Source organism: Bos indicus x Bos taurus, chromosome 5 (genome assembly GCF_003369695.1).
Source record: "Bos indicus x Bos taurus breed Angus x Brahman F1 hybrid chromosome 5, Bos_hybrid_MaternalHap_v2.0, whole genome shotgun sequence".
Lineage (NCBI taxonomy): Eukaryota > Metazoa > Chordata > Mammalia > Artiodactyla > Bovidae > Bos > Bos indicus x Bos taurus.
Genome location: NC_040080.1, coordinates 115,449,111 through 116,025,826, shown reverse-complemented (window position 1 = coordinate 116,025,826; position 576,716 = coordinate 115,449,111). Strand labels below are relative to the sequence as shown.

General features: G+C 37.7%; 2 protein-coding genes and 1 non-coding gene across 15 annotated transcripts; 2 read left to right on the top strand and 1 right to left on the bottom strand.

The window, feature by feature from the left end:
• Nucleotides 1-264,947: 264,947 nt before the first annotated feature.
• On the bottom strand, nt 264,948-552,531 carry KCNC2 (potassium voltage-gated channel subfamily C member 2). 13 transcript variants are annotated; one of them, XM_027543338.1, is made up of 6 exons: nt 551,694-551,860; nt 549,845-550,523; nt 325,660-326,587; nt 323,422-323,586; nt 317,682-317,774; nt 316,529-316,616 (listed from the first exon to the last, which is right to left on the bottom strand). In XM_027543338.1, exons 2-5 carry the CDS (start codon nt 550,502-550,504, stop codon nt 317,713-317,715), a joined length of 1,815 nt encoding a protein of 604 aa, XP_027399139.1. In that variant the 5' UTR covers nt 550,505-550,523; nt 551,694-551,860; the 3' UTR covers nt 316,529-316,616; nt 317,682-317,712. The 13 variants fall into 13 exon arrangements, with proteins under 13 accessions (XP_027399142.1, XP_027399134.1, XP_027399132.1 ...); XM_027543341.1 differs by lacking the exons at nt 316,529-316,616; nt 317,682-317,774; nt 323,422-323,586 and adding exons at nt 264,948-265,530; nt 268,281-268,419 and having other exon boundaries at nt 551,694-551,863; XM_027543333.1 differs by lacking the exon at nt 551,694-551,860 and adding an exon at nt 552,461-552,531 and having other exon boundaries at nt 315,494-318,636.
• Nucleotides 283,368-283,439, top strand: TRNAY-GUA. Its single transcript has one exon. It is a non-coding gene; the product is annotated as a tRNA-Tyr (tRNA).
• On the top strand, nt 293,675-298,251 carry LOC113893354 (ATP-dependent RNA helicase DDX3X-like). The gene is given in 2 exon segments (XM_027543330.1): nt 293,675-294,281; nt 294,283-298,251. Coding segments are annotated over 2 exon segments (1,989 nt in total). The 5' UTR covers nt 293,675-293,771; the 3' UTR covers nt 295,762-298,251.
• Nucleotides 552,532-576,716: the final 24,185 nt, after the last annotated feature.

Genomic DNA, 576,716 nt, shown 5'->3' with positions numbered 1-576,716 from the left:
AAAAATTAACTCTAAATAGGTTAAAAACTTAAACCTGAAACTGCCTAGAGGCAAATGTTGTAAAAGTCTCCTGGACATTGGTCTTAGCAGCAATGTTGCAGCTATATAAACAAAAGCCAAAGCGTCAAAAGCAAAATTCTACACGAGACTACAGCAAGCTAACATGTTTTTTGCACAGCGAAGGAGAAAAATCAACAAAATGAAAATGCAACCTGTGGAATGGGAGAAAATTTTTGCAAACCATGTGTCTCATAAAGAGTTAATATCCAAACTATAAACAAAACTCATAACAACTCAACAGCAAAAATGTAAACAATTTGATTAAAAAATTGACAGAGGATCTAAATAGACATTTCTTCAAAGAAGATATATAAATGGCCAAGTAATACATGAAAAAGGTGCTCAATACCACTAATCATCAGGGAAACCACAAATCAAAACCACAATGAAGTATCACTTCAGCCCTGTTAAATGGCAATTATCAAAAAGATAGCAAATAAATAGTGTTCGTAAGGATATGGAGAAAAGGGAACCCTCATGCACTGTTGGTAGGAATGTGAACTGGTACAGACAATATGGAAAACAATATGCAGTTTCCTCAAAAAACTAAAAATGGAACTACCATATGATCCAGTAATCCTGTTTCTAAGTATATAGCCAAAGCAAATGAAATCACTATCTCAAAGAGATATCTGCATTCCCATGTTCATTGCAGCGTTATTCACAATAGCCAAGACTGAAAACAAGTTGTGTCTTTCAAAGGATAAAATAAAATGTGGCCTATATTTATATCTACCTATAATTCGTCCTTACCATTATCATTAACTATAGCATTATCTCTGTTTAGCCATAATAAAGAAGTAAATCTGCTATTTATGACAACACAGATGCATCTTGAAGACATTATGCTCAGTGAATTAGGTCAAATACAGAAAGACATATCCCATATAATCTTATGTGTATGTGGAATCTAAAAACATTGAACTCATAGAGACAAAGTTAAAATGGTGGTTGCCAGGGACTGAAGGTGGGGGAGCTTAGGGAGATGCTGGTCAGGGTACAGACTTTCTAAGATCAGTAAGTTCTAGTACAACATGGCAGCTTTAGTTAATAATCCTGCACACTCAAAAGTTACTAGGAGAATAGAATGTTAATGTTTTCACCACAAGGACATCGATGCCAAAATGGTAATATGTGAGGTGAAGGCTGTGTTAAGCAATCTTATTGTGGTAAACATGTGCAATACATACAGTATGAAGTCGTTCTATTGTACACCTTGAACTTATACGATGTTATATGTCAATTATATCTTAATAAAGCTGAAAAACATGGAAAAGCAGTGTCTGTTTCCTAAAACTAGAAATACTTCCTTTGAGAAATCCTGTCCTGTGAGAGGAATAAATGAAGGGGCAAGATATTGAAGATTTTTCAGAATCAAGACAACATTGTGATATAATGTTTCTGACCTTGAAAAATGAAAATAAAAGATACAGAGGAGTAAAAAAAGAAAAGAAAGAAAGAAAACAAGGATTCACCAACAAATCCAGGTCAGATCTACATCTTAGGGAAAATACTCACAGGCACATACATTCCAGGGAAACTACTTTAGGAAATAATTAGGATTTTTATAGATTTTTTTCAAGGTAACAGAACTATTTTTAATAAGATAACTTTGTAAACAGTGCAGATCCTCTTGGAAAGAAGAGAAATTGGAAGCTTTAAAAGAAGCAGAAAGGATGCTGCCAAACCCAGGCTGTAGATGACTAAAGCAGGGATGATGGCCATGGATGAAATCAGAAGTCAGGACTTCAAGAATATATTGTAACTAAGATTTTATTTCTCCATAAAAAAGCCTATAGTTATGCATTCTGTCATTGCTACTACAGTACTGGTATCTATTTTAATAAGAATGATAGTAAAAGTGGAAAAATTGTGATATAATACTGCTGCTGCTAAGTCACTTCAGTTGTGTCCAACTCTGTGCGACCCCAGAGACGGAAGCCCACCAGGCTCCCCCGTCCTTGGGATTCTCCAGGCAAGAACACTGGAGCAGGCTGCCATTTCCTTCTCCAATGCATGAAAGTGAAAAGTGAAGGGAAGTCGCTCAGTCGTGTCCAGCTCTTAGCGACCCCATGGACTACAGCCTACCAGGCTCCTCCATCCATGGGATTTTCCAGGCAAGTGTGCTGGAGTGGGGTGCCATTGCCTTCTCTGATAATACTATCAAACGTAAAAGTTGACCTCATAAGCAAATTGAGAAAAATAATTTCCCAGCATATTTAAGTCTCTATCAGCCAAAGCAGATAAAGAAATAGATGATAACATATTGACAAGAATAAATAAGCATTGTTCAGAGACCATTCTGAGGTGTTGTAAATAGAGGCTATGTGAAAACTAAATGAAAATTACAGGACCAAAGAAATTTTAAAAATGGAAGCTATAAAAACAACCCTGTTTACATTCTTAACCTGTTTTCGTGTGACTACTCTTTGTAATGCTTATCCTTAACCTGAAAATGATTTTGCACAGTGATGCTCAGAGAGATGGCGTGGCCTGAATCTACTAGAAGTTCACTTTAATCTTCATGAAACCAAATGCTTCTGTTTTGCACTTGAAGAAACTAACTTAGTCAGTTGAGGTAGTTTTGGGGCAATATTTTATGGTTCTTTTACAGAGCCGTAGAACAGAGCAGTATTTTATCAGAGATACTGCTGGGCAGAAATTTGATGTTGTTGCTCTTCAACACACGTATGCTAAAGCCAGCAAGTTTACTTGTAACGATTTCAGGAGGACTTCAGATCCACTAAAAGGAAATTGGCAACTTATTTAATTTGATACTATTTTTATGCAAATATTCTTAGTAATAAAAAGAGAAGCACAGAAAATGCAATTTGGAAAACAAAGCTGTTTCTATGTGCATTTGTCAAACCTCTAGGACTGAGCAATTTGAAGAATGATTAATTGTGCATGAATGAATGAGGAAAAAAAAACAAGTTCAAATAAATAATTGGTTCTAGCAATGATTTAAGTTGACAGATATCAATTTTATCATTTATTTGGCATTGCTAAATGAGGAAGTGGATTACATGTTGATTTATATGAATAAACACCACACATCATCCAATTTGGTTCTAGTAAAATTGTAAATCTTCAGAAAAATAAAACTTGAAGTCAATATTTCCCTAATAAATGTTAATATTTTCTCTGTAGAAATTTCTTACAGACGTTTGTAGGTCTACATTTTTACTCATATCTCTAAATAAGTAACAACTTCCCCAGCGGCTCAGAGTAAAGCATCTACCTGCAGTGCAGGAGACCCAGGATCAATCCCTGGGATGGGAAGATCCACTGCAGAAGGGGATGGCAACCCGCTCCAGTATTCTTGCCTGGAGAATCCCGTGGACAGAGGAACCTGGCAGGCTCATGGGCCCGCAAAGAGTTGGACATGACTGAATGACTGAGCATGCACACAAATGGGTAGCAAACACCACAGACTTATAGAATTGGAATATCAAACTTAAACTTCAGCCAGAATTCAAGAATATTAAGACATAACGAGAGAGTTTAGGAGGTGGGACTTTGGTCCTTCATACTCAGAGTAGCCCGTCTCTGGGTTTGCTTCAGAATGGCTGTGTGATGCTGCTCCTATGGATTTCAGATAGAAGAAGTGAACAGAAAGATGGCAGTCTCATCAGATCTGTGTAGGAGAAAGCATACTCTTCAGAGATCTGATGTAAAAAGCCAACAGTCCTTTACAAAATAACTTAGGATGATGAAATACTAACAGTGATGGTATTATTGTCTGAGATGGCTAAATCTCTCTTTTCCCTAGCTCTCTGCCTTATCTCTGAGGAATCATCGGTGGAGATCTGGGTTCCTCCTCAGTCTTCTCGCCTGTATTAAAGGGGTTGCTGCTGGGTGTGGGCATGCGTGGTCTGGTGTTGTCTAGCTGTACCAGCAATAGCTTAAGTTCAGGAGTGGAATTCAGGGGTCAAAGGTTACAACCCTACTTGGACAAAAACTTACTCATGGAATACAGAGATTGTGATGAAAAAAGTTGATATTGAAATGTTCATCCATCTATCAATTTCTTGCTTTGTTTTAATCTCAAATAGAGACAAGAAAGAGGCTATGTTTTAACCTCCTAAAATTCTATACGAAACAATCATTTAATATTCATTCCTAATTAACATTGACACGATTGAAGCTGCAGTTGAAAGAAAGCTTAGTTAGACTTGTTTTCCTCTCTAGTTCGTGTCATTATTCCTGTGGTCCAATTGCTCAGGCTGCCAGATGGTCCACCCAGGCCTCCCTTCATCACAAAGCTTCCATGCTGCGCTATTCTGCAGGAAGATATACCTTCCCATTTAATAATCTTATCTGTAGTAACAAGATAATGAGTGGTGATAGGTTTTTGAGTTGCTATTACTGACATAGAAGGTCTAGCATATATCCTCTGGATGGAAAATATCTTAATCCAGGTATGTGACTCCAAAAGAAGAAAATTTAAATTAGAAGTTTTGGGGGAAGTCACTTTTGAACAGATGGGTCTTTTGGTATGCTTAATCCCATCAAGTCAAAAGCTGAATATTTCATCTAAATGTGTGTGGGAGCTTTGGTGGGAGCTTACCAGAGGAGTCCTAGATGACAACAGCTCCTAAGGCAGTGACGATGTGGCAAACACTGAAGGGTGTTTCACTCAACGCAGCTTCTGATCTCTGCTTCCAGCCCGTCTCTGTTATAAGGATTGGATGACGCAACACCAGCCTCTATGCTTTCGGGAGGGTATGTCACACCGGTCTAGCCACTGAAATGTTAACAGTAGCCCCAGGATATGACATCATTTCTCAAATGAAAGAATGCCAAAAGAAAGCTTTGATCAGCCCTCCCCTCCTACCTGGCCTGCAGACAAGGCAGGGATCCATCTTGTAACAATGCAGTCAAAAATTACATGCTGAAGATAGTTTCTGGGTGACATCCTTGACTACCATGTGCAAAATAAGCTCCATGTTTAAATCATGGGGTTTTTTTGGGTTCTGTTACAAATACATTACTAACTGACAGAGACAAAAAGTAAATTTACACTTTTTATAGGTCATAGTTCTTAATCTTAGACAAGTGAAACTAATCTAACTGGCTTATTCATTAAACGTTGATTAGTGGAAATCACATAGAATTGGATGGCCTTTCAGTCGGGGCCCCTCATTTTTGGGAGATATACACAAAAGACCACATATCCAGGAAAAATGCCAATCACACCGTGAGATTACACAGAATACAGAGACTATAGGAATACGGAGAGGATATTACAATGGGAAAACATGCCATTGCCTCCACAGTAGAAAATAGAAACACTACCTGTGTTGCCCCAGGAGACTCTCATGCAACAGCTGCTTCATTTATTTCCTCACCAATGTTTCATGCAGGCTCATCTGCTCGGCAGATCCTAATTCCCATGCCTGCATGTTAGTTAAAAGGATATTTGGAAAAAGCAGCTTGTGGGTTGCCAGCCTCTGTTGTTCAAGAAAGTAAGCCCCAAATGCATTGACATGAGTGGTGAGTAAGTTAATATAAAGTGGCTGCACCAAACTGCGCCAGCTCTAATTGGTATTGACTTCCTGGAGTGGTGTTCTGAAGATTGGCCAAACGCATGCAGGCTCAGCGAGAAAGAGAGATGCGATTCATTAGTGACAGATGCTGAGATCCTGACAGGCGGAGTCTGGATATGCCTGTCACTCACTTCACCCCCAAGCAGAGACAAGAAGAAAGAAGCAGCTAGGGAATGGTAACTGGGGCTTGGAGACAGAAAATAATTATGGGAAAGTACGATCTGGAGGATACTAAGCTGCTATAACTGTTGAGTTTCTTAGCCTCAGGAGAAACTGGAGAAATGCAGATAAAAAAGGGAGGTGACAATGAAAGTAGTTCTTACTCCAATTAACTCTTTTCCCCTATTTTGGTACATGTGTAGTCAATCCTCTGTTTATGGGTAGAAAAATGAAAAGAAACATGAATTAAATTTGGGCCATGTGTCTATGTTAGGCATACCTGCTCCTGAAATTTTATAAAGGAGCGTCATAGTAAAGGGACCTTAACTTCTAGAGCTATTGAACAGAGCATGCTAAGACACAAAATATACAAAATGAATTTTTGGAACAATAAAACTTATCTGGATGTTTTATTTTATATGTGAAGAATCTGTGATCAAGGGATATACCGTGGCTTAGACAAGGTAAGATTTTAGCAGAGTAATGTGTGTTTTCAGTGTTTCTCAGGTATATGCTTTTGCTATGTATTCTCATGTTCATTCCTGTATACACAAGATGTCATTTTGTCAAATACTACAAATGATACAAAGAATATACAAAACAAGGGCTCCATGAACAAGCAGTTTATAATTAAACAGAGAAACAAATATGCATACAGGTCATATCCTCTACAAATTCCAAAGGAAGGGCAGTCACAGTGAAATGGAAATATGCAATGGAACGAATCAGGTTTTCAATTCATTTCACAGAAGCTAGTTCTATCTAAAAAGGAAGAAAATGACTTTATCAAAAGGCCAAAGAACCAATTACCAAATTAGTTGCCAGGAAAAATGCATGAGCCCACAACTGCAGAACTGGTACACTGAAGAACATTCCTTTAGGTATAGACATTTCTGTTTTCTTAAGTGTTGCCTACCATAATTTGGACTTCCCTGGTGGCTCAGACGGTAAAGCGTCAATTTACTGATGTTTTCAGTCGCTAAGAAAGGGAACTGCTTGTTTACAAGTTTCTGAGTCCATGTCAGCAGTCGGGGTGGTTAGATGTCGAATAGCTAGCATTTTTAGTGTCTATAGAAGGCGGGTATTTTTTCCCCTTTACCAGTATTTTTAAAGTAAGGAACTCTCCAGAGAGAATCAGAGGATCAAAGGTTAAGTGGTTAGAAATTTAATAAGATGTCCACCACAAAAATCTACTAGTATAATAATCCTCACAATCAAAATGCTCATACTAATAATTCACACCAAACTTCTTCCACATCAAATCTCTCAGAATAATAATGATTATTAGTTATTCCAAAAGCCTTTACTGTATCAAGTGAGTGATACAGGGATTTTATACTAATTTATATAAAAATAAATATATCTGAATGACAAAGATTGGGTATATGAAAAAAGAAAGGTGAACACAATTTGACCCCTTCTCTTAAGAACAACATATCCAAAAAAAAAAAAAAAGAACAGCATATCCTTCTAAAATCAATCTCCAAATCATATCTATCATCTTGCTCCAAACTAACCTGTTCCCTGATTTGAGCTGATGGATGGCCATGTATCTCCCAGAGCAAATATCTTCCCATCCAGATCACCTTCTAGGAAGTGATGGAACAGGCATTTGCTCTCTTCTAAACCTAAAACTAAACTCTGTCAAAGACCTCTGCTTTACATTTTAAGCAGATTCTCATGATGCTATAGATCATACAAAAGGCAGCTAGACTGTCAAGCCATTTTCTCTTTTCAGCTAATAATGTCTGCTTATATTGACTATATTCAGCTGGCACAGTAGTTCTAATCATTGGATTTATATTTTATGATAACCTGTGCAAGTGTTACCTAACGACCCCTCATCAGAAAAGCAATTCACCTCATTGAAGGAAAATAAGGAGTGTAAATCATGCATGGAACATATGATGAAAAATATTACCAATACTAACAAAACTTGTTATTATCTCCAGAGTGGTAGTTTAACCTTTAGATAAAGTAAACCATTGGTTCCTTTTTCCTGTGTATTTATATCATTTTTAGCAGCTTTTTAAAAAGGAGTTCTGGTTCCACTTTTCCATTAGCTTTTCAAGCACATACATAGGTCACCAAACAACCTCCCAGAGTTGCAAATAGATTGGATGAAAACATATTTGAAGTTGTATTTATAAATAAAGGCTTGCCTTAGACTCAATAGTACTTTGCCTTTATCCTTATGGAAATTTTATTCTGAAATCAACTGACTTTAAATACAACATTTTTCTTTAGATTATGTTAATGCTGACTTCATTTATAATGAAACTCATATAACTCAAACATAAAATATTGCTTCTTGCTTTTTCTTTTGCAAAAGTCAACATTTTTTTTCTTTCAGTGACTTGTTTATATTTTTATTTTATATTTTTATTAACCACTTTATTGAGGTATAATTGGTACACAAAAAGATATTTGCATTTAATGTATTCAGTGGAATGAGTTTAAAGATAACTATACATTCATGGGGCTTCCCTTAAAGCTCAACTGGTAAAGAATCTGCCTACAACGCAGGAAACCCGGGTTTGGTTCCTGGGTTGGGAAGATCCCCTGGAGAAGGAAATGGCAACCCACTCCAATATTCTTGCCTAGAGATTCCCATGGACAGAGGAGCCTGGCAGGTTTTAGTCCATGGGGTCACAAGAGTTGGATACGACTTAGTGACTAAACTACCACCACCACCATACATTCACGAAATCATCACCACTATCGTTGCAATACACATATCTATCCTTTCCAAATTTCTGTCTGCCCACTCTATCTTTACTCTTACTATTAGTATTACATTTGTATATTTATTTGTGTATTATTATAGTTTATTTTGTGATAAGACTATTAACATAGGTCCACACTCTTAACACATATTTACAAGAGGGCATCAGAGGATGAGATGGCTGGATGGCATCACTGATGCAATGGACATGAACTTGGGCGAACTTCGGGAGGTGGTGAGGGACAGGAAGGCCTGGGGTGCTACAGTCCTTGGGATTGCAAAAAGTCGGACACGACTTAGTGACTGAAAAACAGCAAGAGCAGTTTTTGATTATGAACACTATGCTGTACAGAGATCTCTAGGATTCATTCATCCCACATGACCGGGATATTTTCCAGCTGTAGATGTATAACTGCCCGTTTTCTCCTCTCACCAGCTGTTGGCAGCCGCCTTTCTGAATTTGACTGTTTTAGGTACCTCAAAAAAGTGGATTCATGCAGGAAGAATCATGGCTTATTTTACTCAGTGTAAAGTTCTTTAGGTTCCCTCACACTGTCATACATCTTTTTTTTTTTAAAGGCTAAGTGCTATTCCACTGCGTGTATGTAACACATTTTCTTCATCCATTTACCTGTTGATGGACATTTAGGTTGCTTCCATGCGGCTGTTGAGAATATGGACATGGGAGTGCAGATATCTCTCCAAAGTCCTGATCTCAGTTACATTGCATGTATGTATACCTACATTCTGATTGCTGGATCATATAGTAGTTCTACTTTGAATTTTTTGAAGAACTTCTTTACAGCTTTTAATAGTAGCTACACCATTTTACACGCCCATGTAGTGTACAAGAGTTCTCTTTTCTCTACACCCTTAACAACATGTGTTATCTGGTATGTGTGTGCTTGTGATATGCTAATTGTGTGAGTCATAGTTCTTTTTTAAACATTTTTTTAATTAAAATTTTTTTAAACTTACTGTGCACACGGGATCTTATTTCCCTCACCAGAGATCAAACCAGGGTCCTCTGTGCTGGAAGCACTGAGTCTTAACCACCGGACCACCAGTGAAGTCCCAAGGTAATATTTCATTGTGATTTTGATTTGCAGTTCTCTGGTGATTAGTAATGTTGAGTATTTTTTCATATATCTGCTGGACATTTATATGTCTTCTTTCTATTCAGAAATTTCTATTCAGTTCCTTGTCCATTTTTAAATCAGATTTTCTTGTTATTCAGTTGCAAGAATTTCTTATATATTTTGAATACTGGTCTTTTATTAGATATACAGTTTATGAATATTTTCTTCTATTCTGTAGATCACCTTTTTGTTTTTGTTTTGTTTTTTTTATTTGCTGTGCAGAAGATTGTTTTGTGTGATAGCATTCCATTTGTATGTATTTGCTTTTGTTGTCTCAGCTTTTGGTGTCAAATCCAAGAAATCATTGCCAAGGCGAATGTCGAAAAGCTTTCCTCCAGTGTTTTTTTTTTTTTTCTTGAATTTCATGGTTTCATAACTTAAATTCAAATATTTAATATATTTTGAGGTAATTTTTGTGCATGTTTTAAGATAAGAGTCCAATTTTATTCTTTTGTATATGTATGTCCAGTTTTCCTAGTGCCATTTAGTGAAGGAACTATCTGTTCCTTATTGTATATTCTTAGCCTGTCAAAGATTGTATATATATATATATATGTACATGGGTTTATCTCTGGGCACTCTTATATGATTTAGAGATAAATATGACGTTTTGAAACTGGGTGAATAATACAAGAATACTGAGCCAAAATAAATTTTCCCCATAAGACTTAGCTGTCAAGTTTTCTGCCATTTAGAGAAAATCAGTCAAGAGAGAGAGAAAAACAGATAAGAGAGAGAGAATTAAATATTAAAACTGAGGAGACTTAGTGAATTTTCAAGTCTTCTAATTCTTCCTGAGGTTTTGCTATATGCCTGTCTTATACACAACTTTGTTCTATAGAATCTGAACATCCTTATAACTTATATTATACTTCAACTAGATAGAGCTTTTACTATCATTTACAAGTAAAACATTACCAAGGAATGCGATATAAAAATACATCTAGTATAGGAGGTATAGCAAATGGTCAGATCTTATAAGTAATGCTTGAAAAGCTAAACTCCATTCAATTGGTCTCAGGTAGGTGTAAGTTCCATTAACATCAAGAATGGAAAAGGTTAACATGTGAAGACTCCCCTGAACCTCCTATAATCTCTTTTCCAGAGGCAGGAATTAAAAACATTGAGAAATACAGATGTCCACATGTTAGAAGCACTTCTTTAATAGTTTAAAGTCAAAATACACATTCCAAACATAACTGTATGCAGCCTGGCTTGAGGAGAAATTATTTAGAGTGAATGTGAGGGAGATAAAAAGCAGAGGAATTAAAGAAAGGGAGGGAAAACAGAGAGAGCCACCAGTATTTCACTAGAGCAGAGAAATCCCCAGGTCAGAAGACAGGAAACAATTCTTCTCTAAAAGCCGGAAATTCTGGCTCTTTCAAGCCAGGAAACAATTATATAGACCAGTACTACCCAATAAAAATATAATACATGTTGATTTATATTTTCGAGTAGCCACATAAATAAAAGCAAAAAGAGATAGGTAAAACTAACTTAATAATATATTTTCACTGTATATATATATATATATAGTCTGAATAAGAATATTACATATATTATATTATATATAATATATTAATATATTATATATTATTTATATAAAATTGTTATGTAAATAATAAACTATGATATTAATATATAATATTAATATATTATATGACATATATTTATATAATATAATATATTAATATTGAATTAATATATTAATTTATATCATATTATTATATTATATTATGTATATAATTATATAGATTAAAGTACATATTATATATATTTACATATATAAATTTATATATTAATTTATATATAAATATATATATTTAAGTATATAAATATAATGTATATATGTAATACATGTAAATTTATAAAATCATGTAAAATGATATATAAATTTACATGATTATATATATATTATATACATTATATATAAATTATACAAAAATTTATATATAAATTTATATAAATATGATTTATATATATTATATATATGATGAAATATATTTATAATTTATATTATATATATAATATATTATTTGATTTAAAATATAATATATATTATATATATTATATATTATTTAATATAATATAATATATATATCATTATGATGGAACTCATTAAAATGATCTATATATTATTACATATAATGTAATGTAATATAATAATATTATATACTATTATATAATATAAATAATACACATTTAATATATATATATGATTAATATTATATAATATAAAAATATATATAATATATACTATAATTTATATAACATAATATAATATGTGTATATTAAATATAATATATACAAAATAAATTAAAATACATTACTATAATAATATTAAAATGTATAATTAGCAATATATATTAAATAAATTAAAATTTATATTACATTAAATATGATATATATTATAAATTATATGTAATAAAATTTAATACTTATATTTATATATTATGTATAATTAATTAAATATAATATATATTTATATTTATGAATATAAAATATTTTATATAAATTTATATATTCAAATACATATATTTATACTCATATTTATTTATATAAATATATAAATATATTTATATATATTTATACTTATAAATATAAAATATTTTTATATATAACTTTATATATATATATAAATTTATATAAATATGATTTATATATTTATATTATATATATGATGAAATATATTTATAATTTATATTATATATAATATATTATTTGATATAATATATAATATATATCATTATGATGAAACTCATTAAAATTATATATATATTATTACATATAATATAATGTAATATATTAATATTATATAATATTGTGTAATATAAATAATATATATTTAATATATATAATATAATTTATATTATAAAATATAAAAATATAATTAATATATATATACTATAATTTATATACTATAATATAATATGTGCATGTTAAATATAATATATATAATAAAATAAAATATATTACTTTAATAATATTAAAATATATATAATTAACAATGTATATTAAATAAATTGAAATTTATATTACATTAAATATGATACACATTATAAATTATATACAATAAAACTTAATACTTACATTTATATATAATATATTTTTTACTTATAAATATAAAATATTTTTATATATAAATACATGTATTTATAAATATATATTATATATAATATACATTTATATGTATAATATAGATTTATAATACATACAATATATATATAATTATTATGTATATATATTTCTTATCCTGGATGAGGTGTATATATATATAATTATATATATAATATATACATTTATATATATTATATACTATATATATACCATGTAGATATAGTCCATGGGGTCACAAAGAGTCAGATACGACTGACGGAACTAAACTGATGAGTATAAAATACACATTGGATTTTGTACAAAAAAGTAAAATATTTCTGCAATGTTATTTGTAAAGATTATAGACTGAAATAAAAATATGATATATATAACATTCTCATTTGAAACTATGTATATTATATATAATATAATATAGATTATAGTTTGAAATTTCAAACAATATATATAATATAGTATAATATAATATATATATTATATAAATTGTTATGAAATTAGAATATATATAATATATATATATATTAAGACATAAAATATATTATGATATATAATATATATATTTAGATATATAATATATTAAGATATATAATATAATATATAATACATATACTATAATATATTAATATAAAATAATATTATTATAGTATATTATATGTTATATATTTTATTATATTATAATAGTATATAATATACATATTAAGATATATAATATATAATGTAATATAATAGATATTATATAATATATCAATATATATTACATAATATTATTATATTACATTATATTATTATATTATTGTTTGATTGTATTATATTATATATATAATATATATATTATATATAATATAATGCTAATCTTATAATAATAATACTATATAGTATTATAATTTATTATATTTCCTTATTATATATTATAATATAATATATTATTATATTATGTAATAAATTATATTATTATATCATACATAATATTGTCATATATATTATGTAAATAATAATATTTAAATATAAATATACATGTATTTATTTACAAATATATATTATACATAATATGGTATATAATACATATTATATATATTATATAATATTTAATATATTATATCTTAATATATATTCTATATATATTAATATATTGTATGTCTTATATATATCATATTATATATTCTTATTTCAAATTATAGTCTATAATATATATTACATATATTATATATATAGTTATATATAATATACATAGAGTTATATATTATATATAGTTATATCTAATATATAGTTATACACATCATATATTGTTTCATATAATATATATGATATAATATATATTATACACTATTGTTTGAAATAATCTTATACATATTCTTATTTCATAAGAATATATAATAATATATATGTTAAGATACACAATATATTAATATACATAATATATATTAAGATATATCATATATTAAATATTATATATTATATAATATATGATATATTATATATAACATATATTTTTATATCAGGTCAGATCAGTCGCTCAGTCTTATCCGACTCTTTGCAACTCCATGAATCGCAGCACGCCAGGCCTCCCTGTCCATCACCAACTCCCGGAGTTCACTCAGACTCACGTCCATCAGGTCAGTGATGCCATCCAGCCATCTCATCCTCTGTCGTCCCCTTCTCCTCTCACTCCCAATCCCTCCCAGCATCAGTGACTTTTCCAATGAATCAACTCTTCGCATGAGGTGGCTAAAGTACTGGAGTTTCAGCTTTAGCATCATTCCTTCCAAAGAAATCCCAGGGCTCATCTCCTTCAGAATGGACTGGTTGGATCTCCTTGCAGTGCAAGGGACTCTCAAGAGTCTTCTCCAACACCACAGTGCAAAAGCATCAATTCTTCAGCGCTCAGCCTTCTTCACAGTCCAACTCTCACATCCATACATGACCACAGGAAAAACCATAGCCTTGACTAGACGTACCTTTGTTGGCAAAGTAATGTCTTTGCTTTTGAATATGCTATCTAGGTTGGACATAACTTTCCTTCCAAGGAGTAAGCGTCTTTTAATTTCATGGCTGCAGTCACCATCTGCAGTGATTTTGGAGCCCAGAAAAATAAAGTCTGACACAGTTTCCACTGTTTCCCCATCTTTTTCCCATGAAGTGATGGGACCAGATGCCATGATCTTCGTTTTCTGAATGTTGAGCTTTAAGCCAACTTTTCCACTCTCCACTTTCACTTTCATCAAGAGGCTTTTGAGTTCCTGTACACTTTCTGCCATAAGGGTGGTGTCATCTGCATATCTGAGGTTATTGATATTTCTCCCAGCAATCTTGATTCCAGCTTGTGTTTCTTCCAGTCCAGCGTTTCTCATGATGTACTCTGCATATAAGTTAAATAAACAGGGTGAAAATATACAGCCTCGACAAACTGTTTTTTCCTATTTGGAACCAGTCTGTTGTTCCAAGTCCAGTTCTAACTGTTGCTTCCTGACCTGCATACAAATTTCTCAAGAGGCAGATCAGGTGGTCTGGTATTCCCATCTCTTTCAGGATTTTCCACAGTTTATTGTGATCCACACAGTCAAAGGCTTTGGCATAGTCAATAAAGCAGAAATAGATGTTTTTCTGGAACTCTCTTGCTTTTTCCATGATCCAGCGGATGTTGGCAATTTGGTCTCTGGTTCCTCTGCCTTTTCTAAAACCAGCTTGAACATCAGGAAGTTCACGGTTCACATATTGCTGAAGCCTGGCTTGCAGAATTTTGAGCATTACTTTACTAGCATGTGAGATGAGTGCAATTGTGCGGTAGTTTGAGCATTCTTTGGCATTGCCTTTCTTTGGGATTGGAATGAAATCCAATGGAAAGGATTGAAATGAACTGAAAACTGGAATGAAATCTGACCTTTTCCAGTCCTGTGGCCACTGCTGAATTTTCCAAATTTGCTGGAAATATATATATATATATACATATATATATATATATATATATATATATATATATATATATATACATCCCTCCCTGCTGGGAGGGATTGGGGGCAAGAGGAGAAGGGGACGACAGAGGATGAGATGGTTGGATGGCATCACTGACTTGATGAACGTGAATCTGAGTGAACTCTGGGAGTTGGTGATGGACAGGGAGGCCTGGTGTGCTGCGATTCATGGGGTTGCAAAAAGTCGGACACAACTGAGCGACTGATCTGATCTGATCTGATACATATAGTTTGAAATGAGAATGTTATATATATAATACTCTTATTTCAATCTATAATCTTTACAAATAACGTTGCAGAAATATTTTCCTTTTTGTACAAAATCCAATGTGTATTTTATACTCATCTGTTTAGTTCAGTCAGTCGCATTTGACTCTTTGCGACCCCATGGACTATAGCACGCCAGGCGTCCCTGTCTATCACCAACTCCTGGAGCTTGCTCAAACTCATGTCCATTGAGTCAGTGATGCCATCCAACCACCTTATCCTCTGTCATCCCCTTATCCTCCTGGCTTCAGTCTTTCCCAGCATCAGGGTCTTTTCCAATGAGTTAGTTCTTTGCATCACAATGGCCAAAGTATTGGAGTTTCAGCTTCAACATCAGTCCTTCTAATGAATATTCAGGACTGATCTCCTTTAGGATGAACTGGTTTGATCTCCTTACAATCCAAGGGACTCTCAAGGGTCTTCTCCAACAGAACAGTTTGAAAGCATCAATTCTTCAGTGCTCAGTTTCCTTTATGGTACAGCTCTCACATCCATACATGACTACTGGAAAAACCATAGGTTTGACTAGATGGACCTTTGTTGGTAAAGTAATGTCCCTGCTTTTTAATATGCTGTCTAGGTTGATCATAGATTTTCTTCCAAGGAGCAAGCTTCTTTTAATCTCATGGTTGCATTCACCATCTGCAGTGACTTTGGAGCCTCCAAAAATAAAGTCTGTCACTGTTTCCTTGTGTCCCCATCTGTTTGCCATGAAGTGATGAGGCAGGATGCCATGATCTTAGTTTTTTGGCAGTTCAGAGGAGCCACATTCTAATGCTTAGCAGCCACCTGGGTCTTCTGGCTGCTGGACTAGACCTCAGAGACCTGTTCAGTGGAGCAGAGGCCAATCTCTCTTCTCCAAAGATTTCTTCTTTTTGAATATATTTTCTTGCAATTCCTATAGGTAAAATTAGTTGGAAGTGGTTAATTTTTTTTTAAATGCCATAATTTCATGTAATGTTCCGAACAAAATGAGTCAAAATGAGACCTTACCAAACAAATGCCCTCCTGTCCCTCCCAAGAGTTTCTAAATGACAAGCTGAATTCTAACCTGAGTTTGATTTGAGATTATTTTTCCTGGGGCCACCGTAGAAGATCACCTTGTTTTTTTATGGGAAGCCATTCAGGAGGGTCTAGAGAAGCTATCCCACGATTAAGGTCAGGAAGGGCGGCAGTGAGGAGATACCCCTCGTCCAAGGTAAGGAACAACAGCTGTGCTTTGCTGTAGCAGCCGTGAAGAGATACCCCATGCCCAAGGTAAGGGAAACCCAGGTAAGATGGTAGGTGTTGCAAGAGGGAATCAGAGGGCAGACACATGGAAAGCATACTCACAGAAAACTAGTCAATCTAATCACACTAGGACCACAGCCTTGTCTAACTCAATGAAACTAAGCCATGCCCATGGGGCAACCCAAGACGGGCGGGTCATGGTGGAGAGATCTGACAGAATGTGGTCCACTGGAGAAGGGAATGGCAAACCACTTCAGTATTCTTGCCTTGAGAACCCCATGAACAGTATGAAAAGGCAAAATGATAGGATAATGAAAGAGGAAGTCCCCAGGTCAGTAGGGGCCCGATATGCTACTGGAGATCAGTGGAGAAATAAACTCAGAAAGAATGAAGGGATGGAGCAAAAGCAAAAACAATAACCAGCTGTGGATGTGACTGGTGATAGAAGCAAGGTCTGATGCTGTAAAGAGCAATATTGCATAGGAACCTGGTATGTCAGGTCCATGAATTAAGGCAAATTGGAAGTGGTCAAACGAGAGATGGCAAGAGTGAATGTTGACATTCTAGGAATCAGTGACCTAAAATGGACTGGAATGGGTGAATTTAACTCAGATGACCATTATATCTACTACTGTGGGCAGGAACCCCTCAGAAGAAATGGAGTAGCCATCATGGTCAACAAAAGAGTCCGAAAAGCAGTACTTGGATGCAATCTCAAAAACGACAGAACGATCTCTGTTCGTTTCCAAGGCAAACCATTCAATATCACAGTAATCCAAGTCTATGCCCCAACCAGTAACACTGAAGAAGCTGAAGTTGAACGGTTCTATGAAGACCTACAAGACCTTTTAGAACAAACATCCAAAAAAGATGTCCTTTTCATTATAGGGGACTGGAATGCAAAAGTAGGAAGTCAAGAAACACCTGGAGTAACAGGGAAATTTGGCCTTGGAGTACAGAATGAAGCAGGGCAAAGACTAATAGAGTTTTGCCAAGAAAATGTACTGGTCATAGCAAACACCCTCTTCCAACAACACAAGAGAAGAGTCTACACATGGACGTCACCAGATGGTCAACATCAAATCAGATTTATTATATTCTTTGCAGCCAAAGATGGAGAAGCTCTAGACAGTCAATAAAAATAGGACCAGGAGCTGACTGTGGCTCAGATCATGAACTCCTTATTACCAAATTCAGACTTAAATTGAAGAAAGTAGGGAAAATCACTAGACCATTCAGGTATGACCTAAACCAAATCCCTTATGATTATACAATGGAAGTGAGAAATAGGTTTAAGGGCCTAGATCTGATAGATAGAGTGCCTGATGAACTATGGAATGAGGTTCGTGACACTGTACAGGAGACAGGGATCAAGACCATTCCCATGGAAAAGAAATGCAAAAAAGCAAAATGGCTGTCTGGGGAGGCCTTACAAATAGTTGTGAAAAGAAGAGAAGTGAAAAGCAAAGGAGAAAAGGAAAGATATAAACATCTGAATGAAGAGTTCCAAAGAATAGCAAGAAGAGATAAGAAAGCCTTCCTCAGCAATCAATGGAAAGAAATAGAGGAAAACAACAGAATGGGAAAGACTAGAGATCTCTTTAAGAAAATTAGACATACCAAGGGAACATTTCATGCAAAGATTGGGCTCGATAAAGGACAGAAATGGTATGGACCTAACAGAAGCAGAAGATATTAAGAAGAGGTGGCAAGAATACACAGAAGAACTGTACAAAAAAGATCTTCACGATGCAGATAATCACGATGGTGTGATCACTCACCTAGAGCCAGACATCCTGGAATGTGAAGTGAAGTGGGCCTTAGAAAGCATCACTACGAACAAAGCTAGTGGAGGTGATGGAATTCCAGTTCAGTTATTCCAAATCCTGAAAGATGATGCCATTAAAGTGCTGCACTCAATATTCCAGCACATTTGGAAAACTCAGCAGTGGCCACAGGACTGGAAAAGGTCAGTTTTCATTCTGATCCCAAAGAAAGGCAATGCCAAAGAATGCTCAAACTACCACACAATTGCACTCATCTCACACGCTAGTAAAGTAATGCTCAAAATTCTCCAAGCCAGGCTTCAGCAATATGTGAACCGTGAACTTCCTGATGTTCAAGCTTGATTTAGAAAAGGTAGAGGACCCAGAGATCAAATTGCCAATATCCACTGGATCATGGAAAAAGGAAGAGAGTTCCAGAAAAACATCTATTTCTGCTTTATTGACTATGCCAAAGCCTTTGACTGTGTGGATCAAAATAAACTGTGGAAAATTCTGAAAGAGATGGGAATACCAGACCACCTGACCTGCCTCTTGAGAAATCTGTATGCAGGTCAGGAAGCAACAGTTAGAACTGGACTTGGAACAACAGACTGGTTCCAAATAGGAAAAAAGTGTTCATCAAGGCTGTATATTGTCACCTTGCTTATTTAACTTATATGCAGAGTACATCATGAGAAACGCTGGACTGGAAGAAACACAAGCTGGAATCAAGATTGCTGAGAGAAATATCAATAACCTCAGATATGCAGATGACACCACCCTTATGGCAGAAAGTGAAGAGGAACTAAAAAGCCTCTTGATGAAAGTGAAAGTGGAGAGTGAAAAAGTTGGCTTAAAGCTCAACATTAAGAAAATGAAGATCATGGCATCTGGTCCCATCACTTCATGGGAAATAGATGGGGAATCAGTGGAAACAATTTCAGACTTTATTTTTCTGGGCTCCAAAATCACTGCAGATGGTGACTGCAGCCATGAAATTAAAAGACGCTTACTCCTTGGAAGAAAAGTTATGACCAACCTAGATAGCATATTGAAAAGCAGAGACATTACTTTGCCAACAAAGGTCCGTCTGATCAAGGCTTTGGTTTTTCCTGTGGTCATGTATGGATGTGAGAGTTGGACTGTGAAGAAGGCTGAGCGCCAAAGAATTGATGCTTTTGAACTGTGGTGTTGGAGAAGACTCTTGAGAGTCCCTTGCACTGCAAGGAGATCCAACCAGTCCATTCTGAAGGAGATGAGCCCTGGGATTTCTTTGGAAGGAATGATGCTAAAGCTGAAACTCCAGTACTTTAGCCACCTCATGCAAAGAGATGACTCATTGGAAAAGACTGTGATGCTGGGTAGGATTGGGGGCAGGAGGAGAAGGGGACAACAGAGGATGAGATAGCTGGATGGCATCACTGACTCGATGGACATGAGTGTGAGTGAACTCCAGGAGTTGATGATGGACAGGGAGGCCTGGTGTGCTGCGATTCATGGGGTCGCAAAGAGTCGAACACGACTGAGCGACTGAACTGAACTGATACTTTTTCACCTTCCAGGAACATTTTGCGGGTGAAGCTCCAGAGATGGAGACAGGTCTCAGACGTGACCAATTAGCATATCAAAGTCGGTACAGACAAGCATAAAATCTGTAACCGTGCGTGTGATGAAAATGAGCGGGTATTTCACGTTTTCTAGTCAAACCATGCCCAGTTTGCTTACACCTCAATTAGAGTCCATTTTTCATTGTTGTTTTTGTTTTTTTTTGCTTTAAGAACCCTTTTGTCGTACAAAGTTGCACGATTCTCTGATTCTTAGAATGTTCAAACATAGACATGAGCATTAATGCTCAACATTTATCAATGACAGAATGTTCTATCTCTGCCCTCCAAGAGCTTATTGTTGGTACCACCCCAACCAGGAACTGACCTAAGGGAGCGGTGCCGCAGAAGAATAAGGAAAAATAAGACTCAGAAATAAAGTGGGGATGGGGGTCGGGGGAGGGGTGCTGATTTCATTCTCAAGCAAAAGCCCAGATCCTAATCCTTGCATGCCTTTTATTGTTAACTTCTACTTCCTTATTCGTGCTCTAGAAATATCTGTTCTTTACAATCTCAGATCTGGGATAAAGATATACAATGTACAGTCCTCACTGTCAAACTTTCAGGCCTTTCATGACTTTGTTTGTCCCTCCGGCTAATGATGCCCTTTCTCAGCAACTCCTTCAAGGCTCTGGTTATGGGAACAGGCACTGATGGTTTTCCATCAGTCACATCAGTACTTCAACATCTTGTTTTCAAGATGTCTTTCCACGATGTACTTTTTACTACTCCCAGCCCTTCGCCAGGGGGTGATGAGAAAGTCATTTTTATTTTTCAAAGAGGCCCTCTTAATTATAGTACAGGTCTGTGCATAGCATATTCCCTACACTTACAGCCAACAGGGTGAGTGATATTAAATGCTTAAAGTCACAAAGGGAAAAGGCACTCTTGCACATCACAGAATGTGGCGTGCGGTGTCTCTGAGTGTTTATCACAACAGACAGAACACACGGCACAAGTCAATTGAAGAGACATTTCTCTTAAACTTCTGTTATCCCTTCTCCTGGTGCTCTTCTGAAGAAAGCAGCAGGAGAAGAGATGACAGGAAAGGAAATCAAGTAAGGTCAGCCAAAAAATTGTAAGCTCTGTCCTCTGTCCCTCTGTTGACTCTAGTGCCACTTAGAGGCTGAGCTAATCTTAGGGAAGAAACATTGAACAAAGTGAGAGAGTAAGGTTTTAACCTCAAGTAGCTTATATCTTGGACTTCCCTGGTGGCTCAGCAGTAAAGAATCCTCTTGCAATGCCAGAGACTGCCTACAATGAAAATGTGGCTTTGATCCCTGGGTCATGAAGATCCTTTGGAGAAGAAAATGACAACCCACCCCAGGATTCTTGCCTGGAGAACCCCCCGGACAGAGGAGCCGGGTGGGCTACAGTTCATGGGTTTGCAAAAGTAGGACATGACTTAGCAACTAAATCATCAATCAATTTATATCTTGAGGTAAAATTTTAAACCTAACAATGAAGCTATTCTAATATCCCCATATTACCAGAGAGTCGTGATTTGCCAAAAATGTCCTTAAGGAATTGAGAAGAAAGATGCAGTAGAGTTGTCCTCTACTCATGCGCTCCACGGCGAGCATGTTCACTCATTTATAAGTGTATATCTCTGCCACTTAACTATACATTCTTTAAGGGTGGACAGAGTCTAGTATATAACAGTACATAGCAAAGGCTTCCCTGGCCTCAGTGGTAAAGAATCTGCTTGCTAATGCAGGAGACTTGGGTTTAATGCCTGGGTCAGGAAGACTCCTGGAGAGTGGAATGACAACCCACTCCAGTATTCTTGCCTGAAAAAATCCCATGGACAGAGGCGGGCTATATAGTCCATGGGGTTGCAATGAGTCAGACACAAATTAGTGACTAAACAATAGTATGTAATGCATGGTCTAGCATCTCATAGGTTACCTAAGTCCATTTTCAACTCTCTGAACAAGAAAATGAATGAATTTTAGAACTGTAGAAACCTTTTTTTTCTCCTGTTGTTAATACTCTTCACCCTGAAGCCTTTAGGCCTCTGAACCTTTATGTAGGAGTCATATATAAATGAGAATCGATATATAATATGCCTAAATTTTTTTCAGATATGATTACTTGGAGTTAAACCCCTGTGCATTTATTTTGTGTAAAATAAAAATGGACAATGCTTTGATACCTCTGCTACTTAGTAAACACTGAATGTGTTCTTCGTTTCCTCAGCAATTATTGAACTCCAAAAAATACTGAGCTCAGCTGATATGAGGAACAAATCTTTTCTGTTTTCCACTTTCTATGCTGCTGCTTCTTCCCATAAGCTTCCTGAGATCACCTTTCTCCATTTAATTGTCTTCAGCTCTTATTCCCGATTAGATGGAAAGATATGTCAGTCCCTAAATATAACATGTAAGTTATGAAGAATATGTATTTTAAATAATAAGACAAAAAGCTATAATCTAGAAACTAAAAATGTGTGGAAGCTCTACAGTTCAGTTCAGTCACTCAGTCGTGTCTGACTCTTTGTGACCCCATGGACTGCAGCACACCAGGCCTCCCTGTTCATCACCAACTCCCGGAGCTTACTCAAACACATGCCCATTGAGTCGGTGATGTCATCCAACCATCTCATCCTCTGTCGTCCCCTTCTCCTCCTGTCTTCAATCTTTCCCAGCATCGGGGTCTTTTCCAATGAGTCAACTCTTCGCATGAGGTGGCCAGAGTAATACAGTTTCAGCTTCAGCATCAGTCTTTCCAATGAATATTCAGGACTGATTTCCTTTAGGATGGACTGGTTTGATCTCCCTGCAGTCCAAGGGACTCTCAAGAGTCTTCTCATACTCCACAGTTCAAAAGCTCAATTCTTTGGTGCTCAGCCTTCTTTATGGTCCAACTCTCACATCCATACATACTGGAAAAAGCCATAGCTTTTACTAGATGGATATAGTTGGCAAATAATGTCTCTGCTTTTTAATATGCTACATTGGTCATAGATTTTCTTCAAAAGAGCAAGCGCCTTTTAATTTCATGGCTGCATTCACCATCTGCAGTGATCTGGAAGCTCTACTAAAGGACTTAATTTTCTATGTAAACTGATGATAATTCTGCCTTCAAGAAGAAAATATTTTATAAAACTAAAACTTTTCATTAGTATTTTTTATTATTTTATATTTTTGCCCTAATCTCAACTTATGTGGAATTTACCACATAAATCCACAGCAGCCTATTTATTATCTTTGTTAACTACTTTCTATATATACATAAATCGTTAATTCCCTTCAAGTACTTTTTTGGTACTTGATGAATGTCAGCAACCATATGACCACTAGATGGCAGCATAACTCAATTCTTATACATCTTTTTTTCTTCTCTAGTATTTATTTCAAAGACTTTAATGACAAGACACTATCTTGAGGTAATATATTAGTTAGTCTGAAATATTTGTTGCATGCAATTGAACATTGTTTTTATATTAAGGCCAAGGTATTTTTATGCTTCAAGTAAGAAAGCAACAATCTCTTCGATGTAGGTTAGGTAATGCTAAGGTTTAGCAAGGATACAGTTTGAAGAGCCTGAGTTTTGAAACCAGACATGTCTGAATTAAAACTCGGTCTTCTCTGTAGCAGTCACTAAACTTAGAAAATTTCTTATGATTGTTCTGTATATCTCAGTTCTTAAATAATCTCTTTGGAATGGGCACCTATGAATCAGTTTTTGTGTGTGTGTTATGAGGTAATTTTTATATACAAGATTAGTTCTTTATTAATTTTCTGCAGTGAAAATTAATAAAGAACTACTTTCGTAGTATTGACCTTCTTATAACAAATACTGCAATTTAAATAATATAGATTTATTATTTTATAAATGCATTGTGCAAGTCATCTTGCATCACCTTTAAACACATACCATCTGTACTCTGTGTCTCACTTAATTCTTAGAGTTATAGCAATCACAGTAGGTACTTGATAAAAACCTCTTGAGGTCTTCCCAGGTAGCTCAGTGGTGAAGAAACTGCCTGCAAGGCAGGAGATGTGGGTTCGATCCCTGGGTCAGGAAGATCCCTTGGAAGAGGAAATGACAACCCACTCCAGTATTCTTGCCTGGGAAACCCCATGCACAGAGGAGCCTGGCAGGCTACAGTCTGTAGGGGCACAAAGAGTTGGACACGACATAGTGATTCAGACTCTAGCTTTTAATAGACTTTTATAAGGTCATATGATTTGTTGAGGCAGATCCAAGATCAGAAGCAAATTATCTTTCCAATATACCACATACTGACTTCTGTTTTGCTCATGATTATCTACCATGACCCAAGCTAGAAACTTTAGACATAATTATTGCTTCCTCCTTTCTTATCTACCAAACTTAATCACAGATTCATGCCAAATCTACTTCCAAATGCCTCTTGAGTCTATCTTATTTTATTCAGCCACGTTTCCAGTCTTTAGTTAAAGCCTTTATTATCTCACCACATAATTATAATGGTATCTGAAATGATCTCCTGATCCTACTCAGAAACCACTACTATACTGCTTCCTTCTTTGAAATATTCCAGTTCGCTTTGATTTAAATGTAAGTGTAAGTCGGTTGGACCTCTCAAGAGCACTTTCAGCTCTAATAATTTGTAAGCAGTGACCTGCATGCTTACAAGGACAGAGAATAACTTGTTATGTGTTAATCTCCATGTTTGAATATCCTAGAGACTAAGCATATGCAACTCTTCCTTTGTTTAAGGATGCTTTATAAAAAACTTTTAAAGGAAAAAGGAAGAAAAGAAAATTGAGATTTTTTTTTGTCCCTTTACTACATAGATAAAGGTTTAGTAGGAAGTTACAGAATTTTTCTCCCCCGAATTTAATATGTTCTTCTGCGTCTACTCAGAGATTATATAACAAGGGAGAAAAGGATGGAGTGCTGTATTTCATTTATTTATACATATTGGCTGAATAAACAGCCCAAAATTAAAAGAAACAAGAGAGGAAAATGAGACAAGAAATAAAAGCCTGAGGGCACTGTCTACTGGAGTTTTTTCACATACTTCTTGCTATGACAAATTAGATAACGAATTAAAAAGCGGAGACATCACTTTGTTGACAAAGATCTATATAGTCGAAGCTATGGTTTTTCTAGTAGTCATGTATGGATGTGAGAGTTGGACCATAAAGAAGGCTGAGCACCAAAGAATTGATGCTTTCAAAGTGTGATGCTATAGAAGACTCTTGAGAGCCCCTTGGACTGCAAGGAGATCCAACAAGTCAATCCTAAAGGAAATCAACCCTGAATATTCACTGGAATGACTGATGCTGAAGTTGAAGCTACAATACTTTGGCCACTTGATGCAAAGAACTGCCTCATTGGAAAAGACCCTGATGCTGGGAAAGATTGATGGCAGGAGGAGAAGGGGGTGACAGAGGACAAGATGGTTGTATGACATCATAGACTCACCGGACATGAGTTTGAGCAAACTCCAAGAGATAGAGGACAGGGAGGCCCAGTGTGCTGCAGTTCATGGGGGTCACAAAAACTCGGACGCAACTCAGTAACTGAGTAACAGCAGCAAGTTGGATATGTAGCTCTGTGTGTGTCCTCACATGTCCAGCTCTTTGCAATCTCAGGGGCTGTAACCCACCAAACTCCACTGTCTATGGCATTTCCCAGGCAAGAATGCTGGAGTGGGTTGCCATGTCCTCCTCCAGGGTATCTTCCTGACCCAGGGATCAAACCCGTGTCTCTTGTGTCTCCTGCATTAGCAGGTTTTTTTTTTTTTTTTTTTTTAACACTGTGCCACCTAGTGTAGTTAGATTAATAGTAAGTGACCATCTTATCTGAAGTCAGCATAATCTTTCTACACATAAGGGAGTCATAACACCTGTCAAAGCGAAAACTACACCAAAGTTATTATTGCTATAAAGGAGTGAGGTCTGAGCTCAGTCCAGTGTAACCAAGGGCTGGTGTGATTTTTAGGTGGGTGGGGGCAGGGGAATTGTAGGCCATCTACGTTTGCTTATTAGCCTTGTCCTAAGGAGAACTGGTGGCTCAGAGGTTAAAGTGTCTGCCTGCAATGCGGGAGACCTGGTTCAATCCCTGGGTCAGGAAGATTCCCCTGGAGAAGGAAATGGCAACCCACTCCAGTATTCTTGCCTGGAGAATCCCATGGACAGAGGAGCCAGGTGGGCTACAGTCCACGGGGTCGCAAAGAGTCAGACTTCCCTTTTTAAGGAGAAGTGAACTCTCGTGTTTTTATGACAGGAGATACTTTTCCAACAATGAACAAGGTACTTCTCAAGAAGTACCTTGAGTATTTTTCTTGATTATTACATTTCAAAAGATGGCTCCCAAGTTACTAAAAAATACATTTGTGGGCTGTAAAATTGGATGAGGCCTTTAAAACATTATATCTCCAACGGGCAGAGGGAATTTAAAATTATAAGCTTTCTAAAGTAAAGGAGGTCAGGAGCCAAATCAGGAAGAAGGTTGTTTAAAGTTTAGCCAAACCTCAGAGGAACATTAAGTCCTACTTAGTCACACGTGAGTATCAACATGCTGTCCAGCTTCAAGTCTTACACAGAAATGAAACAAGCTTACTGCGAAAAGTAATTTAAAAACACTTGACCAGTGATATTTGATATTTGGCAAAACTAATACAATTATGTAAAGTTTAAAAATAAAATAAAATTAAAAAAAAAATAAAAACACTTGACCAAAAATTCATCTGAACAACCTGAATAACAGAATATGCCAAGCTTAGCTGCCACTCTGTCTCACTGTGGCTGTGAAGAACAGATACAGAGCCAAAAATAAACCACAGGCCTTGGAAGAATTACTATAAGGTAAAGGAAGAAACAGCATCTTGGAGACATAGAGCAAATGAAAGCCCTGAAATTTATTTACTAACTATTTACTGATTATTTATTAGTGAATAATTTATTATTTACTAATTATTAATAAACTAAAGAAAATGTGCCTCAAAACAGTAATCATTATGAAGCAAGAAGGCATAGCCTCTACAAATTAGGAATCAAAATTCATTAAAGGGTAATAGACAAATATGAATTTGAAATGTGAAAAGTAATTGGATGAAAAGGAGGATAGCAAAGATATTAAGGTATAAAATAACCCAAAATAAATCTAAATTTGGTTTTATATAAAGGTAGTAATATTTCCTAACATAATCACATAATTAATTTCATCAGTAAGATAAATATATTTAAAATAATGATAAAACTTTTAAAATACTCTTTAAATGTCAAAGTCTTCTGATTTTTCATTCCCTGACTAAAAGATAGAAATATTGGAACAAATATATATATATATATATATACACGTTTGCAAGAGTTCAATCTTTTATTTCTTTTATTTTATGAAAAAATAAGCTTAGTTCAACATTCCCTCTGCCCAACCTCTTAACTTCTGTTATGAGAAGAAGCTTAGGGTTTCTTTCTTTATAAAATCTCATTTATTAATGTTAGAGAATTTCTTCATGGTTTGAAAATACTTGGCTGTTCCCTCATATTTAAGAGTAAGTCACTACTGCAAATTCTGTGGTCTTTCTTGTAGGGTCATTTGGTGATCTTTTTATTTACTGAAAGGTCTTGTTAGTAAAGTGTATTCTTATACTTTTCAGTTTTTCTTCAAATGAAACTTCAGTTCTGCCTGTCAGGAGGTGGGATGAAAGACAGCGAGCTCCTAGCCATTCTTGTTCTCTGAGTTAGACTCCCATGGTGGAGTGTATCCATTTTTGTTAAGTTTTGTTAAAGATTTCACCACAATTCTCTCTCCCTGCCCAGAGTCTTTCCTGTGTAACTTTTCCAGAGAATAAACATTCTCTCTTCAGTGAGGTTGAGTGGGTGGAGGGAGAGGAATCTGCTTACTACAAAGATTTTGTGAACTTGCTGAGAGCTCAAAACTGATATGTTAAGGGGATGCACTTTAGTTTAAAAACTCAACTGTATAAGAAATAACCAATTTTCATAATTTCTGAATATTATGTTAAAATTTCAAAAATCAAATTTATGACATATGACTTCAATTTCACTTTTAGCACACATAAATTATACAATTTATTTTAAAAAGTATTCTAATAGATTGCTGTACCTATCACCCAGGTGAAGATATTTCCCTTCTTGGATTCCTCCTCATGACCTAAGAGAACCAGCAACCTAAAATTATTTTCCATTTTCCCCTTTTGTTCTTTCTCTATTTTCTTTATATACTTTATATTGTTATTTTTATTGTTTATTTGGCAAGCAATTTAAAATTTATACCAATGGTATATTGTATGAATTATATAAATAAAGCAATATTATGCTTGTGAGATTCACTAATATTGATAAATGCAGCTATGGTTCATTCATTTGTATTATTATAAAACTTTCCACTGTGTGAATATTATGGGTTTTCCAGGTGGCCCAATGATAAAGAATCCACCTTCCAATGCAGGAGATGCAAGAGATGTGGGTTCGATCACTGGGATAGGAAGATCCCCTAGAGCAAGAAATGGCAACCCACTCCAGTATTCTTGCCTGGAAAATTCCATTTACAGAGAAGCGTGGCAGGGGACAATCACTGGGGTCACAAGAGTCAGACACGCCTAAGCACGCGTGTATCTGACCATTATGAACGCACCGCAGGTGTTTTGTGCCTTCCCTTGTCTTTATATACCTAGCTTGCAACTAGATTTTTGACACATGTAGAATCCTGACGCATGTTTGTGATTTTGTAGATAATTATCCAGGTAAGGAAGCCCAAAAAGAACAAGAGAAGAAATGCTGAGCCGCAGGGTAAGGACACTTTCAACTTCACTACATGTTGTAAACTGTCCAATTTATAACACGAATGATGGTCCTGCCAGAAGTGTACAAGAGTTTTCTCTGGTGCCTATCTTTACCAACAGCTAATACAGGCATACCTACTGAAAGATATTTCAGCAGGTTTCAAACCACAGCAATAAAGTAAATACTGCCATAAAACAAGACACTTGAATTTTTTGGTTTCTACCTTAAGTAAAAAGTACCTTACTGCTGAAATTGCTGAACCTTAAACAAGTCATGGTAATAAATCAAAGATTACTTATCATGGATCACCATAATAAATATAATATTAATGAAACATTTAAAATATAGTAAGAATTATCCAAATATGACACAAACACAAAGTAAGCAAATGCTCTTGGGAAAATAACACCAATAGACTTGTTTGATGCAGGATTGTCATAAACCTTCAGTTAGAAAAAAAAAAAAATCAGTATCTGAAACTTCATAAAGACAAGCACAACAAAGCCAGGTAGGCTTATATATTCAAAGCTTTAATTATTCTCAAACTAGTGGTTATTGTTAAAGGTAAACCAAATTGAACACTAGTTAGAGTGATGAGACAGATTTATGTATATTTATATATATATATGCCGGAGAAGGCAATGACACCCCACTCCAGTACTCTCCTGGAAAATCCCATGGACAGAGGAGCCTGGTAGGCTGCAGTCCATGGGGTCGCACAGAGTTGGACACGACTGAGTGACTTCACTTTCACTTTTCACTTTCATGCATTGGAGAAGGAAATGGCAACCCACTCCAGTGTTCTTGCCTGGAGAATCCCAGGGACAGGGGAGCCTGGTGGGCTGCCGTCTGTGGGGTCGCACAGAATCAGACATGACTGAAGTGACTTAGCAGCAGCATATATATATATGCATATATAAGAACAGATTTTAATCAACAAGATACTATGGCAACAGGGAAGAAACTGTCCAGTGTTAACTGAACTCAACTTCAACTTGTAAAGAGAAGACTGGGCATTGTAAAAGAAGGATGAAGGAATGGGGAGGCGGGTGAGTGGAGTTTCAGTAAAGTCAGGGAAGTGAGAATTACAAAAAGCAGGAAGGGCGTGTTGGAGCCTGTGAAACCTATGTGCTAAATAGCATTTATCTAAGTTAGACTGCCACTCTGCCAAAGAGACTGGGAGAGGGGATTTATCTTCTTCAGTGTCCTCTGAAACAAACAGCTTTGAGTTTTCTCAGGCAAGCACTGCAAGGGGGACTAGGGTCATTCTAGAGATGTGGCCTTGAGCTGTTAGAAACTATGCTAGAATAATGGATCAGAAACCCTGCTTCTTCTGGAGTGAGAAACTGCAGTTCTAGATCTTGACTTACCTGCTGTGTGAACTTGGACAATTCTTAAGAACTCTCTGAACTTCAGGTTTTTAGCATAAAATGGGAATATCATATGCCCTTCAAAACTCAAAGAGTTGCTGCAAAAGTCAAAAGAAAAAAGGTGAACAAAAGTAAATTATCAACACAAAAATATTTTCCAGCTTTAATAGATTCCCTTTTTTATAACTACAAATATGCATGGTATACAAATATGCAATATTGAATACAAATACAAATATGGAAATAAAGAGTTGAAGAACATCAAGGAAAAAATGCTAATATTTAAAAAAAATAAAACCTTGTTTACATGGTGATATAATTGGGATGGAATTAATTTTGTAATTATTTTGCTCCTTTCTTATTTTCAGTCCAAAGTTTACATATTTCAATTATATATAATTCCTATTTCTGTCAGATTCCCAGATGGGTGAGATTCTTGGCCCAGTGTAAATGTGAATGACATTTTTTGGCATTTAAAATTGGAAGCGTCAACACAGTTTCACTATCATACAGCTTAATGTTTTCCTCCTAGTAGCTTGTGGGCCTCATATTTGCAGAATGTAAGATCTCATTTGCATTTAACTTTTTCCACAAAAGTTGGGACACCAGCTAACTTGAACTCTCAATCCACCTGGTAGATCTTATAACTCAACATTAGGTATGGGACCCATCTCTCACTGGAAAACAAACTTCAGAAGCAGGCTACCACCAGCAGTTTTTATATCACAAGAAGAGTTTTGTTTCACCTGCTGTTTTTGTGTGTTTGTTTGTCCAATTTTGCCCAGCGAAGCTAGGGATCAGTACAACTTCCTCTTCTATCACCAGTTGGTAGCAAGAGAGAGAATACTATACAACCTCTTGTTCCATCCATAATAATTAAATTTATCATTTACTAACTGCAATTTGTGTTTCAAGCATTGGACCAAAAGCTTACATATTTGCTTTCCTTATTTGATTTCTAAAATTAGTCCTTTTCATTAGATACTATTATGAGGTTTGATAAAGTTCACATAGTTCCCCTGGTGGCTCAGTGGCAAAGAATCCGCCTGCAATGCAGGAGACGTGGGCTTGATCCCTGGGTCAGGAAGATCCCCTGGAGAAGGGAATGGCTACCCACTCCAGTATTCTTGCCTGGAGAATTCCATGGCAGAGGAGCCTGGGAGGCTACAGTCCATGAGTTCACAAAAGAGACAGATATGACTTAGCAACAATGACATCAAAGTACACATAAGCAGTAAGTGGGAGACACACGTTTTAAATGCAAATCTACATGAATCCCAAATGCATGTTTCTTCCACATTCCTCTTTAGCACCTCTTTAATTTGGCAGCCACAGAAAAAAAATTTGGAAAAAGTAATTGCACTGACTGCTTGGCACTCTCTTCATGAAGCCCTCCAATTTTCGCAGCTGGGACTACTTAATTCCCACCTGCAAACTCTGTCCCTTCTCAGCACCTGGCACCACTTTTTAGAAAACTCTAGGCCAACAGTTGGTTGTTCAGGATTTCATATTATTAATTCTCCTGGGTTTCTGTATCTCAATAAACTTATTACTGAGCTGCTTAAGTTCCTTTCCATCTATCCCGTTGATTGGTCACCAGGTCCTAATGGAGAAGGATAAGAGGCTTATGGAAGGTTCCTGCTGGGAGACACTGACTGAGGGGAAAACTGGGTCTTGTTCTGATGGACAGGACCATGCTCAGTAAATCTTTAATCCAATTTTCTGTTGATGGGATGGGATGTGTTCCTCCCCGTTATTTGACCTGAGGCCAAACTACAGTGGAGGTAATGAAGATAATAGTGACCTCCTTCAGAAGGTCCCATGCAGTCACTGCTACACTCAGTGCCCCCAGCCCTGAAGCAGGCCACTGCTGACCCATGCCTCTGCCAGAGACTCCTGGACACTCACAGCAAGTCTGGGTCAGTCTCTTGTGGGGTTGCTGCTCCTTTCTCATGGGTCCTGGTGCACAAAGCTCTGTTTGTGCCCTCCAAGAGTCTGTTTCCCAGTCCTGTGTAAGTTCTGATGGCTCTATGGTGGGATAAATGGCAACCTCATCCAAGAGGGCTTATGCCATACCCAGGTCTGCTGCACCCAGAGCCCCTACCCCTGTGGCAGGCCACTGCTGACCTGTACCTCCTCAGGAGACACCAAAACACAGTTCTGGCTCAGTCTCTGTGGGGTCTCTGGGTCCTGGTGTGCACAAGGTTTGTTTGAACCCTTTGAGTGTCTCTGGAAGGTATGGGATTTGATGCTAAATGTGATTTTGCCCCTCCTACCATCTTCCTGGGGCTTTTCTTTTGCCTTTGGATGTTGGGTATCTACTCAAAGTCTCTCCAGTGCCATGCAGCCTCCGCTCCAGGGGCATGAATGAAAACCACAATCACAGAAAACCAACCAATCTGATCACATGGACCACAGCCTTGTTTAACTCAATGAAACTATGAGCCATGCCATGTAGGGCCATGGTGGAGAGTTCTGGCAAAACGTGGTCCACTGGAGAAGGGAATGGTAACCACTTCTGTATCCTTACCCCATGAACAGTATACAAAAGCAAAAAGATAGGACATTGAAAGATGAACTCACCAGGTCGGTAGATGCCCAGTATGCTACTAGAGATCAGTGGAGAAATAACTCCAGAAAGAATGAAGAGACGGAGCCAAAGCAAAAACAACACACGTTTGTGGATGTGACTGGTGATGGAAGTAAGTCTGATGCTCTAAATAGCAATATTGCATAGGAACCTGGAATGTTAGGTACATGAATCAAGGCAAATTAGAAGTGGCCAAACAGGGGATGGCAAGAGTGAACATCGACATTTTAGGAAACAGTGAACTAAAATGGACTGGCTGCTGCTGCAGCTGCTAAGTCGCTTCGGTCCTGTCCGACTCTGTGCAACCCCATAGAAGGCAATCCCAGCTCCCCCGTCCCTGGGATTCTCCAGGCAAGAACACTGGAGTGGGTTGCAATTCCCTTCTCCAATGCATGAAAGTGAAAAGTGAAAGTGAAGACGCTCAGTTGTGTCTAACTCTTAGCGACCCCATGGACCGTAGCCTACCAGGCTCCTCCATCCATGGGATTTTCCAGGCAAGAGTACTGGAGTGGGTTGCCATTGCCTTCTCCGAAATGGACTGGAATGAGTGAATTGAACTCAGATGACCATTATATCTACTACTGTGGGCAGGAATCCCTTACAAGAAATGGAGTAGCCATCATAGTCAGCAAAAGAGTCCAAAATGCAGTGCTCGGATGCAATCTCAAAAACAACAGAATGATCTCTGTTCATTTACAAGGCAAACCATTCAATATCACAGTAATCCAAGTCTATGCTCTGACCTGTAATGCTGAAGAAGCTGAAGTTGAATGGTCTATGAAGACCTACAAGACCTTCTAGAACTAACACCCAAAAAAGATGTCTTTTTCATTATAGGGGACTGGAATGCAAAAGTAGGAAGTCAAGAAACACCTGGAGTAACAGGCAAATTTGGCCTTGGAGTACAGAATGAAGCAGGGCAAAGACTAATAGAGTTTTGCCAAGAAAATGCACTGGTCATAGCAAACACCCTCTTCCAACAACACAAGAGAAGACTCTACACGTGGACATCACCAGATGGTCAACACCAAAATCAGATTGATTATATTCTTTGCAGCCAAAGATGGAGATGCTCTATACAGTCAACAAAAACAAGACCAGGAGCTGACTGTGGCTCAGATCATGAACTCCTTATTGCCAAATTCAGACTTAAATTGAAGAAAGTGTGGAAAACCACTAGGCCATTCAGGTATGACCTAAATCAAATCCCTTAAGATTATACAGTGGAAGTGACAAAGAGATTCAAGGGATTAGATCTATTAGACAGAGTGCCTGAAAAACTATGGACAGAGGTTCATGACATTGTACAGGGGGCAGTGATCAAAACCATCCCCAAAAAAAGAGATGCAAAAAGGCTAAATGTTTGTGTAAGCAGGCCTTACAAATAGCTGAGAAAAGAAGAGAAGGGAAAGGCAAAGAAGAAAAGGAAAGACATACACACCTGAATGCAGAGTTCCAAAGAATAGTAAGGAGAGATAAGAAAGCCTTCCTGAGTGATGAATGCAAAGAAACAGAGGAAAACAATAGAATGGGAAAGCCTAGAGTTCTCTTCAAAAAAATTAGAGATACCAAGAGAACATTTCATGCAAAGATGGGCTTAATAAAGGACAGAAATGCTATGGACCAAACAGACGCAGAAGATATTAAGAGGAGGTGGGAAGAATACACAGAAGAACTGTACAAAAAAGATCTTCATGACCCAGAAAATGATGATGGTGTGATCACTCACCTAGAGCCAGACATCCTGGAATGTGAAGTCAAGTGGGCCTTAGGAAGTATCACTATGAATAAAGCTAGTGGAGGTCATGGAATTCCAGTTGAGCTATTTCAAATCGTAAAAGATGATGTTGTGAAACTGTTGCACTCAATATGTCAGCAAATTTGGAGAACTCAATAGTGGCCACAGGACTGGAAAGGGTCAGTTTTCATTCCAATCCCTAAGAATGGCAATGCCAGAAAATGCTCAAACTACCACACATTTGCACTCATTTCATATGCTAGCCAAGTAATGCTCAAAATTCTCCAAGCCAGACTTCAACAGTACATGAACCGTGAACTTCCAGATGTTCAAACTGGATTTAGAAAAGGCAGAGGAACCAGAGATCAAATTGCCAAACATCTGTTGGATCATTGAAAAAGCAAGAGAGTTCAGAAAAACATCTACTTCTGCTTTATTAACTATGGCAATACCTTTGACTCTGTGGATCACAACAAACTATGGAAAATTCTGAAAGAGATGGGAGCACCAGACCACCTGACCTACCTCCTGAGAAATCTGTATGCAGGTCAAGAAGCAACAGTTAGAACTGGACATGGAACAGCAGACTGGTTCCCAATAGGAAAAGGAGTACGTCAAGGCTGTATATTGTCACCTTGCTTATTTAACTTATATGCAGAGTACATCATGAGAAATGCTGGGCTGGATGAAGCACAAGCTGGAATCAAGATTGCTGGGAGAAATATCAATAACCTCACATAGGCAGATGACACCACCCTTATGGCAGAAAGCAAAGAACTAAAGAGCTTCTTGATGAAAGTGAAAGAGGAGAGTGAAAATGTTAGCTTAAAGCTCAACATTCAGAAAACTAAGATCATGGCATCCGGTCCATCACTTCATGGGAAATAGATGGGGAAACAGTGGTAACAGTGACAGACTATAATTTTGGGTTATAATATCACTGCTGATGGTGACTGCAGCCATAAAATTAAAAGATGCTTGCTCCTTGGAGTTAGTTAAGTTACGGCCATCCTAGACAGCATATTAAAAAGCAGAGACATTACTTTGCCAACAAATGTTCATCTACTCACAGCCATGGTTTTTTCAGTAGTCTTGTATGGATGCGAGAGTTGGACTATAAAGAAAGCTGAGGGCCGATGAATTGATGCTTTTGAACTGTGGTGTTGGAGAATACTCTTGAGAGTCCCTGTACAGCAAGGAGATACAACCAGTCCATCCTAAAGAAAATCAGTCCTGAATATTCATTGGAAGGACTGATGTTGAAGCTGAAACTCCAATACTTTGGCCACCTGATGCAAAGAATTTACTCATTTGAAAAGACCCTGATGCTGGAAATGATTGAAGGTGGGAGGAGAAGGGGACAACAGAGGATGAAATGGTTGGATGGCATCACCAACTCGATGGACATGAATTTGAGTAAGCCCTGGGAGTTAGTGATGGACAGGGAGGCCTGGCATTGTGCAGTCCATGGTGTCACAAAGAGTCGAACATGACTGAGCAGCTGAACTTAACTTACATCCTAACACTCTTCTCTCTTCTAACCAATACTTATGAAGACTGCAGGCTATTTTTCCTTTTCTTTTTTTGTTTTGTTTCATTTGTTTGTTTTAGCTTTCGTTACCATTGGCTGTCTGTTAATTTATTCCAAATTTATATGATACTTACAACGTAGTCTGGATCCCTTCGAGGCTGTCTGTTTCCTGACTCCCTATACATATGTTTTGCCACCTGTCTGGAAAACTATCCATATCCCACGTTAGGTTTTCCAACACCACCATTCTGCATATCTGGGTCGTTGTCTCTGATCATGTTCTCTGAAACCTGTGCCTAACTAAAAACTGTATAGTCAACAGTCTGCTGTCAACTTAGTCTGTTAATCCTTGTTTCCATCCCAGGGTCTGCTAGTTTATCTTTGGCCCACCTTTACAGAGAGCATGTACCCATTCTGACAACTTCCATCTGTGTTCAGTCCTTCTGTTAGTCTTTTTAATGACAATTACCACTTTACGATCAACATCCAGCTGTCCCAAATTTAATTGTCTGTTAAATGATTGAACTGTTTCTCTATCTTCTGTTTATTTATCAAATGCAGTCCTCATGTGATATATAGAAAGCTAAGATTCACAAGAATAACTAATGAGTTCACACTAAGTTATAAATGAAGATCAAATATACACATATTCATGTACATAAACCTTTGCAGAGGTTTTATTTTAATTTTGTATTTTGATATAACTTTAAACTTACAGAAAAATTGCAAGAGTCATTCAAAGAATGCCTATATGCCTTTTACATAAATCAGTCAGTTCTTAATATTTTGACATATTTGCTTTGTTTTTCTCTCTTCTGCTGCTAAGTCACTTCAGTCGTGTCTGACTCTGTGACCCGTAGACGGCAGCCCACCAGGCTCCCCTGTCCCTGGGATTCTCCAGGCAAGAACACTGAAGTGGATTGCCATTACCTTCTGCAATGCATGAAAGTGAAAAGTGAAAGTGAAGTCGCTCAGTCCTGTCTGACCCTCAGCGACCCCATGGACTGCAGCCTCCCAGGCTCCTCCGTCCATAGGATTTTCCAGGCAAGAGTACTGGAGTGGGGTGCCACTGCCTTCTCCATTTCTCTCTACATACAAATATTTTTGTTTTTTTTTAATTTTATTTTATTTTTAAACTTTACATAATTGTATTAGTTTTGCCAAATATCAAAATGAATCCGCCTCAGGTATACATGTGTTCCCCATCCTGAACCCTCCCCCCTCCTCCCTCCCCATACCATCCCTCTGGGTCATCCCAGTGCACTAGCCCCAAGCATCCAGTATCATGCATCGAACCTGGACTGGCATCTCGTTTCATACATGATATTTTACATGTTTCAATGTCATTCTCCCAAATCTTCCCACCCTCTCCCTTTCCCATAGAGTCCATAAGACTGTTCTATACATCAGTACCTCTTTTGCTGTCCCGTACACAGAGTTATTGTTACCATCTTTCTAAATTCCATATATATGCGTTAGTATACTGTATTGGTGTTTTCCCTTCTGGCTTACTTCACTCTTTATAATAGGCTCCAGTTTCATCCACCTCATTAGAACTGATTCAAATGTTTTCTTTTTAATGGCTGAGTAATACTCCGTTGTGTATATGTACCATAGCTTTCTTATCCATTCATCTGCTGATGGACATCTAGGTTGCTTCCATGTCCTGGCTATTATAAACAGTGCTGCAATGAACATTGGGGTACACGTGTCTCTCAATTCTGGTTTCCTCAGTGTGTATGCCCAGCAGTGGGATTGCTGGATCATAAGGCAGTTCTATTTCCAAGTTTTTAAGGAATCTCCACACTGTTCTCCATAGTGGCTGTACTAGTTTGCATTCCCACCAACAGTGTAAGAGGGTTCCCTTTTCTCCACACCCTCTCCAGCATTTATTATTTGTAGACTTTTGGATCGCAGCCATTCTGACTGGTGTGAAATGGTACCTCATAGTGGTTTTGATTTGCATTTCTCAAATTGAAAAATAAAAACCATATGATTATCTCAATAGATGCAGAGAAAGCCTTTGACAAAATTCAACACCCATTTATGATAAAAACTCTCCAGAAAGCAGGAATAGAAGGAACATACCTCTACATAATAAAAGCTATATATGACAAACCCACAGCAAACATTATCCTCAATGGTGAAAAATTGAAAGCACTTCCTCTAAAGTCAGGAACAAGACAAGGGTGCCCACTTTCACCATTACTATTCAACATAGTTTTGGAAGTTTTGGCCACAGCAATCAGAGCAGAAAAAGAAATAAAAGGAATCCAAATTGGAAAAGAAGAATTAAAACTCTCACTATTTGCAGATGACATGATCCTCTACATAGAAAACCCTAAAGACTCCACTAGAAAATTACTAGAACTAATCAATGACTATAGTAAAGTTGCAGGATATAAAATCAACACACAGAAATCCCTTGCATTCCTATACACTAATAATGAGAAAACAGAAAGACAAATTAAGGAAACAATTCCCTTCACCATTGCAACAGAAAGAATAAAATACTTAGGAATATATCTACCTAAAGAAACTAAAGACCTATATATATAAAACTATAAAACACTGGTGAAAAAAATCAAAGAAGACACTAATAGATGGAGAAATATACCATGTTCATGGATTGGAAGAATCAATATAGTGAAAATGAGTATACTACCCAAAGCAATTTATAGATTCAATGCAATCCCTATCAAGCTACCAACAGTATTCTTCACAGAGCTAGAACAAATAATTTCACAATTTGTATGGAAATACAAAAAACCTTGAATAGCCAAAGTGATCTTGAGAAAGAAAAATGGAACTGGAGGAATCAACCTACCTGACTTCAGGCTCTACTACAAAGCCACAGTTATCAAGACAGTATGGTACTGGCACAAAGACAGAAATATAGATCAATGGAACAAAATAGAAAGCCCAGAGATAAATCCACGCACATATGGACACCTTATCTTTGACAAAGGAGGCAAGAATATACAATGGATTAAAGACAATCTCTTTAACAAGTGGTGCTGGGAAATCTGGTCAACCACTTGTAAAAGAATGAAACTAGACCACTTTCTAACACCACACACAAAAATAAACTCAAAATGGATTAAAGATCTAAATGTAATACCAGAAACTATAAAACTCCTAGTGGAGAACATAGGCAAAACACTCTCTGACAAACATCACAGCAGGATCCTCTATGACCCACCTCCCAGAATATTGGAAATAAAAGCAAAAATAAACAAATGGGACCTAATTAACCTTAAAGCTTCTGCACATTAAAGGAAACTATTAGCAAGGTGAAAAGACAGCCTTCAGAATGGGAGAAAATAATAGCAAATGAAGCAACTGACAAACAACTAATCTCAAAAATATACAAGCAACTCCTACAGCTCAACTCCAGAAAAATAAATGACCCAGTCAAAAAATGGGCCAAAGAACTAAATAGACATTTCTCCAAATAAGACATACAGATGGCTAACAAACACATGAAAAGATGCTCAACATACAAATATTTTTAAAATTTTGATAGTAGGTTGTGGTCCTCTTGCCCTATGACCCCACTGTACTTCAATGTGTATTTTGCAATAACAAAGATAATCTCGTGATCATAGTACAGTTATTAAATTCATAAATTTTAACGTCGATACACTTCTATCTAATTTTCAATTCACATTCCAGTTTCAACAATCATTCTAGTAATGTCTTCATAGCAATTTTTTTCTAGCATAGCAGTTTGTTGGGGGTTTCTACTTTCAAACTTGACAATTGTAGAAGTAGTCACAGGATGTGGTCTATGCTTATGTTTATGCTTATAGTTGATACAAGCTTCTAGGTGTCTCTTCCATTTGAAAACCATTGAAATATGCAGAAAAGAATATATTAATCATGCTTGGAAAAAACAGGTATAAATTGAGATATATGATCCCTTTATTGCTATTAAGGCCATGGCTAAACACAAGTAGTCATAGGGGTTAAATCTTAGGTTAAAGATAAATTTGTTGGTGGCAAAAATCTAGGTACATTCATCTTTATTTCTTCATGTTGAAAAAACATGCTTCTTTTTTTTTTTAAGATTCAACAGGCTGCAATCATCCCAGGGACAGGGGAGCCTGGTGGGCTGCCATCTCTGGGGTCACACAGAGTCGAACATGACTGAAGTGACTTAGCAGCAGCAGAAGCAGCAGGCTGCAATCAGTTTATTTTTCCACTGGACATGTAACTAAGATTGTGAAGAAAAAATAATGTGATGCTTTCTGCCAAACAAGAAAAATATTGTGACAAATAGAAATGAGTGTTTTAGAGGGCACAGACAGAAAATTAATCACAGTAATGCTAGTGTGTACTTTATAATTTACACCATGTAAATTCAGTTTATTGCAACAAATATTATTTATCTATTTAAGATGAGTATAACAGTTAAGATGAGTATAACACAATTCCCTGCAACAAACATGTAAAACAAGCTTAGCAGCTATCTTAACCTCAACGGTAAGATTTAATTCCACCCAAATAACTACTGACTTATGGTAGTTAAAGAAGAATGTACAGAACTTTTCACAGTATTCATCAAATAAAAAAATAGCAAAACAATCCCTTATATGCTGCTTACACTGGGCGGGTTCTGTTCTAAATACTTTAACATCATCAATCCTTTGAGGTTTTTTATCTCTTATTTATTCTATTTTTATCTCCACTTTATAGATGAGGGAACTAAGGTATAAGGAAATCTACCAACTTGCTTCAAAATCATAAAACTGCTTGGTGGTGAAGCTCAAATTCTGCCCAGGCCATCTGGCTGCAGTGGTCTTGTGTTCTTAATAACTGTGCTTTCTATTTCTTTCTAACTACTACCTTTCTATTTATAGCGTGTCAAAGCTCAATTTTACTATTACAAGGGGTACAGAATGCACAATTCTCTTAGAAACAGTGCCCTCAGCATTGTCAATGCCCTCACTACTCTACTCATCTGTTGTGTTTTTATGGCATATGATTTGTAAATAGTTTTCAACCTTCTTTTTTGATGCAGAAGAGGATAATGATGGTCCCCTCTTACGCATTCTCAAAACCACTGTGTCAACATTATCTTCTGCTCCTCCTTATTTTTCATGATAGTTTTGACTATAATATTAATTAAGAGGAATCAGACTATTTGGAACTACAACTTTTTATTTCCACACCCACAATCTTTACCTCCGATGTTACCTTTGGTTAAATTTCTATATGGCCTTGATTTCCACTGTGGAATTCATAGTACTTATCTAAGTTTTGAGAAGAAAAAGTAATAAACCAATACATCATGACTATCAAAGTATATCAAGATGTGTGTGTTAATTTCCCAAATGTAAGTCATATAATGCAATAAAGGAAGGAAATATACTGTCTGTAAAACCCCCATGAGTTCTGTTTGTCCAGAAATTATGTTTACTTATTTTTAATTCTTCAAATAGAGAGTAGAAACCAATCTGCCAAAACCAAAATAAGCTAAAATTTTGCCATTGGATAACCTCAAATTTCATCATTTTAGCCCAGTAGTTGTATAATTCACCCAGCGAATGAATTCCCCAAGCTGTTCCTCAGAGCTGTTCTGTAAATTGTGGTCAGACTCTTTTGTGTCCAACTGTGTGATAAGAGGAGAAGGCAATGACACTCCACTCCAGTACTCTTGCCTGGAAATCCCATGGACAGAGGAGCCTGGAAGGCTGCAATCCATAGGGTCGCTGAGGGTCGGACACGACTGAGTGACTTCACTTTCACTTTTTACTTTCATGCATTGGAGAAGGAAACCGCAACCCACTCCAGTGTTCTTGCCTGGAGAATCCCAGGGACGGGGGAGCCTGGTGGGCTGCCGTCTATGGGGTCACACAGAGTCGGACACGACTGAAGCGACTTAGAGCAGCAGCAGCAGTGTGATAAGAGTTAAAAGACCTAAGAATTCTCAGACATTCACAACAATGCTACAGCAGAGAGCTGAAGAGTGTAGGCAAAATACGAATACTGACAGTAAAAACAGGGTAAAAGTCCTTTGACGTTTTTTCTATATTTATTTGTTCTGAGACTACTATCTCGTTAAATTTAAAAGAATCCAAGAAGGCCTTACTCAGAAAAGGGAGTTACATCTAATCCTGGCAAATCTAATGTGCTATCTTTGCAAAGACTCTAATTTATTAGGCACATACCTCTACAGAGCATGCGTGTTGCTGTTACAGTTGAAACCCATTCTGTTTGGTTGGTGTATAGTGTTGTGAGTTTATAAATTATTTTTACTATCACTTATTTATCACTACTGAAAGGGTAACTAAAAACTTTTTTATTTTGGCATTTGAATTTGGTGCAGTGTACTTCTGAAAATTACATTTCAATGTAAAGTTAACTACTAAAACTTAGCCAAGGGAAAAGCTGAAAACAGGGTGAATGCAAGTAAAATAAATTTCCTGTATCAAGGTAATTTTAAAAATATATATAATAGAAAGAAAACATATTTTCAGGCACAAACAATATTTCTGAGAGCCTGTGCTATTTAGGTTATTTTCTAAAAATAAATGTATTGTCGTAGGGTACCTAGTTGGTGATGGACAGGGAGACTTGGCGTGCTACAGTCCATGGGGTCGCAAAGAGTCGGACATGATCGAGCGACTAACCTAAACTGAACTGAGGGTACTTATAGCAATTTGAACTTATGGAGGTCCTAATTAGATGATTCACATCCAGAATTTTCAGTGGAAGAAAGGGAATTCTAAAATTATTTAGAAGGATCTATTTGACATTAAGTGCTGCTCTAAATATGCTAGCAAATTTGAAAAACTCAGCAGTGGCCACAGGATTGGAAAAGGTCAGTTTTCATTCCAATCCCAAATAAGGGCACTGACAAAGAATGTTCAGACTATCACACAGTGCTATATAAGAAGATACAATTTTCTGGGTAGTTTTTTTTTTTTCCTTCTAATTTTATTTTATTTTTAAAATTTACATAATTGTATTAGTTTTGCCAAATATCAAAATGAATCCGCCACAGGTATACATGTGTTCCCCATCCTGAACCCTCCTCCCTCCTCCCTCCCCGTACCATCCCTCTGGGTCGTCCCAGTGCACTAGCCCCAAGCATCCAGTATCGTGCATCAAACCTGGACTGGCAACTCGTTTCTTACATGATATTTTACATGTTTCAATGTCATTCTCCCAAATCTTCCCACCCTCTCCCTCTCCCACAGAGTCCATAAGACTGTTCTATACATCAGTGTCTCTTTTGCTGTCTCGTACACCGGGTTATTGTTACCATCTTTCTAAATTCCGTATATATGCGTTTTGAAAAATAAATTCTTTGCAAATTACATCAGTGGGGGGAAAAAAAAGCTGTTTCAATGTTACCACACAACAAAATTTTCAGCTTCTATGAAAGAGATAAGGGAAATATATATCTGCAATTATTTTATTTTGATTCAACATGTAGCATAACCATTTAAAGAATAAAGTAGTTATTAAACTAATTTGTGGTTAAGAACAATATTTAACTTAGAAAATAACTTTACCAATAATCCGGCACTTATTTGCTATGAAAAATTAGGCAACTCAGCATAACTTTTAGAGCACAGACTTGGAAGCAGCCTGCTTCAACCTTTGAATCCTAGCTCTACCACTCTCTAGATGTGTGACCTCAAAATCTCTTAAACACTCTGTGCTGCTGCCTTTGTTTCCTCAACCATAAAATACGGAAGATTTGGTAATTTATTATAAGGAATAAAGGGTTTAATGTTTGGAAAATACTCAGGACAGTACATAACACATAGCAAGTTCAGTTCAGTTCAGTTCAGTTCAGTTCAGTTCAGTTGCTCAGTCATGTCGACTCTTTGCGGCCCCATGAACGCCCACTCCAGGCCTCCCTCTCCATCACCAACTCCCAGAGTCTACCCAGAGACATGTCCATCGAGTCTGTAAAACCATCCAGCCATCTCATCCTCTGTCGTCCCCTTCTCCTCCTGCCCCCAATCCCTCCCAGCATCACGGTCTTTTCCGATGAGTCAGCTCTTCGCATCAGCTGGCCAAAGTATTGGAGTTTCAGCATCAATCCTTCCAATGAATATTCAGAACTGATTTCCTTTAGGATTGACTGGTTTGGTCTCCTTGCAGTCCAAGGGACTCTCAAGAGTATTCTGTAACACCACAATTCAAAAGCACCAATTCTTCAGTGCTCAGCTTTCTTTATAGTCCAACTCTCACATCCATACATGACTACCGGAAAAACCATAGCTTTGACTAGATGGACCTTTGTTGACAAAGTAATGTCTCTTCTTTTTAATATGCTGTCTAAGTTTGTTAACTGTTACTGTCCCATATACAGGCTTCCCAGGTAACTCAGATGGTAAAGAATCTGCCTGCAAAGCAAGAGACCCAGGCTTGATCCCTGGGTAAGGAAGATCCTCTGGAGAAGGGAATGGCAACTCACTCTAATATTCTTGCCTAGAGAATTCCAAGAACAGAGGAGCCTAGAAGGCTAAAGTAATAGGGTCACAAAAAGTTGTACATGACTGAAGCAACTTAGCAGCAACAGGAATATTGTCTCATATATATACCACTTCTCACATTTCAGGAAAAAAAAATTCAAACAGCAGACTAACACTGAAAGTATATCCATATTTGTAATCACATTTTCAAGAATATAAAGATTAGCTTTAAAGACAAAACAAAAATCACCATATTTTTCCTTTGATTACTGTACCAAAGTGTATGATCAGAGTCGAACTAAATAGAGAATTCTGCTTCTATTCCTGCTACCATATGATTTTTTTTTCATTTTGCAAAGAGTTTGATTATTTAATTGCCATAATTTTTTTTTCAGTTTAGACAAATGTGGTACATTAAAATGAACATTTCTTTCCTAAAATAAGCTGTCAGAAATCAGAAGTTATAAGGGCCCTTAGGGATCATCTAGTCCAACGTTTCCTAAAATTTGCTCATCATCAGAATTGCATGGGAGGAGGTTTTTTTCCCCAGACCTCTGCCCAGAAGATTCTAATCCAATAGATCTAGAATATGGCACAGAAATAAAATTTGTCCTAAGTGTTTCATGTGATAAGTCACATATGACTTATCAGCACAGATTTGCTCCAATGGCACAGGGACAAAGTAATATATTTGGGATTAAAAAAAAGTGCTGTATGTACTGTGGGTTTCCAAGTGATTAAGACTTGCTTCTCATTAAATGTCATTTTTTTAAAGTTCGTGAGAAAATGAACACTTTGCAAACTCTAAGGCCATTTTTTTTTTTTTTTTTTTTGTAAAAGATCCCTTAAGTCACTTGTCTAACATAACCAGTGTATTGGCCAAACTGGGTGCATGAGAAAATAATTGCTTTAGATGAAAAGTAATCGCTTTAGATATGAACTAGTATATAGAGGATGGATAAACATCAAGGTCCTACTGAATAGCACAGGGAACTATATTTAATATTGCGTGGTAGATAATTATGGAAACGATTATGAAAAAGAATTTATATGTGGATAGCTGAATCACTTTGCTGTAAAGTAGAAATTAACACAGCATTGTAACTCCACTATACTTCAATAAAATATAAAAATAGAAAATAATTGCTTTAAAATACTTATTATTTTATGAAATATTCATAAAAGTTATTTTAAATATGAATTTTTCCTTGTTCATTCAGATAATTATTTTTGAAACAAATTTAGATGATTTTTCTGTACATTTATTTTTATGAAAAAGCTTTAAATTCATCCATTTGACAAATGTTAACTTTTGTTTTCTGATCAAAAACCTTATGCAAATCACCGTGGTAATATTTATTTCACACTTATTCTTGACAGCATTGCATTATTGTTCCCATATTTTATTAGCAAATCTGGGATCCTAATGTAAGGTTTTCAGCTTGGAAAGCTGAAACTGTGCTAAGTGACAAAGCAATGCAATTTAATAATAAATTCAGTCTTCACAGGTCAAGATTAGGGGTGTCTACCCAAGTTGGAATTTTGATCTCATTCTATAGAAGGAAAAAATAGCTCTAGAAGAGAGAAGGAGAAAAGAGAGAAATGGCTATAGTCTTAAGGAATACAAAGGAGATTAGGCAAGATTGATAGACATGTGAAATTTTGAAGACTAAATTTTCTAATATTTTATCCACTCTGTATTATAAACACAAGCCACCACCCATTTCCCCTGTCTTTTTATTTCTACCTTTATGTGAGACTTCAATAAGCACTTGACATTATTTTCCAGTTTGCAGGGAGTCTAATATATATTTCTCTGTAATGTGGTACTTTGCACAGTTGTACCCTACAAGAATGACCTTCAAAGCAAAGATTTATCTTTTTTTTTTTTTAACATATAACAAATTAGCTGCTTCCCAGATGGTGCCCTGGAAAAGAATCCACCTGCCAATGCAGAAGACTCAAGAGACAGGATTCAATTCCTGGGTCGGGGCTATCCCCTGGAGTAGGAAATGGCCACACACTCTGGTATTCTTGCCTGGAAAGTTCCATGGACAGAGGAGCTTGGCAGGCTACAGTCCGTGGAGCTGCAAAGAGTTGGACATGACTGAGCATGCACAAGCTTATTTTTAAGTGCCATAAATCCACCAGCCTTATCTATAACTCTTGAATGTCAAACAATTGGATAAATATTGGTAAGAGTTTGACCAAATATTCAGACATTTTCTTTCCACTGTTCCAAATATGTGTAGGATTTTTGAAAAATTTTGCAACATTTTCCCCTCATATGTCATCCAAAAGTTCAGCGTTATTCAAACACTCAAATCTCAATAGTTAGTTTAATGGTCAAAAGTTTTCTGTTAAACAGGCTTTTTAAGAAATGGCTCCAACATAAATACAATTAGAGGAGTGTCCTTGACCATTCCTAATAGTGCTTAGTTCATTCTTTCCAGTTTTACTCACAAAGACAGATCTTCAGGTCCTAAAGTATGTCTGTTCATGTTCCATATGCATTCTAACGGCTCTGTGAAGCAAAGCACAGGATGCGCGGTTTATTAAAAGGTGGCAATTAAAATGGGTATGTTTTACGAATTTTTGCTTGTCTCCAGTGAATCAGTTTCCATAAATCTATTTAAACCAATAACTTTATAATCATAAAGAAAGAAAAAACTGCCATCAATTCCAAAACATGTTGTTGGATTGCTCATACTTTTAGGTTATATCTATTAAAATGCATATGCAGCAATTTAGTGAGTGATATAAAATTTTATTGCAGAGAAGTTTTGAACATAGAGATTGGCTATACACATTCGACTCCTGACTTTTCTAAATTTGCATAGAAATAATCAAAGAAGGAGAACATATCGTTGAAAGTGCCTATTAAAAAACTGTATAATGAACAAGTCCCATAAGTTTAGAAAGTTTTACAAGTATAGGAAAGATGAGGCCAGCTCATTCTAAATTAAATTGGGAAGTAAGTGGGCAGAATCACAAATCACAGGAGAGTTCTTCCTAAACCCCATGACTGGAGAAGCAAAAACTGAGGATAAGAATGAGATTTATATGAGTCAGTTAGAGAAAAATCTAAATGCTGTAGGAGACTTCAGGAGATGCAATGGAAACCAACACTAGATAATCAATCTTTCTCTTATCTAGGTATAGAGTATACAAAATGTGACAGGGATCTTTTCACGGAGCTTCCCTGGTGGCTCAGACGGTAAAGAATCTGCCTACAGTGCAGGAGACCCAGGTTTGATTCCTTGGTCAGAAAGGATCCTCTGGAGGGAAGTGGCTACCCACTCCATTGTTGCCTGAAGAATTCTATGGATAGAGGAGCCTGGAGGGCTACAGTCCATGGGGTCGCAAAAAGTTGGACACAACTGATCAACTAACACACACACACACACACTAAATGTGACAGTCATCTTATCATGGGAGTGGTCAAAATCTCATGGTCTGAAATTGCCAATCTAGTTTTATCTATCCACTGCCTTATAGTGTTGAACCTATTCCTAAAATTTATTATTTTATTATGCATATATAAAGAAGGAGTACAAGAGAGCTTTGCTGAAGAGAAAAGAGGAGCACGAGAAGTAATTATTTGAGTCAATATAGATGATAAAGAATTGAGAAAGAAAGGAAGAACAAGTCAATGTATAAAGTGACAGAATATTTTATGGTTTTGACAAAAAAGATTTAAGACTGGAGGGATGTGAAAAATAGGAGAAAATAGAAAAGAGTATTTAAGAAATGTTAGGATTATGACTTGTACCCCTCTTTAATGTATTTCTCAGTATTGGAACAAAATTACAATTTTTTTTAACTTAATTTTATTTTTTAACTTGACAATATTGTATTGGTTTTGCCATATATCAAAATGAATCCGCCACAGGTATACATGTGTTCCCCATCCTGAACCCTCCTCCCTCCTCCCTCCCCATACTATCCCTCTGGGTCATCCCAGTGCACCAGCCCCAAACATCCAGTATCATGCCTTGAACCTGGACTGGCGACCCGTTTCATATATGATATTATACATATTTCAATGCCATTCTCCCAAATCATCCCACCCTCTCCCTCTCCCACAGAGTCCAAAAGACTGTTCTATACATCAGTGTCTCTTTTGCTGTCTCGTATACAGGGTTATTATTACCATCTTTCTAAATTCCATATATATGCGTTAGTATACTGTATTGGTGTTTTTCTTTCTGGCTTACTTCACTCTGTATAATAGGCTCCAGTTTCATCCACCTCATTAGAACTGGTTCAAATGTATTCTTTTTAAGGGCTGAGTAATACTCCATTGTGTATATGTACTACAGCTGTCTTATCCATTCATCTGCTGATGGACATCTAGGTTGCTTCCATGTCCTGGCTCTTATAAACAGTGCTGCGATGAACATTGGGGTACACGTGTCTCTTTCCCTTCTGGTTTTCTCAGCGTGTACGCCCAGCAGTGTGATTGCTGGGTCATAAGGAAATTTAGCTACTAAAATATCAAATTAGATATTGCTGAGAAATCAAATCATCTAGATAATAACCTATTTTTAAGTGTTAATCCAGGACTTAATGCATTTTCCAGATAAAAATCATTGATTTAGATGAAACAATGCCAAATGAACATCTGGATTGCTGACATTGTAAGGAAACATAAATCCTTTAAATAAAAGGCATCAGTTCAGTTCAGTCGCTCAGTCATGTCCGACTCTTTGTGACCCCATGAATCGCAGCATGCCCGGCCTCCCTGTCCATCACCAACTCCCAGAGTTCACCCAAACTCATGTCCATGGAGTCGGTGATGCCATCCAGCATTTCATCCCCTGTCGTCCCCTTCTCCTCCTGCCCCCAATCCCTCCCAGCATTAGAGTCTTTTCCAATGAGTCGACTCTTCTCATGAGGTGGCCAAAATATTGGAGTTTCAGTCTCAGCATCAGTCCTTCCAATGAATACCCAGGATTTATCTCCTTTAGATGGACTGGTTGGACCTCCTTGCAGTCCAAGGGACTCTCAAGAGTCTTCTCCAACACCACAGTTCAAAAGCATCAGTTCTTCAGCTCTCAGCTTTCTTCACAGTCCAACTCTCACGTCCATACATGACCTCTGGAAAAACCATAGCCCTGACTAGACAGACCTTTGTTGGCAAAGTGATGTCTCTGCTTTTGAATATGCTATCTAGGTTAGTCATAACTTTCCTTCCAAGGAGTAAGCATCTTTTAATTTCCTGGCTGCCATAGCAATTGTTCAAATAGTGTCAAAAATACAAAAACTTCCCTGGAGACTTGCTGAATTCTGGGATGAAACGAATAGCATGATTGCCTGGATAACAGATGCTTTATTCTGAGAATCAAAGCTACACAGCTCTAATGTAAATCTGTTTCATGACAGATGTTGAGTATTCAGGGGGAATATTTAATAACCATGGATATCAGTTTTCAAGTTCAAACAACTACTGCATCCTAGTCAACAGTGAAGAAAATAAGATTTTTTGTTTAAAAAATATAAACTGAATTCCAAAGAATAAGGAATTAATATACAATATTGGACATCACTTCTATTCTCAGGAGCCATGGCATCTTAAATAAAATGAACCTGAGGAAAAGGTGTAGATGGACCAAATGGCAAAATATGGAACAGGGTGACCTTGAAAATTCAGACCTGAGGCTTTAGGGCTAATTTAAAATGTTAAAAAACAAATGGGTTTATCACTTTATTCAACAATAGGCAAAGATCCAATGAGTAGGAAAAAAATAAAAAGGTACGCAAAATATACAAAAGGGGTAAAATGGCAAAATAGTAGAAAATCCACAAAAAATAGAAAATGAAATGGATTCAAATATAAACTTATCAGTGATAAGAATAAATCTAAAACAGAAATCTATGGAAAAATACAACTAAAATATATTCCTAAAATATCATTAAAATGGGAATTGAAATTGTCTCCAAACACTTAACATACATTAATTTGACTACATTTTGCTTTATATTCTGCAATAACATGATCTTACTAAAACCAGGACATTTTTGTCCAGTAAGATAAAGTTGCAAATAACTTTAGTTTCATTTCAGGAACTTTGTGAACATCCACTTATCCAAACAACAAACTATTCAACCTGCCCTCATGAGGATACCATCTTTTTCATTTTCAGAACAATCAGTCCCTGAACTGGACTTAACAAACAGGTGTTTGCTTGCAAATGCTCTCATCAAAATTGTCACTTTGCTATGTGTACCCAACTCCAAGTATTATATTACGGTTTTGTCCAATCTCTATGATGTTTCCATATTGAAAAAGCATGTTAAACCGGGCCCCCAAAATGGTATGTCACACCCCTGATTTCACGTTTTGTTGCACTTCTATGACTGTCAAGATAGTCATCTCCCTTACTGCAGTGAAAGTAAAGATATAAAAAACAACATATAAAGAAATTTCTAGAAACAGCGATTCCACTTCTGGGTATATAGCTGAAGAAACAAAAACACTAAATTGAAGAGATACACACAGCCCAATATTCATAGCAGCACCATTTACAATAGCCAAGATATGGAAACACCCAAAGTGTCCACCAACAGATGAATGGATAAAGAAGATGTAACTACGTACACAGAGTGGAATGCTGCTGCTAAGTCGCTTCAGTTGTGTCCGACTCTGTGCGACACATAGAAATGGAATTCTATCATGTGCAACAATGTAGATTGACCTAGAGGGTATTGTTCTTAGTGAGATAAGTCAACCAGAAAAAGACAAATAATCTATGAATGTGGACTTGAAAAAAAAGAAAAAAAGAAATGGATGAATACAGCCAAACAGAAATAGACTCACGGGTACAGAGAGCAAATTACTGGTTACCGGTGGGGAGAAGGAAGGAAAGAGGGAAAAAATGGGGTTGGAGATTAAGAGATACCAACTACCTTGTATAAAATAAGCAACAGGAATATGTTGTACAGCATAGCGAAGTGTAGTCATTATTTTGTAATAATTTTAAATGGAGTATAATCTATAAAAATATTGAAAAAAAAATAAAAATAAAAATATTGAATATTTTACACACATAAAACTAATGTAACATTTTAAACCAACTATATCCCAATAAAAAGAAACTTCTTAAAAAAATGGGAGAAAAACACAAAACATATGATTAATGCAAAAGTAGTATCAGTTATAGAAGATTCAACATAATTATAAACTATTCAGTTTATCAGGAAGAAATAATTCTAAACATCTCTGTCTCCTTTATCTCTCCTTATAAAGACTTAGAGGTAAAATCCAGAGAAAACTTTGAAATTGCACCTAAGTAAGATATTTCAACAGAGAAGGCAATGGCAACCCACTCTAGTACTCTTGCCTGGAAAATCCCATGGATGGAGGAGCCAGGTAGGCTGCAGTCCATGGGGTCACGAAGAGTCAGGCACAACTGAGCAACTTCACTTTCACTTTTCACTTTCATGCATTGGAGAAGGAAATGGCAACCCATTCCAGTGTTCTTGCCTGGAGAATCCCAGGGATAGAGGAGCCTAGTGGGCTGCTGTCTATGGGGTCGCACAGAGTTGGACACGACTGAAATGACTTAGCAGCAGCAGGAGCAAGATATTTCAAAAAGTGAGATATTTCAATATATACCTTTAATATTTATTAGATCAAATGACATGGAGCATAGTTGAACTCTACAAGTAAAATCTTGGTTTATTACAAATACAGAGAAACTGCACACACATATTAGGGAAGATAAATTTTCACAATCTTATATAGAACTTTCACAAAATTGATATTTCAATTCTAAAGCAAATCTCAACAAATTTTAAAAAATCAGTAGCATAGAAGTTCTTTTCACCTAATATAATTATATTTAAGGCCAATTACACACAGCAATAATACCTGGAGAGAATGCACAGAGCAGCTACTTTAAGACCCTGAAAAGAAAATAACAAGGAGCTTTGGAAAAAAGGCCAGAATTTGAAAGCCAGTTTACCACCAAACTGGTAGTGAGTTTAACATATCTTTTTTCCTCACATCTTCATACCACTTAACCCTGGATGCAGGGATAGTCACAGGTAGCACACAGCAGAATAATATAAATAGAATCCCCAATTTATAGCTGGATGAACAAAAAAGACGGGAACCAGAAAGTAGCAGAAAATACCAGTAAGACTGAAAAGAGGACTTGGGAAAATTACTCTGGAAAGTAATATATGAATTCCTGGGCTCACATCTGACTTCCTGATTGGCATTAAGCTTTTCTGTGTGGGCTGCTGATTGTGAGGAAGGCTGTGAAAGCGTGGGGGCAGGGAATATATGGAAATGGTAGCTATGGCTCGATTTTGCTACTCTAAGAAATAAAGTCTATCAAAGAAACAGTGGAAAAATCATTTTTAAAAAAATACCTTTTCTGTAGCTTCAGGTACTAACTACAGAATGTTAATGAAAAAGAAGAAAAACTCATATCTACAATCGTGTGCATACTATAAATTCAGGGGCATTAAAGCATATTCTCAGCCACATGAAAAAGTAGGGATCATTTTACCCCTCCAGATACACATTGTAAGAATCTTACTTAAAGGGTATATTATTAATCTGGTTCATTTTTGAATTATATCTGTAAATAAGTAACACTTATTTGGAAGAGAAGTTCAGATTTGCTTGCTGATGAGCAGAAGATAATAGTAACACTGCTTCAGCTGGCATTTGCCTATAATAAAACAAAATGCCTGCAATTAGCTGGATTTAGCCTCCTCAGAAGGCAGTGTAGCAACCGTCTGAAACTGACTGCTTCATCCCTTACCCCAAGAGCCTTCCTGTCTGGTGTATAAAATATCCTCCTTGAGATAAGTGCTAGTAAATAATTTTTCACCCTTCTCTTTCCATATTCATGAATGTTTCACTTCTCTTGGAATTAGTGTTCCCAGGAAACTCCCCACCTGTTCTAGCCTTCAATCCAGCAAGATATATAACTTGTAAACATTACAAAACTTGTCACCAGGTTGCACAAAACAGTACATTATCTAAATATTTAGCCAGTAGATAAAGACTTCCTTCACTTTGGAAGCTTTTTCTTTTTCCCTTGAGAAAGCAAGTTGGCATTTATATTAGAAGAAAACATATGTGGACATCAGTCTTGTCACAGTGTAGACTCCAGATGAGCAGGGCACACAGCTGGAGATGAAGCCAGAGAACACTCCCCAGTACTTGTTCTGGTGTCTGATATTATGTAGAAGAGAAGTAAACTGCAATTGGCAAACCAGAAGCTGCTTCCATTTCCTAGATTCTATTTTAATGAAGTCATATATTTGAAAAACTTGTTTTATCAGCTGACTATGTTTAAGATTGCTCCCTGATAGACAAGATTGGATGATATGTTTTTTATTACATTATTATGACCCAATCAATATTCACATATAGTATTTCAGTCCTCAACTCTAATGCTGTTTTGATTGACTTAGATAGTCAATTTGTTTAAATTCTCATTTAGCACCAAGGATATCTGCCAATGGAACCATTTAATCAAAAGCACACTTAAATCTAAATAACCTAAATTTTAAGAATAATTAAGCACATTGGAGAATGTAGCCTATATTAAGCTGAAATGAAAACCCATTTCTGTGCATATTCATAAATTTATGTTTTCATATTTGAAAAACTTTTTAATCAAGAAATTATGTCAACTCAGAATGAGACTACTTTTTGCTTAGATAAATAATTTAAATTAAGTCTAATATCAGAAAAATGGACATATTATATATTACAGTAAAATTAAAGGTTATTATACTTTCAGTTCAGTTCAGTTGCCCAGTCATGTCCGACTCTTTGTAAGCCCGTGAATCGCAGCACGCCAGGCCTCCCTGTCCATCACCAACTCCCAGAGTTCACTCAGACTCACGTCCATTGAGTCGGTGATGCCATCCAGCCATCTCATCCTCTGTCGTCCCCTTCTCCTCCTGCCCCCAATCCCTCCCAGCATCAGAGTCTTTTCCAATGAGTCAACTCTTTGCATGAGGTGGCCAAAGTACTGAAGTTTCAGCTTTAGCATCATTCCTTCCAAAGAAATTCCAGGGCTGATCTCCTTCAGAATGGACTGGTTGGATCTCCTTGCAGTCCAAGGGACTCTCAAGAGTCTTCTCCAACACCACAGTTCAAAAGCATCAATTCGGACAAGCAAATAGTTGAGAATTCCAACTATAGGGATAAAAGAATGAGGACAAATAGTTGATAAAAAGATTAACAATTAAACATGATATCCAACTAGGAATTTCTCTAAAGGAAAATAAAATAGAGTACATAAGCCATGTATCAAGAACAATGCCTCTCCATTTATTTTTTGTTATTATTATTGATAAAATACAAAATTTTAAGAATTCACTATATGTAAGATATATTAGCTTCAGTTGCTTTTTGCCTCAAGGAAATCAATCAAGAACATAGGAAGGGAAATTAAAAATAAGAATAAGTTTAAAAGTTGAAGCTAAGGAAAGATATGAGAAAAAAATTCTGATTTTGAAAGCTACTAAAAGCTATATGACTAAGAGCTTCTATAATGATACTACTGAGTATTTAAAGACATCTACTGAGTATTTTTTAAAAATCTACAAAGTATTTTTAAAAATCTATAGATCAACAACAGTAATTAGTAAACATTCCATGACCATTTTGAATCATGTCTGAACATAAAATAGACAAGGATACAAACCAGAAAAACAATCAAGTACCCTGTCTCCAGACTAACAGGACTGAGGACTACTTTACCAGTAACAACGCTCATCCTCCATTTTCCTCCCATCTCTCAGAAAAAATGAAAGATGTCCTGTCATTAAATTTTTGCTGCATTCTGAAAGAAAAGGCTTCATGTTTCTGTAACTAGTGTCAAATAATAATAAGTGATCATTAGCAGGCACTGAGAGTTTGATATTCACCCCTGAATTTAGAGGCTGAGCTGACATCTGAAGTCCTGACACTTCCAGGGAACGAGGCTCCTGTGGGATTAAGACAGCACTGGACAGGCTACTTGGTAAACAAGCATGGTTGACTGCAGCAAGTCCCCTAGCCAAGTCCTTAACTCTGGAACTATACAAAGCAATTATTATTTATCCCATTCTTCAGGACAACTGTATGAGCTGATATATTCCCTTGTAATGGATGGAATCTGGGTCTTTAGTTACTTTCCCAAAGCCAAAAAGCGACTTTGAGGTGCATCCTCAGTAAAGAGAACAAACAGGGCATACTGTCACTGGAGTTGTGGTGGACTCTGTGAGACCCCATGGACCTTACTTAGTCCACCAGGTTCCTCTGTCCATGGGGTTCTCCAGGCAAGAACACTGGAGTGGGTTGCCATTTTCTTCTCAGGGGATCTACCCAACCCCGGTGTCATACCTGAGTCTCTCATGTCTCCTGCATTGGCAGGTTTTGTTTTGTTTTTTAACCACTAGTACCACCTGGGAAGTCCTCTGTAAAGAGAGATCATGATAATTATTACCTCTACAGAGTTCCTACAAAAAAGGATCACACTTGCTGAAGACACAGTGCTGAGATCAGGTCTCTGAATGCCTTCTGTGCCAAGGATGCCCCAGGGAAAAGGTACATCCTTTGAACTCAGTCCTAAAAGTCTGAGATAGGTGTGAGAATCAAGGGAAGAATCCCTCAAGTAAGGCAGACTGAAAGGCCCCTCAAATGTTCAGGCAGTTCTGCCTGAAGTTCTCCTGCAAGGTTAAACCTCCAACTTGTGTTGAAGACAACATTCTATGATGCTGAATTGAAGTCTGGCACAGCCATCACTGCTGCTGCTGTCGCTTCAGTCGTGTCCGACTCTGTGCGACCCCATAGACGGCAGCCCACCAGGCTCCCCCGTCCCTGGGATTCTCCAGGCAAGAACACTGGAGTGGGTTGCCATTTCCTTCTCCAATGCATGAAAGTGAAAAGTGAAAGTGAAGTCGCTCAGTCGTGTCCGACCCTTAGCGACCCCATGGACTGCAGCCTACCAGGCTCCTCTATCCATGGGATTTTCTGGGCAAGAGTACTGGAGTGGGGTGCCATTGCCTTCTCCACAGCCATCACTAGAATGTTTCTTAAGCCCCACTCTAGACATGGCTCCTCTCCCAGAACGCGCTGTACCGTCCTCTTCCCCAGAAACCCCTCAGGTCTCTGATTCATTGACGTCAATGGTTCTCATGCACACACCAGATGCTAAGCATTAGGTGCTGGGGCTAGGACAGTGAGCAAGATGACACAGACCTTTTCCTCAAGAAAAATAATTAACCACAAGTTACAACATAATGTAATACAGTGCTGTAATGTGGTAAATCACTGCACCTGTGCCATCTGAGAGAACCCAGGAGAGCTTCCAAGACACCATTTTCACTGCAAGAAGGTAGAAAGGAAAAGGGAAGGAAATGTTTTTGAAGGTATGATGATGAAAATTTCCCATCTGATGCTTCAGGTTCTGTGGAGTTAGTGTCCAGTGCTTCTTCCGAGGGGATAGGGTGGATGTTGATGGGATTTGTGGAAAGTGGAGAAGGTTTGAAACAGTTTCGATTAGGAAAGGAATGTTGAGTAAAGAAGCAAGTGTAGATTCTCTGGACCAAGGAGCTTTGTCTGTTTGGTTGACTTTAAGGAATGTTGAGTAAAGAAGCAATGTAGATTCTCTGGACCAAGGAGCTTTGTCTGTTTGGTTGACTTTATGTGCCCCATGTACTAGAACTGTGCCTAATGTATAGCAGTTACCTAATCAATATTTTCAGAATAATGACTAAATGGTTTGCATGTAGTTCCTGAACTGAGAAAGATTTCCCTTTCCCACCTTTGTCCAGTTCAGTTCAGTTCAGTTGCTCAGTCATGTCCAGCTCTTTGCGACCCCATGAACCGCAGCATGCCAGGCCTCCCTGTCAATCACCAACTCCCGGAGTTCACCCTAATTCATGTCCATTGAGTCAGTGATGCCATCTAACCATCTCATCCTCTGTTGTTCCCTTCTCCTCCTGCCCTCAATCTTTCCCCAAATTAGGGTCTTTTCAAATGAGTCAGCTCTTCGCATCAGGTGGCCAAAATAATGGAGTTTCAGCATCAGCATCAGTCCTTCCAATGAACACCCAGGACTGATCTCCTTTAGGATGGGCTGGTTGGATCTCCTTGCAGTCTAAGGGACTCTCAAGAGTTTTCTCCAACACCACAGTTCAAAAGCATCAATTCTTCAGTGCTCAGCTTTCCTTATAGTCCAACTCTCACATCCATACATGACCACTGGAAAAACCATAGCCATTCCTAGACAGACCTTTGTTGACAAAGTAATGTCTCTGCTTTTTAATATGCTGTCTAGATTGGTCATAACTTTCCTTCCAAGGAGTAAGTGTCTTTTAATTTCATGGCTGAAGTCACCATCTGCAGTGATTTTGGAGTCCAAAAAAATAAACTCAGCCACTGTTTCCCCTGTTTCCCCATCTATTTGCCATGAAGTGATGGGACCAGATGCCATGATCTTAGTTTTCTGAATGTTGAGCCTTAAGCCAACTTTTTCAGTCTCCTCTTTCACTTTCATCAAGAGGCTCTTTAGTTCTTCTTCACTTTCTGCCATAAGGGTAGTGTCATCTGCATATCTGAGGTTATTGATATTTCTCCCGGCAATCTTGATTCCAACTTGTGCTTCTTCCAGCCCAGTGTTTCTCATGATGTACTCTGCATAGAAGTTAAATAAGTAGGGTGACAATATACAGCCTTGACGAACTCCTTTTCCTATTTGGAACCAGTCTGTTGTTCCATGTCCCGTTCTAACTGTTGCTTCCTGACCTGCATACAGGTTTCTCAAGAGGCAGGTCAGGTGGTCTGGTATTCCCATCTCTTTCAAAATTTTCCACAGTTTATTGTAATCCACATAGTCAAAGGCTTTGGCATAGTCAAGAAAGCAGAAATAGATGTTTTTCTGGAACTCTTTTGCATTTTCAATGATCCAGCGGATGTTGGCAATTTGATCTCTGGTTCCTCTGCCTTTTCTAAAACCAGTTTGAACATCTGAAGTTCACGGTTCATGCCATGGTGCAGGAGCGAGTGGTGGAGAGGAGCTATGGTGCATCCAAGGTCAGGGGCGGTGGCTGAGAGGAGCTACCCCACACCCAAGGCCAGGGGCAGAGGCCAGGAGGAGCTACCCTACATCCTAGGTCAGAGGCAGCAGCTGCGCTTTGCTGGAGCAGCTGTGAAGAGATACCCCATATCAAGAGAAACCTGAGTAAGAAGGTAGGCACTGAGAGGGCATCAGAGGGCAGACAGATTGAAACCACAATCACAGACAACTAGCCAATCTGATCACATGGACCACAGCTTGTCTAACTCAATGAAACCTTTGTCCATGTGACATACAAATTTTACAAAGCCCTAGAACTCTGTCCTGGAATGTATTCTATCTTCTATCTACATTGACTCCCTTTTGAATATCATTCAATCATATGTCTTTAATACAAACCATAACTGCCAACTTTTAAATGCATATAACCAGGTAACCTTCTGAGTCATTCAGAGTTATTCTAAATGAAATGTTATCAAATCTGAAAAACTACTACAAGACTGTAAAACTATGCACAGCCTGGTAACCAATGAAGAATTATCTCTTCTTGCATTGTCTTTCATTCAGAATAAATAATAGAAACCTATGGAAAAGTTTCTATATTACAGAAGACAGCATAAAAATTAAAATAATTGAAACTCACCATTAGTATTTTATCCAGAATCCATCTGATATTAATATAAATAGGCATTACATATGTTAGGATTATTCTAATTACAATGTCATATTAAATTATTTTATTATATTTTAAAAATTATGGCAACAAAAACAGAATTGAGTAGAAGTGTCAGAACAGTGGCAAATCTGTAAATCACATCAGATAAAAAATGGTTGATGGAATAATTAGAATTTTTTGGTAAAGAAAATACTCATGAGAATATGCCATAAATCTGAACTTGCTCTAGTTGCAAGAATAAATAGATTTCTGTATAACTCTGGAAAACACAATTTAACCCTATTAAGAATTGTCTTTCTGTTTAAACAATAAAAAATTCTATACAAAAGTAAAGAGTCTGGTTTAGAAAGGCTTTCAGTTCAGTTTAGTTCAGTTGCTCAGTCATGTCCGACCCTTTGTGACCCCATGAATTGCAACACGCAAGGCCTCCCTGTCCATCACCAACTCCCGGAGTTCACCCAAACCCACGTCCATAGTGTCAGTGATGCCATCCAGCCATCTCATTCTCTGTCATCCCCTTTACCTCCTGCCCCCAACCCCTCCCAGCATCAGAGTCTTGGATAACTAATATTTTACTATCTAGAAGTTTCAACCAAGGGTGATTCCTTGATCAAAAAGGGATTCTTGCATTGACAGAGAGAGTTTGGATTGCCAAGTCAAAATCTACAAATCAGTGAGACAGGTTATAAAGCATAAGTAGAAAGTGAAAGTGAAGTCTCTCAGTTGTCCGACTCTTTGCAACCCCATGGACTGTAGCCCACCAGGCTCCTCCGTCCATGGGATTTTCCAGGCAAGAGGACTGGAGTGGGGTGCCATCACCTTCTCCAGAAAGCATAAGTAAGGAAGCTACTATAATTGGTCACATTTACTTATAAAGAATAGATATTTTCATCTGAAAACACTTAGTGATGTTGGAATTTTTAATCATTTTGAAAGGAAGTATCTACATTTTTAGCCCAGTTTCTTCAGTTAAGAAATAATTGTGGGAGTTCCTACTGAAAATCCAAAGAGACTATGGGATAATGCTGACTCTATCCATACCCTTTTCTTATAAATAGGAGCCTGGAAATTAATAAGTACAAGTATCTATCTTGTTATTCATTCAAAAAATGTCAATCCAAACAATTTCAATCTTACTCAATAAACAAAATACTTTTATTTGTGGATTTTCTTTTTACTGTGACTGGTAACATTTCAGAAATAAAAATAATCTATTCTTGAAGTTACTTGAGGACAAAGAAGCCTTGGAAGACTCCCAATTTAACTCCATAAAAAGTGAACTGCTTAGAAGAAAGGCAATGTGTTTCTTGGATAATTGGACGGGTGCCAACAACTTATTAAGAACCAGATTCTTTTCTTTGGGACAATAAAGGATGCAAGCATTCCTTAGTGGATCATAGAAATAAAAGTGATTGGCCTCAGTGTCCTGAGTTGATCATCTCCATGGGTTTCATTTTACTTATTTTTTATAAAAATAGTACAAAAGGAATAAATATGTTTTAATTTTTATCTTATATTGGAGTATAGTTGATTAACAATATTGTGATAGTTTCAAGTGTAGAGCAAAATGATTTAATTATACATATACATGCATCTATCCTCTTTTCAAATCCTTTACCACTTAGGTTACTACATAGTATTGAGTTGAATTCCTTCTGTTATACACTGTATCCTTGTTGATATTTTATTTTTTTAATCTTTTTATTTCCTTTATTTTTTAAAGCATCCAGAAATTAGTTTGTTTATTTATTTATTTATTTATTTATTTTGGCTGTGAAGCATGTTGGATCTTAGTTCCCTGACCAGGAATTGAACCCATGCCCCTTGCATTAGAACTATGGAGTCTTATCCACTGGATGGCCAGTGAAGCACCTGTTTATGTATTTTAAATATAGCAGTGCATACACATCAATCCCACACTCCCTAACTGTTCCTTCCCTCCATCCTTCCGTTAACTATAAGTTCATTCTCTAAGTCTCTGAGTCTGTTTCTGTTTTGTAGGTACGTTCATTTGGATCCTTTCTTTTTAGATTCTGCATGTAAGTGATATCATATATTTCTCTTTGTCTGACCTCACTCGGTATGACAATGTCTAGATCCATCCATGTTGCTGCAAAGAGGCATGTGAAAAGATGTTTCAGTTCAGTTCAGTTGCTCAGTTGTGTCCGACTCTTTGTGACCCCACGAACTGCAGCATGCCAGGTGTCCCTGTCCATCACCAACTCCCAGAGTCCACCCAAACCCATGTCCATTGTGTCAGTGATGCCATCCAACCATCTCATCCTCTGTCGTCCCCTTCTCCTCCTGCCCTCAATCTTTCCCAGCATGGGGGTCTTTTCAAATGAGTCAGCTCTTTGCATCAGGTGGCCAAAGGATTAGAATTTCAGAGTCAGCATCAGTCCTTCCAATGAACACCCAGGACTGATCTCCTTTAGGATGGACTGGTTGGATGTCCTTGCAGTCTAAGGGACTCTCAAGAGTCTTCTCCAACACCACAGTTCAAAAGCATCAATTCTTCGGCATTCATCTTTCTTTATGGTCCAACTCTCACATCCATATATGACCACTGTAAAAACCATAGCCTCGACTAGACAGAACTTTGTTGACAAAGTAATGTTTCTGCTTTTTAATATGCTGTCTAGGTTGGTCATAACTTTCCTTCCAAGGAGTAAGCGTCTTTTAATTTCATGGCTGCAGTCACCATCTGCAGTGATTTGGGAGCCCAGAAAAATAAAGTCTGTCACTGTTTCCACTGTTTCCCCATCTATTTGCCATGAAGTGAAGGGACCAGATGCCATGATCTTAGTTTTCTGAATGTTTAACAATGCTAATTACTAGAGAAATGCAAATCAAAACTACAATGAGATGTCACCTCACACCAGGTAAAATGACTATCATCAAAAAATCCACAACCAATAAATGTTAGAGAGGGTGTGGAGAGCAGGGAGCCCGCCTACACTGTTGATGGGAATATAACTTGGTGTAGCAACTCTGGAGAACAAGATGGAGATTCCTTAAAAAACTCTAAGTAGAGCTACCATGTGATCCCACAATCCCATTTCTGGGCATATTTCTAGAGTAAGCATGGTCAGAAAGGATATATGTACCCCAAAGTTTGTTGCAGTACTGTTTACAATAGCCAAGACATGGAAGCAACCTAAATGTCCATTAGCAGAGGCATGGATAAAGACAACAAGGTGCATATATACAGTGGGATATGACTCAGACATTAAAAAGAACGAACTAATTCCATTTGCAGCCAAAGAAACAATTATTGATGGAGAAACAAAGGTGGTCTACACATTTAGATCTCTTGAGTTCAGGCATAGACTAAAGCCCTCTAGATGACAGATCAAGGACTAGAAGCAAAGGAAGAAAATTAAAACTGTGTGCTGAACAGATGCACTAAATTAATTTATCTAAACCCAAAATACAAATTTTGAAATTGAGAGCTTGTTGGAGTGAACAATATATACTCTATGTCAACTGTGGGAAAAGTTTCTTGAAGTATGTATTAGGTTGGCTTTCAAAATTGTTTAAATAGTTTATCTCAGAAATTGTTCTCATGTTTGGCCTGAAAAAAAGCTAACTTTTTAAATCAGATGGTGTCTCAGAATTGATTATTATATAGAACATGAACATTTTTATATCTTAGACTGAATATTCAGATATAAAGAGACAATATTGATCTTAAAATATTTCGAATAGAAAAATGATATAATAATTTCACCAAAGTCACTTGGGACCCAGTCTAGAGTTCATCAATGGTTTTTTGGGGATACATTTGACAGATACTACTTGAATCAGCATACACAAGGAAAGGAATGTTTTTTAAGAACTTAGGGTTATTTTATTTTATTTTTTGAACAATACAGCAGAAAATGCACACTGGATATCTGGAGTTACCTGGAAATCAATGGCCACTAAAAATGAGAATAAAGTCTCTTACAATCATGCTAAGTTGCCTCAGCCATGACCAACTCTTTGTGACCCTATGGACTGTAGCCTGTGAGGCTCCTCTGTCCATGGGGATTCTCCAGGCAAGAATACTGGAATGGGTTGCCATGCCCTCCTCCAGGGAATCTTCCCAATTCAGGGTCGAACCCATGTCTTCTTTGTCTCCTGCATTGGGACGGTGGTTCTTTACCAACTGAGCCACCTGGAAAACCCCCAAATCTCTTCATTGATGTCAAATTTACAGACTCATTGCATTAGCCAGTAATTACCATTCCCCAGCTAAAATATACTGTTTTTTCATAGCACTTGAAACACTTCTGTTCAATAACCTTCTACCTACATTGCCCCCAACAATTCTGTCCATTTACATTCATTAATATGCTTAAAGTGGTTTGTGTCCCTTCTCTAACCTTTTTATGCTCATTGTCCTTAACTTTTGCAAGTACATAAAGCAATTAATAAGCAAATTAATTAAGTAAAATAGCATATACTAAGAAAGTCTTTTTCTATTAAATTTAATTTCAATGCTTTGGAAATGCTTGACAAAGATACATTACTATCTTACAGTTAAATTAAATAAGAATGTGAAACTACAAGGGTGGTGAAAATTAGTTTTTAAAAAATAGAAAAATTCTTTACTAAGTATGCTTCACAAAGGCATATAAGTTCTTGTTCCATTAAAAAAATTAATACTAGGAGTTGCAAGTGGTGCATTGTGTATTTTGTTTACACAAAAATATTACAACAAACTCCAATCTGTAGACCTAACTTACAGAAAAGACTTCAGTCTTCTGTGAAAAGACATGGGAAATAAATGTGCGTTCACATTAAGAAAAATTAGAATCCTTAGAGGAAGTATACATTCCTTCTAAAAGATTCTTTGCCTTAACCAAAGTTTCAATTGCTGATATTAATCTCATAAAATGAAAGGAGTTTCTTTGAACCGTTCCAGTTTCTGTGTCTCTCTGGGATCAAATGGTCACTTGCTCTTGCTTCTCTCAAGTGCATTATCTCACTATAAGCTGAATGAGTTCTTATTTGGATGCAAATAAAAATTAAACAACCAACCAAAAAAGCACAACATCTTTACTCTTTGACTGATAATGTGGATTGTTTAATATTCTCTACTTTTGATGAAATCTCAGGCAAGCCATGAAAATTACTTTTCATTCTTAGATCATAAAATGTCCTTTAGGCACTTTCAGTACCAAGAAATATCTCCCTTCAATAATAAATACCAGTCCTTTGTCATAACTATAAAACTCTCTACTCTCTCCTGGGCTTCCCCAATGGCTAAGCAATAAAGAATCCGCCTGCAATGCAGGACATGCAAGTTTGATCCCTGGATGGGAAAGACCCCCTGGAGGAGGAAATGGCAACACACTCCAGTATTCTTGCCTGAAAAATCCTATGGACAAAGGAGTTTGGTGGGCTACAGTCAATGGGGTCTCAAAGAGTCAGGCAGGACTGAGCATGAGCATGCGTTCTCTCTTAATTCAAAATTTCTTTCCCACTCAGCTTTGGACTGAATTCTCCCATTAATTTTCTATCTTATTGCTAGCTATGTAAGGAAAGAGCTGCAAATTATTCATATTGAACGCATAGCTAGTCTCCATTATGTATGTGTTCAACTCAAATGAGTTTCTAGGGGAAAACATGTTTCTCTGAGATAAAAAAAATGCTAACCCAGTAGTGAGAATGGGAAGTGTCATGTCCATTCCACATCACAACTCCCATTTGTTTTCTCTCCTTTCTTCTTCCTGCAAGCCACACAACTAACTACCATTAATTACCACTACCAATCACAACCACCACAGAGAGCAAAAAACCCTAACTTTTTACCAAAACAAAAATAGTTTGGTCAAATGATTTCTATCAAACCTGGTTACTTAGCAGGCAATTAATGGGCTAACAGAACTTTCCTTTAGAAGAAACCAGAAGTCCCAAATAGACTTTGATAACTTATTTGGCTGAGCTTACTTAATAAAACCATAAGTGCTCAAGGCCTGGTTGTTGGAGCTTTAGATTCAGAAATTTAAGTTAACAAGTTCACCTACTGTGATTGTATTAGTTAGCTGGTAGAAAGGGCAAGGGAGACAAGCTAGCAAAGGAGATCCTTTTAGGGTGTTGCATGCCATGAAGGATTAGCTTTAATGAAGACTGACTGCAGAAGTTCACTGTTAATTGAGTCTCAGGGGAGGCCTCACCAAGTAGCTGAGAGCCAAAGGATCTGGTTACTCCGTCTACTCTACAAGAACCAGAGGTGATAAGGGTTTGGCCTTATTTTTTTTTTTTTTTTTTTTTTTTGAGTAAATGAAAACAGAGCCAGGCCAGGATTTGGGCTCACCAATTTCTTACTCTTTCACTGACTGATTCCTAAGATAGCCATGAGATTTGCAATAAGAAGAGAACTTGTGTCAGGTCTTCAACTCAAAAATGTCTTGCACTATAGAGTATTAAATATTCCCAAGAGATATGTTCTTCAAGCTATTACATTGAGATGCCTTGCCTTTGAGAAAACTAAGATTATGGCATCTGGTCCCATCACTTCATGGCAAATAGATGGGGAAACAGTGGAAACAGTGGCTGACTTTATTTGGGGGGGGCTCCAAAATCACTGCAGATGGTGGTAGCAGCCATGAAATTAAAAGATGCTTCCTCCTCGGAAGGAAAGTTATGACCAATTTAAATGGCATATTTAAAAGCAGAGACATTACTTTGCCAACAAAGTTCTGTCTAGTCAAGGCTATAGTTTTTCCAGTAGTCATATATGGATATGAGAGTTGGACTATAAAGAAAGCTGAGCACTGAAGAATTGATGCTTTTGAACTGTGGTGTTGGAGAAGACTCTTGAGAGTCCCTTGGACTCCAACCAGTCCATCCTAAGGGAAATCAGTTTTGGGTCTTTATTGGAAGGACTGATACTGAAGCTGAAACTCCAATATTTTGGCTGCCTGATGCGAAGAGCTGACTCATTAGAAAAGACCCTGACTCTGGGAAAGATTGAGGGCGGGGGGACAAGGGGATGACAGAGGATGAGACAATTTGATGGCATCACTGACTCAATGGACATGAGCTTGAGTAAACTCCAGGAGTTGGTGACGGACAGGGAGGCCTGATGTGCTGCAGTCCATGGGGTGGCAAAGAGTTGGACACGACTGAGTGACTGAACTGAAGTGAACTGAACTGTCTTTCTCTATCTAAAGATGTTTCTTTTGGAAGAATAAGAGCCCTCTCTTTCTTGGCCATAGCTGATTAAAGATTTACAGATTCTTACTTTCAACTTGATATTTCATGTCACCACAAGTGCCAGGCAAGTCACCACACAATTATGTCAGAGTTGTGCTTCGCATTAACTAGAGTTAAGTCCTTTGCTCCTTGATTGGAAATGGCATAGAGAGATCTTTGTTCACTAACACTCTGAATATCTTATTACTGCAGATAATTCATTCACTTACAAGCATCTATCAAGGGTTCACTATGTGCCAGACATAAGATGGGAGCTGAGCATAGAGGAGTAAATGGCTTAGGCCGTTTTCCTGACTTTTTTTTTCACAGAACTTGAACTTTTGTTTACCTATGTTGATTTTGTTTACCTATGTTGATTTTGTTTGTGTTTCAGAAAAACATCCTTTTTTCTCCACCTTGTCTCCAGCCCTATAAACAGGTTTCTGGGGTTCACAACTGAGAAATGACATTTCATTCTAGATATAAACAAAAGGTGTAACTACAAATCACTTAACTCAGATTTCTCATTAGAAGTCTCTGCAACGAGATCCTGCTGGGGATGCTCTTTTAACAGAGATAAAGTCTTTTTCTTTTTTGTTCTCAGAATGATGAAAAATAGATAGCAATGATGATCAAAATAAATTTATCACAACAGTCACAAAATGTGACTGATTTTTCACTCATTTCAAGAAAACAAAACACTTTATGTACACTATTGGGAAAACAAAATGGCAATCCCCACAGTGTATCTAAACTCACCACAATTAAACAGCATGAATCAACAATGTTTCCTCCCCTACGCCTGCATCCGCCAGCATCACAATAAATTAAAAACGTGCACAGGCTTCTGTGTCTCTGTTGCTTATAACAAGAGCTCAGTGTTTACAAGCAGCTTACAGTAAAGTTAAAGAGAATGAGAGAATTTAAGGAAACTCAAAGAGTGCTTATATTCGGTCTGAAAATTTTACATTTTGTGAGACGCCGGTGATAAAATAATCCTGTATGCCACCCTTGAAGAGATCCTGGTGTAGTATAACAAACCACTTGACTAGTTGCTTTCTGGAGATGTAACTTCATATCAAACTACCCTGGAGTAATTTGCATCCACAAATAGAGCTGCTTGTGGCCCAGAGGAGAGGGAAATGAGACGAAGCAGGAAGGCTCTGGGTCTCTGACAAAAATGAGAAAGGGCAGAGCCTGCGCTCTAAAGAGCAGCTTTACTCCCTCAACAAGTCTCCCTGTCCTGACCTCCCCTGGAGAACAATCAGACACAAACGCACGGCCAGCGGAGGTGGTCATCCCCCACCTCACCCTCAGCAGTGGGACGAAGGAGCAGCCGGCACTGTTCAGGAGAATGTGACCTAACAGTTTACCGAGAGAAGGAGAGTTCTCAGCACTTTTCTTAAATATTATGGCCTCTTGTATGTTTTTTTCCCTCTTAGCTTATTTTGATGAAGGAATGCATTCTGGAAGCTTATAAGGAAACTTCTTAACCAGCTTGTTTACTGTTTGGTGTCTCATTATTAGAAAGGTTATACTTGACAGACATTTTCACTAAAGGCGAGGAAAAAGAAGACGGTGTTACAAAACAAGCTGTTGAAATAATAATGTATTTAATTCGTCATGAATGGGAGATTGGTAGAAATGCTTTCTATTCTGAAATTTCAGCTAAAAATAAAACTCTTCAATGTATTTCTTTATCTTTTCTATTTTGTCACAAAAGAACAAATTGCATAATGAGCTCATTTTTTCCCCTTCTGTCCACTTGATTTACCAATATGGTAATTAATTGGAAATCTTTCTGTTCCTTTATTTTTCTCTTGCTGAATCTTACCTAGAGAATGGCATGAATCCTAATGTTAAGAAATGAAATTCTAAAATAAGAACCTAAATATTTATTCAATCATAATTTTCTCTATGCTCATAAAGGGTAGTTAAATATTATGACAGTCAATGTCCTAATTTTTTGTAATTTCGTAATTAAATGCAAATTTATTCAGATTTTCCAGCAGAGTGAAGCATAGAACTCTTCATAAAGTATAAATATATTGTTATGTGTAATTCACTTATTCACCTATTCAGTATTGTTAGATGTTACTCAGATCCAATACTGAAAATTTCCGTTTTCTACTTTTAATTGAAGGATAAACAACTATATATTAACTAAGCACTAAATACTCAGTATATCTATTTGCAGGGCAGGAATAAAGATGCAGATATAGAGAACAGGCAAGTGGACACTGTGATGGCGGAAGAGGGTAGGATAAACTGGGAGATTGGGATTGATGTATTTATGTCACCATGTGTAAAATAGATAGCTAGTGGGAACCTGCTGTATGGCATGGAAAGCTCAGCTCAGTGCTCTGTGGTGACCTAGAGGGTAGGGTGAGGGGAGATGGGAGGAAGGTCCACGGAGGGGGGTTTCTGTATACATATAGCTGATTCACTTCATTGTATAGCAGAAAATAATATAATATTGTAAAGCCAGCTATACCCCAGTTTAAAAAATTATTCTGTGAAAGAGTTGCATTGATAGTTACTTCAGAAGTTTAAAATAGAACTAAAAATCCATGAATACTTGATCCACTTCCTTTGAAGTGGGGGGACGTTTTGAACTGACAAAGAAGGCTCATCAGAGTTTAGGGGCTCAAAAGGCCCAGATTCATTCAGGGTTTTCCCACACATCCCTAGCCCAACTTACAAGACCTCATTCTTTCCCAATCAGTACCCTCACTTAAATCACGGTAGACACCCTGTGATGGCAAAAGTTCAACTTAAATCAGTCAATGGCAGAATGAGATCTTATGTTTGATCTTCAGCAATTTCAGTCCTGTGTCTACAAGAGGTAAGACTCTCCTCCAGTGCACACATAGATACTCTGAGGTCATTTACACAGTCCTTGACCTGGGAATCCGAATCCCTGAGCTCACCGCTTTTCTTTCATCACTTTGTTCAGCAGTATTAGGAGCAACAAACCAACATTATTATATTCCTTAGTTTTCCAAAAATATTCAGAAGTGTCATATACAGAGTCACTTACTTAGCTTCTTATTTCTTATAAGGTGTTGATTAAGGGTCTTAAATGCATATATATTTTACATAGCTCTATACACATTTCAGCTATGGATTATCAGAGCAAAGAATCACGACATTTTAAAATCTAATCAGATTGAAGAGGCAATCCCAGAAGCCCCAGAACCAGTTCAGGAAACACATTCAAAAATTCTGTTTATCTAGCACTGCCCTTAGTACCAAAATTGGTGATAGTCAGGGTTCTACAGAGAAGCTGAATCAGTTGGATATATGTAAATTTTTATAAGAACAGATTTATTACAGGAATTTGCTCATGCCATTATGGAGGCTGAGAAATTCCATAATCAGCTGTCTCCAAGCTGGAGCACCAAGAAACCTCATAGTAAAATTCAGGATAAGTTCAAAGCACTGAGAACAAGAAAAACTGACTCTAAGTCCATCTTGAGTCCAAAAGCCTGAGAACCAGGAGTGCTAATGTCCAAAACAGGAGAAAAGGTATGTCCAAGTTTACGAAAGAGCAAATTTGCCTTTTCTTCAACTTCTTGTTCTATGCAGACCCTCAGTAGATTGAGTGATGCCCACCGCACTGGTGAGGGTGACCTTCACTCAGTTTATCAATCCAGATACTAACCTCTTCCAGAGGCAACTTCATCAACATATCCAGAAATAACATTTCACCAGCTTTGGGCGCATATCTTAGTCCAGTCAAGTTGACATATAAAATTAACCATCACAGTGGGCAAATGTATTTTCTTATTTTGTAATGTCTTTCTATTATCTTGTATAGTTCCTGGCACATTGTAAGTACTTCACAAAGAGATGAGGAATGAGTAAATAAAATTTTTTTAAATGTTGTCACAATCTTCCTTACTTTTTTCTTGAGTCAAAATGACATTGTCTTTCATAATGTATTTCATGCAATCTCCTGTCTTTAAGTATCTGGAGCATATGGTACTTTCTTACATCTTTAAGTACAAAATTCCTAAAGGATATAATTAAAGTATCTTAAATCATTCAATAAAAGTACAAAATAAAATATATTTAAGTGACAACTTTTCTCAATTAAATGAACCTTTCTGACTTATATATTCATCTTCAGGGTCATGATGTAAGGATTTATGACTACTAAATATATCCACGAGTTGGTAATGGACAAGGAGGCCTGGCGTGCTGTGATTCATGGGGTTGCAAAGAGTTGGACACGACTGAGCGACTGAACTGAACTGAACTGAACTGAAATATATCCACATGTATGTGGAGAGATACAGGAAAGGAGAAAGTAATAATTCTAAAAATATTAGTACTGTTAATTTCAGGTTGTTTTCTGAATGTCAAAAGAAGAGTAAATATTTCTGACAGTACAGTTCAAGGTGCTCCTGATACTGTCACAGAATAAATTTAGATGATATTTCTATCTTGCTTACTTGTATATGCTTTTCTAATTCTTGATTGCAAAAGCAGATGGAGATGTTAAATTTTTATTTTATGGAAAATCAGATGTTACAAACATAGCTTAAAAATATGTTTTACTTATTTAGAAATGTACTCACTTGAAATGTGACCAGAAGGCAAAATTTGCTGGTATTTCAATCTACTTATTACTCTACACATGTAAAGTGATGTAAGCACCACTGCCAGATGTGACTAATTATCACAAAAGCACTTCCTTAATCTGGATCTGGAAAAGACTAGCTAGGCAGTTCTTATATTTGATATCTCAACCCCAGTTTACATCTGAAGCTGTTACCAAGCAAAAATATAACATAACTCTGAAAAAATGGGCTCTAAAACTTAAAGGTGAAAGTAATTTGATTGTAGAAATAAAGTATCATAAGCCGCATGTCTTTTAGCCACCACCATTTTGGACTCCTATTTCCTATTCTAACTATCTAACGTATCTATAACTCAACATTGGTTGAAATTCAGTTTGGGGCTAGAATAAAAAAATTTGAGTAGCAGCAGATTAGAATTTTTAAAAATATAATTAAAATGCTTGAAAAGACTTTGAGTTAAAGATTACAGTCTATTAGAAAGAATAGAGGGCACATATATTATCACAAAATTTAAGTGATATCAATGCTTGTTCTAAATTCATTGACTCATCAACTAAGACTATTTATTTTAAAAAAAAATGAAAATACATCTAATATGAGTAACAGTTCTGTGTGCCAGGGCTTGTTCCTTGGGCTCTATCTGTTGTTTAATATGTTTGTAAGTTCCTGGCTTTAGTCTTACCCTCTGACAAGCCTAGGGCAGTAGCAGCTTCCTGTGATTACAATCTCTGGGTGATGTTCCAACTGTTTCTCCACTTCTTTCAATATATTTCCAATCAATTCCTTGTACTGATTCTCTCTTCATTTTTATACAACAGACAGACAATTAACATAGTGGGTAATCTGGGGAATTCCTGAAACTTGACCATGGTGATTTAGTGCCCACCTCGGTGGCTCAGATGCTAAGGAATCTGCCTGCAGTGCAGGAGGCCCAGGTTCAATCCCTGGGTCAGGAAGATCCTCTGGAGAAGAGAATGGCAACCCGCTCCACTATTCTTTCCTGGAGAATCCCATGGATAGAGGAGCCTGGCAGGCTCCAATTTGTCCAGTTCATGGGGTTGCAAAGAGTTGGACATAACCGAGTGACTAACACACACATACACACACAAACAAACACACACACACACGACTTTCTCTGCTTTTTCCATACATAAAATGTATTTCTCTTATAGTTGAGGTGGGAGCTGATGCCCTAGTATCATTTTCAGCCAGAATTATTAAATTATGCCAGAGCTTCTGAGTAGCCTTAATAACCCCTGAAGACATCTGTAGGGCATAACATTTGATTATTCATCCTTTCATTCCTGGAGCTTACCAAAGATTGTAAATAACTGAAATTATTTTCTTATTTTACCTAAAATTATTTAGAAAAACTAAGTAGCCATTTTTATATTTTAAATTTTACATCTAAAAGCTTTAAGTTTAAATAGCATAAAATGATATAAAACATGTGTGTTTGAGTATTAGTCACTTAGTCATGTCCGACTCTGCAACTCCATGGACTGTAGTCCACCAGGCTCCACGGAATTCTCCAAGCAAGAATACTGTATTGCATTACCATTCTTCCTCCAGAGGATCTTCCTGACCCAGGGATCAAACCTAGGTCTCCTGCATTGCAGGTACATTCTTTACCATCTGAGCCACCAGGACATAAGTGTTTATATTTTTAAGAAAAATTGTTATACAATATGTCTAAATAATTCTAAGAGAATCTGATCAAATAGCAATTTGATACACAAAATTACTTATTTAAAACAATATAACTAGATCCTTCTCTCATAGCCATAGAGCTTACATTTATCTTTTTCTATACCAGTTTCCCTTCAGAATTATATCATACATTTCTGCAACAAAATATATTACTAATAATTTTAAAAATATGAAGAATATTTTATGAGGTTCTAAATGTTAAAAAAATACATTATCATTCCAGTTGTTACTAACATACAAGAGACCCAAATAATTAATATGTTCTATATTTTGATAAATAATTATTAAACATAAATCAATTTCTTTGATATTATATACAGTAAATTTCTGAATCCATTCACTAGCTTTTGTATCCTTTCTGTGAACTCTTTGGAATTATTCTATATATAGGATCACATTATCTTTGACTAGAATTTACTTCTCTCTTTCTAGTTTATATATTTTCTATTTCTTACTATCTTCTCTGGCTAGAATGTCTGACACAAATTGAATAGCATAGTAGTTTGTCTTGTTCCTGATCCTCATGGCTTTTGAAATTTTCATTTTTTCATTTTTTTTGTGTATGATTGTGTGATTTTTTTTTATTCCTGATATTTATGACTTTTGTGATTTATTTTATGGTTTGTTTTGTTACTGATCTTTGGGGGAAATTTTTCAATCTCCATCATTGAGTATGATTTTACCTGTGAGTTTTTCATAAATGCCTGTTAATCATATTGAGTAGGTTTCTCTCTATTCCTATTTTTCTTAGTGTATTTTTTATCATGAAAAATATTTAATTTTTTTCAAAGGCCTTTCCCCTCACATTAGTGAGATATAAATGACATATAGCTTTGTGTAAGTTTAAAGTGTACAACATGTTGGTCAGATATATGTGTATATTACAAAATAAAGTTAGTTAACACTTCCATAATATCATTTTTTTTGTAATGAGAATGTTTAATATATACTTTCTTAGCAACTTTCAACTGTATTATACAATACTATCATGTGGAAGACCTTGTGTGCATCAATTAAGATGATTATTGATTTTTTCTTCATTCTATTAATGTAGTATATTGGTTGATTTTCTTTCTTGAATCATCCTTGCATTTCTGGAATAAATCCCTCTTTTTCGTGGTGTATAACCCTTCTAATATGCTGTTAGATTCAGCTTGGTGTTATTTTGTTAAGGATTTTTGCATTTGTATTCCTAAGATATATTTGTAGTGTCCTCTTCTGGTGATGCTTTTTATCAGACGTTGGCACCAGGATAATGCTGGTTTCATAGAACAAGTTAGGATGTGTTGTTTCCTCTTCTGTATTTTAAAATAGTTTGGGGACAGGTATTAATTCTTATTTATATGTTTAGTAGGACTCACCAGTGAATCTGTCTATTCCTAAACTTTGTTGTGAAGTTTTTGTTTCCTGATTTAATCTCTTTCGTTGTTATAAATCTGTTGAGATTTTCTATTTCTTCTTGAGTCAGTTTAGGTAATTTGTGTATTACTAGGACTTTGTCCAATTCATCTAGATTATCTAATTTGCTAATGTACCATTGCTTAGAACGTTCTCTTATAAGGCTTTTTATTTCTCTAAAGTTAATATTTGTTTTACTTTTATTTCTGATTTTAGTTATTTGTGTCTTCTTTCTCCTCTTCATTGCCAATCTAGCTAAAATTTGTCAGTACTAATTTGCAATATATGCTAATTCTGAGTATCTCAAGTAGACTGAATGTGTCTATTTCTTAAGCTATGTTTTGCACTTAACAGATATATGTATAAGACAGGGAAAAGCACAAAGTTCCTCCACCTCACCACATATTCTATAATCCATCTGAAGTTTTTCTAATGTATTATGGTTTTTCACACCTGTGGAATTTGATATATACTTGCCAAGAATGTCTTTACTTACCCTTCTCATCCTGTTATATACAGCTAAATATACCATCATATTTCAAGGCTTTTGAACTCAAATGTCACTTTTTTATTTATTTTTTTTAATTTCACTTTTTTAAGTCCAAGAGAGCTAAAACTACTTCACATGATAATAAAATTAGCAGCAAAACTTTTTCATATGAGCTTTTTTAAAAATTTCTTTTAAATTTTTTTATCAAATGAAAGATTTTTAAAATTCTATACAGCTTTACAGTAAAATTTTAATTAACTCAAGGAACTGTAATGATTAGAAATCTTATTTTCTTTATCTGTTAAATAAGAATAAATCATTTACAACCACTAGTAATTTATTTTCCATTAATTATACAGAAAATGGCAGTTTTTTACATTATGTGCTTGCTCTTTTAAGCTGAATTTTTATGAAGAATTCATATTTCCATATTAAATTGTCTACTAACAAAAGTTTTAACATTCTGGAAAGCTAACTTCAAAATATTAAAAATTCACAAAATAGACTTTGGTGTTCTTGAAAATATTAGAAATTTCATGGTTAAGAGTGACTTCCATTTACTTCAATGTGTCAAATTTTAAGAAGCTCTAATAAAATAATGTCATAAATGTTTTTTTGAATAGTACCAAAATAAGAATAATTACAGTTCACACGGCAGGAACACACCTGAAAAAAAAAAATAAGCAGGAAGGAAAGTTAGCAAAAACACGATGTTCCAATTCACTGGAGAACCTTCACTGATTGAAGGAAAATGGAAAGTAAAAAAAATGAAAAAATGACTGCCTTGGTTATAACTATCATCTTACATGATGACTTGCCCCTTCTTTCAGCGGTCACACTTAATAACTTGCAAGCGATGAGGAAACATGATTACTCGTCCCTTCTGTCTGCTGTTCATTTAATAATGAAAGCAAACAGGAAAGAAGCAACTAAAAGCATATAATATTGTCCAGTGCAAATGACTTACTTTTTGTCTTACTATTATTATGTCTAATTGATTAACTCCATAACATATTAATTCAGATACAAATTAAGTGCATATTACTAACACGTCTTTTCCTTCAAATTAATTTTCTAATTTTTAAATAAGGACATGAGAATGTCATTAATCTGCCCGCATTCACTAAGTTGAAATGTTTATTGCTTGTTTCCATTATACCGTATATATTCAGCTTAGTTCTAAAGATAATATAAAAACATAAAAAGTTCTTTACTCTTGAAGAAACTGAACTTTTGCAACAGAGACACAAAAAATATTAATAGTTGCCATTCATTTTAATGTTTTGTGAGAGATATTAATTGTATAATATTAATAACTGTGCTGATGTGGTGATGGAATTCCAGTTGAGCTATTTCAAATCCTGAAAGATGATGCTGTGAAAGTGCTGCACTCAATATGCCAGCAAATTTGGACAACTCAGCAGTGGCCACAGGACTGGAAAAGGTCAGTTTTCACTCCAATCCCAAAGAAAGGCAATGCCAAAGAATGCTCAAACTACCACACAATTGCACTCATCTCACACTCTAGTAAAGTAATGCTCAAAACTCTCCAAGCCAGGCTTCAGCAATACATGAACTGTGAACATCCAGATGTTCAAGCTGGTTTTAGAAAAGACAGAGGAACCAGAGATCAAATTGCCAACATCAATTGGATCATTGAAAAAGCAAGAGAGTTCCAGAAAAACATCTATTTCTACTTTATTGACTATGCCAAAGCCTTTGACTGTGTGGATCACAATAAAGTGTGGGAAATTCTGAAACAGATGGGAATACCAGACCACCGGACCTGCCTCTTGAGAAACCTGTATGCAGGTCAGGAAGCAACAGTTAGAACTGGACATGGAACAACAGACTGGTTCCAAATAGGAAAAGGAGTTCGTCAAGGCTGTATATTGTCACCTTGCTTATTTAACTTATGTGCAGAGTACATCATGAGAAAAGCTGGGCTGGAAAAAGCACAAGCTGGAATCAAGATTGCTGGGAGAAATATCAATAACCTCAGATATGCAGATAACACCACCCTTATGGCAGAAAGTGAAGAGGAACTAAAAAGCCTCTTGATGAAAGTGAAAGTGGAGAGTGATAAAGTTGGCTTAAAGCTCAACATTCAGAAAACGAAGATCATTGCATCTGGTCCCATCACTTCATGGCAAATAGATGGGGAAACAGTGGAAACAGTGTCAGGATTTATTTTTTGGGGGCTCCAAAATCACTGCAGATGGTGACTGCAGCCATGAAATTAAAAGACACTTACTCCTTGGAAGGAAAGTTATGACCAACCTAGATAGCATATTGAAACACAGAGACACTACTTTGCCAACAAAAGTCTGCCTAGTCAAGGCTATGGTTTTTCCAGTGGTCATGGATGGATGTGAGAGTTGGACTGTGAAGAAAGCTGAGTGCTGAAGAATTAATGCTTTTGAACTGTGGTGTTGGAGAAGACTCTTGAGAGTCCCTTGGACTGCAAGGAGATCTAATCAGTCCATTCTAAAGGAAATCAGCCCTGGGTGTTCTTTGGAAGGAATGATGCTAAAGCTGAAACTCCAATACTTTGGCCACCTCATGCGAAGAGTGGACTCATTGGAAAAGACTCTGATGCTGGGAGGGATTGGGGGCAGGAGGAGAAGGGGACGACAGAGGATGAGATGGCTGGATGGCATCACCGACTTGATGGACGTGAGTTTGAGTGAACTCCGGGAGTTGGTGATGGACAAGGAGGCCTGGCACGCTGCGATTCATGGGGTCGCAAACAGTCCGACACGACTGTGTGACTGAACTGAACTGAATAACTGTGTTGCAGTTCCTGGGATCACAAAGAGTAGGACACAACTTAGTAACTGAGCAACAACAACAATAGCTACAGTACAGTGTCTCCTTTGTGTCCGAAACCATACTAGGCGCTTTACATATATTATTTCATTGATTATTTTTGATAATCTGTTGTATAGCATATGTTATTTCTAATGTCCAGAGAAAAACTAAGGCTGAGAACGGTTAAATATAAGGTTCACAAGCAAGAGACAGCAGACACAGGATAAAATGCCAGTCATATTTGATTTCAGAGAATGCATGTTCTGTATGTACAGAAGAGAGACACCTTATCTAACTAAAGAGGTCAGCAACTAACTATTGAAAAAAGTCAAATAGACATTTATATGAAGCAAAGTGAGGTATACGGTTCACCCGGGGAACTACATTCTATTAAGGTTCTAAAATGAGTAATATCATAAAATGATAACTGGAAAGAGAGGCGGGGGTCTTTTATGCCATTGCTTTTGCTTTCACACCTGTTTTACTATTTAAACTGAAATTTCTGAGCTTTGCCATATTTGACCATGTGACATAAACTTACTCTTTTGGGCTTTGCCACCTACATACGAAATTTTAGTTCATATTTTTCTTGATTATAATCAATTTTAAGTCCATGGTAATTTTTCCAACTAGCAACTATGGACTGGCCACTCTACATTTTCATTGCTAGTTATGAATCTCATGAAATTATATCCATTAAACAATTAAATTTTAAACAAAACATATTCTATTCTATTGAGAAAGTAACTTGTGCACAATTCTTCTCAAAGAAAACAGAGGCATTCTATTTTGACCTAATAATTTATCCATGGTTTTAATAGGTGAATATGTAAGTGGTTTTATTTAAAAAAAGAAAACCATGTAATATTTTTAAATTTTGAAAGAGGAATCAGTTATTTCAAGTACAGTGTTTTGCTAACATTCTTAATATACTATCCACTTTAAACAAAGGAAAATTTTGAGATACTTAATGTTTAAACTCCAAATTCATAATCTCACTTACATTGTTTTCATTTTGTTTAGATATCCAGCAGTTATTTAGTTTAGCTATCATGAGTATTTGCCAATTTTTTTAGTAATCGAGTCTCCAGTAACAGCAGAGGGAGCTCACAGTGTATTCTTTTGAGATTTGTTGTTACATACTTCTACTTCTGTTGCTCAATGGAGCAACAGAAATAACGTTTTAAAACTAAAACATTTATTTTTTCAAGGGAATTTGTGTAAATATGTAATAGAAGATATAATTTATGGACCATGTCTTTTAGCAATGAAACACAGAGAAAAAAATTGATAACTTCACTGCATATAAACTCATTAAATTCCATTTTGGACTTTAAACTTGAACTACCTCCAATTGTTATCATTATCCTAGATTTCTGTGCCTAGATCAGATCTTTTTTCCTGAATTCCAGACTTTGATATCTATCCAATATTTCCCTTCAGATGCTCAATAGACATCCCACTCAATCCAAAAGTAACCCTTCACCTCTGCAAACCTCTCTCTCCACAGACTTTCTCATCCCTGCTTAGGGCAACATCATTCTCCTAGTTTTACATGCTAGAAGTCTTGGAGTCATCATGACTTAAGGACTTCACTGGTGGCTCAGCTGTAAAGAATCTGCCTATAATGCAGGAGCCACAGGAGATGTGGGTTCAACCCTAGGTTCCCTGGAGAAGGGCATGGCAACCCACTCCAGTATTCTTGCTTGGAGAACCCCATGGACAGAGGAACTGGTGGGCTACAGTCCAGGGGGTTGCAAAGAGTCAGACATGACTGAAGCGACTTAGCACGCATACGTGTATCTAGACTTACTTCTTTCTCTCAAATCTCAAGTCTAACTTATCACAGAGTCCTGCTGGTTAGTCTCTCAAAGGATTTTCAGAATCCACCACTTCTCGACATTCTTATGCTATCCCCCAAATCATTGCTCATTTCGATTACTGCAAGAGCTGCCTAAATAATACCCCAGCTTTCCCCTTTATTAACCACTTCACAATTCTCTCCTCAACACAGCAGAAGTAATAACCTTTTTAAAACAAAAAACTATCTTATTATTCTTTTCTTCAAAATCTTGCAATTCGTTCTGCATTTCACTGAAAAGTAAGCCCACGTCTTCCTAATAGCCTACCAGATCTCATGATTCCTCAGCTCCTTCCCAGTTACTTCTCTGACCATATCGCCCACTACCCTTCTTCCCTAGATACAAGGCTGCTGAGTGTGAGCCAAGTCGTTTCAGTCGTGTTCGGCTCTTTGTGACCCTATGGACTGTAGCTCTGTCATGCTCCTCTGTCCATGGGATTCTCCAGGCAAGAATACTGGAGGTGGGCTGCCATGCCCTCCTCCAGAGCATCTTCCCAGCCCAGGGACAGAATCCAAGTCTCTTAGTCTCCTGCATTGGCAGTCAGGCTCTTTACCACTAGTGCCACCTGGGAAGCTTAATGTACTGCATAGCTTTCTTATTTACTAAATTTTGTCTTCCTTCTAAAATGCAAGCACTAAAGGGCAAGGGCTTTTAAAAATCTCTGATGTAGTTCAGGCACTTAGAACAATTTTTTGCACATAGTAGGTGTGAAAAAATATTTGCTCAAAGAAAATATATAAATCATAACTATTGACTTTGATTATTATAATGGTATATATGCTGCAGTCTGTTTTCATTATGCTGTAATAGTCTTTTTCTTTTATCTATCACACCAAGGGTAAAACTTCAAAATTGATCTTGGTAAGAATTACCAGTTTTATATTTATTTATACGTATATATATCTAGTAAAACATAATAGGCATTTAATAAATGGAAATTGGTTTATAGTATAATGTACTTGGCAATGGCACCCCACTCCAGTACTCTTGCCTGGAAAATCCCGTGGACCGAGGAGCCTGGAAGGCTGCAGTCCATGGGGTCACTGAGCGTCGGACACGACTGAGCGACTTCCCTTTCACTTTTCACTTTCATGCATTGGAGAAGGAAATGGCAACCCACTCCAGTGTTCTTGCCTGGAGAATCCCAGGGACGGGGGAGCCTGGTGGGCTGCCGTCTGTGGGGTTGCACAGAGTCGGACACGACTGAAGCGACTTAGCAGCAGCAGCAGCAGAATGTACTTGGAGTAGAAGAGTGCCAAAGTCTTGCAACAACTCTTAGTAGAGAAATGCAGTGCTATTTTCTCACTTGATTTTCTGAAAAACAAATGTCTTCAGTTCAGTTCAGTCGCTCAGTCATGTCCGACTCTTTGCGACCCCATGAATCGCAGCACGCCAGGCCTCCCTGTCCATCACCAACTCCCGGAGTTCACTCAGACTCACATCCATCGAGTCAGTGATGCCATCCAGCCATCTCATCCTCTGTCGTCCCCTTCTCCTCCTGCCCCCAATCCCTCCCAGCATCAGAGTCTTTTCCAATGAGTCAACTCTTCGCATGAGGTGGCCAAAGTACTGGAGTTTCAGCTTTAGCATCATTCCCTCCAAAGAAATCCCAGGGCGGATCTCCTTCAGAATGGACTGGTTGGATCTCCTTGCAGTCCAAGGGACTCTCAAGAGTCTTCTCCAACACCACAGTTCAAAAGCATCAATTCTTCAGCACTCAGCTTTCTTCACAATCCAACTCTCACATCCATACATGACCACTGGAAAACCATAGCCTTGACTATACAGACCTTTGTTGGCAAAGTAATGTCTCTGCGTTTCAATATGCTATCTAGGTTGGTCATAATTTTTCTTCCAAGGAGTAAGCGTCTTTTAATTTCATGGCTGCAGTCTCCATCTGCAATGATTTTGGACCCCCCCAAAAAAAGTCTGACACTGCTTAGATCTCAATATAACCTTTCTCCCAATTTCCTTAAAATACTAATGCTAATGCATTATGTAAATCAGATGAGTCTGCTGATATTTAAGCTGGTATTTACACTAGCAGATATCTGATTGCCTACTATAATTGAAGAATCATAAATCTGAACTGTTCACTTGGCTTAAAGAGCATATTTGCACTAAGGTTAAAGTGTGTTTTTATCAGCATTATAGGCTCTAATAAAAGATGATCAAATTTGCTCATTATCCAAAATCATTGAATAGTTCTCCTCCACTGTCCAAAGAACAAAATCAAAAGACTTTTGCATGGCTTCTATCAAACTAGAGCTTATTTCTTTCTAAAACTGATCCATTCAGTTCTGTTCAGTTTAGTTCAGTCACTAAGTCATGTCCGAATATTTGCGACCCAATGGACCACAGGATGCTGGGCCTCCCTGTCCATCACCAACTCCCAGAGTTTACCCAACTCAAGTCCATCAAGTCAGTGATGCCATCCAATCATCTCATCCTCTGTCACCCATTTCTCCTCCTGCCATCAATCTTTCCCAAAATTCAGTTCTTTTCAAATTAATTAGCTCTTCGCATCAGGTGGCTAAAGGATTGGAGTTTCAGCTTCAACATCAGTCCTTCCAATGAACACTCAGGACTGATCTCCTTTAGGATGGACTGGTTGGATCTCCTTGCAGTCCAAGGGACTCTCAAGAGTCTTCTCCAACACCACAGTTCAAAAGCATGAATTCTTCGGCACTCAGCTTTCTTTATATCCAACTCTCATGTCAATACATGACTACTGGAAACCATAGCCTTGACTAGACAGACCTTTGTTGGCAAAGTAATGTCTCTGCTTTGCTGTCTAGGTTGGTCATAACTTTTCTTCCAAGGAGTATTCATCTTTTAATTTCATGGCTGCACTCATCATCTGCAGTGATTTTGGAGCCCCCCAAAATAGTCAGCCATTGTTTCCACTGTTTCCCCATCTATTTGCCATGAAGTGATGAGACCCGATACCATGATCTTAGTTTTCTGAACGTTGAGCTTTAAGCCAACTTTTCCACTCTCTTCTTTCACTTTCATCAAGAGGCTCTTTAGTTCTTCTTCACTTTCCGCCATAAGAGTGGTATCATCTGCATATCTGAGGTTATTGATATTTCTCCCAACAATCTTGATTCCAGTTTGTGCTTCATCCAACCCAGCGTTTATCATGATGTACTCTGCCTATAAGTTAAATAAGCAGGGTGGCAATATACAGCCTTGACATACTCCTTTTCCTATTTGGAACCAGTCTGTTGTTCCATGTCCAATTCTAACTGTTGCTTCCTGACTTGCCTACAGATTTCTCAAGAGGCAGATCAGGTGGTCTGGTATTCTCATCTCTTTCAGAATTTCCCATGGTTTATTGTGATCCACACAGTCAAAGGCTTTGGCATCGTCAATAAAGCAGAAATAGATGTTTTTCTGGAACTCTCTTGCTTTTTCCATAATCCAGCGAATGTTGGCAATCTGATCTCTGGTTCCTCTGCCTTTTCTAAAACCAGCTTGAACATCTGGAAATTCACAGTTTACGTATTGCTGAAGCCTGGCTTGGAGAATTTTGAGCATCACTTTACTAGGGTGTGAGATGAGTGCAGTTGTGCAGTAGTTTGAGCATTCTTTGGCATTGCCTTTCTTTGGGATTGGAATGAAAACTGACCTTTTCCAGTCCTGTGCCCACTGATGAGTTTTCCAAATTTGCTGGCATATTGAGTGCAGCACTTTCACAGCATCATCCTTTAGGATTTGAAATAGCTCAACTAGAATTCCATCACCTCCACTAGCTTTGTTTGTAGTGATGCTTCCTAAGGCCCCTTGACTTCACATTCCAGGATGTCTGGCTCTAGATGAGTGATCACACCATCGTGATTATCTGGGTCGTGAAGATCTTTTTTGTACAGTTCTTCTGTGTATTCTTGCCACCTCTTCTTAACATCTTCTGCTTATATTAGGTCCATACCATTTCTGTCCTTTATTGAGCCCATCTTTGCATGAAATATTCCCTGGTATATCTAATTTTCTTGAAGAGATCTCTAGTCTTTCCCATTCTATTGTTTTCCTCTATTTACTTCTTTGCACTGATCACTGAGGAAGGCTTTCTTATCTCTCCTTGCTATTCTTTGGAACTCTGCATTCAAATGGGTATATCTTTCCTTCTTTCCCTTGCTTTTTGCTTCTCTTCTTTTCTCAGCTATTTTTAAGCCAGCCATTTTGATTTTTGCATTTCTTTTTCTTGGGGATTGTCTTGATCCCTGTCTCCTGTACAATGTCATGAACCTCCATTCATAGTTCATCAGGCACTCTGTCTATCGGATCTAGTCCCTTAAATCTATTTGTCACTTCCACTGTATAATCATAAGGGATTTGATTTAGGTCATACATGAATGGTCTAGTGGTTTTTTTCCACTTTCTTCAATTTCAGTCTGAATTTGGCAATAAGGAGTTCATGATATGAGCCACAGTCAACTCCCTTGTTTTTGCTGACTGTATAGAGCTTCTCCATCTTTGGCTGTAAAGAATATAATCAAGCATGCTCAAACTCAAGAACCTTTGAGTATGCTATCTGCTATCTTTCCCTTTCCTTAGAAATATTTTCTAAGGGCAAATCCCACTGACTGTTCATCAGAATCTCTTCTCCCATTCTCTAGTTCTTTCCAGGGTCCACTGCACTGTTTCTCCAGCCTCTGTGGGCTGAAGAGATGTGTATGGCTTCTAAGTCTGGTCCACAAAACCTTCCACAAACACCCTTCCATGTTCCTCTCCATTAGCTAAAACAAGAATTGTAGCCAGGGGTTCTTGGAAGGCATGTGTTAAAAAATGCCAAATAACCATCAGCCAAATAACTGGTGCAGAGACTGCTTTTCTTTATGAAAATCTGTCCTCATAAGCTTACATAGAAAAGAAATAAACTTGCTGTTATCACTGAAACGGAAGGGAATGCTATTTGTTCAGCATTTTTAGCCAACCCTAACACATGGCTAACAAACACCAAATATCTACGTCTATTAAGTAGATGTCTTCTGTAATCTTTGCCCGACTTTCAAGGCAGAACTGGAATCCATTATTCCCAATGAAATGTCTATATTTGTTCCCTTGAGGAATTATGACATGAATATTAGTTTATACATTTGTATTCCTCTTACACTTCAATTTTTAAAAGATAAGGAGCTTTTTGAAATTTCCTTTTTGTAGTCTCTGTTATAGAATATCAAGAACACTCTGAGTTCTGAATAAATATTTATTGCTTTATTAAATTAATACATGAGCGAATGAATCAGTGACCTTAGAAACAGTGCATACATCATTTGGCTCAGCAATCCTTCCTTTGTTAAAATATTAGGTACTCAGATCTTTAAAAATTATAGAATGATTCTGTTTCCTTTTTCTTTCCTCATCCTCCCTTCTCTAGTGAAATTGTTTCAGCCACATCAATCGGAGGCAATGTCAACCTTTTAGAAGGAAGGTGTCATCATTACTGTTAAAAAAGAAACACCTGAGCAAAATCAAAGAAAACAAAACTAAAACAGATACAATGCACTAACAACCACCATTAACAACAAAACAGAAATCCTCTACTGATATATCCAGGTGTTGCTGCTGCTGCTAAGTTGCTTCAGTCGTGTCTGACTCTGTGCGACCCCATGGCTTTTAGAATCCATATGTTCATATTACAAATTATGAAAGACTTTTAGAAGTTCATTTTGTCAAGCAACGCTTACATCTTATAAAATTTTATCCTTTGATATCAGATACAAGAGAATATAGTAGAGTACAAACTCTAATAGAAATTGTTTTATTCAAACTGCCAATTTTCTCCTTTAATTACATGCTGCCGCTGCTAAGTCGCTTCAGTCGTATCCGACTCTGCGACGCCATGGACTGTAGCCTACCAGGCTTCTCTGTCCATGGGATTTTCAAGGCAAGAATACTGGAGTGGGGTGCCATTTCCTTCTCCATTACATGAAAGGTGCTTTAAATTTCTGTTGCAAGCACATGTCAGTAGGGTAAAGACATAGCCTTCAAAGGGTCAACTGTTATTGTGTACATGGAAACCTTAATAAAACTGAATTGCTGGTAGGGGTTAATTAGCTGTATCTTCAGCCCTGCTTCGTAATTTTCACACATGTCACATAGTCAAGTTCACACAATACAAAGCAATTACACAGCCATAGAAATTTGACAAAAGAAAAGCTATATCAAATTCAATAATGCTTACCTCTTTCCTCTAAAAAAATATAACTTTGGCTCAAAGTGTAACTTGTGCCTATTAAATTACTCTATATTGGAAAATAGAGAATCAGAAGAGCAAAGAGAAAAGATGTTATATTGAAAACTGAACTAGAATTAGCCACTACAGAGTTCAATCATTTTAGAATATCATAAATCACAGAAAAATGTTGCATTAAAACAGAACTGTAAGGCAATATAAATGTGGAATAAGTAGTTAAGTTAGGAAACAATTTGATTATTTTTTCTGTCTCATGCATTGAAATTTTTTCTTAATCTACAAGAGCTTTTCTTTGGAATAATTGTGTAATATTTTCTAATTATTTGTTTTCAAAAGTCATCTCTTATATTTAGAATTCCAAAAACCTAGGTCATTTCATATCAAAGGAAACCTGTGGTGGATTCATTTCAATGTTGGGCAAAACTAATACAATATTGTAAAGTTTAAAAAGAAAAGAAAAGAAAAGAATTCAAGAATTATACATGTTTTTGTTACTCCTCTTTATTTCCCCCTTTCCCAAATACCTGCTTTTTCTGGCTGCTTGCCAGCATTCAATTAGAATGCTATATTTCAACAGAAAAGCACTTATTCAGTCTGTTTATTATGACAGTGAATATTTATAGGTTCACCTGTCTTAGGTGATGAGTTTTCTATGAAATTTACATTTGAAAGAATTGTCTTATAAGTTTGCAGAACTATTGTATATGTAATTTTCTGTGTGTATAAAACAAATAACTGGTTTAAGCAAAACTAAAGAAGGAAATATCTTCATTAGGAGACTGACCAATATGAACTCTGTCTTGTATAATCGGAAACCTAAATAAAATTTATTTCACACATTAACACCACATTATATTTCCCCTTTAACCTCTGATTTTTTTTTTTTTAAATAACAACTCATAGAGAAAAAAGAAGGCTGATAAGATGTATAAGCCACTACATTGTTTGGTACTAGAGGGTTCATGGAAACAAGATAAAATCCCTTCATTCTATGGCTTGAGATATTAAAATGAAAATTATAATATGAATATAGAATGTGATACCTGTAATGAAAATTGGCAGAACAGAGTGAGAGCAGATTAGTCTCTCTCAAGAAAAAACTGAGGCAGGGCATGGAAATATAAATAATATGTCAAGGGCATCTGAGAACAAGCACAGAGAATGATAACAGCAAAGCCAGAAGTCAGGTTCATCAATTTTAAATGCTATATTGCAGCAACTGCAGAGATTGAGGGTTTATATAGAAATATTACATTGGCAGGAATAGTTGGAATTTTCTGGCCCCATCAAGTTCTCCCCTATGCTATGCAGCTGACAGCTCATAAATCATATACCCAAGTTTATCCCCTCATACAAAGTTTTAAAGCTTAAACTGTCTACCTGAACCATATAATGCTCCCCAACTTTCTCCAGTTCCTCTCTGTCTTCTAATTTGTCATCTAAAATCAACTTATGATCTCATTTTATCACATGGAACACGTACTCCATGGACCTCTCACCACGTGAACTTATACATCTACCAAAGAAAATTTTACTAGCTTCACTTTCTTTGAGAAAACACATGAAAGATCTGTCCATTCTTAATCTCGCTGCTTCTTAAACCCCTTTCCTCTCTGCACTGAAGTATATGGGCCATTTGTCTGTTTGCCTTTGATCCTTTATGACAAAGGGGTTTTGTCCAAACTGCAGCTTGCTTTTGCTCTTTGCTGCATCCTCAGAGCACAGAATAATAGGCATATAATAGGCATATCATACATATTTGCTGCCTGAGTTACTGTGGTGCCAAATTCATATTCTTCCCACAGGACATTTAATTCCAATGATTTCGAAATACAGTCTAATCAGGAAACATTTTTGGAAGGACCTTCATTATATTCTGTAAGCAGTGGAGGATAAAATTTCATTTAAGCAGGTAGGTTTTTTAAGCTTCTGAAGGGTACACTACTCAATTCCTCCTCCCTACCTCTCCACTTTATTACGTGCTAAAAGGAAAGGTTTATCCCTGAATGCAGACTATTACTAATATGAGATCTTGACAAAGAATATAACCTAGAACTCTGTAAACTAATCCTTAGGAAAATTCTGGTTATAAGAAGTACTATTGATTGCTGGGGACCAGCCCCAGCTGATCCAGGGTATTCGAAGGAGAGACGGCCTAGGCGACTATTTATATGCTAATTAGAGATATAAAGAATAATAGAATGAGGATAGCTCAGTAGGAAAATTCAGTGGAGAAAAGAGGCTGAGTAGCTTGGTTTACGCGGGAGACCAATAAAACTTCAAGACAAGAAGTTTGCACCACTTACGTAGGCCGCAGGCGCCCTCTCGAATAGCGGAAGGTGCCTCACCCTAGACACCTTCTCGAGTGGGTCTTAGAAGCCCAGGCATAATTAGTAAGCGTGGTGGGTTCCGCGCTCCAGATGGAGACTCAGCTGGAAGTTAAAGGGAAGAATGACATGGGGAGACCAAGCGCTGGTGAGCAAGGCCCATAGCTTTATTTTTAACAGGGGCTTTTATACCCTAAGTTACACATAGAGGATAATAGGGGATGCAAAGTCAGCAGTCTTTGATTCTTATCAAAAACCAGGGTTTCTTTCCTGCAAATTTATTGTATACAAATGGTTTAGGTGATTTACATCATCTTCTGGCCAGAAGGCCTACTAACATTTTATGACTCTTGACAAGGACTTATCAACAAAGACTTACTTTCTCTAAGAGTAATTATTTTAAGGTTTGGCGCCATCTTCCAAAGATAAAATTGCATTCCTATAGGGCGGATGTGTAATGGGTTTACAACAAAGGAAAGAATTTATTACCTTAAGGGTCTAAAGTTACTAACACCAAGGCCACTACTTACTTATTTTTTCTATATACCAACTATTAATTAATACATATTCAAGGATACAATTTAGGGGATGTGAAAACTTGGCAACAAGCATTGACTCATCAATGAAATCCTTTACTAGTTTATTCTGACAGTTTTTAACTCTCTGAGAGGCTCTAAGCTATTTGAATATCTTAAGCTTCCCGTGCCTCTGGAGGCTAGGAGACTGTAAACAATCGTATGCATAGCTGCAGGAGTCCGGGTAAACTTGTCAGGCGAGTTAGAGAGCCATCAGAGGGGTTTGGATTTAAACACTCCTAATTGCCCAGGAACTTTATTAATTGGAGCTGTAAGTTAACTCTTTGACAGAGAGAGCGAGATGGTGGTAGGGGACAGCCCCCAGTAATGTCAGAGGTGAGAGCACAAAGCAATAAAGTAGGCAGACTCTGGTTTTTTGGGGGGAAAATGCTCAAGAATATCCGGGCGGACTCCTGAGGCTTGATCCCGCCTTTGCGTATGCCGAGCCTCCTTCCTCATGACCTTTGTCACGAGTGGAATGCCTCACCGGCTCCCGGCAATTGATAGCACGTTTCTTGTAAATTTTGGCTGTTAAGCTGAATCAAAACTATTGGGTTCCTGATGAAATACCTTAACTCACTTGTATTTTGTTGCTATGCTATTCACTTTATAGTTTTCTGGTCAACATTATAAGAACACTATGTAAAATCCACTGTTGTATTTAATTTTGAGAACACTGTCAAATCCATTTTCTGTTATATTATGCAGAGAAATTATTGTTCATGAGGCTCTACTGATGAGAATTTCATGTGTAGCAATTGTACCACCATTTGCCTTGTTACTTTATCAGTTTTAACTTTTGATTTATTTCTTTAGGGATTCCCTGGTGGCTCAGATGGTAAAGAATCCACCGTCAGTGCAAGAGATCTGGGTTCAAACTCTGGGTTGGGAACATCCCCTGGAGAAGAAAAGGGTTACCCACTCCCATTTTCTTGCCTGGAGAAGTCCATGGACAGAGGAGGCTGGCAGGCTGCAGTCTATGGGGTTGCAAAGAGTCACACACGACTGAGTGACTAACAAACACACATTATTCCTTTAATGTCTTTATTCTTTTGATCAGACACCGTATTTCTGTCTTATCTATCCATCCATCCATCTTGTATAGTGAGTCTTTATTGAATAAAGCTGTAGTGTACACAGATGGATAACTAAAGAGTATAGAATTTTCTGTGTAATATCAGGCCACTGGAAATTTCTCATCAAAAAAGTGAATCTATAATAATGGAAATAATTTTGATAGATTATTTTAGAGGGTAATATGATTCTAATTCCTTTTCCTCACCTTAAGGAAGAGAAGGATCATTGCCTATGGGGGTAGAAGAGTTATCTTTGGGGGAGTTATTTTTTCTCATTTAAAATAAGTCCAGTGTATAGCAGCAAACTCATTTGGGGAAAATAACATCTTTCTATAAATATGACAACTGTAGGAATAGGACATAGTATGATAGCTGATGCAAAGATCTTCATATTGTAACTTATCACCCCATTACTTGCAAATGGAATCAAAGTCAAGTCATTATTTGCTCTTCATCTTCCTTAAGTACCAACCTTCCAACCTCTGCTTCAAACTGTACTTTTGTATGCACAAAGATCAAGAACATTTTGGAATCATGAATTTTAAAGAAAAATGTGCACAAGAAAATCCATTTTAAAAGGTCCCATATTCGTTATTCTTGAGAGTAAAAAGCATAGTTATTGCTTAGTTGTATATACAACTGAGGCCACTGTATACACAAATAAGGCCACTGAGGCTGGCCTTAGTGTAGTGGCTTTTTTTAAAGAATTGTCATCCAATTTATCGTAAAATATTTTCCCAGGAAATGCAAGCATTCATTGTATTACATAATTTATTATTTATTAAAGCACTTCGGCCTTTGCTACTTTCTCCTTGGAAATTTTTAAATGTATTTTCAAAGAGTATCCCACTAGACTAACAGTCCAGAGAAGATAGTACATATGGACTTGATCACCTTGATCTTCCCTGCTTGATACAGTTATAAATCCTGGCAATAGCATGAGAGGCAATTAAAAGAGAATTCAGGAAGGTGGAAAGAGGAAGGCAGGTAGTTAGACTTTAGCAAGTATCGTAAACATGCTTCAAGAAGGAATTAAAAAACAAATATTATACTTGTTTGTGACCAATCATCTCTCTTCTTATTTATATTTGCATATAACATTTCTATATTTTTGCTCTCTATTTTTCTACAAAATATATTTTATTTCCTAAAACTGTTTTGGGGAGGTAAATCTAAAGGTAAAAACTAAAATTTTATTCTGGTTTACTTTTTAGTGAGCAAAAGACTCCCACTAGTTTGTATCCTGATTTATTTTTCCCCAAAAAATGGCACTTGGGTTTTATAACCTATGAATTATGGCTTATTTTGAGAAAAACCTCTCCCTTTTTCTGAGGGGATTAAAAAAAAATGTCCAAAATTTAGAACAGTGGAGTACCAAACTTTCACTATGAAGAGAAAAATGAGTTTGAAACTTCAAATGCCTAGAAAGGATAAGATTAGGCAAATCCATGAAACAAGTTTAAGTTTTCTTTGTTGTTATTGGTTTGTTTTTTTCTTAATCATGGATAAAAGGAATATTTGCCTTTTAAAAACAAGAGACTCTACATGAAAGTATTTCCTCTTTCATTTTTCTTAAGGTATATAGTTTCTGTTTATCTTTCACTTGTGTCCTATTGATAGAACCATAAGTGTATAGAATTATCTCTTTATTTAAGAGAAATAGTGCAAACCCTATAGGAAACACTCAATGACAATTTCCCTCAGCGTTGGGAGAAACGTTGGGAGAAACAGGCAAGTGATGCAGACACTGCTCAGCCCCAGATCATTGTTGCTTTGAGGAAACGTGGGAGACGCATTGCAAATCTTACCATTATTGATGAAAAAGCAACTACAGTATTTTAAAATGAAATTCACACTTGAGCATTATGTAAACCAAACAAAGCCTGTCTACATCCTGGGTACAGCTGTGGGCCCAGTAATGACTTCTCTGTGAGGTATTCATCTCTTGTCCTCTGAATTTATGATGTCAAGGAAAAGTCCAAGGACACCCTAGTTTTCCTTTAAATCTTGTGTGATTACCATTTTTCCTGGCCAAGATACCTATAAAGTTCAAAAAATACCACTGACATTCTAAATGTTTGGGTCTCTAGGCTTGACTCCCTTTTTTCTTCTTCCATGGTATATTGTGAGCATTATTTTACTTATAAGTTTAAGTCTTCAACACTAGAACATCTTTCTATTGTACTATCGATATTTTAAAATTTCATTTGTTTTTTCATCTGTTTCTAGTATGTAGACAGTTTCTTAGTATTCTGTCCTCTATATTCTAGAGCTGTCATTTCTTTCCACATTTTAAAATGTTTTTGTCTGATTCCCTTGCACTTGGAGAGTTTTCAAAGGTACTCATTTCCAATACAGCCTTTCCCCTAGTCATCCCTCTTTTCATTTTGCTCAGTAGAAATGAAAATAAACATTTCTTGGGATAGGAGATTGAGGATTGCCTAATTCTTGTACCAGGTAGGACAAAGCTATCTTATTTAAGTGGTTTCCAACATTATCTATCTACCATGCATTACATAATACATAGGATTCTTGTTGTTGTTTAGTTGCTAGGTTGTGTCTGACTCTTTTGTGACACCACAGACTGTAGCCTCCTGGCTCTGCTGTCCATGGGATTTCCAAAGCAAGAATACTGGAGTGGGTTGCCTTTTCCTTCTCCAGGGGATCTTCCCAACCCAGGTATCAAACCCACATCTCCTGCATTAGTAGGAGGATTCTTTACCTCCAAGGAAGCCCAATATATTGGATACATAACATATATATATATATATACACACACACACACACACACACACACACACACACACACATATAGTTGACTCCAATACTTTGGCCACCTGATACGAAGAGCCAACTCATTAGAAAAAACCCTGATGCTGAGAAAGATAGAAGGCAGGAGGAGAAGGGGACAACAGAGGATGAGATGGTTGGATAGCACCACTGATTCAATGGACATGAGTTTGAGCAACAGGAGATAGTGAAGGACAGGGAAGCCTGGCATGCTGCAGCCCATGAGGTCACAAAGAGTCAGACATGACTGAGTGACCGAACAACAGTATCGTGATTATAAAAACTATAGATAGCTGGGGGTTTTTCCTACAAACCTAGAGTAGTGCTAACCTACTTTAATGTAGCAGGAAATGCCAAGTGGGAAAGGAGAATGAATTAGAGATAAAAAGATGGCCAGGCCAAGCTTTTGTGGGATCCATTCATTTTAATTATAAGTCTGATGAAATCAAATGAAAAAAATGAAAGAATATTAAAATCTTCAGTGACTCACCACTAGAGGGTTCCATGAATGTTCTGAACTTTGCCATAGCAATTCCTTTTTTTATCAAAAAAATAAAGAGAAAAGTAGGAACATAAAAAAGGTCAGGAACCTTAGATTCCTATTCAGAGGAGATATGCTGGTTCTAATGTTGTTTTTTATCATTCATTGTAATCTTAATCTTTGTAAACTCTTCTCTTATTCATCTTTTCTATATTTTGAATGTCTACCAAAGAATTCCTAATCCATCTAAATCTGGTTTTTTATCATCTTATCTTGTACATCGTTTTATAAAAATCTGCATTTTATTAAGTTTGATGTCAATAATTTTTCATAAATATTCTATTCCCCTAAGAAAAATACTTTTTGGCAATGTCTTAGTCTTCTGTTTCTTTGACCATGAGTTCTTTCTTTGTTTTTTATGAGCACAATTTCTGCAAATTGGGGAGACCAACAAGAAAATACAATCAATTACAACTTACCAAACCAGAAACCCATCAGTAGCAACTTCTGCAATAACTGGTGCTGGGGTAGAAAAACCTGAACTTTATTGACAAATCTCTAGAGGCTCAGTGTGAACAACTCTGAGAGTTAAAAACTCCAGGGGGCTACTCACTTTAGTGACATTTAACTCCCTATGTTCTACCAAGGTTCTCAATGAGTATTGGGCAAATATTCCCTCATGCTTCTGAAAGGAGAAGGGGAAAAAGAACCATTTTAAAATAACACTAAAACATTCTGTTCTCCTAATCAAGCCTTGCCCTCAGGAGAAACTATTTAATCAGAGACTTGTCTGCTAGCATTTTATCCGAGCCTCACTGAGAGGATGGAAATACCCAACTCTAGCCAATTCTATCCATCCTGTTCCACTTAACTATGTGTAAGGGAATGCAGGGGAACAAGAGGCATATGAAAGGTTCAAAATCCAGAGTTGGGCTCACTGGAACACTGAGATCTAATCATAGGACTATAGAACACTTCTCTTCCCATATCTCACCACAGTATTACTAATGGCTTCTTTATAGCAGTTCCTTTTGCCCAGTACATCATGCCTAGATATCAAAGAAAAAAATTGCAAAATATACTAAAAGGCAAAAAAAACAAAAAAAATCATTTGGAAAGACAGAGCCTATCAGATTCAGATATAGTAGAGATATTGGAATCATCTAACAGGAATTTAAAACAACTAGGATTACACTAGGGGCTTCTCAAGTGGCTCAGTGGTGGTAAAGAATCCACCTGCCAATGCAAGAGACATGAGTTTGCTCCCTGGTGGCAGGAAGATTCCCTGGTGAAGAAAATGGCAACCCACTACAGTATTCTTGCCTGGGAACTCCCATGGCAGAGGAGTCTGGTGGGCTACGGTTCATGCGGTGGCAAAGAGTCAGACATGACTTAGTGACTAAACAACAGCATGATTACACTGCTAAGGAGTCTCGTGGGTAAAACAGACAGCATGCAAGAACAGATGGACAAGAACCAGAGCAAAGGAAATTCTGAAAAGAACCAGAATGAAACGCTAGAAGTCAAAAACACTGTTAACAAAAATGAAGAATGACTTTAAGGGGCTCATTAGGACACTGGACACAACTAAGGAAAAATATGTCTTTGTTTGAGGATTTATCAACAGAAAACTCCCAAATTGCAAAGCAAAAAATAAAAAGATCAAAAAGAAAACAAATGCCAGAACAGAATATTCAGGAACCGTGACTCAACTACAGAGGTTTTAATATGCACATAATGGGAATACTGTGGGCTCCCCAGGTGGTGCTAGTGGTAAAGAACCTGCCTGCCAATGCAGGAGACCTAAGAGACATGGGCTCGGTCTCTGGGTTGGGAAGATGCCTTGGAGGCATGGCAATCCACACCAGTATTCTTGCCTGGAGAGTCCCATGGACAGAGGAGTCTGGCAGGTTACAGTCCCTACGGTCGCAGTCAGTCAGACACAACGGAAGCGATTCAGCTTCCAGGCACAATGGGAAAATCAGAAGACAGAGAAATACACAGAAGAAATATTTAAAACAATAATGACTGAGAAATTCCCCAAATTAATATGATCCAAAACTACACATCCAGGAAGCTCAGAGACTACAAAGCAAGATAAATAACTCCCCTTGCTCCCTCTCCAGTACACCTAGGCATGTGATTTTCAAACTAAGAAAGGAAATACATCCAACATCTCCCAAGAAACAATGCAAATAAGAAGACAGTGGAGTGAGAAATTTAGAGTTCAGAGAAAAAACAACCTGAATCTCTGTACCTTGTGAATTATCCTTCAAAAGTGATGTGAAAAGTAGAGACTTTCTCAGACAAATAGAGGAATTTTGTTGCCACTACACCTTCTTGCCAGAAAATGGTAAAAGAAGATCTTTAGAAAGAGGAACGATAGTATAGGTAAGAAATTTGCATTTACGTTTGAAAAAGGAAAGAGCATTGAAAGGGGAATATGTAAAAGTAAAATTAAAACATTTTTCTCATTCTTATTTGGTCTAATAGATAACAGTTTGTTCAAAATAACAGCAATAATTACTTGATTTCATAATTTTAACATTTATGTCCTTTTGTATGCTTATGCATGAGTGAAATGAATGACAACAATGATACAAGTAAATGGGGAGGGAAAATTAGAATTTTTTTGTTATACAGGATACGTAACAGAAACAAAACAGCAGAGTATTACTGTACAGTAGACTTGGATTAGTTGAAAATGTATATTGCAAAGTGTAGGGTGACCATGCTGCTTCTGCTGCTAAGTCGCTTCAGTCATGCCCGACTCTGTGCGACCCCAAAGACAGCAGCCCACCAGGCTCCCCCGTCCCTGGGATTCTCCAGGCAAGAACACTGGAGAGGGTTGCCATTTCCTTCTCCAATGCATGAAAATGGAAAGTGAAAGGAAGTCGCTCAGTCGTATCCGACTCTTAGAGACCCCATGGACTGCAGCCTACCAGGCTCCTCCATCCATGGGATTTTCCAGGCAAGAGTACTGGAGTGGGTTGCCATTGCCTTCTCCAATAAAAAGAGTAAAAAAAACATGCAAATGATATGCTAAAAAAGAAGAGAAAATGTAATCATATAAAATACCCCATTAAAATCCCAAAAGATAGAGAAATAATAGAGGACAACATAGACAATAAAGGAATTATAAGGGCAATAAAAAGTAAGAAATATGATAGGTATTAATCTGATTATATCAGTTTTCACTTTAACTATTGGTTAAACTGCACCAGTTAAAGGACAGATGTCAGGGCAGATGAAAAAACATGACTCAAATCAAATCTACACTTTTTACAAAAGACCCATTTTAAATATAAAATCATAAAATTAAATAGATGGAGAAACTTTCATTCTTTAGCATTTGAATTCCAGTTTTTGCAACACAATTTACTAAAGAGACTATATTTTCCTTTATTGAATATTCTTGACTCTCTTTTCAAATATTAGTTGACTGCCACACATGGGTTTATTTATGAGGCTTTAAATCTGTTCAGTTGGTCTCTATGTCTGTTTTTATGGCACTACCATATTGTCTTGGTTGCTACAGTTATGTAATATAGTTTGAAATTTTAAAAGTTTGATGCTTCCAGCTTTGTTCTTTTTCAAGATTGCTTTGGTTTTTCAGGCTCTTTTGTGTTTGGATATGAATCTTAGGATTGCTTCTTTTTCTATTTCTATAAAAAATGCCTGTGGAATTTTGATGGAGATTGCATTGTATCTATAGGTAGCTTTGGGTAGTATATATATATATTCTACTTTTACCAGCTTTCTTTTTCTATTTTTTTTAAATTTTTATTTATTGAAAGATAATTGCTTTATAGAACTTTGTTGTTTTCTGTAAAACCTCAACATGATTTCAGTCATAGGTATACATATATCCCCTCTCTTTAGAAACTCCTTCCCATATCAATCGCCATCCCACCCCTCGAGGTAGATACAGAGCCCTGTTTGAGTTTCCTTAGCAATACAGCAAATTCCCATTGGCTATCTATTTTACATATGGTAATGGGTAAACAGTAGAAACAGTGCCAGAATTTATTTTGGGGGGCTCCAAAATCACTGCAGATGGTGACTGTAGCCATGAAATTACAAGACACTTACTCCTTGGAAGGAAAGTTATGTCCAACCTAGATAGTATATTCAGAAGCAGGGACATTACTTTGCCAACAGAGGTCCATCTAGTCAAGGCTATGGTTTTTCCTGTGGTCATGTATGGATGTAAGAGTTGGACTGTGAAGAAAGCTGAGTGCTGAAGAATTGATGCTTTTGAACTGTGGTGTTGGAGAAGACTCTTGAGAGTCCCTTGGACTGCAAGGAGATCCAACCAGTCCATTCTGAAGGAGATCAGCCCTGGGCATTCTTTGGAAGGAATGATGCTAAAGCTGAAACTCCAGTACCTTGGCCACCTCATATGAAGAGTTGACTCATTGGAAAAGACTCTGATGCTGGGAGGGATTGGGGTCAAGAGGAGAAGGGGACAACAGAGGATGAGATGGCTGGATGGCATCACTGACTCGATGAACGTGAGTCTGAGTGAACTCTGGGAGTTGGTGATGGTCAGGGAGGCCTGGCGTGCTGCGGTTCATGGGGTCGCAAAGAGTCGGACATGACTGAGCGACTGAACTGAACTGAACTGAATGCAAGTTTCCATATTACTCTTTCCATATATCTGACCCTCTCCTTCCCCTCACTCCAGGCCCATAAGTCTACTCTATGTCTGTTTCTCCATTGCTGCCCTGTAAATAAATTATTCAGTACAATTTTTCTATATTCTGTATATATATGCATTAGAATACAATATTCATCTTTCTCTTTCTGACTCATTTCACTCGTATAATAGGTTTTAGGTTCATCCACTTCATTAGAACTGATTTAAATGTGTTCCTTTTTTTTTTTTAATAGAGTTTCTTTTTTTTCTATTTTATTTATTTATTTATTTTTAACTTAACAATAATGTATTGGTTTTGCCATATATCAAAATGAATCTGCCACAGGTATACATGTGTTCCCCATCCTGAACCCTCCTCCCTCCTCCCTCCCCTACCCTCCCTCTGGGTCGTCCCAGTGCACCAGTCCCAAGCATCCAGTATCGTGCATCGAACCTGGACTGGCAACTCATTTCATATATGATATTATACATGTTTCAATGCTGTTCTCCCAAATCATCCCACCCTCTCCCTCTCCCACAGAGTCCAAAAGACTGTTCTATACATCACTGTCTCTTTTGCTGCCTCATATACAGTGTTATTGTTACCATCTTTCTAAACTCCATATATGCGTTAGTATACTGTATTGGTGTTTTTCTTTCTGGCTTACTTCACTCTGTATAACAGGCTCAAGTTTCATCCACCTCATTAGAACTGGTTCAAATGTATTCTTTTTAATGGCTGAGCAATACTCCATTCTGTATATGTACCATAGCTTTCTTATCCATTGATCTCCTGATGGACATCTAGGTTGCTTCCATGTCCTGGCTACTATAAACAGTGCTGCGATGAACATACAGATGGCTAACAAACATGAAAAGATGCTCAACATCACTCATTATCAGAGAAATGCAAATCAAAACCACTATGAGGTACCATTTCACGCCAGTCAGAATGGCTGCCATCCAGAAGTCTACAAGCAATAAATGCTGGAGAGGGTGTGGAGAAAAGGGAACCCTCTTACACTGTTGGTGGGAATGCAAACTAGTACAGCCACTATGGAAAACAGTGTGGAGATTTCTAGACCTATATATAGAAAACTATAAAACACTGGTGAAAGAAATCAAAGAGGACACTAATAGATGGAGAAATATACCATGTTCATGGATTGGAAGAATCAATATAGTGAAAATGAGTATACTACCCAAAGCAATTTATAGATTCAATGCAATCCCTATCAAGCTACCAACAGTATTCTTCACAGAGCTAGAACAAATAATTTCACAATTTGTATGGAAATACAAAAAACGTCGAATAGCCAAAGCGATCTTGAGAAAGAAAAATGGAACTGGAGGAATCAACCTACCTGACTTCAGGCTCTACTACAAAGCCATACTATCAAGACAGTATGGTACTGGCACAAAGACAGAAATATAGATCAATGGAGCAAAATAGAAAGCCCAGAGATAAATCCACACACATATGGACACCTTACCTTTGACAAAGGAGGCAAGAATATACAATGGATTAAAGACAATCTCTTTAACAAGTGGTGCTGGGAAATCTGGTCAACCACTTGTAAAAGAATGAAACTAGAACACTTTCTAACACCATACACAAAAATAAACTCAAAATGGATTAAAGATCTCAACGTAAGACCAGAAACTATAAAACTCCTAGAGGAGAACATAGGCAAAACACTCTCTGACATACATCACAGCAGGATCCTCTATGACCCACCTCCCAGAATATTGGAAATAAAAGTAAAAATAAACAAATGGGACCTAATTAAACTTAAAAGCTTCTGCACATCAAAGGAAACTATTAGCAAGGTGAAAAGACAGCCTTCAGAATGGGAGAAAATAATAGCAAATGAAGCAACCGACAAACAACTAATCTCAAAAATATGCAAGCAACTCCTACAGCTCAACTCCAGAAAAATAAATGACCCAATCAAAAAATGGGCCAAAGATCTAAATAGACATTTCTCCAAAGAAGACATACAGATGGCTAACAAACACATGAAAAGATGCTCAACATCACTCATTATCAGAGAAATGCAAATCAAAACCACTATGAGGTACCATTTCACACCAGTCAGAATGGCTGTGATCCAAAAGTCTACAAATAATAAATGCTGGAGAGGGTGTGGAGAAAAGGGAACCCTCTTACACTGTTGGTGGGATTGCAAACTAATACAGCCACTATGGAGAACAGTGTGGAGATTCCTTAAAAAACTGGAAATAGAACTGCCTTATGATCCAGCAATCCCACTGCTGGGTATACACACTGAGGAAACCAGAACTGAAAGAAACACATGTACCCCAATGTTCAAATGTGTTCCTTTTTATAGCTGAAGCATTTGATCCCATCACTTCATGGGAAATAGATGGGGAAACAGTGGAAACAGTGTCAGACTTTATTTTGGGGGGCTCCAAAATCACTTCAGATGGTGATTGCAGCCATGAAATTAAAAGATACTTACTCCTTGGAAGGAAAGTTATAACCAACCTAGATAGCATATTCAAAAGCAGAGATATTACTTTGCCAACAAAGATCCGTCTAGTCAAGGCTATGGTTTTTCCAGTGGTCATGTATGGATATGAGAGTTGTACTGTGAAGAAAGCTGAGAGCTGAAGAATTGATGCTTTTGAACTGCGGTGTTGGAGAAGACTCTTGAGAGTCCCTTGGACTGCACCGAGATCCAACCAGTCCAACCTAAAGGAGATAAGTCCTGGGTGTTCATTGGAAGGACTGATGCTGAGGCTGAAACTCCAATACTTTGGCCACCTCATGCGAAGAATTGACTCATTGGGAAAAAACCCTGATGCTGGGAGGGATTGGGGGCAGGAGGAGAAGGGGACGACAGAGGATGAGATGGCTGGATGGCATCACCAACTCTATGGACATGAGTTTGGGTGAACTCCGGGAGTTGGTGATGGACATGGTGGCCTGGCATGCTGCGATTCATGGGGTCACAAAGAGTCGGACACAACTGAGCGACTGAACTGAACTGAACTGAATATTACATTATATATATATTCCACCACTTCTTTATCCATTCATCTGTTGATGGACATCTAGGTTGTTTCCATGTTCTAGCTACTGTAAATAGTGCTACAAGGAGTAGTGGGATACATGTATCTTTTTCAACTTTGGTTTCCTCAGGGTATATGCCTAGGCATGGGATTGCTGGGTCATATGGTGGTTTTATTCCTAGTTTTCTAAGGAATCTCCATACTGTCTTCCATAGTGGCTTAATCAATTTACATTCCCAACAACAATGCAAGAGCACTCCCTTTTATCCACACCCCCTCTAGCAATTATTGTTTGTAAACTTTTTGATGATGACCGTTCTGACCAGTGCGAGGTGATATCTCACTGTAGTTTTGATTGGCATTTCTCTAATAATGAGTGACGTTGAGCATCTTTTTATGTGTTTGTTGGCCATCTGTATGTCTTCTTTGGAGAAATGTCTGTTTAGGTCTTTTTCCCACTATTTGATTGGGTTGTTTGCTTTCTGGCATTGAGTTGTATGAGCTGCTTGTATATTTTGGAAATTAATCCTTTGTCAGTTGTTTCCTTTGCTATTATTTTCTCCTTTTCTGAGGGTAGTCTTTTCACCTTACTTATAGTTTCCTTTGCTGTGCAAAGCTTTTAAGTTTAATCAGGTCCTACTTGTTTACTTTTGTTTTCATTTGCATTACTCTAGGGAGTGGGTCAGAGACAATCTTGCTTTGATTTACATCGAGTGTTCTGCCTATGTTTTCTTCTAAGAGTATTATAGTTTCTGGTCTTACATTTATGCCTTTCATCCATTTTGAGTTTATCTTCGTGTATGGTGTTAGGAAGTCTTCTGATTTCCTTCATTTACATGTTGCTGTCCAGTTTTCCCAGCACCAATTATTGAAGAGTCTGTCTTTGTCCCATTGTATATTCTTGCCTCCTTCTCAAAAATAAGGTACCCATAGGTGTATGGGTTTATTTCTGGGCTTTCTCTCTTGTTCCATTGGTCTATAGTTTTGGGGGGTTTTTTGCTAGCACCATACTGTCTTGATATTAAGATATTAAGAAGAGATGGCAAGAATACACAGAAGAACTGTACAAAAAAGATCTTCACGACCCAGATAATCATGATGGTGTGATCACTGACCTAGAGCCAGATCCTGGAATGTGAAGTAAAGTCGGCCTTAGAAAGCAACGCTATGAATAAAGCTAGTGGAGGTGATGGAATTCCAGTTAAACTATTTCAAATCCTGAAAGATGATGCTGTGAAAGTGCTGCACTCAATATGCCAGCACATTTGGAAAACTCAGCAGTGGCCACAGGACTGGAAAAAGTCAGTTTTTACTCCAATCCCAAAAAAAGGCAATGCCAAAGAATGCTCAAACTACCATACAATTGCACTCATCTCACACGCTAGTAAAGTAATGCTCAAAATTCTCCAAGCCAGGCTTCAGCAATATGTGAACCGTGAACTTCCTGATGTTCAAGCTGGTTTTAGAAAAGGCAGAGGACCCAGAGATCAAATTGCCAACATCCGTTGGATCATGGAAAAAGGAAGAGAGTTCCAGAAAAACATCTATTTCTGCTTTATTGACTATGCCAAAGCCTTTGACTGTGTGGATCATGACAAACTGTGGAAAATTCTGAAAGAGATGGGAATACCAGACCACCTGATCTGCCTCTTGAGAAATTTGTATGCAGGTCAGGAAGCAACAGTTAGAATTGGACATGGAACAACAGACTGGTTCCAAATAGGAAAAGGACTACGTCAAGGCTGTATATTGTCACCCTGTTTATTTAACTTATATGCAGAGTACATCATGAGAAACGCTGGGCTGGAAGAAACACAAGCTGGAATCAAGATTGCTGGGAGAAATATCAATAACCTCAGGTATGCAGATGACACCACCCTTATGGCAGAAAGTGAAGAGGAACTCAAAAGCCTCTTGGTGAAAGTGAAAGTGGAGAGTGAAAAAGTTGGCTTAAAGCTCAACATTCAGAAAACGAAGATCATGGCATCCGGTCCCATCACTTCATGGGAAATAGATGGGGAAACAGTGGAAACAGTGTCAGACTTTATTTTTCTGGGCTCCAAAAGCACTGCAGATGGTGACTGCAGCCATGAAATTAAAAGATACTTACTCCTTGGAAGGAAAGTTATAACCAACCTAGATAGCATATTCAAAAGCAGAGACATTACTTTGCCAACAAAGATCCGTCTAGTCAAGGCTCTACACGGCTCTACAAGGCTCCTGTGGTCGTGTATGGATGTGAGAGTTGGACTGTGAAGAAAGCTGAGCGCCGAAGAATTGATGCTTTTGAACTGTGGTGTTGGAGAAGACTCTTGAGAGTCCCTTGGACTGCAAGGAGATCCAACCAGTCCATTCTGAAGGAGATCAGCCCTGGGATTTCTTTGAAAGGAATGATGCTAAAGCTGAAACTCCAGTACTTTGGCCACCTCATACGAAGAGTTGACTCATTGGAAAAGACTCTGATGCTGGGAGGGATTGGGGGCAGGAGGAGAAGGGGACGACAGAGGATGAGATGGCTGGATGGCATCACCGACTTGATGGACGTGAGTCTCCGTGAACTCTGGCAGTTGGTGATGGACAGGGAGGCCTGGTGTGCTGCGATTCATGGGGTCGAAAAGAGTCGGACACGACTGAGTGACTGATCTGATCTGATACTGTCTTGATGACTGTAGCTTTGTAGTATAATCTGAAGTCAGGAAGGTTGATTCCTCTAGTTCCATTCTCCTTTCTCAAGACCACTTTGGCTATTCAGATCATTTTGTGTTTCCATATGAATTGTGAACTTTTTTGTTCTAGTTCTGTGAAAAATGTCATTGGTAATTTGATAGGGATCACATTGAACCTGTAGATTGCATTTGGTAGTATAGTCATTTTCACAATATTGATTCTTCCTGTCCAGGAACATGGAATATCTCTCCATCTGTTTATGTCATTTTTTATTTCTTTCATCACTGTCTTATACTTTTCTGTGTACAGTTCTTTTGTCTCTGTAGGTAAGTTTATTCCTAGATATTTAATTCTTTTTGTTGCAGTGGTGAATGGGATTGATTGTTAATTGCTCTTTCTGATATTTCATTCTTGTATATAGAAATGCAAGTGATTTCTGTGTACTGATTTTGTATCCTGCAACTTTGCTAAATGCACTGATTAACTCTAGTAATTTTCTGATCCTATCTTTAGGGTTTTCTATGTACACTGTCATGTCATCTGCAAACAGTGAGAGCTTTACTTGTTGTTTTCCTATCTAGATTCCTTTTATTTATTTTTGTTCTCTGATCACTGTAGCTAGTACTTCCAGAACTATGTTGAATAATAATGGTGAAAGTGGACACCCTTGTCTTGTTTCTGATCTTAGAGGGGATGATTTCAGTTTTTCACCATTGAGAATAATGTTTCCTGTAGGCTTATCATATATGGCCTTTACTATGTTGAGGTAAGTTCCTCCTATGCCCCTTTTTTGAAGCATTTTAATCATAAATGGGTGCTGGATTTCATCAAAGTCTTGTTCTGTATCTATTATGATGATCATATTGTTTTTATCATTTAATTTATAATAGGGTGTATCACATTGACTGATGTGCATATGTTGAAGAATCCTTGCATTCCTGGGATAAATGCAACTTGATCATGGTGTATGAGCTTTTAGATGTGTTGCTGAATTCTGTTTGCTAAAATTTTGTTGAGGACTTTTGAATCTATGTTCATCAGTGATATTGGCCTGCAGTTTTCTTTTTTTGTATTGTCTTTGTCTAGTTTTGCTATCAGGGTGATAGTGGCCTTGTAGAATGAATTTGGGACTGTTCCTTCCTCTACCATTTTTTGAAAGAGTTTTAGAAGGATAGGCATTAGCTCTTCTCTAAATGTTTGATGGAATTCTCCTGTGAAGCCATCTGGTCCTGGGCTTTTGTTTTTGAGAGATTTCTGATCACAGTTTCATTTTCAGTGCTTGTAATTGGGTTGTTTATAATTTCTATTTCTTCCTGAGTCAGTCCTGGAAAATTGAACTTTTCTAAGAATCTGTTCATTTCTTCCAAGTTATCCATTTTATTGCCATACAATTGTTCATAATGGTCTCTTACAATCCTTTGCATTTCTGCATTTTCGGTTGTACCCTCCTTTTTCATTTCTAGTTTTTTTGATTAGATTATTCTCTCTTTTTTTCTTGATGAGTCTGGCTATAGGCTTGTCAATTTTGTATACCTTCTCAAAGAACCAGCTTTTAGTTTTATTAATCTTTACTATTATTTCATTTCTTTTTCACTTATTTCTGCTCCGATCTTGATGATTTCTTTCCTTCCACTAATTTTGGGGTATTTTTCTTCTTCTTTTTCCCGTTGTTTTAGGTGTAACATTAGGTTGTCTAGTCAATGTTTTTCTTGTTACTTGAGGTAGGATTGTGTGGCTATAAACTTCCTTTTTAGAACTGCGTTTGCTGCATCCCTTAGGTTTTTAGTTGTCATGTTTTCATTGTCATTTGTTTCTAGAAATTTTTTGATTTCCCTTTTGATTTCTTCAGTAACCTGTTGGTTATTTAGAAACGTGTTGTTTAATCTCCATAGGTATGCATTTTTATCCTCAGTTCTTTTCATTCATTTTACTTTATTCTGCTCTTCAGAAGTTATTTCCACCATTTTATCTTCCAGCTCACTGATTCATTCTTCTGCTTCAGGTATTCTGCTATTGATTCCTTCTAGAGTATTTTTAATTTCAGTAATTGTGTTGTCTCTGTATGCTTATTCTGTAATTCCTCTAGGTCTTTGTTAATTGATTCTTGCATTTTCTCTACTTTGTTTTCAAGGTTTATGATCATCTTCACTATTATTATTCTGAATTATTTTTCAAGTAGTTTGCCTATTTCCTTTTCATTTATTTGGATTTCTGTGTTTCTAGTTTATTCCTTCATTTGTTTGTATTTCTCTGTATTTCTTTTCTTTTCTTTTCTTTTTTTAACGTTTTGTGTTTGAGGTCTCCTTTCCCAGGGTTCAAGGTTGAATTCTTTTTCCTTTTGGTTTTTGCCCTCCTAAGTTTGGCCCAGTGGTTTGTGTAAGCTTCATATAAAGTGAGATTGTGCTAAGCATTTTTTGTTTGTTTGTTTGTTTGTTTTTCCTCTGATGGGCAAGTTTGAGGAAGGTGGTAATCCTGTTTGCTGATGACTGGGTTTGTATTCTTGTTTTGTTTGTTGCTTAGATGAGGCATTCTGCACAGGGTGCTCCTGGTGGTTGGGTGATGACGGGTCTTATATTCAAGTGGGTTCCTTTATATGAGTTCTCATATTTGATACTCCCTAGGGTTAGTTATTTGGTATTCTAGGGTGTTGGAGTCAGTGATCCCACTCCAAAGGCTCAGGTCTTGATCTCTGGTTAGGAATAAAGATCCCACAAGTGGTTTGTTAGGACACTAAGTGAGATTAAAACAAATACTCAACAACAAGAAAGCAAAGAGGAACCCCAGAGAAATGGCAGTTACAAAATCAGGCAAATAATAATTAAATAATGGAATATACACATACACATATACACCCATGAGCAAAGTCAAACCAGACCAACAAAAATAAAGTACAGTAGATTGCCCTGGCAAACAAAGGAAATCAAAAATTATATTTACCAGTTAAGAACAAAACTAACTAAAACACAAACTGGAAAACAAAACTAAAGCAAAGTGCCAAGTGGTGAATAAAGTAATGAAAACAAAAGTAACAAATATGTTGAAAGGAAAGAAAGAAAGAATAGATATGCAAAGTTAAATAGAGGTAGATGAAGAAGATTTATATACATTAAAGATTACCTTCAAGGGGAAAAGAACAGTAGGAAAGGCAAGCTAAGGAATAAATGTAGAAAAAATATAATAAATTTTTAAAAATTAAAGTTATAAAAAGTGAAAAGAAAAAAAAGGAAGGAGAAAGAAAATAAGGAAAAAAGAAAATAAACAGGAAAACTACACAGAACTGCAAAAGCCCAACCTAGACTGACCAGGTGAACAAAGGAAACCAGAAATTTTATCTATGAGTCAAGAACAAAACTAACTAAAGCACAGACTAGAGAACAAAACTAAAGCAAGGTGCCAATTGGGGGATGAAGCAATGAAAATAAAACTAAAAAATACATTTAGAGGAAAGGAAAGAAAGAAAAGAAAGAAAGAATAGATATGCAAAGTTAAACAGAGGTAGATAAAGATTTATATACATTAAGGACTAACTACAAAGGGAAAAGAACAGTAGGAAAAGCAAGCAAAGGAATAAATGTAGAAAAAATAATAAGTTTAAAAAAATTAAAAATCAACTTTAAAAAAGAGAGAAAAAAGGAAAACTCCACAGAACTGCAATAGCCCAATGTAGAGGCAGAGGTTTATAACAACAATAAAAAATGTGACCCAGAAAAAAAAAACAAAAACTCAAAAGTTTAATTACATTTCATAGGGCCAATAAAATTGACAATTACAATGGGGGGGGGAGGTGGGGAAAAAGAAAGAAAATCCAAAAGAATCCACAGAACAAGTCAAAACATAAGAAAAATAAATGTTTTTCTTGACTCACTGCTGTCAGAGTCCTTTCCCTCGCTGGGAGTCACAGTCCACCTCGCCTCCCTAGGATGCCCTCCAACACTGTGCTGATCTCTGGACCTGCTGTGGGGGCCGCTCAGATTCTAATCTGGTCCTACTCCTGTGTGTTCTTGCCTCCAATGTCCACAGCTATCAGAGCTAGTGCATTTTCTTTGTGGGAGCTCTCAGTGACCTTTTATATATTCCATAGACACAGAGTCTGCCTAGTTGATAATGTGGATTTAATCTGGATTTTGTACAGCTGGTGGGAAGGTTTTGGGTCTTCTTCCTTAGCCACACTGCCCCTGGGTTTCAACTGTGGTCTTTTTTCCACCTCTGCATGTGGGTCGTCCACTGGGGTTTGCTCCTGAGGCTGCCCTGGAGAACTTAGGTTTGCCCCTGTGAGGGCCAGGTATGGTGGTGGTGCAGCTGCTTGGGTCACAGGGGTTCTGGCAGCACCAGGTACTCAGGGGAGTTGGCGGCTAGGGTAGCAGGAAATACAGTGCTCTATAAGGGTATGGTGACCAGTATTGGCCAGTATGCTCCAGTATTCTTGCCTGGAGAACCCCCCTGACAGAGAAGCCTGGCAGGCTACAGTCTACAGGGTCACAAAGTGTTGGACACGACCAAAGTGACCCTACATGAATAGCCATAAGACTTTTTTTCCCCCTGACGTCACTCTGCCCCAGGGAGAGTTGAGTGTTAAGATGGCACAGCTGCTTGGCTTGTGGGGACCCTGGTGGTGCCAAGTGCATAGGGACATGGACTGCCTCCAAGGCAAGAGTTATGGCCACCAGTCTTTCTCCATATCTCCACCCGTTCAGGCACTTAGAGGGCTCCCTTGCCTGGGGTCCTTCTCTGTTGTTCAGCTCATCAGGCACATAAAGGGGCTCCCCTGGCTTGGGTCCTACTCTGTAGATCAGGCATTAAGCACTTGAAGGGGCACCCTCGGTGGGGTCCTACTCTGTAGTTAAGTGGGTCAGGCATTTGATGGGCCAGCCTCTCTATTGTTCAGCTTCTGATGCTGGCCTGTGGGGAGAGGCTATGGTGATGGCTCCATGCCCTATGCATGGCTCAGCAGCAACATCTTGCTTCCATGGCTGCCTGGCCTTCCTCCACAGGCATTTCCCACCACAATCTCCTCCTTCATATCCCCTCAACCTGTCTCTCCACAGTCAACAGCAGCCCTTTCCCTGGGATTGCTCCACACTCCCTAAACTCCAGCTCCCAGCTACTGTGCCTTCCAGGGGACCTGTGTCCCTGTCCGGGGTATGTATGGCTGCAGCAAGGACCATCTGATTCTCGTTGCATTTAGGCTGCCACAGATCAGCGGCTTTACTCTCAGCCTTAAATGTTTCTCCTCTGACTCAGACAATTGCCCTGATGTGGGGATCGGACCCCTGCTTCAGTTCCCCCAACCAGCTGAGGGCAGGTCCAGCCCTGACTCTCCTGTTTTTCCCCCAGTTCCTTCATCCTACAGAGTTTTGCATAGTTCTGTATATTCTTTTCCACTGGTCGGGTACTCCTGTCTGCTCTCAGCTGGTCTTCTGCATGCACTTCTGTGTCTGAAGGGGTATTCCTGATGTATCTGTGGAGAGGGATGTACTCCACGTCCACCTACTCCTCCACCAGCTTGTTCTCCCTAGTATGGATATTGTAGCAATATTAACTCTTCCCATCCATGAACACAGACTATCTTTTCATTTATTTATGTCTTCCTTGATATCTTGCATCAATGTCTAATAGTTTCCAGTGAACACACTTTTTTATCTCCTTGGTTATATTTATTCCTAAGTATTTTTTTTTTTTTTTACTTTTTAGAATGTTATTGTAAATATTTTCTTTCTTTTTCAGACAAAGTATTATTAGTGTATACAAATGCAAACATATCTTACTTATGGATAGTTGCTAGATCATCTTCTTGTGAGGGGAACTTTAGTTGAGAATGACCTATTTAATGACCAGTGTTAGTATTATCTTATCTGCTTTCTTAGTGCACTCATTATTATATGACCAGCAAGAACTATAATAAATGAAATACTGTAATGTAGAATTGCTTTGCCTCCAGTGATGTTACTGATGGTTCAAAGATTCCTACTCCAAGTTACCTCTTGACTGCTGAATTATTTAATGCATTTCATTGGGAGTGCATCTATCTTTACTATAATTTTTGATACTAGTCATTTCTTCTGTATGTCTCTAGAGTACAGTTTTCTTTTATAAATAGAAAGGTTGGTAAATCCTGTCTTTTAGATGATTCAACAATAAAGGTTAAGTGCTTTATTACTGTCAAAATGCATCAGGGATATCAAAGAATATGAGGAACATACTTGGATTCTATTCATCCCAAGATAATATGAACGTCAGCACTGATAATCGGTTCAGAAATCTCAGAATTTAAAGAACAAAGTGACAATGTAGAAATAATTTTAAACAAACATCTCTCCAGGTAAATGTAAATTAGGCACTTTGCCAGAATCAAAGCGTTATGGCCAAAGTTTAGACTTGGTTTTCTGCTTTTGGCTCCTGGACCCGTGATATTTTGTTTATTCCTGCAAAATACTTGTGCAACAATAACTTTGAAGCGAAAACTTCCTTGCAAAAATGTTGGCCAGTCCATGTATTCAGGGCTGTTGCTTTTACAGAAGGTTCATTGCTAAGTTTGAAAAAGGCATCCCCTCTGGGAAGATGAATTAGGAAAAGGCATAGGTTTCCTCAGCGCTAACACAGCATTGCATCAAGCAGCATGTTGAGAGAGCTTTTAGCTTCACCTTGCTCCCTTGACTGAGGTCCCCCATGCCAAACACAACTTGCATGATAATAATAAGCTTGGCCTGTATTTATTTTTCTCAAATTCACTTTCTTCACAATGTAATGAGAATAAAGGCTTAGTTAAATACAGAAGTGCTATTTTAGTTAAATATCTTGATCATTATTTTTGTTACTCGCTAACTTCTTTTTTTCCTTAAAATTTGATCCAAGTATAATGCTTTTAACCTTATGCATTTGAAGTAACAGCTCAATGGTAAAGAATCACCTGCCAATACAGGAGACACGAGTTTGATCCCTGGATCAGGAAGATCCCCTGGAGAAGGAAATGGCAACCCACTCCAGTATCCTTGCCTGAAGACTTCCATGGACAGAGGAGCCAGGCATGCTATAGTCCATGGGGTCACAAAGAGTTGCGCACAACTTAGTGGCTAAACAGCAACAAACCCTTGTTTTCTTTAAAATTTGATCCAAGCCTAATTCTTTAAACTTTATGCATTTGAAGTAATGGTAAGTTCCATGAGAAAAAAACAAACTATGAAACCCAATATTTCCAACTATTTTTACAAGTGTGCTTCCAACAACAACAACAACAACAACAAAAAACACACACAAAAATTGTGGGTTTTTTTAGCATTAATAAACTGTCACTGAAAATCTGCATAATCTCAAATATCATGTTCAGCAATATCAAATGGCAAAATATTCAGTATTTCAAAGGGAATTTATTTCTTTATTTTCAGTGCCAGGATACAAATATACTTCCTTTTAAGAAAAATGACAGAAGCCATTCATTGTTCCTCTGGATGATAATTTACTATCCAGAATTACATCCAAGCAATTTGTGATTCTCACTATTGTAACACTACATAAAACATAGCTTTGATTTGCATTTCTATAATAATTAATGATATTTAGCATCTTTTCATGTGCTTTTTGATCATCTGTACGTCTTCTTTGGAGAAATGTCTATTTAGAGAGATATTACCTCACAGCAGTCATATGGCCATGATTAAAATGTCTACATATAATAAGTGCTGGAGAGAGTGTGGAAATAAAAGGACCCTCCTACACTGTTGGTGGGAATGTAAATTGGTACAACTACTATGGAAAACAGTGTGAAGTTTCCTTATAAAATTAAAAATAGAGCTACCATATGATTCTGCAATCCCACTCCTGGGCATATATCCAGAGAAAACCACATTGTACCTCGGTGTTCATTGCAGCACTATTTACAATAACCAAGACGTAGAAACAGTCTAAATGTCCATCTACAGATGTACCATGTTTTCTTTATTCCTGAATGGATAAGGAAAATATGAGACATATATAGAATGAAATATGGTTGTTGTTAAGTCGCAAAGTCGTATCCAACTCTTTCGTGACCCCATGGACTATATCACCAGGCTCCTCTATCCACGCTATTTCCCAGGAAAGAATTCAGGAGAGGGTTGCCATTTCTCTCTCCAGGAGATCTTTCCAATCCAGGGATCAAACCTGTGTCTCCTGCATTGGCAGGCAGGTTCTTTAGCCACTGAGCTACCTGGGAAGCCCAGAATGAAATGTTACTCAGCCTTAAAAAGAATAAATAATGCCATTTTCAGCAATATGGATGGATCTAGAGATTATCATACTAAGTGAGGTAAGTCAAACAGAGAAAGACAAACATCATATGATATCACTTCTCAGTTCAGTTCAGACGCTCAGTCATGTCTGACTCTTTGCAACCCCATGAATCGCAGCACACCAGGCCTCCCTGTCCATTGCCAACTCCCGGAGTTCACCCAGACTTATGTCCATCGAGTCAGTGATGCCATCCAGCCATCTCATCCTCTGTCGTCCCCTTCTCCTCCTGCCCCCAATCCCTCCCAGCATCAGAGTCTTTTCCAATGAGTCAACTCTTCATATGAGGTGGCCAAAGTCCTGGAGTTTCAGCTTTAGCATCATTCCCTCCAAAGAAATCCCAGGGCTGATCTCCTTCAGAATGGACTGGTTGGATCTCCTTGCAGTCCAAGGGACTCTCAAGAGTCTTCTCCAACACCACAGTTCAAAAGCATTAATTCTTCGGCGCTCAGCTTTCTTCACAGTCCAACTCTCACATCCATACATGACCACAGGAAAAACCAGAGCCTTGACTAGACGGATCTTTGTTGGCAAAGTAATGTCTCTACTTTTGAATATGCTATATAGGTTGGTCATAACTTTTCTTCCAAGGAGTAAGTCATGGCTGCAGTCACCATCTGCAGTGATTTTGGAGCCCAAAAAAATAAAGTCTGACACCGTTCCACTCTTTCCCCATCTGTTTCCCTGAAGTGATGGGACCAGATGCCATGATCTTCATTTTCTGAATGTTGAGTTTTAAGCCAACTTTTTAACTCTCCACTTTCACTTTCATCAAGAGGCTTTTTAGTTCCTCTTCAATTTCTACCATAGGGTGGTGTCATCTGCATATCTGAGGTTATTGATATTTCTCCTCGTGATCTTGATTCCAGCTTGTGCTTCTTCCTGCCCAGAGTTTCTCATGATGTACTCTGCATATAAGTTAAATAAGCAGGGTGACAATATATAGCCTTGTCGTACTCCTTTTCCTATTTGGAACCAGCCTGTTGCTCCATGTCCAGTTCTAACTGTTGCTTCCTGACCTGCATATGGGTTTCTCAAGAGGCAGATCAGGTGGTCTGGTATTCCCATCTGTTTCAGAATTTTCCACACTTTATTGTGATCCACACAGTCAAAGGCTTTGGCATAGTCAGTAAAGCAGAAATAGATGTTTTTCTGGAACTCTCTTGCTTTTTCAATGATCCAGTGGATGTTGGCAATTTGATCTCTCATTCCTCTGCCTTTTCTAAGCCTAGCTTGGAGAATTTTGAGCATTACTTTATTAGAGTGTGAGAGGAGCGCAATTGTGCAGTAGTTTGAGCATTCTTTGGCATTGCCTTTCTTTGGGATTGGAATGAAAACTGACCTTTTCCAGTCCTGTGGCCACTGCTGAGTTTTCCAAATTTGCTGGCATATTGAGTGCAGCACTTTTACAGCATCATCTTTCAGGATTTGAAATAGCTCAACTGGAATTCCATCACCTCCACTAGCTTTGTTCGTAGTGATGCTTTCTAAGGCCCACTTGACTTCACATTCCAGGATGTCTGGCTCTAGGTGAGTGATCACACCATGGTGATTATCTTGGTTGTGAAGATCTTTTTTGTACAGTTCTTCTGTGTATTCTTGCCACCTCTTCTTAATATCTTCTGCTTCTGGTAGATCCATACCATTTCTGTCCTTTATCGAGCCTATCTTTGAATGAAATGTTCCCTTGGTATCTCTAATTTTCTTGAAGAGATCTCTAGTCTTTCCCATTCTATTGTTTTCCTCTATTTCTTTGCATTGATCGCTGAAGAAGGCTTTCTTATCTCTTCTTGCTATTCTTTGGAACTCTGCATTCAGATGCTTACATCTTTCCTTTTCTCCTTTGCTTTTCACTTCTCTTCTTTTCACAGCTATTTGTAAGGCCTCCCCAGACAGCCATTGTGTTTTTTACATTTCTTTTCCCTGGTGATGGTCTTGATCCCTGTCTCCTGTACAATGTCACGAACCTCCATCCATAGTTCATCAGGCACTCTATCAGATCTAGGCCCTTAAATCTCTTTCTCACTTCCATTGTATAATCATAAGGGATTTGATTTATGTCATACCTGAATGGTCTAGTGGTTTTCCCTACTTTCTTCAATTTCAGTCTGAATTTGGCAATAAGGAGTTCATGATCGGAGCCACAGTCCACAGTCAGCTCCTGGTCTTGTTTTTGCTGACTGTATAGAGCTTCTCCATCTTTGGCTGCAAAGAATATAATCAATCTGATTTTGGTGTTGACCATCTGGTGATGTCCATGTGTGGAATCAAAAAAAAATGATACAAATGAACTTATTTACAAAACAGAAACACACTCACCGACTTAGAAAACAAAATTACAGATACCAAAGGGGAAAGATGAAGGGGACAGATAAATTAGCAGGTTGAGATTAACATACCGACTTGATGGACATGAGTTTGAGTGAACTCCGGGAGTTGGTGATGGACAGGGAGGCCTGGTGTGCTGTAATTCATGGGGTCACAATGAGTCAGACACGACTGAGTGACTGAACTGAAGTGTATATATAAAATATAATCAACAAGGACCTATTGTATAGTATAGTGATCTTTACTCAGTACTCTGTAATAACCTACATGGGAAAGCATCCAAAGAAAAGAATAGATGGATGTGTTACAGGTTTAGTTGTTAAGTCATGTCCTGTTCTTGTGACCCCTTGGACTATAGCCCACCAGGCTCTTCTGTCCATTGGATTTCCCAGGCAAGAATACTAGAGTGGGTTGCCATTTCCTTCTCCAGGGGATCTTTCCAGACAAGGATCTAACCCATGTCTCCTATGTCTCCTGCATTAGCAGGCAGTTTCGTTACCAACTGTTACTGCTACTGCTAAGTCACTTCAGTCGTATCTGACTCTGTGCGACCCCATAGACAGCTGCCTACCAGTCTCCCCTGTCCCTGGGATTCTCCAGGCAAGAACAATGGAGGGGGTTGCCATTTCCTTCTCCAACACATGAAAGTGAAAATGAAAGTGAAGTCACTCAGTCGTGTCCGACTCTTTGTGACCCCCTGGACTGCAGCCTGCCAGCTCCTCAGTCCATGGGATTTTCCAGGCAAGAGTACTGGAGTGGGGTGCCATTGCCTTCTCCTTTACCAACTGAGCCACCAGTAAAGCATATGTATAACTAAATCACTTTGCTGTATACCCTAAACTAACACACCATTGTCAACTATATGCCATTGTAAAATAAAAATTTTAAAAAAAGAAAATATAATTCCAGTGCATACAGTATAGGGTCATAAGTTATATAGTCAGACAGCCTAGACTCAAATCTTTGCCTGACAGCTTGTCAACTGTGTGACATTGGACAACATCATAGCTTGCCTTCAATGTATTCTGTTTGTGAATAACAGAAGTCCAAAAATGGATTCCAGGGTTCAAAATTTCTTCTATTATAAAGGTATTTTGTTTTCCCTTTGATTTTTCTGTATAGGAGAATTTTCTCTTTTCAAGCCCTCTCATTTTGTCTAAATGGAGTAACAGACATATAACTAAAGTTCTTATGCTTTTAAGAAAACTAGCAATATGTCAAGGTTCATTTAAACTTTTATCTTCAGGTTATTAAAGCATTTTATACCACAGTTTCCATCTGTAAAATGGGGCCAATTCCCATTTTAATTGATTTACAAATGTTGTGCTTTTAGAACTGTATGTGGCACTAAACAGTAAGCACTCAATAAATCATAATCATCACCTTTAGCATTCCCGTATTTCACAGAAATGCAAAAGCTCACAAAACTTGGGGAGATTTTTGTTGATTTCGTAAGAATCACATTTGTGGCACATTTTTAAACCTATGTGCAGTCATCTGGGTCTTATATTTCTTATATTTGCATCCTTACAAATTTGAATAAATGGCAAAGCAAATGAATAAATTCCATATGTGTAGATTTAGTTCAGAATAAGTGATATAGACATACTTAATTTTAAATGGAAAATTCAGTGAAACAAGAAAAAATAAAAGTAAATGATGATACGTGGCCATCTGGAAGAAGAAAAACATTAGGTGTTATTATTAGACTCTTTTTAAAATTACCAGGTTTGTGTACTGCCTTCTCAGAACACACTTTGAGTGTTAAGAGGAGGAGTTGTTAGTGCTGAAGTAATTATAACAAGGGTGTAAGTTTCTGTAGGTGGGAGACAACTTATTATATGGAGATATTTATTTTAGGCTTAGAATAATATTTTATTGAATTTAGATATTTAGGTAAGGCTAAAGTCTCTCTTTAGTGTGAAGCACAGGACTGACCCAAGATAAAGACACATCATACTTTCACAGTGGAGAGTTATTTTTGTTTATAGAGAATGTTAATGAAGCATATCAAGAGATTGAACTTATCTTGTGGGACATATACAAATTCGACCTTGTGTGAACTACAAAAAGACAATTTTATCATCTTCCTTTAATACTTTACATGTCTAATACCTGTATTGGGCTTCCCTGGTGGCTCAGTCAGTAAAGAATCCACCTGCCAATGCAGGAAACGTGGATTTGGTCCCCGGGTTGGGAAGATCCCCTGGAGACGGAAATGACAACTCACTCCAGCATTCCTGCCTAGAAAATCCTATGGACAGAGGAGCCTGGCAGGCTACAGTTCATAGTGTTGCAAAGAGTTAAACACAAATTAGCTGCTAAACCACCACCAATATCTTTATTATCATAAAATATTAGTAAGAATACCTTGCTGCTGCTGCTGCTGCTGCTGCTAAGTCACTTCAGTTGTGTCCGATTCTGTGCGACCCCATAGACGGCAGCCCACCAGGCTCGCCTGTCCCTGGGGTTCTCCAGGCAAGAACACTGGAGTAGGTTGTCTTTTCCTCCTCCAACGCATGAAAGTGAAAAGTGAAAGTGAAGTCGCTGAGTCGTGTCTGACTTGTAGCGACCCCATGGACTGCAGCCCACCAGGCTCCTCCATCCATGGGATTTTCCAGGCAAGAGTACTGGAGTGGGGTGCCATTGCCTTCTCCGAAAAATACCTTAGAGACTTTTAATTTAAAGTATTCAACGCGGTCAGGGAATTATACTCAATATTTTTAATAAACTTAGGGAAAAGAATCTGAAAGAAAGAAATATATATATACACATACATATATACATACATACATATATATGTGTGTGTGCGTGTGTATATATATATATATACACATATATATGTGTGCGTGTGTGTGTGTGAAACTTATAGGCTTTCACATGTGGCGCTAGTGGTAAAGAACCTGCCTGCCAATGCAGGAGATGTAAGAGATGTGGATTCAATCCCTGGGTTGGGAAGATCCCCTGAAGGAGGACATGACAACCCCCTTCAGTATTAATGCCTAGAAAATCCCATGGATAGAGGAGTCTGGTGGGTTATGGTCCATAGTGTCACAAAGAGTCAGACATGACTGAAGTGGCTTAGCACACATGTGTATAACTGAGTTATTATGCAATACACTTGAAACTAACATGACATTATACATCAATAATACTTGAAAAAAAGTGAATGCTGTATACATTTTTCTAAGAGAATATAAAATAATGTCTTCATCACTCTGTAAATAAGTATTACCCTTTCTTTCTTCTTTAAATAGTTCTACAATCTGATTGCTACATACCACTATTCAATGTTGTTTCTGCACTGTTTTAAAACTTGTGTGGAGGGTCTGTGAGTTTCATTACCCAGAAGAAGAACTATAGCATCATAATTTTAAATATTTTCACTACTTTATCACCAGACTCAAAGAGCTCTAGACTAACAGCTAGAGGTAAATTTGACATGAGGGAAGATTTTTTTTTTTTAATTAAAGATTTCATTTTTTTAGAGTAGTTTTAACTTTACAACACGATTGAAAAGGAAGGTATTGAGATTTCCCATCTACAGCTTTCCCCACGTGAGTGTAACCTTTCCCATTATCAACATTAGTCACCAGAATGGTATGACTTTTGCAATTCATTAACACATTATAATCATTCAAGGTCCATACTTTACCTTAGGATTCACTCTTAATATTATATGGGTTTGGGAAAATTCATATAGTCTATGGGTTTGGGGAAATTATGATGACATATACTCATCACCATAGTATATAGAGTATTTTCATGGTCTTAAAATTCCTCTCTGTCTTCCTAGTTACTCCTCCACCGATGTGCCCTGCACTGTTCACATATTTTTCTCCTAAGGCCCTCATTACACTTCAGTTTGGTGATCAGTTGTGTCCAACTCTCTGCAATCCCATGAACCGCAGCATGCCAGGCCTCCCTGTCCATTACCAACTCCTGGAGTTCACCCAAACCCATGTCCATTGACTCAGCGATGCCATCCAACCATCTCATCCTCTGTTGTCCCCTTCTCCTCCTGTCCTCAGTCTTTCACAGCATCGGGGTCTTTTCCAATGAGTCAGCTCTTCACATGAGGTGGCCAAAGTATTGGAGTTTCACCTTCAACATCAGTCCTTCCAACAAACACTCAGGACTGATCTCCTTTAGGATGGACTGGTTGGATCTCCTTGCAGTCCAAGGGACTCTCAAGAGTCTTCTCCAACACCACAGTTCAAAAGCATCGGTTCTTTGATGCTCAGCTTTCTTCACAGTCCAACTCTCACATCCATACATGACCACTGGAAAAACCATAGCCTTGACTAGACAGACCTTTGTTGACAAAGTAACGTCTCTGCTTTTGAATATACTATCTAGGCTTTTCTTTCAAGGAGTAAACGTCTTTTAATTTCATGACTGTAATTACCATCTATAGTGATTTTGGAGGCCAAAAAAGTAAAGTCTGACACTGTTTCCACTGTTTCTTCATCTACTGGCCATGAAGTGATGGGGCCAGATACCATGATCTTAGTTTTCTGAATGTTGAGCCAACTTTTTCACTCTCATCTTTCACTTTCATCAAGAGGCTCTTTAGTTCTTCTTCACTTTCTGCCATAAGGGTGGTGTTATCTGCATATCTGAGGTTGATATTTCTCCCAGCAATCTTGATTCCAGCTTGTGCTTCATCCAACCCAACGTTTCTCATGATGTACTCTGAATATAAGTTAAATAAGCAGGGAGACAGTATATAGCTTTGACGTACTCTTTTTCCTATATGGAACCAATTTGTTGTTCCATGTCCAGCTCTAACTGTGTTTTCTTGACCTGCATACAGGTTTCTCAAGAGGCAGGTCAGGTGGTCTGGTATTCCCATCTCTTTCAGGATTTTCCACAGTTTGTTGTGATCCAAACAGTCAAGGCTTTGGCATAGTCAGTAAGGTAGAAATAGATGTTTTTCTGGAATTCTCTTGCTTTTTTGATGATCCAATAGTTGTTGGAAATTTGGTCTCTGGTTCCTCTGTCTTTTCTAAAACCAGCTTGAACATCTGGCAGTTCATGGTTCACGTACTGTTGAAGACTGGCTTGGAGAATTTTGAGGATGACTTTACTAGTGTGTGAGATGAGTGCAATTGCGCCGTTGTTTGAGCATTCTTTGACATTGCCTTTCTTTGGGATTGGAATGAAAACTAACCTTTTCCTGTCCCATGGCCACTGCTGAGTTTTCCAAATTTGCTGGCATACTGAGTGCAGCACTTTTACAGCATCATCTTTCAGGATTTGAAATAGCTCAACTGGAATTCCATCACCTCCACTAGCTTTGTTCATAGTGATGCTTCCTAAGGCCCACTTGACTTCACATTCCGGGATGTCTGGCTCTAGGTGAGTGATCACACCATCGTGATTATCTGGGTCGTGAAGCTCTTTCTTGTACAGTTCTTCTGTGTATTCTTGCCACCTCTTCTTAATATCATCTGCTTCTGTTAGATCCATACCATTTCTGTCCTTTATCGAGCCCATCTTTGCATGAAATATTCCCTTGGTATCTCTAATTTTCTTGAAGAGATCTGTAGTCTTGCCCATTCTATTGTTTTCCTCTATTTCTTTGCACTTATCACTGAGGAAGGCTTTCTTATCTCTCCTTGCTATTCTTTGGAACTCTGAATTCAAGTGGATGTATCTTTCCTTTCCTCCTTTGCTTTTTTCTTCTCTTTTTTTCACAGCTATTTGTAAGGCCTCCTCAGACAGTTGTTTTGCTTTGTTGTATTTCTTTTTCTTGGGGATGGTCTTGCTCCCTGTCTCCTGTACAATGTCACAAACCACTGTCCATAGTTCATCAGGCACTCTCTCCATCAGATCTATCCCTTAAATCTATTTCTCACTTCCACTGTATAATCATTAGGGATTTGATATAGATCATACCTGAATGGTTTATTGGTTTTCCCTACTTTCTTCCATTTAAGTCTGAATCTGGCAATAAGGACTTCATGATCTGAGCCACAGTCAGCTTCTGGTCTTTTTTCCTTGACTGTATAGAGCTTCTCCATCTTTGGCTGCAAAGAATATAATCAATCTGATTTCAGTGTTGACCATCTGGTGATATTCATGGGTAGAGTCTTCTACTGTGTAGTTGGAAGAGGGCCCTATGTGGGACATATGGTGATGAGTGCTGCTTTCACTGTGAGAATGTTGGGTGTGTTTCCTGACCTGCCACCATGTCCCTCTGCTGCCCTTAGGGCTGCCACAGCATCCCCTGGCCCTGACTTAAGGCACCACCACTCCCTTCCCCAATCCTGGAAAACTGCTGGTATCCCCAAGCTGGTGCTTAGATGTCTGGACTCCTTACTGTTTATCTTTATGCTATGCTCTAAGTTGTAAGCTAGGAAAATACTTATTTTCTCTTTGATGTTACAGTCTTCCAGAATGGATACTAAACCTTTATGTTCTGATGTTTTACAAGGACATAACTATAGCCTTTTCTGCCTCTGTATTTCAAACATGAGCCCATGTGAGTGACAAGCTCAGGAAAATTGTCCAAAAAAAATTTGACAGATATACTCAAAACAACCATTCTTTCTCCTAGGAATTTCTTTGGCTCCTAATGCAAATGACACTGATAATACTATAAAGAATCCACTAATATTTATTCAAGGATTTTTATGTGTCAGGCATTGTTACAAGCACTTTAATGTGTGTTGGAGAAGGCAATGACACCCCACTCCAGTACTCTTGCCTGGAAAATACCATGGAAGGAGGAGCCTGGTTGGCTGCAGTCCATGGGGTCTCAAAGGGTTGGACATGACTGAGTGACTTCACTTTCACTTTTCACTTTCATGCATTGGAGAAGGACATGGCAACCCACTCCAGTGTTATTGCCTGGAGAATCCCAGGGATGGCAGGGCCTGGTGGGCTGCCATCTATGGGGTTGCACAGAGTCGGACACGACTGAAGTGACTTAGCAGCAGCAGCAGCAGCAGCAGCAGCATTCATTTAATCCTTATGACACCTTAAGATTCTTAGCAGAAAGTATTTTCATTGCAATGAAAAATGCATACTATGTTTCATCCTACTTTATATACTTGTTTTAATGCATTCTGTTCAGTTCAGTCGCTCAGTCGTGTCCGACTCTTTTGTGACCCCATGAATCGCAGCAGGCCAGGCCTCCCTGTCTATCACCAACTCCCCGGAGTTCACTCAAACTCATGTCCATCGAGTCGGTGATGCCATCCAGCCATCTCATCCTCTGTCGTCCCCTTCTCCTCCTGCCCCCAATCCCTCCCAGCATCAGTCTTTTCCAATGAGTCACCTCTTCACATGAGGTGGCCAAAGTACTGGAGTTTCACTTTACTAATATTTCTAAGTTATCCTCTCATAATGCCCAAGCTAAAATTTAAAATTAGGCCAAGGTGAGTCAAAAATCCATCAATGGTTTGCATGGAAAACTGTAGTAGATTCAAAGAAAACACTATTTTGATACATAATGCATATAATAAGAAGGGTTAAATTTATAATGTAAGGAAGAAGACAAATGCAGAAGACAGTATGAATCATCCAAGTAAAAATAAAGGCAAATACATCTGTAATGGATTTTGAGTAACTATCTAGAAGTTCCTAGTTCCTTTTATAAACTAAGTCTTTGTTTATCTAGTTAATTTGGCAAATATTAATTTGGCATACATATGAGTTCAACTATTTGTTGAGATTGTTGTGAGAATCAATATGAACTGCCTATTTCTGGAAAAATTCAAAAGAATACTCAAATATAAGTTTGTCAAAGTAATTAATGTAGCCATCTTGTGTTTTGTGATAACTGTATGTCTCAAATGTTTTGAATTAGAGTGGATGGAGTTAAAGTGTTTTTTGTTTCTTTTTTCCCTGCCAGAATCAAGGAAAACTTTATGTAGAAAAGGGATGACCTGCACTTTGATTTGAGACATAAGTAAAGATTCATCAGGTAAAGAAATGTAAAAACGAATCAGAAGAAAACAACATGAAACACCAGCTGACAAAATTCAAATCAGGAAAAAAAGACAAAACAAAACAGATAAAATCGTGGACTTTGGAGAGTAAGGACCAGAGATTAAAGCACATTCAATGCTTAAGCTGAGTATGTCTTATCGAGCAGGTACTGGAGAATATAAGTTATTATGCTGTGAACTTGCAATATATGTTATATGTCAATTATATCTCAGTTTCAAAAAATAAAAATAGGGAATCCACAGAAGTTTTCAGTATAGGCTTTGTCTGTATTTTTTAAAATTTACAATCATAGCATTCATTACTGAATAGCTAGCCTGTGTGTCATAAAAAATCATGCAGGTATTAGAAAAAAATTAAATGTTTTTCCAACTCAATGACTGGCATTAAACTACCTGAAATTTACTTCACTTCTTTCAATTAAAATCTTAAGGACTTCCAGGAAAAGCAAGCTATTAACTTAGCCACAGTTAATGGCGTTATTTAATAAACCAGTAGAGCTGATATACAAAAGACCTGCAGGAAGAAAACATAGAAGACATTATTTTCAGTGAAGAGAAATAAATACACAAAATTTCATGCTATCTAGAAAAGCAATGGGGGAAGACTCCATAGTCACATTCAGGTAAGGTACACCAGCTCCCAGCAACAGGAAATGATATCCATATCTTACAGCTAAGGAAAATGAGTCAATGCCTTGATAGATTTCAAAAAATTACATGAGGGTGTAACTGAAAATACTTTAATATAATCATGGATATGAATTAAGAGGTAAAGGGAATAAAACCCTACTAGATGTGGCACTAGTGGTAAAGAATCTGCCTGCCAATGGAGGAGACTCAAGAGACCCCAGTTCGATCCCTGGGTCAGGAAGATCCCCTGGAGTAGGAAGTGGCAACCCACTCTGGCATTCTTGCCTGGAAAATTTTATGGACAGAGGAGCCTGGTGGACCAAAGTCCATGGGGCTGCAAAGAGCTGGACACCATTTGTGAGCAACTGAACACAAAGAAAATGGGAGATACATCTCTCATTCAGTCTCTTTCTGTTTCCCTATCTATCTGTGTAAATACCCTACCTAAAGTAGCTTTAAATATAGAGATGTTTATAACATACATGTATAAAACATAAAATAAAATTTAAAGCATAAATTAAGGGTAAGAAAAAATAATATAATAAAAGCTGTATCTTGGGTGAAAATGAAACAAAATGCTATAAGCATGAAATCCTGAAATTCTCTCTCATCTGATTTTTGTAAACCTCAGCTAAGAGCTATTTCATTCTTGCTACTGATAAGGTCAAAAACCTGAGTCATCTTATGATGGTTCTTTCTCATAAGCCCATATCCAGCCAACTACAGACTTTTCCAGCTCTGCATTTAAAGCATGTTCAGAATTCCGCTTGTAGGATGGCTCAAAGGGTTTTTAGATGGAACTGGTCTCTGTGTAGCACACAATGGCTTGATGCACATTCATTGACCAAAATTCAGTCCCTGCTCAAACCTAACTTGCAGAAAGTTTAAAAATATGATCTAAATGTGTGTCCTGGAGAGGAGAATGTGGGTTTTCTGATTAATTAGCAGTCTGCGCCACATTTCTTTATGAATAGTTGGCTGATAAAGGGAAAGAAAGACAAAGGAAAGAAGGAAAAGAAAGAATAAAAGAGAGAAAGAAAGAAAAGAGATAGGGTAGGTAGGAGGGAGGGTGGGAAGAAGGGAGGGAAAAAAACACAAAAAAACAAAAAACACCACTGAGACGAATACAGATACCTATGACTAGCCACATGGTGGCAGTGGCCAGAAATGGAGAACAGTTTTGTCACAGAATGATTTAGGGGTGGCCCTCAGGGATGCAGAAGACATTATCTTAGTGGGAAGAAATTGAAGGTGATATATTTCTTCTTGGCTTGGAAGGAAAACAGTATGTGGGGCATATCAAGAGGGACAAACAATTTAACACAATAGGAAATTGGAAGAAAAAATGTGTGGAGAATTTGTGGAAAAGGCTTTCTGGAGGAAATACACATTTATAACTCTCAAAATTACCCACAAGATGAGATGTATGAGGATCCTGAATGAATGCTTGCCAAAGGTCCTGTTTCCTGTGATAGTTATTTAAGAGATGACCTACAATATCTTCTACCAAGTGGATTATAATTAGTTCTTTTCCCTAGTCATGACAACATCTCCTCATGAGTAATGTTGCCAAGACAGCAGGGATGAAGTTTATACAAGGTTCAAAAACATGGACTTCCCTTCAATTTGCTGAAAGGGCTCAGGCCCCATCTCAAATGGATGGAGGGGGCAGTGATTATTATTCACTGGAACCTACACAGTGATGATAAAGAGTTGCCTTCCTTCACCATCCAGCTTCTACCTGCATTACCATCCATAGGCTGTAGTTAGTCTCTCAGAGTCACGGTATCTCACATAGCATTTCTTCTCAAGAAGGAAATCCTTTCAGGCTAATTATTTAAGGCAATGGGCTGATTATGAAGAGTTTTCTTAATCTTGCCGTGTTTTCTAAAATCAGAAATAGCTATCTTATAGAAAAAGTGAAATGGTTTACTAAAGATCAGTTCATGGTATCCTGTATTTTAAAAGATCTTGTAATAGTGGGATGTCATCCAACAGGATTTGCCTTTGAAGAAGCTATGCATAAATGGTGCCATTATAGGATAGTTAGACTTGATCACTTTTACATTGACTGAACCACTCATGAATGTTGACTTCCTGTCTATGATGGACTTGTGTTTTAGAAAGTTTAGCATCTAAGAGAAGAAAGCTTCTACAAGGGGTCATGACAATACTCCCATTGAATTCCTAGTTATGATACCATTCTGCTGTTTGAGACTCTTTTTGCCACTGAATAAACAAAATGCCACTGAATCACCACGGCAGTGGCCAGAAATTGATCAGTGTTTCATTCCAGAAGGGGACTGTCCCCTGAGGGGTGGTCCTCAGGGATACCGAAGAAACAATATTCTCTTAGTAGGAAAAAGTTGATGATACAGCTCTTCTTTGCTTGGAAGGAAAAATAATGTGTGGGACATATCAACAGAGAAACAAACCAATTTAACACAATAGAAAATTGCGGGAAAAATGTGGAAAATTTGTGAAAAAGGCTTTCTAGAAAGGGAAGATTTTGGAGGCACAGTGATCAGTACTAATTATGAGGAAAGAGAATCACTGCTATCTACTTCTGCCTTACTGACTATGCCAAAGCATTTGACTGTGTGAATCACAACAAACTCTGGAAAATTCTCAATGAGATGGTAATACCAGACCACCTGACCTGCCTCCTGAGAAATCTGTATGCAGGTCAGGAAGCAACAGTTAGAACTGGACATGGAACAACAGACTGGTTCCAAATAGGAAAAGGAGTACGTCAAGGTTCTATATTGTCACCCTGCTTATTTAACTTATATGCAGAGTAGATTATGAGAAATGCTGGGCTAGATGAAGCACAAGCTGGAATCAGGATTACCAGGAGAAATATCAATAACCTCAGATATGCAGATGACACCACCTTTATGGCAGAAAGCTAAGAAGAACTAAAGAGGCTCTTGATGAAAGTGAAAGAGGAGAATGAAAGAGTTGGCTTAAAGCTCAACATTCAGAAAACTAAGATCATGGCATCTGGTCCATTATTTCATGGCAAATAGATGGGGAAAGAATGATAACAGTGAGAAACTTTATTTTGAGGGGCTCCAAAATCATTGCAGATTGTGACTGCAGCCAGGAAATTAAAAGACGCTTACTCCTTGGAAGAAAAGTTATGACCAACCTAGACAGCATATTAAAAAGCAGAGACATTACTTTACCAACAAAGGTCCATCTAGTCAAAGCTATGGTTTTTCCAGTAGTCATGTATGGATGTGAGAGTTGGACTATAAAGAAAGCTGAGCACTGAAGAACTGATGCTTTTGAATTGTGGTGTTGGAGAAGACTCTTGAAAGTTCCTTGGACTGCAAGGAGATCCAATCAGTCCATCCTAAAGGAGATCAGTCCTGGGTGTCCATTGGAAGGACTGATACTGAAGCTAAAGCTCCTGTACTTTGGCCACCAGACGTGAAGAGCTGACTCGTTTGAAAAGACTCTGATGCCGGGAAAGACTGAAGGTGGGAAGAGAAGGGGACGACAGAGGATGAGGTGGTTGGATGGCATCACTGACTCAATGGACATGAGTTTGAGTAAATTCTGGGAGTTGGTGATGGACAGGGAGGTCTGGTGTGCTGCAGTCCGTGGGGTCACAAAGAGTCGGACACGACTGAGCGACTGAACTGAAGTGAACAGTAGAAAGGGGGCGCGTGTGTCTGGAAATGAAGAGATACTTTAGACCACTTCCTAATACTCCCATGACCACCAAAACTTTGAAGAAGTCTAAGGGTTCAAGCCCACCAGATTTAATCATACTTTTAGATAAAGAACTTTAACTTCAATGCTAGCTGAGAAATATGTAGTGGAGAAAGAATGTTGTAAATGCAAACAGTAGCCAAGTAAAGAGTTGCAGAACCAAGAATAATTGCAGTTCATCACAGACATAATCATTCTATTTATATATACCTAGCTCTTCCTCTCTCTTAATTTCTCTTTCTCTGATATATAAGCTGTGTTATTGATAGCTAGGCTAATTTTAGTGTGCATATTTTCTGCTTTTAAGCTAAGGTTCTGGATGTCCTTTAGGACATCTAGACAACTAGAAATGCAAACAATGGGTTCATAAGACATGGTCTTTTCTTCTAGAGAGAGAGTTAACATGTCTTAAATTCTGCGTATATAGACATACTTTGTAAGACTGAGACATGATGTTTTTGTCAATTTATTGTCTAAAAGTTAAGATAGGTAAATTGTGTATAGTCAATTTTCTACACAGAAGTGTAGACTACAGAATATGCTGAAAACTGGCTCTCTATATGCTTTAACCTCGGAAAATATAAATAAAATTGTAAGATTCTTTTGTAGCTGGAATTTCACGCATGGCCTAGCTTGCTTCAAACAGATGTTTCTGTAAGAATTCACACAAAGCTTGCAGGTGAAACTGACACAGTTATCTTCAAAATCCAAGGGGTAGGGGTATCGGTCCTTTCATGGAAGGTGGGAAATACTCTTGATTTCTAGTTTCATTGATTAGCAGAACAGAATCTGCAGAAACAACGCCTTAGTGTGGGTCATCATTTCTGCTGGATCTGTGTTCTCCAAAATTCTTTTTCTGCATCTCCTCCCAATTCTGTGAGATATCTTATACTTTACAAATTATATATTAGACATCACAGATTGCTTAGCCAGACGTAACAAAAGTAAGAAGAAATGTATGGAAATAATCACCAAATTTAGAATATAGGCTACTTTTAGGAGTAGTAAATAGGGTCTTTGTATTGATATCTGCTTTATGTATTAAACTGCATAGTGGTTATGCCTAATGCAACTTTAGAGCAGAATCAGAATGAAGTGTCAGAACAAACCTGGTAAATGTAGAACATTCCAAAAAGAAAAAATAGCAAGTTAAAGGGATCCTGTGGGAAGTATATTTGTTAGGTTTAGGAACATGAAAGCCTGTGTAGCTGGCATGTGCTAGAAAATGGTCAGCCCCATAGAGCAGGCCACGTGAGATAGGCGGGTCATGACAAAGTCTTTTACACTTAGGGATCATGCGATGGAAACACACGCAAACGTTTTGAACAGAGGAATGTCTGGATCTAATATCTGTTTTCAGTGATCACTATGCCATGTTCCAGAGTATATTTTGTTGAAGTACAGGGAGCTCATTGGGAGGCAGTTGCAGTGTCCAAACAAAAGATGACAGTGTTGGAATTGAGTGATGGCTGTAGAGATTTTGAGATATTAGCATATTCCTACATATTCTGAAGTTTCTCGTAACAAACTAGTAGGGAAGAAATAACTTTAAAAATATGAGATTGAGATCTTGAGATATTCCCTACGTTGAGAGAGGATGAAATTCAAAGCAAACCAAATTATGGACAAAGATTAAACTATAAAATATAAATGATAAAACACCAATGGAAATATGGATGCATTAAAAACAATCTGAGGTTGCTGAGAGACTTACTAAGCAGAAAGACAATAGTAAAGGAAATAATCAGCAAAGAGAAATTTAAAACTTTGGTATATTAGGAGTACTAAAAATTAAGAGGTGAATATCAGGCATGTAAGAATATCTGATATATTTATAATGAAATGTACATGTTAGTCTCTAGTTAAAGAAATACCTTCCAGCTTGTTCAGTCCCTTTTATAAATTTTTTTCCCTCTCCTGGCATCTTTCCTCTATTGATCTGGCCATGATTTATACCCCTCATCAAGAGACATTATTACAGTTATTACCTCACAACTCTAGTTCTTTTGTTCTTCTCATTTAAATTCCTTGGCACACCAACAATCTTAGAGAATCTAACCAATTATATGTCTCCATGCTGAACATTACTAGAGAAAATAACACACACATTAGGGTGGGTTAGCTCATGAATATGATAAATAATGAATATTTATCACCCACAATAAATGATCATTCAACAGTATGCAGTATTATTTACTCCATTTTTCAATTAGCAATGTGGTATGAACATTTATGTGCTTCCCCGGTAGCTGAGCTGGTAAAGAATATGCCTGCAATGCAAAAGAACTGGGTTTGATCCCTGGGTTTGGAAGATCCCCTGGAGGAGGGCACGGCAACCCACTCCAGTATTCTTGTCTGGAGAATCCCCACAGACAGAGGAGTCTGATGGGATTGCAAAGAGTCAGACATGACTGAGTGACTAAGCACAGCACAGCGTGAACATTTATACAAGTTAATAAATTCAAGTATATGAATGTATGGGGGACTAGAAGGCAATTAGCAAACCTATTATCTCATTCATATATTTTGATTCCAAAACTGGACTACTAAAATACAAATGTAATGAATAATCCTATGTCTAAGTTTTGCTTTAGCAAACATTATTAAAAGTGGAAATATGTCACAAGGAATATAAAACATTTAAGGCTTCTTATGTATATTTCAAAGTTTCAATCTATTTCCTAGAGGTGAATGACAGCTCCTATACTGTTTTTTGTTGGTTTTCTAATTTATGAATCTTTTAAAATGCTGCCATCTGAATTTAAAATGCTGCTATTTGTATCTTAGTCCACTTGGGCTACTGTAACACAGTACCACAGGCTGGACATTTTATAAACAATAGAAATGCCGTGTCTCATGGTCAGGTGAGGGCTCTCTTCCAGGTTGCAGACTTCTCATGATGTTCCTACATGGTGAATGTGGGGATGGAGCTCTGCAGGCTCTCTCTCCTCTCTCTGTCTTTTTGGCTGCACTGCTTGGCTTTTGGTATCTTAGTTTCCAGATCAGGGATTGAAGCCAGGCACCTGCAATGAAAACACTGAGTACTAACCACTAGATCACCAGAGAATTCCCAAAGATCTCTTTTTTTCAGAGAAGTAATCCTCTTCATGAAGTCTCCATCCTCATAATCATATCACCTCCCCCAAACCCCAACTTCTAAATCACATTGGGGTTTAGAATTCCAATGTGAATTTAGGGGGGACACAAACAGTCAAACAGTAATTATAATATTTTAATTGTATACTTCTTAAATAGTAACATAACTGTCACATTTAAATAATATTGCTTGATTTCTATGGCTTTATTTACTTCAATATAAGGAAAATGTTAAAAACACTGGGATTTAATGCTATTATAAATGAATGTTATTTCTTATGATTTCCCTACTTATTGCATTTTTTCTGCCAAAAATATCTTCCTTTTAAAATTAGGGGAAAAATAAAATTTAAGAAAATTCAGTTTTGTTTTCCTATTTAAAGAATACTTCATGTGGACATTTAGTTTTTGATGTTAATGTCATTAAATAATTTGGGAGACAAATTGAGAAAGTTATCATTTAAAAAGGAAATCAATTACAAAAGCATAATGGTTTTAATATAACATATAAAATAAACCCATTCTAAAAAATTCAAATTATGTAGGCCTTCTGAATATGTCTTACATAAATTAAAGCATGTCATATTTAAAGAGATTAGTGTTAAAGAAATCATAGCTATCTCTATATGTGAATATACAGATATGTATATTTGTGTGTGCGTATCTGTGTATATATATGAAGGGATGATTAAGTTTCAAGGGAGTGAGAAGCATAAAGAATGAAAATGAACCCATAATAGGGAGTTCACAAAGAAGTGAGAAGAAGGAGTTCAGAAACTTAAAAGGTAATGGCAAAGAAGAGAAAATATATACCTTCAACCTCTGGTCAGTATTTATCTTAGATAGATAAGTTAGTTCTTGAAAACATCATGATAGGAATGGCTTTCAATTCTTGGTCAGTTCAGTTGCTCAGTCGTATCCGATTCTTTGTGACCCCAGAGACTGCAGCATAGCTGGCTTTCCTGACCGTCACCAACTCCTGGAGCTTGCTCAAACTCATGTCCACTGAGTCAGTGATGACACCCAACGATCTCATCTGCTGTCGCCCCTTCTCCTCTTGCCTTCAATCTTTCCCAGCATCAGGGTCTTTTCCAGTGAGCCAGTTCTTCACATCAGGTGGCCAAGTATTAGAGTTTCAGCTTCAACAGCAGTCCTTCCAATGAATATTTAGGACTGATTTCCTTTACGATGGACTGGTTGGATCTCCTTGCAGTCCAAGGGACTCTTAAGAGTCTTCTCCAACACCACAGTTAAAAGCATCAATTCTTTGGTGCTCAGCTTTCTTTATAGCCCAACTCTCACATCCATACATGACCACTGGAAAAACCATAGCCTTGACTAGATGGAACTTTGTTGGCAAAGTAATGTCTCCGTTTTTCAATATGCTATCTAGGTTGGTCGTAACTTTCCTTCCAAGGAGCAAATGTCTTTTAATTTCATAGCTGCAGTCACCGTCTGCAGTGATTTTGGAGCTCAGAAAAATAAAGTCAGCCACTTTTTCCACTGTTTCCCCATCTATTTGCCTTGAAGTGATGGGACTGGATGCCATAATCTTAGTTTTCTGAATGTTGAATTTTAAACCAGCTTTTCACTCTTCTCTTTCACTTTTGTCAAGAGGCTCTTTAGTTCATCTTCAATTTCTGCCATAAGGATGGTATCATCTGTGTATGTGAGGCTATTGATATTTCTCCCAGCAATCCTGATTTCAGCTGTCCTTCATCCAGCCCAGCATTTCTCATGATGTACTCTACATATAAGTTAAATAGGCAGGGTGACAATATACAGGCTTTATGTACTCCTTTCCTGACTTGGAACCAGTCCAGTGTTCCATGTCCAGTTGTAACTGTTGCTTCTTGACTTGCATACAAATTTCTCAAGAGGCAGGTCAGGTGGTCTGGTATTCCCATCTCTTGAAGAACTTCCCACAGTTTGTTGTGATCTACATAGTCAAAGGCTCTGGCACATTCAATAAAGCAGAAGTAGATGTTTTTCTGGAATTCTCTTTTTTGATGATCCAGTGGATATTGGCAATTTGATCTCTGGTTCCTCTGCCTTTTCTAAATCCAACATGAACATATGGATGTTCATGGTTCATGTATTGTTGAAGCGTGGCTTGCAGAATTTTGAGCATTATTTTGCTAGCGTGTGAGGTGAGTGCAATTGTGTGGTAGTTTGAACGTTCTTAGACATTCATTGCCTTTCTTTGGGACTGGAATGAAAACTGACCTTTTCCAGTCCTGTGGGCACTGCTGAGTTTTCCAAATTTGCTGGCATATTGAGTGGAGCAATTTCACAGCATCATCTTTCAGGATTTGGAATAGCTCAACTGGAATTCCATCACCTCCACTAGCTTTGTTCATAGTGATGCTTCCTAAAGCCCACTTAACTTCACACTCAAGGATGTCTGGCTCTAGGTAAGTGATCACACCATCGTGACCCAGATAACTGGGTCATGAAGATCTTTTTTGTGTAGTTCTTCTATGTATTCTTGTCACCTCTGCTTAATATCTTCTGCTTCTTTTAGGTCCATAAAATTTCTGTCCTTTATTGTGCCCATCTTTGCATGAAATGTTCCCTTAGTATCTCTAATTTTCTCAAAGACATCTGTAGTTTTTTCCATTCTATTGTTTTCCTCTATTTCTTTGCTGAAGGAGGGAGGCTTTCTTATGTCTCCTTGCTATTTGGAACTCTGCATTCAAATGTGTATATCTTTCCTTTTCTCCTTTGTCTTTAGCTTATCTTCTTTTCTCAGCTATTTGTAATTCTTGTATTCATAATAATTCATAATAAAACTTTTGTGAATGTATAGGCTGCCAGACTCCTGTCCTAGTGATTCTCCAAATACTGGAGTGGGTTTCCATTTCCTTCTCCAGGGGAACTTCCCACACTTTCCATCCCAGGAATTGAATGCAGATTCCCACGTTGTATGGAGATGCTTTACTGACTGAGCTATGCAGGAAGCTACTTTTAATTCTTAATTCTCAGCTACTTGTAATTCTATTTGTAATTTCTCAATTCTTGGAAAAACTTAATAATTATAATGTAACAAAAATCCCCTCATGTATTATTTCATTATTTGGAGTAGCAAAAAAGTGCTGGAGTGTCTGCCAGCACTTATGTAATAAGGACATTCCATGGTTAGTTTTGACTTCACTATCCTATCTTGGACTTTAACTTGGTTGTCATTTGGATGTTACCAAGTTTAGAGACAACTTGGACTATAATACAAAGCTTGCTGGAAAAATAAACCCCTAAAATTTTTCCCTTTCCTCTAAAACTAGAGATGCTGTTACCAAAAAAAAAGTGGTTTTTTATTAACCCTATAGGTACTTGATTAGTGAGTATTGCATTCATAAAATTTTTATTCCCCTCACATTTTTATTCAGAATCTCAGCAAGTCCATATCTTGGCAACCAGCAGATCTGATTTGTTTTTAGAACAAAGGAGGCTCGGTAGCTAGAATAGCTGGGCATTTATGGAATCTGTTAAGTCTCATAATTGACAAATGTTGCTTCATCAATCACAAGCAGGCCACAGTCCCAGAATCCATTCTCCACAGGCCATTCTGAAGAGATAAATTACTGCTATTTTTGTAGCATGGTCTTACAATAGCTCAATGAGCTGATTTAAAAACCTTTAAAATACCACAACCAAACCACATGCTAAATTTACAAAGATGAATTAAAGTTCGATTTATAGCTTTTAAATGTATACTCCAGGTAGGAGTACTTCAAGGAAATGCAGCAGTGGATACTTGCCATTGTCCAAGAACGTGAAGAAAATTTTCAACCTAAATGATCTAAATCATTGATTTTGGAATTCATTCCAGGTTTTATTCTCCTCCTAGCAGATATATTATCTGATTACATTTTAGGCTAGTACTAACATAAATTTCTACCCCTTGAGCATACCTAAGTGTTGGGAGAATAGACAGGCATGAAGGATAAATAGACTGAGTCTTCATCCATTCTGTTCTTTCTTTCCTTCTCCAACCTCTATTTACCCTTTCTCCTTTCTTTACTCTTTGACACTCTCCTTATTTATTCATTCCTTCTTCACTTTTCTATTTGCTCATTCCTTATTTCCTTTTTCACTCATTTTCTGAATGTTTTCTTCTTTATCTGAGGGAAAACCCCTTGCCTTGTGATGTGACCTCTGCGTTGGAAGCTTTTGAGCTACTTTCCGTGCTCAGTTAAGTTTAGTGTCCTACTAATCAGATTGGAGCGTGGCCTGTAATATAAGTTTAATATAAATAATTAATATTTTGAATAGTGAATGGAAACAAACTATTAGAAGGTAATTGTGCATGTTTAGCCGCTTAAATCGTGTCTTCCTCTTTGTGACCCTATGGTCTGGACCATAGCCCACCAGGCTCCTCTGTCCATGGGATTCTCCAGGCAAAAATACTGGAGTGGGTTGCCATGCCTTTCTCCAGGGAATCTTCCCAACCCAGGGATCAAACTCCTGTCTCTCAGTCTCCTGCGTGGGCAGGGGGGTTCTTTACCACCACTGGTGCCACCTGGGAAGCCAGCCACTCGGAAGGTAGGCTACCAGAGGATAAATACTTTATTTTACTAATGGTAAATTTCTAGTGATTTTTTGGTGTGTGGTAGAGAAAAAAATCAAAAGAGTAGAAGCCAAAGAGTTTTAGATCAGGGAATTTGACAATGGCATAGTATCATTTTGGAAATAAAATCTGGATATCTAGAATTTGATTTTTGCTTGGTTGTTTAAAGTAGTCTAGGATTGGACTTTCTGAAATGGTGTCATATTTCCATTAAGAGGCAATGAACTAAAATCACTATAGACAAATGTAATGCAAACTGCAATAGAATTAAGAAAAGGGCATAAAGTTCTGACATAGAAATTTAGAAAGATGGTAACAATAACCCTGTATACGAGACAGCAAAAGAGACACTGATGTATAGAACAGTCTTTTGGACTCTGTGGGAGAGGGAGAGGGTGGGATGATTTGGGAGAATGGCATTGAAATATGTATAACATCATATATGAAACAAGTCGCCAGTCCAGGTTCAATGCACGATACTGGATGCTTGGGGCTGGTGCACTGGGACGACCCAGAGGGATGGTATGGGGAGGGAGGAGGGAGGAGGGTTCAGGATGGGGAACACACGTATACTTGTGGCGGATTCATTTTGATATATGGCAAAACCAATACAATATTGTAAAGTTAAATAAAATAAAATTAAAAAAATAAAGAATATGCTAATCACAGAAAAAAAAAAAGAAATTAAATCTGTCTAGAAGGATGAGAAAAGAATTTCACAGGGAAAATAACATGCGAGTTCAAACTTTAAAAAGAAGTAAGAATTCATTGGCTACAGAAGGAAAATGTGCTTGCCGAGAAAGTGAATAGCAAATAAGTGATGTACATTGGATGAGATTTTTTTCCTGATGCTCCGGAATTACTGAATATTACGTCCCTTCTCCATTGCTAAGGCTCACTGATAGCAAAAAAGAAAGAAAGAAAGAAAGGTCTACCAGAATTGGTTTCCTCTGGCTGGCTTCCAATTATATTTGGGGAAGACTATGTTGGCAGTGAGTATGGTAGCCGAAGTCACTGGGTTTTTATATGGGTGGCATTGAAGCAGCTTAAACACTCCTCTTGGAGGGGCAAAGCAATCCTTGAATGATTCTCAGGAATAGGGTAGATGCTATACGAAAAAATGTGCTTCATATAGGAAAGGAATTTGATGCTTATAGGTGAGCTGCAAACTCCATCCTAATTAAGTAATGCCTCCTTCCACCCACCACCCCCCTCACCACCTCTTTTCTTTCTGTCCTCAAACATGAAGGATGCTGAATTTAGAAGGGAAGAAGTCAAGAAAGTAAAAGAGCTGAAGAGCCCTCTTAAGCACAGACATAGTTTGCACTGGGTTTGGGGAATAGTTTAGAACAGGATAAGAGATTGGCGTTTAAAGGGGAATGGACTAATTTTAAAAGCAGAAAATGATTATGCATTTATGTAAGCTGCCTAGCTGGGATGAAAAAGTGGAATTTGATATATTTTAGTTTGGGGAAATAATTGGAAGAAATATAAAATTTTCATATCAATATATCTAGATATTTGAGGTTGCTCCAAAACCAGATGATTTGAATGTGTGAAAACACCGGTATAAAAGAGCATAGTGTATTCCAGGTAAATAGATTGGAATGACTAGAAATCAGAGGATGTGCTGGGAAAGCTGAGAGATGCAGCTAGAAAGTTATTCAGGGATTTCCACTCTGTCTTTAAAATTTGAATTTTTTTTTGTGGAGAATCTCTTAAAAGCTGTTAAATGCGAAAACGACATGATCAGTTTTTCACTATGAAAATATTGAATGCTGATAAATTTATTTTAATCAGTCAACAGCTGAAACTCAAGTTAAACTTCAGGAAATATGTTTTGGGAGGCATGTTAATAATATGGATTTTATACAGCTTATGCAAAATGGAAACATGAAGAACTAGAAATCATGTAATATGAGGTTTTCTAGAGTAGGTGATATTCAATTTGGGCTTGAAATACTGGTAGAATTTTCATAGATAGAAATAAATTCAAAGCTGGTAAAGGGGAACAGGAAATAATGAAGCTTTATTTAAGGGTAATTGATTCAATTTGCCAGAAAATAGAAGGCATATAGTAAGATAATTACATAATGTATTGTCCAAAATGGGATGCTTTTGAAAAGAAAAAGGGGAATCAATTATGCTGAGGAAAACAGATGTAAACAGGACTTATGGTCAGAAATCTAGAAGTGTGGTCACCTATATGTAGGAGTCAGCAAACACACTAAAGAAAGAGTGTGAACAATCCTCAATTCAACTGTCAGGCTTGTACCTCCAGCAAAAGGGACACATAGAAGAAGTTCTACCAAAAGAGCCCTTTCCTGGGATTTCCCTGCTGGTCCACTGGAAGTTTCCGCTTTCCCAATTCAGAAGACTTGGGTTTGCTCTCTGGTCAGGGAACTAGATCCCACATGTCATAACTAAAGGTCTCCTGTGTCTCAACGAAAACTGCAGATCCATGTACTGCAACTATGACCCAGCAAAGTCAATTATATAAATAAATAAAAATAAATGCTAAAAATATAATTTTAAAAAACAAACAAAAAAGAGCACTTTATTAAAATTAATGGAATACAAGGATCAGTTAAGCATCCTACATTCTAATCTATGAAGGCATAAGAGCCTGAATAATGGTGACAACAAGAAGTCAAGAAGGGTTCCAGAAAGAACTAATAAAGCAAACAAAACAGTCCAGTTATCAATTCTATGTGGCTGCTAAAATTATAGGTGGAATCAAACATGACTTAAATATTGTGAGAGTTTGAACTAAATTCTTCTTGTGGATACAAAGAAAAGTGGATGGAATTGAGTGATTATTAGTTCAGTGTTATATAATAATTCGACTTGGGAATTTCTAAGTTAAATAACCCAAGAGTTTTCCTTTTTCTCTTCCTTTGTTTCATTTTCTTTACATCACAGGACTCCTCAAAGCCTTAATTCACTAATGAACATTGAGAATCTTTAATTTGAAAAATTACAAATTACAAATTTGTAATAGAATAGTGAAACTTACAATTATTCACTACAAAGCATGAATAAATGGAATAGCAATTCCAAAGTGACAGACTAGTTTGCACCAAAGCAAGATTAGTTTTTAGGTCTCCTGATTCTCAGTTCCGTAGCTTTTTCTTTTCTACTCAGTTGAAGCAATAACAGTGAATGAGGACCTAAGATATTAAGTAGAGAGTGGTAAGACGGTAGAAAAGCCTGAATCTTCAGTAAAAGAAAGAAAGTAATGCCCTAACACAAGGACCAATTATGTTCAAGGCTCTGCCATGACCTAAATGGAAAGGAGATCGAGAAAAGCGGGGGTCCATGTATACTTTCAGCTGACTCACTCTGCTCTACAGCAGCAACTAACACAACTTCGTAAAGCAACTCCAGTAAAAAGTTTTAAAAGATCTGAGCAAGAAGAGTTTCTAGGAGAGCTGTCTTAGACTATTTAGGCTTCTAAAACAAAGCAAACGGGGTGGCTGATAAACACTGTGTATGCGTTAAGTCGCTTCAGTCGTCTCCGACTCTTTGTGACCCAAGGACTGTAGCCCTCCAGGCTCCTCTGTCCATGGCATTCTCTCTACACAAGAATACTAGAATGGGTTGTCATACCCACCCTAAGGGGATCTTCCCGACCCAGGGATTGAACCTGCTTCTCTTATGTCCCCTACATTGACAGGAGGGTTCTTTACCACTAAAAACCACCTGGGAAGCCCCTTATAAACAATAGAACTGTATTTTTCACAGTTTTGGGGGTTGAAGCCTTAGAGCAGGGGACATAAACATGCAAGTATGAGGAGTTAAATTTCAGTGCAAAGATATGCCAAAAGCAACAGGTTATTAAACCAAGAACACAGCAAACGTTGAGAAGGAGGGATTATGAAATCTGACAGGTAGAAATTAGAAATAGCTGAGATGAGAATACACAGAAAGGAAAAGTTGATTAAAGTTCAACAGTGTACTATATAAAGTTGTTCAACACTGAATAATTTAAAATTTTATAAATGAAGTATATTACAGGAAATCTTAAAAGTTTTATGTAAAAATTGGTACCCGTATAACAAATAATTTAAAATAAATGTAAAGATAATAGACAATCCAATTACAGCTATGTCAGTAAAATATTCAGTTCAATTCAGTCGCTCAGTTGTGTTCGACTCTTTGCGATCCCACGAACCGCAGCACACCAGGCCTTCCTGTCCATCACCAACACCTGGAGTCCATCCAAACCCATGTCCATTGAGTAGGTGATGCCATCCAGCCATCTCATCCTCTGTCCTCCCCTTCTCTTCCTGCCCTCAATCTTTCCCAGTATCAGGGTCTTTTCAAATGAGTCAGTTCTTCGCATCAGGTGGCCAAAGTATTGGAGTTTCACCTTCAACATCAGCCCTTCCAATGAACACCCGGGACTGATCTCCTCTAGGATGGGCTGGTTGGATCTCCTTGCAGTCCAAGGGACTCTCAAGAGTCTTCTTCAACACCGCAGTTCAAAAACATCAATTCTTCGATACTTAGCTTTCTTTATAATCCAATTCTCACATCCATACATGACTACTGGAAAAACCATAGACTTGACTAGACAGACCTTCGTTGGCAAAGTAATGTCTCTGCTTTTGAATATGCTGTCTAGGTTGGTCATAACTTCCCTTCCAAGGAGTAAGTATCTTTTCATTTCATGGCTGCAGTCACCATCTGCAGTGATTTTGGAGCCCAGAAAAATAAAATCAGCCACTGTTTCCACTGTTTCCCCATCTATTTGCCATGAAGTGATGGGACCAGATGCCATGATCTTAGTTTTCTGAATGTTGAGCTTTAAGCCAACTTTTCACTCTCCTCTTTCACTTTTGCCAAGAGGCTCTTTAGTTCTTCTTCACTTTCTGCCATAAGGGTGGTGTCATCTGCATATCTGAGGTTATTGATATTTCTCCCGGCAATCCTGATTCCAGCTTGTGCTTCCCCCAGCCCAGCATTTCTCATTACTACCTTTATTAAAAGATCTTTGCTTCCCTTGTGGCTCAGCTGTTTAAAAAAATCTGCCTGCAATGTGGGAGAGCTGGGTTCGATCTCTGGGTTGGGAAGATCCCCTGGAGAAAGGAAAGGCTACCCACTCCAGGATGCTGGCCTAGAGAATTCCATGGACTGTATAGTCCACAGGGTCACAGAGAGTCAGACACGGCTGAGTGACTTTCACTTTTCACCTTTATTCAGAAAACCAAGAAACATTTGCCTATTAAAGTTATGCAGATATTTTAAGTGAAGGCATTTTCACTTCCTTTAGCTTGTTTTAACTATAATTGCCAACATAGTATTTGCACAAAGTATTTTTTACTATTTTGCATAATAATCTGATATTCCTGGATTTATAAATGTTCAAGTGCCTTCAAAATGCTTAGTAAGTCATCTAATCTATCTGGGATCAACAGTTCTGTTCCTATTATCTAAACATATCCCAGAATAGACAGGTAAATGGTCAGAACATAGTTCTTTCATCTTCAAATCATGACTATATTCAGCATTATATAGTTTATTCTATAATACATAACTGATACAAAATAGATTGGTTGGATTAATATCAGCCATCTTTTTATCAGAGTAAAATAAAAAACAAATTCTACAGTGTCAGACTAATAAAAAGAATGATTTAATTCACAACGGTCTTTCACAGGCATACTTTCCATCAATAAGTACAGAGGAAACTGCATCCATTATAAAGGAGAATTGACCTTTCTTAGACAAGCTTGGTGTTTATTACCTGAATTAGAACTCTAATGTACTAGCCACTATTTACTTGAAAAAAATTTATTTGAAATTAATACATCACACTCTTGTCTTCTTCTTGGATCAATTTCCTATTAGTATAATTTATTTTTGTTTATAGACTAGTATTAATTGAGCAAACTGTTACTCTGAAATGATGATGAGCATAGTAATTCATATAAATAGGCCAATGTTTTCATTTTAATGAGATAATAGAATACAATGTCTATTCCGCTAGCACAATTCAATGTATATTTGGATAGATTTCGAGAAAGAGAAGACCAGCTTCATAAATAATTATCTTATGAGAGCAAAAAATAATCTTTTAAACTTGTAACAGGGCAGGAAACAAATGATAGTGAGAGACTCGTTTCATATATGAGCTCAGCTTTGGTTAGGGCACTGGCCCGTTAAACCCTGTGATTGAAAAAGGAGATATATGGATTTTGTCCCTAAAAGCATTTAAAAGCAATATTACAGCTTCCCTGGTAGCTCAGCTGGTAAAGCATCGGCCTTCAATGCACGAGACCCCCATTCTATTCCTGGGCCAGGACAATCCTCTGGAGAAGGGATGGACTACCCACTCCAGTATTCTTGGGCTCTCCTGGTGGCTCAGCTGGTAAAAGATTTGCCTACAACGTGGGAGGCCTGGGTTTGATCCCTGGGGTGGGAAGATTCCCTGGAGGAGGGCATAGCTACCCACTCCAGTCCTCTGGCATGGAGAATTCTATGGACTGTACAGTCCATGGGGTTGCAAAAGTCACACACAACTGAGTCACTTTCACTTTTCAGTTAGGACACTGGCTCATTTAAACATTGCGATTAAAAAAGGAGATGCATGGTTTTTGTCCCTAAAGGTATTTTAAAGCAATGTTATTTTTAAGAAGAAAGTACTTGCCAAGATCTGGATGGTCATGAAAAGATTTTATAGAAGAGATTTAACTTGAACTAATATTTTATACCTCTAATCTTTCACTAAGTATCTCCTGAGATTCCTGTGGTTCAACTTCATTAGAACCTCTAAAGGAACAGTTAAGCAGTGTAATAGTTAATATACTTGTTTTCAGTTACTTATGGGAGTGTCTTTAGCATTTTGGTAAGTGGTATAAGGACTTGTCAGTTATAATCAGCCTAGTTGCTAGTTTCAAATCCCGACCTGATCACATCCTGTGGTAAAATTGCCTAACCAATCTAAACCTCAGTTTCCTCATCTGTAAACTAGGGATTATCGTAGTAACTACCTCAAAGGGGTGTAGTGAAAATTAAGTAGGTTATTATATATAAAGTTCACAGCAAAAGACCCTGAAAATAACATTAAAATGTGTATTGAACGCTTACTGTTACTACTACTTCTACTAGTACCTCTAAGCGTCTGCCTGCAATGCGGGAGACCCATGTTCAATCCCTGGATCGGGAAGATCCCCTGGAGAAGGAAACGGCAACCCACTCCAGTATTCTTGCCTGGAGAATCCCATGGATGGAGGAGCCTGGCGGGCTACAGTCCATGGGGTTGCAAAGAGTCGGACAGGACTGAGCGACTTCATTTCACATCACTTCTACTAGTACTAGTGCTATACTACTTAGGGAACTATTTATTGCAGTTTGAGCTGAAAGTTATTTTATTTTTTTTCCTCTCAAGTAGAGCAAGTTTCAAAGAACACCCATCCTCATCTGAGTTATATTTTAAAGAGGCTCTAAAAAATGTCCTCATAAGCATGCTTATTCTCCCTTTGCTATGAAATTCAAAGTTCATGATACAGAAAATCCATATGCTTGGATGCAGTTGACTTGGAGGTCAACAATGCATCCCATGAGATGTTTAAACTGTATTTGAGAAAGAATTTAAGCTAGTATAGACAGGACTAGAGGTGTAAAATTTTCTAAAGATGTAATGTTTGCACAATAACATTTTAAAAACTAGTCATACTGAGTTAAGTAAATCAGACAGAGAAAGAAAAATATTATGTGGCATTCTGTATCTGTGGAATCTAAAAAGAAATGATACAAATGACTTACTTACAAAACAGAAATAAACTCACAGACTGAGAGAATGAACTTATGGTTGCTCAGGGGAAGAATGGGAGGAAAGGATAGTTAGGGAGTTTGGGATGGACATGTACACACTGCTGTGTTTAAAGTGGATAACCAACAAAGACCTACTGTGTAGCACGTGGGACTCTACTCAGTGTACTGTGGCAGTCTCCATGGGAGGGGAGTTTAAGAGTGAATGAACACTTGTATATGTGCGGCTGAATCCCTTTGTTGTTCACCTGAAATTATCACACTGTTAAGTGGTTGTACCCCAATGCAAATTTAAAAGTCTAAAAAACATGGTTAGTAACCAACTGCTGCTAATGAATATTGAGAATCTCTGGGAACTGAAGCTGGGAAAGCAGCATGATACCAGCTCAAGGCATTATTTGGATTCTAAGGTGTAACAGAACAAAAATAACATGAATAACGTTAATTGGGTGATTACTGCATGCCATGCACTCATGATGACCCCCAAAAATGATGTACTATTTTTATATCCAGAAAGAATCAAAAAGAATACGGAGTCTGGAAGACTTTAGTCACTCACCTATAAATAAACATCTAAGAGTCAGGACTAGAATCAAATGGAGGCAGTCTAATCCAAGAGCCAGCCTCCTTATCTGTATTTTCTAGTACACATACATTTCACAATTTTATTTTAAATTTATTTTTATAGATTTTTGGCAAACATTTAAGTTTTTGAGGAAAGAAATAAAAGCACATTTATGGCTGTAGATTGAGAAATAGGAGATAAATGCTTAAAAGCAGAGAGTTTCATTATTTATTTACTCATTCTAGACCATGGAAATACAGTGGGGCATGCCCTGTATTTTCTTGAAACTTACAGTTTAATGAATGTGAAGACATAGAATAGCACAGACACACCTTGATTTATATTAGTGAACATTGCCAAAGGAATTAACCTTTTTCCACAAGAATGTTTAAACAAGGAAGGTTTTTTTTACTCTTGATATAAACTGAAAAGCTTTTCTGATACATCTCCTGGAAGGAATAAGTGGGATTTGATTGTTTTCAACTGAGATTAGAGGAGATAAGGCATTTAGGAAAGTGAAATTCAGTTCAAAATGTAATTGATACAGCACATTCTAACAAACAAGATGTATTTCTACTATAATTTAACAATCTTTGTTTTTATACATTGAGAAGATGCTTAAAACAATCAACCTCAAACATACAGACATGAATCTAAATGTGTTTGGGTTAGGTTTTTGCTTTTGATTTTATAAAGCACCACTCAAAAAAATGCTTGAAATCACTACATATTTTAAGGTTTTCAGCAGTTTAGAATAACTACCACCATATAATCGACAATCTATATAATAAGGAATATTAACACCCAGCACCGTGACAACTTAATAGCCATTTGTATTTCACTTTGTTGGCCACAAGTTGAAATAGTCAGAAGAAAAGTATTGGAGTTCCAAAATCAATTACAAAAATCAGTGATCTTTCAGAATAAGAAAGGAAAATAAAACAAAAGGAATTTTAATAATGAATCGTAATTCTGATGAACAGGATGACCTCTCTCAATAGCATTTTATATATTTTATTTTGCCAAGTTCACATATTCTCCCTATATTCTCTAATAGACAAAAAAACTGTTGACAACAATTGACTTTTGGACTTCTCCAGTGGACCAGTGGGTAAAACACTGTGATTTCACTGCAGGGGCCTTGGGTTTGATCCCTGACCAGGGAAGTATGCATGCTGTGTGGGACAGTCAAAAAAAAAAAAAAAAAAAACCAAAACAGTTGCTTTTATTAGTTGGGGGTGAGGGTATTCTGGCTAACTTGATTAAATCTAGGTAAATCCCATCAATGCTTAAGTGGCTCAGTTTAGTTGTTTATAGTATAAAGATCAGAATAATAATACTTGGCAACTAAACCACCACCACCACATTAGGTTTGGCTGAATGTGACACAGATGACCGGTAGGGATATAATTTTCTCACTTTAAAAGAAGCTCAGAAACAGTCCAGGACCAACAGAATACCTCCAAAGAGGGGAGTGAAAAAGTTGGCTTAAAGCTCAACATTCAGAAAACTAAGATCATGGCATCTGGTCCCATCACTTCATGGCAAATAGACGTGGAAACAGTGGCTGACTTTATTTTGGGAGGCTCCAAAATCACTGCAGATGGTGACTGCAGCCATGAAATGAAAAGATACTTACTCCTTGGAAGGAAAGTTATGACCAACCTAGACAGCATATTATAAAGCAGAGACATTACTTTGTCAACAAGGTCTGTATAGTCAAAGCTATGGTCTTTCCAGTAGTCATGTATGGATGTTAGAGTTGGACTATAAAGAAAGCTGAGTGCCGAAGAATTAATGCTTTTGAACTACAGTATTGGAGAAGACTCGAGAGTCCCTTGGACTGCAAGGAGATCCAACCAGTCCATTCTAAAGGAGATCAGTCCTGGGTGTTCATTGGAAGGACTGATGTTGAAGGTGAAACTCCAATACTTTGGCCACCTGATGCGAAGAACTGACTCATTTGAAAAGATCCTGATGTTGGGAAAGTTTGAGGGCGGGAGGATAAGGGGACGACAGAGGATGAGATGGTTGGATGGCATCACCGACTCAATGGACGTGAGTTTGAGTAAACTCTAGGAGTTGGTGATGGACAGGGAAGTCTGTCGTGCTGTGGTTCATGGGGTTGCAAAGAGTCAGACACGACTGAGGGACTGAACTGAACTGAGCAATTTCATCTGGGCTGGAGGCACCTTCTGTTTATTCATTCTACCATCCTTAACATGTGTTTTTCATTTTTATGGCTTCAAATCTGTTCTACTTTAGTCACATGTACACAATACAATATGAAGATGAAATCACAAAAAGCAAAAGGTAAGACTGTATCTTTACTCTTTTAGCACAAACATAATACACTTATCTTTAACTTGCTTTCTTCCAAAACATAACAAGCAAAACAATAGGACATCATTTCATGGTACTACATAGATACACTGCCTGTGTGCTAAGTCAGTTCTGTCTGTGCAAAAAATCTGATTATTTGCCACCCTATGTACTGTAGCCCACCAGACTCCACTATCAATGGGATTCTCCAGGCAAGAATACTGAAATGGGTTGCCATGCCCTCCTCCAGAGGATCTTCTGGACCCAGAGATTGAACCCATGTCTCTTATGTCTCCTGAATTGGCAGGTGGGTTCTTTACCACTAGTGCCACCTGGGAAGCCCCGGAAATATATGACATGGGTATCTGTTTTAAAATTGTTCTTGTATAGCAGTGTTGCAAGGATACACTTGTGTATGTCTTTGCATTCTTGAGTGAGTATAGCTATGTTTTAGGCAAATTTTTAAAAATAGAATGTGTAGGTAAAAGGATATAATATTCTAGATTTTGAAAAACCTTGCCAAAATGTCCTCCAAATGTTGTATTGATTCTTAATTCTAGCAGCAATATTTTTCTTTCACATGCATTCCAAAGCGATTATTTATAAACTTCTTACTCTTGCCAAGTTGAAAGATAGAAATGGAATTTGCTATTTTACTGGGTATATGTTTTTGAGTTAGTTAAGCATTATTTTTTATTGCTTTGGGGCTACATATATATATATAAAATAAATTAACATGACAAAATCATTCCATACTTAAACATATTAACCTCTCTAATATGAGTAAATCCTATCCATCCACTGAAGGCCTAAAGACTGAAGAAGGGGAATGCTCTCTCTGCCTGACTCTCTTGTCCCTGGGACATGGGTCTTCTCTTATCCTTGGTCTCAGGCTTGGCTGGAACTCACACCCTTTGATCTCCTTGTTCTTCGGCCCCTGGACTTGGATAACATAGGTTCCCTTGGGTCTCCAGCTGGCCAACTGCTGATATAGAGACTTCTTGGCCTCCACAATCAAGTGCCTGTTTCCTATAACAAACCACACACATGCAGTAGTGCAAACAAAAGTTATGTTTACATTATACTGTAGTCTGTGTACAATAGCTTTCTGTCTAAGAAACAATGTACATACCTTAATTTAAGCATATTTTATTGCTAAAAATGCTAATTTTCATCTGAGACTTATTTCAGTGAGTCACAGTGAGAGCGATCTGAGGGACATGGGGGTATGAATTACTATAAGGGCGTGGGATATTGGTGGGAAGAACATAAAGTTATATCAGGTCAAATTTATTGACGAAAAAGAGATTTTGCATTTAATGTTGCAGCTTGGTGAGTTATAATGGGCTCTAACAGTTTGTCTGTTTGGCTGAAACATGAACCAAAAGATTGTCCACTATAAGTGGAAATGCCCAACTTCCTTTGGTTGAATGTAAAGGAAAGGATTCAGAAACTTATGGAGAGTGGAATGTTAGAGTGGATTCTTCATTTGGGACTTGCCCACACTGGAAGGTCTGGAAGAAATACCTTTCACTTATTACTGTGAGGTGAAATGTGACATATTTGAAAAGCTCTGTGAGCACTCTTTGTTGATGAGACCTTACAGTGGAAATGCAGTGATGGATTGGAAAACCTCTATGAATTTGGATTAATTGGGTTTTGGTGTTGCAGGGATCAGTCAAATGGTAGTCTTTGACGGAAGGTAAGAGGGGTATAATTATGATAAAGGGCAGCAAGTCAAAGCTGCAATCAAAATAGTCTGACTTGCATGGACTATGGCTAGCTGATCATGGTTTTCCTAAACAGTGTAATGGAGAGGAAATCTATAATTCTTACTCGATTCTCTTAGGCTAATTGATCCAAAGTCTAACCTGAATTATAAAAATAAAAAAAATTTAAAAAAGGCAATGGCACCTCATTTTATTCCAGCTTGAGCCAGTTTATGGACCCATAACTCCTTGAATGAAGGAGAGGCCCAGTTCTCTTGAGAGAGGACTCTGCTATGCTGTCAAAACTTTATATTGCTAATCTCTTATCCAGCTTTTCCCCCAAGGACCTTTTACCAAGGTATGTTCACTGGGAAAAGGAAATAATAAGATTTTGGTGGGGGACTATTAAATTCTGTGGGCTTCCCAAGTGGCGCTACTGGTAAAGAACCCACCTGCTAACACAGAAGATGTAAGAATCACAGGTTCGATCTCTGGGTTGGGAACATCCCCTGGAGGAGGGCATGGCAACCCACTCCAGTACTTTTGCCTGGAGAATCCCATGGACAAAGAAGCCTGGAGGGCTACAGTCCACAGAGTCTCACAGAGTTAGACATGACTAAAGCAACTTAGCACCCATGCACACATTAGATACTGTCTCTGTAATGATACTAATTCCAGGACACCCAAAATGTAACTGCAGTTCACAAATCAGAGTAGAGGCTTATGGAGGTCAGGTGATCAGTGGAGTTTTAGCTCAGATCTTTTTTACAGTGGGCCACTTTAGTCCCCACACTCATCCTGTGGTTATTTCCACAGTTCCTGAATGCTTATTTGGAATAGATACACTCAGCAGCAGGCAGAATTCCCCTATCAATTCCCCAACCTGTGGGGTGAGGACTATTATGATGGGAAAGCCAACTGGGAGCCACTAGTAATACCTCTATCTAGGGACATAGTAAACCAAAAGCAGTACTTTGTGTCTAGAGAGACTTCAGGGATTAATGACACCACCAAGAACTTGAAGGGTGTAGGGATGGTGATTCACATCATATCCCCATTCAACTTGCCTCTTTAGCTTGTTCAGAAGACAGATGAATCTTGGAGAATGATGGTGGATTATTGTAAGCTCCAGTCATAGCTGTTTTACCAGATGTAGTTTCATTGTTTGAGCAAATCAACACGTCTCCTGGTACCTGGTATGCAACTGTCGCTCTGGCAATTTTTCTTTTTTCCCTTCTTTCTCTATTAATAAGATCCACCAGAGCAGTTTGCTTTCAGCTGGAAAGGCCAGCAATCTTCACGATACCCTCAAGGGTATAGCAACTCTCCAGCCCTATATCATAATTTAGCTCTGAAATAGCTTTGAAATCTTTCCTTTGGAGAAAATATCACACTAGCCCATTACATCGATGATATTACACTAATAGCACTACCCTGGATTTAGTTAGCAAGAAATTACAACTACTCTGGACTTATTGGTAAGACATTTGCAAGTCAGAGGGTGAAATAAATCTGACCAAAAATGTGGGGTCTTTTACCTCAGCAACATTTTCAGGGGTCCAGTGGCGTGGGTCATGCCAAGAAATTTCTAAGTTGAAGAATAAGTTATTACATCTGGCCCCTAATAAGAGGGCACATACCTATCGCTCCTCTTTGGATTTCTTAGGTATAATAGTCTTCATTTGAGAGTGTTTGTTGTTGTTTAGTTTCTACATCGTGTCTGATTCTTTGCAACCCCATGGACTGTAGCCTGCCAGGCTCCTCTGTCAGTGGGATTTCTCAGGCAAGAATATTGGAGTGGGTTGCCATTTTCTCCTCCAGGGGATCTTCCCGAACCAGGGATTGAATCCCTGTCTCCTGCATTGCAGGCGGATTCTTTCCCGTTTGAGTATGTTACTCCAGCCCATTTGCCAAATAACCTGAATCCTAGTTTCAGGTGTAGCCCAGAACAGGAGAAGACTGTGCAACAGGCCCAAGCTCCTCTGCAAGCTGCTTCACCGCTGGGGCCCATGACCTAGCATATCCAGTGGTGCTTGAAGGGTCAGCAGCAGATGGAGATGCTCTTTGGAACCTTTGCCAGGCTTCTGTAGGGGGTGGTTTTGCAGTGCCTGCCCTTAGGATTTTGGAGCAACGCCTTACCATATTAACAGATAACATAAAAACAGATAACTTCTGTTTTTCATAAATAATTCTTGGCTTGAGGGTGGACTTTAGTGGAGACTGAATGCTTAATCACGGGCTGCCAAGTTACTATGTGACCTGAGCGTCGCAAATAGTTGGTGTCATCTGACCCACCAAAGCATACAGCAGGACCTGCACAGCAGCCCTCCGTCTTCAAATGGACGGCATACAAAACAGTGACTCCCTCATTCACGGTTCCCTGTGTGAAGGTTTCAGCTACCTATGGTCAGCCACAGTATGAAATATTAAATGGGATACACCAGAAATAAACAATTCATAAGTTTAAGTTGCACACTGTTCTGAGCAGCGTAACGAAATCTCAAGTGCTTCCAGTCCATCCCACTCTATTTGTGAGTCAATCCTCTGTCCAGTGTATCCACCAGGTATATGTCCATGAGTCACTTAGCAGTCTCCTCAGCTCTAACAATGAACAATGCCAGTGTCCAGCTAACCTCGTTTACTTAATAATGACCCCAGAGCGCAGGAGTGGTGATGTTGGCAGTTCAGATATCTCTTACAGTGCCTGACTTATAAATTTAACTTTATCATAGGTTGTGTGTATGGATAAAGCATAGTGGGCATCCACGGGGAGTCTTGGAATAATGGGGGGACTACTGTGCACCGTCGCCTCTTCTGTGTCTCCAGCTTGCTGACCACAGCGCTTGTGAACTCTCAGCCTCCATAACTGAATAAGTAAATACCCTGTATTACATATGTAGTCACCATTTTAGTTCTGTTTCTCTGGAGAACTTTCACTAATACACTCATCACCCCACGTTCTGGTAGGCTCGCTAAGTATACATAACTATGACAGAACCAAAGAGATCACTCACTCAAAACTAACTTCTTCAGACGGCATTTAATTCTATGTATAGTTATAAGAAGTTTTTATAAATACATATTGTTTCATATATATGTATATATGTAGATATATGTATAATAATATATAGTATATATCTATATATATGTAGTATTCCAGTATGGTGAACATATATTAACACCTATATGAGAATTTTTGTAAAACATGGGGGGAGGGGAAGAGAATAAAGAAATAAAGACAGAAAGCTGGAGTCAGAATAAGAGACATAGTAATAAATCATTCATTTTCTTTGTGATTTTATACAGAATTGTAATATTTTTATTCTTTTCCTAACTGTTTATCTTAATGTCATTTTAGATTCAGAATTGTTTTTATGTTTTTACTTGTGTATTTTGTAACTAGAACAAATAGGTATTTTGTCGAGAAAAGATTTTTCTTCATTGATTTAAAAGATTTTTTTTTTAAATAATAAGAACATGAGCCCTCCTGTCTTCTATGTTGTAATATATTTGTTTTTTGCAGTTGGTCATTTATATTTTGCTTTAGAATACCATTTTCTGAAGTTCAAATATAAAGATGCAATCATAACAGGCTTTCATGACTAACATAGTTCAAACAAAACAAATTGCTTATACACATCCTTCCTTTGCTTATCTCATAGAAAAAAAAGATACTGCATCCAAATGCCATGAAGGTCAGAGACAGCAGTGTTTTCAGCTGCAGTCAGAATTTAAGCAGTAGAAGTCCTTATGTAAGTAAAAGACAAATAAATAGACTTGTCAGTCTTTCAGATGGCATGAATGGAATATATCCCTGCATACCAAAGTACCATTTCCTAACATTGTCCAATATCCAATTTCTGCCTTTTCTTTGTATTGCAATTCATGGTTCTCAGACCACTCATGTATTAGTAAGGTATTCCCAATAGTTGCTTGACTGCTGAGGAATATTTTTCACTTTAAAAAGTCCCTACCTTTGTGTACATGTAGGTATAGACATCATGAAAGAGTACACAGAGGGATAAGAAGAGTACCGGAGAAGAATGGTGACTCAGAACCCAGGAGGAGAATTTCAAAGAAAAGTCCCTGGTGACTCAGAGGGCTTCCCTGGTGGCTCAGTGGTAAAGAATCTGCCTGTGATGCAGGAGACCTGAGTTCAATCCCTGAGTGGGGAAGATCCCTTGGAGAAGGGAATGGCTATCCAATCCAGTATTTTTGCCTGGAGAATTCCATAGACAGAGGAGCCTGACGAGCTACAGTCTGTGGGGTTGCGAAGAGTCAGACATGGCATAACAACTGACACCTTCACTTTCAGGTATAGATATAACATTCACAAAGCATAATATTGACTATTTACATGGCCAACTAGACGGATATTGAATACTAAAATTGTGAATTAACTTATTTTCTTAACTATATATAATTAAATTTTCAAAAATAAATATAGATTTTCAGAATGTCAGCTAAAATAAACAATTTTGATACATAGGGTAATATATTTAGACACAAGTTATGTGAGCTCTATTTGTACTCCTGCTGCAGGCCTAGCAAATTCTAAATGCTGCTGCTGCTGCTGCTAAGTCGCTTCAGTCGTGTCCGACTCTGTGCGACCCCATAGATGGCAGCCGACCAGGCTCCCTGTCCCTGGGATTCTCCAGGCAAGAACACTGGAGTGGGTTGCCATTTCCTTCTCCAATGCATGAAAGTGAAAGTGAAGTCGCTCAGTCGTGTCCGACTTTTAGTGACTTCATAGACTGCAGCCCACCAGGCTCCTCAGTCCATGGGATCTTCCAGGCAAGAGTACTGGAGTGGGGTGCCATTGCCTTCTCTGATTCTAAAGGCAGATCTGCTTAATCAATCCATGTCATTTATCTTCCTAGATTGCAGTACCTGTTAGTAGTAGACATTCATTGTTCAGAATTGTGCTATTGCTACTTCTGTTTCTGTACATGGGCTTCAAGTTCAAAAGTAAAACACAAGATCAGAGGGTGAATTCTGCTTCTTGATAAGAAGAGGGGAAAAACACTGGTGGAGCCATTTCTTTCAGAGCAAAGTTTAGAAATCTGTAGCCATTTATTACCTACGTCTTGAGTATTTAAGTCATACTTCACCCTTGAGTGGAATCTTAAAACTTAAAGTTCTGGAATCAGCTGAGACTACCCCAGTTTGCCTAAGGAAAAGACTTTTGATCTTTTGTGGCTGCTGCTGCTATTTTTACAACTGGCTTAAAATGTTGAATGTCTGTAAACTCAGGGAAGAATCTGATTTTCCAGCCGACCTACTTTCTTAATATGAGTGATTTGAGACCCCAGGGCTAAGATTCATTAAGATTTGTTGAGAGTGGCCTCCATCAACTTCAGCTTTGATTTTCATATTCAGATTTCAGGTTTCCTCTGAGGCAGCAACAAGTCACAGGAGTAAGGGACTTCATAAAATTATTTGCTCTGGGAAACTCTCCTCTTCTACACTACAGTTTTCATTTAAATGTCATGTACTTTAGTTTCTTTTGAAAATATATTTTGGTTAAAACTTTTGGGTTATTATTACATGGCAAACACTGTCAAAACACTCTGTATTAGCTCAGGAACCTTGGTAAAAATGAATGAGCTGGTTAAAAGCATAGGATCTAGAGTCAAACTCCTTAAGCTAAAATCTCATTTGGCAGCTGTGTTCGCAGGACAAGTTACTTAAGTTGCCTGAATGCATACTTCTCATCAGAAGAGTAGAGCCAATTATAAAACCTTTCTCACAGGACAGTCATGAGGCTTATTTGAGGTATTTGTTAGAAGCTTAGAACCATGCCTGGTGCACAACAAACACTCAGTATGTGTTGTCTTATGTTCTGATGACTCTGCTGTGATATTGGTTATGTTTGCTTGTTGTTTGGTTTCTTGCTTTGCTGAAACCACAGTCTGAAGCCAGCATATCATTTCAATTCTATTATTGACAGGGCCCACACGGGGTCTCGTTGATAAGACGGCTCATTATGTCGACCTCGCAAACAGAATAAATCACAGTGATCTGTGAGACTGACCAAATTGCCCAGATGGCATCCTGTTATTTCACTGGGGCCTGTCTTCTCAAACCTGCAAGACCACCAGATTCCAGACCTCGGCTACGTGACCATCCCTTCAGAGAATTCGTCACTGGTGGGCTCTAAGAAGGACTCCGTCAGAAACGGAGACCGCTGGTTCTCCTTAAGAGCCAGTCACCCTCTCTTTTCCCTCTAATAGATCTCCCTTTTCTTGCCTGACTGCCCGGCTCACTCTCTTTTTTCTCTGTACTCGCCTTATGATTATGATTATCTTTGTACAAACTAGAAATATGCAGTTAAATCTATGTCAGTCTAACTTAGCTATTCATAAAAATAAACAGATTAATGGAAAATTAGGTCTCACAAAAATCACTACCAGGCAACCATTTCCAAACTATTACTCATCAAGAAGGAGATCCATGCATGGCCACAGCTAATAGACTTTTCTGTAACAGCTCCATCATTTAAACATTAATCCTTTTAAAAAAATAGTGAAATTCAATTGACTTTAAAGACTTTTGCAAGAAATAATTTCAAAATTAAAACTGTTAATATTCTAGAGACTTAGATATCCTCAGGGCCCATGCCAAATAGCTGGTAATGATATGTAGGGTAACATTAATCTATTATATTGCTTCATGTAAACAGTTCTCCCTTTTGACTAATAAATCTGATCTAATGTAATTTAGAGTAATGAATTACAAAAAATAAGGAATGATTTTCCTATTGATTTCATTAAATATTTAAAATATTTTTCTCCAAAAAAAAAAAAAAATTCAGTCTCTTTTAATGGATAACAATATTTATCTATAATGTTTTCTGAGGCTCTTATTTATAAAACTAATGGTAAATCATCTCAGCTCTTAATTTTTTTGGCAGAGCACAGGTACAATGCATAGATTTAAGGGACATAAGCATGACTACCAGCTGAGACTATAATTGATATGATTGCACATTGATGCATTTGTTTACAATAAAGTAGAAAATATTAATGTTGAACATTGCAGAAAGTCATGGACTTTTCTGTTTTTCATATTTTTTTTTTAAGCTTGCTGTCTTTTTTTCCTTCTCTTTTATTTTTAATGATAATCTTTGAGTTGAAATTGTCTATAGGGTACCGCTGCTGCTGCTGCTAAGTCGCTTCAGTCATGTCCGACTCTGTGCGACCCCATAGACGGCAGCCCACCAGGCCCCACCATCCCTGGGATTCTCCAGGCAAGAAAACTGGAGTGGGTTGCTATTTCCTCCTCCAATGCATGAAAGTGAAAAGTGAAAGTGAAGTCTCCCAGTTGTGTCCGACTCTTAGCAACCCCATGGACTGCAGCCTACCAGGCTCCTCCATCCATGGGATTTTCCAGTCAAGAGTACTGGAGTGGGTTGCCATTCAAGTGCTATTACATAGCAACCTGTAACACATTCTTTAGGGTACCTTTTACAAAATACCAATTTATTCCACTGACAAAATGACTCATTTGTTGCTTTGTTCTATTATCTTATTTTGTCTTCTTGCATTATTGTTTTTATTCAGGCAATAAATCACAGTACATTGTGACTGAAAGTCACTATGATCCTTTCAGTGAAGGATTACACATACTCATATCCTTAATAATGAAAACTTTCTAATGTCTTCATGAAGTAATTGTGGGTTCCTTCTTTCCATACCAAACTTAATTCTTAGGTGGTATTTTAACAAATTTTACTGGGACATGAAAGTCATCTATAAATCCTTTTTTCAAATTTGGGAAGAATGGCTAATCATTTTCAACAAATGCATGCTGTGTATGCTAAGTTGCTTCAGTCATGTCCAACTCTTTGTGATCCTTTGGACTGTATCCCACCAGGTTCCTCTGTCCGTAGGATTCTCCAGGCAAGAATACTAGAGTGGGTAGTCATGCCCTCCTCCAGGGGATCTTCCCGACCCAGGGGTGGAAACAGTGGTCTCCGAGGTCTCCTGCACTGGTAGGCGGGTTCTTTGCCACTAGTGCCACCTGAGAACCTCATGGACTGTAGCTCGCCAGGCTCCTCTGTCCATGGATGTACTAAAAGATAAGTACATCTCTGTATACATAACCACAGTTTCACATCCCATCATCAGCCCCAAATCAAAGGTAGTTCATTCATTAACACCATCAAATATTCAATTATTGTTCACCATTCTTAAATTATCACAATTCAATGAAGAAAATAAAACAAAGAATACTTTTGTCATACCAAAAATGCCACATGTGTGACTCTAAAAATCAATCCTTTCTCTATAGCTTCAAATTCTGGCAACCATTGATCAGCTTTAAGTTCCTAGGTTAACTTTTCCCAGAGTGACACATAAATGAAATCATAATATGCAGCTTTTTGAGTCTTCCAACTTAGCAAAAAAAAAAAATCATTTGATAGTATACATTGTGTCTCATTCCTGCATCCTCTATTTTATTTAATTGGTTTGTCTTTCCAGGTGGCATTAGTGGTAAAGAATCTGCCTGCCAATGTAGGAGACATAGGAGGTTCAGGTTTGATCCCTGGGTCAGAAAGATCCTGTGGAGTAGGAAATTTCAACCAACTCCAGTATTATTGCCTGGAGAATCCTATGGACAGAGGAGCCTGGCAGGCTAAAGTCCATGAGGTCACGAAGAGTCAGACATGACTGAGCGACTGAACACACAACACACGCATTGTTATACCAATACTAGATTGTCTCAGTTACAAGTCTTGAAAGCAGATACGTAAGTTTTTGAAATGTGTTCTTGTTTTTAAAAGTTTTATTTCTTTTAAAAAGGGAAAAAGTATTTTTAATTCTTTTTTCTGCATTAATTTTAGAATTAATGTTTACACACACACACACAAAAGACCCAGCTGGGATTTTGATGGGGACTGCATTGAATCAACTTATCAGTTAGGTGAGAACGATGGTGGCCTAGTGCTAAGTCCTGTCCAACTTTTGTGACCCCATGGATTGTAGATCTCCAGGTTCCTCTATGCATACGATTTCCCAGGCAAGAATACTGGCTGTTGTTTTTCAGTCACTCGGTCCTGTCTGGGTCTTTGCAACCCATGGACTGCAGCATGCCAGTCCTTCGCCATCCTTCACCATCTCCCAGAGTTTGCTCTGGGAGTCAATGTCCGTTGAGTCAATTATGGCATCCAACCATCTTGTCCTCTATCATCCCTTTCTCTTCCTGCTCTCAATCTTTCCCAGAATCAGGGTCTTTTCTAATGAGTTGGCTCTTCACTTCAGCTTCAGCAACAGTCCTTCCAATGAGTATTTAGGATTGATTTCCTTTAGGTTGACAAGTTTGATCTCTTTGCAGTCAAGGCACTCTCAAGAGTCTTCTCCAACACTACAGTTGAAAAGCATCAATTCTTCGGCACGCAGACTTCTTTATGTCCCAACTCTCACATCTACACATGACTACTGGAAAACCATAGCTTTGTCTAGACGGAGTGGGTTGCTATTTCCTTTACCAGGGGATCCTCCTGAACCAGAAATCGAACCCAGGTCTCCCACACTGCAGGAGGACTCCTGACCAGCTGAGCTACAAGGGAGACATACGTCTTAACAATATTCAGTCTTTCAATCTGTGAACAGAGTTTTTCTCTTCACTTATTTAGACTTAATTTTTTGTTGTTTATGTTTGTAGTTTTCAGCATATAAATCTTACAGATATTTTTAGCTATACTTAACTATTCCATGTTACTTGTTGCTATAATAAATCACACCTTTAAAAATTTTAATTTTCTGTTGTTCTCTTCTAGTGTTTAAAAATACAAATGATTTTTAAAAATTAACTTTGTATATTGTGATGTTGTGAATATACATATTAGTTTAGTAACTCTTTTTTAGATTCTTAAGCATTTTCTCTGTAGATAATCATGTCATGAACAAATAGAGAAAACCGTATTTCCTTCTTCCCAGTACTCATACATTTTATGTATTTTTCCAGTCTCATTTGATGGACTGGGTCCTGTTTAACTGAAGTGACAATGATGGATACCCTTTACTTGTTCTTGATCTTAGGAAAAAATCATTGTCTTTTATTGTTATGTATGATGTTAACTGGAGGATTTTCAAAGATGCAGTTTACTAGATTAAGGAAGTTGCTTTATATTCCTTTTTTCTGCTGAAAGTTCTTATCACGAACAGATATGAAAAATATCTAATGCTTTTTCTATGTCTACAAGGAGATTGTGTGTTTTTTTTTCTTATATTTTTGATATGGTGAATTGCATTGTTTATTAAAAAAATGTTCAAGCATTTCTTGGATAAACTTACCTTATCATTATATATTATTTTTTAATAGTTGCTGAGTTGATTATTAATGTTTCATTGTGATTTATTGCTTGTATGTTAACAAAGGAGAGCTATCTTTATTTTTAACTTGTTATATCTTTGTCTAATATAATGATAAAAACATAAATAATCTCTCTGGGAGAACAGAGAATGTGTAGTCAACTCAAATCAGGAGATAGAGAAAGACTTCAGGGTGCTATATTAATACTTGGGATGTTGAGTCTTAAAGAATAAAGTTTTGGAAAGGCAAGTAACATCACAGAAGAGGGTAGAAAACCTTAACTGTTCTTCTAAAATGCACAGTTTAATAGCTCTAGTGCCCTGTAATAGACAAACAGATCAAAATTAGAAATGAGTACAAAAGTTTAGAGTTCAACAGGGAAAAGGTTATAAAAGATAAGGCTAATAAGGAGATTATAAGATTGCGAAATGATGGTATAACATTTTTTCAAGCAAGTTAAAAAAAAAAAACAACATAGCCTCTACTCTAATTCAGTAAAACCAAATTAAGGATACCACAGATAAAATGAAAAGAAATTCCAAGCAAGAATTATAATCCTTTGCTGTCCATTTTAAATGGTCAGCACACGATATATATATAAATAGATCAAGATCAATAGCAGGTAAGACTGGAAACTACCTAAGTGTTATTTGCAGGAGTCTACAAACCTTAGTGAAGTCAAATGTTAGAATTTTTAAACTGATTTTATTGCTATGATGAATAAACTATCAGGTACTACTGTGTATACGCAACCCCAAATTTGTGAATATGTATAGGCAAATGGGGCTTCCCTGGAAGCTCAGTTGGTAAAGAATCCGCATGCAATGAAGGAGAACGCAGTTCAAGTTCTGGGTCGGGAATATCCCTTGGAGAAAAGACAGGCTACCGGCTCCAGAATTCTTGGGCTTCCCCGGTGGCTCAGACAGTAAAGTACACTTACGATCTGGGAGACCTGGGTTCGATCCTTGGGTTGGGAAGATCCCCTGGAGAAGGAAATAGCTACCCACTCCAGTATTCTGGCCTGGAGAATTCCACGGACAGAGAATACCTGGCAGGCTCCTGTCCATGGGGTCGCAAAGAGTCGGACATGACTGAGAGACTTTTACTTCACTTCACATAGGCAAATGAATTTAAATAAAAAATGAAGAATAGATTTTACTAATTTAAAATTGGAAATAAGTGCTTCTTATAAGAGTAACTATTATCATTTATGCACGTGCTCAATCTTTCAGTGGTGTCTGAGTCTTCAGGACCCCGTGGACTGTAGCCCGCCAGTGTCCTCCGCCCATGGGATTTTCCGGGCAAGAATACTGGAGCGGGTTGCCATTTCCTCCTCCAAAGCATGTTCCTGACCCAGGGATGCGATCCCCGTCTTAACATCTCGTAACATCTCCTGCATTGGCAGGTGAATTCTTTACCACTAGCGCCACCTGGGGAAGCCCTTATTTGCACTGGGAAACCAAAAATTTTGTGTAGTGAGATATCGACAAAATAGGAAGAAAGATGAAAAGCCAACAGTCCGTTAGTTTGGAAGGAAGCAAAACACTAATCTTTTGAGGATCACTAGAAAAGCAAATCAGACTGAGTTTGGATTATTTATGCAGTTGCAAACTGAAAAAGCTCAAACGGAGGGGGGGCGGGGGCGGGGAAATCTGGACAGTTTCCCTAGTACTTGGTTTAAAAATGTTTTCTTTTGATTAGATTCCACAATTAGTTACATAAAGGGATATGCAGAGCCATGACTATATTCTTGCAGACAATACCATGCAAATGACTGTAATCAATTTTATAGCCCAAGGGAGGCTGACTTATTTGCATTTGTGTCATTTTGTCTTGCTAATAGACAACCTAGCCACACAGGCAGGGGCAGTTTTCCAAGTTGTTATTTGGTTCTGTCATTTTCAATTAATTTACTGTTATTTTGGTGACTGTTTAATCTGGCCTTGAAAAGAACAATGAGTGCTTCTAAATTTCCTAGCCAGCCTTCTATTCTTTATGAAGCTATGTGACTCTGGCCAATGGATTGCTATTGGAAATGTACTACATCTCCAGGTATGGCACACTAAATCTCCTGAGATAGCCTCCAAGCCCCAGTCATCTCACAGCCAGATGCAGATGATCAAGTGAAAAGGCTTGACAGTCTATTAGATGGAAGGGGCATGCCTGAATCACCACCTGGAATCTGGTTGCCAACTGAATTGAATAAGAAATAAATGAATCTCAATAAGACACAAACATTTTAATTTTAAGGTAGAGAATTTGAGGGTGTCTGTTTTAGCACTGGCATTCTCTGATACCATGAAAATAAGAGTTCTATTATTTTGGATGATAAAAGTTCAGATTTCAAAGATAGTGTATCATCTGCTGGACAAATGCAGAAAAAGAAGCTTTCAAGTTTCTACATCAGCAAAATAGTCATTGTATATTGTATTGAATGTTTGTTTCAAAGTTGAGAATAAAATAAAAACTGGATACAGTGTAAAAAAACAGAAGGCAACACAGATAAAGGAATAAAACAAGTCTTAAGAAAAAAAAAAAATCCCGAAAAGTGGGATCATTTCACTTATGGAAAGAATACAATATTGTGCCTTCAAGAATATTTTAGACTAAGCAGCAGGGCCATCAATCCATCTGAAAATAAAGTTACTAGTGACCATTAAAAAATAATAAAAGCTCAATTAATATTGAGACAATAATAAGATACCAAAGAAATAACCCACAATCTAGCCAAAATGTAACTGATTTGGAAATCTAGAATTAAGCTTGGCAACATTACTCTGTGCCATGAAGGCAGTTGACAAATACAGCGAATTTAAGCTTTGGTTTAGGGGTTAGAAGAAAATGTCCAGGATTTGCCTAAAATAGAAAATCAAAAGGCAGAAAGGCTAAAAATAAATGAACTCAAAAGTTAGGAAAATGAATAAACCCATAGAGTAAATGACTGGAAATATAAAGAAAAAAAGTAACATTAATGAAATACAAAACAGACATCAACAAAGGTCAATGTTGGTTTATGAAAGAGCAATCTAATACAACAGACTAACCATCAGTGAGATTTAATGCATTAATAGATAATGAAAAATTCTATACTAATACATTTGAAAGTCCATATGAAATAGACAAATCTTTAGAACACAAGTTGCATGTTGACAAAGGAAGAACTATTCCTTCCTATAACTCTAAATCGAGTGCAGTCAATAGTGAAAAATGCTTGAAGAAAATTCTTTGTTTACATGGCACTCGTAAATTTTAACTTCTAGTGGCATATGATTCTAATCTTGTACCAACTGTTCCATAATAGAAAATAAGAAGACAATGTACGTATACCAACTTATAAGATTAGTATAACTTTGATATCAAAAACAAATAAGGATAGTATAGGAAAACAAATTTACCCATGAACATAAAGGCAAAAATGCAAACCTATTAATAAACCAAACTTAATGAATAAAAATGATAATATAATCTATGTTATTAAGTTTATTTTGTGGATTCAAGTATATTTAAAATTTGTAAATTAATTAATATAATATACCATGTTAAATTTGAAGGAAATAAAACATTATCTCGATAAATGTAGACAAAAATCATTTATTTTGCTTATACATGACTTTTGGCACATTTATGTTTGATATAGTTGAGTATATCACTAATAGTAAAATTTCTGGGTCACGGGATAAGTGTACCTTCAACTTTAGGAAATATTTTTTCCTAGTCAGGATGCTATCTTAAGGATATCTTTTGAGGAACAGAGTTTATAATTTTAACATAGTCCAATTTGTCAACATTTTTCTTTGTGGAAGATTTTATTTTCAACAAAATTTCCTCTTTCTTCCTCTCTCCCCGGCTCTGTTCCGTCCTGCTTTACCTTTATCTTCGGTCTTTCTTTCAGTGTGACAATACATAGTAATGTCTTCTAAGGTGAATTAGGATTGAGTTATTGCATTAGCCTCAAAAAATAAATATCTACAAGACTGCAGTTCCAATCTGTTGAATATAAGTATTCTAATTTCTGAAACTGGAAGATAAAATCACAGACAGGAAGTAGAAAAGCAATTATTTAACAAAAATTATATAAAGAAACCACTTTCTTGTAAAAGAGAGTAATATTTAAAATGACCCATTTAGAAATTTTGAATCATTATGCATCCATCTGAAATTTGAAAAGAACAGCTCTCCTGATATGCACAGGAATTAGGTAACTGGAAGTGAGGCAGTTTACCAGTGTTTAAGAATGTATGTTCAGAGTTAGACTGAGCACCAAACTGGAGGATGCATGCATTATTTGACTGATCCTGGAGAATTTCTAAAATTCTCTGTGCCTTAGTTTTCTCATCTGTGTGTGTTTCGTATATACAGCAATTTAAAAATGACTTTTAAGTTACCATTGTTTCAAAGGAGAGGATTACAGTTAGAGAAAGCATGAAGTACTTTTCCAACATTCAAAGCAAACTATGGTATGTTTCCCACTAGTTCTCTATGTGCTTCTTCAAATTCTGAAAATGCAATATAATATTCTAAGATATTAAGAACTTAATTAGTAATAAGAGTCGTAGGTCAACTGCAGGATAGATAAAGTTTATTATTAGATTTTGAAATTTGAATATTTTAAGTTCTATTTTATTTTTATGCTCCTTTCTTTAAAGCAGTTCTTTTTAAATATACAACAGTAAATTTCACATCTAATAGTCAAGTAAGATTTTGGTATGTTTTTCCCCAGAAAGGATCCATGTGGTTCTTTGGTATTTCTATATTTTCCACCATGGTTTTACTTTCAAAGAAAAAAAAGTTTATTAAGTTTGTTATTCAATAAGCTTTAAATTTTTCTATGTGTGATAAAAAAAAAAAAAAAAACCTTATTTAATCCACGGAGTTTCTGAGGATTGTCAGTTATGGTATGGAGAAGGCAATGGCACTCCACTCCAGTACCCTTGCCTGGAAAATCCCATGGATGGAGGAGCCTGGTAGGCTGCAGTCCATTGGGTCACTACGAGTTGGACATGACTGAGTGACTTCACTTTAACTTTTCACTTTCGTGCATTGGAGAAGGAAATGGCAACCCACTCCAGTGTTCTTGCCTGGAGAATCCCAGGGACAGAGGAGCCTGGTGGGCTGCCATCTATGGGGTCACACAGAGTCGGACACAAGTGAAGCAACTTAGCAGCAGCAGCAGCAGCAGCAGCAGCAGCAGTTATGGTAACTAGCCTTGTCCAACTATGCTTGGGTATCTCCATTTTATGAATTATTAGCATTACTAAATATTATGTATTTTAATAGCATTCATTTTGGCAGTACTTATTGTATGCTAGGCAATGTACAAAGAATCTTGAATACAATATTTTGCCTTTAACCTGTACACTAGGCCAATATGGAAACTAAATATAGATGATGAAGAAACTGAGGATCAAAGTGGTCATGTGAATTAGATAAGCCACATGGCTTGTAGGGAGCAAACTTATTACACCAGGGTCCAGAGAGTAACAGGTGCCACAAAAACAGGAATAGGTATCAGTCAGTTCAGTTCAGTTCAGTCACTCAGTTGTGTCCGACTCTTTGCGACCCCATGAATCTCAGCATGCCAGGCCTCCCTGTCCATCACCAACTTCCGGAGTTCACTCAGACTCACATCCATTGAGTCAGTGATGCCATCCAGCCATCTCATCCTCTGTCGTCCCCTTCTCCTTCTGCCCCCAGTCCCTCCCAGCATCAGAGTCTTTTCCAATGAGTCAACTCTTCGCATGAGGTGGCCAAAGTACTGGAGTTTCAGCTTCAGCATCGTTCCCTCCAAAGAAATCCCAGGGCTGATCTCCTTCAGAATAGACTGGTTGGATCTCCTTGCAGTCCAAGGGACTGTCAAGAGTCTTCTCCAACGTAAGTATAGTGATGTCAAATAGTCATTCCTATGAAATATATAGAAGGTGGCTTTGCTAACAACTAGTTGCCCAGTAGCATTTGTCAATGAGTTCAGCTTGACAATCAAAAAAGGAAATAGACTAGACGAAAGAAAGAGGATCTTAAAAGCTGAAATGTGAACCTTTGAATTTCCTGCTTCCGACAAATAAAGGAAAACTAGTATGTCTCTTGATACAAATGACTAGTTAGACTAAGGTTTAAATCAAAACGCTTGACTCTTAAAAAAAAATTGTTGGTCAAAATAGTCTAGTTTTTTAGCTTTTTCTTTTTTAGGCTTGGACATGAAAACAGAAAAATTAGTAAATGTAGATCAAATCTGAATTGTAGATTTTTTCCTTCTCTTATTCTTATGCTCGTAAAAGGGAAATGTCCAAAATTTTATCATATAAACCCAAAAATCACAGATACAATGGAATGGACAATCTTACAAGAAGGTGACACTTTTCTGAATAATGAAATGAAACTATGTAAGTTTCTAGTTCTACATTAACCTAAAAATCCAAAATGGAGGCAGGTTTTATCGGACGAAGTCCCCTTCACAGACTTCATTTTTTAACTTCTAATACAGTATATGGACTGCTGTTCAAATTTATATCAGAACTCCCGTACTTAGCTGAAATCATAAGAACATGAATTGAAAGACACTTTGTAGAAATCTATGTACCCACTGGGCACCCATATGAATAAATCAATGGCAATTTAATACGTGTAGTGAGTTTGGAAGGGGTTGAGCAAAGGAGATGATTAAAGGTTGAAGCACAGGGCCTATAAGAAAAAAAGTAAAAATAAAAAGGATAATTTAGCCTGGAGAAAAAGAAATTGAGGAATAATTTAAGAATGGTCTTCAGAGATATATAGTCTATTTTAGAAATTGTTTCCTTTTTCCAAAAAGAAAAGAACAGAAAGACATGGAGTCAATTTTCTGTAAGCCATAAAAAGGGGGGATATTTTAAACTGTAATAATTATAAAATAGTATTTTCCAGTCTTTTTAGTAATAATAACTGAATCCATTCCTTTTTTTTCTTTTTAATGTTTGGCCACTCAGTGGGAGCAGCTTGTGGGAGTTTTCCCATCAGGGATCAAACTCACAATAGCAGTGAATGCATGGGAGTCCTAACCAATGAGCCTCAGGGAATTCCTCAACTCTGCTTCTTAAATATAAACATGTACGTACTATATGTGTGTGTGCATTAATTCATATAGAGAGTTTTAAAAGTAGATAGATCCTGAACGATTATTTGTCAACCCCTGGCTTGTACTCTATAATGTTTGCTGTTTGAGTAACTATTATGGACTTCAGAAAATAAAGATTTCTCTTTCCCATACTCAACCTCTTTAGTATAGAACTTCATGACCCCACTGAGGGGGAAATGACCATATCAACTTCAACATTGAGTCAGAGTAATACCATATGTACCTATATGTTATTTGAATAGAAAGTTACTATCAGATTTTACACATTCAAAGTTGTGAGCTAGACTAGTAGGAATAGCAATTATTGAGGAATGGAAAATTCAGGGATCAGACACTGAACTGAAACTTTTTTTTTTCTTTTTTAAGCAGGGGGCTTCTTATACATAAAATAATTACATTAAAATAAAGGATTTCCCTAGATGTGATTTTACAGTGCACTTTTAGACTTGGTATGCAAAACGTTTTTTGTGTGACATATTCTGATTACTCAATAGCTCTGTGGTATCTTTGTTGTTTTTTTTTTTTTTCTTTCAAACTTAATTTCCCTCTTTGAATATGGGAGTCATATTTCTTTTTCTGCCTACTTCACAGAATTCCTATGAGGACTAAATAAGATAATAATGCAAAAAACCTTTAAAAAGTATAAACTTTTAAAAATATTATGCATTGTTTATCATGATTTTACTTGCCCTGTGTGGCAAGTAGCACCTTTCTGAAATCCATGCACTAAAGATCTGGGATCAGGTAGCTGTCATGCTTATGTGCTTGTTTTTCCTTTGAAAAGAATTTGACAAATGCGTCATGTTGGACTAACAAAATGATCGGAAGGTGTTTGAATCATGCAGAAACCCAATCATTGTTAATAAGTCTTTTCATGGTGCTTTAGTTGCAATTCACAAAACCCTAATTGGCTAACGTGAGAGAAAGTGAAATGCATTGAAGGAAGAAACGAAGACTTTCGCTAGTACCAGGCAGGAGCAAATACAGCCCCAAAGGTCGAGGGAGTGAGAACAAATAATCTCCCATCGCATCGCGGCTTTTGTCCCTCAGCTCTCCCCGCCTCCTCCATTTGTGCCACTTAGCTTATGAGTCAAAGTTCTGATGGAGTCTAATAGGCTTAACTGGGTTTGCCTGTCTACATCTTGTCTCTGGGCAGACAATGAATATTAAAGACACTGTCTTCAAGAACGCAAGAAGAAACTGTCATTTGGAAGGCTGTTACTAAGAAGTGAGAGTACACGCTGCTGCTGCTGCTAAGTCGCTTCAGTCGTGTCCGACTCTGTGCGACTCCATAGACGGCAGCCCACCAGGCTCCCCGGTCCCTGGGATTCTCCAGGCAAGAACACTGGAGTGGGTTGCCACTTCCTTCTCCAATGCATACATACCAAATATCTAAAACAACAACTACAACAAGGAGTGTCTACCAGTACAGTAGGATCTTAGGCTTGCTGCAGAGTCGGATATGACTCAAGCGACTTTGCAGCAGCAGCAGAGTGAATCTGAATAGATTAGATTTCTTGCCAAAGTTTCCAAATAGTGGAGGGTATTTTTAATTGATTTTAAACAAACATGTATTACTTCTAATAACAGCTAAGAAATCCTAATATTTAGAAATACTTTGAAGCCATATATATATATAAAGAATAGAGTATGAAAAATACATTGACTACCACTCACTTTCTTTTTTTTAGCTATATTTCCTTTATAATTGCACTGAAGTCTGACACTTTCTATAAATTTGTGGGATAGTGTTTCTCTCCTTGTCTCTGAAATGATTTGTCTGGATCTCAAACAGCTAGTAACCTTGGATATTTGGTTTTACTCTTAAAATAATTGTGATTGTCATCCTAATTAGGCTAAATGTATACTTTTGATCCTAATCAGTATCTATCAAAATACCTAATATACTTATTTTCTAGCAGTGCTGTTCTATTTTTAATGAAGTCTGCTAAAAATATTTCTCCATGTGTTATTTAATTATCTCTATAAGAAAATGCAATAGAATTCTAAAACAATTATCTGTCTTAAGAACCACAATTTATTCGCTTCTCTGTAAATACTTAGCAAGCAACACAGGCATTGTGAAGATACCAGTAAACAGTACTAACACATATGAAACTCCTCTACATGGAAGAAAGTAGGAGCATTCTCAACAAAATGATGCTATGAGAGTATCTAGAAGGAATACTTAAATCTGACCCCCAAAATTGGGCAATGGTCAAATTAGGTAGGCTGTAGTACAATATAGTTTTATTTTGTCTAGTTTCATTGAGATATAACTGACATAAAACACTGTATAAGTTTCAGATTTGAAAGGATTCTGGGACCCAGTTTCTGTGTATGGTGGGCTACAATCCATGGGGTTGCAAAAAGAGTCGGACATGACTTAGCAACTAAACAAACAAGAAAAAGCATCTAAGAGTGCTCAAAGATGGGAAAAACTTTGGAAAGATGCAGCCAATTGTTAAAATCATCTAGGATTTAAATGCTATCTAACATAAGCCTAATATGTTTAATGTCAACTGAAAATAATGTGATTTTATGTTAGTGGCTCTGATTGCCTTGGAAATACCAAGAAAGAGTCAAGGTAAGTATTTCTTTAAGTAAAATCATGATTAGTATGGTTAAGTACTCTTATGCCTTTTCTTAAAAAGGTGTAAGCATGCATATTTCCCCCATAAATTAATCCACAGAATTGAAATGTGTATGATAATCATTTGTTCAGTTCAGTCACTCAGTCGTGTCTGACTCTTTGTGACTCCATGGACTGCAGCATGCCAGGCCTTCCTGTCCATCACCAACTCCCAGAGTTTACTCAAACTCATGTCCATCCAATTGGTGATGCCATCCAACCATCTCATCCTCTGTTGTCCCCTTCTCCTCCCACCTTCAATTTTTCCCAGCACCAGGGTCTTTTGAAATGAGTCAGCTTTTCGAATCAGGTGGCCAAAGTATTGGAGCTTCAGCTTCAGCATTAGTCCTTCCAATGAACATTCAGGACTGATTTCCTTTAGGATGGACTGATTGGATCTCCTTGCAGTCCAAGGGACTCTCAAGAGTTTTCTACAATACCACAGTTCAAAAGCATCAATTGTTCGGCGCTCAGCTTTCTTTACAGTCCAATTCTCACATCCATACATGACTACTGGAAAAACCATAGCCTTGACTAGACGGAATTTTGTTGGCAAAGTAATGTCTCTGCTTTTTAATATGCTATCTAGGTTGGTCAAAGCTTTTCTTCCAAGGAGTAAGCATCTTTTAATTTCATGGCTGCAGTCACTATCTGCAGTGATTTTGGAGACCAAAAAAATAAAGTCTGTTACTGTTTCCACTGTTTCCCCATCTATTTGTCCTGAAGTGATGGGACCAGATGCTTTGATCTTAGTTTTTTGAATGTTGAGCTTTAAGCCAACTTTTTCACTCTCCTCTTTCACTTTCATCAAGAGGCTCTTTAGTTCTTCTTTGCTTTTTGCCATAAGGGTGGTGTCATCTGCATATCTGAGGTTATTGATATTTCTCCCGGAAATCTTGATCCCAGCTTGTGTTTCTTCCAGCCCAGTGTTTCTCATGATGTACTCTGCATATAAGGTAAATAAGCAGGGTAACAATATACAGCCTTGATGTATTCCTTTCCTATTTTGGAACCAGTCTGTTGTTCCATGTCCAGCTCTAACTGTTGCTTCCTGACCTGCATACAGATTTCTCAAGAGGCAGGTCAGGTGGTCTGGTATTCCCATCTCTGAAGAATTTTCCACAGTTTGTTGTGATCCACACAGTCAAAGGCTTTGGCATAGTCAATAAAGCAGAAATAGATGTTTTTCTGGAACTCTCTTGCTTTTTCCATGATCCAGCGGATGTTGGCAATTTGATCTCTGGGTCCTCTGCCTTTTCTAAAACCAGCTTGAACATCTGGGAGTTCATGATTCACATATTGTTGAAGCCAGGCTTGGAGAATTTTGAGCATTACCTTACTATCATGTAAGATGAGTGCAATTTTGCTGTAGTTTGAGCATTCTTTGACATTGCCTTTCTTTGGGATTGGAATGAAAACTGACCTTTTCCAGTCCTGTGGCCACTGCTGAGTTTTCCAAATTTGCTGGCATATTGAGTGTAGTACTTTCACAGCATCACCTTTCAAGATTTGAAATAGCTCAACTGGAATTCCATCACCTCCACTAGTTTTGTTTGTAGTGATGCTTCCTAAGGCCCGCTTGGCTTCACATTCTAGGATGTCTGGCTCTAGGTGAGTGATCACACCACCGTGATTATCTGGGTCGTGTAGATCTTTTTTGTGTAGTTCTTCTGTGTAGTCTTGCCACGTTTCTTAATATCTTCTGCTTCTGTGTATAATAGACTCAGCAATAAGCAAAAATCTGAAAAATCTATGTTCTATTCCTTCTTTACTTTACTACTGATTCACTCTATGGTTTTAAATACCTAATGTAGTATTTTTCAAGTTTCAGCATTTAATATGTAAATTTGGAAATATGTATTGTACCAAGCTTCTACTAACCTCACAATAGTGGATAAGCAAATTTTTTTTAATAATAAAGGACATCATAAAGTGAAGTGTTTACAGGGTGATATTAAATGCTTCATCACAAAGAGGACAAAGTGATGATCTTTGCTTACTGAATGGTGGTCATTCACTGTGGCTTGAAATCAGGGATGTTTTCACATTGATTAAATTTATAAGAAACTGGATTAGTATGATCTTTCATATGTATTTACCAGGATGCTAATTCACTGATTCATTCTGAGAAATATAAATGATGTTCTTCTCCTCTAGGGAAAAAAAAAAAAAAAAGAGTTGCTTAGTGAACTTCAAATTGAGAAAAGGAGTTGTTGGCTCCAACAGGATCCATCTGTAACACATAGATATAATTTTAAATAAGAAGCCCAAGGCACCTTTGATTAGAAGCTAGTGTTATTACTGAAAAATCTCTTCCTAAAATTCATATTCACTGCTTTGTTACTGGGAAGAATTGTTAGCACCATTTCTTCTCACCAAAATAACTCATAAAGCATTGCACCTCACAAATTCTCTCATTGGTTTGCCCCCATTCATTGGGATCGGCCAACGAATTGGGGTCAGCCTTATTCATTGGGGTCCATAATCTCCCAGCCTCTTAACTTGCTGTTTCAGCTCTTTCTCTTATGTCACTTAGTAGGATCCTTTGGCAACAATCCTACTTCTTGCTAATAGGAGCTCCTAACTTTGTCATTTCAATTCCTTGCTCCATTTGCCTTAATACTTATCACATTGGTCATAAATGACAGACAATTTCTTTCAGCATCTACCTGTTGTCAACGTTTACTAACTTACTGTGTAACACTGTTCTAGGATCGCACGCCAATTATTTAGCTATAGTTGAAAAGTTTGTTGATCCAGTTCTGAATTCAATGTTGAAAAGTAGAAAATAGCATCTACTTTTTGTTGTAGAATTTACAACATTCTATTTAAGAATAGAATCTTAAGAAGAATGTTGAGTGTTTCAATGATGTTGCTAAAGAGAATATGGGGTAACCATAAAATCTGTTATCCGCATCAGGAAATTTTGAGGATAAATAAAGTTTCCAATAATAATGCTGTGACAACAGACCTAAACCGAGAGTGTCCAAGACCAACTAGGACATACGCTTACTCAATAATTCAACATTTCAGAAGGGACTCTTCAAGGAAATCCCTAGTTTAAACGGACACATCATAGGTACCATGAGATGATGCTGTGCTGTGCTGAGTCGCTCAGTCATGTCTGACTCTTTGTGATCCCATGGACTGTAGCCCATGAGGCTCCTCGGTCCATGAGGATTCTCCAGGCAAGAATACTAGAGTGGGTTGTCATGGCCTCCTCCAGGGGTTCTTCCCAACCCAGGGATCGAACCCGGGTCTCCCACATTGCAGGCTGATTCTTTGCCATCTGAGCCATCAGGGAAGCCTACAAGATGATTAGTTGTGCCTAAACTGCATTACATGGACATGAGAAAGATATTGAGAGTAAAGCCATCCAATAGCCTTTAAATGTTTTGTCTTTTAATATTAAAATGAAAATGCTACATCCACTACTGTGAACACGGCAGGTGGTCCTGTGAACACTTCACTGATCTAGGATATAAGCACCTGGGTGCCAGATGATAAGGATGGTCTATTGAGCAGCTTTGCCAGCGGAGAGTGGGCTACGGAGCCAGGTGGGCATCTTGACAATTAGAGCCCATAAAATAAGCTGGCAAGGGTCTCCTACAGGACCTTGGCAGAACTTCAGCATCCTTCAGAAACTGGACCATCTTAACATCCAAGTGAACTATCAGGATTATATTTAATTTGTCTTAACTTTAATGACATTTTGTGTACAGTATTAATAAACCTCTTTTTGTATTTTATCACTTATTAAATGTCTTTCCATCTGAAATGTACCAGAGAGATTTCATAGTGGAGTATCAGATTATGCAAAGTATAACATTTCACTTTGTGTATTTAATTTCTCTAAGAAAAGCTTGTATAGCATATATTTAAGCATAAATTCTTCTGTATAGGACTTTTAGAGTTTTCCTCAGTGTCCCACAGCTCCATGATGTCACTCACCAAAAAGCAAGCTTAAGATCCTAGACCTTAGCTCCATGATGTCAGTCACCAAAAAGCAAGCTCAAGATCCTAGACCTTAGAGAGAGAGAGTGGCAGAAAGGGAGATATCACTGGCAAAACAGATAGATTATCTTAATGTAGTTGGCTTTTTCAATGTTAGTGAAAATTATTTGGCATTCAGTTAACCACACTATCAGTTCTATATTTTAAATGTTACTCTGTGCCTGTGATCTCAAATCTCTTCCAAGTGCTGAGATTTCAGAGTGACAACGTCACAGGATATGAGCATTTTTACTTATACATGCATTTTCATGAGCTTGTAATGCTATTATAAACATACAAATATAAAATTTCATTACCACTATTGAAAAAGATGGAGGAATCATTTGATTCATCTAGTTTAATTTGGTGGAGAAGGCAATGGCACCCCACTCCAGTACTTTTGCCTGGAAAATCCCATGGACGGAAGAGCCTGGTGGGCTGCAGTCCATGGGGTCGCTCAGAGTCGGACAAGACTGAGCGACTTCACTTTCACTTTTCACTTTCATGCATTGGAGAAGGAAATGGCAACCCACTCCAGTGTTCTTGCCTGGAGAATCCCAGGGACGGGGGAGCCTGGTAGGCTGCTGTCTCAGGGGTCGCACAGAGTCAGACACGACTGAAGCGACTTAGCAGCAGCAGCAGCAGTTTAATTTGGTGACTTCTCTGGTGGCTCAGATGGTAAAGTGATATGGTCATTCCAATCTTGTTAGCCCAAGTAAGGAAAAATTTAGATAAATATTTAAAAATAAATTGGTCTATATTTGAAGCTGAAGAGAACATAAGGAAATGATCCCTTTTTTAAAATTTTATGTTTATTTATTAATTGAAGGGTAATCAAAAAAGCACCTACCATGTGCTGGACTATTGTGAGACAGTAGTGTCTCACAGATGTGCAGTGTCTCATTAATCCATAAAACAACCCTGAAGGATGCATATATTATCCCCATTTTATAGCTGAAGAAATTGTCTTACTATGTTTAATCAACTTGCTTCATGTCATATAATCAGGAAATTAAAAATCAGACAAATACAGGTTTAACTTTAACCCCTATAACTTTCAACTACACAAGGAGATCCATCATGCCAAACCTTAATTTCAAAGATGAGAGCATTAACATCAACCCAGGTTAGATGATCAGCTTAAGGTCACATAGCAAGCATTTACTGTCAACTCACGTGACCCTCTATCTACAGAAACAATTTATCTGCATGAATGACATCCAATCTTAGCTTAAGTAATTTTATAAATCAATTTTATTAATGGCATAATACATGTAAATATTTAAGTACTATGGCTTAAACATAGGGAAATCCCCCATGGCTCAATGGTAAGGAACCCGCTTGCAATGCAGGAGACCCAGGAGACGGGAATTTGATCCCTTGGTCAGGAAGACACCCTGGAGGAGGGCACAGCAAGCTACTACAGTATTCTTGCCTGAAAACTCCCATGGACAGAAGAGCCTGGCAGGCTACAGCCTCCAGGGTCACAGAGTCGGACACGACTGAAGAGACTGAGCACACAACACAGCGCGTGGCTTAAACATCCCTTGCTCATTCGCTTCTCATTTCCTCCTTATGGTAAAGTCTTCGGTGATAATGTGTTTAGAAAAGTGTGGAGACCATCACATGGGAACACTTATTACAGTGGTATATATTTTATCTCTGTGTACTGTGCTTAGTCACTCAGTCGTGTCCGACTCTTTGTGACCCCGTGGACGATAGCCTGCCAGGCTGCTCTGTCCATGGAGATTCTCCAGGCAAAAATACTGGAGTGGGTTGCCATGCCCTTCTCCAGGGATTGAATCCCTTCCCCACCCAGGTATTGAACCCAGATCTCCCATATTGCAGGCGGATTCTTTACAATCTGAACCACCAGGGTAGCCTATCTTATCTCTGGTCTTATCTAATATGCTAATTCTAGATGTTATAGAGAATTCCTGAATTTTTCAGCAGGAATAGATCATTGATAATTGATCACCGACCAACTCCTTTGGTCATCATAGTGTCTGTAAAGCTGCTCTTAGTTTAGATATCAATCTTGCTATTATCACAGAATTTTAATATTCTATTAAATTATTTCTATTAATATTCTATTAATTATTTCTTGGATAGCCTCATTTCGTAAAAAAAAGTCAGTTCTTAGAACTGTTGAATTGGCTTGGTCACATAAGAAATAAAGTTGCATCTTTTACAGCTCATTGATCTCCCTTTTATTTTCATAACCATCATATTAGTGATACTAAACATTTTCTGCTTCCAATAATAATCACAGAACTGTGGAACTTGAGAGGTCTCAGAGAGCAACAAGCCCTAACGTTTTACATTGTAGGGAAGGAAGCAAAGGTCAAAAGGGCTAAGTGGTCTGCTCACAGCTCTTGAACGCAGATCTCTAGGCTTCTCTTCCTTGGTACTTTCCACTGGAATTTATTTATTTACAAGATCAGAGATTCCTTGTAATTCTGAAACAAGGCCATAAACTGCAATGCTGCACTTTCTGAAAATTCATTGCAAATCATACTACCATTTCAAAAGCAATTATAATCCTCGCTTCAATATTGCAAGGTTAAGGTTCCTGGTCTCTGAATATCTGTTGATATCTGAAGAAAGCATTTCCAGTGATAGCATCTAAAGTGATAGTTGCTTTATTCTCAGTCCTTGAAATAGCTTAGCAGGTCAAAAAAAAAAAAAACTTTGACTATTCTAAAGTGAAAGGATACCAGTGTGCAACTTTACTGTGCAAGAAAGCTCATATTCACAGCCTCAGAAGATTATACTACACGGAACAATGAACATGCATTGCAAAACAATTGTGATCATTTTTGGCTATATTTTGTGAGGGTCAGTGTCTTTTTTTCACAATATCTCAAGAAATATCTTGGTAAAAATGAATTATTTAATATATGACATTAAAATATTATCAGTCTCCAGACAGTTTTTCCCTTGCTAACACACAAACTGCTTTGAACTAGCAAAAATCAACCTTTTGAAGCTTATACAGTCCCTCTCTTTTCTATTATTTCTATTATAACTAGATGTGTCATCTGAGGAACTCTTTTCTAAGTAGTAAATAGTTCACCTTATCCGTGTTTTAGATCTTTACTCTCTTTAGTTTTAAGGCACGGACATGTACCTATGATGGAATTAAAATTATTGAGCAACATAAAGATTTCTAAAACTGAGAATTATTTCAGTTGGTTGTGATAGTTTTACATTATAGACATGTGAATAAACCATGGTGAAGTGGACCCACCAGCCCTGGTTCTGCCTTCAGAACTCCACAGCGCCAACTGATGTTTTGGCTGGAAATCCTTCAGAGACCCTAAGTAACAATTACTTTGCTAAGCCTCTTCCAATTCCTGTACCACAGAAACTTCAAGATAATGAAATATTTGTTGTTTTAAACAGCTAGATTTCTGAACAACTTAAGAGACAGTTAATGCTATAGCCAGTTGTGAGTGTATAGTGTGTTATGGCAGAGAAGGCAATGGCACCCCACTCCAGTACTCTTGCCTGGAAAATCCCATGGATGGAGGAGCCTGGTGGGCTACAGTCCATGGGGTCGCTAAGAGTTGGACACGACTGAGTGACTTCACTTTCACTTTTCACTTTCATGCATTGGAGAAGGAAATGGCAACCCACTCCAGTGTTATTGCCCGGAGAATCCCAGGGATGGGGAAGCCTGGTGGGCTGCCATCTATGGGGTCGCACAGAGTCGGACACGACTGAAGTGACTTAGTAGCAGCAGCAGCAGTGTGTTATGGATTGAATTGAGTCCCCACCAAAATTCACATATTGAAGCCTTAACCAGCAATGTGACCATTCTGGGAGATAGAGCTTCTAAGGAGGTAAGATCACAGCGTGATCTGATAGACTGATGTCCATTTAGGAAGAGAAAGAAACCCCAGAACTCACTCACTGGAACTGACTCTGTCTGCAGGTGCCACAGAGAAAGGGCCATGTGACAACACGGTGAGAAGGCGACCACCTGCCAGGCAAGGAGAGAGGTCTCAGCAGAGAACAAGGCTGCTGGAACTTGATCTTGAGCTTCCAACCTCCAAAATGGTGAGAAAATAAGTTGCTTTTGTTGTTTAAGTGACCCTGTCTGCGGTATCTGGTTGTGGTATGGCAGCCCAAGCTGACTGGTACAGAGCCATTCTATAAGTAAGCTCACAATGACCTGTCACCTAGTGTAGTGATGTATTTGTCTCAAATGCCAACAGAACCAACTTATCTGATGTTTGTAAGCTATCAGTGTCCTTCACACTCCCCTTGATTATTGAAAAGCATTTCCATAGTTCCATTCTGTTTCTATGCCTGATCTAGTGTAGCTTTCCTATAGAAAGGGAGAGAATGAAGGCAAGAAGGAAGGAAAAAACTAGAAAGCCCTTGTTTGCCTTGTGTTGGAATAGCACTGCCGCCTTCTCTTGTGTTGGACTGTTATATGCTTATACCAGTTTGAGTTCCTTCAGAGGGGAGACTAGGCTTTATTTCCGTTTTTGTAATACTTTTTAGAAAGAAGACACAAAACAGACAATGTGAATTTATGGAAGTTAATAAACTCACCCTAGATTTCCTAATTTTGATAAAATGGAAAATTCAAAACTATAATTAATTTTAAAATATGGAAAATTTTAAAAAATTCAGACAAAATTATATAAAACATTTTTGCTTATTTCATCATTGATTCATTTGATATTTTTATGCATTTGTTATATGCAAAGCTTTCATTTATTTAATTAATTATTAATTTCATTAAAGATTTTAAGCCAAAAAGAAATAGGATTTGGATTAGATTGGTGAGTACTGATCTTTTTACAAGATAAATCCTACTACATCATCGTCCTGCTTAGAATCCTTCAACAGATTTTATCACTGCACTTAGAATGAGTTTTATGTATGCCCATATGACCTGACCCCTGCCTATTTGTTTGACCTCATTTCAAATAACTCCTTATTGTCCACTGTAAGGCCATACCAGCCAATTTATTTTCTTCAGACAAGTCAGTCTGCATCCTAAACTTGTTCCTCCTCATCTTTCTCCTTCTCTGTCATTTCAATTCAAGATTAAACGTCATCTCCTAAAGAGAACTCGTCAGATGCCACAGTTGCACAGAGCCACCCTCCCTCTTCTACATGACCATATTCCCACGCTGTTCAGTGTGCTTATTACAATTGAGTATTGCATCCACTTGTTTATTACTTGTCTTTCCCTACTTAAATGTAAGTTCCAGCCCTAGCGGAGAACTTAACTGTTGTGTTTACTGCTGGATCTCTAGGGCTCAAAATAAGAGTTCATTGTTACTGCTCAATAACTGAATGAATGAATAAATAATGAATACATGAGCAGATGATAAGTGAGAGAACTCAAGGATGATTCCTAAAATTTTGATTTTAGCCAATGGATGGAAAATGATATCACTTAGGAAGACTGAACACTGAAGGAGGAAAAAAGTTAGGAGTGGTTTAAAATGAAGAATTTTGATTAACTCACATTGAATTTCATAATGTTATTATTATAGATTTTCAAGTTCAAGTATAAAGTTGTTAGGTAGTTACTAACTCTGGATATCAATGATAAACTCAATGATAGTATTAAAGAAACAAATATCCAAACACTTTAATAATAACAACAATCATAATAATTAACAAATCATATACATTTGTGTATGTGTGTGTATACGAATGAGCCTGGAATTACTCAGATTGTAGAGAAATATCAAAAAAAGGCAAAAAGGTAAGAGGAAAATTAGGTAGAAACAAAACCAGAGAGTATGTCTTCAGAAAATAAAAGAGGAAAGTTCTTTCTTTTAGAAGGAGTTTCCATGCCAGATATTCCTAAAAGTTGCAAAAAAGAAGAATAAGAGACATCAACCAGATTTTCAAAATAGAGGTAGGTAAGAGGTGACCTCCTTAAAAGCAATCTCTGTTTAGGTGTGAAGTGTGTGAAAACTAGGAGGAAAGCATTAAGGAGAGAGAAGAAAGTGGAGGAGCCCAGAATGAGACATTTTTCAAGAACGTTTTACCTAATGTGAGTGTAGTATCCAAGATGAAAAGGAGTGGGTTGGGGGAATTTTTTTCATAGAAAGTGTAGAATATGTTTCATACTGATAAAATCATAGTGCTGAAGTCATTATACTAGGAGCTCCTTAAGACCAAATTACAAACAAGGGAAATATCAGAATACAAATCACGTCTATATTATAAATTCAGTATGTAGCTGTACCTTCTTCCCACCCAACACACTAGCTTCTGGATAAAAAGATTTAATTTAAAAATAAATAGCTTGTGAGCACATTTTTTTTAAAAACCTACTGCTGGCCTCATTTAATTCTTTCTAGGTTATGGCAAGTTGGGATGATTAAATATTAAATAAGAACAGCAACACAAAAATGAATGTGAGAGTGTGACTTCCAATCTTTTTCCCACAGATAATTCAAGATAAACATTTCAAGCTGGAGTTGCATTTCTTTCTTTTCTAGAACACAAAAATATTGTCAATTTACTAAAATCAAAGAAACCAAAAGAGAGAAGTGGTGATTAAAGAAGAAATGATATTGCTCTTATCTTGTCAGCATTTGTGGCTTAATTCTAAAATGCTGAGTCCCTTAAAGATCAGAGAAAGGGACTTTTTTATTTAGCAAACACCAAGTCTTGGGGTGGGGCTTCTGTGGTGGCTCAATGGTAAACAATTTGCCTGCAAGGTAGGCAACCCAGAAGATAGGAGTTTGATCCCTGGTTTGGAAAGATTCCATGTGTTCTTGATGGGAAAATCCCATGGACAGAGGAGCTTAAGGACCTATGGTCTATGGGGTTACAAAGAGTCAGACACGACTGAAGCGACTAAGCACGCACAAGCCTTGGGGCATGGGGACAAGTGATAACCAAGAGTTCCCATTGAATAACAGTTGTAGGGTATGTCAGATTCAGACAATGCCAATACACATCTACCCCCAAAAAACCTCAGCAAATTTGGCAACTGCAAGTACTGTGTAGACACTATATTTTTGAATGGAAGCCAGAAAAACATATTCCAGAAAATATATTGTAAATAGATTTTGTTATTGTTATCCAACGCCCCAGTATTATCTAGGACAGAAATATGTTTGTACACATAGTGGTAAGTAAATTAATAGATATTTTTCTTACTTAAATTGCCTGTTGAAGGAGGTATCATGTAGAATAAAACTTGAAGAACTAGGTTAACCATAATGTATTATTCAGAACCTTGGTTCAGCATACTAAGCTGAAAACAAGAAGTTAAAAGCAATAGTTAGTTAATATCTTCCTAAAACAAATCAAGAATGGTAATATGGGCAATGCTTGTTAGCCCAAAGGCAGATTGGTGCTTAAAATCTGTTGCCAGTACTTCAGTACTTACATTGGTTATCCTGATGTCATTGCCACCAGCGTATGTCTATTTACGCCATTGTGCCAATGTACCATGTGTCTTCCCCGTACTTTTGCAATAAATTGCTCTATTTCCTGAAGCAACCATTACATAGCAAATGATTGCTCAATATATCACTAAAGCCCGAAGAAATAATATGCATTCAACTCAAAGCCATCTGCTATTCCAAATGCTGTCTATTGAATAAGTAAGTGTTGATTTAATCTGTGGACATTTATAAGCTGATCAAGTGAAGGAAAGCAGAGCTGAATAGAAAAACTGAATTTTCACAGACTGGTGTGGATTATTCATAAAGTGGTATAAAACTCAGAGCGTTTTGAAGTCATGTCTCAATCATTGTTTTATATCCAGGTCAATAAATATTGGTTGCATGAAATATATAAGAGATACCATCTGTCTGTAAAACCAAAATAACAGATGACAGTTGTGGATAAAAGCAACAATAATACTCATTATCATATGCTGAGGGCCTTGACACTACACTAAGAAATGTAATTTTTTTTAATTTAATCTTCAAAGTGACATTAGGGAGAAGATGTTATTATCCACATTTTGGAGAAAAGACTTAGAGAAAATAAGTAATGTGTCCAAGAGACAGTAAGTGGCAGAGTGACTATAGGAAAGAATGTTGGCTAAATTCAGTATCAGTAAGCATAAGAATTATGCTCACTTGAAATTTCTGGAAAAAATATGGGGTGAAAATTAATGAATAATTTTCCTATAGGATTTTTGTTTGGTTTTTTAATGAGAAGAGAATAGCAAGTGAAAGCAAGTGTTTTGGTCAGTTATTCATAGCCGAAAAAAATATTCTGTCCAATTTTTAGTGATATTGTCCATATATTCTGGATTTATTTTTAATATTTTCTGTGGCAGAGTTTGACTGGAAATAGGTCCATACATACATGGAGACCACAAGAAAAGAAATAGAACAGCAGATTGGAGAGTATTATCTAGTAGAGAACACTGGGCGTTGTTTCTGACACATGGAACTTAGAACAGACCAGAAACCTACCAAGTTTTCAAAGAAATGCAACTTCAAAGAAACTGGCTTTAAAATATGGCAAGGGGATCTTTGACAAATACTTAAAATAATTATTGTGACCTTAAAGTATAAGAAAAAATAAGACTTCAAAAATATACATTGAACATGGCTAAGGAGGATATTGAGCAAGGAGATCCTGAGCAAGGAGAAGCCTTCCGCAGATCTCATCAAGGAGAATATGGGGGAAATGAACACAGGAGCAACTCCCAAATAGCTGACTTGGTTCCCCAACTCAGGCGAGTGGCTTTTACATAGTCTGACTGGCAGGGTTTTGTGTTACTACACAGCAGTAACTTTTGGGTTTTCCTTTTACTTCCAGAATAATAGTATTTTTGTGTTTATGCATTTCTTGTATCGCCATTAAATAATCGAGTGGTTGTTGGGAGGAGTGTATGTCTTTGTTGACAAAAGGTCTCTAGACCCAAAGAAGTAATGATTGATGCAACTGTTTCACAAAGATCCTAGATTTTTGAGATGGATATATGTTGGAGTTGCTAACACTGGGAAAGGCCGAATGTGTTCTGGGTAATGGAGCACATAGGAACAGCACAAGAGGAGTAACGGAAAGGTTACTGGTGATCAGAAGGGATTGGCTGGACGCGAACCAATTACACTGATTTTTCCGGAGCACACATTAGAACATATGCCAACCTTCTTTGTGGCAAGATTGTGATTCCGAATTAGTTTTGGTCAATAAAATACAGAAGAAATGAGGCATTCCCACTTCCAAGGGTAAACCTAAAAATTCTAGACTTTCCTTTCTTTCTGTCCCTCTCTCTCTCCTTGTCTCTCTCTCTCGCCACAGGCAAATGACTTCAGGAGCCTGGACCCACACTATACAACACTATCCTTAAGTGACTCCTTCAAAAACAGACTCCTAGGAGACCCATGCTACTCACAATAGGCTATGACGTGAGGAAATTATGTATTAAGGCACTTTAGGCACTTTGATTCAAGGGAGCTTTGCTGTGGCAGCTAGAAGTATTACTGTCTAATATGTGACTCATACACCCATCTATGCCTTACCCAAATCCTGCTTGCTTCACTCGTGGTTACTGAATAATGCCCACTCCTTAATGTCACACAGGGAGAGGGTGTCAGACCTTGATGTCACACATTAAGGGAGAGGGTGTCAGACCTATCCAAAGCAAGTTGCAGATAAGGTAAAGTCACTTATTCTAGAACCTATGGTGATAGGTCATCGGCATTTCCTTTTCCTCATTGAAAAATTCTGATAAATTCAAGTTATCCTCTGTTTTCCTAAACACACACACACACACACACACACACACACACACACACCCCACATGGTATTCATTCTCTTATTCTGGTGGTAAGGGAGTAGAAATAACACCATTTACTCCTGATGAGTTGCTCACATAGCAAGAAAAAATTCAGCCATGCAGAGATTACAAAATGACCACACCTCTGTTTGGTAATATAAAATAGCAAAGAAAAATAAGACTATAAAGTGAGTGTTATCCACTCTATTTGAATTTGAAATTATGAATCATAAAGCAAGGCAGTTCTCTGAGGAAGCTGGAGGAACTCAGGCTGATTCCTGATATGAGTCTAATGATGAGTCAATGGCCAAGCTATTTATAACTGAGTTGGTCCCAGCAAGAGATAAGAGCCTGTGCAAAACTTCATTAAAACTGGTATTTCTGCTGGCAGCTACCATACTAAATAAATGTTTGTGATACCATCAATGCACCAGTCCTGTGCAATAAACCAACAGATTCTATGTATTCTTTCAGCATCAGTCTATGGAATGAGAATATTAACTTAGTTACATAAACTGACCTCCAATTTTGAAAACTATTAAACTAGAATTCTCAAAGATTTTTGTCTTTGGCTAAATAAACCTGATTTCGAGTTGTAAAAGGAATCTTTAACGCACGCAAGAAAGCTAGGCTGATTTCGTGTAATGCAATATAAATGTAAAGTTGATTATATATAGCAAAATTATTTCCCAAGGGCAAGTACATCATAAGAAACATCATAAAGAAAGAATATTGAATGTTCAGTGTGGATTGCTATAGTCACACTGCAAAAGTTCATTCCACAATTTGAAAATTCTAATTTGGGGAACTAGGTGAACTGGTTTGCACAACCCTAATAAAGAGTGTAAGCACAACATGTAAACAACAGGCCTTCATTTGCATTTATAGAAAGCAACTTCAGTGTTAAGCCATTCTGTCTAATCCAGATAATTCTAAGGACCACCTACACTTGGTTTACTGGGGTTCCCCTGGAAGCTTAGCTGGTAAAGAATCTGCCTGCAATGCAGGAGACCCCAGTTCGATTCCTGGGTCAGGAAGATCCCTTGGAGAAGGGATAGGCTACCCACTCTAGTACTCTTGGGCTTCCCTGGTGGGTCAGATGGTAAAGAATCCGCCTGCAATGAAGGAGACCTGGGTTCAGTCCCTGGCATGGGAAGATCCCCTGGAGAAGAAGGGCATGGCAACCCACCCTAGTATTCTTACCTAGAGAATCCCCATGGACAGAGGAGCCTGGTGGGCTACAGTCCACAGTGTCACAGAGTGGGATATGACTGAGCAACTGAGCGCAGCACACTGGGTTTACTAGGCTGCTTCTTTACATGCAATATCTAGGGCCCATATCATGCAGCCTGAATAAGAATTATTATGAGTGTGGCTAAAATCTTTTTTTTAAGCAATCTACACAATATCCTAAGGATGCTAAAGTTAATGAACAGGAATTGGAATAGGAATTCTCAAATTTCACAGTGAATCAGGAGAACTTATTAAACATTGCTGGGCTCAACCACCAGAATTTCTGGTTCAATAGGTTTAAGGTAAGTTTTCAGAATCTGCATTTCTAACAAGTTCCCAATGATGCTGATATTGCTGGTCCAGGGACCACGCTTTGAGAGCCACTCTACTAAAATATTAGATTATAAATATGTATACCTGACAAAGGACCTCATTCAGACAGCATCCATAAAAAAATCTATATGCTAGTGATTTTTCTATCTTCTGAGTTATCTTCCCTGAAGATAATGGAAACATGAATTTTTGCCTGAAAATTAGTAACTTCTCTGGAAACTTCCAGTCTTAAAGTTTAAACCTTCTAGTTCAAAGTTATAGACTTTATATGATACATAAAGATAAGGCATAGAAAGCATTTGACCTGACATACAGCTAGCATATAGGGATTCCCTGGTGGCTCAGCCTGTAAAGTATCTGCCCACAATGCGGCAGACCCGGGTTCGATCCCCAGGTCAAGAAGATCCCCTGGAGAAGGAAATAGCAACCCACTCCAGTACTCTTGCCTAGAAAATTCCATAGATGGAGGAGCCGGGTAGGCTACAGCCCATGGGGTTGCAAAGAGTCAGACACAACTGAGCGACTTCACTTTCACTTTCACAGCTAGTATATATTAAGCTGAAAAATAACAGAAAATAAAAATACATAGTTATGCAATACTATTTACTGTCTCTTCAAAATACCGAATCCTTGCTTCATCTTTATAACACCACAGAGGAGAATCTAGTGCTGATACTCACATATCTTAAATAATGAGAGAATAAGTTGCCCCCCTTCAATTTTTTTTTCAGTTTTTTCCAGTTGGAGAATTATCTAAGCTATCCTGAGAATGGCTTTCATGTCCTGTAGCTTAAGACTGAGCTCTCTTATCCCACTTCATTTTACAAAATGTGTAGTAGGGGAAAACTTCATAGACTCCCCAAGAGTCTGTCTTTCCTTTTCAAAGCCACTGTTCTGAACTTGAAAAACTTTTAATCTATATTTCAGTGAGCCCATATTTTCTTGGTCAGCTGTCATCTGCATCAAAGGTGAATCTCAATGTCATGTGGTAGAGTGGGCTATTCAAATAGCCCATCTGAAATCCACAAATTGGCCTGATAATTTCTCCTCTGTTGCAGCTCAAGGAAAATTAACTGATCTTGTCTCTCAGCTGTTGCAGAGACATTAAATGACCAGCTGTTGTGGATACCAGCCCCCTACTCTAAAAGCACAATTTCAAAGAAAAAAAAAGTTTATATAAATGAAGAGGGAAGTTTACCTTTGATTCTGGGTTATTTAATGTTTTGTTGTTGTTGTTGTTTTAACCTCTTGACAGAATGAAAAATTAATGAAGACATTGATAAAGATAGGAACAAATAATAAAAAAGCCCGTGAAAGGTTTGATGAAATACTTCTATGCCAGAAAGAGTTGAACCGGGCTTCAGAGCCTTTCTAGACTTACATTGGAAATGCACAAAGCCATCAAATTTGAATGAAGTGAATGACCTCCCCACAGGTTTGCCAAAGCAAGAACATGGCTGCCATAGGGATCTCAATACAATACATTGAAAGCATTCGGGGAAAGCATTTTCCAAACTGAGAACTAAAAAGTATACCTGGCCTCTGAGTTGCAGGGAAAAAAAATTTTTTATCATTATAAAAAGCTTTTTAAGATTAAAGGGAATCATCTAAGATTTTATCTGTAAGGAAGGTAGAGGAGGAAGTAGGACACAAAGAAATACAGCAAGTGAGCAAAAATAGCAACTCTGAACAAAACCAGATGAAACCTAAAGTATGAACATATTATTTATTCATTTGACAGTCTCTGGAATCAAACAAGAATTACATGTTCTGAATACATCAAATATTAGAATTTTCCAAGGATAGAAAAAAAAATAAAAAGAAAGAAAGCGTAGGTAGTGATCATACTACACCCTAAGATGAAACTCAAGGAATGTAGTTATTCTTACTATCTTGAACAGAATTAATTGCTCACTAACACCCTCCAAATTCTGCTCTCAACATTTTCTTTGTTGTAGCGAATCTCACGTGCTGCACTTATCTATATTGGTCTCTAGGTTGCTCAGGAAGTGATGATCATTTTATCAAAATTAGCAAATAATGAGATTTTGCATATATTACGTTATTTAAGCCTCTCTGATTTTTGAGATACCATAAAATGATCCCCATTTTCCAGATGTACAAATGAAAGTGAAGTTATTCGACCAGGGGACATAGTGGTTGCTATAGTAAGAATCTGAACACCTGAATCCAGAACTCCGACTTCAGGTGGTAAATCAAGCTGACTCTTGAGGAAACAGCAACAGGATTCTGAATATTTCCAGAGGTAAAGCAGGAGTGGCAGTAGTAGCCACAAGTCCAACTTAACCAAATAATTGGAGAGACTTTCAGATTTGCCTAATCCTTTTGGGTAGCTGCCAAGCTATGTTAGAGAAGAGAAGGAAAGTGAAGAGAAAACATGGATGGTACAGAGACTATGCACACATCTGTACATTTCTCTCTCTTTCTCTTTGGAATATGTACTTCTATCCCACATAAGTCTACAGGATTCTGGCAAGGCTACAATTAAGTAGACACAGTTGCCTAGCACGTGGTGGGCTACAGTCCATAGGGTCTCAAAGAGTCAGACAAGACCGAGCGAGTAGGCAGAGCAGAGAGAGGTGGGTTATGACTAAGGAATATTTATTACTTTCTGGGGACAGTTTTGCAGCTAGCACAAGAATATCAGCTGAAAACAATGCACAACTTAAAATTTGAGAGTTACGTTTTATTCAGCGGACTTTCTGAGGAGTTCAAACCAGGGACACAGTATCTCAGATAATGCTGAGCAAACTATTCCAAAGAGGCAAGGGGGATAGAAAATCAGAATATTTAGGAGCTTTTGCAAGGAAAGACCAAGTAGTGGGAACATCAAAAGATTACTGTTAATAAAAGCAAACCAGGAATCTCAAGTTAAGGAATTTGTGCATGCGTGCTCAGTCATGTTGGACTTTTCGCGACCCCATGGACTCTAGCCCACTAGGTTTCTCTGGCCAAAGAATTTTCCAGGCAAGAATACTGAAGTGGGTTGCATTTCCTCCTCCAGGTGAATTCTCTACCATTGAGCCACCTGGGAAGCCCAGGGAATTTAGCCCTTTTCTGTGTATGAGAGGGCTTCCCTGGTGGCTCAGAGGGTAAAGTGTCTGCCTGCAATGCAGGAGACTCGGGTTCGATCCCTGGCTTGGGAAGATCCCCTGGAGAAGGAAATGGCAACCCACTTCAATACTCTTGCCTGGAAAATCCCGTGGACGGAGGAGCCTGGGAGGCTATAGTCCATGGGTTGCAGAGTTAGCGACTGGGCGACTTCACTTGTGTATGAGAAGATGCAAGTGTCTGGGCTCTGAAATCACTTCTTTGATCTGCACCTAGCTACCTGGGACCAGGATCCTTTGTTTTCTGTTTCCCCTCAGAGATGGCTGCAGGGCATGGCTTCTAGACGGGTTCAGCAGTGAGCAGCCTGTTTGTCCTGAGTTCCCTCAGGACTTACAGTCTGTATGTGATGGATTGATATTTGCAGCATCCTTTGTTTACTAATATTTAGTTCTCAAGAACCAAGATGGGCCAAAGACGGACTGCCTTGGGGGAGTTCTGGGAGAAACGAAGTGATCTTTCTCCCTTTTACTAAGATCTCAAATAAAAAAAAATAGTGCAGTCGTAAAGGGTTACACTGAACATCTTGTTTAGAATAAAACCAACACAAAAGAAAAACTGAGAATGACAGAACCTGATATAAAACTGAATGAAAACTGATATAAACCAAGTGAAAAGTGAAAGTTTTAGTTGCTCAGTTTTGTATGACTCTTTTGCCACCACACTGACTATAGCACACCAGGCTCCTCTGTCCATGGGATTTCCCAGGCAAGAATACTGGAGTATTCTGATCAATCAAGAATACTGAAGCCATTCCCTTCTCCAGGGGATCTTCCCAACCCAGGGATAGAACTCAGGTCTCCTGCATTGCAGGGAGATTCTTTATCGTCTGACCCAGCAGGGAAACCCTAATGATTTCTTCAAACCCACGAGTGTTTGGACCCTGAATCCAGCTGTGTTCAGTCATGTCAGATCATAAGCTATTTATTTGATCAATCTCTTGAGTTTATTATCATCACTTCCATCTAAAAGTGTGTTGATGAACCTGATACCTTTGTTTTCTGAACTTAAAAATAGGATTCATATTTTTAAAACAGCAATGTTACCCAAAGGGGGTATTAAGTATTTAGATGAAAACTGTTCTTACAACTAAAACAGTTACATAGCTGACACTTACTATGTGCCAAGTACTGTTTAAAGCACTTTATACAAATATCAAGTTACTTAATTCTCACATGGGTACCGTCATACCAGTCAGTTTATACATAGGGAAAATGACTCTCAGATTAAATAACTTTCTCAGGGTCACATGGATAATATGTAATTGATCATGAGGTCTTTTAAGACCAGTTCCAGTTACTGTCTTGGTTCAGGTTGCCATAACAGGATGCCATAGACAGTGTGGCTTAAACAACAGATATTTACTTCTACTTCTCACACATCTAGACCATGAGAGGTCTGAGGTCTAGGTGCCATCAGATTCACTGTCTGGTAAGGACCCTCTTTCTGGCTTACAAGTGACTCTCTTCTTGCTGAATCCTCACTTGGAGGGCAGGTGGGGGCGGGAGAGAGACAGAGAGGGAGACACAGGGACTGAGAAAACAAATAAGCTTACTGATCTCTTAATAGGGCACTAATCCTATCATGAGGACTTGACCCTCATCTAAACTCAGTTACTTTCCAAAAACCCCACCTCCTAATATCATCATTTGGGGGTGGGGCTTCAGCATATGTATTTAGAGGCACATAAGTATGCAGTTCATAACAAAACACCAATTCTCATCTTTAAGGGTAGCCCAGACAAGAGGAATGCATATGTTCTAGTATGAATTTCCAAACTTTCTCACACTCTTTTTCATTATATGGGTTGTATATACTCTGATGCTCCATCATTCCAGGGCTTGAGTGACAGAAATGTAAGTAACCAATGTTACAAATAACCCAGAGACATGGAGGAAAAAGGATGAACTCCCAGCCATCTCTCTATATTCATGGCTTTATAGACAAAATTACTTCTGTAACTGAGAAGAAGATTATAGAGAAATACACAAATTTGGAATCCTGAAATATATATACCCATTACAGCCTGAGAGTGTCCCATTTGCAAATAAACATATGTCTGAAACGGACCAATTAGCACTTCCTTAAATGCAGGCCTGATCTTCCAGATATTATAAGTATTCATTATGCTAAGCCATAAAAAAAAAAGATACATAAGGGATTTTCAATCAAGAATTAAAGTATTTCATAAAGAAAATGTTTAATGAGACTATATTAAAATTGAAAACTGAAAACTACAATCACGCATTAAATTATTTAAAGGGAAATATTTTGATGAAGACAATTTAACTTTAGATATTGTTTAGATAGATATTGAAATATGATGAGGATGGTGATGATGATGAAATGTCTGCCAATGAAAATAAGAATATTCTTTCACATCACTGATACCAAGTTATCCCCTCTTTGCAAATTTTTAGCAGATTTCTCTCTTTGTTTTATCTTGTTTTATCTCTTCTGACAGGTCACAAGTGGAAAATGTCTAAAGGAACAATAAAATATGTGAGCAAGTAGTAAATACTACTATTAAGGTTTTTTAAGTTTTATATTGTCATTTTCATTAAAGAAAATTTATCAAAATATTTAATAATTTTAATAAATATTCTACAAAAATAATAATGCATACTATAAAAACAATCACTGGGATTTTAATTTAGGGAAATAGGTCTAGTTTAACTGCAAAATACTATTATTTATTTTCATATTTATGATACATATATAAAAACAGGATGAACTTTTGAATAACTTTTCTCAATATACACTAAAAAGGATGTCATGTGAAAGCTAATGTCATGTTAGAACTTTACAGAATGACTTGCATGATGATGAAGTGGGGATGTGCAGGAATCCAGGAGCCTGAAGGCTGTCTCATGCTCTCTGGACAGTATTCTCAAGAGGACCAATGAGATGGTGTATGGATGCACGTGTCATGAGGCCATGTTATGTATACATATGTATAGCCTCATCAGTATTTTATATATGAACCTAACAACCAACCAGAGGAAAAAGTGCCAGACACAGGCTGCTACATAAACAGTGCTAACTGCAGCTTTTATTGTTTTTATTTTCACTTGATTGCTTTGTTTAGTAAGAGTGCAAAGAATAAATGTCAATAAGCTTCCAGTACCTAACTTCATCACCGTTCAGGGTTTGTGTTTTGACACAACACACAAGATGCTATAATGTAGTAGAAGAAGAGACAGAAGCTGTAAACCTGCCTCCACCATAACCAGAGAGAGGTAACCAGAGAGAGGCAATTAATTTATACAGTTTCAGGTTCATCGACTTTTTAAAAAATGATAGCTTTATTAAGTATTCTTTTGTTTTTTAAGTAATAGAATTACAGTTTGAAGTAGTTCTATAAAATAGAAAGTATTTGTTTAAGTACGACTAGTTCATTCTAGGAGTGAAAATATTGCTCTTATGTCTTTCTCTTCTAAAGCTTCCTTTTCTTTCTGTGCATTATTACGCAGTAATGTATGGTATGTATCACATCCTCCATTGACCGGGGAAGGTGCTATGAGCAGCTCTGGGTTTACATACAAACAATTGAGATTCCCTGGCTTCCCGGGTGTCCTTAGTGGTGAAAAAGTGCCAATGCAGGAGACTTATGAGACACAGATTCCATACCGGGCTCAGGAAGATCCCCTGGAGGGGGGCATGGCAACTCTCCATTCCTGGAGAGTCCCCATAGACAGAGGAACCTGGTGGGTTACAATGCACAGGGTTGCAAAGAGTGGGACACAACCAAAGCGATTTAGCACACATACAATTTAGATTCCCAGAGGAGGCTAAATCTCTCTCCTGTGGCCTGTATACCAAATCCCAGCTAAAGCTCCCGACTGAGTCATTTGGCAGGGATCTATAGTACTCTAAACTACAAGCCTGCAAAGTATGGCTACTCTGATGGCCTGAACAAAGATGCAGTATGATTTCAGGCCCAATGTACTAGGGGAAAAGTGGTCCCAAAGGAAACAAGGAATGGGGAAAGTTCAGAATTACAAGTGGAAATGATTTGTAATTATACCCAATGAGAACCCATATTGAATAGTGTGAGTGGAACAGAGAGATGTTTTCAGGCACATGAGAGTCTCTTAATATTTATTTTCTGTATCCTGTTTTTCAGAAAATTATAGGAGGATGTATTTGAGATGAAAGAGGGAAACACTAAGAAAAGAAAGAAGCAATCATGGGAATGAGGAAATAAGGCTTCCAAAAAGAGACCCTCAAGATGCTGGCAAAGGGTATCCTGTGGCGAGTTCTATACAGCTGTTGCAGAGAGGTTGCAGAACCAGACCGAGGATTTCAAGACAAACTGGTAAAATACATAACGTATGTGAGGACTGTGAGAAGAATTTTACATTTCTGTAAGATAATTTGAAATTAATATGTAGAAATTCTAGCAAAAGGAAAAATGAGTTAATATGTATAGGAGAAAAACATTTGTAAAGAAAGAATAAGAAATCATAGTATACTACTTGACTTTGCTATGAACACCATTTAATAGTCATAATAATGCAAACACTGAGTACTGCATGAACTGAAACTGGTGATATAAATATAAATATATGTTACTATAATGGAAAGAGAAAGGAAGAGGAAGTAGATCCAGGAGAGGGAAATGTAAAAAAAAAACATCTTTCATTGCCATGTGAAATGATGCCTCAAACGGAAAAATAAAAACAGGCAGGCTAATCATATTGCTTATAAACATGGAGATAAACTTGTAAAGAGAACTTGAAGACTTAAAAACGGAGGACTTGAAAGTGGCTACCTCTGAGGTAGAGAATTAGGAAAGGGATGGACTAGGAAAGGTGTTTTTAACAATAAATCATGACTGTTTACATTGCGAATATTTGAATACTTTGAATGTATATAAAATACATATGATATATGCCAGACATAGTATATATTTTCATAAAGGTGAAAATTTAAATTTCTATAAATAGAAACATTAAAATGAATAAGTGGATGAGTTTGGAGAATAGGGAAAGAATTCTCCGAAACAATGAAGATTTCAAAAGTTCACCCACGATGATCAATTAAGGAATAAAGGACTATTTATCATGGATTCCCTGAGATACAATGCAGTATCTCAGGTACTACATTGCTCAAGAAACACAGCATTAGATATTTGCCTTGACAAATTCTGCATTCTTTTTTCCTAGTTTTCTAAAAAATTTTTAATTGGAGGACAATTGCTTTACAATATTGTGTTGGCTTCTGCCTTCCACAACATGAATCAGTTATGATTATACATATGTTCCCTCCCTATCGAATATGCTCCCACCCGTGTCCCATCCCACCCCTCTAGGTTATCACAGAGCACTGTACTGAGCTCCCTGTAACACACTCTGCTTTTAATTTCTAAGGATGACTACCTCCTAAAAATCTAATTATTTTAGTTTATGAATTCACCATGTTAATTCTGTATTTAGTTGTGGTTATGTTAACGTAAGGAGATCAGATCAGATCAGTCGCTCAGTCGTATCCGACTCTTTGAGACCCCATGAACTGCAGCACACCAGGCCTCCCTGTCCATCACCAACTCCCAGAGTTCACCGAGACTCACGTCCATCGAGTCAGTGATGCCATCCAGCCATCTCATCCTCTGTTGTCCCCTTCTCCTCCTGCCCCCAATCCCTCCCAGCATCAGAGTCTTTTCCAATGAGTCAACTCTTCGCATGAGGTGGCCAAAGTACTGGAGCTTCAGCTTTAGCATCATTCCTTCCAAAGAACATCTCCTTCCGAATGGACTGGTTGGATCTCCTTGCAGTCCAAGGGACTCTCAAGAGTCTTCTCCAACACCACAGTTCAAAAGCATCAATTCTTCGGCGCTCAGCCTTCTTCACAGTCCAACTCTCACATCCATACATGACCACAGGAAAAACCATAGCCTTGACTAGACGAACCTTTGTTGGCAAAGTAATGTTTCTGCTTTTGAATATGCTATCTAGGTTGGTCATAACTTTCCTTCCAAGGAGTAAGCGTCTTTTAATTTCATGGCTGCAGTTACCATCTGTAGTGATTTTGGAGCCCAGAAAAATAAAGTCTGACACTGTTTCCACTGTTTCCCCATCTATTTCCCATGAAGTGGTGAAGGCAATGGCAACTCCAGTACCCTTGCCTGGAAAATCCCATGGACGGAGGAGCCTGGTAGGCTGCAGTCCATGGGGTCGCGAAGAGTCGGACACGACTGAACGACTTCACTTTCACGTTTCACTTTCCTGCATTGGAGAAGGAAATGGCAACCCACTCCAGTGTTCTTGCCTGGAGAATCCCAGGGATGAGGGAGCCTGGTGGGCTGCCGTCTATGGGGTCTCACAGAGTCGGACACGACTGAAGTGACTTAGCAGCAGCAACAGCATGTTAATGTAATTTATTATATATGAATTTCAAAAAGATTTTAGTTCAAAATTGGGTGTGTGGAGAACTCTTTGGAATGGCCAAATAAAAGCAGTCATGGCATGGACATTACTTAACATTTGCTGATGTTTTAGTTAGATGAAAAAATTCATACTATAAAAGATTCTATGTATTACTGCAATAAGTAGGGCCATTTTAATTAGAACTGTAAAATAGTATTTAAATTTCACTTTAGTGGAATTTCCAGAGAAAGACATTTTATTTTCATAGCCCCTTTAGAATTAGATTTATATGTTTCTCTGCATGGGTATCAAATAAGTTTTCTTTTCTTTTGTATAAAACTATTATGGATACTTTGAGAGGAACCTCGAGAGCTGATGGTGAATTCCAAATCCTCTAACAGAGACTTGGAATTAAGTAATTTGAAAAGCTTGTCCTTAACTTTCAGGAAGTTGTACCTGATGAGAAATTCAAGTGTCCTTATCTCAGATGCGTAAAGAGGTGGGATAAAAAGTTCACAGACTCAGGGGCCAGGTTACCTGCTATAAAATCACAGCTCTGCCCCTAATTAGCTGTGAGGATTTAGACAATTTATTAAGCTCCTTGTGCCTCAGTTTCCTCATCTGTGAAATAAGGATTAATATTTTCATGAAGATTAAGTGTTAATCTTAACACTTAGAGCAGTGGGTTGCTGTAAGACTGTTCCCTCTCATTGCTTCCACTGGATACTTGACATAAAAGTTGTCTGTTGTCAATGATAAGAAAAAATAAGTTTGAATACTGCACTATGAATTGCTATTTACATTATCTTCCAGTTCATGTCCTAGTGGGATTTGTGAATAGTTTCAAACAACAATGGAGTATGATTAGGTATCACATTGAAAGTCAAAGTATTAGTGCCCAAAATGTAGATTACACACAGGAAAACCATGATCCCCATTTGAGTGTTTAATTAAAGAATTGCTATCTCTATTAATGGAGTCTTCACCCAATTTCAGTACAGTGACTGAAGAAAAGGAAGGGAGACTGGAAAGTTAATAGGAGCAACAACATAGTAAAAAAGATTGGCTTCCAGAATCGTTACATTGCCAGCGCTGTGTCAACAGGATGACTGACCAGAAAATAAGGGTGGCTTGAAGGTGAGCCAGCATCAACTGCAGAGACCTCAGCCTGCACGTCCAAGGCCATAGGAAGGTGAGAAGGGAAGGCTGGTCTCAGTGGGATCAGAGCAGGACATCGTTGGCTGAAATGAGAATGCTTTTGTAACATGGGGACTCCAGTAAGGGACCCCAGGGACATGGGGCTGGACTGCTGTGTGGCTCCAATAAGAAAGTGCTGGGGTGGGGTGGGGGTCTCCCTAAAATAAGCCAGAGGCTGCTCTTAGAGTACTTTTGATATACTCTTATCTCCTAGCTTTTCCTTCTCTTATCTGGGTCACACGGGAAATATGGATGACACAAGTATTACAGAGAAATTTCAGAGATATGTGGTAAATGATTTGTGTAAAGTATGTTCTGTCTATCATCTTTGAAAGCAGCATGCTTCTCTCTGGGGATGTAAAAGTGTTTCTGTACTTTGTTTATAGATTTGGTCTATAAAAGACATCATTTTCTCTTTAGTTAAACTTCTGTCCATATATCTATGTTTGCTCAAATGTGTAATGTTCAGTATTGTCCATAGGCCAAAACAATTTTAAAAGGCTCATGGAACGATAACCCTGTAAGCAAGACAGCAAAAGAGACACAGATGTATAGAACAGTCTTTTGGACTCTGCGAAAGGGAGAGGGTGGGATGATTTGAGAGAATGGCATTGAAACATGTATAATATGTGAAACGAATTGCCAGTCCAGGTTTGATGCATGATACAGGAAGCTTGGGGCTGGTGCACTGGGATGATCCAGAGGGATGGTACAGGGAGGGAAGTGGGAGGGGGGTTCAGGATGGGGAACACGTGTACACCCGTGGCAGATTCTTGTTGATGTATGGCAAAACCAATACAATATTGTAAAGTAATTAGCCTCCAATTAGAATTTTAAGAAATGCTCATGGATTGAGGCCCCTGTGATTTATTTACCACACACCAGTGGAATCATTAATGAGAGTATACAGATCATCCATTATCACTGTTGTCCAAAAAAAAAAAAAAAAAATGTCACCTTTAACATATTATAAATATTTTGAGAGTGAAAATTTTCATTTGAAAATGATTTAGAAAAACAGAGTGGAGGAGAGCATGGACTAAATTTTCGGCAATGGAATAAATTTGGCCTGCCCCCACAACCAAAGGTCATATGTTGAAAACCTAATACCCAATGTGATGTTATTAAGAGATCAGTTCAGTTTAGTTGCTCAGTAAGGTCCGACTCTCTGCTGCCCAGTAAGGTCCGACTCTTTGCTGCCCCATGGACTGCAGCACTCCAGGCCTCCCTGTCCATCACTGATTCCTATCTACTCAAACTCATGTCCATTGAGTCGGTGATGCCATCCAACCATCTTATTCTTTGTTGTCCCCTTCTCCCACCTTCAATCTTTCCCAGCATCAGGGTCTTTTCCAATGAGTCAGTTCTTCGCATCAGGTGGCCAAACTGTTGGAGTTTCATCTTCAGCATCAGTCCTTCCAATGAATATTCAGGACTGGTCTCCTTTAGGAAGGACTGGTTGTATCTCCTTGCTGTCCAAGGGACTCTCAAGAGTCTTCTCCAACACCACAGTTCAAAAGCATCAATTCTTCAGCACTCAGCTTTCTTTATAGTCCAACTCTCACATCCATACACGACCACTGGAAAAACCATAGCTTTGACTAGACAGACCTTTGTTGGTAAAGCAATGTCTCTGCTTTTTAATATGCTGTCTAGGTTTCTTCCAAGGAGCAAGAGTCTTTTAATTTCATGGCTGCAATCACCATCTACAGTGATTTTGGAGCCCCCCAAAATAAAGTCTGCCACTGTTTCCCCATCTATTTGCCATGAAGTGCTGGGACCAAATGGCCATGATCTTAGTTTTCTGAATGTTGAGTTTTAAGATAACTTTTTCAATCTCCTCTTTCACTTTCATCAAGAGGCTCATAGTTTCATTGAGTTAGACAAGGCTGTGGTCCACATGATCAGATTGGTTAGTTTTCTGTGATTGTGGTTTTCAGTCTGTCTTCCCTCTGATGGATAAGGATAAGAGACTTAGTAAGAGATAGGAGCAGGCTTACCTATTGGCTCAGTGGTAAATAATCTGCCTGCCACTGCAGGAGACATGGGCTTGATCTCTGGTCCAGAAAGATCCCACACGCCATGTTGCAGCTAAGCCCATGTTCCACAGCTATTGAGACAGGGCTCTAGAGCCTGGGAGCTGCAACTACAGAGCCCATGAGCCTCAACTACTGAAGCCCACATGCCCTAGAGCCCTTGCTGCCCAACAAGAGAAGCCACTTCAGTGAGAAGCCTCTGCATCCCAACGGGTGAGTAGCCCGCGCTCGCCCCAACTAGAGAAAAGCTCGCACACAGCAACATAGACCCTCACAGCCATAAATAAATAAATAATTTAAACAAAGAGAGAGAGGACTTCATGCCTTTATAAAACAGATCTCAAATAGCTTTCTCACCCCTGCCAAATAAGGACAGAGCAAAAAAATTATAGTTTACAAACCAAGAAGCAGGTTCTCATCAGATGCCAAATCTGTACTGGAATCTTGATCTTGGTCTTCCCAGGCTACGAAACTGTGAGAAATACAGGTTTATTGCTTATAAGCCACTCAGTCTAGATATTCTCTTATGGCAGCCCAAATAGATTAAGACAAGAAAAATAGAATATTTAAAAAATATATATATAACATCTAATTATGCTTCTATAGAGTTAGATATGTGTGTGTATATGTGTGATTCTGTGTTCAATATTGCTGTCAGTCTTAGGAACTCATTATCTTCCATTTGTGCTATTTCCTGTAACTGATGCTGTGTATTCACTGAAAAAGCTGACATTACTGCATAGTCGGCTTGAAATTTTCAATGCACCACTGTGTCAAGCCTTAAAGTTAAGCTCTGTTTCCACAGCAACCACACTTTAGCTCTTCAAGCATAGTTGGACTTTTTTTGTGTGTGTTGTGGTCTTAACCTACACGTACCAGTAAGACTTGCTAATCTTTGATGCAGCATTTATAAGTTTTACTGGTTATATAAGTGAATGCCTCAGGTTTCTTTTGTGCATTTGAAAATCCAATGAAATTTTACATAGAACTAATTTTTGAGGTGACAATTGGGGAAAAACTAGCAGCATTATTGTAAGCAGTTGGGCATTCAGCTACATTTTATATAAAACTAATGACTAGTTCTTTCAAAAAGATATAGATTTGTGTTCATGCTCACTCCACTGTGTATGATTCTCTACAATCCTGTGGACTGCAGCCTGCCAGTCTCCTCTGTCCATGGCAACTTTCAGGCAAGAATACTACAGTGGGTTGCCATTTCCTACTCCCTAGGATCTTCCTGACCCAGGGATCAAACCCATGTCTCCTTCACTGGCAAGTGGATTCTTCACCACTGTGCTACCTGGGAACCCCCTGGATTAGAAAGTTCATCTATAAAAACAACAAATCTGATGCAAGCTTTGAGAGGCCTCTGCTTCACACACAAATACCTACATGTACCCTGGAGAAAATAGGGTACAACTCCTGTGCAACTGATGCTCCTCCACATGCCTTTCCACATGTATGTCAGTGGATCATCTGAGCTATGGCAGTATGATGGCTGTCTCATGTACCTACAGAACTAAATGATCTGTGTGTACTGCGGCCTGTAATCACTCTTCTCTAACCAGCTGTCTTCCCCCTTAATCAACCTGAGTCTAAATCACTTAACACTTTTTTATAGGGGTACTTCATCTTCTGAAGAAAAAAAATTGCCCAACTGTTTCAGTCACAAGAGATTTCCTTCACACACACACACACACACACACACACACGCTCATTCACTGACTCATTAGATTTACTCTTGAATCACCTGAAGTAAAGGTCAGACTATGTGAAAACTAATGTTGGGCCAATGGAATAGCCTAAAATATGAAGGCAGTCATTTCCATTTCAGATGTCTAAGTAATCCTATTCATTTCCTGAATACATCATTTATTTCTTGCACCAAGTAACTGGCCAAAATCATTCAACTGTGCAGTTTGGTATCTCTTCAAAATTATGGTTCATAAATACATATGACTTCTCAATGATTCTTAGTACTGAATCTATTTTTAGCCATTCACAATCATTCACATTACTCAGAGCAAGTGTTCAAAATTTTCCACATCCCCTTCTAGCTTCCTAACCCTTCTCCTTTAGCATAAAATCTACTTTTCTATTTTACATGAAAGGTGGATACCATCTGGTGTCCATCAACAGCCACTCCCACCTATTCGACCTACAAACTTTCAAATACCAATCATTTTTTACTTCTTGTCTAGGAAGAAACAAATCCAGTTACATCTAAAGTATGACCCTTCTACTGTGCATGCTAGGCTCACTACCCTTTATTGACCTTGAGGATTTTGTCCAGCCATAAGTTGTTGTATATCTTGACCATCTTTTACTCCATTGCTAGTTTCTTCCCCTCTGCTTATAAATATGCACAAGTTGTTTCTGCACTTAAAAATTAAAATATGATGAAATAGAAAGTCAAAGCTTTACCTTTGAGTTTCAAACCATCTATTATTTATTTTCTTGCACTTCTAAAATAACCAAAAGGATTGTCTAAATTCATCATGTTCCAATATCACATCCTCCTATTTGTCAATCCACAGTGCTTGAACTTTTATTATTATCTCATTATTTCAATAAAACTGTACTAATTAAGCCTTGTAATAATACTCTGATTGCTGAATCCAAAGTCATTTTTGTATCCTATTCTCCCTTGACTATTAGCTTTCAGTAGTGGTTATTATCCTTTTTGAATCTGTCTCAACCCTTTGAATCCAGAATATCATTACTGCATTCTCATCTGGTTCACCCCTAGATTCTTTGCAATCTCATTCACAAGTCTCCTTTTTTGCCTTACTCTGCCCCACTTTCTCAGCAGCCACTGTTTTCTTTCACCATTCTCCTTTTCAGGGATCTCATACATTCTAATGATTTTGATTGTCCAGATTCAAATCAGATACTTTTCCTCTCCTTCAGCAAACTGTATTTTCTAGTTTCATCTTTATGTGCTCAGTGATAACAAGAGGCAACCTAAGGGCCAAGATCGAATACTGAGGTTCATAGTCAATCCAGCTTTAACCATCATTTATTTCATACATCGCTAAAAGTTGTATAACTTCTTTGCTCCTAATTATAACTTACATGTGCCCTCTCATCTGAATCCCTACACTCATCACCTGGCTTTTGCCCTACATAGATCACCCGGGATATTGCCTTTTACTTAGGCTTTCTACTTCCGATCTCATTCTCCTCCAGTATATTCTTTTCACTTTTCTAAGTTTTTTTTTTTTTACAAATGCAAATTACACAGAATACTTAATAAATATTTGCTGAAAGAATAAAAAAAGTGGGCAAAGATACACACATAAAAAATACAGACCAAGGAAATTTTTCATATTTCAAGGGAAGGGACAAATATGAGACCATGTTTGTCAGTAGCTAATCTCATTTTTATGAATATTAATGTCCCTATGAGTTATTCTATAGATATCTAATCTCCACTCTATATTCCTGCATTTATGGCATCTAACATAGGAGCTAGTTATTTTCATGCAGGTGTTTTATTGGGGAATGTTCTTAAGACCAATACCTGTAAGACAAGGAGGGAACTATGATAGATTGGAGACAGAAGTTGGAGTATCATGAGGTTGTAACAGGTTTCAGGCAATTTCACAGGGAGATCCAGAGTTGGGATGGCCATTCTAAATTGAGCTGAATTGAGGCAAGAGAACTGGGTCATTGTAACCCTAATTAAACCAGCTACTGGATGTGGGCTGCCTTGTCTGCCCCACTGATGGTGCATAACTTCCAGTGAACTAGTTTCTCTGTCAATGGAAAGCTATGAGCCACCATCACTCATACACCTGGTAGCTGGAGGAATGAACTGGGCCACTTACCCTAACAAGGACTGTTCAGTTTTGACAACTCACTTTCTTCCTCCCACTATAAATGCTAACTTTTAAAAAGGCCAAACCCTACATGAAAAAGCAACTCTCTACAACTTTCCCTAGCCCCTCTGGCCACCAGTTAACCCACCCATTGCAGAACACACAGACAACAGAATTACTTCAAAATAAAATTTTTTTTTATTTATTTAAGTAAATATCTTGACTCCTAATGACCTACAGATGAAAACACAAACTTTTATGCTATCATATTGAAAGTACTCGTAGGTTTGCTTTTCCTGTCCTGTGGTGACTTGGTCCCTGAGCCATAGTTTATCCAGACTTTTGTCATGATCAACGCAACAATGGCCTTGGGCTAATCCCTATTTTGTACATGCTCTTCTTCTTCTCTATTTAGAGGTATAGAACTTCTCCTTCTTCAAAAATCACCTTAGAACTTTTACTTTTGTAAAAGTTCTCTCCAGCATCTTCGGCCAAGGTCAAACACAATCTCTTCTGTGTTTTCACTGCAATGTTCATCAGCACTGTTAGAATATTCCGTGTTGTTTTACACAATCTGCTTAAAAGTTCTCTCCTTTCTATCTTAATCCCTGTAATATCAGTGCTCCCATATTTGCCAGGGCTTCTCTGGTGGCTCAGATGGTAAAGAATTTGCCTGCATGCAGGAGACCTGGGTTTGATCCCTGGGTTGGGAAGATCTCCTGGAGAAGGGCATGCCAACCCACTCCAATTTGCTTGCCTGGAGAATTCCATGGACTGAGTAGCCTGCCGGGTTACAGTCTATGAGGTTGCAAAGAGTCAGACACAACTGAGTGACTAACACTTTCACTTTAATATTTGCCAACACACGGTAACTACCAAATATAAGTTCGTTGCATGAGTGAAAGAATAAATGATTAGGGTTAGGGTTTAGGGTTTAGGGTTTAGGGTTAGGGTAAAAAAAAGAAAAAGAAAAAAAAAGAATAAATGAATGGCATAGTTGTTTCATTCTAGCATGCACATTTGGATATTAAGTCAGCAGATACAGCAAGCATGCCTAAGAGATTACTGTAGGAGTAAATGTCTAACATGCTTTCTCTGTTTTGCTTTTGTTTATAATCTTCTTTTCTCCATCACTAAGAAAACTGGAGAATCTACTGTTTCAACCTACTGTTTTCCCAAATGCATGAAAATAACTAAATGAATGAACAATGTTTTTCAAGCAATGATATAAAACCAAATAGCTATATTGAGACATTAAAGGATTTTTCTAAGATTGTGTCTTCTGTGTTATAATTCCTGATTCAGCATATATATATATATATTTGATCATTGAATAGCTACTTGGATAACTGCAGCTTTCAATATATCTTACAGTTATAATGTAAATGATTATAATATATATTATTTTTATGATGTTAATAAATATTTTATGATGTTAATGTCTCACACTTATTTTCTAGTATTCTCTATACTAATGCTTATGATATTACAATTTTCATTGAAAATTATCAGAATTAAAAACATCTTTATCTCTGTTCACAGTAGTCATAAGAAGTCCAAGACTCTGCTTGTAACTACCTTTGATCAGAAAATCCTTTCAGTTCTACCACAAAAAAAAGTCTATAATTTGACCATTTTTCTAGTTCCATTGTAAAAACTCTAAACAATGTCACAATCATCTTTTTTCAGGATCTAGAAAGGTTGAAACCTGCTTCCAACCACAGCCTCGGATCTATTAGACATTAAAAAAAATGATAATTGTGACTCTCCCTCAGAGCTATATTGGCTTTCCAGGAGGTGCTAGTGGTAAAGAACCTACCTGTCATTGCAGGAGATGCCCAAGACAAAGGTTCAATCTGTCAACTACAAATTGGCACTTGCTTGTCAACTATAAATTGGCACTTGCCAAGGATACACAGAAGAACTATACAAGAAAGATCTTCATGACCCAGATAACCATGATGGTGTGATCACTAACCTAGAGCCAGACATTCTGGAATGCAAAGTCAAGTGGGCCTCAGGAAGTATCACTATGAACAAAGCTAGTGGAGGTGATAGAATTCCAGTTGAGCTCTTTCAAATCCTGAAAGATGATGCTGTAAAAGTGCTGCACTCAATGTGCCAGCAAATTTGAAAAACTCAGCAGCAGCCACAGGACTGAAAAAGGTCAGTTTTCATTCCAATCCCAAAGAAAGGCAGTGCTAAATAATGTTCAAACTACTGCACAATTGCACTCATCTTATATGCTAGCAAAGTAATGCTCAAAATTCTCCATGCCAGGCTTCAACAGTACACAAACCATGAACTTCTAGATGTTCAAGCTGTATTTAGAAAGGGGAGAGGAACCAGAGATCAAATTGCCAGCATCCGCTGGATCATCAAAAAAGCAAAAGAGTTCCAGAAAAAACATCTACTTTTGCTTTATTGACTACATCAAAGCCTTTGACTATGTGGACCACAACAAACTGTGGAAAATTCTTCAGAGATGGGAATACCAGACCATCTGACCTGCTTCTTGAGAAACCTGTATGCAGGTCAGGAAGCAACAGTTAGAACTGGACATGGAACAACAGAGTGGTTCCAATTAGGAAAAGGAGTACATCAAAGCTGTATATTGTCACCCTGCTTATTTAACTTATATGCAGAGTACATCATGAGAAATCCTGGGCTGGATGAAGCACAAGCTGGAATCAAGATTGCCAGGAGAAATATCAATAACCTCAGATATGCAGATAACACCATCCTTATGGCAGAACATTAAGAGGAACTAAAAAGCCTCTTGATGAAAATGAAGGAGGAGAGTGAAAAAGTTGGCTTAAAAGTCAACATTCAGAAAACTAAGATCATGACATCTGGTCCCATCACTTCTTGACAAACAGATGGGGAAACAGTGGAAACAGTGTCAGACTTTATTTCTGGGGCTCCAAAAATCACTGAAGATGGTGACTGAAGCCATGAAATTAAAAGATGCTTGCTCCTTGGAAGAAAAGTTATAATCAACTTAGATATATTAAAAAGCAAATATATTACCAACAAAGGTCCGTCTAGTCAAAGCTATGGTTTTTCCAGGAGTAAAGTATGGTTGTGAGAGTTGGACTATAAAGAAAGCTGAGCACTGAAGAATTGATGCTTTTGAACTGTGGTGTTGGAGAAGACTCTTGACAGTCCCTTGGACTGCAAGGAGAGCCAACCAGTCCATCCTGAAGGAGATCAGTCCTGGGTGTTCATTGAAGGACTGATGCTGAAGCTGAAACTCCAATACTTTGGCCACCTCATGCGAAGAGTTGACTCATTGGAAAAGACCCTGATGCTGGGAAAGATTGAAGGCTAGAGGAGAAGGGGACAACAAAGGATCAGATGGTTGGATGGCATCACCAACTTGATGGATATGCGTTTGAGTAAGCTCCCGGAGTTGGTGATGTACAGGAAAGCCTGGCATGCTGCAGTCCACGGGGTCACAAAGAGTCAGAGACGACTGAGTGACTGGACTGAACTGAATGGAAGAGCGCTGCCAGTGACTGAACGAGGGCCTTTGCCATCTGCCTCTGTGGGGACTGAACCCTGTGCTGCTGCAGCTGTTGACCTTCAACACCTCCTGAGGGAATGGCCGGTGGAGTGAGGCACTTTGTGCTCCAGCGAATCTGACAGAACAGGTGTTTAGATAGAGGAACTGATTTCATGATCCCAGTCCTTGTATCTCTTCATATCTGGAAAAGCACTATGTCTCTTCATGACAACATCAGCTCCTCGTGACTAGCAGAAAACCTTTTATGACATAAGCACTTCATTGTGTTGAACTCCCTCTTTACCAAAATCTTATATACTGATCTTTCTCCACTGCCTCTTTGGAGCAGTCTCTCAGAGCTGTCTGTCTCTCAGGCTGCAGTCCTCATTTTGCCCCAAATAAAATTTAACTTGCAACTCTCAAGTTGTCTTCCTTCTTAGTCGACAGTCCTGGGTTGGGAAGATTCCCTGGAAGAGAGCATGGTGACCTACTCCAGTATTCCTGCCTGGAGAATCCCATGGATAGAAGACCCTGGCAGGCTACAGTCTGTAGGGTCTCAAAGAGTCGAATCTGACTGAAGCAATTTAGCACGCACACACATGCATAAGAGCTATATATGTTGCAATGATCTAGAATGTATGCTACAGCTTCCTTTTTTTGTTTTCTGTACCAAAGTTTGACATCATGTGGCCACCAGTATTACACTGAACATCTTTAAGAAATCTTTATCTAAGAAAAAAATTATTTTATTGTTTGTTTTTAAGTAAGAGAAATACATGTGTATTTATAGAATGGGGAGAAGTATCAACTGGATTTGGAAACGTTAAAAATATGAGAAACCAAATAATTGGTTAAACACATGTCCAGAGAAATGTGATGGGCTTAAAAACCAAGAAAAAGCTAAAGGGTTTGCCATTTCCAGATGGGAAACATGTAGAGACTGAAGGAAGAAAATTATGTGTCAAGAATGCAGTTAGACTTTGACATATCCTTGTTCTAAATCATATAATAGAATAAATTATTCAAACACTTTAAGGCTCAATATTCTTGTCATTTTTCATTTATTCTTACCAAAGATTTATTGATCATCTGTCATCTATTGTCACTCTGCTAGGCATTGAAGATACCTTGGAAGGAAATGTAGTAAAGATATTTGCAAGGATTTCTTTTATAATCTTACTGTACTTAGGACAAAAGAATTATACTGTGGGATTAATATGTTTAGAGCTAGAGTGAGAGAAGTGCAATGTGTTATGGAAACAAAAGGGAGGGTCAGATAACAGATGATAGGGATCAGGATAGGCCTCTTGAAAGACTGGCAAGAGGAAAAGAGACTTGAATAAAAGAGTTTGACTTTGGAAAAAGTGCAGTGATATGAAGGTAAGTAATAGTGCCAGACAAAACAAACAATATATGCAAAAGCCTAGAAGAAGACAGAGCTGGTTAAATACATATTAAATTCAATAATTTTCAAAATCATTGGGGTTGCATCACAGTGTGTCAGAGCACAGAGTAGGAAAAGATGAAGTTGGAGGGGTAGGCAAAGGCTAGATTAAAAGACTATGCGCTTCTAAAAAACTGGGGTGCACAGAAATCATCTGAGAGCTTGTTCAACCTGAGATTCTGAATCCGTAAGTCTGCTATAGGGCCCTAATTCCTAATAAGCTTGCAAATAATGTAATTCTGCTGGCCTGTTTGCTGGTCCACTTTGAACAGCAAGGATTTAAATCAAGTTCGGGAGTTGGAATCCTATATCTATTCCCATGAAGACTCATTGGTAAGTCTAAATAGAAAGGTAACATGATCAAATTTGTGTTTTCACAAGATTCTTCTCATGTCTTATGAAGATTGGATTAGAAAGTAAAAGGTCTGTAGGTAGGGAGACATTAGAAACAATTATTCTAAATTATACAAGTATCTGAGAGGTGATTGCAAACTTGGAAAGTCACAGTGGAGATAACAAGATAAATTTAGTAGCTAAAATCAAGAGAAAACAATAATAAACTGAGTACACATAGAGAAGAAGGGAAGCATTAACTATAATGCCCAATTTTATGGTTAGAGCAAATGCATGGAGATTGATGATTATAATTATGTTAGTAATAAACAGCTAAAATGTATTCATATTTATAACATGCCCAGAATGATTGTTTATGCTTTATAATTACTTAATGCACAAAAAAACCCATAAGTGAGATTCTATTGTATTTCCATTTTATAGATGAGGAAACTAAAACCTGGGTTAAGAAATTCAGAATTGTAGAGTGTATGCCATAGCTTTTCAGAAAATGGCAATTATTATTATTACTCAAATGAATTTGGAGCTGGAAAACAAATGGTTGAAAGAGTCACTCTAATAGAAATAAAGGTTGGGTACGGAATACACGAAAGTGGTGAAACAACACAGTGAAAAATCTACAGAATGAGAGAAAATACTTATAAACTCTATATCTGATAAGGAGTTCATATGCAGAATATATTTTAAAAATTCCTGCAGGTCAATAAATTTTTTAAACCCAATTTAAAAATGGTTAAGAACTGGAATATGTATTTTTCCAAAGAAGACATACAAGTGGCCAAGTGGTATATTAAAGACACTTTAACATCACTAATCAATAGACAAGTTCAAACTATATTTGCTAGACTAGATAGCGTTAGAAGTTGTGGATTTCCACAGTGATTCAAGCATTCAAAGCTTCCTTATTTGCTCTGTGCTCATTTAGTTCACAGATTGAACTCATTCAGTTCAGTTCAGTTCAGTCAGTCGTATCCGACTCTTTGCGACACCATGAATCACAGCACGCCAGGCCTCCCTGCCCATCACCAACTCCCGAAGTTCACTCAGACTCATGTCCATTGAGTCAGTGACGCCATCCAGCCATCTCACCTTCTGTCGTCCCCTTCTCCTCCTGCCCCCAATCCCTCCCAGCATCAGAGTCTTTTCCAATGAGTCAACTCTTCGCATGAGGTGGCCAAAGTACTGGAGTTTCAGCTTTAGCATCATTCCTTCCAAAGAAATCCCATTAGACAAAACTAAAAGAAAGCCTTGAAGGGATAAGTAAGTTCTCATAAGATGAAACATAATGTTTTGAATTATTCTAACTTACATATTTCTCACATTTACTGAACATACTTAGTTACTGGATAATAAAGTGAAATTAGGGAGGGACGGAGGAGCCTGGTAGGCTGCAGTCCATGGGGTCACTAAGAGTCGGGCACAACAGAGCGACTTCACTTTCACTTTCATGCACTGGAGAAGGAAATGGCAACCCACTCCATTATTGCCTGGAGAATCCCAGGGATGGGGGAGCCTGGTGGGCTGCCATCTATGGGGTCGCACAGAGCCGGACATGACTGAAGTGACCTAGCATCAGTGCTTCCAATTTCCCAGTGGTCATGTATGGATGTGTGAGTTGGACTGTGAAGAAAGCTGAGTGCTGAAGAATTGATGCTTTTGAACTGTGGTGTTGGAGAAGACTCTTGACAGTCCCTTGGACTGCAAGGAGATCCAACCAGTCCATTCCAAAGGAGATCAGTCCTGGGTGTTTATTGGGAGGACTGATGCTAAACCTCCAATACTTTGGCCACCTCATGCAAAGAGTTGACTCATTGGAAAAGACCCTGATGCTGGGAGGGATTGAGGGCAGGAGGAGAAGGGGACGACAGAGGATGAGATGGCTGGATGGCATCACTGACTTGATGGACATGAGTTTGAGTAAACTCCGGGAATTGGTGATGGACAGGGAGGCCCTGCATGCTGTGATTCTTGGGGTCACAAAGAGTCGGACACGACTCAGTGACTGAACTGAACTGAACAGTGCTTCCAAACAAGTTGCTAAATTATCTTAAATCTCATTTTAATGTTTTCATATTTCATAACAAAAGAAACCAGAATGCAAATATATGTCGTATGCTTACTTCCCATTCAGAGACAAAATTTCATTGTATTACTGACTTTCAATTTAGCTCATCATCTTTCCCTAGACAGATGGAAAAAAGTCCTTCCTGAAATTTAGAGCTGAATTCATAAAGGGTAGTCTGTTTGCTAAGTGATGCAAAATGCAAATTATTAAATAAGTAAAATATGTAAATATGTCACTCTTTTGATTGTGTATTAAATATGTGCATAATTCTGTTTCTTTTTCTGCTTTATTTGCTATTATTTATTTCATAAATACTTTTTCCTCTACTTTCCTCCATAAAATGTTCATCTTCTCCATTATAAAGCAAGTATTCTTGCCTTTTTGCAGAGAACATCCTCTTTCATACCATAAGCTTATACACTCTATAAAAGTAAAAGGCAACCACTTACACATATATGAAAAAAATAATCAACATGGATACATGTTTTACCTACTTTAATCAACTGGTTATTGTGATTTTGATTCCTATGTTCATAAATTATTCTGGACATTTTATAAAATGAAAAATAGATTTTTCTGCATTTTCTAACACCTGTAACTGTAATTTATAAGTCATTTCTAAGCACTAACAGTGAAATGAATCACATAGCTTCATTTAAAATATACATATGGATCAGATCAGATCAGTCACTCAGTCGTGTCTGATTCTTTGCGACCCCATGAATTGCAGCACGCCAGGCCTCCCTGTCCATCACCAACTCCCGGAGTTCACTCAGATTCATGTCCATCAAGTCAGTGATGCCATCCAGCCATCTCATCCTCTGTCGTCCCCTTCTCCTCCTGCCCCCAGTCCCTCCCAGCATCAGAGTCTTTTCCAATGAGTCAACTCTTCGCATGAGGTGGCCAAAGTACTGGAGTTTCAGCTTTAGCATCATTCCTTCCAAAGAAATCCCAGGGCTGATCTCCTTCAGAATGGACTGGTTGGATCTCCTTGCAGTCCATATGCATATGGATGTACAAATAATAGGACTTTTTTAGCAATAACCAGAATCATTGCAAATAGTTTTATTGAATAAAACAATTTAAACTTTTTATTGTATATTCCACTGAAATGTCTTGTGTCTAAAATATTAAATGCCATCTTATAACATATTTTCTTTCTTGTATTCAGCAGTATCTCAATATTAGACTTAAACAATTCTGGAGGGTGGAGGTTCAATTAGACTAGATGAATTTAAATTTTTAGAGTTTCACATTTTATAGTAGATTATGAAAAATAATAAACACCTTTATTTTGTCACTTTGTAAAAATTTTGCACTTTTAAAATGTGAAGTTTTTTTAAATTAAATAAATAACCGGGCATATTACTTCAAGAAACAAGTAGAAATTTTACTTTACTGAGAGCTGAAACCACAATTATTACAAAAGAATGTTCCTTGCATTGACATATATGAGGGAGAAATAAAAATAGTGGATATATAACTTTTTAGTTATAAAAATCCTTTGTCTTCCTTTTCTTTGAATATATATTCAAAAGTAGCAACAGAAAACAAACTGAGAAGAAAAATTCAAATATACTACTTACTCAGGGTTGGGTGTAACAAGGCAAAATCATCAATTAAAAAATAAGGAATTAACTTTGACTCTTTTCCCAGTTCTTCCTCCATCATCCTAATTCTTGAAATTTTCATAGTTTAAGATTTAGTTTATTTTGTGGCTTTGCTTCTAGTAATATACTGCCTCTGACCACATAAGTCAAAATGTTTTATGAGAGTTTTGCTAATAAATGTCTTCCTGCTTTTTACATTGCATTTAGTTTGGCATAAAAACGTGACCTTTTATGCAGCAGTATAAATGAAGAATGAATAGATGTTACCCATAAATTAATGGTTGTGGTTTCACTTAATCTTACAATGGACCCATTGCCAACTATAATTTAAGAGGGAAAACTTATGAAATAAATCAGCGAATTTTGCAGTTAGGGAATTTTGCAAAAGAACAATAACTGTAAAAGATGACCATTTAGTTTTCCCCTCTGTATTACATTTAAACAACTTCTCCACAATGAAAACACTTAAAGATTGAATTAGGGTTTATGGACTTATAAGAAAGACGAATCTGGAGGTAATGGGGGTATTAAATACTCAAATACTTTTGGTACAAAGGATCAAGTGATGCAAAGTGTACTGATAGAAAAAGAAATAATAACAATTAAATCAAAGTATGAGCAGATCTAAATAGACATTTCTCGAAAGAAGTCATACAGATGGCCAGCAGGCACATGAGAAGATGCTAAACATTGTTAATTATTGGAGAAATGCCAATCAAAAGCACAATAAAGTGTGACCTCACACGGGCCAGAATGGTCATCGCCAAAACGTATATAAATTACGAATGTTGGAGAGGGTGTGGAGAAAAGACAGCCCTCCTATACTGTTGGTGAAAATTTGAATTGGTGCAGGCATTATGGAGAACAGTATGGAGGTTTCTTATGAGACCAGAAATAGACTATATTATACTATATGACCCACAAGTTTCTTCTGGGTCTGTATCTATAAAAGATGAAAACTCTAATTCAAAAACATACATGTACCCCAACATTCATAGAGCACTATTCACAGCAGCCAAGATAGGAAAGTAAATACAAATAATAATATATGTAACATATTATATTATATATTATTATATATTGTAATATTAAATAATAATATCATATTATATTAATGATGTTGCTGCTAAGTTGCTTCAGTCGTGTCCGACTCTGTGTGACCCTATAGACGGAAGCCCACCAGGCTCCCCCGTCCCTGGGACTCTCCAGGCAAGAACACTGGAGTGGGTTGCCATTTCCTTCTCCAATGCATGAAAGTGAAAACGGAAAGTGAAGTCACGTCTGACTCTCTGCTACCGCATGACTGCAGCCCACCAGGCTCCTCTGTCCATGGGATTTTCCATGCAAGAATACTGGAGTGGGGTGCCATTTCTTTCTCCAGGAGATCTTCCTGACCAAGGGATTGAACCCAGGTCTCCCGCATTGTAGGCAGACGCTTTACCATCTGAGCCACCAGGGAAGTCTTCTTTTAGTTATATCATTTAATTGGATTTTGTGTAGATAATTCTTTAAACTTATGAGGACTCACAATACACAATATATATATAATACATAACATATATAATATATACTATAAATATATTATATCAATATAAAATATATTAATATATAATAGTATATTATATATATAATTATATTATATATAGTTATATATATAATTATACCATAATTATATATAATATATATATTATAGTATGTGATTATATATATTATAGATATAATATATATAATATACATAATACATAATAAAATATATATACCGTAAATATGTTATAATATATTAATATATAATAATATCTATATAATTATATATATTATAATTATATAATATATAAATATGTATAATATAAATAATTTAATATATAATATTATATATATAATATATATAGTATATATTTATATTATATATAAATATATGTAAATATAATATATATATTATGTATATAATATAATTACATTATATATTATATAATCTATATTGATATATTTAATATAATATATTATATATCTATGATAATATATTAAAATATTAATATAAAATATATTAATATATTATATTTATATATACATAAACATAATATATATTTAATATATATACATATATAATAATATATAATATATAGTATCTTTTTAATATCTAAATATCTTCTGCTTATTATTATTATATATAATAAGCAGAAGATTATATTATTATATATAATAATAATAAGCAGAAGATATTAAGAAGAGGTGGCAAAATACACAGAAGACCTGTAAAAAAAGATCTTTACGACCCAGATAATCTGATGGTTTGATCACTCACCAAGAGCCAGATATCCTGGAATGTGAAGTCAATTGGGCCTTAGAAAGCATCACTACGAACAAAGCTAGGGTGGTAATGGAATTCCAGTGGAGCTATTTCAAATCCTGAAATGATGCTGTGAAAGTACTACACTCATTATGCCAGCAAAATTGGAAAACTCAGCAGTGGCCACAGGACTGGAAAAGGTCAGTTTTCATTCCAATCCCAAAGAAAGGCAATGCCAAAGAATGCTCAAATTACCGCACAATTGCACTCATCTCACACGCTAGTAAAATAATGCTCAAAATTCTCCAAGCCAGGCTTCAGCAGTACATGAACCATGAACTTCCAGATGTTCAGCTGGTTTTAGAAAAGTCAGAGGAACCAGACATCAAATTGCCTATATCCGCTGGATCATTGAAAAAGCAAAAGAGTTCCAGAAAAACATCTATTTCTGCTTTATTGACTACGCCAAAGCCTTTGACTGTATGGATCACAAGAAACTGTGGAAAATTTTGAAAGAGATGGGAATACCAGACCACCTGACCTGTCTCTTGAGAAACCTGTATGCAGGTCAGGAAGCAACAGTTAGAACTGGGCATGGAACAACAGGCTGGTTCCTAATAGGAAAAGGAGTACATCAAGGCTGTGTATTGTCACCCTGCTTATTTAACTTATATGCAGAGTACATCATGAGAAATGCTGGGCTGGAAGAAGCACAAGCTGGAATCAAGATTGCTGGGAGAAATATCAATAACCTCAGATGTGCAGATGACACCACCCTTATGGCAGAAAGTGAAGAGGAACTAAAAAGCCTCTTGATGAAAGTGAAAGAGGAGAGTGAAAAAGTTGGCTTAAAGCTCAACATTCAGAAAACGAAGATCATTACTTCTGGTCCCATCACTTCATGGGAAATAGATGGGGAAACAGTGGAAACAGTGTCAGACTTTATTTTTGGGGCTCCAAGATCACTGCAGATGGTGACTGCAGCCATGAAATTAAAAGACGCTTACTCCTTGGAAGGAAAGTTATGACCAACCTAGATAGCATATTGAAAAGCAGGGACATTACTTTGCCAACTAAGGTCCATCTAGTCAAGGCTATGGTTTTTCCAGTAGTCAGGTATGGATGTGAGAGTTGGACTGTGAAGAAAGCTGAGCACAGAAGAATTGATGCTTTTGAACTGTGGTGTTGGAGAAGACTCTTGAGAGTCCCTTGGACTGCAAGGAGATCCAACCAGTCCATTCGGAAGGAGATGTTCTTTGGAAGGAATGATGCTAAAGCTGAAACTCCATACCTTGGCCACCTCATGCAAAGAGTTGACTCATTGGAAAAGACTCTGATGCTGGGAGGGGGGTTGGGGGCAGGAGGAGAAGGGGACGACAGAGAATGAAATGGCTGGATGGCATCACTGACTCGATGGGCGTGAGTCTGAGTGAGCTCCGGGAGTTGGTGATGGACAGGGAAGCCTGGCATGCTGCAATTCATGGGGTCTCAAAGAGTCGGACACGACTGAGAATCTGAACTGAACTGATATACATTTATATTATTTATAAATATATATTACATGTATTTACATATATATAATTGAATCACTTTGTGGTCTATCTGAAACTATCACAGCATTTTAAATCAGCTATACTTCAATAAAATATTGTTTTGAAAAAAAGAGATGAAAAATATAGAGAATAAATTTGAAAAAATGGTAAGAACAAAATAGAATACATTCCATTGTAAGTAATAATAAGCAACGGGGCTGGATTCGATGAGAAAAGCAGTATTTCGTGTAATCATTTCATCCCCTAGTTTTCATCTATTCTAGTCATTCAAAATGAACAAAATCAATGTCCACATCTGCCATTCCAGACACATTATTTTCTCACTTGACACGGGTGCTCCAATTCTTCTTAAATGATCCATATACATTCTAGCTACTGAGAAATCACTGGTGTGCTATCTCTCCAGACCAAACACATCCTTAATTCTTTAAATCCTGAATTTCTTATTCCAACCCACTCCCCAAGTCCTCTAATAAATTTTTATCTATCACTCCACCCTAACATTCTATACTTCTTTTGTGAAAGTGAAAGAAAGAAAGTCGCTCAGTCATGTCCGACTCTTTGCAAACCCATGGACTGTAGCCTACCAGGCTCTTCCGTCCATGGGATTTTCCATGCAAGAATACTGGAGTGGGGTGCCATTTCCTTCTCCAGGAGATCATCCTGAACCAGGGATTGAACCCAGGTCTCCCGCATGGTAGGCAGACGCTTTACCATCTGAGCCACCAGGGAAGTCTTCTTTTAGTTATATCATTTAATTGGATTTTGTGTAGATAATTCTTTAAACTTATGAGGACTCATTAAACTTTAGTTTTCTCATCTGTAAAAGGAAAATAATAAGACATATTTTAGTGGGTTCTTGTGAAAATAACTTGTGAAAAAGTTTTTAGAAATATATAAATATAGTTAAGTTTTATGTCAATGTTATTTTTTCACAGATTTAACCTTGTATCATTGTTTATGCTTTTGAGTATATGTCCTGCTTTATCAAATATTATGTAAACCATTGAATATTTGCTGTATTTTCAGTTTACGTTTTATGGAAAGTGTACAATAATACAACACCCTTGCTTCCTTGGTGGCTCAGCTGGTGAAGAATCTGCCTACAATGCGGGAGACCTGAGTTCGATCCCTTGGTTGGGAAGATCCCCTGGAGAAGGGAACAGCGACCCACTCCAGTATTCTGGCCTGGAGAATTCCATGGACTATTCCATGGGGTCACAAAGAATTGGACACGACTGAGCAACTTTTATTTTCACTTTCATCATTTTCCATGTCCAATTTTGTGTCCCCTATCTTTTAGGGGTGTATTTGTTCTTTGTTCCTCTTATTCTCTACATTGTACCGAAGAAGTAGGGTACAGAAGCCTATCAGCTGAAACCCAAAGTTGCTCTCCAGCTATATCATAACTAACAGTGCAATTTCCTCTGCATGTAATCTGGTCTCCATCTCTATAATCAAGTCTTAAAATTCAGTCTTTTTTCTTGCTCAGTTATAGAAGAAGTAGAATCTCCGATATTAATGTTCACTCTGGGGAATTCTCGTTGAATCATTTATAGATAAATTCAATCTATAAGCCTATATTACTTTTTTTCTCTCTTGGAGGACTGGTAATTGATGTGGGTCTGGACAGCATAGTACAGCGAAAAGGATTTAAATTTGAGAATCGTACAGAGGTATGTTTCATTTCACCTCTTTCATCATATAACCTCAGAAAAACTGCTCATACTCTCTGTAGCTCACTTTATTGAAAAACTTTCCAAATTTTGATCATATCTAGTAAGAAATTATTGATTTTTACACTTGTGGCACATCCTCAGACCAATTTTCAAGAACATAAAATGCAAATGCTAGGATACATTTGTCTCTACAGGGTCATGGACCCTCCACCTAGATGCTTGTGGTGTCTCTTTCTCTCTGGAAAGTTTTACTTTCCAGGTCTTGCATATAACATATAAAAGAGGCTGATATCTCCTATATAATCAAATAAGTAATCTTGGGATCTCCCTTAGCCTTTTGGCTGCATAATTGTATAATATAGCTATTTCTAAATAACAGATACCTCCGAACTTAGTGGCTTAAAACAACAGTATTTATTATCTATCAGTCCTCTGGTTTGGGGGTTTTCACAAGTCTGTAATGAAAGTGTCAGCCTGTGCCGTAGTGATCTTAAGGTCTGAATGGGAGTGGGTACTTTTCCAAGATTATTTTCATGTTGTTGACAGGATTCATAACTTCATGGGCTAGTAGACTGTGGGTCTCAGTTCTTCACTGGCTGGTAACCAGAAATCACCCTTAATACCTCTCCCTGTGGCCCTTTCCATAGAGCAGCTCACAAGATCGGAGTTTATTTTATCAGAACTTGCAAACAAGAGGTGAGAAAGTAAGAGCAATATAGAATTCACAGTCCTTTCAAAACTAATATCAGAAGTGACATCCCGTTCATACTGCCATCTTTTCCTTGGTCCAGCCCACACGAGTGTATGGATCTGAGAAGGTGGGAGTCGCTGGGAAGATTTTCAGAAGATGCCTACAACAGTGACGACTCTAGGAGGTTAGTTCAGTTAGCCAACTGTTAAACATGTTTCAGGAAGCAGACTACAATAAAATGACAAATAATATAACGTTGGCTTTAGAAAAGTTCATAATATATTTTGGAAACTAATGGGTCTGAGTTTATCATGCACAGGCTCTTATGGGAAAATAGATTCCTAATCCAGTCTATGAGATCAGAAAAGTTTCCCAGTGGAGGCAACCTAGTCCATTTTTGACACATAAAAGGCAGAGAAGATGCAGCATATCAAACAGAGAAAAACAGCTATGCAAACGTAATAGGGCACCATGCAGGACAGTACGTGACGGTGCATGCTCATAACGGTGTCCATGCTGAGCCCTTCAGAAGATGCCTCATCATCATTCCTTCCAGCACGTGCACAAAGTGCTACAGGAAAACTCTATTAGGTCTTATTAGCTCTTTTCTACTCACTCTCCCCGGGCTCACAGTGAGCTCTCTTGCTCCTCAGGAGGCTTTCCTAGACGGTTACTCTAGAACCTATTGCTCAAAACTGGCAATATCCAAATTCAGGCTCCTAGTGGAGTTGACAATAATCACAAGTTATTTCCCCATACAAACTCCAGAGTCTTCATAGAGACCGAATGACATTAGCTCTCCTGATACCCTGCTTATTCCCACAAGCAAACATCCAAATTAAGGTATAATTGTTAGACAATTTCCCTATAAGTGGGAACTTTTTCATTTGCAACAATTATAAAAACCTGCTAATGTTGCAGGAAAAAGTTTTTTTTTTTAATGAAAGAAAAGTATTAGAAATAAAAAAAGTCATAACAAACGTATAAAATCCAATGGACAATTTTAATTTTTATCTCTGAGACTGTGTGCTATTGATTATCCCTTCTTGAAACATTCTCTTTTCTTGGGATACAATCCTTTGCTGATTTATGTCCTTCACCTCTGAGTACTCATTTATGTATAAATATTTCCAGGCCACTTAAAAATCAGTAGATGTTAATGCCTTGAAATGGAGCCAAATATCACACATTTACCTAATCTTAGAATTTAGGAAATAAATCTAGATTGCATTTGACTCAGTGAAGAGAGAAGTATCCCTTTCTTGGTGATAAGAGTTTTCTTTGTAAATATAACTATTTCCTTTCTCGCTCTGGCAAGTTTTAAGTTTTTATATCTGCTAGCTCCAACTTCACGTGGTTCTAGAATTCCATGCTATCAATTATTTCCCCATCTCTCCATGACTTAGCTTCGGGGCTTCTGGGGTTATGGGTAAGGGCAGAAATGCAAAGAACTAGAAGGAAACAATGGCCTTTATCATCACAAAATATGGAGCTGTCAACTGTGCTATATATATATATATATATATATATATATATACACACACACACACACACATTTGTTTTCTGGATGAAAACTGGTTTCTTGTTTTAATGTACTTTTATTTATTTATTTAATGTCAATCATTTTTAAAGTCATTACTGCATTTGTTACAATATTGCTTCAGTTTTATGTTTTTGTTACTTGGCCATGAGGCATTGCAGGGTCTTGGCTCCCTGACCAGGGATCAAATCTGCACCCCTGCATTGGAAGGTGAAGTCTTCATCACTGGACTTAATCCACAGAAAGCCAGGACAAGCTTTATATTTTTAATGGAAGGAAAATTTCCTATAAGCATACTAAAATTTATTATAGCTTTAGACTTAGAAAGTAGAACATAATATGGAGGAACACACTTTATCATTGAGCTGGTCTAAACTTGTAGCTGGTGATTTCATCTGCACAAATACTTGTTTCTGACAAGTTGTGTCTGACTCTTTGTGACCCCATGGACTTTAGCCCACCAGGCTCCTCCATCCATGGAATTTCCAGGCAAGAATACTAGAGGGGTTGCCATTTCCTTCTCCAGGGGATCTTCCCAACCCAGGGATTGAACTTGTATCTCCTGCATTGGCAAGCAGATTCTTGAGCCACCAGGAAAGCCCTAATACTAAAGAAGACTAATTGCATGGTCTCTCCAATTATCAAAAATTGTGTCATTAAAATGTCCAAAATTAATGATTTTCTTAAAACATAATAATGACAAAGATACATACAAACAGATGAAAAATGCAATTTAACTAGGGGTAGGGGCAATTTAACTAGAGCATTTGGGGATATAAAAACTAAAGAGTCAGAATGCCCTAGTGCAAATCCAGATCTGCAATTTACCAGCATTATTTTGGACAGATTACTTAAGCACACTGGTTGCTCTTCTGCAAAATGGGGAAAATAATAGCAACCATCATATAAAATTTTGTGTGAATCAAGGGGCTAACATTTGAAAAAGAATGAAAGGTCAGCTGTCACATAGATGGTGTAATAAGCTTGAAAGATTAAAAATAAAATAGCATATCTCTTCAATAGGTCATGATCACTATGTTCAAATAGAAAGATAATAGTTAAAAATGGCTTAAGAAAAACAATTTTAATTAAGAATTTGGAGGTCCCTGGGGTGTGGTGATGAAGCTCTGGACTGCAATCATTTCTTTACTAGGGATTTATCTGTGAGCAGTAGTAGTTGAAGTGGGCAATTATCCATATTAATTCACCTATCAGCATTTATCATTTCTGTTGTGCTAAATGAGGGTTGAGGAATTAATTCATCTAAATATAATTACACATGGTCACAAATGTGATAGCCTATACGAAAATAAAATGAAATATTTTATGGACTTTTCCTAAATCTTCCTTTATATTCTTTTAAAATAAACATCTTTTATAAAATGAATAAATGATTATAAGCAAATTTCAAAAGCCCCTTCAAAATATTACAGATGTGACACCTAGATAAATTCAGTTCTTCCCAAGGAACTCCATGTCATTAATTATAGAGCATGTTGTTCTGTTTTGCTATCTCTATTATGGCCTGAAGTACAGTGCAAATACTCTTATTATAAAGTGAATGATGAGGGAATTTGTTTCCGATATCTAGTGTGGACACAGGAAATATTATCTATTCTCAAACTATAAGGCTCCATGAAGGCCCATACTTGTATGCCTGTATCACTATAACCTCAGCCTTTATCATACTGCAGTCCAGCATATAGCAGGAATTCACTAAATATGTAACAAATGAATTAATGAAAGTTTAGCCTGTTCTCATTCAAGCCTTCAAAGTTTCTGAAGAAATTCTTGCTTCTCTGGGTAGAAGGAAGCATTATTTTCTTTTTCTTTTTTATTTATTCATTTATTTTGCCTTGAAAGTGTGTTGTAATTTGTATTTACCAGCTAAGGAAGCATACCTAGAGAAGAGGAATAATCCAGGGGAAAGGAATGCTTTAGGGTAACTGGAGCTTCTGTGAATGAAAAGTGTTACTTATTATATCATTTAACAAAGGATGTTGCAGCCATTCTTTTCCTGGTCATTCTCATTTCATTTTGCATGCTCACCTCAGTAATATTCAATCTCTAATGTTATCTTTTTTTAATTACCTGAATGTCTTCTCTATGCCAAGCACTTTATACATGTCATTTCCATTAACTCTCATTATTTTATGATATAGGTGATATTAGCTACATTTAACAAAAGAAGAAACTGAAGTTCAGAGAGGTGAAGTGATTTGTAAACATTAGTAAGTGATGTATCTGCAAGGGTAATTTTGTCCAACTCCAAATTACAATTTATTCCCACTACTCGAGGTTGTCTATCTATGAGGGAGGTTATCCCAAGGAATAAGATATATTTATTTTATGTTTGTGGTCATGTTTGCAGGTTTATGTGTCTATTTGACTGCTTTAATTTAAGGCTAAAACTCCAACCTCTTAATCTTTGGTTTGGAATGTCTCCTCTCAGCATCAGTTCCTGATTTTTCCATTTAACACTTAAAGGAATTAATTTCAATACAAATGAGACAAGTGAGTGTGTGTGTGTAAATAATTACAGTAATGCTAAAAAAAAAACTGATATGGAAATTAATGTGACCTGCATATGTTGGACATCAGCTTGGCCAAGTAGTTGTGCAAGGAGAGGAAGCAAATTGAGAAACCATCCTCTTCTTCCATTTCCGTATTTGATTCCAGAGCCTTTTTATTATTCCCCTGGTGATTTTGAAAGCAGCTATAAAGTTTCAGGTAGTCAGCCATTACCTACGTATTCCCCAGCCTCTGAACTGCTTTACAGATTCTTGATGGATCTGTCAAAAAAATGAACACAAAGAGAATAAAAGTAATAAATGGAGATTGAAATTGGTTAAAAATACTACTATAATACTGCAATAATGTCAACCCATTCCTTCCCCAGCAACCAGAGGTTACAGTTACTTGAAAAAACAATAAAAAACAAATGTCATTCTTTAGAACCTTTGGGAAGTAGCTGAATCTTAACAAAGCAAATGTTTCTAGATATACCCTTTGGGTACAATGAGACTTTTCAGCAAAAAAAAAAAAAAAAAAGCAATTTGATCCAGTTTGATTTTATAGATCCTCACCATGGGAAAGGGATGATTTCTGCTACCATCATGCTCACCTGGGATCAAAGAAGACTAGAGTTTGCTAGCAGGCTCTGTTACAACTACATTTATATCTTCCTTGCGTTCTTATGACGAGAATGTTTCTATGTGGTGAACATATTCCAAACGTAAACAAAGAAAAATTAAGCTGAAAGCTGCTAATGCTAAGTTTAGAGCTTGCAGAAAATATCAGCTAGTGAAGAACAGCTGCCAGAATAAGACACTTGTACTCATAGAGATGATTTTTCTTACAAAATTTGAAAGAAATTGTGACGATGAATCATAAGCCCTGCTATAAATAAATTATGACTGCAAATTGCCAGATACAGAAATATGCTCATTAAAGTCCATTGTCTTTGAAGACAAAATTGCCTCATTTATTATTTCAGTAGACTGAAACCAATTTAGAACAATTAAAGCCTGCATTATCAAGCATGCTTGATATGCACTGAAAATACATTAAAAGAGAAACAGGTGCTGTTCCAATTTAATAGGATCAATCACTGACTATCTACTATGTGAAGCATGCAACTTTGTTGTGGAAACAATTTAGAGTGTCTCACTGAATGCATGCCAAGTTTCAATCAGCCAAGGACAATGTGGCCTTATCCTATGCCAACTGTTCCTTTCATTCATTTATTCAATCAATCTTCTGCACTTCCACAGCACCTATTACAGACAAAGCAATTGGCCAAGCATGATAGAAAATCCAATGATAAAAAATTTTTCATTTAAACTCATATGTATTCTCTAGTAGAGTCAAAATATATGTACTGAAATAAACGTAATTTAAAACTGTGCTGTGCCTGGAAACTTGGCAAATGTAGTGTCAAGAAGTTGAGAAGAAAGGAAACTAAGTTTTTGATTGAAGAAGCTAAGCAAATCTATGAGCATTTGACACTATGTGAACTAGGGACCGAAGACTATAAGATTACTTCACTTCTTATTATTAAAGAAGAATATTACAGGTGGAATCAAGAGTGAAAAACAGAGCAAAGAAGGAGTAATAGTGAAGAGTTCAATCTAGAATGATGGAGCATTAAAGAAAGTTGTGGTAGATAAGACTGAAAAATTCAGCCAGATCATAAGCTTAAAATCAAGCAAATGGTTCTAGATTAATTTTAGGCACAATTGAGTGTAGGAAAGGCAGAGGAACCAGAAATCAAATTGCCAATATCATAGAAAAAGCAAGGGAATTCCAGTAAAAATATCTACTTCTGCTTCACTGACTATGCTGAAGCCTTTGACTGTGTAGATCACAATAAACTGGAAAATTCTGAAAGAGATGGGAATACCAGAGCACCTGACCTGTCTCCTGAGAAACGTGTATGCAGGACAAGAAGCAACAGTGAGAAGTGGACATGGAACAATGGACTGGTTCAAAATTGGGAAAGGAGTACATCAATGCTGTACATTATCACCCTGCTTATTTAACTTATATGCAGAGGACATCATGTGAAATGCTGGGCTGGATGAATCACAAGTTGGAATCAAGATTGCTGGGAGAAATATCAACAATCTCATGTATGCAGATGATACCACTTTAAATGGCAAAAAGTGAAGAGGAACTAAAGAGCCTCTTGATGAAGGTAAAAGAAGAGAGTGAGAAAACTGGCTTAAAACTCAACATTCAAAAAATTAAGATCATGGCATCCAGTCCCATCACTCTATGGCAAATAAATGGGGAGAAAACGGAAACATTGACAGATTTTATTTTCTTGGGCTCCAAAATCACTGTGGATGGTGACTGAAGCCATGAAATTAAAAGACTCTTGTTCCTTGGAAGAAAAGCTATGACAAATCTAGACAGCATATTAAAAAGCAGAGACATTACTTTGCTGACAAAAGTCCATATAGTCAAAGCTATGGTTTTTCCATTAGTCATGTATGGATGTGAGAGTTGGAGCATAAAGAAAGCTGAGCGCTGAAGAATTGATGCTTTTGGAGAAGACTCTTGAGAGTCCCTTGGACAGGAAAGAGGTCAATCCCAAAGGAAATCAACCCTGAATATTCTATGGAAGGACTGATGCTGAAGCTCCAATACTTTGGCCACCTGATATGAAGAGTCAATTCACTGGCAAAGACTCTGATGCTGGGAAAGACTGAAGGCAGGAGGAGAAGCAGGTGACAGAGGATGAGATCGTTGGATGGCATCATTGATTCAATGGACATGAGTCTGAGGAAGCTCCAGGAGATAGTGAAAGACAGGGAAGCCTGGCATGCTGCATTGCATGGGGTCACAAAGAGTCAGACACGACTTAGCACTGAACAACAACAATTATACAGACAGTCAAACATTTAGTGAATCCCTCACTTGGTAACTATGAAATTTAAATTTTTCTTCACAAAATCTCTGTACATGTACACTTTCCTGAAAGTATCCATACAAATTATCAGAGGAATAACTTAGTATTCAGACAAATGAATCTGTCATTTATCACATCTGATTCAGGAATGAGGTTCATTAAATGTTACTGACTTTGCCTTTTGAAATGTCCCTTCTTGATCACATCTTCCTACCTCCTGTGAGAAACAACTAAATTGTATGTTCATTTTGAAGCTCCTGGAAAAATCAGCAAGAAGTGAAAATGAAAGGGCTTCTGTGGTTGTAGTTTTTATTTAGGCAATGGAGAGGGTTATTTATATGGATTACTTCTTATCACAGGATGGAAATGATTTTTTTGTATGATATTCTTAAACACAATGAGGAAAAAATAATAGGGGAAAGCATTTATAAATACTCTGTGGGATATGTGATATTATGGAAAAGAGGTGTGATATGTTACTAAGTGGAAAAATAAGCAGATTATAAAGCAGTATATGAATTTTGATTCTGTTTATTTAAATGTATATATATAAAAAAAAAGAAATAGAATTGCTCTTGCATAAATACTAAGATATATACAAAAGATTATTGATTTCAGCATAGTTTGAAATAATAAAAAATTTTAAACAATAAAAAAAATGTATATATATATACACACACATACATACACACATACAAGTGTGTTATCAAGTCTGTGAAAAAAATTCAACTAGGTGTTAACATGCTATTTCTTGCCAAGTGGTGTGATGTAACTGGAGAATTTTACTACCTTCATTTTGCTTCTCTATTTTTCAAAGTCTATAATTCATATATAGCTTTATATAAAATAATGAAAATTATTCAACTAATCAAACTATAAACTTATTAATATTAGTTTCTGAATATATGCATGGCTAATGTCAAAGCAATATGAGGTCACTCAAAATGCACTGGATAATCAATCAGGTGAGTTTTATCCAAATTCTGGCTCTATTTCTCACTGACTATGTACAAAAAAGTGTGAGCCTTAGATTTTCTAAGGTGCTTAGATTTCTCATTTGCATAATGAAAATTCAAATATCTTATATGGCTTCTGGGAATATTTTTATTTTTTTATTATTTTATTTTTTAACTTTATTGTATTGGTTTTGCCATATATCAACATGAATCTGCCACAGGTATACACGTGTTCCCCATCCTGAACCCCCCTCCCACCTCCTTCCCCATACCATCCCTCTGGGTCGTCCCAGTGCACCAGCCCCAAGCATTCAGCATCGTGCATCGAACCTGGACTGGCAACTCGTTTCATATATGATATTATACATGTTTCAATGCCATTCTCCCAAATCATCCCACCCTCTCCCTCTTCCACAGAGTCCAAAAGACTTCTGTACATCAGTGTCTCTTTTGCTGTCTCGTATACAGGGTTATTGTTACCATCTTTCTAAATTCCATATATATGCGTTAGTATACTGTATTGGTGTTTTTCTTTATGGCTTACTTCACTCTGTATATTATGAGATTACACACTCAAACATACTTTGAAAGTTCGACTGCTTTTTAAATACCCAACATTGTTTTGAAATAATTTCTCTTTGTGGACTCAATTTTCTTAGATTAAGATTTAAGCTTACTGCTGACTGGCTTGTATATTGGAAATAAAAAATTCAAAAGTTATTTTAAAATACACAAAGCTGTTAAATCATTAGTGGAGAATAATATGTTCTCAATAAGGTTTCCATGTATTCCTTTTTTAAGAAAAATCCTAATTCTAATTCTCTCTAATCTAATAATTCTCTAAATTTTATCTCTAATTCTCAAAAAGTATTTTTCCTAGTGTTATGTATTTTTATTTTGAATTTGTGAATGAGTAATTATCTCACAGGCTATACAGTTTTAAAGCAAAAATGAGTCAGATTAATTTAGACACTTTTCCTCTCTATCAGATTAGCAAGAAAAATGCTTGTAAATTTGAAATATATTCTCAAATTTCTTTGAAACTGTTGTCTTGAAAGACAGCAATAGCATTTTCTACAACCGTGTTACCACAGCTACAGGCAGAAACTGGAATGCTGTGCCATTTGTCCCAGTGTACATGTGCTTAATTCCAAGTGAAAACAGGTATATTATGCAATGAAGGACTGGTTTTGTAAATATTTAAGAGAAATGTTTTGAGAATCTGGTCATTTTGATCATCAGACAATTGAAGAGCAAATTTTTTTAATTCAGGCTGAGTTTACTGGTTACACCCATAATGTCTCTCTCAACCTCATATCCATTTCAGCTTTCAGTATTCTAGTTCTATAGCAAAAGTTTGTGTTTTCTGACTTTATGCTTTTCCCTAATTATTAATCAGTCAACAACATGTATTTGTATGCAGAAGAACTAGAGTACTTCACTAAAGGTGAAGATAAACAGGAACAAAATAACAATTCACAGATCTATAAAACAGTCAGATTTCCCCATTTAGTTAAGGAGCAAACATTATAAAGATTTTCTTTTTCCTGGTAGTTTACTGATATTGATTCAATGCTTTATAAAATTTCAAAGCACATCCTCTATCTCATTGTTCACCTTTCTGTACAGTGTGTGTATATATATGTGTGTATATATATATATAGAGAGAGAGACAGAGAGAGAGAGACACAGAGAGAGCCCCTGGCTGTGTTAGGTCTAATTTAGGTTCTAAACTTGCTGGTTTGGTACTAAACCTGAATTCTTTATGAAGAAGGGAGCTGTGCCAAATGGAGACATTTGAAGATGCTGAAACTCCTAAGATGCTGTGCATGTGGTCTGTAAGCCATGTTCATTAGAGACACTTTACAGCAGCATTTTATCAGTCAAGTGAAGTGTTAGTTGCTCAGTCATGTCCAATTCTTTGAGACCCCATAGACTGTAGCCTGCAAGGCTCCTCTGTCCATGGAATTCTCCAGGCAAGAATACCGGAGTGGGTCCCCACGCCCTTCACCAGGGATATTTCTGGCCCAGGGATTGAAACCAGGTCTCCCACATTGCAGGCAGATTCTTTACTGTTAAAGCTACCCAGGAACCAACTATTTTTATCAGATTCCAACAAACTGACAAAGGTTAAGAGCTGGGTTGCCATGTTTATTTATTAATACAAACTCAAATCTACTCATTGCCCTAAGTAAATATTCATTCCAGCTTGTAAAGAATTATTTCTGATTAAAAGCACATTCCTAACATGATGTAGAAGTGATAAATGTTTTATTTCTTTAGAGAAAAATGTTGAAATATTTCCCCATCCATCTCTATGTCTAAATATTTAGCAGAAATTTTTATGATGCAACTTAGTTCTTCACACTGTCCTAAAATCCTTCATCTGCACTAATTTTTACCCTTCGGTAATGTGCCATTGGATTCTCTGTCATGCTTAAAATAGAATTGCACTGAAAAGAAACAAACATGGGTAGTTACAGTTAATGATCTATTACTTGGGTATCTGAGCATAAAGAAACTTCATGACTCAAGGGAATAAAGAGAAGCACAAATGAACACTTTTAATCACAGCCTAATTATACTTGTCCAGAAATATTGTATTGTTTATAGAAAGCTTCTTGAATGCCACATTATTGTTTGAAAATTAAGGCCCTTTTTCAGATATATCTTATATTTCGTTTTCTGGCAGTGCTAAGCATTTACCTCTCTTCATGTTGGAATGCATGACTCTCAGTAGACCAACAGACCACATGCGCAATAATCATTAGAAGTCCATGAAGTAAAAGAAATGAACTTTCACATCTGTATTCTCTGTGCCTAGAACTGTGTCTGGCACTTAGTTTAGTAAATGAACTCACCACAGTCTATTTGGCTCTTATGATCCAAGGATGTTGTACACTGTTTAAATTCAATAAATGTATTTTCCATATGGGTGAACTCAGCTTAAAAATATCCTATATGCCTAGCTTTTCATCAACAGATGCTCACATTTTATATTGTAATTATTTTAATTAAAAGGTTTCCTTTACATGGTGCCTACTCACCTATATGCATTGGTCATTCCATAAGTAATATTGGCTTTATGAATTCAAATTTTTCATAAAATTTTACATGATTTTAATAGATTCTTTTGAAGAAGCACAGTTCAATTCTGAAGCTTTACTTAAAACTATCTAAAAACCCTCCTTGAATATTTTGTTCAAAAATCATCTTTCTAAGCAATTTTGGTGAAATTTTACACTCAATGGAATGCAAGTAAGTAAGTCAGAAAATTTTCTTACTGTTAAGAATTTGAGATAAGGGCTTATTCACAATATTAGTATTCCATTTGCAAAAGACGGTCCAGATATAAAGTGAATATTTTTAAAATAGAACCTAAATTTAATATATACAGCAAGAACAGGTAATATATATAGTCTGTTCTTTAGCCCTTAGAAATTTTTGTGTTTATTCAATGATATTTTACATAACAGAATTTGTGTAAATTTGGCAAACACAATGTCCTATATATTCTCTAAAAATAGAAAACATGTGCCTCTCAAAAAGAGCTATTTGAAACATAGGTAAAGAATCCCTTTGCTAATGCAGGAGACGCTGGAGGACAGGGGTTTGATCCCTGGGTTGGGAAGATTCCCTGGAGGAGCAAATGGCAACCCACTCCAGTATTCTTGCCTATAAAATCCCATGGACAGAGAAGCCTGGAGGGCTACAGCCCACAGGATCACAAAAGAGTCATGACTGAACACAGCACCTAGAAAATGGAAGAGTCATTTTTCAAATTTTCAGAAACTCCTATATGTGTGCTACACAAAGGTAACCAGATTTCAAGTCCCAGGTTTAGGAAGAAATTGTCTTCACTGACCATCTGAACTAGAATGCCTGGAGATTCAGTCTTCTTTGACATTTGGTTAACAGTTTATATAATCTTTATCTTTTATTTCCGGTATGGACAAGTTGTACCATGAAATGACACCAGAGTTTCCTACTGTAACGGATACAGAAATGGCATGCTGCCCTTAGGTGATACCCTCTAAAGAGAGAGGCTGTGCAGAAGGAACATATGTTCTACTGAATATGGAGAATGCCAGCAACTTGCCAGCGAGTCCAGAGAAGGAAAAGGATGTGTCTCCTGGTAAATGTCTCAGAGTCATCTGAATCTAGTGATGAAGAATGGATTGGGGAAATGATTAATGGATATTGTGGTAAGCATGCCCGAAGAATCTCATATTTAGGAAGAGAAACTGGTACAAATAAAATCACAGAAGTGGGAAAGGATCATGGACCACATTCAGAAAAATACAAGCAGCTAACCTAAGGGAGACAGCACAGAGAAGTTGGAAAAGGAAGTAGCTTAAAAAATCCACAAATATGTGCCTTCTGTAAATCAGAAAATGAAAATAACTACTTGGGCATTGCATACAGATATCTCTGTATGAAAATGTATCCACGTGTGAGTGCAAGAAATGTGGAGAGAAAAATGGCTGCATCTGAAATAGGTCAGCTGATTACACAGCACCTGGAAAAACCTCGGTTTGTAAGCTTATTTTGGAAACTTTTCTTTCTGTCCAAAGCAAAGGAGAAAAAAGGGCGCAACAAAGGAGACTGAAATGTCTGAAAATAGCCTGGTATCTTGCCAGAGAGTGAAGCAGTGCATGTAAATGTGGAAAAATAAGAAGAAAGGGAAAGACTGCATATTTTAGTCATTCCATCAATTTCACACAAACGCAACCATTTCCTACAACCAGAACTAGAGGGAGATTTATCAGGAAAAGTCATTTGCAAATGACAATTTGAAAAAGTGGCCTGTATGCCCCTTGCATAAATAAGGTTTGTTAATTCCAAACACTGGTTCCTCTCACAAATTATTGTTTTCCCTGCTCACTCAGACGGTAAAGCATCTGCTTATAATGCTGGAGACCTGGGTTCGATCCCTGGGTTGGGAAGATCTCCTGGAGAAGGAAATGGCAACCCACTCCAGTATTCTTGCCTGGAAAATCCCATGGATGGAGAAGCCTGGTAGTCTATAGTCATGGGGTTGCAGAGTCGGACACGACTGAGCAACTTCACTTTCACTTTCCCTTTCAAAAACAACCTGGGTAAAGAAATAGGGTGAAATTTCCTACCATCCTGAAAGAGAGGTGTAATATTCTTGGTTTTTTTTTTTAGTGTATACAGTTGTCATTGACAAATACGCAAGTGTAGTTCCCAACTAATTAAATGGAAGGATATACAGTTTCCTAAAGTATTCTGCAGAGGAGAATGAAACTAAGTTAAAGCCCAACCCAAATTCACATTAGTAATGTTTTCATAGTAACGATGCCTGACTTTCAGCTCTCCACAGTACTTTCCAAATCAGTAGAGGATTGGGCAAGAGTTAAAGAAATCTACCCCCACCCCCATCACCTTTAAATTAACATAAAAATGTCCTCAGCCTAAAATAAGATGTCAAAAGAAACAAAAAGTCTCAGAATCCCACAGTTCAGAATAAAATTTGGAGTCCATATACTATCCAAAGTTCAATCCAATCAATAGAAAATGAAAATTAAATACTTCACATAGGTAAATACATGTTCAGTTTTGTGCAGATACAAAGTTCCTGGTAAGGAATTATTTAAAAATACAATTAAAATTAGAAAAGAAAAAAAAAATCAGTATTTACTTTTTTGAGTTATGCTAACCATAGAACAGATCTATGAGTCACTGAAAATATAGTAAACCTTCACTAATTAATGTAAAATAAAAAGAAAGGAAACACTGCCATGAATAAAAATAACTCCAAATTGTATAACAATTTTAGAATAAACTGATTTTTGAACCACTCTTCATTTTAGAGATGAGGCTATAAGGAGTCCAATAGATGTAAATTAAGAAGTTCAGGTAAACATCGCTAACATGTATTCTTTTCTAACAATTGTTTTAAGACATTTCTTAAAATTAGCACTAACCAGTACATTTCATATATTACATAGACCTGTGTTTCTTTGAGAAACTGCTATCGATACAGTGGTATGATTACTATATTATTTCAACTGGAATATTATTGACTTAAAGAGTTAAACATTTAAAAATTCAGAAGATAGCTTTAATATTAGAAATCAATATTCTAATATTGATTAGAATATTCAATAAATTTATTGATTTATTTATAAATTTATCTATAATTTTATTCAATATAGATTTATTCAATATGAATTTATTTATAAATTTATTCAATAAAATTAGAAATCAATATTCCAGCTCAGTGCAGTTCCATCTCTCAGTCGTGTCCAACTATTTGAGACGCCATGGACTACAGCATGTCAGGCTTCACTCTTCATCACCAAATCCCAGAATCTACTCAAACTCATGTCCACTGAGTCAGAAATGCCATCCAACCACATCATTCTCTGTCGTCCCCTTCCTCCGCCTTCAATGTTCCCAGCATCAGGATCTCTTCAAATAAGCCAGTTCTTCGCATCAGGTAGCCAAAGTATTGGAGTTTCACCTTCAGCATCAGTCCTTCAAATGAATATTCAGGACTGATTTCCTTTAGGATGGACTGGTTACATCTCCTTGCAGTCCAAGGGACTCTCAAGAGTCTTCTCCAACACCACGGCTCAAAAGCATCAATCCTTTGGCGCCCAGCTTTCTTCATAGTCCAACTCTGACATCCATATATGACTACTGGAAAAATCATAGCCTTAACTAGACAGACCTTTGTTGGCAAAGTAATGTCTCTGCTTTTTAATATGCTGTCTAGGTTGGTCATAACTTTCCTTCCAAGGAGCAAGCGTCTTTTAATTTCATGGCTGCAATCATGATCTGCAGTGATTTTGGAGCCCCCCCAAAATACAGTCTGTCACTGTTTCCACTGTTTCCCCGTCTATTTCCCATGAAGTGATGGGACCAGATACCATGATCTTAGTTTTCTGAATGTTGAGTTTTAAGCCAACATTTTCCCTCTTCTCTTTCACTTTCATCAAGAGGCTCTTTTAGTTCCTCTTCACTTTCTGCCATAAGCCTGGTGTCATCTGCATATTTGAGGTTATCGACATTTCTCCCAGCAATCTTGATTCCAGCTGTGCTTCTCCCAGCCCAGCATTTCTCATGATGTACTCTGCATAGAAGTTAAATAAGCAGGGTGACAATATACAGCCTTGACGTACTCCTTTTCGCATTTGGAACCAGTCTGTTGTTCCATGCCCAGTTCTAACTGTTGCTCCCTGACCTGCATATTTCTCAAGAGGCAGGTCAGGTGGTCTGGTATTCCCATCTCTTTCAGAATTTTCCACAGTTTATTGTGATCCACACAGTCAAAGGCTTTGGCATAGTCAAGAAAGCAGAAATAGATGTTTTTCTGGAACTCTCTTGCTTTTTTGATGATCCAATGGATGTTGGTAATTTAATCTCTGGTTCTTCTTCCTTTTCCAAAACCAGGTTGAACATCTGGAAGTTCACGGTTCACATATTGTTGAAGCCTGGCTTGGAGAATTTTAAGCATTACTTGACTAGCGTGTGAGATGAGTGCAATTGTGCAGTAGTTTGAGCATTCTTTGGCATTGCCTTTCTTTGGGATTGGAATGAAAACTGACCTTTTCCAGTCCTGTGGCCACTGCTGAGTTTTCCAAATTTGCTGGTATACTGAGTGGAGCACTTTTGCAGCATCATCTTTTAGGATTTGAAATAGCTCAACTGGAATTCCATCACCCCACTAGCTTTGTTCGTAGTGATGCTTCCTAAGGCCCACTTGACTTCACATTCCAGGATATCTGGCTCTAGGTGAGTGATCACACCATCGTGATTATCTGGGTCTTGAAGATCTTTTTTGTATAGTTCTTGTGTGTATTCTTGTCACCTCTTCTTAATACCTTCTGCTTCTGTTAGGTCCATATCATGTCTGTCTTTTATGGAGCCCATCTTTGCATGAAATGTTCCCTTGGTATCTCTAATTTTCTTGAAGAGATCTCTAGTCTTTCCCATCCTATTTTTTTCCCTCTATTTCTTTGCATTGATCACTGAGGAAGGATTTCTTAGCTCTCCTTGCTATTCTTTGGAACTCTGCATTCAAATGAGTATATCTTTCCTTTTCTCCTTTGCTTTTCACTTGTCTTTGTTTCACAGCTATTTGTAAGGCCTCCTCAGACAGCCACTTTGCTTTTTTGCATTTATTTTTCTTGGGAATGGTCTTGATCCCTGTCTCCTGTACAACGTCATGAACCTCTGTCCATAGTTCATCAGGCACTCTGTCTATAAGAACTAGTCCCTTAAACCTATTTCTCACTTCCATTGTATAATCATAAGGGATTTGATTTAGGTCATACCTGAACAGTTTAGTGGTTTTCCCTACTTTCTTCAATTTAAGTCTGAATTTGGCAATAAGGAGTTCATGGTCTGAGCCACAATCAGCTCCCGGTCTTGTTTTTGCTATCTCTGTAGAGCTTCTCCACCTTTGGCTGCAATACAATCAGTCTGATTTGGTGTTGACCATCTGGTGATGTCCATGTGTGGAGTCTTCTCTGGTGTTGTTGGAAGCGGGTGTTTGCTATGACCAGTGCGTTCTCTTGGCAAAACTCTATTAGCCTTTACCCTGCTTCATTCCGTACTCTGAGGCCAAATTTGCCTGTTACTCCAGGTGTTTCTTGATTTCCTACTTTTTATTCCAATCCCCTATAATGAAAAGGACATCTTTTTGGAGTGTTAGTTCTAGAAGTTCTTGTAGGTCTTCATAGAACTGTTCAACTTCAGTTTCTTCAGCATTATTGGTCAGGGCATAGACTTGGATTACTGTGATACTGAATGGTTTGCTTTGGAAACAAACAGATCATTCTGTCGTTTTTGAGATTGCATCCAAGTACTGCTTTTGGACTCTTTTGTTTACTATGATGGCTACTCCATTTCTTCTAAGGGATTCTTGCCCATAGTATATTAAATTATTTAATTTAAAATAAATATTTTAAATTCTGTGTTTTGTTTTCTTCAAACAAATTTTTCATTAGTAAAAATGAATTTGGAGACATAATACTAATCCAAAGAGAAGGAATATGATACAAACGGCCTCATTTCAATATGATATCCAAGCAACAAACATCAGCAAAAAAATTTTGGATTCTCAGTAGTCTGTAAATATTAGCCAGTTCCGCAGTTTCTTGACTTGAAGATTAAGCGACATTGGAATAAAATCTGTGTTTTAATGCAAACTGCATATTTCTCATTAGTAGCGAGTTTCTAGATTAAAATGAACCATCTGATGCCAGACCACCTGAGTTTAAATTCAGGCTCTTCCAATTACTTAGACTCAAGGCCCTGCCAAGCCAAACTGAAGACAGAAAAAAAATGTGTCTCTATGTACACTTACCTAAATATTCCCATGTACTTTGAATAAATAGAGAAAGTTAATACAAACTTTTATATGTTTATTTACACATAGATGTTATAGATATACTGTATATATGAGCTTATGTGTGTGTGTACAGATAGAAGACAGAAAGAGTTACATCTCTGAATTGCCAAATCTGTTTGCATACCACTGTCAAACATCATAAATGTGTGCTGCAAGAGGAGACAACAGCCTCACTCAGGATCAGGGGATTGACTGGACACAACTGCTCTGCTTGCACAGTAACATTGGGTCATAAGACAAACACACCTGTCTTTATTTAAAATTTGGATATTTGGCTTTTCATGGATTTATTTGAGTTTGTTTTTAATTCATGGCTTTAAATATTATTAACCCTGATTATTGGGTTTTTAGGCATCCTTAAATTTTGCAGGAGAGTAAAGTCCCTCACTTGACTCAGTGCACCGTAATAGAGTAGCCCCGACTCGCTGCAAGTAGAGGAAGCCTGCATGGCAACCAAGACCCGGTGCAACCCCAAATGAACATGAAGTGTATGTTGCTGCAGTAATTTCCATCATAATACGATGATGGAAAGATACTATAGGAGAGGAGTGCGAAAGCAAGCAAATGACACACCAGAAGAAGACCGTTAAATCCAGGCTGCTTCTGTGAGCTCAGCTCCTTCCTCCTGCCCCTAAGCCATGTAGGCTCAGGGATGTCAGAGCCAGCTAGCCTCCAGTAGAAGAATTAGAATTCAAGCCCTGCCCTGTGGGGAAAACAGCCCCTATGACATGATTATCAGCATGACAAGAGCATTTAGCCTAATGTCAATAAGATGTTATTTTCCAACAGCTTCTACAAGGAAATCCATTATTCTTAAGAATTTAGACAGAAATAAAAGTGTTATTTATGTTTTCTGGCAGATCTTATTTCTTTATTTTCTGCACTTTGAATAGCAGAGTTCCTTTCATGAATATTCTAATCAGGTTGAAGATTATAGTCTTATAGTTGTAGCTGAGAGTTCCCACAAATGGCAATACCCAAATAGAGTAAACCAACAAATACCTGCCTTTTGCAGCAGGAGAAACTTCTGTCCCCCCTGCCCCCCACCCACCCCCCACCCCACCACCACAAATATCTCCAGTGCATTTTGGGTATTCACATCAAGAATCCTAGACAGTTTTAAAGAAAGAACTGTCATGTTCTGCTTCCACATTTGCCATTACACCAGGCTGAGTTTTATATTCTCTGGCTGTTCTCTCAGTAATTAGTTCATTTAAATATATGAAAAATGTACACTATGACTCTACTGCTTCTAAAAGAATGAACTAACCTTGTGAATGACTGAGTAAATGAATGACCCATTGACAGAAAAAGTACAAAATGTCTGACATGTTTTCTTATTCTTGACACCCCGTGTTAATCTTCCATGGCAATAAAACTTGCTCAGTGAAAAGGACAATTTTTTGAGTGGTAAAAATAAAATTAGCCTAAAATGTCACTGGAACATTTTTGAACTGGGAAGAATATGCCAACTTGAGGGAATTTTTTTCTGTCAAATATTTGACTAGAAGATATGACAGGCGGATTCATTTTGATATTTGGCAAAACTAATACAATTATGTAAAGTTTAAAAAATAAAATAAAATTAGAGAGAAAAAAAAATAATAATAATAATAAAAAAGTTCCACATTTTTACATAATCAAGTGTTCTGAACATCTGAAAGTACACAGGAGAAGTTTACATAAAATCAAGTACTTTTAAATAATCATTTAAAACAGCCATTTATATTAAAAAAAATTAATAAATAAATTGCATGTAAATGGGGAAAACCAAAAAAAAAAAAGTGTCAGGAATCAGGAAATGCAAAGCGAGTATGTATGAGCACATGTATGTATGTATAAAATCAGGCCCTTATTTTTATTTTGCAGTATCATATTGATATTTTATAATAAAATACTTCCTTTGAGCAGATGAAAAAAATAAAAATAAAAAATAAAGTCACTCCATACAGATTGTAAAGGATGTGTGTCTTAGTGATAATATTGAATTAATACTGTTTCTTACTCTTTGTGGCAGATAATGAGTTGAAGGATGTGTTTTCTAAATAGTTACTTCATGGATATGGACAAATCAAAGATGTTTTATCCTCTATACTCATTTAAAGTAATTATATATATATATATAATTCATATAATATAATCTACATATATATTACTTTCCATGTGGTAGGTGTACAATGGGGGTTCAGTAATAAATATAATGTAATCTCTGTTCTAAATCAATTTATAGTCCAAAGGAGGAGACATCCAGGCAATTACAAGACCACTTGATTTGTGCTGTGATAGCACCTAGGAAAAATTAATCTTGGAATGAGAGGGTGAAGAGTTTTCTTGGTGTATGTGAAAGCTAGATGAATCATAAAAAATGAGAAACTAATTAAAATTCTGATTATCAAAGTAGATAAGAATATCCCTAAAAATCTCAATTTGTGTGAAATATGCCAATCATGGTGGCTGTTACAATGAGAGGCTCTGTTGAGAGAAACTGCTCCAATCCACTTATCTAAGCTACAGCTCTGGCCCATGTGCAGCTGTTTTCTGGACTCCACCATGCCTTCTGCCCTGGCCTGGCAGGGTGGCTTCTGTCAGAGAGAAGTCAGTCTTGTCACTGCTCTTTAAAAAGTCAGAGTCTATGTATGGCCAAAAATCACTCCAATATTGTAAAGTAATTATCCTCCAGTTAAAATAAGTTAATCAATATTTTATAAAAGTAAGAGTAGAACAGATGGCACCTTGAAAATCTGTTGAGAAAAAGACTAAGAGAGAGAACAGACGCCGTAAGTAATCTAAGACTGATGGGAAATAGGCAAGGGAAATTGGAGGAATCTCTGTGTAGATACCAGGTTGAGGGCGGGGCAGCCAGCAGTTCGAGAAGAGAAGCAAAGGAAAAGAAAGAGGTCTCAGGTTTCGGTCTAGTTTCAGTCTCCCTACATAGAACAACAGACTGGTTCCAAACAGGAAAAGGAGTACGTCAAGGCTGTATATTTTCACCCTGCTTATTTAACTTATATGCAGAGTACATCATGAGAAATGCTGGGCTGGAAGAAGCACAAGCTGGAATCAAGATTGCCAGGAGAAATATCAATAACCTTAGATATGCAGATGACACCACCCTTATGGCAGAAAGTGAAGAGGAACTAAAAAGCCTCTTGATGAAAGTAAAAGAGGAGAGTGAAAAAGTTGGCTTAACTGATTCACTTTGCTGTATAGCAGAAACTAACACAACATTGTATAGCAATTATACTCCAATAAAAATCAAACAAAAAAAAAAACTCAACATTCAGAAAACGAAGATCATGGCATCTGGTACCATCACTTCATGGGAAATAAATGAGGAAACAGTAGAAACAGTGTCAGACTTTATTTTTTTGGGCTCCAAAACCAATGCAGATGGTGACTGCAGCCATGAAATTAAAAGACGCTTACTCCTTGGAAGGAAAGTTATGACCAACCTAGATAGCATATTCAAAAGCAGAGACATTACTTTGCCAACAAAGGTCCGTCTAGTCAAGGCTATGGTTTTTCCAGTGGTCATGTATGGATGTGAGAGTTGGACTGTGAAGAAAGCTGAGTGCCGAAGAACTGATGCTTTTGAACTGTGGTGTTGGAGAAGCCTCTTGAGAGTCCCTTGGACTGCAAGGAGATCCAACCAGTCCATTCTGAAGGAGATCAGCCCTGGGATTTCTTTGGAAGGAATGATGCTAAAGCTGAAACTCCAGTACTTTGGCCACCTCATGCGAAGAGTTGACTCATTGGAAAAGACTCTGATGCTGGGAGGGATTGGGGGCAGGAGGAGAAGGGGACAACAGAGGATGAGATGGCTGGATGGCCTCACTGACTCGATGGACGTGAGTCTGAGTGAACTCCGGGAGTTGGTGATGGAGAGGGAGGCCTGGCGTGCTGCGATTCATGGGGTCGCAAAGAGTCGGACACGACTGAGCGACTGAACTGAACTGAACTGAAGGCCCTCTTACTTTAACCTCCCTTACGTTTCCTAACTTCTCTGCCTTCTCAGTGACCATTGAAAGAACTTTCCATATTTAAAGTAATGTGAGTGTCAGTGCCTTGCAACCAAATTGGTCTAACAAAAGTTATCAGTCTTCATTATAAGCTATATAAATATATTTTAAGATACTCAAATCATTTCAATTACCTTAGTGAGAATACTTTTTAAGTAAAGGGCGAAGGGAAAGAAAGCTTAAAATAATAAAGAAGTGGAAGAGATCACATAACGTGGACAAAGTGAAATTATATGTTTCAATCTTATTTATAAAAGGGAAGAAGAACGCATCTCTTGCTAGTTCATTGGCTGCACACAGTGACATTTAAACGGAAAGGGAAAAGTCAAATGTCTACACTGAGTTCCTGCTCACTCCTTGAAACTGCTATGCATCCCCTCGGGAAAATGGCTCTGTAGTTCATCTGGCCAATCTGCCTAACGATATCAATTATCATGGTCCGGTGACCACAGAGCTAGTCTTTTTCACGGATGCTCTGAAGTCATCCTTGTATTTCTCACTTAAGTAGGCAGAGTCAGCCTCTCTCTGGATGTTTGCTTATTTAGAGCCTGAAAGGATAAGAGAAGGGTGAAGAATTAACATTGAGCCATTACCCACTCCATCATTTTTGGGCTTCCCTTGTGGATCGGTTGGTAAAGAATCTGCAAGCAATCTGGCAGGCCTGGGTTCGATCCCTGGGTTGGGCAGATCCCCTGAAGAAGGAAAAGGCTACCCACTCCAGTATTCTGGCCTGGAGAATTCCATAGACTGTATAGTCCATGGGGTCACAAAGAGTTGGACACAACTGAGTGAGTTAAAAAATAAAAAACTTTATTATCTTCCAGGTCCTTCTCATTGGCCATTTTACCTAATCATAACAGTATCTCTATGACTGAGGTTATCTTTTCTCTGCAGATGAGGAGATTGGCATCAGAAAGTTGTCCAAAGGTCACACTATTGGAATTGGAGCTCAATCTTCAGTTCAGTTCAGTTCAGTCTGCCTACCTCCAAATCACCTATGTCACGATGCTTCCCATTTTCAGGCTTCATTTAGCCCCCCACAACTGACTTTTTACCCTGAAACTCTGGAGACAAAGGGCACCAGGAATTGCAGTTGCTGGTATGGGTTACACTAACACAACCACAGTCCTAAAGAAGCAGATGTTTGAGATTAGAGAGTGGTTCGCTTTTCTGGATGGACTCTGCTGGGGTGATTATCTATTAATCTACAGAAACTCTCACCTGAGAAGAAAAACCACATAATCCAACACAAGCCAAACACATTGGAATAATGGCCATCATGTTAAAGAATCCTTACATTACTCCCTCAACTTTCAGCCTTTGTTGTCCTTCCCTAAAGAGAGAAGAAAGGGGATAAGAAAGTCTTTCTCTTCCACTATTAATGCTTCATGCTGACATGACAATATTCCAATGATGGTGGGAGTGGGGAGACACAATCTTGCCAAGTATATCCCTTGAGCTCTATATTCTGGCCCCCAATTCTAGGGATCAAGAATTTGGGCAGGGTACCAAATTGGCTGAGTGTCAAAGAATTGATGCTTTGAACTATGGTGCTGGAGAAGACTCTTGAGAGTCCCTTGGACAGCAAGGAGATCAAACCAGTCATTTCTAAAGGAAATCAACCTTGAATATTCATTGGAAGGACTGATGCTTAAGCTGAAGCTCCAATACTTGGGCCACCTGATGTGAAGAGCCGACTCATTGGAAAAGACCCTGATTCTTGGAAAGAGTGAGGCCAGGAGGAGAGGAGGGTGACAGAGGATGAGATGATTGATGCCATCATCAGCTCAATGGACATAAGTTTTAGGAAATGCAGGGAGATAGTGAAGGACAAGGAATCCCAGCATGCTGTAGTCCATGGGGTCACAAACAGACACCACTTAATGACTGAACAACATCAGTGAAGATGGCCTTTCTGTGTGCCACAATGGCTAGGTCTCTTTTGGGGGTAGCGAAATGTCAGGATATGGCGGAGACAGTCACATGTTTGGACTTCATTCTTTTCCATGGGGCATATTCTGGGTCTGGGAAATCCAGGATGACTTCTTCACACTTCTTACTAGTATCTGGACTTGGATGGCAGAACAACTGGCAATTAACAAGTATTGCTTTCTTTTCGTATATCCTCTTCCCATGAACATTTTTTAATTCCTCACTGAAATGGAGATCTCAGGTAGTCCAGTTTCTTGTCAAGAGACAAGAAGTAAAACAGCAGATTCTTAAGGCCAGAGTCTATAAACTAGTGAAACTTAAACTTTCCTGTAGTTTGTTGGTCAAATAATTCACTCAGATTCAAAGGGGATATAGACGACCCTTTTCAATGGAACAGTCTTAAAAAATTGTGTCTGTCTTCAAACTACCGTAGTTTATCTCCTGCAACTTTCCTCTCCATTCTTCTTGTTTCACTATTAGTATGGATTCCTGATTTAATGGATATTTTGTAATCTCCTTTCTAATTAAGAAACTACTATGTACCACTTACTTTATTAATATGACAAGGAAATAAAGTAGTATACATAATTGATGGTTCTACCCATTAGTACCTTAGTATCTTTCTAACAAATCTATTAAGCAATTCATTTCTCCTTCCCCGGTTCATTTTTGTCATCTGTAATACATATTTGAGACTGGGATGTTTTGACAATTAAATGAGATAAAACAGGTAAATTACCTAACACAGTACCTGGAATACATTCAATTGTGAATAGTCAACTTTCCCTACCCTGAATTAGACTTAATTGTGGTTAATGTGTGTAATTTGGTTATTATAAGTGTGACTTGAGGATGGAAAAAAAGGGAAAGTAAAAAATTTTACTCTATCAATGCCTGTATCATAACAGAAATAGAATTCTTCATGCTGCACTTCGAGGGAGTATGGAGTAGTTATGGATGGTTTATTTGAGGATACTGAGAACCTATCAAGTCTACAAGAAGCAAAAAAGAAGAAAATTCTGAAAATACTTGAATACTAACAATCATTTGGGCTTAATACACTGGGTTGGCTTATGCATAGTTCTTTTCTATTTTATTACAATCTTCCTATATTATGAAGATCTTAGGTTAAATGAAGCTTTTCATTACAAAGTATGCAAACCAATTGGAATCCACACTATTGCATCAAAAGGTAAAAAGCAAGGAGGCAATTCAGACTTGTTTACACATGATCAAATTGTTTGTCTATAAAATTGAATATATGCTGGAGGAAGTATATTACAATTTTTCAATATCAATCCAGTGGGAACTATAGAGCTTTAACTTATACTTACAAAATTATGCAGCTTGTCATCCAGAGATGTATCTGCTTATGAAAAGTCATATGGTATCTAGATTGTTGCTGCTGCTGCTAAGTCACGTCAGTTGTGTCCAATTCTGTGTGACCCCATAGACAGCAGTCCACCAGGCTCCTCCATCCCTGGGATTCTCCAGGCAAGAACACTGGAGTGGGTTGCCATTTCCTTCTCCAGTGCATGAAAGTGAAAAGTGAGAGTGAAGCTGCTCAGTCACATCCGACTCTTCATGACCCCAGGTACTGTAGCCTACCAGGCTCCTCCATCCATGTCCATGGGATTTTCCAGGTATGCCTTACTGCCAAAAGTAAAAAGCTTTTGGAGTTTGACCAATTAATTATTGAGCTCTTACTTTGTATGAAATACCATAGTAAGTCCTGTAGAATATAAAATAAAGTAACGTTCCAATGGAATTCCAGTTATCTTATAAATTTAATATATACCTATTGCATTGTAATGGAACTCAATTGACAATTTCTTATTTATTATTGAAATTTTATCTATAAGATGTAGACCTTAGGAATAATATGGGCCATATTTCCAATCCATGAGAGAGCCATTCAGCAATCTAAGTTTTATATTTCAGGAGTATTTTTAGTGTATGTTTTTAGTCTTCCACAACCACAAAAAGATGCATCAGGATGCAGCAGAAAATAGAAAAATTTAAGTAAAGTAAAAAGAATATGAAAAGAACATTTATACTGGTAAAACCTAGACTGTGACTTGCTATCTTTCTGTGGTGTTTTTGTTTTTTTAAATCAGTCCAATTCTGTATGGGGTATACAGGAAATTCAGCTGTAATTGAGATATTGAAACAGAGGAGTCTACTATTTAACAAATGAAAGGTAAGTAATGAAAATGGACTAAGAATTTAGAGGGTTTTCCTTTGTAGTATTCATCAGTTAGAATGCATGCTCATATTGATAGCTGATAATATCAATATAATTCCCTTAACTGATATTTTAAAATTTAAGTTACATAAAACTTAAGTTGACTAAATGGAACTTGTCAAGCCAAGGTCAGATGTTAGAAACATTACTCAAGAATCCTTTCCAATACTAGACATGTGTTCCCTCTAGTTCTATGAAATATTCACATTGCACTGGCTGAAGAACACTATATGAAATTTAAATATAGTTCCTGTCTAGTAAATTATCTAAGCTAATTTATATGAAAAATTATCCTCTTATTTAACTAAAAACCAGTTGGGATGCCAACAAAACAAGATGATTGATGTATAAGGAATTGCTAAGAGGCTTGAGATGGCTGTGATACAATTATAGAAATATGATCATGAGTCTAAAGTACACATAGAATTGCACATAATCCAAGTGTTTTCTATTTGAATCCAAATTTTTAGAAACCAGGTCAACTGTACGTAGTAGTTTTTCTGTTGAGCCCAACGAGTCTTGTTTCAGCTGAGTCTGTTTCTGTTAGTTTTTCACAAGTGAAAACTATGCTTTTACAATCCCCCTCATTCCTGTTGCTCACTCACTCTTAGATAAACTATTTGAATACTGCCAGAGCTACTAAAATTAAGAATTCAAAAACAGAAATGCTTGTAATTCTAAACAATAAATTCATCTATACCTTTCCCCCTTCCCCAGCTTTATTGAGGTATAACAAATGTACAAAAACTTCACATATTTAATGTATCCATTTAGATGAGGTGGAAATGTATGTACACCTGTTACACCATAATCAACATCAAGGTAAAATATTGATTAATTACCTCCAAAAGATTAAAAATCCTAAAATGTGGTTTACCTTCTTGAGTCTTAGAATGAACAACATTGTGTGGTTATTAGGCACTGTTTTACAGTTGATCTTTAGAACTTATTAATCTTGTATAATGGATTTTAAAATACCCACAAAACAAAAACTCTCTAGTGCCCCTCCATCCAACCCCTGGCAACCACCATTCTACCCTTTATTTCTATTATCTTAATTATTTTATATACTTTGTACAGGTGAAATCATCCAGTATTGCCCTTTTATGACTGATATTTCATTTAGTATAATGTCTTCCAGGTCCATCCATGTTGTCCAAATGATGGAATGTCCTTCTTTTTCAGGGCTGAATAATACTCCCTTGTATGTATATACCACATTTTCTTTATCCATCATCAGTCAGTGGACATTTAGCTTGTTTCTCTATGTTTACTATCATGAATGATACTGCAGTGAGTATGAGTACAGATATCTCCTTGAAACCCAACACCAATTTTCTGGGAGAAATACCCAGGAGTGTGATGGCTGGATTACGTGGTCATTTTATTTTATTCATTTTAAAGAGTCTCTGTGTATTCCGTAGTGTCTGTTCCGTTTTACATCCCTACCCTATAGTGTACCAGGTTACCGATTTCTCCACCATCTTTACCAACATTCATTATCTTTTGTTTTCTAAGCTTTTTAAAAACCAATACTCTTGAGGTATAGTTGATTTACAATGCTGTGTTAGGTTCTGGTGTACAGCAAATATATTCTTTTTCCTTATCATTTATTAAAGGATATTGAATATCATTCCATGTGCTACACAGTAGGACCTTGTTCTTTATCTATTTTATATGTAGTAGCTTGTCTCTGCTAATCCCCAACTCCTGATTTACCCTTTACCGCCCTCCTTCCCTTTTGGTAACCATAAATTTGATTTTTATGTCTGTAAGTCTGTTTCTGTTTTATGTAGCTACTGCGGAAAACAGTAGGGAGGTTCCTTAAAAAACTAAAAATAGAGTGACCATATGAACCAGCAATCTCACACACACACACACACACACACAGAAGTTGCTCAGTCGTGTCTGACTCTTTGTGACCCCATGGATTGTAGCCCACTAGGCTCCTCGGTCCATGACCATATGAACCAGCAATCTCACTCCTGGGCATAAATGTGGAGAAACTCTAATTCAAAAAGATACATGCACTCCAATGTTTGTAGTAGCATTATTTACAGCAGTTAAGACATGGAATCAACCTAAGTGTCCACTGACAGATGAAAGGGTAAAGAAGATGTGATACACACACACATACACACACACAAAATACACACACAGTGGAATACTATTCGGACATTAAAAAAGAATGAAATGATGTCATTTGCAGTAACGTGGATGAACCTAGGGGTTATCACACAGAGCGAAGTAATGTCAGATAGAAAAAGACAAAAACCATATAATACCACATGTGCACTCTAAAATATGATACAAATTAACTTATCTTCTTTTTTTAATAATAAGTGTGAAGTGATATCTCATTGTGGTTTTGATTTGTTTCTCTATGAATTTTAGAGATGTAAAGCAACAACAAATTGTAATTCCAGGAGAAACATATGAAGTACCTTCCGTGATCACAAGACATCAAAAATGTACTATGATTTATTTTTAAATGTCAGTTCGCTTAACTAGTACAAGGGAAATGCCTCTTTTTCATATTGCACACAATTATGTTTCCTTGAATATAAAACAAAAATCAATGATTATACTGTCTCATTGGCACTGAGAAAAAACGTGGTGTGCCCCTGTAACTGATCCCTGAAAAGCAAGAGTCCAAATATCTGACTGAAAACAAAAAGGAAAAATAAAGATGTATTGTAACAAAGAGATTGAACTGTGGCCAGCTCTCCAATATGTAGTTAAACTATTTGAAATATATGCTTTTCAGTTTAGTTCAGTTCAGTCACTGAGTCGTGTCCAACTCTTTGCAACCCCATGAATAGCAGCACAACAGGCCTCCCTGTCCATCACCAACTCTCAGAGTTCACTCAGACTCACATCCATCAAGTCGGTGATGCCATCCAGCCATCTTATCCTCTGTCGTCCCCTTCTCCTCCTGCCCCCAATCCCTCCCAGCATTAGAGTCTTTTCCAAAGTATTGGAGTTTCAGCCTCAGCATCAGTCCTTCCAATAAACACCCAGGACTGATCTCCTTTAGGATGGATTAGTTGGACCTCCTTGCAGTCCAAGGGACTCTCAAGAGTCTTCTCCAACACCACAGTTCAAAAGCATCAATTCTTCGGCACTCAGCTTTCTTTATAGTCCAACTCTCACATCCATACATGACCACTGGAAAAACCATAGCCTTGACTAGATGGACCTTTGTTGGCAAAGTAGTATCTCTGGTTTTCAATATGCTATCTAGGTTGGTCATAACTTTCCTTCCAAGGAGAAAGCGTCTTTTAATTTCATGGCTGCAATCACCATCTGTAGTGATTTTGGAGCCCAGAAAAATAAAGTCTGACACTGTTTCACTGTTTCCCCATCTATTTCCCATGAAGTGATGGGACAAGATGCCATGATCTTCGTTTTCTGAATGTTGAGCTTTAAGCCAATAAATTGCTCCTTTAAACTGCAAAATACTTTGAAAACAATGGTAGAATTAAATAAGATTTACATAGGTAAAAATTCTGTTATGTTCTTGGAGAAGCTAGATTGATATACATGAAGCAGAAAATCTATGACAGATTATGATTCTTTGCTGAACTATTTATACAAACTATATTTATTTATACAAACTATTTATATAAACTATCAAGATTTATACAAACTATAAATCTTTAGGCAGCCCCGTGGACTGTAGCCCACCAGGCTCTTCCATCCATGGAATTTTCTAGGAAAGGGTACTGGACTGGGTTGCCATTTCCTTCTCCAGGGGAATCTTCCTGACCCAGGGATCGAACCTGGGTCTCCTGCATTGCAGGTGGACACTTTACTGTCTAAGCTACCAGGGAATCCCATACAAACTATCAAGATTTATACAAACTATAAATCTTTAGGTGTTCAAAAAAGGAATAATTAACACAGCACAACATGATTTTCCAAGACTGCAGAGGCTTGAATTCTGAGCCTTAAAGGATGACTAGAGTTTGGAAAGGAAAAGAGTCAAAGATGTTTTTATATATATTCTGCACAGAAAAGAGTTTATGGGAGAATAAAGGAAGAAGGTAACTTATTTCTTCATACATATAATGCCTTGATTTCCTTATCAAAAATAATTTTCTTATAAAAAATTTTATAAAGTTGTGAAAATTTTAGGTAACAATATGTGCAAAGTAGCTGTATTATGATTGAGACATCTAAGTTTAAGAACTTAATAAGATGAGTGGCTTAGCAGGAGTTCTTTGATTAATAACCAGCTTAATATGAGCTTCCCTGGTGGCTCAGATGGTAAAGAATCTGCCTGCAATGCAGGAGACCTGGGTTTGACCTCTGAATTGGGAAGATCTGCTGGAGAAGGGAAAGTCTACCCACTCCAGTATTCTTGCCTGGATAATCCCATGGACAGAGGAGTCTGGCGGGCTACAGTCCATGGGGTTGCAAAGAGTCGGACACAACTGAGCACCTAATATAAACTTTGCTATGTTATGCTAAATCACTTCAGTCGTGTCCGACTCTTTGTGACACTATGGACTGTAGCCCACCAGGCTCCTTTGTTTCCTGAGAGTAAGACCCATCCTTTTGTTGTTCTTTTTGTTCAGTCACTCAGACCCATCCTTAAGCTCTGGACTATAGTGGACAAAACAGTGATTCTTATGACAAACCGCCTCAGAAACTTTAAGTATTTACTTTGCTCAACTGTTGTTGTGTATCTGTGTGTGTGTAGCAGGGGGGAGATGACTACCAAGACATACTTATTTTTTGAATGGCACTGGACCTACATTTTTAGAAGGAAATGGTTCAGTTCCACATTGTTCACTAAAATTTTCCTTCTACCTTTTATCCAGGCTTATTTTCATAATGTTGAAAATGTTTTTCTAGATTCTTTTCAGAGACAACTAATCTAAGAAAAAAAATCATGATGTGATTGAAAATGTCTAAATATTGAAGAAAAACTCTTCTCAACTAAGTACAATAATTAAATGACTTGCAAATTGAATTAATAGATACATTTACATGGATCCTTTTTGTAAAACCTGGGGCATCAAATACTGTATTTATCTTAATGAACGCAGCCTATAAGTTTCTAGTTGTTTGTGACACCCATATAAAATAGCTATAACCAGTTTCTAAACAAGACATGACTTTAAATATAATTCCAGAATTCCAGGTCAGTAAGGGATTCATTCTCCTTGGAAGGAAAGTTATGACCAACCTAGATAGCATATTCAAAAGCAGAGACATTACTTTGCCGACAAAGGTCCGTCTCGTTGATTTAAGAATTGATGCTTTTGAACTGTGGTGTTGGAGAAGACTCTTGAGAGTCCCTTGGACTGCAAGGAGATCCAACCAGTCCATTCTGAAGGAGATCAGCCCTGGGATTTCTTTGGAAGGAATGATGCTGAAGCTGAAACTCCAGTACTTTGGCCACCTCATGCAAAGAACTGACTCACTGGAAAAGACTCTGATGCTAGGAGGGATTGGGGGCAGGAGGAGAAGGGGACGACAGAGGATGAGATGGCTGGATGGCATCACTGACTCGATGGACGTGAGTCTGAGTGAACTCCAGGAGTTGGTGATGGACAGGGAGGCCTGGGGTGCTGTGATTCATGGGGTCACAAAGAGTCGGACACGACTGAGCGACTGATCTGATCTAATCTGAAGGGATTCATTGAGAATGTGTTTAATACGGATTACCATATTCAATAGAATGTTAAAATATTAGTACAAATAGAAGAAATGGAGTAGGAGTTAGGAAGACTCAATCCACGGTTCTCTTTTTTACTTAAAAGAGAGAGGAATTTTCTAATAAGAATTTATTATGTTTTATTACAGTGTCAAGGGATTAATGACAATAATATACCATGCAAAAAAATCTTAGGCAATACTTTGGTTAAGTTAATTTGGAATATAGATGAAAAGAATGCTCGAGGTTAGAGGTCTATGAACTTTTTTCTTTACAGGGCCCAGATGGTAAATATTTTAGGCTCTGTGGGCCGTATGGTCTCTGCTTGCAGCTACTGAATTCAGCCACTGCTAACTGTAGAAAATGCATAGATGAATGAGTGTAGCATTGTTATAATATAATCTTATTTACAAAAGCAAGTGGTGAACCAGATGGATTTGGCCCACAGGCCTTAGTTTACCTTAGTTCACCTGGTCTGGATAAGCAGTTAAACATATTTCTTATACAAAATAATGAATCCTCAGATCTGTAGTTAAAGTAGTAGTTCCTGCCAAATCCCTGAGGGCTTAGCTGGGAGAAAAGGTGTTTTCTTCAGATACTTGCACACTAAGGCTCAAGGGGATCTCTGGCATAAGCTAAGACTCCTTTTTTAGAAGAAAATGCTTGACTAAGTCTGCAGAAACCTCTTTAGAAATTTGACTCTCACAATTAAAAAATACGGAGGAAGCAAAACACAGCTGCATAGGATACTGTGCACCAGTAATCAGTGGAATTGCTGGTTATTTTCTATGAGGACAATAGATCTTAATTTAGTTCTGCTCTCTTCTCCTAACTTTATGCTACATAGTCATCTTTATCCTATAACGGCATATATTGAGTACAACATTGCTGCTTTATCAAAATTCCATGATATGTATATTATATTTTCTGAGGTTGTTACAATTTAAATGTTCCATGATGTCAGAAAAAAAAATCTTTAAAAACTCTCTTATCCTAGATAACTGTGTTATGAGAATCTATAGTATCTTTTTCTGTTCCTCCTAATACAGAACCACAGGCTACCAGGAGCTCAGGAAAAGCTTTCACAATGTAAAGAGGTAGAATTTTTATTTGAACTAAAAATAAGATATTGTTGAATAGAATACATTTAACAGGATAAAGGAGAAACTTTCTCTCATCTCTTGGCAAGATAAAACATCTTAATGCACATCCATCTGTCATTTGAAATGACTCTTATTCTATCTTAGAAATATTTTAACCAATTTCCAGTTGTTGACATAAAGGTCATTTCCAATTACCTACTAAACCAGATAATGTTATGATGAATATTTTTACACACATTTGAATGCCAAAGATAATTCCTAGAAGGAGAATACATCAGACCTTGGATCACTACAGGATACTTTTTGCTTTAATCTTGCCATTTTGATATACAATGATGGTAATTCAATGTTTTTAAATCCATATTGAAGTAAGAGTCTAAATTGTATATGTTTATTTCCCATTTGCATTCCTCTGTTTGAAGACTTATTCTTCCAACCAATATTTATCATTGTCCACTTGTGCCAAAAACACAGAGGGTCCTGGACAGTACAAGATCGCTGTTCCTCTAAGAGTCTAACTTTCGGTGTGTGAGTCTCAGTTGACCAACAAATCTTTACTGAGAGTCTTTAAAGCATTGAGTACACAGCAATGTATAGGACAGAAAGGTCTTTGTTATAAGGTGGGAAGAGAAAGATACTAAACACAGTGAGTTAATACATATTTCACATATTAATTCTACAAAGAAACTAGAGTAATATGGTAGAGGATAAACAGAGACAGTGAGGTTTGGAAGGGGGAGCCTGCTTTATTTAGAGGATTCTGATTAGGCAACTTTTAAGTTGAGACTTGAATCATAAAAAGAGTCCTGGTAAAAAGCTAACTAGAGGATCACCCAACTTGATGAAAAAAATTACAAAAGATTCTGAGATAGGAGTGAATTTTTTGTCCTGGTGGGTTAGAAACACAGCTAGTCAATCTAGAGTATGAAAACAAGGTAGTGAACAGAGGGAAATAAAGTCAGACTTAGGAAGTGACCAGATCATGCTGGATCAGGTAGGCCAATGTGAGGAAGTTGGACCTGTATTTTAAATATGATAGGAACCTATTGGACAATTCTGAAGAGGGAAGTGATAAGAAAGGGATTGATAAATTATTAGAAAGTGGAGTAAAATGATTTGAAGCCTTGATGAAGTAGCCGATCTGACGGACAAAATAAATGCATAAAGTTAGAGATGAGATTGCTCTCAATGCGGTTAGAGGTCTTATATTTACAGTGTGCCTATCTACATATTTACATGGTGTGGTTACTTGAAGTGAAGTTGTGGTAGAATTCACTGCATTCGAGAAGGTCGGAGAAATCTGATTGGACATACCAAGTGACATTGAAGTGAGAGATGGCATCAGGCCTCAGAAGGGAGAAAGGATGAGAGGAAGGTAAAGTGATGTGATGACAATAGACGATAACAAAAATGATAACCAATAGAATGTGCCATAGGTAATTAGCAGAAACATTCATTAAATTATGGTGGAGATAGATCAGTGATCAACTGGAATATAAAATTGTGAGCTGGGAGAATATCACCTTACCTGGCATTTCTATGCTACGTGGCTGTTAGTGGAGCAAGGAGCTTCAGCTTAATATGGCTGAAGGGGTCATGTATTTTAGGAACCAGCACATTTTATTTATAGCAAGAAGCAGTGGTGAGTACTGTGATGAGACTGAAAAATGAAGGGAACACAGTTCCCTAGGAACAGAGGTGCCTGAGGCGCTTTGAGAGAGGTTGGGAAGAGTAAGAAGTGTAGGAGGAGGCCCCACATGTATAAAGGAATGAGTCTGTAAGAATGGGATATCATCATCTCTGATCAGAGACCCAAACAGAAGTTATTATTAAAACCTTTACATAAAGCATAAAAGTAAAATTATCTCAGGGCTCTCCTCTCACGGCGAAAACAGCCACAGTTCTTAGTCCCAAAAGGATTCAGGCTAACCAGTGAAGCGTGTTCCAGACAGGCTAGGTGGTAGAATTATAAAACAAATTAAGAATTGAACCCTTTCCTCAAGAGGCTTACTGTCTAGTAGAAAGAGGCTGAATACATTTTCTAAAGGTGCCTATAAAGTAAGTACAACAAAGTGTGTATAAATTCATAAAATATTCGTCAGCTTTGTTTTCCCTAAAATCAAAAGTTCTTATGTTTAATATTTCAGGAACTTCATACTACAATAATTGTTGCTAAGTAGTGCAGAGTTTCTAGGCAGAATTTCACACTGGGTCTGGCATATAGAAGCCAATGAAGTATGCATTTATGAAGGGTCTTAAGCAAGGGACCTTTGTATAGTGAGAATATTCTAAGACAAATCTCAACTATACCTGGATCAGGATCCAGGTTCTTCTGCCTAGTCCTGCTCCTTACAATGCAAATGTCCCATTATATTATTTAAGGATGGTTTGGTCCCAATTCAGAGCAAACTGAGTAAGCCTGTTTGCTGAAAATGTATACTGGACATGTCAGAAGCAGTCAGATTCTGTCATGCAGTTATTTTATGACAGATCTAGGCCAAAGACATGAAGCTTGGCAAGTGCCTTATAAATTATAGCTGTGCTGAAGCCTACAGCAGTGAGTCTTAACTTTATCCCACCTTCTAACTATTCTTGCAAAAATAAATATGATAGAATTACCTAACACAGGAAAGGAAAAGCAATTCCTCCAGAAAACTACATGCCAAGCATTCAATAAGAGTCTTAGATTTTTTTATTAATGTTTTATTTCTTTTTCCAACAAATCTAAAACTGTCACTATTAATAGAAAACCATGTAATATTATGTAATGCTTTTCTTTAAAGTCTAACTGGCCCTAAGTCTAAAGTCCTGGCACAGGTGACAAAAATCTCACCCTAAAGAGATGTGACTAACATCACTCTTTGCTTCATTTTGGGTATTAATTTAGTAATCTTCAAATTTTAAGTGGAAATGTTCTGCATTATCTGTATCTTACTTTCTAAGAGGGCAGGAAGGAAAAGGCTATCGTTACTTAGAAGCAGTGTATCTTGTCACTCACTAATTTAGAATAATTGTTCAATATCATTAAGAGACACTTAGATGTTTGATTATAATGGCAATAAAGGTCCCAGTATAAATTTAATATTTAAGATAGAAAAAATCTATAATAAATCAATGAAAGAGTCTTTCAGCTCTGATAGTCTGATACCTGAGCCTGTGTGTTTCAACAATAGATTAAACAGCAGGAGATCCCGATTCAATTCCTGGGTCCGTGAAATTCCCTGGAGAAGGGATAGACTACCCACTACAGTATTCTTGGGCTTCCCTGGTGTCTCAAACAGTAAAGAATCCACCTGCAATGTGAGAGACCTGGATTAGATCCCCTGGAGGAGGGCATGGCAACCCACTCCAGTATTCTTGCCCAGAGAATCCCCATGGACAGAGGAGTCTGGCAGGCTACAGTCCATGGGGTTGCAAAGAGTCAGACTGCTGCTGCTAAGTCGCTTCAGTCATGTCCGACTCTGTGCGACCCCACAGACGGAAGGCCACCATGCTCCCCCGTCCCTGGGATTCTCCAGGCAAGAACACTGGAGCGGGTTGCCATTTCCTTCTCCAATGCATGAAAGTGAAAAGTGAAAGGGAAGTTGCTCAGTCGTGTCCGACTCTTAGCGACCCCATGGACTACAGCCCACCAGGCTCCTCCATCCATGGGATTTTCCAGGCAAGAGTACTGGAGTGGGGTGTCATTGCCTTCTCCAAAAGAGTCAGACATGACTGAGCAACTAAGCATAGTAGTCGGTGCAAATTCTTATAGTGTCACCTAGTTCTTTATTATTTGTTTGTGAAATATATAAAAATTTAATAAGTTCAAAAAAATTCCCAAAGAAATTTTATTATCTATTTTTTAAATTACCAAACTTTTCTTCACTTTTGGGTAACTAATTATCACAACTTATTATACATTCTTAATGCTTTTATGGTCTTCCCTGGTGGCTCAGATGGTAAAGAATGTGCTTGTAATGCAGGAGACTGGGTTCGATCCCTGCATCAAGGTATTCCCCTGGAGAAGGGAATGACACATGACTCCAGTATTTTGCCTGGATAGAGGAGACTGGTGGGCTACAGTCCTTGGGGCTGCAAAGAGTCAGAGGTGACTGAGCAACTAACCACCACCATCAATGGTTTCTATGGGCAAACTCGAAGCTTTTGTAATTATTCAATTCCCAAATTCCTTAGTAAAAATGCATGTTTCAGTCAGTGTAAACAATCTATAAAATACGGTGCTTAAGATAGAGCCATTTAATGTGCAATTGTATGGAGAAATAGGAAATAATGGAAATAGTTTTGTCCAGTCCTATGAGCTCAGTATTCAGAATAACAGTTTTCTCATAATAGTGTTGAAGAGTGCATATTATGTCTTGATTCTGAAATATTTTTTGCCAAAACAATAGCATGAACTGAAGTCTGATTTACTTCAAAATGAAAAACCTTCCCAGGAGAAATATAGAACTTTACATTTTGGTGAAGATAGATAAATAAATATATAGATAGAAAACGACACGGGGAGATTTTTTAAAATAATGAAACTAGGATCTTGCTGTTTTCATCATGGTGGGAAAACTGTGCCCTTACAGTTGAAGTCTATGCAATGATTGAATTGAATGCCTTTTCATTCAACCCCACCTTCCAAATATTCTTGCAAAAATAAAAATGATACAGTTATCCAATGCACAAATGCACAAATCACTTCCTCCAAGGAAATAAGTGCCAAGTATCCAATAATAGGAGCTATGAACTGGACAAAATATATGAAAAACTGTTTTTCAGACACTGGACAAAATGAAACTCAGAATTCTAGTCCTCGAGATAAGAAAAACAAATGAGATGCCTGTGGTGGTCACCTCTTCTTTCTGTATACAGCCACATTCCAGACCACAATGAAGGCAAAGGGGATCCAAACAGAACATAACTGTATCTCTGAATTTAGGAGGCAGAAAGTCTATGAATAGTTTGGGAAGGCTGAGGAAACTATTACACCAGAAATAATGGAGAAGAAAGAATAGAGCTTCAGAAATTTGAATAAGGTTTGCCTTGAGTCTTTGTTGTTGCTTTGAAGATGAAAAGAACAGATATTTTATCCTTCTGTAGGGGAAGACTCAGTATTATATAGATGTTAATAGGCCCCAAATTAGTCTACAGATTCTTTGTACCTAACGGAATCCTAAGAACTTTTCAAGGCTGGAAGAACTGTACGCTTGTCAGCATTCACATATATATTCACAACAGATGTCCACATAAAGCAAAACATGTAATAAAGGTGATATTTCATGTCAGTGGCTTCACAGAATTAGTAAATATGACTGCTCAAAAAAAGAAAAAAAAAAAAATCCATCTCTGTACCAAAAAAGAACACTCAGATTTAACCAAGTTGGCTTAAACCTGTAGATTTTATTAGCTTTATTCAGAAAGCCGACAAATAACACTTTCACTGCTAGAATTTTAACTCACATGACCTGGAAAGACATTAATATAAAAGCAGTCATTTTGTTTCAAAGAAGCAAGCTTGTGAGCCCCTTCTGCGAGAGCTGCCAGCTTGTCCCCAACTCTCCTCTGTGCTGCTTGGAACCCTCTCTCCTGTTCCAGGTGCCTTGAGTCTTTGGATGAACAGCTTTGTATGCTCAGGGTTCAGCCTATTAATGCTCGGCAAAGAAATATCATGGAGCTGTAAACTGAACAATTTCTGAAGCTCTCTCAAGACAGAGACATATTCAAATTCCAAACAAGCAGAATAGAGGAATTTATGAGTAACCAAGGATTCATTAGAGACTCAGGAAGGCTATGCTTCTGTAAATGAGCTAAAGTGGTTTTAGGAGTTACAGCTATTCTATACGCATTCTTTTTTTTTTTTTTTTCTGGCCTTTCCATTTATTTATTTATTTTTTATTTTTTTTCATTTTATTTTATTTAACTTTACAATATTGTATTGGTTTTGCCATATATCAAAATGAATCTGCCACAGGTATACATGTATTCCCCATCCTGAACCCTCCTCCCTCCTCCCTCCCCGTACCATCCTTCTGGGTCGTCCCAGTGCACCAGCCCCAAGCATCCAGTATCTTGCATCGAACCTAGTCTGGCGACTCGTTTCATATATGATATTATACATATTTCAATCCCATTCTCCCAAATCATCCCACTCTCTCCCTCTCCCACAGAGTCCAAAAGACTGTTCTATACATCAGTGTCTCTTTTGCTGTCTCGTATACAGGGTTGTTACCATCTTTCTAAATTCCATATACGCGTTCTGATCATGATAGTGTTAGATGCTCAGTTGTGTCTGACTCTTTGGAATCCCATGGACTACTAGCAGCTCTCCAGGCTCTTCTGTCCAGGCAATAATACTGGAGTGGGTTGTCATTCCCTTCTCCAGATATCTTCCCAACACAGGGATCAAATCTGGGTCTCTTGCATTGCAGGCAGATTCTTCACCATCTGAGCCACCAGTAAAGCCCTATGCATTCTAACAAAGGTTAAAAATTTCAAAAAAACACAAGTTGATCCAATAGTAACTTAAAGTATTGTAAAACAAAACAAAACAAAATGCACAAAACCTTTAAAGAAAAACAACCATGTCCAGACATTAGACAATCTAATATGTATAATATCCAGTAGAAACACACTAGACAAGTCAGAAAGCAGGAAAATGTCATCAATAACCAGGAGAACAATCATTAGAAATAGACTCAGAAGGTATAAATTTGGCAGAATTAACTGAACAGGACTTTAAAAACACTATTATATTACAGTTAGGACTTAAAATAAGAATATAATGAGAAGCAAAATATGTTTATAAAATCAAATGGAACTTTTAGAGATGAAAAATATCTGAAAAAAAATCCTGGATGGGTTTAATATCAGATTAGATACTTTCAGAAAATAAATAAATAAATAAAAGGGTATCCAAAGTTAAACAGAGAGAAAGAAAGGTTGAAAAAATAAAAAGAGCCTAAGTGGCACATAGAGTAATCTCCAGCAGTCTAAAATCCATATTTAACAGTGGGAATGAAAGGAAGCATCACTACAAACAAAGCTAGTGGAGGTGATGGAATCCCAGTGGAGCTATTTCAAATCCTAAAAGATGGTGCTGTGAAAGTGCTGCACTCAATATGCCAGCAAATTTGGAAAACTCAGCAGTGTCCACAGGACTGGAAAATGTCAGTTTTCATTCCAATCCCAAAGAAAGGCAATACCAAAGAATGCTTAAAAACCGCACAAATGCACTCATCTCACACGCTAGTAAAGTAATGCTCAACATTCTCCAAGCCAGGTTTCAACAGTATGTGGACCATGAACTTCCAGATGTTCAGGCTGGTTTTAGAAAAGGCAGAGGAACCACAAATCAAATTGCCAACATCCACTGAATCATCGAAAAAGCAAGAGAGTTCCAGAAAATCATCTATTTTATCTGTTTTATTGACTATGTCAAAGCCTTTGACTGTGTAGGTCACAATAAACTGTGGAAAATTCTGAAAGAGATGGGAATACCAGACCACCTGACCTGCCTCCTGAGAAATCTGTATGCAGGTCAGGAAGCAACAGTTCGAACTGGACATGGAACAACAGACTGGTTCCAATTAGGAAAAGGAGTACGTCAAGGCTGTATATTGTCACCCTGCTTATTTAACTTATATGCAGAATACATCATGAGAAACGCTGGGCTGGAAGAAGCACAAGCTGGAATGAAGATTGCCAGGAGAAATATCAATGACCTCAGATATGCAGATGACACCATCCTTATGGCAGAAAGTGAAGAAGAACTAAAGAGCCTTTTGATGAAATTGAAAGAGGAGAGTCACAAAGTTGGCTTAAAGCTGAACATTCAGAAAACTAAGATCATGGCATCTGGCCCTATCACTTCATGACAAACAGATGGGCAAAGAGTGGAAACAGTGACAGACTTTATTTTGTTGGGCTCCAAAGTCACTGCAGATGGTGACTGCAGCCATGAAATTAAAAGACGCTTACTCCTTGGAAGGAAAGTTACGACTAACCTAGATAGCATATTGAAAAGCAGAGATATTACTTTGCCAACAAAGGTCCATCTAGTCAAGGCTATGGTTTTTCCTGTGGTCATGTATGGATGTGAGAGTTGGACTGTGAAGAAGGCTGAGCGCCGAAGAATTGATGCTTTTGAACTGTGGTGTTGGAGAAGACTCTTGAGAGTCCCTTGGACTGCAAGGAGATCCAACCAGTCCATTCTGAAGGAGATCAGTCCTGGGTGTTCATTGGAAGGACTGATGCTGAAGCTGAAACTCCAGTACTTTGGCCACCTCGTACGAAGAGTTGACTCATTGGAAAAGAGCCTGGTGCTGGGAGGGATTGAGGGCAGGAAGAGAAGGGGACAACAGAGGATGAGATGGCTGGATGGCATCACCGACTCAATGCACATGAGTTTGGGCAAACTCCAGGAGTTGGTGATGGACAGGAAAGCCTGGCGTGCTGCATTCCATGGGGTCGCAAAGAGTCGGACATGACTGAGCAACTGAACTGCAAAGAGTCGGACACGACTGAGCAACTGAACTGAACTGAACAGTTGGAATCACAGAAAGAGAGGAGGGAGAAACAATGGTGAAAATATTTGAAGAAATAATAAAAAGTTTACATTCAGTTGATATTTCTATCAACTTCTTTTCAGAATTAATGCAAACCCAAAGAAAATGGAATAGATTCATAATGCTGAAAAAATTAAATTAAAATTAAATATCCAGCAAAAAATTTTTTGAGAAACAAAGGTGATATAGAGACATTTTCAGAAAAAACTAAAGAGAGGATTAATCGTGAGCAGCCTTGCACTAGTTAGCATTAGTTGCTCAGGAATCTCTTTACACTCCACGGACTTGTAGCCCACCAGGCTTCTTTGTTCGTGGAATTCTCCGGGAGACCCAGGTTCAGTCCAAGGGTCGGGAAGATCTCCTGGGGGAGGAAATGGCAACCCACTCCAGTATTCTTGCCTGGAAAATCCCATGGATGGAGGAGCCTGGTAGGTTACCGTCCATGGGGTTCCAAAGAGTCAGACGGGACTGAGCAACTTCACTTTCACTTTCACTTTCATCCACAGTTTGAGGTCTGTTTCAAAAGTGACTTCTTCCATGGAGCCTTTCTCAAATCTCCTTGACAAAAATAATAGCCTCTTTCTTTGAACCTCAGGATACAGTGCAAGAAACTCTTTATACACGTGATCTGTGTTTACATTACTTTTGTAATCAGTTTTTCTTCATTGGTCAGGCACAAGCAGAAAATGCATCTTGCTAACTGTGATATCATGTTTCACATCCAAGATAAAAAGTGAATTAACATTGACTGAACACCTAATATGTATCTTTATGGAACTAATCATTTGAAAAATACTTATCTCTACTACAACCCAAAGAAATGGGAATTAATGTTCCTGTTTTACACATGATGAAATAAAACCTGTGTATCTTGTTCAAGGAGCAGCCCCGGTGGGTCAGCAGTAAAGAATCCACCTGCAATATACATAGATGCAGGTTTGATCGCTGGGTCAGGAAAATACCCTGGAGGAGGTATTATACTCACTTTTGTATTCATTCATGGAGAATCCTTGGACAGAGGAGCCTGGTGGGCTGCAGTCCATGGGGTCACAAAGAGTTGGACAGAGCTGAAGTGACTTAGCATGCACGCTCACTGGCATCTTGTTCAAGATCACATAAATACTAAGGCAAAGCCATAAAGATACCTTGTGATTCTGAGACTATAAAGCATGCTGCTGCTGCTGCTAAGTCACTTCTGTCGTGTCTGACTCTGTGCGACCCCAGAGACGGCAGCCCACCAGGCTCCCCCATCCCTGGGATTCTCCAGGCAAGAACACTGGAGTGGGTCGCCATTTCCTTCTCCAGTGCATGAAAGTGAAAAATGAAAGTGAAGTTGCTCAGTCGTGTCCGACTCTAGCGACTCCTACCAGGCTCCTCCGTCCACGGGATTTTCCAGGCAAAAGTACTGGAGTGGGGTACCATTGCCTTCTCCAGACAATAAAGCATACATTTCACTAAATATTCTCTATAATTAATTTGCAAAATAAATATAATCTGAAGAGTTTTGGTTCAGATGAGCTATTGATGTATTAAGTATTTCAAAGATATGAAGAATGGAAGGAAGGGGAAGGGGAATAGGAAGGAAAGAGGGAAGGGAGAGAGTAAAAAGGAAGTAAGAAAAGAAGGGAGGGAGGAAAATAGCAGAAGTGGAGATGCTAGCGAGTATTTGAAGCAGAAATTCCAAGCATTTTTGTTTAGAACATTTCATATAGAACACCCAAGGGAGTACAAAGGGATAAATCAAAGTAACTTTCACCTCAAGACAGCCATCAAGCAACAACAAAAAAGCCAAGGTGCTACTAAAAATGACTATTATAAAGACAGAAAATCTCTATTGATTTAGATTTCTAGAGTTAGAGGAAGTACCATGAATAAACAGTATATTGAATTACTGTTGGTAACTCCAAAGTCACCGTATGAATGCCTGAACAAGGAAATATATTTCTTTCAAGTAGATCAACTTTCTTCAACAGATGTTGTATATGCATATAGTTAGGTCTATATTCTAAGAATTATTAATAACATCATATGATGATGAGAGGACTTTTGTTAATAAAACAAACACATTAGTTAATGCCTCTTTTACTACAAGTGTCAGGAACGCTTTTGTGCTATGAAGCCTCAAAGAATATTGTCATTTCTTGCTCAATGACAGTAATTTTTTTAGATAAATAAGGCCATGGTTTCCACCTGTTTTTTTAAACACATGGTTTGAAGGAAGTGTTGCATAAGTTAAAATATTTATCAGTATTATTTGTGTATATAATCTATGTCTGTTTATGTGTGCATAAATCCATTTACAAATATCTCTGAATCTTGTTACAGAACAATATAAAAATGCTGGAGATTATACCTACACTGATGGATATATATCATTGCCAGTAAAAATAGTTCTATAATTTGCTAGCATATTTCAAAGAGTATAACAGGCAGGTGTTACTAACCTCCATTTTGCTCAAATTAAGTCACAGCCATTCTTTGTGAAGCTCTTAAAATGATGTATTAAGTGCTGAAACATATGAAGCTAATATCTAAAAGATGTATACATTTTATAAAAATACACATGTAAATTTCTCCTTGAGAGACATTAACAGAGTTTTTCCAATATGCAATTTTAGGATGTTGAACCATTTTTCAAATGTATTCACTAAGACTTTCTAATCAACATACATTCCAAAGTGGTTCATAATAATTAAAATTTAAAATAATGATGGTCTTCAATAATAGGAAGCAATTATTGCAGTGATAATCTGTGGAAGATATCTTCAAGAAGCTTGACCGCAAAGGCAAAATTATACAGACTGAATTATGGTAGTAATCAGATGAACAATTTCTATAGTAAAAATGGTCATTTCATGGCAGCCTGGTTAATTAATATTGTCGGTTACAAATCAATTCAAAAATAAACAAGTATATTAGCTAAAATAAATAAGCAGAACACTTTTCAAAACAATTGAGAAAAATATTCCTGAGCAACACAGAAGACTCAGTTGAAAGATTTTTGTGGAAATATATCTTAATCAAGTAAGTAGACGAGATTTCTATGCAGTGGAGAATTATGAATCACAGCATTAACTGCTGTCGTTCGCATCATGTCACAAATGTAACCTTATGCTTAAACTCCAGGAGATGAGTGACTTTGTTTACCAATACGTTCACGGGTTTTGCACTTGCCCATTGTCGGTGTTAAATTATTTGTTGGTTAGGTGAATCAGAAGATGAAAATCTCTTCTGAAAATATCCTTTGCAATAGGAAGAACCACATTTATTCTTTTTCTGTCGATGATATGCATTCACTCTTAGTCTTTTCTCTAACCTCTCACTACTGAGTCCATGTGTTACAAGGACATTTTCCAATATAAAAGGGCAAAAATATCACTAAATTGCTAATGAGATGCCTAGCAGATTACTTTTTTTTTTTTTCTTTTGCTTCATTTCATTGAACAACATGCAGCCCAGAAGGAACTGGAAAGTTAACATATGGGTTAAAATGTTCCTTCTGATGTTTCACTGTGGCACTGCACAGTAACGTTTTATAGGTTCCAAGAAAACAAATGAAAACAGTAATTCAGACTCTGGTCTAACTATCTCTACAACCTTAATTTTTGTTCTCATTTATGGCATAGCCATCTTGGGAATTCTTATTACAAAATGTAATTGCTGAAGCAACAGAGCAATTCAAAAGCAAAGCCGTTCAACCCATCAAAAATGTTTGTGTTGCAGAGGGCAGGACAGGAATCTCTTCAAGTTCATTCATACAGGCCCTTAAGAATTGACAAACACTGTCTGGTAGCATGAACCCCTTGCCACTAGAGCCCACGAAGGTCTTATGTTACACCAGGTTAACTCCCTGACCTGTTCAAAACTGTCTCTAGCCCCAGCCCTAGTAGGTATGCTCAAGATTTCATGAAAAATGAGTTCTCAAACCTACCAGCTCCTTGAATATGATCTACAGGCAAGAAATGAATACTGTCAATGATTATGAAATTAAACTTTTTCTATCAAGAGTATAAAAAAGTTCTTAGAAGGATTCTGTCCTACAAAGAAAAAAATAATTAACAGACTCATATAAAGTAGGCAGGGACTTCTCTGGTAGTAGTGGTTAAGAATTCGCCTTGCAATGCAGGGGACCCGGGTTTGATACTTGGTCAGGGAGATAAGATCCCACACTCTGTGGAGCAGCTAAGCCCATGAGACACAGCTGGAGAGTCTAATGTACGGTGACAACAATCCTGCATGATGCAACAAAGATCCCATGTGCTGCAACTGAGACCCGATGCAGGCAAATAAATAAACACATTTCTTTAATTAAAAGAAAAAAAAGATAAGTGAGTTAAGAGAGTTACCACTTAAGGATGAGGTGTTAAGGCACAAGTTAAGAAAAGTGATGACTGCTGATGAAGGAGGAGAGGCTGGAGTAAAATAAAAATGCAAAGGGAGCTTTTTGATTCTGCATCTTGTAACTAGTTAGCTCTAAGTCATATGTGTAAAAACAACCTGGGATAGCCCAGGATAAATGTAGTGGTCTATGGAACTTGGTCCTGGAACTTCAAAATTCTTCAGTATTTTTTAATAATTCAGTTACATGTGAAGGGCAACAAATGGTAGTCCAAGTGTCAGGAGTGAATGAAGAAATTAGTGTTAAACATATTATCCAGGACACATATACAACTTCCTGTGATTTCTCTTTTTTGAAATCAATATTCCAGGTCATGTGAAATAAAATTACTGGGATAGACTCCAGTTGGCATTCTGGTTTTCTATTCCTGGATTGGAAATGTCAAGGCTGAGCTATGTGTTGAGTCTTGTCTGCTTCTCCCTATGATTAAGAGAATAGTATAAAGAACAGCAGGATTGCCGGGAGAAATATCAGTAACCTCAGTTATGTGAACACCACCACCCTGATGGCAGAAAGGGAAGAGGAACTGAAGAGCCTCTTGATGAAAGTGAGAGAGGAGAGTGAAAAAGTTGGCTTAAAGCTCAACATTCAGAAAACTAAGATCATGGCATCCGGTCGCATCACTTCATGGGAAATAGACGGGGAAACAGTAAAAACAGTGGACTTTATTTTTCTGGGCTCCAAAATCACTGCAGATGGTGACTGCAGCCATGAAATTAAAGGACGCTTACTCCTTGGAAGGAAAGTTATGACCAACCTGGACAGCATATTAAAAAGCAGAGACATTACTTTGTCAACAAAGATCCACTTAGTCAAGGCTATGGTTTTTCCCGTGGTCATGTATGGATGTGAGAGTTGGACTATAAAGAAAGCTGAGCACGGAAGAATCGACGTTTTTGAACTGTGGTGTTGGAAAAGACTCTTGAGAGTTCCTTGGACTGCAAGGAGATCCAACCAGTCCATTCTAAAGGAGATCAGTCCTGGGTGTTCATTGGAAGGACTGATGTTGAAGCTAAACTCCAATACTTTGGCCACCTGATGCGAAGAGCTGACTCATTGGAAAAGACCCTGATGCTGAGAAAGATTGAGGGCAGGAGGAAAAGGGGATGACAGAGGATGAGATGGTTGGATGGCATCACCAACTCAATGGACATGAGTTTGGGTAAACTCCGGGAGTTGGTGATGGACAGGGAGGCCTGGCGTGTCACGGTTCATGGGGTTGCAAAGAGTCGGACACGACTCAGTGACTGAACTGAACTGAACTAAATTGATATAGAACAGCTTTCTTCAAATTAATGAAAAGTAAAGGTGATTAAAGAAACCAACCCAGTAGGGAACAGTCCAGGTTCCTAGATCTAGCTGCTGCTGCTGCTGCTGCTGCTAAGTCACTTCAGTCGTGTGACCCCATAGACGGCAGCCCAACAGGCTCCTCTGTCCCTGGGATTCTCCAGGCAAGAATACTGGAGTGGGTTGCCATTTCCTTCTCCAATGCATGCATGCATGCTAAGTCGCTTCAGTCGTGTCCGACTCTGTGGGACCCTCTGGACTATAGCCCACCAGGCTCCTCTGTCCATGGGATTCTCTAGGTGAGAGTACTGGAGTGGGATGCCATTTCCTTCTCCCTAGATCTAGCTAGAGAACAGTAAACAGTCCACATCTCAAGTTACAGGAAGCTGTCGCCAAAGATTCCAAGGATGATTCAGATCCTTTGGGAGATGTCAGTCTTTGCATAAAGAAAATATTGCTCCATCTTTTGAGTTATTTAATACATAGAGTCTCAGCTTTGAGATATAGTTAGAGCAGTCACACAATCTTGGATTTTTTGAGTCAGTGCCAAATTAAAATTTTCTGTTTTTGATGTGTGTGCCCTAGATTTGGAGTCAGGAAATAATGTTCCCTTGAACCTGATATCACTGGACATTAAAAAATCCCTACCTTAACTCAGGGCAGGGCAGGAAAGGGAAAAAAGGGATTTTCTTAGAGTTTCTAAGTCCCACACCAATTTTTAGCTTCTTTAAAAAAAGGGGGGATGCAAACTTTGAAATATCAAAGAGATCAGAATAATGATGGGCAGAAGATATGGATCATTTTTAGATAAAAGATTTTTGAATACCTTTATCTTATTTATTATCATTGCAGCAGTCAGAAAAGACCCTAAAATAACCATAGGGATTGCGGGCAGACAATAAAGATGCACCTGCTCTTCTCTCTTCCATTTGCTTGCCATACTGTGTGCATGTACGTGTGTATACATGTGCTTTTCTCAGCATTTCCTCCACTATATCATGAGCTTTCTTGGGGTAGGGGTATATTTTTAATATCTTTATGTTCTTAAGCCTGACTTAGAATAGGTACTTAGTTGAAATGCCAGGTATATGTATTGACTTCAGTGTATGACCCTTAATTGTTAAGCTATGAAATTAAAACTGTGTTTAACTGGCAGTCAGATAAAGAAATTAATGTAGAGAAGTGTTGGTCTGTATGTAGTAAGTGGGATTCATTGTGATGCTTCTGCATTTATTCTATTGCCTCAACTGTACTTGAAGATGGCATGCTGTATAATTTAATTTAGCCTGTGGTATCAGTGATAGAAATGATACCTTTGTAAAGAAGGGGTTTATCATAATATGCTGCTTATTGAGGGCTTGCACTTGTAGAATTGCATTCCCTTCTTTTGCTGTGCCATCTTTTATTAATATAGCTATTGGTCCTGGTTACTTTTTTTGCCCCCCGCCCCCCCACCTTTGGACCACAGTAAGCCTTAGAGTAGTAACTTCTGGAGCAGGGAAACTTAGAGGTTAGAGTGATGAGACCTTTACATGGAGAAGTAATTTGCATGTATGAGATAGGAAGGTGTTTTTGTAGGTATGTTATAGGCTTACTTTAAACCATTTAACTTATGCTCCAGAGTAACTGTAATTTAATGTTGGTAGTATAGCAGATTATGATGAATAGCTTTAATTGTATGTTTAAAATCATATGTTCACAAGCTTAAATCTGGTATCAGAATTTAAGCAATTCTTGAAATGTATGAATGTCTCTTTAATATACTGATTACAAAGCATGAAAAAAAAAAAAAAGAATAGGTACTTAGTAAGTGAATGTCAGTTGCATGCATATTTGAATGAATGAATGCTATTCCCATGGCAGAAAAAGTAAATAAAACAACAGTCACGTTAGTTTTAGCTAACATGTGTAAATACTGTGGTAAAGAAGATAAAAATCGTTGCTTTTAAAGTGGAATGTAAATCGATTCTCTAGGTCCCATGTAGGAAGCAGTAGGAGGGGTATAGACTTGGAATCGTTGCCTAGCAACTGCTTACCACTAATAAAAAAGGGACTCAGAGACAGACCCGAAGAAAGGATCCTGAACCACTGTAGCATGGAATTTATTTTCTAGCTCAGGTACAGTTAATTCTTGATTATTTAATTCAATTTCAAGATATGGATTACGACTAGTATAGACTATAGGCCTTGCCTCCTAGGAGCATAGAGCAAGCAATATTCCCTATTTGCCTTATTCAATCAAGTCCTTGCATCCCTCTCTGTTATACTCAATGCTGAAGATGTAAAGCTGAGTCAGTCTTCTAAAGGAATAGATGAAAATAAAGGCATGTGGAAAATATGGAGCCAAAAAACCACTTGTCTGAAAGCAGGTCAATCTATGTGGCAAAGCCACATGGAGCAAAAACGGCCACTCTTGATGATTTTGGCAACTAATTTCACCCAATGGACCTAACTGTGTCTCTCACTTCTCAGCTTAAAACCTGGAGAAGCTTGCATTGCTTATACCAGCTCAAAACCTTCAGACTGAGTATATTTGACAGATATGTTTTCTTAGGTCTATTCACTATGAGCCTTCATAATATTTTAAAACTATGATTTATCAGTAATTACAATTTTGGATACTTCACAAAAGTGCAATTTACACTTCTTGAAAAATTGAGAGTCGTGGCAACACTGGGTGATTATTACTGGGGCTTTGTAGTAGCCACTTTAGACAGTAAAATATTCCCCCATGGACCATACCCTGAGAGGCTTCACTTCCAATGAATTCTCCAGGCAAGAATACTGGAGAGGTAGCCATGGCCTCCTCCAGGGGATCTTCCCAACCCAGGGATCAAACCTGGATCCCCTGCATTGCAGGCAGATTCTTTACCATCTGAGCCACCACGGAAGCCCCCCAGTATTCTCCAGTCTACCACAGTCCTCATCACTCCTAAATGATCCAATGACTGTCAGGTCAGGTCTCCCTTCAGGCATACACAGGTAAGACTGAGGCAGAGGTGTGCTGGAGCTGGCTGATTCTGCTCAGAAGAAAAAGCATGCACAGCTCTTCTGAAGCTCAAGTTCAATAGCACTTTCTGGTTACTCGAACAGTCCTTTACCCAACTTTGGAGACTAGTTGTTAAGCATTCATCAGTGCCCCAAAGGACTGAGGTGAAATGAAGAGAAGCTGCAACTCACAAAGCCACTTCAGTTAACATATATCACTGGCCTTATAGAAAAAAAAAAAAATCAAAATCCACAATAAAAATATACTGACATACCATGATCTACCTCTATACTTATTTTAATTGGAGGATAATTGCTTTACAATGTTTTGTTGGTTTCTGATGTACAAGGATGCAAATCAGAACATATATATATATGTTCTGATATATATATATATGGGGAGAGAGAGAGAGAGCATGGCAACCCACTCCAGTATTTTTGCCTAGAAAATCCTATGAGGAAAATCCACAGAGGAGGCTGGTGGGATATGATACATAGGGTTGCAAAGAGTTGGATATGATTGAAGCGACTTAGTATTTACACTATATAGCAACCCACTCCAGTATTCTTCCCTGAACAATTCCATGGACAGAGGAGCCTTGTGGGCTACAGTCCATGGGGTTGCAAAGAGTTGGACACGACTGAGTGACTAACACTTGCACTTTTTCACTTTCATATATATAAATACATATATATCCCTCCCTCTTGAGACTCCCTTCCCCTCCCACCGCACCCATCTAGGTCATCACAGAGCACTAGCCAGGCTGGGCTCCCTGCATTATGTAGCACCTTCCCGCTAGCTAGCTATTTTCTACATGATAGCACATATATGTCAATGCTACTTTCTCAGTTCTTCCTACTCTCCCCTTCCCTGGCTATATCCACAAGTACGTTCTCTACTTCTGCCTCTCCATTCCTTCCCTGCAAATAGGTTCATCAGTACTATTTTTCTAGAGTCATATATATATATAGTTAATATAGGACATTTGTTTTTCTCTTTTGGTGCAATCCGTTAGTGTCTGGTACTTATTTTTTAGCATAGTATCAAATGGTCCAATCCAGTCTTGCTAAAGTGCTTAAAGTTTCTAAGATGTAACACTTTTTTTACTTTGTTTCTTTGTAAATATTGTTCCCTTTATCTGGAATAACCTTTCCATCTTCTCCCTCTGACCAGTGCCTGTCTATCCTCTAAGATTCAACTCAGGTAATTTATCATCTGCTCAGTTTCTCTCTAACTGGCTTCCATCTCTGTGCATTTGAACATGGAGAACACTTCTCTAATAGCTCTTTAGTGTTTGGTCATTGCCCGATTGTGTCTTTTCCCCCTGGACTTTGTAACACTTAAGAACAGAACTTTGGGTTTATTTTTTAATTATCCTTATATAAAGATACATGTTTTCCAATAAATGTTCAGTAAACATTTCTTAATTTTAATAAACACTTAACATTTAAGAAAATGAATTTCTTTGTATTTTGAGACATGCAATGCATGCTTGTTATAGCTGTGAGTAGTTTCTCTCTGTAAATCAAAATGTGACTCTCAAGCCTGAAACACTGGAGATAAGGTAGAGTGAGGGGTTAGAATGGCAGAGAATAGAAACACTGTTGGTCACCAAGACTGCAAGGCTCTCAGTAACTGACTGAATCAGGACTCCAGTCCAAGGCTGCTGCTGCTGCTGCTAAGTCGCTTCAGTCATGTCCGACTCTGTGCGACCCCATAGACGGCAGCCCACCAGGCTCCCCCGTCCCTGGGATTCTCCGGGCAAGAACACTGGAGTGGGTTGCCATTTCCTTCTCCAATGTATGAAAGTGAAAAGTGAAAGTGAAGTCACTCAGTCGTGTCCGACTCTTAGCGACCCCATGGACTGCAGCCTACCAGGCCCCTGCATCCATGGGATTTTCCAGGCAAGAGTACCCGAGTGGGGTGCCATTGCCTTCTCCGCAGTCCAAGGCTGCTAACAACAAATTCAATCTCTTTCCACTGGTTCCTGGTCTCCTTTTAGTCCTATTAATCAATCTTATTACTCCAGCTTTTCTTCCCAATGCTAAAAGTTCCTGCACATGTTTTACCTTCTTCCTAAAGGCACTGGGATTCAATAAATAATGTAGATATCTAATTTTATAACTTAACACCTTAAATTTCTACTTAGGAGTCCATTTCTGCCTTCCCTGGACTCCCTCACAGACATCTCTTATCATCTTATCATTGAGATTTATTGGTGTCATTTCATTTACCAACTGCCGTTTTCAATTTCGATCAGAAGCAGATGTTCAATCTGGCATCTTCCCCAGCTGCAATCAGTGTACATAATGCCACAGTTCCTTGATTGGCTTCAAAACATCTTCCTGTCTGCAGTCAGGAAGACAGTTTTAGGTTTCTGATGGCACATCTCAAGATGCTGCTTAATTTGTCTCCAGTTCTCAATATCTTAGTTGTTTCACACTGATCTTTAAAAATAGACTCTCTGTTGTTGTAAGCTGAGAAGTGGTCCTAAAGAAGAGGAGATTAAAATTATTATAGTGCAATATAGATTCCAGATATCCTATTGCACTATGGATATTAAAAGGAATATGCTGGAGAAAAATGTAGATGTATTGAACATGAGCAGTTAGATAACCCCTGTTAGTTGATAAAGTTATTTACTGTGATTATTGTTGCTTTCCTAGTCAGTTTTTTTTTTTTTTTCAACTTCTCTTGATATGAAAAGAAGACTCTTGAGATCCCCTTGGACTGCAGTAAGACTAAACCAGTCAATCCTAAAAGAAATTAACCCTGAATATTCAATGGAAGAACTGATGCTGAAGCTGAAGCTCCAATCCTTTGGCCACCTGATGCCAACAGTTGACTCTGGAAAAGACCCTGACTCTGGGAAAGGTTATGGGCAGGAGGAGAAGGGGGGGACATAGGATGAGATGGTTAGATGGCATCATCGACTCAATGGACACGAGTCTGAGCAAACTTTGGGAGATAGTGGAGAATAGGGGAGCCATAGGCCATGAGGTAGCAAAGAGTTGGACATGACTTAGCAACTGAACAACAATATAAAAAAAGTAGTAATTTTCTTGGCAGTACTTACATGTGGTTTTCAATGATATACAAAAAAATTATTTCTTGACATAGAGAAGAATGTTTTATAGCGTGTGAATTATTTTATGCTTAATTAATACAAATTGCTCCAAATAAACTTAATACAATAAGTGCCATTTATCCACTTCTCAAAGCGTGTTTTTAAACAATTTTACCTATAATAAAATATGCAACCTATCCTCATTGAAATATTTCTCTTTTTTCTGTGTGATTGCTATTGTCACTTTTATCATTTAGTTAGTGTCCACTGATCAAGTACATACAAAAAAGGCAAGGTTTTTGCCTTTCTCCAGTGAATTTGGCTCTGCTGTGACTGTTACTCCCTCCCCAGCTTCTGAAACAATTAAATCAAAACTACCTAGAATTTTTAGTTGTAGTTGATGAATTCTGAAAATGGGGTGACTTTTTTATTGGGGTGACTTTTAAAAGAACTTTTTTGCAAAAATCATAATAGAAAACACACCAAGTGATTGAAAAAAAAAATTCCTCTAGTTTCTAGAGCTCTGTTCACTTTGCTCTTTTTCTATAAATTGTTATTTTTTAGGTAGATTAAAGCAACCTGGTATTTGAAAAGTCTAAAAGACTGGCTTTTAGGTTTCTACTAGTCTATTTAAAGACATTTTAAAGAATTTTTTGCAGTATTTGTACCACAGGGGATCCAGGATATATTAGGAACGTGGAACAAGGTAAGTGTTTCTCAAAGTGACAGTTATAAGTGAGTAAGACATAAGGAGATGAATCACTTGGTCATCATATTGATCTGAATTCTTGGAGGACATAGATCATAAATCTGAAGGAGAAAGGCAATGCATTTCTGCAAATGGATACTGCTTAAGTCTCTAAAATTATCCCTGAAATAAAAGGGGCACAAACAAGGTTGCTTTACCCTAAAATGATCTCAGCTCCAATCTTGGAAGTTTTCAGAATTCTTGATACTTCTTGATTATCCTCTTAATCAGTGCATCTTTAATGAGTAGCCAATGGAGTATTGACTGGATGTAGAATCAGAGGCCTTAAGCAAATCACTCTAAGCAAGCAAATTACTCTGAGTATTAACTGTGCGATTTGTAAAATAGATTTTGTTGAAAAAAATATTCACAGATCTCAAAAATCCCATGACATATAACAGTGCAATGCAACCTCATATCAAAAGTCATTCCATTTTCTTCAGAGAGCTCTATTTCAGGGCCTAGTGGAAAATATTCCAGTAAAACATCTAATAATTCCTGAAAACTTTAGCATTGTAAATTACATTATGTTGTTATATGACAAGGCATAAACATGTATGTTAGGCTTCACTAAAATTCATATTTGGTTTATTATCAGATGAAATTGGCAAGCACACATATAAATATAGAAAATTTTTAATTTCATCTTTGCTACTTAATTTAAAATTTTCATCTTATGTAAATAACCTTAGCTATCTCACATAACTCCTCTGAGTTTAATTTTTTTCCTTCTATAAAGTGGAAAGAATAATTTCAACTATGATAATATAATGAGTTATTAAAAGGTAAATGAAACAATGTAAGAATATCAGCTGTTATATCACCTAGGGATAACTCGTATGTATGAACAGAAGCCAAGAGTCTTTCATAAGCAGTGAATTGCTTTACTGCCATGCTCAGAAGAGGGGCTGAGTTTTTAAAATTAATTTATTTATTTTAACTGGAGGAGGCTAATTACTTTACAATATTGTGGTAATTTGGTTTTTGTGGTAATATGGTTTTTGCGATACATCGACATGAATCAGGAGGGGCTGATTTTTAAGTGAGATTTGTTTATTCATTCAAGCCACATTGATATATTTTAAATAGTAGATGAAGGTAGATGATACTGAGATTCATAAAGCACATGCTCTAATTTCAAGAGAGGCATAATCCAGAAAGGTTTGTAAACTCAGCTTATGGTGGCCCACAGATAAATTAATTTTTTGTTAGCACAGTTTATTTAAAGATTGAATTCTAAGACCTTTTAATATACTCTCCAGTTGGCCACATGCTCAACATCTTCCTTTTTTCTTACACTGAAAGTGAAAGTCGCTCAGTCCTGTCTGACTCTTTGCAACTCTACGGTCTTATATTAACCTTCCTTTATTCTTACATTCATTACATTGTCTACATTATGTAGTCAAACATAATATGTGCACTTACCTTCCAAAGTTCATGTGATACAGTCATGATACAAGCATGATCGTGTTTCCTTGGCCAAATGAACACCCTCGATTAGATGCCTTATAATGTTGTTGCTTGATTCTCAGGCTCCTTTCAAGAATGCATGTTCCCATGCAAGCTGTTGGAATAATATTTAGATCAGTCATTCTTAAATATGTGTGCCTAAAGCCTTTTCTTTTCATTTTCCTTCCGGACTATGCATATATCTAGATATTTCTCAGATTTGTTGTATTTCTTTATAGTTTTGCTGAAACATAGCCCTGCCAGACAGGATACATGCTGTTACATCCTTCTGAGACCTCTATTTTCTTCAAACTCAACAAAGTTAAATCTTCACTACTTGACTATTTTACTCCTTAGTATTTGCCCCCTTTCCTGAATCCCTGTAGCATTATTTACACATGTATCACTCACTAGGGAATGGATATGGGAAATAGATGGGGAAACAGTGGAAACAGTGTCAGACTTTATTTTTCTGGGCTCCAAAATCACTACAGATGGTGACTGCAGCCATGAAATTAAAAGACGCTTACTCCTTGGAAGGAAAGTTATGACCAACCTAGATAGCATATTCAAAAGCAGAGACATTACTTCGCCAACAAAGGTTCATCTAGTCAAGGCTATGGTTTTTCCAGTGGTCCTGTATGGATGTGAGAGTTGGACTGTGAAGAAGGCTGAGCACCGAAGAATTGATGCTTTTGAACTGTGGTGTTGGAGAAGACTCTTGAGAGTCCCTTGGACTGCAAGGAGATCCAACCAGTCCATCCTAAAGGAGATCAGCCCTGGGATTTCTTTGGAAGGAATGATGCTAAAGCTGAAACTCCAGTACTTTGGCCACCTCATGGGAAGAGTTGACTCATTGGAAAAGACTCTGATGCTGGGAGGGATTGGGGGCAGGAGGAGAAGGGGACGACAGAGGATGAGATGGCTGGATGGCCTCACTGACTCAATGGACGTGAGTCTGAGTGAACTCCGGGAGTTGGTGATGGAGAGGGAGGCCTGGCGTGCTGTGATTCATGGGGTCTCGAAGACTCGGACACGACTGAGCGACTGAACTGATCTGATCTGATCTGAGGGAATGGATTCACATATGAAAACACTTCATTAGCTACTTTGTATCTCTCTAAAACTGCATTGTTTATTTTTTGAGAATAGGAACTGGGTCTTACATTCTCTTCCTTCCAGACCTTCTTCTAGTGAAATTTTTTTTTTTTTTTTGAAATCTTGGAGTAAGTTGACAAATAAGCACTGAAGGATGACAAAACTCAAAGTGAAGTGAAAGTTGCTCAGTCGTGTCCGACTCTGCGACCCGCGGACTAATCCACGGAATTCTCCAGGCCAGAATACTGCAGTGGGTAGCCTTTCCCTTCTCCAGGGATCTCCCTAACCCAGGGATCGAACCCAGGTCTCCCACATCTCAGGCGGATTCTTTCCAGTTGAGCCACAAGGGAAGCCTGAAACAACTCAAAATGTGACCTCAAATACATTAGTCTAATAATACACACAGGACAGTTATATGAAATATAAAATTATGTAATATGTATTATAAAAACTACCCTCAATTATTAGAATCAAGTTAAGCACAACTTGTCTGTCTACTTTATTCATCCTGGAACACAAACAACAACTGAGAAAAAAAAAAAAAAAGCTCCAAACTCTCTTTCCATCAATTCAGTTGCTCAGTCGTGTCCGAATCTTTGCGGCCCCATGAATCGCAACGCGCCAGGCCTCCCTGTCCATCACCATGGCCCGGAGTTCACTCAAACTCATGTCCATCAAGTCAGTGATGCCATCCAGCCATCTCATCCTCTGTCGTCCCCTTCTCCTCCTGCCCCCAATCCCTCCCAGCATCAGAGTCTTTTCCAATGACTCAACTTTTCACATGAGGTGGCCATAGTATTGGAGTTTCAGCTTCAGCATCAGCCCTTCCAATGAACACTCAAGACTGATCTCCTTTAGGATGGACTGGTTGGATCTCCTTGCAGTCCAAGGGACTCTCAAGAGTCTTCTCCAACACCACAGTTCAAAAGCATCAATTCTTCGGTGCTCAGCCTTCTTCACAGTCCAACTCTCACATCCATACATGACCACAGGAAAAACCATAGCCTTGACTAGACTGACCTTTATTGGCAAAGTGATGTGTCTGCTTTTGAATATGCTATCTAGGTTGGTCATAACTTTCCTTCCAAGGAGTAAGTGTCTTTTAATTTCATGGCTGCAATCACCATCTACAGTGATTTTGGAGCCCCCAAAAATAAAGTCTGACACTGTTTCCCCATCTATTTCCCATGAAGTGATGGGACCAGACGCCATGATCTTCGTTTTCTGAATGTTGAGCTTTAAGCCAACTTTTTCACTCTCCTCTTTCACTTTCATCAAGAGGCTTTTTCGTTCCTCTTCACTTTCTGCCATAAGGGTGGTGTCATCTGCATATCTGAGGTTATTGATATTTCTCCTGGCATTCTTGATTCCAGCTTGTGCTTCTTCCAGCCCAGCGTTTCTCATGATGTACTCTGTGTATAAGTTAAATAAGCAAGGTGAAAATATATAGCCCCGACATACTCCTTTTCCTATTTGGAACCAGTCTGTTGTTCCATGTCCAGTTCTAACTGTTGCTCCTGACCTGCATATAGGTTTCTCAAGAGGTGACCTACAAAAGCTATTTTAATAATATTATCTGCGGTGCTATAGCAAACATCAGTTTTCTTGGCAACCTACCTTTATCTTCTGTTGCACTTGGTAACCTCTTGATTTTATGTATAGAGTTATTTTTCTGATGCTGAGTGTCTTTATAAAATCACATTTTAATGCTTCTGGAAATAAAAGCTTGTTGTGAGAAGCTATATGGAAACCTAGAGGCTATTATCTCAATAGTTTCATCTAATACACAGCTATGTAGTCTGCAGCTCCCTGATTCTCCATGTAATTCCTAGGAGGCCAGTCCATTACTTTGATGTGCAGGATTTTAAGACTACATTTAACCATGCCTAGGCAGGTCAGTTATCTTTTGTGGCTTTATACTGTATAAAGCTGACCTCTTTATGCGCACATTCATTTTTCTTTCATTTTCTTTAATGGGTCACTGATGCTGGTCAGATATTCTCAAAATGATTTCCAATTAGAAAAACATATAAATTTTTTACCTTTTATAAATGTCCCCCAAATGGAATGATATTTTTACATATAAATTGCAAAAGATTAGCAGAAAGTAAATATTATTACTGAAGAGGCATTGAATTTCAAATCAGAACACCAGAATTTGGTTTCCATTTTTGTCAGTTAATAAAAATACAGCTTTGGCTGCCTATATAGTAACTTTTCTAAGCTTAATTTTCCTATCTGTGTATATGATAATAATAATTCTACTACCTATTAAGAGTAATTGGGAGGATCAAAAATTTCCAGTGAAGAGCTTTGCCAAACATTATACAACTGGTATGTGTAACTCCTAAGCATAAATAATGATGGCTAAAGTCTTATATCTGGTACCCTTTATTCTTGCATAGCCACAGGACAAGCCACTGCTGATGCAAACAATTAGTAAAGAATCTATAATAGGAAAAGAAGAGTTTTATTTGAACCAAACTGTGGACAATAAGACAGGGAGACACAGATTTGGGAAACTCTTGAATTGTAATCTGCTGGACTACAAAATCTGGCAAGCTTATAAAAGGTGAAACCTGCAAAATTATATAAACTGTGAAGAACTAGAATTGGAGATGGAAAGATGTAAGGGTGCTTATAACACAAGGATTGACTGGGGTCCAAAATGATTGCATATTTATAAGGGGTGAACTTGAAAGCATATGTTTGCAGCTTGCAGGTGCTACTAGACATTGTTTTGAGAATGCCTTGTTATGTCCTTAAGTTTGATACAGTTCAGAAAATTCAAGTTTTTCAGTGATGCAGGAACATACCTGAAACCATATCCACAAGGGTCACCCAGATCCATTCTGAATGCCTGAACAACAGTTGCTCCATTTTGATTTTTAAATACATTCTTTTCTTTAATGATTAAAGCAGATATAAAATGCATGTTTGTAATAGGCTACAAAACAGGTTCTAAGTGGCACAAAGTTTAAGTAAAAGTCACTCAGATGTCTGACTCTTTGTGACCCCATGGACTATATGGTCCATGGAATTCTCCAGGCCAGAATACTAGAGTGAGTAGCCTTTCCCTTCTCCATGGGATCTTCCCAACCCAGGGATCAAACCCAGGTCTCCCACATTGCGGGCAAATTCTTTACCAGCTGAGCCACCAGGGAAGCCCAAGAATACTGGAGTGGTGGCCTATCTCTTTTCCAGCAGATCTTCCCAACCCAGGAATCGAACTGGGGTCTCCTGCATTCCAGGCATGCTTTACCAACTGAGCCACCAAGGAATCCCAGAGCTATCATATGTTTATGCTGTTCCATTCCTGGGTATTTATTCTAAGAAAATGAAAACACTAAAATGAAATGGTATATACACTACAATGTTCATTGCCACATTATTTACAATAGCCAAGATATGGAAGCAATCTAAGTGTTCATGATGGATTAATGGATTAAGAAGATATATATATATATATATATATATATATATATATATAATGAATATTAGTCATAAAAAGAATAAAATTTTGCCATCTGAAAGAATCTTACTGGGCCTGGAAGACATTATACTAAGTGAAATAAGTTAGACTGAGAGAGATAAATACTTTATGTTTTCAATTTTACGTGAAATGTAAAAAAATTCAAATTTCAATGAATAAATATAAAGCAACAGAAACAAACTCACAGATACAGACAATAAATTAGCAGTTGCAAGAGGGGAGGGACAGAGAAGGCAACGGCACGCCACTCCAGTACTCTTGCCTGGAAAATCCCATGGACAGGGGAGCCTAGAAGGCTGCAGTCCATGGGATCGCTGAGGGTCAGACACGACTGAGCGACTTCACTTTCACTTTTCACTTTCATGCATTAGGGAAAGAAATGGCAACCCACTCCAGTATTCTTGCCTGGAGAATCCCAGGGACGGGGGAGCCTGGTGGGCTGCTGTCTCTGGGGTCACACAGAGTCAGACACGACTGAAGCGACTTAACAGCAGCAGCAGCAGCAGCAGAGGGGAGGGATGAGCGAAACAGGTGAAGAGGATTAAAAAGTACAAACCAGTGATAAGTCACAAATATGTAAGGTATAGCACAGGGAGTACAGTCAACAATATTATAATAACTTTGAGGTTTTTTGTATACTCTATCCTGAGAGCTTACTTATTTTATTTATTTCATTGAAGTCATAGTTGACTTATAATGTTGTGTTAATTTCAGGTATGTGGCAAAGAGATTCAGTTTTATATATATGCATGTATCAGATCAGATCAGTCGCTCAGTCATGTCCGACTCTTTGCGACCCCATGAATTGCGAATGCCAGGCCTCCCTGTCCATCACCAACTCCCGGAGTTCACTCAGACTCATGTCCATCGAGTCAGTGATGCCATCCAGCCATCTCATCCTCTGTCGTCCCCTTCTCCTCCTGCCCCCAATCCCTCCCAGCATCAGAGTCTTTTCCAATGAGTCAACTCTTTGCATGAGGTGGCCAAAGTACTGGAGTTTCAGCTTTAGCATCATTCCTTCCAAAGAAATCCCAGTGCTGATCTCCTGGGATTGATTGAAGAATTCAATCAATTCTTCGGCACTCAGCCTTCTTCACAGTCCAACTCTCACATCCATACATGACCACAGGAAAAACCATAGGCTTGACTAGATGAACCTTTTTTGGCAAAGTAATGCCTCTGCTTTTGAATATGCTATCTAGGTTGGTCATAACTTTCAAGGAGTAAGCGTCTTTTAATTTCATGGCTGCAGTCACCATCTGCAGTGATTTTGGAGCCCAGAAAAATAAAGTCTGACACTGTTTCCACTGTTTCTCCATCTATTTCCCATGAAGTGATGGGATCGGATGCCATGATCTTCGTTTTCTGAATGTTGAGCTTTAAGCCAACTTTTTCACTGTCCACTTTCACTTTCATATATATATGAAATATATCAGTTCACTCTCTCAGTCATGTCAGACTGTTTACAAACCCAGCACGCCAGGCTTCCCTGTCCATCACCAACTCCCGGAGTTCACTCAAACTCATGTCCATCAAGTTAGTGATGCCATCCAACCATCTCATCCTCTGTCATCCCCTTCTCCTCCTGCCTTCAATCTTTCCCAGCACCAGGGTCTTTTTCAGTGAATTAGTTCTTCACATCAGATGGCCAAAGTGTTGGAGCTTCAGCTTCAGCATTAGTCCTTTCAATGAATATTCAGGACTGATTTCCTTTAGGATGGACTGGTTGGATCTCCTTGCAGTCCAAGAGACTCTCAAGAGTCTTCTCCAACACCACAGTTCAAAAGCATCAGTTCTTCAGTGCTCAGCTTTCTTTATGGTCCAACTCTCACATTCATACGTGACTACTGAAAAAACCATAGATTTGACTAGACGGACCTTTGTTACCAAAGTAATGTCTCTGCTTTTTAATATGCTGTCTAGATTGGTCATAGCTTTTCTTCCAAGGAGCAAGATCTTTTAATTTCATGGCTTCAGTCACCATCTGCAGTGAATTTAGAGCCTAAAAAAATAAAATCTGTTACTGTTTCCATTGTTTCCCATCTATTTGCCATGAAGTGATGGGACAAGTTGCCATGATCTTAGTTGTTTGAATGTTGAGTTTTAAGCCAGCTATATAGAAATAAAAGCTATATAGCTGGCTTAAAACTCAACCTTCAAAAATATATATAAATAGATATATATATGTATATTATATTTGGCAAAACTAATACAATTATGTAAAGTTTAAAAATAAAATTAAATTAAAAAAATTTTTTTTCACATTGTTTCTAAGTTCCCTTATTACAAAATATTGAATATAGTTCCCTGTGCTATACTGTAGGTTCTTGTTGGTTATATATTTTACATATAGTAATGTAAATATATTAATCCCAAACTTCTAATTTATAACCTTCCCTTTTTTAATCAAAATCTGTTTTCTGTCTGTTTGTCTATTTCCATTTTGCATATGAGTTAATTTGTATTTTTTTAATTCCACATGTAAACAATATCATATGATACTTTGTCTCACTTCACTTAGTATGATAATTTATAATAACTTTGGTGTGTAATCTACAAAAATACCAAATTACTATGTTATATCATATTGTATATAACTGAAAGTAATATAAGTTAATTATACTTCTATAAAAGCAGACAATAAAAATATGTAAATTAAGGTGAGAGATCTGATAGCAAAGGGAAAAATGGAGAAAAGTGAACCAGGGAAGGTAAGTAAGTCCGGTACTGAAGGCCTTGTTTGTGGGGCCTGTCAAATATGTTGACCCTAAAAGAAATGGAACCTTTGAAGGGTTTGAAGCAAGAGATCACATGTCTAAATTACATACCTAGAATATATGAATTAGTGTGAAGAAAAAATTTAATGGTACAATACTGGATATGGAAAGAATAGTTGGGGACAATTGCAGTAGGAAGGAACAATTTTGTATTGACTATGGCAGTGGCAGTGGAGATGGAGGGAAGACTGATTTGAGAAACATTTAGGATGTAAAATATATTCACAGTGCTGAGCTCTTCATTGGAGGAAAGGGTCACGGGTGCTAATGTTGGAAACAGCGGAAGGGATTCAATTTAGGGGGACAATAGTGAATTCATGGATGTTGACTTACAGGTGCCTTTGAGGCATCAAATTAGGGATATCGGGACCCTAGTTGGAAATATACTTTTGGAGTCCAGAAATTTCTCATTCATTTGCACATGTTCAAAATGTTGCACTGCATTCAGATCTATTTTAATTGGATGATCCTCTTGCTGCGTTGTTACACCATGCACCTAGTCTTGACAGGATGTGGCTGGTGAACTGCATTTACTGAGAAAGCACGTGGCTGAACTTATTCACAGTCAGGGCTTCATTTGATGGATATTACAAAACAGTGAAAGAGTCCAAGGAATTGATAGTATCATCAAGAGTGCATTGAAATATGAATAGTAGATTATAGTAAAATTGGAGATACTCACAGGCAAGGAAGAAGTAAAGATGATCAGTGGACTTCAGAAGCCAATGAAGTCATAGATAACAGCAGCTAGACTCAAAATGGATTAAAGATCGAAATGTAAGACCAGAAACAAAAACTCCTAGAGAAGAACATAGGCAAAACACTCTGACATAAATCACAGCAGGATCCTGTATGACCCACCTCCCAGAATAATGGAAATAAAAGCAAAAATAAACAAATGGGACCTAATTAAACTTAAAAGCTTTTGCACAATGAAGAAAACTAAAAACAAGGTGAAAAGACAGCCTTCAGAATGGGAGAAAACCATACCAAATAAAGCAACTGACAAAGAATTAATCTCAAAAATATACAAGCAACCCCTGCAGCTCAATTCCACAAAAATAAATGACCCAATCAAAATAAATGGGCCAAAGAGCTAAACAGACATTTCTCCAAAGAAGACATACAAATGGCTAATAAACACATGAAAAGATGCTCAATATCATTCATTATCATAGAAATGCAAATCAAAACCACAATGAGGTACCATTTCACACCAGTCAGAATGGCTGCTATCCAAAACTCTACAAGCAATAAATGCTGGAGAGGGTGTGGAGAAAAGGGAACCCTCTTACACTGTTGGTGAGAATGCAAACTTGTACAGCCACTATGGAGAACAGTGTGAAGATTCCTTAAAAAACTGGAAATAGAACTGCCACATGACCCATCAATCCCACTGCTGGGCATACACACTGAGGAAACCAGAATTGAAAGAGACACGTGTACCGCAATGTTCATTGTAGCACTGTTTACAATAGCCAGGACATGGAAGCAACCTAGATATCCATCAGCAGATGAATGGATAAGAAAGCAGTGGTACATATACACAATGGAGTATTACTCAGCCATTAAAAAGAATGCATCTGAATCAGTTCTAATGAGGAGGATGAAAGTGGAGCCTATTATACAGAGTGGAGTGTGTCAGAAAAAAAAACAATACAGTATATTAACACATATATATGGAATTTAGAGGAGAAGGCAATGGCCCCCCCACTCCAGTACTCTTGCCTGGAAAATCCCATGGACAGAGGAGCTTGGTAGGCTGCAGTCCATGGGGTCGCTAAGAGTTGGATACGACTGAGCGACCTCACTTTCACTTTTCACTTTCATGCATTGGAGAAGGAAATGGCAACTCACTCCAGCATTCTTGCCTAGAGAATCCCAGGGACGGGGTACCCTGATGGGCTGCCGTCTATGGGGTCACACAGAGTCGGACACGACTGAAGCGACTTAGCAGCAGCAGCAGCATGGAATTTAGAAAGATGATAACAATGACCTTATATGCGAGACAGCAAAAGAGACACAGAGATAAAGAATAGAATTTTGGACTCTGTGGGAGAGGGTGAGGGTGGGATGATTTGAGAGAATAGCATTGAAACATGTATATTGTCATATGTGAAACAGATCGCCAGTCCAGGTTCGATGCATGAGACAGGGTCGGGTGCACTGGGATGACCCAGAGGGATGGGATGGGGAGGGAGGTGGGAGGGGGGTTCAGGATGGGGGACTCACGTACACCCATGGCTGATTCATGTCAATGTATGGCAAAACCAATATAATATTGTAAAGTAAAATAAATAAATAAATAAATAAAACTGGAAAAAGAAAAAAAAAAGCAGCTAGAATGGGGGAAGTTTGAGACCAGTATGGGATGTGCTATAAATCTAATTGAAGATGAAATAGTTCCAGGTGGCAGCAAGATGTCTTATAAGAGTGAATGAGATGGTGGAGTGTAAAGGACACTCATCTGCAGTGGGACCAAAGAGTTGGGGAAAACACATGTTGAACATTCCATGGTCCGTAAGCAATGATGAAGAAAAGGAATAAGTGGTTATTCAAATAAAAACACAAAGACTTGTATACTATTTCCTTGCTCAAGAATATCAAAGAAACTAGAGCATATGCTATTCCAGGAACTTTAAAGACTTTGTTACAATAAAGCCTTTGGGGTCTCTCCATTTTGGATTTCAGTGCAAAATACTTGTACATAAGATCCTAGTGATTTTGGATATTTCACATTTTTAGCTAATATTACACTGATGCCTCTCATCACACACAGACACACACACCATCCAGAAAATCCAGCATGGAAAAATATATATTTTGACAGCTTTGATCATTAGGAAGCAAAGATGACAGTCATAAGAGATTTCCTAGGAGGCTCTTGGACAGAGAAAGGAAACATAATTAAGATGTTGAATCATTTAATGATGTCCACTCTCTAGAGCTTATCTTTTACTGCAGTTGCTATTTCCAGATTCTATTTTCCAGCCAGCGATTTTTTCATGAGTTGTGATATTCACTTGAAACCTTAATCATTCGCAGAGATCCAGCTTTAAATGGAAACTAGGGCTTTTCCCTCCACCTGAAACTCACTTGAAAGAAGGATAGCTGCTGTGTCAACTGCTTTCAAGAATTATGGAGGGCAGGCCAAGGAAAAGGCTTAAGAATAATGTAATAGTTGTTCTTTAGTTTTTTAAAAAAATGTTCTAAGGCACTGGTTATCAAGACTTTCCCTATGAAAACTTCAAAGCTCAGTTTTCAGATCCCAGATTAAGATGCTGGATAAACGCACAGTATGATCTAGGTAAGGATCCCTAATAAAGACCCTGTCATCATAAAATGAACAATTGGCAGCAACTTAAACAATGGAGCTACAAAGTAAGCAGGAAGCAAAATTTTCACACTCAAAACTCTAATTTGAACAATTCTAATAATTTTCACATTGCTTTTAGTGTGGCTTTAATGACTTTATTTACCAAGTTCTATCACTTTTACCTAACACTTTTTCCTTTGCCCCTGACTTTAAAACATAATTCTCATTCAGTCCCATTTTGCACCCTTAAATTTGTCTCTATCAGTCAACTGACTATATTACTGTTTCAATGCAGTCTTTACTTTGTGATATGTTTCAAACTGCCTCCTTCATTTTGCAAATGCTTTCCTTCCCCAAAGTGAAGTTACAGTGATTGGTCTTATTCCACCATTGTTTTTCCAACTTTAGGAGAAAAATGTCCCCCCTATCCCATACATTTTGTGATAATTTCAGAAACCTATGAATATGTTACATGACAAAGGGAATTAAGGTTGTAAATGGATTACATTACTAATCAGCTGACTTTAAAATAGAGAAATTACTCTACATTTTTGTTATCTAGTCACTAAATCATGTCTGACTCTTTACAACCCTATGGACTTTAGCCCTCCAGGTTCCTCTGTCCATGGGATTCTCCAGGCAAGAATACTAGAGTGGGTTGCCATTTCCTTCTCCAGGGGATCTTCCTGATCCAGGATTCAAACCCCCATCTCCTGTATTGGCAGGCAGATTCTTTACCACTGAACCACCAGGCAAGTCCTAGGGAGTATACATTATACTGATGTCATTGTAAAAGTCCTTAAAAGTAGAGAAAGGAGGGAGAGGAGGGCAGAGTTAGAGATATTTGGTGATGCTACACTGTTTCCTTGAAGATGGAGGAAGGGGCTTTGAGCCAAGGAATGTAAGTTACCTCTAGAAGTTAGAAAAACAAACAAGTGTTTTTCTAGATACTCTAGAAGGAACCTGTCAACACTTTGATTGCAACCCCAGAAGACCCACTTCAATCTTCTGACTTTCAGAACTGTAGTATACGTTTGTGTTCTTTTAAGCCACTGCATTTGTGAAAATTTGCGAGTAAAGTAATGCTCAAAATTCTCCAAGACAGGCTTCAGCAATATGTAAACCGTTAACTTCCAGATGTTCAAGCGGGTTTTAGAAAAGGCAGAGGAACCAGAGATCAAATTGCCAACATCCGCTGGATCATGGAAAAAGCAAGAGAGTTTCAGAAAAACATCTATTTCTGCTTTATTGACCAAAGCCTTTGACTGTGTGGATCACAATAAACTGTGGAAAATTCTGAAAGAGATGGGAATACCAAACCACCTGACCTGCCTCTTGAGAAATCTGTATGCAGGTCAGGAAGCAACAGTTAGAACTGGACATGGAACAACAGACTTGTTCCAAATAGGAAAAGGAGTACATCAAGGCTGTATATTGTCACTGCTTATTTAACTTATATGCAGAATACATCATGAGAAATGCTGGGCTGGAAGAAACACAAGCTGGACTCAAGATTGCCGGGAGAAATATCAATAACCTCAGAACAACATGGAACTGGACATGGAACAACAGACTGGTTCCAAATAGGAAAAGGACTACATCAAGGCTGTATATTGTCACCCTGTTTATTTAACTTATATTCAGAGTACATCATGAGAAATGCTGGGCTGGACGAAACACAAGCTGGAATCAAGATTGCCAGGAGAAATATCAATAACCTCAGATATGCAGATGACACCACCCTTTTGGCAGAAAGTGAAGAGAAACTAAAAAGCCTCTTGATGAAAGTGAAAGAGGAGAGTGAAAAAGTTGGCTTAAAGCTCAACATTCAGAAAACGAAGATCATGGCATCCAATCCCACCACTTCATGGGAAATAGATGGGGAAACAGTGGAAACAGTCTCAGACTTTATTTTTGGGGGGCTCCAAAACCACTGCAGATGGTGACTGCAGCCATGAAATTAAAAGACGCTTACTCCTTGGAAGGAAAGTTATGACCAACCTAGATAGCATATTCAAAAGCAGAGACATTACTTTGCCAACAAAGGTCCGTCTAGTCAAGGCTATGGTTTTTCCTGTGGTCATGTATGGATGTGAGAGTTCGACTGTGAAGAAGGCTGAGCGCTGAAGAATTGATGCTTTTGAACTGTGGTGTTGGAGAAGACTCTTGAGAGTCCCTTGGACTGCAAGGAGATCCAACCAATCCATTCTGAAGGAGATCAGTCCTGGGTGTCCTTTGGAAGGAATGATGCTGAAGCTGAAATCCAGTACTTTGGCCACCTCATGCAAAGAGTTGACTCACTGGAAAAGACTGATGCTGGGAGGGATTGGGGGCAGGAGGAGAAGGGGACAACAGAGGATGAGATAGCTGGATGGCATAACTGACTTGATGGACGTGAGTCTGAGTGAACTCCGGGAGTTGGTGATAGACAGGGAGGCCTGGCGTGCTACGATTCATGGGGTCGCAAAGAGTCGGACACGACTGAGCAACTTAACTGAACTGAAATGAATGGTAAAATAACACCCAAGGTTTTACTTATGGGTCTATCAGCAATTTTCAGCTTCTGAATTCTCATCTTCATTGACAATTTGCACAGATTCTCTACCCCCATCACTGACTGGCATCATAGTCAAATCCACTGTAGCTAGTTTACTGCACTGTAGTTAGGGTTTTCTATTACTCAGTAGCAATATCATGAAATAAATAGTGCTCCCATAAAGGAAACATTGGAAAACCAAGCATCAGAGATGACAAGTCTTCCAGTAAAGCTGCAGAGAAGGATTGCTTTGTTTAACCTCTGCTCATATCACTCACCAGGCTGTCTCACCTACAGGGCTGATTTTTCCCCAATTCCCAGATTTTCTTCTCCTTTACCAGATCCAGAGTCAAATCCATTTGGATGTACCTATCTGTGTTCCCCAAAGTCTGTTCAGGATTAACTCTAGGGCTGTAATAGCTCTTATTATTGTTAATTAAAACAGTGTGTGAAGTATCTCTTATTCCTAAGTAGTTCATGACTAATTGGAGGAGGTACACTGATCATCTAATTTGTCTAGTGAAAGTGAAAGTGTTAGCCATTAAGTCATGTCTGACTCTTTGTGACCCCATGGACTGTAGCCCACCAAGTTCCTCTGTCCATGGAATTTTCCAAGCAAGAATACTGGAGTGGGTTGCCATTCCTTCTCCAGGGATCTTTCCAACCCAAGGATTGAACCTGGGTCTTCTGTATTACAGGTAAATTCTTTACCACCTGAGCCACCAGAGAATCCCTAGAATACTGGAGTGGGTTGCCATGCCCTTCTCCAGGGGATCATCCCAACCCAGGGATAGAATCCAGGTCTCCACATGGCAGGCGGCCTGCAGGGCTACAGTGTGGCAATGCGGGAGACCTGGGTTTGATCCCTGCATTGGAAAGATCCCCTGGAGAAGGGAACAGCTACCAACCCATTCCAGGTAATAATTTGTCTAAGTAAATAACAATTTCCCAAAGGTATATAACTTCTAATGATTTCTAATAGTCATTTGAATCACTGGTCCTGATTAGTCTTAAGTTTTTAAAAAATGGAGAAGACAAGTCTGAAGAAGAGAAAATTTGAATTATATGATACTTATAAAGGATGAAGTTTTAAATTTATATTATTGACATAATTAAGGTGCAGCTGTCAAGCATCAAGCTATTTGTCTTAAAATGATGTTAAGTTTATGAGCAACCTATCAATGTTTGCCTGCTTAGAGATGCTTCCACAGTGTGAAAAATAGCTTATCCTCCTACAAAAAGTTAAATATCTTTGTGGAATGTTACTTGATTTTGTTTTTTTTTTTTCTTTCTGAAAAAGTAGAAAATTAAGTTTGTGCACCTAGAGATGGTGATTTCTAAATTGCCAATTTATTGGATTATTATTTATGAAGCTGATGTATGTGGTACATATTTCACATACTTGAACACATCTATAATTTTTATAGTATGCTGTACCATCTATAGGCAGAGACCCTGCATTATGGAACATGGATACGGGTTTGAGAAATGCATTCTTTTCAAATTAACAAGAAAAATAAACCTAGTAATCATTGTCTTCATCTTTCAACTCATAAGCCCTAAGCTCTCAGGCAGAATGTTTTAACTAGATAACAAGGATAAAATAAGCATATTATCTCAAAGAACTATCATGAATAACATTACCCTGATTGTGTACCTCAGAGAATATTTTCAAAAATTATTGGAAGAGTTAATACATTGATGATCCAGTTAGAGAACACATGTATTAGCAGTGTCCTTGTAGCGAAAAATAAATGCCACGCCACAGTTTACAGGAAACACGAGGAATAATGAAACCAACACATAAATAAAATAAATAAGCAATCCCCACCACCAAATAGCTTCCCTAGTGGTTCAGATGGTAAAGCATCTGCCTGTAATGCAGGAGACCCAGGTTCAATCCCTGGCTCGGGAAGATCCCCTGGAGAAGGAAATGATATTCCTTAGATTGACGATAATCAAAAGAGGTTAAAAAAGGAAAAGGTCTTTCAGAGAAACACAGTATCACAATATTTTAAGGGATATTTTCTTCTGGGCTGGTAGCCTTTGAAAGATTCCATCATTTGTCAAGTTAGGATGAAATAAACTCAGATCAAATGGAAAAACAACAAAGCCTAGCAAAATTATTCTGAATCATCTCTTTTTACCCTTTCTTCTGGAAAGTTCAAGCAAATAACATTAGTTTTATTCTATTTGTGGAAAATAGCTATCCACTTACAACAGTCAGACATTCAAAAATATTGAAAAAGAAAATGACTTATTTTTCATTATTCTAAGTAAATGTAGTACTGTTTTACTGATAGCCTCACCACTGTGGGGAATCATGAGAGAGAGAGAGACAGCTGACCACTGTGCCTGAATGGAACTGGTTTGTGGCAGAGTTTGACATTTTAAATAAAAATGTCCAAAAGTCAGGTCTTTTCACCTATATATAGATACCCATGCCTAATTAAACTTTTCAAGAGGAATTATTGAAGCTCATCTGAACTGCTACATAAAATAATATGCTTTATATTTGGTTTATAAAAATGGTGCTCATGTAAGGCTCACAATTTTGCCATTCTGAGCCATTAAACAGTCTAAAACACTTGACATAAAGGGATTTTAGAAAACAAAGACTATCTATCTTTATAACATATTATTTCAGTAGCTGATTCCTTAATATTTTGGTGAACTTTCATATATGCCAAACAATGTAAGCAATATTTCACTATTACTTAAATCTTCTACCACAGTTTGGAAATAAAATTTTGTGTATTCACCTTAGATGTAAATATAGCTTCTTACATTTTCACTTACAGAATTGAATGGCTCTAAATCCTTTGAAATTTAAATAAATTCAATAACTAGGATATTAATTTCATTCTTAAGAACTCATACTCTTAAAAAAAAAGACTACAAATGTCAAATATGGTATATTGCCAATAAGATTATAAAACAAATTTGCATCTGGGTAACAAAATCCACTACAAATTTGGGGAAATTTCCTTTTTGGCTATTACCACACACTTCTGTAGCCATCAAACTGAGAAGGAGTCAAGGAAAATTAGGAAAAATAAGATTAATTTGGATCTAAAAATTGTATCATTAAATCATAGAATAAAAAAGATCCTACTTTTATTCAATTATGCTCCAACAGCATAAATCTACGTAAGCAAAAAATATATAAAAAGGCCTAGAATACGATCTTTAAATGTTTCATGATAGCCTTCAGTTCAGTTCAGTCACTCAGTCGTGTCCGACTCTTTGCGACTCCATGAATTGAAGCACCCCAGGCCTCCCTGTCCATCACCAACTCCCGGAGTTCACCAAAACTCATGTCCATCGAGTTGGTGATGCCATCCAACCATCCCATCTCATCCTCTGTCATCCCCTTCTCCTCCTGCCCCCAATCCCTCCCAGCATCAGAGTCTTTTCCAATGAGTCAACTCTTTGCATGAGGTGGCCAAAGTACTGGAGTTTCAGCTTTAGCATCATTCCTTCCAAAGAACACCCAGGACTGATCTCCTTTAGAATGGACTGGTTGGATCTCCTTGCAGTCCAAGGGACTCTCAAGAGTCTTCTCCAACACCACAGTTCAAAAGCATCAATTCTTCGGCACTCAGCTTTCTTTATAGTCCAACTCTCACATCCATACATGACCACTGGAAAAACCATAACCTTGACTAGATGGACCTTTGTTGGCAAAATAATGTCTCTGCTTTTCAATATGCTATCTAGGTTGGTCATAACTTTCCTTCCAAGGAGTAAGCATCTTTTAATTTCATGGCTGTAGTCACAATCTGCAGTGATTTTGGAGCCCCAAAAATAAAACTGACACTGTTTCCACTGTTTCCCCATCTATTTCCCATGAAGTTATGGGACGGGAAGCCATGGTCTTAGTTTTCTGAATGTTGAGCTTTAAGCCAACTTTTTCACTCTCCTCTTTCACTTTCATCAAGAGGCTTTTTAGTTTCTCTTCACTTTGTGCCATAAGAGTGGTGTCATCTGCATATCTGAGGTTATTGATATTTCTCCCGGCAATCTTGATTTCAGCTTGTGCATCTTCCAGCCCAGGGTTTCTCATGATGTACTCTGTGTATAAGTTAAATAAGCAGGGTGACAATATACAGCCTTGATGTACTCCTTTTCCTATTTGGAACCAGTCTGTTGTTCCATGTCCAGTTCTAACTGTTGCTTCCTGACCTGCATATAGGTTTTTCAAGACACAAGTCAGGTGGTCTGGTATTCCCATCTCTTTCAGAATTGTACAGTTTATTGTGATCCACACAGTCAAAGGCTTTGGCATAGTCAATAAAGCAGAAATAGATGTTTTTCTGGAACTCTCTTGCTTTTTCCATGATCCAGCAGATGTTGGCAATTTGATCTCTGGTTCCTCTGTCTTTTCTAAAACCAGCCTGAACATCTGGAAGTTCACAGTTCACGTATTGCTGAAGCCTGGCTTGGAGAATTTTGAGCATTACTTTACTAGTGTGTGAGATGAGTGCAATTGTGCGGTAGTTTGAGCATTCTTTGGCATTGCCTTTCTTTGGGATTGGAATGAAAACTGCCCTTTTCCAGTCCTGTGGCCACTGCTGAGTTTTCCAAATTTGCTGGCATATTGAGTGCAGCATCATCTTCCAGGATTTGGAATAGCTCAACTGGAATTCCATCACCTCCCTAGCTTTGTTCGTAGTGATGCTTTCTAAGGCCTACTTAACTTCACATTCCAGGATGTCTGGCTCTAGGTGAGTGATCAGACCATCGTGATTGTCTTGGTCATGAAGATCTTTTTGTACAGTTCTTCTATGTATTCTTGCCACCTCTTCTTAATATCTTCTGCTTCTGTTATGTCCATACCACTTCTGTTAACATTTCATGTTAGCCTTGGTAGTTATTAATGCATTCTTTGCCTAAACCGGTGAGAACATGAGTACTTATTTTGATTGTTTTGTCAATTATTAATAACTGTAATACAAAAATAAGTGCTTTGGGAGAAGATCACGGAGCTGTTGATATCTGATCTTTTTTTAAGAGTCAATTTGACAGGTGCTAAATTTTTTAAATATTAAGGTTTTATTTAAATTTTATTAAAGTTATTAGGGTTTTTTTTTTTTTAATATTTAAGTGTTCTAGAGTATCTGCTTCATGAAGGAAATGGTCTTTAACCTGTTTTATTCACTGACACCAAAGCACTTAGAAAAGTGCTTGTAAAATAGTAAGCAATCCATATAATTACCTCAGTAATTCATATCAAGAGGAAGTGTTTTCTAAAGTTGAAATTTCAAAAATTAAAATCTTGAAATTTTGCCTTTGAGGGTGCTTCCATTTATAAAAACAATATATTTGAGCTTTTTATTTAGCATATTTTGGATATAGGAGGGATTTTTCTTCCAGCTTAGGGTTTACACCTACCAATTCCCTTAACCCAATGTCAAGAAAATGAAAGCTCTGATTCTTTAGTGAATTTTGCTTTCTCAAAGAAAATGACAGTGTAAGACATCTGATTCCATCCTGTCTTTTGTTCTGTTACAGAATAAAGATCTTAGGACTTCAGTTGTTGTTCAATCACTCAGTTGTGTCCGACTCTTTGTGACCCCCATGGACTGCAGCACACAGGCTTCGCTGTCCTTCATTATCTCCCAGAGTTTGCTCAAACTCATGTCCATTGAATCTGTGATGCCATCCAAGCATCTAATCCTCTGTCGTCACCTTATCCTCCTGCCCTCAATCTTTCTCAGCATCAGGGTCTTTTCCAATGAGTCAGCTCTTCGCATCAGGTGGCCAAAGGATTGGAGTTTCAGCTTCAACATCAGTCCTTTCAATGAATAATCAGGACTGATTTCCTTTAGGATGGACTGGTTGGATCGCCTTGCTGTCCAAGGGACTCTTAAGAGGACTTGAGAAAAAACTACACGTTAAAAACTAAAACCAGATCAGATCAGATCAGTCACTCAGTCGTGTCCGACTCTTTGCAACCCCATGAATCGCAGCACGCCAGGCCTCCCTGTCCATCACCAACTCCCAGAGTTCACTCAGACTCACGTCCATCGAGTCAGTGATGCCATCCAGCCATCTCATCCTCTGGCGTCCCCTTCTCCTCCTGCCCTCAATCCCTCCCAGCATCAGAGTCTTTTCCAATGAGTCAACTCCTCCCATGAGGTGGACAAAGTACTGGAGTTTCAGCGTTAGCATCATTCCTTCCAAAGAAATCCCAGGGCTGATCTCCTTCAGAATGTACCGGTTGGATCTCCTTGCAGTCCAAGGGACTCTCAAGAGTCTTCTCCAGCACCACAGTTCAAAAGCATCAATTCTTCAGTGCTCAGCCTTCTTCACAGTCCAACTCTCACATCCATACATGACCACATGAAAAACCATAGCCTTAACTAGATGAACCTTTGTTGGCAAAGTAATGTCTCTGCTTTTGAATATGCTATCTAGGTTGGTCATAACTTTCCTTCCAGGGAGTAAGTGTCTTTTAATTTCATGGCTGCAGTCACCATCTGTAGTGATTTTGGAGCCCAGAAAAATAAAGTCTGACACTGTTTCCACTGTTTCCCCATCTATTTCCCATGAAGTGGTGGGACCAGATGCCATGATCTTTGTTTTCTGAATGTTGAGCTTTAAGCCAACTTTTTCACTCTCCACTTTCACTTTCATCAAGAGGCTTTGAAAAATGCATGCCTAAAAACTATATCATTTTTTTTAAATGTATTTATTTATTTTAATTGGAGGCTAATTATCTTACAATATTGTAAGGGCTTTCACCATACATCGACATGAATCAGCCATGGGTGTACACGTGCACCCAGTCCTGAACCCCCCTCCCACCTCCCTCCCCATCCCATCCCTCTGGGTCATCCCAGTGCACCAGCCCTGAACACCCTGTCTCATGCATTGGATCTGGACTGGCAATCTGTTTCACATATGATAATATACATGTTTCAATGCTATTCTCTCAAATCATCCCACCCTCACCCTCTCCCACAGAGTCCAAAAATCTATTCTTTATCTCTGTGTTTCTTTTGCTGTCTCGCATACAGGGTCATCGTTACCATCTTTCTAAATTCCATCAGATCAGGTCAGATCAGATCAGTCACTCAGTCGTGTCCGACTCTTTGCGACCCCATGAATTGCAGCAACCAAGGCCTCCCTCTCCATCACCAACTCCTGGAGTTCACTCAGACTCACGTCCATCGAGTCAGTGATGCCATCCAGCCATCTCATCCTCTGGCGTCCCCTTCTCCTCCTGCCCCCAATCCCTCCTAGCATCAGAGTCTTTTCCAATGAGTCAACTCTTCCCATGAGGTGGACAAAGTACTGGAGTTTCAGCTTTAGCATCATTCCTTCCAAAGAAATGCCAGGGCTGATCTTCAGAATGGACTGGTTGGATCTCCTTGCAGTCCAAGGGACTCTCAAGAGTCTTCCCCAACACCACAGTTCAAAAGTATCAATTATTCAGTGCTCAGCCTTCTTCACAGTCTTAGATATGCGTTAATATACTGTATCGGTGTTTTTCTTCTGACGCATTCCACTCTATAACAGGCTCCACTTTCATCCACCTCATTAGAACTGATTCAAATGCATTCTTTTTAATAGTTGAGCAATATTCCATTGTGTATATGTACCACAGATTTCTTATCCATTTGTCTGCCGATGGACATCTAGGTTGCTTCCATGTTCTGGCTATTGTAAACAGTGCTACGATGAAAGAGACAATGGGGTACACTTGTCTCTTTCAATTCTGGTTTCCTCATTGTGTATGCCCAGCAGTGGGATTTCTGGGTCGTATGGCAGTCTAATTCCAGTTTTTTAAGGCATCTCCACACTGTTCTCCATAGTGGTTGTACTAGTTTGCATTCCCACCAACAGTGTAAGAGGATTCCCTTTTTTTTGCACCCTCTCCAGCATTTATTGCTTGTAGACTTTTGGATAGCAGCCATTCTGACTGGTGGGAGATGGTACCTCATTGTGGTTTTGATTTGCATTTCTATAATAGTGAGTGATGTTGAGCATCTTTTCATGTGTTTGTTAGCCATCTGTATGTCTTCTTTGGAGAAATGTCGATTTAGTTCTTTGGCCCATTTTCTGATTGGGTCATTTATTTTTCTGGAATTGATCTGCATGAACTGTTTGTAGATTTTTGAGATTAATTGTCAGTTGCTTCATTTGCTAGTATTTTCTCCCAATCTGAAGGCTGTCTTTTCACCTTACTTATAGTTTCCTTCGTTGTGCAAAAGCTTTTAAGTTTAATTAGGTCCCATTTGTTTATTTTTGCTTTTATTTCCATTATCCTGGGGGGTGGGTCATAGAGGATCCTGCTGTGGTTTATGTCAGCGAGTGTTTTGCCTATGTTTTCCTCTAGGAGTTCTTTAGTTTCTGGCCTTACATTTAGATCTTTAATCCATTTTTAGTTTATTTTTGTGTATGGTGTTAGAAAGTGTTCTAGTTTCATTCTTTTACAAGTGGTTGACCAGTTTTCCCAGCACCACTTGTTAAAGAGATTGTCTTTTCTTTATTGTATGTTATTGCCTCCTTTGTCAGAGATATGGAGGAAATGGCAACCCACTCCATTATTCTTGGGTTACAAGAATGGGTTACAGTCCATGGGGTCACAAAGATTTGGACACAACTAAGCAACTAACACGTTGTCAAAGATAAGGTGTCCATAAGTGTGTAGTTTTATCTCCAGGCTTTCTATTTTGTTCCATTGATCTGTATGTCTGTCTTTGTGCCAGTACCATACTGTCTTGATTACTATTGCTTTGTAGTATAGTCTGAAGTCAGGCAGGTTGATTCCTCCAGTTACATTCTTCTTTCTCAAAACTATACCCTTTTAATCATCTATACTTAATACAGAAACTCTTTATGCTGCTGCTGCTGCTGCTAAGTCACTTCAGTCATGTCTGACTCTGTGCGACCCCATAGATGGCAGCCCACCAGGCTCCCCCATCCCTGGGATTCTCCAGGCAAGAACACTGGAGTGGGTTGCCATTTCCTTCTCCAATGCATGAAAGTGAAAAGTGAAAGTGAAGTCGCTCAGTCGTGTCCAACCTTCAGCGACACCATGGACTGCAGCCTACCAGGCTCCTCTGTCCATGGGATTTTCCAAGCAAGAGTACTGGAGTGGAGTGCCATTGCCTTCTCCTGAAACTCTTTATAATGCTATGTAAATACAAAGTTTATTTGTATGAGTATGTATAATATAATCCTAGGTAAAAGAGAGTGAATGCATGTTTTATTATTAATAAAATTATTCTATTCCCCAGAATATTTCTTTCTTCCACTAGCAACAAATTTTATTTTTATAGTGTTGAGGGATTTTTTTTTTATAGTTTATATGTAAAAATGTGCTGGGAAAATGCTAAAGTAATGTATTCCATGTAGGTCTATTCTGTCACAAATATTATTAGTTCACTTATCTAGTATGTGGTTTCTTTGTAAGTCAGATATGATATTGTTCAAAAATGAAATATATACCTCAGCTATATGGTATTTCATAAGCTATATGATACTTAAATTCAATTATTTGTTTGTGTGTGTGTCTGTGTGTTTTACTCTGCTCTCTCAATGAAGTTAAATGGTGGGACAATTTCAAAGGAGATATTTGATTGAGGTTTTTGCTGACTTTGAGTCCATTGAGGAGGAAAAACTCTCTGACCCCTGATTTTTAATGTCGCCTTTAATTCTCACTTCATTCTTGCCACCAATCTCTGTGGCTACTACAAATGGAGAGATAACTTATAAATTTCCGTGTAATAAACCCAGATGAGAAATTCTCAGATAATAGCCCTGGGAAACAGCAACTGATTTTAGTGTGTCTACTTACTACTACTACTACTAAGTCACTTTAGTCATGTCCAACTCTGTGCGACCCCATAGACGGCAGCCCACCAGGCTCCCCTGTCCCTGGGATTCTCCAGGCAAGAACACTGGAGTGGGTTGCCATTTCCCTCTCCAATTCATGAAAGTGAAAAGTGAAAGTGAAGTAGTTCAGTTGTGTCCGACTGTTAGCGACCCCATGGACTGCAGCGCACCAGGCTCCCCCGTCCATGGGATTTTCCAGGCAAGAGTACTGGAGTGGAGTGCCATTGCCTTCTCCAGAGTGTACACTTACAGATCTTCAAATAAATATATATTGGACTGCTATTCCAGTACCATAAATGTCACTTTATTGTTCCTGAATAGAGCTACCGGGGTAAATATTTTGAAAATAAGCATTATCTGAATTCCTATTCCCCTTTAGTTCTTGGATGAAAAGAACTGAATTAGTCACTCTCAACAATTCACCCCACTCCAGTACTCTTGCTTGGAAAATCCCATGGATGGAGGAGCCTGGTGGGCTGCAGTCCATGGGGTCGCGGAGAGTCGGACACTACTAAGCGACTTCCCTTTCACTTTTCGCTTTCATGCATTGGAGAGGGAGATGGCAGCCCACTCCAGTGTTCTTGCCTGGAGAATCCCAGGGACGGGGGAGCCTGGTCGGCTGCCATCTCTGGGGTCACACAGAGTCGGACATGACTGAAGTGACTTAGCAGCAGCAGCAGCAGCAGCAGCATCAATTCACAGCTCTCTCTTTTTTGGCCACGCTCACAACTTGCAGGACCTTAGTTCCCTGCCTGACCAGGGTTTTAACTCAGCAGTGAAAGTGCAAAGTCCTAACCACTGGACCACCAGAGAATTCTCAGATCTGTTATTTCTTTTTGTATATTTTCAGAATCAACACTCCCAGAACTGTCTGCCTCATAGAAAACCATTCTCAAATATTTAACTTGTTGCCTGAAAAATACTTTGTAAATAGAGAACACATGCCATTGTCTTATGTATATATTTACCACGTGTTGTAGATTTCACTTTTTGCTGTAGTTTTCCCTGGGCATTATGCTTTTACCGTCCAGCATTACTGCCTAGTACTGTTTCGGTTGTTTGTTGTGATCCATAGGGCTTTTCCACTGCCCTAGAAGTACACACCTAGGTTACTTTTTTCTGATGCCAAAATTAGCATTACAGTGAAATTCTCCATAGCTGTCCTCTGACATACTTGTTGAGATATTCCTTGGGATCTGTAACTGGGTGTGATTGCAGAGTACATGCCCACTTACTGTCACTGAAGGGGGCAAGACTATTCTGTAAAACAATAATATCATTTACATTCGTACAGAAATGAAGCCTTTCCACAACTCACTGATGCTTGGAAATAATCAGGCTTGTTAAATTTGCCAACTGACCAGACTAGGACAGCAGTGCACTGTCCCTTTAATTTGTACTTTTCATTAGGTTGTGACCATGTCTTCATGTGCCTTCTAGTCATTCATATTTCTCTTTCTATGAATTACTTCTTTGCTCATTTTTCAACGAAAGTCCCTGGTGTGCATGTGCGCCCACATTTGCGTATTTCCTTGAAAACCAGTTTTTAAGTGAAAACCAATTTTTAGAATTTAAAAGTGACATTTCACGAAATAAGTCATTTGTTAGATTTTGCATGTGTCATTTCATAAACTGAAACTGTTAATGTTAATGTAGTAAAATTCATGATACATTTTTGTTGTGGTTGCCAACTGTATTTTTTATTAGCTCAGAAGGATTCCTTTCCAACAGTTCTTAAATCCACTGGAATCCAAGAATGATGCAACTAATCTCTCCATAGCAATCAGTTTTGCCAGTGCTGTGTCCTGTGAAGCAGTCCGCCTTTCCTGTACACATGGGTCCGAGTTATTTACTCTCTGCCATTGGTTTTACGTTTGTTAATTTTTCATAAGCATCACACTGTACCTTTGGACTATATTCTAATTTTTGTAGAGTGAGTCCCCTTCTTTGCTCTTCTTTTTCAAAACTGGCATAATTGTTAGGGACATTTTTATGTTTCTACATGAATTTTAGCATACACTCATGAAATGCTTCAAAAATTCTATTGAGATATGACTTGATTTATAAACATTTGTTAAGAATTAATACATTTTAGTAAGTTATTTCATCTGTGGTGAGATTCTGTCTATGAACATGAAGAGATGTTTATTTATGCAGGTGTTATGTCTTTCAACAGTTTCCATTTTTTCCAAAAGGCTTTTCAATATCTTTTCTTGGATTATTTGTTTTCAATTTTGTTGTTTGAGAATGATATAGTTTTCTAATATAATATCTAGTTGACTATTTGTAGAATTTAAAAACATTATTGAGAGCCGCAGTTCTCCCGTGAGAGGGCCTTCGCGGTGAACCCAACACATTAGCTCAGCAGCGGAAGACTCCGAGTTCTCGGTACTCTTCAGGGATGAGTCATGTGGCGATGGAAAATGCAGTCGGGCTGGACCAGCAGTTTGCTGGCCTAGACCTGAACTCTTCAGATAATCAGAGTGGAGGAAGTACAGCCAGCAAAGGGCGCTATATCCCTCCTCACTTAAGGAACAGAGAAGCTACTAAAGGATTCTATGATAAAGACAGTTCAGGGTGGAGTTCTAGTAAAGATAAGGATGCATACAGCAGTTTTGGTTCCCGTAGTGATTCAAGAGGAAAGTCTAGTTTCTTCAGTGATCGTGGAAGTGGATCAAGGGGAAGGTTTGATGATCGTGGACGAGGTGACTATGATGGCATTGGCGGCCGTGGTGACAGAGGTGGTTTTGGCAAATACGAACGTGGAAATAGCCGCTGGTGTGACAAATCAGATGAAGATGATTGGTCAAAACCACTCCCACCGAGTGAACGCTTGGAACAAGAACTCTTTTCTGGAGGCAACACTGGGATTAACTTTGAAAAATATGATGACATTCCAGTTGAGGCAACAGGCAACAGGCAACAACTGTCCTCCACACATTGAAAGTTTCAGTGATGTTGAGATGGGAGAAATTATTATGGGAAACATTGAGCTTACTCGTTACACTCGCCCAACTCCAGTGCAAAAGCATGCTATTCCTATTATCAAAGAGAAGAGAGACTTGATGGCCTGTGCCCAAACAGGGTCTGGAAAAACTGCAGCATTTCTCTTGCCCATCTTGAGTCAGATTTATTCTGATGGTCCCGGTGAGGCTCTGAGGGCCATGAAGGAAAATGGAAGATATGGGCGCCGCAAACAATACCCAATCTCTTTGGTGTTAGCACCAACTAGAGAATTGGCCGTACAGATCTATGAGGAAGCCAGGAAATTTTCATACCGATCTAGAGTTCGTCCTTGTGTGGTTTATGGTGGTGCTGATATTGGTCAGCAAATTCGAGACTTAGAACGTGGATGCCATTTATTAGTTGCGACTCCAGGACGTCTAGTGGATATGATGGAAAGAGGAAAAATTGGATTAGACTTCTGCAAGTACTTGGTGTTAGATGAAGCTGATCGGATGTTGGATATGGGGTTTGAACCTCAGATACGTAGAATCGTTGAACAAGATACTATGCCACCAAAGGGAGTTCGCCACACTATGATGTTTAGTGCTACTTTCCCTAAGGAAATACAGATGTTTGCTCATGACTTCTTGGATGAATATATCTTTTTGGCCGTAGGAAGAGTTGGCTCTACCTCTGAGAACATAACACAGAAAGTAGTTTGGGTTGAAGAGTCAGACAAACGGTCATTTCTGCTTGATCTTCTAAATGCAACAGGCAAAGATTCACTGACCTTAGTGTTTGTGGAGACCAAAAAGGGTGCAGATTCTCTGGAGGATTTCTTATACCATGAAGGATATGCTTGTACCAGTATCCATGGAGACCGATCTCAGAGAGATAGAGAAGAGGCCCTTCACCAGTTCCGCTCAGGAAAAAGCCCAATTCTCGTGGCTACAGCAGTAGCAGCAAGAGGACTGGACATATCAAATGTGAAACATGTTATCAATTTTGACTTGCCAAGTGATACTGAAGAATATGTACATCGCATTGGCCGTACAGGACGTGTAGGAAACCTTGGCCTTGCCACCTCATTCTTTAATGAGAGGAACATAAATATTACCAAGGATTTGTTGGATCTTCTTGTTGAAGCTAAACAGGAAGTGCCATCTTGGTTAGAAAACATGGCTTATGAACACCACTACAAGGGTAGCAGTCGTGGACGATCCAAAAGTAGATTCAGTGGAGGATTTGGTGCCAGAGACTATCGACAGAGTAGTGGTGGCAGCAGTTCCAGCTTCAGCAGCAGCCGAGCCAGCAGCAGCCGCAGTGGTGGAGGTGGCCATGGAAGCAGCAGAGGGTTTGGTGGAGGTGGCTATGGAAGCTTTTACAACAGTGATGGATATGGAGGAAATTATAACTCCCAGGGGGTTGACTGGTGGGGTAACTGAACCTGCTTTGCAGTAGGTCACCCTGCCAAACAAGCTAATATGGAAACCACATGTAACTTAGCCAGACTATACCTTGTGTAGCTTCAAGAACTCGCAGTACATTACCAGCTGTGATTCTCCACTGAAATTTTTTTTTTAAGGGAGCTCAAGGTCACATGAAGAGTCGAAAGGAACAATCAGCAGCCCTGTTCAGAAGGTGGTTTGAAGATTTCATTGCTGTAGTTTGGATTAACTCCCCTCCCAACCCCCATCCCAAACTGCATTTATAATTTGTGACTGAGGATCATTTGTTTGTTAATGTACTGTGCCTTTAACTTTAGACAACTTTTTATTTTGATGTCCTGTTGGCTCAGTAATGCTCAAGATACCAATTGTTTTTGACAAAATAAATTTACTGAACTTGGGCTAAAATCAAACCTTGGCACACAGGTGTGATACAACTTAACAGGAATCATCGATTCATCCATAAATATTATAAGGAAAAAACTTATGCAGTAGCCTGCATTAGGGCTTTTTGATACTTGCAGATTGGGGGAAAACAACAAATGTCTTTGAAGCATATTAATGGAATTAGTTTCTAATGTGGCAAACTGTATTAAGTTAAAGTTCTGATTTGCTCACTCTATCCTGGATAGGTATTTAGAACCTGATAGTCTTTAAACAAGCCATTCCAGTCATGATGAGGTGATGTATGAATACATGCATACATTCAAAGCACTGTTTTCAAAGTTAATGCAAGTAAATACAGCAATTCCTCTTTCAGTGTTTAGGCAGATCATTAATTATGAGCTAGCCAAATGTGGGCATACTATTACAGGGAAAGTTTAAAGGTCTGATAACTTGAGATAGGGTTTTAGGAGAATTCATCTACTTAGACTTTTTAAATGCCTGCCATAAGTGAAATTGAAATGGTAGAATGGCTGACCACAGCAATGACCAGCCCTCATTAGGGCCCTGGATGATTTTTGGTCTAATAACGCATGCTAGTGTTGATGTTTTTTGGTCAAGAGGGTATGAACAGGAAGAATTAAATGCAGCAGGCTTTCTTTTAAATGCCGATTCATATTACTCTGTTCAAGCTGCGTTGAGATGTTAAACTGGCTTACTATAGACTTTGTAAAAACGGCTCCAGAAGAGTAACAAACTGAAATCTTTGAGATCACACAGGTTGGAAATATGTACATAACTGCACAAGGTGTCAATTCTGCTACACAGTGCAGTTTTAGTCAGTTTTAGTTGCATAGGTTTCCATTGTATTTATAGTCTGTTTATGCTAAATCTGGCCAAAGATGAGCATTGTCCACCACTAAAATGCCTCTGCCACTTTTGAATTCTGTGCTAATTTTGTGGCCAGAATGCGGTGATCAAAATGCTCAATCTTTTTACAGTGGCATAGGAAGATGGCAAAAATTTCCTAAAGTGCAATAGATTTTCAAGTCTATTGTGCCTTGTTCTAAAACTTTTATTAAGTAGGTGCACTTGACAGTATTGAGGTCATTTGTTATGGTGCTATTTCAATTAGTCTAGGTTTAGGCCCTTGTACATTTTGCCCATAACTTTTTACAAAGTACTTCTTTTATTGCACATTCAGAGAATTTTATATATATGTCTTGTGTGCGTGTCCTTAAACTTCCAATCTTATTTTGTCTCTTGGAGATTGTTGAACGCAGCTTGTCTAGGAAGGGGATGGGACTAGATTCTAAAATTTATTTGGGACCATGGGAATGATAGTTGGGAAGAAAACTATTTGCACACGACAGATTTCTAGATACTTTTTGCTGCTAGTTTTATGTAATATTTATTGAACATTTTGACAAATATTTATTTTTGTAAGCCTAAAAGTGATTCTTTGAAAGTTTAAAGAAACTTGACCAAAAGACAGTACAAAAACACTGGCACTTGAATGTTGAATGTCACCGTATGCGTGAAATTATATATTTCGGGGTAGTGTGAGCTTTTAATGTTAAGTCATATTAAACTCTTAAGTCAAATTAAGCAGACCCGGCATTGGCAGTGTAGCCATAACTTTCTGATGTTAGTAAAAACAAAATTGGCAACTTTAAATTAAATCATGCCAAGGTTTTGATACACTCGTCTTAAGATATTAATGAAACACTTCAAAACACTGATACGAAGTGTCCATATTCAAATATTGTGTGTTTTTGTTTCGTTGTGTGTATTTTTTTTTTTTTTCCAGTGAATGTCTGGCTCATTGCAATCCTGAAACATGTGGTTATCTTTGTTGTATTGGCATAATCAGTGACTTGTACATTCAGCGATAGCATTTGAGCAAATTTTATCAGCAAGCAATATTTTCAGTTAATAAATAAGGTTTCAAAAATCATGTAAGAATGACGTTAAACTTGCTGAATGTAAAGATTGAACCTCAAGTCACTGTAGCTTTAGTAATTGCTTATTGTATTAGTTTAGATGCTAGCACTGCATGTGCTGTGCATATTCTGATTTTATTAAAATAAAAGTTGAACTGCACAGTCAAAATAAATAAATAAATAAATAAAAACATTATTGATTTTTATAAGTCTCTTATGACAAATTAATTTTATCCAGAAGCTTTATGAATTGTTTTATTAGTTCCATAGAGTTTTGGGTGATTCTGTAGGGTTGATCAAATAGCATGAAAAAAATGACATTTTTCTTTCTTCTAATCCTATAAGGATTGTGTTCCTTTTTTCCTTTTAAAATTATGGCCTTTTGTAAATTGTTACAGAGTAACAGTATTAAGGTATATCTCTGGTAATGCCAATCTTAAACAGAAAGTATGTAATTTTCTGAGTTTCTTGCATTTGTTTGACATTACAGCTTTTAGAAAGCTACAGAAAAATTCCCTTGTCTGTAGCTCCCTGAAAGTTTTTAAAAACCATAATTGGTATTACTTTTATCAACTTATTTTCCTGAGTCTTTTATGATCATTGTTTTCCTTCAATTAATGTGGTAAGCTGATACGTTTTCTGATGCAGAATAACCACTGCATTCTTAGACAAAAGTCTAATTGATCATTATGAAATATTTTGAGTACGTTTTTTGCCTTCTGCATGGTTATAACTTAAATAAGTATTAGTCATTGTTTCTTTGTTCTTTCATTTTCCTGTTTTGAATCAAGTTTATATTAACTTCAAAAAAGCACGTTGAAAATTTTTCCTCTATCTCATACTCTGCAATAAACATATAATATGAAGATAAGCTGTTCTTTGAATTTTGGGAAGAACTCATCAATAAAATCAATTGAGTTGTGACTTCTTGTTGAGAAGGTCACATAGGCTTTAATCATCACTGGAATTTTTTTTCTATTTTGTCTTGTACCATTTTGACATTTTACATCTTTCCCCCAAATGTAAACATTTCTGTTTAATACTCAAAATTTATCATATATTTTTTCATAATATCCCTTTCCTATCTTGCAGTTACGATTGTGTCTGTAATTAGATATCTCCTTTCATTTTGTATTTTATATCTAAATTGCTTCCATTTTCCTTGACCTGATGATTGTCTATTCATCCGTCTCATCAAGAAAGAGGTTTTCCTTGGTTACATTGTTGTTTGGTTTCTGTTCCAGTGATTGCTTCCTTCCTCTTCTTTGCCTGGATTTGTTTCTCTATCATTTTGTCAGTGGTTTACTAATATCAGTTCAGTTCAGTCACTCAGTCGTGTTCAACTCTTTGCGACCCCATGGAATGCAGCACACCAGGCCTCCCTGTCCATCACCAACTCCCAGTCCACCCAAACATATGTCCATTGAGTTGTTGATGCCATTCAACCATCTCATCCTCTGCTGTCCCCTTCTCTTCACGCCATCAATGTTTACTAGCATCAGAGTCTTTTCAAATGAGTCAGCTCTTTGCATTAAATGGTGGAAATATTGGAGTTTCAGCTTCAACATCAGTCCTTCCAACGAACACTCAGGACTGATCTCCTTTAGGATGGACTGGTTGAATCTCCTTGCAGTCCAAGGGACTCTCAAGAGTCCTCTCCAACACCACAGTTCAAAAGCATCAGTTCTTTGGCGCTCAGCTTTCTTTATAGTCCAACTCTCACATCCACACAACTACTGGAAAAACCATAGCCTTGACTAGACAGACCTTTGTTGACAAAGTAATGTCTCTGCTTTTTAATATGCTGTCTAGGTTGGTCATAACTTTTCTTCCAAGGAGCATGTGCCTTTTAATTTCATGGCTGCAGTCACCATCTGCAGTGATTTTGGAGCCCCCCAAATTAAGTCTGTCACTGTTTCCCCATCTATTTGCCATGAAGTGATGGGACCAGATGCCATGATCTTAGTTTTCTGAATATTGAGGTTTAAGCCAACTTTTTCACTCTCCTCTTTCACTTTCATCAAGAGCCTCCTTAGTTCTTCGCTTTCTGCCATAAGGGTGGTGTCATCTGCATATCTGAGGTTATTGATATTTCCCCTGGCAAACTTGATTCCTTTATTCTTCCCCACTCTATGAAAAATGAACTTAAAGCAGAACATTGCTATGTCACACATGTGTTGGTATGTTGTGCTTTCACTGTTACACAATTCCATGTATTTTCTAATTGGTCTTATGAGACCCTCTTTCAGGTAAGAATATTTAATAGTATATAGATTTATTGCATTTTAAGCTATTCTCTTGTTATCAATTTCACTTTATTGCATTATGATCAAAGAATATGATTTTTTGAGATGTTGAATCTTTGAATTTATGTAGATTCCTTTTAGGGTTAAAGCAAAAGTTGATTTCTCTGAGTGGGTTTGAAAAGAATGTATGAAGTTATATATTCATTCCAGCTCTTCTGTTCTAGATCCATTGTTCTTTAACATATCGATTTGCTCCTTATAAACTTAAGAAATAATTTTAAATTCATTAGTCTGTTATTAAAACTATTAATCCAACTTGCTTTTGGTTGATATTTGCCTGAAATATCTGCTACTCTGTATCATTATATTTGAACTTCTGTTGTTTTGTTTCAGGTGAGTCTAAGTACTGCACAGTGCTTCTGATTATCACTTAGGAAAGTGTTTTCATATACATTGTTCTGTTGATACTTCCGCTTCACAAAAAGTGAAATGACCCGCCCAGTTCTTAGGCTTTCAGAACCTCAGTGCTTTCCCCTAGACCACAGCAGAGAGAGCGGAGTTTGCCACTTTCCTCTTTACATCCAGTGTCCCCATTCTGACTGCCTTCCATGGAAATGCCATATTCAGAAGCTTCGACATTCCCACTCTCACACCTCACTTCTGTTTCATTCCCAAAGTGTGTCACTAGGTGACTTCCCAGCTCATCGGATTTGAGAGAATTTTTAAATAGGTAATGATTAATTTTCCTCCTTCTCAAGGGGTGTTTAAATAATTAACAGCAACCTCCAGTGCCTCAACTCAAGGCAATGAATAATGTGGTAATTTCCAGCCCTTGGCAAGTCTAGTGGGATAAATGTTTTTGAATCATGAGGTGTGGGAGTAGCCAGTTTCGGGCTTGTCATGAGCTGAATCACCTGTGCAGGCAGCTCAGCCCACACTACCCACATGACAGCTTAGCACTCTGAGTAGTCAACCTAAAGTTACAGGTGTGTAGAGAAGATCCAACTTCAAAAGATGAAAAATTTCAACACTTTTACAACCACTGAAATCCATTAAACTTACATATTCATTATATATGTATATATGCTACTTATGAAGCATTGATAAGAAATTTAATTTTATCCAGAAAGTATAATAAAAGCATGTTAACATTTTTACTCTATAGAGTGTACTCACATCATATGGGAACAGTTAAGTCAACTAATAGATCAATTAAAGTCATAATTTTGAGTTTTTGTTCGATTTGTCAATGAAGATTTTACTATGGTAAATGCCCCTAGGTGTTCTATACCACCAACGCATCCTCTACCCTTTTCCCTCTTGCTCATGTCACTGCAGACACACAGGTTCCTTGCTGCTCCCTAATCATACCAATCATGCATGTGTGCTAAGCCTCTTTAGCCATATCGGACTCTTTGTAACTCCATGGACTGTAGCCCGCCAGGCTCCTCTGTCCATGGGATTCTCCAGGCAAGAATACTGGAGTGGATTGCCATGCCCTCCTCCAAGGCATCTTCCATGACCCAGGGATCTAACCCCTCTGTGCTGCATCTCCTGCCTTGCAGGCAAAATCTTTACCACTGAGCCACCGGGGAAGCCTCCATACCAATGATACATTTCTGCATTTCTGTCCTCTCAGCTGGAAACACTGTTGTCCCAGGTTTCTCCTAGGACTACAACTACCTTGATTATCCAATACACATGGCACCTATACCATCCAATCACTTTCTTCACATGCCTATCTATCTATTCAACCCTTATTACCAAATAGCATATAATGGATGTCATTTGTTTCTATAAATTCTATGAAAGCAAAGACTTTGGTGTGCCAAAAACACTATGCCTAGGACTTCCCTGGTGGTGCAGTGGATAAGAACCAGGTTGCCAATGCAGAGGAGCCAGATTCAATCCCTAGTCCGGGAAGATTTCACATATCGTGGAGCAACTCAGACTTTGTGCCACAACTACTGAGCCCACTGTGCTACAACTCCTGAAACCCGCCCACCTCGAGTCTGTGCTCTAGTCTGTGTTTACGAAGAGAAGCCGCCACAGTGAGGAGCCCTCGCACCAAATGAAGAGGAGCCCCGCTCACTGCAACTAGAGAAAGCCCATGCACAGCAGCACAGACCCAGGGCAGTCAAAAATAAATGAAATAATAACTAGAAAAAACACTCTAGCTATGAAAAAAATTGGGGATTCAATAGTTTTTTGTTAATGGATAAACCAAAAGAAAATTTAAGTACTATGCAAATTACAATAGATATCCTATAACTCTAAATTAATGACATATCAATGAAAATAGTATATTTCTGCAGTGTCTTAAATGGCATACTGTTTTATATAAATAAAAGACATTATTAAAATGTTTTGGCTTATGACAAATTCCTAATTATTGTTTTTACCAGTCAACATTTGTGGAGGATTGAGTTTATAATCATCTAAATCATGTTTAATTGAAAATATTTGGAGATAAAAGCATGCTAATAAAATCAACAAATATCTAAGTACCTATTGCAAATGTTTAGATTTTTTTATACTTCTATCAATTGAAAGATCAATAATCTATTTTGTTTAGTGATTGAGATTTCAGGCTCTCAGAGTCATTGCTGGAACATATAATAAAACTGGGTGGCAGATGGTTTTAACTCCACCACATAAATCAGGTACAAGAAGCCTAACATGGCTATATTTTGGTGATCAGATTAAATCCATCTTTATGCCCCTCTTTGCGTGGATATTAATTCAACATTAGTCATTAATGGGGGAAATTTCTCTCTTTGTCTCTAAGATTCTATGAAGATGCCAGGATTTTATGCAGTCCAGCAAATGAAGGTCTTTTATTCTCACTAAAAGCTAAAGGCATGCTTCGATTTCAAGTTGGCATTTTTTTTTTTGGAGGAGGTAACATGCCAAGGACAGCAGAAGCTATACACTATCTGACTCTTTCTTCACTTCCATCTTATTCTCCTTTGCCTTCCTTGAACACAAGAAACTATAAATACAATGCAATTTACCAGGCTCTATGGCAGCTTGGGGAGCCATGTGGCAGCTGAGCAATGAGTTGAACACAGAAGCTCACTGGTCTTGGTTCTCTCCCCTGGTGCATGGTATATGATTCACTGGTACACAGTTATCTCCACATTCTTTTTCCTGCAACAGCCATGTGAAGCTGGAGGTATAGATACCATATGAAAAGCAAAAGAATAAACGTCAACATGCTAACAGTGGCAGAAGAGAGAGCCAGCAAGAGCCTGTGTCCTTGATGGCACTGCTGAACAGCTGAGGCAATGCCAAGAACCAGCTACGTATGTGCTAAATGTTATGGCCCCAAACCAAACACCTATTTATTTAAAATATTTTAAGATTCTGTTTCTTGTAGCTGAACACATTGCTAATTGAAATGCCAGTCTTGGGCAAGGGGATCTTTGTCTAGCATTTTAGCCCTGCTACCTACCGTCTCAGCTCGGTAGGTACACCATGCTGTCATTTTCTGCAGTTAGGGCTGCTTCTCTGGGCTCTGGTGATAAAGTGAGCACAGTTATCTGCTAATGGCTGGTAACCTCCGAAGCCTGCCTCCTTCGTGGCCTTGGTGAATTTCACCATTCCACAGAGTGAGCACTTCCAGCTTTTGCCCTCCAAGCACTTATTTTATTCTCCTCCACCATGGAAATATCAAGCATATTCCCTGAAAATGAGCCTTAAACCCTAAACTGAGATCACTTTTAAAGGGTGAGACAGAGAAAGAAATGAAATAGGGAAAGTAGAGGATGATGTTAAATATTTTTTTTCATATTAATTTCCCAGTTACACTATTATAACCTATCCTGTTTTGGCATAAGTGTTGATATTTAATTTAGTCATTCAAAAGATCAGTTTTAAATTCCAGAGTCTGCCTCAGTTACCGAGTAATCAACTGAATGATAGACACATCTAGTACATTGTTGGTTAAAATACCAAATAACAAATTGCTATGTTTCAAACCTTAATCTTCCCCATAAAAAAAAAAAATCACAGACACAACCTAAGTTAATTTGAAAACAGATTTTATCACCAAGGATAAAAGAAAAAAAGTATGATATCAACTTTATGTTAGCCACTTGAAATCACCTTTAATCCAAAGCCTATGTCTTATGCTCACGTCAGGCACAGTTTAAAAACATCTACCTTTATCTAGAAATAAGCAGAACTTATTTGCAAAATATTTAAGTATATTGTCTCATTTTTTTCTGGCTAAAGAGAAATGCTGTCATTTCCTCCATTTATTAAAAATAATCACTCAACTCCACTTTCCACATCTACAGTTGCCCCTATTTCTCTGCTCCCTTTTGTAACAACTTTTCTAAAGAGAATTTCTCCATGTGTTGTCTCCAGGTCTTCATTCTCTTAAACCTATCTTAATCAGATTTTTACCTGTGTCACCAAAGCTGATCTTGTCAAAGTTGCCAATGTCTCCACAGTGCTAAATCCAGTGACCAGTTCTCCCAATTGATTGTTTCCTCCTCCTTCATTCATTTTATTTCTAAGCTTTCAGTCCCCTGCATTCTTTTCATTTCCATCCCTCCTCACTCTCTGGTCATTCTAATCTCATTTGTTGGTTATAACAATCTCTCCTTACCTGGAAGTGTCCTAGGAATCAGTCCCTAGATCTCTTCACTTTCCCATCTACAGATAACTCCCTTGGTGATCTCACCCATTAGGATACCTTTAAGTGCCATCTTTATGTCAACAACTTTCAAAGTATGTTTTCACCTCAGACCTCTTACTCAACCTATGTCATATCTAATAACCAAGCTGATATACCCATTTACATCTTTAAACTATCCACTTGTTCAACGGAAATCTTATATTTATACATACATAAATATGTGTGTGTGTGTGTTCATCACTCAGTTGCGTCTGACTCTGTGACCCCATCGACTGTAGCCTTGCTGTCCATTGGATTCTCCAGGCAAGAATACTGGAGTGGGTTGCCATTTCCTTCTCCAGTGTATCTTCCCAATACACACACACACACACACACACATATAAGGAAATTAAAAATCAATTGTCCTAAGAAGCCAAAATACAGGGTTAATCAATTTATTTTCTTAGAAAGAAATTTACAAGTAACAAATATAAATACACTTTTTGTGCCTAGCCAGTTTCTTCAATAGCTGAATCTTTCACATATTAATATGAAGTTTTAGAGACAGTGCTATAGATATTCTAGAATGTATTTTTACATTAGTAACTGTACTTTAGAAAAAGTTTTCTTTTCCCAAGTGTGCTGTATTTTCCTTCGTTCAAAGAAAAATATGCCAAGTTATATGCCTCAAGAAGAGTTCAGTTCAGTTCAGTCGCTCAGTTGTGTCCGACTCTTTGCGACCCCATGAATTGCAGCACGCCAGGCCTTCCTGTCCATCACCAACTCCCCAAGTTCACTCAGACTCACGTCCAATGAGTGAGTGATGTCATTCAGCCATCTCATCCTCTGTCGTCCCCTTTTCCTCCTGCCCCCAATCCCTCTCAGCATCAGAGTCTTTTCCAATGAGTCAACTCTTCGCATGGGATGGCCAAAGTACTGGAGTTTCAGTTTAGCATCATTCCTTCCAAAGAAATCCCAGATCTCCCTTAGAATGGACTGGTTGGATCTCCTTGCAGTCCAAGGGACTCCCGAGAGTCTTCTCCAACACCACGGTTCAAAAGCATCAATTTTTCGGTGCTCAGCTTTCTTCACAGTCCAACTCTCACATCCATACATGACCACAGGAAAAACCATAGCCTTGACTAGACGGACCTTTGTTGGCAAAGTAATGTCTCTGCTTTTCAATATGCTATCTAGGTTGGTCATAACTTTTCTTCCAAGGAGTAAGCATCTTTTAATTTCATGGCTGCAGTCACCATCTGCAGTGATTTTGGAGCCCAGAAAAATAAAGTCTGACACTGTTTCCACTCTTTCCCCATCTATTTGCCATGAAGTGATGGGACCAGATGCCATGGTCTTTGTTTTCTGAATGTTGAGCTTTAAGCCAACTTTTTCACTCTCCACTTTCACTTTCATCAAGAGGCTTTTTAGTTCCTCCTCATAAGAAAGAGTTAGCTTATCTTTATTTTTATCTCAGAAAAAAACAAAATCAAAATATCTTACTGACATTGTTAATAATGTTGGCCACTGCTTCCACCCTTCTCAAGCTAAATGAGGGCATGTTTTCCATTTTCATAGGATTGTGAGAAATAACTAAGCAAATAACTATGTTACTATAACCACTGCTTTAACCAATTCATAATTAAACTCCCTCTTAATGTTAAAAAAAAAAAGACAAAACCACTTTTTGTGGATTTGGTAATTTTCTACAGAATTCTCAATAAGCTAGGGAAGTACTACTACCACATCAAAGATTATGTCTAATTTGGATGGTCCTACTGTGACCCTGCGGAGAAGGCAATGGCAACCCACTCCAGTACTCTTGCCTGACAAATCCCATGGGCAGAGGAGCCTGGTAGGCTGCAGTCCATGGGGTCTCGAAGAGTGGGACATGACTGAGCGTCTTCACTTTCACTTTTCACGTTCATGCATTGGAGAAGGAAATGGCAACCCACTCCAGTGTTCTTGCCTGGAGAATCCCAGGGACGGGGGAACCTGGTGGGCTGCCGTCTCTGGGTTCGCACAGAGTTGGACACGACTGAAATGACTTAGCACCAGCAGCAGCAGCCAGCAACACTGTGACCCTGACGGTAATCTTGGAATCTCTTAAGCCTACTTTGCAGAATAAAATAAAAGTTATATATAATATTTTTATATTCTTCAGAAAATATGCTAAGACTTTCCAAATCATACTGAACCTTTAAATTACCAGAGATTTCGCTGATTTCTATTTATTGTTATAAAATGTAAACAACTCAATCTTTGGAGATTTAGTTTGTAAACAATAGGAAAAAAAAAAACAACCTTCGAAAGTATATTCATTTTGATGCTTGGATGAATTTGAAAAGATTTCATTATCTTTAAAGGCAACCTTGAAATGGATTTAGAAACTGTTACCAAAATTTTGTCCCATGATTATTACCTGCAAAAAAAACCATACTAGAAATAAAAACTATGTTACTACTCTATGAAAATTCTTTGCAAAAAAAAATCAATGATAACATAATAATTATAATCATAATTCAGTTCAAATTTACTGAGGAGAATCCCTGAATTCAATACTGTGCTAAGGATGCGTGCATGCATGCTAAGTCCCTCAGTGGTGTCTGACTCTGTGTCACTCTCTGGATTGTAGCCCCCCAGGCTCCTCTGTCCGTGGGATTCTCCAGGCAAGAATACTGGAGTGAGTTGCCACGTCCTCCTCCAGGGGATCTTCCCGACCCACAGATCGAACCTGCCTCTCTTACACCTCCTGCACTGGCAGGTGGATAGTTTACCCTAGCCCCACCTGGAAAGCCCCTGTGATAAGTATACTATATGCATTTTCTCATTTAGAACTCATGACAGAATTATGATATAGATATTACTATTCTCAACAGTTTACATGTTTCTATAAAATTTAAATTACTTGCTCGAAATCCATATCACTAGTAAAGGAGAACAAGATTCCAACTCAAATTTACTTCGACTCTAAAGCCATTTGCTTTACCATAGGGCAACAAAGGTCCGTCTAGTCAAGGCTATGGTTTTTCCAGCGCTGTCTAGTCAAGGCTATGGTTTTTCCAGCGCTCATGTATGGATGTGAGAGTTGGACTATTAAAAAAAACCGAGCACCGAAGAATTGATGCTTTTGAACTGTGGTGTTGGAGAAGACTCTTGAGAGTCCCTTGGACTGCAAGGAGATCAAACCAGTCCATCCTAAAGGAAATCAGTTTTGAGTGTTCATTGGAAGGACTGATGTTGAAGCTGAAACTCCAATATTTTGGCCACCTGCTGCGAACAGCTGAGTATTTGAAAAGACCCTGATGCTAGGAAATATTGAAGGCAGGAGGAGAAGGGGACAGCAGAGGGTGAGATGGTTGGATGGCATCACCGACTCAACAGACATGAGTTTGGGCGGACTCCAGGAGTTGGTGATGGACAGGGAGGCCTGGCGTGCTGCAGTCCATGGGGTCGCAAAGAGTCGGACATGACTGAGTGACTGAATTGATCTGAACTCAACTGAAGGGCTTCCTAGGTAGTGCTAGTGGTAAAGAACCTGGCTGGCAATGTAGGAAATGTTAAGAGATGTGGGTTTGATCTCTGGGTCAGGAAGATCCTCTGGAGAAGGACATGGCAACCCAGTCCAGTGCTCTTGCCTGGAGAATCCCATGGACAGAGGAGCCTGGTGGGTTACAGTTCATAGCGTCGCAAAGAGCCAGACAGGACTGAAGCGACTTAACATAACACACAACACAGGTTAAGTAGGTTTATCTACAAATTACAATAGAATAATGATTTGTGCTAATTGGTGGGGGTGGGGGTAGATCAGGGGAGATCTTTAAAGTGAATCTCTGATCTTAGAAGTTAATTCTGGCATTGCTGTTGATAAGTTTAGATAAAATATATAAGAGGTTTAAAATAATAGTAAGCACAAAATCTGTTGCAAACTGAAGTTTAACTTAGACAGTTATTAGTGTCCAAGAAGGCCCAAACCAAAGGTGAGGCAGGACAGCAAGAGGTCCGGGGTCAGTGATGACGCTGTGTCTACCATATCCCAGAGATTTTATGAAGCCCTGGAGCTACTGAACAAAGGAACTAGAGAAAATAATGAATTGTTGACTACAGACACACAAGAAAGAACCAAATGACAAGATGTGTTGAATGGCAAAGTTAAACATTTGTTTTATTCCAATGTTGATAGATTGACAACTAGGAAAGAACATGGTGAGATGCAAATTCGGAAGATTCAGTCTAAGTAACAGTTCACTTTAACAAATATGTACTGAGATTCTTCAGTGAGCTTGGAAGTTTGCCTTGCAGTAGGGATAAAGTGATGAATATACCTGTTGGGGGACTCTAAGGGACAGTGTCCAAAAAAAGAGTGGGTCTTACTAAATCATTTTATCATATTTTGGGCAGTAAAAGGAAAAGAGATGAATGGCAACAACTTAGTTTATTTACAGCTCCCTTTCAATGTAATCATTTCAAAAAAGGAAATTTAATTCTTTCAAAAAATGAAAGCTGTTTTATTAATTCTCAAATTATATTTATGATATTATAAAAAATCTTCTAAATGTCTGTTTCAAAATTAGCTTACAGAGTGGTTGGAATTCCTCTTCACCTCTCCCTACCTATGTAAGTCCTCAAAATGCTTTTTTCATTTCGTTTTTGTGATTCACCACAACTTACAATATCGACTAAGGAACTAGACAAACTGCATTTCATTGGACCAGTTAAACAGGCAAGGAAGATTTTATTTAAGACTATTGCAATAAGGAGAGATTAAACTCAACTACACTGAAACACAAGTGGTAGAGTTTTTAAGCCCTGGAGTGAGCCAGTAAAAAGTACCAGAGGACATTAGAGGGGAGGTTGGTTAATGTGACTGGATCATCGGTGTTTGCTAATTGGCACTTAAGAAACGCATATATATGGAATTTAGAAAGATGGTAATGATAACCCTGTATGTGAGACAGCAAAAGAGACAGAGATGTATAGAACAGTCTTTTGGACTCTGTGGGAGAGGGTGAGGGTGGGATGATTTGGGAGAATGGCACTGAAACATGTACAATATCATATGTGAAACAAATCACCAGTCCAGGTTCCATGCATGATACAGGATGCTCGGGGCTGGTGCACAGGGATGACCCAGAGGGACGGGACGGGGAAGGAGGAGGGAGGGGGTTCAGGATGGGGAACATGTGTACACCCGTGGCGGATTCATGTTGATGTATGGTAAAACCAGTAAAATATTGTAATTAGCCTCCAATTAAAATAAATAAATTTATATTAAAAAAAAGAAAGTTAGGCTCCTACCTTCCCACAGAGACTAGGAGTTAGAGGTGCTATCTTTTGTGATTATTCTATTTCAAAGAAATGGATCCCAGGAACTTGAAAAAGATATTCCTGGGTTGTAGAAATGGTGAGAGCTAGAAGGCTTACCCTTCCAAGGGGCAGAGAAAGAATTTACACTAGCAAGTTTTCAAAAGTAAACACTTTAAGAAAAAGGGATGTCAGGGGCCAATGCCAGAAAGAAACGTCTGGTGACCTAGAGGGGTGGGATAGGGCTCGTGAGAGGGAGGCTCAAGAAGGCAGGGATATGTGTATATTTATGGCTGATTCATATTGTTGTAGGGAAAAAAACCAACACATACTGTACACAAATCATTTTCCAATTTAAAATAACTTAAAAAATAGTGTTTTGCGGAATTGAGAGGAATGGTAAGGCATCTTGGTCATAACCATCAGTTGGCAATTCAAAAGATAACATTTGTCTTCATGAAACAGTCTCATAGTTCACCTGGTTTAGTTAGAAGAAGGATTATTTGATGGTGTGAGGCTGCAGAAGTTTCTGCCTGTGGATCTCAAGTGAACCACTTATGTCAGAAGATGCTTTCTAAGCAGCAATTCTACATGTCTTTCTTCCACAGGTCCAACACACCGCATGTCAATACCAGAACATTTGGTGCCAAGAAAAAATGATATTAAAAGCAAAAAATGTTATTTTACCTTAATATTTTGACATTCAATGTTATGGTTGCTATGTGTTATCAGTTCTAAAAAACAAGTAGGTGGATCTGAGCCTGAAAAAATTTAATTTTGGAAAATAAACCTTATACTTGTATCTTTCCTAGGAATCTCATTTGTGTCATTAGGGAATTTCACATTAAAAGGCAACATGTTCTCAGTAGTCCTCTGTCATTTTGTGCTCTTATGATAAATTTTTTAAAAACTTATGTAAATTCATTTTACACAAATCAAAACAAATATAAAGCCAGTAGTATTTTATATTTTGACAGTCAGCTAGTTCTGAAAATATTTAACTTTAACATTAATGTAAAAGTAAAGAAAGGATATTACTTTGTCAAAACTGAAACAAGCAAATAAAAACAGAGCATCTAAGAGGAAACTGTCTAAATTCACTAAAGAATATGAAAATTTGTGGTCTCTTCTCTAGCATCCCTGTGATGGAATGGAAACCTTTCCAGGTCTCCAGTGAAAAGAAGGTCTGGCCTTCTTGTGCAGAATTTATTCTAACATGACTTATGAAGCTGAATTATATAATTAGTTCTTTACCTTTGACTTGTCCTTTCGTTTATTTCACACTAACTGACCTTGCTTCAGGCGATATTCAGTGTTTGGACTTTATCTCTGGCTTTTCTTTGCCTTTGTATTTGCAGCAGTGAGTGTGTGTCTGTGTGTGTGTGTTTTGATCGGTATTGTCTTAGATTCTGGGGCTCTCTACCAGTCATCTGCCTAGAATTCTTACAATTTTTTTTAAGTTTTTTGCCACCCAGTGTGATAAGGAACATCTACTGCAACAGGAGAAAATACCACTGTACAGTGTTTAAACTACTGTCTTTGTTTCCAGATAGAGACCAAATTACTGGTAAAATGTGGGGTCTCAGGGAAAAAAAGAAAAGAAAGAAAGAAATACACAGTCATTCCTTAGGTACTGACTTCATGCTTAAGTCTTTGCAATAAAATTACAGGTTTTATTTTTGATGAGAAAATTAAGTATATCTTTAAGTCATATACTTTCTCTTGGCCATTAAGAAATAACTGGTTTTAAATTAACTGTTCAGTTCATTGCTAACAGATCTCAAAAGGAGATAAAAACACCGAGACCATTGATTAAAGTTTAATCAAAGCTTTTAGGAACTACGATCTTCAAATTACATTAAGAATGCTTTTATATCCTAGCTGTTTCACCTCACTATTCACTACTCCTAAGACAAATGTGAAATTGTCACTAATGCCAAAGTCATTTTAATCATTTTGGTGTGATGACAACTCTTTCTAACTCAGAATAAATTCTAAGTGTTTACCAAATTTATAACAAAGATCAAAAATATTTTCCCTCAAAAATAATATACTTGAGTTAGATGGAATGTCCTTATATCACTTTTTGATTATAAGAAATACACTGAGAGATGAAGATTTAAACTATGGATTTACAATACACCTATAAAATTCTTTTTAATGACATCTCATTTTGGAATCACATTTGATGACTACGAAAAAAAATTTTTCCTAATACAGGTACTTGGCTGATCTGCTAGTAAAAGACTAGCTAACCTATATGATAAATTCACTTCAGTTCAGTTCAGTCGCTCAGTCGTATCTGACTCTTCCTGACCCCATGAATCGCAGCACACCAGGCCTCCCTGTCCATCACCAACTCCCGGAGTTTACTTAAACTCATGTTCCTCAAGTCGGTGATGCCATCCAGCCATCTCATCCTCTGTCGTCCCCTTCTCCTCCTGCCCCCAATCCCTCCCAGCAGCAGAGCCTTTTCCAATGAGTCAACTCTTCGCATGAGGTGGCCAAAGTATTGGAGTTTCAGCTTTAGCATCAGTCCTTCTAATGAACACCCAGGACTGATCTCCTTTGGAATGGACTAGTTGGGCCTCCTTGCAGTCCAAGGGACTCTCAAGAGTCTTCTCCAAAACCACAGTTCAAAAGCATCAATTCTTTGGCGCTCAGCTTTCTTCACAGTCCAACTCTCACATCCATACATGACCACTGGAAAAACCATAGCCTTGACTAGACGGACCTTTGTTGGCAAAGTGATGTGTCTGCTTTTCAATATGCTATCTAGGTTGGTCATAACTTTCCTTCCAAGGACTAAGCGTCTTTTAATTTCATGGCCGCAATCACTATCTGCATCACCATCTATTTTTTGGACCCCCCAAAAATAAAGTCTGACACTCTTTCCACTCTTTCCCCATCTATTTGCCATGAAGTGATGGGACCAGAGGCCCTGATCTTAGTTTCCTGAATGTTGAGCTTTAAGCCAACATTTTCACTCTCCTCTTTCACTTTCATCAAGAGGCTCTTTAGTTCCTCTTCACTTTCTGCCATAAGGGTGGTGTCATCTGCATATCTGAGGTTATTGATATTTCTCCCGGCAATCTTGATTCCAGCTTGTGCTTCTCCCAGCCCAGCATTTCTCATGATATACTCTGCATATAAGTTAAATAAGCAGGGTGACAATATACAGCCTTGAAATATATATGGTATTTATCAAATCTACAAGTTTAATTCATGCTCATTTTTTTCTTTGTTATGTTTCATTTGCTAATAATATGCATACAAGTCTTTTGTAAAATAATATACATGTCTAGGCTTCATCTCCAGATATAATTTAAAAGGTTTAAATTTTATCTGGTATTTGTTTTTTTAAGTGACATCAACAATTTTTTTGATGCAGAGCCAGGATTAGATATCAATATTCTAGGTGAAGTTTTCCATGCTTGGAATGATGTCTTATGTATCTGTGCTTCCCTGGGCTGCTCTAATGGAAACTATGGACTTTGGATAATCATATATCAATGCAGATTCATCAATTGTAACAAATACCACTGGTGTAGAATGCAGAGAGTGGGGGATGTTGTGCATGAGTGGGAGCAGGGGGTAAATGGGAAGGCTGTATTTTTTGCTTAATGTTTCTATGAATCTAAAGCTGTTCTAAAATATAGTTCATTTTTTAAAAATTGAGTGCTAGGCACCTGGGATTCTCAATGGAGAATACATAGTCTTTGAACATTTTAATGTTCAAAGTGCATATTCATTGGTCTGTCACTTTGACATGACAGTTTGATGAATAAATAAACTATGTAATACTAATGCAATTTAATTATTTAATCCTTAGATAATGAAAAATATCATATTCTCAGAGTTGTTTCAGGGGAGAACAGGAAACAAAAGATCAATAATAATGATACTGCAACTATGTCAGGGAAAATTTATATAAATCTATAGTATTCATTTAGCTCTAAATGTCTTCAAGCATGTTATAAATCCTCCAAAGTCCTTGCTTTGTATTATCGTCTTTTAATATATTCACTGTCTCTTTCCAAGTTAAGTTCACTCTTGCTCATTCATCTGTCTTGTGATTTATTTCAAAGATAAACTGAATATCTTCCCCTTTTTTCTGTAAGTATTTAATCTTGATTTTTAATCAAAATTTGATGGCAATTATCATGTATTAAAATGCATTCTTTCCCCATCCTATATAATTTTCCTTTTTACAGTAAATCCTACATCCTGACACCATAGTTAACAACTTTTTGTAAGTAATTATATTTAGACAGATTTTCTTTTCTGAATCTTGGTTTCTTAATAGTCTCTTAATAATCAACAGTCTCTTAATAGACTTAATAATCAATAGTCTCTTAATAATCTAGCTCTTTTAGACCTAGAAAAGATTCAGTAAAGTGTTGGATTTGTCAACCTTATTTCTCTTTTCCATTTTCCCTTTCCTCTCTTCCTGTTGGTGACATAGAATTTACAGGTAAATAAACACATAACCCTGCAATGAAAATGGAATGCCAGCCACATGTGGTGTACTGCTCAGACACTCATCTTTTATCCAAAAGCAAGACAGAAGTCATATTTAGAAGATAAGGCATTTATAAGAGGGCTTCCCAGGTGGCAGTAGTGGTAAAGAAACTTCCTGCCAAAGCAGGAGACACGGGTTCAGGGAAGATCCCCTGGAGTAAGAAATGGCAACCCATTTCAGTATGCTTGCCTAGAGATTCCCATGGACAGAGGAGCCCGGCAGGCTGCAGTCCACGGGGTCACACAGAGCTGGATACGACTGAAAGGGCTCAGCACAAGAAGCTCAGTAGATATTTAAACCATAAGAAACTATGACAGGAAAATCGTGACAAATATATACGTGAATAGTCTTGCCTCTCTGATCTTTCACTTCACCTCCAGTAAAATGAAACAAAAAATATTTACCTCCAGAATCACTGTGATGATTAAATTGGAAAGTGTAAGTGAAAATTCAGTATTTAGTCATAAAATGCCATACAAAAATCAAATACCATAATAATAATTTTACCACTTCAGAATTATAAGAGCAAAAATCACTTAGAAGAGGAAAACACTGGCTACATGTCTAAGGCTTGAATGAAAATGTGACCTATGTATGTTTACAAATCCTTTCATCTCAAATTCTTTATTATGCATGAGTGTCTTTTGTTATCACGATGCATAAAAATGGTAAAGCCTGTTGAAAACTCCAAAACAAAGAGACGAGCCAAGGAAAAAACATGAATAATTTATTCCGATAGGATTCAAGTTTATCCCCAACTTATTTGCCTTTTATTCTTCATTTTAGTTAATTACATTTTCACCATTTATCTTCAAGGTTATGCATGCACCTTGAGATGGTCACAAAAGGTCCGTGATATAGGGGTTCATAATTAGGTTGTATGTTATATTCAGAGTCCCAGGGGAACTGATAGATTCCAGAAATACTGATTAAGCAAGATGAATTCTTATACAGTTTCAACTACAACAGTTTTAAAGACAAGTACAAGCTTCTTTGCCACAAAATTCACAAAAAAGTAATCGATTGAAGAATATCTCTTTTATGCAAAATATACATTTTAGGATATAATTCAATTCATATTCTACTATATACTGACATTGTTCTTGATAATTTAATAAAAAAATACTCTCATTGCCAGAATTTTATTTTTTTAATATTTATAATTGAGGTAACAATGACAAAATGCTTGAATCATGAATAATATTAATGAGTTTAAGTCAAATAACTTTTAAGAACTTAAAACAAATGTGAGACTCCAAATGGGTCAGTTTTGACAAATAGGCACTGAAAATTTTACAACATAATATGACAAGCTAGTGTAAGTGGTTTATTAAAAATAAATGCTACAGTTAGTGTTCGTAGATCTAACCAACAAAGGAGAACTAAAGGAAATTAAGACAGACCTATAGTATACCAATATCACTGCTCGTATGATCACAGCACAATCTACTGCAGGTCCACAGAGGGTAATTCACAGAGGGGCGGGCCTTACTTGAAGCTCCAGAGACGCTGATCGTGACTCTGGCTTTCTTTGATGTGAGATGGCCAAAGCTGTTGACCCATGCATACATGTGGGTATTTACAGCTGTTTCACGCCAGCCAGTCCTCAGCAGACCACTCATATGGGCAGCACCAAATGAGTTCCAGCCACAGTTCTTGCATAGGCTTCTCATGCCTCATGAAGACGCCAGGATCTCTTCCAAGTGCAACCTGGTCACGTCAGGGCACATTCAGCAGCAGAAGTCTGTTTCCAGAACAGTCCTTGGTATGGCTAAATTCCACTGTCCCTTTTTCAGCAGTCAAAAATCCATGATAAATTCTGTATAACACTGCAGTCAATAACAGCAGCACCAGACAGTATATTAATTCCTTCACCATAAACTTGTGTTTAATTATAACTTTCTATGTGTAGTGTTATCAAAAGCATCACGGAATCTCTAAATATAAGTTGTTTATGTCTGGGTAAATACAGTGCTGTACAAGGTCTCTGACATGCAGGTCATGCTCTAGGACTTGGGGATATAAAGTAATGCATGTTATGTGGCCAATTCTAAAAGTGACAATTGTCTCCCTAACCGGAAATAAACATGAGCATCAGGAATTAGCAGTCTCAAGGACCCTAAATGCCTTAGAAATATTGTTTATCTCTCAATTTATAGTATGGTATTTTCTTCCCTCTCATGTCCAATACATCAGACACACTACTGCTATTGCATTTGTAGAGATGTGCAAACAGAATGTCTTCCACTTGGACTGAATAAGACACCCTGAGGGTTTCATCGGCGTGTCCTGATGAATTCTGGTTGCTAGGTAGTAGAAACTGACACTGCAGCAGGCAATCAAATGCAAAGGTAAAACTGCTGCTTAAATCCTGCTCCTCAAAAAGGTTCACAGTACCAATTAACTTAGGTAGTCTACGGGGCATCATTAATTTACACACAAAGCAGAGAGGCTGTTCCAAGTAGTGAAGAAGGCAAGGGGCAGGGGAGAAGACCCAGTACTAAAATCATGAACACCTTATCAAGGCATTTCTGTGCTTCATGGAGACAGATGGCATATACATATAAGACAGGGAGCTAAGACATGCGGACAGAACAACATACAGGACAAAGCACCTGATTAAACACTGCCTGAAAACCTGATTAATGCTGTCAGTCAGGAATTTAAGGCTGGTCAAGAAAGCTTCCTGTGAACAACAATGCTCTTTGTTGTTTGCGAAAAAAAAATAATAAATTAAATAAAAGAAGGGGGTAAAAAAGACAAGAATTTTGAGTGATATTTGGCACCCTGACTCTGAAAATGATGACAAATTCTGGGATTAAAAAAGAGAAAACATGAGTCTAGTTCCAAATAGCAGTTCCTATCTGAACGATGCAAGCCTGGCTGGCAGTTACCTTTCTCATGTTTTGTGCCTTCCCCAAGCCATTAAGTAAGAGATCTGGCCTCGGCTTGCGTGTAACCAGTAATGACAATCTCTTTGCAGTTATCTGTGTGCAAACAACCAGAGACATTCAGAACTCCAATACAGCATTTTGGAAGGAAAGTAAATCAATCAAGAAATTAAACACATCTTTTTTTTTCAAAGACTAATAAAGAAAAAAAAATTGTCAAGGAGAAATTCGCCCTCCCTGCCCCACAGTTCAACATGCAGAACAGCCAACCAGTGCCTTCACATCAGCAGGATGGCTCAATGCAAGTACACATATCCCGAGCCCTCTGCGGTCCCCGAGCTCTGCGACATCGCTTTCAGGTGATAGAGACAAGATGGTCCATGCAAATGAGCTGACCCAAGTCATGTTGTGTGCATTCAAAACAGAATCCCAGACATCTTCAGAATGGTTCAGAGTCACAAGAAATGAAGTTCCCATGAAGTAGCTGGCATTTGGAAGCACAATGATTTAAATATATCTCCCTGAAGATGTGTTTATGTATTAGGGTACTCGCCAATATCTGGTGCTATCTGTCATTTTATTGCGAAAGGAGATCAGGGCAATTCATACGGAGAAGTGGTAGCACTACTAGGAGAAGATTCGTTTAAAGCCAGGATAAGATTCGTCAGCTACCCAAGTGGCATTTCTGACCTCAGATAGTAGTATCATGCAGGATTTATACTGTGTTAATGGCGTCTGGAGTAACTCTACATTTAATTATTTCCATTATGGGGTAAACAGTACTTGAATTAAGACCATTTAGCCAACTGATGCGGTTTGGTTTACAAGATAGATGGGATTGGAGATCGAGAGCGCCTTAGAGGACAAGGAGAGTTGTAAGGTGAAGTTACTGGAGAGAGCCTCAGAGCATTGCCTGCCAAGCCCGCTATGTTGTTTAAGCTTCTGGATTTTTCATATCCTTTTATGGAAAAATGCACAGACATCAGTTGAATTCAACCAGAAAACAGACACAGACAGACAATATCATGCAGGGCAATCAAAGTGCTATTTTTGAGCTCAAAGAATTTTCTTACAAAGAATTCAATATTGAGACAATTTACAACTCTAAAAAAAAAATGAAGCTCATTGTAGCTGTCATTTCCAAAAGATTAAGCCAGCTATCACAAATTACTATTGTAATATTCAAAATCTATTCTTTTCCAAATTATAGTTTGTATTGATGTAATTTTGACATATTCAGTATCAGAAAACTTTTAAGAATTATGCAAAGCAACTTAAGTAAGATATAAATTTGGCTAGTATTTTTAAATTTCAGAATACGTCCCTGAAAAAAAAAAATGAGCTATTTTTTCTCTTTTCATTCTTATGTTAGTATTTACTAAGCTAATAAAGCATGCTTAAGTTTAAGTGGACAACTCTTTCCCAGCATCTTTAATCTTCCAGCTTTAAAAGGGGAAGGGGTTAAAAGGATGATTCCTCAATAATGGCTTTTAATGCCATTATCTAGGTGATGCAGAATGAATGCCCATTTCTAATCCTTTGTATTAAAAAATAAATAAATAAGTAATATAAACTGAGTCATCATTTCAGTAAATTTAAATCTGATTTTGATTATATATTTTCAGCTGATTCTTCCCTGCCAGGAATAAAGAATAATTTGATATTAATCCACCTTTTCTTCCTATTATCTTGCATTCTAAACTTCTGTTCATAATAATCATTGACTTACAGAATCCTTTCCACTTACAGGTCTTTCTGACAAACTTTAACCCACTGATTTTTGCCTTAGCTGCTCAACCCACATCCATCAAGGACACTTTTAGAAGAAGTATATATTGTGGTATTTTTTATTAGAAAAGACTAGAGGCAGGTAAATGAGGTAGTGAGTACCTACTGTACAAGGAGGGGTAAAATTTTCTTAAAAGCCAGGCAATCATTAACCGAAAAAATAGTCATATTATACAATTCAGTAAATAAATGTTCTGACAGCTCCACTGAAAAAGTGTTATAGATCCAGAAAATGACAGCTCTACTTGGGGTAAGGTTTGACTAGTAGGAACCCTCTCTCTCTATACACACCCACAAACTTTTAGCAGATTAGATGTTTTCTTTGATATTTTGTAGATGAAAATTTATGTCATCCACTGATTATAGTAAAGTTTTCTAGAACATAATTTCTGCTAATGAGAAAATTATCTGCCTATATGTTTTATTAGTATTTTGAGCTATAAAGCTCAAAATGTGAGGTGCATATATTTCACTCTGCTCTGGTGGGTGATGGAATAGTTAATGAGAGAATGTCTTAAATAATTAAAAAGGAATTGCAAGTCATTCATTCTTACATAGGGACCTTCACATTTCTAGAGGGCTAATTATCATTACTCTTCTGTAATGCGATTGGAAATATAACTAGGACTTGTAGAAAGAATAATTTATCCAAGTTGACTTGGATTTTTAGTGTAACCTAAAAATGTAAACTAGACTATAAACATTGATTGGTGTTGATTAAAAGCAACCTCATGAATATACATGAATCAAAGAAGGTTAATAACTATAAACCATCCTTGTAAAAATATACATCTTTTTCCCCCACAATAACTATGTTCCCTATGAGACTTCCAAAAAAGGTAAAAATCTGTTTAACAATTTATATTAATCATGTTATTTACATGTAAATCTTGGTTGCCCTTGCAAATGTTTAGTTACTTTTCTGAATTATAGTCATTAAGATAAATATTATTTATTCTGTTTATAAGTCCTTTTATTTTTAATAACTATGATTTCAGTGTCCATTTGAGAAGGGTTCCCTTATAATTTAGTAACAAGTATTTAATTACTAAAATTATGTTTTTCATATACATTTATTCTTCCTTTATTCTGCAGGTTCATTTATGATTAGAAAACTTGACAAAATTTTGCCTCATCAAGCTTTTATTGAATGGAATGACCGAAAATATAATTTATGAGAATAAACAATATTGAACTCAATTTGAACTAACATCTAAATACATGATATACATTTTATACAGCTTTTAAGAGCACATATTTGTTTGGGGCAATATTGAAACTGCCTATTTGTGCACTATCAATGAGATGTTTGTGTTCATGTAAAATGATATATATATATATAAAACTACCATATAAATAAAATCATAGGTTCTAAGTTTTGGGAGTTCATTCATTTAGGTAATCCATATGTTTTCTTAATGTATGCCCAACTGCATTTACACTTGTTGATAGAAAAAGAATACAATGGGGATCCAGTCATTTTTCTCATCTATATAGGGGAGAATTTACATAACTCAAAAATCAGGTCAGTGTAGAAAACGATTAGAAACATACAGAAGATAAATATGTGAGTGGGAATAATAGAAGACATCTCTAATCTATATAAAGGAAACAGGAGAAGAAATGAATGGATTTCTAATAGACATGACAAAGAAAACACTGAGAAGATTAAGTGAAAATAGCCAGAAATGTTACCAGATCTAGGAAAAAAAAAACACAGATCTACAAAATAAGCAAGAATGAAAAAGGATTTGTTTATAGTGAGAAATGATGAAAAATAAAAAGCTCATAGTTGGTTTTTCAAAGATGCTTTCATTGATAGAATTTGTATTTGTGAAATAAGATCACATGTATAATTTTCTCATATAAACACAATATCTTATTAATTGCTTTGCTATGGAATTTTGCCATTTTACAGGAAAACTATATTTATATAGGTGCTTTATAGTTTTCAAAGTATTTTTAAATATGTGATCCCCTCTGACAGTTTAAAATTCAAAATACTATCTAACATAGAAGAAAAACATTCTAGCTAGAGTCTTAACATGTAACCCTAGTATAAATACTGCATGTGATATTTTATTGAACGATGCTTAAAATATATCCAAATATAACCACATAATACATAAAAATACATATATACACATATGGATATATGTATATACATATATAGTGATTTAAGATTACAAGGCACTTTAAGTACTATATTCTATATTGTTAGTTATATACATATATTTTGCTTAAGTACTATGATAGAGTATTAACTATAAAAATATTTAAAAACTATTGTAACAATATAAAATAGTGAAAAATCAGATAATTGAAACACATTTTCGTACAAGAAATAGATGCAAAGAGTGACAGTTCTTGGAATGAAGTATAATTTAAAATATTACACATTAAAGAAACAAAAGAAGAGTCCTCTGTCTTCTCTTTTGTATGGAGACAGAAAGAACAATATAAAGTGCTCAGAAGAAGCAAAAAAGAAGCACAACATGGGTAATGAGCTATTTCAAAGGAAGTAGGCATCATAAAATAAATATTTTAGGCTTAAATGGTAAAGTATTCTGTAGGGAGAAACAATGAATTTGCAATGAATAGCAAATAAGCACAATATTTTTAAAATGCAGTTGCATGAACATGAAAGTTCTAGAGTGGTTTTTCATTCAAATTCAGTCAATTGCCTAAGAAATTTTATTTCTTCATAAAAAATGTGTAGTTCTTTCTCTATTCTGTCGGTAAATTGAGTAAAATAACCTTGGCACTAAAGCAACTGGAATTCTCAAAGTAGAAGGTGTTCTAAGAGCATACCAGAACTTTGACAAGAGTGGGTTATAAGTGTTATGAAACTAATTTCTTGAGGATAAAAAGGGTCCAATTGTTTGGTTGGCAAAGTTTACTAAAATGAAAATGAAAACTAGCACCTAAGGAATAGTCATAGATGGCTGATACAATCTAGGGAAATAAAACCACCGTGCTGGAGTGGAGCTTCAGTATCCTGCTACATTTCTTAACCAAGATGCCTATCTAATACAATGCATCCATTCAACAGATATTAAGTATCTTCTATGAGCCAGGAATTGTTCAGTGTCAATTAAAAAATAATAAAATGATTACTGCCCAGAAGAGAAATTTTGTAAATACATTTTGTAAGTACAGTAAGTAACCTTTCCACTGATTGGGTATACTGTTCTGTATGGCCAGAGGATCATGTACCTTAGCAAGCTCCTGACATTCAGATTAATTACTGGGGAAAATTTGCCCAAACACTGGATAAGAGACCATTAAGTGAAGTCGCTGAGTTGTGTCCGACTCTTTGTGACCCCACAGACTGTAGCCTACCAGGCTCCTCTGTCCATGGGATTTTCCAGGCAATAGTACTGGAGTGGATTGCCATTTCCGTCTCCAGGGGATCTTCCCGACCCAGGGATCAAACCCAGGTCTCCCACATTGTAGACAGACACTTTACTGTCTGAGCCACCAGGATAAGAGACCATTAGAGTATGTTTAATGCTTTACTTTGAAGAAAAAGCTTTATTATTGTTTTATAATTATCAACCACGTATCATACAGGTGCATAGAGTTAACTAGTGAGTTTAATTCATTGTAGGAAAAAAGATAACTTTTCAAGACTGCTGAATATATTATATTAAAACAATTAGATGATTGACTTTATTAAATACTTCATTACAATTCTGCCTATAGACAAATGAAAAACCAAAAAATAAAAAAAAAGAAAGAAGGGTGAAATGTCTTTCAGATATGACAATCAAGTTGGCTATCATGATACATATTTTTAAATGTTTATAATGAGATAAGATGTAATGAGGCAAAAAGCACTATGATGTCATAGTTGTTCCTAGAAAATGATGAACGAGCATTTTACATCACTCCATACATTTGCAGCATTTAATTGCTATGTCACCTGTTAGGATCTAATGAAATGCATGCCTACCTTTCCTGATCCCTCCATCAGAAGCACACGTGTAATCACCTGCCGTCAGCAGGAAACATGTTTCCCCTCTTCTGTGTTTGTCTCTGGTACTAGAGCGCCTGATGGGGAGCCTTTCTGGGGGTGATAGTGGTGGCTCACTTCCTGCACTGTCGTCACCTGATAACACTGGTCACAGCGCCGTGCCCATTGACAGACAGTGATGATGAGGAAATGAGACAATACAAAGAGTTTACGCCGGGTGTCCACCGCACAGCCACGCGATAACACAAATCACAATAATCACAACATGGTAAAAGAATTTTCATCACTCGTCACAAAAACTTACATGGAGCAAAATGGAAATGTATGGAAAAGGAGAGAAATGTTCTCAGGGAAATTTTAATTTCATGTTGGATTTTATCTAATATGACAACGACTTTTACAAAACTAACATGATTCAAAGTAAGCGTGATAATGAAGTAGCACACGAATTAACATCTTTCCACTTTTGACAGGTTATCTAGGTACTGCAAACAGACATCTTTAAAAACGGAGCCTACTGAAGGAGAAACTCCTAAGTAAAGATTTGTCTTTGCAGTGCTAAAAGACATATGCTTTCATTATTTTCTGAAAGTAATTTTCCCCAAATTTCATAATGAAAACAATCCCAAAGTTTACAGACTTTGTGTCCAGGTTCTCTGTTTTAAAGCGACATAGTATTTTTGAGCATAACAATGGAACAAGATCAACTTCTCCAAACGCCCTTGAAACGTTTACGTCTAAATACTTGCCAAAGACTTTCACGTCCTATAGCCTAGATGCTAGTTTGTAACAGTGCTTGCCCAAGCTGAGAGTGTGTCCTCCTTTCCATGCCCTTCAGAAAAGCTCTGCACGGGTACCTGAGAACAATCCAATAAGGGCAGCAACGCAAACTAAATTCCATCTTTCATAAGGGCATTCCTGGCATAGCAACTCTCAGATACCCCTGACAGAATTTGCAAAACAATCTACTAAATAAACATAAGGACTTTGAATAAAATCTTTTAAAAAGCAGCTCAGTTCCAGTCAGGTTCCCACCCACCCCCCACCCAATTTAATCCATAATAGCTTCTGGGAGCTAAGGAAGCAACCTGTGAAAATGTCACTTGCCTTTTCCAGGTGTTTGCTGGTTTGCTTGTTTTGTTTAATCAGTGTTATTTCTAAATAATGCTAAATTATTCACATGAGATTGTCATAAATCATTTTTCTACAAGAAAAAGATTAAACCTATCAAAGTTATAGGGAATGCATATATCTTAACACTTCATAGATGACAAAAAATTAGTTAAATTGTGAGGTCTACAATATATTTCATCTGTACTAGACATAACTTAGAGAAGACACTATTGACTATCACTTTGGCAAACTGAATGTCAATTTACAGTCAATTAACTCTAGATTATCTATGGCAATAGAGAGAAGTAGGAATTCAGCTAATTTCAAGCAGGAATTTATCCAAAATTACATTCTGGGAGGGAAAAGACCAGTGCAGAATGCATAAAAAAGGAAATCCACAGAGAAATTCAACCTTCCTATTGATTAGCCAAAGCAGATCATCTAGACCCTGCATAATGTTGGGCTGATTGTACTACATAGCACTTTACCCAAAGCAAAGGAATTATATTGAAATACCCTAATTTAAGAATAATGAAAACTTAATCAACCGTCCATAATATTAATGAAGAAGACCTTTACTTTCCAAAGGGCATTCTTACATATCACCTCTTCAGTGTTTAGGCCTTGGAAACGTAAACATCCATTCTTTTTACATAACTTTTTCTTGTGAATTAGGTCAAAATGCATGGCCCCGTGTGGCAGAGATAAAACTGAGACAAACACACCAAGCCAAATGATATGGAGATCAACATTTTTAGAATGAAGGATGGGAAATGTCCAATATCATACCACCACATCGTGCAGGGACACAAAGAAACAACGGCACAAAAGCAACGAACAGGCAAAAGAAAATATTGGCGCCGTCAGCACATGGCATTCCCGTCAAAGCAGGAGAACTCTATAGACCAGCTATGAGGACTTCTCCTTAGGATTCATTTAGAAAAGCTACAGTCGAGCTATCTACAAGCCTGACACAAACACATTTTGTAAAGGGGTAGAACTGAAAACTCCAAACACTTGCAGAAAATGAGAAGGTGCCTTCTACTTAAGGGACATACTGGTCTATAAAGTATTTAATGGCATGCATTTGAAACCGTGCCTTACCTGATCTGTTATGTTCCAGAAGCCGACTGTCTTTGCCCAGACACGTGTCACCCTGTTTGCTGTTGCAGGCCATGTTTAATTCTGTCTTGCAAAAACTAGGCGAGCTTGCCTGAGGAGCAGGAGGGATGTGCTTCTTTCTCTTCCTTGGAAGTTTCTGCTTCGCCATTGCCAAGGAGTAGTACATTCCAAAATTGTTGACAATGACAGGCACTGGCATGGCTATCGTCAGTACTCCAGCCAGAGCACACAGGGCTCCCACCAGCATCCCCGACCATGTTTGGGGGTACATATCTCCATAGCCCAAGGTGGTCATGGTCACTACAGCCCACCAGAACCCAATGGGGATGTTTTTGAACTGCGTGTGCTCACTAGCTGAAGGGTCGTTGGGCTGGGCACCCACTCTCTCCGCATAGTAGATCATAGTAGCAAATATCAAAACTCCTAGAGCCAGGAAGATTATGAGCAGCAAAAATTCATTTGTACTCGCTCGAAGAGTATGTCCAAGCACCCTCAAACCTACAAAATGGCGGGTGAGCTTGAAGATCCTCAGGATCCTCACAAATCTGACCACTCTGAGGAAGCCAAGTACATCTTTAGCAGCTTTAGATGAGAGCCCACTGAGGCCCACCTCTAAGTAGAAGGGTAGGATGGCCACAAAGTCAATGATATTCAAGAGGTTCTTGACGAATTCAAGTTTATTGGGGGAGAAAACAATACGGACTAAAAATTCAAAAGTAAACCATACCACACATACTCCTTCTACATACGTCAAGGCAGGATCTGTTTCAATTTCATACTGTGGAACCACGCTGGTGCCATTGGTGACTGATTCTGTCTTGTTCTTAACAATATTGAAAGCTTCATGTGTCTCCAGGCAAAAGGTTGTGATTGAAACCAGGATGAAGAATAAAGAAGCAAAAGCAATAAACTGTAGAGAAAAAAAAAAAGAAATAAAAGGAGAAACATAGAATGATCTGAACCATAATATACTTCAATCCAAGTCTAAGAACACTCCCTGTAGATGAAGAAGTATAAACGCATATTTGGAGATTTCACTTGGGATGTTACTCAACTATAAGAACTTAGACATGTAGGTAACATCCATTAGAGTTGCACAGGAAGGATGTTTCAAGTTCTTCTTTCAGCTTATATAGATTAAAAGTTTTGATTTACGTTGGAAAACAATTTGACTCTTTCGTGTAAGAAAAAGAGCGAAAAATAAAATCCTTGCAAAAGAATGTTAAAGGGCAGCAGGCTGAAAAAAAATAATAAATGTAGACAATGGCTCCAGATATTGGTTACGATCCTAGAAATCTTCGTGTATTAGATCCAGATTGACAACCATAAATATAAGATGCAGTCTACACTGATGGAAATTTGGAAGTCACCCATATTTAACTGCAGGCTTCTTAAATGTTCAGATTATCATGAGGTGTGAACATGCAAACACTATCTGAGCTGTGCTACCATTTATATCAACTAAAGGTGAAGGCTTGTCCACAAAGAGCAAACCTAGGGAAGAAGAGTTGGCATTGAGACTGAAGGGAGAGAAAGAATTAAGGAACAAATTAAAGGCATTCTTCCTCTCCTGAAAAAGAACTTCAAATGTTAGAATAATATGTTAAAAAGTTATAAAATATATGTTATAAAGGATTTTTAAAATTCAACATTTCTTTTTTTATATCTTTTTTTTAATTTTTATTTTTAATTTTATTTTTTAAATTCAACATTTCTTTGGCCAATAATATATGACTATACACACACCTACTAATACAGAATAATAATAAAAGCTCCCACTTATATAGTTCTTACTAGTACCAAACACTCTTCAAAGCAATTCACATAATTAACTCATATCAATGCTCATAACCACACTACACTGTCACTTTTATGGTCACAGAGTTGGTAACTTTTCCAAAGTCATAAGATTAACCTGATAAGTTTTGCCCCAGATTCTGTTCCCATAACTACCAAACTCTCAGATGTAGAATACAAATACGTGGAAACCTTTGTTTATTTTAGGGTCACATTCTTCTTAATATGAAAGACCTGAAAATCTGAGACCCAGTGTCGTGTGATGCCCGTGACACTGCTGCCAGCTGTCAGCATTGGAGGCTGTCAGAAAAGCTGGCAGGGCCCTGGTGCTCTCGGAGTGCGCTCAGATTGGGCATGCTCACTGAGCATTAAGAGACTACCAAGAGTCCTTGAATACCTAAGCAAATGAATTATGAACGAGGAAGAGGTCATCAGTCAAATAGAGGGAGATTCTTTTAGAAATAGTACGACATATCCCAAACCCAAAGCTCTTCCCTAATGCCTGCTTCTCAACTAAACATTGAAAAGATCTAAGTTTCAAGAAGAGATTGAAATCATCTCCCTTCTTCCCTGGTTGAGTTTCAATGTAAGAGATATACAGATCTTGCCAAATCCATGAGATACACAAAAAGACTGAAAAAAAAAAAATCTTAGGACTGAGATTATCTGCCTTAAAGAAACTTCTCCAGAGGCAGGGGAAAGATAGGGGTAAAGGATTAAGAGGTACAAACTATTATGGATAAAATAAGTAAGTTATAAAGATATATAGTACAACTTAGGGAATACTATCCAATAGTTTTAATAACTATAAATTGAATACAACTTTTTAAAAGTTGTAAATCACTATGCTGTACACCTGAAACATATAGTATTGTACATCAACTATAACCTCAACTAAAAAGGAAAAGAAAATGAAAGTGAATGTGAAGTCATGTCCGACTCTTTGAGACCCCATGGACTGTAGTCTACTAGGCTCCACCAGCCATGGGATTTTTCCAGGCAAGAATACTGGAGCAGGTTGCCATTTCCTTCTCCAGAAAAGGAAATAACCACCCCAAATTATGGACTAGTTTCTCTGCAGTGTGCTTGTAAAGTACATTATTCATATTAATATTATAAGTCATGTAAATCAAGGCTTTGCCTTATTTTTCCATTCCTGTCTTCCAACTTCCCTTGGTTTCGATGTTACAATTTGACTATGATCTTTTCCAGATATATTGTGAGATGATGGCATTTTTTTTCACTTAGCTTTTCCTTCATACAAATAAATATACTCTTCTTTTTAAGTCAACTACTTGTTCTAACACTCAATATCACTAGGACCTCACAGATTCTTTAAAATATTACATCTTTTGGAGAAAGAATCAATTATCTTTGTTCTGTGCATCACTTCTTTATCTAATCACAATTTTATCTATGGATCTGAGAGTCATGCTTGTTCCTGACTCTCCCCACACTCTTCTTTTGTCACTACGGCTCGGCAGTGTGACATACTGAGCCCTCCACAGCCACTCCCCACACATCCCACCATGGCATCCAGAATTTTAGGCTAAGCATCTAAGGTTTTAGTGGGCAGATTCGATCCATGAGACGTTAGCGAGTACAAAGCAATTAAAGTAAACTGCATTTTTATCTTTGAGTCCAGTGTTTCTGAGTCAGCATTTTTTCTGGCTAAAATAAGTTTTCAGTCTCAAATGCTGTCCACCTATACTCTGTAGTGAATAGAGTGGGACCTTCAACGTTGCTCATTCAAAATTAGTCCTGACTTACCACCTCTCATACAACAAAGACAGTTTTCAACTATACTTTTATGCTCATCAATATAAAGTGCTAAAATCTTTTTCAGTCAGATATTTTCCTACACTTCATTCATTAATTCAAAAGTATGTTGAGTGCCTCTGTACACCAGGTCACAGGGATAGGGCCTTACTATAACAGTAGTAAACAAAACACAATCCCATCCTTTGAGGAACTCACAATCCACGAGGTATACAGACATTAAATATATAACTACACAAAATTACACAATTGCAATTGTGATGAATTCAATGAAAGGAAAAAATGACCTAAAACTTTATTTAGACTGAGAGATTATAGAAACCTCTGAGAAAATATCAATAGACTGGACTTTGAAGGATAAGTGGAGGTCAACCTGATAGAAAGGAGAGATGTGTATCACACAAGAGAGAAGTTTTAACAAAAATGTCTGGAATTTCTTAAGTGATGCTTGAAGGGAACACCAAAGGAAGAGTAGAATAGACTTTCCAAGTCTGCCTCTTTTGCACAAATTGTGATGAATAAATCCCAAATTAGCACAGAGATCCTCACTTTTCAAAGGTTTTAAATCAACCAAAAATATTACCTGTATTTGAATTTAAAATGAGACTGTAAGGTGACTTTTGAGGTTTGAGTGCTGGTAGAGTCCTTTTGGACTTTCTATAATGGGAGACCTATTGAATTAACTTGTCTTAAATTATTGCACCAGCCCCATTGACTGGAATAAAGTGAAAATAAAAGATATATATATTAATATGGCTTCTAATTTAAAGCACTATGAAAATACTTGAAATCATTATTACCTCAGTAAGAATTACTGGAACTTACTGTTTATGTTCATTAAACAAGTTGTTACCAGGAAAAGGTCAAAAAAGTCTTAAGATACCACACTAGGTGGTTGGGATTTAGCTAACATGAATCTTTTTGTACTAGGACATTATTTAAATACCCCACTCATATTTCCAAAAATGTGCTCACACTCATTATAACACACCTGGGCAGCTTACATAAATGTGAATTTCTTAGTCCTACATCAGATGTCAGATTCCATTGTTTGGGGAGATGGAATTTGCATTCTATAGGCTTTCTAGGTGATTGCTATGCATAGTATAGTTTGAAACCTCTGTTTCCGTGTTTTTTCAACAGACTGATAATACAAGATTGATAACTGATTACTAAATGAATTGGAGTAGTTTTTAAATTCTAAGCATTTGTAGACTCTTAAAAAGGTCTTCCTAAACCTTAATGAGAGTAGCTAACTACCTCCTATGTAATGGGATGTTTATGGCCCATGTGTGTTTATGTGTGTTTATGTTAAGACATAATTCTGGCTTCTACACAAATAACTGAGTAAGCAAAGCAACTGAACAGTTTCTAAATATACACAATTCTAAGACATAAAACTTCAGAAACCAAAAGTTGTCTGGTTTTATGTCGTTTGGATCTTTCATTTATCAAAAATTTTATTAGAATTATTTAAAGAACCACATGATGATTTTTGCATTTGTATTATTCTGCATTGTAGTCTTTATAACTCAATATGTCTTTAGCTTTTAAGGACTTTGTATATCTGCTGGTGTGATAATATTATAACAGGAAAATACAGAGAGTATGAAAAATAGAAATAAACTTCGATATGCTTGGAAATATACAAGATTCATCTTCCAAGTAGATGATTATTTTGTTTAAAAAACAGCTAGATAGGTCATTAATAAAGGCCAAAGACACTTGGTATGGTCAAAATTAAGAAAGCTGTAGCCGAAAGCCAAAGTTTACTTCATTATTACATGGTAGGGAACTGGAAGTTGGCTTCTGTCAGCCTGCAAAAGAGGATGCTGGAAGAAAGTTGAATTCTAATGAGAAGGAAATGGAAAAGGTCTCGAAAGACAAGGAGGAAAAGTCCAAAATGCGAGGACAAACAATTAGAGATCCCCCCACAGATATCAGTCAGTAAAGAATCTGCCTGCAATGCAGGAGACCCAGGTTCGATTCCTCGGTTGGGAAGATCCCCTGGAGAAGGAAATGGCAACCCACTCAAGTATTCTTGCCTGGAAAATCCCATGGACAGAGGAGCCTGGCGGGCTGCACCCTATGGGGTCGCAAGAGTCAGACGTCTTAGCGACTATATCACCACCACCACCACAGATATAGCAAAAGAACCTTAGGAGACTAACGGAGAATATTAAATTCTAAGATGATGCTTGCTTTCTTACGCCTCAGTAAAAGGTGGTTTTACAAAACAGCGTGGTGTTGAATGTGCTCTGAGTAATGAAGTTCTTGGACCATGGGAGGATGACAGGAGGGGAGCAGGCAGCCAAGGAGGAAACATACATAGTCAGATTCAAAAACATAAGAGAGCAGCAAATAATAGTAAAAGGGAATCAGGAGAAATTGAGCCCCCAGTAAAGTCCTTGGAGATACTGGGAGACAGAGCTTCCCACGGAGTGAAGAACAGGATCTCAGTTTACTAGGAATTTAGTTTGAGCATCAAATGAAAGGGCAGCTCCAGAAATCTTGAAGATCTAGGATTATCCAGAGGCTACACCTGGATTTCTTTAACAAAGGATTTGAACACTTTATTTGAACTTAAATCTAAGAGTCTCAGAGATAGAAAATGTCTTCCTTTGTTCCTACCTCACAGATTGCATCGAAATGAGTAAATGTGAGGTTAGACTGAATAATATTAAGAAAAAGAAATGCAAAGGGAAAGAAATAGGGGGAAAGAAGACTTTAATTATTTGTTTATTTATTTATTTTTCTCTTCACTGAACTGGTAACTGTTTAAGGACTTGAATATTGTCATATTCATTTCTATATCCCCTGATTCTGTCACAGTAGTTAATATTTAGTATGACTAGATGGATGAATAGAAGGGTTGAAGAATTAATTCAAAATGTATAAAATGAACAAAATAATAATCACATTTTGATGGTGATAAAAATGAGATAAAAATGGTGAAAAGGAGAAATCACATTTTGATGGTGATAAAAATGAGATAAAAATGGTGAAAAGGAGAAATGAAAAAATAAAGCATGCACACTGAAGCAAAAATTCAAATTTATAGCAGAAACAAATTAAATTGGTTCCTAGGTCCAAATGTTGCCAATAATAGCTTCCATTCATTCAGCTAATAAAGCTTGTGTCTTACCTGGGATTTGAGGAAGAAAACTATACTGCCATCTTTCTCTTCCTTTTCCCCTGTGATAAGACTACAAACTCCTACAAGCATTAAATAAAAATAAGAAGAGGCATGTTAAATACTAATTAAAAATTTTAAAAGTTTTCCAGAGAAGATGCTGCATGTTGCCTGACTTCAAAGGACTGCTACATCACCTAAGGCAGTTTCAGGATGGGAATATCCTGCTAAAATATTGGTTTGTGGTTCCAAGAAGCAGTTACTTTTTCTCCATAAGCTCAGTGTCCATGCTTAGCAACACAGAGTGCCCAACACTCTCTAATTTTTTTTTCTTGATTAGCATCTATGGAGAAGTCCTCAGAGCCCAGGTTGTACATGAAATGTATTACATCTAAAAGCCTCAAAGCAAACATTCAAGGAAGATTCTCCAGGTATACATAATAGGCTGAAAGAAAGGTGAGGGAAAATGTCATATAGTTTTATGTTTCATCATTTTCTTTTTCATGTATGTATTAAAATACATATAGCTGAACTCAACAGCTAACTAACATTATCCACCATCATACACAAAAATAAACTCAAAATGATTAAGGACCTAAATGTAAGGCTGAAAAACTTCTAGATGAAAACATAGGCAGAACACTCTTTGACATGCTGCTGCTGCTGCTGCTGCTGCTGCTGCTGCTGCTGCTGCTAAGTCGCTTCAGTTGGGACCGACTCTGTGCGACCCCAGAGACGGCAGTCCAAGAGGCTCCCCCGTCCCTGGGATTCTCCAAACAAGAACACTGGAGTGGGTTGCCATTGCCTTCTCTGCTTTGACATAAATCACAGCAATATTTTTTTTTTGGATCCATATCCTAAAGTAAAGGAAATAAAAGCAAAAATAAATAAACAAATGTGAACTAATTAAACTTAACAGCTTTGCATAGCACAGGAAACCATCAACAAAAGAAAAAGACAGCTGAACGAATGGGAAAAATATTTGCAAAAGATATGACTGATAAATGACTAATACCCAACATAAATAAGCAGTTCCTACAACTCAACCTCAAAAAAACCAACAATTCACCTAAAGATGGGCAAGAAAACCTGAGTAGACATTCAGCTAAAGAGGAAATGCAGATGGGTAATAGGCACATAAAAAAATATTCAGCATCACTACTCATCAGGGAAATGCAAATCAAAACCGTGATGAAATATCACCTTACACGTGTTAGGATGGCTACTATCCAGAAGAACACAAGTAACAAGTGTTGGCAAGGAAGGAGAAAAGGGAACACATGTGCATTTTTGGTAGGAATGCAAATTGATACAACTACAGTGGAAAACAGTACAGAAGTTTCTCAAAAAAATAAAAATAGAACTACCATATGACTCAGCAATTCCACTCCTGAGAATATACCACCTCCAAAAAACCAAAACATTAAATCAAAAAGATGGTGTGGGGAGGGAGGAGGGAGGAGGGAGGAGGGTTCAGGATGGGGAACACATGTATACTAATTAAATAATTTTCTATTAAAGAAAAAAAAGAAAAAAGAAAAAAAAAGTAAAAAAAAATAAGGGTTGTAGGGCAGAAAACAGTGGCTCACAGACATAGTGGAATCACTTTACATTCCTGTGATCTTGATTTGGGATGTTTTGCTTTACAAATATCTGTTAGAGACTTCATCCAAAGTTCATTATGTAGGATTTCCCTGTGATATACCTATAGGTACATATTGTTTTCAATAGTCTTATTCTAGAACATAGTCTCCAAGAGATGGCAACCGTACTCCTGATAATTAGGTGTAAAAGTGATAATCATTAAGCTCTTTCATAAGGGCTATCGCATAAAGCCACATTGCTTTCAAAAGGAAATACGACTTGTAGAAAAAGATGAAAACATTATCCTTTACACCTGAGAGCTCATCTTTAATCACAGCTTGAATTTCATGGCCCATGATGGGAGAAAATAAAATAAGAATGTGTCACTACACTACAACTAGCAATAGGCAATGCTTTGTGCTACACCTGGAAGATTTGTGCTCTAATTATTTGTAAGGCATGTTAGACTTGGACTAAAAGGGATCTTACACGTCATACCCTCCTAATTGTATTATACAAGTGACTGATCACTCATAGATCTCAACTATCTGGGAATCATTGTATTTTGATAGAGTATTTGAGAGGTAATTGTACTTTTTTGTTTTCTTTACTTCTTTTTGTTTTTTTAGTTCCTGCTCTACACAAAAAAATGTTTTGATCATTTGGAACATCTTGATTAGATTAAATCAATCTATCTATTTAATAGAAAACAAAATCAGTTAATGTTTAAAAAAAAAAGATAAATTTACTTCAATGTTCATAGCAATATTATTTACAGTTGTCAAGATATGGAAGCAACCTACATGTCCTTCAGCAATTGAATGGATAAAGAAGATGGGTGTATGTATATATACATGTACATATATACATACATACAATGGAATATACTCAGCTATAGAAAAGAATGAAATATTGCCATTTGCAACACCATGGATGGACTTACATGGCATTATGCTAAGTGCAATCAGTAAAACAGAGAAAGACAAATACTGTGTGATATCACTTATATGTGCAACCTGAAAAATACAACCAACTAGTGAACAGAACAAAAAAGAAGCAAGCTCACAGATATAGCAAACAAGCTAGTGGTTACCAGTGGGGAAAAGGAAGCAGGGATGGGGAATATACAGGGGTAGAGATTAACAGGTACAAACTATTAGGTATAAAATAATCTACAAGGATATGTTGTATAAAATGGGAAATATAGCCAATATTTTATAATAACTATAAATGGATGTAAACTTTAAAATTGTGAATCACTATATTGTATACCTGTGACCTATATAATATTGTATAGCAACTATCAGATCAGATCAGATCAGTCGCTCAGTCGTGTCCGACTCTTTGCGACCCCATGAATCGTAGCACGCCAGGCCTCCCTGTCCATCACCAACTCCCGGAGTTCACTCAGACTCACGTCCATTGAGTCAATGATGCCATCCAGCCATCTCATCCTCTGTTGTCCCCTTCTCCTCCTGCCCCCAATCTCTCCCAGAATCACAGTCTTTTCCAATGAGTCAACTCTTCGAATGAGGTGGCCAAAGTACTGGAGTTTCAGCTTTAGCATCATTCCTTCCAAAGAAATCTCAGGGCTGATTTCCTTCAGAATGCACTGGTTGGATCTCCTTGTAGTCCAAGGGACTCTCAAGAGTCTTCCCCAACACCACAGTTCAAAAGCATCAATTCTTCGGCACTCAGCCTTCTTCACAGTCCAACTCTCACATCCATACATAACCACTGGAAAAACCATAGCCTTGACTAGACAGACCTTTGTTGGCAAAGTAATGTCTCTGCTTTTGAATATGCTGTCTAGGTTGGTCATAACTTTTCTTCCAAGGAGTAAGCGTCTTTTAATTTCATGGCTGCAGTCACCATCTGTAGTGATTTTGGAGCCCCAAAAAATAAAGTCTGACACTGTTTCCACTGTTTCCCCATCTATTTCCCATGAAATGATGGGACCAGATGCCATGATATTTGTTTTCTGAATGTTGAGCTTTAAACCAACTTTTTCACTCTCCTCTTTCACCTTCATCAAGAGGCTTCTTAGTTCCTCTTCACTTTCTGCCATAAGGGTGGTGTCATCTGCATATCTGAGGTTATTGATATTTCTCCCAGCAATCTTGATTCCAGCTTGTGCTTCTTCCAGCCCAGCATTTCTCATGATGTACTCTGCACAGAAGTTAAGTAAGCAGGGTGACAATATACAGCCTTGACGTACTCCTTTTCCTATTTGGGACCAATCTTAGGAGGGCAGAAACCAAAAGGAAGAAAGAATTCAACCTTCTTTAAGGAAAGAACTCAACTTTCCTTGAAACCTGGGAAAAGGAGACCTCAAACACAATAACTTAAAAAATAAATGAAAAGGCAGAGAAATACTGCACAAATAAAGGAACAACCTAGAAAAACATAAGTCCAAATAAATGAAGAGAAAATAGGCAAACTACCTGAAAAAGAATTAGAATAATGATAGTAAAGGTTATCAAAAACCTTGAAAACAAAGTGGAGAAAATGCAAGAATCAATTAACAAAGACCTAGAAGAATTAGAGAAAAAACATACAGAGACAAACAACACAATTAGTGAAAGTAAAACTACTCTAGAAGGAATCAGTAGCAGAATATCTGAAGCAGAAGAATGAATCATCAGGCTGGAAGATAAAATGGTGGAAATAACTTCTGAAAAACAGAATAAAGTAAAAAGAATGAAAAAAGCTGAGGACAGTCTCAGAGACCTCCGGGACCATATCAAACCCACCAACATTTGAATTATAGGAGTCCCAGAAGAAGAAGAGAAAAAAAAAAAAGGGTATGAGAAAACTTTAGAAGAGATTATAGTTGAAAATTTCCCCAACATGGAAAAGAAAATAATCAATCAAGTCCAAGAGGTACAAAGAGTCCCATACAGAATAAATCCAAGGAGAAACACACCAAGACACATACTAATCAAACTAACAAAGACTAAACACAAAGAAAGAATATTAAAAGCAGCAAGAGAAAAGCAACAAGTAACATACAAGGTAAACCCCATATGCTTAACAGCTGATCTTTCAGCAGAAAGTCTGCAGGCCAGAAAGGAATGGTAGGATATATTTAAAGTACTGAAAGGGAAAAATCTACAACCAAGATTATTGTACAGCAGGGATCTCATTCAGAATTGACGAAGAAAAAAGCTTTTCAGACAAGCAAAAATTTAGAGAATTCAGTACCACCAAACACATATAGACTGAAAGTGAGAGGATGGAAAAATATATTCCATGCAAATGGGAAGCAAAAGAAAGCTGGAGTAGCAATCCTCATATCAGACAAAATAGACCATAAAATAAAGAAGATTATAAGAGATAAGGAAGGACACTATATAATGATCAAGGGATCAATCCAAGAGGAAGACATTAAAACTGTAAATATCTATGCACCCAACACAGAAGGACCTCAATACATAAGACAAACATTAACAGACATAAAGGGAGAAATTGACAGTAACACAATAATAGTAGGAGACTTCAACACCCCACTCACACCAAGGGACAGATCCTCAAAACAGAAAATTAATAAGGAAAAATAAGTCTGAAATGATACATTAGATGAGATGGATCTCACAGATGTCTTCAGGACATTCCATCCAAATGCAGAAGAATACACCTTCTTCTCAAGCACACATGGAACATTCTCCAGGATAGACCACATCTTGGGTCACAAATCAAACCTCAGTAAATTTAAGAAATTGAAATTGTATCAAGCATCTTCTCTGACCACAATGCTATGAGACTAGATATAAATTACAAGAAAAAAAGTGTAAGAAACACAGACACATGGAGATTAAACTATATGTTTCTAAATAACCAACAGGTTACTGAAGAAATCAAAAGGGAAATCAAAAAATTTCTAGAAACAAACAACAATGAAAACATGACAACTAGAAACCTAAGGGATGCAGCAAAAGCAGTTTTCTAAGAGGGAAGTTTATAGCCACACAATCCTACCTCAAGAAACAAGAAAAACATTGAATAGACAACATAACTTTACACTAAAACAACTGGAAAAAAGAACCAAAAAAAAACCCAAATTAGTAGTAAGAAAGAAATCATAAAGATCCAAGCAGAAATAAATGAAAAAGAAATGAAAGAAACAATAGTAAAGACTAATAAAACTAAAAGCTTGTTCTTTGAGAAGATACACAAAATTGACAAACCTTTAGCCAGACTCATCAAAAAAGAGAGAAGAATCAAATCAACAAAATTAGAAGGTTACAACAGACAATGCAGAAATAGAAAGGATTAGAAGAGACTATTATGAACAACTATATGGTAATAAAATAGATAACCTGGAAGAAATGGACAGATTCTTAGAAAAGTTCAATCTTCCAAGACTGAACCAGGAAAAAACAGAAATTATGAACAACCCAATTACAAGCACTGAAATTGAAGCTGTGATTTGGGGAACACATGTATACCTGTGGCGGATTCATTTTGATATTTGGCAAAACTAATACAATTATGTAAAGTTTAAAAATAAAATAAAATTTAAAAAAAAAAGAAAAAATAAAAAAAATAAAAATCTCCCCAAAAGCAAAAGCCTGGGACCAGATGGCTTCACAGGAGAATTCCATCAAACATTTAGAGAAGACCTAATTCCTATCCCTCTAAAACCCTTACAAAAAATTGCAGAGGAAGGAACACTTCCAAATTCATTCTACGAGGGCACCATCACCCTGATACCAAAACCAGACAAAGACAACACAAAAAAGGACAACTACAGGCCAATACCATGGATGAACATAGATGCAAAAATCCTCAACCAAATTTTAGCAAACATAATTCAGCAACACACCTAAAAGCTCATATACCATGATCAAGTTCAGTTTATTCCATGGATGCAAGGATTCTTAAATATATGCAAATCAATCCACATGATACTATATTAACAAATTGAAAGGTAAAAACCATATTATTATCTCAAGAGATGCAGAAAAAGCCTTTGACAAAATCCAGCACCCATTTATGATTAAAACTCTTCATAAAATGGACACAGAAGGAACCTAACCCAACATAGTGAAAGCCACATATGATAAGCCTGCAGCAAACATTATTCTCAATGGTGAAAAACTGAAAGCATTCCCCCTAAGATCAGGAGCAAGACAAGGATGACCACTTTCACCACTATTAGTCAACATAGTTCTGGAAGTCCTAGCTACAGCAATCAGAGAAAAAAAATAATAAAAGGAATCTAGATCAGAAAAGAAGCAGTAAAGCTCTCACTGTTTCCAGATGACACGATACTGTACATAGAAAACCCTAAAGATAGTATCAGAAAATTACTAGAGCTAATCAGTGAATTTAGTAAAGTTGCAGGATATAAAATCAATACACAGAAATCACTTGCATTTTCATGTACTAACAATGAAAAATCAGAAAGAGAAATTAAGGAATCAATCCCATTCACCATTACAACAAAAAGAATTAAATATCTAGGAATAAACCTACTTTAGGAGACAAAAGAACTGTACACAGAAAATTATGACACTACTGAAAGAAATCAAAGCTGATATAAACAGACGGAGAGGTATCCCATGTTCCTGGGTAGGAAGAATCAATATTGTGAAAATGACTATACTACCAAACACAATCTACAGATTTAATGGAATCCCTATCAAACTACCAATGGCATTTTTCACAGAACTAGAACAAAAAAAATTCACAATTCATATGGAAACACAGAAGACCCTGAATAGCCAAAGCAGTCTTGAGAAAGAAGAATGGAGCTGGAGGAATCAATCTTCCTGACTTGAGATTATACTACAAAGCTACAGTCATCAAGACAGTATGGTACTGGCATGAAAACAGAAATATAAACCACTGGAACAAGACAGAAAGCCCAGAGACAAATCCATGCACCTATAGGTATCTTATTTTTGACAAAGGAGGCAAGAATATACAATGGGGCAAAGACAGGCTTGTCAATAAATGATGCTGGGAAAACTGGACAGCTACATGTAAAAAAAATGAAATTAGAACACTTCCTTACACCATACACAAAGATAAACTCAAAATGGATTAAAGACCTAAATGTAAAACCAGAAACTATAAAACTCTTAGAAGAAAACACAGGCAGAACACATGATGACATAAATCAAAGCAAGATCCTCTATGACCCACCTCCTAGAGTAACGGAAATAAAAACAAAAGTAAACAAGTGGGAACTGATTAAACTTAAAAGCTTTTGCACAGCAAAAGAAGCTATAAGCAAGGTGAAAAGACAACCCTCAGAATGGGAGAAAATAATAGCAAATGAAACAACTTACAAAGGATTAATTTCCAAAATATACAAGCAGCTCATACAACTCAATGCCAGAAAAGCAAACAACCCAATCAAAAAGTGGGAGAAAGACCTAAACAGACATTTCTCCAAAGACATAAAGATGGCTAACAAACACATGAAGAGATGCTTAACACCGCTCATTATCAGAGAAATGCAAATCAAAACTACAATGAGATATCACCTCACACTGGGCAGAATGGCCCTCATCAAAAAGTCTACAAACAATAAATGCTGGAAAGGGTGTGAAGAAAAGGGAATGGTCTTGCACTGTTGGTAGGAATGTAAATTGATACAGCCACTATGGAAGACAGTATGGAAATTCCTTAAAAAACTAGGAATAAAACTGCCATATGAGCCAGCAATCCGACTCCTATGCATATATCCTGAGGAAACCAAAATTGAAAGAGACACATGCATCCCATTGTTCATCCCAGCACTATTTACAATAGCTAGAACATGGAATCAACCTAGATGTCCATCAACAGATAGATAAAGAAGTTGTGGTACATATACACAATGGAATATTACTCAGCCATAAAAAGGAACACATTTGAGTCAGTTCTAATGAGGTGGATGAACTTAGAACATATTATACAGAGTGAAGTGAGTCAGAAAGAGAAAGGTAAATACTGTATTCTAATGCATATACATTGAATCTTAAAAAATGGTTCTGAAGAATTTATTTACAGGGCAGCAATGGAGAAACAGACATAGAGAACAGACTTATGGACATGGGGAGAGGGGAGGAGAGGGTGAGATGTATGGAGAGAGTAACATGGAAACTTACATTACCATGTGTAAAATAGATAGCCAATGGGAATTTGCTGTATGGCTCAGGAAACTCAAACAGGTGCTCTGTCTCAACCTAGAAGGGTGGGATGGAGAGGGAGATGGGAGGGAGGGTCAAAAGGGAGGGGAATATGTATACCTATGGCTATTCATGTTGAGGTTTGACAGAAAACAACAAAATTCTGTAAAGCAATTATCCTTCAATAAAAAATAAATTAATTAATAATAAATAAATAAAAATAAAAAGAAAGCTAGATAAATAAATAAACTTGAACTCAATAACTAATTCAAAAGCTCCAGGACTTAAAAATGTAATGAGAACCAGACTGATTAAATGACCTTCCTCCACCCTCGCCTAGCCCAGGATCACTGATGACCTTCCTCCACCCTCCCCTAGCCCAGGGTCACTGATAATACTGTAGCACTTTTCTATCAGTCTTGTTCCTGATGCTAATTCCTCATCAGCATTTTGAAGAACACTTTCACAAGTTCTTCAAAGAGAAGGACTTGATATCTATCCTTAAAGCTAAGGACCAGACATAACCCATGGCAAGAAGTAGGTGCTCAGTTCTTATGAAATTAGTAAAGCAGCACATTTTAAAAATATCTGTTATGTAAAAATTATGTTGGCCACAACACAGAATCTGTCTTTAAAATTCACTTAAAAAAATAAAATTCACTTCATCTTATTAATTCACAGATACATGAACTTTCATTGCAAGTTTTAAAAGGAGAAAATAGTTGAAGAAAACTTAAACTCGCCTCTATTTTTTAACAACAGTCAATGAGATAATTTTATACTTGGACATAAACATTATAAGAAGCTTTTCTAAGGCATATTACCTAAAATATATGCTAAGGAATTTGTTTTTACAGTTCCACATGAGGTGCACCTATTTTTAGCTTGTATTTCAAGGGCATTATATATTTTCCAAATGGGAATGCTTCATTCCTATTATGCTCATTCTGCTTTACTCTCTTAAATAAATACATGAGAAGAGCAAGGTCTTCTAACAATAAAGTATCAGAACTCACAGTGCCTCTTGATCCAAAATATCCACTTTCAGAAATTTACTCTGGTAAAATATGTATATAGAAATACAAGGATATATGTAGGGCATTCATTTAAGCATTATTGTACAAAAAAGAAACAGAAAAAATATAAACATCCATGAGTCAATGGTATGGTCATGGTATGGTCATAAACTTGCATCACAAAAGAATGATATAACAATATGATATAATGATATAACACAGAATGATCACTAATGAAACATACTAAACAACCACCTGGCTCCTAGTAATTACTATGTACCAGACTCTATGCTAAATGGCTGTAGCACAACAACGCAGAGTTCAACCCCATTCCTTTCTTTATGTATAACTGCTGCTACTGCTACTGCTAAGTCACTTCAGTTGTGTCCGACTCTGTGCGACCCCACAGACGGCAGCCCTCCAGGCTTCCCCGTCCCTGGGATTCTCCAGGCAAGAAGTCGCTCAGTCGTGTCTGACTCTTCACGACCCCATGGACTGCAGCCCACCAGGCTCCTCCATCCATGGGATTTTCCAGGCAAGAGTACTGGAGTATAACTAGTACGTACAAATAAATAGAAATGCTATATTCTTAGCAGTGGTTATGTTTGAGTGTAAGAGTGTGGCCTTGAGTGAGTGTGTTGCTAATGGAGAATCATAACTGATTTTATAAATGAAAGCCAACTTTACATTTATCACAAAAATTTTAAGTATGTGTTTTAAGTTTTAATTTTAAAACAAAACTCAAAGAAAATAATGACCAAAAGAGGATTAAACCTGGATCTTCATTCTTGATGACCATTAAGCTTATTTTATTTGTCCATAGAAATTATACATTGGCAGTTTGTAATTTTTCTTCTTTTCCACAGCATCTGAAACTCAGCAGATGCTCTTAATCATGTCTGTATGCAGATCCCATACACTAGCTTTGCCGTGTTGTTCAAAGAACTGTGGTCTCTAGGGAGAGAAGTTTCTTTCATTAGTCAGTCTATCCTCAAGGGCCAACCAAACAGCCCAGTGTCTGCTGGCTCCATGCAGAGTTGACAATCACTTTGACTTCTTAAGCCAGTAAAATCAGTTTCTCTTCATCCAAGTTTATTATTAAGAAGCAGTTTCACATACATTACTGCATTTATGGTACAGAATTAGGTTGAAGAAAGCTGATCACCTAACGTGATTACTAAACTCAGAAATCAGGGAAGAAGATTAAGCTAGAGGTAAGGCACTGGCACCCCACTCCAGTACTCTTGCCTGGAAAATCCCATGGATGGAGGAGCCTGGTGGGCTGCAGTCCATGGGGTTGCTAAGAGTCAGACACAACTGAGCGACTTCCCTTTCACTTTTCACTTGCATGCATTGGAGAAGGAAATGGCAACCCACTCCAGTATTCTTGCCTGGAGAATCCCAGGGACGGGGGAGCCTGGTGGGCTGCCGTCTATGCGGTCGCACAGAGTTGGACACGACTGAAGCAACTTAGCAGCAGCAGCAGCAACTGTATGTAATCATGTATGTGTTTATAACATGTTATGTGTTTCATATCTACATATAAAATGTGTTTATGTATGATAGATGGGTATTATATATAGTAGCCATAGATTAAATATAGACACAAAATATTATACAAATAGATATAGAAACAGACATATATAGAAATGGTCAAAAAACCCAAAGACATAGAACAATATAAGATTTTTTAAATCAAGAAAATATACCAAAATTTTACTTTTGGCTACTGAGACCTATGTGATCCCTAATAAATATCTTCAATCATGTTTTTTGGTATCTTTATCCAACATATACATGATTCTCTCTGCACTTTCTTTGCAATAGACTGATTTCACTGAAATTTTAGTTGTTTATAATCAAGGCCTATTCACTCACACCCAAATATAATTTTCCAGGATACAGGCAAAAAAGGCCTGTGTATAATATTAGTATCACCATAATGGATTGTGTTATTCAAAGTTAGAGAACTAGGATTAAAAGCATCAGATATGAATATGCAATGTGATTTTACTTCTCTAAGTCTCACAATACAATCTAAACTGTGTCATTAATATACTTCATGAAAATAATTTTTACAACTGTTTCATTAGACTAAAAAAAATTCTATACCTTTTCAGTCATAAGAATAACAGATCACATATAGTCACTTCACAACAGAAACATGAACTGCATACCTTAGATGCCAATTATTGAAAACTCTCCTCAAACCAAATTTTCCATCTTTAGCATATATTGATTTACCTTAAATTTATTTTTTAAATGATTCAGTTTGTCTTGAAATGATACGATGTATGGAACCATAGTCTAGGATTCCCTGGAGAGGGGCACATTTTAAGCCTCGTATCACATGAACCCCAGTACATCTTTCTTTAGACTAACAACTACTTTCCAAAATGAATTATTTAAGAATCCTTGATTTTACTTAGTTGAAAGTGAGGGAGGCGAAGGGAGGATTAGATGAAGGTGAAGGAAGGTGACTAGTTTGAAAACACCTGCCAGAGATTCACTGACTCTGATAAAAATGTTTCTTTCAACACTATGGCACTGTGGTTGAAACACACTCTACCCAATGACATGCATGCCTGGCTACCTGCAGTACCACCTCTGCTATACACCATACAGTGTTCCCCAGGTTCAGTCTCCAATATTACTGCTCCTTTTGTTCCATATCTGCTTGCTCAGTAATCCTTTCTAAAAATATGATCTATGCCAAGGTAACTGATCCTGAGAGTCTTCCAATCCTAGCCATTGCTCCAATGTATCTGGGCCTTCCCCGTACATACTAACATATTTGTTGGGGTTTTAGTATCCCCCTCTCCTCAAGATCATTTCGTTTAGTAGATACCTTGATCTTCCATGCTACTCAACCTGGGTCAGGCCCCTTCAGTCCACCCGAGTCTACCTCTGTGTGGATTGAGGACTCTAGATCCTCAGTCCCTCCTTTACCTGAAGATCTTGAGCACTATTGCAAATAGTTGCAAATTCTTCCCAGAAGGCAGAGGAAAATTATCTTTATGTCACAAAACAAAGCCCATGTGTAACTTGCAATTTCATAACAAGACACAGAAATGACATATTTAAAAACAAAAGGGGATTCATTGGCTGTGTAATCGAAAACCCAGTAGGGCTGACCTTAATATTGCTTGCCTTAGCAATTTAATGATATCAACAGCTATCACAGTATAACCTGTGGACTTATAGAGGTCCTTAGAACTTTTCCTGGGCCTATAAGATCAAAATTGACTTTGTAATAATATTAAAATAATTTTGGCATTTTTCATTGTCATTGTCTTACCAGTTTACAGAGAAGTTTTCTAGAGGCTGCATGACATGGTGTGTTACAACAGACTGAATGCACAAGGAGATATGAGAATCCAGCCATCTTCTAGTGAGTCAGACATGAGATTTGCAAAAATTTAAAACGATGCCACTCTTCTCACATTTTTTTCTTTCAGAGATGCTATTCTTTTAAAAAATTATTTTTATCAAAAATGTTTGCTTATATCACTGAGTCATGTCCTAATCCAGGAAAACAGGTATCTCCCGATCCTTCTATAATAGCTAGTAGGACTCACCAATGACTCTATTGTTGGTGTTCAGTTGCTCAACTGTGTCTGACTCTTTGTGAGCTCATGAATTTCAGCATGTCGGGGTTCCCTGTCCTTCACCATCTCCCGGAGTTTGCTCATGTCCATTGAGTCAGTGATGCCATCCAACAATTTCATCCTCTGTCGTCCCCTTCTCCTCCTGCCTTCAATCTTTCCCAGCATCAGAGTCTCTTCCAAGGAGTTGGCTCTTCACATCAGGTGGCCAAAGTACTGGAACTTCAGCTTCAGCATCAGTCCTTCCAACGAATATTCAGGACTGATTTCCTTTAGGATGGACTGGTTGGATCTCCTTGCTGATCAAGGGACTCTCAAGAGTCTTCTCCAGCACCACAGTTTGAAGGCAATCTTTGATGCTCAGCCTTTTTCATTGTCCAGCTCTCACATCCGTACAAGACTACTGGAAAAACCATAGTTTTGACTATATGGACTTTTGTCGGTAAAGTAATGTCTCTGCTTTTTAATACGCTGTCAAGTTTTGTCATTGCTCTTCTTCCAAGGAGCAAGTGTCTTTCATTTCATGGCTGGAGTCACCATCCACAGTGGTTTTGGAGTCCAAGAAAATAAAGTCTGTCACTGTCTCCATTTTTTCTGCATGTGTTTTCATGAAGTAATGGGACCACATGCCATGACCTTTGTTTTGTGAATGTTGAGTTTTAAGCCAGCTTTTTCATTCACTCTCCTCTTTCTTTCACTCTACACAAGACCACTAATTCTCCAAGGTGATCTTTAATAGAATTATATGCTTTATTAGATTATAAAATAAATAAATCATGCATTTATTATGTTTATAATTTTAAAACTATCACACATGAACTGAGCTCTAACCTAAGGAATTCTTGGTATTCACAGAAATCTGGAATAATCAGAAATACTTGCATCCACTGATTAAGTATTGAAATCTCTAGAAATCTGGTAAGCTTCATTTCCACAATTCCAACTACCACCAATGCATGAAATATTAATCTTCAGCTTATACTTTTTCCTTTGTGACTTATAATCATAGTTCTCCAAATCCATACAATTCTTCCATCTCAATCAAATAACAAGTAATATGGAGGTAATCAAAACAATAACTCTCTTAGTCCAGGTTCTCTAGAGAAACAGAATCAATATGATACATCTAGGTATATAAAAAGAGACTATGAGGGACTGGCTCACAATATTGCCAAGGCTGAGAAGCCCCATGGTCTGCTGTCTGCCAGATGAAGGCTTTAAAAAGCCAGTAGAGTCCCAGTCCAAGCTTGACAGTCTCACAGTAGCCAGTGATGTAAGCCCCAGTCTGAGTCTGGTGGTCCAGGAACCATGAGTCAAAATGTCCCAGGGCAGGAGGAGATGGATGTCCCCAAACAAGCAGAGAGAGCTAATTCACCCTTCTGGTTTTTGACCCTCAACAGTCCACCCACACTGGTCCACTGATCTTCTTTAGTCAGTGGATAGATTAAAATAACTTATTCCAGAAACACATTCAGAAATAATGTTTTACCAGTGATTAGGGCATTCCTTATCCTAGCTGACACATAAAATTAACCATCAGAGTAGATGTTATATATTTTATTATTGAAGGTTTCAAAGGAACTTCAAACTGTACTTGCCTAATATACATTCAAATCTGATATTTCTATTCCATTATATTTTCTGTTATTTTGAACCTTCATTTGCCAATAAACTGTGGAAAATTCTTAAAGAGATGGGAATACCAGACCACCTGACCTGCCTCCTGAGAAATCAGTATGCAGGTCAAGATGCAACAGTTAGAACTGGACATGGAACAACAGACTGGTTCCAAATAGGAAAAGGAATATCTCAAGGCTGTATATTGTCACCCTGTTTATTTAACTTATATGTGGAGTACATCATGAAACATGCCAGGCTGGATGAAGCACAAGATGGAATCAAGATTGCATGAAGAAATATCAGTAACCTCAGATATGCAGATGACACCACCCTTATGGCAGAAAGTGAAGAACGTAAGAGCCTCTTGATGAAAGTGAAAGAGGAGAGTGAAAAAGTTGGCTTAAAATTTAACATTCAGAAAACTAAGATCATGGCATCTGGTCCCATTATTTCATGGCAAATAGATGGAGAAAGAATGGTAACAGTGAGAGACTTTATTTTTTTGGGCTCCAAAATCACTGCAGATGGTGACTGCAGCCATGAAATTAAGAGACAACTACTTCTTGGAAGAAAAGCTATCACCAATCTAGACAGCATATTAAAATCAGAGACATTGCTTTACCAACAAAAGTCCATGTTCTAGTCAAAGCTATGGTTTTTCCAGTAGTCATGTATGGATGTGAGAGTTGGACTATAAAGAAAGCTGAGTGCCAAAGAATTGATGCTTTTGAACTGTGGTGTTGGAGAAGACTCTGGAGAGTCCCTTGGACAGCAAAGATCCAACCGGTCCATCCTAAAGGAAATCAGTCCTGAATATTCAATGGAAGGATTGATGCTGAAGCTGAAACTCCAATACTTTGGCCACCTGATGTGATGAACCGACTCATTGGAAAAGACCCTGATGCTGGGAAAGATTGAAGGCAGGAGAAGGGGACAACAGAGGATGAGATGGTGGATGGCAGCACTGACACCATGCACCTGAGTTTGGGTAGGCTCCAGGAGTTCGTGATGGACAGGGAAGCCTGGTGTGCTGCAGTCCGTGGGATCGCAAAGAGTCAGACACGACTGAACTAATATTTTCTGTTATTTTGAACCATCATTTGACCATTAACCAACTTGGAACCTAGATTCCTTATTTATTTTCCCAACAGCTTCAGCTGTTGAATCACTTAGTCTTGTAGTTTCTCAGACTTAAAATTTCTCTAGTATTTTTCTCCTTTCCCTCTATTCCCAGTCCAGTGGCTTAGCTTTTAATTTGCCTTTCATTAGCTTGTCCTTGATTACCAGGAATAAGCACCCCTTTAAGGGAACAAATGTGATTATGTCACTCATCTGCTTAAAAGTTTAATGGCTCTCAATTACAGGATAACATTCTGTAATCATTCAAAACATTTCTTTATGGAGACCTTACACACTTTTCTACCGTGAACCTCCCTATCTCCCATGTTGCTCCAGATGCTCCGATCCTCAGGCATTTGTACATGCACCTCTTTGCTTTGTATGACTGGCAAAGAACTACTTAATATTCTAGACTCAACTCAGAGATCACTTGGTCTTTGAAATAAATCCCCAAAATCTGAGGCAAAAGTAAACACTTTCTTGATAGGTTCCTGTTCATATCTCTACTATAGCACCTCCCTCATTTCTATAATATTTTATTTCTGTTCCTTTGGTTGCATATAAGCTTGTGACAGCAGGAATCTTTGTTCTTCTTTTATGTCAATGTCATTGAGTTGGTGCTTAATAAATATTGGCAATAGCAAAGAATATGCTCACAGCAAACATAAAAGTTTAACACCACTTTGGTTCACTTATTTACACCCAGCCACTTTTTTCAAATGGATGTTTAAAAAGGCTTATGAAAACAACACACACAATAGATTGGAAAGAAAAGTATAAACCAAGACTAATAAAGGAACAGACTGTCAGTGAGTGACAAGAGCAGGGCAATGTCAGAGATGAAAAGAGAAAGAGGAAGATTCAAGGAAGAGAGATTAAAATGTCAATTTCCGCAGAGTTCAAAGACAATAAAAATGGAGAAAGGTCTTCTGGATGAGATAATTAGGCCATCACTAGTTTCCCTTGATGAGTACTTTTAGTGAAGAAAAAGGAGAGAATAGATTTCAAGGGATTAACAAACTGTGGGTACTAAGAAGTATGAGTTGTATATAAACACACACACACACACAAATTACTGCTTTCACACGGGTAAGTCAGTTTTGCTCATAGGGATTATTACAGATTTTTAATTTTTGCTCTACTTGCTATAAGAATAAATGAAACGGGCTAGCTCTGAAAAAAATGTAAAAAAGTTATTCAGCTAATACAGCAGCAGACCACATTTTTGAAACTGTAAAGTTAAGAGCTTAGTAATGAAAGTACAAATATCCCAAATATAATCACTGAAACTGTCTAAATCATAGACATTTTCTATTCATAACCAATCAGCAAAATATGGGAACTTGCTGTTGTTCGGTCATTCAGCTTCGTCCAACTCCTTGTAACCCCGAGGACTGCAGCACGTCAGGCCTTCCTGTCCCTCATCATCTCCCAGAGTTTGCCCAAGTTCATGTCCATGGTAACTACACAATTGTTTTATACCGTTTGTAACTAATTCCACCTCCCAAATCTAATTCAGTATCCACTGTCCTCAGCGGCATCGGGAAACTAGGAAATTGAGGGCAGTACCACCAATGAGAGTTTGTAGGATTAAAGAATGATTAAAAAAAAACAACTAGGATTAGTTTTAAGATGTCAGGAGGAATACCGTCTTTGTCATTTAAAAGGTAGCAACTAAAAATAATAAAAACAAAAATCTAAAACAAAAAGCAATAATAATACTAATAGGTAAAATTCAGTGAGGATATCTGTCCTCAAAAATAATTAGTATCTGTTTTAATTCTGCAACCATATTGCAAGTACATTCCATTATCCCATTTTAAAGAAAAGTTGCAGAGACTAAGGTCAAAGCTCTCTGTTTTCTAACATGAATTGATTCTCTGAATTTATCTCTTATTAAAACAAGAATCTTCAACTATACCGAACACAAATATTTAGAAAATAAGTATTATAATATTCCAACAAATAGCATTTTATACACATATATATGTACAAACACTCATGCACAGACACATGCTAAACTTTGGTCATCAATAGTGCAAAAGTAGCTAAGCCACAAAAATGAAATTCCTAAGCTTTATTCCTGATTTCTCTTACAGGTCTTTACATATAGTACTTTTTCAAGGTCCTTATAAAATAAATAGAATAATAACCAAATGCTGATTCTTCATAAGCAAAAATAACTAAGCAAAGAGGCATCAGGCTAGAAAGCAACTGTGTGTTCATTACTCGGACAAACCATACATTTTGCTCCTAAAGTATCTTTAAAAAGTCTGAAGCTTGCATGAGTGGACAAGTATGAGCTAGGTTCTTCTCCTTTACATATTTGTTAAAAATCTATTTTCTAGCTAGAGAAAGATATGGTTGTTTTCACAGGTTATTTAGCTCATTTAGACTTTCCAGAGCAAGGTTTGCAGGACTTGCCCTTGATAGAGAGACAGTGAAGGGAAGCTTCTGAATATTTAATAGAGCTAGAAAATCCTACAGTTAATATTCTCTTGAGCTTGCACAGTGCTGACTTAGAAAGAAACCCAAAGTGTATCTTTTCCACATTGTAGAATCTTAAAAATGCTGTGTGCTTTAAAATGACACTCACAACTTGAATTGGTTTCATTCTTAAAGGTAAAACATTTCTTTTAAACTATGTGCTAAAAGTCTTTAGTTAATCAGGAAAAGGTAACTTTGACCTTTACCTTATGTTTCTGTTAATGTCTCATTTTTTATCACTTTATTTCTTGTTTTTAGAACTTCAAAATCTGGCAACAGCTCAAGTTTTATCCAGGTTTTATTTTGTTCTGCTTTGTCACTTTTGTTTTGCTTTATTTGAATCAGGGACACATTTTAGGAATGCTAAGCAAATCAGCCATCTAATGCCATTTTAACAGCTTTTGTACATCCAACATGCTTTGTTGATTTTGACTTTATAAATGTGAAAATTTCTTTAAGACAGTAAGTTTTGAAAGAACTAGGACTGGAGAAGGAACCCCCATACAAAAAAAGTCCTTCTTAAATGGTTACAGTAATCCTTCACTGAATATATTTAATGACCTACTGTTCTGTTTCTTCTCTGTTCTGCAGTTTTATTAATTGTGCAAGAGTCTAATTCAATTCAGTAAATGTTTCTTGTTCGACTATTAAGTTGAAGCTTCTCTGCCTGAGATTCTGGAGAAACCAAGACAAGTTCTCATATACAAAGAGCATGTATTTGTGGGGGGATATAAAAAAATAAATGCCTCAGATAGAGATAAAAATAGTTCATTCAATAAGAAAGAGACAAAATGTTTAAAAGTCAGCCATCCACCCACCTCATATTTCTCCAGTTAGAGCACCCAACTCTCATAGAGGGCATCAGTTGCAAGCCAACTTGAATGGATATTTTCATGTTCTCTTCCTCAAAAGCAGTAAACACTAAATGTCCTCTCTCTTTGAGATATTCACAGCAAAGATTTCCAGGCTACCACATCCTTCTGATTTCCTCCCTACTTCTCTGGACAATACTTTCCAGTTTTCTCTGAGAGGTCCTCTCTTCCACTTGATCTCCAAATGATGGAACAACATGCAACTTGGCTGCAGATCCGTTTATATATCTAGGTGACTTCATATGATCCAATGATTAAAAACTCATCCATTTGCTTCTGATTCCAAACTTACATCCCCAGCTCTGGCCTTGCTGAACTCTAGACTACATTCTTGCTCAATGGCTTTCTTGTCATTGCCACTGGACATGATGTCAAGTAGGTTCACCAAATTTTTCAATTTCCCTCTAACCTGTTATTTCTCTCTTCCTCTCTATCTCAGTAGAAATAACACTGGTAGATATCTCAGTAGATAGATCTAACTAGTCAATCCTACAGTCCTGAATATTCACTGGAAGGACCGATGCTGAAGCTGAAACTCCAATACTCTGGCCCACCTGACGCAAAGAACTGACTCATTGGAAAAGGCCCTGATGCTGGGAAAGATTAAAGGTGAAAGGAGAAGGGGATGACAGAGGATGAGATGGTTGGATGGCATCACCAACTCAATGGACATGAGTTTGAGTAAACTCCAGCAGTTGGTGATGGACAGGGAGGCCTGGCATGTTGCAGTCCATGGGGTCACAAAGAGTAAGACACAACTGAGCAAATGAACTGAACTGAGAAAACTGGTGTGGGTGTGTGTGTGGGTGTGTGTGTGTGCATGCACTCAGTTGTGTCTGACTCTTTGTGACTCATGGACTGCAGCCTGCCAGGCTCCTCTGTCCATAGAATTTTCCAGTTAAGAATACTGGAGTGGATTGCCATTTCCTTCTCCAGGGGATTTTTCCCGACCCAGGGATTAAAGCCACATCTCTTGCATCATCTGCATTGCAGGCAGATTCTTTACCATGGCATCACCTGGGAAGCCCTGGAACACTGGTACTCAAGTACTCAAGTCAAAAGTGAAAGCTCATGTTAGGCCTTTCTTTTCCTTCTCACTTCAGAGTCTAATTCACCAACTCACTGGAGTCAGGAGGCAATCATTCCTTTGAGAAATAACCAGTCTTTAATTAATCTCCTTACTCCCATGCTTCCAGACACGAAAGTTAAAGTTATCTATTGTTATGTGAATATTATCTCAAACTTAGAAAATTAACAGATTTTTATTATCCCAATTTCATATCATTCAGGGTAGGTAAGGGTGGTTCTGGCACATGGATTCTCATGAAATTGTAGTTAAGATTTCAGCTAGGAGCTATGGTCACTTGAGGCTTCTCTGGGGCTGGCATATCTATTTCTAAGGTAGCACAGTCATAGTCTGTTTCCAGGAGACCTCTATTCTTACTGTCTATTGAGAGAAGGCCTTAGTTTCTTACCATGTGGGCCCCTTTCCACATGGCCTTGAGAGCCTTCAAAACATCTGCCCACACCAGGGATCCATGAGGAATCCAAAAGAGAGATAAAACAAGGAAGAAAATGTGATGTTTTCTGTGACCTAGTCTCAGAAGCTACTTTATGCACCATCACTTTTCTCCACATTCTGTCTGTTAGAAACAAATCACTAAATCCAGCCCACTTTCAAAAAAGATAAATCAAACACCATTTTTGAAGAGAGAGATAATCAAGAATTAGGGGAACATTTTTAAACCACCACAGCCTTTCTTTGCCCAGAGTGCAGGGCCTTTATACAAAACAACTCCAAGACAATTATAACACATGGAGAGTGGAATTAAAGGGTTCTGAAAATGATTGATTCAAGAATTGAGAGTTTGTACAGATACCAATGCAGAGAATGCTGCTGCTGCTGCTGCTGCTGCTGCTAAGTCGCTTCAGTCATGTCCGACTCTGTGCGACCCCAGAGACGGCAGCCCACCAGGCTCCACCGTCCCTGGGATTCTCCAGGCAAGAACACTGGAGTGGGTTGCCATTTCCTTCTCTAATGCATGAAAGGGAAAAGTGAAAGTGAAGTCCCTCAGTCATGTCCAGCTCTTAGCAACCCCCTGGACTGCAGCCTAACAGGCTCCTCCAGCCATGGGTTTCTCCAGGCAAGAGTACTAGAGTGGGTTGCCAGTGCCTTCTCTGAATCCAGAGAATAATCTTTACTAAAAGAAATCTAGGTGGGAAAACCTAATGTTAACAAGAAAGACTGGAAGAGATTCAAAAATTCTCTGGGCAATTTCAATGAAAAGGGACAGTCTAAATGTATAACCTACAGGGACAAACCTTCCTTCAAATGAGGAAAGCTTCTGGACATGTATAAACCTGGCAGCGGAGAGGAACGTGAAAAGCACCTCTTCTCAAGGAACGGCAAAAGGAGGTCCTGCTAATTAAAAGCAATCTCAGGAAAAGTTAGGTTTCACTTAGGCAAGGAGGTAAAACAATGACAGGGAAGCGAGCTATAAGCTATATTAGTCTGGTCCATAGGCTAGGTGACTTAAACAAAACATCAGAAATTTATTTCTTGCGATTCTGGAGGCCAGAAGTACAGAGGAAGGACGGTTGTTTCTGATAAGACCTCTCTTCCTGGCTTGCAGATGGCTACCTTCTCCCTGTGTCCTGATGTGGTCTTTCTTTTGTGTCTGCTCATTCCTGGTAGCTCTCCCTCTTCTCACAAAAAGATAATAGTCTTGTTGGACTAGACTTCTACCAATATGGCCTCATTTAACCTTAATTACTTGCTTAAAGGCTCTGTCTCCAAATACAGTCATATTAACAGTTAAGGCTTCAATATAGGAATTTGCAGGGTCGATCAGGAGAAACAATTCAGTCCTTAATACTGAACTGGTTAATTCATAGTCAGAGTGCACTGTGGGTTTCATGGGACCACATGATAGAAGAGCATCACAGTCCAGGTTGTTATAGACACAGGAGAGAGTTAGAACAGATGTTGAGAAAGTGGGAACATATAATATGGAATGAGATCAGAAAGCAAGGACACAGAGTCAGAGTCAGGTGTGGAAGGTAACTGATAAATAATGGGGTGTTGATCTTCAAGCAAGAAAAAACTGCAGTGCGATGAGATGGAGAACATTCCATATTGAGTGAGTATAAGAAGAAGTTGGAAATTAGAAGTTATTCAATGTTCAACTTATATATTTAGAAACTTGGTTTGAATTGGAGCAAAATTATTAGCCTTCTCAGAGCATCTACCTGCCTTGTCTGAGCCTGGAAGGGAAATTATTCTTCACACTGATCTTCAACATCCAGATTGAAAGAAGGACAGTGATAGGAGTGTGTCAGCAATAGGCTTAGGCTGGAAGGAGAAGCAGATCTGAATAAGCAGTAGCTTGTCATTTCATGAACTGAATCACCTCAAATACTTCATTCAATAAGCAATCATTGACAATGCTGGTGGTAAATTCAAGAAAATGTTTGAGATCCTTAAGCTTCTTTTCAAACATTCTGGCAGAAGAGGCCTATACACCAGAGACAGGACAAATTCTCTCACAATTTATGACAAACATGTTCAGGCAGATTAGAAGTTGAATAAAGAAAATTATACGCAGAAGCAAGATTGGTCAAGAATGCCTACACTTCCTTAGCATGCCAATGTATTAATTTTCACAGTCAATTTTTTTTTTTTTTTTTTTGCCCAACAAAGGATTCACAATAATTTGGATGACTTTTGAAACATTTCCACTAAAATTACATAATTTTCACTTTTTTGGTGTTAAAAAAATGATTTCCTAACTATAAGTTCTTAACAGTAGGGATACAATTAAAAAAACAAAAACTACCCATCACATTTGAAACTATTATTAAATTGTTAAAACCAGACTGACTCCAGGGCTTCCCTGAAGGCTCACTAGGTAAAGTATCTGCCTGTAATGCAGGAAACACAGGAGACGTGGGTTTGATCCCTGGGTCGGGAAGATCCTCTGGAAAAGGAAATTACAACCTACTTCAGTATTCTTGCCCCCCAAATCCCACAGACAGTCCATGGGCAACAGTCCATGGGGTCGCAGAGAGTCAGACATGACTAAGTGACTGAACAACAAGACTGATTCCGAGGTAAAGAAATACTGAGAAGCAAAAATTGATATGCGTGTCACTTAATCTTTCTTAGATTCTACTTTGAAATGAGCTTTCATTACCTCCTTTGTTCTTTTACTCCATTATTTCACTACTCTAAAGTGCTATAAGAGCCAATCTCTCTTTGCAGATTCTGAAAGGTTATTCAGCCAACCATGCCACACTGGATAAGCAGCATCACCTCCCCATAGCACCTTTTAGTTTTTGTGAATCGGCTCCATGGTTCGGCTGTGACTGTTGGAATAAAGCATCCCATTTTTTCTTGAAATAATTATAACTTTTCATTTCCTGGAAAAAAGCTTGAGTATACTAGAGTCTTCTGATCAAGAAGTATAGTAAGTGTTTCAGCTAATTGTATTAGGAAGACAACAAATATATCTCTAAATTATGTTAAAAAGAAGATACAGAAATGTTCACTTTTTGTTACTGTTATTAGGTTATGATTTCTTTCCATTGAATTTTTGCTTGCTATTGTCAGCAGTTGTAATTATTTTCAACAAGACAGATGTTTTCAAACATGGCCTTTGAAATGACAGTAGAAATTATGCTCAAAAATGTCATTTGCAAGTTTATTTCCTGTGATAGGGTGTATAGCCTTTTAATTTTGAATTTAACTGATCAGAAATGTTCTCTTAAATTTTGAAGTTCCACATTTGAATTTTGAAGACTTAACCTTAAATTAAAATATACCATTTACAACTTTTACTCCAGGCAAAAGTTTTTGGTACGTCATTTGGATTCTGAGTGTATACACTCCACTATGCACATGTGTGTGTAGCATAGCACCAATATGCTATTAAAAGTTATATAAAACTTATGAAATTGTGTGTATATTTTCCCAAATAACACAGGCAACTAGATAGGTGGAAAAGAGAAACTAGTATCAGTGAATTTCTTTACTATTTGAGCATATAATAACCTTTACTCACTAATTTTATTTTATTAGCTAGAGTTTACATCATGAAAACAAAATACAAAATTAAATATAATTATCAGTATTTGAAAAATAGATTTCATTGGTAATGCAAGACTGAATCACTGGATTCAATGAACCCCTAGCGGGGGTGGAAACAGTAACAATCAATGTTTTTTGGCTGTTTCTTCAAAAGACACCAAAACGAAAGATTCAACAGCAGTGTGAGCGCAGTCCTTCAGTGCATTAGTGTGCCTCAGGTGAAGCCCCACTTGATCTAACGTCTTAGAGACTGACAAGCACGTGAGTTTACTTAAAGTTGATTACTTAGTGTTTATAAATTCTATAATACTATAAATAAGCATGATATTGCCAGTTATTTGTTTGCTCTGAATTTTCAATTGTATAAATGCTCAAAGATAGCATTCCATATGATCAGGCTTTTCATGACTAACTTAACTAAAATTACATTTTTGTTTTCAATTTGCTACAAATCCTATTTGTACCAATTATTCAAAATGAGAAATATAGTTATGAAAATCTTATCTTGCAACACTTAATATCAAATGTCTATCTCTTAAAAATAAGACATTATTCTTTTTTTATAGAAATATAAGAATAATTCAAGAAGCCCTAACTTTACAATAGTAATATTTTCTTCTCAGCCTTCTTTATTACTTTTTTTATCTTTACCATTTGGCACTATTTTTTATAGTTAGCCAATGTTTAAAGTATCATAATAAAATTTCTAGTTTGCCTTAAGTTAGGCTACAAATTTTGATTTTATATGATGTCTGATATAGTAAAAATTAATATTTTCCTACAAAGTTCAAACTAAAATGCACTCCTTATGCCACATAAGAAATAGTAAGTTTTTTTTTTCAACAGAGCAAAATCACTTATAAGTTAGATTACATAAATGTCATAACCTATGTCTGCTGCTGCTGCTGCTGCTAAGTCACTTCAGTCGTGTCTGACTCTGTGCAACCCCATAGACGGCAGCCCACCAGGCTCCCCCATCCCTGGGATTCTCCAGGCAAGAACACTGGAGTGGGTTGCCATAACCTATGTCTAAAGTTTCCTAAATAATTTAAGCTTTGGGGCTATAATTGCAGTTGGAATAATTCATTTGCATATAAAAATAAAAAATTTGGATACTAAATTAAATCCAATAACTCACTTAACTTCAACTAATGTTAATGAAATAAATAGTACTCTGTTACTATTTGAACAATTCAGTCACATTACAGAGATCTGATTTTAAGCCATGTGTTCTTTCTCTTTAAGTAATTATTCATCATTTAATCAATAAACTTAAACTGTTAATTTCAATAAATCTAACATATATAAGAACTAGAATTGATATGTGTATTCTTGTCCATACCAGTTAATTGAAAATAAAGATTTTTCAAATTTAACAGGACATGGTTTAAAAGTGATATTGTTACCTTAAATATACCAAGTAAATGTATTCCAATTGGTTTTTGTCTATTACACATTAATAGAAAATTAAATTTTAGAGCTATAAAGAAGTTTAAAAGCATTTTGTCTAATCTCTTCAATTCATGGATGAAAAAAGCCTAAGTTAGATCTCATGTCCAGAGTCACCTAGTTTGTGACAAAGTCTCTAAGTAAACACCATAGTATTTACATAGTTATCTTAAAAATTTTAAACACAAGTAAACATATAAATTATAAAATAATATAATATATTATGTCCTATTTGAGAAATTCAGTGGGCTCAGTGGTAAAGAATCTACCTGCTAATGCAGGAGATGTAGAAGACACGGGTTTGATCCCTGGGTCAGGAAGATATCCTAGAGGAGGAAGTGGCAACCCACCCCAGTGTTTTTGCCTGAAAAATCCCATGGACAGAAAAATCTGGCAGCTACACTCCACGGGGTCACAGAAGAGTTGGACGAGACTGAGCACACACACCGTCTTCTCTACATGCATCTAACCAACACTTATTGAACACATAGAATAGGTAAAACCCATGAAAAATATGACAAATATAAATAGAATTCTTTACCGGCTGAACCACAAGAAAAGCCCAAGAATACTGGAGTGGGTAGCCCACCCCTTCTCCAGCGGATCTTCCCGATGGAGGAATCAAACTGGGGTCTCCTCAATTGCAGGCGGATTCTTTACCAACTGAGCTATCAGTGAAGCCCCTTATGCACATAGAGAGTGCCTATAAAACTTCTGTTAAACTAAAGTGAACTGGGTCTAATGCAATGATCATAACATTTATCTCTGAAGCAATGAAACTGATTTTCCAGGGAAGGAAAAAAAAATGGAAAATGTACAGAGTGTTAATAGACTCTACTAATCTGAGACAGAGTAGAGCCAATTATGCATACTTGGAGGGTTAAACCATGGTATGGAAAGCAGTGGCATGTTACTGGGCTTCTGCTTCCCTGGTAGCTCAGACAGTAAAGGATCTGCCTGCAATGCAAGAGACCCAGGCATGTCACTTGTGAAGTAAATGATGGGCAATGAGTCGGATCCAAATAGGCAATGGTCTTAGATGCCATAAGAAACATTGTGTATTCTGTGTTCACCATAGGTGCCCAAGAAAAGTTGTAAACATGGTAGGGATATAATAAACACTTTTTTATGAATTTTAATTAATGATAAGGAAGGAATTTTGGGAGGGAAAAAACTGAGTAGAGTATATTCCAATCAACTAAGCCAGAGAAGATGAAGGCATGAGTTAAAGCCATGGCAGCAGCTGTGAGGATGGAAAAAGGAAACAGGTTCAAGATAGATTTCTGAGGTGAAACAGACACAAGGCACAAATACATTTTGTTAGGAATTATTTAATGAGGTGAATTTGTAGAAAGTAGGAGTTAGAAACAATAAGAGGAGAAGCTATACAGACAAATTGTGCTGTGCTCAGTCGCTCAGTCATGTCCGACTCTTTGGGATCCCACAGACTGCAGCCTGCCAGGCTCCTCTGTCCATGGAGATTCTCCAGGAAATAATATTGAAATGGGTTGCCATGCCCTCCTCCAGAGGATCTTCTCAACCCAGGATCAAACCCAGGTCTCCCCCATTGCAGGAGGATTCTTTACCATCTGAGCCACCACAGGAGTACATATAGACAAATTAAGTATGCCTTACTTCTGTGGGAATTGTCTGCTGACAAAAAGATTATATTTGTACTGATAAAGTTAAGTTGCAAAAAGCCAAAGGAGGAACAAAATTTGAGGAGTAGAGTATTATTAACTAGTTACAAATATCAGGGAGAAATCAAAGAAAACTTAAGATGGGTCTTTGGACTTGGGTAATGGGAACTAATCAATAACGAGAATGAGACAGAATCATTTCAAGGCCGAGGGAGTATTCAGCCCAGAAGCAAACTTAGTTTAGAAATGACTGGCATATAGGAAAGAAGGGCTAACTGTTCTTCACCAAACGCACCCTAATAGGAAAACAAAGTCTTAAAGGGCAGGAACATTTCAAGAAGGTCTGCTTGTCTGCCTGGTTTTTGTCTTCTTTTACAAGATATTTTACTCAAAATAGGCAGAAAGAAAGAAATCAGTGGAAAGGAAGAGCTTGAATATACATGAGTAAGCACACATCTATGTGAAAATAACTTTAAGAATTAAAATTAAAGGACCATTGAAACAAGTCAAAAGAACTGAAATGTAGCTTTGCTTTCATATAATCTAAAAATCAAAACAACTGTCACCTGAGGCTTAGTGTACTGTTTCCATTGAATGATTATGGTGGACCAAAATTTCACTATGCGGTATTGCTTCTGCACAATGACCACTGCAGACAAATTTCAATGGTTTACACAGATCTTTATTTCGGTTCTTCCTATCTAAGCATAACTGGGCTTAATCAAGCATTCTTTATTACCAAGCACTTAAAAAGATGAAAGGAATATGGGGTAATCCAAGGTTTATAGTATTAGGTAGCACTTTTATGGGTTCATGCATACTAAGTCACTTCAGCTGTGTCTGACTTTTTGTGACACCATGGACTGTAGCTCGCCAGTCTCCTTATACAGAGTGAAGTAAGCCAGAAAGAAAAACACCAATACAGTATACTAATGCATATATATGGAATTTAGAAAGATGGTAACAATAACCCTGTATATGAGACAGCGAAAGAGACATGATGTATAGAACAGTCTTTTGGACTCTGTGGGAGAGGGAGAGGGTGGGATGATTTGGGAGAAAGGCATTGAAACATGTATAATATCATATATGAAACGAGTCGCCAGTCCAGGTTCAATGCACAATACTGGATGCTTGGGGCTGGTGCACTGGGATGACCCAGAGAGATGGTATGGGGAGGGAGGAGGGAGGAGGGTTCAGGATGGGGAACACATGTATATCTGTGGTGGATTCATTTTGATATATGGCAAAACCAATACAATATTGTAAAGTTAAAATAAAATAAAATTAAAAAAAAGAAAAAAGATGAAAGGAAGCCTCTTTACTGTGTAAATCAAGAAAAGGAAAGCATCCCTCCTCCACCTTCACCCTCTGGGTAGAACCTTCTTGCAGCTCTAGGGGATAAACGAAGCTTCAAGGCGAGAAGGAGTTCTCTTCTCTTCTCATTCTATCTTCTCTATCTTTCAGGAAGACCCAGAGGAGTAAGGTTGGGCCTCAGAGGGTCATTTTTACGGCTGTAAAGTCAATTTCAATAGCCCCAACTATACATCAAGAAAACATAAACAGGATCTAAGTGACTCCTCTGCAAAAATTTCATGAGTAGATTTATCTCTCTGGCTTCTTTACTCATGCACAGAAATGGGGCTCTTATCACATTAGCTAATCATTAGCTAAGCTCTATGAGCAAACTTAAGAAAATGCACTTAATCAATAAAAGAATAATAAACAAGTATATGCTTCTTGCCAGTAAAATAAATGTTTTACAATACATTTTTAGACAAGGCATCGTCACTCTTTAACTTGTAGAATATTAAAAATTGCAAAGGTAAATTCTTTCAAGGAGAATGAAATATTTTCAGAGAAAAATTCCTATAGTCTTACACCTACATTGCCGTTTCATCTCAGTCCTCAAGGTGATACAAATAGAACTTAAAAAAAATGCCTGACATATTCTTAAATATAGAATTATAAAATAATAATATACAAATGTATAAATGCATTTATAATACATTTAATTTATATGTACCTTTATAAGAGGTCTATGTATTAATTTCATTTGAGAAAATGACTTTATAAATTATAAATGTTGATTAAAACCGCATTTGTGATAAATAAATGGAGAGTGCAAATATTCTGAAAAACATTTTTCAGACCAAGTGGCTAAAATATACTCACAGAACATATAAATGCAGAGGGAGAAAATTACATATTAAAATTATAAGCTTTAAAATTAATAGCCTATTTTATTAGCAACAGATGTATTTTTCACATTAATTCTTATATTTATTTTTCTAAATTCTTTATTTTCATCTTTTTCACGTTTTTTCCTATACCTAATCACATTTTCATGGTTTAACTGTAAGTAAATTTTACTGGACTGAAGTTGAATCATATCTTCACCATTTACTATCTGTGTAAATCTGGCCATTAGTGTCCCACTTTAAGCAGAGAGATAATAAAACTCTACCTAGTTACTATTTGATCTCCAGAATTACCTGATCTATGTAAAAGGCATTGCATAATGCCAGGGTCTCTTCTGGCATAAAAGATGTCTTGAAAGTAATTTAAATCAACAATAGCTTTGGACAGACTAATTTCCAAAAACACTACCATGCTTCACCAGGTCCCAGGATTTAAGGAACTGAAAGAAGGGATTTCAGATTCCCAGCGTATACCCCATGACAGGAGGCAACACAGGCAGCACGAGTTGCAGTACCTAAGTCATAGTCCTGAGCATTTATTGAGGAGGTACTTAATAAATATTATGCTTTATCTCCCCACTTCTACTTAGACATACCAGGTTTATGAATAAGGGAGTATCCTAAAAATATCTGCACACTTTTTAAAATTTATGTTTTTACATAAACACTTCAAAAGGAAACCCAACACATTCTTCGTTACCTTAAATGGTTAGCTTCATGACTTTTGGGGAGTTATCCTCTGTACTTTATGCATATTATATGTTTTCAAATAATTAGAAAATAATGAACTATGCTTCTTACAAAGCATACCCCACCAAATAAATTTCTTTTATCCTTTAGTAAACACTTCAGAATATACCAATTCCCCAGAGCTGGCACCATAGAAACAAATAACCCTCCATCCAAGTGAGAGTGAGCTAAAGTGCTGGTTAATAGAATGCCAGATACAGAGATTATATTTATATAAATATGAAATGTGAAATAAATATCAAATGAAAGCTCAGTAGGGGTATTTCTTAAAATACTGTCAATTTGATATGTGCAGCATTGCTGATATAGAATTAATGTCATGGAGCTAGCTGCAAAATTACATAGACTTCTATCTTTCTATTAATGCCTCTGTTACTTGACTTTTCACAGCTGTTATTAAACATCATGTCATCAAAAAAGAGAAGAATTGAAGTGACTGACATTTGTGAGCACTGTGGCAAGACAATGTGATATCTAATTTGATTCAGTTAAGGCTTAAAATTATGCTAATTACTCATAAATAAATTCAACATAGATGATTTAAAATTATATTTATGGAAAATAGCCTAATAATGGTAAAAAGGAAATTTATTCTTCTGTAATTATAAAAAAGTACTTCATAAATATATTCTTCAAGAAGATCCTTCCTGAGATCTTTAAGGAAGTCCTATTATTTAAATGTATGTGTTACAGAGGCTCAATCTCCCTGCATAGCTGAAGTCTTAAAAATAGAAGGATAACATCTGGGAAACCCAAAGATATGAAATGTCAGGATATTTAAAAGAGAAAACCAACAGAAAAGTCAAGTAAGTCCTATATACAATAGGTCATTTTATTATTAGCTTTTCAGGAACTCTCTTATAGAGCTCAAAAATTTCTCTGGAACTTGCTGAATGCCTGGGAATGACAACCTTAACTTGCAATGTTCTTTCGCTTGTCAGTTTCAATCAGACTTTTAATGCTATTTCAGTAAAGCTTTTTGAACCAAAGATCTTGAAATGGCTTTGATCTGACACGATTTTAAGACACAAATCTGTCAAAATTGCCAAATAAATTTAACTTGTAGACTATTCGGGATTTAGGATCTCCTGATAAGACAGTTTCAACTGCAGTGGGCAGAATGGTGCCCATTCAAAGGAATACAAATATACCCCTCCTTACAAAAAATGCCTATTTATATCAAAGAAAAACAAATATGATCCAAATTGCAACAAACTGAGCTGAGAATTCTAAAGCTCATTCCCTGATTTCATAACTCTGCACAGGTTGTTTATCTGTTTTGACCTGACATTCTATCATCATAAAAGAGTTACTGCCATATCATTGATTATTCAGTCTAAGCACACAATATCTGTACAACTTTTGAGCTTCTCTGAAACAAATATTATCATTTGGTAATAACAATATTTCTATTTTTAAAATAAGCATACTTTTAAAGCAAGTTCTTGGCTGGCTGAATTCTGCCAAAAAAAACTTTTGACTGAAGGTAGGAAATACATTTTTAAAAAGCTTGCAAAGTCAAAGGAATATTTCTATATAAATTTCTGAAATCCACTCTCAAATTTTGTATCACTTCCTTAGACAGTTAAGATTTTCCCAAAATTAAACTTGTTTTGGGGCTTCCCTCGCGGCTCAGTGCTAAAGAATCTGCCTGCCAATGCAAAATTAAACTTGTTTCACAATGGCACCTTAACAGAGTGTTGTTAGTATGTTTAGTAGAAATTTTCCCTCATTAGTTGTAATCTTACATTAACTTCAGGTAGATACAGATGGTCGTATTTTGAGTATTTTGCTTGTGTCTTTGCTTGAAATATTTTTCACAATTAGAAAGTCTGCACCTAAATTTAGGAGACTGTGAATTATGCACATAAGCTAAGTGCAACTAAGATATCTCTTTAAAGAAGGAAGAATATAAAATACAAAAATAGATGATTTCAAATGCCTCTATTAAATAAACTATGGGTGGGATGATTTGGGAGAATGGCATTAAAATACATATAATATCATATATGGAACGAGTCACCAGTCCAGGTTTGATGCACGATACTGGATGCTTGGGGCTTGTGCACTGGGATGACCCAGAGGGATGGTATGGGGAGGGAGGAGGGAGAGGGGTTCAGGATGGGGAACACATGTATACCTGTGGCGGATTCATTTCGATATTTGGCAAAACCAATACAATAAAGTTTAAAAATAAAATTAAATTAAAAAAATTTTAAACATTAAAAAAAATAAATAAACCATGGGAATCGTTTAAAATTCTAGAGAGCATAGAAATGTATGGGCTACTAGATCTAACTAGTTATTATCCTAATATATTGCTATGTTTCATGAGAAACGCTGGGCTGGAAGAAGCACAAGCTGGAATCAAGATTGCCGGGAGAAATATCAATAACCTCAGATATGCAGATGACACCACCCTTATGGCAGAAAGTGAAGAAGAACTGAAAAGCCTCTTGATGAAAGTGAAAGAAGAGAGTGAAAAAGTTGGCTTAAACTTCAACATTCAAAAAACTAAGATCATGGCATCTGGTCCCATCACTTCATGGGAAATGGGGAAACAGTGTCAGACTCTATTTTGGGGGGCTCCAAAATCACTGCAGATGGTGATTGCAGCCATGAAATTAAAACACACTTACTCCTTGGAAGAAAAGTTATGACCAACCTAGACAGCATATTGAAAAGCAGAGACATTACTTTGTCAACAAAGGTCCGTCTAGTCAAGGCTGTGGTTTTTCCAGTGGTCATTTATGGATGTGAGAGTTGGACTGTGAAGACAGCTGAGCGTCAAAGAATTGATGCTTTTGAACTGTGGTGTTGGAGAAGACTCTTGAGATTCCCTTGGACTGCAAGGAGATACAACTAGTCAATTCTAAAGGAGACCAGTCCTGGGTATTCATTGGAAGGACTGATGCTAAAGCTGAAACTGCAGTACTTTGGCCACGTCATGAGAAGAGTTGACTCATTGGAAAAGACTCTGATGTTGGGAGGGATTGTGGGCAGGAGGAGAAGGGGACAACAGAGGATGAGATGGCTGGATGGCATCACCAACTCGATGGACGTGAGTTTGAGTGAACTCCAGGAGATGGTGATGGACAGGGAGGCCTGGTGTGCTGTGATTCATGGGGTTGCAAAGAGTCAGACACAACTGAGTGACTGAACTGAACTGAACTGATTGCTATGTTTCTAAATTGACAATTTTTAATTCAATGAATCCAAGTAAAAATAGATACAATTAACCTAATCAAAGTTCATATTTTATATTCGAGTTCCTCCTAAATATTCTGGGCAAGTGACTTTTCCATTTGTCAATTTCACATAATTGTTGTTGAGTCCCTAAGTCATGTCCACCTCTTTGCAACCCCACGGACTACAGCACGCCAGGCCTCCCTTCACTATCTCCAGGAGTTTGCTCAAATTCACATCCATTGAGTCAGTGATGCTATCTAACCATTTATCTCTGCCACTCTCTTCTCCTTTTGCCTTTAATCAGGGTCTTTTCCAGTGAGTCCACTCTTCTTATCAGGTAGCCAAAATATTGGAGCTTCAGCATCAGTCCTTCCAATGAATATTCAGGGTTGACTTCCTTTAGGATTGACTGGTTTGATCTCCTTGCTATCCAAGGGACTCTCAAGAGTCTTCTCCAGCACTACTGTTCAGAAGCATCAATTCTCGAGCACTCAGCAGTCTTTAGGGTTCGGCACTCATATCTGTACATGACAACTGGAAAACCCATAGCTTTGACTATACGAACCTTTGTCAGCCAAGTAATGTCTCTGGTTTCTTATATGCTGTCTAGATTTGTCATAACTTTCCTTCCAAGGAGCAAGCATGCTTTAATTTCATGGCTGCAGTCATCATCACTTACAATGTTGCAAACATCAGACATGAGATACTGACACCACAGAGATATATATGATATATCCCCTGACCTCAAAGAGACTGAAGTGCTAAATAAGTGAGATTAGTAAAGTAATACTTACTGTAAACGTTTAATAAGTATTGTGTTTGAGAAACAGTTTGCCTACGGAATAAAGAAAGAGGCCTGTCTAACTCAGGAGGACAGGAGAACTCACTTCAACCAAAGTTCAGCTCACTGAAGGACAGAAAGGTGTTCCTAGATCAAGAGAGAGAAGGAACAGAAACATTAGAAAACAAGATATGCAGTATTGTTGAGCAACAGTTTTATGTGGAGGAGTAGATGAATGTGAGTCTAGAAAGCTCAAAAAGGAAATAATTTAGGGATCTGAATTTAATCTACAGACACTAAACTCTAAGCCCAAAATAATATTGAAGGTCTATGCAAAACAATGATAGAATCAGATCTATACTTTATAACTCTACTAAAGTGTGAACTAACCACATGTTGGGTTGTTTTGTTTTGTTTTGTTTTTTGGTTATTTAATTTTGTTTTATCTATTTATCCGAAGCCCCATCCCACCAGGCCAATGTTGGTAGTTAAACTGTTCCAGTCAAGACGTGCTGATTCCTCCTCTCATTATTCCTTCAAAAAAAACACCCTTTCAGGATCTGAATAATCTTCTTAACTTCTTTGTAGGAAAAAATGAATGTCTCTAAACATTAAATCCAAGTCTCGGGAGAACAAAACACAAAGATTCCTCAATACATACATTTTCTAATCTAAAGACTGAAAAGGAATTAATGGAAACCTCTTTAGAAAGAAAACACATAGCTAGTCTTGAATCTATTGGATTGGGTGGAAGGCAGATGACAGCTATCATTGCATTATTAGTTTCTAAAACGTTGGAGTTTTGACCTAAATGTTGAAACTTTAAAAAATTATGAAATTATGGTTGCATTCATGCTCTAAATAAAATAAACTGTATACCATTACTCATATTCATAACTTAGGAAGTATACCTAGGAAGAGGTAAAATACAAGATTTTTCCTCATATCATTTTACAAGCATCTGTTAGAATGGATCTAAATACATTAACTCCTATCTAAATTTACCTTAAAGATTACTCTTCTATTTAACATTTGCAAGTGACATGCTCACTATAAAAACAATGACAATGTTTCCTAACAATCAAACTACTGGTAAAGTGCTTTCAGGTAGAGATGCTATACAAAGGCCCTGAGACATTTTAGTTCCCACCAACTTAGACCAGATGTAAAAATAAAAAAACGCATAAGCAATCCCAGAACTTTCTCTTGACAGAGAATTCTAGAACACTGACAGAGCCTTTCTATATGCCTAGAGTTTTCAATCAACTTATCCTTTTATATAATAAATGAGTGCGACTCTTTGTGATCCTATGGACTACCGTCCACCAGGCTTCTCTGTCCATGGGATTTTCCCCATAAGAATACTGGAGTGGGTTGCCATTTCATGCTCCTGGAAATCTTCCCAATCCAGGGATCGAACCCACATCTTCTGTGTCTCTTGCATTGCAGGGGGATTCTTGACCACTGAACCATTGGGGAAGCCATAATAAATGGTAGAATTATTGTTAGGTATAAATTTCTAAATTTATGTTATGATTAACCTCCAGAATGTGAGACTCTTGAAACTTATTCATTTCAATAATCCCAATGCACATTACTATAGTTTCAGCATGAAAATTGTTGACTTGCTGTGTATTTTAATATCTTACTCTGCAGCTAAATATATCTATTTCGCTCTACCAAATTAAATATATTAAAGCATTATTGAGTTTCAATAAAGCTTAGGAGTAAGATATTTTCTCACTTGAAATAGTTGCAAATTTAACCTAATCAATGAAAAAACATGTTAATTCAGTTTCACCAACTTTTAATAGTAGATCTATTACATCAGTAGTTCAGCTTGTTAATACCAGTGCTAGTGTCATCAGTATTTGCTGAGAAAAAAATCACTTTTGTCCTTATTATTTAAACAAAAATGCAACCATGTCTATATGATAAACCTCATTAAAATCAGTCAATTTCCTAAGACTTAATAAACTCCTGTTTTCATGGATCTGAATGACTCATACAATAATTACTTTCCGTACAGGGTCATTTTAGTAATATCTCATCACATGCTGTCTGGCCAAATCTGTTTCCTAATTGTATATTCCACGGCTCCAAGTAACTTTGAGAAAACAAGGTAAAGTTTCTGATGCAAATCAACTTCTTGGCAGTATTCATTTGTCCTTTTATTGTTAGTCCATTTTAAGTTTGAAGGGCAAAAATTTCCTCTCTTCTAAAGGATTCCAAGATATACCTTAATTTGTAACCATGGACCTGTCAACTATCTTAAAATAAATATAGCAACCATTAGACTCCTGAAAGGGAAGTCTAGGTTTATATAGGCAATATCCTTTGTTAGACAATCTAAGTAATGACAGGATAAGACCTCCCAAACATACTACAAAAATTTACAAGGAAAGGGGTAAATGAGTTTAACCTCCACTCCCTCTGGCACTTCTGACAGGAAAGGAGGATGGAGAGCAGGATGCTGAAGGGCAGAGTACATAGTGTCCAGGCTAGGAGGCTGGCGCTACATAAAGATATCATACGTTCTCCTCTGAGTCATAAGGAGAGTCTACTCTTATTATTACCTTCCTTTTCTACCAGGTTCTCCGGCTGTCTTGTTCTTGTCACTTGTCTTCATGCTCTGTGTTCTTTCTTCCATTTATGTGTGACTATGTTTAATAAAACATAACACATTCAGCCCATCTCAGGCAGCTCATATAGAATATTCATTAGGCAGAATGGTCAAGAATAAGAAACCATAAACTGTGAATAAGTGCTAGGAAGAAGTAGTCTGAATGAAGATTCCAGAATGCTGGGTGTGTTCCTTCACAGGCTCACAAAGCCAGAGTGGTATTGGGAGACCAAACTGGTTGGAGTACACTTTATAATAACTTCAGTTTTTAGGCTATATAAGTACAAAGGAGTTTAACTCCTGCCATTGCGCACACTTATGTGTCTGAACATTCAACTTGACGTTTCCACATAAATCCATATTCTGTCATTGTAATGGCTTTAAAGAAAGTGTGATACTAAAGAATACAGAAAGAGTTGTTGAATGGTAATTGCAATTTCCTTCAATACAGTCTTCATCATCATAATAGCCAACACATATTGAGAGTTCTTATTACAAAACCAGTATGTTTTCATAAATGTTCTATACACGTGCTGAATCCTGTAATCCTCAGGGAAACCTTCTTTCTATAAATGAAGTGAAACATACAGACATTAACTCGTTCAAGTTCACATATGCAAGGCTGGGATTCCAATCTAGTTAGTCAGTTTCTGTTTTAACTAGGAGAATAAATCTGGTAGGCAAAAGGAATGTCTTAAAGATATTAGTGAGGATATTTTTTAACATAATTTATATCCCTGAGATACTGGAGTTTCAACAGCCCTTTTTAATACTACAAGTCAATCAAGTTGGGTATGACTAGAGACTATTTAAGCAATGGTAGCATAAATTTCCAGAGAAGGCAATGGCACCCCACTCCAGTACTCCTGCCTGGAGAATCCCATGGACGGAGGGGCCTGGTAGGCTGCAGTCCATGGGGTTGCTGAGAGTTGGACACGACTGAGCAACTTCACTTTCACTTTTCACGTTCATGCATTGGAGAAGGAAATGGCAACCCACTCCGGTATTCTTGCCTGGAGAATCTCAGGGACGGGGGAGCCTGATGGGCTATCGTCTACGGGGTCACACAGAGTCGGACACGACTGAAGTGACTTAGCAGCAGCAGCATAAGTTTCTCTAGATTCTATCTATACCCAAGGGCTTCCCCAGTGGCTCAGCAGGTAAAGAATCTGCCTGCAATGCATGAGATGCAGGAGACATGGGTTCAATCCCTGGGCTAGGAAGATCCCCTAGAGGAGGGCATGGTAACCCAGTCCGATATTCTTGCTGGGAAAACCCCAGCAAGAATGGACAGAAGAGCCTGGTGGGCTACAGTCCATGGGGTCGCAGAGAGTCGGACACGACTGAAATGACTGAGCACACATCTATACCCAAGTTTAATGTAAGAGCATAGAGAATTTTATGTGTATATTCTTACATCACTAAGATAAATATGTACTAAACACAAAAGCTTCATGTTTTACCAGAAGCTGAAATTAGACTAGGAGGTCAGAGAAATTAAATTACATGTTTCACATAGATCTTAGAATATACCACCAAATCATGTATGCAACTTACAAAATGTTTTTGGTATTGTGGTAACAGTATATAGGAATAATGTAAGCCATATTTATGGTCTGTGCCTCTGCCACTGTTAAACATGAATAACGATCAAAGGCTTGATCTTTCCCTAAGGATAAATTACCAAATGCTTTAGAACTATAATTTAATCCATGATTCCCCAGAAGTTTTCCAGTGAACTACCTTAAGGAATGCAATTTTCTTCATTCTTGAGTGGAAAGACTATATGTAAACTTTGAATACTAAAAAAAAAAAAAAAAATGTTCAACTGTGAAAAACAACCTAAGGTCCCAAGATCTTAAGAATAGTGTATTTAGTATAGTAGGCATGTAATACATATCATGGAATACTTTGTTGACTAAATGAATAAATACATACTCAGCCCCTTTGCTAATATATCTCTGTGTTTAAAATAGCTATGTTTGTATGATGGTGTATATGCTTATAAGCTGTTTGATCACCATAACTTACTGCAAGGTAAATCTTATCATGCATCATAAAAATATGCAGTCTCTGTACAAGGTCAGAATTCTAAACAAAAATAAAATAAAAACTCACTTACTGAACATCAAAATCTGGAATAAATATAAGCATATAAAAGTCTACTGAATTTAACAGCTCTCACTGAGTTTCTCAATATAAAATAACCAAATAACCAAAAGTTACGATAATTGTCTATCATATTTTTATCATTTAAGATACGGAAAGAGGGGGAAAGTATAGCACCCGTCTTTGAAATAAAGCATTTCCTTTGTGGATGCCGTTCTTTTAGTGGGAAACGATGTGTTGTCTGATTTTTGTCTCTGAAGACTTTTCACATTTTATCAGCAGTGAGAATAAAAAGGAATAAATGAGCTTAATCTTACACAATCAGTCTAATTTTACACAAAAAATTTCCTGTTTTAATTTCAACATATACTGCTTTTGTTCTTATTTTCTTGCTCAACCTTGTGATCAGTTCTGTTGGCAATGAATTACTCCTCCAAAATAACTTGAGAATTTAATTGAAGATAATTTTTAAAAATCAAGAATGCAGAAAAAGTAATTAAATAACATGCTAAGACAAGTAGATGAACTATGCAAGCACTCTTTTATCAGTGGCATTTGTGCACCAAGATTGAGGATTAGAGTGTCTTGTTTGGAACATGTGAGCGAGGAAATGCTTGTATTCACTATCATGCACAAGCTTCACTTACTGTGATAAAACAGAAGAAAATGCAGAACACTGAGAAACTACTCAAGCTATCTCTTGATACAAACCAGCTAGCCATGCATAAAGAGAACACAGTTCAGTTCAACATTTGTGCTTCAAGCTTTACAATAAACACAAAAGGCATTTTTCAATATATATAAATATCTCTATAAATGGAAATGTTGTACTGGGCTAGAATTGTACTGAACTTTAAGATATGATTATCCTTGAAGAATCACTTTATAAAAATAAATACAGGAAACCTTATTTAAAAACAAACAAACATAACTAAGCAAAACCAAAGCCATTGATACAGAGGAAAAACAGATAGTTACTAAAGGAGAGGGGATGGGGGAGGAGAGAAACAGGTGAGGGAGATTAACAGTACAATTTTCAGTTACAAAATAAATGAGTCACATACGTGAAATGTATATTGTGGGGAATATAGTCAACAATTGTGTATCTTTGTATGGTGACAGGTGATAACTAGACATCTCAGTGATCATTTTGAAACATATAGTATATGAAATCAGTATGTACCAGGAATTAACATAGTGCTGTAGGATTAATTAATACTTCAAACAAACTCATGGAAAGAGGGGTCAAATACATGGTTACCATATGCAGGTAGAGGGAGGGGTGAAAGAGGAATTGGATGAAGGTGGTCAAAAGGTACAAGCTTCCAGTTATAAATTAGTACTAAAAATGTGATGTACCGCATGATAAATGACGTACAACATGATAATTAACATAGCTGTATGTTATATATGACAGTTGTTAAGACAGTAAATCCCAAGAGTTTTCATCAAAATATTTTTCTATTTCTTGAGTGCTGTTATCTATTTAAATGATGGATGTTCACTTTATAATTGTGCTGACCATTTCATGTGTATGTTAAGTCAAATCACTGGGCTGTACACCTTAAACTGGAACAGTGCTGTTTGTCAATTATATTTCAATAAAACTAGAAGAAAACATAATTAAAGTTGGGAAGCTCTAAGGAGGCACTCTCACCACAGGTCACATACTGCGGCAGGAAGAAAGATTCCCTCCTGACCCGGCAACAAGCGGCCCACAGCCTGCAGCCAATGAAGAGCCGCCACCGCCTCCCCAACTTCCTCCTGATACCTACTAAAGGCTAACCTCCCATTTGTCTCCTTGGACTTGCTATAGTTTGCCACAGTTGGATGACCCAAATTGCAAATTTCTCTGATCTTCCCAAATAAATTTATTTCGCTGGTAAAATAATTGGCTATTTTGTTTTTCAAGGTAAACAGACTTGAGGAATAGTTCTACACTGAAGCTTTCCTCCGCCCCTTAGCACACACCACCCTTCTTTAACTCTCTCTCCTCTGGCTGCACACCAGTCACCTATCTCTGCCACACACACACACACACACACAGACTATAATATGCCTATACTAGAATTTCATTCCTAGATAGTTGTTTTGAGTTTGTATTTGATCATCCCATGATGGCACGACCCTCAGTACAAAGTGCAGAGCTGAGCATTAATCAGAAGTCACATTAATTGACAAAAACTGATGGATCATTTATGGCTTCTTAATCTTCTTATGGCGAATTCCTCCCAGAAAGAAGATATGCTAGCATAGGATAAAATTAGTGGTTTCAGAAATGACTTTCTATTGTCTGTAATTATATTCTATAGCCTCCCTATAACTCTACACATTATGTCTTCAGTATCCATGTCTTAAGTACCCATTCTATTAGAATGGGAAGGGAGGAGGGAGGAGGGTTCAGGATGGGGAACACATGTATACCTGTGGCGGATTCATTTTGATATTTGGCAAAACTAATACAATTATGTAAAGTTTAAAAATAAAAATTAAAAAAAAAAGAGTAATATCTTTAACAACTTTCTTCCAATAACCTTTAAAGATCCTGGTACAGCATTCAAACTAAACCAAATCCCCTCCCAGAGAGTTTCTTCTCACAGCAGGACTCTGGTATGTCAACAGATTTAAATAATCAATGTATTCTGCCACATTCAATTCCCGGGTAATTTATATTTTGTTTATATCACTGTGTTCCTATTGGAATAAAATAGAAGCACCATCTAACACTGCTTATTCTTTTTTCTCCTTCCAAATTGCTACTTTTTATCCATTTATTTTGACCTTAGAAGACTCTGGCAGAAGATGAGCTTTATAGAGACAATAAAGTATAATAATGAGACCTAAGACTGACTTGACCAACCTCAAAATACTTTTGTTCTATAGATTTACAACTTTTGTAATAATTTGGTTGCTGGGGATAGTTTGCTAAATAGTTTATCTACAAACAGCCTGATTCACTTCTTGTAATAAATTTCCTCAGCTATTCTGGAAATGCAATAAAAATGAAAGGTAATGAAGTTATGCCTATATAATAGCTTGAGACCATGAGAACTATTTATACCTAAGAAGAGAGAAACATAAATGCCTCAGTGGAAACACACACAAATTGAAAATCATGACACATAACTTCTAAGTTTAGAAAAATATAATACATCTTAGCAGATGTATGTGGGGGTGTGTGTGTGGGTGTGTGTGTGGGTGTGTGTGTGTGTGTGTATTGTGTACTCCATCACTCAGTCGAGTCCTACTCTTTGTGATCCTTTAGACTGTAGTCTTCCTAGGTCCTCTATCCGTGGTGTTTTTCAAGCAAGAGTACTGGAGTGGGTTGCTATTTCCTCATTCAGGGAATCTTCCCAACCCAGGGATTCAACCCACATCTCCTGTGTCTCCTGCATTACAGGCAGACTCTCTACCACTGAGCCATCTAGGAAGCCCATTAGCAGACATCCTCTGATCTAATTGTTTGGTACCTATAAGCGTGTGCTGGACCCAAAGCCAACACAATATGGACTGGACCTTTTTACTGGTTCCTATTCATAGTAAGCATCTTCAAAACAATTATGTTACCAAACTAAAAATTTATTCCAATTTCCTAGAAGTATGCATTTCCACAGAATCTCTTGAGAACCACTTAATTTCTGCTTAAGCTTAAATAAGTTGCTTTTCTGCTAAGTACTTTCAGAATGTGTGAAAGACAAACAATAATACTTATTTCTTATTATTACCTCAGTGGTGTGAAGATTAATTAAAATACTGTTTGCTGACAATTTTGAAAAGTGCTATATAAACACAAGGTATTACTTCTGAGGAGTAAGAAACTACCTTAGGGAAGTTTAAATCCTGGAAATTAATGACTCATCAGAAGGCCTGTAATAATAATTTTACTTAAAGTTATGCGACGGTGCACAAGCATGGCCAAGAGGAGCTACCCCACATCCAAGGTCAGGGATGGCGGCCAGGAGGAGCTACCCCACGTCCTAGGTCAGGGGCAGCAGCTGCACTTTGCTGGAGCACCCATGAAGAGATACCCTACGTCCAAGGTCAGAGAAACCCAACTATGATGGTAGGCGCTGAAAGAGGGCATCAGAGGGCAGACAGACTGAAACCACAATCACAGACAGCTAGCCAATCTGATCACAGGGACCACAGCCTTGTCTAACTCAATGAAACTAAGCCACACCATGTGGGGCCACACAAGATGGGCGGGTCATGGTGGAGAGGTCTGACAGAATGTGGTCCACTGGAGAAGGCAATGGCAAACCACTCCAGTATTCTTGCCTTGAGAACCCCATGAACAGTATGAAAAGGCAAAATGATAGGATACTGCAAGGGGAACTCCCCAAGTCAGTTAGGTGCCCAATATACTACTGGAGATCAGTGGAGAAATAACTCCAGAAAGAATGAAGGGATGGAACCAAAGCAGAAACAACATCCAGTTGTGGATGGGAATGGTGATAGAAACAAGGTCTGATGCTGTAAAGAGCAATATTGCATAGGAACCTGGAATGTTAGGTTCATGAATTAAGGCAAATGGTCAAACAGGAGATAATAAGAGTGAACATCAACATTCCAGGAATCAGCGAACTACGATGGACTGAAATAGGTGAATTTAACTCAACTGACCATTATATTTACTATTTTGGGCAGGAATCCCTTAGAAGAAATGGAGTAGCCATCATAGTCAACAAAAAAGTCTGAAAGGCAGTACTTGGATGCAATCTCAAAAATGACAGAATGATCTCTGTTGGTTTCTAAGGCAAAACATTCAATATCACGGCAATCCAAGTCTATGCCCTGACCAGTAATGCTGAAGAAGCTGAGGTTGAACAGTTCTATGAAGACCTACAAGACCTTCTAGAACTAACACTCAAAAAAGATGTCCTTTTCATTATAGGGGACTGGAATGCAAAAGTAGGAAGTCAAGAAACATCTGGAGTAACAGGCAAACTTGGCCTTGGAGTACAGAATGAAGCAGGGCAAAGGCTAATAGAGTTCTGCCAAGAGAACATACTGGTCACAGTGAATACCCTCTTCCAACAACACAAGAGACATCACCAGATGGTCAACACCGAAATCAGACTGATTATATTCTTTGTAGCCAAAGATGGAGAACCTCTATACAGTCAACAAAAACAAGACCAGAGTTGACTGTGGCTTGGATCATGAACTCCTTATTGCCAAATTCAGACTGAAACTGAAGAAAGTGGAGAAAACTACTAGACCATTCAGGTATGACCTAAATCAAATCCCTTATGATTATACAGTTGAGAAATAGATTTAAGGGCCGAGATCTGATAAACAGAGTGCCTGATGAACTATGAACGGAGGTTCATGACATTGTACAGGAGACAAGGATCAATACCATCCCCAAGAAAAAGAAATACAAAAAGGCAAAATGGCTACCTGAGGAGGCCTTACAAATAGCTGTGAAAAGAAGAGAAGCAAAAAGCAAAGGAGAAAAGGAACGATATACTCATTTGAATGCAGAGTTCCAAAGAATAGCAAGGAGAGATAAGAAAGTCTTATGAGTGATCAATGCAAAGAAATAGAAGAAAACAATAGAATGGGAAAGACTAGACATCTCTTCAAGAAAATTAGAGATACCAGGGGAACATTTCATGCAAAGATGGGCTCAATAAAGGACAGAAATGGTATGCACCTAAAAGAAGCAGAAGATATTAAAAAGAGATGGCAAGAATACACAGAAGAACTGTACAAAAAAGATCTTCATGACCCAGATAATCATGATGGTGTGGTAACTCACCTAGAGCCAGACATCCTGGAATGTGAAATCAATGGGCCTTTGGAAGTATCACTACAAACAAAGCTTGTGGAGGTGATGGAATTCCAGTTGAGCTATTTCAAACCCTGAAAGATGATGCTGTGAAAGTGCTGCACTCAATATGCCAGCAAATTTAGAAAACTTAGCAGTGGCCACAGGACTGGAAAAGGTCAGTTCTCATTCCAAGCCCAAAGGAAGATAATGCTAAAGAATGCTCAAACTACTGCACAGTTGCACTCATCTCACACGCTAGTAAAGTAATAATCAAAATTTTCCAAGCCAGGCTTCAGCAATACGTGAACCATGAACTTCCAGATGTTCAACCTGATTTTAGAAAAGGCAGAGGAACCAGAGATCAAATTGCCAACATCTGCTGGATCATCAAAAAAGCAAGAGAGTTCCAGAATATCATCTATTTCTGCTTTATTGACTATGCCAAACTCTTTGACTGTGTGGATCACATTAAGCTGTGGAAAATTCTGAAAGAGATGGGAATACCAGACCATCTGACCTGCCTCTTGAGAAATCTGTTTGCAGATCAGGATGCAACAGTTAGAACTGGACATGGAACAACAGACTGGTTCCAAATAGGAAAAGGAGTACGTCAAGGCTGTATACTGTCACCCTGCTTATTTGACTTGTATGCAGAGTACATGATGAGAAACGCTGGGATGGAAGAAGCACAAGCTGGAATCAAGATTGCTGGGAGAAATATCAAGAACCTCAGATATGCAGATGACACCACCCTTTGACAAAAAGTGAGGAAGAACTAAACAGCCTCTTGATGAAAGTGAAAGTGGAGAGTGAAAAAGTTGGCTTAAAGCTCAACATTCAGAAAACTAAGATCCTGGCATCCGGTCCCATCAGTTCAATTCAGTTGCTCAGTCATGTCCGACTCTTTGTGACCCCATGAATAGCAGAACGCCAGACGCTAGTAAAGTAATGCTCAAAATTCGCCAAGCCAGGCTTCAGCAATACGTGAACCATGAAATTCCAGATGTTCAACCTGGTTTTAGAAAAGGCAGAGGAACCAGAGATCAAATTGCCAACATCCGCTGGATCATCAAAAAAGCAAGAAAGTTCCAGAAAAAAACATCTATTTCTGCTTTATTGACTATGCCAAACTCTTTGACTGTGTGGATCACAATAAACTGTGGCAAATTCTGAAAGAGATGGGAATACCAGACCACCTGACCTGCCTCTTGAGAAACTTATATGCAGGTCAGGAAGCAATAGTTAGAACTGGACATGGAACAACAGACTGGTTCCAAATAGGAAAAGGAGTATGTGAAGGCTGCATATTGTCACCCTACTTATTTAACTTATATGCAGAGTACATCATGAGAAATGCTGGGCTGGAGGAAGCACAAGCTGGAATCAAGATTGCTGGGAGAAATATCAATAACCTCAGATATGCAGATGACACCACCCTTATGGCAGAAAGTGAAGAGGAACTCAAAAGCCTCTTGATGAAAGTGAAAGTGGAGAGTGAAAAAGTTGGCTTAAAGCTCAACATTCAGAAAATGAAGATCATGGCAACCGGTCCCATCACTTCATGGGAAATACATGGGAAACAGTGGAAACAGTGTCAGACTTTATTTTGGGGGGCTCCAAAATCACTGCAGATGGTGACTGCAGCCATGAAATTAAAAGATGCTTACTCCTTGGAAGAAAAGTTATGACCAACCTAGACAGCATATTGAAAAGCAGAGACATCACTTTGCCATCAAAGGTCCGTCTGGTCAAGGCTATGGTTTTTCCAGTGGTCATGTATGGATGCAAGAGTTGGACTGTGAAGAAAGCTGAGCACCGCAGAATTGATGCTTTTGAACTGTGGTGTTGGAGAAGACTCTTGAGAGTCCCTTGGACTGCAAGGAGATCCAACCAGTCCATTTTAAAGATCGGTCCTGGGTGTTCTTTGGAAGCAATGATGCTGAAGCTGAAACTCCAGTACTTCGGCCACCTCATGCGAAGAGTTGACTCATTGGAAAAGACTCTGATGCTGGGAGGGATTGGGGGCAGGAGGAGAAGGTGATGACAAAGGATGAGATGGCTGGATGGCATCACCGACTCGATGGATGTGAGTTTGAGTGAACTCTGGGTGATGGTGATGGACAGGGAGGCCTGGTGTGCTGTGATTCATGGGGTCGCAAAGAGTCAGACACAACTGAGTGACTGAACTGAACTGAGGCCTCCCTGTCCATCACCAACTCCCAGAGTTCACTCAAACTCATGTCCATCCAGTCAGTGATACAATCCAGCAATCTCATCCTCTGTCGTCCCCTTTCTCCTCCTGCCCTCAATCCCTTCCAGCATCAGAGTCTTTTCCAGTGAGTCAACTCTTCGCATGAGGTGGCCAAGTATTGGAGTTTCAGCCTCAGCATCAGTCCTTCCAAAGAACACCCAGGACTGATCTCCTTTATGATGGACTGGTTGGAACTCCTTGCAGTCCAAGGGACTCTCAAGAGTCTTCTCAAACACCACGGTTCAAAAGCATCAATTCTTCGGCACTCAGCTTTCTTCACAGTCCAACTCTTGCATCCATACATGACCACAGGAAAAACCATAGCCTTGACTAGACAGACCTTTGTTGGCAAAGTAATATCTCTGCTTTTTAATATGCTATCTAGGTTGCTCATAACTTTCCTTCTAAGGAGTAAGCATCTTTTAATTTGATGGCTGCAATCACCATCTGCAGTGATTTTGGAGCACAAACAAATGTCTGCCACTGTTTCCACTGTTTCCCCATCTATTTCCCACTAAGTGATGGGACCGGATGCCATGATCTTAGTTTTCTGAATATTGAGTTTAAGCCAACTTTTTCACTCTCCTTTTTCACTTTCATCAAGAGGCTTTTTAGTTCTTCTTCACTTTCTGCCATAAGGGTGATGTTATCTGCATATCTGAGGTTCTTGATATTTCTCCCAGCAATCTCGATTCCAGCTTGTGCTTCTTTCAGCCCAGCATTTGTCATGATGTACTCTGCATATAAGTTAAATAAATATACAGCCTTGACGTACTCTTTTTCCTATTTGGAACCAGTCTGTTGTCCCATGTCCAGTTCTAACTGTTGCTTCCTGACCTGCATACAGGTTTTTCAAGAGGCAGGTCAGGTGGTCTGGTATTCCCATCTCTTTCAGAATTTTCCACACTTCATGGGAAATAGATGGGGAAACAGTGGAAACATTGGCTGACTTTATTTTTCTGAGTTCCAAAACACTGGTGATGGTGATTGCAGCCATGAAAATAAAGACGCTTACTCCTTGGGAGAAAAGCTATGACCAACCTAGGTAGCATATTCAAAAGCAGAGATATTACTTTGCCAACAAAGGTCCATCTAGTGAAGGCTATGGTTTTTCCAGTTGCCATGTATGGATGTGAGAGTTGGACTATAAAGAAAGCTGAGCGCCGAAGAATTGATGCTTTTGAACTGTGGTGTTGGAGAAAACTCTGAGAGTCCCTTGGACTGCAAGGAGATCCAACCAGTCCATCCTAAAGGAGATCAGTCCTGGGTGTTCTTTGGTAGGACTGATGTTGAAGCTGAAACTCCTATACTTTGGACACCTGATGTGAAGAGTTGAATCATTTGAAAAGACCCTGATGCTGGGAAAGATTGAGGGTATAAGGAGAAGGGGACAACAGAGGATGAGATGGCTGGATGGCATCACTGACTCAATGGACATGGGTTTGGGTGGACTCAGGAGTTGGTGATGGACAGGGAGGCCAGGTGTGCTGCAGTCCATGTGGTCACAAAGAGTGTGACATAACTCATTGACTGAACTGAACTGAAGTGATAGAATGACATTGGAAGTGAGAATCCTACAACTGAACCTCCTACTATCATGAACAGGTTTTGTGTAAAATAAAACTCTATCACAGAAACTAATCTCCAGGAAAATAGTGTTACTAGCACTCATAACATACATATGAAAGAAGGACATGCACGCTAAGTCGCTTTAATCGTGTTCACCTCTCTGTGACCCTATGGACTATAGCCCGCCAGGCTCCTCTGTCCTTGAGATCCTCCAAGCAGGAATACTGGAGTGGGTTGCCATGCCATCCTTCCAGGGGATCCTCCTGGCCCAGGGATCGTACCCACATCTCCTATGTCTCCTGCATTGGCAGGCGGGTTCTTTACTGCTACCACCACCTGGGAAGCCCCACCCTAGAAAAGGACAGACAGCAGTATTTAATTAGCACTGTGATACTAGTATAGCAGACACTGTGCCAATCGTTTTTCCATAAAGATCTCATTTGAGGCTTACAAGAATCCTTAATGTAGACAGGTATAGCTTTAACTATTTCAGAGGTGATGAAACAGTCTCAACATGTTGAATAATGTGCCCAAATCAAACAGCCTTTAACTACCAGAGCTAAGAATTCTATCCAGGTCTTCTGCTCTTTGCATTTCAACATGTTGTATTTATTTTAATGGTCATTGACCAAAATATAATTGATATTTCAACTATTTAATGAGAATTTAAACGTCCTAAAAGTAGAGAGATTACTCTGTATAAGTGTAGACTCTTCCCTATGAGTGAGTGGGTATCACCTGGTATGTAGGGAGATACTGCCATAATTAAAACTTAGTGGTCACTACCACTGCTCAGAAGGACACTTCAGATTGTTAACATCACACATACAATGAAAATACAGTAAACAACTCAAGACAATGACATTTGTAACATACGTGACCTTGATTAGCATGCTTGATATGTAAAAAACTTTTTTATAATTACACATCTTTAAACATATGAGTCAAAGAACACAAGCAGCGAATTCAGAGAGTACGGATGTCCATTTTCTGTTCTTTAATGTTTAGCTTCACTCATAATAATAAAAAAAAAAGAACACAATTCAAAACCATAAGATATTTGCTGCCAATCAATGCATATTTGAACCAATGTTTATAAAATTGGGGGATGTTTATTTTTCTGGTTGGAGTATAAATTAATACAACATTTTAGAAGATTAATTTAATAATAAAATAAACCCAAAATTTTAAAAATGTAAATTCTATTTGATCCAGAAAGTCTTTTAGATTCTCACTCAAAGGAATTACGTTTTGATGTGTTAAAATTTTCACTATGAGAATATTCATCATGGTGCTGCTTTTCATGGTAAAAACATGGACATTACCTCAATATACATGTAATAAAGGATAATTAAGATAAATCCTGGAGCATTCATATATCGAATTACTTGCTAAACAATTAAAACAGCATTTTGGAAAAATACTAAATGATAAGAAAAAAAGGTTCATAAACTTACTGAAAAGTAATCAGGGTGCAATTTAATATTGAGGATGATTCTATTTTGTTTATATAAAGACAGCATATATTTCATTTTTACATCCAGAGATAGATATATATATATAGAAAGAGATGGAAAGACATCTGTATAGCAGAGATAGAACCAGAGATAAATCAAGAAAGACAAAGACAGATATACCTCATGAGATAGGTGTGGAAATAAAATACAGATAGAGGTACTTACATATAGAAATAAAATATTTCTATAGAGATAAAATTACACTTTCAGAAATACATGAATCTAGATGTGTATATATATATATCTTTAAACAGCTAAAATTTAGAAGTAGCTATCTAAAGGAACTGAGGATTGAAATTTTTTTTCTGTTCATCTGTCTTCTTTTGCTTAAAAAATTACTAATTTTAGAAATTTTTAAAAATTAATATGCAATATTATGTTTTTAAAAAATCATTTGTAAAGACAAAAATAATTATAACTAAAGGCCAGCATCATCTTACCAAGAACAGTAACACTGCTGTTTTCTGTTAGCTGTTTTAATTCAGAGTAAGAAGAAAAAATCATGACCCTTTTAGATGTCTCCAATCATCATCCAATTTCTGTTTGTTAACTGTATCAGTAATTAATTGGTAAAATATTTTAAAACTTTAAGGTTTACAATAAAAAGTCCTTGGAGACAACCACGCTAGGTGCATTTAACTAGACAATGTGTATAGAATGTAATTATTTGTAGTTAATTTGATAAAATTAATAAGGGTACATGTTAAAGCCAAAAGAGAATAGTAAATCAGAAGTCATGAAAATAAGAGCTATAATCCTACTTCTGCTATTTGCCAGGCACAAAGCTTTGAAATGTTTCCTGAAAATTTCTATACCTCATTTACTTCATTTACAAAATTGGGCTAAAACTAACTGCCCTTATACCTTAACAGATATATGTAAATACTAACTCTGGTAGTATGCATAAAATCTAAGAAGATTTACATAAGCATTACACTCAGTGTAATTATTATTATTTAATAATAAACCAAGAAATTTACAACTTGAGTTAATTATCATGTATGTTAATCAGTATAAAATACTTAAATTTAACATTTTAAGACTTTAAGAAATTTTATTATAATAAATACATGATTTTCTAATGTTTTTCTTACCCTTCTCTATTAGCAAGGTGAAAAGGCAGCCTTCAGAATGGGAGAAAATAATAGCAAATGAAGCAACTGACAAACCACTAATCTCAAAAATATACAAGCAACTCCTACAGCTCAACTCCAGAAAAATAAATGACCCAATCAAAAAATGGGCCAAAGAACTAAATAGACATTTCTCCAAAGAAGACATACAGATGGCTAACAAACACATGAAAAGATGCTCAACATCACACATTATCAGAGAAATGCAAATCAAAACCACTATGAGGTACCATTTCACGCCAGTCAGAATGGCTGCGATCCAAAAGTCTACAAGCAATAAATGCTGGAGAGGGTGTGGAGAAAAGGGAACTCTCTTACACTGTTGGTGGGAATGCAAACTAGTACAGCCACTATGGAGAACAGTGTGGAGATTCCTTAAAAAACTGGAAATAGAATTGCCTTATGATCCAGCAATCCCACTGCTGGGCATACACACTGAGGAAACCAGAAGGGAAAGAGACACGTGTACCCCAATGTTCATCGCAGCACTGTTTATAATAGCCAGGACATGGAAGCAACCTAGATGTCCGTCAGCAGATGAATGGATAAGAAAGCTGTGGTACATATACACAATGGAGTATTACTCAGCCATTAAAAAGAATACATTTGAATCAGTTCTAATGAGGTGGATGAAACTGGACCCTATTATACAGAGTGACGTAAGCCAGAAAGAAAAACACCAATACAGTATACTAACGCATATATATGGAATTTAGAAAGATGGTAACAATAACCTGGTGCATGAGACAGCATAAGAGACACTGATGTATAGAACAGTCTTATGGACTCTGTGGGAGAAGGAGAGGGAGAGGGTGGGGAGATTTGGGAGACTGGCATTGAAACATGTATAATATCATGTATAAAATGAGTCGCCAGTCCAGGTTCGATGCACGATACTGGATGCTTGAGGCTGGTGCACTGGGACGACCCAGAGGGAGGGTATGGGGAGGGAGGAGGGAGGAGGGTTCAGGATGGGGAACACAGGTATACCTGTGGTGGATTCATTTCGATATTTGGCAAAACCAATACAATATTGTAAAGTTTAAAAATAAAATAATATTTTAAAAAAATTCAGAAACATCAAGGTAAATAAAATACTTCATTAAATTCAAAGAATAAATAAGTTCATTTTTATTCCCTCTATACTATAGTCTTGGGCCAAGTGGAAAATGTAAGCACTAATGTTCCTAAATTGGAATGTACCCCTTTAATTAGAATCCTCTGTTTAATTTTTGCTTTGAGTGCTTCATACTTCTCTTGAAGTATCCTAGAGTTAAACCACTTCAAGTGTGTTCACAAAGAAAGCTGGAAAATGTGGACATGAAAGAAAGTAATTCACCCAAAAGTATCTAAGGAACATCTTCTTTACCAAATACTATATGAAAAGGAAATCTTGCTCTCCAGGGGTTCATAATCTAGTTGATTTTATATCTGTATCTACCTATCTGGCTATCTAATAAATAAAATACATATATATAAATATATATACATACATTTAAAAATGCAAAATGATAGAATTTTAAACCTCTCCAAACGCTATAGGAATTCATAAAAATAGGACACCATCCTAGTTCTAATATTTTTGAATTATACTGCTACAGTTAGGGAGTGACTGAGCTAGGATTCAAACTTTTGTCATTCAAGTTCAAGGCCTATGATTTTGCCATCTACAGAGAGGCTGACATATTTGAAAATTCCATTAACTCTCTTCAGTCACATATATTTTACTGTGCTTAAGAGTGATTTCTCAAATAGTGTCTCTGAGAAGTTTATTGGCCCAATAAAAGGTCATTATTATTCATCTCTCACACTAGTCTCCTAAAGATAAATTCATTTCAATTGATTATGATCCCTTATCTAGTAGCCTTCCAAATTCTCATATCTCAAAATATAAAGAACAAGAAAATTAAAGATGAATCTAAACCAGTGTTGTTAATGCAGTGATTGTGATGGAATAACATTATGTTGGGATTCAAAACACCTGATTTCTCCACTCTACACATTTCTTAGTGAAATTTCTTTTCTGCTGAAGGTATGAGCATAACTCATGCCCATGCTAGTTCTAAAATTTATGGTTTTAATTCAGCTTTTTTAAACAAATATTTTCCATCAATAGTATGTTCCATTCATATTCTAGAAAAGATTCAGGTTGTAGGAAATATCAACAGTGACTATAAAATTTCTCTACCCCAAAATTCAAGAAGCCATCATTTTGCTCTAAAACTACCTGGAAGGGCTTGGGTTGGGGTGTGTGTTGGGTGAAGTGGGAGGAAGAGTAGAGGGGACAATGGGTGAGAAATGTAATCATTCGAAGACATGATTTTGTGCCATAAATGGCTCCTGGCTGTTGAGCCATCTGCATTCCCCTACTATCTGTCAAGTACACAGTTTAAGTGACTTGGAAAAACATGCATAATGAAAGGATAATGAAAATAATTTAGCCGAAACAAGAAATAAGATGTATTTTTCTACCTTCATTTGCTTGTTATGTTCTACTATCTTGGTGCTCTCCTCGTGAAATAGTAAAATGGATGTGACTAAGTCAGATCTATCTAATGTGTTGTTAGCCTGCCTTTGGTCATGTAATAGACACACTCAGGGAGGCAGTAAGTCAGCACCAGGATTCAGGGCTAAGGCATATGTTTAGTTCACCTTCAAACAAGTAGAATACAATCCCTTAAAAAGTAGATTCACTTACTAATAAAATATAATTTAAGATAAAAGATAAGAGCAAGTTTAAGAAGCAAAGAAAAAAAATGAACATGTTAAATTTCCCACATTAGCTAATAATACTATTCAAGTGAACTGGGTTTATTTAGTTAAGTCATCCTTCTGTAGCGAGGATCCTCAACCTCAGAATCCACCAAAGACAGACTGAAATACTCAGGCTGAGAACTGGTTGATAGGGATGCCTAATACTACTCCATTTCATATACTCATTCACAGATTTTGGTATCCACGGGGTCCTTGAACCAACTCCTCTCAGATACCAAGGGACAGCTGTACCTGGCTCAACCAATAAATTGGAGTTGAGTAACTTTAAAATTTTTTCTTGCAATGCTTCTTAATGTTCAACAGCACCTTTAGACTCACTTATTCATGTAGTTATTCAACAAAAAGGAAATCATCAAAATAATTCTTTTGTACCAAGTTCTTCTCTGCATACTGAGGATGGAAGAATAAAGAACTTTGTTAGCCTTTACTCTTATGGAGCTTGGAGTTTGAGAAGGGAAACACATAAACAAATCATTCTTGGTCTACATGAGAAGGGCCATGTGAAAGAATGTTCAGTGCTGAACCACTTATCTTCACAAAAACCTCCGGTTAAACTTAATGTTTGCATCCCCATACTAAAGGTAGCATTGGCCTCTGGAGGTATAGCAGGATTTTTCCAAGGCCTGAGAACTAAAGCAGAATCATAAGACTTTTCATCCATAACATTCAGCTTAGCATTAGTACATGCCCTCTCTTCCAATTAGTAAGGATAATATTCTAGAGGTTTAGATTCATAAATGCTTTGCTATTATTTTAGGTATGTAGAGTAATATCCGTTGGTGATCTCAGCATCGTTTTCCTCAGCAGTTTTCTCAGCAATTGTTCCTACAATTGGTCACTTCAATAATTTTCAAACCTCTAATAATTGTGTAAAGACATACTTTTTTCTTGTTTTTTTATATTAATTTATCCATTTTAATTGGAGGCTAATTACTTTACAATATTGTACTGGTTTTTGCCATACATTGACATGAATCAGCCATGGGTGTACATGTGTTCCCATCCTGAACCCCCCTCCCACCTCCCTCCCCATCCCATCCCTCAGGGTCGTCCCAGTGCACCAGCCCTGAGCGCCCTGTCTCATGCATCGAACCTGGACTGGTGATCTGTTTCACGTATGATAATATGCATGTTTCTATGCTATTCTCTCAAATTATCCCACCATCGCCTTTTCCCACAGAGTCCAAAAGTCTGTTCCTTACATCTGTGTCTCATTTGCTGTCTTGTATATAGGGTCATCGTTACCATTTTTCTAAAGAAAAACACCAATACAGTACATTAACGCATATATATGGAATTTAGAAAGATGATACATTTTTTAAATTAATCTTTTCCTAGTGCTTTCATTATTTTGAGGTTCCTGACCTTTAGCACCCAAGGCAATTACCATTTGGTTTTTCTTTTCGATGCTCATGACCTTAGTTTGATTTGTCCACATTCAACTCTTTCAAATTAAATCTTAGGGAAACCCAAGGCAACACTGCTACTTACCGTATAGATCTCCATCCATGGGTGTATGTTACTGCTGGGTTTAGTAATGCAAAGCCTGGGAAGAGGCTGGGAGTGGGCCAGGGATGAGAACATGAAGATAGGCTAGTGGAAAACTGCCTCTTCCCCCAGTAATCTGACTAAAGTGTTTCAAATGTAACCCAGTGGCCACCAGTGTCATCCTCTTCCTTTCCTCTTAAACTCCTGATTGTCCCAAGTGTTCCATGGTAACAGAAACTAGCCTAATAATTGAGTGATAGATTTTTTATTTGATGGATCTGGGTTTATATCCAGTCTTTGACACTTACCAGCTATATAGCATTAGGCAGCATGTTTATCTCTCATCTGTGAATTGGAGGTTACAAACACGATTGACCCAATAGGGTAATTATAAGGATTTAATGAGGGGAAATAATGGAAACAGTGTCAGACTTTATTTGGGGAGGGGGGCTCCAAAATCACTGCAGATGGTGATTGCAGCCATGAAATTAAAAGACGCTTACTCCTTGGAAGTAAAGTTATTTCCCTCCAAATCCTTGGAAGGAAAGTTATGACCAACCTAAATAGCATATTCAAAAGCAGAGATATTACTTTGCCGACAAAGGTCCGTCTAGTCAAGGCTATGGTTTATCCAGTGGTTATGTATGGATGTGAAAGTTGGACTGTGAAGAAAGCTGAGCATCAAAGAATTGATGCTTTTGAACTGTGATGTTGGAGAAGACTCTTGAGAGTTTCTTGGACTGCAAGGAGATCCAACCACTCCATCCTAAAGGAGACCAGTCCTGGGTGTTCACTGTAAGGACTGGTGCTGAGGCTGAAACTCCAATACTTTGGCCACCTCATGCGAAGAGTTGACTCATTAGAAAAGACCCTGATGCTGGAAAAGATTGAGGGCAGGAGGAGAAGGGGACGACAGAGGTTGAGATGGTTGGATGGCATCACTGACTCAATGCACATGAGTTTGAGTGAACTCCGGGAGTTGGTGATGGACAGGGAGGCCTGGCATGCTGCAATTCATGGGGTCACAAAGAGTCAGACACGACTAAGCGACTGAACTGACTGAATGAGACAATAAACGTTGCGTTCTAGCACAGTGTCTGGCTTATAGTGAAATCAATGGGACTTTTAGCAAATTGTACAAAAATTAAGTTCTAAGTTTCAATTTCCACATCTGTGTAAGTAAAAATAAATTACCCCTTAAAGTCTGAGACTTTAATGAGGGAATGCATGAAAGTATTTCACCTGGTGTCAGGTCTATAAAATGAGCTCAATAAATGTGAAATTGTAAAATACTGCACAAGTATAAAGTTACAGTGGAAGCTCGCTTAACCTCTAATTAACTAATTGCCCAGATTAACCAAAAGTTCTGTTCTTTGTGTACAACATATCAACTGATGTTCAAAGTTTCCAAACACCAAGGCTAGTAACACACTTTGTAACTATAGGCCTTAGTTTGTCTGGAACAGTCATAATTTTATTCTCAAAAGCTTCTAGGTGCGGAAGATAAATTATATGCCTACTATACAAATATGCCCATGCCCACCATACCTGCCAGAAAATGTGTACACTCACCAAGTACTCTCTGGATTAGTTTACAGAGCTGTTTTTGCAAGTTTTCCTTATTATTATAAACTCATAATCCAAAAAATTTTATAAAAACTGATGAAAATGCTATATTTGTTTCATATATGCTTTATCTATACCTATAAAATGCTATAGAATTAAATGTAATTTAATTAAAATTTACATAAACTAATGAAATCTTCTACAGCATTGGACATGAGAGAGGGAAAAAAAAAGTTCAGAAGATGGGACTAGAGACTTTTTGAAAATGTAGAAGCTTCAGCAGGCTTTACTTTCCAAGTTTAAGTGCTTGTTCTCATTCACTGAAATTCGAAGTAAAAATTGTAGAGAATGGAGAAAAGAAAACATTAAATTTGTCACTGGATTCATACTCACATACATACTTTACCACTGCACCTCAAAATAACCTTGCAAGGAAATAATTTGTCTAAGTCCACTAACAAGCAACAGTGCTGAGTCACAAACCTAAATGTGTCTGACACTGAAGTCCTTCTCTCAGGAGCTAGAACATAGCTCCCCCCACTCCCATAATGAAGACACAGTATGTAAAGGCTGGCTGCTGCTGCTACTAAGTCTCTGCAGTCGTGTCTGACTCTGTGTGACCCCAAAGACGGCAGACCACCAGGCTCCTCCATCCCTGGGATTCTCCAGGCAAGAACACTGGAGTGGATTGCCATTTCCTTCTCCGTAAAGGCTGGAGTGAGCAAGAAAATATAATATCTTTTGAATTGAAGCCCAAAGGGCTTAATTTGTTAATTCTGGAAAATTGACAATATACAATTTTTTATACAAAAGAGCATCATAAGTTAAGGATGCATCATTATGCTCTATGTCAGCATTCCACTGAGATAGATAAATATGGGCTTCCCAGGTGGCGCTAGTGGTAAAGAACCCACCTGCCAATGGAGGAGACACCTTCAGGCCCTGGGTTGGGAAGATCCCCTGGAGGAGGGCTTGGCAGCCCACTCCAGTATTCTTTCCTGGAGAATCCCCATGGACAGAGGAGCCTGGCCAGCTACAGTCCATGGGGCCTCAAAGAGTCAGACATGACTGAGTGACTAAGCACATTGACAGATATATTTTTAATTGCAAAAGGAAAAAGTGAAGAGAGATTGAGTACATCCTGGTGATTTATTTTCTGTTATCATTCTACTAAAAATTAAGTGCCTGTATAATTCTGCTGTAACACAGTAAAGGTATATATTTAATCTGCAGTCCTGCAATATATAAACTTTAATGTTAAACACAAAACTGCCATTCATTCTCAGTGCTCACTATGTAATCCTTCTAAATTGATAACCTTCTATTAGAGCACTGTGTAATATGACTATAAAATAGTCTATAAAATAGTATCCAGTTTCATCAGTAATTGATTTGGGCTCTGCTTTGAAAGATTATCTTAATTATACTGAAACCAGGAAAATAAAAATGCAACCTAGTTAGATTTAAATTATGATTTATGAATTTTAAAATATTGAACCATTTTACATACGTTTCACTAATGTCAGTGGGAGACGTGCAGCTAAAAGAACATGCAACACTTAACAACGTTATACTTAATTGGATACTTCTTTTCCGTTTCCTTTATCAGTGATGATGGTGGATTATTACAAATGGAATTGCAATCTCCAAATTGTTCATAATGCACTCTGTTTTAGATTAAAATACTTATAAAATATCTAGATTTATAAATTACAAATATAAATTATAAAACTACAAATATCTAAATTATAAATAAGTTATTAACTTAATACATTACATAAAATGTGAAATGCTCTCGACAGTCATGTTTCAAGTACTTGGTAAACACACATGGCTGGTGTCAACCATCGCGGGCAGCGCAAATACAAAACAACTATTGGAGAGTCCCTATATAGGTTTTAGAAGAAACTCTTTTCAGTTTTAATTTTCCATGCATAAAAGTCCAGTTTGTGACTTTCTAACAAACTAGAATGGATTTTAAAAATATTTTCATTATTATTAATAAACCAGGTAGGTTTGGATGGTACCTTCTAGGGAGCTCCAAATCCTCATGTCTATAGCCTGACATCTCTACCAGAAGTCTCTAAATATCCTCAAACTCATTACTTTGGGAAAATCTATGTGTCTGCCATACACAGTTCTCCAAAGCCCCTGTTTACCTTCTTCTTCTATTTATGTTTATGGTACTACCATCTCCACAGCCACATCAAAATAATTTTCAAAGTCATGCCTTTGATTACTTCCTTTACCTCTCATCACGACCTCTAAAGTGGTCACGGTGCCATTTCTTAAACCAGATAATTCCTTTTTTGCCTTGTCCTCTTCTCTACCCTCACTGTAACTCTTAACAATCGTTTTCTCACCTTAATATATCTTCCAAACAAACACCATATCAGTCTTATTAAAACATAGATAAGATGCCAGATCCAACTACAAAATGAGAGGCAAACTCCCAAGCATAGCATTGCCGCTAAGTCGCTTCAGTTGTGTCCGACTCTGTGCAACCCCACAGACGGCAGCCCACCAGGCTCCCCCATCCCTGGGATTCTCCGGGCAAGAACACTGGAGTGGGTTGCCATTTCCTTCTCCAATGCATGAAAGTGAAAAGTGAAAGTGAAGTTGCTTAGTTGTGTCCGACTCTTCGCAACCCCATGGACTATAGCCTACCAGGTTCCTCCATCCATGGGATTTTCCAGGCAAGAGTACTGGAGTGGGCTTCGTTGCCTTCATAAACTCCAACACATGTTACAGACACTGCCCCCCCCACAATGCCTTGGTAACTTCTGTTGGCATATTTTGAAGCCTTTTCCAAATAGCTGAAAATAAATTCAAGGTCTTTAATCTTTGTGACCCTCAGTTTTTCTACCGTAAGTGGAGGAAAGAATAGCTACTTTCAGGGATAATTTAGAGCTTCAAATAAGCCGTAATAAATTTTTGCTGTTGTTATCATCATCCTCTTCAATATAATCATTAATTTGGCTTTAAACCTCCACATCTCTAGTTGCATTTTCAAAGAAGTCTTCATAGACGGAGTGGTAAAGATTCCTATGTTTCATTTCACTGGTGAAGGAAAATAGGTCAGACAAGGCACCATCCACTTGCCATGACCAATCCTATCACTGAGGGGTAGCCCGAGGATCGCAACGACCTTTTATTACCACTAAAAATTACTCAAAGGCTGTTGAGGCCCAATGTTATAAATAATCTTAAATTATTTTTATAAGATTTCTGAATGCAGTATAAAAATGTCCATTGTACTCCACCGCCTGATACAAAGATCACATCTGTAGTCCCTATGCCTTATTGCCCAGACAGATTATAATACTGAGTCTATCCAGTTGGCAATGTTATCCCCTTATTACTAAAGAAGAATTGCTGGAATATTTTTCTTATAAGGCTTATCTCAGTTTTCATCTTTTGTTTCCTCCAGTTTTTATTTAACTGATATACAGCACAATTTCCAGGTGTACTGCATAATGGTTTGACTTGCATACATCATGAAATGATACCACAATGAGTTCAGTGAATATCATCATCTCATTTAGACGCAACATGAAAGAAATAGAAAAAACATATTGTATCCTTGTGATGAGAACTCTTAGGATTTACTCTCTCAGCAACTTTCATATATACTGTACAGCAGTGTTAATTATATTAATCATTAAATATATTACATCATTAATTATATTAAATCCCTAGTACCTGTTTTTCTTAAACTGGAAGTTTGTACCTCTCAACCACCTTCACCAATTTTCACTTTTCACTTTGAGTTTTTTTAATTCTTTAAGGTTTTCTAACTCTTCCTGCAGCAACAATTTACGAACAGTTGTCAATAAGATAGCTCCCTTTTGATTTAATAAAGGCAACTTGTTATCAGCAAAAGCATCAAATTTGCTGAAGGATTATAACATTTGAGTAAGGCTGGCCTAGCAAATGAATCTTTGAATCTCAGCTTTCTGCACGCACAGTCCGATTCTGAAAATCATTTAAAAACTGCTTGAAAAGTAATTTATAAAACACTACTTTTATCCTCATAGAAAATAGGTGGAGAGTCAGATATTAAGTTGCTCTAATTAAAAAGTCTTCAGTTTCTACAATGCGAACTATGTCTTTGTTTCATTTTGTTATTGAAACAAAGTTTAGAAGATGTGAGAATATGTGGAGAATTCTCTCTCACTGATGATAAAACTATTTATGGGTACTTTTGAGAAACAAAACAGAATGCTAAAAGGCCTTAGTGTGTATATGCTTAGTCACTTAGTCGTGTCTGATTCTTTGTGACGCTATACACTGTAGCCCACCAGGCTCCTCTGTCCATGGGATTTTTCAGGCAAGAATACTGGAGTGGGTAGCCATTCCCTTCTCCAGGGGATCTTCATGACTCAAGGATCAAACCTCAGTCTCCTGTGTCTCCTGCACCACAGGTGGATTCTTTAACCCCTGAGCGATCAGGGAAGCCCATGAGGGCTGTAGACAAATATAAAGTTGTGTCTTTTAAAACATATGCAAACACTATCCACTTTGGTTGTAAGACACAAACTTATGAGATGTCAGTTAATTTTGTGATTAATGGCAAATGTTCAACTCAATTGTGGTTAATAGTTAATTGAGAAAAACAATGTTTACTTTATAGAATTTCCCTTAAATACCAACATTACTTCATTGTAACCATGTGTCTCCAAGTGTCTCCTAGATCAACAGTATCGGGTACATCTGAAACACTTGTTTGAAACATAGATTACTGGAAGAATTTGAATTTTGGAGTGAGGGCCTAATCTTCATTTTAACAATCTCCTCAGATAACTCCCGGAGAAGGCAATGGCACCCCACTCCAGTACTCCTGACTGGAAAATCCCATGGACAGAGGAGCCTGGTAGGCTGCTAAGAGTTGGACACGGGTAGGGACTTCACTTTCACTTTTCACTTTCATGCATTGGAGAAGGAAATGGGAACCCACTCCAGTATTCTTGCCTGGAGAATCCCAGGTACAGGGGAGCCTGGTGGGCTGCTGTCTATGGGGTTGCATAGAGTCAGACACGACTGAAAAGACTTAGCAGCAGCAGCAGATAACTCTCAGGTATTCAAAATTTAAAAACAATGCACTATGTTATTTAGAATGAAAGCAATTAAGTGATAAAACCAAAGGCAGATAAAAGGTCAGGTGGACCATTTCCCTCTCTCCTTTAAATCACACGGAACAACTAAAGTCCTTACTTTAGATATACGGTATGTATGCTCAGTCGCTCCGTCATATCTGACTCTTTGCAACCCCATGGACTGTTACCCTCCAAGTTCCTCTGTCCTTGGAATTTTCCAGGCAAGAATACTGGAGTGGGTAGCCATTCCCTTCTCCAGGGGATCTTTCTGACCCAGGGATAGAACCCTTGTCTCCTGCAAGTCTCCTACAATGGCAGGCAAACTCTTTACCACCGGGCTTTCCTGGTAACTCAGCTGGTTAAACAACCTGCCTGCAATGAAGAAGTTCAGTTCAGTTCGGTCGCTCAGTCGTGTCCAACTCCTTGCAACTCCATGAACCACAGCATGCCAGGCCTCCCTGTCCATCACCAACTCCCAGAGTCCACCCAAACCCATGTCCATAGAGTCAGTGATGCCATCCAACCATCTCATCCTCTGTCGTCCTCTTCTCCTGCTGCCTTTCCCAGCATCAGGGTCTTTACAAATGAGTCAGCTCTTTGCATCAGGTGTCCAAAGGACTGGAGTTTCAGCTTCAGCATCAGTCCTACCAATGAACACCCAGGACTGATGTCCTTTAGGATGGACTGGTTGGCTCTCCTTGCAGTCCAAGAGACTCTCAAGAGTCTTCTCCAACACCACAGTTTAAAAGCATCAATTCTTCGGCGCTCAGCTTTCTTCACAGTCCAACTCTCACATCCATACATGACCACTGGTAAAACCATAGCCTTGACTAGACGGACCTTTGTTGACAAAGTAATGTCTCTGCTTTTGAATATGCTATCTAGGTTGGTCATAACTTTCCTTCTAAGGAGCAATGCAAGAGACCCTGGTTCAATTCCTGGGTCTGGAAGTTCCCATGGAGAAGGGATAGGTCACCTACTCCTGTACTCTTGGGCTTCCATGGTGGCTCAGATGGTAAAGAATCCACCCGCATGCTGGAGACCTGGGTTCAATATCTGGGTTGGGAAGATCCCCTGGAGGAGTACATGGTAACCCACTCCAGTATTCTTGCCTGGAGAACCCCATGGACAGAGGAGCCTGGTGGGCTACAGTCTATGGGGTCACAAACAGCCAGGCACAACTGAGAGACTAAGCACAGCACACATGTAGGGTACAGTCAGTATGTATAATTACCCTGCAGCATAACAGATCTGGTTTTTAAATCTTCTTGACAAAGTTTTGATAGTTTAAATAGGAAAACAGACTGATGCTTATACTGCCAACATAAATTTACTTGTAAAAATGTCTTAATCAGTGTAGCACTTCTCTAGGGGGGAAAAAAGTTGATTTTTCATTGCCTTGCAAACATATTCAAGTATATTTTACTCAACTTAACATTAAAATTCATTGATGACAACTTGCACAAATATCTTCAAGGCAAATTGAACACAGACATCTATTCCTAAAGAATGAGACTCTCTCTCTCTTGGGACAGTGATAATTATGATAATCAGTTGTACAAAACTCTGAACAACAATGATAAAAAAATTAAAATTTCATGGTTGAGGAAAATAAAAGAATAATTGTCAATCTTCCCTTCTCCCTTTCATACTTCTGTAACAATCTCTAAGGGAAAGACATATCAAATATTACATTTAGTCCCGAAGACAATATTCTTTGAATAAAAGGAACAAATTAATAACTTTGCTCAAAATTAAACCTACTATGTGAATAAGCTTATCATATTCAATATTCTTGCATACTGTTTAATCAGCTCATCACAAATCTTTATCATAAGATTGATGCTGACTTGAAAAGGTCATGAGTCCAGGATATGATTGTAATTTGACCTTCAGTGTTTTTTAATCGGTTGAATAGTTATCTGTTCTGTCCCCTGTCCTTGAAACCGCTAAGAAAATGAGGATAGCGAGCACAGAGAACCAATACAACAATTGAAAACATCCCTTTTTATTGCTTTATGAATTCACAAACTCTAAAAACTTTGGCAAACATAAACATGAAACATATGCATATTCAGATGGAATGGCAGCAATTCATAAATTAAATGAAACTCAATAAAGTCTTCTTTTAAAATCTGTTCCCTTTTTTCCCAATATCAGTTGTCTCAGTAGTGTCAACTCTACATGTATTATAGGATTAGTTTATGTCCATTAAAAGGAAAAAACTATTGCAGTATGTTCCTTCTCTCATGTGTTTCATGGAAAATCAATCTCTGAAAGAAGCTAATGGCCCAACAAGCCTGACTTCTTCAGATGCAACATCTATTCTTTAGACCTCTTCAGCACTGATTGGTTATCCATGGACTTGTGGAAGACTAAAAGACTTGAAACTCGTGTTTAATTTACTCAGGGAAAAAAGGGCTTATTTCATCTAGAAGTGTAGATAGCAACATAATACAAGTAAATTATTGTTAGAGTAAAAGGGCTAATGAAGTTTCATAGACAATTGGTAACTGGGACTGTGTTTAGGTACAGAGAACACAGCACAACCTGACACTGACTAGAGCTCATTGAACTAATTTTGCTTTGATTTAAATGACCAGCTAAGACACATGGCAATCTACAAAAGAATCAAGCTTTTCAGAAAAAAAAATCAACTTGTAATCTTCATTATTTACAAATAGTAAACATATATGTGGGGCTTTGCAGGTGGCACTAATAAAGAATCTGCCTGCCAAGGCAGGAGGCACAAGAAATGCGGATTCGATCTCTGGGTCAGGATGATCCCCCAGAGTAGGAAATTGTAAGCTGCTCCAGTATTCTTGCCTGGAAAATTCCATGGACAGAGGAGCCTGGAGGGCTACAGTCCATGGTGTTGCAAAGAGTCGGACATGACTGATCAACTGAGCACACACTAATATGTATGTACTGACCAGTGAGAAACAGGTAATGTGAGGCCGCTTTATTAAAAGGTTTCACTTTAAGAGAGAAGTTTAGTACATTCTGAATTTATAATAACGCATAGTTTCAGTATAATGCTTTACTAGGCCCTCTTTTTAAATTATTTTAAAGTAATTAAAAATTATTCTCCACGAACCAGCAATCCCACTGCTGGGCATACACACTGAGGAAACCAGAATTGAAAGAGACACGTGTACCCCAATGTTCATCGCAGCACTGTTTATAATAGCCAAGGCATGGAAGCAACCTAGATGTCCATCAGCAGATGAATGGATAAGAAAGCTGTGGTACATATACACAATGGAGCCATTAAAAAGAATTCATTTGAATCAGTTCTAATGAGGTGGATGAAACTGGAGCCTATTATACAGAGTGAAGTAAGCCAGAAAGAAAAACACCAATACAGTATACTAACGCATATATATGGAATTTAGAAAGATGGTAACGATAACCCTGTATGTGAGACAGCAAAAGAGACACAGATGTACAGAACAGTCTTTTGGACTCTGTGGGAGAGGGAGTGGGGGGATGATTTGGGAGAATGGCATTGAAACATGTATAATATCATATATGAAACGAATCGCCAGTCCAGGTTTGATGCAGGATACAGGATGCTCAGGGCTGGTGCACTGGGATGACCCAGAGGGATGAGATGGGGAGGGAGGTGGGAGGGGGGTTCAGGATGGGGAACACGTGTATACCCGTGGCGGATTCATGTTGATGTATGGCAAAACCAATACAACACTGTAGAGTAATTAGCCTCCAATTAAAATAAATAAATTTATATTTAAAAAATTATTCTCCAGTACACACACAAAAAAGCAAACTCTTGCCACTCTTTTGCGTTGAGGCTCAGAATACAGTCTGCACATTTAGTGACTAGTTCACAGTTTGGGTAGATACAACTTTCTGGTTGTTAAAAGTAAAATTAAATATGATTTCTCTTTTAAAGTTATCTTTTGATTTTTCAATTACATAAATATTGAACATACACAAGTACATATTGAAAGTAAAAAACTATCTGCTTCTCTTATACTAACATCAAATATTCCACCAACTAATACTTCATGAATGGGCTACCAAAGCATATGGCTACGAAGCTAATACATGGTTAAATGAATTGTCATTCTCAAGTTGAGTGAATTAGAAGTCTGTTTGTCAAAGGTGATACAGCAAAATTATTCTGCTCTTGTACGCTTATGAGTAAATGCATCTATTTTAGCTTAAAAGTGGAAACAGAATAGCAAAATTCTCCCCTACCCTCTCATATTTATATTCAGTAATATTTTGCCTTCTCATTTTTATCAATTCTATATATAAACCTTCCCTTATCCAGGGAAATGTCTGACTCATAAAATTCTTGTTTCTATTTAGCAAGAATATTCACCTTTCTAACGGCAAGGTTTCCAAAAGGGTAATTCAAACAAACATTGAGAAGTTTCCAGGAATTTTTAATTGAATCAGAACCGATAAAAATTAATTAGCTACATCTGTCCTCATGACAGTCCTGATGTGGGAACAATAATCAAATGAAAACTCTGCCAACAGAAATTGGCAGTGATAAAGACTTACTGCATCCCTCTCTCAAATGTAAATCCCCACTGCAAAGACATTACAGAAAATGATGTTACAATGAGATGGATGATAAGTGACCTGATGTGATTGGAAACAGACCAATGCGTCTAGGAACATCTAGCTTTTTAAAAAGCAATAATGTGTAAAACTGAGAATTAACAATGCCCCCTTGATTGAACAAAGTCTTAAAGGCATCATGCTTCACAGAGTGAACAATACATTGTCAGCACATTTAAATCGTGAAGGAAGACTTGTGTTTATGCACTTATGTTATATAGATAACAGAAGAAGTGTAAGGGTAGAGAATTATAAGGATGGAAAATGATTTATAGCTGATCATTAACAAAGAAAATTATACAACCATACTTTCTACTGTCCTGTCAAATTTATGATTTTAATCCTTAAAATGTCCCTCAGTGCTCACAGGGAATTCTACCGTAATCTCTTTTTCACCTTAAAATGCATGAGTGTATCTGCACTTAGGACCCATGCTTGGTTTCATGCATAGCTTTCAGAGACTTGAGGGTTTTTTTTTTTTTTTTAACAATTTATTAATAGGACTCTCACATTTTGTGTTGCCTGTGCTAGTCAAATCTCTATATTCCTCTACTTACCCAATAATTATTATTGCTTTCTTTTAGTCTTCTAGTGTCTTCTTCTTTCATCTCTCTGTTTGAAGGTTTGGGTATATTATTTTACTAAAAAGGAAATGAAAACAATCAAAAGAGAATTTCTACCTCCTCCTGCAACCATATTCAGCAACCTACATCTGTATACATATAAAGTTGGGTCTCCTTCTATTAAATTAAATAAATGTTTCTCATTTTATCTAAAACCACATAACCCACAGGGAACATAACTTCTACTTAATGCCTGGTCTACAGAATCGCATGAAAAGCCAATAAATCTGCCTAATTGTGGAATGCAGTATTAGGAAACCCATTTTGCCCTTGCAACTGAGCTACAATCCCCATTCCACCTCTATTAGTACTAGAGGTAATATTTTAGGATCTCTGTCTATTCATTCCTTGTCTTATTTTTCAGAACAGAAAAAATTTAATGTTGTTTGTGAGTCCCTCAAAGACCTCAACAGGGATCTCTTAATTAAATATTTGTTGAAAGACTGAATAAGTGAAATGTGTCCTTTAATGTTTGTTTACATTTACCTAATCTACCAAGTAACCTTAATTTTTAAAATCTCCTGATTTTTACTTCCTTACCATAATTATCATATTTTTCTTATCCCATTAATAGTAATGTATGCCAAAGCCTTTGACTGTGTGGATCACAATAAACTGTGGAAAATTCTGAAAGAGATGGGAATACCAGACCACCTCATCTGCCTCTTGAGAAATCTGTATGCAGGTCAGGAAGCAACAGTTAGAACTGGACATGGAACAACAGACTGGTTCCAAATAGGAAAAGGAGTATGTCAAGGCTGTATATTGTCACCCTGTTTATTTAACTTATATGCAGAGTACATCATGAGAAACGCTGGGATGGAAGAAACACAAGCTGGAATCAAGATTGCTGGGAGAAATCTCAATAACCTCAGATATGCAGATGACACCACCCTTATGGCAGAAAGTGAAGAGGAACTCAAAAGCCTCTTGATGAAAGTGAAAGTGGAGAGTGAAAAAGTTGGCTTAAAGCTCAACATTCAGAAAACGAAGATCATGGCATCCAGTCCCATCACTTCATGGGAAAGAGATGGGAAACAGTGGAAACAGTGTCAGACTTTATTTTTCTGGCCTCCAAAATCACTGGTGACTGCAGCCATGAAATTAAAAGACACTTACTCCTTGGAAGGAAAGTTATGACCAACTTAGATAGCATATTCAAAAGCAGAGACATTAATTTACCAACAAAGGTCCGTCTAGTTAAGGCTATGGTTTTTCCTGTGGTCATGTATGGATGTGACAGTTGGACTGTGAAGAAGGCTGAGCGCCGAAGAATTGATGCTTTTGAACTGTGGTGTTGGAGAAGACTCTTGAGAGTCCCTTGGACTGCAAGGAGATGCAACCAGTCCATTCTGAAGGAGATCAGCCCTGGGATTTCTTTGGAAGGAATGATGCTAAAGCTGAAACTCCAGTACTTTGGCCACCTCATGCGAAGAGTTGACTCATTGGAAAAGACTCTGATGCTGGGAGGAATTGGGGGCAGGAGGAGAAGGGGACGACAGAGGATGAGATGGCTGGATGGCATCACTGACTCGATGGACGTGAGTCTGAGTGAACTCTGGGAGTTGGTGATGGACAGGGAGGCCTGGCGTGCTGCGATTCATGGGGTCGCAAAGAGTCGGACACGACTGAGCGACTGATCTGATCTCATCTGATGGGTATAGGAATCTGTTTCAAGTAAGTGATGCTCAAAGACTAAGTTTAGTTGAGAAAATAACTTAAATGGCTTACAGTAAAATGGTAAATTATGATGACTCTACAGAAGTGAGTTTTCACCCTCTCCCTACAACTTCAATTTACAGCTGATCGAAGTCCTTAATTTTCTCCATACATCACAATGAGCAAATTTCACAATTTGCTCTCCATTACACTACTTCCCTGATCTGGGGCTTCCCTGATAGCTCAGTTAGTAAAGAGTCCACCTGCAATGCAGGAGACTCTGGTTTGATTCCTGGGTTGGGAAGATCTGGGAAGATCCCCTGGAGAAGGGATAGGCTACCCACTCCAGTATTTGGGGGCTTCTCTTGTGGCTCAGCTGGTAAAGAATCCACCTGCAATGCAGAAGACCTGGATTCAATCGCTGGGTTGGGAAGATCCCTTGGAGAAGGGAAAGGTTACCCATACCCACTCCAGTATTCTGGCCTGGAGAATTCCATGGACTGTATACTCCATGGGGTCAATAAGAGTCAGACACAATTTAGTGACTTTCACTTCACACTACTTCCAACCAAGTCAACTGCAAACAGCTCAGCTCAATTTTATCTCCCTTTAGGAATAAAGATACACTTTAATTTCCCATGCTTATAGGAGTTCCAAACTGAAAAGAATGAATTAGATTAATGTTTTCTAATATTGTTGATTTCATAAAAATATTTTAGAAAGAGTTTTGGGTAAGTTGGGAAAATAGGAAAGAACTTCAGTGGATTCTCCACTTTCTACCAGAGCAAATCTGTATTTGCTTTCATTATTCATTGATTTTTCTCATACATTTGTTTAAGATATTCTTCTGCTAAAACTTGTCTAAGTCTCCTTAATAGTTCTAAATGATTAAATAAAATATTATTGTTGAATATAGGAAAAAAGCATATAGACAATTTGTTACCCAAGGATCTATATTAAAGAAAGAAATGGTACAATTCTTCATAAGAAAAACTGAGTGAAAGGCAAGTGATTAATTATACAATTATAGGGGGAAAAAAGAATGAGTAATAAATGACAGAAGAATAAGAAAAAGTTGCAAAAGCACATATTCATCCCTATTATCATTACCCTACTCCCCTTAAGCATTTAGGAAATGAGCTTAACCAGATTTAGGAATCTTTAAAAATTCTGCAATTCATACATGGAAAGATGAATTTAAAATCAAGTTATAACTCATTTTGCTTAGTGAATAAATAGTATCCTCATTATTTTCAGGCCTTTAAGAATTTCCACTTTAATATTATGGAAAATAATTTAATTTATATAAATGTAAAACTAAAAACAGAACTACCTTATGACCCAGCAATTTCACTCCTGGGTATATATCTCAAAAATACAAAAACACTAATTTGAAAAGATATACACACCCCAATGTTCATGGCAGCATTATTTACAATTGCTGCCACTGCTGCTGCTGCTAAGTCACTTCAGTCGTGTCCGACTCTGTACGACCCCATAGACAGCAGCCCACTCTGCTCCCCTGTCCCTGGGATTCTCCAGGCAAGAATGGATATAACCTAAATGTCCATAAACAGATGAACAGATAAAGAAGATGTGGTGTATATGTGTGCGTACATATATATATATATATGTATATATATGTGTGTGTGTGAATATATATACATATTCTATACCAGCTGAGCTACCAGGAAAGCCATATATATATATATTCCAATATGGAATATTACTCAGTCATAAGAAGAATGAAATTTTGCAGTTTGCAACAACATGGATGACCATGGAGAGTATTATGCTTAGTGAAATAAGTCAGACAGAGAAAGACAAATACTGTATGATATCACTAACATGTAGAATCTAAAACATACAATGAACTAATGAATATAACAAAAAAACAAACAAAAACAGACTCACAGATATAAAGAAGAAACTAGCAGTTACCAGTGGGGAGAGGAAAGGGGCAGGGTCAATATAGTGGTAAGGGTTAACTGTAAATGGAATATAACCTTCAAAAATTGTGAATCATTATATTGTATACCTGAACCTACATAATATACTTATATAATAGAGTTAAATAATAGAACTTACATAATCCAGTGTAGCTCAGTAAAAATAAGTAAATAAATAAAATAAGGAATGAGATATGTTCATGCAAAAACTTGTATATGAATGTTTATATCAGCTTTTATTTTATTTCTAAAACTTGGAAGTGACCAAGATATCCTCCAATAAGTGAGTGAGTGGATAAACAGGTACATTTGTACAATGGAATATTATTCAGTGATTTTAAAAATGAGCTATCGAACCAGGAAAAGACATGGAAGAAACTTAAATGCATATTGGTAAAAGGCCAAACTATAGAGACAGCAAAAGATCAATGGTCCCCAGGAGTTTGGGGTGGGGAGGAAAGGATGAATGGATGGAGCATAGGGGATTTTTAGCACAGTGAATATACTGTGTGGTATTATAATGGCAGATATATGTCATTATATATTTGTCAAAACTATAGACTGTATAACACAAAGAGAAATTGTGAGCTGAAGACTTTAAATAATAATAATGCGTCAGTATTGGCCCATCAATTGTTAACAAACGTACCACTTTAATGAAAGAAATGGTAACGGGAGGAGAGGCTGCTGCTGCTAAGTCGCGTCAGTTGTGTCCAACTCTGCGACCCCATAGACGGCAGCCCATCAGGCTCCGTCGTCCCTGGGATTCTCCAGGCAAGAATGCTTGAGTGGGTTGCCATTTCCTTCTCCAATGCATGAAAGTGAAAAGTGAAAGTGAAGTCACTCAGTCGTGTCCGACTCTTCACGACCCCGTGGACTGTAGCCCACCAGGCTCCTCCGTCCGTGGGATTCTCCAGGCAAGAGTACTGGAGTGGGGTGCCATTGCCTTCTCCGGGGAGGCGAGGAGGGGGGATGCAAATGGGAACTCTGCACTTTCTGCCCAATTTTTCTGAAAACCAAAACTGTTCAAAAGTAAATAAAGTCTATTTTTACGATCCATAAAAATGAGAAGAGAAAATAAAAGTACACTAGTGAAGTAATTTTACCTTACAAAACAGCACCAGAAGCCTATATATACCATGATTTCTAACAGCAAGGATTTTGAAGAGAGCTCAACCAGCATTTCAACTGAAGCTTTGCTATCTACCACCTGTTTCACCTTGGAGAAAAAGTTTTAATCACTCAAAAACTAAGTTCCATCATTTACAAGAAAAAGATGATATTTGTACCTATTTCCCTCATTCTGTTTTATCTCAACATGAAATATTAAAATAACCCAATAATGTCCTTTTATTTGTTCTTTTGGAAATAAAAACAGTATCCTGTTATGAGATGGTTCAGTTTGAATCATTGCTTTAAATTACTACCTTCTGCCTACTCAAGTTCTATAGTAAGAAAGCTTATTATTTACATTATTATTAATATGTATAATTAAGAAGTCTTGCTCATTTTCAAGCCTTAAAGAGGTGGTGAATTTATAGCAATAAGGCTCCAAACTGAGCTTCATTATGTAGATGCAGTTCTCATCCAGATAAGGGCAACTTAGAGACATGATAATATTATTGAATATTTCATGTTAAAATACATTACCAGCATTTAATAGAAGAGAAATTTGCTTCTGTTGTTCATTTAAGAAGTATGAGAAGCCTTTTAAGCACTTACATGTTTCACTGGGCACTTATATTACTGTGCAATCTGTTGCTATTTGTAAAATATTTATTTCACATCACTTCGGTTTGTTGATTCAGGTTTTATTTCCATGGAGAACTACAGAGAAGCTTTTCAAACACTCTAAAACTACCTTAAATCCCCCTTATCTGTGGAATACTTAAATTGTGTTGGTCTGGTGCAGGGAATTATTTCTCAGAAATCATGCTGGAAGAATTCTGAACCAATACAAAAATCATAAGCCAGTGTGGTCTGAGAAAGGCTGTTGACACACAGAGTAGGGCTTTGCCCTCAGAGAACGTGGAAAGATTCTGCTCTCAGTGTCCTGCTGATTCACTGTTTGACCTCTCTCAAGGACTCTTCCTCACTAGTTGTTGAAAATGAGCAAAAGATGTCAGTATCTTCTACATTCTTTAATGACAAATTATAAATCAATAACCTTATCTTATGATACAAATCTGAAACAGAAATGTTGCTAATACAAAGCATTATCATTATTTATGCAAAATGTGATAAAAACCTGAATGTATTAACTTGAAGAATTATGAGTCGTGCCTAGAGGGCTGGCACCATGCAAGGTGTCATTTGTTCTGAGATAAATTTACTTTCCATTTCTAAGATTCAAATGAGAGAAAGAACTTGAATATTTCACCCACAAACACACAACTCTACAATGCATCCAGGGATTTTGGAGTTGAATTTAATTCACATTCAAATAAAGTTCAGTTTTTGCACATTTTTGCTTTGTTTTGTCCATGAAAGGCCCAGCTGCTTGCCCAGCTGCCTATCAGTCATTCCAGATCATAGCTTTATTTGTGTGATTCTGTACTCCTGCTATTTCCTTTGGAACTAAAAATTGTAGATGTATATTTTCTTTGTTTTAAGGTCATACGAAAAGCTTCTGACTCTATGAACATGAAGATTATAAAGAAGACATTATTTAGAGATTCTTATACAAACATAAGGCACTTATAAGAATTCACCCTGATTGAGTTATTATGGCTTCCTTAGCTGTTGAATGACCAATCATCTCAAGATAAAGAACTCAGCTTGGGTTCAAATACTAGATTTCTATCATTTCCATTTCACACTCAAGTCTCCATTGAATAACTTCAGTTAAAAAACAAAATATATCACAAAAAAATGTCAAGTTTCCAAGACCCATAACATTTGTCAGAATGAACAAAAGAACTGTGAGCTGTGGATAGGTGCAACAACAGACCAGGATCAGAAGAGCTTTCTCTGACTCCAAACTATGCTAAGACCTTGGGAAACTATCTGGACATCCATTTACACGTAACAGTTAAGGAAAATAGGCTAGATGAATGATTTGCAAATTGAATTCCAGAACATCTGGGTTCTGTGAAGGTATCTGAAAGGAAGGCTTAGGCAGAAAAAATGGAGAAAGAAAAGTTCAGATGGGTAGGATTTTTGCTCCCCTTTTCATTAGAATCACTCTGCACTAATCTTTCTTTGGTTTAATAAAAATGTTTTCTATACATGCATTAAATAACTGGGTTATTTCTATAGTCTTTTTTATATCTAAGAGTCAAACCAGAAAAAAATTGATGAATTTCAGGCAAATCCTGATCAATATGTTCCTCAAACAGGTTACATCAAAGGGTTGCTCATCCTTTGGTTTGTTTGTTGTTATTACGGTATCATGTACTTAATGTACAAATTTCAGCATGTCCACACAGCAAAATACATTCTGGAAATCCAAACCAACTGACAAAGACAGTAAGACAATATAAAACTACATTAAAATTTCCCTAAAGAAATTACTGATATATAATTTTGCATACTGAATAAAAAATATAATTTTACATGGAAATAATAATTATATAAAACATATGCACACCATAAATTTTTGGATATCATTAAGTACTCTATTTTGCTCTTATTATGAACCATATTGCTACTACCATTTCAGTGGTCCTCTTTCCTTACTTCCCACATTTAGATAATCTTAATGTATATTCATAATGATTACAACAAATCCAAAATTATAGTATGAAATTTTGACTGCACATATTTTTAATACATTTTTGTCTTAGGGACAAACTTGACAAATCTAAATATTAAATTAATATTCCTTAGATCATAAACTACAAGCTCTGTACAAGCAGTTAATGATAAAGGTCAAATCAGGAGTTTAAATAATCAGATATCAAGAGAAATACAACGTGAAAAAATAGTAGGAATTATGAAGCAGTGGAAGTGTTTAAGTAAAGCAGGTCTCCAAACATCATACATAAGTATCAGCTCAATTTGATGATAGACTTAAAGGTAAAAACAAAACTACACAATTTTTAGGGACTTCCCTAAAGCTCAGATAGCAGAGAATTTGCCTGCAATGTAAGAGACCTAGGTTTGACCCCTGGGTCAGGAAGATCCCTTATAGAAGGAAACGGAAACCCACTCCAGCATTCTTGCCTGGGGAATCCCATGGACAGAGAAGCTCCGTGGTCCATGGGGTCACAGGGTCGGACACAACTAATACAGACACACACACACAATTTCAAGAAGAAAATACTTTTAAAAATTCTTTGTAAAATTCTGTTAGACTCATCCTTAGATAGGACACAAACCAAGGAGTCTTAAAAATAAATAAATAAAAATCTATCAGAAGTAAAAATCTTCTGCTTTCTCTTTTCATGCTAAAAACATATCACAATAGGCAATAAACTATAAGAAAGTAATTACAAAATGCATTATTAAAGGACTTAATCCACAATATGTAAAGAACTCTTATAACTCAATAATATATGAAAACCAACGGACAATCTAAAAAAGAACAAAAGATTAGAACAGACACTTCATCAGACAAGAGATGAAGATGATGAACAGGAACATGAAAAGATGTTTAATATTATTAGCCATCGGGGAAATGCAAATTAAACCACAGTAAGATACTACTATATACAACTACTAGAATGGCTAAAAATTTTTTTAAGAAAAGTACAATATAAAATTCTAACAAGGAAACTCTCAAACATTGCCTGGTGAGAGTGCAAAATGGTACTACTTTGGAAACCAGGTTGACAGTTTCCAAAGATTGGTATTTTCAATGGAGACAGCTGTTTAGCCCTCCAGGCATTTAGGTCTGTATACTGTTGACAGTATTGACAGTTTGACAGGTTGACAGTTTGACAGTTTCTTATAAGATTACAATCATATCTACAGGTTGACAGTTTCTTATAAGATTACAATCCAGATTGACAGTTTCTTATAAGATTACAATCATATCTACCATGTGACCCAATAATTCATAGAGTAATTACCCAAGAGAAATGGAAACTTGTGTCAAACAAAGGCCTATGCACATATTCTTCACTCACAATTGCCCCAAACTGGAAACAACCCAAACTTCCATCAGCAGATGAATGGATAATTAAACTGTGACAGATTCATACCGTGAAAACTTTACAGCAATACAAAACAACAACAGTGATGAATCTCGAAAGCATCATGCTGACTGAAAGAAAGCAAGCTACACACTGCATGATTCTATTCATTGGACATATGGAACAGGGAAAGCAGTGGTGTCCAAGGGTGGGATGACTGGGAGCAACGAAAGAAGCAAGACTGAATCCAAAGGGGCATCACACTCTGCAGTGACGGAAACCTTCCTATTTTAATTAAGGTGTTGCTTCCAAGTGTGTACATTCACCAGAACTCATCAAACTTTGACCTGAAAAGAATGCTGTTTCATTCATTTCTAAAATGAATAAGCATATCTTTTCAAAAAACAGATCTACTCTATCTGTGGTTCAACAATAGAGAGCTATTTTTTTCAAGTCATTAGAAAAATATATGCATAGACAGAAAATTCATGGACTCTTTCAGTTTATTCAGAGCTTTTTCAGTATCACTTAAGAGAACCACATGTGATCTGAACTTCCTTGAAAAATCCCATGTGAAATTAAAATAAGAAAAAAATAAGAATGAAAATAGAAATAAAAATAGAAATACTGGTAAGGAAGAAACTTAGAAACCATAAAACAATAAGTGCTGTGGCATATCGTGCATATTACAAGAGCAGTGGGGCTTTGCTGCTGCTGCTGCTGCTGCTAAGTCGCTTCAGTCATTAAGATGGTAGCCCACCAGGCTCCCCCATCCCTGGGATTCTCCAGGCAAGAACACTGGAGTGGATTGCCATTTCGTTCTCCAATGCATGAAAGTGAAAAGTGAAAGTGAAGTCGCTCAGTCATGTCCGACTCTTAGCGACCTCATGAGCTACTGCCCACCAGGCTCCTCCGTTCATGGGATTTTCCAGGCAAGAGTACTGGAGTGGGTTGCCAGTGCCTTCTCCAGTGGGGTTTTAGGTAGCACAAATTCTTAGGACCTCTATCTTGATTAACTCCGGAGTGCCTCTCATGTCACACTCCCCTTCCTATGGCCTTTCATGGCTGCTGAAAATGGAAGAGCATCTTATGGGATTTACTATCTTCTTTCCCCTCAATTCTTAAGGAATTGTCCACAGGGCCCTCCTAGTCAGACCACAGTAAGAGTAAGCCATCCAGATTAATTTGATTAGGGGGTGGTAAATTTGGGAGGGCTACTCTATTAATGTATTTGCGTGTTCCTCTACTGGTTGATTTTGGGGGGCACAGATAATATAGTTTGCTCCATTAAATAACTGCTGATACAGTGTTTTGAGAAGTCCAAGGAATGACAGGATTGGGCAAAGCACAATGAAAATCTTACAAAGAATCTTCTATTCTTTCCTTACAGTGATAGACGCTCAGCCGTGCCCAACTCTTTGTGACCCCATGGATTGAAGCCCACCCAGCTCCTCTGTCCATGGAATTCTCCAGGCAAGAATTCTGGGATGGGTAGCTGTTCCCTTCTCTAGGATATCTTCTCAACCCAGGGATCGAACCCAGGTCTCCCTCATGGCAGGCGGATTCTTTATTGTCTGAGTCACTAGGGAGGCCCTTTCCTGACAGTATACAGACCTAAATGCCTGGAGGGCTAAACAGCTGTCTCCACTGAAAATACCAAAGGAAAAAAGGCACACAGCTCTTCAGTTCCCCTGACACATGCTCACACATGAACAACAATACCATTCTTTGGGGGAGGGATCATATGGACAATTTGATATTGGTCATGAAAACACAGACTTCCCAAATGATTCAGAAAAAAGGGGGAATGTTTACCCCAGAAGATATGAATCAAGATCAGTCTGAAACTGCAAGATCATCACACCAGTGTGTAACCACACACACACAAAAAAGTGGTAATTCCTAAGGTTTGGATTTCACGTATATAGTCAACTATTTGCCTTGAGTTTTGTTTTTGTTTTTTTTTCCCAAAGCTTTAGGTGAATCATTTTGCATTCATTCCACATTCTTCTCCTACATATGGGTTTTCTAACCTTGGGTCTGATCACAAGATTATATGGAAATACTACTACACAGAGGTCAGGAGATCTAAGTCCTTATTACCTCCGCAATCTGACCAAATCAATTAACTGCAATGACACTCAAGTTTCTTTTTAAAAGGTTTTTTAAATGTTAAAAGATATCATTCTATTGGATGACTAATGAACGGGAATAAAATGTAGTTTTCTGAGCCATTTATGTCACGATGCTGAATTTAAATTACATTAATAAAATCTTAAAATTTTAATAGTCTTTAATTTTTCAAAGTACTTTCACATACCTCATTTTTCGTCCACAAAATTACTGTTTAAAATTTTGTCTTTGGTTTTATATACATTAATCAATGTAGCATCAGTGAAAACTAAATATTTATCACATGTAAGTATATACATATAAATATATTTTGCTCATGTATTTATCAATGTAATTAATGAGTTACATTAATTACTACTGAATATGTTAGAGTAGAATAAGGGTATCCTATACGTTGTCAATATAGTATGATCTAAATGATTCCTGATTTTTCTGAACTGTAATTGTATTAATTAATATCTCTGCTTTGGAAGAATTTTAGTCAGAGTTACCTACATATATAGAAAACAATTTTCTGTTGCATTGGACAGGGAATAAGCCTTGTCCTCCAAAGAAAACTGGTTGAGAGACATCTTCAATCACATTTACTAATGGCATATTAGCAAATTATAACACTAAATTCCATAAAATATCTAGCTTTTATGAAAGAAATTAGGGCTTCCCTAGTGGTTCAGTAGTAAAGAATTCATCTGCAATTCAGGAGACGCAGAAGACTAGAGTTCAATCCCTGGGTCAGGAAGATCCCCTGGAGAAGGGCACAGCAGGCCACTCCAATAATTCTTGCCTGGAGAATTCCATGCATAAACGAACCTGGCGGGTTACAGTCCATGAATTCTAGAAGAGTTCAGCTGCACAAGACTGAAGGGACTGAGCCCCCATGCAGAAAGAGAAACTATATCTTAAAGAAAGAATTATTCCTTTCCTCTAAAACAAGAGTATGGAATGTTGGCTGTGTGGTACAGGAGCTAGCTCATGTCCAGAGCAAGGAACAGCAGCCATGAGGAGCTACCACATGTCCAAGGTCAGGAGCAGCGGCCATGAGGAGATACCCCACACCCAAGGTCAAAAGCGGTGACCAAGAGGAGCTACCCCATGTCCAAGATCACGAGCGGTGGCCTTGCTTTTCTGGAGCAGCTGTGAAGAGATACCCCACATCTAAGGTAAGAAAAACCCAAATAAGACAGGAGGCACTGAGATAGGGCATCAGAGGACAGACAGACTGAAACCACAATCACAGACAACTAGCCAATCTGATCACAAGGACCAGAGCCTTGTCTAACTCAGTGAAACTAAGCCATGCCTTGTGGGGCCACCCAAGACAGAAAGGTCATGGTGGAGAGTTCTGACAGAATGTGCTCCACTGGAGAAGGGAATGGCAAACCACGTCAGTACTGGTGCCTTGAGAACCCCATGAACAGTATGAAAAGGCAAAATGATAGGACACTGAAAAATGAACTCTCCAGGTCGGTAGGTGCCCAATATGCTGATGGAGATCAGTGAAGAAATAAATCCAGAAAGAATGAAGGGATGGAGCCAAAGCAAAAAGAACACCCAGTTGTGGATGTAACTGGTGATAGAAGCAAGGTCCGATGCTGTAAAGAGCAATATTGCATAGGAACCTGGAATGTCAAATTGGAAGTGGTCAAACAGGAGATGGCAAGAGTGAACGTCGACATGCTAGGAATCAGCGAACTAAAATGGAATGGAATGGGTGAATTTAACTCGGATGACCATTATATCTATACTGTGGGCAGGAATCCCTTAGAAGAAATGGAGTAGCCATCATAGTCAACAAAAGAGTCCGAAAGGCAGTACTTGGATGCAATCTCAAAAATGACAGAACGATCTCTGTTCGTTTCGAAGGCAAACCATTCAATATCACGGTAATCCAAGTCTATGCCCCAACCAGTAATGCTGAAGCAGCAGAAATTGAACAGTTCTATGAAGACCTACAAGACCTTTTAGAACTAACACCCAAAAAAGATGTCCTTTTCAGTATAGGGGAGTGGAATGCAAAAGGAGGAAGTCAAGAAACACGGAGGAACAGGCAAACTTGGCCTTGGAGTACAGAATGCAGCAGGGCAAAGGCTAATAGAGTTCTGCCAAGAGAACACACTGGCCATAGCAAACACCCTCTTCCAAAAACACAGGAGAATATTCCACACATGAACATCACCAGATGGTTGACACCAAAATCAGACTGATTATATTCTTTGCAGCCAAAGATGGAGAAACTCTATACAGTCAGCAAAAACAATACCAGGAGCAGACTGTGGCTCAGATCATGAACTCTATATTGTCAAATTCAGACTGAAATTGAAGAAAGTGGAGAAAACCACTATAGCATTCACACATGACCTAAATCAAATCCCTTATACAGTAGAAGTGAGACATAGATTTAAGGGATTCCATCTGATAGAGTGCCTGATGAACTATGGATGGAGGTTCTTGACACTGTACAGGAGACAGTTATCAAGACAATCCCAAAGAAAAAGAAATGCAAAAAAGGCAAAATGGCTGTCTGAGGAGGCCTAACAAATAGCTGTGAAAAGAAGAGAAGTGAAAAGCAAAGGAGAAAAGGAGAGATATAAGCATCTGAATGCAGAGTTCCAAAGAATAGCAAGGAGAGATAAGAAAGCCTTCCTCAGCGATCAATGCAAAGAAATAGAGGAAAACAACAGAAGGGCAAGACTAGAGATCTCTTCAAGAAAATTAGAGATACCAAGGGAAAATTCTATGCAAAGATGAGCTCGATAAAGGACAGAAGGGGTATGGACCTAACAGAAGCAGGTGATATTAAGAAGAGGTGGCAAGAATACACTGAAGAACTGTACAAAAAAGGTCTTCATGACCCAGACAATACGATGGTGTGATCACTGACCTAGAGCCAGACATCCTGGAATGTGAAGTCAAGTGGGCCTTAGGAAGCATCACTATGAACAAAGCTACTGGAGGTGACGGAATTCCAGTTGAGCTATTTCAAATCCTGAAAGATGATGCTGTGAAAGTGCTGCACTCAATATGCCAGCAAATTTGGAAAACTCAGCAATGGCCACAGGACTGGGAAAGGTCAGTTTTCATTCCAATCCCAAAGAATGGCAATGGCAAAGAATGCTCAAACTACCGCATAATTGCACTCATCTCATACGCTAGTAAAGTAATGCTCAAAATTCTCCAAGCCAAGCTTCAGCAATACGTGAACCATGAAATTCCAGATGTTCAAGCTGGTTTTAGAAAGTGCAGAGGAACCAGAGATCAAATTGCCAACATCTCCCGGATCACTGAAAAAGCAAGGGAGTTCCAGAAAAACATCTATTTCTGCTTTGACTATGCCAAAGCCTTTGACTGCATGGATCACAATAAACTGTGGAAAATTCTGAAAGAGATGGGAATGCCAGACCACCTGACCTGCCTCTTAAGAAATGTGTATACAGGTCAGGAAGCAACAGTTAGAAGTGGACATGGAACAACAGACTGGTTCCAAATAGGAAAAAGGATACCTCAAGGCTGTATATTGTCACCCTGTTATTTTAACTTAGATGCAGCATACATCATGAGAAACTCTGGGCTGGAAGAAGCACAAGCTGGAATCAAGATTGGCGGGAGAAACATCAATAACTTCAGATATGCAGATGACAACACCCTTATGGCAGAAAGTGAAGAAGAACTAAAGAGCCTCTTGATGAAATTTAAAAAGGTGAGTGAAAATGTTGGCTTAAAGCTCAACATTCAGAAAACGAAGATCATGGCTCTGATCCCATGACTTCATGGGAAACAGATGGGGAAATGGTGGTTGACTTTATTTTTTTGGGCTCCAAAGTCACTGCAGATGGTGACTGCAGCCATGAAACTAAAAGATGCTTACTCCTTGGAAGGAAAGTTATGATCAATCTAGACAGCATATTAAAAAGCAGAGACATTACATTGTCAACAAAGGTCCATCTAGTCAAGGCTATGGTTTTTCCTGTGGTCATGTATGGATGTGAGAGTTGGACTGTAAAGAAAGCTGAGCACTGAAGAATTGATGCTTTTGAACTGTGGTGTTGGAGAAGACTCTTGAGAGTCCCTTGGATTGCAAGGAGATCCAACCAGTCCATTCTAAAGGAGATCAGTCCTGGGTGTTCATTGGAAGGACTGATGCTAAAGCTGAATCTCCAATACTTTGGCCACGTTATGCGAAGAGTTGACTCACCGGAAAAGACCCTGATGCTGAGAGGGATTGGGGGCAGGAGGAGAAGGGGCCAACAGAGGATGAGATGGCTGGATGGCATCACCGACTCAATGGACATGCATTTGGGTGGACTCCAGGTGTTGGTGATAGACAGGGAGACCTGGCCTACTGCAGTTCATGGCATTGCAAAGAGTTGCACTCAACTAAGTGACTGAACTGAACTGAATTGATCATTTAAAATGAATGTTTCAACTGAGAATTGTTATTTCAGTGGAAGTCTCATTTGCCATTTTTGACGTAATACGTTTCACATACATTTAGATCTCTGTGGTTGGGATTGCAATCCCTAATGTCTACTCAAAAGTCCAGCCAGCACAATCTAAGAGGGCAGTTTTACCTACTTTTATTTGATAAAATGACTATTAAAATTAAAATTTTCACATTAATAAGAATGGTTAAGCTCAAGATTACACAGTGTTCAGAGATTTGCCAATTCATTATGGGGCAGTTTCACAGGGTGGACCTATTCTGGGAATACATAAGGGTAGGTTACATGTGATTTGTAAAAGAAAAAAAATACCTTGTTGCAGAGTTGGTCAGTTGATCTGTTATACCTTTTGAGGATGCAACTCTGAGTTTAAAAAGGCAACAATAGCAAAAAGAATTAATTAATTCAGTGTGTGAGCATAAAGAAAGCTTCATTTCCACAAAAAGAGTATTCCTAAAAAAGAGAACACTTGACTAGTTTCTAAAATCACCTTTGCTTCCTGAATGTAAGCATACTCTTCCTTAAGAAACTAAAAAGACCAAAAATAAAGATTCCATATTGTCTGCTTTAATACCAATTTCCCAAAGCTTTAGGTGCAGTGCTAGCAATTATGTGGGATTTTCCTTATTCTTAGCACCAGCGATGAAAGTAAGAACAGAAAATAAAAATAAAAATTGCATATATATTCCTCTGTGGCCAAATTTAACAAGTCTTGAAATTGCTAGAAAATGAGATTTCATTCAAGAGGAAGAGATGGCATTTAAAATACCAAATCATCAAGTTCAAAGTGCTTATCCCAGCAATGCAAACTGACAGCATATGCACAGACATAATCAAATGGGAAATAATAATAGTACATCTCAATAGACCGCCCAGCACAAAAAGTCAACGGCCCAAGGGATATGTCAAGAATAATTTCTTCACATGCATTGCTCCCATGCTGTGCTCCGTCACAGAGTGATTTCATCAATGGAGAGTATATGAAGCTCTCAGGCAACAAGACTCGATCTTTATTCACACCCAGCTTCTTTACATGGGAAGAAGAAATCAGGTTACCTTCTTAAAACAAGCAGCTCTTTGCTTGGAGTTAGCAGTGAAGGCTTTTTCTAAAAACCATATTTCTGTGTATGCATAGGAATCAAGAGGGAAGGAAAAGGAACTATTTTCCAAAAGTGAGTAGAGACAAAAGTATGTAGTGGGAGAAGATTTGATCCTTTTACAGAGGAAAACTCTATCATTTGGAAGTTATTTCAAATATAATCATTAGATGCAAATTAGATAACTAGGGTGACATCGGCACTGGTTGCTGCTGCTGCTGCTAAGTCACTTCAGTTGTGTCTGACTCTGTGCAACCCCAGAGATGGCAGGCCACCAGGCTTCCCCATCCCTGGGATTCTCCAGGCAAGAACACTTAAGTGGGTTGCCATTTCTTTCTCCAATGCATGAAAGTGAAAGTGAAAGTGAAGTCGCTCAGCCATGTCCGACTACCAGCGACCCCATGGACTGCAGCCCACCAGGCTCCTCTGTCTGGTTACATACCTCTAATTTTGGAGAGCCCTAGTAGCTAGCCCAGAACACCACGTCAGCAGCCAAAACAACCCTCAATAAAAGCTACAGAAATTCAAATGCTATCTGGACATTTCTTGAAGGCCTATATTTTTTAGAATTCTCCCCCAAAATATTTATTACCAATAGCCAAAGAAAAGATTTCTAATTATAAATATGCTGTGCTTAGTCACTCAGTCATGTCCGACTCTTTGTGATCCCATGGAGTGTAGCCTGCCAGGCTCCACTGTCCATGGGAATTCTCCAGGCAAGAATACTGGAGTGGGTTGCCATGCTCTCCTCCAGGGGATCTTCCCAACCCAGGGAATGAACTCACGTCTTCTGCAATTGCAGGCAGATTCTTTATCATCTTAGCCACCAGGGAGGCCCAAGAATACTGGGAATATACGCATATGTATATACATAGATATAGATATAGATATACACACATTTCTAATTACACATACATACAGGTCACATTATATATACATATGTAATACATAACTATGTGCTTGTGTACATGCTCAGTCACTTCAGTCATGTCTGACTCTTTGCAATGCTATAGACTAGGGCCCACCAGGCTCCTCTGTCCATAAGATTCTTCAGGCAAGAATACTAGAGTGGGTTCCCACGCCATCCTCCAGGGGATCTTCCTCACCCAGGGATCAAACCTGCGTCTCCTGCATCTCCTGCATTGGCAGGTGGGTGCTTTACCACTAGAACCACCTGGGAAGCCCAATTATATAACAGCATAATATATTAATTATAAAATAATATTATATAATAATTATATATACATATAGCTTAAATTTGGGCTTCCCTGGTGGCTCAGATGATAAAGATTCTTCCTACAATGCAGCAGACCCAGGTTTGATCCCTGGGTCAGGAAGATTCCATGGAGAAGGGAATGACTACCTACTCCAGTATTTTTGCCTGGGGAATTCCATGGACAAGGAGCTTCATGGACTATACAGTCCATGGAGTCACAAAGAGTCGGACAGGACTGAGTCACTAACACACATAGTTTATATACGTATACATTTCTAATGGAATACACACATATATGTCTATGTTGTTTTTAAGATTGAAGGGTTGTCTCTTAATGGAGCTAATTAGGCGACTACAGAAAAAATTAGGCTCTTATAACATGGTGAGCTTTCAGAGTTTTTAGAAAGCGCCATTGCCCATGGAACATGTCCCCTCCCATACAGGATTATTGATAACAGATCTTTTAATAGAGGACAATGCCTTTGATTTTACAAGATAATTTCTTTCAAATAGCGTCTATGGAATGGAACGTTTTGATTTGAACTTTTCCCATATAATATAAAAATCTGTAACTAACACTTCTTCAGTGCAGGTCTTCACAGTTGGAGAAGAGCCCTGGGATGGAACATGCCTCCACCGAGTACAAGCATGAAAGACAAACCCGGGTGCCAAGAGGTGAGATTAAGAATGCTGAGACACACCCAGCTTTCCCTAAGAAGGTGCTGAATTGCTGAAAAAATCATCTTTAAGGGCAAATCATAAGCTCTCTAAATGAAAATGATTAAAAGGGTTAAATCTAACTCCATGGAAAACAAACAAGCCAAAGAATGTAACTGGACATTTCCAACCATGAGTCAGACTAGATGTGGGGCTTCTATGACCACTATTGTCATTTCCAAGCACGTGAGGGGTTTTCTCTCCTTACTGTTGTTATATAAAATTGTTAAGGAGGGCCTATTATTTGTTCTTATCCATTTGTTTGAAACCTGCAAATATAGCCCCTCATAAAATCCCACTAGTAACTTTCCGTAAGATATCAAAGCAAGGACAATATTTACACATCCTGGGGATTGATCCTCATTCTTCACTGTCAGGGTTACTGAGTAATTGATCTACTTAGTATCAACCATTCTTCAAGATCTTCTATATCTGTTACCTCATTTGCATATTATACTAGAAAATATTCCCATTCTAAAATGAGGTGGATAAAATTTAACATTATTAACTTGAATCCACATGGCTAGTGGGAAGACTGGAACCACAAATCAGATTCCAAAAATCCACACTCACTGTATGATGTGACATTCATAGAGTGTGTAGGGATCAGTACAATGCACTCCCCACAAAACAGGCACTGAAAGAAACAATACTAATAATCAAGTACGATCAACTTGTTCTATGAACACCATTATATCTATATAATTTACTTCTGAGCATAGTTTTGAAACATATCTAATTCATATATCAATTTAATAATATTCCTTGTGCAATACATATATATATATATATATATATATATATATATATATATATGCTATAAGGAAACTGACAGAATAATTAACTTGTCTAAGGTCATACAAAGTAAATGGTAGAGCCAGTTTTCAAACCTGGGCAATATGATTCCAGTCTCAAGAACACTGTTGGTGGGAATGCAAACTAGTACAGCCACTATGGAGAACAGTGTGGAGATTCCTTAAAAAACTGGAACTAGAACTGCCTTATGATCTAGCAATCCCACTGCTGGGCATACACACTGAGGAAACCAGAAGGGAAAGAGACACCTGTACCCCAATGTTCATCGCAGCACTGTTTATAATAGCCAGGACATGGAAGCAACCTAGATGTCCATCAGCAGATGAATGGATAAGAAAGCTGTGGTACATATATACAATGGAGTATTACTCAGCCATTAAAAAGAATTCATTTGAATCCATTCTAATGAGGTGGATGAAACTGGAGCCTATTATACAGAGTGAAGTAAGCCAGAAGGAAAAACACCAATACAGTATACTAACGCATATATATGGAATTTAGAAAGATGATAACAATAACCCTGTGTACAAGACAGCAAAAGAGACACTGATGTATGGAACAGTCTTATGGACTCTGTGGGAGAGGGAGAGGGTGGGAAGATTTGGGAGAATGGCATTGAAACATGTAAAATATCATGTACGAAACGAGATGCCAGTCCAGGTTCAATGCACGATACTGGATGCTTGGGGCTAGTGCACTGGGACGACCCAGAGGGATGGTATGGGGAGGGAGGAGGGAGGAGGGTTCAGGATGGGGAACACATGTATACCTGTGATGGATTCATTTTGATATTTGGCAAAACTAATACAATTATGTAAAGTTTAAAAATAAAATAAAATTTTTTAAAAAATCAAAAAAAAAAAAAAAAGAATCTTACCAGTAGCTTGCACTGCCCTTTACAGAATAAAAGCATGTTCTGAGTTTAATGCTATGAAATTAAAAGATGCTTACTCCTTGGAAGGAAAGTTATGACCAACCTAGACAGCATATTAAAAAGCAGAGACATTACTTTGCCAACAAAGGTCCGTCTAGTCAAGGCTATGGTTTTTCTAGTGGTCATGTATGGATGTGAGAGTTGGACTGTGAAGAAAGCTGAGCGCTGAAAAATTGATGCTTTTGAACTGTGGTATTGGAGAAGACTCTCAAGAGTCCCTTGGACTGCAAGGAGATCCAACCAGTCCATCCTAAAGGAGATCAGTCCTGGGTGTTCATTGAAAGGACTGATGCCGAAGCTGAAACACCAATATTTTGGCTACCTCATGCAAAGAAATGACTTATCGGAAAAGACCCTGATGCTGGGAGGGATTGGGAGCAGGAGGAGAAGGGACCAACAGAGGATGAGATGGCTGGATGGCATCACCGACTCGATGGACATGAGTCTGGGTAAACTCTGGGAGTTGGTGATGGACGGGGAGGCCTGGGACATGAGTCTGGGTAAACTCTGGGAGTTGGTGATGGACAGGGAGGCCTGGTGTGCTGCGATTCATGGGGTCGCAAAGAGTTGGACACGACTGAGCGACTGAACTGAACTAAACTGATAATCCACTAATTCAACAGGCTTTGATCTAAGTGCCTGAGATGAAGCTAGAATCAAAACATATCAAGTCTCCCTGACTTCAGAGAGACTGTATTCTAATGGAGAAATCAGGAAACAAGCATTATCAGTAAGTAAAATATATGGCATGTCAGTGCTTTGGATAAAAACATAAATAAGTGAAATAAGAAAGTTTAGGTATATAAGAGGTGAAGATATACTGTTTTAAATTTCTTACTATAGAGATGGCATTTAAAGAGAGAGCTGAAGGAGGTGATGGTAGTAGTTTAAATTTGGTGATAGCAATGGAGAGAAATATCAAATTCCAGATATATTTTTGAAAGCAGAGCAAACAGAATTTCTTAGGGGCTTCCCAGTGGCAGTAGTGGTGAAGAACCTGACTCTCAACACAGGAGTTGTAAGAGATGCTGGTTCATTCCCTGGGTTGGAAGATCCCCTGAAGGAGGGCATGGCAACCCACTCCACTATTCTTTCCTGGAGAATCCCGTGGACAGAGGAGCCTGGAGGGCTATGGTCAACAGGGTTGCAAACAGTTGGATACAACTGAAGCGACTTAGCACATACACATACACGCAAGAATAGGATATAGGGAGTGAAAAAAAAAGGAGAGCTTAAACTTGACTCCAGTGTTTTGGAGTCACAGGATAAAGCTGCCATATCTTGAGGTGGGAAATGCTTTTCAAGAAGCTGTTTTAGGGCTTACCAGAATTTCACTGAGTCATGTTAAGTCTGTAGTGATGGCTATAAGGCAACAAGGAAGAGATGTCCATTACAGCAGCTGAATACAAGAATCTAGTTTGGAGAAGAAGACTATATGAACGAATGTATAGAATTCGACTTTCTTAGACTGGAAGAAATCACCTACAGAGGGAACTAGAGCAAGTGAAGCTTTGAGGACTGAGTTCCTGGAGACGCCACCATTAGGACATTGGGCAGAGAAGAAAACAGCAGAAGAGACCAAGAAGAGCTGAGATGATCACTTGTGTCAAGCACTGCTGATAAGCGTTAGTGTTGCAAAGATGAATGATTTCACCTTAGTTTTAGCAACCAGAAGTCACAGGCGACCTTGAAAACAGCAGTCCTGTGACATTGAGGGCTGAAAGCCTGAGAGCAGTAGGTTCAAGCATGAGTGGTAAAATGGAGAAAGTAGAGAGAGAAAATAGACACCTCTTGAGAAAATTTTATGCAAAAGACAGCAGAGAAATAAGGTGGTGGCAGGAAGAAATTATAGTATGTCTCTATGCTGATAAAAAGTATTCCTGGCTAAAAGAAAAAGCAATGATAACTAAGAGAGAAGGGAGAATTGCTGGGGTTGTGTCACTGAGAAGAGGAGATGAGCTGGATTTATTGAACAAGAGGAGAGACTGCTATCAGATGGGAAGAGGGAAGATCCACTCATGGAAACAGGAGGGAAAGCAAAGGATGAGGATTTGGCCAAAAGATGCAGACAAATACCTAGAAGCACATGCAGGTTTCTTCAAATTGCTATAATTTTCTCAATAATATATAAAGTGAATAAAATACAATATAAATATAATCACCACTAATAGAGACTGAGCATCAACTGTGTAGCAGGCACAGGCCTGGGCCCATTAATTATGTGATAATACCTCTTTTAATTTAGATACTATTCTTACATCACTGGGCTTCCCTGGTGGCTCAGATGGTGAAGAATCCTCCTGCAATGTGGGAGACCTGGGTTTGATCCCTGGGTTGGGAAGATCCCCTGGAGAAGGGAACAGCTACCCACTCCAGTATTCTGACCTGGAGAATTCCATGAACTGAATAGTCCACAGGGTAGCAAAGAGTTGGACACAACTGAGTGACTTTCACTTTCACTTACATTACTATGGAGAAAGCTGATATCAGCAAGAAAACAATTTATATATTCAATTTCAAAAATATGCTTTTAATTCCACACAAACTAATATTTAGGGAAAGTCAAAATTAATAGAATAACAATATATAGTAAAGAATAGCAGTTTTTAGAATCAAGTCAATTTTTTGTCAGCAAATTTAAAGTTATTCTTTTTTCTTTCATATTAAGAAGATAAGCCCCCCAAATATCACAGGGATATGAACAGAGTTGAAAGAGTAGGAACAATTGCTCATGATAAAAGGCTTTTCTAATAGAGTTTATTATGAAATCAAAAGCACATAAAAAGTCAAATAATATTTTATTATCTGATGCATTATCTGAAATGCTTAGTCTATTTTACTAACTTCTGTCAGGAAAAGCAAAATTTCTCTAATTAGTCTCCAATTAATAACATGGCCACTCAGTCTTCTCAAATCCCTGTTAGATTTATGTTTTCAACTGAAGAGCAGAAGGAAAACACAAAGTGCATATTTTTATTTGAATATGTTTCTTGTAAATGTCTTTCATGTAACACAGCTATAAGTTTTAAGTTTAAAAATCAGAAGAGTAAAAGGAATGTGATGATGACCACCATAAAGAATATAAATTTTAGAATAAGCTGTAAGAGCAAACAAAGAAAAATCAGGTCCAAGTCATTGATTTTTACCTTTTGTAAACTATTCAGGAAAATCTGGAAAAGAATTACTTTTACATGATGCATATTAAAACAGAGAGCTCTCCACATACTCTTATTTACTTTCTTACTTTACTTATATACTTTATTTATTTACTTTACTTATATACTTTCTTTTCTAAAAGTAGCAGAATCCTGCATAGAAACCTAATTTACTTTTCAATTCTTTATTCACATCACACAACATGAAAAAGAAAATAAAAAACAAAGCAGGAAGGAGAAAGAAGATAATTGCAGAGTAGAAAATAAAGCTACCAGAGCTGTCCTTAGACCTGTGACCTCTGGGAAGTGACACATTTCTTCAGTCAATAGTAAGAAAGAATGGTTGCTGAATAAATCAATAAATAAATGCCAAGCAGATATTTGGTACAGCATTCTGGGTTATTTTCCACCTACCTCTTCAGAATATGACCTCTCTGAAGCTAACTGAATATATCCAAGAAAAATTAAAACAGCCTGACTTTTGATTCAGAATGATGAGTGTTTTACAAAGCAGAGATGCAAGAGGCCTCTGCGACCTTGGGCAAGCTGCTTAACCTATCTGAGCTCTAATTTCCACATTCATTAAATAAGAAAAAAGATGATTACCTTGTAAAGGCTTTCCCAACCTCACTGTGATGATATATTTCTCTCTTTTACTTCATAGTTTTAAAAGGTTCAGAAATATCCATGTCCATTCTTTAGGAACACCATCTCCTTGGCTACTTAGTTCCTTATATTATCATATGACAGTGAATTTGAGAACAAATTTTAATTAAAAAGTAGAGGAGGAAACAGCAGTGACTAAAATTTGGTTCTGATTATAGCTACATAAAATAATTACTAATATTTGCATATTTTTGTTTACCCTGTGTTTTCTATGACTATTCAACTGAAGACTACTTAAGGGCAAGAAAAGGAGACCCTGCCATCTATTTTTTTTAACCCCTCAACAGCTTCAAGAACAATTTGTCTAATACTGTTGTTTACCCATTCATCTTAGAAGCAATTATTTTAAAAACATATTTAGAATTGAGACTAAAGTTTACCATGACTAAGCCTTTAACTGCCCTTATCCATTCCAAAACAGCTGCTAATTTCATAAAGCCAGCAATTACAACTTTCTCCCCGCCCCAAAACCCTCATAGATTCTTACAAATGGATTATTAGCTTAATTTCATTCTAAACCAAATAAGAGTGTTTTCACAAATCCAGTGTGGTTGTTTCAAGGCTGAGATGGTTTCATTGGGCATGGATATTTAAGCATTTTTTTTTTTCTAAACTGAAATTCAAACTATCAGATACAGTCACTTTACAGTAAATATCATCCCAAAGGAATACATATGCTAGAAGGAAAGAAGGGAATATGACAGCAACTGTCACAATTCTTCTGCAATTAAGTTCAGGGTAACTTAGAAAGTAAGAGAGTTACCTCCTGGTAAAGGTGCAAAAGACTATAAACGAGTGAAAAAGTCTATAAAGTCCAGAAAAACGGGAGTCAAAATCTTAGCCACTTAACCCTTGCATCTGTGAGCAGGTTACTTATTTAACTAAACCTCAGTTTCCTCACTTTAAGTGGGGCAATTACTATATACCTCGAGACACTGATGTGATGATTTAAAAGTAGATAAAGCCTGACACATAGGAAACCCCACAAACAATGTTATCTTTTACGTAAAACTGATCAGTCTCATAAAAAGTTCTGGGAGATTCTGGAGAGACAGCATCTCCTAAACTTAATCCTTAATGCTCCCACCATACTCTCTCTTGCTCTATGGTTCCAGACAGCAGCCGCTGAAGAAAAACCATTCACTCTCCTCTATGTTTTGACGGAAGCCAGAAACCACTGGTCCGGGGTGATTATTCTGACCTTCGTACACCCAGAGATAACGTCACCCTTCAAAATCTGTGAGTTATTGTAGGGAAGTCATGCTTATGTGAGGTCTGAGAACCTACAGAGGACCCATAATTGGAGCCACACTGCTAACTGTCTTGAAAGTTATTAAGTGCAGTATTAAGAATTGCATTGCACCCCAGAAGGTCTAGGAGCATCTGAGAAGCTCCTCCATGGTACCCCATCAGATTTCAAGTCCCCTGTCTATTCACAGGTCTAAAGGAACAAAACCATATTGGACTCTCTTTGCTGGTTGGGCAGCAATGACAGGATCCTAACAATCTGACCTGATGGCTACCACCAACAGGCATTGGAGCCCAGATACCTATGGGAGGACTTTCAAGTAGATGATCCCAAACTGAAGGCTTTTACACAGTTCACTGAGAAGAGTCTGTTGATGACTTGAAACTAATAAAAAAGCAATAAGACCATATAAAGATATCCTTTGGGTCTTAAAAAATAATCCAAACTTTTAAAAAATTAGCAGCAGAGGAAATGAAAGAGACAATGTTTAGGCAAAGACCAATGAACAGGAATATCTCAAAACACACAAAAGAGACAGGAATATAAAAAGTCATGGGAGAATAGTTAAGAGTCTGAAGGAAAAATACAGGAGGCTGGATGTACAAATAATAAGAATTTCAGATAAAGGGAAAGGAACAGATGGAGGAGAGAGAATAATCAAGCCAACAATAGACAAAATGTTTTCTGAACTGAAGAAACATTTGAGCCACAGATTGAAAAGATTCACCACACCCCAGTAAGGACTAATTAAAAAAAAACATATTTTTATATGTACTCCAGTAAATTCTTTTAAGCTTCCACACAAAGTTACTTTCACAATAAAAAGAACTGGAGTAACATTCAAATCATCTGAAATTCCAAAAGTTAAAAGAAACTCATATTCACAGCCTGCTGAGAATGGGCAATAATCAATAACCCATATCCAGATGATACTCCTGTCACCTGGGAAGAGAAAAGAAGTCTATCTCTGCATACACAGAGATTCTGAAATTACATCACTCACGTATTCCCATTTGAGGAAAATATGAGAAAGTATCAAACATCAACTGAGGAAGACTGCAGACCCCGGGATAGAAAAAGATGAAAAGAGGAGAGTAGTAAGCCAGGAACATTGCTGAGCATACAGGGATGTGTGTACACATAAGGCGCACAGCACACAGGGATGTGTGTACACATAAGGCGCACAGCACACAGGGGTGTGTGTACACATAAGGCACACAGTACACAGGGATGTGTGTACACATAAGGCACACAACATATGGGGACGATCTCCATGAAGATGCCGATCACTGATATGTTGTAAATATGCTTTTTCTTGAAAATATCTTAATGCAATGCTTTTAGTTATAAAATATGCACATAAAAGTTATAAAGAACAATAACAAAAAGAATATCCATGAACCAACTACTTGACCACTCCAAAAACTCTAGGCTACAACACCTCTGCCTTACTGTACCAGCAGTGTTGTGTTAGTCACTCAGTCATGTCTGACGCTTTGTGATCCCATGGACTGTAGTCTACCAGGTTTCTCTATGGGATTTTCCAGGCAAGAATACTGGAGTGGGTTGCCATTCCCTTCTCCAGGAGATCTTCCCAACCCAGCAATCAAACTCAGGTCTCCTGCATTGAAGGCGGATCCTTTACTGTCTGAACCATCAGCAGAGACCATTATATTTTTCTTGCTCTTTTGGAATTTATGTTTTAAACAACATATGCATATTTATACACATTTTTTTTACTTTTCTTGCTAGACTATGCAACTTTCTGAAACTTGCTTTTTATGCAGTAATATGCTCATTCAGCTCATGAATGTTTTTCTGTAGATGATCTGCTTTCAGTGCAAGACATATCCATTGAATGAACTCATTGCACATTTTGTCTGTTTTTTGGTGGAAGAAACTTGGTGGTTAATAATCATGAACAATATTGATATAAACTATTTTATTTATATTTACTGGTACAATAGTTTCTCTAGAGAACATACCAAGATAAATATTTTAATTTTATGTTAATATAATAAATATATGTTCTACAAGGTAATGCCAATTTCATTGTCTCCAGTCATGTATATGTTTTCATTAAAAGTTGTCAAGATTTGGCATTGTCAATACTAATGAGTCTTAAAAGATAAAGTGATTCAAGACAAAACATTAAATCTGGAGTAAAGAATATTAAGCTATCTCCTCAAAAATCTAAAAACTTGAAGCAATTTAGGAAAAGATAGGAAATACATGAATTTTTAAAGCACATGAATTTAAATATCCATTCTGTGAACAGAGGAACATTAAACGTGTTTCTCTTTTAAGTAATAATTTAAAAATATGAATTTAAAAATTATTGATTAGAATGGGAATATAAGCACCAGCAGAAATGAAAATTGTATTTAAAAGCTCTAAATTTGTCAGTTTAAACAGGATAAATTCCTTACCATTTTATAAAACAAGAAATGTTTAACAATGAAAATAACTAGAAAAATTCAGAAAGCAGAATTAAAAATCACACACAAAGCTATCATTACCTACATTAAACATGACTGACTTGACTGCTGATCTCCCCTAATACAGGAGAAGGGCCCACCAAGAAAGGCAATAAAACCCTTCTATTTGTTTCTTTCACACTACATGTAAAACAAAAGGCTTAAAATAAAACTAGAGCCAGTGACTAGACAAATGCAAGCAGAACCAAAGCAGAAGTGACAATATCAGCAAAGCAGACTTTAAAGTCAAAGTACCAAATAGGACAAGAGGCATGTAAGGTAATCATAAAGACACAATTTACAAATTTCTCCTATAAACTTTGCAGCTAAATATAAAAACTCAAACTTACTCAAAGTACAAGGTGACCTTGGCAAACAATTACAGCGTTAGATACAGCTTTCTGAATAGAACAGAATACAGAGAAAAAACATTTTGTTAAGGAATGAAGGGGTCTGAAAAATACAACTAAAAAGTTCAGTTACATTGATTTATATTTTCTACCCATATCTGTATATAATTATCTCTTATACTATAAGCACTGAAATGTTATTCATATCTTATGATGAAGGGACATTTATAAATATGCATTATATGCTTACAAATTAAAAATCTTCAATATATTTTTAAAAAGAAGAAATCAACAAATAACTTAGAAATAATAAAATCAAGAAACAGTAATTTTCCTTATAATTGCATCCAACTGATTAAGAAAAAAATGTACATATTCTTCAAATAAAAGGCCACAATATAGAAAATATATTAATGTTTATTTTTAATCAACCAATAAACTTAAAAAATGAATTAATTGTAACCATACAAAGAATGAACATTGATAAAAGTCAGCATGCCAGAAACTAAAAATTTGAAAATATGGGAGATATATACTATGAACAAATGTCTAGGGTGCAAAGATGTCTTTTCTTGACAATTAACCTTCCCTTGATATTCAAATAATTGGAATCACCAAATAAAGTTAGAAATGATAAAAGGACAATTAAATAACTTAACTATAACAGCATTTTCTGAATTTTTTCCTAATCCCTGGGTCAAATAAAAAACCCAAACTAAATATACAAAGTTCACTTGGATTCATGTTGATGTATGGCAAAACCAATACAATATTGTAAAGTAATTAACCTCCAATTAAAATAAATAAATTTATATTAAAAAACAATAAAATTTTAAAAACTTAAAAAAGATTTATTTTTGAAAGTGATCAAAATCTACACAGAGGAAATCTGATAGACTTGAGTATCATCATTACTAAAAACTGGAACTGACAAAAGTAACTTAGCACTTATTTTAAGAAAAAGATAAAAAATAAATAAATAAACCAGGAAAGTCAGAAGATGTAATTAATACAGGTAAAAACAATTGGCCCTCCATATCTGCTGGTTCTGCATTTGCAGATTCAAACAACTGCAGATCAAAAGCATTCAGAAATATAAAATTCTAGAAAGTTCCAAAAAGCAAAACTTGAATTTGCCACAAGCCAGCAACTATTTACATAGCATTTACATTGTATTTACAATTATTTACATAGCATTATGGAGTATAAGTAATCTAGGGATGATTTAAAGTATACAGGAAGTTGTACACAGGCTGTATGCAAATACTGTTACACCATTTTATTTCTATGAGGAACCTGAGCATTGGCAGGTTTTGATATCCATTGGGATCCTGGAACCAATCCCTCACATATATTGAAGGATAACTACACTAAAATAAAATAAGTAAAAAATAAAAAAGGGAACTTGTAGTTTCCAAACTATCTTTTAGTATTTCATTCTGGCTGCCTTTATCATCAGTGTCCATTAAAATTAACCATTAATACCATAACTTTCATAATAATAAGGGGTCAGGAGTTTTTAGCAAGAGAGGTGGCCATAATTCATTATTGCTACATCAGTTCATTAACACAGGTCAGAAGCTCAAATGCCTAAAGAATTCAGATGAGTGACATAATTATTGCCTCAAGACAGGTGAGGGTACAGTAGGGAAAGGCCCGGAACACGCAGGCTGATTCACGGGGGATGCTGCCAGCTTCAGACAAACGCTGTCACGTGGGAGTGGGGGCCACTGCAGCCAGATCTTCCAACTTTTCAAAAGATGCCTATTAAGCTAGCTTTGTTTTATTTTGCTCTTACATGATATTACTGGGAAACCAATTGAAAAGTTTTAAAACACAGTGAGAAACTATGCTACATGAACTAAAATGGGTGGGCCTGGTAAAACAGTGTGTGCCTGCTCAGTCGCTTCAGGCGTGTCCAGCCCTATGACCCCATGGACCAGAGCCCGCCAGGCTCCTCGGTCCATGGGGATTCTCCAGGCAAGAATTCTGGAGTGGTGGCCATGCCCTGATCCAGGACATCTTTCTGACCCAGGGATCAAACCAGCATCTCTTTTGTCTCTTGAATTGGCAGGTGCCATCTGGGAAGCCCAGTGAAACAGATCAACAGCTAAATTCAGTCCATGGACTACTTGATATCACCTTCTTCCTTAAATCCCAAAATTAATGTTCCCTGGAATATTATAGCAAACATAGAAACAGCAGATACAGCAATTTCATCTTTAAAGTTCCTCAACAAACCATCCCATCTGTGCTGTGTGAAAAAAATCACACAATTTTTAAATACTCTCATTGTTTAAAAAATATTCTACAGACAAGATAAAGAAAATTATGAAAATACTGAAATCTCCATCCAATTCACATTAGATTTTTTATGTTAATTTTTAGAAGTCTCTTCTATTAAAATACAAAATATCTTATAATTTCATTTATAATTAAAAAAAATATTTTGTATTGAAGTATAGTTGATTAATAATGTATTAGTATAGCAAAGTGATTCAATTATACATATACATGTATCTATTCTTTTTCAAATTCTTTTCCTATTTAGGGAAAATTTCATAAATCTGTTTTTATAAATTCACAATACAATATCTCTATTGTATTGGTGGGGAGAAAAAAAGAACCTCTTACTTGTATTTTGATTCTGAAGTTTAGTCCTGTTCGTGTCCATTACAGGACATTATTAGTACATTCTCCTGCCCTGGGTCATAAGAATCATGCTGATGCTAAGACAGAGCATCTAGACATTTAAACATCTCCTCTAGGAGAGAGAATTTTTTTTAACCAACAGAATCCAACTTACTACACAGTTTATTTATTTTAAATTTACTTTTCCTTTCCCAAAGTAACTCCCACACTCATATTTATTGTTTATGAAAGTTTAATTTCATAGATAAGTAAAAAGAAAAACAAGTTCATTAATCTAACGCATATTTGAATGTGACTTAACTAAATTTTTAATTTCAAACAGAATGAAAAACTCACAAAATATGATGGCTAACATGTACAGCAGTAAACCAAAATGAGAGTTTTTCTGACATTTTGACTTAGAGATTCAAAACCAGCTATGAACACATATATTTTAGTATCAGATATCACTAAACAAAAAAAAAAATCAAAATTTAAAAATAAAATTGTAGATGGCAGCCAGTTTTGACTCTTCCCTCTTTTTGTACCCTACAGCCAATCTGTCAGCAAAAATAATGGGTTCTTGTTCCTAAATATTTTTCAGGCATTATTAATTTATTTAATAAATATATAGAGAATATTTAATAAATATCAGACACTGTTTTGGCAGCAGTGACATAATAGTGAGCAAAATAGACTAAGTCTTGCCCTCTTGAGCATGTGTTCTATGATGCAATATTGCTATCAGAAAAATAAATCAGGACAAGGAAATGTTAGAGGATAATATCTCAGATAGGGGATTACAACCCACGGAGGTAACATTTGATCAAAGCATAAGTGATGCATAGATCTGAGCCTTACTCAAGGTGTGTGCAAAGGACCTGGGATCCTCTCTGTATCAAGAGTTACATCTAGTATTTCCTTTATTTATACCTTTGCTTGTAACTAAAATGCCCACCACCCTCTCTGCTGCCTTTTGGAATCCAATCAGTTCCTTGTACGCTTCCAGGACCCTGTCTCAGAAAACTCCAGTCTATACTCAACTTCTGTAATTCATGGGCAGCTCTCTCGCTTCCTGTGACCTGCACCAAATATCACTGCACTTAGAATCTAAAAGAGAAATGAAGTGAAACTTTTAGAACCTCTAATATGAGCCATATCCCTGCCCATAGCCTATTATATATTATCTCACTTAACAGTCATGCTACTTCTGCTGCTGCTGCTAAGTCATTTCAGTTGTGTCCGACTCTGTGTAACCCAATAGATGGCAGCCCACCAGGCTCCCTCGTCCCTGGGATTCTCCAGGCAAGAACACTGGAGTGGGTTGCCATTTCCTTCTCCAATGCATGAAAATGAAAAGTGAAAGGGAAGTCGCTCAGTCATGTCTGACTCTTGGCGACCCCATGGACTGCAGCCCACCAGGCTCCTCCATCCATGGGATTTTCCAGGCAAGAGTACTGGAGTGGGGTACCATCGCTTTCTCCAATGCTGCTTCTAGAAGGTAGCTATTACTGTTCAGTTTTACAGATGTGGGAACTCAACTGAGAGATTCTGACCACACAGAGATTCTGACCACAAAGACAAAATCCATATTCAGTTTTATACTATTCCATATATCTATTTTAATTAATTTATTTATTTTTGCTCCTACATCAAAACAGTTTGCCCCGTGTCTTTTTTTTCCAAGTGAAGGAGGTAGATGATTTTCAGCACTTTTGCTTAGAACTCTGTTAGGTTCCTTCTCTGCATATCAAAATTTTCAGAGCCCAGCATGCTACAATGCTTTTTCAAATAGTTAAGACAGTATTGATCTCTTCTCTGAATTCCTGATACACTTGGAATCAGAATTGCACAGACTGGAACCTGTTTATTTCTCTGCTTGTTTGGTTCTTAATGCTTTTTTCTAAACAAAATTACTGAAGAATCTAATGTGAGCTCTAGATACCCTCCTCCGAAAAATAATGAATACAATTACACTATTGTGCTTTCCTGAAGCTCATCCCTTGGACTTTCGGCTTTGAATGAATTTATTTAAACCATGCAAGAAAATTACGTGCTCCTTGAGAACAGCAACTATGATTTATTTTCTCTTGAGCTCCCTGCAGTGCCTGGCACAGTGCTGAACAAATATACTAAGTGACGTACCTGTCAAAGAATCTTGTGCTATAGATTATGCCAAGTGATAGGTTCTCAGCATAAGCTCATCTAATTCCAGTCTGCAAAATAAGAAAGTTGGATGTATTTTACAGAACCGAAAGACCAGGAGATTACAGTTTCTAAAAGGGAGCACAATAGAGTTCATTTCCACCATTTCAAGGTCATTGAGCTGTGAATTCTCAACCTGACTGCAGAATCTGGATTTTTTTCCTTTGATTTTTAAATTAATTTTTATTGGAGTATAGTTGACTTACAATGATGTTAGTTTTTGCTGTACAGCAAAATGAACTTATTGTAAATAAATATATATCCTCTCACTTTTAGATTCTATTCCCATATAGCTCATTACAGAATATTGAGTGGAGTTCCCTATGCTATACAGAAGGTCATTAGTTATTTATTTTATATACAGTAGGGTGTATATGTCAATCCCAATCACCCAGTTTATCTCCCCCAATCCCCGTTTATCCCTTGGTAAGCATAAGTTTATTTTCTACATCTATGATTCTATTTCTGTTTCGTAACATTTTTTTTAAGATTCCACATAAAAGTGATATCATATGATATTTGTCTTTGTCTGACTTACTTCACTTAGTATGACAACCTCAACATCCATCTATCTTGCTGCAAATGGCACTGCTTCATTCTTTTTTATGGAAGAGTAATATTATATATATATAGATAGATAGATATATCTATATATATATCTCACACCTTCTTTATCCATTCCTCCACTGATGGACATTTAGGTTGCTTCCACATCCTGGCTATTGGAAATAGTGCTGCAGTGAACAACGGGATAACACGTATCTTCTCCAATTATGGTTTTCCCTGGATGCATACCCAGGAGTAGGACTGCAGGAGCATATTGTAGCTCTGTTTGCAGTTTCTTAAGAAACCTCCATACTGTTCTCCATGGTGGCTGTACCAATGTACATCCCCAGAAACAGTGTAGGAGGGTTCCTTTTTCTCCACAACCTTTCCAGCATTTCTTGTTTATAGATTTTGTTTGATGATGGCTATTCTTGACTGGTGTGAAGTGATACCTCATTGTAGTTTTGTATTTCTCTGATAATTAATGATGTTGAGCATCTTTTCATGTGCCTCTTGGCCGTCTGTATGCCCACCTATCCCTCCGTCTCCCTTCAGACATTCCTCTTAAGCAGGAATCCATATTATAGACATACAGAAGCCGGGCTCAAATGGAACTCACATTCCCTGCCTTAAAGACAGCATCAGACGTATAGCTCCTCATGGTTGGAGGAAGTCCTCCTATTGTTGGACTTGCTCATTATAAAATAATAATAAAGCAAAGGGAAATATTATTAGGTTTCAAAATCAAACTATAAAAGCAGCTACTAAAATTCACTGTTAGGAAGTCTTCCAATTCATATAATATCATTTTCTTACTCAGTTTCAAATGAAATGAACATTCTCAGGGAACTGGCTGACTATACATATTCCAGCAGGAGAAAATACTGCAAGAGCAAACCAACATTTAGAAACAGCCAAATAAGCACAGTAGGAACAAAAGACAAAACACAATATTTCATGCTAAAATTTAGATCACTAGATAACAAAACAATATTTAAAAGTGGAACAAAACAGTAATGAATGTAGGAAAGGCTAAGCTGCAAGATGGCCCTGTTCCTAACATTCTCTATCTTGGCAACCTCAGTCCAAATGCTGCACCCACTCCTTAGCAGACCCCACATACTGACCCCTATACACATGTCTCCAGTTCACGGTTGATGAACTTTTTCCCTGCAGCCCATCCACCGCCAAATAAACAGCTTTAAATTATCTAACAGTAATAGATGGCATCTCACTTGCTTCGGCTGTAATTTCCAGCCTAGCATAAGAAAGTTTTCCTTTACAATTGCTCTCCCTAAAATTCCATTCACATAGCAACACATTTTTCCTTCTGTTTTGGGCACATTTACTCCATGACTCTCATTAGCACTGGTAATTGCTCTTTTTATTTATTTATTTATTTATTTTTTGGCATTGCACTTTCTTTCTTTTTAAGGAGAAGAAAGAGAAAACAAAAAGAAAGAAATAACTTCCAGATTTAATTACACATTTGTCTCCATACATTGAGAAGTTTCTGGGTGTAAAGGCTTAATGTTTTTTGTTCTTTGTAATGCTCTGAGAAGGTTTTCTTTTGAATTCATTTTGCCTGCTCCTTTCAAAACATACAAAGGAGAAAATCTGGGGAAGATACAAGCTGCCTTATCAACAGGCTGGCCCTGCACTGCTTTTATTATCGTGACTGCAGCCGCCAACAGGACAGCAGACACTGTATATAAGCTACCCGTAGCAACTGCCCCCCTCCCCAAAAAACTGTAATGCTGATTCTTCTTTTGCGCAATTGTTAGAATCATGGATAGTCTTGGGATCTTTCCAAACCAAGGGTCGAACCCATGTCCCCCGCACTGGCCCTGGATCCACAAGCGCTGGATCACCAGGGAAACCCCCTCATCAGCTGTTCATGAATATCATATGAGTTAATATTTAAAAGCATTTAAAACAATGTGTTACATAATTTAGGGCAATGAAGCTGGGCTTAACATACCACCAACTGAAAAGTACCCCTGGAGTTGTACAGTTCGGCAGCCCAGTATAGTGACCAACGTGTGTCAGTTACTCGTCCAGTCCTTGCCGACCTCACTGCACGGTGCGCTCTTCAAAACAGGCCCTGTCCTTCATCCTCGGACCTCCGCCCGACGCAAGGCCTGGAAAGGCGGATGCTAACATTGTCAGAGAGTGTCACAAAATCTCTGGGAACTAATAGATAGAGAAGATGATTAGTATTCTCTGTAGACAAATCAGGAGGCTGAATCTCAGAAAGGATAAGTGACTTAATCAAGAACTTTCACTTAAATGATCATTGGCCACTTCTGAACATCTATGATGTGCCAGACTTCAAGGGCACAGCCAAGGATAACACATAACCATTACTGCAGAGGAGCTAACATTCCACTGGGGAGAAACAGATGAAGAGCATGGAAGTGAATAAAAGAACTTCAGATACTACTGATTAGAAAAAGGAATAAGGTGGAGTGGTAGGGTCTAGAGTGGCTTGGTTGGCAGGTTTACATAATGTACTGGGGGAAGTCCCCTTGGAAGAGGTGACCTTTGCATATCAACCCCAGTTCTTAAAAGACTGCCTTGTAAGAAGCAGGAGAAAGCATCCCAAGCAGAAGGAAATCAAGGATCAAGACCTGAAAGAAGCTGGCAAAGAGAAGAAACCCAGAGAGTTTGGAATGCTTTGAGTACAGAGATTTTAGGAAGAAGTCAGAAGGAAAGGTCAGGCATTAGAAGTCATGGTCGAGGAGGTAGACTTCTTTCTGGTTACTGTGGAAATCCGCTAGATGGCTTTAAGCAGGGAAGCAATGGGATTCAATTTAAACTTTAGAAAACTTACTCCAGTTAACTGTAGAAAACAAGGTAAGAAAAGTGCATAAAGTTCAGGTGAGGGCCCAGTGTAGTAATTCAGGAAAGAGATTACGTTTTGCAGTACATTCCTTTCTACGACTATGAGAGAAAGAACCTCTAACTGGACAGAATGCAGTACTGAATGAATATGATATCCTAACTTTTATGCTTTTATAAATTTACAAGCACAGAAAAAGGGAATTTGCTAGCAAGCCAAATGTGGTACCTGCACTTCTTATCAACTTCACACTAAGTTACCGGGCCTTAGGAGAGTCCAGCTAAATTGTGGAGAAACGGTGAAATTATGAAGAATAAAGCAATGCATCACTTACACTGAAATGTTATATGGAATATGTTTGCTGGATATGCCCTTTCATTGTATCCCTTCAGGTCTTTTCACTTCACTCAATGCCTCTTTCGAATAGATTAGTATTGAATGCACAGCTTAGCACCTGCAAGACTGGGATACTGAGGCTGCTCACATTCATTTTCAAAAATACAACCACAACAACAAAAAACCCTTGCAGAGACTGCCAAGTGAGCCATTTCACACATAACTTCAAAATTTAGGTTTTCTTTAAAAAGTGGCCTTGACCAAACCAAATCACAGCTAGGAAGGTAGACATTCTCTCTAGTGGAGAGAGTGAAAAGGGTTTGGTTAAAAATAACTAATATTAAAAAAATAAATAAATAAATAAATAATATTATGTATCAGTTTACTATTTGTAAACTGCTTTCCCACCCAATGCCTCATTATGATACCTAAAGTAACACTGCGATTTAGGGTAATAATAATTATTATCTCTAATATAGAGATGAATAAGTAAGTTTCGACAGGTAGTGACCTAACCGAGAAAACTCAGCCAGGAACTGTCAGCTGGGTCAGAGCTGCCATTCACCATCACGCTAGTTCCATCAGTCTCTGCAGCCTGCATTCAGTAAAGGCTCTCTTGCCCTAGAAGCTGCAGGTTCCAGTGATAAAAACAGACTTTCAGGTCAGATATAGCTGCATGGATCTATACTCTAGCTCTCTTATCTCACTGGCACTCTCAGTATCTAATTGTTTCCAATGTTCTTATGTGTGAAATGGGGATACACATAGAAGTCGCTCAGTCATGTCCGAATCTTTGCGACCCCATGGATTGTAGCCCACAAGGCTCCTCGGTCCATGGGATTTTCCAGGCATGAATACTGGAGTGGGTTGCCGTTTTCTTATACCAAGTTCCAATTCAAAGATCTTGTTTTGAGGATTAAGACAATATTTAGAAAGAGTTTAGCATAGTATCTTCAGTTCAGTTCAGTCGCTCAGTCGTGTCCGACTCTTTGCAACCCCCTAATCGCAGCATGCCAGGCCTCCCTGTCCATCACCAACTCCCGGAGTTCACTCAGACTCATGTCCATCGAGTCAGTGATGCCATCCAGCCATCTCATCCTCTGTCGTCCCCTTCTCCTCCTGACCTCAATCCTTCCCAGCATCAGAGTCTTTTCCAATGAGTCAACTCTTTGCATGAGGTGGTGAAAGTACTGGAGTTTCAGCTTTAGCATCATTCCTTCCAAAGAAATCCCAGGGCTGATCTCCTTCAGAATGGACTGGTTGGATCTCCTTGCAGTCCAAGGAGCATAGTATCTTAAGCAACAGCAATAACTTAATAAATGATAGTTTCAGAAGTGGATGACCCTCACAACTAAATGAAGCATACATTCTAATTGTCTTTAGAATACAACTGTAAAACCAAGTCAGGGATAAGGTGACACAGACAGTTATGGTACTCTGCATAAAACTTTCAAAGATGATTTCTAGCCCATCCTCTACATCTCACTTTTAATTAATAGAAGCCTGGGGATTTAAATGCAATACATACAGAATGAATACAATAGCAAATTAAGTCTCTTATGAGTATCAGTTGAATAGTTCTGGTCATCTGCATTTAAGGGGTGTTTGGAATAACTCATTTCCAATTAACCCCAAATATTCTATCATATTAACAGTTGCAGAGACTCCCTAGTATGGCAGCAGTGTCTCATCAATATTCAGGATTGATTTATGTTGGAGCACATGTTGGAACACAGGGATTCCTCGGTGTCTCAGCAGTAAAGAATCCACCTGCAAGGCAGGAGATACAGGAGACGCAGGTTCAATCCCTGGGTTTGGAAGATCCCCTAGAGGAGGACATGGCAACGCACTCCAGTATTCTTGCCTGGAGAATCCCATAAACAGAGGATTCTGGAGGACTACAGTCTATGGGGTCACACAGAGTAGGACACGACCAAAGCAACTGAGCACATAGGCACACACAGAGGATGCTTAGCATCTTCTTTTCTGAAGGCATGGATCATGTCTATTTTGCAATGGTATGTCCTTAGCATCTCACCCTATGCCCTGCCCTGAGCTCAGTAACTAGTTATAAAATGAGAAAGGGGTCTTGTTAGCAAACTGTCCATTGGATCATTGAAAAAGCAAGAGAGTTCCAGAAAAACATCTGCTTCTACTTTATTGACTATGCCAAAACCTTTGACTGTGTGGATCACAACAAACTGTGGAATACCAGACACCTGACCTGCAGAGGACAGGTCAAGAAGCAACAGTTAGAACTGCACATGGAACAACAGTCTGGTTTCAAATCAGGAAAGGAGTACATAAAGGCTGTATACTGTCATCACGCTTATTTAACTTATATGGAGAGTACATCAAAAGAAACGCTGGGGTGGATGAAGCACAAACTGGAATCAAGATTGTCTGAAGAAATATCAATAACCTCAGATATGCAGATGACACCACACTTATGGCAGAAAGCAAAGAACTAAAGAATCTCTTGATGAAAGTGAAAGAGGATAGTAAAAAAGTTGGCTTAAAGCTCAACATTCAGAAAACTAAGATCACGGCAACTGGTTCCATCACTTCATGGCAAATAGATGAAGAAACAATGGAAACAGTGAGAGACTTTATATTTTGGGGGCTACAAAATCACTTCTGATGGTGACTGCAGCCATGAAATTAATAGACACTTGCTCCTTGGAAGAAAAGTTATGACCAACCTAGATAGCTTATTAAAAAGCAAAGACATTACTTTTCCAACAAAGGTCCATCTAGTCAAAGTTATGGTTTTTCCAGTAGTCAGTATGAATGTGAGAAAGCTGAGCACTGAAGAACTGATGCTTTTGAACCGTGGTGTTGGAGAAGACTCTTGAGAGTACCTTAGACTACAAGGAGATCCAACCAGTCCATCCTAAAGAAAATCAGTCCTGAATATTCATTGGAAGGATTGATTCTGAAGCTGAGACTCCAATACTTTGGCCACCTGATGCAAAGAGTTGACTCATTAGTAAAAAACCCTGATGCTGGGAAAGATTGAAAGTGGGAGGAGAAGGGGACGACAGAGGATGAGATGGCTGGATGGCATCACCCACTCAATGGACATGGGTTTGAGTAAACTCTGGGAGTTAGTAATGGACAGGGAGGCCTGGCATGTTGCAGTCCATGGGGTCACAAAGAGTCGGACATGACTAAGGAACTGAAATGAACTGAGCTGAATTGAGGTATGTGGTATTAGGAATTAGGGATGAGAGGAATTAAGATCTGGAAACATCATAAAAGCTAGGGATGGAAAAATAGAAGTTGTCTAGGACAATCTTGGCATTGTGGATCATGTGCCTCAGAGAGAGGTGTACACAGAGGTCTAGAGTAGATAGAAGGAAAATGCTGTACAAGAGTTTGCTCTTAGTGAGTTGCACATATTAACTCATATTAGCTGCAGAGAAGGGGATAAATTACAGCCATCATCTATTGTTGAAAAAATGCATAAAGTAAATCTCTTGTGAATTTATCATCGGAGATAGTGTTTAAGGAAAAAATGTCACAAAGATTAAAAGGAAATAAAAAGATGTATGAAGCTAAAATGAGCTTCTCAGAGCTATATACTCAGAGCTATGGTTTTTGCAGTAGCCATGTACAGATGTGAGAGTTGTACCATAAAGAAGTCTGAATGCTGAAGAATTTTGGTGCTGGAGAAGACTCCCAAGAGTCCTTTGGACAGCAAGGAGATCAATCCAGTCAATTCCAAAAGAAATCAACCCTGAATATTCATTGGAAGGACTGATGCTGAAGCTGAAGCTCCAATACTTTGGCCACCTGATGCAAAGAACCAAGTCATTGGAAAAGACCCTGATGCTGGGAAAGACTGCAGGTGGGAGGAGAAGGGAATGACAGAGGATGAGATGTTTGGATGGCATCACTAACTCAATGGACATGAGTTTGAGAAAGCTCCAGGAGATAGTGAAGGACAGGGAAGCCTGGTGTGCTGCAGTCCATGGGGCCACAGAGCCAGACACGACCAAGTGGCTGAACAACAACAAGATAGCATAATCTCGCAGCCTGCAGAAGAGAGACATGTGGGGCCCTCTACGGTAATTCCTGCAAGTTGTCTCAAAGAGACACTTTCTGAGGACCACCAAGCGTCTACCTTTCCTGGAGAGCAATTAATAACCAACTGCCAAGGAATGTTTTGTTAGAGACTCTCCTTGTTGCCAAAGTGTTTCATCAAATTTAGCACTTTTGTGTTTAGGGGTCAGGACATTCCTTTGATGGCTTTGGCCTCATTTGTGGCTTCAATCTATGCAGTTTCAGAATCTTAAAAGGGTGACATTCCCTAGGCCTTAGGATGTAGTATATGGATTTGTTCCAGCTGTGAAAAGAACTAGCTGGACTCAAGGCATGGCATCATAAAGAAACGCTGCTCCATATAATCCCAGCTGTAAATCCTGCTTGATTTAGAATCCTGGGTCAAAGGAGGCCAGCAGGGGAGGCGAGGGCTCCTGGTGGGAGGCAGGATGGGACTGTGTCTGCCAAACCTGAGTGCCAGAATGCCCACAGTCTTAGCATCCTTCAGGAAAGAGGATGCTAAGCAAGGAACCACATACATAACTCAAAAGTGGAGGTTGCTATATGTGCTAGTAAAAAAGGAGAGGAGGTGGGAGGGAGTCAGAGAAGGCCCCTGAGGAAGTGACTGCCTTTGTCACAGGACCATAAGCAGTCTTTAATTGCACTTTTTTACGAGCTGTTGAAATCCAAATGTTGTATTAGTTTGGTTAATATTCAGCAAGTGACTCAGACACTCTTTAGCTGTGCCCAAAGAGCTTGGTCCTGTTTCTTTTGGAATTTCCAGTGGAACAGAAGCATTCATTTCCCTTGGCCATATTGGATGGATTAAAATAAGTGCAACTCATTTGTCGGCTCAGTTGAAGCAATGTCACAGTAAAATTCTCCATTCCATATCTAGTATTCACTGAGATCCTTGGCCACCTCCCCTGCATGGAGGGGAAAAGTGAGGTCCTCTGTGTATAAATGATCTTATCCAAAGGACTCCGCAAGTTTATGATAGAGAAAAGGTCAGAACACAGAGCCCTGGGTTATCAGTTCCTGCACACTGACTCAGCAGCTACACTTGGTGACCAGAGGCATCACGCAGATGCTGCTGCGGACACTGCTCAAGAGTCTCACCCCCCTCAATGCCCCAACCAAAGCACGTAGAAGGATAGTATGTGTGTGCACGCTAAGTCGCTTCAGTCGTGTCAGACTCCTTGTGACCCCATGGACTTTAGCCCACCAGGCTCCTCTGTCCATGGGATGCTACAGGCAAGAATACTAGAAGAGGTTGTCATGCCCTCCTTCAGGGGATCTTCCTGACCCAGGGATTGAACCAGCATCTCTAAGGTCTCTGGCATTGGCAAGTGGGCTCTTTACCAATAGCACCACCTGGGAGCCCAGAAGGATGGTACACTGAAGAAGAAATCGAAAGTCACGTTCCGCCATCACCAACACAAGAACACTAGCCTTCTTTCCAGAAAAAAATGGAGTTCTCTCTGCCCACCCTAGACTCACAGATAGTAGAGTTCATTTGTTAGTGTGAAGGGAGATAGGAAATGGGAGCTCTTTTATACCGTCAGGACCACCCGACAAAAATCATCATCCAAGTATTACAGCAACTCCAGGATATGGGATATTGTTTTACAGATGCAGAAACTGAGTCCCAGAGCCATTTATATGGTGAGAAAACACAGCACTCATTTTAGTACCCACACAAGTGGGAATCCAAAACTGCCAAGTTTCCTGTTACACCTACCAGTGTTGAAATATAGGGTATGAATTAAGAGCTAAGTTTGTCATATAACTCTCCTTGAGGAGTACCCTGTTCTATATACTGACTTAACAACAGAACATTTTATTTTTAAAAAGTCAGAAGAACAGGAAATAGAAGTTCAAAGCTGATGGCTCTGAAGCTCAGCATACTTGAGTTTTTATCCTGGCTGTGCTGCCCACTAGACATTTTGTTACCTGTAAAATCAGGTCAATAACTTGTATCATTCTATTTGGAATCTTTCAAGTATTTTTTTTTTCAAAATGTTTCAAGTATAATTTTTTAAGTATCAGTGTCTGGCACACGCCCAGGAAACGTTAGCTATCATTTTATAGTCTACATTCACATGAATGAAACTGTTTTTTGAAGCTGTGTTAAGTAACTTTTGAAAAGGTTCAGTTAAATGAACATACATCATAACACATTTTCAATAAAAATTCAGTTCCATAGTACATGTCCTAAGGTCTTTAAACCTTTTATTTCATTGCTTAAGTCTCAACCTTATAGAAAACTTAAAGCAAAACAATAAGCCATGCAATAAATAGATTACAGATCCAGAATCTGAAGACCAAAGTTCAAGTCTCAGTTTTTTCCATTTGTGGCTTTGTGATGTTGTATATTTATTTAATCCTTATGAGTGGATCAGTAGCCCTATATTTAAGATAAGGAAGATAGGATTCACTTCCTCCACATGGCTTCAGTATCAAAGTAAATCATTGTTAAAACAGGGAAATCTATTAAATATGCTTTTCAGTAACTAAAACAGAAAAATTCAAGGATTGAATGTTCTTATTTGATCTCTTAGGCCAAATAAGCATGAAATACAATTATAAGGCATCATAGCAAGCCAGAAAGCAGAAACATTTTGTTGTTGTTGTTCATCTGTGGAATATTCATTATCTTCTAACATTTGCTAAGATCGTATAACGAAACATCAGATACTAGTTAAAATCAGAAAGCTGGAAAAATATCAGAGTGCTGTAGGTTATAGTTTTACTAAAAGAAATTTATTCTTTGAAACTCAGATTTATTTTAATCAGAGGATATTTTAATTCAGGTCTTAGGCCAATCTGTCTTGATAATTTATAAAGATATCTTATGAAGTATTATGTCTTTAAAATTGAGTTTTTAGCAAATCCTAGATGAAATAAAATCTCTATCTAACCAGATCAGATAATTACATCAAATTAAATATATTTCTTCAAAAGTACAAATTTTGTAGGAAAAAAAAAATGAAGATTGGTATATAGGTCTTGCTCATTTTTAAAGGATAAGTGCTCTTTAACATCATTATATAAACTTAAGGTACCACTTAGGACAAAAATGGAAACACTTTCATAAAATTTCTGCTTCAAATTTGGGTATAGCAGAGACATGCATAACAAAATAGTCTTTTTTTCAAGGTAATGTTTTATGCATCGATTAAGCCTAAACATTAAGTTTATGTTAATTGACTCAGAATCAGTGACATGTAAATCTTAGAGTATCACTTGAAACCAGTTCTATTCTTAATAGTACAAAAATAGGCACAATGAAATACTTCTCTTCTAATTAAATGTTTTAAAAATACATTTAAGAAGCAGAGCAAAACAAACACATTGGTATCCACCCACCATTCCAAGCAATTACTTTTCCTAAATGCCTCTTTGGGGGCTGAATAGGCAGTACATTTGTAATCCTTCTACCTGAGGTCCTCTTCCCTGATCATTCATTCTGCAAAGAAAACCAATACAACAGCATCCCCTCCTTCATGTGGGAACAACACAACTTTATCTGAGGACACAATTTAAGGTCTTGATCCTAGACCAATTAAGTCAAGGCTTAAAAGCTAACAGGCTCCCTGACCTTCATTTCAGTCCAATACAATCTGAATACAGTTCTTCCTCTGGGGTATAAACCCCTCCACATTTCTTTCTCCTTCAATTCTTCCCTACTGTGGTAGAACCCTTAGGGATCTGATGGTCTTAGAACCTCAGGAATCAGTGAGCATCACTAGAATCACATAAAAAACAGCAGAAACTTCAAAATCAGCAGCACTTGGAACACTGGACTTAGAGGAAGCTGACCAGAGGAGGATGCAAAGGTTATTTGCCAAAAACCAAATCTGAATACCACTTTTGCAACACAAGGGAGCTATCCTTCAATAAACACTACGTTTTCTAAGCCTTATATGTTCCCCATTTGAGTGACGGGAATGAAATTTCACTTAGGATTGCTAAAGGAAGAAAGTACAAAATTCCAAAAAAGAGTCCAAACCTTTCAAATCTTTCTAATAACATTTAATTACCTTCTGTATACAGCATTTGGTTCTATATGAACTTAAATCATCCTCATTCCCCCAAATCAATTTTCACCATGTATATAACTCCAGGGGAAAAAACCAGTCTGTCCTACACTGATCAATATTTATTCTTTAAATAAACCCAATGATATGATTATCTACACTTCACAAAACATATTCAGGGGATTTATATACCCTAAATTGCCTTTACACCACATTCTTTTTAAGTTAAAAGTCTGCACGTTTACTTGATCATAATCATCAGCTCTATAGCGATTTACTATATAGACGTTTTATGCCTTCACTCAGGCTGGTACAAGAATTTAGATTGCAATGAGAAGGTTTTTGTGAGATTTAAATATGAATTGATGGTAAACGGGACTTTTACCATCAAAGATACTTTGACAAGTGATTGCGGATTAACTCTCTGAGATGTCTTAAATACTTAACCATAAACAGAGACAAAAAATGAGCTCTGGGGATCCCTTACAGACCTATGATTCTATAGAAATGAGCCATGACACAGGTGAGTCTTTTAAGATAAAGATGTTTACTACAAGTTGAACAAGGATTAAAGATGTAGAATTTGCAATATTCTGTGATTAAATCTCTATCTCCTACCAGGCTCATAATACTGTAAAAACAAACACCAAAAAATGAAAATAATTTGCTTTCTCATTAGTGATTACAGCATTCTGCAAAGAAGTTCATAATATTCCCATTGAAATTTACCACGCTTCATATCTTTATTACTATTCCTATTTAGGAGATCTTAGTTAAAATGCATCAAAAGTTGTGGGCAAACATAATAACCAAGCTGGCAAAGAACATCAAAGAGGTTCAAATGATTGGTGTATGGTCCACCACAGCAGGAAAATAACTAAGACATTGACAAACTCATGAGGCTACCATTCTCCTGCAACAAGTTGTTCACAATGTGAGTGATGAGCAGATTAACATAGCATGCAAAAGTACACATCTCAATTAAGTGTTTTGGAAAATAAATTTGAAATATTGAACTTGAGCCAAAATCAGACCAACCCACTTTAGTCAATCACGAAACAGTTTAGGTTCCATGATTATATTGTTATTCTTCTTAACAGAAACTTATCAATAAATTTACAGTTAAAAGGAATCAGCTGTGTTTTCAGCAGATGATCCAAACAAACTGAAGAAGGAGCAGATGTTTCTTAGCAGCAGTATGTGCATATACCCTTAAGAAATGGTGGAATCTTTCATGCTTGGCTCTTTCTCTTTCAGAAAGCAATCATTCTGACTATGAGCCACAGCTTCTGTTTCAAGATCACCTTTTGTTAGGTATCTAGCCAAGACTATTAGAACATGTACGAGAAAATTTTAAGCCATTGCTGTTTTATGTGTCAAACAACCCTTCTGCACTCCTTTCACCTTTTTGCATGCACTGTTATCAAACTTACACACACTCGGGCTATGGGCCAGGACCCTCAAACTAAATGCACTTATTTTTCTCGTTCCTCATCGGAATACTCCCTTTTATAGAATCATGCATTGGAAAATAAAGTGTTCAATACAAATTTCTGCTTGAATATTGCCCTTCAGAAATACATAGACAAATGGATAGATATACAGATAAATATAGATAGAAAGAAATAATGAGAGAGAGTGAGATCTCATTTTGCTCCTTATGATAATCCCATAACATGAATGTTGTTTTCTTCATTTTAGATGATAAGGGAAATAAGGCCAAAGGATGGGTATCTAGTGGGCTGTGGAATCAAAACTAATACCCAAGTCCCTCTTCTCTTAAACTGAAGGCCTTACTGCTTTACAAATTAGTAAAAAAAATAATAATAATCTTCATAGCCTAGCCCAGGGCTACATGAACTAGTTTTAAAAGTTGCATTGAAGGTGGTAAAACTAATTGAATTTATGTGTCATCTCATTTATAATATTTTTCATTTTAAAAGAGAATAATTAGGTAAATTAGATCTTTAAAATAGGAAAATGAACTTCCAATGTTGAAATATCAAGCATTAATTTATTCATTCATACATTCATTCAACAGACTCTTACTGAGCACTGTACAATGTGCAAGTCACTGTATAAGCTATTAAGGATATAATTTGAATAAGCTGTTTTTATATCTCTAAGTATTTTATATCAGGGCAGATAGAAAACTAAACATCATTGATTACTGTGGAGTGATATACGAGAGGTTTACATAGGATGCCATGAAAACAAAAGGAGTTTGGCGAAAACATACTGTAAAGGTTTCATGTGTAATGTGGCAAATGAGCCGAGTGCTTTAGGACGAGGAAGTTGGTGATACTAGAGAAAGAATTTTCCAGACACCTGGGACTGCATGAAGAAGGCACAGGCGTGAAACAGCCTGAGACAGGGAAGGAAACACATGTCACTCAAAACGGCTCTGAGCAATGTGCAAGGCTCAATGCACAGACTGAAAATGAAGGGCCATAGGCTAAACTGAAAAGTCTGAGCTTCATCTTGAATCCTATGGGGACATCAGAGGGTTAAAAACAAGAGTGTTCAGAATACGACCACTCTAGCAATATTAGAAACATGCCTTGGAGAAGGAGTTGGGGGCAGGAAGGGTTTCCCAGTGTTCTTAAAATCACACTTTTGAAGAGAGTCAACTCTTCAAAATGACCTGGATATGTTAAAAGAAAAAATCACGCATAATAACCAAACATTCCAACAAAGTTTCTATCATGCCTACTAAAACACAATGCACCATTATATATTGTACTGTATCGGAGAAGGCAATGGCACCCCACTTGCCTGGAAAATCCCATGGACGGAGGAGCCTGGTAGGCTGCAGTCCATGGGGTCGCTAAGAGTTGGACACGACTGAGCGACTTCCCTTTCACTTTTCACTTTCATGCATTGGAGAAGGAAATGGCAACCCACTCCAGTGTTCTTGCCTGAAGAATCTCAGGGTCGGGGAAGCCTGGTGGGCTGCCGTCTATGGGGTCGCACAGAGTCGGACACGATTGAAGCAACTTAGCAGCAGCAGCATTGTACTGTATATTGTGTGTACTGTATAATGTATATTGTTAAAATTTTTTGCTTTTTAGTTTGTCTCAGTTAATGTTTTGGGTTTTCCACTTGTCTCAAAGATTTAAGAATGAAAACTCACTATGCAAATTACAGAAGACAGGTAGCAACAATCTTTCTGTTCTGGTGAAATCCACACTCTAATCAAGTGAGAATTAGTAGCTGCATGACAGCACTAGTTGAAAATGTAGCTCAAATTAAATTCAAACATATAGAAAATTATAGGATCTCTCACTTGCTTTCAGAGAGAAAGGTCAGTTCTCCTACTGCTGACAGGAAGAAAAAAGGGAGCTTGATATTTAAGGAAAATTGTCTATGGTTTTATGGAACCATTGAGAAAATTGGCAGTCTCAATGGTACGTTTTATTTAAGTCAAGTGATAGTTTGGAAATAATAATAGAGCATGCCAATTGGAAAATATAAAGAAAAAGGATGGGGGAAAAAAACTATTACTTTACTGAGTAATCAAAACACATAAATTCTCATTCCCAAGGTGAAAAGCTTTAAAGAGGATGATGAGGCAAATATACACATTGCCCTTAGGAATGAAAATAATAAAGACTAGAAATGATGAAGAAGTGGAAAAAGGAGGGCAAATCATATTTCTCTAAAAAGAGGAAGCAAGTGGAAAAGAATTTAACATTGAAAATGTGAGCATGTTTGGAAGACAAATGTAATGAGAAAAAAGTTTAGTCCATTAAAAAAACTCAACAGAATATTCCTATTTCACAAACCAATGTACCTTTTCAAAAAGTTATCAATTATGGAATTGCTAATGGAATTCCTTTCTTATCTTTAAGAAAATATTAAAATTGTTTTTCATCAAGTTAACCTGGAGAGGAACAAAGACTATCATCATCTAAAAATATATGGATACAACTTTTCTTCAAGCTGAGAAAAAACATATCAAGCCAAAACCTTTATTATTTCATTATAACTTCTCATATTAAAGTGGTATAGCAATGAAAATGTCTAGTAATCTAATAAAATGTCCCAGTTTCAAACTCAATGTCCAAGAAAATTCTTGTTACAAAGTACTCTCTACAGTAAATTTTCCATTACCTTTTCTCCTAATTAATCTACTTTTTTTATTATCTTTAACCCCCAAATATTTACAATTTAGATTTTAAATGTGCATTGGAATGATACAGGAAAATATTCAGTATAATAGCCATAAAACTAGTCAATAAAGAATAATAACTCAAATATGTTCAATCTTCTGTGGCCCACAGTAGGAATCTATTGTATTATACTCATTTATAAGTAGAAATATATTAAACATTAAAAATGCATGTAAATTCCTAAGCCTATTTCTGCAGAACACTATGACCAAAACAATGAGAGGATATTGGAGGGAGTAAATAAATTCTTACAAATCAGCTTCATATTCAGTGTACTTTTAAACATGCCAGGGTTGTGGACCTTTCAAAGTTCCTCATAATTTTAGGATCTCAACACCTAGTTTATAAAATCAGTTAAAATGGCAAGTCAACAAACTCTACCACTGAATAGGTGTTGTTTAAAATGCTTAGAGAATGAGACTCCCTTATGCTTTTAAGCGTAAGCACCTATCCTCCCCACTTACAGACTCAAGGAAAACATAGCGACCTATGTTCATATGTTCAAAGAGAGTAGTTCATACTTGCATTTTCAGGAATTTTAGACTTTAACATTTATGCATACCCAATACCAGTCTCCTGTGTTAAGAAAAGAAAACCTATCTAGGGTTTTGTCTTTCAAATCCTACAAGCGACAAATAACAGATATTCAAGAGCCTCAGGAGATTTTTCAGACTCTGGTAATATTATTCAAAAAGAAGGTTAAATTTTAAACTCATTAATTTCACATAGGAGGCAAAGAGAAATGCATACAATCAGATAATCACCAGTAGTGAGTCCCATTATTTGTTGATTCATGCTTTATTTATTTTCATGTTTTCTCTAGAGAAGATGCAATTAGCCTCTCACCTGCTAATCAAATGTGTGGTTTCATGCCTCTCAGCATTTCAATTTATATTGATTCAAGAAACCAAGGTCAGATTGTTACCAACTTGAAAATCCTCTCCACGGACTTCTACAAGCCAAATTATTATCCATGTATCAGAAAAGTCTTTTTTTAAAAAAGAAAACTTGAATAGTCATAAAAGACAGTTTATTTTTTATTGAAATATCGTTGACAGACAACATAATGCTATTTTCAGGTGTGCCACATGGTGGCTTGACATTTACATACATTATGAAGTAATCAGTATGGTAAGCCTAATAAACATCTGTCCCCAACAAAATTACTACAGTATTACTGACAGTACTCTGATGCTGTATATGATATCCCCCTGGCTTACTTATTTTATAATTGGAGGACTGTACCTCCTAATCCGCTCACCCATTTTTTAACTCATTTTTTTGATGTTGAGTTGTAATGAGTTCTCTGTATATTTCGGATTGTTGTGCTGTTGTGCTAAGTTTCAGTAGTGTCTGACTGTGCAACCCTAGGGACTATAGCCCACCAGACTCCTCTGTCCATGGGACTCTCCAGGCAAGAATACTGGAATGGGGTGCCATTTCCTCCTCCAGAGGATCTTCCCAACCCAGGGATCAAACCTGTGTCTCTTATGTCTCCTGCACTGGCAGGCAGTTTCTTTACTACTAGCACCACCTGGGAATTTAACCGCTTATTAGGTATATTTGGCGGAGAAGGCAATGGCACCCCACTCCAGTACTTTTGCCTAGAAAATCCCATGGATGGAGGAGCCTGGTGGGCTGCAGTCCATGGGGTCGCTAGAGTCGGACACGACTGAGCGACTTCCCTTTCACTTTTCACTTTCATGCATTGAAGAAGGAAATGGCAACCCACTCCAGTGTTCTTGCCTGGAGAATCCCAGGGATGGGGAAGCCTGGTGGGCTGCCATCTATGGGGTCGCACAGAGTCGGACACGACTGAAGTGACTTAGCAGCAGCAGGTATATTTGGAGAAGGAAATGGCAACCCACTCCAGTATTCTTACCTGGAGAATCCCAGGGACAGGGGAGCCTGGTGGGCTGCCGTCTATGGGGTCGCACAGAGTCAGACACGACTGAATAGACAGCAGCAGCAGCAGCATTGGGTATATTGTTTGCTAAAATCTTCTAATCAGCAAGCTGCCTTTTACTTTTATTGATAGTTTCCATCACTGTGCAAAAGCTTTTTAGTTTGATATAGTCCCATTTGTTTATTTTTGCTTTTGCTTCCCTTGCCCAAGGAAGCAGATCTAAACAAATATTGCTAGGACCTATTTTATAGAGTTTGCTGACTATCTTTATTTTCAGGAGTTTTATAGTAACAGGTTTTACTTACACTTAAGTCTTTAACCTATTTCGAGTTTATTTCTGTATATGATGTGAAAAGGTAGTCCACTCTGATTCTATTGTACATAGCTATCTACTTTTCCCAACACCATTCATAGAAGAGGCTGTTTCCCCACCACTGAATATTTTTGTCTTGTCACAGATTAATTGATCATATAAATGTAAGTTTATTTCTGGGCTCTCCATTCTGTATCATTAATCTATGTGCCTGTTTATGTGCCAGTACCATACTATTTTGATAAGTGTAGCTTTGTAGTTTAGTTTTAAATCAAGGTGTATAAAAAAATAAATAAATAAATCAAGGAGTATGATCCCTCCAGTATTTTCTTTTTCAAGATTACTTTTGCTATTTGGGGTCTTTTGTGTTTCCATAAAAATTTTAGAAATATTTGTTCCAAGTTCTGCGAAAAAAAAAAATCCCCTTGGTATAAGACTGCATTGAATCAGTAGATTGCTTCGCATAGTATGGTCATTTTAACATTATTAATTCTTCCAGTCTATGAGCATGTTACATCTTTCCACTTGCACTGTCTTAAATTTTCTTATCAACATCTTATAGTTTTCAGAGTATAAGTCTTTGACCTTTTGGTTAGATTTATTCCTAGGTATTCTATTATTTTTAATGCAGTGTAAATAAAATTTTTGCTTAATTTCTATTTTTGATAGTTTGCTATTAGTGTGTGGAAAGACAAAAGATTTCTGTATAGTAATTTTATATCCTGAAACTTGACTGAATTCAGTTATTAGTTCTAATAGCACTTTGGTAGTATGTTTAGGATTTTCTATATATGATATCATGTCAGCTGAAAAAAAGATTTACTTCTTCCTTTCCAATGTAGATTCCATTATTTATTTATTTATTGTCAGATCACTATGCCTAGAAATTCCAATATTATGCTAAATAAAAGTGGGAAAAGTGGGCATCCTTGTCTTGTTCCTAGTTGTAGAAGAAATGCTTTTAGCTTTCTACTGTTGAGTATTATAGTGGCTTTGAGTTTATCATTCATATTCTTTATTATATTGAGGTATGTTCCCTCTGTACCCACTTTGCTGAGAGTTTTTATCATAAGAGGATGTAGAATTCTGTCAAAAGTTTTTCCTGCATCTACTAAGTAACCATATGATTTTTACTCTTCAATCTGTTAATGTGGTGTATCTCATTAATTGATTTCCAGATATTCACCCATTCTTGCATCTGAGATATAAATCCCACTTGATCATGGTGCATTACCTTTTTAATGCATTGTTGAATTTATTTTGCTAATATTTTGTTTAAAAATTTGCATCTATGCTCATTAGTGATACTGGTATGTAACTTTCTCTTAATGTGGTGTCCTTGTCTAGTGTTAGTATTAACATGATAGCTTCATAGAGTGAGTTCAGAAGCATTCCTTCTTCTTCGACTTTTTGGAACAGTTTAAGAAGGTATGTGTTAATTCTTTTTTTTTTAAATTCACTTGTGAAACTGGACTTCTGTTTGTTGGGAGTTTTCTTTTTCTTTAATTACTGTTTCAATTTCACTATTAGTAATCTATATATTCATATTTTTTATTTCTTCCTGATTTAGTCTTGGGAGATTATACATTTCAAGGAATTTACCCATTTGTTCTAGATTGTCCATTTCATTTGCATATAACTGTTAGTATGATCTTTGGTATTTGATCCTTGGTATCCTCTTATGATCCTTGGTATTTCTGTGGTGTTGGCATGTATATTCTCTTTTGTTTCTAATTTTCATTTATATGGGCCATCTCTCTTTTTTTTTTATGTATCTGACTACAAGTTTATCAATTTCTTTTTTTTTAATTTTTTAAATTTTATTTTATTTTTAAACTTTACATAATTGTATTAGTTTTGCCAAATATCAAAATGAACCCACCACAGGTATACATGTGTTCCCCATCCTGAACCCTCCTCCCTCCTCCCTCCCCATACCATCCCTCTGGGTCATCCCAGTGCACTAGCCCCAAGCATCCAGTATTGTGCATAGAACCTGGACTGGCATCTCGTTTCATACATGATATTTTACATGTTTCAATGCCATTCTCCCAAATCTTCCCACCCTCTCCCTCTCCCATAGAGGGACTCCCATAGAGTCTCCCATAAGACTGTTCTATACATCATTTATCTTTTCAAAGAACTAGCTCTTAGTTTCATTGGTCTCTGTCTCTATTTCATTGATTTCTGCTCTAATCTTCATTATTTCTTTCTTTCTACTAACTCTGGATTTTGTTTGCTCTCTTTGATAGTTCCTTTAGGTGTGAGCTTAGATTATTTATTTGAGATTTTTCTGGCTTCTTGAGGCAGGCTTGAGTCACGACAGGATTCCCTCTGGAAACGTTTCGCTGCATCTCCTACAGTTTGGATTGTTCTGTTTCCATTTTCATTTGACTCCCAGTATTTTTTTTTTTTTATTCTTCTTTGATTTTTTTTCAGTGACCTATAGATTGTTTGTATCATGATTTATATTCCACATATTTGCAGTGTTTGCTCTTTTCTTCTTGTAGTTGATTTCTACTAGTCTCATAGCATTGTGGTCAGAAGAGATGCCTGACATGATTTCAACCTTCTTAAATTTATTTAGGCTTATATTGTTGCCTAGCATGTAATCTATCCTGGAGAAATTTCTACAGGCATTTGAAAACAAATGTGCATTCTACTTGGCTTTCTGTATATGTCTATTAATTCTATCCAGTCTAATTTGTCATGTAAGACCACTGTTTGCTTCCTGATTTTCTGTCTGAATGATATGTCCATTGATACAGGTAGGGGGAAAACCATTTAAAGCATGAGTCAACACTGAGGTTACCAATAAGCCAACTTGGAATTCTCTAAAGCCAGTTATACTTTCTCTCATGGTTATGTACTTCACATTATATACAAGCTTCTTGCAGTTTTGCAAGAGTATATAACCACTTGCAAACTACTGTCTTATAAAGGCAAGCTATAGTAGATCTCAAAGGGAAATGAGAAAATGGTGGCAAACCAGCACAAACAAGTACATTAACACCACGGGATGAACAGCTCCTCAAACATACGTTCCAGCCATCCAGGAGTCGTGGCACTAACATTCTGGGAAAGAGTCCCCTTCCCGCTATAACTCTGTCATGGTAGCCAGTTACTCTGGATAACAATTCAGCACAAAGATCCAGTGATGGCTTTCATGGATAAAGTGGCTTACACTGAGCTTGCTTTTCCCTACCATTCAGTTCACCAAGTGCCAAGTATTAAATAATAGAGAGCATTGTGCTTTCATTGGTATTTACATTTGACTCTTGTCTACATTCTAATTTCTTTATGGGTAAGACTGTTTCTTACTGTTTTGGTTCCCTTTTCATTGCACACCACACTGTTTGATGTACAAGAAGTGTTTTCATCTATACACCCTGAAATAAAGGAAAGTAAATAGAGACAATAGAAAAAAGAGTGAGGGAAGAAATAAAGAAGATTTTCTGTTATCTGTAGCACTATATAGAAATCATGCAAAAAAAATGAGGATTGAAGTGTCTGATAGAAACAGAACATTGTGAACAGTCCTGATAATCATTATACTAAGAAGATATTCATAGAATGTAATGATGCCCAAGAGCTTACCATATTTTAGGAGACTGAAAAAATTATAGAAGAACGGTAATTTGATTATATATTTGCTTCACTAGGTAAATAACTTATCAGAAGGCATATACAGAAATAAATCTCATGTATAGTCCTAAAATCATTAAGTCCATATAATGCTATTTAAGCTATGTATAGTATCCATGATATGCTAGTAGGCTTAATTTTTAAAACTACGGGAACAGTCCTAATCAGTTGCCATATAGATATAATTGCTTATTACATATTTTTAGCCTTAGTTCATATAATTGTATGAAAGTGCAAACACCACACAAATATTTATATCTTTCGAGTCTTTAGGCCTCAGTTAGGTCCGTCTCTTCTATGTTCTTTTAATATTCCTGATCATAGCACTCATTACTGTATTGTAATAAATTTATTTGCATGTTGTTCATTTCTGCTTGTCTGTAAACTTTTAAAGAATCTTTTCCCAATTTATCTCTCTTGTCCCAGGACTTAACAATGACTAATATAACTTAGAGCCACAATAAGTTCAGTTCATTCACTCAGTATGCAAAAATAAGTGAATGAAAGGATTAAATAATCAAAACTGAGCACATGTTTTGTACTAGAATCAGTATTAGGAAATGTCAGGTCTGTAAATGTGAGTCACATTTAAACCATGACCAGAGTGAGCTTACAGAAATTATTGTAACATAGAAAGTGATAAAGCAATCGACAAGAAAATATTATAAGGATGGGATGAAAAACTAATTAATTTGCATCAATGTGGATATTGAAAGTATATGTTATCCATACTTGTGAGGGCAAGAATTTTTTATTTGACTTGGATACTTCCACTTAAGCCATCCAGGGAAGCTCAGATTCAGTCTATCTACCCTAGAATCTACTTTAGTTCACTGGCAATTCTGAATGAATGACCAATATCTGCCATTCACAGATAAAAGCAATTCCATCTGTTGTGTCCTCTGAATTTTTGCTGCTTGGATGCACCAATGCAATGATGTGTGGAATACCCTTCAGGATATAACTAGAACAAACATATGTTGAGAAAAGACCTAAAGCTTCCAAGCAGTTGTGTCATTTTATATATTTCCATGAAAATAAATAAGACTAGATGATTATAAATTTTCAGATATGCAATGCAACAAGTCAGCTAGAATGCCTCAAATAAAAACAGAATGACTCACAGCCTATGAAAGAGAATATTTCACAGGGAAAAGGATCATAATTTTTATTGTTATCTTGAAACATTTGGTTTTCAACATATATCCAGAAATCAAAAGGTAAATATAAATATTACAATAATTTCTCACAGATTTTACCCTCAAATATTAATTAAATTCTTTATAATTTACTCTTAATAAAATTTTTGATAATCAGGAACTCTTTTTTTAAAATAGGACTACTGAAAGCAATGGCATATAACTGTGATTGCGGCAGGCAGAGTGAAATCCTTAACACAGTCAGACTTGTAAATATGTAACTTTACATAACAACAGGGATTTTGCAAATGTAAATAAGATTATAGATACTAGAATAGGGAGATTACTCTGGTTTATTGGAGTGGATCTAATCTAATCAGATGGGTCCTTAAAAGCAGAGAGCTTTCTCTGGCTGAAGGTAGAAAGATGAAGTAGAAGAAAAGTTAGAGATATTCAGAGAATGAGAGAAATTCAACTCATCATTGCTGGAGTGGGGCCATACAGAAAGTTTAAGGAAGTCAGCCAGCGTCTAGGAGCAAAATGGCCCCCTTACAGATAGTCAGTAAAGAAAGGAGGGCCTCAGTTCTACAGCTACATGGAACTTAATTTGACCAACACATGATTGAGGTAGAATCTTCTGCAGAGCTTCCAGATCAACAACCAGCCCAGAAAACACTTTGATTTCATCCTTGTGAGACCTTAGACAATGGATCCAAATGAGCTATGCTCTGTACAGATTTCTGACCCATGAATCTCGGAGATAAATGGATATTGTTTTAAGCTGCTAAGATTGTGGGCATTTGTTACAGCAACAATAAAAAACTAATACAGAAGCTCTTGTTCTGGAATTAAGACTCTTTAGGTTCAAATCCCAGCCCTACCACAAAGATATAATCGGAGAAAGTTTACTAATCAATTTATATAAGTTTTCTAATCAACCTTGCAAGTTGACCAACCTCTACAACTAAGAATATTGGGAAAATTATGCCTCCATAATTAAGTGTCCATATTTTCACCTGGAAAGTTTATTTAATAAAAACAACACCTTTCTCATACTTTTTTGGGTGTATCAGTAAGATACCACAAGTAACATAGTTAAGTGCTTTGTATAGAATAATGTGCTGATCAAAGATTAGCTACTTCTATTTAAAGTCAAATGCACTTGAAATATTTAGCCAGGGTGTAAGTATCTTTAATTAACCTTGAAATGTATCAAAAATAAGCAGATTAATGGATAGACATTGGGTTGGATAAATGGATAGATATATGAAAATCCAAGTATAATATATTGTTAATGGCAGAAGGGAAGTAGGTAGATGGATGCTCCCTGTGAAATTCCATCTAACTTTTGTGTGCTTGGAAATTTTTATTACAAAAACATTGGGGGAAAAAATTAATGCCAGTGGTCTTTTATGAAGAAAACACCTTATATTAAAACACAGATAGTGTTACGGTTAGTAAAATTACAAACTTTGAGAAGAAACCTTGGTTTTTTACTCTTGCTTTTTCTCTCTGGCCTGTCTTCTCTGAGATGTTAAGAAAATCAAATTATATGGAAGCAAATTCTCAATGCAAAATAAAAGTGTTATATGGTATCTTTTTATTATATAATTAATAATTCTTCACATAGTGAAGTGATACATTGAGTGTTCTAAAATAGACTCATTAAATCAAATTAAATGATTCTCTAACATTGCTGAAGAAATGTAACATAAATTTAATGACAACTCCCCTGCTAATGTGTGCTCCCTGACACTGCATTATCACTGCTGCTCAGCTTCACTCTCATTCATTCCTTATTGACTCCCTCTCACACTGACAACTGCATCCTCGAGTTGATTAATAAGCATGTGAGGTTATTTTGAGCCTTGAATCACTGTAAATTCTGAATTATTAAAGAAAAATTAATAAAGCTACTATAAGATCAATGGTAGTCTTTATCAAATGTATTACCTACTTCACTTTTATCCAGATACCAAAAAGCTTAATAATTCTTCTTTTAATTATTAGCTGCCTGTAACCAAGGGTTTTAGTTTTCATCTATTCTAGATGGTTTGGTTAAGAGTTCTGAAATTGCAAAAATCTTAGCATGACCCCTTACCCTCACGTGTAGACTGTATACAAAATTTCTACCACTTAGCAGTTGGATTTTCATGAGTATTCTTACATAATATGGCAAATTTTTCCTTTCAGATTTTACTAAATATTATATAACTTGAAATGTAATACAAAAAATATAGTCTATGATGTATATACTGGTGAACTGGATACTAACTTGGAAAGTTAGGAAAAAGTTCATAGGCTTTAATAATCAAGTGATAATTACAAAATTCTATCTATGTAATGCATGTTCTGAATGCTAAAAGAACTGATAAATGAGTGCAACACCAGACTGCAAAACCAAGTCAAGATAAAAGTATAAGCACTGGATTTGATGTTCACCAGTTCTTATCAGCAACCCTCCAGATAATACTCAATAGACCTAGTTCTAGTATAACCTAGAACAAAATTATGTGTACTCCTTTCAGATACATGTGGAGAAAACTAAACTGACATTTTTCTAATCATCGATAATAAATTACTTGCTCTCCCAAGTGAGTGGGGAAATGACATTTCTAGTGTTTATATTACAGTGATTATGATTGATTATTCATTAGATTTTCTTTAAAATATGCATTCCCACAATCAGATAAAAGGTAAAGAAGAAATTTAACTCAAGGACAATATATTTCACCATAATTAAAGTAGTGTTGGGGAAATCCATTGATTCTAGGAAGTTCAGCTTGATCATAGTGAACAAAAATAACCTAGCTGCTAAGAGCTGAATGCGGATGTGATTCAATTTTCTACTTGTACTCCTGATCACAACATTTCACTTGTAGAGAGGCCATTTGGATCAAGTCAAGAATCATTCCATACGTAGAAAGTCAGCACATATAAGCCAAGTGAATCAGCTCTATTCCTAGTTCAGGAGCACTATTTATACAAATAGTGAATAAGTACGGAGGGCCCAGGTGGTCCTAGTGGTAAAGAACCCTCCTGCCAATGCAAAAGACATAAAAGACATGGGTTCTATCCCTGGGTCGGGAAGATCCCAAGAAGAAAATGGCAACCAACTCTAGTATTCTTGCCTGGAGAATCCCATGGACAGAAGAGCCTGGTGGGCTACAGCCTATGAGATCACAGAGTCGGGCATGACTGAAGCAACTGCGCATGCAGGGAGGGCTGGGGCAAAGCAGAAGCCTGCTGCTGCTGCTGCTAAGTCCTTCAGTCATGTCCGACCCGACTCTGTGTGACCCCATAGACGGCAGCCCACCGGGCTCCCCCGTCCCTGGGATTCTCCAGGCAAGAACACTGGAATGGGTTGCCATTTCCTCCTCCAATGCATGAAAGTGAAAAGTGAAAGTGAAGTCACTCAGTCGTGTCTGACTCTTGGTGACCCCATGCACTGCATCCCACCAGGCTCCTCCATCCATGGGACTTTCCAGGCAAGAGTACTGGAGTGGGGTGCCACTGCCTTCTCCAAAGCAGAAGCCTAGGAGAGCGCTAACCTCAGAAACACCTTCAACCAGTGAGCTGGGAGAAAACTTAGGGAATAAACATACCAGTGATATTTTTGTCTCTTCAATCACATTTTCACAGTTTCACATGAACAGTAACAAGACTAACATAAGGGTCAGATGATTTGAATTGTAATTAATACCTCTGCATTTGAAGTAGGTGATATCTTAATTTCTCCCTGTATCAGTTAGATGGACCACGCAAAATTGAATAATTGAGGATCATTTAATGCAGAATGGGGGGGGGGATTTATACAGGTATGGGAAAGGTTTGGAAATCCATGAGAGATGGTGAATCACCTGGTTGGCAATAGCAGAACGTTGTTCCCATCCCTAGGCTTGCAGACAAATGACGGGACAGTATCAGGGAGAGCTGCAGCTCCAGGGCAGGGACCTTTGGTCAATGACACAGCTATTACCAATTTAAGCTCCAGCAAGGAAGGAGAAGAAGGAATAAGTGCAGAGACATCCGGTCTTCTGATCTCTTGCCAGTCCTTCCAAATAGCTAAACCCTCCTGGGATACAGAGAGCAAGGAGGGAGCCCGCTGAAGGTATCCTCAGGAGAGAGGTGGGGAAAAGGAGCTGGAGGGGCAAAGATACCCTACACATTACCTGTCACCCAACCTGACTCATTCTTTTAAACAGTAAAAAGGGATGAGGAAAAGTATGAAGAAAGAAGCAAAATGTGGCGCTAGAATTCTCCACTGCTCTCCCCGAGAGGCTAAGTGGCTAAATAACTCCACTAAGATGGACTGAGCCTACTCAGTCCTCTCTCAAACTAGTGAAAATGGTAAAATATGGGCCTGAAAAGGTAAAAGGGAACTGTTTCCCATCCAAGTGGAAAGCACTCAGGCTTTGACCAGTAAGATATTAGCTATACAATTTTCTTAAATGTACTTTAACTGTGTTAGTTGCTCAGTTTGTGTCCTACTCTTTGTGACCCCATGAACTGAGCCCCCCCAAGTCCTCTGTCCATGGAATTTTCCAGATAAGAATACTGGAGTGGGTTGCCATTCTCTTTTTCAGGGGAACTTCCCGACCCAGGTCTCCTGCATTGCAGGCAGACTCTTTAGCATCAGAGCCACCAGGGAAGCCTAGGGATATTCACTTTTATTCTTAATTTGTGGAAAATTTTTATCATGAACTATGATTGCTGTTTTTTCATCTATTGATAAAATTATACCATTTTTGCTTTTCAGTTTGTTTATAAGGTGAGTTACATTGTTTTGTTCTCAAATGTTAAAACTACCTTGCATTTTGGAGTAAAACTCAGCTGGTCAGGGTATAGATAGATAGATAGATAGATAGATAGATACACATAAACATACATATATATAAACATATATATATATATATATAATGTATTACTAAATTCAGTTTTCCAATATTTGATAATGACTATTCATGATAGATACTGATCTATAGCTTTCTTATGTTGTAATTATTTTGAATTTGGACAAAACTGGCCTCATAAAATGAAGTGGGAAACATTCCCTCTTTCTCTACTTTCCAGAAGGATTTTTGTAGACTTGAGATTATTTCTTCCTAAATGTTTTATAGACTCACTCCAGTACTCTTGCCTGGAAAATCCCATGGATGGGGGAGCCTGGTAGGCTGCAGTCCATGGGGTCGCTGAGGGTCGGACATGACTGAGCGACTTCACTTTCCCTTTTCACTTTCATGCATTGGAAAAGGAAATGGCAACCCACTCCAGTGTTCTTGCCTGGAGAGTCCCAGGGACGGGGGAGCCTGGTGGGCTGCCATCTCTGGGGTCGCAGAGTCGGACACGACTGAAGTGACTTAGCAGCAGCAGCAGTGATTGTATCTAGAATTTTTTTGATAGAAATGTTTTTTAGTTTTTAATTTCTTTAATAAATTTTAGGCTATTAATACTATCAATTTATTTTTAATGATAATCTTATTTAGATAACTCACCATTTTGAAGTGTACAATTCAGTAGTATTTAGTATATCTATAGTGTGCAACCATAACCATTATCTAATTTTAGGATATTTTAATCATTCCACAAAGAAATTCTATAGCCATTAGAAAACATTTTCCATTTATTCTTCCCCTGAGTCCATGACAACTACTAATCTAATTATTGTCTCTATGGATTTACCTATTCTGGACACTTTGTATAAATGGATCAGACAATATTTGGCCCTTTTCATTTTTGCTCTTTTTAAAATTTTTTTTTAATTGGAGGAAAATTGTTTTACAATGTTGTGTAGGTTAACATATAGCCTTTTATATATGGCTTCTTTCACTTGGCATGGAGTGTTCATGGTTCATCCATGTTGTAGCATATATCAGTTCTTCTTTCATTTTTATGACCAAATCATACCACATTTTATTTAGCTTTCCATCAGTTGATGGGCCCCTGGGTTGTTTCTACTTTTTGTGTATCATGAATAATACTTCTAGGAACACTCATGTCTCCATTTTTATGTAGACAAATGTTTTCAACTCTCTTGGGTATATAGCTAGGAATGAAATGGCTAGGTTAAATGATAACTCTGTGTTTAACCAATTGAGGAAGTACCAAACTCTTTTTCAAAGTAGCTACATTTTATATTCTCACCAACAATTTATGAAGGTTCCAATTTCTCCAGTATCCTCCACAATACTTCTTATTTTCAATCTTTTTTGTTACAGCCATCTTCATAGATGTAGATGGTTATCTCACTGTGGTTTTTATTTGCATTTCCCTAATGACTGATGACACTGAGCACCTTTTGATGTGTTTACTGGCCACTTGGGTAACTTCTTTGGAGAAATATCTATTCAGATTACGTGCCCATAAATAAATTGAGTTATTTGTCCCTTTTGTTATTTAGTTGTAAGGCTGCTTTTTGTATCATGGTTACCAGTCCTTATTGATATACCATTTGTAAATATTTTATTTCAATATGTGGGTTATCCTCTTTAATTTCTTATGAAGTAATATTCACTGTACTTCTTTCGCTGTGTTTCACTGATTTTTCTCATGATTATTGGGCTGTCTTATCCTACTTCTTTGTGACTTTTGGTCTTTCCACTTGTCCTTGTTGGAACATGAGCTACGGCCAGTCCTCTGTGACCTTTGGGATTGTTCCACCTTCCACTTTTCAGTAGTTCTTTCCTTGTATATGCAAATGAATACTCAACCAAAAATTGGAAGAAACTCCTTTGCATAGTTTGAGACAATCTGTGTAGTTCCACCATCTTTCATATTTTGCTCTGCAAATTACAGCAGCCCTGACACATTAGACTCTTTATCCTCTACTGAAAGGGGTTGTCTTGGGTTTTTTTCAAATTCTTTCTCCTTGCCTGTGGCCTGGAAACTCCAGGGAATCATCTAGGGCAGTGGTAGAAATTACCTTATTCGTTTTCCTTCTCTCAGGGATCACTACTCGGTGGCTTGTATATAATTGGGAGAAAAACCAAAAACTTGGAAAATGAGTTTAGAAAGTCATAAAATGATAAATTCCATGCTAAGAAATTTACCTTTACTATTTTTATTGTTTTCTGTTGTTTTTCCCAAAAAGGAACATAATAATTATATAATGAGAAAATCACCAAGTAACACTATAAAGGATGAATCACAGGGTAAAAGTTATGATACGGGCCTGAAACAGGGTGAAAACAGATGAAATGGTGAAGGATTGTAATCACTCTAGAAAGAAATTTATTCTGATGGGTGTACCACTGAATCTGGAGAATGACACAAATGAAAGTGTTCATCGTTAGACTAGGTTTTGTAGCTTAAGAAAATTGATGATAATGATTCTAGAGAAAGCATTAATGAAGGCAAAAGAAGGAGGAATATTTTCTATGGGGGAAGAAGCCAAATAGTTAAAATCAGGATACACAGTGTTAGGCATTCTATGTGATACAAAGATATATGTATTAAAACCCAAAAATGATTCTCTTTGCCATCTGTAGTTACCATATTTTATTTGGTTATCCTATATTATACAGTGGTCAAAGGCTGAAATTTGAGTAAACAGTGACTTTTCATTCCTTATAAGTTTTATTTAAATCTTCATTCATTAGTAATTTATCAAAATAATTGCCCAGTTGCTCATCATCCTGTTTTAATTGCAGCACAATTCAATTTTAGATGCTTCAAAATTCTGCTTCGAAACCAGTGTGGATCACCTTTCATCTCCCTTGAGTCTACTTATGAGGTTTTGGCAGAAGTGTCAGGCTACCTAAACAGAGTGTTGGAACCTTTGAACAAACTAAATTAAAAGATGTCTCTTACTTAAGCAGATTCTTAAAGCAAAGTTGATACAGAATTTTAAAATAAAACCTTTTATGTATTGCCAATAGGAAAAGAATTTTGAAAGATATTCAGGCAAAAAAATAAAAATAAGAAAATAAAGTGTATGTGCTGATGGTTGGATAATTCCCCAAACTGTAATGTCTTTTCTAAATTCAACAGGCACTGCGAGTTAGCTCCTATATCGAATGAGGACCATAATTCATCAAAATTGCCCTGATCTAAATTTTTGTCTCTTATCAAAGGAAAATGAGTTCAACCAACATTTAGACTGGAATGCCAAAACCTTTCCCTGATTAATCAACTGTTCATTTCTGGCTGCAAGACTCCTTTAGAGATTTTCAATATGTCTAAGCCTTGGAGCCTTGGAGACATACATCTATAAATCATGATATTTTAAACAAATGATAAGAATTTCAGCAACACTGTATTACAGACATCTAACAGGGAGGTTTGTTTTTTTTTTTTTTTAAGTTTTCTATTTGACTGGCTTTTACTTTCCCTAGAACTTCTACTGGCTGGAGAAGTTTGAACATTTGTTAGAAGTTATAAATGACCTCCTGATTTCATCCATCACTGAAGAAATATCTATTTGGGTCTACCTTTAGAAATAAAAAGTATTAAGTTCAAAAAAAAAGAAATAAAAAGTATTAAATTAATATTTTTAGGTTTAAATGATGTACAAGACTCAATAACTTCAAATAAAACAACTTATACAAGTTTATAGACAGGAAAGGATTTTGTCCAGTAATTATCTTTCATGCTTAAAAAAATCTTCAAGATTTTGCTACCAGCATCATACAAATCAAAACTTGTGTTAAAGAACAGTTCATAAACCAAGTACTGATATTGACTGAGGATTGTCTCGGTAGGGGGTTTGTAGTTAAATTCAGAAGCTCAATGACATTGTGTCCCCGTCATTTAGAGTAGATGAGCATTAACTGCAATTAATGATTTCCATAAAAGGAAAGCTTTCAAGAATCCACTCAAACCAATTTCAACGTTTACGCTAAGACACTACCAGGAAAATCTTCCTTGTGTATCTCTTCATATTTCCAGTGCTAGATCTGAATCATTTCCCTCAATTTTTTTCTCAGTTGAGATGATTAACAGTATCCTTTTTTTTTTTTTTTTTGGTGAGACTTCTTCAGCAATTAAAGATCAGTCACTGAACTCTGTGTGTAAAACTGGTTACCATTTTGGGCAAACTGTATTGAATAAGGCCCAATGCAGGAAGGGACAGACAGACTCTGAAATATAAGAAACAGATTCTGGTTCTGTCTCTATAAAGTTAAGCAAATATTTTGATTTCTCTGTAACTCATTTTTTGATAAAATGTGAATTCATTCATCCAACAAATATTATAAAACAACGTGCAAGAAACTGGGATAGAAACTGGGCTAGACAGCAGTGACAGCGACCAGCCAAGACACGGTTCCTGCCCTCAGCAGGAGAGTGGGGCGAGCAACAAAAATGATAATAGTGAACAAAAACCATAGAAAGAAAACAGGCACCAGAGGAGAGAGCAACAAACATGATGATAGTGAACAAAAATCATAAAAGAAAATGACGCAAGAGGGGTAAGGGTATGAGAATCACAAGAGCATATACCAGTAAGCATTGATTAATATTTATCCTAATTTCCTCAAAAGTTTGCTGTGACGCACATGTATGAGAGCTTGAAACAAGTGAAACTTGTCACACAAATGAAAAGCAATCTAGTATTATCTTCCAGAGTGATTAAAATGTGTCTGGACAGTTGTCAGACTCACCTGGCAGACTAGCCATCATCCACTAAAAATAGTATAATTAAAATTAAAGCATAATGAACTGCCTATAATAAACATCAAGTGATTACTTGCTGACTAAAGTACTGCAATACTCCAAATATATAATTATATGTTTCTACTCATACCATGACAGAGAAGGCAATGGCACCCCACTCCAATACTCTTGCCTGGAAAATCCCATGGACGGGGGAGCCTGGCAGGCTGCAATCCATGGGGTCGCTAAGAGTCGGACACGACTGAGCAACTTCACTTTCACTTTTCACTTTCATGCATTGGAGAAGGAAATGGCAACCCACTCCAGTGTTCTTGCCTGGAGAATCCCAGGGATGGGGGAGCCTGGTGGGCTCCCGTCTACGGGGTCGCACAGAGACACGACTGAAGCAACTTAGCAGCAGCAGCAGCAGCACTCATACCATGAAATAATATGATTAATGCAGACACATGCTTTTTAATAACACAGAAGGGATTATATCTATATTCTCTGAAATAGGAATATGCAATTCTATTGAGCATAAATTATTATTTTTTAAACATGATGTTAGAATGACAGAAAAATAGGTATGGTTATCTTTATGATGACTTAAAAAAACAATTCACCATCTAAGCTCATGTTGGAGGCTGTTGTGATGCACATAAACATGTACTATACATGTTTGTAACACTGCCAGCCCCAACCCATCCATAGACCATAAACGGCATTGTTATTCTCTTTTCATAGATCAATCCAATGTTTTGAGTTAGATTCAGAATGGATTATGCAAGGCACTAAGATTATAAATTCTTTTAAAGTATCAGTCTTTCCAGAAACAACTATTCACAGATAATTAATGGATACAATTATAATCATTTTATAATAGAGGGCATTTCTTAAAGCCTACTCTTAGAAAACACTTTCAATCTAATATTAAATGCAATGTTCATTTGCAAGTAACAAAATCACATTTGCTTTAAATGTTCTGAAATACAGATTTAAACTAGAGTTCTCTCTACTTAGTCTGATTAACTAGGTTTCATACAATTATAATTACACTCACAAAAATAATTGTTTCTAGTAAACTTATTCATAACCAGTATCAGGCCATTTTTCTCTAACTAAATACAAAATACTTTCCTATTTGCTCTCTCAAATGTTACACAGCCCCAGTCACTAAATCAAGATTATACTGATTCTTATGACCTCGGGTCACAAATATCTGTCCTCCTTAGAATCCCTACCCACAGTGACATAGTGACTGGGAATAAGTCCAGGATAAAACAGATGGAGAATGGCTGGGTTCATTAGGCACCAGGCCAGGTGTTTGTTTCTGGCAAAACTGTAAGAAAAAAGTGCCACTGAATCCCTGACTATTACGTACGCACAGTTCTGTGTGAACGCGGTCATGGTGGCAGTTAATTAATGTGTCCTCTTTACTACCAGGCAGGTTGCATTATTTCAATCACACATGCAAACGTTTACTGCGTGGAAACTCAATGTGCAGTTTCCTATCAATAGTGTCCTAAAGTTCTCTCTAGAGAAAATAAGAGAGATAAATAGTTAGCTAAACAAAGAAATGTGTGTGTGTGTGTGCGCTCACTCAATCGTATCTTTGTGACCGCATAGACTGTAACCCACCAGGTTCCTCCATCCATAGAATTTTCCAGGCAAGAATACTGGAGTGGGTTTCCTATTCCTACTCCAGGGGATCTTCCCGACTCAGGGATCAAACCCACATCTTGTGCATCTCCTGCATTGGCAGGCGGCTTCGTTCCACTGTGCCACTGGGAAGCCATCCTCCCGACCCAAGGATCGAAGCCAGGCCTCCTGCATTGCAGGATTTTTTACAGTCTGAGCCACCAGGAAGTCCAAACAAATAAACACTTAAATTCAAACTTCAGACAACATTCTGAAAATAACTATTTTTAGTACAAGAGAGAATTTATAAACTAAGCTGTACAACAGATATTACAGCAATACTTTTATAATTGCAGAACTTTTGATGAGAACTTATTACAGAAAATCAGAGGGAGAAAATGTAAGGACATTCTACATTTGTTCTGTGACAAATAGCTTCCCTTCTCCACACACCACAGAACTGTGGCTATCACAATGCACATGATCTCTGTTTACTCATTTCCTCAAATCAATGACTCATCTGAGCTCTTTAAAATAAAATAATTGGTTCATTATAATCCCACAGTTTTGACGATTAACAGCACAAGGGATAACTACACCCTACATTTACCCTGAGCATGTTTATTTTCTAATTTAACGTGGTGTCTTCTTTGACAAGTGTGTGATCTATAGAGAAAAAACAAGTATTTTTTATTACACACATTAAACTTATCTTCAATTCCTTTTCTCTAATCTCAGAGGAAAAGTGCCCCTCCAGTTAAGATTAATCTGTCAATTTAAGCACTCAGAGATCCCCATATTATCGAGGGGTTTTCCACGTGGTTCAGATGGTAAACAATCTGCCTGAAAAGCAGGAGACGTGGGTTCAGTCCCTGGGTTGGGAAGATCCCCCAGAGAAGGGAATGGCAACCCACTCTAAATATTCTTGCCTGGAGAATTCTATGGACAGAGCGGGCTCAGTTCCTGTTAATATTATCTTTTCTCTCTTTGTACATATACCAACTTTCTTCACTGTCACCCTCTCTTTAGCCTGCCGGGAAACCCAAGTTCCTTCTACTTTTTAAAAAATAAAGCCACTTTTGCTTTACTCTGTATGATCCCACCACAATCCACTGCAACTTTTTCTCTTCCCTTCTCAACCAAACTTGCAACAATAACTTACTCTAGCTATCTTCCTTTTTTTTTTCTTCTTCTTTCAAATGGCTACAGTAAGTTTTTTCCCAAAAGCCTTAACTAAGGTCTGATCACCTAATACTTGAATCTAACAGACTCTTTTAAGGATTTTCTTCTCTCTTTGGCCCTTAGGATATTCTTTCACCTAGATCTTTACTACTTTAGTGGTCATTCCCTTTAAGTGTACAACAGTAGGCTTTTTCCCCTTTTTGTCACATATATACTAATTCCTCAAGGATCCCATCCTCAACTCTTTTCACACATTACACGTACCACCTGGAAAATCATATAACCCATTGGTTTTACCTACCACCTCTATAAAAGAATTTTTACAACTGCATCTGTGATCCTGGTTTCTCCTCAAAGTCCCAGGATCCTATGTACAGCTGCAAATAGTCTCTATACATTTTATTACTGTTGCTTATTTGTCATAACTAAATTCTTTATAAGACCATGAAAAAACTGGACTAATCACATTGATGAAAAAATAGAATGCATTAAAGAAATGATGACATGGTCAAATCCATTAAAAATAGCAGGATTATCATTAATATTTTGTCCCAACACCCTGTTGTTATATATATATATATATCTTCATGCTGAAACATTTCTGCATAGATCACTCTTATTTCTGAATGAAGAAAGCTTTACAGTCAATATGACCTTTTAAGAAAAGATATAAAGGAGACAAAGTCATATTAAATTCCCTTCCTCAGTTCACATCTCCATTAGCAAATATCTATCACCATCAAATATTCTCACCTCTTCAGCATGGGCAGAAACAAAGGACCAAAACCTCTGATTCAACCTCGGTACACAGAAATGTGCCCATGAGCAGTTTACATTTAATAGCTACAAAAATGAAAGTACAGTGTTGAGTTTATTTCCTAAAGAGAAAAATCCAATTCCTCAAGATTATGAGCATGACTGGAAGCCCACTGTGGGAATGCAGTGGTTGTTTAGAATGAGAATGAAAGTGAAAAGCACTCAGTCACTGTCTTACTCTTTACGACACCATGGACTGTAGCCCACCAGGCTCCTCTGTCCATGGAATTCTCCAGGCCAGAATACTGGATTTGGGTAGCCATTCCCTTCTCCAGGAGATCTTCCCAATTCAGGGACTGAACCCAGGTCTCCTGCATCGTGGGCAGATTTTTTACCATCTGAGCCACCAGGGAAGCCCAAGAACACCGGAGCAGGTAGTCAATCCCTTCTCCAGTGGATCTTCCTGACTCGGAGTCTCCTGCATTACAGGCGGATTCTTTACCAGCTGAGCTACCATGGGTTGTCATTAATTGGCAGTCACCCATGCTGTGCCCTCACATGGACTGACTCACTGATATGGACATAAACAGAATCCTGCTAATTCCATTTTTTAAAGCAATGCTCATTTTAGGAAGATTGCATATGTGTTTCCTGACATGAAAGCACAGCAACCACCTGAATATTTAGTTACTGCATTTTGTCTTTGTCAAGGGAAAAAAATCCACTGTTTAGTCACTTGCTTGTTAGTGGCTCAGTTGGTAAAGTATCTGCCTGCAGTGTAGGAAACCTGGATTCAGTCCCTAGGTCCGGAAGATTCCCTGGAGAAGGGAACAGCAAACCACTCCAGTATACTGCCTGGAGAATTCCATGGACAGAGAAGCCTGGCAGACTACAGTCCATGGGGTCACAAAGATTGGACACAACTGAGTAACTAACACTTCACTTCACTTCACTGTCTTGTATCCACTACAAAAAAACTCTATCACTTAATGTTCTCACTATCTTTATTATAGGTCTTAAAAAACTGCTTATACATATGTGTGACTTACCAATACCAATTAGAAGATAACAATATAATTATATCTAAATTTATAAAACTACGGTTTAGGCCATTTCAAAATCACCTGGATGCTTTTTAAAAAATAAACCACCACAAAAACAGATTCCTGGAGCATCTCAGGAAATCCACACAGTCCGAAGATTTGCAGTGAATCGAGGGTCTGTTTTAGTGGACTCCCCAGGTGATGTTTATGCACACTAAACTTGAAAACAAGACTCTCTCATTGCTTTTACTAAGTTGACTTTAAACAAGAAATCAGAAAGAGGGATTGAAAGAGAACGTTGTCAAAAATGTTTCACTTAAAAAGAGAGAGAGATCTCATTTACAAAAGGTTCAAGGAGATTCCTGCTAGTGCTCCTCACCAGAGAAAAAGCCAAATCAATGAAGGCATTCTAGCATGGCGTCCTAGAGACCTCAAGATCTAATAAACCATATTATTTACTGTCTACTTCTTTAAGATCAGCTTGACTGCCTTTGCTCTCGTTAGAGTTAAAATAACCAATTCACTTCTCTTCCTTCTGCTGCACAAAATCAGTTGCTTCAAGCATCCAAGTTGGCCCAGATATAATAATAAGGCCATGCCTTGAAAAGGAAATGAAAAAGAATAAAACATGAACCAAAATTGTACCTCTTCCTCAAAGGAAGCTGTGAATTATGGTTAGAAATAAGCTGATAAAATTGTAGGCAATGCTCTGCTTTAAAAACAGCCCAAGTGAAATACAATTTGGCAGCCAGAGAGAACACAAAATTCTTTTAGAAAAAGAGATCACTATTGAGGGTGAAATTTCCTTATGTGAACAAGAATTTCTGTGAGAATTCCGTTCAGCTCTAACTGCTATTCCAATCCATAAATACTATCCTCACTCAGGCTTTCTCTCTTTTTTCCTAAGTATATGTTCTGATGATGGCTAATACAACTCTTCTCCATACCGAGGAAAAGATGTCTTAGCAGAAATACACTATAGCTACTTTTTCAAATATAAAAGAAAATAATTTTGACTTTGGAAATATGACTCATATTTTGCTTTAGAATTTTTAAAAATTTCTAAAGAACTTTATGATATCATATTAGACTTTTCTTCTAAATCTGCTGAAAGAATTAATAAAATATTATAGAAGAAAACCTAGTAGCAACCCTATAGATTCCTCGTGTGTAAAACTGAGACAACAAAATCTTCCCTAATTGGTTCCCAAGGTTGATATACCCACATGCTTCAAAGAGCAATATGTGTATCAGTCACCTATTGCTGTTTAACAAATCACCCGGAAATTAAGGCATCTAAACAAAAGCAATCTATTGACTGTGTATTCTTCTTTGGGATGGATTTAGCTGAAGAATCTTCTAATCATCTCACCCATGTTCTTGCGTGAGGGGATCTAGTGGGTGTAGATGGTCCATAGCGGACTCATTCACATTCACATGTCTGGTGGTTCTCTGGGACTTCTGTTCTGGGCACTTTTGTTCTTTGTATAACTTCTCCAGCATGTTCCAAGGGAGCAAGTCACAATGAGCAACATCAAGCCTCTGCTTGCATCACACTGATGACTATACAGTTGGTTAAAGCAAGTCACATGGCCAAGTGCAGAAGTCACAGGAGGGGACCGTACAAAGAGGCAGACACCAGGGGTGTGATAATGCAGTTAACCTCTCCAATATTAATTGTCTTGAGGATTAAATAAATTATTTTACAATGAGTTTAAATAGTAACCAGTGTAAATATGGCTAGCAAGCAGTTGTTATATCAATAGTCACAGTGATAACAGATGTTTGGCAGCTAATTTTAAACCTTCTCATGTACTGGCATTTTTACTAACAATATGTATTGTATTATTGGCTAATATGTAGTTTCTCAGCAAATATGACTACTAAGTCCTTCTTCACCTTTATTCAGACTGAATCAATGATTTCCCACTTGAGTATTCCATTGTTTAAAGTTTATTCAATTATCAAAGTCATTCAGAATTTGAATCTATCTTCTTATTTTTTCATGTCTGAGTAAGGTTGTTAACTAATATAAATGTATTAATATGGGTTGAGTGAGCTATGAGGTCCTGAGAAGGAGTTGGGAGAAGGACAATGCTCTTTAGAAGATATTGCTATATACCTGAGGAGAAAATAGCCGTTTGTTTTGAAGGACTGTATTATTTAATTCCAATAATAATAAATGACAGCTAACATGTTTTGAGTATTTACTATGCTACATACTGTGCTACACAACTTACATGAATTAGTTCTTTTACCTTCACAAAATTATAACGCTGTAGTAGGTACTTACACTGTTCTCATTTATAAATGAGAAAGTTCAGTCTTAGAGAGATCATGTGATGTGCCTAATGCCGCAGACGTTTTAAGTATCAATGTCTGATAAATCCAGGTCAGACTCTAGAAGCTGAATGTCTAATCCTTAAATAAACTTCCTCTGCAACTGCCACAAAAAGTAAGAGAGTTATCGGCTCTATTTCATAGGTCGAGTAAATTGAGACAAAGAAAAGTTAAATAACGTGTCCAAGATCTCAACATAAACAGCAGACTACGGATTTGAACCCAGGGCAGTTTGGCTTCAGATAAAACAACAACAACAAAAACAGTAAAAACTGTGGCTCCAGAAAGCACAAATCCACAAACGTAAATTTCTTGTGATGCTATCTGGGTACACTTGTCATTCACAAGTCCATCTTTAAGCTTTGAAAATAAAATGATAGAAACCATGAAACTTGTATGCTAAACAGTTTTTTAAATTCTCCTGATTATAGGGACCTTCACTCAAGTAAGCAAGCACATGGTACCCAGCATGACAAACCGCCCCGAAAACTCAGTGGCTTACAAAGTCATTTATTTACTCATGAATCTGTAGTTTTGAGATGAACAGGCCATTTCTGCTCCACACAGCATCAGCTGTTGGAGATCTGAGCAAGGACTTGACAGTCTATTTCAAGATGCTTCTGCAGACTGGCAGCTTGGACTCAGCCAGGGATATCAAGCCCCTTCCTGGACTGCATGACTTCTCTCATGGCATGGTAGCTGGATTCCAAAAGTGAGCAACTACAAAGAACTATGTAGAAGCAGTGTTATCCGTTATGAGTTAGCCTGGGACACAGGGACACTTTGCTGTAGTCACAAGTCAGCCCGCCAATGTTCACAGGATGGGAACATGGCCACCCATCTCTTGGGAGGAGTGTCAAAGCAATAAAGTACTTAAGCTCCTGCACTTGTTTTACTTTTAAAGCTCCAGTCCTTCAACCCTGATTAATAACTTTAGTCTCATTCTCAATTCTCATATCAACTCTGTCTCTAGCAAAGTGGACATACAGAGCCATGTTGAAACAGTTCAGGAGCTTTGTGAGGAGTCAGACCTGGAGGCCTGTAGAAATAATAATGCTGTTCAAAGAATATTCATCCCGGAAATAAGGCCATCCAAGATCAAATGGGGGTTGGGTCTGACTAACTTATGGGTAAGGACTCTGCAGGCTTCAATTCTCTCATCTATAAAATGACTATTGGTCTAAGCTATCTCTGAAGCCTCTGAGATTTATGATGAAAGTAACTTTTTCTACCTATTCTCCCATATTTCATGTCCTATACATCATATCCTAGTGGCCACCCAGACACAGAATTTGTCTGCCTCTGAAAACCTACCTTTGTGAATAGGCACCTAGTACCTACTCCTACAACCCTCTCAGGGGAAAACCTGCCTTCCAGGATCACTACCGCATGTAACTCCGTCCCTCAGCTATCCCACTTGATTGCAGAGATAGACCTGAGGTTTGGGAACTCATCTGGATGAGGTTCTAGCAACCTACTCCTTATGTAGATTGACTCGTCAGGGACTTATCTTTATTTTTTTTTTCATTTTTTAATATAAATTTACTTTAATTGGAGGCTAATTACTTTACAATATTGTATTGGTTTTGCCATACATCAAAGGAACATCTCATGCAAAGATGAGCTCTATAAAGGACAGAAATGGTATGGACCTAACAGAAGCAGAAGATACTAAGAAAAGATGGCAAGAACACACAGAAGAACGGTACAAAAAAGATCTTCACGACCCAGATAATCACGATGGTGTGATCACTGACCTAGAGCCAGACATCCTGGAATGTGAAGTCAAGTGGGCCTTAGAAAGCATCACTACGAACAAAGCTAGTGGAGGTGATAGAATTCCAGTTGAGCTATTCCAAATCCTGAAAGATGACGCTGTGAAAGTGCTGCACTCAACATGCCAGCAAATTTGGAAAACTCAGCAGTGGCCACAGGACTGGAAAAGGTCAGTTTTCATTCCAATCCCAAAGAAAGGCAATGCCAAAGAATGCTCAAACTACCGCACAATTGAACTCATCTCACACGCTCGTAAAGTAATGCTCAAAATTCTCCAAGCCAGGCTTCAGCAATATGTGAACCGGGAACTTCCTGATGTTCAAGCTGGTTTTAGAAAAGGCAGAGGAACCAGAGATCAAATTGCCAACATCCGCTGGATCATGGAAAAAGCAAGAGAGTTCCAGAAAAACATCTATTTCTGCTTTATTGACTATGCCAAAGCCTTTGACTGTGTGGATCACAATAAACTGTGGAAAATTCTGAAAGAGATGGGAATCCCAGAACACCTGATCTGCCTCTTGAGAAATTTGTATGCAGGTCAGGAAGCAACAGTTAGAAGTGGACATGGAACAACAGACTGGTTCCAAATAGGAAAAGGAGTACGTCAAGGCTGTATATTGTCACCCTGTTTATTTAACTTATATGCAGAGTACATCATGAGAAACGCTGGACTGGAAGAAACACAAGCTGGAATCAAGATTGCCGGGAGAAATATCAATAACCTCAGATATGCAGATGACACCACCCTTATGGCAGAAAGTGAAGAGGAACTAAAAAGCCTCTTGATGAAAGTGCAAGTGGAGAGTGAAAAAGTTGGCTTAAAGCTCAACAAAGGTTCAGGATGGGGAACACGGGTATACCCGTGGCAGATTCATGTTCAGATCAGATCAGATCAGTCGCTCAGTCGTGTCCGACTCTTTGCAAACCCATGAATCGCAGCACGCCAGGCCTCCCTGCCCATCACCAACTCCCGGAGTTCACTCAGACTCACGTCCATTGAGTCAGTGATGCCATCCAGCCATCTCGTCCTCTGTCGTCCCCTTCTCCTCCAGCCCCCAATCCCTCCCAGCATCAGAGTCTTTTCCAATGAGTCAACTCTTCGCATGAGGTGGCCAAAGTACTGGAGTTTCAGCTTTAGCATCATTCCTTCCAAAGAAATCTCAGGGCTGATCTCCTTCAGAATGGACTGGTTGGATCTCCTTGCAGTCCAAGGGACTCTCAAGAGTCTTCTCCAACACCACAGTTCAAAAGCATCAATTCTTTGGTGCTCAGCCTTCTTCACAGTCCAACTCTCACATCCATACATGACCACAGGAAAAACCATAGCCTTGACTAAACGGACCTTTGTTGGCAAAGTAATGTCTCTGCTTTTGAATATGCTATCTAGGTTGGTCATAACTTTCCTTCCAAGGAGTACCCTTCCATAAAATTTCATGTTAAGTCAGCTTGAAAACTCCTATTATGCACAATATGTTTTGATGGGAGTTTTAATTAAACATATAAAACTAATTTAAGTGTCAGCAATATTTTTTCCAATATGCATGTAGACATACTTTTCATCTGATAATAAAACCGACACAAAAGGTAAAGAAAGAATTATTGCATGGAAGTAATAATTGCCTAAGAAAACATTGCAATTCATGGTGAATACCTGTTTTTGTATGACTGACATTGCATTAATAATTATTATAGTTTTACTTGTCACTGAAACAAAGAAAACAATATTAGCTTTATTGTACAAAGATAGATTCACCAAATATATTGTCTTATGAGTCTATTATTTATTTTTAAAATTATTCACTATCACCTGCATTTTAATTAGCACATCTTAATATTCCCTGGTGGCTCAGATGGTAAAGAATCTGTCTGCAATGCAGGAGACCTGGGTTCGATCCCTGAGTTGGGAAGATCCCCTGGAGGAGGGCTTGGCAACCCACTCCAGTAGTCTTGCCTGGAGAATTCCATGGACAGAGGAGTCTGGCGGGCTATAATCCATGGGATCGCAAAGAGTCAGACACAACTGAGCGACTGAGCACACTGCATAATATCTGCAGGGCACTAAATATTCTGAAATACCAGTTATTGAAAGACATGGCTGTTATCCTCAAACATCCGTAAAAAGATGCAAATCTATGACTCATTGTTATACCTAAATTTAACAAAGTCCCAATTCAATCTTTTACATGGCTAGTAAAAAAGTAATTAGGATAACCTCTATCCATACGGATAAAACTTTATAGCTCTTCCATGACTGACATACAATCTGTACCAATTATTCATTTAAAATGAGCTCTCAGGCGATATTCTTCCTCCTTGTCTTGCTTTTAAACTATACATTCTTATAGGTCAGGAGGTCTTCCTAGTCTCAGTTGTATGGGTAATTTATAACAAGTGTTTTAGCCATTTTTTCCTTCTGGATATATCTTCCTAAGGTTAAAAATAGTCATTTGAATCAAAAGATTAACTTAGTGACTATGATTTCAGTATTTCCACTTAGCATATTAAAATATTTCTTAAATGTTTTATGCTATATTTTATAGGTAAAGTAAAATTGCATTATTTGTTTTTTACCAAGAACATAACGGAAGCTTAATGGCAAACACTATTGTAGGTTTTTTTAATATTTTTAAAATTTATTTTTGATTGGAGGATAATTGCTTTGCAATGTTGTGTTGGTTTTTGCCATACAACAACATGAATCAGCCATAAGGATACATATGTCCTCTCCCTCTTTAGCCTCTCTCCCGACTCCCAGCCCAGGCTGTCACAGAGCATGGGCTGAGATCCCTGTGCTACACAACTTCCCACTGGCTGTCTGTTTACACACGGTAATACATATGTTACAGGGCTACTCTCTCAGTTGGTCCTACCCTCTCCTTCCCCTGCTGTATTTTTATACTTCTCCTCTAACTTTGGTCAAATTCTTCAAAGAATAATGAAATCCTTTTTTGTCTTAATTCTCCTTAATATCTGTCTAGGGAAGAAAGACTATTTCAGCATTGCCAATTCAGTTTTTTGCCTCAATTTCACCTCAACAGTTTCAGGATTTCCCATCTGCCAATGCAAACATTTTTTAAAGTGGTTTATTTCTTATACCACTTCTTATGTCTCATGGCATTTCACAATGTCAATGAATGTTAAAAGCTTTTTGATAACTGATTAAATTGGGGAAAAAAAAAAAAGATTCTTGGTAGAAATTGAAAATTGATACCATCTTATCACTGTCTACCAGAATATTAAAATGAGAAGTACAAGTTAAGAATGACCAATTTTGGATAATTCAATAAATCGAGGATGCAATTTAAGGAAACCTTTATCTAGTCATTAAAAAAGGTAATGATGTGGAAAAGCTGGAGGAACTCGTGTGTGTCTGTTTGTGTGTGTGAAGTATGCATTTTATTTTATAGTTTTCCCACTTATTGTACTTCTTATATTATTAATGTGTAAAAATAAGCACATCCTGTGTCTACATATTTTCATTCACAGATCAAGACTATATACTATTTCTGATTACCTTTTAGTCATCAAGAGGGAGGGGATATGTGGCTCAGCTGGTAAAGAATCTGCCTGCAGTGCAGGAGATCTGGGTTCAATCCTTGGGTTGGGAAGATCCCCTGGAGAAGGGAAAGGCTACCCACTCCAGTATTCTGGCCTAGAGAATTCCATGAACTGTATAGCCCATGGGGTCGCAAAGAATCAGACACAACTGAGCGACTTTCACTTTAGTCATCTGAAGATCATGTATTTGCCTCTCCTCCAAAAATTATTCTGTAATATGGTGAAAGCCCAGATATGTATATCATTGTAATTGTGAACAGAACCTACACTGTGGAAGTTTTCCTTATCATCCTTCTAATCCATACAAATGAAAAAAAAAAACAGTCAATAGTTGTGGCATGTCTTTCCACAGGTATTCTAGCTCAAATCTCCTATTAGTCACCTTTAACCTGCATTATGCATATATGCTTAGTCCCTCAGTTGTGTCTCACTCTTTGTGACCCTTTGGACTGTTTGAGACCCTTTGGACTGTAACCCACCAAGCTCCTCTGTCCCTGAGATTTCCCAGGCAAAAATGCTGGAGTGGGTTGCTATTTCCTCCTCCAGAGGATCTTCCCAACCCAGGGATTGAACCTGCATTCCCTGTGTCTCCTGCATTACAGGCATAATCTTTACCCGCCGAGCCATCAGGGAAGCCCTTAATCTTCACTGGTGCTCCATATTTGTGAATTAAACAGCCAATATTTGTTTTATGTTTTGACCTGTGTCCAAAAATTTAAAATATTGGAAGGCATTTTAATCATCTGCTAAGAAACAAAAAGTCAAGTATAATTACTACTAATAATAATTACCTAATAATATTTTTAAAGAAAGATAAATCAAAATACATGCATATATTTATTAAATTTGGACAGGAAAAAACTCAACAGTTTCTTACTGAAGTCATGAACGTCTTAAGAGATACAATTGAAGATTATTGACATAATTCAGCAACAATTTCTATTTTATTCAATAAGCAGATACAGTGCTATTGAAACACTAAATTTAACTATTGTTTGGTTGGGCAAGGACTCAATTGATCACAGCGCCCTCATATCTTACTATAAGCAATTGCTTGTTACCTGCCTGACCCCTGAAGGCATTTGACTGCAACGACCGCAAATATAAACCAATGCACTGATCCTCCATTCAGAGTCTACTAGAGCTCACTTCTGCTAAATATGTATTTCTGCATAGGCTTTGTTCTATTGCCCGTGTAACTTTTAAGAAATCAGAAAATCATTTAGTTTCGATTATGTGGATGATTAAAAAAATAACTTCAGTGACCTCTGCTTAACAATTTTTTCCTTTTTCACTACAACCTCATCATCCACACTAACACACTGTATACTCTCTAGTAATAGCGAGCTTAGACTTCTACATTATACTGCTCTGCATATAACGCTATGCCTTTATAAACTATTGTCACCACCGTCTCCAATGTATTCACTTGGTAAATGCCTCTTACATATCAAGACTCTTCTTAAATGTTCCTTGATTCTCACAGGCAGACTGAGTGGATCCTTCCTCTAAACACCATTAATATGTACGTGAATTTTGAGGTATCTAGTTACTTGATTGCATGGGTATCCATTTACTAAACTACAAGCTTCATCAAAGCAGGAACATCCCATGTGCTTTGGGAAATCTTGGGACATAGTAAGCATTCAAGAAATAATTTTCAAAAGAAGAAATAAATTGTTACATAAATATCCTCAATTTTCCAAGTCACTTAGAGAATGTATTGTAAATGTATTAGTATTAGTAAATGCACTGTTATCTAAGAAAACTGGATTCTGAAGCTGTACTGTCTGGGTTCTAAATCTGGCACGGCTACAACTAACCGTGTAAATATGGGTGAGCTACTCAGACTCTCTGACCTCAGTTTTTTCATATATAAAATAAGTATTAAAGAGTACCTTCCTCAAAGAGTCATGACGAGGACTGAGTAAATAAATTTTAAAAATTTAGAACGGTCTCTAGCGCATAGAGGTGTTCAATAAAAGTTAGCTATTTTTATTACTGAAGAAATAATGCCTTTTTATGGACACCATAAACAAATCATTCCTAAAGTTAAACAAATGAAAACGCATAATTCTCACAGTTCTTTGATTTTTAGCAGAAGTTTTTAAAAATTTGGAAAGGCTTACTGGCCAAGTATATCTCTGTATATACACATGAAACACTGCAAAAAAATTACATGATCACATTATTCTAATAAAAGATTTTATAGTTATGGCTAATATAGTTATATTATGTTTAATATAATATGTTTAACTATATTTATAACTATATAGTTATGTTTAATATATCAATATTTTATACATTCACTTTTAATAAATTATGTCCACCTGAATACCAATGTTTCATTCACTAAATTTGTCTTCATTTGGTTTCAAGAAAAAAATGTAGATTATACAATAAAACCTCAGCTATGTAAAACATTCCCTTCAAAATCCTACAGTAAAATTAGGTGTTAAAATCAATCTTTATGCATTTGCAGTTCTTAACACCCAAAATATCTAGTTCCATTCTTACAGTGGATTATATACCTTCAGTGCCTCAGATGGTAGAGAATCTACCCATGATGCAAGAGACCCCAGTTCTATCCCTGGTTCAGGAAAATCTCCTGCAGAAGAGAATGTCAACCCACTCCAATATCTTGGCTGGAGAATCCCATGGACTCAGAAGCCTAGCAGGCTACATGAGTTTGCAGTGAGTCGGACAGAACTGAGAGACTAACACTTTTACTTTCATACACCCTGCCTGATGCTCCTTGCTGCTGCTGCTGCTGCTGCTAAGTCGCTTCAGTCGTGTCTGACTCTGCGTGACCCCATAGACGGCAGCCCACCAGGCTCCCCCGTCCCTGGGATTCTCCAGGCAAGAACACTGGAGTGGGTTGCCATTTCCTTCTCCAGTGCATGAAAGGGAAAAGTGAAAGTGAAGTCGTGCAGTCGTGTCCGACCCTCAGCGACCCCATGCTCCTTACTGAGGAATAAAAATTATATGTAAGTGTGTGTGCCAGTGTGCATGTCTGTGTAATACATGTTATTCTGAACACATCACTGCACTGATGCAAAAATACAAAAGAGGAAGCAAGAGCTCTGGAATGTGAGGAAATACCAAAGGTGATTTTTACCTGGACATTTTTTGCCTGAAGCCAAAAGGCTTTGAGCTTCCATGTGATTACTGCACAGAAGTACAAAACTGGTAAAGCCTGAGGTTCTCACAATGCAGCGAAACTCGTAAGAAAGCTTTGCACAGAAGATTAAGCACAGGGGAAATAAACCCTTCTGTTTGGAAAGATCCACGACTGTCTAGATGCTGGATGTGGGTGAAGAGAAATGTTAACATTTCTCCTGAGCAACTCTAGCCACAGATGAGTTTCAAACCAGGTTTGGAGTTGGAATTCACACTATCCCAAGATCCTCATGTGGATAAGGTCAAGGTGTCCTGGGTGGTGGCCCTGCCAGATGACTATAAAGTCTCTCTGGAAGAGCTCAGTTTCAAACCAGACCTCAAAGAGTCCCTACAGGTAAAAATTCCAAAAGAAGTGAATAGCTCACAGTCAAAATTCACAACCTGTGCCAAAACAAGAACCAGCAGATTGTAATACATAGATGGATAGATGAGAGAAGGAAAGAGGGAGGGGGAGAAGGAGAGAGAAAGTAGATTAGACAGACAGATATATAGAAAAATAAATAATACTCAAATCAAAACAGACAATGGATTCTGGAATTATAATATACCTATTTAATATATTTAAAGAAATTAAAATCCTAATAAAAATATTTGATAATATGACCAAGAATCAAGCAGATCTGAAAAAAAAAAATAGTATTTAGAGAAATGAAAAATATAATAATGGAATCAAAAACATATTAGCAAGATCAACTAAATGCATTAGTTTAAGAGAAAATTAGTGAACCACAATAAACATCTGAGATAGTGTTCAGAATATAATGCAGAAGGTTAAAGAGAAGGAAAATATGAAAAAGAGAAAATGTGACATGGAGACAGTAGAAGCAAGTCTAATGTAAAATTGTAGGTCAAAAAAGTAGCCAATAAAGAAAAAAGGGAGCAAAAAGATACAGCTGAATACATTTCCAAGACAATGGTTAAAGATTCAATGCTCATATCCATGAAGCTCAATGAATCCTAAGCAGAAAAATAAAAAGAAATACAATAAAATAAAAATTACCCAAATGAATGGGAAGATCATAACATCAGTGAGAATAAAAACAGACAATCTTCAAAAGAATGTCTATTAAAATATTTGCTGGCTTTTGAACAACAGTAGGAATCAGAAAAGAATGTATCCCTTGGTTTACTGAGAGTAAATAATGGTTAACACAGTTCTAAAATTTCCAGTATCGCTGATTTCAAGTCATATTCAAACAAGTAATAAACGAGAGTTTCAGATATGCAGATGATACCACTCTAACGGCAGAAAGCAAAGAGGAACTAAAAAGCCTCTTAATGAGGGTGAAGGAGGACAGTGAAAGAGTTGGCTTAAGATTAAATATTAAAAGAAAACTAAGATCATGGCATCCAGCCCCATTAATTGCATGGCAAATTAGAAGGGGAAAAGGTGGAAGTAGTGACAGATTTCCTCTTCTTGGGCTCCAAAATCACTGAGGATGGTGACTGCAGCCATGAAACCAGAAGACGACTGCTCCTTGGCAGGAAAGCTATGACAAACCTAGACAGTGTGGTGAAAAGCAGAGACATTACTCTGCCGACAAAGGTCGGTATAGTCAAGGCTGTGGTGTTCTCAGTGGTCACATCCGGTTGTGAGAGCCGGACCGTAAAGAAGACAGAACGCCAAAGAATTGATGCCTTCGAACTATGGTGCTGGAGAAGACTCCTGAAGGTCCCTTGGAAAGCAAGGAGATCAAACCAGGCAATCTTAAGGGAAACCAACCCTGAATACTGGTTGCAAGGACTGATGATGGAGCTGAGGCTCCAGTATTTTGGTCATCTGATGCCAACAGATGACTCATTGGAAAAGTCCCTGATGCTGGGCAAGATTCAGGACAGCAGAACAGAGCATCAGAGGATGAGATAGCTGGACAGCATTACCAATGCATGGACATGAACTTGGGTAAACACTGGGAGATGGTGAGGGACAGGGAGGCCTGGGGTGCTCCAGTCCATTGGGTTGCAAAGAGTCGGATACAACTCGGTGACTGAACAACTACGGTAGTACCGAAAGACCCTCACTGAAAGAAACTTTTATCTAAATCCTTCAAGACAAAGGAAAATTATCCCAGATGTGAGATTTGAGATGTAAAAAAGAACGGTAAACACAATAAATATTTGGGTAAATTTAAACAGTGATTGTCTACATTAGTTGCAAAAATTGTTCATTGTATGTTGGTGTGGAGTAGAACATAAACAGGCTAGAATTAAAATATCAAGCCAAAAATAAACTAGAGTGTTCAAGGTAAAGAATTCTAAAGTATTCGATTAGTTGTAAAGAAAGTTATGATATGGCATAAAAATTTAGAGGCCTCAAGCAAACTATGCTTGTTATATGTACTAAGATAGGCACTAGAAAAACAGCGTAGACCATACAACTTGTAAAAATTAAAGGAGAAATATATAATAAGAAGAATAAATTTGAAAACTCAATTTATCCCGAAAAACTGGGGCAAGGGTGGGGCAAAGGGAGAGCGGGAAAGCCATCTACAACCAACATGCATGAATTACAATATGTTACGTTGAGGCAAAATCTAAATAAATACTCTATGATTTCATTTAGCATTCACAAAAAGTTAAGACTAAACCATATTATTTAGAGATACATTTAAAGGAACTGTGATTTGGAATAATAGATACTTTGAGGGAGATATACTAGCATGTCATGGGATAGGGGGTCATGAAGGGTTTCTAGCATACAAATATGTCTCAGTGATGTGACAACGATGTTTACCATTTTTCCGGAAGTATGCATGCAATTTTACATAACCTAATTAGAATGATGTAGTTCTTTTTATTGGAGCATAATTGCTTTACAATGTTATGTTATTCTGCTATACAACAAAGTGAATCAGCTACATGTATACATATATCCCCTCACTCTTGGACCTCCCTCCCACCCCACCCCCATCTCACCCCTCTAGGTCATCACCGAGCACCAAGCTGGGCTGTGTACTGAACCAAGAAGCTGCCCACTGGCTGGCTATTTTACATGTGGTAGTATATATATGTTAGCGTCCCTGGTAGCTCAGCTGGTAAAGAATCCACCTACAATGCCAGAGACCCTGGTTTGATTCCTGAGATGGGAAGATCCCCTGGCAAAGGGATAGGCTACCCACTGCAGTATTCTTGGGCTTCCCTAATGGCTCAGATGGTAAAGAATCCACCTGCAATGAGGGAGACCTGGGTTCAATCTCTGGGTAGGGAAGATGCCCTGGAGGAGGACATGGCCACCCACCCCAGTATTCTTGCCTGGAGAATCCCATGGACAGAGGAGCCTGGCGGGCTATAGTCCATGGGGTCACAGAGAGTTGGACACGACCGAGTGACTAAGCACAGCGCAGTGTATATATGTCAATCCTAATCTCCCAGTTTATCCCACCCTCCCCTTCCCGCACTGTGTCTGCATGTCTGTTCTCTACATCTGCACCTCTATTTAGGATTCTTTATAAAGGCACTTACTTTCATTCCACTGAGTAGTTTCATGAGGAAAATGACAGAACAGGGCACCCTGAGGTAGATGACTCCCTGGGGTCCAGGCTGATATTTAATTATTTGGCAAAACACACAACTACTGCACTTGTTGTATCAGGAGAAATAATTGTGGAAGATTTTAGACAGGAGCATCTGAAAGACTGGCATCTTAAATAGGTCACATTCTTTACATAAAACTGACTGCTGCAGACCAAGCAGCTGAGATCCGGGAAGCCTTCACTGAGGTCTCCTGCCCAAGTGTCATCACGCCCAACCTCCCAGTTGTCCATTTCCAGACTCCCAGCCTGAGGCTCCCATGGACGTTCAGGGGCTCTCATATTACGCAGCTTTTACACCTTAGCAAACGTCAGGCGTTAGGACTCTTCCTCTCTGGCATTTGTGGCGTGTGGAAGGTAAGTGACAATAAATCAAACTGACTAAATTTCCTAATCCCATCTGGAGCTACTGCTGCACAGATAGATGCAATCATGTTTTAAAAGAGACATCTGACTGGCAATGGTGTGCCCTGAGTCATGAAATGTGCGAGCTGGTCACCCAAATAAGTAAGAGAGGATAACTCACTTAGAGCTTTTATAATTCTGAGCTATTTTCATTTGATGTCATTTCATAAATCATACGGTACTGGTGCTACAAAGCTAAATACACGGTATATAAATAGATAATAGAAAAGTCTTTGGTTTTCTATAACAGTTACAACACAGCAACTGCTATGTGAGATTTCTTTCACATTTTAACCATTTTGAAAAACTAAAACATGCTTCTTTCAATTTTTCTGTCTTTACAGTCTCTATTGTCAAGAAGTACCTTTCAAGTTCCAACACACTTTTTCACTGATACGCCATGCTGTGTGCTAAGTATAAAGAGAGCTTCAGAACCGTCACCAAACAGTTGGGAGTTCAAAGTTCAGGGCAATTAACATTAGATTCAGTCCTGTCTTCCAACTCCCTCTTCCCAGAAAATCTCCCTTCTTCGTCTTGTCTGCACAAGCCTCTGGCTCAAATGTTACCATAACGACTATCAATGCACAGATTGGATTAGGGCTGGTTATATAAATCGAGGGATTTGTATTTTGTGGTGCCTATGATGAAGCCATGTTCTCTCATGCACTCTTTCAACAGCGGATTTAGAGGCAATGGAACAAGAAAACAAAGAACAACTAAGCACAGCAACAATCCTTTCCCCCCACACACAAAGCTAGTCTCAAATCCAAACGTCAGGGGTAAGAAGGACAAAGGAAAATAAACTCACAGTCACTCAAGAGAAGAAAGTCAGTGCCAGCATGATTTCCCAAAGATGGAGCCCCAACCAATTAATGCAGGTTTCCTTCAAAAGATAATTTGTGTTTATGTTGACAAGGCTTTATATCTAACCCTGATGAGTTCATATTCTACATCTACTGACTGATGACAGAAAACGAGAGGGCTCGTTAAGACTGCAGGTGATCCTAACTTGAGAGGGTGCTTAGCAAGGAAGCGGACGGGAGAAGGATTAATAGGTTAAACATCGCCGAGCAGCAGAAGAGAAGCAGAGCACCATTATAGAATGACAAGGTTAAGAAGCTTCAAGTCACTGGGTTAAGTGCTTTTTACATAGTTTACCATTTCTTCTTGCAATAAGACTTCAAGGTAGGTAACATTTACAGAAGACAATGTAAAATCCCAAAGAAATAAGAGTATAAAGAAAGCTGAGGGCTGAAGAATTGATGCTGTTTAATTGTGGTGTTGGACAAGACTCTTGAGAGTCCCTTGGACTGCAAGGAGATGCAACCAGTCCATCCTAAAGGAAATCAGTCCTGAATATTCACTGAAGGACTGATGCTGAAGCTGAAGCTCCGATACTTTGGCCATCTGATGCGAAGAACTGACTCATTGGAAAAGACCCTGATGCTGGGAAAGATTGAAGGCTGGGAAAGACTGAATGGGACAACAGAGGATGAGATGGTTGGATGGCATCACCGACTCAATGGACATAGAGGTTTGAGTAAGCTCTGGGAGTTGGTGATGGACAGGGAAGCCTGGCATGCTGCAGTCCATGGGGTCGCAAAGAGTCGGATACAATTGAGCAACTGAACTGAACTGAACTGACAGTAAAAAACAGGCTTCCCAGATGGTGCTACTGATAAAGAAACTGCCTGCCAATGCAGGAGCCTAAAGAGGTGCAGGTCGATTCCCTGAGTAGGGAAGATCCCCTGAAGGAGGGCATGGCAACGCACTCCAGTATTTTTGCCTGGAGAATCCCCTGGACAGAGGAGCCTGGCAGGCTCTAATCCACAGGGTCACAATCAGTCAGACATAACTGAAGCGACAGCACAGCACAGCATAGTAAAAAGGAAGAAAAAGGAGAAAATGTTGTCATTAGGGAGCATAAACAAAAAATAAACACCTACCGTATAGCACTATGTAGTTAAAGAAAGTGGAGTTTGGCTTCAAAGTTTAGAAAAAAATGCTCTAATGGTCTGATTTCAGATCACCAAGAACAGTGGTTGAATATTTCTTCCTCATACTTTTTGAGGGTAGAGACAGTGCAGTATCTAGGAAATGCCAGTTGGATATATCTACAGCTGCTAGGTATAGCAGCAAAGTCAAATACAGAGGATTTAGAGCAGTGATCAGCAAGCTATGACCCATGGACCAAAGTTGACATCCCTGCCCATATTTTTGTACAGTCCACAAGCGAATAATGGCTTATACATTCTTAAGTGGCTGAAAAATACGAGAACAAAAATGTTATTTTATCACCTGTGAGCATTACAACTTTTGCAATCTAAAATCTTTACTATCCAGCCCTTTACAGAGCAAGTTTTCTGACCTTGCTCTGAGTCACTGGGTCTTGAATTCAAATCCTGATTAATGTCTAGCTAAACACAATTTCTTTCAACCTCATATCTTCATCAGTAAATAATATCCATCTTGAAGGTTTATTGTGAGACAAAATGATAAACTCAGTGGCTCAGTTATATCCAATCTTTTTGCAATTCTCCCCACCCACCCACCGCCCCATAGACAGTAGGCCACCAAGCTCCTATGTCCATGGTATTCTCCAGGCGAGAATACTGGACTTGGTTGCCATTTCCTCCTCCAGGGGATCATCGTGACCCCGGGACTGACCCCAAGTCTGTTGTGTCTCCAGCAGTGGCAGGCGGATTCTTTACCACTAAGCCGCCTGGGAAGCATTCTACCTCAAGACTTCTTGGCAAACCAGAAAAATAAAGCTTTCCATTTATTTTTTGGTTTCTCTGTTTCTTATAGCAAAATCCAATCTTAACTAATATATTCACCCTCAAAGAACTATTTGATCCATATCCTTATTTGGGTCCAGGCGCCCAAACATCAAGACTACAGTTCAGTCATTTTAATCAGTTTCCTGTCATTTTTGCCTGAGTAATATTATGTAACTTACTAGCACCAAGCACCAAAAGTGAAAGAAAAAGATAAAGAAACAGGAGAAAGGAATTGAGATGCTGCACTCTGAATGAGACTCCCTGCCACTGACTACTGACAGTGCTGATCTTAATTGACAGGATCTCTGATTTGGGAGCTTGAACTCTGTACTGCAAACCAACAGTATAATTAAGTTATCACTTCAAGACATTTTCAATGGAAACTTCAAACTTCATAGACCTTTGGCTTACCCACTCCTCTGGAAACTTCTCTCTCTTAGAAAGCTTAGATTAAATGGCAGGGAGGCTTTATTGACGGAAAGTCCATTTAAGTCATAACTCAGGAAGTTCACTGATTCAAGTTATATTGGTATTTGGCCAAACTTTGTCATTACTCTGATCCTATGAACTTTACTTAAAAGATTTACATTTGAAGTCAATAGAAGTCAGTGGGAGACTTATTTATGTTTTCTCACAGGTTCAGTAATGAATATATACAATTTTACCAATCTCTTAGTTTATCAATTTATTGTCTGAATAAATCTGCCATCTACCAAAACTCAAGATGTGAATGGAACAGAAATAAAATAGTGTTGCCAAAAAACTGTAGTTCTAATTTTCAACTAATAGAATCTTTTAACCTTAATTGAAAGTGGGGGAGAAAGTTACCAGCACAACTTTGCTGCCCACCTTTAATAAGAAGGAAACCATGTGTATATCTGGACATCATTCACTATATTAATGAAGATTATATTTTCAGATATACTTCAAGGAGAAAAAAGGAAGTAGCCACACATTTTTAGTTAAAGCAAAAACAAAGTAACAGACTATATCCTCTCACCTTTACATTGGTATTACCTTGGTTTTTCCTACCAAGAAGGCTTGATGCTTTGAGATCCAAACCAAGCTTTTTTTCTTGGTTATGAAATTCCCCATGACATTTATTTTAAAAAAATCAATCTGGCTTTTCAAGTACTGGAAACAGGGTCTTGAGAAATGAGGAAACCATAACAAGGCTTCAACCAACAACATTACTTTGATTTTTTTTTTTTTTTTTTTTTTTTTGCCCAAAAGCCTTCTGAGAAGCTTTATCTGAAAATGGATCTAGTAATATATCAAAGGCAAAGACCACCTAAGAGGCTTTTTATTAACTGCAAGATTATCTTCTTCTACAGATTTAATTTTAGTCCCCTGAGACTCTGAATATAATCAAGTCAGAGTCAATACTGAGCAAAATTTAATTTGGTCTTGTCCTAATCAGACCCGAAAAATGAAACAGGAATGACAAAATTCCTATTTAAAAGGCTGAGAGGTATGAAGTGGAAATGTGGCCTCAGTAGAGGCAGAATGAGCAGCTAAAGATCTGTGCAACATCTTTAAAGTATATCTGAAAAGTAAATTATCAAATATATATATATGTACATATATATATTTATATGCACACTTATATATGGGTCTTGATTTGGTTTTCTCCCAATAACACTTCCTTAAGTCCAGTAAAATGTAAGAAATAGTTTGCTGATGGCTTTGAAATACTACTATGATTGGCAGCTGCATATAAAGCTCTAACGAACCCAAGTCGACAGTTGAAGACTATCTCATGAAATAATCAAGTATTTATTTATGTTAGGGAAACACAGAAGCAAGGTTCAACCGAACTTCCTACTCAAACTAGATGTGTAATCTCAGGCAAAATACTTGAGATTCTCTGAAGCTTAATTTTTATCATTAGGACCACAAGGCACAATGACCACAAAAGGACTCAGTCACCTACAAAGCACCTTTTAGATTTTCAGTTATTATTTTCCATTTGATCAGTGGAAGCCAAACTCCCATTATCTCCCAGAGAATTTTTTTTAATAACTACATAATTCATAGCCCTCTCTGAGAGATCCTGACGTATTCAGGAGTCTGAATATTTTAAAGTCCTTCTGGTCACTCTGCCATTCTGTTATGTAGTCAAGTTTGCAATCCACTGTAACTACATTACAAGTTAATTGAGGGCAGGGGCAAGTGTGACAGTCAGATGCCCTGTGCCTAACACAAGTGTCTGCCCCAGAGTAGGTACTTTACAACGTGTGTGCTCAGTCGCTCAGTCGTACCCAACCCTTTGTGACCCCACTGACCGTAGCCAGCCAGGCTCCTCTGTCTGTCCATGGAATTATCCTGGCATTAATGCTGGCGTGGGTTGCCATTTCCTGCTCCAGGGCATCTTCCCAACTCAGGGATAGAACCCGTATCTCCTGCGTCTTCTGTATTGGCAGGCAGATCTTTACCACTGAGCCACCTGAGAAGCCCAGGTACTTTATAAGTGAGTGCTAAATGAAAATATATAAATGACTGAACAGATCGTGAAAACACCTAGTCACTATTATGACTCCCTCAAAATTTATATGTTGAATCCCTAACCTTCAGTATTTCAGAATGTGACTACTTGGAGACAGGGGCTTTAAAGAGGTAATTACCTTAAAATGGAATTGAGCAGGCTCTAATCCAACATGACCATTGTCCTTAGAAGAAGACAAAAGCTGGACATACAGAAAGATACAACAGACGTGCCAGCACACGGGAGGCATGGGAAGACACTGAAAGAAAGTGGCTTGTCTGCAAGCCAAGAGAAGCCTCAGGAGAAACCAGACCTGCTGACACCTTGACCTTGGATTTTCATCCTAAAGAATGGTGAGAAAATAAAGTTCTGCTTTTTTAAGTCACCCAGTCTGTAATATTTTGTTATGAGAACCCTGGGGTTTGAACACTGGTCTAGGAGTTATGTAATTATAACTCAAACCCTTTGCCTACTCTACTGTGGCATGGAATGTGCTCTATTAACAAATCCAGAATTATAACCACCTCCAAAAGATTGATCCAATCTGTAAAAAGACTAAAGTTATCTGTTCAGAAGCGGCATGCTTTTCAGGATAACATCTGTGTCAAATGCACATTGGTATCTTCTCTCTTCAGATCGTCATTTGCTAAATCATAAGATAAATGCAACCCACTCCAATATTCTTGCCTGAAAATCCCATAGAGAGAGGAGCCTGGTGGGCTACAGTCCATGGGGTAGCAAAGAGTCAGACACGACTTAGCAACTAAATTACCCAGATAAACATACTCAAGGCTTCATTAAGATCTTAAAAAATACATGCATTTAACATCTCAGTTAAATGCATTATCATAGTTTCACAAAAGATATGTATGGTAGGAGATAATAACCACAAGAAACAGAGAAACAGTTTTAAGACATGTAACAAATTTTTCAAGTTCATTATTGATTTGAAAAGTTTCCATCTCCCATGAAAAGCAAATGATAGGTTGTATAAGGTTCAGTTCAGTTCAGTCATTCAGTTGTGTCCGACTCCTTGCAACCCCATGGACTTCAGCACACCAGACTTCCCTGTCCATCACCAACTCCTAGAGCTTGCTCAAACTCATGTCCATCGAGTCGGTGATGCCATCCAACCATCTCATCCTCTGTTGTCCCCTTGTTCTTCTGCCTTTGATCTTTCTCAGCATCAGGATCTTTTCCAATGAGTCAGTTCTTTGCATCAGGTGGCCAAAGTATTGGAGTTTCAGCTTCAGCATCAAATATTCAGGACTGATTTCCTTTAGGAGGGACTGGTTGGATCTTTGTTGTCCAAGGGACTCTCAAGAGTCTTGTCCAAAACCACAGTTCAAAAACGTCAATTCTTCTGCACTCAGCTTTCTTTATCGACCAATTCTCACATCCATACATGACCACTGGAAAAACCATAGCCTTGATTAGATGGACCTTTGTTGGCAAAGTAATATCTCTGCTTTTCAATATGCCATCAAGGTTGGTCATAACTTTCCCTCCAAGGAGCAAGTGTCTTTAAATTTCATGGCTGCAATCACCATCTGCAGTGATTTTGAAGCCCGAAAAAATAAAGTCTCTCACTGTTTCCATTGTTTCCCCATCTATTTGCCATGAAGTGATGGGACCAGATGCCACGATCTTAGTTTTTTGACTGTTGAGTTTTAAGTCAACTTTTTCACTTAATTGGTGTATGCTCAGATGTGTCCAACTCTCTGCAGTCCCATGGGCTGTAGCCAGGCAGGCTCCTCTCTCCATGGAAATTCTCCAGGCAAGAATTTTGGAGTGGGTTGTCATTTTCTACTGCAGGGGATCTTCTCAACCCAGGAGTGGAATCCATGTCTCCTGCCTTAATAGGTGGATTCTTCATCACTGCACAATCGGGGAAGCCCAAATACTAATCTTTGAATATCAACCAGCCTGTACCATTAAAGGTTGTAGGCACTCGATAGCTTTAAATATAAACTCAAGATTGCTTTTGCTTTCAAAACAAGCATGATAGCAACAATAATAAATATTATTCAGAACTTTATATTTTCAAAGTTAAATCAAAATAGTAATCTAAGCTATTGTTTTGAACATCTATGGACTCACCCTACAAACATACCTTTAAAATGTAAATGACAGCTACTCAAGTTTAATTTAATTTAATCATTTAATTTAAATTGATATCAACTAATTTTACCCAAAGCCATATGGAAAGCTACTTTCAAGTGGTAGTTCAAAAACAAAGAGTTCAAAGAAACAAAAATAATCCATCAAATGGAGTACAGTGATATCTTCTAAATGAAAACTTCATTTTTATCTAATATCAGGGTCTTTTACAGAATAAAGTTCTGCAAAATTTGAACATGAAGTTAAGACATCCTGATTTCTGCTTGGCAGAGAACTTTATTGCCATTTCTCCTCCAGCAATGTGAAGAAAGAAAAGTGATTACTTTAAACACCTTGGTAAAATTTATAGTTCTTGCAAATTTTACAATCTAGAGCTGTCACATACACTCATGCAGGTTGGCCACTACCCAGTTCTAGAGACTTGAATGTGAATTGCAACCCTCTGGAGTCACGTAATGCTTTCTTTCTTTCTTTCTTTTTTTTTTTTTGGAGTCACGTAATGCTTTCTAACTGGGAAATACATCTTAACTCTAATTTTTTTTACTAAGAAAAGAAACAGCCTTACTCCCCTACCCATGGTAGATTACTATGACTTAAAGTGTAGGGTAGAGAAGTGAAAGTCACTCAGTCGTGCCCAACTCTTTGTGACCCATGGACTATACAGTCCATGGAATTCTTTACCAGCTGAGCCACGAGGGAAGCCCAAAGGCTCAGGGTGGAAAAGGCAGTGGCAACTGAGAAGCAATACTTGGGGAGAGATATGAAAACATGCTGAAGAAGGGAAGTGATACCATTAATAGAACTGAAATCTTCCAGTAACTAAATTCCTTCAAAGTCGTGAATTCTGTGCTTATAAAATCCCAACCCATATACCATCCAACATTCATCAGCCAATAATGACGGGATCCATGAAGAGCAGAGAGCTCTGTGAGGTTCTATTAGGGATTACAGAAAATAAAGACATTCCAGTCATGCTCCCATTCTCTATTATAGACTGAATGCCTGTGCTCCTGCAAAATTCTTATGTTGAAACCTAACCCCCAGTGTGATGGTATTTGGAGATGGGGCCTTCGGGATGTGATTAGACCATGAGGATGGAGCTCTCGTGAATAGAATTAGTGGCCTTATAAAACAGACCTCAGAGAGTTCCCTTGTGCACTTCCCCATGTAAGGACACAGAGAAGATGATGGTTTATGAACTAGGAAGCAGGCCCTCATAAGACATCTCTTTATGCCAGTACCTTGATCTTGGACTTCCTAGGCTCCAAGACTGTGAGAAATGCATCTCTGTAATTTATGAGTCACCAAGTCTATAGTACTTTTGTTATAGCAGCCTGAAAGACTAAGGCAGCCCCACCACAACCACCCGCAAGTGAGTCTTTCTGCATAATCAGGTTTTCCAATGAGCCAGTTTACTTCATTACAAAACACAGCATCTTGCTTTTAAAAAATTAATGTTGTATGAACATCTTTATAAAATGTATTAAATATAGCTTCTTTGATAGAATACTTGACCTTAGTTTCTTCACTTATGAAAGATTTCGGTTATGTGGACTCCAAGGTCTGCTTTTCAAATTTTCCTAAATGATCAGCATTGTTGGTCTCAACCTACTGATAATTCTTTCCCAAGACAGCCTGAGGCCATCAGGGTTGGCTCAAGTTTATGGGACTCTTTGCCAGCCCACAAATTGGCAGCTGGTGGCAATGTCTTTCGAATTATTAGATTACATCTCTACTTTTGTTCTTTCTTCTCTTGCTGTCACACTGTCAGAAGCTACACTTTGCTCTGCTGAACACCGTTAAGTCCTTTCTCCTGCACTGATTTCCCATCTTAAATCATAAGCACATTTACAATCGGACAACCATGCCTGCTAAAACTCCACAAAAAGAGGCGTGCCCTGTAGTTTAGATTTTGAAGAGAAAGAACAGATTTACTAACATCCGTGTTGCCTACTCATCATCAGAAAACCTCACTTTCTCCATTTCTGTTCACTCCATTTTTCAAAATAGGTAACTTCACCCCCTCTGCTTACTTGCAGATTAGTGGAAGGCAATGTCTCCAGCTCCTTTGCTGCTGCTCAGTCACTTCAGTCACATCCAACTCTGTGCGACGCTGTGGACTGCAGCCTGTCAAGCCCCTCTGTCCATGGGATTCTCTAGGCAAGAGTACTAGAGTGGGTTGCCATGTCCTCCTTCAGAGGATATTCCCAACCCAAGGATTGAACCCAGGTCTCCAGCATTGCAGGCAGAGTCTTTACCTTTCCCACCAGGGGAGCCCCTTCCAGCTCCTTTAGGAGTCCCCATCTCAAGACATTCACACAGAAGGTGTATTTAACTAGAGATTTAAAAGTCTAAGGCCATGACCTACTTCCTCTTTATTTACTGTAATTAAAGGCAGAAGATCTCTCTTGCAATTTGTCTTCACAGAGCAGACCTATTTAACTGGTGTAAATCCTGGAGATTTATGGATCTACAGATCTCTGTGTAGGCAAGCTTGAGTTTCAGTTCAGGGGAAGATGGCATACTCCATTTGCCTGCAAACCTCAGACTGATCCTGCAGCTTCCCTGAGAAAGCCAGCAAAGAGGGAGTGGGGGATCAGGAGGCGGTGAAGGAAGAAAAGTGAGATGTGCTGTCATCCTGCACTTTTCCATTCATTAATAAAGCTGATATTTTATTTCCTTTTTGTCTGTAACTTCTTGACCAAGAACCCAAAGGGAAAAGGATTGACAGGTCCTCTCCAGGTTAAAGAGATTTTATTGAGAAATCACTGTGGGGAGTAAACAGAGGGTTGCTGAGAGAAACCTATTTTCTCAAGTGGGATTCCTAAGCTGAAAGTTGACCAGATGGCGAAAAAGAACACTTCCCATTTGGAACAAATGCATTTAGTTTCTACACATTAATAATTTGTTTTAGTATCAGCCACTTACAGATGAAAAATTCTGAGCATTAATTATGACACTGAGCACACACCTATTTCTATAGACTGTTAAACTTCAAAAGTATGAAATAGATGCATAGCCTATATAAGAAATATCTATTGCTGCTTACTCATTCCAACCATTTTGCTCTATTTGTTTTTTTAAAAAGCTAGTGACATAATCATGAATATAATTTAGAAAATCACACTACTACATTTGGAGAACTGTAACATCAATGACTCGAAAAATACAGGTCACTCTGTATAAAAAGAAAGATGAGCTATTTTCCTGAAACCTAAAAATTTGACATGTTAAGTGTTGATGTTAACAACACTTATATTTTTGCCAGACTTCTCCAAACTGTAACCTCATTTCAAAACTGCCATGAGATTTCCTACAAAGATTGTTGCTACTACTGTGAAGCAAATCCCAGAAATCCTTAAACTATGTTGGGGAAAATTATACTTCCCTTAGTTGGAATTTGCAAGAAATATATGCAAGAAAGCAAAAGAATGATACCTGAACTCAGGAATTCTCAGAACTATCATAAGAATTACCTTTTATATATGACTTAAGCTCCTGTTTCATAACTTTTCTTTTCTTTAGTCACTGAGGAGAATACAGGCCCAGTATCTGAACATCATTAGCCTCATGCTTATTTTCTATTGTATTTTTAAAATATATTTTAATGGGAGAAATAGTTTGGACTTAATGCATGTGTCGGCCCTGCTCATGTTCACTCAGCCCAGCACAACACACTACCATCTAAACCAAATTTCTTTCACTTCATTTTGAACGATAAATCAGCATCCAGTGTAGGGACTGCTCTGGTTATGTTATTACACGAATACCCCAGGGTATAAGAGGTCAAATTATATTCTTAGCCCCACACATATTCTAACACATTTTAAACTGTGCCCTCACTTGAAAATTCTAGGTCCTAGAAACTACTCAGATCTTTGATCCTTTGCCAGCAGCCACTGTCACTTAATGCATTTGGGCATAACTATTGATCCTTAACTAGAGTGCATTTCTCTGGACTAAACTGTTGCCAGGTAGAATTTGGGTAATGGACCCACCAGTCATCTGCAAGGAGACCATAAATGTTCTCTGGGTAAGTCAAATGGAGTCCCTTAAACACACACCTGTAACAAATGCTGTTTTGTTTCCCCTCCCAAATCTATTTTTTATGTATGAGGACAGCCAGTGGTATGGTGCCTGAAGTTTTCTATTTATATTCATAGACCAGAAATGACTGAAATAAAACTATCTTCATCTGCATGAGTTATTCAAAATTTTTGTTTGATATTCATTAATATTTTAAAAGCCCATTTAACAAATTCTGTCAATATTTCAATTACATGCTTTCCTAACTTCACCACCCAAATATCCACCAGCCTACTGCAGTTAAAACCATTATTCTTAGGCTAAGCCATGACTGCTACATACACTAAAATTCCTATTTCATTTCTTAGTGACTTTAATTTGTACAGGTCAAGATAGTGATCAAGATATTTTCCTGGCAATGTCTCCCAAATCCATGAGGCCATTTGTGAACATTCTAAGGGGAACTGATGGAAGGAAGTCTGCACTGTTATCTTTGAATCTCATTAAAGCGTTAATAAAATCTATCCTTTAACAATTATTTTCCCATATTTTATCAGTGGACCAGATAAAAAATCTCAATAGAACTAAAACAAGTAATGAGATTTAAGTATTAATTTTAGAAGCTACCCCTACCAAACAAACAAAAAAACCAACTACACAGTTTCATTAGTGAACTCCATGAAATATTTAAAGAATTAATGCCAATCCCTCACAAGCTGTTCAAAAACAGGACAGAAAGGAACATTTTCCAATCCTTTCTGTGAGACGATTATTGTCTTAATACACAGCCCAAAAAAGATCTCTTTCTCTCTCCCTCTCTCTCTCTCACACACACACACATACAGAACAATATTCCCTATAAATATAGACCAGAAAAGAAAATTCTCAACAAAATATTTGTACACTGAGTTGAGTAAAATATAAAAAGGATTATATATCATGACCAAGTGGATTTATCTCCACAGTGCAAGATTAGATTAAATCTGAAAATTAACCAATGTGATCAACATTGATTAATCAATTAATCAACATTCTATTAATAGAATATATGACTCTATTAATAGAATATAGGACAAAAGCCACATGATCATCTTGACTAATGTAGAAAAAGGCATTTGACAAAATCCAACAATCTTTCTTGATAAAAAGTACTCAAAAAAACCAATACAATATTGTAAAGTTTAAAAATAAAATTAAATTAAAAAAAAAAAAACCTGGAAATAGAAAGGAACTTGCTCATCTTGATAAAGGGAGTGTACAAAAAACACTTACATTTAGTGGCAGAAGCCTAAGATCAGGAACACTCTAATATCAGGAACAAGACAAGAATGTTCCCTATTGCCACTTCTATTCTATTACACTGGAGGCTCTAACCAGGAAAATTATGCAGGAAAAAGAAATAAAGGGCATTTGTATTGAAAAAAGAAGTATCTGTAGATCACATGATCATGATGATAAGGACTCCACTGAAAAATGTTATAACTCATAAACAACTTTAGCAAGCTTGCAGGATACAAGATAAATATGTAAAAATTAATTGCATCTCTACACACTACCAATGAAGAAACTGAAAATGAAATTCAGGAGGCAATTCCATTTAAAATAGCATCAAAATACTTGAGAATAAATTTAATAGAAGAAGTATAAGATTTGCACACCGATAATTACAAATATTTTAAAAATAAATTAAAATCTCTAAAAAATGGAAAGATAAGTCATGTTAATGGATATCAGAAACTTGGATATTATGTGCCTGTGAAGTCGTTCAGTTGTGTCCGACTCTTTGTGACCCCATGGACTGTAGCCTGCCTGGCTCCTCTGTCCATGGGATTCTCCAGGCAAGAATACTGGACTGGACATTGTGTGCCTAGGCAGGTTGAATTTTTCTCACTTAGGGTTCCTTAAACTTCTTGAACCTGAATTTTACCAGTTTTGGAAAAGCCTCAGCTCCTATCACTTTAAAGTGATTTTAAGTATTTAAATACTATTTCTTTCATTCATTCTCCTCTTTCTAGTACTCTAAATTTCCAGATGTTTACACCCATTTATTATGCTCCAAATATCTCTTTTTCTTCTGTTCTTACTAGTCTGTTTTTCCTGTGTTCCAGATGTGTTTTATAGATCTGCCTTTTGATTTCATTAAACCTATGTTCAGCTCTAATCTGTTGTGAATCCAATCTAGCACTCTCTTAAGTTTAGAATTAGTATGAATAGAATATTCACTGGAATCTGATAGTTCAAAAGTCTATATTAAATTCTCCAGTTTTCAAATTTCATCCTTTTAAAATTCAAATTTCCTTTCTTTTTAAAATATGTCCATTATAGTTAAAGATTTTGTTTGCCAGCCCTACCATGTAAGTTATCTGTGTGTATGCTTCTAAAATTTTCCTTTAATATTCTTTCCTTTTTACTTATAAGTTTTCATTTATATGTCAAACATTGTGCATTAAAAAAAAAAATACCTAGAAGCTGAAATTGAAAATCTCTTCCCTAGAGCAGATTCATCCTTTCCACTATTAAGACAGATACTTTGAGGGGCTAAATACTTAACCCAATAAGGATTTGAGATGGATTAGAGATATTTTGCATTTTCTGTATGATTCACTACATCTCTGATTTAAATGTCTATTGCAGAGACTTGTAGAATATTTCAGGCCTCTCCCGCCAGCAGGATTTTGTTTCATCAGCAATGAGACAGTGTACAAGATTTCATTCTGCTTTTCTAGCCCAAGGTTAATCTTAATTTTATAAATGTTATAGTTTTTATCACTAATCCATTAAATCCTCATAACCATAAGTTAATTACTACTATAATTACTGTTTTACCTGTGAGGAAACCCAGCAACAGAATGATTTAAAAACTTTCACAAAATTATTCATCCGTGAGTGGCAGAGCTGCCATCTGAACAAGGGAAATCTAGGTTTAGGACCATGCTCTTAACCATTACATATCTATTACTACCTTTCAAAAATATTATAAATGTTCAAAAATAGAAATTTGTTAAATATGCAATGTAGCTTTCTATGAATATTATGTAACCACTAAAATTACCATGTAGATCTATCTTTAGGCAGAAATGATAGTATATGTATGCTGTGAAGTAAAAAAGAGAACAAAACTATGTTATATGATTTAATTTTTGCAAAATAAAACTGTGTGGTACAGACACAGAGAACAGACTTTGGACACAGTGGGGGAAGGAGAGAGTGGGATGAATTAAGAGAGTAGCATTGAAACATATGCACTGCTGCTGCTGCTGCTGCGTCACTTCAGTCGCGTCCTAAAACAGACAGCAGCGGGAGGTTGCTGTACACCCGCACAGTTGCAGTGCGGTACTCTGTGACAACCTAAAGGGCTGGGACGGGGTGGGAGGCGGGGGGAGGCCCAAACGGGAGGGCGCATATGTGTGCTCACGGCTGATTCATGTGGTTGTATGGCAGAAGCCAACATAATATTGTAAAGCAACTGTCCTCCAATTAAAAATAAATTTTTTTAAAAGTGAGGTTTAACACATGTATACCTGTGGCGGATTCATTTTGATATTTGGCAAAACTAATACAATTATGTAAAATTTTAAAATAAAATAAAATTTAAAAAAAAAAAGAAAAAAAAAGAAAATAAAAGTGTGGTTTATGCACTCGTGTATACGTGAATATATAAAAAATATAAATCAGTGTATGTCCAAATAGTAACAGTGGTTATCAGCAGGCATAGGGTTATGGGTGAATTTTTACTCTATTATCTGTATTTTTTTCTTCTTTTGTTTCTATTTATTAACTATCATGTAGTACTTATTTAAATGTTTCATTCATAAAATAAAGTTTATGTAGTAAATACTACAAAGAGTAAAATTTTCTCAAAAATATAAAACAAAAGTTTCTGATGAGTCACATTTTCTTCTTTAGAAATTATAAGCTAGGAATCATTCATAAATATATGAAAAGAATATCATAAATACTGGAATGACACAGAGAAGAAACCACACAAAGATAATAACCTTATCTAACATATGTAAAGACACATGAAATTAAAAACAAACACAAGCTGATAACTAGAGCTGTCTTAGCAGAGAGGTCTTTCTCCCACCAATCTGAGTTGTAATTAATGCATTGTGATTACAGGTCTATGTTTTTGGCATTTCCGTTTTCTCAAAAGTACTGCTGAGAACGAGTTAGTTACTAAATCATGCACTCTCCTGAATAATTTTTCATCATTTTCACTTTCAAAATCCTCTTTCTTTTCAGATAATTCCTATCTTATAACAGGATTTAATCATGGCTATATGTATGACAGTATCTCAAGATTTTCTGACACACTGATGGCCTTTAATCTATAATGCATAAAAAAAGTTATCTTAAATTCTCAATCATCATTTCCAATTTTGCTTTAATCTCCACATTTTATCTTTCATATTTTAATGATGACTCTTTGTTAAAAATGTATAATATGAGACTGCCAAAGACCAAAATGAGCTCCACACGTCCAAGTGATTTGGAGCACCTGTCTCCAAAATGCTAATCTCTCCTTGCTGTTCATCATTTCCCCTCCTGTAACTGACAAAATGAATGTTGGGTTTTTGATTTTGTTTAATGAATGACTTGAGAAAACTGAAAGGCATGGTGGATGTTGGCCTAATCAATCAAGCAGTGGAGGAAAACAATTCTTTAATGACTTTTATATATCTTATTTTGAATATTTACTATGTATACGTCTAGTAGGTATACATGGTAAGTACATTTGATAAGAAATAATAATGAGGGACTTCCCTAGTGGTCTATTGATTAAGACTTCACCTTTCAATCAGAGAGCAGAGGTTCGATCCCTGGTCAGGCAGCTAAGATCCCACATACCTTGTGGCTTTAAAAACCAGAACATTAAAAAAAAAGAAAAAAGCCAGGAGCTATAGTGTAACAAATTGACTTTTTAAAAAAGAAATAATAATGGACTGTTTATTATGCACTTCTCTCTTTGCCAGGTATTGTGTTTAGTCCTTACACAGCAAATAAGAGCACCAGCCCTGTTTTGCAAACTAGAAAACTAAGTTAAGGAAGCTGATTTCCCAGCATCATCAAGAAGCTAGAAAGTGGTGGTACCAGGATGCAGAACCAGAGATTTGGTCTAATTATTATGCTCTATAATTATGCATTGCATGGTTTCCATACAAACAATACATTTAATTTAAACTTACTAGGAAAATATAATGAAGTAAGAAACAAAACACAACAATTTTGAAATTCACAAATGATAAATATAATTATTTGATTTTTTTATTTTGACAACAGCATTTTCTGTTTAAAGCCATATCAGCAGAAGGAGAATTGATCGAATATTTTTAAAAAATGTTTATTCCCTCATGAAACTTATTCCCAAATAATTTTGTAATAAGTATGGGTTGTAAATAATGCAGAAGTCTGTACTGGCTAGAATTTGTTCAAATATCTTTAACTCAGCCAAAATAAATATTAAAAATCTGTTTCAATATTTTTGGAAGCAAAGTAGTTCACATAATCTTCATTTAAAGATTCTCTTACTTGGTTTAAGCCTTTGCTATGACTATTTGTAAAGATTTGCTCACAAATACAATGCAAATACTAACACAAAGGCTTTCCTTTGCAGAAGTCAGGTAAATGATGTTTTAAACCATCAATCTTCTGTTGAGATAGATGCCAAAAGAAAAGAGCATATATTTTTATGGTATCTCTCTACCAGAGAATTAACTTACTACGTGTAGCCTCCATTATTGAAGGCCAGAAACCAATGTAATCAAAACTAAACCATAGTAATTCAAATAATCTCTTTCAAGCACAAAGCTAACTGGGACTGCCTTTGTCTGAGGCCTTGACAGTCTTTCGCAAGAAAATCACTACACTAGCACCTAGCATGGTGCCTGGCACACAGTGAATGCTGAACAAAAATATTTTTGAATAAATGGATGAATCATTGATTATCACAAAATAGATATCAAACTGCAACCACTCTGAAAAAACTGGTAGAATTAATTATAACAAATGAAATAGCACAAATTATTCACAATGTATATATAAAAAGATATTCAATGATGTTCCATTACGAGTGACAAGATAATGTCATCTAGGGTACAAAATTAAAATTTGTGAAGTCAAAAGATATATATATATATATATATATATGACCTTCTTAATTAACCAAGCTTGATTTATACTTTATCTTCACTGGGCAACAAGGTTAGAAAAGAAGTTGGGAAAGAATTTTAACCAATACAATCACTTTCAGGGTACTTTCATATCCTCCTCTTCTGAGTTTCATTGTTTTAATCTTCAGAATACACGTAATCTTTCTCAACAACAACAAAACAGTCATTTTAGCAACAGTAGTTTCTTTAATGGTGCTTCCCTGGTACCTCAGCTGGTAAAGAATCCACCTACAATGCAGGAGACCCCGGTTCGATTCTTAGGTTGGGAAGAACCCCTGGGGAAGAGATAAGTTACCCACTCCAGTATTCTTGGGCTTCCCTGGTGCCTCAGATGGCAAAGAATCCACCTGCAATGTGGGAGACCTGGATTTGATCCCTGGATTGGGAAGATCCTCTGGAGAAGGGTATTCTGGCCTGGAGGATTCCATGGACTTTATAGATAGTCTCTTTAATATAGATTTTGATTGAATTTGAGTTAAATATTATTCTTCCTCAGAGCTCTAACATTTTTCCCACCTGGTTTCTTAATTTAATCAGGTGATCAAAATTATAGGAAACTTGAATATCCTAGATCATTGATTAAACTTGATCAGAATTCTTAAATATTACTAAACACATGACTATATTGTCATAAAACAAGTGCTAACTTTTCAAATGTTCTTAAATAGAATGATTGGAGGACCATCTTAGTTACTTCTGATGCTCTGTCCTTATGGCACGTGGATCCCCTAGTGAATATAAAACAGAGAGTAGCAAAAACCCATTTTATTTTGCTTCATTCTCACCACAAGAGAGATGGACACTTTACAGCACTGTCATACAGTCTGAAAATCTCTTGAGACACAAGTGAATTTCCCTCAACATAATGAATGTGTTGCCTCTGATCCACTCCTTTCATATATAAAAATGATCATTTAAATCCAGTCTTCACTTAAGAGTTTAAATGTATTTAGCAAAATATATCTTTTCAGTTTATGGAAAATGAAGTCTGGATTTCTGGCAGAAATCCACCAAGGTTTGTTATTTATGCCAAAGGGATTCAAAAAGAAGTCTCATTTGAGTAGTCAACATATTTTTCTATATGTTGTATTGAATTAATTGTGGTTTTGTACACATGTGCTTATGTGTGAACATCTGTTTATCTGACCTGATTGAAAGGATAGTAAAAAAGAAAAAGGTTAAAGGAAATTAATATCAGATTAATTCCCCTAAGCTAGAAATGGCAGTAGTAAAGGGGTACAAAAAGAAAAGAATTTTTATTGTCCAGAAGCAGAGGAATCCTGCCTGCCATGTAGAACCTCTGGGTAAACAGCCTGGTAAATGAGAAGCAGAGAGAAGCCCGTATCTGAAGGACCAATGAAGACCACAACTGTGTACATCTCAAGAGTAAAGCTCAGATGAAATCACACCTTCACACAGCGCTGGGACTAGAGAAAGGTGCTGTTGTTGTTGCTTAGTTACTACATATCCAACTCTTTTGCAACCCTGTGGACTGTAGCCTGCCAGGCTCCTCTGTCCATGGGATTCTCCAGGCAAGAACACTGGAGTGGGTTGCCATTTCCTTCTCCAGGGGATCTTCCCACCCCAAGGATCTAACCCACGTCTCCTGTAATGGCAAGCAGATTCTTCACCACTGAGCCACCAGTGAAGCCTCAGACAGAGACGAGTGAGGCGCAAATGTAAGATGAATTCAACACACATGGATTGAAGTTATACTCTGTCAATATAATTCTAGGTTCTGCCTCTCAAATAATTTATCTCAAAAAGATTAAATAAGTAGAAAATGGTTAAACTGCAAATTAAAATAAGATAAATATCATTAGGAAATTACAAATAAATCCCAAGTGGCTCTAGTAAGGGAAGATTACACCCATGGGGAATTGCACCTAGAAATTACATCATTCCTGCTTCCCCTAGCTCCAGTCTAGCTCCAGTCCCCTCTTTCCCAGGATATGATAGAACTGAACTCTTATTCCTCTTTAGCTGATGGGCCCAAAAGACTTTTCTGGCCAATGAGTTGCAAATGGCAGTTATGTTTGTTACTTTCAGACCAGAGCAATTAATTGCTAATGTGAAATTCTGCAAAGCTCTCCCTCTGGCATCATAAGAAGCAACTTTGAAATGGTAGTCTCTGAAGAACTAAATTAAGAGGGCTTCTCTGCTATGCTGTAAAGTACATGTAGCATAAACAGGAAATAAAACTTTGTTGTGTAAAGTCTCTAAGACTTTGGAGTGGCACAACAAAACCTATCCTCATTGAAACTTCAGTCCTCATTGACACTTGAGCACTAACGCACTAAGCTGTAAATTAATTACAGCTTATTAATAGTGTTGCCAGATAAAATTCTGGGCTTGCAGATGAATCCTAATTTTAATAAACAATGAAAAGTAGTAAGTGTCCCATCGTTCTAATTTTAAATTATTCATTGTTTATCTGAAATTCAAATTTGATTGGACCTCCTATGTTTTTACTTGCTGAATTTGACAACCTTATTTATGAAGGCAGTGGTATCTGAGATGAATCTTAAATCATTAATAAATTTTGACATGTAGGACAGATAAACAAATGCTCAGGCAAAGGGCCAAAGAGCAAAAAGTATAGAAAAATGTCCAAAGATCAGGAAGTCTAACTTAACTGAAACACTGTGTACCTAGGATGGCAGATTCCCTTGCATTTTTCTGTTTCCTAGTGTTCCATCCATGATACTACTCTCATTATTCTACCTGCTTGCCCTAAGCACTGTCATCCACTCCAGCTTCCTCTCATCTGAGCTGGAATAGGATACAAATGGCAGACTGGGCTATAACTCACTTCGAGAACTTCCTCTCTGTTGACAGCCACCATATCTAGCCTATATTCTTACAACAGCCCCTTAACCCAGACTGAGCCTTTGCTGTCACTCCTACATTAAGTTTCACAATAGTGACCACGGTAGTCCTTTTAAAAAGAAGCCATCTGTATGTCTTCTTTGGAGAAATATCTGTTTAGTTCTTTGGCCCATTTTTTGATTGGGTCATTTATTTTTCTGGAGTTGAGCTGCAGGAGTTGCTTCTATATTATTGAGATTAAACCTTTGTCAGTTGCTTCATTTGCTAATATTTTCTCCCATTCGGAAGGCTGTCTTTTCACCTTCCTTATAGTTTGCTTTCTTGGGTAGAAGCTTTTAATTTTAATTAGGTCCCATTTGTCTATTTTTGCTTTTATTTCCAATGTACTGGGAGATGGGTCATAGAGGATCCTGCTGTGATTTAAGCTGGAGAGGGTTTTGTCTGTGTTCTCCTCTAGGAGTTTTATAGTTTCTGGTCTTACGTTTAGATCTTTAATCCATTTTGAGTTTATTTCTGTGTATGGTGTTAGAAAGTGTTCTAGTTTCATTCTTTTACAAGTGGTTGACCAGTTTTCCCAGTACCACTTGTTAAAGAGATTGTCTTTTCTTCATTGTATATTCTTGCCTCCTTTGTCAAAGATAAGGTCTCCATAGGTGCGTGGGTTTATCTCTGGGCTTTCTATTTTGTTGCATTGATCTATATTTCTGTCTTTGTGCCAGTACCATACTGTCTTGATGACTGTGGCTTTGTAGTAGAGCCTGAAGTCAGGTAGGTTGATTCCTCCAGTTCCATTCCTCTTTCTCAAGATTGCTTTGGCTATTCGAGGTTTTTTGTATTCCCATACAAATTGTGAAATTATTTGTCCTAGCTCTGTGAAAAATACCATTGGTAGCTTGCTAGGAATTGCATTGAATCTATAGATTGCTTTGGGTAGTATACTCATTTTCAGTATATTGATTCTTCCGATCCATGAACATATTTCTCCATCTATTAGTGTCCTCTTTGATTTCTTTCATCAGTGGTTTATAGTTTTTTATATATATGTCTTTTGTTTCTTTATGTAGATATATTTCTATCTATTCATTGCAATGGTGAATGGAATTGTTTCCTTAATTTCTCTATTTTCTCATTATTACTGTATAGGAATGCAAGGGATTTCTGTGTGTTGATTTTATATCCTACAACTTTACTATATTCATTGATTAGCTCTAGTAATTTTCTGGTGGAGTCTTTAGGGTTTTCTATGTAGAAGATCATATCATCTGCAACAGTGAGAGTTTTACTTCTTCTTTTCCAATTTGCATTCCTTTTATTTCTTTTTCTGCTCTGACTGCTGTGGCCAAAACTTCAAAAACTATGTTGAATAGTAGTGGTGAAAGTGGGTACCCTTGTCAACAAACACATGAAAAGATGCTCAACATCACTCATTATCAGAGAAATGAGAATCAAAACCACAATGAGGTACCATTTCATGCCAGTCAGAATGGCTGCGATCCAAAAGTCTACAAGCAATAAATGCTGGAGAGGGTGTGAAGAACAGGGAACCCTCTTACACTGTTGGTGAGAATGCAAACTAGTACAGCCACTATGGAGAACAGTGTGGAGATTCCTTAAAAAACTGGAAATAGAACTGCCCTATGACCCAGCAATCCCACTGCTGGGCATACACACTGAGGAAACCAGAAGGGAAAGAGACACGTGTACCCCAGTGTTCATTGCAGCACTGTTTATAATAGCCAGGACATAAAGCAACCTAGATGTCCATCAGCAGATGAATGGATAAGAAAGCTGTGGTACATATACACAATGGAGTATTACTCAGCCATTAAAAAAAATACATTTGAATCAGTTCTAATGAGATGGATGAAACTGGAGCCTATTATACAGAGTGAAGTAAGCCAGAAAGAAAAACACCAATACAGTACACTAACGCATATATATGGAATTTAGAAAAACAGTAATGATAACCCTGTATGCGAGAGCACAAAAGAGACACAGATGTATAGAACAGTCTTTTGGACTCTGTGGGAGAGGGAGGGGGGGATGATTTGGGAGAATGGCATTGAAACATGTATAATATCATATATGAAACGAATTACCAGTCCAGGTTCAATGCCTGATACAGGATGCTCGGGGCTGGTGCACTTGGGATGACCCAGAGGGATGGTACGGGGAGGGAGGTGGGAGAAGGGTTCAGGATGGGGAACACGTGTACACCTGTGGCAGATTCATGTTGATATATGGCAAAACCAATACAATATTGTAAAGTAATTAGCCTCCAATTAAAATAAATAAATTTATATTAAAACAAAATTAAAAATTAAAAAAATAAAAAGCCAGGTCATGTCACTCTTCTGCTTAAAATGTTTCAATGAGTCTGACTCAGAGTAAAAGCTGAAATCATTACAACAACCTCAGGCCCTGCAAGATCTCCTGCCCTGCAAACTCTCTGGCTGTTTACCACTGCTCTCCACCATCCCCGCACCAGGCTAATGGCCTTCCTAGTGCTCCTAAAAAGCAACAGGCACACTTGCCAGCGCTCCTAAAAAGCAACAGGCACACTTCCCAGCGTGGAATCTTTGCACTTGTTCCTGTCTCCACTTGAAGATACTTTTCACCTAAATTTTTGTGCAGCCTCCTATCTTACAACCTTCTGGACTTTGTTCAAATATTCCTTTTCTGCTGTAGCCTTTTCTTCTAGTTATGACATTGAAGCCCTCATTTCTTGTCAAACATTTTCTCCATACTTTTGTCACCATATATTATATGGTATATCAGTTCAGTTCAGTTTAGTTCAGTCATTCAGTCCTGTTTAAACCTTTGTGACCCCATGAATCACAGCATGCCAGGCCTCCCTGTCCATTGCCAACTCTCGGAGTTCACCCAAACCCATGTCCATTGAGTTGGTGACGCCATCCAACCATCTCATCCTCTGTTGTCCTTTTCTCTTCCTGCCCTCAATCTTTCCCAGCATCAGGGTCTTTTCAAATGAGTCAGCTCTTTGCATCAGGTGGCCAAAGGACTGGAGTTTCACCTTCAAAATCAGTCCTTCCAATGAACACACAGGACTGATCTCCTTTAGGATAGACTCGTTGGATCCCCTTGCAGTCCAAGAAACTCTCAGGAGTCTTCTCCAACACCACAATTCAAAAGCATCAATTCTTTGGTGCTCAGTTTTCTTTATAGTCCAACTCTCACATCTATACATGACCACTGGAATAACCATAGCCTTGACTAGAGGGACCTTTGTTAACAAAGTAATGTCTCTGCTTTTTAATATGCTGTCTAGGTTGGTCATAACTTTCCTTTCAAGGAGTAAATGTCTTTTAATTTCATGGTTGTAATCACCATCTGCAGTGATTTTGGAGCACAAAAAAATAAAGTCTGACACTGTTTCCACTGTTTCCCCATCTATTTCCCATGAAGTGATGGGACTAAATGCATGATCTTCGCTTTCTGAATGTTGAGCTCTAAGCCAACTTTTTAACTCTCCTCTTTCACTTTTATCAAGAGGCTCTTTAGCTCCTCTTCACTTTCTGCCATAAGGGTGGTGTCATCTGCATATCTGAGGTTATTGATATTTCTCCCAGCAATCTTGATTCCAGCTTGTGCTTCCTCCAGCCCAGCATTTTTCATGATGTACTCTGCATGTAAGTTAAATAAGCAGGGTGACAATATACAGCCTTGATGAACTCCTTTTCCTATTTGGAACCAGTCTGTTGTTCCATGTCCAGTTTGAACTGTTGCTTCCTGACCTGCATACAGATTTCTCAAGAGGCAGGTCAGGTGAACTGGTATTCCCATCTCTTTCAGAATTTTCCACAGTTTATTGTGATCCACACAGTCAAAGGCTTTGGCATAGTCAAAAAAGCAGAAATAGATATTTTTCTGGAATTCTCTTGCTTTTTCCATGATCCAGCAGATGTTGGCAATTTGATCTCTCGTTCCTCTGCCTTTTCTAAAACCAGCCTGAACATCTGGAAGTTCATGGTTCACGTATTGCTGAAACCTGGCTTGGAAAATTTTGAGCATTAGTTTACGAGCGTGTGAGATGAGTGCAATTGTGCGGTAGTTTGAGCTTTCTTTGGCATTGCCTTTCTCGGGATTGGTATGAAAACTGACCTTTTCCAGTCCCGTGGCCACTGCTGAGTTTGCTCAAATTTGCTGACATATTGAGTGCAGGACTTTCACAGCATCATATTTTAGGATTTGAAACAGCTCAACTGGAATTCCATCACTTCTACTAGCTTTCTTTGTTCGTAGTGATGCTTCCTAAGGCCCACTTGCCTTCACATTCCAGGATGTCTGGCTCTAGGCGAGTGTGAGTGATCAAACCATCGTGATTATCTGGGTCGTGAAGATCTTTTTTGTACAGTTCTTCTGTGTATTCTTGCCACCTCTTATTTGTTTATTTTCTATCTACACTCTCAATAAAATGTAAATCCACAAGGGTAAAGGTTTTGTTTGCTTTATTCATTTCTGTATTTCCAGGTCCCAAAACAGCAAGCTGCACATGAAGATACTCAATATTTTTAAATGAATGAATGTATCAATTACATGGACAACAAGAATAATGTTGGCTGGTCTGAAGTCAGTAAGCATATTACCTGAGCTGTACTTTATTAATATTAGTAACAGAGTTTAAGGGTAGTGGGCATATCCCAAATAAATGACTTTTCAAAAAATTAAACCATAAAATAAGTGTAGGGAAGTCTATTGAAGTTATCTTTTCCAAAATGTTGCTTTCAATATATTTTTCATCTTTTATTTCTTTCTAGGTATTTTTTAAAATATCTAATACCAAATTTTTTAAGAAAAATAAATGCTCCAACTTTCCCAGTATCTTAATATTCCCATGAATAATCAATGCAGGGGAGATAGGAAGTTCATTGTGGAAGCTATTTCTGTAATATCAAAAGAGCAACAGTTGTGGCAATAAGAATATGTATGTGAGATAACAAGATAAAAATTTTAGAATTTAGTAATCAAATGGATAAGGAGAAAATTGTGGAAAAATCTTTAAGGTAACTCTAGAGTTTGAGACCCATGTGATTTTACTGACAGATGGAATTTTTATGCTTTATGGACCACTCTTCCTCTGTTTAGTCACTGTTTGAAGTCCATAATCTATCTCTTAACAGACCATGACTCAGTCAACTTTGCTCATCCCTAGCCCATGTCAATGGCAAACTGTTTACATTATCCTAAGAATATAAGAGCAGTTTCATTGTAGCCTAATCTTCAATAAATAGAGACATTCTTCCATGACATATGCAACTTTCATTTTTAATAGTTTAATTTTAGATAGTATAGTTTTATTTCAGCTATTATGTTTCCTTGTTCATACTATTAAAAAGTAATTCATGCAATGATTTATTATTAAAACAGATAAAGTAATATAAAAGTCTTATAAAAAATGTAGGGGAAAGGAACCATGATGTTAGATATGGCAATTATTCCTTGCATAGGGTACCAAAAGCACAGTAAACAAAGAAAAAACTATATAAATTAGACTTTATCAAAATTAAAAACTTTTGTACATCAAAAGATATTATCAACAGAATGAAAAGGCAACCCACAGGGTGAAAGAAAATATTTTTAAAATCATATATCTGATATAGAAATAATATTTAGAATATTTATATTTATATATATATATTCTAAATAATATTTAGAATATAAGAAATTCTACAAGTCAACAACAGCAGAAAAGAAAACCACCTGATAAAAATATGGGCAAAGGACTTAGACATTTCTCCAAAGAAGATAAACAAATGGCCAGTAAGCACACCAAAAGATGCGAGCATCTCCAGGTATTAGAGACATGCAAATCAGAACCATGGTGAGACACCAACTTCACACTCATTTAAAATGGCCAGCGTGGTTAGGGGGGCATGGGTTCCACTGCAGAGGGCATGGGTTCCATCCTTGGCTGGGCAACTAATATCCTGCAAGCCATGCGGCATGGCCATTTAAAAAAAAAATAGTATTTTTTAAACGACTATTATCAGAAAAACAGAAAATAACAAGTGTTAGAAAGAAAGTGGAGATGTTGGAAACCATGAGCGTCGCTAATGGGAATGTAAAAGTGTGCAGCTGCTAAATAGTATGGTGATTTCTCACTAAATTAAATGTAATTAAACGTTTCTCACTAAATTAAATGTGATCTAGAAATTCCACTTCTAGGTAAGGATCCAAAAGAGCTGAAACCTGGAACTTGAACAGATATCTGTACACCCACATCCACGGCAACATTATTCATAATAGCCAAATATTAAGCAACCCAAGTGCCCACCCAGAGATGAATGGATAAACAAGATGGGATACATACATACAATAGAATATCATTCAGCCTAAAAAAGGGAGGACATTGTGACATATACTATATAACACAAATGAAACTTCAGGACAGTGTGTTAAGTGAAACAAGCCAGTCACAAAAGAAAAAGCAATGTATTATTCCTCCTACATGAAATTTCTAGAGTGGCTTGATCCATAGAGACAGAAAGTAGAATGACAGTTGCCAGGGGTAGGGGAAGATGGGAAGGGAAATTAGTGCTTAATGGGTACAGAGTCTCAGTAGGGGAAGATGAGAATGCTCTGGAGATGGATAGTGATGAAGGTGCAGAACAATCTGGATATACTTAATTCCATAAAATTGATCACATAAAAATAACTGGAATGAGGAATTTTACATTATTTGTATTTTACCATAATTTTTTAAAAACAGATAGCCTGTATCCAATGTGTGTCATACCCGATTCACTTCGTTCAGCTTTGAATTCAAATCCTCTCATTAAAAAATTTAAAAAGTTGATAACATGACATACACTGAAGAAAAATAACACAACATACCATATTCCTTGGCAATGCCCATTAGTTGTCATCTTAGTGAGACGGAAATCAAGAGATTTGCCCTAATCTCCCTCTCCTGTCCATACTCATCTTTCTTCATTGAGAAAAATCTCCAAACACAGATAATATTATAGTTATGTGCCAGGAGCCAGCATATTGCATATAGAGTGCATACTGCATATTGAGTGCAGCACTTTCCACAGCATCATCTTTCAGGATCTGGAATAGCTCAACTAGAATTCTATCACTGCCAGGAGCCAGCGTGAGGAACTCCGCCCATGGCAAAGGTCATGAGGAAGGAGGCTCGGCATACGCAAAGGCGGGATCGAGCCTCAGGAGTCCCCCTGGAAATTCTCGAGCATCTACCCCCAAAACCAGAGTCTGCCTACTTTCTGCTTTGTGCTTTCACCTACACCTCTGACTTTACGGGGGGCTGTCCCCCACTACCTCTCTCTGAAAAAAGACTTAGCTTACAGCTCCAGTTAATAATTCCTGGGTGTGACAGTGTTTCGACCTACAAACTCCTTTGGAAGTCCTCTAGCCTGCCTGAATAGGTTTTTCAGGCCACATGTGATTGCTCAGAGCCTCCCAACTGTGAGAGGCAGGAGATGTTCTAAACTGTCTAAACACAGATTCCTTTGAGTAGTTAAAAGATTGATTAGAAATTGTAGTGGTGAAGGGTTTTTCACTTATTGGGCCAATGTTTGCTGCTAAGTCTCCATGTTCCTTACCTACTGTGTCCTTGGCAGTGTACTGATTGATATAATGGGTGTATAGAAATGTAAGTAGTAGCCTCAATGTTTGTAACCTTGGACCCTTGAGTTAATTCTTTTCTTGATTGAGCCCACCTCACCTTTGCCCTATAGGAATGCAGCTTTGTCCAGTGCTTTTTTGGAGGCTGGTGCCTGACTTTGGAATAATCACCTTTAGAGAAAAATAAGTTTCTTAAAATGTTAACAGGCCTCCTGGCCAGAAGATGATGTAAATCACCTGAACTTTTGCATATGATAAGTTTGAAAGCCTGGCTTCGATTAGAACCGGGAACTGCTGTCCTTGCATGACTCCACCCCTTCCCCCATTATCCTCTATGCACAACTTAAGGTATAAAACTACTTTGGAAAATAAAGTACACCCCTTTTTGTTCACCGAAATTTGGTCTCCCCATGTCATTCTTTCTTTCACCTTCTGGCTGAATTTTTCCTCTGAGGCGGGGAAGCTCGTCAAGCCTACTAATTTTGCCTGGGCTTCTAAGATCTGACCGGGGAGGCCTTAGTGTCTCCTCTCCTTCGGGAGAATGGGAGGACGCCTGTGGCCTTCGTAGGTGACGTAAATTCCTTGCCTTGGAATTTTATTCAGCCACTTTTCTTCACTGAATTTTCCTACTGAGCTATCCTTATTTCAGCCGCTTTTCTCCACTGAATTTCCTCACTGAGCTATCCTCATTCTATTACTCTTTGTATCTTTGATAAATATTTAAATAAATAGGTCGCCTACGCTGTCTCTCCTTCGAATACCCTGGATCAGCCGGGGCTGGACCCCAGCAGTTATGTAGTAATATTTCCTCCTGATAAGTTTTCTTTTTCTCAGTAGTTTAATATGGATGGTACAAGCTTTTCATATCCTCTCAAATGTCCTATTCAACTTCTTACCTTCTAATTCATCACAAACACCAAAACCTCAGATATAAACTGGCTCATCTCCTGACTCATTCAGAATTTATCTACGTTTACACCTAATACTATACAATTATCTTCATTCTCAGAGGATGTGTGATTCTTGTGCTATTCACTAATCCTTCACCTATATCCACTCATTTATTCACTTAGGAAATATTAATTGAGTCAACCATGAGTCATTTGATTTTCTGCCTTTTCTTTGACTCATTTCAAGATCCTTTTAGTTTCCTTTTTTCCTATTTATTGATCTCTCCCAGCTCTGAATACGATCAAGTCATCCGTGCATGTGTGCTTAGTTGCTTCAGCCGGGTCCAGCACCTAGTGACCCCAGGGGCTGCAGCCCACCAGCCTCCTCTGTCCATGGGAGCGTCCAGGCAAGAATACTGGAGTAGGCTGCCACGCCATCCTCCAGGTGATCTTCCCGACCCAGGGATCGAACCCATGTCTCTTCTGTCTCTTGCATTATAGACAGATTCTTTGACCACTGAACCACCAGGGAAGGCCCATGATCAAGCCATACCCAATCTCAAACAATATCCTTCCTTCAATCCAAATCCACACTTCTGTGAACCTACAATTCTGTCTTATTAAAACTGTATCTTTCACCCTCGTTTCATAGAAAACCTTCTTGAAATAATGCTTTATACCAGACTTTATTATTTACCTTTAACCTACTGGAATATGGAAACTTCCCACCAGAAACTGCTCATTCTAAAGTCATCCATAATCACCATGTCTATAAACTGGATAGCCACTTTTCAGGCCTTATATTATTGGACTTCTAGACTGTACATGACATGTTCATCTTTGTTTGAAATCTTTATAAATATTTTATTCCCTTAGTTTAATGGTTGGCTCTATTGTGGGTGATGATATCTTACCTCCATAGCCATTATTTATCAAAGTACTTTGTGAGTCCTCTTTGCCCACTCTACATTTTGCCATCTCCTAGGTTTTATATTTAGAATAACTCACAGGGCTTCCCTGTTGTCTCAGACAGTAAAGAATCTAACTGTAATACAGGAGACCTGGGTTCGATCCCTGGGTTAGGAAGATCCCCTGGAAATGGAAATGGCTGCTACCCACTCCAGTATTCTTGTACAGAACTCCATGGACAGAACCTGGCGGGCTACAGTCCAGTCCATGGGTTTGCAAAGCACCAGACACGACTGAACATCTAACACACACACACTAGTCTCACTACTCTAAATGCTTACTCTTGACCCTGTAATACATTCCAGCCTTTCCTCTCACTAAGCCTCAGGCACATATTCAAATGCCTGATGGACACATGTATCTGCAGAGCCCACGAACACATCAATTCAACACACCTAAACTGCATGTATCATCTTTCTCTTACAGTCTCCATCTCAGTAATGACACCTGTCACTCAGACCAAAACCTAGGAGTTATCTTACTCTCTCACTCCCTACACGTAATCACTGTGGCATGGTGTTAAGATCATATCCTTAACATATTTCAAATCCAAGTTCTTTTTTCATGTTTACTAGCATTGCTTTAATTGAAGTAATCATTTTAGCCCAAAAATAACTGGTGAAACCTCCTACCTCTCTACTGCCATTCTTGCTTTAATTTCTATAAAGCCGTCTTCCTTACTATAGTAAGAGTGATCTACTTAAACTCTGATTAAACTCTTTCCCCACTTCAGTTAACAATGAATCCCTACCAGCTCAACATGTTCTCAATCATTTAATTTGTAGTAGTGAAAAAAGAAATAGAATGATGGAATATTGTGTTTCATCAGGAAGTATAAACAGAACGACTGCATGAATATTAAGTGTTAATAAAGTTATGTAAAACAATGCTCTAAAGTATTATACACTGTACTTCAACTTTGCACATTGGAAAACAGGAAGAAATGAAACCAATTGTTTGAGAATATAGTAGTTTGCTACAGATGCCATAACACCACATTCTGGGTGACTTTAGCAGCAAAAATTTATGTTGTCATAGTTCTGGAGGCTATGATCTAAGCCTGGAGGCTGTATGTCCAAGATCAAGGCATTGGCAGGTTTAGTCTCCCCCATGATCTCTCTCCTGGATCTGCATGTGGCCACCTTCTCGCTGGGTGCGCACATGGTTGTTTCTCTATTTGCTATCTTTGTGTCCTAATCACCTCTTCTTACAAGGACTTCAGTAACTGGATTAGGGCCCACCTTAATGACCCTATTTTAGCTTAATTGTCTCTTTAAAGTAGCTAAGTCCAATACAATCACATTCCGAAGGTTAAGGCCTCAACATGTGAATTTTGGAGGGCTTATAATTCAGCTCAAAATACAATCAATATACAATATACAAATACAATACAATACAAAACAGTCACATTCTGAAGGTTAGGGCCTCAACATGTGAATTTTGGAGGGCTTATAATTCAGCTTAAAATGTACGGTAGTGATACAGAGCCTCTGTTTGAGTTTCCTGAGCCATACAGCAAATTCCCGTTGGGTATCTATTTTACATATGGCAATGTAAGTTTCCATGTTACTCTTTCCATACATCTCACCCTCTCCTCCCTCCTCCCCATGTCCATAAGTCTATTCTCTATGTCTGTTTCTCCACTGCTGCCCTGAAAATAAATTCTTCAGTACCATTTTTCTAGATTCTGTATATAGGCGTTAGTATACAATATTTATCTTTCTCTTTCTGACTTACTTCACTGTATACCTATGACATTCATATTGAGGTTTTACAGAAAACAACAAAATTCTGTAAAGCAATTATCTTCAATTAAAAAATAAATTTAAAAAATACAGTAATGGAATTACAGTTGAAATGTTTTTATTGTCTTGTAAATATTATAATCAAATGTTAACATAAAAACAAGATCTACTTTGGGAGAAGCTGCTATGGGATGAAGTGAGAATTAAGGAAGAAGATTTAATAAACTTATAGAACTTAATAAAATCTCATCTATTCCCCTATGTCCTAGCAAAAAAAAAAAAAAAAACAGTGGGGAAACACCAGGAAGAGGTAATGCTATTCCATGATACAGGGTTCAGAAAATGTACTTTTTTCTGAACTTACTGTGGAACATTAATTATATATTTTTTTTTAAAAATAATCAAAATGCAAGGAAATTTGGGAATTGTGTAAACTAAGAGACTTTCAGCTGCAATAAACAAGAAATACTGACTAAATCTTACTTAAAATATAGGAAAATTCATCTTAAATTTTATGAAAACCAGGAGAAGCTTCAAGGCTGGTTGACTCAGCAGCTCACCTAGTGGTCAGGTTCATTCAATTTTTCTGCTCTAAGATCCCTTGTGTTCATTTCATCCTTCATCAAAAAACCGTTTCAGTCATGGTATCTGGATATAATGTTACATAGAGAAGGAAACTTAAGTCCTAACCTTGAGGCAAACTCTTTGGAAGGAAGATAATTTCTCCAAAATTTCCTTGGAGACCTGCCCTAAAATTCTGTTGTTTTTATTGAGCCATTCATTGACAAGAGAAATGGGATTGTTCTTAGACCATTTAGGTCCATCACTGTATCTAGGCTGAGGTCAACATCACCTGTAACATATAGCTGTATACAGATACTGGGGTCTCCCTGAACAAAATCAGAATTATTTTATAAAGGAACAAAGTGGAGAATAGAGGGAAACAACAGTGTTCCTTGTCTTCATATTAACACACTAAAGACAATATCCGGACTTGTACATTAACATACTAAAGGTGATATGCATAAAGACTAAAAACCTTGCCCAAGAATTGAGTGACAAGGCCTGCCATTGATGCCCATGTCTTCTGGAAAGTGGAGTGCCCAGTGAAATATTGGTTAATCTTCTCAACTTTCATAATTATCCCCAAGAACACACTGAAGGCACGGCCCAGATATGAGACACTAATGAAGTAGTCAAGACACTCTTCTACTTTCATCAATACTACAAAGTTAAATAGTTCAGTTTTAAACTTGAATCAGAGCACTAGTAAAAAAAAAGAAATAGGCTTTCTATAGGATATGATACAATGTTTTACTTGTCTATAAACATTCAGAAGCAAATAAATTTTGAAAAGTGAAAACCAATTGCTCCTTAGAAAAAAAGATCATTTATCATTTTTATTGATCTCAGTTTTCTTTTTCCTATTTTGGTTAAAATATAGAAGAAATCTAACTACTTAAAGAAATGTTCCTTAAATCAGAGAACAAGAATAAATTTACAAAGCTTTAAAAACAATCCCACATGTTGTTGTTTGTTTCTGTTTAGTCGCTTAGTCATGTCTGACTCTTTGTGACCCCATGGACTGTCCTGTCCATGGGATTTCCCAGGCAAGGATACTGGAGTGGGTTGCCATTTCCTTCTCCAGGGGATCTTCCCAACCCAGGGATCAAACCTGGGTCTCATGCACAGGCAGGCAGGTTCTTTACCACCACTAAGCCACCTGGGAAGCCCCAGTACTAGAGTTGGTTCCTATGCCCTCCTCTAGAGGATCTTTCCAAACCCAGGGATCAAACCCAGATCTCCTACATTACAGGCAGATTCTTTACCATCTGAGCAACCAGGGAAGTCCAGGAATACTGGAGTGGGTAGCCTATACTCCTCCATCCAACCTATAGCCCTCCATTTAACCTTTTTTTTAACTTTTGCATAGTTATACCACAAGTATAGAATGCAAAATTATAAATGGACAACTTGCAAATTGAATTTATATTTTAAAACATAAAAAATATAAATAAGTCATCAAGTTCCTTATTTTACCTTGTGGATCATTTTCTTCAGTACTGAAGATTGTCCAGGAAGGCTCTCTTTTCAAGTATTTATTGTAAAGCATTGTACAAAACAAGTTGAAAGTGAAAGTCACTCAGTCGTTATCTCTTTTCAATCCCATGGACTATATACAGTCCATGGAATTCTCCAGGCCAGAATACTGGAATGGGTAGCATTTCCCTTCTCCATGGGATCTTCCCAACCCAGGGATCGAACTCAAGTCTCCTATGGAAACCCAGTCCAGTATTCTGAGAGCCTTCCTGGACAATCTTCAAATACTGAAGACTGAATACAAATACTGAAGAAAATGATCCACAAGGTTAAATAAGGAACTTGATGAATTAGTTTCCAGGATTCCCATGGAAATGGAAGGCAAAACTCAAAGGTCAATTCATTTAAAATGCAAGTGACCTATGATCCCAGGTACAAAGGTTAAGGACCTCATTTGAATTAAAAAAAAATAACAATAATTCCTCATCCTTAAGAATAATGAACTGTGTTCATAAAGTAAACCATTTCCCTACTTGTAACGATATTACTGTTCACTTTTTCCAATGCTTAATCACCCTTTTAATCACCTCTTTCTGTCTGTACAGGACATACCTGCATATTTACACCAATGCAAATACGACCAATCTTAAGCAATACTCTAGAGCAGCAAAGCTATTCTGAGCTGGCTAGGCTTCAAGCTACGCTTCAGCAGTATGGACACCGAGAACTTCCAAATGTACAAACTGGGCTTAGAAAAAGCAGAGGAATCAAGTTCAAGTTGCCAACATTCAATGGATCATAAAGTGAGGGAATTCCAGAAAAACATCTACTTATGCTTCACTGACTACACTAAAGCCTTTAACTGTGTGGATCACAACAAACCATGGAAAATTTTTAAAGAGATGGGAGTACCAGACCACCTCCTGAGAAATCTGTATGCAGGTCAAGAAGCAACAGTTAGAACCAGACATGGAACAATGGTCTGGTTCAAAATTGGGAAAGGAGGACGTCAAGGCTGTATATTGTCACCCTGCTTATTTAAATTATATTCAGAGTACATCATGTGGAATGCTGGGCTGGATGAAGCACAAGCTGGAATCAAGACTTCCAGTAGAAATATCAATAACCTCAGATATGCAGATGGTACCATTTTAATGGCAGACAGCAAAGAGGAACTAAAGACCCTCTTGATGAAAATGAAAGAGGAGAGTGAAAAAACTGGCTTGAAACTCAACATTCAAAAAACTAAGATCATGGCATCTGGTCCCATCACTTCATGGCAAATAGAAAGGCAAACTGGAAACAGTGACAGATTTTATTTTCTTGGGCTCCAAAATCACTGCAAATGGTGACTGCAGCCATGAAATTAAAAGATGCTTGCTCCTTCAAAGGAAAGCTATGACCAACCTAGACAGTATATTAAAAAGCAGAGACATCATTTTGTCAAACAAATTTCCATATAGTCAAAGCTATGGTTTTTATAGTGGTCATGTATGGGTATGAGAGTTGGATCATAAAGAAGGCTGAGTGCCATAGAATTGATGCTTTCTAGTTGTGGTGTTGGAGAAAACACTTGAAAGTCCCTTGGATGGCAAGGATATCAAACCAGCCAATCCTAAAGGAAATGAACTCTAGAATTGGAATATTCCAATATTGTTGGAAGGACTGATGCTGAAGCTAAAGCTCCAATACTTTGACCACCTGATAGGAAGAGAAGACTTATTGAAAAAGATCCTGATGCTGGGAAAGACTGAAGGCAAAAGGAGAAGTAGGCGGCAGAGGATGAGATGGTTAGATAGCATCACCGACTCAATGGACACGAGTTATAGACTATACTCTGGGAGACAGTGGAGGACAGAGGAGCCTGGCATGCTGCAGTCCATGGGGTCACAAATAGTTGGACATGACTTAGAGACTGAACAACAACACAACAAAAAATTATACTTAATACTTTTATTTCAGCCTTTGATTTCTGCCTCCTCCTTTTAATATACCCAACTAAACTTTCATGGATGATGAGGGTCCCCGACTAGAGTGCCCACCCCCTGACTTTCTCTAAGCAGCCTCTTTTTCCCAATATTTTAATTGCAAGCAATTCACTAAAGCACCCCTTTTTACAGAGAAGCAATAGAGTACAACTATGAAAAGAGTAGACTTGATGACATCACAGGTACGGACTCAAACTCTTCTTAACGACTTTCCTGCTGTGTGACCATAGGCAAGCTATCAAACTTGTCAGATCTGTTTCTTCATCTATAAAATGATGATCATGGTGCCAATATCACAGTTTTATCAAAATGATTAATAATAATAACTCTGTGAAGCACAGTTATAAGCGCTTTGCATCTCTTAAATCATTTAATCTCCATTACAAGTCTATTAGGGAAATTTTACTTCTCTGTTTTGAGACGAGAAAACTGAAGTAAAGGGAAGGAAAGGACAGTGCCCAAAGGCATACAGCGGGTTAGAGAATGGAGATGAAATTCCAACCCAGGTAGTTTAGCGTTCAAATGCCTGCTCTTTTACCCTGCAAAACCACCTCTCATTATTAACAAGGTTATACGTGCTAATACTCAAGTGCCCCACCTGACTTGTGGGAAGTGCTGAAGATACGGTACTTTCCAAGATCTTCCGTTTCTTACTCAAAACACTTAGGGCCAGGTGTATTTCTGAATTCCTTTTTAGATTTTAGAAAGGCAATACCGTATCTTTAACATATGTTATGTAACATCTCCACAGGGTCTGGGGCAGCGTCCCATAATCAAGCACATTAATATTTCTGCAGCAATCAAAACTTTCACACTAAGTGGGATAAATAAGGACTATAAATAGCCTCACCTCACTTCAGGACAAGCTTTACTGCAAATCAGTTCCTAAAAAAAATGTTCTCTTTCCAGAGCTTCTCTTCCCTCCAGGATCTAAGAACTGAGGACTAGATACTGTGGGCTATTTTATGCCAGGCACTGCTCTGGGTGCCACAGACATGAGATGCCTAACAGCAGACCGTGAGAAGCAGAATGAAGACATCATCCTTCAGACCTTCTATCCCCAAATAGAGTGCTTCTTGCTTCTGACTTCTTCCAGACCCTCACTGACAAACAGTTAGCAATCTGACCGCTACTTTAGCATAGTGTTTGTGGCTTAAAAGAGTCCAACAAGGTCAACTCTCTCAGGAAACATATTTAAATGTTATGAGACATTCCAAAATCACAGTGCTTTAATTTAAAGGAGTAACTTCCACTAGAAGTGTTTTTACAAACAAGTTTTTTTTTTTTAAACAAAATAACATAACGTAGAGATTTTGCTGCTCTTAGTTCAAATATTCCCCACAAATAGACTACTCATAGAGAGACATCAAACCTAAATCTGAGAAATCCTTTGTGTTAACCAAGTAGGAGCTCTAGTCACCATGAACATTTCTAAAAAAGAAAGAAAAATGTAGTCTATTACAGCAAGTATCCATCCACCATAATAAAAATACTTAAACTTTCTTTTCAGTGTCCAATCCAAAAAGCAAAAAATACAGAAATCACTGTGTCCAATGCACCAAAATCATCAGTCACACTCAGGAATGAAATAACCAGTGACTGAAAAGACCAGGAAATGACAAGGCCCTGGAGATGAAAGCAAACTACATTTGAAATTTCTGTAAGGCTTTGATGTGTCTTTGAAATATTATCTACATATGTTAGAAGTTTTAGCATAATCATTACGCTTCTTTTAAGTCCAACTGAATGATATCTTTTTCTCCTCTCCATACAGGGATGTAGGAATATGAAATGTCAGCTCTCCTTGAGATGGTTCCAAAACTTTAACAAAGAATCGATTTAATGAAGAAATCGACTTTACTCTGGAATTTGAAAGGAAACTGAATAATTTTATATTTTGTTGGTCAAAAAAAAGTGAAGCTGCTATTTTCCCCAGTTAGAAACACAGAAGTAAAGTCCAGATGGTCCAGTTAAAAAAAAAAGTTGTTTTGCTTTTAAGTAAGCTGTAGTTCAAGTTTGCTATTCACTGTGTACACTTCTAAATAGGCAAAAACACTCTATAACAACAGCCATGAAAGGGAAGTACACTAAGATGCTCAAATATTATAGAAAAATCTGGCCTAGATTAGTATAATGCCTCTTTCACTTTTGACTCTCCTTACATTCTTACCCTTGCTCTTTTATCCATTCTCCAATGTTGTTTTAAACCTTACAATGGATTTTTTCACTCACTTGCCACAAATCCTTCACTGAACACTCACTGCTCTCAGGATAAGCCCAAAGTCCTTTACGTGGCTTACTGGGCTCTCCACTGTCTCCATCCGCCTTTGCAACCTCACTGCCCTCTCTCCCCCGCAGATTCTTAGACCCCTAGCTTTGCTCAACTTTATTCTCTTCCTCAGGAGTGTCACATTCACCGCCCATCCACCTGATAACTTTTCTGTCTTACACACATTTCCTGTTCACAACCACTTCTCTTAATCCACACTCTTCCTTCATGAATCTATATGAATTTTAATTCCTGTAGGTTTCCTTTGATCATCTTTGGCTTGGTTAGATCCACTTTCTATATGTTCCCCATATACCCACTATTATAACAATTATCATATTTGATTGTAATTATTGGTTATCATTTTCTAGATGTAAATTCTATAAGGATTTATATAGTAACTCATGTAGCCCCTTTAGTGACAGTCTTCCATTTCACAGAAACATAAAATGAATAATTTTAATAATCATGCATCACTTTGTAGGAGCTAAACATTTTTGTACTATTCAAGAGCAGATACTTATTAGTGTCAATTTAATCATCTAGCTGAGAGTCTTCATAGATGTCAATCAGCTAGGCTAAGGAAATTTGGGTTAATGGCACTGGATTTAATCACTAATAATATTATGAAGCATTAGATAAGCACTTTCTATGCAAAGACAATTTACATATTTTTCTCACTTCAGGTTCAGTTCAGTTCAGTCACTCAGTCGTATTCGACTCTTTGCGACCCCATGGACTGCAGCTTGCCAGGCTTCCCTGCCCATCACCAACTCCCAGAGCTTACTCAAACCTCTATGTCCATTGAGTTGGTGATGCCATCCAACCATCTCAACCTCTGTTGTCCCCTTCTCCCCTCGCCTTCAATTTTTCCCACCATCCAGGTCTTTTCAAATGAGTCAGTTCTTCACACCAGGTGACCAAAGTATTGGAGTTTCAGCTTCAACATCAGTCCTTCCAAAGAACACCCAGGACTGATCTCCTTTAGGATGGACTGGTTGGATCTCCTTGCTGTCCAAGGAATGCTCAAGAGTCTTCTCCAACACCACAGTTCAAAAGCATCAATTCTCTCTTAACCTCTAACTATATCTCTTTCAACAAGGAAAGCAAGGTAACTTCCTGGAGATCAATAATTTAATTGGCAGAGCTGATATGTAAACCCAGGTCTAATTCTGCCAGGCACTTTTTTATACTTAGATAGACTGGCAGGATGTGCTGCCACAAAGCATTTCTTTCCAGAATTAAGGAAATATAGAAGTCATGAGACACAGTGATCTCTTTTAATTATCTCATAGAACCTAAGAAAGATTATATTAAAAATATTCATCTAGTCCTGTATGACACATTGATTGAAGAGCCACTAACATATTTAAGTGCCTGTTTGAGAAATGATCTGTGAATCCACAGAGATAGAACAGAGTTTAAATACGTGTGATGGTTACATGCCCAATCTTCACTGTTCAAAATCAGATCTGAGCATGGCCACGACAGTCCATATTCTCATGGGAAATTTTTAGTATGTAAATATCCATTAGTGGACACATGAATGCAGGCTCTCTCCGAAGGGAACAGAGGTGTAGAGTTGGAAAAATATACAGAATATATTGGAATGGTAAGAGTAGATTTTCCATCTGAAATAATATCTGTTGAATACTCATAGAAGAAAACGAATAATCAAGAGTTACAAAGAAAAACAAAGCTTGATGTGTAATCCTTTACAGGAATGGTAACAGATGTGTTTAACCAGATAATAGAAGACAGAATTATGAAAGACATCTTTGGACTGGCACAATGGTAACACATTTTACTTAGTTTCTGCGATTTGTTAGTTTGCATATTAGTAGCTGAGCATTGAGCACTGCAAACATTCTCAGTTGTGTCCAACTCTTTGTGACCCCATGGACTGCAGCCCACAGGCTCCTCTGTCCATGGGATTTTCCAGGCAAGAATACCGGAATGGGTTGCCATTTCTTATTCCAGGGGATCTTCCCAATCCAGGAATCGAATCCACATCCCTTGTGTCTCCTGCATTCCAGGTGGTCTTTACCATTTGAGCCATCAGTCACTTACTCAGTTTGTATGTATTTCTGAAAATGCTATAAAATCTGCTACCTATTAAATAAATGTACTATTGTAGTCTCCAAAAATGTCATTTTAGTTATTAATTTCAATTTCATTGGAATGCCAATAAGGAAAATAGAGGTGTAGCACTGAAGACATAGTACTAAAGATCCTACAAATTCTAGACTGTTGGAAATTTTCTTAACACTTCTTTGAGAACGATTCTTAAAGTGCTAGAAGCATTTTAGGGAAAACACTGGGCTCCCCGTCACCATTCCTCCCACCTCAGTACTCTCCTCAAGCCAAAATGATTGATCCACGGGTTGTTCTCAAATTTGATGCAATCCCAGCATTGCCCCCTCTATCAGGAACATATTTCTTCTTACTTTCCTCTCTACATGCAACCTGTAATTTGACTCAGCTCAGGTGTTGCCTTCTCAAGTAAATCTCTTCTGATTCTTAGGTCTGGATTAGACGCTCATGTTATGGGTCCTTAAGATATTGTGTGTGTCTCTCTCATGAATTTACCAAACTGTGTAATCGTCTGTTTACCTGCCTGCTGTACCTCCAAACTCCAGTTAGGCTGTGTGATTCTTCAGGCTAGAGATAATCTCCAGCACCAATACCATTTAGGAGGCATGAAGCTCATTAAATATCTAATTAATAAAAATATAAAAATTAAACTGTGTATTTATTTTTTCTCACTGAATTTCTTTCTGTGGTATACATTAGAGTTTAAATATTAGAGCTGAGATTTTTTTTATAATTTTACTAATTCCTTTAAAGCAGAAAGACAGAATTTTCAGCCAGCTACATCTTCAGTGCTAAGAGCTTTATTTGCACACACTGCTATACCTTAGAAACATGCTTTTAAAATTAGTACATTCATGTTTTTTATAAAGTTAACAAATGGCCACTGGACAAAACTGAGAAATACATAATCTTTTTAGGATGAAAAAGTAAATGATCTCAAATCTCTATAGTTTGGTTATATAAATAATTTTTTTACTAGTTCTCAGAATTTATTCAATGTATATGAAATAAGCAAAATTTAAATCTGCTATGATAATGTTTTATAAATAGTTTTCCATATTACTAAGATTTTTTTCATAAATATTATTTTTCAAAGTACAATAATATTCTATTATATGGACTGCCATAATTTGCATATATCTTTTATTACCCTTTGTTGGAAATTAAAGTTATTTCAAATTTTTATGAATATAAAATAATTATTCAAGGAATATTTTTTCAAAGATTAGTTTCTTCATATTTAATATACTTTTAAAAATTAATCCTAACAGATGTCTAGATTGAGAAAAAAAAATAGGTTACTTACAAAGTTGACAGCATTTCATTTCACCAATCTTTTCTATTTTCTGTTAACTTGCATGAAAACATTTTTCTTTCTTTGTTACTGTATTTTCCAGCTCATAATTCCTTAATTTATAATGGAATCATGTGATCAAACTCCTCAAGTATTATCTTGTGCATGCATGTTCAGTCATTAAGTTCAGTTCAGTTCAGTCACTCAGTTGTGTCTGACTCTTTGCAACCCCATGAATCGCAGCACACCAGGCCTCCCTCTCCATCACCAACTCCTGGAGTTCACTCAGACTCACGTCCATTGAGTTGGTGATGCCATCAAGCCATCTCATCCTCTGTCGTCCCCTTCTCCTCCTGCCCCCAATCCCTCCCAGCATCAGAGTCTTTTCCAATGAGTCAACTCTTCGCATGAGGTGGCCAAAGTACTGGAGTTTCAGCTTTAGCATCACTCCTTCCAAAGGACATCCAGGACTGATCTCCTTTAGAATGGACTGGTTGGATCTCCTTGCAGTCCAAGGGACTCTCAAGAGTCTTCTCCAACACCACAGTTCGAAAGCATCAATTCTTCGGCACTCAGCTTTCTTCACAGTCCAACTCTTGCATCCATACATGACCACTGGAAAAACCATAGCCTTGACTAGACGGACCTTTGTTGGCAAAGTAATGTCTCTGTTTTTGAATATGCTATCTAGGTTGGTCATAACTTTCCTTCTAAGGAGTAAGTATCTTTTAATTTCATGGCTGCAGTCACCATCTACAGTGATTTTGGAGCCCAAAAAAATAAAGTCTGACACTTGTTTCCACTGTTTCCCCATCTATTTCCCATGAAGTGATGGGACCGGATGCCATGATCTTCGTTTTCTGAATGTTGAGCTTTAAGCCAACTTTTTCACTCTCCTCTTTCACTTTCATCAAGAGGCTTTTTAGTTCCTCTTCACTTCCTGATGTTCAAGCTGGTTTTAGAAAAGGCAGAGGAACCAGAGATCAAATTGCCAATATCCGCTGGATCATCGAAAAAGCAAGAGAGTTCCAGAAAAACATCTATTTCTGTTTTATTGACTCTGCCAAAGACTTTGACTGTGTGGACCACAATAAACTGTGGAAAATTCTGAAAGAGATGGGAATACCAGACCACCTGACCGGCCTCTTGAAAAACCTATATGCAGGTCACTTAGTCATGTCCAACTCTTTGGGACCCCATGGACTCTAGCCCACCAGACTGCTCTGTCCATTATCCAGTATTATCCAGCCAGAATACTGGAGTGGGTTGCCATTTCCTCTTCCAGGGGATCTTCCGGACCCACCCATCAAACTCACATCTGCTGTGGCTTCTGTATTGGCAGGCAGATTCTTTTCCACTGAGCAAGACTGGGAAGCCCAAATATTACCTTGAATGGTGGCCAAACTCAAAACACAAAGTTGAGCTGAACTTTCACTTCACAAAATCGTTCTTTTTCCATTTCAGTCCTGCACTCTAACTATTAGATGCCTGAATCACAGGTATCATTTCCCTTCCATCAGCCATTTTAACACCTTCCCTGCAACATGTGACACTAAAGCAACGGCTTTAAACACACACAAACCAAATCTCAGATAAGCAATGACATGGTCTCCTTCTTTCAAAAAATGCCCGAAGGAAAGTATTTTTTGAAAGACACTCCATGAAATGGTATGTTTGCAGGGGGAAACTGGAAGATAGGTACCTTTCCTTTTTGTTTTATTTATAATTAGTGGGATTTCTCAGAGGTCTAATGCACAATATGTCCTGTGAATCAGCAAGTGGAGACAGGGTATGACTCAAGAAGAATTTGCTTTTTATAATGCAGCATCTCAAAGGACTTGTGTACTAAAGAACACACTTCTGCTTGGGGAGATGATGCCCTTAGTAAGACATTGCCATGGTTTAAAACATGTTTAGAAGTCCTCTGTTGGAATCGACTTCAAGAAACAACTTACCATACTAGAAAAATCAGTCTTACCAAATTACAGTTACAGGATATCTCTTTCTTTGTCCTTAGTTCCTCTGCTGTATTCCTTCACTTGTCTGTTCCTCACCTACTGAACCATGCAGAACTCACAGTGGGGCATGTTGGCTCTGTTCACAAGGACAGTTATTTGCAGAAGAGACAGTGAAGGCCAAAGGGAACGACTGTTGGAACCAAACTGAAGGCACAGGCAAGATGCAACTCTGCCCAAAGTGCATCACGGAGCAGACTATTTAATTGCCCACGGACTACTGCCTGCCTGTGAAACAGCACAATTACTAACATAAATAACCTGAGGATTATAACATAAAATTATGAGAAACCAAATTTCCAGAAGTTAAGAATGCATACACCCGTATATTTTAAAACACATCTGAAATAAGATGAATTTCTCTATAGCTCAGTAGCAGTTACTAAGTTTTCCTCAAATAATATAGCCTTTGTGTACAATTATTTAGCAATAATTAGAAGTCCTCTTTTTTGCAATCATTATACCTGTATTGAGTAAAATATACTAGGAAGAAGCTATTGACATGCAAACAGAAGTTGTATGAAAGCCAAGAAGAGAAAAAAGTACAGAAATATGTTGGTCCAATAACATTTGAATGAAAATGGTATTAAATTCCACCCTTTCTCCAGCTCTGAGATCACAGAAATGACCTCTGGCAAGGACCCAACCATCTTTGTTGTTGTTCTGGCAGTGATGTCCCTGGACAGCTGGAGAAGTTATCTATCTCTATTTGAACACTAACTGCTTCAAAAATTAGAGCAAGTGCTACAGTAGACAATGCGCAGCACCATGAATATATTCAGTTCGAAAATCTGTGTTTGGAACTAAACGTAAAACAGTGAGAAAGACTGCAAAATACAAGCACCAAAAATTTATTTCTGCATTCTCTTTAAAATGCTATGCAGCATTGCCAGATTCAGCAAGTAAAAATTATAGGGTGTCTATTTAATTTGGAATGTCAGATAAGAAACAGAATGCTTTTAGTGTAAGTATGACCCATAATCTGGTACACACATTTATCCTAAAAGCACTTACTTTTTGTTTATCTGTAATCAAAATTATCTAGGTGTCATATTTTATCTGTCAAACCTACAGTCATAAAAACATATGATATAATACAATACCTGAGAAAACTTGAGGACAAAAACTCACAACATGCCAGGATCCAGGAAAGTTTATACTAATTAAAATATTTACTGATGAGAATAGTTAAGAATTGATGTTCATAGCAGCTTTTGCTCAAACTCTTAAAGCAAATGAAACAACTGACAAAGGATCAATTTCCAAAATATACAAGCAGCTCTTACAAGTCAATATCAGAAAAACAAACAACACAATCAAAAAGTGGGAAAAAGACCTAAACAGACATTACAGGAAAGAAGACATGTTAGCAGATGGCTAACAAACACCTGAAAAGATGCTCAAGATGACTCATTATTAGAGAAATGCAAATCAAAACTACAATTATATATCACCTCATACAGGTCAGAATGGCCATCATCAAAAAGTCTGCAAAAAACAAATGCTGGAGAGGGTGTGGAGAATAGGGAATCCTCCTACTCTGTTGGTGGGAATGCAAATCGATACAACCACTATGTAAGACAGTATAAAGACTCCTTAAAAAAACTAGGAATAAAACCACCATATGATCCTGCAATCCCACTACTAGGCACATACCCTGAGGAAACCAAAATTTTAAAAGACACATGTATCCCATCTGTCACTGCAGCACTGTTTACAATAGCTAGAACATGGAAGCAACGTAGACATCCATTGACAAGTGAATGGATAGAGAAGCTATGGCACATATAAACAGTGGACTATTACTCAGTCATAAAAGGGAACACATTTGAGCCAGTTCTAATGGGATGGATGAACCTAGAGCCTATTCTACAGAGTGAAGTCAGTCAGAAAAACAAATATGGTATACTAACATATATATATATATGGAATCTAGAAAGACGGCACTGATGAAATGTGCAGAGCAGCAATGGAGACAGAGACACAGAGAACAGACTTATGGACACGGAGATGGGGAGGAATGAGGGGGTGGGGTGCATGGCAAGAGTAACACAGCAACTTACATTACCATGTGAGATTAGATAGCCAATAGGAATTTGCTGTATGACTCAGGGAACTCAAACTGGACCTCTGTAGCAACCTAGAGGGGTGGGATGGGGAGGGAGGTTAAAGAAGGAAGGGAGATATATATATGTATACACCCAGGACTGATTTATGCTGATGTCTGGCAGAAATCAACACAATTCTATAAATCAAGTATCCTTCAATTTAGAAATAAATAAATTTAGCAGGTCACAGATACACCGCCCACCACCCCCCCCCCCCCCCCGCCAAAAAAAAAAAGAATTGATTTCATAGCATCTTGTGCTCAAACTCTTGAACTGGTGGTTGGGGCAAGTGAAGACTGGACAGGATTAGAGAAACATGAAAACTGCCTTAAGCTTAAAAGTTACAGTAGATTCAGGCTTTACCTCTGACTAGGAGAATGACATTAGCCAAGAATCCGTCCACCAATAAGGGTTTGAAGAATGGGAACTAATTAATAAGAGGGGAGGACTTTACTTCCGTAAAAGTATTAGTTACTTGTTTGTTACTCTTGATAGCTCAGGAGTGGAGAGAGTTGCCAGTGTGGCATGCTCTCCAACACCAGCAATGTAACGACGGTCAAGGGGCCTCCTATTCCTTATTGTCCAATAACCATCCCAGGGAGCCACAGAGCTGGGGGAAGAAAGGTTTCTAGATGCTTCCCTCAGAGATGCACTGGCAGGTGAAGCAGCAGAAGCCTCTGGAGAACTGCATGCTGGGAAGTATGCACACGTATGTGCATGCGTGCTTGTGCGTGAGTACTTAGTCACTCAGTCATATCTGACTCTTGCAACCCATGGACTGTACCTCCAAGTTCCTCTGTCCATAGCATTTTTCAGGCAAGAATACTGGAGTGGGTTGTCATTTCCTTCTCCAGGGCATTTTCCCCACCAAGGGATCAAACCTGAGTCTCCTGAATTGCAGGCAGATTCTTTACTATCTGAACCACAAGAGAAGACTCGTCCCAAGATCTAAACATACAACAAGCATTTGAAAGATGCCACTAATTATTAGGCTGAAGATTTTTCACATCAGCCTGCCCTCGGGCTTCATATAATAATAGTTACCATTTTTAGAAGGCTTGGGCTTCCCAGGTGGCACTAGCGGTAAAGAACCTGCCAATCAAAGCAGGAGACATAAGAGACACTGGTTCGATCCCTGGGTTGGGAAGATCCCTTGAAGAAGGGCATGGCAACCCACTCCAGCATTCTTGCCTGGAGAATCCCATGGACGAAAGAGGCTGGTGGACTACAGTCTATAGGGTCACAAAGAATCAGACATGACTGAAGCGGCTTAGCACGCCCACACACACATAGAAGGCTTAGTTTTTGTTAGGCATCCTACTCTATGCACTAAATACACTATTTTATTTAGTTCTATCATTCAATCCTCATAATACCCAGCTTATGAGGAAGTTCTTTTACAAATAATGAGACAAAATATTAAAGAAGTTAACAATGTCATCCAAGGTCATGAAACATAATATGTCATAGGGCCATAACCAAATCCAGGTCTGCCTGATGCCAAGACTTCTACTCGTAGCCATCATATATGCTGCTTCTTAAAGAGAGCTTATGCCAGAACTTAAACGGATTAGGAGGAAATGCAGGTCCATCCTGAGTCCTGGCTGCAGAATACTGAGAGAATTGGAGACCAAAGGTGGAAGTAGAAGCAGAACTCGCAGCAAGAGATATCCTACTTGGGGCCAAGATTTGTTTAGTGCTCCTGCCTGTGCTTATTACACATGGGAATTTCTCTATCATTGTTTTCGTCTACATTTCATTATTTCTAACTATCACATAGAAACAGCAGATTTTAGTAATCAAAACTGGGTATCCAAAAGTTCTAAACTTAGCCAAGATAATTTTCATAGGTCACTGCAACAGAAAGATATCCTCAGATACATGAATACCCACAAAAATACATCATACTCAAGTCAATCCTGAAAAAGAAATTTTAAATATATATTAATAGCATATCATAAAGAAATCCAAACTGACTCAAAAATGAGAAATAACAACAAAGTAATAGTGGTAATTTGTTAATTAGGTACAAATACATCTGTAAATAAAGACCATAATATAGTTACAAATTAAATACATATAATAAAAATTCAAAGAGAAAAGAGATATTAGTTAAAACTATTAGAAATTATAAAATGAATTATCATTTACATATGTGGCATATCCACAAAACCTAAAACAATAAACTGAAATGCTATTTCTGTCGATAAGGATTCAATAAGAACTATTGCTGTTGTTTAGTCACTAAGTTGAGTCCTACTCTTTTGCAACCCCATGGACTGTAGCCCACCAGGCACCTCTGCCCATGGGATTCTGAAGACAAGAATACTGGAGCAGGTTGCCATTTCCTTCTCCAGGGGATCTTCCCGACCCGGGACCAAAGCCGAGGCTCCTACATTGGCAGGCGGTTCCTTTACCACCGAACAATCAGGGAAGCCAAAGTAACTATACATATTATTAATACACTAAAAGTAGTAGTTTATTCATATGCCATCAGTAATTAGTTAAAATTTAAGGGACAGCAAGACCCCATTCACAACACCATCTAAACATAAAATATATAGTAATAATACTTGAAGTAAATACGTAGGACAAGTATGAAGTAAACAATAAAATTATTTTATGAGATGTAAAATCAGATTTGAATTAAATCAGAAGGTACTGTGTTCCTCATTACAAAGATTAAATATTGGATAAAGAACTCTTTATACCCCCATGTAATTTAGAATTATCTTACAGAAAATAAAAATAATTATACTAAATTTCTAAAAGCCTTTGGGGGATAAAAGGGCTATTTTCTTCTTTAGCATATTATATATATTCCCTTAACTGTCCATAATCAGAACATTTACTTTTAAGATTTAGACTATTTTTTATTTTAAAAATAAATTACAATGACCCCTTATCTTAAAAACATAAATTTGTTCTAAAATTACTGTTTTAAGCATCATGATTTATTTTACAATTTTTATTTACTATCTCACAGTGGTTCTTCCTAAAAACAATACAGCTTTGCCTGATGTCTCTAACATATACAATCACATGTATGCATGAAGGCTTTTCCCCCCTCCTTCCATTTGCATCACCACTATAATATATATGTGCCTGTATGCCCATGTTCAGCCACTCACTGCCATGCATCTATGTTTCTTTAAATGTCTTTCTCAGTCTTTCTATTTGCCACAACTCGGAATATCTGAGCATAATTAGGTTTTAGATGTAATTATCTTCATTACTGCACTGGTTTGATAAACTGTATTCTAGGTACATGGGGAAAAATTCACCTTTGGATATTTCCACTTTATTAAACGAAATGAGATAACAATACTGTGATGAATAGGAATCTTTTTTTTTTCCTGTCCTTCTTGTCTAATTTCCTTGCTGCTCACACATCCATTCTTTAGCATCTTTTCTTAGGACACAGCACCCTTCGTGAAGGCCCAATTTCCATGTAATTAGCAGGACAATCAGTGCCATCTATTATCATCAGTCAGATGTCTCTCTACAAAATAAGGACTAAAGCATGTGGTCTCATTGGCAATGTCTCGGTGTAAAAAATTAAAGCAGGCTAACATGTAAATGTTATTTCTGCTTGACTCTATTACTTTATTGGGGAAATTTAAATACCACAAACATCTGTTAAACCATCAAAGTTCATGTCCTTACAAATGTATTCTCAGTGGGCAAATGATAAATTAATGAGTCACTGTTCTCCAAGTAATAATTTTCTAGGATTTTGTATTAATGTTAGTCTAACAAGCCTCTTATAGGCAATGATAAAATCACACACTATACGTCGGCTTTGAATATCTTCTTTAAGACTGTATATTTGGGAAGCAGAATAGATAAAAAGTGGACAAAGAAGGTGGCCCAAAGAAGATAAGAAGAAACAATGACCGCAGGGAAGAATCATAGAGGAACGCATCCTTGTAGACAAGGGAACTCATGGAATTGTTCATATGATAATTAAAAAAAAAAAAAACACCTCACTGAGAAAACTACCAGACACTGTGCGTTACTCTGGAAAATGACAACAAGAATGGAATGGTGCCCCCATGTATGAGTTCATAACTAGTGCAAGGAGCAAGGGGGCTATATACACATACAGTCAAATTCTACTTGGAAGATAGCACACTTCATCTCCTTGGCCAAGTCTCGTTAAAAATCATGAAAAATTATCACAGGGATAGAAAAATAGGAAACACTGCTATCATTGACCCAGAAGCAAACAGAATTGAGATGCAGATTCAGGGGAGAGGTAGAATGGAATTCAATATAGGTGCAAGAGAAAGCTTTTCCTGAAGTTGGTCAAGTGCTTCCCAGAGAGCTACAGAAACCAGAGGAATCTCAAACTCAGAGGCAACAGTCCCTAGGACAAGGACTGTAGGACAACTTCTTGGAAGACCCTGACTTCCTTCAGTGGCTCCTAAAGAATTTTCCCTCAGGATATAGCCAGCAAGAATAGCTCTCTAGGGGGCTTCCCAGGTGGTCCAGTGGTTGGAAGTCCACCTGCCAATTCAGGGAACACAGGTTCAATCCCTGGTCCAGGAAGACCCACATACCACAGGGCAGCTAAACTGGTGGGCCACAGCTCCTGAGCCCACTCTCCTAGAGCATGGGAGCTGCAACTGCTGAAGCCTGCGTGCCTAGAGATCACGCTCTGAAACACACAAAGCCACTGCAGTGGGAGGCCCATGCACAGCAACAGGAGAGTAGCCCCCAGGCCTTGCAACTAGAGAAAAACAAAAGAGAAAGACCACACACAGCAATGAAGACACAGCACAGCCGAAAATAAACAAATAAATATTCTTAAGAAAAGAAGAGCTCTCTAAATTACCTAGAGAATCAAGAGAAGACAGTTTCTAATTAGACGTGCCATGACAGAGGACAGTAATGTAAATTTCTTAGTGCCCCATATTTACTCAAAATGTATGGAGAAAAAGAAAAAGGGTCACTCTGTGTTAATCAAAATTCATTAAATTTCTTTCCCCAAGATTCCTTTCTTGGACCCTGAGAGGGTCCCTAATTTACCCAACCACCCTATCCACCCTGAAGGGAATTCTTTTTTCTGCACAATCCTGCCTATCTACCCACATAACACTACAATCACTGCCACCTTCTGTTAAAGGAAAAGATACCTGAAGAAAATAAATAACTATAAAAAGGGACAAAAGTGAAAGAATAGAAAAAAATCTACAGAGGAACCCAGAGTTAATACCTGAAATGAAATAGAACTTTGAAAATTATCTAACTAGTATCTTCATATTCTTGAAGACATGGTATCCATTAAGTGAGAACATACCAAAATGGAAAAGGAGAAATCAAGAGAATAAAAGATTTATCAGATACTACGGAATTGTTGCCCAAATGGACAAGTTAGCATCCTGGGTTAAATGGTATCTCCCCAAAACGCATGTTCACCTCAAACCTCAGAATGTGACCTTATTTTGTGACCTCTTTGTGGAGGTAATTTAAGTACAGCCCACACTAATCCAGTATGACCACATCTTAATTTATTCAATTTACTCAATTTATTTAAATTAACAAGTGGTCATACTGGATTACTGTAGGATATAACCCCCAAAATTGGTGTCTTTTAAGAAGAGACACCTGAGACACACCAGGACGATTATCTTGTCAAAATGGTGGCAGGGACTGGAGTCACATGGCTACAAACTGAGGAACACCGAACTGCCAGCAGACCTTTCCCTCAAAGCCCCAGAAGAAACAAAGTCTGCTGAGACCAGGATTTCAGACTTTTAGCCTGCAGAGCCATAAGAGAATAAATTCTGTTGTTTCAAGTCATCCAGTTTGTGGTAGTTAGCTACAACAGCTCAGGGAAACTAATACAGCCAGTTAAATGCTACAATACTATAGCTACAAAGTGATACAGAAAGTCAAAGGAGAAAACAAACTGCTTTTGAAAGAGTTGAGAAGGTGCCAAGCAAGACTTGATAATTTTACAAACTACTGAAAGATGACTGAATCAACATGTAAAATCAAGGAGGGGAGAGTGCAGGCTGTGAGAACAGTGTACAAAAACACAGGACATTGTGCACACATCTCTTATACTCAGGAATGGCAAAGCATGCTGTCTGAGCAGTAGAGCTGTGGGAGCTGTTATTGCATTTGTAGATGATGGGCAGATTCTGGGAAGCCAGGCTAAGAAAAATATGTTTTAATATATAGCCACTAGAAAAGGATAACAAGTTTATAAGCAAGAAAATGGCACGGTACAGTAATGCTTTAGAAGGAGCTACTCTGCCTTGGATCTGAACTCACCACATTCTTCCCAGTTTAATTCCTTTGGTGCCTCTTCCCATTTTTGTTTTTCTTCCTCACTACCTTTGCTCCTTCCTGGACTTTATCTAGAGGAAATATTTACTTAAAACAAGTTTCCAAAGAGCCACAGAATCTCACTGGTACTTTTCAATCCCTAGATAAATTTAAGCTTCTAGCTTTGGAATCTATATGAACTACTATATTGAATGAGTCAGTTACATTTCACAAAAATTATGCAAAAATTGATATTATTTTTTTGGGCATGAAACCAAAATAATATATAGCAAGACAAAGCTAACATTTATTTTAGAGAGGACTTATTCCTCACTATCTTTTATGGTGGTGAATTACAGCAACCAAAAATTTTAAGGGGCGTACCCTGCATCTAATTTCACAACAATAAAATCTATGAAATAGCTATTAATAACTGAGTAACTGGTACTGAAATATAAAAGAAAAATTACAAAACATAATACAAAATACTACAGTGTTAAATCCATAAAAGAATAACTACTGATTTCTCAAATCATATAACCACTGACTCTTGAATTAGAAAAAAGTCATAAAAGTTGTCTTGTCCCATTGGGCAAACAGAAGCTAGGGAGACATTCTTGACTTCTCTCTCTGCCTTACTCAAATGGCACCTAATTAATCAACAGTTCCACTTTAGTTGTCTTCATTTCACTTCATCACTCCGGCCACTGTTTTAAGTGAGATCACCGGTATCTCTTGGGCTGGTGGCTCAGATGGTAAGAGACCTGGGTTCAATCCCTGGGTCAGTAAGATGCCCAGGAGGATGAAATGGTAAGTATCTTTTCCAGTATTCTTGCATGGAGAATCCCATGGACAGAGGAGCCTGGCGGGCTATAGTCCACGGGGTCGCAAAGAGTCAGACACAACTGAGTGACTAACACTTTCACTTTTTAGTATCTCACACCTGGATTAGCACACTCACGTGCTAAACTATAGCTCTTGTGACAAACTTGCACTCATTTTCCCCAGCCCAATCCTGTCTTCAAGTATAAATATTTCAGAATAATAGTCCTAATTGCAAAGATGCATGCCATTGCTCTGCTGAAAATCCTTCCAAAGGTCTCCAGTCCCAGAGAAAGACCAGACCTTCTAAACAGAGCTTGCCAAGGCTTTCGATCCAACCTCAACTCGTTTCTGGAAACACCTCCACATCCCTTACACAAGGTGGGGGCTGTCCTGAATTATTTACAGCGTCTTGCATAGGCCTTGCCTTCTTTCCCTCTTAGGATTTTATTTCAACTCTTCTCTTTAAAAACTCTGGCTATCTCCTCTTCAGCCTCTGGTACCAAGACAGGTATATTTCTTCCAGGAAGTTTTTTCCCACCCTTGGCAACCTTCTGCCGGAGCTCTCCTGACATTGCACTTTCATTTCTTTTCTGCTGTTCTCCTCCAGGACACTACAGCTGCTTAAAGGCAGGGAATAAACCATTATCTTACAACTTGTAAAATGTTTGGTATAGGATATACATATGTTAGATATTGTTCTAACTACTATGTATTCATGTGGAATAGAATTATTCCTATAATTTCCCAGATAGCTATCCAATGTTCATACATTGGAAAAAACCTCAGCAATAGACAACTTACTTTTTTATGAACAATCTAAATGCTAGAATGTTCCCTTAAGGTACTCTATGTAACTACCCAATCCCTCTCAAATAACCAGCGCTTGGCATAAGGAATAGTGACGATTGTGATGATGATGATAACAGTAATAATGATACAGCTAAAATTGAGAGAACTAGACACCATGCTGGCTTCTGAACATGAATATGCACAATCCACCCTCATAACAATTCTTTGAGTCAGATACAATTATTATCTTCCCAGTCCAGATGAAAAGAGGGAGGCTTAAAGAAGCGACAGTGTGAAAGTGATACAGCAGGCAAGTGGTAAGTCAGGACCCAGACTCAGTGAACTGAGTGCAGTCCTTTACATTAACTCACTCCTGTCTCAAAACCAACTGTCAGCTAGTATTTTAACTCTTTTCCCTGAAAAAGAGATGTAGTAAAAATGATATCAAGAAGAAGAAGACAGATTGAAAAATAAAAATCTAGTTAAAAATCTTTATTTTAAATTAGTTTCCGAATTCATTTGTCTATGGAACTCTTTTGAGGGCAACACCTGTTAACATTCTGGATTGCTTTAGATCTAGAAAACACACTTTGGGAAATATTGGTTCAAGCATGATTATTACCCTATTTCAATGTTAAACTGTATTTGCTTTGGCAGCAGTCACATCACAGTACTAACATGAACTGGGTCAGTGGCCCACTACAATGCCAAAGATGTTCATCTTATCTGAATCCTATCCAAATCCTACTGGAGTGAGACCTGGGAAGTCGAAAATCTAGCCATCTTCTCAGGTTATTCCTAGGCACATCTAAGTTTTAGAACCACTATCTAAGTGGTTAGGACCACTATTTTCAAATACACTGAGATAACATTCCTACCCAGAGGCCCTCTCTTCCTTTCAAGCCTGTTCTCCTGCATTCTGGTCCTTTTATTACCCCTTATGACATGGCACAGCATTCTATGTCAAGCCTCCATGTTTGCACACTACTCTGTTGACCTAATCCTTGACTGCTGGAAAACACATCTCTTGCATGTTAACTATTCAAATCTCATCTCCTCTTTATAGGACAGTGCGATCTGTGTGTCCACAGTATGCCAATATCGCTGCTATAGTTTTAATGCATTATACTGTAACCATGGGCAGACAGTTGTTCTTTTCCAATAGAATACAAGTGTCTTGAAGGTAAATGACAAATTTTAACCCTTACATTCTCTGTACTAACCTAGTTTGGGCCAATAGTTAAAACCCAAGAACTGTCAGCAGAGAGATTCAAAAGCATTTGACAGCTTTCATCTTTGAGGCTTGGTTCTCCTCCAGTTGGTTTAATTGAGAGAAATGTACTAATACCTAGCACATTATTTCAACCAAGAAATGCCATCAGTCCTGAATATCCATTGGAAGGACTGATGCTGAAGTTGAAGCTCCAATACTTTGGCCTCCTGATGTGAAGAACTGACTCATGGATGGCATCACCGACTCAACAGACATGAGTCTGAGTAAGCTCCGGGAGTTGACGATGGACAGGGAAGCCTGGCATGCTGCAGTCCATGGGGTCACAAAGAGTCGAACACGACTGAGTGACTGAACTGAAGCAATGCAGCAAGCCAAGGCAGAGGAAACACAAAAGGTTGCAAACAAAGAAACTCAGCACTGAAGCAGTCAAGTACTCAAAACTAAAGACAGAGAAATTTGAGATGAATTAAATCAATGATTAATACATAAACAGAAAAATGAATAGGTATTGAAAACAATCACTGAATTTTTAAAAATTAAAGAATTGATAGTATGCACGTATTACAACTAAAAACTAAGCAGTGGATTCTTATAAGAAAGTGGAACAATTAAAGAACCCTGTTTTTGAATTGAGACTAATCTATTTTGAATGTCATTGAAGCCTATCAGTGCATTAAAATACATTTGATTTCATTGCTTGGCATGAATTTTATATCTCTAACATTGTACTCTAAATATCAAAGCACCGTGAACACCATTTTGAACCTGGGAATTAAGTATAAGTTCACAAATGCCTCTCCATCATGATACAAATATGATGGTTGTTCAACTTTGATGAACCACTAATCATTTTATGTAACCCTGATAGCTCACTCAGGCCTGATAGTAAAGTTGTAGCTTTTAAAAAAAGGCTACTTGGTCCTTTAGAATCTCTTGGCACAAAAAAGGGCTAGCTAAACCTCTGTTCTGTCCATTTCCTACTCAATTTATATATGAAAGATGGGTCTCACTAAGAATATTATGAAAAATTTTCATAATCACCCTCTCACTGTTCACCTCAAGAGGGAAGCAGGACAATTGAAACAATAAGTCAACTTGTAATGATGTCTTGTTCTACTTTCCTAAATATCAATTTTATCCAAATTAATATAGTAAGGAAGCTTCCTTTTGCCACTGTTTCCAATGCCATTACTTTGTCATTGTTTCCAATACAGTTATTATATAATATTCACTTTAAGCAAGTGGCATTTTATCCTCAATCAATAAATATAGAAATAAGCAACCCCATATCTGAACTTATGCAGCAAAATTTACAAACAAGACAAAATTTACAGAAATTGTGAATAATCCTTGGCCCTTTCACTGAACCTAATCAGACAAACTGCTCTAGGAATAACTGCAAAGTGAAAGTGATACTTGCTCAGTCGTGTCTGACTCTGCAATCCCATGGATTATAGCCCGCCAGGCTCCTTATATTCATCCAAATAGATTTTACATCAACATGTTGCCTTAAGTTTAGAATTAATAGTATCATTTGGATATCTTGACAATATTATTTAGGATCACTTTATATAAAAAAGTTTTTGCATTTTATCATTTAATGAATGACTTTAAAATTCTGGACAGTTTTGGTGTAAAGGAAGAGAACATCTGTGGCCAAAAGGTGGCAGATTTTCATCACTGAGACTTTCTCCATGGAGACAACTCAAAGGATAACATCTTCCATTGCTGAGACTAAATCACAGAACATTTGCCAGGAAGGGCTGTCTTGAATTTTGCTACAGTTTTTAAAGACATCAACAATGTTGTCAGATGCAGAAAGAATGGCAAAGCTCTAAGTTCTGATACAAAATCCACCAATGTCTTCAAACAGAAAATTAAGACACTAAGGTGTCTGCATAGGGTTTTCTTAATACATGAACACGGAGGAAACGTCAGGTTACACAGATGTCTCTATCATTATGAGCTTTCAGAAGAAAAGGTCAGTCAAGAAACCATAGCAATTATGGAGTACTTTTTTCCCCAATACTACCAGCAACTTCTTCTGTTTGACTCCTATAAAATGCCTTCTCTCAAACACACACAAAATTATAGGCTGCTTTACATTCCACCAATAGGGAAGGAAGCACTACCTTTGACTAACTACTAAAGAAGGTTGAAGGAAAAGTTTTTTAGTCTTGTATTTACTGACCTCACTAAAACATAAATCTCATTTTAGGTCTTAGAAACAGCTCCAACCATCTTCACTCTAATTTACCAGTTATCCCTGTGTATACCCAACCAAAATGTTGGGCTCCAAAATCACAGCAGGTGGTGACTGCAGCCATGAAATTAAAAGACACTTGCTCCTTGGAAAGAAAGTGATGATCAACCTAGATAGCATATTCAAAAGCAGAGACATTACTGTACCTACAAAGATCTGTCTAGTCAAAGCTCCAGTTTTTCCAGTAGTCATGTATGGATGTGAGATCTGGACTATAAAGAAAGCTGAGCGCTGAAGAATTGATGCTTTTGAACTGTGGTGCTGAAGAAGACCCAAGAGTCCCTTGGACTGCAAGGAGATCCAACCAGTCCATCCTAAAGAAAATCAGTCCTGGGTGTTCACTGGAAGGACTGATGCTGAAGCTGAAACTGCAATACTTTGGCCACCTGATGTGGAGAGCTGACTCATCTGAAAAGACCCTGATGCTGGGAAAGATTGAGGGCAGGAGGAGAAGGGGACAACAGAGGATGAGATGGTTGGATGGCATCACCGACTCAATGGACATGAGTTTGAGTAAGCTCTGGGTGTTGGTGATGGACAGGGAAGCCTGGAGTGCTGCAGTCCATGGGGTCGCAAAGAGTCTGACACGACTGAATGACTGAACTGAAACCCATGATCTGGTTAGTTACACGTGAGAAGAGAATGTCCTATAAAACATTAACCATCACCAATAGGTTGAACAAGGGTTGCATTTAAAAATTCCAAAGGCAATAAAGCCAAAAAAAGTAGAAAAACATATTACAAAAGACACACACACAAGGGATAAAGGGATAAAATAGGAGGTAAGTGAATAAACAGGCAGATTAGTTTTGATGTTTTAAAGGCAGTAGAACAGTAAGATGTAGACCTGGTAGAGAAGGCAGCAATGGAAGGATGCATCTGGAGGGTATCTGGAAATAGAATAAGAAGATAGGGACAATTTCCCTGCTATTGTTGAACAATAGGACATTGAAGAGGACAGACCCTACCCCAACTACTTCCAATAGGCTTGCTACCATCCGAAAACTAAAATTTGTGCAGCTGATATCAAACCCAATCCAGACTAAGCAATCAAGATGGAATGGGAGGAGTGCCGGGAGTCAGAAGTTCTAAATTCCAACCCTGCCACTGTGACTAACTACCCATGGCTATGAACAAGTCAGCTGTTTTTGTGATTTAAGGTCACTGTGTCAGGTTTCCTGACACAATGACCAGTTTCCTTCCAAGTCTCATGAACAACAGAAGTCTGTTATACATACCAGTGTCACTGAAAGATGCTGTGGTGTGGTGGGATGCATGCTCAGTTGTGTCCGACTCTTTGCGATTCCACAGACTGTAGCCTGCTAGGCTCTCTGTCCATGGGATTTCCCAGGCAAGAATACTGGAGTGGATTGCCATTTCCTCCTCCAGGGGATCTTCCCAACCCAGGGATCGAACCTGCATCTGCATTGGCAGGTGGATTCTTTACCACTGAGCCATTAGGGAGGCCACATTCAAAGATTATATACCACATAATATATAATACACGTATGCTCACACACAAATATTCTCAATCAAAACTTTAAGCCATATTCCCACAAGTCTCTTCCTTCACTTATCCATATAAACATTTTATCAATATACAGAGTATGTATCTACATTATGATAGTGAATATATCTTTTTTATGTAAATATATATAGGCTGAAATAGAAAAACTATTTTTTTCTCAAAAGAGAAATAGGACAAAAGAGACACTGATGTATAGAACAGTCTTTTGGACTCTGTGGGAGAGGGAGAGGGTGGGATGATTTGGGAGAATGGCATTGAAACATGTATAATATCATATATGAAACGAGTCGCCAGTCCAGGTTTGATGCACAATACTGGATGCTTGGGGCTGGTGCACTGGGATGACCCAGAGGGATGGTATGGGGAGGGAGGAGGAAGGAGGGTTCAGGATGGGGAACACATGGCGGATTCTTGTTGATATATGGCAAAACCAATACAATATTGTAAAGTTAAATAAAATAAAATTTTAAAAAGAAGAAATAGGGTGCACTATATAATCCATACATATTTTTCTCTTCAAATATTCTTCACTAGTGAGTACATTAAAACACAAACTTACAAAGTGTGCTAGACAGCATACTATTCTCTATGCTTATCCTGATTGAATGAGTTATGAAAAAAGATTAGAACTGAATAATTTGACACTATTTGGTAAACACTTAAATGTGTTAGGCATATCTGTAAATCCTCAAGTGAATAAGACTTTCGCTTCTGTATAAGATATGGGAAGGGGAAAAGGCTGGTGTCTTTGACAAGGCACTTTTCAAATGGAAATAAAACTGAGATTACCTAATCAGTTACCCTTGTGGGTGGATGGCTATACACCTGCACTGAATCTTAGACTTAGAAAATGACAGAGCCGATCATCTTTATGGGTTTCATGACAGAGCGGACAGCAAAATGATTCCTGAGATCAATATGTGGTTGAAAGAAAGCTGTTTTCAATGGAAACAGGAAGCTAGGAGCCAACCTGTTTCTATGGTAACCAGAGCAGCAGCTACCCAACAGCTGTAGGAAAAGAAAAGGGCAGCAAGTTAAAATTCAAAAAAAAAAAAAAAAAAAACACAAGAGAAATCCATGCTAGTTTACCTTAATAGTGTGATGGTCCCTAGAGGACAATCAAAATGAGTGCAGACATGCTCTTTTCCTACCCAGGGATTTTCAGCATCACTATCCTTGTTTTTTCCTCTAAACTTCAAAATCTTGGAGCTGGAAAGAAGTTTGAATACTTATCTAATCCAGTGTGTCATCCCCATTTTTTCTTTCAAAATAAAGCCAAAGGAAATCAAGAATTAGAAAGATGAAGTAAATTCTCAAAGGTCACACAGCTAGCTGTGAAAGCAGAGTTAGTGCCTAGGACTCATGGATTCCAACTCAGGCATTTTTCCAATGCACTTTCCATGTACTCTCTACTCTACTCTCTTCTCCTCCCAACACCTACAGTTTAGTCACTTTCTGTGAAAATATTGACTACACAGTATTAAAATTAATCACCACCCTTCAAACTATAAGCAAAAGGCAATGCTATCTTGTCATAGAAAAATCTTGACTGTTTTTCCAAAAGAAAAGCCCTTCATACTTCAAAAAGAACTGGATCAAGTTTATATAATCCACTGATGGTTACAGTTTAGATTATCTTGCCATTATGTATTTCCTTAGAGAGACCTGTGTTTATACTATATCAGTCCTTTAGTGCTCTTTACTATTTCATTCAGATACACTTCTACAGTTGCCATAATAAAAAAGGGTAAATGATTCAGAATTTGAGAATAAAAATGAGATCTGAAAACTGCATTTACTTTATTTGCAGTAGTTAAAATAAATAGTAATGATACATATTTCTAAATGGAAAAGGTTGACCTGCATTTTTTATAAAACTACACATTTCCTCGTTTTCAGTTGCTTTGAAAATAAGCTGCTTGACAGAGAAGAAAAATTTCTCTGACTCTCATTTAGTTTTGTCAATTCAGGTCTACACATGAGCTCTTGGGAAAATATAACAGAAAGAAAAAAAAAAAAAAAACCATACATAAACTGTCCAACTACTCACCTTTGGCATGATAATGCCCTAGCAACAGATTAGGTCACCTAGTCTGGGGTCAAATACACTATCAAAAATACAGTTCTACTAAAGTTACTTGCTTTTTTAAATTATGTGTTGAATGAGGCACTCTCTAATCTTATCCAATGCTCAGAATATATGAATAAAATCAAATATATCTGTGAAGTGTATAATGAGTGGCCTGGAAAAAGTCAAGGGAGACTTAGATGCTTATATAGCAAATGCAAATACACCAGACTCTTAACAGCAGACTCTTTTTAGGGGTCTGAAGTTTGGATTTGTATTGTCATGTGGTTGGCCATAACTTTTAATTGTGAGATTAAAAAGATGGTTAGATAGCATCACCGACTCAAAGGAAATGAAACTGAGCAAACTCTGGAAGATAGTGAAGGACAGAGAAGCCTGGCGAGCTGCAGTCCATGGGGTCACAAAGAGTCGGACATAACTTAGTGACTGAACAAACAACAACAAACTTTTAATTAAAATAGGAAGGGATGAAGACACTCAAACACACTGTAAATAATTCAGTTGTTTTCTCTGCAAATAATTCAGTTTATAGCTATAAGCACAGCTTGTCTCATACTCTTCAATAATATTGCAAAGAGAGAGCCTATATATCACTCTGAAAACAGAAAAATCAAGGCTAAAAAAGCCTAACACTTTCATAATAAAATAAAGACTAACAGAAGCATAAAACTGTTGTTTCTTTTTTTTTTTTTTGGCCACACCACACAGCTTCCAGGATCTTAGTTCCCCTGCCAGGTATTGAGCCCCAGTTTCTCCTAACCAGTGGCCCACCAGAGAATCACCAAGATCATCATTTCTAAACGCAGTATTTTCCCGAACATCTCAAGCAACACTTCCACATGAGTTTTGGTTTTTTTTTAAGGGAAACATCTTTAGTGTCTCTGGAATTTTGCTTGTTGTTATTCTGTTGTACTTTTAACTGAATAGATAATATTTTAGGAAATATTTTATTATAAATAGAGTGGTGAGCTTACTGAGGCCAAGTACTATATCTGCTCACGCACTTCTAGTATCTTATATAGTTTCTGGTCTACAATGACTGCAGAAACAATGTTAATTGACTAAAATTCTAAAATTTTAATAATTAACAACAATATTTCACAAACAAGCTTTATTTGGCCATTATTTCTTTTAACTGGAGTAAGGCTCACAGAACAAGAATTAATACGTGTTCTTTCTTTAATCTTAATGTATGACTCAAATTGTCCTTACCATATTATAACTTTAAAAAATTAAATGCGACATCTAAACCTAGAAAATAGTTATTTAGAAGATCATTCCTTTCCTGTTTTGTACTTTGAGGTAGAGGAAAAAATGTCCCATAAAAAGCAAATTACATATATGCAATTCTGAATCCAATTTTAGATATTCAAATTTAAATTGTAATAGTTTTAAGGAGTATATTTTAGTAATTCTGTGGAAATAAAACCATTTAAAATGCTTTTTTCTATTTGTAAATATTATTCAATGCCATCAACAGGATAATCTCTCTTCTTTCCAGATCTCATTTTCTCCACAACAGGTTTCCATGACAACTTATATTTAAATTTTTATAAATTTCTAATATATTTTTAAGAATACAATTCATAAATGTAAAATATAAACTTATTTACCAAGTTAACCTGAACAATTTAGACTGTTCAAATATGTATTTACATCATAAATTAAAAGCAACAGAGGAGGGGGAAATGCCAACCAAAACAAAAGGCAAAAATACAATGCTGTAAAATTAAATTAATTATCTAGTTCCTACCACTGTTGTTTCAGTCTGCCAATTTAGACTAAAAAAGTTAGAAGTAAAACAAATCTACTATATAATTAAGTCACTCTCCTCAGTACTGGGAAAGGATAAGGACAATGATGAAACAAGTATAACAAATTGAAAACAGAATTTGCACAGTTAAAATTGTTCATCTCAAGTACATCAATAAAAGATGAACTAATGTAAAATGAAAAGTAAGAGGGTTTATAAAAGTTAAATACTTCTATTAAGAATGACATCAGTAAGACCACAGCTGAAACAAACCACTTGATAATTGATTTTATGTCTCCTAGAATCATGTCCATGAAAATATAATTTCATCCAGTGACCTCCCAATGTAATTCTATTTACCAAAGTAGTCAGATAATATTGTCAGTCAATCATCTGAACTAAAAGTGTCCATAAAAAAAATATTAAATCACATGTAAATAGAATGGGGACTTCTGAGTACTCTTTTTTAAGCAACCCCTAATAATTTGAAAAGCGATTTTTCTGAAGACAAATCCCACAAATGTTAGCCAATCTGAAAAAAAAAAAAAAAAGGAAAAACATTACATATAAACTGGTCAATAAAAATTGAAAGTTAGAACAGGGTTCATTTGAAGAAAACTGGAATCCCATATTTGCACTCTAATGTTGGGTAGTGCAGCCAAAGACCTGGAAAAAAATGTGTATGTATGCATATATATATATACACACACACAGAGATAAGTCATAGATGACCTTTCAAAGTTAGAAGACTAAGGACTGTCCTATGCTGCATTAAATCTCAAGAGCAACACTGTCTGCAGAGATTTCACAAGCCAGATAGTCAGTTATAATCAGTGGTTGCGGTGGAAAGGGCCTGGGGAGGGTGTCATGAGACCTTCAGCGTAATTTTGGCTTTGCTAATAACTTGCTCTATGACCTTGGCCATCACTTAGCATCTGCAGTCTTCATTTTCCTCATCTACAAACTACAGGTTCCTCAAGAGGTGACCTCAACGAAATTTTCCAGGTCTCTCATTCTCAGCTGATTCTGTTTCTAATGGCTCTTTGACCTAAAACTAATCTCTAATCTATCTGTGTTCTTTTCCTCACCTAAAGTGGATGCAGGTCAGATTCTTAATATTATTACAACAAAATCTTGGTAAGATTTTTAAAAAACTATTTTCAAGTTAATGGGCTACCCTTAGACCATTAATTCATAGAATCAAATTCCATAGCAGTAATAAAAATTGAACGCCTTGAAGCTTTTCCTGTGCAACCTAGCCTCCAAAAAATGCATTTTATTATCATGAATAAAGATAATAAAACATCCTGGTTTTTTATACCACATAAAATAACAAAATTATATGATGAGTCTGAAAACAAATGCAGATTATCTTTTTAGTCGCCAATTGGAAAGAGCACTATGGCACACAGCTGGAATCCAAAACAACAGAGATAATTGTCATGAGTCTCTGATTTAATTTAAATAAATAAATAAGTCTGCACTTTTTTTTTTCCCTGAATGCCAACTCTTGCTGAATTCATAGAATGGTCTTAAAAGGAAGATCTCGGAGTTGAAGTTATTAATTCTATATTCAAATATGAGAATGTGGACATACTGGAATTTATGTGTGCACTTAAATACCAGATCCCATAACGTAGCAATGCTTTAAATTGTCTCTTTGATAGTCTATATCAAATTGCAAACAGAATACATGCTCAGACTTCTAAAGTGGTATCAGAAGCACATCTTCTGACATGTTATCAGACAGCTGCAAAATGTCTCAGAGGCAGAGACTTCTGACATGCAGAGGATGGAGCCAAACTCAAGCTGGGAGAAATCCCATTCTGCCCAAGGAGGATCTTTCCTAGGTTCAGAAGCAAACCAGACACATGCAGTTGCAAAGATTTAACTAAATACAGTACTCCATTCTCACACAGAATTAAAAACCATTCACATACTGCATAATCTGAGGTTATTTATATTTCTTTTATTTCCTTTAAAATTAGAGAAACCATTACTAGTTACTTTTATCATCTCTTAATTTTGAAGAATTTTGAAGAATCAATCCGGTGTGTCAAAGACTAAATTTAAACTGTCACTCAAACTAGAAACTGAAAAGAAACATGAGTATGGGATCAAAATGTATAGAATAAAATTAAGTTGCCTACAATCTAAATTAGAGACTCCCACTGAACTAGGACCACCGAAGTGTCCAATCGGCATTGAACCTGTAAAAGACACAGAGCGCCAGGGGAAAGACACAGACTCCAAAATTCACTGTGCAGGTGGGCTATCCCGTCAGTTTACTGAGGCAAGCAGACTCAGCACTGCTCTCCCTTGGATGGAGACAGGCCCAAACGATATTCAGGAGGTTCTCTTTCCAAGATGAACCCGTTCATCTCCCGGCCCAGCCACAGACATATATGCCGTTTCCCTCTACTGCCCTAAGTAGGGCCACTGCTCTGCGTGAGTCAGGCGTGTCAGACCTCACTGGAAAGATCAAACCGTGATGATCGGGAGGCCTGGAGGACCCTCGGAACTCAAGAAAAGGTTGGAATAAAAGAGAAACAGAAATTCCACATCATGAAGCGTGGGTAGCGATTTCAGAACGAGGTTCCAACAGACTTGCCCAGAGCAGTGGACATTTGCCCTGCTGGTCCCACCTGGGGAAGTAAATCTCGGTTTGAGTTGAGGAGAGGAGGGCGGAGGGGAACGGGGCGGGTAGAAAGAGGACGAGGGAGGGGGGCCCTGAGTTTGCCCTGAGCGATGGGCCCCCAGCCTACCGATACGGGACACCCCGGCCCGCTCCCCGAAGCCCTCTGCTGAGAGAGCAGGACGTCTCGGAAGGGATGGGGAGAAGCTGGAGCAGCACGGAAGGGGGCGCCTCTGGCCTTACCCGGGCGGCTCTGGACGAGTAGGGGTCCTCGAAGAGAGCCCACATGCGGGGCTGCAGCCTCCTCCAGCGGCCGGACTTGCCGTCTGGGCCCCCCAGGCCCGCGGCGTCCTCGATGCCCAGCCTCTTGGCCGCCAGGTCCTCGTCGTCGCCGGGGTCGCCGCCGAGGAGGTCGGGGGCCTCGAAGATGTCGAGCGCCTCCTCGGCGTCGCGGTGCTGCCGGTAGGTCATCCAGCAGCAGGGCTCCACGTCGGTCTCGTCGATGCCCCAGAAGGCCAGCTCCTCCTCGAAGAGCGGCCCGCACACGTCGGCCGGGCAGTGCAGCTTGCCGGTGCGGTAGTAGTTGAGCACGTAGGCAAAGACGCCCGGGTGCCGGTCGAAGAAGAACTCGCGGCCGCCCCCGGCGGGGTGGTCGCCGCCGCGGGCGCTGCAATTGCGCGCGCCGCCCTCCAGGCAGCCGCCCGGCCCGGGGGACCGCGGGGGCGGCCGCGGCGGCGGCGAGCGCGCAGGGGGCGGCGGCTGCAGCGGGTCGCCCTGGGTTTCGGAGGCGGCGAGCAGGGCCAGGCGCGTCCCGGGCAGGGTCTTGAGGGTGCTGCGGTAGGTTTCGTGCCGGGTGCCCCCGACATTGAGGATCACCCTCTCGTTGCTCTCGATCTTGCCCATCTCTGTGCCTCAGACATGACTGGGGGGAGGCGAATACAGCGCCAAGTTAAACAGCGCGGCTGGCGGAGCCGCGCTGTGACCCCCGCCCCCACTCCCAGCCCCAGCGCCCCAGGATGCAGCGTGGACGGGGAGGTGAGGCGCCAAGGAGCCTCCCTGGAGAAGCCCGACGCCCAGCCCTGTCCCCGCCTCACGCAGCACTGAGCCTTCCCCAGGTTTCTAGAGAACTGAGGAGATAGCAGTCCCCATCTTCCTCGACCTCTCACGACCCCTCTCCCCCAGCCTCTCACCTTTCTCCCTCAGCTCTGCCTCCTGCAGCTTCTCACCCCTCACCTTCTCTCGAGTTGAACCCGTTTCCAGTCCTTACACCTCCCCCGCTCTCTCCCCAGTCCCCTCATTTTCCCCTCCGAGATCCTCCCGCGTTTTCTTCCTCCGCCCCATCCTCTCCCCAAGCCCGCTCCCTTTCCTCCCTCACACTGAGACCCGCTTCCCCCCTACCCTCTCCGGGAGGCAGTTCCCTTAGGCAAGGAGTTCTCTGTGCCCAGGCAACTTGACAGTGCTGGGTGGAGAGACCCCCGGACTGGGCGGCGAGCCCCCCTCAAACGCGTACCCTCGGTGAACTCTGGACGGCCCGCCGCTCCCAGGCTCCCGGGGAATGCCCTCTGCACGACCTGTTCTCGGTTCACCTCTCCTCTCCCTCCCGGGCCAGGCAAATAGACCCAACGCAGAAGTCGGAGCAAAAACAAACGTCCCTGCTAGTGCCTTTCACCAAGGAGACCTCTGCCTAATTTCCTGATCCAGTTTTCTTTTCACATGATTGCTGTGAAAATTATTATTACTTGGGAAAGGAAACGACTAACTAGAATCCATTTTGGAGAGAAGTGATCCATGCATCCCACCCCATCCCCCTTTCCCAAGAGAAACAAACGCCTCTCCGGTGGAGAGTCGGGGGCTGCTTCCCAGGAGGCGCGAGTGGGGCGGGTCCCCGAGGGAAAGCTGCTGGGGGCACGCCCCCTGGACCCCGGAGTTGGGAGTCCTGGTGACGGTGTCCCCGTTTCCGACCTCCCAGCCACCTCTCCCCGGGGCTTCGGCTCTCCAGTCCAGGAGCGGAACGGAGCGGAGATGCCTGCCTCGCGGGCTCTCGCACGTCCTTCCCGGCAAACCCGCCCCTCGCCTTCCCGCCCCTAGTTACCTTAAGGAGACCGAGAGGAAAGTGCTGCTGCTCCGGCGTCCGAGCGGACGAGGGGCTTGGGGCAGCCCGACTGAGTCCCGACGCCCAGCCCAGCCGCCAGGCGCCAACGAGAAACTACTTGTTGGCGTTTTCCCGGTGCAGGTGGTTGGGCCGCTGCCCCGGGTACCGGGCTCGCACAGACAGCGCCCGCCGGCCGCCCGCGCCGCCCGCCCTCATTCCGCGAGCGGCGGGCGCGCCCCGCGCCGACCTCGGCGCCGAGAGGCAGCATCGCGCGGGGCTGGGCGGACCATGGAGCGCGGGGCGGGCCCCGCCGGCGCGCCGTGACCCCGCCGGCAGCGGCCGCCGCGCGGCCCACCCGAGTCCGGGGGGCTCATCCGCCCGCAGGCGAGCCCACCCGACCTACGCGGGCCGCAGGTCTCCTTCCGCTCCGCAGGCGGCCGCTGTCGGAGCCGCCCCTCCGCGCAGCTCGCCGCCGGCCTCTGCGCCCGAGCCCCGAGCTCGCGGAGCGGCGGGTGGGTGGCGGGTGGGTCTGGGGAAGCGCTGCTGTACCAACCAGGTTCAGCTCCTTTCCTTCAGGGAGACTCTGTCCCCGCCCTCTCTGGAGCGGCTGTCTGCCTTATTTACACCCCACTCTCCACACCCTTTCTCTTCCCGCTACCCCACCCCTCCCAACAAGTGAGAGCGAAAATCTGAGACCAAGTGTGTTTTTTTATGTTTGTTTTTGTTTTTTTTCTTAATGGCAGCAGAAGGGAGCAAGCTCTACTTACAGGTGACAAGTGAGTCCGGTCTCTTGCGTCTTAACCATGGCTATGGCTTGCTCTTTTCAGTGAAATGTAGGTCTCCAGTCAGCACATCATGGTTATATAAAACAAAACAAGTTTTAAAAGTTTATTCCAGGAACATAAGGCTCTAGCAAGTGAAAATTCAGGTTTATCAGAAGCTTAAAAAGACAAACTACAGATATCCAAGTACCAAAGCAGTGATCTCATTAGCCAGTTTCTCCCTTTCTAAAAATTTTATTGGGCCCTGTATTAGTTTGCTAGGGCTGTCAATAATAGAGTACCACGAACTGGATTGTTTAAGCAGCAGAAATTTATTATCCCCCAATTCTGGAAACTCAAAGCTCCAAATGAAGGTGTTGTCAGGGTTGGTTTCTTCTGAGGGCTGTGAGGAATGGATCTCTTCCAAGCCTTTCTCCTTGGTTTATAGATGGCTGTCTTCTCCCTTTGTCTGTACCTCATTTTCCCTTTATGCACGCCTGTCTCTGAACAAATTTCTCCTTTAAACACTAGTCATACTGGATTAGGGCCCACTTTCATGATTTCATTTTAACTTAATTACGTCTGTAAAGACCCTAACCCCAAAGAAAGGGGCACTCTGAGGTACTGGAGGCTAGGAGTCCCGCATCTCTTTTTTGGGGCCGTGATGATTTGGGGGAGGTTTGAGGGGAAGCCTGAGACACAGTTCAACCCATATTAGATCTTACCACCAAATAGAGGGTGTGTTTCTGTGACTCTGCCTATATTTCTAGAAAGAAAAGGATGGAGAAGAGCGATCATGGTCCATGGAGGTAGTTTGATAGGCTTGAAGTCCGTGGAGTAGGTGAGACACCAGGTTGTATGTAGGAGGAAGTGCCTGAAAAACAGATACTAACATAGACACTATGGAAAGAGCAAGAGTTGTGAGTTACTAATGGAAACGTTTTAGCAATATACAAGACTACAAGATAGGCAATTAACTATAAACAATTCACTAAAGAAAATTCCTACCTGTTATGACTGTAAATACCTAAACAAAGTGAAGAAAGATCTTTGGAAGGGCACTGATGTCCAGGAAACTAATGCCAGAAAATATGGTAAGTATACATTTGTAAGAAATTTACTAACAGTATGACAGTAAATGTGTAATAATAACCTACCTAGCCTTGTGAAAGTATAAACTTGTTTTACTAACATGTAAAGAAATGTAACACTTAAATACTGAGGTAATAATTCTAGTTACAAAGTCATGGAGCCATTTCCTAAAAGAACAGTAATAGTATATTCAGTTGTCAGAAATTTACAAAGAAAAATTATATTCAAATTCTAATATGCATTCTCATATTGTCTAGATAGTTCCTTATATAGCTTTAGTGTAAGTTCAATAGGGAGAAAAAGGCATATGGTTTGCTTTAAAATAAATTAGCAATAGTAAGTTTAGTAGCAGCAGCATTTATAGTAATAGCATTTACTGAGAGCTTACTATGTGCAAAATGCTTTACATAAATTACTCCTGTTGATTTAGAGGAAATATTTATACTAAATTACAAGACATCCAGAAAGATAACTCATACAGATGGCAGGAATCAATAATGAAAGCCTTCAGCTTGATAATGTTAAGGCTGCATTATAAAGGCTCTATATAGAAACCAAAAGAAAGGAGGAAAATGATGCAGAGGACTCATGGGGGAAAGGAAAAGACAAAGACCTAATGAATCAAGTTCAGTCTGAGATTATATAAGCTTCTCTGGAAATAATCACATTGGAAAAAGGATTCTCTTTTAGAAAAATTCAGAATTTTCTTGTGATTCATAAAAGAATAGCTGTGAAAAGAGAGAAGATTTTGGATAAGTCTGAAAACAAGAATATGGGAAGAGGATAAGATGCCCTTATCAATGGAGAACTGATAAATGAAACAATGAATGAGATACAGTCTCATTTTTTCCCTCTTGGTCAATATAAGAGAGGAAAATCCTAGAACAAATATCCAGGCTTCATATATAAGACCGGAGAGAATAGAACACCCTTCCCCCCACCCCCCGCCCCCAACCTCAGCTAACTAACTCCACTGATCCTGCTGTAAAAGACCCATAAAAGCCGGAGGTGGAAGACAGACAGGAAGCAAATCTTTGAAAGATGGCAATGGAAAACCTAGGGGGGAAATCAGTTGTGATTTCCTGTGTTGGTTTGTGTGGAACGAGAATTCAAAGGACCGTGTGGACATTACTTCTTGCAGAGAAGCAACTGAAATGCTCCTTCCATTTTACCCTTAAGTCAGCATCACAGAAGGCTACAGAAACTGAGCAGCATATCACCACTAGAAATGTGGATCTCATGAAACCACCTTGTGACTGTCAGATGGCAACTTGTCAGATGTTAACATTTGAACAAATTAACTCTTTTAAAATCCAGTATGAGGATTATTTAAATATTATTAACCCTACTTAAGGAAGCAACATGTTCATAAGCAAAATTTCTCTGCAGTAGTCCTAAATGGCTGCGTTTTCCCATCCCTTCCTTTAGGTATGCCCTTTTGTAATGTGATTTTGCATCTTCTCCCACTAAGTCCGTTTCTCCAGCCCTTGAATCTATACTGGCTTTGCATCTTGCTTTAGCCAACAGAAAGAGTGGAAGTGATTTTTTACCCGTCCAACGCCTTGGCTTCAAAAAGTCTTGCATGCTTCTGCTTTCTCTCTTTCTTGGAACCTTACCCTAGAGCTATGACAACAAGTCTTATCTGACCTGCATGATGGAAGGAGTTATATTTTCCAGTGTCCTCCCACCCCACCCCAAACACACATCTCTTTGGTGCAAAGAAAAATAGTACTAGAAAATAAGTAAAAGGACATAATAGAGCAAGGATTTAAAAGAAATAAACATCTAAAAGATATAAAGTACCCCCCACCAATAGCTAAAACCTCATCTCTGCCCCTGGAGGATAGCCAGCTAATCTCCAGAGGTAGAACTGCCTTGCTCTTATGCGTGTGTCCAGAAGAGCTGTCCCAGACATGCTAACACACAGAATCAAGAGCTAAAGAGAAAACTATGTATAGAGGCTATTAAGTTTTGGAATGGTTTGTTATACAAATTGATTCATCCTCTAAGGTCCCTTCATCTGAAAATTAAAGGACATGAACCTACTTACCTGCCCTCTTAACAATAACTAACATTTATATCATGTACTGTGAATTCTAAAAATCCCCAGCAATATATGATATATATTTTTCCTCAAGCTATAAATTTTTGAAAGGTGGTTTTCATAGTGGTTAATTCCACAGGCCTTGGAGACAGGTAAAATGAAATTTTATCTTCTGAGTGTTGCTTGCTAGGTATCTGACCTGGAAAAAAGTACTCATCTCCTTGAGCCTCAATTTCCCTTTCCATAGAATAAAAAAGATGTCACTATAGTTAATATGGGGATTAAATGGCATAAGGCCAATAAAAAGCTTACGTTTCTAGCATATTTTAAGCATCTATGGATAGTAACTTTTATTGTCAAATGAGGAATAAGTCTCATCCCAAAGTCACCTAGTTAATAATTGGCAGGAGCAGACCATAACCCATGTGTTTTCATGGCGGTTCTAACCCTTAACTGTTACAGCACACTATCCTGTAGAGAGGTCAAAACTAGTTCAAATATTGAATAGTCCATAAAGATGCAATGAAACCAAAACTCTAGAATACTTGCACTATGTCTGCATTCTTCACAAATTATTTTAGTTCAAAAATATATGTATTAGCCATCTTTTAATGACTTAGTTTATGCAATATACTTTCTAATACCCAACATAGTTACTTGTAACAATTATAAGATAGACCTGCTGCTGCTGCTGCTGCTGCTGCTGCTAAGTCACTTCAGTCGTGTCCAACTCTGTGCGATCCCATAGACGGCAGCCCACCAGGCTTCCCCATCCCTGGGATTCTCCAGGCAAGAACACTGGAGTGGATTGCCATTTCCTTCTCCAATGCATGAAAGGGAGAAGTGAAAATGAAGTTGCTCAGTCATGTCCAACTCTAGCGACCCCATGAACTGCAGCCTACCAGGCTCCTCCGCCCATGGAATTTTCCAGGCAAAAGCACTGGAGTGGGGTGCCATTGCCTTCTCCGAAGATAGACCTACATACAAAGAATTCATGGATTACTACTTTTACAACTTGGTCATTTGATTTGTAAGAAATATGTATTTGTGTTTGTTATCAAGAGTCAGAGGCTTTGCATAAATACTCAGCATGACAACATAGACATTGAACCAATTTGAGCTTGTCATATGCCTAGAAAATTAATGTGCAAGAGTTCTAAGAAAAGGCATTTAGATTGAAGAAAGAGAAAAAATTCCCATGAACATAGTATGATGTTGACAGATGAGCATTAAAAGCAAGAGTTGAAGATAGCCTTCTCATTATGAAAAATTCTTTATAGTCCTCTGCATCATCCATTTAAACAAATGCTGATACTGATGCTGAAGATAGACAGGTAACTTTGGTAAATGGAGCAATGCATTATTCACATTACACATCTTGATGTCATTTTAACTTACACAGAGGTCAGTGTGCAGCACTTTCTCCTGGTATGACTGATTGTTTTACTACTAAGGGTTAAATTATTGGCAGATACCGATAAAGTGCACTTTACTTCCTGTTGCCCTTGTTCCTCAATAGGTCATGGGTGCAAGATAAGATGTTTCATTAAAATTTTATAATCTGTATTTTTAGTACTTCCCTGCCTTCTCCTGCTAATTATTTCATATGTGTATGACTTACATTATATACATTTATAGATTCCCTCTCTACATTTTCTGCCTCACTCCAGACTGGAGAGTTCTATGCTTTGAAGTGCATCAAACTCCCCTGAGAAGGCTTTTAAGATGCAAGGCTCCACCCTGAGTTTTTGTTTCAGTTGGTTTGGTCTGCACCAGTTTGTGCAGTCAGAAATCTGTGTTTTTAAAAAGCATCCTACACTTTATGAAATGTCCATAGGAAGCTGTATGGAAGGGAGTGTTTATAAATATATAACAAGGAATTAGCTGAAAATTGCACCTGCAGAATATATTAGAGAGGAGTGGAGCAAGAAGAGAACTAACATTTATTAAGGACAAACTGTAGATATTATACATTATTTTATTATTATTACAGAAAGTGTAAGAAGCAAGTATTGAAATACTAATTTTCTTCATATTAGGTCAGGGATTGTCAGAGTGACCAAAAAAAAAAAAGAAGAAGAATTATTAGCAACTGCAGTAGTCAAAACTTTTTTAGGTAATTAAGAGCAAAGTAAAAGTCAGAGAGGGACTTCCCGCTTGGTCCAGTGGTTAAGACTACAGGTTAGGTCAACTACAGGTTAGATCCCTGGTTGGGGAACTAAGATCCCACATGTGGCATGGCCAAAAGATTTTTTTAAAAGGCTAAGAGCTTTAGATGTGACTCATTTAATCCTCAACCTATGATTTTACCTGCATTTTACTAATAAGGAGACTGAGAATTTTAAAATAAGTTGCCCACTATCACACAACTAATAAGACACAGCTGGTACCATTCAACACATGTGCATTTAATCTCAATACCTGTGTTCTAGTCAGAGAGTAAATAGTAGAGCCATGATTTGAATATATGTAGAACCATAATTTGAATCAGAATTAAAAGACAATAGACATAACAAAAAATAAATAGCAAATTTGATGTATACCAATTGTTTTGATAATAGAAAACCCTTAGGTTTTAGATACTGTGATACTCATTATCACAGTATCTCAGAGCTATATCTCTCCCTTCTGTTTAATAAATAGCATATGAAAAAAAGCAGAAATCAAAATAAGACAGTAAAGCAAATTTTTTAAAAGGACTTTGGATTTATTTAATGCAAGAGGAGAAGAATGGAAACCATGAGTCACAAATATTGTTTTGCAAAAAGTTGGAAATAATCTGATAGAAATAATCCCTAGAAAATAAAGTAAGAGCTCAAAGAATGAGGAAAGCTTAAAGAGACTTGCAATAAGACTAAAGCAGATATAAGCACACCATTTTAGCTTTATTATTTAGAAAGATGTCTAGACAGGCAGAAAAGCAAGCTTCTGAAAAGTCACTATAGAAGATTTCAAATGGAGTTGAGGGAAGTTAAAATAATGTCAGGGCAAAGGAGGAGTTCTTATTGAAATTCTTTAACTGTGCTGTGGAAACCTGCTTTTCAGTTTATATTTATTTATTTATTTAAAGAAATGGAACTAGGAGATAACATAGAATATCATGTAAGTTTGGGGACAGAAGTGAAAAGTAATTTAAAACTCCAGTATGAATTAGCATGACAAAACAGCCTCTCAGAGAAAATGTTAAATCCTACAATAAAACACACTGTTAATTGTTTCCAAGAGATATAAAATACTTTCGAATTTTTGTCAGAAACACACATACACACACATCAATTTTTAACTCCATAGTAAGATATATAATCTTAAAAGTCCAGTATTCTCTGAAAGTCCTGAATCTATTTTATTGCCATAATTAAATTTGGACTGTTAGTTAAATAGATTTAAGAGTATCTTTAGCTGATTTCATTTAATTACTGTGATGGGTGACACAATTTATTAATGAAATATTAAACCAAGAGAATACTCATATACTCTTCCCTAGTCCTGAGACAATACTTTCTGCTTTTACTAGCAGTCATTTCAATTATTTTGTCCCCTTTTAGGCAAAGACAAAAAATCAGGGATGATAACAAAAATAAATAAATAAATTGTCCCAGAGGCATTGCCAATAGAATTTCTAAAACTAAGCTCATCAGCCATTGACTTCAGTCTCCAATTCAGCTTTTCCAACCCCCTCCTGAAATCTGTGAGTGGTACTGATATGCTCAAAGTGAAAACTTGGGAAACAGTCATGACTCAATCCCTCTATATCTTATATCCAAGATCAACTCTGTCACCAGGTTGAAAAAATTCTTCTCCTAAATAGCTTTCAAGTCTGTTCACTTCCTTCCATTCTTGACTGTCCAGGCAGTCAACATGTGTTATCTCCATAAAGTTCACAACTCCTAACAGAGTTCTCTGCCCTCAACATTAATACTAAAAAACAAAAACAAAAACAATTCTGCATGTTGCAGTCAAAATGGTCTTTCAGAGAATAAAGATACTTATGCTGCCCTGTCCTATTTTATTACTTATCAGTGGCTACTCCTTGCATCTAGGAAAAACCCAATTTCCTTAGGATGTCCCTATCCATCTCACCTGTGCCATTTCTTTCTCTTGCTTTCTCCTTCTTTATACTACCTCAGGATAGTCTCAGATACTCTTCTTTTTTCATGGAAACTTCCCTTCTCTCCTCACATGTCTAACTGCTACTCAACCTTTGGATCTCAGTAACAACATTGTCTTGTTGCAAGCTTCCTCAATGCTGTAAAATATGTTGTATTCTGTGGATCCCAAACTATACACGTGTACATAGCATGCTATATTTTCTATATCAGGACACTTAGAAGTCAGAATTGCAATTATTTTTTAATTGCTTATCTCCCATGGCAGACTACGAGGGCTGGAATCAAGTGTGTCTTGGATACAATTATATCCCCAATGTCTCTAGGTTAATGTCCACTTTACAATGATCTGTGATGGTGATGATGATGATGAAGAAATAACTGCAATTGTGATCATATTACATTTGATGATATTATATTATATTATTGTATAACTACCATCTTCCAGATTCTGGGCTAAATGATTTATATTTATTCCTCCATTTAATTATCACAGCAATGCTTTAGCATATGTATTATGATTACTCCCATTTTAGAGATAATGACTATTCCCATTTTAGAAATAAGAGCATGTAGGTGTAGAAAGGTTATTAAAATTGCCTTAAATCAAACCTCTAATAATTTGAGGAAATGAGACTTCAATCCAGGTGTTTTAGCTGCAAAGGTTGTCTTTTTCAATGTGTGGAGAAAATTACTCTTTATGAGTTTGAGTTTCTACAACTGAGAATTTTAGATATTGAATTCTTATCCCATTGGATTTCTGACGTTTCCATCTTATTCATTCACAATGTAATGCTAGTGCTCTCAGCTCTGCTTCTTGTTCTTAAGAATTCTAAATGTAGTAATTCCTTGGAAAATTACAAAACTCATACAAGTTTACAAAGTAAAAGTGTTTTAATGGGTATTCAGAAGTATATAGTCAAAGTCCTTCTAATTTTAAAATTAATTTAATGACACTATTTTTCAGTCAATGTCTTGTTCTAATACTAGACATCTATATTCAAAAAATAAGAGAAAATCTTCCAAAATATAAGGATGCTTCTCAACTTGCTTCTTACCTGAAGTTGGTTAGAGTCTAAAAGCCTCTTCTCATTTTGAAATTTACCTGCCCCTTTCAGTCCAAGATAATATAATTCTTTTACAATTTTTTTAAATTTTAAATTGTATCAAATTAAGATCTAGTCTATTAAACAACAGATATATTCATATATTTTTTTCCTCAAAGCCCATCTAAAGCTTGGGTTCCAGTGAGGCTGCTATGATACAAAACCCTTAATAGTTTTAGTTCTATTGTTTTAACAGGGAAAGTCTTTGTGGCATGCCCTTAAATTCTTTAGATGGCTTGTGTCTAACTGAAAGTATCTATGAGAGATAACAACTTATATCTTTGGGGGCTTTTAACAAAGGATCTTATAGCCCTGTCTGAATTTGATTTGTTACTTTGGTAGTCTTTTGCTGGGAAAGATTAAGAAAAGAAACAGTTTTATTTCAAATCCAGCAAGTTCTAGTTCATGTAATCTCTCTAAATTATGCTCAAAAAATGTAGAGGCTTCTTCTTTGGTGCATCTATTCTTCTCCTGTTTTATCACAGCCAGTAAAAAGAAGCCAGTTGTCACTTTGTACATTTTGCCTAAAAATCTCCCCAGCCAGATCTGAGTTCATTGGGTTTCCTTTCTATTTTTCATGTGACCATAGGCAACAGTACTGTCAAACTTTCTTACACTATGTAATGAGAATCCCTTGTTTTCCAATTTCCAATAATATTTTCCTCGTTTTCCTTCAAGCCTTCACCAGTGGTTTCCTCAAGGTTATTTCCAGCTTTGGCTAACAGTCTTCTTGAGATTCTTTCTGCTTTGGTCAGCCACTGGGTCTCAAAGCCAGTGGGAAATGCTTTGGGTTTTTACTACAGTAGTGCTAGAGGAGAGTGAAAAAGTTGTCTTAAAGCTCAACATTCAGAAAACTAAAATCATGGCTTCCGGTCCCATCACTTCATGGCAAGTAGATGGGGAAACAGTGGCTGACTTTATTATTTGGGGCTCCAAAATCACTCCAGATGGCGATTGCAGCCATGAAATTAAAAGACGCTTACTCCTTGGAAGGAAAGTTATGACCAACCTAGACAGCATATTAGAAAGCAGAGACATTACTTTGTCAACAAAGGTCCATCTAGTCAAGGCTATCGTTTTTCCAGTGGTCATGTATGGACGTGAGAGTTGGACTATAAAGAAGGCTGAGCGCAGAAGAACTGATACTGTTGAACTGTGGTGTTGGAGAAGACTCTTGAGAGTCCCTTGGACTGCAAGGAGATCCAACCAGTCTATCCTAAAGGAGATCAGTCCTGGGTGTTCATTGGAAGGACTGATGCTGAAGCTGAAACTCCAGTACTTTGGCCACCTCATGCGAAGAGCTGACTCATTTGAAAAGACCCTGATTCTGGGAAAGATTGAGGGCAGGAGGAGAAGGGGACGACAGAGGATGAGATGGTTGGATGGCATCACCAACTCAATTGACATGGGTTTGGGTGGACTCAGGAGTTGGTGATGGACAGGGAGGCCTGGTGTGCTGCAGTTCATGGGGTCACAAAGAGTCGGACACGACTGAGTGACTGAACTAAACTGAACTGAACACTTACAGAATCAAATTCTGTTTTGCTTAGATATGCAGCACAAACTACTCCGTAAACTTTGGGGCTTAAAACCAGAGCCATCTTCTTATTATCCGCAATGGTTCTGCAGGTCAAGCACCATAGCAAGAGATGGTCCATCCTTGCTCCATGATGAGGAAGGGCCCAGATGGGAAGATTGAAATGGCTGTGGGCTAGATCTGCCGAGGCTGACTGTAAGTTTGCTGTCTACCTAATCTCAGGGTCTTTCCATGGGATGTCTTCTTGCCATTTTTCCAGTATGTCAGCCCAGGAGAGTCATACACTTTACACTGAAGCTCAGAGTTTCAAAAACGATAGATCCAATAGATGATAGCATAAACTACAGGATTCCTATGGTGCCACAAAACTAGCCTTAAGCTTCAGTCCTAGTAGTTTTATTTATATTCCATAATCTACTAAATTAGTTCTATCTTGGGACCGTTTCATTAACTGTTTCCTTTCCTGAATTGCTATTCTACTGGATCTTTTCCTGGATTGCTCTTTATGTCATTCAAGTCTCTGGTCAGACTCATCATCACACAGTGACTGCCTTGACATGGTTACCTCCTGCATCAGTCACCCAGAATCCAAGGAAGCATGTCACTTTTCTTAGTGAGATTGGAGGGACTGCAGTGGAGAGGTCAAAAGGAAAAAGAGAGCCCTCTATTGCAGGTGGTGAGATACAATTACTTATGACTATTTTTTTACCCTCTGTGAATCTTTGTGGTTTTATGAAAAGCAAAATGATATACAATCTAATCATGTATCACTTTGTTTCTTGCCCTTAACATAATAGATTTGGGGAAGATGTAATTATAAAGGGTTTCCCTTGTGGCTCACTTGGTAAAGAATCTGCCTGAGATGCAGGAGACCTCGGTTCAATCCCTGGGTTGGGAAGATCCCCTGGAGAAGGGAAAGGCTACCTACGCCAGTATTCTGGCCTGGAGAATTCCACGGACTGTATAGTCCCTGGGGTCACAAAGATTTGGACATGACTGAATCACTTTCATGAAGGGCTTCCCTGATAACTCAGTTGGTAAAGAATCCACCTGCAAGCAAGAGACCCTAGTTCGATTCCTGGGTCGGAAAGAAATAAGTTAGAATCTAAACTTTAAAAAGTGGGGACAACAGAGCAGAATATTCAACCCTTAAACTCCTCAACTTGTCTCTAATCAACTGTGTCAATCACCATCTTCCTGTTTTGTTTTACTCCCATACCCTAACCAACATCAACAATAGTTGAAAGATAGAAAATATACAGTATAAAACAAACACTTATGCATTTTATTCATTCAAATACTATTTCTTAAACTCTAATTATTTCTCATCTGAACAATAGAATGCCAAATGAAATTGCAAGTTTGGAAATTATATTAGACATAGAAAAGTCTGATTTCAATGGTTTTAAGTACAATGTGTTGTATTGCCATAGCAAATGCAAAGAAATTATTAGAAAGCAATGCCTGGATCAACTTGGATGAACTCTCCCTTCAGGCAACAGAGGAAACTAGAAATTTAATTGTAGTCTTGTCCCCGTCTTAGAAATGTGGACGTCAAATCACAAGGGAATATCATTAAACATCAAGTTTCATCACTTCCACCAGGATTTAGAAGCAAGTTAATTTCACATGCATTTTTTTCTCAGTAAGGAAAATGTTTCCACAGAATCTAACTCATGGGAATCGTACTAGAATCTATTACACTGTGAAAAAAAAGTAATATAGAAATATCTTTGTGCCATTGCTAGCCTAGAAAGCACAGGCAAAGCTAGTAACACATAATCCATTAAGAAAGTGTACCCAGAAGTCCCATTCTCAGGCTAGCAAAATAAAAGTCTTGAATCTCTTCTTGTGAAGGTAAAATTACTTTTTTGGAGTAAAACTACTTGCAATAAAATGGAATGGAGGAACTCTGACTATAAAGGACAGGCAGAAATATAATTTGTCAAATTATATATTACTACCCTGGAAGAATTAAGAGACTCCACAGGGCTGGACATATTGCTTATAGAAAAAAAGTAGCAGCTCTCTCTTAATATATAATAACATTAAGATTTTGTTTCTGATAGCTGGTGAATGTTCTGATTGTTCATATTTTCAAGTCATGTAGCAATTATTCCTTTAGATTTCAAATATTTACTTTTCAATATTTCAAGAAAAGCTATTTAGAATATATTTCACATTATCTGCTTTAGTAAATTCTGTGAAGAAGCTTAATTTATCTTCTCTATTGATTCAGAAGGAAAATACTTTATTGTTTTATTATCTTATATTTATTTTATTATTGGTGAATTTAACTTACTTGTTAAATATATATATTTAGTTACATTTATATGTATATTAATTTACCTTATATATATAAATATATACACATATGTATGTGTATATGTGTGTATCTGTTGCTGAAGCACGCAAAAATAAGCTATAGATGACTTTATGTTTTATCTCTGATTACTTCAGTATGTGTTTCCTATAAATGAATACATTCTCTTATATGTATAATACCTAAGAAAATTAACAATTCAGTAATGTCTATATAAACATTCCATGTTGAATTTTTCCCATTCTGGGATCTAATTATGTATGAAGTGACATAGTGTTTTTACATAGTTGAATGTGTTCGTTATGTCTCTTTAATCTCTTTTCATCTGGAATTTGTTGCCCTTTCTTTGTTTCTCAAAGAGACCTGGCCATTTGTCTTGCAAGACATCTGATGGTCTAAACTTGTCTGACTGTTCTCTCATCAGATTCAACTACACATTTGTGGAAAGAATACATGATATAGCCTTGTTTTTTATTGTATCATATCTGAAGACATGCAATAGTCAATTGTACAACTGCTGATGCTAAGGTGGTCATCTGGTCATCGAGCAACCACCAAGTCTCTTAAGATAAAGATACATTAGACTATAGTAATTAGTGAATAATCTGTGGATGATTCTTTGTGATCACGTGAAAATTCTTTTTCCCAACCCTATGTTTTTAGCATTCATGGATAATCATTATCTAATTTTGATTAAATTAGTTGTTATAATTAAGAAATCCTAGAAATAAAATATATAGTAAATTATTACACGAGACATTAGACACAATAGATGAAGTATTTGGTGAAGTGGAAGTTCGGTCAACTAGTAGAAAATATCAAGACTGAAACCACATATAGGGTAAAGGAGTAAAAAATGAAGAATATAGAAGATTATGGAACACTATAAAAGGTCTAATAAGAATTAAAAGCACTGAAGGAAAGGAAAGAAATAAAGGGGCAAGTAACTATGCTTTTCAAACATACAGGATAGCTGCCTAAAATTAGATGATGTTATTGACCTGAAAGAATATGGCCTTAAAGTTTAAAGTTTTTACCCCTGGCGTTACTAGTGTCTGCTCATGGCAAAAATGTCTTTATTCATAAGACATATCATACAACTTTAACGGTCTTCAGTAGCCTCAGTTTTCTAAATGGTGATTTTAAACAACACATATTGTCAACAGGAAAAAATATGTTATTATTTTACAATTATTATTCTTCATAGAGAAAAAGTCTTATCTTCAGATAACTTAATATGCCAAAATAAAGTCCTATTTTCAACAAATTTAATTGAAAAGAGTGAATTGAAAATATGTAGCTATTGTTCAGTCTATCTTTGAATAACCATGCCTTGATTTACATATTGTCAAGGTATTATTTGGAAAACATCAGAAAAAAAAATCTGTATCAGAACTACAAGACATTTACAAAATAGTTTGTACACAAATCCATTCTCTTAAAAAAACCATTGTTAATTATGCATATGTTTGCTTTTTTAATAATGTATCTACCTTTGAAGAGTCAAAGTCATGAATGGACTTAAAACTGCATAAACCAAGTTTATAGTATAATAGTTTTTGTTTGTTTGTTTTAATTGTTAGGTATTAGGAATAACTTTGACCATTTTTAAGAAAAATTTTTAGGTTTGTAACATACATGTAAGGTTAAGGAAGAAAAATTTCCAGCATATCCAAAATATTCCTTCAGTGCCTTGCCAATCATTTCACCTTGGCTTCCAACAACAAATATATCCTTGTTATTTTGATGTTATGTAAAGAGAGATATCAATGCAAAGAAATAGAGGAAAACAAGAGGATGGGAAAGACTAGAGATCTCTTAAAGAAAACTAGAGATACCAAGGGAACATTTCAGGCAAAGATGGGCTCGATAAAGGACAGAAATGGTATGGACCTAACAGAAGCAGATGATATTAAGAAGAGGTGGCAAGACTACACAGAACTGTACAAAAAAGATCTTCACGCCCCAGATAATCACGATGGTGTGATCACTGACCTAGAGCCAGACATCCTGGAATGTGAAGTCAGGTGGGCCTTAGAAAGCATCACTGCGAACAAAGCTAGTGGAGGTGATGGAATTCCAGTTGAGCTATTTCAAATCCTGAAAGATGATGCTGTGAAAGTGCTGCACTCAATATATGCCAGCAAATTTGGAAAACACAGCAGTGGCCACAGGACTGGAAAAGGACAGTTTTTATTCCAATCCCAAAGAAAGGAAATGCCAAAGAATGCTCAAACTACTGCACAATTGCACTCATCTCACACGCTAGAAAAGTAATGCTCAAAATTCTCCAAGCCAGGCTTCAGCAATACATGAACCATGAACTTCCAGATGTTCAAGCTGGTTTTAGAAAGGCAGAGGAACCAGAGATCAAATTGCCAACATCTGCTGGATCATTGAAAAAGCAAGAGAGTTCCAGAAAAACATCTATTTCTGCTTTATTGACTATGCCAAAGCCTTTGCCTGTGTGGATCACAATAAACTGTGGAAAATTCTGAAAGAGATGGGAATACCAGACCACCTGATCTGCCTCTTGAGAAATTTGTATGCAGGTCAGGAAGCAACAGTTAGAACTGGACATGGAAAAACAGACTGGTTCCATATAGGAAAAGGAGTACATCAAGGCTGTATATTGTCACCCTGCTTATTTAACTTATATGCAGAGTACATCATGAGAAATGCTGGGCTGGAAGAAGCACAAGCTGGAGTCAAGATTGCCAGGAGAAATATCAATAACCTCAGATATGCAGATGACACCACCCTTATGGCAGAAAGTGAAGAGGAACTAAAAAGCCTCTTGATGAAGGTGAAAGAGGAGAGTGAAAAAGTTGGCTTAAAGCTCAACATTCAGAAGATGAAGATCATGGCATCTGGCCCAATCACTTCATGGGAAATAGATGGGGAAACTGGAAACAGTGTCAGACTTTATTTTTGGGGTTCCAAAATCACTGCAGATGGTGACTGCAGCCATGAAATTAAAAGACACTTACTCCTTGGAAGGAAAGTTATGACCAACCTAGATAGCATATTCAAAAACAGAGACATTACTTTGCCAACAAAGGTCTGTCTAGTCAAGGCTATGGTTTTTCCCGTAGTCATGTATGGATGTGAGAGTTGGACTGTGAAGAAAGCTGAGCACTGAAGAATTGATGCTTTTGAGCTGTGGTGTTGGAGAAGACTCTTGAGAGTCCCTTCGACTGCAAGGAGATCCATCCAGTCCATTCTGAAGGAGATCAGCCCTGGGATTTCTTTGGAAGGAATGATGCTAAAGCTGAAACTCCAGTACTTTGGCTAACTCATGCAAAGAGTTGACTCATTGGAAAAGACTCTGATGCTGGGAGGGATTAGTGGCAGGAGAAGAAGAGGACAACAGAGGATGAGATGGCTGGATGGCATCACTGACTCGATGGACATGAGTCTGAGTGAACTTCAGGAGTTGGTGATGGACAGGGAGGCCTGGTATGCTGGGATTCATGGGGTCGCAAAGAGTCGGACATGATTGAGCGACAACTGAACTGAACTGAACTGAACTGAAAGAGAGACATGGAGCTTCCCTGGTAGTTTAGTCAGTAAAGAATCTGCATGCCATGCAAGAGACTGGAATTCAATCCCTGGGTTGGGAAGATCCCCTCAAGAAGGAAATGGCAATCCACTCCAGTATTCTTGCCTGGAAAACCCCATGGATAGAGGGGCCTGGTGGGCTACAGCTCAAGGAGTCACAAGAGTCAAACCCAACTTAGTGACTAAACCACCAAAGAGAGTTATTTAATATGTATCCTTTCATATCTGGCTTCTTTTCTTGGACATTATGTTTGTGAGATTCATCCACATTGCTGAATGTAGTCATAATTCATTTTTTTTCATTTTTTAAAGAGATCTTATTTTTAGAGCAGTTTTAGGTTTACAACAAAATTGAGGAGTAGGTACAATTTCTGTTTTTCTGAGAAAATTTCTATTTCTCCTTCCCTTTTGAAGGATAATTTCATAGGGTACAGATTTCTAAATTGCATAGTTTTTTCACTCAATCCTTTAAATATTTTACTCTACTTTCTTCTTACTTACATGGTTTCTGAGAAAAAGTCAGATGTGATCATTTCTGTTTCTCCTAGATAAAGTGTTGCTTTCCTCTTTGTTCTTTAGGGATTTTTTTTTTTTTATCTTTGATTTTCTACAACTGGAAAATAATATGCTAAGGTGTAGTGGTTTATTGGTGTTTATCTTGCTTGCTGCTCTCTGAGCTTCCTGGATGTGTGGTTTGGCATCTGATTAATTGGGGGAAATTCTCAGTCATTATAGTTTGAAATATTTCTTCTGCTCCTTTCTCTCTTTCTTGTCGTTCTGCTATTCATATTATACATGAGTCACACTTTTGTAGTTGTCCACAGTCCTTGGATATTCTATTCTGTTTCTTTCAGTCACTGTTCTCTTTGCTTTCAATTTTTGAGAATTCTCTGAACTGATTCTCTAGTTCAGGGATTCTTCCCTTTGCCACATCCAGTCTAGTAATAAACCCGTTAAAAACATTCATTTGCGTTCCAGTGTTCTTGATTTCTAGCTTTTATTTTTGGTTCTTTGTCAGGATTTCTGTCTCTGCTTAATTGCCCATTTGTTCTTACATGCTGTCTATGTCACTCCTTAGAGCCCTTTAAGCATAGTTAATCAAAGTTATCTTAAATGTGTGGGTCTGGGACTTCCTTGGCAATTCAGTGATTAAAACCTTGCACTCCCATTTCAGGGGGCTCATGTTCAGTTCCTAGTCAGGGCAATATCCTACATCCACAAGGTGTGGCCAAAAATTATTCTTGTTGTTTAGTCACTATATCTTGTCTGACTCTTTGTGACCTCACGGACGATAGCCTTCCAGGCTCCTCTGTCCCTGGGATTTTCCAAGCAAGAATACTGGAGTGGATTGCCATTTCCTTCTCCAGGGGATCTTCCCCACCCATGAATGAAACTGCATCTCCAGTATTGGCGGGCATATTCTCTACCATTAGGCTACCAAGGAAGCCCTGTGGCCAAAAATAAATAAATAAATAAATTCAGGGTCTGATAATTTCGATGTTTCTGCCATGTGTGGTTCTCTGTATCTTCAAATTATGGTTTTTGCTTTTTGGTATGCCATTTTTCTGTTTTTTGTTTCTGTTTTTCCTGATAGCCAAGCATGCTGTACCAGGTAAAATAGACTGCTGTAAATAGGCCTTCACTAGTATGGTGGTGAGGTATGGGAGGGTGAATGCATTCTGCTGCTGCTGCTAAGTCGCTTCAGTCGTGTCTGACTCTGTGCGACCCCATAGATGGCAGCCCACCAGGCTCCAACGTTCCTGGGATGCATGAAAGTGAAAAGGGAAAGTGAAGTCGCTCAGTTGTGTCCGACTCTTAGAAAACAATTAGGTCTGAGTCTTTTAATGAACCTAACCCCACTCCAGTACTCTTGCCTGGAAAATCCCATGGATCGAGGAGCCTGGTTGGCTGCAGTCCATGGGGTCGCTAAAAGTCAGACACGACTGAGCGACTTCACTTTCACTTTTCACTTTCATGCATTGGAGAAGGAAATGGCAACCCACTCCAGTGTTCTTGCCTGGAGAATCCCAGGGACAGGGGAGGATGGTGGGCTGCCGTCTATGGGGTCGCACAGAGTTGGACACAACTGAAGTGACTTAGCAGCAGCAGCAGCATGCTTCTGAATTATGACCTTCACAAATTTCTCAATTTTCTTCTCCAATAATGGGACAAAAAGGGCAGACTGAGCTGGATTTGGGTATTTCCCTTCTCAAGATCAGTTAGACTCTCATCATACTCCAGCTGCTTAGGCTCTCATTAACTAGTTTCACAGGCATGCTTTGTTGAGAAGAGTGCTCTGGATGGTTCACATTGTTTCATTTTCCCCCTCCCTCTACTGGAAGCCTTAGGGGATTTTCCTCTGATTGTTGTTATTGAGTCACTCAGTCATGTCAGACTCTTTGCGACCCCATGGACTTCGGCATGCCAAGTTTCCCTGTCCTTCACCATCTCCCAGAGCTTGCTTAAACTCATGTCCATTGAGTTAGTAATGCCATCTAACCATCTCATCCTCTGTCACCCTCTTCTCTTCCTGCCTTCAATCCTTCACAGCATCAGGGTCTTTTGCAGTGAATTTACTCTTCACATCAGGTGACCAAAGTATTGGAGCTTCAGCTTCACCATCAGTCCTTCTAGTGAGTATTCAGTATTCAAGATTTCCTTTAGGATTGAAACAGGTTTGATCTCCCTGCAGTCCAGGGGACTCTCAAGAGTCTTCTCCAATACCACAGTTCAAAAGCATCAATTCTTTAGTGCTCAGCCTTCCTTATGGTCCAGCTCTCACATCTGTACATGACTACTGGAAAGGCCATAGCTTTCACTGTACGAACCTTTGTTGGCAAAGTGATGTCTCTGCTTTTTAATGTGCGGTCTAGGTTTGTTATAGCTTTACTTCCAAGAAGCAAGATTCTTTAATTTCATGGCTGTAGTCACCGTCTGCAGTGATTTTGGAGCCCAAGAAAATAAAGTCTGTCATTGTTTCATTATTTCCCCATCTATTTGCCATGAAATGATGGGACCGGATGCTGTGACCTTAGTTTTTTGAATGTGGAGCTTTAAGCCAGCTTTTTCGGTCTCCTTTTTCACCTTCATCAAGAGGCTTTTTAGTTCAGCTTTACTTTCTGCCATAAGGGTGGTGTCATCTGCATATCTGAGGTTATTGATATTTCTCCCAGCAGTCTTGATTCCAGTTTGTGCTTCATCCAGCCCAGCATTTTGCATGATGTACTCTGCATATAAGTTAAATAAGTGAGGTGACAATATACAGCCTTGACATACTCCTTTCACAGTTTTGAACCAGACTGTTGTTCCATGTCAGTTCTAAATGTTGCTTCTTGACCTGCATACAGGTTTCTCAGGAAGCAGGTAAGGTGGTCCGGTATTCATGGCTCTTTAAGACTTTTCCACAGTTTGTTGTGATCCACACAGTGGATATCTTGTCATGCCCCTGGAGATCTATTTCACACCACTGTGGGAACCCCGCTGTGGCTTGGTTCCCTTGGAGTTTTAAACTCTGAGAGTTGTCCACACTGAGCCTCCAGAAGTCTCTCAATTGGAGTTCAGTTTTTCTCTTACTCCTAGGACTAATTCCTGCCGCTGTTTCTGCTTGTGATTCTCTGCTCTAGTAAGCCACTACTTCCCAGCTCTACAGTCTTGGGGACAGCAGTTTGCCCTGTGGCCTTCTCTCTCTTATGTATCCTAGAAAAGTTACTGATTTTTCAGTCTGTTCAACTTTTTAGTTGGTTTAAAACAGGATAGGTGCCTTCCAAGCTCTTTTATGAAGAACCAGAAACTGGAAATGTTTGCATTTTAGTCATTATTAACATAGAATTACTGCAATTTAAAGGAGATCAGTCCTAGGTGTTCATTGGAAAGACTGATGTTGAAGCTGAAACTCCAATACTTTGGCCACCTGATGCAAAGAGCTGACTCATTTGAAAAGACCCTGATGCTGGGAAAGATTGAGGGCAGGAGGAGAAGGGGACGATGGAGGATGAGATGGTTGGATGGCGTCACCGACTCAATGTACATGGGTTTGAGTGGACTCCGGAAGTTGGTGATGGACAGGGAGGCCTGGCGTGCTGCGATTCATGGGGTCGCAAAGAGTCGGACACAACTGAGCAACTGAACTGACTGACTGCAATTTATGTATTAACTTATGAATAATGATAATTTTGTTTTTTTCAACAGTCTTGACTTATAAAAGTCTAAAATAACATATTTTTACCTCTTCTTGAAAAAATGCAAGGCTTTTAGAATACTTTAAATTTGTTTATTTAGATTTAAATTATATTGTTGTCATTCATTACATATACAGAGATATAACTCTATGACATACATATGTATAATATGTATCATATATATTAAATGTATATATACAAGTATTCTTGCTGGGAAAATCCCATGGACAGAGGAACCTGGTCAGCTACAGTGCATAGGGTCGCAAAGATTCAGACACAGTTGAGTGACTGAACACACACAGCGTGTATTAAACTCTATAAAATATTGTTCTTATTCTGTATAGTCACTGGTTATATATGTCCATATATTTCTGTCCATCACTCTTTATTTATTCTTCCATCTCAGTGCTCCTTACAATCTTTTTCCTTCTTCCAGAATAACAACCTTTACTGTTTCCTTCAGAAGTCAGATGATGACAGATTTTTCTAAGAATGCCTGTGTTTTGTCATCAGTTTTAGAGGCTGTTTTTTACTATTATACCCTGATTCCTAATTGCTATTGAGAAATCAGGTGTCATTCTTGTTCTGTTTTTCTGTTGCTGTGAAAACTTTCTATTTATATGTTTTAGTTTATATTTTTACAGTTTTACCTTTAGGGATCTCAATAAATCTTTTTATTACTCATCCTTTTCTGTTTTGGAAGGGCGTCTTGAATTTGTATATTGGTATCTTTCATTAATATTAGATCTTTGTAGCTATTAGGTCTTGAGATATTGTTTCTGCTCTGCCCTCATTTCTTTTCTCCCACTAATACAGCTGCACTTATTTAAGATCTTGTCACTGTGTTTCTTATATCTTTTGTATTGCTTTCTGTATTTTTTCACTATGTTGTTTCTCTGTGTCTTGTTATGAAGATTTTCTTTTGACCAATCATCATCATAATTTTCTTATAATATACATATTTAAATCTATATTTAAATACTTAATTTTGATTTTTAGAATTTTTCTTTAAGTCTGCATTTTTTTATAGTTTCAAGTTTTCTGTCAAAGTTTTCAATCTTTTTTTAAATTCCTGAACAAGTACTACATAGTTATTTTTAAATCTGTAACTCTATTATCTCTATTTCTTATTGATCTATTTCTACATTTTATTGTTTCTCTTGGTTTTAACTCATGTTGATTGCCTCCATTAGTTACTCAATCTTTTTTTTAAATCTTATTTACAAACATCATGTGCTGTGCTATGCTTAGTCACTCAGTCACGTCCAACTCTTTGCCACCCTATGGACTGCAGCCCGCCAGGCTTCTTTGTCCATGGGGATTCTCTAGTCAAGAATACTGGAGTGGGTTGCCATGTCCTCTGCCAGGGTTGCTCCCAATTCAGGGATCAAACACAAGTCTCCCACATGGCAGGCAGATTCTGTACCATCTGAATCACCAGGGAAGTTCAAGAATACTAGAGTGGGTAGCCTAGCCCTTCTCCAGGGCAATGTCCCTGCCCAGGAATTGAACCAGGGTCTCCTGCTTTGCAGGTGGATTCTTTACCAGCTGAGCTATGCAGGAAGCTTAAAAACTTCATAAATGAACTTTTATGTAAATAACCTGAGGCCTATGATGACATTAACTTTTGCTAGCTTCTCTGTTATTGCTCTGTGATCTTTTGCTACACGTTACTCAAAAACATGAATTAGCTGTTCTAATTTAGTGATCATACAAAGAAGGGCTCAACTATTTTATTTAGCTTATTTTGGAAAAAAATCTGATATTTTAGTATATCCTTTATTCATCTATGTTAACAATTATTTATTGTTAAATAGTCATTAGATTCATGTATCCAAGAAAGCTAATAATAGATCACTTACATCCCTTTACAGAGATTAAAATGACTTGATCGCTTTCTTGAAAGGCTTTTCTACTTCTGATTCAACTTTATTTTAGGGTGCATTCTTTCACATTCTAACTCAAGATGGAATATTTGCCAGTGCTATTCCTTTCTGATAAATTCTTGATACTAATTTGCCTCTCTGGTCCTATAAGGCTATTTAAAACTCTGCTCAGCCCTTACCCTCTGAGACCCATTTCTCCGAATTGGTATTGGCATATATTGCCTGTAAGACTAGTGCCCCAAATGTCAGGATTGCCTCTCTCCTTCATAATTCTGCTTTACCTTGTTAATTTTCTGTGCCTTCAAGCAATTTTGATTTGATACTTTATCCATTTTTTCTAGATGATCTATAGGGCCTGCATTTCTTTGCCTGCTGTTATTAGAATCACTTTTTTTGAGTAACCTTTACTAAAGGTTACCCAAAACAAGTATGAATTGGCTGTTCTGATTGAGTAATTATTTATAACAAAGAACTTCTCTACAGTTTTATTTAGTTCATTTTTGCAAAGAACATACCATTTTAGAATATCTATTACTTACCTATTTAACAATTATTTATTGAGGATTTACTATGCACAAGTATGAAATAATAGGAAACACACACTTTTCCCACCTCAGCCTTTACTTTCTCATTGGTGTAATACAGTAAACAAACACATAAGTATAATAACCTCAGATTGTAATTAGTACTATGAAGGGAATAAATAGCAGGTTATTATAGAAAGTAAATGTTAAGCTGAAACAAAGATTGAGAAGGAACTCACTCTACAGAATATTAGAAAAACAGTGTCCAGGCAGAGGAAAGTAAATAAATGAATGCCCCATGGAAGAAAAAAGCTTGCTGTGTCAGCAGATCATGTGAAATATGAGAGCAGATTAGAGTAAATTGAAGTTGGAAAGAAACAGTGTCTGGATTATACAGAACTCTGGGCTGTAGAGCTCTGGGCTGTAGTAAGAATAACTTGTCTTTGGTCTGTAACTGTTTTAATACAATATAGTATGAGTTATGGCTCTGTGTTGTCGCTAAGTTAACTATCATAATATTTCTACCTAAATGACTACCAAAAAAAATGGTCTCAGGCCACTAAACTGGTAGGAGTACCCTGGACTGTCAAATTAGTTCGTAACTAAGTTGTTTCCACTGATAGTTTTACCTTTAGAGGGTAGTGGAAGCAACTTGGGACATTGCTACTCTGAACTGAGTAATGACCAAGAAGGAAAAATCGGTTGGTAGAACATAGAAAAATTGGTGACAAGAATCTTGACAACAGGCAACAGTGCTACCCTAGAGTCTAAAATCACAACGAAAGGAAATTCTGGGTACATTCAGATAACCTTTTTGTTTACCTTTTTGAAGAAAAGCTTGTTAGTCTGTTTAAGAAGAAAGTGAAATTGAACTCAGGCTATCAGAAGCTATAAGGTAAGACATCTGGACACTTTAACATCTGAGCCACCAGGGAAACCCATCAAAATTCTCCGCAAAATGTAATTCTGCTTTATTGTACGGAAGAGATACTGATGAGAAAAAATGTGGGAAAGAAACATGATATTTCCACCAAAAAAGCTTTCTGATACATTTATTAAAAAATGTATTCAAAAAGGCAAACAAAATAGTCACAGTATTATAATAGTAGCACTTAAGAATGTTTTCAAGAAGTCTTATTCACAATACATGTAAAATTACAAAAATATTAAAGGCAACTAAAATAATTCTTTGCTCGTTTTTGGAGCAAAAGACAACCAAAGGAAGAGGAGCTTGGAGAAATGTTAAGGTATAATAAGAAGAAAATGAAACAACTATTTTTCATTTGTTTTCTCCTGTAAGGTGAATTACTATATTTAGGGTAGAACAGATATGCCAAACAGAGGGAATTGCAAGCCAGAATGTAAGATATTAAGGAGAAATAGCAACATCTCAAAATGAGGCCAGTTCTCAAAGACCAGGTGAGTTACTAGAGTGGTAAAATAACTTGGAAAGAATCTGCTGAAGGATGTATGCTGGGCATTAAATCTTTGAGAAATCTGGGCTTTGAGAAGCTGGATACCTGAGCTTCCAGAAGCCTGAAGAGAATCAGGTTTCTCTAATCTTCAAAAAGGCAAAAAACAAAGTGAAAAACCTAGAAGACTGTCTTATCTAGAAGAACATTTCTAGAACAAGAGATAATGGTATAATTTCTAAGCTTTATGAAATGAAGCTGTAATTATTAGGAAATTATTAGGAAACAGTAGGAAGGGTACTAATGACAAGCAATTTAATGTTAACATTCTTCCTTTCCTCTTTGCTCTCTATGCTCCCACCATAGAGGGTTGCTTTTCATCCAAAAACCTGGCACAGAATAGAAACCAAGTAAATTTTTGTTGAGTGGGTGACAGTTTTCATTCTCCATCTCTCTAATATGATATCCTCCAATCGGTTTTTCCATACATGGC

Excerpts from the sequence above, each read along its gene's own strand:
- KCNC2 (XM_027543333.1), bottom strand. The coding sequence starts at position 550,504 with ATGGGCAAGATCGAGAGCAACGAGAGGGTGATCCTCAATGTCGGGGGC. Across the intron at positions 326,588-549,844 it reads ACTCGTCCAGAGCCGCCCGG|TTTATTGCTTTTGCTTCTTT; the intron begins GTAAGGCCAGAG and ends TTTTCTCTACAG. Across the intron at positions 323,587-325,659 it reads TCTGGAACATAACAGATCAG|TGTTATCAGGTGACGACAGT; the intron begins GTAAGGCACGGT and ends CGCTGTGACCAG.